This window comes from Barbus barbus (assembly GCF_936440315.1).
Source record: "Barbus barbus genome assembly, chromosome: 25".
Classification (NCBI taxonomy): Eukaryota; Metazoa; Chordata; class Actinopteri; order Cypriniformes; family Cyprinidae; genus Barbus; species Barbus barbus.
The window spans coordinates 6,553,002-7,129,717 of NC_136753.1; the positions used below are offsets into that span (position 1 = coordinate 6,553,002).

At 38.0% G+C, this 576,716-nt stretch overlaps 23 protein-coding genes, 1 long non-coding RNA gene and 1 pseudogene across 58 annotated transcripts in view; 11 read left to right on the plus strand and 14 right to left on the minus strand.

Moving 5' to 3' along the window:
• Positions 1–2,635: 2,635 nt before the first annotated feature.
• Positions 2,636–5,896, plus strand: LOC306844781 (metaxin-2-like; the record flags this gene model as incomplete). The annotated part of the gene is made up of 8 exons (XM_079377159.1): positions 2,636–2,776; positions 2,910–2,973; positions 3,161–3,237; positions 3,315–3,407; positions 4,142–4,180; positions 4,311–4,436; positions 4,548–4,624; positions 4,745–5,896. 8 exons carry the CDS (start codon positions 2,636–2,638, stop codon positions 4,947–4,949), a joined length of 822 nt encoding a protein of 273 aa, XP_079233285.1. The 3' UTR covers positions 4,950–5,896.
• Positions 5,897–6,790: 894 nt separating this feature from the next.
• On the minus strand, positions 6,791–15,671 carry LOC306845122 (nuclear factor erythroid 2-related factor 2-like). Of its 2 annotated transcripts, XM_079377717.1 has the most exons (5): positions 15,495–15,607; positions 14,955–15,089; positions 11,296–11,505; positions 10,989–11,150; positions 6,791–8,311 (listed from the first exon to the last, which is right to left on the minus strand). In XM_079377717.1, exons 2-5 carry the CDS (start codon positions 14,985–14,987, stop codon positions 7,103–7,105), a joined length of 1,614 nt encoding a protein of 537 aa, XP_079233843.1. In that variant the 5' UTR covers positions 14,988–15,089; positions 15,495–15,607; the 3' UTR covers positions 6,791–7,102. The 2 variants fall into 2 exon arrangements, with proteins under 2 accessions (XP_079233843.1, XP_079233842.1); XM_079377716.1 differs by having other exon boundaries at positions 14,955–15,671.
• A 3,753-nt stretch (positions 15,672–19,424) lies between these two features.
• LOC306844996 (cytochrome c-like) lies at positions 19,425–21,120 on the minus strand. The gene is made up of 3 exons (XM_079377475.1): positions 20,986–21,120; positions 20,030–20,204; positions 19,425–19,935 (listed from the first exon to the last, which is right to left on the minus strand). Exons 2-3 carry the CDS (start codon positions 20,196–20,198, stop codon positions 19,790–19,792), a joined length of 315 nt encoding a protein of 104 aa, XP_079233601.1. The 5' UTR covers positions 20,199–20,204; positions 20,986–21,120; the 3' UTR covers positions 19,425–19,789.
• An 8,445-nt stretch (positions 21,121–29,565) lies between these two features.
• On the minus strand, positions 29,566–33,336 carry LOC306844541 (C-C chemokine receptor type 7-like). The gene is made up of 3 exons (XM_079376760.1): positions 33,213–33,336; positions 32,968–33,008; positions 29,566–31,101 (listed from the first exon to the last, which is right to left on the minus strand). The coding sequence occupies exons 1-3, from the start codon at positions 33,226–33,228 to the stop codon at positions 30,034–30,036; spliced, it is 1,125 nt and encodes a 374-aa protein (XP_079232886.1). The 5' UTR covers positions 33,229–33,336; the 3' UTR covers positions 29,566–30,033.
• Positions 33,337–39,652: 6,316 nt separating this feature from the next.
• LOC306844688 (carboxylesterase notum2) lies at positions 39,653–46,226 on the minus strand (the record flags this gene model as incomplete). Its single annotated transcript, XM_079377003.1, has 11 exons — positions 39,653–40,939; positions 42,264–42,311; positions 42,473–42,620; positions 42,725–42,825; positions 43,524–43,712; positions 44,383–44,482; positions 44,558–44,634; positions 44,720–44,780; positions 44,889–44,984; positions 45,596–45,648; positions 45,913–46,226. 11 exons carry the CDS (start codon positions 46,224–46,226, stop codon positions 40,639–40,641), a joined length of 1,488 nt encoding a protein of 495 aa, XP_079233129.1. The 3' UTR covers positions 39,653–40,638.
• Positions 46,227–54,748: 8,522 nt separating this feature from the next.
• On the minus strand, positions 54,749–57,501 carry coq7 (coenzyme Q7 homolog, ubiquinone (yeast)). Of its 2 annotated transcripts, none has more exons than XM_079376965.1 (6): positions 57,292–57,501; positions 55,910–56,088; positions 55,717–55,831; positions 55,495–55,634; positions 55,266–55,334; positions 54,749–55,167 (listed from the first exon to the last, which is right to left on the minus strand). In XM_079376965.1, exons 1-6 carry the CDS (start codon positions 57,380–57,382, stop codon positions 55,090–55,092), a joined length of 672 nt encoding a protein of 223 aa, XP_079233091.1. In that variant the 5' UTR covers positions 57,383–57,501; the 3' UTR covers positions 54,749–55,089. The 2 variants fall into 2 exon arrangements, with proteins under 2 accessions (XP_079233091.1, XP_079233092.1); XM_079376966.1 differs by having other exon boundaries at positions 54,879–55,167; positions 55,780–55,831; positions 57,292–57,480.
• A 12,555-nt stretch (positions 57,502–70,056) lies between these two features.
• On the plus strand, positions 70,057–91,148 carry LOC306844474 (multidrug resistance-associated protein 1-like). The gene is made up of 31 exons (XM_079376631.1): positions 70,057–70,267; positions 71,052–71,228; positions 71,653–71,778; positions 74,999–75,136; positions 76,853–76,972; positions 77,973–78,034; positions 78,153–78,284; positions 78,758–78,964; positions 79,846–80,023; positions 80,423–80,584; positions 80,758–80,850; positions 82,142–82,345; positions 82,515–82,661; positions 82,741–82,828; positions 83,814–83,883; positions 83,990–84,116; positions 84,439–84,615; positions 84,800–84,967; positions 85,049–85,241; positions 85,590–85,671; positions 85,925–86,033; positions 86,127–86,334; positions 86,419–86,729; positions 86,889–87,088; positions 87,372–87,498; positions 87,808–87,909; positions 88,062–88,208; positions 88,585–88,743; positions 88,857–89,023; positions 89,188–89,382; positions 89,893–91,148. Exons 1-31 carry the CDS (start codon positions 70,226–70,228, stop codon positions 89,999–90,001), a joined length of 4,527 nt encoding a protein of 1,508 aa, XP_079232757.1. The 5' UTR covers positions 70,057–70,225; the 3' UTR covers positions 90,002–91,148.
• On the minus strand, positions 90,788–94,555 carry LOC306844475 (small ubiquitin-related modifier 3-like). Its single transcript, XM_079376632.1, has 4 exons — positions 94,406–94,555; positions 93,375–93,503; positions 93,114–93,185; positions 90,788–92,426 (listed from the first exon to the last, which is right to left on the minus strand). Exons 1-4 carry the CDS (start codon positions 94,424–94,426, stop codon positions 92,364–92,366), a joined length of 285 nt encoding a protein of 94 aa, XP_079232758.1. The 5' UTR covers positions 94,427–94,555; the 3' UTR covers positions 90,788–92,363.
• Positions 94,556–96,532: 1,977 nt separating this feature from the next.
• Positions 96,533–101,382, minus strand: LOC306844670 (pituitary tumor-transforming gene 1 protein-interacting protein-like). Its single transcript, XM_079376972.1, has 7 exons — positions 100,939–101,382; positions 100,393–100,445; positions 99,326–99,434; positions 98,122–98,224; positions 97,786–97,851; positions 97,368–97,414; positions 96,533–97,027 (listed from the first exon to the last, which is right to left on the minus strand). The coding sequence occupies exons 1-7, from the start codon at positions 101,093–101,095 to the stop codon at positions 96,981–96,983; spliced, it is 582 nt and encodes a 193-aa protein (XP_079233098.1). The 5' UTR covers positions 101,096–101,382; the 3' UTR covers positions 96,533–96,980.
• A 4,283-nt stretch (positions 101,383–105,665) lies between these two features.
• On the minus strand, positions 105,666–159,126 carry LOC306844557 (unconventional myosin-X-like; the record flags this gene model as incomplete). The annotated part of the gene is made up of 40 exons (XM_079376780.1): positions 105,666–106,790; positions 107,134–107,325; positions 107,585–108,064; positions 108,518–108,641; positions 109,131–109,267; positions 109,403–109,610; positions 109,731–110,028; positions 110,141–110,264; positions 110,390–110,547; positions 111,368–111,562; positions 111,776–111,918; positions 112,521–112,576; positions 112,659–112,752; positions 112,854–112,949; positions 113,096–113,339; positions 114,852–114,975; positions 115,574–116,359; positions 120,960–121,236; positions 122,308–122,414; positions 122,576–122,705; positions 122,792–122,916; positions 123,007–123,087; positions 123,282–123,390; positions 123,518–123,600; positions 123,714–123,782; positions 123,888–123,980; positions 124,127–124,193; positions 124,367–124,467; positions 124,551–124,697; positions 124,818–124,936; positions 126,259–126,388; positions 126,501–126,607; positions 126,724–126,808; positions 127,029–127,042; positions 127,688–127,812; positions 127,890–128,024; positions 128,535–128,722; positions 133,124–133,282; positions 143,877–143,975; positions 159,106–159,126. 40 exons carry the CDS (start codon positions 159,124–159,126, stop codon positions 106,686–106,688), a joined length of 6,135 nt encoding a protein of 2,044 aa, XP_079232906.1. The 3' UTR covers positions 105,666–106,685.
• Positions 159,127–169,756: 10,630 nt separating this feature from the next.
• On the plus strand, positions 169,757–177,443 carry LOC306845075 (autophagy-related protein 9A-like). Of its 2 annotated transcripts, none has more exons than XM_079377634.1 (16): positions 169,757–169,870; positions 170,163–170,224; positions 170,673–170,823; positions 170,941–170,984; positions 171,117–171,181; positions 171,316–171,465; positions 171,577–171,718; positions 171,932–172,680; positions 172,795–172,948; positions 173,404–173,583; positions 173,673–173,912; positions 174,175–174,410; positions 175,204–175,321; positions 175,579–175,777; positions 175,866–176,008; positions 176,095–177,443. In XM_079377634.1, the coding sequence occupies exons 3-16, from the start codon at positions 170,721–170,723 to the stop codon at positions 176,101–176,103; spliced, it is 2,532 nt and encodes an 843-aa protein (XP_079233760.1). In that variant the 5' UTR covers positions 169,757–169,870; positions 170,163–170,224; positions 170,673–170,720; the 3' UTR covers positions 176,104–177,443. The 2 variants fall into 2 exon arrangements, with proteins under 2 accessions (XP_079233760.1, XP_079233761.1); XM_079377635.1 differs by having other exon boundaries at positions 169,759–169,870; positions 170,121–170,224.
• Positions 177,444–180,294: 2,851 nt separating this feature from the next.
• Positions 180,295–220,410, minus strand: LOC306845469 (pericentrin-like). The gene is made up of 54 exons (XM_079378302.1): positions 220,194–220,410; positions 217,608–217,781; positions 216,184–216,378; positions 215,523–215,672; positions 215,065–215,160; positions 213,018–214,973; positions 212,441–212,629; positions 212,167–212,262; positions 211,919–212,062; positions 210,748–211,003; positions 210,529–210,608; positions 210,178–210,412; positions 209,100–209,200; positions 208,900–209,011; positions 208,454–208,700; positions 207,884–207,962; positions 207,437–207,653; positions 207,018–207,217; positions 206,334–206,767; positions 205,122–205,725; positions 204,622–204,831; positions 204,324–204,476; positions 203,100–203,246; positions 202,204–202,364; positions 201,890–202,071; positions 201,119–201,336; positions 197,667–197,829; positions 197,375–197,566; positions 195,522–195,754; positions 195,308–195,427; positions 194,341–194,361; positions 193,591–193,827; positions 193,284–193,451; positions 193,020–193,172; positions 192,674–192,835; positions 191,413–192,408; positions 190,069–190,239; positions 189,344–189,844; positions 188,426–188,528; positions 188,147–188,319; positions 187,863–188,057; positions 187,396–187,566; positions 187,098–187,293; positions 186,786–187,008; positions 186,505–186,655; positions 185,202–185,888; positions 184,286–184,456; positions 183,265–183,423; positions 182,996–183,160; positions 182,578–182,804; positions 182,203–182,297; positions 181,969–182,110; positions 181,706–181,836; positions 180,295–180,719 (listed from the first exon to the last, which is right to left on the minus strand). Exons 1-54 carry the CDS (start codon positions 220,239–220,241, stop codon positions 180,676–180,678), a joined length of 12,834 nt encoding a protein of 4,277 aa, XP_079234428.1. The 5' UTR covers positions 220,242–220,410; the 3' UTR covers positions 180,295–180,675.
• Positions 220,411–220,524: 114 nt separating this feature from the next.
• On the plus strand, positions 220,525–224,367 carry LOC306844983 (uncharacterized protein C21orf58-like). The gene is made up of 10 exons (XM_079377456.1): positions 220,525–220,737; positions 221,093–221,323; positions 221,464–221,521; positions 221,820–221,893; positions 222,075–222,269; positions 222,458–222,569; positions 223,157–223,302; positions 223,397–223,584; positions 223,988–224,034; positions 224,147–224,367. The coding sequence occupies exons 2-9, from the start codon at positions 221,267–221,269 to the stop codon at positions 224,031–224,033; spliced, it is 876 nt and encodes a 291-aa protein (XP_079233582.1). The 5' UTR covers positions 220,525–220,737; positions 221,093–221,266; the 3' UTR covers position 224,034; positions 224,147–224,367.
• A 315-nt stretch (positions 224,368–224,682) lies between these two features.
• Positions 224,683–236,627, plus strand: LOC306845371 (sentrin-specific protease 2-like). Of its 2 annotated transcripts, none has more exons than XM_079378131.1 (17): positions 224,683–225,264; positions 226,476–226,531; positions 226,623–226,729; positions 226,831–226,909; positions 227,161–227,245; positions 228,012–228,168; positions 228,249–228,346; positions 228,428–228,516; positions 228,656–228,698; positions 228,797–228,875; positions 229,100–229,249; positions 229,707–229,838; positions 230,407–230,613; positions 232,233–232,312; positions 232,464–232,548; positions 235,077–235,172; positions 235,257–236,627. In XM_079378131.1, exons 1-17 carry the CDS (start codon positions 225,113–225,115, stop codon positions 235,320–235,322), a joined length of 1,761 nt encoding a protein of 586 aa, XP_079234257.1. In that variant the 5' UTR covers positions 224,683–225,112; the 3' UTR covers positions 235,323–236,627. The 2 variants fall into 2 exon arrangements, with proteins under 2 accessions (XP_079234257.1, XP_079234258.1); XM_079378132.1 differs by lacking the exon at positions 224,683–225,264 and adding an exon at positions 226,358–226,395.
• A 2,186-nt stretch (positions 236,628–238,813) lies between these two features.
• LOC306844838 (pejvakin-like) lies at positions 238,814–242,120 on the minus strand (the record flags this gene model as incomplete). The annotated part of the gene is made up of 6 exons (XM_079377238.1): positions 238,814–239,115; positions 239,218–239,361; positions 239,958–240,075; positions 240,169–240,310; positions 241,497–241,692; positions 241,910–242,120. 6 exons carry the CDS (start codon positions 242,118–242,120, stop codon positions 238,814–238,816), a joined length of 1,113 nt encoding a protein of 370 aa, XP_079233364.1.
• A 3,089-nt stretch (positions 242,121–245,209) lies between these two features.
• On the plus strand, positions 245,210–270,366 carry LOC306845167 (uncharacterized protein). Its single transcript, XM_079377807.1, has 53 exons — positions 245,210–245,451; positions 250,541–250,753; positions 251,026–251,082; positions 251,251–251,283; positions 251,440–251,493; positions 251,705–251,794; positions 252,203–252,280; positions 252,383–252,427; positions 252,543–252,596; positions 252,794–252,847; positions 253,010–253,063; positions 254,026–254,079; positions 254,265–254,318; positions 254,424–254,468; positions 254,583–254,636; positions 254,717–254,761; positions 255,404–255,457; positions 255,587–255,685; positions 255,777–255,821; positions 256,007–256,105; positions 256,250–256,303; positions 256,413–256,520; positions 256,638–256,691; positions 257,041–257,139; positions 257,404–257,457; positions 257,747–257,845; positions 258,718–258,771; positions 258,983–259,036; positions 259,162–259,215; positions 260,380–260,433; positions 260,559–260,603; positions 260,694–260,792; positions 260,989–261,096; positions 261,466–261,519; positions 261,673–261,726; positions 262,994–263,047; positions 263,147–263,200; positions 263,301–263,408; positions 263,642–263,695; positions 263,834–263,887; positions 264,024–264,185; positions 264,338–264,445; positions 264,664–264,771; positions 264,863–264,916; positions 265,005–265,112; positions 265,304–265,357; positions 265,572–265,679; positions 265,763–265,816; positions 265,912–266,019; positions 266,477–266,801; positions 267,954–268,141; positions 268,297–268,539; positions 269,454–270,366. The coding sequence occupies exons 2-53, from the start codon at positions 250,700–250,702 to the stop codon at positions 269,598–269,600; spliced, it is 4,257 nt and encodes a 1,418-aa protein (XP_079233933.1). The 5' UTR covers positions 245,210–245,451; positions 250,541–250,699; the 3' UTR covers positions 269,601–270,366.
• On the minus strand, positions 270,356–321,004 carry LOC306845168 (PTB domain-containing engulfment adapter protein 1-like). Of its 4 annotated transcripts, none has more exons than XM_079377808.1 (12): positions 320,870–321,004; positions 291,584–291,667; positions 283,488–283,549; positions 282,931–283,002; positions 281,274–281,372; positions 277,670–277,807; positions 277,461–277,577; positions 275,944–276,030; positions 275,495–275,677; positions 273,489–273,624; positions 272,548–272,642; positions 270,356–271,065 (listed from the first exon to the last, which is right to left on the minus strand). In XM_079377808.1, the coding sequence occupies exons 1-12, from the start codon at positions 320,922–320,924 to the stop codon at positions 270,994–270,996; spliced, it is 1,200 nt and encodes a 399-aa protein (XP_079233934.1). In that variant the 5' UTR covers positions 320,925–321,004; the 3' UTR covers positions 270,356–270,993. The 4 variants fall into 4 exon arrangements, with proteins under 4 accessions (XP_079233934.1, XP_079233935.1, XP_079233937.1 ...); XM_079377809.1 differs by lacking the exon at positions 275,495–275,677 and adding an exon at positions 300,279–300,389 and having other exon boundaries at positions 320,870–320,983; XM_079377811.1 differs by lacking the exon at positions 275,495–275,677 and adding an exon at positions 300,279–300,323 and having other exon boundaries at positions 320,870–320,962.
• Positions 321,005–366,961: 45,957 nt separating this feature from the next.
• Positions 366,962–379,892, plus strand: LOC306845077 (calcitonin gene-related peptide type 1 receptor-like). Of its 4 annotated transcripts, none has more exons than XR_013781961.1 (14): positions 367,026–367,169; positions 371,241–371,339; positions 371,592–371,739; positions 372,956–373,069; positions 373,170–373,282; positions 373,404–373,495; positions 373,589–373,715; positions 373,825–373,978; positions 374,080–374,140; positions 375,102–375,168; positions 376,216–376,434; positions 377,504–377,545; positions 377,656–378,324; positions 379,403–379,892. XR_013781961.1 is itself a non-coding variant. In XM_079377637.1 (13 exons), the coding sequence occupies exons 2-13, from the start codon at positions 371,289–371,291 to the stop codon at positions 377,872–377,874; spliced, it is 1,407 nt and encodes a 468-aa protein (XP_079233763.1). In that variant the 5' UTR covers positions 366,962–367,169; positions 371,241–371,288; the 3' UTR covers positions 377,875–379,032. The 4 variants fall into 4 exon arrangements, 2 of the variants coding, with proteins under 2 accessions (XP_079233763.1, XP_079233764.1); XR_013781962.1 differs by having other exon boundaries at positions 367,109–367,169; positions 371,244–371,339; XM_079377637.1 differs by lacking the exon at positions 379,403–379,892 and having other exon boundaries at positions 366,962–367,169; positions 377,656–379,032.
• A 17,615-nt stretch (positions 379,893–397,507) lies between these two features.
• On the plus strand, positions 397,508–401,119 carry LOC306844512 (E3 ubiquitin-protein ligase Zswim2-like; annotated as a pseudogene). The gene is made up of 9 exons: positions 397,508–397,643; positions 397,723–397,799; positions 398,156–398,407; positions 398,729–398,867; positions 398,962–399,074; positions 399,649–399,733; positions 399,969–400,051; positions 400,173–400,341; positions 400,439–401,119. The product of its transcript is annotated as an E3 ubiquitin-protein ligase Zswim2-like (transcript).
• Positions 401,120–401,584: 465 nt separating this feature from the next.
• Positions 401,585–408,521, minus strand: LOC306844980 (protein FAM171B-like). The gene is made up of 8 exons (XM_079377452.1): positions 408,179–408,521; positions 406,589–406,822; positions 406,092–406,184; positions 405,725–405,880; positions 405,117–405,287; positions 404,537–404,650; positions 404,228–404,351; positions 401,585–404,051 (listed from the first exon to the last, which is right to left on the minus strand). The coding sequence occupies exons 1-8, from the start codon at positions 408,351–408,353 to the stop codon at positions 402,821–402,823; spliced, it is 2,298 nt and encodes a 765-aa protein (XP_079233578.1). The 5' UTR covers positions 408,354–408,521; the 3' UTR covers positions 401,585–402,820.
• A 1,055-nt stretch (positions 408,522–409,576) lies between these two features.
• Positions 409,577–432,100, minus strand: LOC306845053 (E3 ubiquitin-protein ligase MARCHF7-like). 5 transcript variants are annotated; one of them, XR_013781958.1, is made up of 11 exons: positions 425,696–425,738; positions 421,126–421,328; positions 418,695–418,844; positions 418,236–418,392; positions 417,930–418,112; positions 414,207–415,290; positions 412,467–413,065; positions 412,256–412,359; positions 410,970–411,071; positions 410,784–410,832; positions 409,577–410,329 (listed from the first exon to the last, which is right to left on the minus strand). XR_013781958.1 is itself a non-coding variant. In XM_079377588.1 (11 exons), the coding sequence occupies exons 2-11, from the start codon at positions 421,312–421,314 to the stop codon at positions 410,226–410,228; spliced, it is 2,292 nt and encodes a 763-aa protein (XP_079233714.1). In that variant the 5' UTR covers positions 421,315–421,328; positions 431,919–432,100; the 3' UTR covers positions 409,577–410,225. The 5 variants fall into 5 exon arrangements, 4 of the variants coding, with proteins under 4 accessions (XP_079233714.1, XP_079233712.1, XP_079233711.1 ...); XM_079377588.1 differs by lacking the exon at positions 425,696–425,738 and adding an exon at positions 431,919–432,100 and having other exon boundaries at positions 412,896–413,065; XM_079377586.1 differs by having other exon boundaries at positions 412,896–413,065.
• A 2,012-nt stretch (positions 432,101–434,112) lies between these two features.
• Positions 434,113–516,616, plus strand: LOC306845055 (bromodomain adjacent to zinc finger domain protein 2B-like). Of its 20 annotated transcripts, none has more exons than XM_079377590.1 (38): positions 434,113–434,550; positions 446,120–446,163; positions 478,094–478,261; positions 485,282–485,482; positions 486,088–486,243; positions 486,573–486,778; positions 486,922–487,131; positions 488,010–488,591; positions 491,361–491,958; positions 492,649–492,939; positions 494,672–494,732; positions 495,371–495,479; positions 495,752–495,853; positions 496,407–496,623; positions 496,711–496,803; positions 496,888–496,949; positions 497,131–497,196; positions 498,020–498,085; positions 500,663–500,707; positions 501,102–501,134; positions 503,292–503,357; positions 503,632–503,772; positions 504,939–505,190; positions 505,500–505,723; positions 506,596–506,670; positions 506,902–507,130; positions 507,236–507,298; positions 507,985–508,129; positions 508,229–509,007; positions 510,008–510,275; positions 510,447–510,602; positions 512,030–512,190; positions 512,277–512,578; positions 513,089–513,224; positions 513,326–513,472; positions 513,697–513,983; positions 514,074–514,217; positions 515,182–516,616. In XM_079377590.1, exons 3-38 carry the CDS (start codon positions 478,096–478,098, stop codon positions 515,336–515,338), a joined length of 6,996 nt encoding a protein of 2,331 aa, XP_079233716.1. In that variant the 5' UTR covers positions 434,113–434,550; positions 446,120–446,163; positions 478,094–478,095; the 3' UTR covers positions 515,339–516,616. The 20 variants fall into 20 exon arrangements, with proteins under 20 accessions (XP_079233716.1, XP_079233718.1, XP_079233727.1 ...); XM_079377592.1 differs by having other exon boundaries at positions 512,277–512,473; XM_079377601.1 differs by having other exon boundaries at positions 501,102–501,128.
• LOC306845060 overlaps positions 458,004–576,716 on the plus strand; it is a 428,848-nt gene continuing 310,135 nt past the window's right edge. Inside the window, exon 1 of the long non-coding RNA XR_013781959.1 lies at positions 458,004–459,976. This is a non-coding gene — a long non-coding RNA (uncharacterized lncRNA). The remainder of the gene's footprint in view (positions 459,977–576,716) is intronic.
• LOC306845059 (WD repeat, SAM and U-box domain-containing protein 1-like) lies at positions 517,559–529,627 on the plus strand. Its single transcript, XM_079377613.1, has 13 exons — positions 517,559–517,583; positions 517,872–518,302; positions 519,127–519,314; positions 520,152–520,241; positions 520,318–520,411; positions 520,851–520,884; positions 521,002–521,042; positions 521,127–521,230; positions 522,125–522,139; positions 522,452–522,481; positions 524,125–524,304; positions 528,344–528,478; positions 528,553–529,627. Exons 2-13 carry the CDS (start codon positions 517,905–517,907, stop codon positions 528,702–528,704), a joined length of 1,461 nt encoding a protein of 486 aa, XP_079233739.1. The 5' UTR covers positions 517,559–517,583; positions 517,872–517,904; the 3' UTR covers positions 528,705–529,627.
• The window catches only part of LOC306845057 (protein TANC1-like), a gene marked incomplete at its 5' end in the record, with an annotated part of 74,571 nt that continues 37,222 nt past the window's right edge, over positions 539,368–576,716 (minus strand). The window contains 23 exons of the mRNA XM_079377611.1: positions 539,368–541,342; positions 543,467–543,567; positions 544,303–544,449; positions 544,766–544,857; positions 544,940–544,969; positions 546,708–546,840; positions 546,941–547,116; positions 547,455–547,578; positions 547,663–547,796; positions 548,430–548,511; positions 550,790–550,954; positions 551,793–552,029; positions 554,287–554,409; positions 554,505–554,613; positions 558,028–558,635; positions 560,554–560,720; positions 562,427–562,658; positions 565,180–565,313; positions 565,563–565,847; positions 566,351–566,476; positions 569,010–569,282; positions 571,181–571,391; positions 574,008–574,129. Of these exons, the coding sequence (XP_079233737.1) occupies positions 540,145–541,342; positions 543,467–543,567; positions 544,303–544,449; positions 544,766–544,857; positions 544,940–544,969; positions 546,708–546,840; positions 546,941–547,116; positions 547,455–547,578; positions 547,663–547,796; positions 548,430–548,511; positions 550,790–550,954; positions 551,793–552,029; positions 554,287–554,409; positions 554,505–554,613; positions 558,028–558,635; positions 560,554–560,720; positions 562,427–562,658; positions 565,180–565,313; positions 565,563–565,847; positions 566,351–566,476; positions 569,010–569,282; positions 571,181–571,391; positions 574,008–574,129 (5,009 nt within the window). The 3' untranslated portion in view covers positions 539,368–540,144. The remainder of the gene's footprint in view (positions 541,343–543,466; positions 543,568–544,302; positions 544,450–544,765; positions 544,858–544,939; positions 544,970–546,707; positions 546,841–546,940; positions 547,117–547,454; positions 547,579–547,662; positions 547,797–548,429; positions 548,512–550,789; positions 550,955–551,792; positions 552,030–554,286; positions 554,410–554,504; positions 554,614–558,027; positions 558,636–560,553; positions 560,721–562,426; positions 562,659–565,179; positions 565,314–565,562; positions 565,848–566,350; positions 566,477–569,009; positions 569,283–571,180; positions 571,392–574,007; positions 574,130–576,716) is intronic.

Below are 576,716 nucleotides of genomic sequence, written 5' to 3' on the forward strand. Positions count from 1 at the left end.
TTCGTATTCTAACACCAATGCACAAATACATTAAGGCTCTCTCAACTCCCACCAAACACACACACACACACACACACACACACGCTGAGAGAGACAGACATAGGCCTTTCAGGGTCATTGTATTGTAGACTATCGGATTTTATTTTTATTTTTATTTTTTTGTAATACCATGCTATAAATGAAAGGCAGTGATATTAATTAAAATTGTAACTTTTGTTTCCTTGATCACAAGTCATGCACAGACCAGTTTTAGGTGAACAGTGTTGAAAAAAGGGAATTTCTGATTTTTAAATGGATAAGGGATTTTACCTTTTTAATCATAAAATGACATAACATATCTTACAACGAGCAGTCATGCATGTGCAGATACTTGCTGCCCGTATTACCGGACTGCGCCCTATATTTTGAGCTGTTTCAGACGTTTCGGTTTCCTTCATTTGTTCGTTTTTGTAGATTGTAAATGGTTAGCTGGCAACGCCACTGTGGGGTAGAAAATATGCGGTTTCTAAGCTCTTCCCAGCTCAAAAGTTGATTTACAGCTCAGGTTGTAAAACGGTTTTACGAGCCTCGCGCGTCCGTCATTGGGTATCACAGATGAGACGCGCTCAGGGCTCGCGGTAATATTGGCCCCTCTCTTTCCTTCCCACGCGCTCTGTTGCACAGGAAAGCTCAGTAAGAGGACATCTGTCTGCAATTCTGTCTGTTTTATCATTTGTGCAGTATGTTTTATTTGTATTTTTTTGTATTTCTTTTTATTTTACTCTTTTCTTTTTCTGTCTCTTTTAAATATCGACTGTTTACTTTAATACAGGGAAATGTATTTTAAATAGGTCGTGTTTGCATCAAATGGTAAGTGCAGCTGCAAAACTTAATGTTTTTTTCTTTTTAAAACAATTTTTATTGACTTTTCTGATCAATCAGTAGCTTTATCAATAATTATCAATTGTGAATTTTAACAGGAAAATTCTTATAGTCTGGCCATCCTGTGTCTTTTTATGCAGACGGCAATTTACCCTACATTATTGAATAAGAGAAATTGTAACTAACAATTTAAGACAATAAGACAAACTTGAGATGAGGTCAAATAAGTCAAAATGTGTTGTGCATTTCTGTTCTATGAGTAAATCTGACTTATTCTGGTTTCTTTGTTAACGAATCAATTTAAATTTGAAAGCGAGAGGGTTCTCCTAATTTACTACCTTACTGCATTGCGGCGAGAGAGAGAGAGAGAGAGAGAGAGAGAGAGAGAGAGGGAGAGAAAGAAACACAGAGACACCAGGAAAGAAATTTGATTTTCTTGATGTCCTGAGATAGCAGATTTCTCAAATAGTTTTATTTATTTTTTTATTACATGATTACAAAAGGCACCTATTTTATTTGAATTAGACAATATTAATAACATCAAATTCATGCTCAGAAAAAATAGCCAACTCATTAAATACCTCAAAATAGCATTTTTTTTTTTTTACTTTGCTAGACTTTAGGCTTTCAATAGACTTTGCTTTTAAAAAGATTTTCTTGTTTACAGGGTGTTTTCGATTTTCATGTGTTAAACATTAGCAACGCTTTATTTTTATTTTATTTTTTTCCAAATTTTTTATTTTATTTGATTTATTTATGGAAACGTTTGTGCTCTTAATTTTTTAGGACGTTCCATTTCGGAACATTCATATGGAATCTTTGTTCGGTCGTCTATATATACCCTGTAGAACCGAATGTGTGTTTCCACAACATTCACAGATTCGGTTTTAGGGGAGTATATGGACGATACAAAAACGTCTGCTTTCCATAGAAAACCACACTGCATTTGCTGAATGCAACGACTGAACCACTGTTTTTTAATCTTTTAATTAAATTTTTTTTATTCTGTTTCGTACCTGAATCACACTAGATGCAAAAACAAACGGTGCTGGTTAAAATAGCTATTTAAGCAGTTTTTTAGTTTTTTGCCTTTCAAATATTTAGCTATTACGCTTAGGTTAAAAGACTAATATATTGTGATTTTGTCTAACATCTAATAATAGGCCTATCCTAAATAATTAGAATATTACCAAGTCTTTAATGTGTGTTTGTATTGAATTTTGTTTCTTCAGCTTGCTTTTCATCTCTTCCTTCCTTTTAAAGAACAGGTTAAGATGCCCCGACCTCCGCTCAAGCCTGGGGAAAAAATAAATAAAATAAAAATACAGCACTACAATAAAGTGCATATGCACTTTTTGTTTACTGATAAGCTGAAATGTGACTTGAATATATGTGTCAGTGTTCTAAATGTATAATGAGCTGTAATAAAAAGAAAGTGTATAAATGTGTCATTTTTGTTTCCAAATAAATGCAATACAATAACATCAAGAATTATCTCTATTCTCATATACAAATATTAGCCAAACAAATTCATATTTTTTTAGGTTTATTGATATGCGGCTCACACACACACACACACACACACATGATTTACTGTCCGCGCGCAGTTAACTGCACCATAATGACCGCTTGCAGACACCTGCTCCTCCACTATAAAATACATTAGCACATAAATAACTATAAAATATACAGAGCCGGAATCAAAGATATTATCAAACTAAAATTTAAAAAAGCTTCTAAGAATAATGTTGCAAAAAGTAGCTTCTGCAGTGAAATGCCGCTTTCTCGGAAGTGGAGGACCGTGATTGCAGAAGGTGGCGGTAATGCACCAATACACTGGATGTCAAACACCGTAAAATATAATAAGAAGAAGAAGAAGGAACGTGATTGGCTGGAAAGCAGGAAAAACTCCAGGGTGACGTCACTAGACTGGGACAGGAGCTTGCTTTGCCCTTGCGTGGGAAATAAATGCCATTTCAGTTTTTTCATCAGTTATTGTGCTTCGGGTAAAGTAGATTTGCTCTGCGCTGCCATGTCTCTTGCTGCAGAGGCTTTCGTCTCTCAGATTGCAGGTGTCCTGCCGTGCCAATGCTGAATACATGTCACCGTCAGGTGAGCAACCAAAGTCTTTACTTAACAGTCACTCGTTTTCAGCATTTTTTTTTTTTTTTTAGTGCTTTTCTTAGTCTTATCTTATGTTGGAAGGGTGGTGGTAAAGAGCTTTGGCTTTGTCAGGTTGAACGTATCAGCCAGAGTTTGATTATATCTCTTGAAATGTCTCTTCCTCTCTGTTTATTAGGGAAGGTTCCTTTCATCCACGTTGGAAATCAAGTTGTGTCAGAATTGGGGCCGATTGTTCAGTTTACAAAGGCAAAGGTATCACTCTCACTCTAAAAACAAATTCCATATGAATCCTACAATGTTTGACTGTTGGCTGACATTGCTGTCCATAGGGTCATTCTCTGAGTGATGGGTTGGATGATGTCCAGAGGGCAGAGATGAAGGCTTACATGGAGTTGGTCAATAACATGTTGCTGACTGCAGAGGTACAGACCTGCACACATCAGCATGCAAAACCTTTCGAAAGTTTGGGGTCGGTATAATTTTGTTTTGAAGTGTTTTATTCTCACCACTGCTGCTTTTAGTTGGTTAAAATACAGTAAAAGGGTAATATTATGAAGTATGTTTTACGAAAATATCTATTTTCTATGTTAATATTTTTTTAAATATAATTTATTTGATATAAATATATTTTATTCCTGGTAAAGCTGAACTTTTAGCAGCCATTACTCCAGTCTTCAGTGTCACATTAAACTTCAAAAATCATTCAAGTGTACTATTAATATATTAATCTAATATACTAATATAATCTAAAATAAATAAAATTACTATTATTATTAATATTGTTGTTTTTGTTGTTGTGCTGCTTAATATTTTTGTCGAAATGTGATCCATTTTTCAGGATTATTTGATGAGCAGAAAGTTCAAAAGAACAGCATTTATTTGAAATGTAATGTTACTTTTTTGTAACAATTTTAAATTTTAATCAATATAATGCATCCATGCTCAAAGAAAGTATTAATTTAATTGAAAAAAAAAATCTTACTGACCCCTAACCTTTGAATGGTCACCATATACAAAAAATCTGATTGATACATTTGTAAAAAAAAACACATTATGTATCTTTGCTTGTGGATTTCTATAATTATATGTATTTTATCTTTACATAAATATTTTAAAAGTGATAAACTGCTGACTAGTGAACATTTTTTTTTTCTAGTTGTATATCCAGTGGTCTGATGACTACACTGCTACAGAGGTATGTGTCATGTATAAGGATGTTCCCAAATCATATATCATATTAACAAAGATGACATCAGTGGCACTAAATGTCCGCATATGTAAATATATAACATCATGGTACATATTTAATGGTAGTGTGTGTTTAGATCTCTAGGCCACGATACAGTAGTCCCTATTCTTGGCCCCTCAATCACGTTCTGGCCTATCAGAAGCAGTGGGAGGTGCGGAGGAAGATGAACGCGATTGGATGGTCTGGAAAGAGCCTGGAGCAGGTTTGTTTTTGTGTGCAGATAAATTAAGTATAATTCACTGACCAAGTCAGGTGTGTTTTTCTTTCATCAATGTGCGGTGCATAAAGTTTTGTGTGGGTTTCCTCATCTCAGGTGTATGAAGATGTGAATCAGTGCTGTCAGGCCTTGTCACAGCGATTGGGAACACAGCCCTACTTTTTCAACAAACAGTACGTTTTGTGCACATACACTACAATTCAGAAGTTGAGCATCTGTACACATACAGACGTGTAACATAACTCCGTTATCACATGCTGTCTTTACTAATCGTTGTACTTTCAATGTCACAGGCCAACTGAACTAGATGCTCTGGTGTTTGGTCATCTTTTCACCATACTCACCACACAACTGTCCAATGACGAGCTTGCCGAAAAGGTTAAATCCTACACCAACCTGCTTTCTTTCTGCCATCGTATTGAACAGACTTACTTTAAGGAGCACGACCGAGAGAGCCAGTCAGGGTCCACGCGCCATTCCAAAGGCTCACTACCCTGAGCACCACACTTTGCCCAACATTTCTCACTCCTCTGATCTGAAGTGATTGATCTGGCTGAAATGATTGATATCTTTAATGTCTTATGTGCATTAAAAGATCACATTCTTAGTTCTATATAGATCAGTAGGAGGGAGAAAGGGCCATTAAATAGAAGTTTGTGAATATTTAAAATGTTCCCCACACAATTCCAAACTACGTCTTTGCCTGTTCATAATGCCATAACAGGAACCTGCCTGCCGCAACAGTAGAATTATATTTCATATATAAAAATGTAGTTGATGTAAATCTTTTTTTTTCCACTGTGTGGTGCCTTTGTCTAAAATGATGTGTACATGGAAAGTGCCTGCACTATGAAGTATAATAAACTTCAAGTTTAGACTCAAGTTTCTGTGTTAACAAGGAATTCTGTTCATGCTAATTCAAACGTGTTATAATATGTAATATATGTAATTTAAACATTTTAATGATGAGACAGTCCTTTGATGCAGCTAAATACTTGGCATAATGTTGTTGTTGTTGTTGTTGTTGCTCCAGCAGGGGGCGTATTAATGCTGCATAAAATTGTCCTAGCCTATACTCAATATTCAGTTAATACATAAATTAAGTGTCATTGTATTTAGCTATTATTTAACTTTTAAACGTTTTTTATTGGATATAAGTATATTGGAACTACATGACAATCTTAGAGTATTTGAATTCAAAATAATGTGGTTAAAACTTGCTTAATAATTAGAACACACAAGTACTCGTAAAACAGATTGTCTATTGCAGATACACAGTACATGCATCAAATCTTTTTTTCCATCTAAATATGTATTTTAGACAGCCCTCCAAGAAATCTTACAGTTTCCAATAACATTTAGCATGAATATTTAATTTATTCAGAATCTTGTCATATAATCTGTAAAATTCTGGAGTTGTCAATAAATAATCTCTGCCTATTTCCAAATTTGTGTGACAAATGAATATACATCTATACACATATATTTACTAATATATACTATATATATATATACTATATATTATAATCTACACATATACACAGTCAACACAGAAATATTTTCTATAGTTTCTATACAGTATATTGTAAAGTGAAAGTGAAGTGACATATGGTGACCCATACTCGGAATTCGTGCTCTGCATTTAACCCATCCAACGTGCGCACACACACAGCAGTGAACACACACACACACACCGTGAACACACACCCGGAGCAGTGGGCAGCCATTTATGCTGCAGCACCCGGGGAGCAGTTGGGGGTTCGGTGCCTTGCTCAAGGGCACCTCAGTCGTGGTATTGAGGGTGGAGAGAGCGCTGGACATTCACTCCCCCCACCTACAATCCCTGCCGGTCCAAGACTCGAACCCGCAACCTTTGGATTACGAGTCCGACTCTAACCATTAGGCCACGACTTCACAACTACTGTTTGAAAGCTTTGAGTCAGTAAAAGAGAAATTTGGGATTATTCAGCAAGGATGAATTAACCTGATCAAAAGTGAAATCTATTTCAACTTTCTATTCATCAAAGAATTCTGAGGGGGAAAAAAGTATCACTGTTTCTACAAAAATATTAAGCAACACCTTTTTTTCAAACTTGATAATAACTACACATGTTTCTTAATCACCAAATCAGCATATTAGATTGATTTCTGAAGGATCATGTGATGCTGAAAACTGGAGTAATGGCTGTGTTGCCATTACTAAAAAAATACATTTTAAAATATATAAAAATATAGAAAAGTTATTTTAAATTGTAATATTTCATGTATGTATATACACATACAGTATATATGTATGTATTTGCATTAACTGAATTAGCCTCATGATTCAAGCTAAAATTTATAATACCATAGTTGTTTGATTTTATTGTCATTTAAATGTAACATTGACAACAATTTTGGAGATTTCATTCTTTCCCTATTCAAGTAGACAGTAGCTGTACTGCATGACTGAAAACAGTGGCTGGGGGATGACGCTAATGTAACTGGATAAATTGTCACTCAACCAACCTCCCTTGACAAAATCAATAGGAGATGAATGTGAATGCCAGACACAAACATTGTGATTCCTCAAGACCACAACATCCCAAAACTAAAGTCCCTGGTGTGTAAAGTTATAAACACCAAAAGAGCTTTGCTGTACTTCAGGTTTATTATAAAGCAAAAGGTAAATCCTCTGTTGGCGTATTTGTCTTGTTGGCTGTTCCACGTGGCAGCAGGTAAACCGTGCCATCAGTGCTGTGCTGTAGTTTGTATTCTCTAGGGTTGTAGGAGTTTCCATGTTCATCTCTCATCTGTCTGAACACCTCATTGTAAAGTTTCCTGAGCTTTTCTTTCGTCTCATAAAGTTCTCTAGCGTTCCTCTCATTTTCTTCCTTGGTTTGCTCCTTCTCCCTCTTCAGCCCCTCAATCTCTTCTTCGAGATCAATGAGACTATACAGCTTTCGTTTGCGACAGCTCTGGGCTGCCATCTTGTTTTTACCACGTCTTCGAATGTCTCTGATGAGGATATGCTGAGCGTTGTTGAGTTTGCAAGAGCTGATGGCTTCGTTAAATGCTTCCACGGGCAGGTTGATGATGTCATGCACACTAAGCGGCAAACTCATGGCTTGGGCCCGCTGTTCATCACGACATGTGCGCCGGACACCTGCAGCTCTGCTTGTGGTTAAGGGATTTGCTTGAGGTGAATATTTAGGTGCTGATTCATCTTGAGTTTGGTGTTGTGAAGACGTAACAGTTTCATTCAGCGTTGCCTCCACAGAATCAGAGTGTACAGATAAAGGCAGCAGATCGGTGTAATCTGATTGGATGCTCTCCAGCTCATCCTTGTCTGATTGGGCATTACTTAAGGTGTCAGCAGCGTAGAGGGATGTCTCTAAATCCACAGAGCCAACAGAAGCAGAGTCGTCAAAACCCAACAGAACGTGGTGCTCCTCAAATTGTAAAAGCGTTTGTGGAGCGTCCCTTCCAGGTGCACTATTTAATTGTTCAGGTTTACTGGTATTGATGGAATATGGGCAAAACTCACTGAGGGTGGAATCGCTTGAGTTTATGATGCATTTAGGTAAAATCACTTGATTCTCAGGGGTACTGCAGCTGTAAATTGTGTTTGAAGGTGAAAGTGTAGGATTTCCTGGATCTGAGAATGTCTGTATGCATGTTTCCAGGATCTCTACAGGATCAGAGGGTATGCATGATAAAGGCTGAGCAACCTCAAAAGAGTCTGATATTGTCTGTGTAACGCCACATAACTCATCTGTTGAGTTTTCACTCTGTGGCTCGGGGAGGTTCTGGTTGCAGATTTCGGTGATATCCTCTAGGGGCAAGCTGGAGCCCTCAGACTCCAGGACATCCAAATAATACTAAGAGAGAAACAAAATATTAGTCATTTTTAAATACATTTATGTGAAGAACACATTTGATCATTTTATTCTGCAGTTTACAAAGAGGTATGGTATTATTTTGCAACCTCCACATTATATATATATTTTTTAAACTTTTTGGAGTCAACATTTTTGGAGACTAAAATATTTACCAAAATTCAGTGCTACCATCCCAGGAATAAATGTACATGTTAAAATTGAAAACAGATATTTCAAATTGTAATTATATTACACAATATTACTGTTTTAATTGTAGCTTTGAGCAAATAAATGCAGCCTTGCCTATTTGGGAGAGTACATTGAAAAAGATATATAATAAAGAAATATAGAATTTAACACAAAATGTGTTCTGAAGTGATTGTGGCCATTTTATCACTTGGGGAAAAAACAGTATTAAAGTTGCTTTAAGTAATATTAGCTGTTTTGCTGACTTTTGCCAGACTTGGTCATTGAATCAGACCACTCCCTCGCTTCAAAATTACATCCTCCTCTCTAATTTTATGATACAGGACAGTGGTCACAAACACCCTCGATGCAGTCACTAGCTGCAGCGATGGACCCTTTTGCTGGTGCAGGATCTACTACAGTCTATTACCCAACAACCCATGCTAGACTTGGAGGAGTGGGGACTGTATGAGCTGTGGGTGACATCTGAGACAATGCTGTACTAGACACAACTGTGATATGTCAGAATGCCATTTTAATGATAGTGGGGACATTACCTTCATGCTATTCCATGAAAAATCTAAACATTAACTCATCATATCTCAAATAAGCACACACCTCAAATGAATTACTATTGCTTTAACGTTTTAATATTACTGATTAGATACGAATCCCTTATCTGGTATTAATTTTTTACCTAAATATACCTAACAGATTGTAAATTAAGAGGATTTGACAACTAGATACTTTTATGAAATTGTGTTTGTGCAAATATAATTACCACTCACTTCACAGTCAAGACAAAGCCTATTTTTTATTTAATTTATAGAGCACATTTAAAATGAACAATCTGAACCATATGTTTGAATCCACGCCATTTTTTCATGAATGACTTTTGGGACTTCACCTTGTTCATCCAACAAAGATCTTTACTGTTAGCTGCTCTCACAGCAGGAAAAAAATTGCTAGTCAACCATTGGAATCCTCCTCACACAATGGACAGAAGAACCTGGACTGTGTATTTGTTGGACATGATCTCATTGGAACTCTCTACTTCTCGTATACATGGATCTAACGTCTAACCAAGGGGTGGGATGGGTTGGGGTGGGTTTTAAATTTGTACAGTTGCTTTTGGTTTTGTACTACTATTCCAAAAAATAAGACTCAATAAACAGTTGTTAACAAAAAAAAGAGTAAAATAAATCATTAGGGCTGCCCCCAAATAGTCGTTAGTAGACGAGAAGAGGCTTGGTCGACAAAAATTTTATTAGTCACAGAAAAAAAAATCCACAGTAAGTCGCACAGTCCATGACAGACAGATCGTTAACGGCTGGTCTTTGTGTTAATACAGTACATCGGGCAGGACATCCACATGCTCACCTATCATTCATTGACCTCAAATATGGCTTTTCATCTGAAATATGTATGTAGTAGCAACTTTACATTGCCGCTCTATCTAATGTTAACCTAAATGTTCACTATTCAAAGTGTCTGTGCGGAGGAGGCGCCGGTGCACTCACTTACTCTTAAAACACTGTCATTTCTGCTCATACAGATAAAAGTAATACACCTTTCGAATCTGTAAAGATTCTACGTTTAATTGTGTGCGCTCACAATACCAACAAAACATTGCGCTTTTGTAAAATAATGAAAGCAAACAGGATGCGCTTTCTGCCGTCTCGGTCTCCGTGAACTTGAGTGCAAAACTCCATGTATACTTGCCTTACACAGACATGAAAAATATATAGAGAGGGAAATGTCTACTTTTAACCGAAAAAATTGAAATAGGAAACGAATATTCTCAGATTATGTAATACAGCTGAAACATGCATACATGCGCATCACTACTGCGGAGATGACGAGTCAGTGTCGCCGACTTCATCTCTTAAGCCGAACACAAAGAAAACACTAGTTGATCAACAAATTATTAAAACGTTAATGCAGTCTCCTTGCTTTTTTTCCCTGACACATTCATAATTATTAAATCTGCCGGTGCACTGTGGCAAGCTTTTTTTTGCGTGCGCTTGAGCGCTTATTAGGTTAGTTAAAGGCTCATTATTATGATTTATATGACTAATAGTCAACTAATGCTTAAAATAAATGGCAGCCCTAGAAATAATACATGAGTGAAAATATTGAAATGTAGATCTTATCTTGTATGGTAGCTACCAGCAACAGTTTAGGCATCTGTCAATGTTAACTTTTAATGTTTTTTACACTTCATTTAAACCATCATTAAATGCTCACTATTATTTTTCTTCTAAGGTAGAAAGGCAACTCTACTAAGAATGTGCTGATTTATTTGTGATTTATTAAATTCAGTGGCTGTGATTTTAATTAGTTACCATAGAGACTCTTACAATTTAAAGTTACCCAAATTTAATGTAATTTTGTCTAAACTTGCAAGAAGGAAAATTCCAAAATGAAATGCCAACCATGCACCAGTTCAGGCATGTCTCTATACATCTTTCTACATTGTGTGCATAATTACCTGTAAGTCCGGCAGTGACAGCAGTTCACTAAAAGCCTGCTCTTGAGAAGGAGGCTTCTGAGACTTCTGAGAGAATAGCAGTGCAGACAGCAGGGGATTCTGGGTAACAGGTGAATGCTGACTAAACTTTGTAGAATGCAATGTCTCTGAGAAGGGCACAGCCTAAATCATGGTGAAAATAGCTCTGTAAGCAACACTAAACAATAGAGAGTGTGGGTGTGCACACAGGCGTTATTTTGAGAGATTTATTAATATTAGGGATGCACACTGTTTATTTGTTTACATGTGTAGTTAATAAAATGGTCACCTGGGAGTTCACAGATGAAGGACTAGGCAAAAATTCTCCAGTCTCCTTGTCTAGTTTCTGTAACCTTTGCATTATCCTTTCAAGCTCTCGCTCTCTTTTTAAATCTCTTTCTCTTGCTCTTGTGATCTCTCTCTGCCGAAGACATCCATCAAAGGTCTCTCGCTCAACCCCCAAATCGACATCCTGCCTCCATAAAATATCAATCAAATCCTAAACAGAAAGACATCATGTAAAACAGACAATTGACCATGTTTGTATGTGGCTGTGCACACTGGTATTACAATAAGAGCATATTTGCATAAACTTTCAGTGAACTCTCACAATATCAGTCATGTTTTTGTGTGCGATTTGCATTCATATTCGTTTGCTTGGCAGGTGCCTTCTTACCAAACACACCTGTAAGCTTTTCAGGTTGATGTAGCATGGTATAACAATAAACACTTTCAGGGCGGATGATTTTATGAATACAGTAAAACATGCTTTAATTTCACCTTATCAGAACCAATGCACAAAACCAATTAAACTGAACAACATATTAGGCAACTTATGCGCAATCTTCAAAGAAGGCCACCTAAAATGATAAAAAAGCAAAAATAACAAAAAATCAAGAAAACTTGCATTTCATATTGGTAAAAATCTTCATTTTTATCCAGTAAATTATGTACAACTGGAAAAGTTATGGTGCCTTTGAATATCGTTGTGGACAATGTGGGGCCTCGGAGTCAAAAAGGTTGAGAATCATTGATGCAAGATCACTTGTAATTACTTCTTTTGATATGATAAAAAGGTAATCAATGCATTTGTGAGCCCTGATTGTATGGTCAGAGGTTGTGCTGCCACTGAGGGAGCCTGATATACGACACTAGACCAATAAAGTGCTTTAGTATGTCTCTGCTTTGTTTTCTACTCAAAGTAAATGTCAGTGACATCTACGGTGCACACTACAGATGTGGAACTGAAAATAGAAACATTTCAGTTCAGATCAGTTCAGGTAAGTTCAATTCAGTTCAGATTAGATCAGTTCACATCAGACAAGTTCATTTCAGTTCAGATCGGTTTGATCAATTCAAACAAGGGGTAAATGTTTGACTGGTTGGCATGAATCCAGTTATGGCTAAGGTGATTGGCACAAAAAAAAAAAAAAAAAAACCTGAATGAGCCCATTAGCAGAAATGGCAGGATCTAAACTGTGTACTTATGGGAGTAAAACAGAACAGCTGCTATTGAGTTGAATGGGAATGCTAACAGACCTTTAAGTTCAGTTCAGATCAATTAATTTCAGGTTCATTTATATCCCACTGTTTTACTATAGTATCCCATATTGCAAAAAAAATGTATATATTTAAACATATTTTAGCAAATATACTTTTGGCTATTTTGAAATGTAATTTAAAAAATGAAAATATATAGATTTTTTTGTCATATGGGGTTGTGGTTGTGGTCTTCTCATTAGGGAACAACAGGAGTCAGCTTGTCATTTACTGTAGTTTAAAGCCTAATTTGCAACCTATTTTTTTACTGTCATTTTAATTCACTATCAGTGACAGATAATGCCATTGGTGTTTACAAGGTGAGATAAAGAGCTGTGCACATTGTACACTGATGTCTGTGATTAAAAATATTTTCAAGCACATTTTACCACTATCAGACCCTATAATCAGCATATGTCCATTCCAGCTTTGCTGTTTCTGTGTAAAAAGCGTGTGTGTTTACCTGAAGGCCATGACACCGCGGTTCTCTGAGTGAGCGCACTTTATATGCTGGTACACAAACATAACTTCTAAGCGGTGGGCATAGCATTTGTAAAGGAGTCAGTCATAAAGACCTTGAACTTGTTGCCCTGTCACTGTAGTCACGCAAGTAAATAAATGCTCCAACTTACATAGGAGGTTGTGAATTTAGTTCACTGAGCAACCTAGGGAAAACAATTCATCAGATAATAAAAAAACTCCAGAACAAGAATAACCGGGAGAAAGAAGGTATAAAGGTAAGCTGAGTGAAAGGTGAATACACACGCCTACAGCTGGGTGTGTGATGATGCAACTGTGTTAAAGTGTAGACAGGCTGATAGAGCCTTGTGTGAATAAAAGACAACTGATTAAGGAATTAACTCTTCTCATTGGGGTAAATGGCTACCCACCCTGAAACAGTAGTGCAGCCTTGGGTGTGTCTAGATCAGGTGCACAAAATTAAATGTTTATTTAACCAACCCAGTTACTTGAATTAATGACAGCTGAGACTAATTTTATGTGAGTGGCCTGCCCCAGTGTTCCAGAGACCTCAGGCCCAAAGCTTTTCTCACTGTCCCCCACTCCTCATTACACCCCAATATTCAAATACACAAAAGGTATATATATATATATATATATACACACACATACACTGTATACACACACAGAGGATGAGAGACTTTATGATAGTGACAGTGAAGGTAACCACTCTAAACCCATTGATAACCATGTGAAGTCACTTATGCTCATCAAGGCTGTATATATTTGATCAAAAATACAGAAAAAACAGTAAAATTGACTTCTGTGATGCAGTGATGAATTTTCATCAGCCATTACTCAAATCTTCTGTGATCCTTCAGAGATCATTCTAATATGCTGATTTATTATCAGTGTTGAAACTGTTGTGCTGCTTAATTTTTTTTTTGGAACCTGCAATACTTTTTTCTTTGATTCTTTGATGAATAAAAAGTTAAAAAGACCAGCATTTATTCAAAATAAAAATGTTTTCTATGTCTTTACTATCACTTTTTATCCATTTATCACATGCTTGCTGAATAAAAGTATTAATTTCTTTAAAAAAAAGAAAGAACAAATGTACTGACCCCAAACTTTTGAATAGTAGTGTATATTGTAACACAAAATTGTAACACAAAATTTCTATTTTTAATAAACACTGTTCTTTTTATGTAACTTTTTATTTATCAAAGAATCCTGAAGAAAGTAACAAAGGAGCACAACTGTTTCCAACATTGATTATGAATCAGCATATTAGAATGATTTCTGAAGGATCATGTGACACTGAACACTGGAGTAGCCTAATGATGCTGAAAATTCAGCTTGGCTTCACAGGAATAAATTATATTTGAAAGTATATTAAAATTTAAAATATCAATAATATTTCACAAAATATTTTTTTTCTGTATTTTTGATCAAATAGATACAGCCTTGATGAGTTTAAGAAACTTCTTTAAAAAACATACTGATTCCAAACTTTTGAACGGCAGTGTATATATACACACTACTTGATGATGATGACAGTAAAGGTAACCAAAAAAGACCAAACTGCATGTAGGCTATGTAAAATTCCACAAAATAATAATGTTTGATGGCTTTCTTTTATTTCTTTTAAACACTGCAACGCTTTGGTAAGTTTATCATTCTTAACAGGCTAGTTCCGTCCTTTTTTATTTAAATTTTTACCTTCATACATTTCACAGGTAACTTTTAAGATCATCTCAGCAATTCTACAATAAGGTTACAATTACACAAAAACAACTTCAAAAATGGTACTTCAAAAAACAAATTAGTCCTTTTCCATCAGTTGCACCAAATTTCATGGATGTATAGGCTATACATGAACCCAGTCCAAGGGGTAAAGTTTGACAAAACATATTTGGTTTCGTATTAAAATACAGTTTTTAAACATACCTCGTGTTTAAACTGAGCTGAAGGGTCGTCCATGTCTTTCAGTTGATGTTGAAGGACTTGTCTGATGGATGTCTAATACAAGTGTCAGCAAATATTCCTGAACGACACGCGTGTGTAACAGGATTCTCCCACAATCTTCATCAGCCAATCAAAGAGCAGGTAACAAACTCAGGAACCATCCATCAGCCAATCAAAGAGTAGAACACAAATATTAACATGGACCCACCTTCATCACTTTACAACCTTCTTTCCTCATCAATAATCTTGTTGATGAAACAGTTTTACCTCGAATATTCACAGTCACAAACGAAAAAGCAAAGTTGAACTTCTTAAAACGTAAAATAAAGGCATAATAACTGCTACTTGCGCTGATGTTCTTTTTAGAGTCTACAACTAGGCTACGTAAAAATATAATTTAATGCAAGTTTAAGTAAAATCTTATGAGGATTTTGTTTTGATGCAATGCTCCCCAACATGCACAGTGTACAATGTTAAACGTTCAAAAAAAATCAAATGCATATAATGTATTTAAACACATACAGCTTCAGATGAATCATGCATTGTCCGTCTTTCAAGAATGTCTTCCCCCTCAGTTTTCAACACGACACGAAATGTGACAGGTAGCTGTGATTAGCGCCATGCCCACTCTACCTATGCCAAGGGTACGAGCTCAGAGAAGATCTCCGACGAGCGCGTTCATGAGCACCCTACACGTTCACGTTTGGCAGCTCCACGTCGACATTCCTTTAGCGACGGAGAGAGAGAGAGAGAGGGTCCAGCAATGCATTCAGTCTGCTTCAGCCAGGAGAGCCACCGGTCAGCCGTGAGGTAAGCAGACACTTTACAGTCCAGAATTAAACTTTCATTAGTGGCTCTGGACTCTAGTTGATGTTTTTGGAGGTGATGCATTAAACTCAGAAAAGCGTGCGCACTAAATTATACTGCTTTAGGCAGTTCTTAAAGTGATGCCAAGCTTAAACTATTTAACAGAGTAATTTGAGAAGTTTTGGATACAAAACCTGAGCAGAGAACCTGTGCAAAAACATGGATGACTGTTGTTTTACACAACAGCTCTTTACAAATTCAGATGTAGGCCAGTATGTACATTGTTGATTCTTAAATATGCTTCTGAAAACTGAATTGATGAATTTAAATGTTATAGCCTACATTTGGAGGAAAAGGTGTGTGGGTATGTTTCCATATATTGCATATCTTGGCTGAATTTTTTTTTTTTTTTCTTGTTTCAACATGCCAAAATAAACCTTTGCGGGTTGTATAAAATAAGACATCCATTACAGGCTGTGTCAAATTAGCATTCTCCTTAATGTTGTTGCAACAGTTTGAAGTTGTTAATGCATGGAGACACGTCAGCTCATTCTAGAGAGTGGACATAAATTCTAACATGTGTTTTACTTCCCAGGAACCTCAGGAGCTGATTGGTCCTCAGTGGGTAACCTTCTCAAGGCAACTGCCAGGGAACTGACTGAAGCCCAAATGATTGCAGTAAATGTCTGATACATTTTGAAGACAAATCTAGAATTTAAAAAGGCTTATAGGCTTTGTCTTCCAAAGTTGCATACCCACTCAAGTTAGTTTGTACATATGGACACACTTATACAGAGAAACACACACATTGAACCGTGGCTCCTCGGGGAAAGTTCTGTGGTCCACTCTGGCCGTGTGAGTGTGTGGTCAGTGCATTACAGAACTTTGCTTTAGAAGCTCCACCCGTCAAATATCTATGAATCCCTGAGAAAATAAAGGCTTGGTTTTACAAGTTTCATGACTGGTTTAAGTGTATACTTTAACATAGATGAATATGCTTTTTGTTAACATAATTTTGTCAGTATTTCAGATGTTGACTTTTTAACTGAATCCTTCCTACTAGTATTTGTTCAAATCTGTCATTTAGGAATTTTATAAAAAATATTAACAGCATGAAGAACATTATACAAAAAACACATGCTGTCAACAATGAATGATATGTATTTATGATGACATCATCATAATTCCTATTACTGCCATGGTAACAGCTTGCAGATTTTGGAACTTATTAAATCTTCTATGTTTTGAACAAAGTGTTTGGTTTTTCTTATTTACCCTGTCAAGCATATTTCACAAGTGTGAAAGTATACAATTTAGTTTTCTTAGCTTGTAATATTCTGTTGCAACACAAAATGGTTTATATTACTGAGTGTTGCTGGAATTAAAATGGTTTACGTAAATTTATATTTTGCAAAGGCCAGGCAGTCAGTCTCACAAGTATATACTGTCATCTGGTGAATTCATAGCACATAATGCATTTAAAGAGGCTAACTTGTCACAGTTTTTAAGTGTATTGCATCAGAGAGACTAATCTTCTGACTATTCTGAATGTTTTCCTTGAAGCCCATAAGCGAAATAAAGTGTTGCAGTTGTTACGTATGTTGCATTTAATGCAATCATATTTGATTATTGTCATATTTGGCTGCAACAACCATTAACATAATTTTGTTATTGTAGGTTAAATGCATAGGAATTCTTACATTTTGCACTATTTTCAATAATAGTTTTGCCTTCACTAGTTAATTTTTAATGTATTGTTAAAAAGTAAAAATATTTAATGTCTCTTAATTAAAGAATAATAACGTCTTTATTAGCCAATGTGCATGCGAGTTTTGTAACTGCAACTATTTTTCCACCTGCATTTTTATTGCGGTTAACATAAGAAAGAAAGAAGGAAAGAAAATGAAATATAGCTGACTGCTGCCCTGTAGTGGAGTTCTGTGGCAGCGCCGTCCTCTGATCCCTCCCAGCTCATGCCTTATTCATATTCCTTATCTCAGTTCCTGTGTTATACACTTTCACCTTGAGAATCTTGATGTAACTGACACAAAAGAGACAAAAAAAAGTTTGCTTTGTATGTTTGTTGCACTATTACACACACATTCACTAGACTACCCCTGTGTCCACAAGCTGCTCGTAGATTGTAGGTCAAACAAGAGAAGTGAAACGATGCTGTATTCGTTGACACTGTGACCTAACACACTTGCTACATCTTAGATATACAAGATCTGGCAGGGGTTCCTAGTGTACTTGCTCTATTTATGTCAAAGGCATAAATCAACAAGACATTCTAATCGTAAAGCTTTAAATAAACAGAAACAAATATATTAATTTTAAATATCACAGCCCCGAAATTACATCTACCTTAAACAAAAATGTTAATATATTTCACTGGCATAATGTAAAGTCATGGGTTCCCAAATGTTTATTCAAACAACAATAATAAGGAATATAGACAAATCTTAGACATCATGTCTTACGTGTTTCAACAAATATTCATGTTGATTGTGCAACCTTTATATTCCATTTAAAAAAAGTGTTACAAAATATCGTTGTGTAACTCTTGGTGTCCTGTAGGTGGCGGCATTTTCACTTGAAATGACTGCAGTTTTAACGTCTCAGGGTAGATGTGTATCTGCATATAAAAGGTTTGTTACATTTCTGTAATCTTCCAAATATATTAGGAACCTTCACACAAAGGTTTGTAGACTAGTTCGATATTTAGACTGGATTTGACTAGCTGTGCACTTTCTGAGGGATCTCTGCTCGTACTTTGCTCTCTGACGTGGACTGCACGTATCTAATGTTTAAGTTCAATCAAAGCTGAGGCTGATAAGGTCTGTTAGGCCAGAGACGCTACGCAATTACTTTATATGAGATCTTCCAAACTTTACCGATAACCCGTCTTTCCTGGTAACTTTATGTATTCATGAAGCTACAATGTTGACCTTACTACTACCCAGGTCACATATTACAACCAACCACTACAAGCTAAAGATGAAATCAAGTGTCCGTGCTCACATCTATGAATGATAGTTACTTCTATAACTAAATCAGTCATTTGGATGTTATGAATCTGAAAAACAGAGCACATAATGCAATCTGAGTGCACTTTAGTGGTATTAAATTTGTAATAATATCATTTTGCGCCATAATAATGTTGTAATAACGTTATAATTAATCACTTATGGCAGTGCAACAGATGGCCAATTTCCTAACATGAAAGCTTCAATATCAGTTGGAGGCCCAATGCTTCATTATCTTTCAGCCAACAGCACCATTTATACGGAATGATTTAAAAAATAAAAAATAAAGAAAAAGTACAACCTGCCTAAGTAGGAAAAGCTACTTTCTAAGAAAACTCCTGGCAAACCATCTTGAAAATATCCTTATTGCATCTTTTTACCAGGAAATTGATAGAATTTCTCAGAGGAAGACGAGCATACCTCGTTTTATAAACTGAATTTAAAGGTCTCAAGTACATTGTCATCTGACTCCTCCTAAAGGGTCTGCTTGGTACATTGAGAACTGAAACTCCAAAGGTAAAACTGAAGAAATTGTGAGCCATCACTAAAGTGCACAAATAGAAACATCAGCAGGCAAATGCATTAGAACATGAATGAACATGACAAAAATGGATTGTTTTCACCGTTTTATTTGACAGATCAAATCCATCTGATACAATTAGTTACCAATAAGCATGCTGCTTGTTCAGTCTCTCATTTAATGTACAACCGCTCCTGTGAAACCAGGGGACGCAGATTTCATTCCCTCAGCGGATACACTGGGGATCTGCAGTAACTCGACTCATTTTTACATTACTTAAACAAACAAAGAAGTGGAAATCTTCACTGCTAAAATGGATTGGCATTAGAAGCATGCCATGTTATAATGAATAATCCTGGCCACTTGATCGGTCACACCTTTTGAATAGATATCGTTAAAGACATTCAAAGTCAAACTACAAACAATTAATTTAAATATCGCAGTCTCCTCGCTCTCCAGCTGTATTATGATGTGGATGACTTTAAGTATGCAATAAGGTCTGCCCTCTCGCCCTTCTTCTTGATCCCAGCAAAGATCATCTTTGTGCCTGGAATGTACTTCTTGGGATTCTCCAAATATTCCATCAAGGTGTCTTCACCCCAGACAATGCCTGTAAAAATAATAATAAAAAATATATTATTATTATTATTATTATATCATTATGTGGAAAGCAAACAAACTGTAACATCTTCAGTAAGCCTCACCTTTGCTCTTATTGGCATCTGTGTAGGAAAACCCCGCTGCCTGACCAGTCTTGCGTCCAAAAAGACCCCAAAGATTTGGCCCCACTTTGTGCTTGCCTCCGTTTTCAACTGTGTGGCACTGGGCGCACTTCTGGACGAAAACCTTCTTTCCCTTTTCAACGTCACCCATATTTACCTAGAAGTAAAGGAGAGGTGAAAACACTGCAGAAAGGCATTTGAAGGGTGAGCGGTTTTAAAGCACAGCGGACAGATCATCAGAAGGTCATTCAAGGATGGAGCATCTACAAGCTTAACCCATAAGCTTCAAGACATAAATCGACTAAATCAAGGTCTAAAATACCTTGAATGGTCAGTTAACCACCCATTGAGAAGTAAAGCATCTGCTGCTGGTTTCTAGGTAGATGGATTATGTTTCCCATGACATCCAATCTGTGCAAAATCGTGTAAACATCTCAGTATAAAGACCTTAAATACTCTTCATTAAAAGAAGCCTTAATCACAGAGATATAGCTCATTAGAACTAGCTTACCACTAATGAGAAGCTGGATCGGAGTTTGTGTGACAAAATCCCAAATTAACTTATCAAAAGACTCTCAGATAAGATAAATATTTCTGAAGAACACAGCAGAAGTCGTAAACCGGTGTCAGATACACGTTGCGGAAGCGAACAGCTAGCCACATCTGGCTAGCTTCTCATCAATCACACTTTCTCATGTGAATTACTGAACGTTTATTACTGCTCAATTACCAAAAACGAGCCTTCCCCCTGTTACAATAACAAAAATACAGAGATTGTTATTAAACCCTATATATTCCTTCCTTGACTTACAATTGTTCTTGAATAGTAACGTTACCGGTAAGCTTACGCAACCCTTCCACAGAACCGCTTCAAAATCCTCTATTTTGTTTAAATGTCACATCTGTGATCATCAACGCGGTCGGACTTATATTATTACCTTTCAAGCTGTGTGAGGAAGCTCCTTATTTTGCGGGATGCGGTAGTCTGTTCGTGCCGGTCGGCAGACCTATTCCGTTTCAGGGCGAAAAAGAAAGGTCACTTCATTTTAGAGGCGAGAGAGGGCTCCGGTATTTGACGTCACAATCATGCGCTGCGTGAGCCGTCACGTGTCGCTTTCCGACGAATCTGGTCGCGGTCCCGCAGCTGTTCCCCTGAAGATCCATCTATGGAGTTGTGACAGTCAGTGCATTTAAAGAGATAATCGGTTTAGATAAAGTTCAGAGTCTGGACATGTAAATGAAACGGATGGAGAAAACATGGCTTCTCGTCAAACTTACATTTTCAATAAAATTTCCTAATTATTCTCAGAAAATATTTTATTTTATACAGATTTTTAAACGTCCTATATATTTATATATAGTGATTCATTAATGAGAAATTATCTAAATTCGTTAAAAGGTGTGGTTACCCTGATAACAAGATTAATGAGCGCTTTTTATATCAGCATACAGTAAATTAAATGATATTTATGTTGCACATTGAAACAAGCCTCAAAGGCAGGGATTACTCAAGCAGACTCAAGCACGTGTAGCCTATAATGTGACTCTGACGTCGCGTCACATGAGCGTTTGTCTGCGTGACAGGAGTTTCATTACATTGCAGCACGTATCCATTCACACGATTCACGGGAAAATGAGCACGAGAGGTGTCCAGAAGACTTGATTTTCAAGTTATCTGGGGTTTCCCCGTCAACACCTAAAGCCGACAAACGAGAGCTTTTAATTACGGTGGTTTACACTCACGTGACTGACATGACAGGTCTTGCACAAATTCGTCAATATGCCATAACTGTACAGCGTTTCGTAAACATTGGATGCTAGCAATTTCTTTCCTTTTCAAATGGAAATACACATATCTTTGTAGATTTTTATAGCTAACATATCCTCACCTGCCATACCACTTACGTTAAAACGACCTACTGACATTACAAATTTAAATGTGTTTTAAACTCAGATTGGCAAAATTTTATTGACCTTGTAACCTTCAATTAAAATGTCATAACTAGACCTTGCATGTGAAAACAACAGACTTCCAGCCACGTAACCTACAGAATACACTTGATTTGTCATTGTGACTCTTGACTAACAAGTTGGGACTGTTCTGAGTTAGTATCCTGATTTAATCTTTTATTTGTATTTATTTGCAGTGAGGTGTGTGTCTTTTTGGTTTCACACATATTGCTTTATTGTAATTGAGGAAAGACAATCCATTTAGTTGAGCTTAACAAACAAAAACAAGCTCCAGCATTTTAAAGTTGCCATTTAGATGCAATTGAATTTAGAACGCTGGGATACATTCAAACCAAAAACAGCAAAAGGCCTTCGAGAAAACATAAGTACACTTTAACATACTTTTAAGAAGAATACTTTTTCGGAAATAATATAAGTGGGATATAAGTGCTTAAGTGGGACTTGACTCGTGAAAAAGTTCCTTTTTTAGTAACTTCTCAAAAAGTGAAATGTTCATATATTCTAGATTCATTTCATGTAAAATAAAACATTTTAAAAGTTTTTTTGTTTTAATTTTGAGCGCACAGCTCATGAAAGTCAAAAATCCAGTATCTCAAAATATTAGAATATTTACATTTGAGTTTCATTAAATGGCTATCCCTACAGTATAAATTCTGGGTATCTCTTGTTCTTTGAAACCACAATAATGGGGAAGACTGCTGACTTGGTAATGTTCCAGAAGACAATCATTGACACCCTCCGCAAAGAGGGTAATGGCTCATTTCCACTGAGCGGCACGGTTCAGTACGGTACGGTACGCAATTATTTCTGTTTCCATTTAGCTCCACCCTTTTGGCACCCTTTGCTGTGCTAGGTACCCCAATGGAAAGGTACCAAAAAAGTGGAGCTAAACTCACTGCAGAAGTTGATTGGTTGAAGGGGATAAAGCTCACTCGTTCCGCTCTACTGTCCATGTTGGGCTTATTTTCATCAGAGTGCGCAAACACAAAAAAAATATAACAGTGTATTTTCTGATTTTATATTTTCACATTTGTGGACTTGTGAAACGTCATTGCCCAAAAACCCAATTTTCAAAATATTACTGTTATCGAGTACAGTACTGTTACTGTTATTTAAAAAAATTACTGTTTTTCAGGCGAGAATGTAGTTGTTTAAAACTCAAATCTGTGGTTTATTTATAAAGATAGCACCTATTTGGAAAATTTGCGATGCCGATTTCGGAGCTCCAGGCGATGACCGGGCGCTCAGTGCTCATGTATCCGCATATAGAAGCCTTACGCACGGCTAGTCCTTCCGACATTTGCCGCTGGCTCTGATGTCTCTGTAGTGATTAAACAAACGATACAATTCGTTTTGGGTATTTAACAAGCATTTGTGGTCTCATGAATCTATTATTTGTTCCTGGTCATATCGTTTTGGCAGAGCACAAAAGTTGTGTATGTTTAACTTTATATATTTATTTTGAACTTTACCGTAGTACAGTGCTGACTTTGTAGCATATGTTTGACTGAATTGTTTGCTTTTGTCTTTATTTCCTATACTTAGTACATACTTTGTACATATACTTTTATAATGGCTATTATTGTTCAAAAAGAGTTATTGTCGCGCTTTATTGTCGATCGCTACTTTCCGGCATACACCACGCCTATCAAGTAAGGGTACTGTTGGCGGTGGAAACACAAGCTGGATCAGGGTGTTCGGTCCCGAATTGTACCGTAGCGTACTGACCCATACTGCTCGGTGGAAACGAGCCATAAGTCACAGAAGGTCATTACTGAAAGGGGTGGCTGTTCACAGAGTGCTGTATCAAAGCATATTAAATGCAAAGTTTACTGGAAGGAAGAAATTAAATAGGAAAAGGTGCACAAACAAGAGGGACGACCGCAAGCTTGAGAATACTGTCAGGCAAAGCCAATTCAAACACTTGGGAAAGCTTCACAAGGAGTGGATTGAAGCTGGAGTCAGTGCATCAAGAGTCACCACGCTTAGACGTCTTCAGGAAAAGGGCTACCAAGCCACTTCTGAAACAAAAACAACATCAGAAGCATCTTACCTGGGTCAAGGAGAAAAAGAACTGGACTGTTGCTCAGTGGTCCAAAGTCCTCTTTTCAGATAAAAGTAAATTTTGCATTTCATTTGGAAATCAAGGTCTGGAGGAAGACTGGAGATGCACAGAATCCAAGCTGCTTGAAGTCCAGTGTGAAGTTTCCGAAGGCAGTGATGATTTTGGGTGCTGTGACGTCTGCCGGTGTTGGTCCATCATGTTTTATCAAGTCCAAAGTCAATGCAGCTGTCTACCAGGAGATTTGGGAGCACTTGTAGATCTGCTGACAAGCTTTATGGAGATGATTTCCTTTTCCAGCAGGACCTTAGCACCTGCCCACAGTGCCAAAACCCCTTACAAGTGGTTTGCTGACCATGATATTACTGTGGTTGATTGGCCAACCAACATGCCTGACCTGAACCCCATATGGGATCTATGGGATATTGTCAAGAGAAAGTCTGATTGCTTCCATGCCACACCTCACTGATACTGGAGATTGTGTGCTACGGGAGCCCCGACCAAGTATTGAGTGCATAAATGAACATATTTTAAAGAACTTGGAACTTTTCTGTTTTGCAAATCCTTTTTTTGATTGATCTTAGGAAATATTCTAATATTTTGAGATACTGGATTTTTGACTAAAATGAGCTGTAAGCTCTTATCATCAAAATGAAAACAAAAAAACTTTTGAAATGTTTTACTTTACATGTAATGAATCTAAAATATATGAAAGTTTCACTTTTTGAAATGTTACAAAAAAAGAAACTTTTTCACAATATTCAAATTTTTTGAGATGCACCTGTAATGTCATAATTCTGTTGTCTTTGAAATATTGTTTCAAAGACAACAGAATTACCAAAGAACACAGTAGACTTAAAATTATAAATCAAGTATACTTTACATTTGGTTTAGTATTTTAGTCAACACTTCAAAATAAGTGTACTTCTTAAACTTACTTTGAAAAAAGTAAGTATACTTAAGTATGTTAAGAAACAGTCATGAATGTGCTCTCTCTCTAAACACATTTAAGTGGCCTTTTATTTCATTATTACTAAATTATCCTCATGTACAGATTAACTCAACTGACCCAACACAAACCAAAAAGAAAGCCATGAAATGCAATACCCAACCTGAAAAACTTAAATGTCTTAAAACACTATTAACATCGTTATTATCTCAACTGACGTAAATGCTATCCCAGACCTTTGCTCCTATCTTTACTTGAAATGCTACAACACTGCAAGCCTCCGAATTCAAGTCACTGCTGCCCTTTTTACCAAGGCAACAAACCATTTGTGGACTGTTCCAATAGCAACGGACCAAAATCCTTGCTTCTGAAGCCATGTCCTTTTTCATATTCAGCACATCCTCTCTCCTAACTAGTCGTCATTACAGGGTTATCACCTCTACTGTTGGCCAGTTCAGAAATAGCTCCAGGGAGACCTAACGTAATATCAGTCTACTAATAAAACAACATCTGAGATATAGGTGTTGATTCTGTTCCCAAAGACTGTGAAAGAAAGGCTGTGAGAGGCTCTGTGAATGTGTGTCCCCACACAACCTTTAGGTATTTAGCCTTTAAACCAATAACATAATTTTTGTCCGTTTCTTTTTTTTTCTGGCCTCAAGATTCAGAAAGGCTTAAAAACTTTCCACGTTGCTTATAATATGAATGTTAGGTTTTACATTGTTAAAAATTTTGCTCTCAGGCTCAAGAAAGTCCTACTGTAGATTTAAAGGTGACTGTGTCCTTCCCATATTATTCCCTAGTGTTCCTTGCTGCACTTCCTCTACCTCCAACACATTTTATTGTTTCCTGTGCTGTCCCTTCCTCTCAAATGTTGCTGACACCTGCTGCTCAAGTGTACAACTGTATCGTTTTGTGATCAAATGGTTGCCAGCGTCAAAATTATTTTATGCAAGAGTGCGCTCTAGCGGCTAAATGTTGGAACTGCGGCAAAGAGTGCAACGACATAATGGCTTGATTCTTTCTCTCTTTCTTTTTTTCTCTTTTGCAGTGCCTAGTTTAATGCTTTGAATGTCAGAGCTCAAAATAGTTACGTGTGAAGGTTCCTGTGGTACTGACAGCCAATCAGCATGCACTGTCATGTCAGCATTATCATGTAATTTTCCTGCACATCTACAGTGAGTAGTCACATGGCATTAACAACTTGCTTAAAAAAACAGTATGAGCAAAGATACAATATTTAAAATTGTCCACTTATTTAAAAGTGCAGGTGTAGTCTTGTTGAAGTTACTTTGGATTAAAGTATCATGTAAAAGTGAAAGGTTTTCTTAGTCACAAGATCAACATCTTGAAATATTAACGTAATATTAAGCAGTGGATCAATATCACTGTAGGGTGCCTTTTGGTGTCCTGTATATAAATAACTCATTTGCCATGATAACTTAACATAAAAATGACTATGAAAGGGTGTGTGATATTAGGCTAAGTTTTTATATTCATAACAAAATATAAATATTCATAACAAAAGCATCCCTTGGAACATCACTTGGATCTTTAGATACATTTTCTATTTTATTTTTTAGTTTTGTGTAACTAGATGTGTGTTATTTTGCTATGTCCCTTTGCTATTAAATTGGAATGATAGCCTAGTAGAATATTGTCAAATCATAAAATAAAAATCTCCTATAAATATTTTGTTAAATAAGAGATTACTCAATTTGAGTGTATTGATCATTTGGCAATAAAAACTATATATTTATTTAGTAAAAAAAGAAGAGTTTGTCTATGTCCCTTGAATGGTTGTCCACCCTGTCTTATTGGGGAATCCGCCCCTTTAAGAAAATGCCATCCCCTTTAGTGACATCAGGACAACATTTTTTTGTCTCTTCTTTAGTGGTTTCAACATCTGAGGTGAATAATTTGGTGACTTTTTAATTGACAAATTTTCTTCGTAAGATTAACATGCTAAAAAAAACAAAAACAATAGAAGCCCAATAGAAACCATCACAGAAATTCCAATGGTTTCCATTAAAATACCAATATAAAACATTAGCTTTTTCCAGTAAAACCATTACAATATTCCTTTTTGTAGTGTGTTTTGGGCATTTTTCCAATAGGATTTAACATCCCACCAATAGAATCCATTATATACCAGTAGACACCATTATAGTTTCCATTAAAACCAATACAATTCCCATTATAACCATTAAATCCATTACATTTTCTATTGTGTTTTGGGCAGGGTTCTATTATTTTTTTCAAAATTCTCTTCAACAACTAGACTAAATATTTAGCTATTCTCAGTTTGTTGTAAGATAATATACTAATTTAAGCTCAAAATGTCCACCTCCTCGGCCACTTAAGCCTGGTTCACACTAATAACGATAACTATAAAAATAACGATATTAGCGGGCATATCGTCTGTTTACGCTTTAAATACTCGAGCTCGTTAAAGCAGGATGGATTCTGATTGGCTGTCAATGTTTGTATTGTTAATCATCTGGGGTACGTTCAGGTTCAAACCGGTGCCCAACGTTTTGCTCCGGTTTCCGGGTTGAACGACATGAAACGGTGTGCAACGGGGTTTGAGATACGTTTTCTCTTGTTTGGTGGGTGTGTCAAAAAAGTCAGCAACGTGTATATAAACCACGCGGTATTAAAGAGACACAAAGGGTCCAACTGAAGTCCTTTAATATGTGTCTGCTGCAGCTCATGGGCAACAATTGAAGATATTAGAAGACATGTTTGTCGTAAGAGTTTTATAGTAACGTAGCATATCAACATGATGATGATGAATTTTTACGTAAATGTAATCAAAATAAATTCACAAGAGCAAGTATATTGTTTGCACATGTTTATTTACATTAAAGGCAAAATAACTGAAATAATAAGAGCACAAGTATAGATCTGGAACTTCTTTAAGTCTGTCTAAATATGTAATATTGCAATGTCTTCTGGTCCATATCCTTTCCTCAGGAAGGTGTGCTAGACACTGATTAATGTAACATCAAAATACTATACATATATATATATTGCTATTGTATTGTGGAGTGACACTTTCATAAACTTTTCTATGCTCCTCTGATTATATAATGGTAAATATTACAATATCATAGCACAACAGCAGTGATCAGCAATAATAATAAGCCTAATACTCACAATAAAAATAACAAGGTCATATAGATCTCGGAGGTAAGAAGTGGATTATCCTTCACCTGAATGTTTTGTCTTTTCATCCTGAAATGCGAGGCAAATGTTGGATTTAACCACAGTTTCCACAAATCTCTTCATTCGATATAGGGATGTTCTCTTTTATTCTGGACGGCAGTGACTGTAACATCGAGCGTATTTTGTAGTATTAAACACGTATTTATACCGATTTCATCAGGCTCTGAAAACTCTTCGAAAAGCACACAAAGAACGGCCTTCTCAGCTGCCATAGTCGCAACCCTTGCGCCATCAGAACAGGGTGTTCAACGCACCACCGTTTCCATTTAATAAACGTTTTGCACCGTTTTTTCAGGGCTGAACGCAGCCCTGAAAAAAAATTGTTCTTGAAAGTGATTCCAACGAAATCGTTTATCTGTACTTTTATCGTTATAGTTGTGGTGTGGACTCTGCTATTGTCTAATATTGAGAAGGATTTTTAGCAATCAGTGTGATTGAGGTTTTAATTATATTATTTAATATTATTAGGCTATATTATTTTTTCAATAATCCTGTTTAGGAAAGGGGCATCATACCTTTCTGAAAATATAATTTACATCTTAATATTGCAATGAAAACGTATTTAACAGTAATAGCCTATATATGACAGAATGGACATATCTTATGGTTTATGCTTTGAATAATAGCCCATAATTATCTAAAAAACAAAATGTGTGGGAGCTCAGCTAATATGTTTCTATAATACTTGAGTGTCTACTATTATATGGCATAAAGCAAATGGGAAATGAAAACCAAAATTTTTGAGTATTGTGAGGGTTGAAAGGAACTCTGGTGATACTGACGTTATTTAAAGTATGTACCATTTCAGGGTAAATAAAGCGCAAAAACGTACCTTTTAGCTTTTGTACCTGACCCAGTGACAGCTTTGTACCTCTTTTGTTCTTCAGTAACTTTGCTCTTGTAAAGTGTTTTTTGGGGTTGCATATGTCATGTAAACTTTTGGCCAGTATTTAAAAATGAATAAATGAAAACTGAATTGAGCTGTATTGCTTCTCTGCAAGCAGGTTATTTTAAGTGTAACACAGACTCACCACAACCACATAGTACCAACTGTGGCCACAGACAATGAGAATAAATGTCTTCTTTACAAACTAGCAAGGTGGGTTAGAAACCAAAGAAGGGAATAGTTCACAATTTCCTGCAAGTGAACAATGTTCTATGTTTGTATTTTGTGTTTGTAGTTTCTAAATCTATTTCTCCTGTTCGGTTTTTATTTTAGCATTGCATATATTTTGCACGCAACTGAAGAGAGTGGAAATATTTTGTTGTGCACATGTTTCTAACACACAAAACTCAAGTCAGTAATTTCAGAAAATGTAGATTTATTCAGTTTTATAACATCTCAGACAGAGTAAAGAAAATGATTATGAATAATGGATACTAGCTAAATAAATTTTCCACATCTTAATGGATAGTTAGCCTTAAAGATGTCTCATTTTTGAAAGCACGTGTAATATACAGTATATTGACATTGAGAACAGGATATGGAACACAAAATGGCTACATCATATAACAAAGAGTTTTAGACATTTCTCAAAGAGCAATCAAAAAGAAGAAGTGAAAAGCTTATTGTTACAAAGCAGGAAGTTTTTGTACAACAAGTCACTAGTAACACTGCACAGCAAAATTTGCAGCATGTCAGTGGCACCACACAGTCCTCCTCAGGCACTTTGATCTGAAAGGAGCTTATGAAGCGATTTACCACTATGTACCAGAAGTAAATTGGCAAAACCTTTTTGGTTGTTCTGGAATCTGTTCTTCCACAGATAGGAGCATTCAGGGGGAAAATGTAGTTGTGGTTTCGGTGTCCAGGCCGACAGAGGATCTTCGTTTACCGCAGTGGGTGTACATGAGGTGGCTCTTTCTGATACATCCCAAGTCTTTCAGTAGCTTCAGGAGATCATTGCGAAACTTTACCCCAATGAAGGCATACAGGAAGGGGTTTATGCAGCAGCGCAAGAAGGCCACGGCTCTGGTCACATCCAAAGCATAAAGACGACTCTTGTCCTTGCTGCAGTCCGTTGTTTCCTGAGTGGTCACTCCCATGACTACATTGTAGGGTAGTTGACTGAACACAAAGACAGATACCACTGCAATGATGACCTTGAAGGCTTTATTCCTTTCAAAGTTCTTGGCTTGGATGAGGGTATTGATGATACAGATGTAACAGAACCCCATGACAACCGCTGGAATTATAAAACCCAGGACCATCTGACTTACTAGCATCCTAATGCGGTAGTCTTCATAGTTGTTGCCATTTGCCGTACAGGTTCCATTGATGTTGACTTCAGAGAACACCATGTCAGGTACCGAAAAGATCACCGCCATCACCCAAGTAACCAGAGAAGACACCTGTCCGTAAAAGACCGCACTGGAGCGACAGCGATGAGCAGAGACGGCCTTTGTTATGGAGAAATAGCGATCTACGCTGATACAGGTGAGAAGGAACATGCCGCTGAAGAAGCTGACCTTGTAGATGGTAAACATGGCCTTGCATGGATACGGACCCAAGTGCCACTTGCTCATGAAACTAGCTGCCCAGAAGGGGAGTGAAATTGCAAACAGCAGGTCAGCCATGGCTAGATTGAGCAGGTAGACGTCAGTCATCGTTTTCAGCCTCTTGAAGTAAAGGTAGGTTAGGATGACCAGAAAGTTTCCCACGAGGGCCAGGAGGCAGATGACGGTGTAGATGGTGGGCAGAAACCAGGCGCGGAAGGAACGGTTGGAGCCTCTATCGCACATCATTTCAAGATCGTTGTAATCCACCGTCTCTGAGGAATACTCATACTCTGTTGTGGATTTGTTATCCATGTGGTAATCAGCAGTCACATTGGACCAGCTTTTCTGAAATAAAGGTAATTCAAGGAAAAAGGTGTCATCTTATAAATTTACAACCCCTAGTCAGTCTAAATCTGAACATGATTCCTGTTTAGAGATTAACTGTAAAGTGTTTGAAAAACCCATTCTACTATACAAAGCTGGATTTAAAGGTGTGCAGACAAGCAGTCCTCCAGAAGTCTAGTGAATAGTGCTCACAAAAATGGAAATTCTGTTATCTTGTTCCAAGCTCATATGATTTTCTTGTAACACTTTGCAATAAGGTTCTATTTGTTATACAGTAGTTTACATGAACTAACATTGAAAAAAAATTATTCTAAAATATTTTAAATCTTATTTAATGTTATTAATTATTATTATTATTTAAATTTCATTTTATTTTCGACATTTACTAATACATAAAAGTTGTATATGTTAATATTAGGCTATGTAATGGACCTGAGCTAACATGAACTAACAATTAACAACTAACATTAAAAAAATTAATGAATACTGTAACTAATGTTTATTGTCATCGCAAGATGATGTTAATTTAACCTGTTAACTGGCAGTTCCACTTTTTGAGTTTAGGCTTGAAAATGACATTTCCAACTTAAATTGTTATAAATTTTGAATGGTTTGGAGCAGATACTTAAGGTTGGTCTCTTTTTTAAAGAAGACACTTAGCAGATTATTGTAGAGGTGAAAAAAGTTCTAAAAATTATATTACAAAAACGTTATGGAAGTTTAAGTTTATGAAAATATAAAATTTAAAAAAAATTATATTTATATTTTATGTAAAATATATATTTTACATAACATGTTTTACTCTAAAACTGCTAGAAAATCAAAACCAAAAATCTGAAAAAGTTGTGTTCCAAATTTGAGGTTGATATCTCAAAAAATTAGCTTTCAGTGAAATTTTGTTTGGGCGTAGTACCAAGCTTTTCCACTAGATGACCATCAAACCCCATTAGTAACCATATAAGGCCGGCTCTATTTCCATATATGGTTTGAGTGATCTGAAACATGTTTTTTCCATTTTTTTCTCAATATTTATGACATAGACCTCACATTCAGAAGTATTAAGGGTGGTATGGCAGTATTTGATTTCAATTCATCCTCTAAAAAACACATAAAAGACATGCAACAAGAACCCTGGACGTACAATATAGTTCACGCTGCATCAAAAATTGAGAACCTATTGTTTTTTCTTTATATTTTAAACACTTTTAGACCTTTTTTTCTCAAAAAATAGAATGAATTTTATCTTTTGAACACTTGACATGAACATGAATGGAGATTTTTCATGATTTTATATATGTATCACTATTTCAAAGTAGAGGTCAGAACTCTCTCTCTGACTGATGAGTACTCTTCTTACAAATTAACAAATTACAGTTGCCCTGTAAAATATTTTAAAAATCAGTCACCAAATATGAAAAATAGAGTCTTTAAGCTTTCAAACGATATATAGTTTGTCAAGATTGCTTTTGGTTCAGAAGATACTGTTTAAATCATGTAATGGCAAGTCGGCCCACTGGTGGGCCCGTGACAGTTAACAGGTTTTAAACATTAACCGATGTTAACTAAAGGAACCTTATTGTAAAGTGTTACCGATTTAACTGTAGCATGCAAAAGATGTCAGTCTCAGTCACCATTCACGTTCACTGCGCGCAAAACGTGCGCAATGAAAGTGAATGGTGACTGATTGTTTCATTCACCCTCAAATCTCCTTCTCTGTTCAACAAAAGCATGTCAGTCATACAGGTTTGAAACAACGAGTAGAGCGAGTAAATGATGACAGAATTAAAATTGGGTGAACTACTCTCTGGATTTAGAGGTTAGAATGAAAGGTGAGTGGAGTTTGTCTTAGTTTAATTCATGAATTACCTTTATTTGGCACGACCATATCAGCAGCAAAGGGCAAAAAACTGTCAATAAAAAAACGCAATGTGTCAGAAAGTACACAAAATGATAGATTTCATTCATATGCAAGTAAAAGTTTGAAAAAAAATATAGAACTACACTAATAAATACTTTCTCTTCTTTGACCAAATCCTGTACATTTTTATAGATTTGTAAAGCTATTTGATACATTTAACAGCGTTATTCAACAGATGAATTTTTAGGCTTACCGGTAAAAGCATGCATGATTTAAGACTTTCTCTTTGAATGTTTCGGCAGTATTACTAACAACACACTGAATACGAGAGCTCTGCATCTGCAGTGTTACAAAGGTGAAGAACCACTTTTAACTTTGAAGCCAAGACCAGAGGAAAGGGTTTTCACCACAGCCTGTGCTATGTTTCAAGAAAAACAACTTCATTTCTTACCTTTGTAGAATCATACAGTTGTCCTCCACCATAAATTCATACTATTTTAAATACTTTCCTGCTGTTCATTAAATTAAACCAACCAGTAATAATTAAGCAATTATCTATTTGCAATCTTTTAATATTGTTACTGTCTGCGTATAATTTCTGCTTTAATTTCTTAAACATTATGAGTTTAAAAACAATTGTCATTTACTAGACACAGATACACCACAATACTGTGGCACATGGTAAAACAGCCTTTATACAATGTAACCCAGGTGTAGATAGGGTCTAAATTTAGATGCTATACTGACTTTATCTGATTATAAAAAAGTTTTTGTGTGAGTGTGTGTGTGTAAAGTATCATGCTCTGACAGCTCTGATTATTCTGTGATTTTATTACAAGTTCTGTCAAAATCCTGAACACTAGTGCAGATTTCAAATAAGGCAGACTATAAAGGAACAACACCAACAACAATTCATTTAACTTGTTTTCCCCCCACTTCTGGTTCTTTAAATTTCCTTGTCCTCAATCACTGTCAGACCCCCCCCCCCCCCCCCCCCCCCACCCCCATCAAGTTTCAACTCTGCACAGGTACACGCACTGCTGCACGTGTGCAGCTGTGGGTTTGTGTGTATATTGCTGCCAGGAAAAGAGGCCCAAACAGGAAGACGTGTTTCGGCCACAACTCAGGTGATTTGCGTGGTGAAAGAACTGTTTCAGTTAGCTAACACAAATGGTGAATAAACCTCACTGGTATAGTCACCTGTACCTGTAACCTATTTAAACAGAAACCACTGGTGTTTGTGGGGATTTTTTTGGTTATTGACTGATAAGTGGCCTTCGGATTATATATACATGTGTGTGCATGCACGCTTGCAGAGGATAAAAACAAGTCATAAAAATTAAGTCTAAACAAAAAGTTACACAAGATAATCTGGGTAAAAGCAAGACTATTTGTATTCTTTAAATGCAGGTCATAGACTGTAGCTATCAAGCTTTGAGTTTCATAAAAGAAAGATCAAAGAGAAAGAAAGAGAAAAGGATCACACATCCCCCCACCCCAAAATCAGAAAGGAAAACAACACACCAACGAAAGTTCCCTTTTCTCAAACCACCTCTAGTAAAAAAAAAAAAAAAACGATGCATGCTGTTACACGGAAAGTTAGCCAAAGTGCATGCAAGCAGGTGCACTTTAAAACAGTAGCCTATGATCACTTTTAGATATATCGCTATATCTGTATGTCACTGTAATTCATAGAAGCTTGAGAAAAATAGTTGAAGGTGGTTATAATAAATGGTAAGATATTACTTATCAAAACCACAATTCCTTATTTTGGTATGCCAAATGGTGATTTTAGACTAACTTGTATAAAACCAAAGAAATATCAATAAGTTCTATACATTTCTAGGTATTTACTAGCTTTTACAATAAAGAAGGAATTCTTATGTGCATTTAAATTAATTGCAAATTACATGCATTATAAAATTCCAGTAGCCTATATAAACTATATTGGGTGTGAGTTGAAGCAACGCTTGCATAGCTGCTCTTTAGTGGTTTAGGGCCAGTTATCGTAACAAAAGCATGGCAATGTTAAATGCTTCAGTATTTGCAAAGGAATATTTTGACTGAATTGTATGAATACGTTGAATATTGTATAAAACATTTTAATCAGAAGAACAGCCAAGCGATGCAATATACTCCTCAATGTTGTACCATGGATGTAAGCACAAACTGTCTCTTCTATTTTCATCTCAAAGCAAGTTCTTAGCTATTCACTAGACATATTCTGTGAAATATAGTAGATTCTAGAGTTTGGGTTTTCATAATTAACAGCTAGACAACTTTAAGTGACCTCAGACCGTTAGTCAAACTACTCACTGGTGTGTACAGGAAGCCAGGCTATAAGCTTGCTGCACTCTGACATTATACCCTGTTTCCCTCACCGGTGTGTTAATCTCATAATGAATTGTTTATATACATGGATATAACTGTAAAATTTCCCTTTAGACATGTGTTCTAACTCTTCTGGGAAGTTTCTTAGTCATACCTTTGCTTAATCACGTATGTGAAAACATAAGTTTTTTTTTATTTTACTCAAGAAACTCCCACTCAAAGTCTCTGCTTTAAACTTTTAGGAAGTTGCATGGAAAACAAAACCTTGCGGACCTTCCAGAAATTGACATCAAGCCTAAAATAATATTTTCCTTAAACAAAATACAGAGCACTTTACAAGCGTGTGCACTTTAAAACAGTAGCCTCTGTCACTGTAATTCATAGAAGCTTGAGAGAATTAGTTGACGGTGGTTTTAATAAAAACAATAAGATATAACTTATCGAAACCACAATACATTATTTTGGTTTGTCAAATGGTGAGAAACCTAAGAAACCCAAGACCACTTTGCTTATTTTAGGATAACTTGTAAAACCAAAGAAATATCAAGATCTATACCTTTTTTAGGTATTTACTAGCTATTAAAGTGAAGTGACATACGGCCAAGTATGGTGACCCATACTCGGAATTCGTGCTCTGCATTTAACCCGTCCAACGTGCACAAACACAGCAGTGAACACACACACACCGTGAACATACACCCGGAGCAGTGGGCAGCCATTTATGCTGCGGCGCCCGGGGAGCAGTTGGGGGTTCGGTGCCTTGCTCAAGGGCACCTCAGTCGTGGTATTGAGGGTGGAGAGAGCGCTGGACATTCACTCCCCCCACCTACAATCCCTGCCGGCCCGAGACTCGAACCCGCAACCTTTGGATTACAAGTCCAGCTCTCTTAACCATTAGGCCACGACTTCCCCCATTATCACAATAAAGAAGTATTTCAAAATTTTGCAGATCTTCCAGAAATTTACATCAAGCCTAAAATGATCTCCTCCTTTAAAGAAATGTAAGAACCAAAGTACAATTCTAAAACATATCTCTGCCTAGAAGAAAAAAAACTGCAGTTCAAACAAGAATGTAGAAGTCTTGAAATTCCACTCCAAAATGTTCTACTCAGAAACTCAATTTAGTTGATTTTAGTTATCTTTTCAATGAGATGGTGGCAAGATAGCAAGCAACTAGCTAACCTAGAGAGTAGTAAGAAGATCACTGATAAGATTGTGGTTAAGCACAAAACGTTTGACGGAAATCATTCTGGGTTGTAACAAGAATCACATTTCAAACAGATAAGTTCAGTCATCTAACCAGTGTTTTTGACATGTAAAGTTGCTACCATGCCATTTGCCATAAGAATCCATTGTCATGGTCAAAAACAAGCTTTTAAACAGTTTCACATTGGCCAGCTTCCATTAGTCAACTACTCATGAAACCTAATAATGATGTTTGTCATGTGGCTGGTTCCCTTGTGCTCTTCACACTTAAAACAAATGTTGGAAACACCACATTATTTTTAACATGTTCTGAGTGAGCTCAGGGAGAACACGTTGTGTCAACAATGTGTCATAAAATGTAACATAAATGTGGTTTAAGTAAACACATTGATGTGCTTTTTTTGTATGTATCTAACACAACTGTGCATTACTAAGAAATTGTTTAATATATGTTAACATAAAATGTATTAAAAATGTTAGATCAATAAACAATTTGTGTACATTTATTATGAAATCTCACAGGAAACCATTAGACACTGCTCACATACTGTTTATTTGTTTTCCTTTTTAACATGGAAATAATGCATTCAAATGTTTTAACTACAGTATACTGACTATAAACTTGTGAATAAGCATTTCAAAACATTCAACACATCATACATTATAAAAACCATTCATCAAATATTCTAAAACTCTGTTAATATCTGTTAAGCAATCAAATAAAACATCAAAAATGTATAAAACAGTTTCCAACATATAAAGTACCACATTTTCTGAACTTATTCTCAAGTGTAACATGTTCTTTTTCATACAGAAAAAACACTTTTAATGAACCTGAAAACTGTATTCAAATAACCATTACACACTTACTGTTTATGCTTTCACCTATAGGTGATCATGTTTACAAAACAATTCATTGTCTTTGCCACAATTAGGTACTGGGCTCCATGTCCTAGAGAACTGATGGAAACCAACTGCGGCTGAGCTGACTTCAGGGACCCCTTCATGGATTCACTGAGCAAGGAGGTCACGTTGGTACCAGCCTACAGAAATGAAACAAAGAAAAGCATCAGAAAATGTTGCTGCATGGGAAATAATGTTGTTTATCACAAGCTAACACAGTAAAAAAAAGCATACCGGCACTTGCTCCAACAGGTATGAGACTGCAGAGTTCACATAGCATCTACTGCCAGCAACACTTCTCCCAGATTCCGTGGGTGGAAGAAGATGAATGAGGATCTTCAACAGTGTAGCACAGCTCATCTTGATGACGTGAAGATGCATGTCACATGCAAAAGAAGAATTTAAAACAAAATTAATTTTTATCATGAATTGAACATTAAAATTCACATTTAGTTTTCTCATTTAAACTAGGTTTTTAGAAATGTGTGCACATGCAACAGACATTGAGGCAGAAAATCATACCATCTTGTTGATTGTCAGCTTTCTCCAGCAAGTGTCTGATGTCATTTTTCTTCTCCAAGGATGCCATTTCCTTGAGCTTTGGAATTATGGTCCCTTCCCATTTCCGGATAAACAAGTTTTCTTTCCCATCTGTGAGCTTGGAAAATTCAATGTCCATCTTCAATGCAAAAAAAACAGAAATATTAATATTACAATTATGAAATACAAGTTTGTGTAAAGTTCTCTCTTAGTTGAGCATGTCTATTACCAAGGCGGGCATTCCTTGAAGATTTCAGCAACAGTTGGGGATTTTGTCGTTATCCATCTCCTTCGGCAACGAATATGAAACATTCCTTGCTAATTGTAAAGGGACAGTAAGGTTAATGAGTTCATACTCAACGTTCAATACAAATATGTCTTTCGCTTAATATGTATTATTAACAATTGTGCCAACACAACTTTACAAAAACCGCGGCAAATGCGCTAGCTTGTGGGCCTATAACTTACACGACATTTAGTTAATAGGCCAGCTGTGTATTTGGGATACGAAACATGGAGACAACGTAATAAAAATGACAACAACTTCTTGGACAACTAAGCAAGGTGGGGAAAAAAATTACTATTATAGAAGTATTTGAATTATTTTCACTCACCTGAGGCTGAGAGCTGCATTATCTGAATGTCACTTCACTTCACATCTGACACGACTGACGGAGCGACAGTTGGAAAAGAACGTCACTGCGCATGCGCGCACACAGCACGTATTCCCGAAATCCAGTATTTTCACCCCGCGCGCCCAAATGCTTATTTTATATTGGCAACATGATAAACTACATAAATACAGTCGATGTCGCCCTTTGACTGTAAGCAAAAGAAATATACATTTTATTTTGATATGTAGCCTATTGCTGAAATGTGTTTAACACACTCAGTTAATCACAATATTTACACACAATGTGTCAGTAGTAACACAAAATGTGTTAAGAATTGTTTAACACATATTTTGTGTAACTTTTTAACACATCATTTTAAGAGTGCAGGCACATTAACACACCATTCTAGCAAAACGCACGCACACACACACACACACACACACACACACACTCACTCACTTTGGGTTTCCAGGTTTTATGGGGACATTCCATAGACCTGATGGGTTTTATACTGTACAAACAGTATTTTCTATCCCCTTACCCTAACTCTGCCCCTAAAGCAACCCCTTTAGATTTTAAAATAAACTTAATTCTGTATGATTTATAAGCTGTTTTCCTCATGGGAACCAAAAAAAAAAAAAAAAAAAAAAAAAATTCCCAAGGTCAAAAATGACTGGTATTCCTATTCTTGTGGGGACATTTGGTCTCCATAACATGGGGAATACCAGGTACACACACACACACACACACACGTTGGTTTTTGTGGCTTATGGGGACTCTCCATAGGCGTAATGGTTTTTATACTGAACAAACTGTGTGTGCTACTGCCCTACACCAACTCTACACCTAAACTTAGCCCTCACAGGAGACTTTTTTTAGATTTTCAAAAAAACACCATTTAGTATATTTTTTAAGCCTTTTGAATTACGGGGACATAGGCAGTATCCTCATAAACCACCTTCATATTACCTCTGTCATACCCATGTCATTATACAAATTTGTGTCCCCATAAACCACAGAAACATGCACACACACACACACACACACACAGACACCTGCTACTGAGATAGCAGGTGTCTAAAACATCTTGTACATAAAAAAGCCTTCATTCATCTTTTATTAGTGTTCAAGATAAGTCAAACCAACTATAAATGTCAAAAGATATTACACATCATGAAAATAGGCAAGGAGTATAATCATTTGGATGTGAGATAATTATATTTAAAATAGAAGTTGTTTTTGTTTCATGATATTTTTTAAGGACATTCAGATGGATGTTAATATGTAACTGCAAATATCTTGTTCATATATAAGGCACAATTAAACAGACACCACATTTATCCATTCACTATTATCAATGTGTGTCATTTTTACTCTGTAAAAAAAAGTTGAGCCAACTTAAAATTTTAAGGCAACCAGCTTCAGCAGATTTTTGAGTTTTCTCAACTTGTTGTTTTAAGTTTATACAACAAAAAGTTGAGAATCTTGTTGGCTCAACATTTTTTTTTTTTTTTTTTTTTTTTTTTTTTACAATGTATTATTCTTGTCTGCAAAATGGACTATAATGTCCTAAAACAGCATGCACTTGCTAGAAAATAATACAGATATATAACAAAGAGTAAGTATTGTGACAGGATGTTTGGAAAATGTGGTTACTGCAATGTTCTGGTTTCTCGTCATTTTTTTTTTTAAATCAGCTGTTGTTATTATACTGCTCACTGCTTTTCTCCAGATTTGTGATGGAAAGACAAACATCTTTCTAAATGTCCTTGTTGTTTATCAACAGTAAATTTAGCTCTTTTTGATTTTGTTGCTACACTATGACGTTGTCAGACAGACACCAGTTCTCTTACTGAAGTGATGAGTTAGATTAGCAGTTGTGATAACCATTGATTAACTGTGTCTAGCTAGTCGCTCGCTTAGAGAACCCAAAATCATTCCAGAACACAGTTGTAAAGGCAGACTGTCTGTGAAATCCAGTGACGTGTTCACTAGACAAACCCAGGTCCTTCTCTGGAAGTGGCCAGAGAGGAAGTCACTGAACAATCTCTAAAAAGTGTGAATGAGTCCACCACTAATGGTAATTTAGCCACCACTGCTGACCATGCTGGCCGAAATATCTCCGCTTACATCCAAGCCGAGCTTTTGCAGGTCCAAGCCCATACTGGCCAGCACCTGGAGCAGAGTCATCTCCTGTTGCGTGGCCTGGTCAATCAGCGCTGGACAGGTTGGGTTGCACTGTGGCCACTGGCAGTTATCCATGAGATGAAAGGGACAGCCCTTTAGAGGCATTTTGCTGTTCTTATTAGCCTCCTGAAGACTTCTGTCCCAGCACTGCAGAGCACGAGAGAGTGAAGTCCCCTTGATCTGGAAATCCATCCAATTACTGAAGGAGAGAAAAATTAGGCAGCACAAAATCAAAATAGACCTTTACTTTCTGAATGGATGTTCATTAATTTTCCTGTTTAATTCGGAAGTGGGTTCTGACAGCAAGTCTCAATCACTTCAAAAAAGTGGTGAAGTGCATAAGTGCAGAAAGAATGCAAAAAAATGTGGTGCAGTGTTCCAGTAAAAGATCTTGGTAACAGAAATAAATAATGCAGCCTTGGTAAACAAAAGAGACGAAAAGATTTTCAGCATCCCCATAATGTTCTCCTTCAAAGAAATGTTAGAAATTATGCATAATTACCGAACATATCTCTGCCTAAAACAACTGCAATTAAAACAAGAATGTAAAAGTCTTGAAATTCCCCTCCATAATGTTCTGCTCAGTAAATACATTTCATTTTTTAAGTGAGATTGTGGTGTGATTGAAAGCAACAATACAGCTAACCTAGAGAGTAGAAATAAGATATCTGATAAGATTGTGGTTAAGCACAAAATTTTATGACATAAATCATTCTGGGTTGGAACAAGAATCACAATATTACTGTTTTACCCTGTCTTTGATACAGGATAAATAATGTAGCTGTGGTGAACATAAGAGACTTCTTTCAAAAACATAAATGAATAAATCCTATTCAAACTTTTAACTGGTAGTATATGTATAGTATAGCTTACAGATTTTCTTGAAACTTCTGGAATCATAAAATGAACTGTGGTGAATGAATGTACCTATATCGATACTCCCAGTTTCTGTTAATATATCAACTACAATATATAATTAACAGAAAGTTAATTATAATTATTAACAGAAACTGGGAGTGTGGATATTAGTAAATTAAGTACCACAATTCTTTATGGGATTCCAGAAGTTTCAATAAAAAAAATATTATATATATATATATATATAGATAGATATATATAAAGTTAGATCAGTACTGAATATTAACTATTAAATTAATTATATGAAGTCATATTCTGTCCCCTCGGAACGCTTGCTGAGCAACTGTCTTTGTAAAGTGTACTTTAGGTTGCTTTAGGAACAAAAGTTAACTAAATGGCTATATAATCAGCAGTAGTCTAATCAGTCTCTTTATAAGCAGCTACAGCTCTGCTGTAAGTTTGACCTCATCATGTGTTTCACCTCACAAATCATCTGTCCTGCTGCTCTCTCAGCTGAGCTCATACAGTGGGCCATTAATTAAGCGTGAAACCATGAGGTGGCATTTTGGTGACACTTAGAATGCATCATGATGGACGAGTGCTCAAATGCAGGCGTATGAGCTCACCCATGAGGAGTGTGTCTCAGGGTGCCTGCGTGTCCTTACCTTTTGGTAATCAAAGTGTGGGAAAGACAGGAGGGGGCGAACACAGCCCTAAAACAACATACAGCAAGACATATATATCAAATATTATATATTAATATATATATAAATATACTTTTCATGACATGATCTTGACGTCATTGTTCAACTATTACTGTTTTGGAGACATATTTAGGTAGTTTAAGTGTATACTAGTATAATAATGCACTCACGTAACATCTTTGAGAGAGTTTTTAAATTCTTTTCCCAGGTTCTGCACGTAGGTCCACTGCTGCTCTGAGAGCGATTGGCCGCCCATATAAATGTTCTCCACTCGTAACTGTTCCTCATCAAACAACCACTGCACTACAAACAATGGAGCTAAAAAGGGACATATCCTTATTTTAAAGGAAGCAAGTTTTATTAACATGAACCACTTCTGTAAAAATGATGTCATTCATATTGAACAGATGGCACACCCTCACCGGTTATGTATGAGTACAGTTTGTGTCCAAAAAAGCATTGCCATTCCTCGCCTCTTTTATACTGCTGCTTGCACTTTTCTGGAACAACACCACTCCACAACCTAAAAGAGACATAATATCACCAAAAAATGATAATCATCAAGCAGCACATTTTGAGAATTCATTTATGTCTGCAGGAAAAATATGTAGGATGAGTTATACACTTAAGATTAAGTCAAATACCAAATCTTGAGTATAAGTAATAATAACATTGAAGCTGGCTTTAGAAAGAAAACACACATAATGTTTTGAAACTTTTTTTTTTATACCTTGTGATCTTTATTGTATTAAATGTGCACTTGTAGTGTAGATCACATCTCAAAAGTACTTTTTAAAAAATCTGTACTCGCAGATGAAATATTATTAATGAAATATAGGACCAATAGTACACGTTCACAACTTTGTTTGTTTACAGACTTAAGTACACTTTTAAAAAAGTGCAATTTATAATAATGTCAAATTAAAAGGGTTACTTTAAAGTACATTTTACTTTTGTCATGTTTTAAAAAAGTACACTTATTTTTATAAAATAAAAAGCACTTATTTTGAAGTACCTGATTAGAATTTCAAATGTGTGATTCAATATTACACTTAAAGTTAATATATTTTAAATGTAATACATTTTATCATTTCAAATATGTAATTACAAAAATGCTATATTTAAATTCAAGTTTCATAGAAATTACATTAAAGTATATTTAATATATGCTTGTCATTCATTGTAAATCATTCTGGTAAACTGAGAGCATGTACACTTTACCGAAGTCCTTTTTTGATGGCATCCACAGGGGTGCAGGAGGCACTGTCTGGACAATCAGGAGCTTTTTGCTGTTTACTCTCCAGAAACCAGCCTGAATCGACAAGGCCGCGAACCTGAGCATCAGCCCCCAACTGCTCCAGAAGACTGGACACCTTATCAATGTTCAGCAGCACACCTGTTCCCCCGGCACTGCAGGAAAGAATAAATAACATTATCCAAAATATAATCTCAACCCCCAAAATCTAGTTTGTCAAACCAGTGAACAACAGATATTGTTCTGAAAATCAAATGGCTTCAACAAATGCTTTGGAATAACCAACAAAACATGTCACTAACTTGTTTTGCCTCCTTGTCAGGTCATATATAGATATTATGTCATTGTCTATAACATTACAGGCTGCAGTAAACATTTTTATGGTAGACAACAGGATGTGCTGGAAATAGTGCTTCGGTCAGTGTTGTGATAAAACTCAAGGGGTGGTCCATGGATGGGAATAGGATTTCATGGTACTCCAGATGGCTCTGTTTCAATTGTTCATAGCATCTTGTTATTAGATATCAGTATGCAGCAACAGGTGTAATGGGTGTCTAATGTTGTCTTTGTTTATGAGTGAATTAAAATCTAATTTTGGGATTTATAATAGCTATGGTTCTTGGATTGTGGAAACAAATAGCAGAAATGTTTTTATTTCAGGCCAGCCATTGAGGAAAACTCATTTGCACCTAAGGATTAATACTGTTAAGTAATCTCTCTTTTATGATAAATGCATCCCATCATTTGAGCAACATGTAAAAAATAGATACAAACCAATGTCGCAAGTATTTTTGTTCATTTTGGTAACATAGCCAGAGATCTCACCTTGTTCCTGCCAACATCACAACTTTGGCTTGTTTCAGTCCTTTTGGGGCAAGATCTTTGATCACTTCCCGAATGATTTGAGATCCCATGAAAGCATATTCTGTGGTGGAATAAATACTTAATTTTGGAAACAAAAAATGTTAATAGTCTGACAAAAATTATCTCAAAAATGTACCTGTTTCTTTTGCCTGTTTGGACTTTGATGCTGCTTTGTTACCACTCCACACATCACTTGAACAATAGGGAACAAACCTATTCACATCAGATAAGATACATAAGTCAGATGTTATTTGTAAAGCTTATATAAATATCACTCTTGAATTTTTCAGATACTTACACAATATTGGCATTATTCCAGTGAGGATTTTCATCAACTTGTGTTGATAGTAAACCACTTCCTGCGAATAATCAGGCTGTTTTCAGTAAGATTCACAGAAGTATGGCTTGCAAGAATAGCTAGAAGAAAGCAAGATGTGTTGCTGTGAGTCTGGTTAATGTCAGCCTACCTTTGCGTGTCTGTGGCCAGTCAGCTGAGCTCATAAGGCGGGGGATAGATTTGTGTCTGGAATCGCAGGTCTCTTTGTTGTAGCAGCACCAGCCACCTAAAAGAGAATAATTGAAATTAATCTCACTTTATCCTTCTTTTGAGCAGATTTCAAAATCTTACACAGCTTGGACTGTATTGGCACACATTTATTGTGTTTACCTTGTTCAAACAACAACTTGCAGTAGAGAGGATAAATCTTATTTTATAATTTTTAAATTTGTTTAAATTAGTTAAGTCACAAAACAGCACAGTGTACAATGAATCTGTGTCAGCTTGTTATTATGACAGGAGTTACAGCTAAGTATTATAACAATTGCATGTAAAGTAAGTTTGCTAGTCTTTCCCCCTCAATTTAAAGTTGCTTGCTCTTGGCAAGACTTTCCAAGTAAAGAGGAGATACATTGCATGATTTATGTGTACACCTTGTTCTCCCTCTTGCATTGTTTAATTTTGCCATGTCTAATTCAACATCGCATGTTAATTTTCTTGACAGTGACAGTATATATCTTCTCGACATACTGTTGAACCAACGTGATGTGACGTGCTCCAAAAAAGCAAGAAAAATTACATGTCTAAGAAGATGACCAGCCGTCAAAATAACGCTGAGCACTACATTTAAGCCTGCTGACCTCTCTCGACAAAATTAACTTTGTTTTAAATACTCACCTTCCAAAAATATCAGCCATCTCTTACTTCCTTTGAACTCCTTTAGGTAAAACCTGGGGGCCACAAATAAATATAGATGGTCTAGGGAACAGCCATATGAGGACATTTACAAATCTGTCAAAGGACACCACACCGCTACAGTTTTGTACATGTATGCATTTGGCAGATGCTATTATCCAAAGTGAAATTTTACCAGCTAATGTATCTTCTGGGAATCAAACCCATGACCTTGTTTCTCTACAAATTGCCAAGTGTTGCCAAAATTGCTAAGTTTATGCACCTCTGGCCAGCAGTTAGATGTCAGTGCTGTGTCTTACCCAGCGGCAGTACCATCATTGCATGTCACTAATGTGTTCTTAAGAAAGTGCAGCTTCATTTCATCAACAGGCTTGTTGACAGATGCGCTTTGCTGGGCAGTGCCACGACCTCCAGGGTTAGTTTCTTTACTGGAATCGCCAGCACCTGCTAGCGCAGGGTTTGGGTCATCTTCAGGGCCATGCTGGGTCGTCTCTTTAGCCTGGCTGTTGGGCTTCTTTGCAGGTTTTCCACCCGACTTGGCATTGCGATTGTTGTTCTGACAAGAAACGACTCCCAGCAGAAGCAGGAACATAACATGACACAGAATATTCATATCAAATCCGACAGGACCTCCCTAAAAAGGCCAAATGGAACAGTCTGCGATGAAACTCCAAAAACGATTTAAAGCAACACCTTCATTTTTATCATGAAGAGGCCTGTTTTGAAAAGACACTGCTTTGAACGTCTTAATCTGTCATGCCAATGAAATTAGAAGTACACTCACCCCTTAGCAACTGGTCCTGGTCCCCTGGGCGACTTGGAGAGCAAAAATCCTCAGGCTCTGTGAGAAAGGTGGTTTTAGAATTGATGCTATGCCGGCGTCCTGAACAGATCTTGGTCTTTGGTTGTAGTCCGTGCTAGATTTTATAGTGCCACCATATGGATTGCATTTCTTAACATCCCCTTTGAGCTGGTGCCAGCTCTGGGCTGCAACCAATGACACACCAAACCTGGACGTCAAATGGCGAGGAGAAAAGATAACATGCGCTCTACCAACCATATTTCAAAGACATCCCCTCCCCACCTAACTTAGTCTCACAACAAGCCCTCCTGCCCTCCCTTAGACCAGACTCGACTTTGATTTAAACACCTACATGGTTGAAATACCTGCATAACCCTGCAGCTACATGGCATGTGGCTCTATGTCATTGGAGCAGACCTCTCCCTTTTCAATCTAATAGGGAGAAACTCTTCACTCACTTGAATAATAATCCTATGAAAACTCTATGAGATAATCCTATGAAAATAATCCTTCTGAAAATTTAAAGTCTTCTCAAATTAAAGAAATGGAAGCGAGAGAATGGTGCACAGATTAATGAAGTATCTGCTGATTGATCTCACAGGGTTACCTTACATAAAGCAACAGCTGATATACTGATGCTGTCATTATCCACTCTGCTTATCAATCACGGTGAAATGTATATGTAAATGAATGATGTTATGGAAAGTTTGCTACATTTTTGGCATAAGAGACATGCCTTTGCGTCTAACCTTTGGTATAGGAGACCTGTCTTTGAGTCTGACCAACTAAAGTGTTATGCTTCAATCTAAGTACAAGCACTCTCCAGGGCCTCTTTTTTAAACACGAGAATTTTCTACAAATATTGTTGTAAGCAAGTGGTAATATGAGAGAAATTTATCCAGAAATTGCTGCACATAACCAGTACTCAACAAGAATAAAGATTAAAAATATATGAATTCATTCAGTAAAATTACAATAAGCACGCTACAATTGCAGAAAAATGCTACTATTTTCAAAGCAGTGATAACCAGATAACCAGTAAGGAAACAAATGCCAACATTTTGCATCTAGAATATTGCTACAAAATAATTAGGCCTATTAATTCAGAAATAATTTACAAATCGCAAATCCATTTTAAGAACAAGAGATCACAAGTCTGGCCCTCTGTAAGTCTCACCACTGAAATGCACACCATCCTTCCATGTCAATCAGGCATTAATGAGCCTCAAGTAAAAGGTTAGTGGTGAGACACACTGAGATACTCCACTTATCGTGCAAGATTCTCCAAAAAATTCCATAAAGCTATAATAAATTGCTGAGCTCAGTCACACTCAGAATATTGACCAATCTGCGCTCATTACCAAACACATTACCTTGTTTCTTCATAAGAATTTCTTACAGGACAAGGACAGTTTTTTTCACAATTATATTATTGATGTGTTATTTTATAATCTTATATCTGGTAGGTTTTTGGTAACCTTTGAGAAGAGTGAATCAGATTCAGCATAACTCAACATAATTATCCTACTTTCTTCTCTACATTTGGACTGCTTAATATATAATATAATATAACGCTTGCTTAACCTTGACTTCTCGTAGGCACAAGTTTCAGACTCAAGATGTTTTTACCATTCATTGTGTTGTAAGAGTCTAAGTCTTTAAAGTGTTGCCAGATGAGTGAAAATATTTTGACAAAAAAATGTCTAAACAGCTAATCAAATGACATTTCTGAATTTGATCTACTGAGCTTAAAACATTCTTCATTCTTTCTGCATTTAGAAGCACGCACGCTGCCCTTGTCTTCCCAGAATTCATTGCAACAATCTGCGAAGCAGACCTCAAAATGCAGAAAAACAGAGAAAAAAGGTGTAAATCCTTCAGCTTATTTTCCAATACAAGCCAGAATGTTTTGAAAAAAGCTTTTAGATGGCATTGCTTGTCTTTTTTGTCTTTGATATCTGCTTCAATAGATTCTTTCAATAGAAGCTGGCAAGATGGTGCAGCTATTCAGACTTTGTCTGTGGGTCTGAACCTGAAGCAACTCCGCTGCTCTGACCAGAAGTGACACGAAGAAGAACAGATGCCCGTATAATGTTTCATTTTTGTTAAAAAGGAAACCAATCCCATATCATTGGATAATCGGGTGGTCAGCAGAGAACTAGGACTCGGTTTTGTTTGGAATGTGTTTTTCAAATGTGCAGCCAAGGTCAGTTCCTGACATTGAGCGCTCGAGTGGTCCGAGCACTTTGTCTGTGTCTGTGTGTCATCACTGCATTTGAAAGCAGGCGAGTGCATTTCTCAGCTGACAGGCATCAAAGCATGCCGCACCTCAGAGAACTGTATAGATGTGATTTTCAGAGCACAGTAATGTGTAAAGGTTGTGATCTTAAGGGATCATATCATCTAAACATCGAAGCTGAATGTTTGCGACTTAAACATCCACAATTTACACACCAGGCAGTTGTTCGATGCATGCAGATCCAAGTTCATCTGGAGCTGGAGTTTGAATTGAACCATGGGAGGAATGAGATCATTTGAAAAGCTTAGATTGTTTTGACTGCTCAAGTGCACTTTATGAGAGAGAAATATATATGCAAAGGTGCAGGCGACTTGCACGCTCACAGTGTAAGCCCTAAGACGAGTGACGATTTTTGCTGAGAACGGTTGTGCGGTTATGGCAGTTTGTCATCAGCACTGACATCTCAGGTTATGCTGGCTTGGTGCAAAGTGTGAGACGCCCACCAAAGGGACGAGTGCTGAAGCAAGCATTATGCTAGATGACATGTTAACCTTTTGTAAGCAGTCAACGGGATTGATGGTCTTGGCACCATCTATAATGTAATAGCCATAGAAAACAAGTGGCACGATTTGAATTTTGAGGTTCCACGGCAAGAGTGTGACTCAAAAGTCACTTTCATCGTGCACGCACTTTAACTCATGACTTCACACCTAAATGAGGTGCATTAGAGTCAATGGCTGCGTACAAATTCCTGTAACTTTATAGTATGTACTGAATATGATGGAAAAAATGAATTCTTGACTTCTGAAGAACAATGCAGGTGTGTAGTAATACATTCCTGAACATTCAACACCTGCCATGTTGCACTGTTCTTTGATGATGTACTAACAACCGTGACAACAGTTTTTGGCTACACTTTAAGGTGTCCTTGTTACAGTGTAATTATACATTTAAGTACTGAGTAACATGTACTTCCTCTATGGTTAGGGTTAGGATTAGTGTTTGGCTTAGGGTTACTTGCATGTAATTATGCATATTAAGTGCATGTAATGTGAAACAAGGACACCTTAAAATTAAGTGTTACCCAATTTTCTTGTGTTGCTGGCCAGTTAAGCAATGAGGACAGCATTAAGTAAATCAAGCATTTTTATTTTGTGTACATTTTAACACTACATAGTGCATGTACGTTTGATTTCTATTACCCTGGCATTAAAGAGATAGTTCACCCAAAAATGAAAATGACCCCATGATTTACTCACCCTCAAGCCACCCTAAGTGTATATGACTTATATGTATTATTATTTTCAAATGAATACAATTGGAGTTACTATATTAAAAATGTCCTTTATTTCGGCAGTAAATGGGGGTTGACATTTTGAAGCAAAAGAAAGGGTTGGGGGGGGGGGGGTATGGGGGTGGAGCTTTCTGATCAATCTGTTAATGGAATTCTGCCTTTCCTGTCATCTTTTATTCAATTACTTAACTAAACTGTCAAATAAAATGAGAATTGAGTATTTTATATTTTAATAAGAATGATATCCAAAGTCATTTGCATAATAATTCAACTCTAAATATGTTACAATTCTTACAGTCCTTACGTGGGGCATCTTCCCCTGTTTTACACTCACTGTCTGGAATGTACAAACAAAGATACAGTCCAAACAGTGGAGAAAAAGAAGAAGAAGAAACTGTGATCTTGGACTTAAATCAGAAGGAAAAAAGCTCTTATCCAAACAAATTTACAGTATAATTTTTCCAGGGGCAGTTGCAGTTGCCTTGCATATCCTAGGTTGAAGTGTATTGTTCAAGTGCACAGTGGTCATCATGGATTGCCCCCTGTGGGATTAACAGCCCAGATTTTACATTTTCATAACTAAATGTATCTAAATTCTGAGCACTATTGGGATCCATCTGTAAGAGTTTGTTAGTGACCACTAGTTGGGTCGTGTGGGGCCTCATCAAATGCTTGGGCAAATAGCTTGAAGAGCCGGCGCAAACTCATGACAGTCTGAGCAGCAGCATGGCCTTAAAGTCATGCTGGTGAAGCCACACTCCTGTCAAAGCCATTGATTAATGTTCCCCGGGGTCACACCACCCTCTGGGACCTCACATAAGCTGCCCCATCTGATAAGAAACACAGCCGTTGGAGGTGCCAACACAACTGTAGGCTCCCCAAATAATGTCATGACTTACAGAGACAAACATCTATACATTCGTACATATGCTCACCTGTTTTAAATGCCAATGTTACACCCCTAATCATGCACTCATACTAATGGTTGGTGGCCAAGCTATATGTCACAGTTTGGTTATCAGTTTAGACATGGAGATCTCTATTTAATATTCTAAAAATACAAATAAACAGAAAATTACAATATTTGTGATTACAACAATAATAGTGATCTTTGTGCTGTTGCATAAAATGCTAAGAGTCTTACAAGTTAGTCATCTCATTTTTTACTTTAGGACTGGTCATAACTTTTCTTTTAATTTTTTAAAGATGGTAACATAAAATCATAGATTGATCTAATTTGAATCAGAAAAATAAGATATAGTCTAGTCTTAACATAGAGGCTAAGTTCATGCAACTGGTCCCTGGTGGTATTGTTTTTTTTTGGGCCTATAAAAATCAGTATTTACTATTTTTCACTAGTAAAATTTAAGAAAACCCACTAAGAATGATAATAATGTAATAAAAAAACATTCCATATATAAAGAATGGAACCGTTTTGAGACATTCATTGTAGGGGCAAAAACATTCTTCCAAATATCTGCTTTTGTGTTCTGCAAAAGAAAGAAAATCATACAGGTTTGGAATGTTTAGGTGAGTAAATAATGGCAGAATTTGTGAATTTTGTTAATGTGATGAACCAGAAACAGTTCAAGGTGGTAGAGGTATTAGTTCAAACGTACCACATAACAGATGACTATGGATTACTGTACAAAAATGAGCAGACAAACATTCATATTTAAACAAAAAAACTGACAGAGAGATGTGAGCTAGAGATGGTGTTTAACATTATAGTCAGTGATTCACTGGATGCCTCTGGTGTTGCCAAGAAACCAAATGAACTGCATCCGAAAGTTTTTATGATTTGTGTGGATTTATATTACCATTGTGTTCAAAATTTACAGCAACAATTTTTCACAGATACAGAAGCCATAATGTTTTGAATTTTTTAAGTCTGTTCTTGACGTTTTATTCTTCCTCAATATAAAAGTGGATTGCTCTGAGAGGTGATTTTAGGCAATGCACTTTTCCAGACACATACAGTTAGACAGGATCCAAAACACACACATTACTTATGCATACACATCAGTTTGGCTTTATGAGTGACAGCCAGTGATCTAATGCATTTTGCTCAAAAGCTATTCTTGAAATTTTAAATACCCACAAAAGGCTGCCCCTTATTTCACACTGTTAGCTGCTGAAATTTGATTGGCTGCTGGCAGACATGTTTTTGGTTGATCCAAGTTAAAGAACATATTAGCATCTGCTCCAAAGTATACCAGTTGTCAACTTTATGGAACAAAATGGTTGCAGAGTTCTGAGGGTTTTTCAGTTGTAGCACACCCTATGGGTAGAATTTGACACGGCTTGTCATGCATCTTCAGAATGCTCCCTTATCTAGTTGTATTAAGTTTTCTTAAATTTTGGATTATATATAAGTCTATCAATTAAAATAGGCTACCCCCCAAGTTTTCATTGGCTTATATCTTTGCAATGTTTAGACATTGAGATTTTTCTGAAATTGCAAAATGGCAGAAAATATTTGGACATGGAAATGACGGTTCCAAAGTATGATGTAAAACATAAATGCCCTTATTATAGCACCGCTTAGTGTCAAACAGATCCTGTCAAGCTTGGGGTCTATGTGATTTACAGTCTCTGACTCACATGCACTTTTAGGGCAGAGAGGAAGAAGATCAGAACAAACACAAAGTTACTATAGCCATCTGCCACGTTGGATGAAGTGATCATTCATTAATAAAAACTCAACACACTAACAGCCTGTAAAGTGAGTGAGATTAATAGAGTCAAACATAAATGATAGAGTGATGTTATATGTATGATGGCAGAATGAAATTGTAAAGACAGAATCTGTTTCCGTGGTTACTGCATTATATATCAGTATTTGGGGTGCTGAAATAAAGGTTGATACTTCCCAAGTAGGTTTGAACCATGGCCACTGAAAAAGTGAATTACTGCAAATTAGCTGCTTTGTATGCTAAATATCCTGTGCTTCAAAAAAGATCTGCTCAAAAAGTTGAGTTCAGGCACATAAAAATACATTTATAGTCAATGACAAATGGGTAAATCTGGAAGACAGGCGTTGGGAATAAAAAAAAAAAAAAAACTTCCTTCTGGAGAAAAGTATACGCTGGAATAATATTGTTTATTTCTCATCCTTTCTATTTTATGGTGTTTTTTTTTGTGAACACATCTGTGCATTGACTCAAAGTTTTGGAATTTTTCTGTTCTCCTAAACAGTTAGATAATATAGTTGTCGGTTTTATGGTTTACTGGTATTAACACCTGCAGCTTGACCGGACTCATCACTCATGCTTTTATGTTATGGTAATTTTGTCACACAATCTGGATGCCAAATATGCAGTTCAATACTTGTTGCTTTTTAAAAACATCTTACATCATGCAGTGAAGCTGTCAGCACTATTAATCTAAAACAGAAATAAACCCCTGACTCAGGTGGGCTTTAAGATGTGCAAATTAATCATATTTGTATGTCTTGACTCCACAGCCAACAGAGCAATTTTGTCTTTACTGTTCCAATACTTATGGAGGGCACTGTATGTCAGAAAAGAGGGAAAAACAGCAATAACGAGAAAAAAAATATTGTTTATATTTTATTATCCTTAATGCAATGAAAGGTAAATATAAAATCATTAAAAACTGCCAAGTAAAAAAAAGATATCTAATAAAAAATACATAGGAATGATATTTAATGATAAATAATTGATTTCAGGCATTATGTATGTATGCCATTAATGTTCCTTAAATTAAATATTAATTAATCTATTGGCTTATACTGTAAGACTGTTAAATATTAATAGTCTAACAGTATAAGCCTGAAAACTGACTGAAATCTGACCTATAGTTGTGTGCTTTGGAGAAATGAACACATCTAAAGCAGCAATGCAGCATCTCAGAAAGGTTTGACAGCTGTCATTTCCACAATGCATATTCTAAACAAAATCAAAGCACTGTTGTTTAACCCTTCTCAAACCTTTTGGAATTTATGAGAGTTTTGCAACAGGATCTAAACTGGGGGACATGATTTATGATTTCTGAACACACACGCCACTGTTTATATATGTGAACTAGAGCGCGGCGGTAGTTTGTCTCAGGGTGTTGTATGGATGGAAGGTGATGTCATCCGAACATTGAAACATCTGATCCATTGTGAGGTGGAAAACTGGATCATGGAAAAGACAAACTGCTCAGTTCACTGAATCTCTGCTTATAAATGTCAGATCTTACATCATACATGTCTGTCTTCATATTCCTATACACGTGGTGGAACTTAGTAATAGCAATGACAAGGTCATGGATGTTATTTTTGAGAATTATATTAACTGCAAAATTAAGTACTTATTGCATAAAAAATGTGAACATCTTCCACTGTCATCCACTATTCTCATCTAATCTCCTATTTCTTATCAGTTCTGACAAATGTTCTCTGGAGGTCTGGCCTTCATAGGTTTTCATAGAGCTATCCATTGCGCCTCTTGCATTAAAGCAAATTTTTATGCAGGAAACCCAGAAGATGATATTTTTGAAGAATGTTGATAAGCAGTTTTGGTTCCCATTGGCTTCCATTGTGTTTTTGTCCAGAAGTTAATGGGAACCAAAACAGTTTAGTTACCAACATTTTTCAAAATATCTTTGTATATGTTTCACTGAATAAAAAAAAGCATATAGAATGATATGAGGGCAGAATTATCATATTTGTTGGGCAGAGTATCACTTTAAGACATATTGCATATTATGTCCACCAAGTGGCGTCATACAGACAACATGCATGATAGTGTGCCTTTCATATTTCATTACTTGCAATCATTTCAATCTTCGAGTCACTTTACTTGTCATTTATTATCAATATATACACTTTTGTCTTTGATAGTCACGGTTTATTTTAAGCCACTATGGTTTCTTTCATAGCCTGCCTGTTAAGGGTGTCCTCTCAGCTCAAAATAAAACAAAACAATTTTGTGAACATTTATTTGGAGCAAATAAACAGGTTTGAGAGACAATTTTTTTAATTACAAAATTGTTTCAAATGTTAAAGATGTCAGATAATCATATAAACTGACCATAACCTCTTTCAAAATGTGCTCTTCATAAATCAGCTACTTACTGTACATAATTGACATGAACAAAGCAATATTTACACATCATGCATTGTTAAAATGACTTTAAATACGCTGAGAAATATAGATAGCAGCTTTGCATCCAGCCTGTATTGCTGTTTTCAAAAGCAAATATCCTGGTACCTATAGTGGAAAAACAAAGTAAAAAAAAAAAACACTTCAAACACAACAACAACAAACTAAAACATACATTTCATATGAACCAAACATATCAAACTCACCGACTCAGCATCATTCTCCAATCCTGTGTCATGATGTTCTATTTCATCATCACGAAATTCTTTAATAAGCTGATTAAATTAAAAACATTAAGTTTATGTCTCAGTGTGTATTTTAGATATCTACCTTTTTGCATTTAGCTAAAAAAAAAAACTGTTTGAATGAAGTGGTGATTTTAAATGCTGTACTATAAGTGTGCATGCACAGTACTGGTATAAATACACACATTACCTGTAGTAATTCTGTGTATCTCTCTGGGTCAGCTTCCATTAGTGTTCGGATTTGGCTGTTGTAGTGCTCTGAGATGCTCTCCTCCACTGCAACAGTGCAGGCCATAGCCCCTTCCTTACCCAGAAGAGCAGTACAGGCCCCTGAAACCACAGAGGTAGAAGCAAATTATCACAAAGTATAATGCAAAAGCAAGACAATAAGCGTGCATTGTTATAAACATACCTAATGCAAACCCAGCAATATTCCATAATGGCAACAACAATGTTGGTCGAACCCGATGCTCACCAAGGATCTCATTAAACCTTTCCAAATGCATTTTCTCTTGGTCCCACATATGCTGCAGATGTGAAAAGTACATTTCAATCAGTTACTGCATTAAACTGCATATGTGCATTTAAAGACTAATGTTCAGTACCTGGATTAGAGGCCCTGTCTGAGTTCTTCCAAGAACTGCCATCTGTCCAGCATAGATGCGATTGGCTCCGTACTCTCCTGCATGATCAACCCTCAACATACTGTCCAGCATGGCTTTCTCCTCTTCATCACGTGGTGGAGGAAGGACGCTGTATCTTCTGCATGACACTGAGCCATTAACTGCACACATACAAACAAAATAACTCGGTAAGAAAAAGAACACATTCACTTTGCCTTTAAATACACAAAAGATTGAACACACCTTGTCATTGTTTATTATTACTATTTCCACTTCTTAAAATAATAGTAATCACTTTACTATGAAACAACAATTTTTTGATATTACAAACTCAAAATACAACCTAATTTGGACTTAATCTAAACTATGGAGGTAAAACTATTACATATTAAATTGAATGTTTACTGCATTATTCAGTTTAAAAAGAGTAACAGGGTTTTATACTGGTTTTAAGATAGATGTGTACTCAATTTTAACATGGCTGTAAAAAAAAGAAAACATAAAAAATAAATAGAAACCTAGATAAATAAATCTAAAATTTATTGAAATTTTAAATGTTAGTTCAACAATTAAAATTTTCTGAATGTTATGTAAGCAATTCCACACTAACCACTTGTTGAAAGGAAAAAAGGCATTATTTTGTACCCAGTTAGCAAAGTACATTAGGATATTAAATAATGTGCCTAAAAATATTGTGACCCTTGACCACAAAACCAGTCGTAAGTCGCTGGGGTATATTTGTAGCAATAGCCAAAAATACATTGTATGGGTCAAAATTATTGACTTTTCTTTTATACCAAAAATAATTTGGATATTCATGTTCCATGCAGATATTTTGAAAATTTCCTACCATAAATATATGAAAACGTTTTGTTTAGTAATATGCATTGATAAGAACTTCATTTGGACAAATTTAAAGGCAACTTTTTTGCACCTTCAGATTTTCAAATAGTTGTATCTCGGCCAAATATTGTCCTAACAAGCCATACAACAATGAAGATTATTTCAAGCTTTCAGTTGATGTATAAATCTCAATTTCGGAAAATTGACATTTATGACTGGTTTTGTGGTCCAGGGTCACATATCAGCAAACAAAAACGATAACTTTAATTTTTGCCCTCATCTGCAAGTACCTGAAATATTGAGAGAAACTTCAAATTTTCCAAAATAAAAAAGATCATCATGTCACATAAATCAAAACAATCTAACCTTTACAAATCATCTTTTTTTCCCCCTGTTATTATTCCTATGTTATTATTCCTATGTTAAGGCCATCTCTACAAGCCATCGTTGAAGCAGCATTACAGCTGAAGTTGGAAGAATTGTTTTCTTGACATCAGTGTGAAGCAGCTACACACGTTTACCTCCGTTTACTGCACGACAGTTCCTCAAGCTTGACGGACAGAAAGCACGACTAAGGTCCAGTCTCAAAGCACACTTCGCGGCTCTCTGCATGTCTAGAAATTATACAATTATATATCTAACGGTAAAGAGAACAAATATATTAACATTGAAGGTTGTGGCGCATATAAGTGACGTCATCGCGTCAATACGTTCGAGCACGTGCAGACGTCGGGTGTTTGCGTGATGTCGGTGGGCTTTATGTGACAGAGAACTTTTTAGAAGACAACGATAGCAAACTAAAAAAATATATATATTGTGTATTATAAAATCTTCTGAATTTCTCTTGGCGGGCCATAGGTGGCACTGTCACACAAATGAGTCCAAGTCTTTTAGTTTGGTTACAAAATGTATGGAAGCAGTAGTACAGAATACATTTGTCAGGACAGCTAAAGTAACTTATCAGTGATTTTCATCATGAACTTCCAGCACCAGACATTTTTCCACCTGATTAGGTATAGTCAGTGTAAAAGTTTCCAGTAGCTAAATGTTATTCCTATACTTGCACAGTTGTTCTCGATGCAATTCTGTGGCGTAGACATAAACAATTGACCTTTGCATTCAGGTTAAACTTCTGGCAGGCTTTAGTTCACCCTTTGTAATTAGTGGGACAGTCTATTTTCAAAGTCATTTTCATGGTGTGTAAACTGTAGGCGTTCAGTTTTACATGCCTTTGGTAAGTAAAGTGTAGAATGTGATTTTTCATCCAAGTCGGCTGGTAAATTCCATGTCTTAGATTAAGACATACTGTATATATTTCACCATAGTGATAAAAATGGAGCCTGGCCATCTGAAGAAAGAAGGTGCTGACTGCTATGGAACTGCGACTGGCATTAGGTAAACATTGAACTGTAGGAAGAAGTCACCCTTTGCAGTTCACGCTGTGAGTTAGTAATGGGAATTTGATGCTAGGTCAACATGACAACACAATTTTAGCTTTAAACAACCTATGAAATGGTATTATGTAATGTAAAAAATGTGAGGTCAAACAACTGAGAAACTGAACTATAAAAGGGAATAGTGCGTTTGCCTCAGGAACCAAAAAAAGTCTTACAGTATTAACACTTGCTATATTTCAAATGAATCTTTATTTAATTAAGATATGTAAAATGAGATAGCCATCATTCTGCGGTGTAGTATATTAAAATAATGCACTAGCAGATGTCTGTGGCTGAAGCTAACCTGTAATTTAAGCACCACAACTAAATATTTTATGTTACTGGTATTTGACATCTTTAGCTAATGATATAAAGAGGACCAGCTTATGTTATAACTCAGATAAATAGTATATAAACGCTTTAAGTGAGTTCTGTAGGCATGCAATATGTCCACAAGTGTGGAAAGAAGTAATGTGTTCATGTCTGTTCCAAGCCTTTGGTCAGACAGCCTTAGACATAGCTGTGGTGGAGTAATGTCTAAGAGCTCCATGCAAAATTTAGTTTATTTGTTTGCACTGTTGAGGGAGACATGACAACTCTTGTTTTAATGCATGTCGAGGGCCGTGTGATGTATTAATTTTCAAAATGTTGGACATAGTAGCACATCAAGTGTATAGTTAGTCATTTTATTAGTAGCTTATAATGCATTGAATATGTCCACATTTTGCACATTCCTCTTATGCTGCCACAGTTAAACCACTGGTGACAAATAATTGTGATTACTGTACTTTTAAGTTTTACTAATACAATAAAATGTAATTTAGTTTAGTTTAGTTCAACTTTATTGTCCATTCTGCTTGTCACAGAGCCATATTTGCCTGATTAATTATTTGTGAGAGTTTGTTCTTCTGTTTAACTGTTATATTACCGTATCATGAGACAATATTTTATGTAAGAATGCTCTCAATCATTTTTCTATAATTTTTCATTCTCAATCAATTTTATTTTTTAAGTCAATGTGTTGTAGCTAATTAATGCAAACTGCACAAAGGGTATAATTAAATGTACTTTATTTGAATGCTTCTGGATGATGGACAGTTTCCATTGCTCAATACATGAAATCTTCTTGATTGTTTTTGAGGGAGCAATGTGTGCAATTGTCTTACCAGATATTTAGACGGAAAACTGTTTTAACAGATACCATTTCAACATCACCCGGTGTTGTATCACTTTGTCACAGCACTTTTTTGTATTATTGATTGAACACTATTCTGATTATATTGTTTCTTCATTGGAACAGATTTGAAGAATTTAACATTACATCAGTTACCAATGGATTCTCTGCAGTGAATGGGTGCCGTCAGAAAGAGAGTCCAAACAGCTGATTAAAAACATACAATAATCTACAAGTAATTCACACGACTCCAGTCAATTAATTAACTTGATGCTTTTGAAGTGAAATGCTTATAACGTTCAAAACACGTACCGTATGTCATTGGATTTTGATGAGAGGACACCAGGAGATGTAAAAGGGTGGAGAAAGTGTTATGGATTCTGGACTCATATTTTGGCCATAAATCATGTTTTGAATTAAAATGCCTTGATGTTTCTTACAAACATGCAGCTTTTCACTTCACACAACTCTAATTTGATGGACTGTAGTCATGTTGATTATTTGAGGATTATTGTGATGCTTTTATCAGCTGTTTGGACTCTTATTCTGACGGCACCTATTCACTGCAGTGGATATACTGGTGAGCAAGTGGAAGTGAATCTTGGGTGGCCTGAGGGTGAGTAACTTTTCAGCATTTTTAAAAATATAAGTACAATTTAAAAGCATGTACATACATAATAAGTGCGCTGCATCTCATTATTAATGTGAATGTCATGACATTAAAGAGACTTAATATAAAATGGGTCTGAAGGATTTAAAATCACCTGCATAGCCCAGCAGACTCAGGGGAAAATCTAGTGTGTATAATAGTCTGTGGTCAGGAACTGGCTTACTGGCTTGCGCCTGTTATGTAACCCTGGTGCAAGTTTAAAAATTGGCTCAACACTTTTTATTTTATTGTTGCTCAGTGGTATCCCCCTGGAAAAGACAAACCAACTCATAAAAGTCACGACAACAGCACAAGAATCAAATTCAGATTTAAATTTGCATTGTCTCCCAATAGACGCACACCTCTTTTTATAGTCCACTATTTAAGTAGGGAGAGGAGAAGCTTTACCGCCAGTATTGAAGAGTTTGCCCTCAGAAGGGTTTCTTCTCATTTGCAGACCTTGTTAAACCGCTTAAAAACAGGCTGCTCTTGCAGACTTTGGGAATTCAGCAGGCTAATGTAAATTAATACATGCCGCTGCATCTGTCTGTGCCCTTGTAACAAGTCGACTACTGAAGGAGAAGGTGTCAGAGGCTTGTCCAACATGTTTTGCATCTGCACCTGGCTGTGGGGTGCATGCTTTCATGTCCAGACAAACCTCTCTGTGGCTTGCTGGGATGAATCAGATTTCACAATGAGCTGGCAAACAGCAATAGTCTGCAGATCACCGACAAAAAAAAATATATACAAATGCTTATTACTAACATTCTGTCTGCACCAGCAGATGCTGGGAAAGATGCCCCTATACTATTATTATATTATTATTATTATTATGATGATTGACACAAAAGACAGAAACAATGTTTGACATTTAGAGATCTTGTATAGTTGCCCTATTTTGCTTATACACACATTTTGTATAGATTTGAAGAGGGCACAGTATTCTGACTGGGTCTGATTTAAAACTTGTTCCCTTTGCAGTTAACAAGTGAGATGATTTCAGTTGACATTTATTGATTGTTATTAAAGGAATAGTTCACCCAAAAATGAAAATTTCCTGAAAATTTACTCACCTTTAGGCCATGATCCAAGAGAGACAGAATATTTTTTAAAAGTCCAGAAAATCACATTGTATGATTTTTAAATAGTTAACTTCCATTTTATTGCATGAAATACGTATTTGATCACCTACCAACCAGCAAGAATTCTGGCTCTCACAGACCTGTTAGTTTGTCTTTAAGAAGCCCTCCTATCCTCCACTCATTACCTGTATTAATTGCACCTGTTTGAACTTGTTACCTGTATAAAAGACACCTGTTTACACACTCAATCAGACTCCAACCTGTCCCCTATGGGCAAGACCAAAGAGCTGTCGAAGGACACTAGGGACAAAATTGTAGACCTGCACAAGGCTGGGATAGGCTACAGGACAATAGGCAAACAGCTTGGTGAGAAGGCAACAACTGTTGGCGCAATTATTAGAAAATGGAAGAAATTCAAGATGACAGTCAGTCTCCCACGGACTGGGGCTCCATGCAAAATCTCACCTCGTGGAGTATCAATGATCCTGAGAAAGGTGAGGGATCAGCCTAGAACTACACAGGAGGACCTGGTCAATGACCTGAAGAGAGCTGGGACCACAGTCTCAACGGTTACCATTAGTAACACACTACACCGTCATGGATTAAAATCCTGCAGAGCGCGCAAGGTCCCCCTGCTCAAGCCAGCACATGTCCAGGCCTGTCTGAAGTTTGCCAAAGACCATCTGGATGATCCAGAGGAGGCATGGGAGAAGGTCATGTGGTAAATAGAACTTTTTGGTATAAACGCCACTCGCCGTGTTTGGAGGAAGAAGGATGAATACAATCCCAAGAACACCATCCCAACTGTGAAGCATGGGGGTGCTTTTCTGCAAAGGGGACAGGACATCTGCACCGTATTGAGGGGAGGATGGATGGGGCCATGTATCGTGAGATTTTGGGCAACAACCTCCTTCCCTCAGTAAGAGCATTGAAGATGGGTCGTGGCTGGGTCTTCCAGCATGACAATGACCCCAAACACACAGCAAGGGCAACTAAGGAGTGGCTCCGTAAGAAGCATTTCAAGGTCCTCGACTGGCCTAGCCAGCCTCCAGATCTGAACCCAATAGAAAATCTATGGAGGGAGCTGAAACTCTGTGTTGCCCAGCGACAGCCCCAAAACCTGAAAGATCTGGAGAAGACCTGTATGGAGGAGTGGGCCAAAATCCCTGCTGCAGTGTGTGCAAACCTGGTCAAGAACTACAGGAAACGTCTGACCTCTGTAATTGTAAACAAAGGTTTCTGTACCAAATATTAAGTTGTAAAAACACTGTAAATTTCTCCAAATCTGTTCCAATGAAGAAACAAACTCGTCTACAAATAACAAATTTTTATTTTTGGGGCGAACTATTCCTTTAATAAAATTGGTGGTTTGCAACTGGTTTTACTACCAAGTTACAAAGTTACAGATGCATTTGTGGCAAAATATAATAGAGTTTGATGTGCTGCCTTTAACATCAAGTGCAAAAGGTAAGGGAAGTGATTTGTTTCCCCTCCTCACAATTATGTGGTTAATTACACTGTTATTTGCACTTCACATTTTTTCCCCCATGCTTCCCTGTTAGAACAGACCTGCAGCCCATTGTTGGGTCATGACCTTCAGTGATTTCACACTGTTCCAAAGTGCAGGCACACATTTAAAAGGTAGTTTTTTAGTTTTTTTCTGAAAACCTACAGTTTTAATTTGCCATGACCGTCAGGGTGTGTCTGAGATGCCTGAGAATCTCTGTCATACTAGAATACTTAAATATCTTTTTCTGGACCATTTAATACAGCACAACAGTGAGCTCATTGAACTGCGACTTTACTCAATAACATCTTATTTTAAATCATGACCTAATGTTTTCTGTTTTAATGTTCTGTAAAAAATATTCTGATTTATAAAGTACTGTATACTTGCTAAAAGTTTTGCTCCGTTACAGTGCTGTCCCTCCCCTTCTATCTTCTATACAGACTGCAGTACGGCCCATCTGGATGACAGCTGTGCCATTTGTCATAAACAGAACCATGAACAGTACAAAAACAAAGACAGTAAAAAAGTATCATTTTGGAAAATCCAAGTGCAGTCCTTTTATGTTTAATTAAACAAATACAATTGTTTTAAAACTGCCTTTTTGATAGACCAGGACAGCTTTGTATGTGTATGGAGACATATATGTACGGTACTGTAATTATCAGAGCCCGTGTAAAAAGTCTCAGTAATGTTGACAGTATAAAGTATAAAACCAAACCCAAAATGGTTTAATAATTTGTAATATTTTTAGAGCTCCATCTGATTCCAATTAGCTGTGGAAAGTAAGAAAATAAAATATTCAGACAACAGTTCAAAAAATGTTGATTTTCGTTAAACACTCTCGCTCTTTGTGGAGAAGCACTCATAAAGGACTCATAGCTCCCGCTTATTCCTCGGTCCTGCAAAAATATTTTTAGCCAAAGTATGCCAATAAACATTAAGTCGTGTTTGTGTAGCATGAGTCCGTACCACGAATTATGTCATAAATGAATGGATGTACGTCACTGAGCAGGGGTGAGTAGGTGGTATTCTCCATTAGATTACAGGACAGGCTCCAGTGAGCTGTCTGCGGGCCGATCCCACGGATTTCCACAAGCTTCTATTTTGGAGCAAGACGGCCTGCTTATAGTTTGTAAAAAGCCACAGCATCCTATTAAAGATGGTTAAAAGTAATTGGACGATGTTTACTCAAAGTCTTGCCACAGCATTGTCCTTCTATTAGTTAGCAAGCGTTAGTGTGCAGGTTTTCCATATGGATGCACGTATAGGTCTGTGTCAGCGGACAGCAGCTTTTGGAGTCTTCAATCAAGGACTCTTGAACATGTGCCTGGTCTTTGATCTTCAGTTTGGGAATAATAAGAGGCAGTAGCCTTAATGACACAGTGATGCATCATCCTGATGTGGCCCACACATGCTGCCTTCCTCCGTGCCCCTTTAAAATTGCAATGCTCCCTTAAAAATCTGATTTGTTAATGGGCAGAATGACAATATAATAGGTAATAATCTTTGAGGAAATGATAAGTGGTTTTTTAGTGCTGCGGGGGAGGCCCACCAATGTTTTGGAGTCCTACTTGACTCTGCGAAGAATAATACTCTTAATACCAAGGTATTCATACAGAGGGTTCACAGGCCGCCAATTGGTCAAAGAAGATATTGTTGGTGGTCTGTGCAATGACAGGTAAACCATATAGTAGTTTCCTAAATATTAAGATTCTTATTCTAAATGTGGCTAATTTGTTCCATGTTTTTTAATCAAAAGAAATAGCCTGTTACATCATCTTTCTTCAGTTGCTACAGTATAGGCCTGTAGATATATATAGAGGTGGCACTGCCAAAAAGATGAACAACTCTGGCTCTGATATAAAGGTGTTACATTTGTTGATAGACCTGCCATGTAGACATAATTATATGGCGAGTTTATAGACGCATAAAATTAAGATACATTTTTGTTTAACCAGCCTGTAATTAGCAGACTGACTGGAGTGATGAAAATCTTGATGCATCTACTTCCGGTTAGAGCAAACCATCATCTCATCCAAAGGAATCCAGACAGAGGTACCCTCCATTTATAGTGTCTGCAATTTAGCAGGCGATTACTCCTCCTTTTGTGGTTTTCCTTTTGTGTTTACTGTGGAATTCCATCCATTTCGTCAGCAAAAAATGTTATATAATGATCTCTTACACATTAGTGTAGTATATGTGATAAGATGACGTTTTCTTCCCATATTTAGACAAAACTAATCACTTTCTGCAGGGGTGCCATGCTCTGACAAGATAAAACATGACCAAAAAAGAAGAAAAACACCATATAATGACTTAGGGTGCGCTGTAGAAACATTCACTCAGAAATTGCTTGTAAATTTAATAAATTACAAAGAAATTTCAAATAACGTTGAATTACATGTAAAAGTTGGAAGTAGATCAAATGGGAAAAAAAAATAAAAATCTTATAAAACACTCTAATAATATTTTTTATCTTTTATTTTTTCAAGAACTTACTTTCGTAAGATGAGTGAGTGGTATATTTTTAATGTAGCAATATTAATTATTTAATACATGAAACTATATGAAATATTTACATATAGCATATTTTTTTTAATTACATAGCATATTTTTTTAAAATATATACATGCATGTGTTTGTATTTATATAATAAACATACACAGTACACTCTCATATATTATGTAAACAAAAACTTTTATTTTGGATACGATTAATCGCTATTAATCATTTGACAGCACTAATATATACACATACGTACATATATACATACATATCTGTGTGTATGTGTGCATGTTTTGCTACATTGCCAGTTTTATGGATGTCTAACTATTCAGTTTTCAGAAAAGCCTGGTGGCAAATATCCCACAGAAAGGCTAGCGGAAACCTGTGAGACATGTCTGTAGATGACAGACCCGTCAAAATCTTCATCAACTCAGACGACCTTGACAGCTCATAGCCAGACGTTTGATCCCTCCTGAATCATGAGCAGGGGCAGACGACGTAGCAGGGTGGAAGGAGGGAGGGGGGAAAGTGGCAGAAAACAACACAAGTCATAATTGCATGCGTAGGCTGACACATCTGGATTTACCACTCCTTGGCCCTTTGCCACAGACTTTATGATGGTTCTTTGACAAAAAGAAGATACTTCCTACCAAAAGCTGTGTCTTAATGGGTTTGGCACCTCTGCGGCCAGAGCTATATTTATCTGCACTGGAGAGAGTAGGTTGAAAATGACACCATTATTTTCTCTAGACTGTTTTCGCTCCAGAGTAAATGAAAGAGAGAGAGAGGGGTTAGAGGAAATAGAGTGGAGTTTGTCTGGTGTACCAATGCTCTGGCACTATTTCTGCCAGACACTCTGGTTTCTCCTGTATGCCAGCTTAACAAACACTTTTTAGCTGAAAGTGGCAACAATCCAAGTTTCTTTGGATAGCTTTGAGTTCAGTTTCTTATTCCACTAATGTTAAATCTAGTCCATATGGCTTTACACTAATTAGTGAAGCATATGCAGAGCACAGCCGACATAAAAATCCCAGTAAGAAGTCTTAACCATTGGATTAGTAGAAATCGTACCCTTTTGAGTGATGTTTATTTGATTCAACACAAATATTATTACTAAATTAATGCACAGACAATTTTCAGTTTGAAAGATGAAACTAATAAGAAATATATATATTTAAAAATATTTTTGTATAATATTTATAGAAGTTATGTAATATTTATATATAAATAATTTCTATGATATTTAAAAAATAAATAAGTTATATTAAAATACATTTATCTGTATGTTGTAGTTACTTTAATCTGACTAAATTCAGTGACTTATGTGCTTTGCAATTGATCACTAATTGATCATGCTGACAATTTTCGGTTTGAAAGACTGAATAGATTTTTCCCATTAAAGTATTGTTATTTTGAAATATATTTTTATGTACATTTTAGTTATTTATATTCATTCATATAATGTTTGACCATTCTTCATATTGTTCATATTTTCTATCAAATGTAATTATATTATACAAAATATATATTTAAAAATACATTTAGCAATTTCTTTCCCATGAAATACACTTTGTAGTATATTTTGACATTTCAGGATTTAAACAAAAAAAAATTATATGGATAAGTATAAATTTAGGACTGCAAAGTACTTTGGTTAAGTGACGTCTGTGTTTAATTTTGGTATCCTGCCTATTTTTAGTTTCCCACTCAACACAACAGACCGGTTACCCAACACACAGTCATAACGAAGTGTATGTCCAGGTGGTGAGCACAGGACATGATGCACAACACTATATGTAGTGGACCTTTGATACACATAATTCAGCTGTGGGAAACAGTTTGGCTCCACCCCACAGCATAAAAAGATAATGGCACTTTGACTTGTTTGTTTGTAAGACTGTTATTTAGCTGTCTGGTCTTGATTAACAAAAACAAAAGTGGGCAGCCATGCTGATTTGAGTATTTTAAATGGGAAACGCCGGCATTGTTTGTTCTCTCAGAGCTACCGTCACATGTAAATAATCTCTTCAGCAACAGCTTTATCGTGCACTAGGGCAATGTGGCATTTTCTCATTTCATGAAGTTTTCGGCTCATTTACTTCCATAAGTGCAGTCCTCAAAATGAGATGGTCGTTGTTGTTTGGAGTCCGTTTGCCAAACCCCTGGTGGATTCATGGTTGACCAGGAAGAATGCATCAATTCATCTCTGTTTAGTTGTTCTGACAGTATAATGCTATGTTTTTGCATTGTTGGCTTTTCTATAGGTGCAGTTCTCGCACTGAAAGCCCAAGTGAGTGTCGATAGTGCAACTAAAAAGTGTGCAAATTTTAAAACATTTATACATGAGAGCAGCTCTCAGACTGTTTAAAATGATTTACTGTTGTTATGCCACCTTAGCTAAAGGAATACTTTGCCCCAAAATGAAAATTCTCTTGTTTGACATTCATAAGAATCACTAGTCCTAGGTGTCTTCCTGTTTTAATTTCTGACCACATTTCATTCCTTCATAATAATTGGAAAATCAATCTAGAGTTTTGTCATTTTGCACCAGTTCTTGCTTGATTTGAGAGCTTTTCTAAAGGCATTGAAAACTAAGAGGCAAAATTGGCAACTAGCAAACCAGGATTGATTATATCTGTCTCCTTTGTGCCTCCTTTCCAAGTCATTATCGCCATGAGCAGTCAGTCCTTCTGTTCATTAGAAATGATACTTGATGATCCTAGATCAGTGTATGTGAGTAGAATAGAAATTGTTAGACCTGTTACTTTAACGTTTGATCTTATATGGTGCTGCAAAAGAATCATCTTTAAAGAAAAGTCTGAATGTATATTCTCTCACCTTGAGGAATAGCACTGTACAGCTTTCCTCACACACATGACTGGCCTCGGGGAGCACTTGTGGGAAGGCTTCCTTCCATCGTTTTTTCCATGTCTCTGCAGAAGCTCCTTGACTGAGGTCGATCTAAAACTTTCCACCAGTGTACAGGCCTTTTCCAGGATTTCTGTTGGATTGATGTTATAACAGACTACTGAGAGCTTCAAAAGAGACAGACATAATATCAGTCTGACCGTCTGTTTAACTTGTGCCAGCCTAGTAATACAAACTTGTGTGTGAGAATGTCTGGGTGCCTATGTGAATGAGTTTTTGTGTGTGAAAATGTGTATGCATTGCATTGCGTGAGTATGTCTGTGTTAAACCTATGTCTCAGTGCATCGTCTATTTACAACAGAATGTTTGAGCGCTTCTCTTTTAAACACACCAAACAGGTGCAGGCCTGCAGTTCTCGCAAATTCTGCTTGAGACCAAATTTAGCAAGACATTTTATAACATAACACGTTTGTAGCCTATAAGGCTGGTTGATTGGGATAGTTTTCTACGCAGATTCAAAACAGTATCATTTACTAACTGTGTGTATTGATATATTTGAACATAATGTGTAAAAACGTTTTATGAAAAAATGATGCTTCATCAGTAATCATCAATTAAAACTTACAGTAACACTTAGAACAAAGTGGAAGCACAAATTATGGCGGCCTTAGCAACAAGTAATTTGCCATTTTTAACAATGTTATGCAATTTTTAAACTATACTAATAGAAACTGAATATCTAAGGCTCTAAAAAGTATTATTTATTATAAGCCAGGCCATTATATGCCTCTCCACAGTTGGCGACGCACGAACGCGCGTGGTCCTAAAAACTATAGTTTTTTTTTGTGTAAAACTAACTTACTCAAAGAGACAACCATAATGCGAGCAGGAGGGGGAGGGATAGCGAGGTAAGGTAAGATTGTACGGAAAGCCCTTATATGGACATGAGGCTCGACAATAGAACGAGGAACACTGAAATGCTTGAGCACCTGTTGTGAATATGGCAGAAATTTTACATGCGTACTTTTCCCTACTAACATACATACGCAAACTGTACGGGATAATTAGTGAATGAGACCAGTCTATACTGTTAATTGAGTCAAAAAATGGTATAGTCTAGCGAAAGCGGGTCTCAACTGGTTTTGCATCAGGACCCAGCTTTTGCATTGGGCAATGAGTGGTGACCCAATGCAGCTTTCACAACAGTTTATTGTACAATAGTGAATAGAAATATATTTAAAATATCTGTTGAATATACCTTGAATTTAACATAATTTGGGTTATATTTCTTTCTTTCTCTAACCTTCCATTGTTTTGTTCATAGTTTTCATAGATGAAGCCATTCAACTGGTCAAGTTGTCTAGCTTCTAGGAAGTGAAAGTTATTTTACAGTAAACATAGCCCAGTTATTTGACCATAATTATTTCCATTTATTTATTAATCCACCCACCCCCCTTTTAACTAAATTTTGGCTTCACTAGTTGAGAACCATTAGTCTATGATATGAAATGGCAGCCTAACTGAAAGATTGTCGAGTCAAGTCCCACGTTGATAATAAATGCTGCCATTGGGCAAGGTACTGAATTCCAGGCTGGACTGAGTGTGGGCAGTAAGTGTACCGTAAGTCCATCTGGACATAAAATGCACAACACAAAGTGTGATCTTACTAAATGTTTCTCAGGTACATGCAGGAAAAATGAAATATAGCACTTCTATAAAGACAAACAAATAGCACTGGAGAGCTACTAGCAGCACTTTTTGCATTTGGACAGAGACGGAGGTGACTACTTGGGGAAAATGAGAGTGATAGTGTTTTATAGGAGGCGGAGAGGGGGAGAGGAGAGGACTATGTTAAGGGTGGGGATTTTTTTTCGGGTGGTGTCAGAGAACTTTGCAAAAACCACAGTACTGTTTTGATAAAGAACCTAAAGTACGTGGGAGTCAGGGAAAGAGGAAGATAAATAGAGAAGGAGGGAGAGACAGAGAGTTTAAGGAAGACTGCTGGGAGGAGAGAGTGAATATAACCACCCACCTAAGCAGCTGTCAGACTGGTGGTCAAAAAGCAGACACTTCCAGACACTCTCAGAAACAAGCAGTGACAAAAGTGAAAGAGAGTGTGTAGGAGATCCCAGGACGAAGGAAGAGTTTGACTCAGACACAGAGTGACAGAACAGTCTAAAACACCAGGATACACAGCAGGGATAGGTACAGCTTCAGGACCAGACGAGTGAATGGATACCTTTTGCAGTCTAAGTGGACTTGACCCTCTATGGGTGAGCAAACGTCTTATGTGACTTTAAATCTTGAATATTATTCAAAGATTTTTTCATATATATATATATATATATATATATATATATATATACACACACACACACACACACACATATACTTAATATGTCTATACAGTTAATTTATATTGTATATGTTACATTTATACCTGTAAGGGCTTATTATATTTATAAATTATATTTATATTGAAAGTACTCTGGAAACATTATATGACTTCAAGAACCTGAGAACCAGAATATATGGTTTTTGCTGTTCTTGCATTTTATGCCTTTTCAGTTAAAGTTGGAATATTTAATAAATGTGTCACATTAAGTTAAGATGATGCACTGTGGTCAAAGTTTGGAATGTGATTTATTTTACATAACATTTAATATTTTAAACAAGCTAGCAGATGGCAATTTAATACACGGATTGTACAAGCTTCTTTAGTGTTCAGAATTTCTGGAAGATCTGTTCCTTCAGTTACACCGATTTAGTCCAATCCCAAGATTTAATTGAAACTCAGTTGTTTCTCACCCAGTAACAGAAAGAGATAAGATAAAGTCAGTGATGAGCTTGGCCAAGATAAACAATAAGAAGCAAAAATTGACCAATATGGTAAACAAAGCTCGAAATGTATTTGAGATGTTTTGGAACATGGACATTTCTGGTTTCTGTGTGGACTGGGTTTGGATCAAGAAAATGTTGATCCAATGAAAGAATGAAGACTGTCAATTATAATATACCTGGTTGAAAAGTTAAGTACATCCTCTCCTTCATCTCTAGGACTGGAACCAGACATGGTACACGCATTACCCTGAACTGAGCAACTGCTTCCAGAACACAGTCCTGGTGTGGGCTCCGTGCATTTACCTGTGGGTCCTCTCTCCGTTCTACTGTCTTCATCTGTACTGCCATGGCCGAGGTCAGCTGCCTCTCTCTTCGCTCTGCTGTGCCAAGCTGGTGAGACAGACCGCTAAGCCCCGTTATTGTTATACAAGCCTGTCCGGGTCTCAAACGTACCAGATTTGTGGGCTATAAAACTCAAACCAGAGTGTTAAACCAAAGTGAATGTGGTGATCTGGGTAGACTGAGGGGTCGAGTTCACACTTCAGTAACCAAGGAAGACAGTAAAAGAGAGAGTGATGTGTGTAACCACAGTTTGCAGTGTGAGTGCGGCTGTCACTTCTCACTCTTCCGCTCTAAAAAATCTTTTGTTTGAAATACAGTTGTTTCTCCGTTTGTTCAGAGTCACACAGATTCCTATCCAGTCTTATCATAATGTAAATCGTACCTCTTCTCTACAGTCATTGACCACCGGAGCTTCCAGGAGAGTGACTCAGTTCTCACCCTGATATGAATTGTTTTCCTCTTTGCTCTTTTACAGTTGCTGGGGTTCTTCTTGGCATCCTTTGGTTTTGTGGAATTCTTCTACATCCTGTTGGAACGAAGACAGGAAATCCAGCAACACCTTGTCTTCTTGCTCAGTCCCATCATACGCAGTCTCACCGTGGTAATGTAACCCCAAGCTTCTATACTTACTGTATAAGAAATATTTAGCAGTGCAAGCAGAAGCCAGGGTAAAAAGTTGTGTAGAACTGTTTATTAATGAAAAAATGAGCCCCAATCTGTTGTTTTCATCCAATGAATGTAAGGAACAATACGATTCTTGGTTTTGTTACATAACTTGCTTCGTTTTATCTCCGATTTTGTATACTAGCATGGTAAAGATTGCTGCTCAGGCTTAAGGTGTGGTTACATTTACGACTGTTCAGCAAATTCCATTCATTTGAATATGAATAAGAATCCACACAATCAGGAATTTCACATGAGTTTGAAAGATTACCCCATGCAGATTTTGCAGCGAGTTAAAGCTGGTCACCTGGTTTTGCTTTTTCAACTTTTTGCCTGCAAAATTTCACTAATGCACCTTTAAAAATGTAATATGTTGTCCAGTCTTGCTGAAAAAAAAACAAGTTTAGACCAAAATGAATCTCCATTCTAATCTAGACTGATTTACAGTTTTTTATAGCAGGTTGACAAGAATAGTCTTGTAAATCTTAGCTAGTGAAGTCGGACGATTAGTGTTGTTTTTCTTTTGAAGCTGGTGACCAAGGAAGCTAGTTAAAAAAGGAGAGAGTGCACGTACATCTGCCTTTAGACAAAATGTCTAAAAAATTAATGAGGCAGAACCTTCCAGAGGATCTACATCAAGTAGAACTGTGGGAATTCTGCAGCAGTGTGTGGACCTTTACTTTGTGATAGTTATGAAGCCTAGTGGGAACACCAGCATCCCATATTAAGCCTTAAAGATGTATGCGGGGCCACATACACGAGTGTACATTAGAGATTTAAGCTTCATTCATTCCCCTCCTATAAGCCTTCCTTCCCATAATTCATTTCTCAACACACCTGCTTATGTCTGCAAAATGGCTCCTAAACCCTTACACAGCAGGAGCTGTTTTCATCTAATAGTGTGTGACACTCTGAGGTGAACTAGGTTAGGGGCACACCTACACACTGCCTAATGAACACAATCTCATCATCGCTTTCTGTCCGCATGTTCCATTTGCATCCTGCAGAGACGGGCTCCAGACCAGACTCATGACCCATCTGTGGTCTCCTCAGACACCTAAGTCAACACTGGCTAAAGCCAAAGAAAAAACACTCAAAGAGTTAAACAGTGCGATCTTGTCCTTAAAAGCCCTCTTTCTTCACAACAGATTGTGATCTTAATTGGTCACAGAGTGAAATAATGCATTTTCATAGCTTGGTGAAGTGCTGGGATGTAGGTATCAAACCTCAATAACTATTTTGGAGATTTTATTAAGTAGGTGCATACATATTGCTTTTAAATTATAAAAAGATTGCTTCGTTGCCTTGCCCAACCATCTTTACCACCTATGGGGTTTCTTGTGTAATATTTGGGCTTAATGAACAGCAACAGACACAACTCTACTGAACCTAGAGGGAGAATTTGCAAAGAATGAATTGCGCCCCCAATTGCAATTTATTTACATGCTGCCTGGATTGTTGTAGCACCTGATTCATTAAAAGAACACCAACTTTGCCCAAATTCCCTTCTTTCAGGTTAGTTGTACTAGAGTACTAGGTTGTGGAAAATGCAGCAGACTATACTGCAGTCTGGCATACTTTCCTGGGACTGTATGCCAATAGTCCACCAGATTTAGATATCTGAAATGGCTCTTTAAAATACTCTTCATCATTTGGTCATAATTTTTACTTTAATTTGACATTTACCTGTTCTCGAACCTGTGAAAAGGATGTGGAGATATGGCTATGACCACTAGACATCCCGAAATCTTTTTCATTTGGCCCCCCAAATTGAGTTTTTGGTTTATGTCCTTGTGTGGAGCTGAAGTCTGCTGTAATGCTTGGCTACTTTTTTTTTTACCCACCATAAACTGTACCCGGTTTCACTGCGTGCTGTCATTTAAGCCGCAGGAAGCAGATCTGTCTCTCTCTTCTATCGCTCTTAACTCTCCAGTATAATTACAAGCTTTGGCTTCCTCCCACTGTCCAGAGGAGAAGTCATGGCTTATTCTCGTAAGACGTGAGGTCTAAACACAACATCAACAATGCAGATGTTACATGTGGTTTACGTGTTCTGTTTCGAGGTAGTGCAATAACCTCCGCAGGCGTGTTTCGTTAGGACGTGATTAAGAGTTCCGTTTAAAGGCTTCACCTCATTTATCTGAGGTTATATAGCTTTGGTTTGGTTTTGATGAGGCGTCTTTGGGCCCAGTCCTGATCCTTCATATGTACCACACCAGGAGACTGCTTTTTACGTAATCAAATGATGTTTTGCGCTACCTAGGAGATAGAGCAACAACTGAACATCACATCAAGCTTGGGATCTGCGAGAGCCACTAACAGTCTGAGAAATGGAGAATGTCAGTAATTAAGAGAAATGTGAGATCAACACAGGCCACGCTTTACATGTGTTGTTTTATTAGAGGAGACAGCTGTGGTGGTAGACAGGGAAATCCCAATATAACTTCAACAAAACTGCTGAAACAAAAACAAAACAAATTTAATGATGGATAATACAAACACAGTTTTAAAAGTAAAGTCCATATGCACTTAAATTCAGTTCTCAGATGCTCCATTTTTTTATCCATATACATTGCAAAAGCTGTTAACTGACTGAATTAATCTGTATGCAACCTGCATGTATACAATGTCTTTTTCATAACTTTTTTCTTGGTTGGGTATTCGTTTGATAGGATGAAATTTTGCTTGCTGCTCTCTAAAGGTCATGGCCTCAATAGTTGTAATTTAAATCTATTAAATGTAATTAAATCTATTTAAAGACTTTCACAATGAGTTAGAGTGAAAGGTGAAATGTGTAATTTCAAAAAGGATGAAGTAATGAAGTTTCCCACAACACTTTCCCAGTTTTCCATTGGTCGGCCAAACAGACAGTCCCATCCCCAACTCACACCAGTGGTCACTCAAACAGAACCACAGTGTTTACACTTTTGGGGGTGGAGCCTACAAATGAATTAAGCCGGGAAAAAGAGAAAGTATTTTGGTATTGAAAAAATTACATGCTTCACCTTTAAAGTAAACTTGCATCATTCAGTAGATACTCATCAGGAAGAGGGCATTCTATAATTAGGCTCCTTTTTGAAGTTATTTATCGTTTGTTTTGTACAGGCTGTAATTTTAGCAGATGAGAACAATGCTATTAACAGCTGTGTGTTTGACAGGTGTTAGCCGTGTGCGTGATTCATTGGGAGAGAGTGCGAGGATGCCGTTCTTCTGTTTTCCTGTTCTTCTTCTGGTTGTTGGGCGTGGTCTGTTCCCTTATTCCACTTCATGCAAAGGTCCAGCTGGCTGTGGATCAGGTGAGAGAAATGACAACTGACACAGACCCCAAATCTGGGGATTTTCAGTTTCACGGTACATTCACAAAACCCTGGAGTAACCCTGCACATATGGGTGTACTAACATATCGACGAAACACAGGTGCACACATGAAAACATACAGACAAACACAGATGCATACATAGTCATAGATACATATCCACACATGCACACGAAAATGCATCGCAGCACACTCTCACAAACACACAGAAGCTCAGCATTCCAGCAGTTTCTACTTTTAGCACTGTTGATTTTCCCCAGGTTTGGACTTGGTTTGTCACATTCATATCATAAGTTCAGGTGAAGTCCAAGCAGGTGTTAGTTTGAAACATATGTCAGCAAGTGTCCTTTTACCCCTACTGAATCTTACAGTATGTGGAAGTATAGTACGAATATTTTTCACAACTCACTTGGGTGAAGCTAATTATTTTATTTAACTAAATAATTCAAATCAAATGCATGAAATAATTCAAAGTTCAAAACATATGTGCCATGTTAATAACAAGGTCAAAGTACAAGGCGATTTTATATGCCACACAGTCCTTTTCAGCCCAAGGACAATAACACCTCTCGCAAGAAAACAGGTTTTCTAGTTTTAGAAATGAGACTAGGCATTTTTGACCCATATCATGCAAAACTGGGTCAAACACAAGACACAAGACAGATAAGCATATTTCTCACTGGCATGCTGACTTTTTGCTTGAATAAGATTGGGAAGGCATTTTTACTGACCTACATTGTGACCACCGAAACCACTCTGACCTTGTTTTTTATTTTGTGGTGTGGTTAAGAATAAAGCCTCTATCTTGGCAAGGGTCTCCACGGCCAAACGGATGTTTACTACAGATTTGTCTCAACATGGCTTGCGCTCCAATAGTGAAGCCAGGACGCTATATCCAGGACACTAGAATGACAAACTTAGCATCTACTATATGTGTAGAAATGCATGAGCAGCATATGAAAAGCACATGTGAAGCTTTTGTAAATATAGCTACTTTTGGCTCATCACCAGTAAATAGTGGCCGGAGGCTTGAACAGCAGCAATCTATGAGTTTCCAGATTGTAGCGTGACTTGAGGCCTTTTATGGCTCTTTTCATACGTAATTCATTTATATAAAGCAGGCCATTAAAGAGTTTGGTTTTCACCATGATTTGCCTTAACTGTTCAAAATAAGCTTTACTATGTTGTTAATGCTTGTGCACACCCATGTCTTCTGACATTAGGAGAAGTAAGAAGGGACTCTGCACTGTAGCACTGCATGATTTCTTACAGAATAAACAACAGATCATATTTTTTACATTAATCATTAGTTTGGGACATGACATCACTGACATGTAAACAACATGTCTTCTGCGTTCTCCACCAATTAGCTCTTCTAGTCAGGGGGTTCTCGCATGACATTTTGATTGACGTTTTGAAATGTCCTCAGTAAACAAGCCCTTCAAGGTTCATTAGGAGATGTAGTCTTGGTTTGGATAGTCATCAACAAGGTGTGTTCCAGAGAGTTCCATAAGAACAGAATGTTCAGCATGTAAACAGCATGTTGGGAAGTCTGCGGATCGGAACTGGAATAACATCACAGTACATTATGGGAAATCCCTGGTTGTGGTACTCGTTTAAAATGGAAAGTCTGCCTGCGCTCTCTTTTTCTGTAATCTGTATGTGATCTGCTGATTTTGGTGTCTCTGCTTTTCAGGGTATCTCTCCGGATATTGTGCGTTATTTGGCCTTTTTCTCGTACTTCGCCCTGCAGTTGGCGCAACTCTTCCTCAGCTGTTTTGCAGACCGGGCACCCTCAGGCAAAGCTGTCCTCAAGGTACGAACGGAGCAAACTCTTCATCAGCTAAAATAAGACATCACAAACAATCCTGTGGTGAATCCTGTTGTTTACTAGTGTCCTTATGTAATATAGAACCCAACCCCACCATTTTGAAGTGAATTATGGTAATGGTGGTAGGATACTCAACTACTGTCTCCCGCAAGTATGCAGCACTTAGATATTAGCTATTGGATAAAAAAGATGTTTTTCGGCAGTCAGCTTGACTCATCAACATGGACACTCTGTGGTCCTCCTTCCCGGATAATGATATATCCTTTTTTTAAACTAAATTCTTGACTCATTCTGCCCACTGTTTGGTTGTTATGTATGCAAATTACACACAGAGCAGAGCAACACAGAACGTAATCTCCAGACATCTTGTGAGATAGTGGTCCATCTGACTGTTCTCCTCCAGAGAAAAACAAGGAAACAAGCTCAGAGTGGAATTAGTGTGTTTGTGATGAGGTTCTAGCCACAGACGTCAGTTCCGTACCCCTTGATCCCCTCCTGGCTCAGTCACTTCCTGTATAAGGTTATTCACAGCATCCTGAAGAGTGAGACCTCCGGTGAGGAGGCCGGAGAGAGAGTGAGTGTTTGGGTGGCTGACTGTATGGGCAAGGGGGCATCACTGAGGTCAGCAGTGGGTGGAAGTGTGTTGCAGTGGCACATAAGGCATGCACACACACACAGATAGAGGTCTACCACTCTTACTCACAGACACTTTCACAATGTTTCTCTGTTTACTCTGTTTAGTTCACTGTTGCCAAATATGATTTCTAACCACTCCTTTCTCCATCCAAGAAAGCAAAACTGTGAAACTCTTCTTTCTAAAATTGACTGTTGACAGTTACACACCTGGTTATTTATGTGTATAATGTGAGAACTGTAGTTTGTAAGCACATTATTTTATTTCATATATATTTAAACACGTATCCACATTCTGTACTTTTTCCCATATACTGAATTTGTAGCCAACTTGCTCTTGTTCTGTTCTCAGAATGCATGTCCTGTTCAAGATGCATCATTCTTGTCCAAGTTCCTCTTCTGGTGGTTCAGCGGGTAGGAAATTAAATGATTTTGAATACCATTTATAATTTGTGAAAAGGCTCTTTTAAATACTTGTTGGACCAGTCACAGTAAAAGTAATGCATTTATTTTGTGTTGTGTGTGCTTCCAGGTTGGTTTTTAAGGGATACCGTTCTCCTTTGCAAGCAGAAGATCTGTGGAGTCTGAGGGAAGAGGATACATCTGAGAAGATAATATCTGACTTGGAAGAAGAATGGACAGCGGAGCGCACCAAGTTACAGCAGTAAGTTCCAAATATCAGACACGTTTTTCCCACACGTGATATTTTGAAGCACATGTACATTTATATTGTTTGTCCATGTTGCTGTGGATCCTCATGTTGCTTTGATCAATGCAATCACATTTCCATCTGAAAGATGCCCACAAAAGAGACAGACCTAAAATGAGTCAAAAGGAGCCCTGCTGCATATACGGTCAAGACAGGAGGATTGTGTCAACTGGTTGGCTTGTTAACACTTTTCTGTTTTAAACATACAGTGTTTTCAAGTCCTCTGAAATCCTCTTTTAAGGCCTCACATGTCAGAGGTCCCTTGCAGTTTACAATTTATGGAAACTTGTGTTGTGGCACAGGAGGTTTTAATGTCATTCTGTTTTCAGTTACAACATACAAAGAGGTATTAAAAAGCTTAACAACTGCATTTAGGCTTTAGCACCAATTCCTTATGCACATGTCCGTTTGCCTCTTCTCATCTACAGGCAGGAGAACCACCTAAGTACCAGTATTGCCTTGGGATCTCGACTACCAGACCAGGCCCAGTTTCTCCGCAAGATTCAGAAGGAGCAGAGTTCGGGATTCTGTCTCTTACGGACACTCGCGCGTAGCTTCGGACCCTACTTCCTAACGGGGACGCTGTGCATCATGGTCCACGATGCCTTCATGTTTTCAGTTCCACAGGTTCTAAGGTGAGAAAGTCAAAGCAGATTTAATGAGTAATCTTGGCCCAGTCCTTAGTTTAAGCCCTTTGGGCTTTTGGTATATCTAGGATAAGTTAGGCTTTGGGTTGTGTTTATGAGAAGCTCTGCCTTGAAATAAACACAGATGGCCCCTCTGTGCTATTAAAGACAGCTTGCTAGGTTATCAAAATATTTTTAGAAGAGACATCTTACGGTTCACAATATCTTGGGATGAAAACAGGAAGTGGCAGTGTGCAGCAGGTGCTTGAGTCAGAGACGCCATACTAGCCAGACAGAGATCATGCTGTTTATGCCCACAGAGAAGCAATTATGGCTTCAAGTCTGAAAGCTTGAGAGAGCGAGAGATGACCACAGCATTCTGTCCGCCGTAGACGTGTTAGCTTCGGGGAGGGTAGAGGAACACTGTCGGGGTTGTGGTTACTATAGGCAAGCAGCCAGCTAAATGGGAGGTTCAGTCAGCTCCCAGCGAGCAGGGAGATCTAAACTGAAGCAAGTACATGTATTGTACTGGGATCCACTGTCAAAAAAGGTGGACTTTGGTGGAAACTGTGGAAACATTCAAGGTCTTCTGCCCTCAGAGTAACCAACATGGATTTTGTAGCATTTGGTTAGCATTCAGAAAAACATTTTTCCAGTTGAACATTCTACCTCTTGTTAAGCTCAACAAATCCACCAGTCTTCATTTTCAAAACATTTTCAAAGAAAGCTGTGGGTTTAAGCGCTACTGTAAACCTGGAGCCTAAGCACAATTGTTGGATGTGGTCTGTTACAGAGGAATCTAGCCAAATGCTTAGTTACATCAGAAATCAGCAGATTTCTTCATACTATATAGTGCCTTCATTCAAACCATTTTCTCTCTTTTTTTAAAGTCTGTTGTTAGGCTTTATGAAGGATGAGGACGCTCCGCTGTGGAAGGGCTATTTCTACGCCTCTCTTATGTTCCTCCTGTCCTGCCTGCAGTCCATCTTCAACCACCAGTACACATACACCTGCTTTACTGTGGGCATGAGGGTTAAAACAGCTGTCATGGGTCTGGTCTACAGAAAGGTGGGCCATCTCACCTGCACAGAAACGTTTTTAGAACATATGATTCTGTGATTAGTCTGTGATTTTTGAGAGAGGGAAGTATGTACAGAAATGGTTTCAGGGGCATAAAATAAAAAAATAAAAAAACATTTTATGGACCATGAAATTTCCTGGAATTCTCTCATTTTCTTCGAAATGGGCTGAAAGTAAAGTGTAACAAGTTTTTGCCCATGTTATGAACTAGTGAATGTTCTGGTAATACAATGTTTGTTGAATTTGTTCATTCAACTAAATTCTTATCATTACAATTCAGCTTCCTGTAGGTCATGACCAGTTCAAGTCAATTCAAATGTCCTTATGAAAGGGAGTCAGTCCAGTTTTTAATCAATCCTTTTGTTTCTCCATCTTGTTTTTCCTCAGTCTCTTGTCATGAACAGCGCAGCACGCAGAACATGCACGGTGGGGGAGATTGTCAATCTGGTCTCTGCTGATACCCAGAAGCTGATGGATTTTGTGGTGTATTTCAATGCAGTGTGGTTAGCACCCATTGAGGTCACACTCTGTCTCTTCTTTCTTTGGCAGGTGAGGGCACGTATATTTGCTAATTTTTTTATTCCACTCCATTAAACTATCTCCATTCTAGTAATATGAGTAAAACCTGAATTACTTTCTGACCATTTGGGGATACTGGCTGAATAGCTGTTTTAGCTTTCCAAGAGAAATAAATGAGACATGTCTTGTTTGGCTTATTTCAGCATTTAGGACCATCTGCTCTAGCAGGCATTGCCACTGTGATCTTCATTTTCCCTCTGAACGGATTCATTGCAAGGAAGAGAAGCAAACTCCAGGTACTGTAATGTTGTAACTCATCTATGATTCAAGTGTTGTCACTCATCTGCTCTTTGAGGTCATGATAAAAGAGGTTACTCTCCAGTAAAACATACTGCAAGTTCCATACCTCAAAGATATGTTGTATTGCAAGCTACAGCAGTGTAAGTATTTCAGTCCTTGAAGGCAGGTACATTTAATTTTAATATCTGATTAATATCTGAATGAGATTCTCATTAAAGGAGATGAAAATGAGTTCCTTGTTTATCTAACCCACTAAAATTCTTTCTGAGCCATGGGACCGTAGAGGAGCGCTGTGAATGAGTGCTAAAAAAGTCAGCATGAAGGGTCCACAGCTGGTTTAGATAGTGAAGTGAGCAGAGCGTGGGTGTGCGGGTTGGATTCAAGCTTCTCTTTTTCCTTTGAAGTTCCCCATGCTTCCTCCGAAGCGAAGTAACCACAATGCTTGCAAATGGCAATAAAACTTCCATTTTCTTTTCAGAAAACAACAGACATTTGGCATGCCATTGATTGAGTCAATCTCTCAGCTCATAGCTATTGTGTTCTAGAATATCTTAACATGAAGTTAGGAATGTATTGCCTTCTTCAGTATCAGTTAAGTGTAAAATCATCCTGCTGAAAAGACCAGCCCAAATTGGTGTGATGCTGGTCTAATTGGTGGACCAGCATTACCATCCTGTTCATCAGCAAAAGACGGTTAATGGTAATGGTGGTTGACCAAGAAAGTTTTTCTGGTTCAGTTAGTCAAGAAGCCTTGTAGGAACATCAGAAAATGAAAACAAAACATATGCTGATAACCAGCTATGCAGCTTTCTGTTAGCTGGGTAGTCAGACTTAAAAAAAAAAAAAATATATATATATATATATTCTGTGATTTAGTGGTGTTGTGACATAGTGGTGTTGTGTTAGGGGAAAGTCATGACCTAATGGTTAGTCGAGTCGGACTCGTAAGCCAAAGGTTGCGGGTTCGAGTCTCAGGCCGGCAGGGATTGTAGGTGGGGGGAGTGAATGTCCAGTGCTCTCTCCACCCTCAATACCACGACTGAGGTGCCCTTGAGCAAGGCACCGAACCCCCAACTGCTCCCCGGGCGCCGCAGCATAAATGGCTGCCCACTGCTCCGGGTGTGTGTTCACGGTGTGTGTGTGTTCACTGCTGTGTGTGTGCACGTTGGATGGGTTAAATGCAGAGCACGAATTCCGAGTATGGGTCACCATACTTGGAAGTATGTCACTTCACTTCAAAACTTGTCATGCTTAATGACAGTTTCCTGTTTTCTGGTCACTCCACAGGAGATACAAATGAAGTACATGGATGGACGGGTCAATTTAATGAATGAGATTCTGAATGGTATCAAGATTTTGAAGTTCTACGCCTGGGAAAAGGCTTTTCTGGAGCAGGTCCTGGGATACAGAGAGAAGGAGCTTAAAACTCTGAAGAAATCACAGATCTTATACTCTGTTTCTATTGCTTCCTTCAACTCCTCATCCTTCCTGGTGAGAAGAAAATAACAGATTCTTAAGTAATGCTTCAGGGCACACTTTTGGGAAAGAACTAATCCTACATTTACATGATAGAAGTAATGATTGTAAACATATATTACCTCTAGTTCAGTGATATTGTTTTGTTTTTGTTTTTTTGACTGCAATTTCCATTCTTTGGCAGATTGCTTTTTCCATGTTTGGTGTCTATGTGCTCATCGATGATAAGAATGTTCTGGATGCTCAGAAAATCTTTGTATCAATGGCTCTTATCAACATACTGAAAACTCCCCTAAGCCAACTTCCTTTTGCCATGAGCACAACCATGCAGGTGAGAATATATTGTGTGTATTTAGTTATTTTTTACTGACCTGCAATTAAATACAATATAAATTATTCTTGTGTTGCAGGCTCTTGTCTCTTTAAAGCGTCTGGGGAAATTTCTTTGTCAAGATGAACTCAAACCAGACAATGTGACAAGGGAATCCTTTAAATCTGGTGAGAGATCACTTGTTGACAAGCATTATTGTGCAATAGATGAGTAAGGCTAAAAACAGACTGAATATTGTCTGTACCCTGTGAGACTTTCCCTCTGCCCCTCACTTCCGTCTGTCAGTAAAAATATGAGTGAGAGCAAGATTAACAACAGTTTGGCAATAGACTCTAAATTTCACAGTTAGATGGCAGTGATGTCTCACTTCCTCTCACTGGCAAAAACAATTAGAGATCTTTGAAAACTTACTGGATCGCCTGCATGTGAATGCAGTGTAGCCTACTACATAAAATATTATTTTATTTTATCAGCGTAGACCTTACACAAAACAATGGTTCATTAAAAAACGATTAGCCTTGTGACAAAATAAACACTGCTACAATATTACAGTATTAAATTATATATTTTTATGTACTCTGAAATCAAAGTTGCATTTATATGGACTTGTTAGTCAACATATTATTTATAACTTTTATATAATTTTTAAAAATATTTTGAATCATTTCATTTCATTCTATTTAATTTATTTAATTATTTTTACAATGCAATGTTTTCCTGAATTCAAAGTTCTTTTTTTAAACATAAAAAGACATGTTGGTATAAAAAAATGATATAAAAAAGTATGACTCGTATGTTGCCATGAACAATGCTCAAGCATACAGATTAGCAGTTATTATACAAAGAAACTTGATTGGGGGACAGTGGTGGGCGGCATTCATCAAAGCTGTTCAAGAAAGCTTGTGAAAACTGTTATTGTGACGATAAAGCTAATTAGAACGTGTAATTAAAGTGAGCCTATAATTTCACAAGCTGCAGAAGAAATCTAGTTTCCCAGAAGCGATCTCTGTAATTTCAACTGCACTTTTCTCTAGAACAATTTGTGTTTGTGTAGATAGTCTGCCTTCATAAATTGCATGTTATGGTAAGTGATTAAGGCATGATATTACATGATTTACTTTTGCTCTTTGATTGTTCCTCTTTGCTTGTCAGACGTGGATGGTGTAGTGTTTGAGAATGGAACCTTCAGCTGGTCTAAGGATGGCCCCCCATGTCTAAAAAGGTATCATTATCCAGAAAGTTTCCACAAGACTCCTGAATACACAATCAGGCAATAAGTGTCCAAGTTTAAGCAACATCCCCCTCACTTACTCTGTGTGTTGGAGCAGGATCAGCGTTAGAGTTCCCTGTGGTTCACTGGTTGCTGTTGTCGGCCATGTTGGCAGTGGGAAATCCTCACTGCTTTCTGCCATGCTTGGGGAGACTGAAAAAAGAAGCGGGGCAGTCTCAGTCAAGGTACTTAGATTAATCAACCATAACGCTCATTGTATATATTTTATGAAATATAATTTTGAATGGCATGTTATGATTACACAGAAAGTGCCCATAATGAGAGCCCTGTCTTTCAGAGTAGACTCACATATTACAATTATAAAATTCAAGAGATACAAAAGTCTGAAACCACATTGAAAATCAGATTTAAATGTGGAAATAAACAAAGTTTTAGCAATTTGAAAAAGTCAAGATTATTTCAAGGCCACTGATCAAATTTCAAAGTGTAAAATAGTTCATCTTAGTTGATTGTCATCTTAGCATTTCTTTGCTCCTGTCAATATAGGGCTCAATTGCCTACGTTCCCCAGCAAGCTTGGATCCAAAATGCCAGTCTGCAGGATAACATTCTGTTTGGACGGGAAAAAAAGGAAAGCTGGTATCAGCGGGTGCTGGAAGCCTGTGCCCTGCTGCCAGATCTGGACAATCTGCCTGCAGGAGATGCTACTGAGATTGGAGAGAAGGTGAGACCATTGTACTTCACCCAAAGTAGAGGACTGAGCTTGTATGAGCTAAACTTCCATGATTCAGATTGATTCAATAGGATCAATAAGCGTACATGAGATCAATCACGAATGAGCATGCATCTGTATATAAATCTTGATATGCATTGAGATAAAAAATAGCTTCTACATTGTCTTTTGCCAGGGTTTAAATTTGTCTGGAGGACAGAAACAGAGGGTGAGCCTGGCACGTGCTGTCTACAGGAAAGCTGACGTGTACCTGCTTGATGACCCCCTGTCTGCAGTGGATGCACATGTTGGTCAGCACATCTTCAATAAAGTCATTGGACCCAGAGGCATACTGAGAGACAAGGTGACTATCACTGTAGTGTTTACCCTACGGATGGAATGGGGGGTAATTTTCTCTAACATTCAACATTTCTTTTTTTCAAAGACACGGGTTTTGGTGACCCATGGAATGAGCTTCCTGCCTCAGGCGGATTTGATTCTGGTTCTGGTGGACGGGGAGATCAGTGAGCGAGGCTCCTATCAAGAACTTCTGAACCGGAATGGTGCTTTTGCTGATTTCATCCACACCTTTGCAAGCTCTGAAAGGAAAGAGTGCTTTTCAGAGGCCTCCCAAAGAGGTAATATTACTGTGGTGTGTGTTCAGGCATTGATACTAGCTCAAAAGATATATGCAGTTATTGTGGATGCTGGTGTCCCCACCAGGCTTTTCCACCAGAGAATCACTAGCAATGTTGTCTAGTGCACAGCATGTTTTTTCTGGTGTTGTCCTGCTTAAACGAGTGTTGCACTATAAGCTACACCAGTCTCCATTCTGCATAAAGCAACCAGGACTAGTATGAAACTTCATAGCGGTTTCAGCTGATCTTCTCATAAGGGATATGTCAGATCCAAATGTTGTTTTAATGTGAAAAAACTTATGGATTCAGTATTATTGATCATTTTATGTTGAATTCATACATTTGCAGGCTCCAGAAGACTGTCCGTAAGATTGAGCGTTACTGAATACATGCCATTTTCCAGGGATCTGTCCCAAGAGCAGCTTATCAGGTATGAGATTTTAAATTAGTATAAATTTTAATATTATACTATGTGGTATTGGGATGTATTTTATGACATAAACCTGAAAATATCTTGAGCCATTTTAACCACATACCTTATTTCAGGCATCTAAAAAAAATATTGACCAAAAGTGCAAAAATGCTAGTTCATTTCCGGATATTCACACTCTGCAGCATTTAGCGCTTGTTAAGTTATTCACTAAATATTAGAAGCATAAAGACTGATTCAAACTGTCTTTTAGTGGTGACACCAACAGTATTACAATTGAGCCACTGACCGATTCTGATGAGGACCACATCCAAGAAGACCTGGGCAAACTGACTAAGGTTGATAAAGCACGGATTGGCAGAGTAAGAACATTTATCCTAATACTTGATGACATTTTCTTTCTATTAACCACATACGTTTGGCTTATAATCTCAATTTTCGCTCTGTCCCAATAGGTCAAACTTGAGATGTACATTGAATACTTCCGCACTATTGGTTTGCCTTTGATAGTTTCCATTGTATTTCTGTATGCCTTCCAACAAGCAGCATCTCTATCTTATAATTACTGGTTAAGCTTGTGGGCTGATCAGCCTGTCATCAACGGCACTCAGTTGAACACGGATCTGAAACTGGGAGTCTATGGAGCTCTCGGCTTTGCTCAAGGTCAGAAGAGTCTTAGTGTTTTACCTCAACAGATCAAGTTATAATTCAAATAAACTAAACTGATTTGAATTTCTTTTGTTTTAGGAATTGCCATATTTGGTACCACGGTGGCCATCTCATTAGGGTGCATCATCGCCTCCCGCCATCTTCACTTGGAACTTCTGAACAACGTGCTTCACTCCCCTATGTCGTTCTTCGAGTCCACTCCCAGTGGCAACCTCCTCAATCGTTTTGCTAAAGAGATAGATGCCATAGACAATATGATCCCTGATGGGCTGAAAATGATGCTAGGTTACTTCTTCAAACTGATGGAAGTCTGTATCATCGTGTTGATGGCCACTCCTTTCGCAGCCGTTATCATCCTTCCTATGGCGTTCCTCTATGGTTTCATACAGGTATGCCCGAATCTGCATTTATGGGGTTAAGGAAAGAAGGCTAATTTGCTAGAACTGTCTAGAACCCATCTGCTGAGCCAACGGTACCTGAATTCAGAAGCAATGATTGAAATCATTATGGTTTTGATAATCTCTCTCTCACTCTTTTCAACCTTGAAGAGTTTCTACGTGGCCACATCCTGCCAGCTGCGGCGGTTGGAGTCAGTGAGTCGCTCTCCCATCTACACGCATTTAAACGAGACAGTGCAGGGTGCCAGTGTCATCAGGGCGTTCAATGAGCAGTCACGCTTCATCATGGGTGTGAATCACAAGGTGGATCACAACCAAACAGCTTACTTTCCCCGTTTTGTAGCCACAAGGTGAGGCACTGCTCAAAATTCAGTTTTACAATCGCGATAACATCTACATTCAGAAAAAAATATCAAAAACTATAAGCGGTCTTGTATTCAAAAACAACTAGGGGGGTACAATGGACTGTAACAGCCATTTAAAAAACACTGCTGATGCAATTGAAGACCGCATTCTGTGTCAATGCCACTTTTTATGGCACCTTAATATAGTATGGTTTTGGGCATCCTGTAATATAGATATCGATTGCCTGATAATGATATTAACTTAGTTCTTTGATGTCTTCTTGTGTAGGTGGCTGGGTGTGAATTTGGAGTTTCTGGGTAATGGCATTGTCCTTGCTGCTTCTGTTCTCTCTGTGATGGCAAAAGGAACCCTGAGTCCTGGGATGGTCGGTCTGGCCGTGTCTCATTCACTTCAGGTGTGAATCATTTCAAATGTCTCTATGTAGAATCTGACATAAATACTAATATAAATATTACAAGAGCTACCAGATATATTTCATGTTGTCTGGCTCTTGCAATGTTCACCCTCAAACCAAAAAAGCTTTTAACTCTTGCACAAGATCTCCTGTGGTGTAGCTTTCATTTGTGGTCAACCTTTTTCAAATTAACATTCAGAGAAGAAAATGCAAACATTATTTATTTGTCTGTGTTAGATCAGACAAATCACATCCCATCTGTAATGACTGTTTTTATTAATCTAGTTAAATTTTTTGTTTGTTTTTTAGGTGACAGGTTTCCTGAGCTGGATTGTAAGGTCATGGACGGATGTAGAGAACAACATTGTATCAGTTGAGAGAGTGAAAGAGTATGCAGACACTCCAAAAGAAGTGAGTGTGGCTGTATAGCATAATTCAAAATTCAATCTATTGTATTATTTTAATAGTTAATTTTACCAACCTTTATTTCCAATTGTAATTTTTTGTTGTTGTTGTTGGTCAGTAATAGCAAGCATTTTTCCTGTCTTTATCATTATTTACAGGCAGCTTGGAGCATAGAGGGAAGTTCTTTACCGCCATCTTGGCCTCAAAAAGGGACCATAGAATTTCAAGATTATGGCCTTCAGTACCGTAAAGGCCTGGAGTTGGCCCTGAAGGGCATCTCTGTTCACATCAAAGAGAGGGAGAAGGTACAAGTGAAGACTTTGAAGTATTCTACATCAGCATTTATGCTAAAATATTATTGCTGTCTATTTTTATGAATGATACATACCTCGCCTCATTTCTCTTGAACTAGGTTAGTTTCGTGTAGACCTTGAGGGAGTAGCTCACACAAAAATGTCAATTACTCACAAAGATAAAGTAATACAACCATTTTATTGTTCTAACTAGGATATACGGTGAAAGTTCAAAGTACATTGCTGTAATTATGCTTGACAAACATTTGGTGGGATTGTGGTAATGCAAAGTGTTCCTGCATAATAGTTCCATAATTTCTTTGTCTGGAAGTCAAGCTATGTTGAAAACGTTCCCGCAGACTTACTCTCTGGTTCCTTATCCTTTCAGATTGGTATTGTGGGAAGAACTGGTGCAGGAAAATCATCTTTGGCTCTTGGAATTTTCCGGATCTTGGAAGCAGCAAAAGGACGGATTTACATCGATGGAATCAATATTGCAGAAATCGGGCTTCACGATCTAAGGTCTCGGATCACCATCATTCCACAAGTGTGTACAACTGAGATACTCCATTACTCTATCATTTCTTCTTCACGTCATGGCTTTTTCAAATTATTATGAACTCCTCACAAATCTGTTTTGCGATTTTAATGTCTTTCCAGGACCCAGTGCTATTTTCAGGATCTCTCCGTATGAACCTTGACCCCTTCGATGCCTATACTGATGAGGAAGTGTGGAATGCCTTGGAACTGGCTCACCTTAAACATTTTGTGTCTGAACTTCCAGATAAACTCAGTCATGAGTGCTCAGAAGGAGGAGAAAATCTCAGGTCAGCACTCAGTGCATCCAAGAGTGCTGTTCTTTCATGATTTTAACTAACTAAAATGTGGCTTTTTATTTCATTTTCACCAGTGGCTTGCAAGTTGCAGCCAAGACATTTTAATCAGTAGAGATTTTGGATGGTAACAATGGTGAATGGTTCTCTTTCTGCAGTCTTGGTCAGAGGCAGCTGGTTTGTCTGGCAAGAGCTCTTCTCCGAAAGACAAAAATTTTGGTGCTGGATGAGGCCACAGCTGCACTGGACCTGGAGACAGACACCCTGATCCAGTCTACCATCCGCAGCCAGTTTGAGGACTGTGCTGTTCTTACCATCGCGCACCGCCTCAATACCATTATGGATTACACAAAGTATGTCATTTTACAAAGCCATTGAACAGTGCTTCCCAAATTGTTCTCTGTGGCATTCACAAACATTGTTCTGTTTGTTTGAGGGCTCCAAAACCACCACATTTACCGTTGTACCATTGTGTGAAATCCAGTCACTTCAATAGGAATCCATGCGACTGGGAATTTCACACGAGGACAAATGATTAAAACCTGCAGATTTATCATACATTGCTACACTATTGACACATTTGGCTGAACTTTCATTAATGTGACCCCTAGTTTTGGGAAGTGATTTTGCTAGTCTTTCATTTGTGTGAATGAACTCTACAGTCAGCATGCGTAATTTATGAAATTAAACTCTTATCTGACAGCCCAAATCATCTATAATGTAATGTTTTATTAACACTAACGTGACCAAACAGGTAAATTTAGCGCTATTATACATATTTTTGCGGACGTCGCTACAGTTTGGGAACCTCTTAATTTATTTGCCTATTACACATTAATTTGTTAATGTTTTTGTTTTCTCAGGGTGATTGTTATGGATAAAGGACATATTGTCGAGATGGATTCGCCCAGTAACCTTATTGCAAAAAGAGGCCAGTTTTACTACATGTGCCGGGAAGCTGGGCTTTTGTAAGACTTTACACATCGACTGTCTTCTTGCGCCTCCTTGAGGCGAAAGCAAAGAATCTGCAGACTCTCCATTTCTCAGTTCAGAGAGACATCCCAATAATACAGCTGGGGCTTCACGAGGGAAAAAGACCAGACACTTGAATCACACACTTCCCCACTAATGAAAATGCTTTGCCTGTTAAATTTGAAGTGTTTACTCAGGTTTACTCGCCATCTCCATGGGCATAGTAACACTATGGAAGAATGAAGAAAAAGACTTTCCTGCCAGAAGATAAAGATCTGTGCCGCCTCCATTGCTATTTGTAGGGTTACAGAACAGTGTAGTTGATGGAAACCTGTAAATATGGCACCTAATTAAATACACAAAACAGGAAGGAAAGAGTCTGTTCTGCCTGTGCCATAGCATCCATGCTGAAAGAACATGAATGTGAACAGCTAACATGTTAATGTTGTTGCACAGTAACTAACAAATCAATGGAAAAAATTATATAAGCTCTAGTGGACTCTTAGTTCTCTTCATAGACCGTCAGTTATGTGAAGAATCATATAAGAGGACAAATATGTTTACAAACATACTGCCACATATACTCGACCTAAAATTCCCTGAAAAATTCCAGACTCCCTTTCAGACACTAATTAAGGCTTTTACGAGAGGGTTTAGGGAGAAAAACAGTACAGTTGCCCAAGTACATTGTGGTGTTTGTTCGTTTCAGCCCAAGTAAACAAATAAAAGGGACAATAATGGCTGGATGAAAGAACATGCAATAAAATACTACATGACTTCATTACTGCTGACCGATCAAAAAGTTTTAATATCCCAAGAAAATATTGTTCACCAGCATTCTGAAGGCAAGATTTTTATTTAGCAGTTTTGCACTTCAGTGTAATAAGTGTTTTACAAGCATTTTGTTCTCTGTAACTGTTACTGTAGATTTTTAGAAATATATTTTAATCTTAAAAGTGGACATGAAAAGACACTGCGTCTCGTCTTGTAAGACAATGCAAAAAGCTACATGTGTGACATGTACATTCCAGTGCCTTTGTGACACTCCAGATTTTATTTATATTTAATCTTTCTTGACACTTCATCTCATGTTTTGTATGTTTATACATGTAATAACTGTGTATAAAGAAATTTTTGACATCTTGTTAAAGGATGCGTCATTGTGCTTCTATAAGCTTTTCTACAGGCTCCATATTTGATGACAAACTGAAAAACATGCTTTTAAACAATTACACAAACAAAAACTCTTTGGGCATGACGAAAAAGCCTCAGCAAAAAAAAAAAAAAAAAGTACCAAACTATATTTATTGTTTACAGTAGTAAAGGACAACAAAAAAAAAAATGTACATATCAGTACAAAAGGATGCCATCATCTGGAAATCTTTGAGTCAAATTCTCTCTCCCTTTCCATATGAATTACAGTGGGAGGGCAAGAGATGTTAAAAGAAATCAGACCAGTCCTTATGAGCGATGACAGATACATCACCTCAAAGCCTGAAAGGATTCCCTTTTGTTTTGCTTCAAGATCTGGTCATAGTTTTGGGATTTAAAAAAAGGGGGGGGGGGGGGGAAGTAACGAATAGGGAAAAAAAAGATATATTGGTCATTTTAAGTAATTCCCGTTTCCTCAACCAACACTCAAAGAGGAAATAGGAATGGTAAATGATATATTTATACAGACATTTAAAAGTTTAACACAGAACTAGTTGGTGTAATCCTGCCCCTTATTTGCTAATAGAGTACCATCTTTGGGGTTTGGTCCAGAAAGGGTCACTGTAAATTGTATCATGTATTCAGTCTCTTCATTTTTAATCAACCTCCACCGAGATGGTTCACATCCCGTCCCTACAGTGAGCTCATACGAGAAGCGGCCCCATTAAAAGGCAGATGAATACAACACTGGTTGAAAATATTTCTACAACACATACAGGCAAATAGAATCAGAGTTGAAACAGGCCTACTTAAAGCTTAAAGAATTGAAAGGTGAAAAAAAAAAAAAAACCTATGCTCCCTCACTTTTTATTGGGAGGATATACTATGGAGGGGGTGAACAGTTCCCGGGGCTTGTCGAGTGAATCAGTGTTCAGAGCAACATAAAACCTTGCATGGTGGCTGGTGTGGATATTCTGAACTACTACGCCCTCTAGCAGCCTTCTTGAGTTTGTTCCCCCACCACAGTAGCTGTCTAACCATTGCGCATATAAATATTACTGGAAACACATTTGCGATGCCCACTCTAGGAAAGCTAGGGATGACAGAAGAGAGACAAAGAGAGAAAGAGAAGGGGAAATGATGTGAAAGCATCAATGAAACATCATGAGGAATAAAATAGATAAGTGTGGGATCCAGGTGGTGTGGACTTTTAGCAGGAGCCGCCAGTTTGTTGCTGAAATACGTCAATCGTGTCCTCGTCCTCCATCTCCAGCTAACAAATGCAAAATTAACATTAGGTAATACATTAACTAACAAAAAATACATTACAGTATTTATTAATCCTTTTTTAACAAGTTAATAAAATATTAGTTTGATCGTTTGTGTTAATTTGGGAAGCTTCATTTAATTTTAAACAGATACAACTTTACATTTTTAATGCGATAGTAAATGTTGAAATTAACATCAAGTAAGATGTTTTAGAAGTATTTTTCATTGTTATCCAAGATAGTTAATAACTAATGTTACAAAAGAAACCTTACTGTTAAGTGTTACCCCAATTAGGTTATCAAAATTATATTTATTATTCAATCATCATCTGGTCACACAAAAAAAAAACTAAAAAAAAAAGGGCTGGTAAATCTTTAAGTATGATCAGGGATTTCCAGTGTTACTACTGTTAAATAAAACTACTATTTCAAATGATTTTAATTGAAAGTAGATAGGCTTTCAACCTAAATTTGTAGTTAGCCGCAAAAACAACATTTCTCAGTTGTTTAAAGGACTAAAATTACTAAAACAGAAAAAAATCCTAATAAACTGACAAAAACACAATTGCTGAAACTAAAATGAAAAGTAAAAACCAACATAAAAGCCAATGCAAAACATTAATACTATATTAGTATTCAAATAGCACTACAATAACACGAGATTGTCACAAAAAAGGGGCACTTTTACTCACCTGCGCCGGTGTGTCTGTCTCATTAATTGGTTGCCCGTCAAATCTAAATCTAATCTGTCTTATCGACAAACCCTGAAATAAAAGCAATATTTACATCAGTCTTGGAACTGGATATATTATAGAATTTTAATAATACTTCAAATAAATATGGAGTTCTACATGCGTTGTGTTCCAAAATCAGTGACTCACATGCCCACGCAGCTGTCCTGAGTGCCAGGGTTTACCATGAGCACGATTACTGATCTAGTGGAAATGCCTTACCTGTCTCTCACAGTACGCTTTCATTAATTTGCTGAGTGGCGTGTGCCTTTTAATTTTGAACTGGACCACTGAACCATCCTGTCCCGCCACCTTCAGATTGATGTGGTCGTTCTCTGTTTTCACTCCCTCCTGAAACAATAATAATAAAGTACATGTATGAGAAGGCAGGGAAGATCAAATAGTGCAAAATGTACACATATGAGATGCATGAAACACAATCCTGCTGTAGAATATGATATGAGCCCCTTGGAGGGCTATAACTTAAGCAGTGAACAAGGCCTAGTAGTGCATGCTAAGTTTTTAAGAACTAAGTGAATTGTGGGGGGATTAAAAACACATTTTATAACAATGTTCAGAACATCCAACTAGTCAATAGTAACGGCAGCAGTGAAGCGAACGAGACGTACAAAATCAGACAAATACAGCAGCAAATGTTAGCCGTCTAGTCAAACATTGTTGCAGCTCTGTGCGCCATTTTTAAGCATCTGGCGCAGCGAGATGCAACTCAGAGCTCAGTACCGTAACCGCCAGATTAATCAAATCAAACTTATTTTTGACTCGCGTGGAAGATACACGGTATCCGTTTATTTATCATCCAAATGGCCGACGACAAATAGAGTGCTGCGACGCTCTTTTATATTCCGTTCCGCTGCTCTTGCGGCATTTTCTTACGCCAGTGGCGTAACGTGGCCGGTGAGCGCCACTCCGCTCTCACAAAGAAAAACCCGCAAACGCTGAATTACACCGGAGCAAACGCGCGGTGCGGAATAAATAATAGCGTTCTTTCAAAGAGCATCTGCTTAACGGACCGTTTAAAACACGCTTTAATAAAATCGCAAGCCTGCAAATTAAAAACGGATGGCGTTTGTATGAAAACAAGACAAAGATTGCGCGCCGACCGCCTTTCTCCCGCATAAATGCGCAATCTGACTATCAGCGAGGTTGCACAAAATGAAACTGGAACTCGGCCTCACGCGGCTCGTTTTGAGCAAAGCTTCAAAATACGGTCAAATTACAAATCAGATGCTCACCTTAGGCTTGTCTTCGGACATTTTTGCAGGTGTCTGTTGGTCTGTATTATGGAAATATACTGAACACAAGATGAGCTCGCCACACTGTAGAGCAACACAGCTGCCGACGGGAACGCGCTTTCCTTTACCTACTTTATCAACGATTGGTTGGGTTCTGGTCACGTGATGCCCCTGTCGTTCGCGGGAGCGAGCAAAGCTCCCCGCGAATTTCTGTAGATAATCAGGCCTGTGCTTATCATGTGGTTTTAGGTCTTGACATCAGGGCTAATAAATTAGTTAATTTTTAATTAAAATATACATATTTCTTTAACAAGAGACACAACTGTTGTTGATAGCCATAATTCCTCATTTGTGACCATGGACCACAAAACCAGCCATAAAGTTTTGAAATTGAGATTTATACATGAATAAATAAGGTTTCCATTGATGTATGGTTTGTTAGATACAACTATTTGAAAATCTGGAATCTGAGGGTGCAAAAAAAAAAACAAATCGCAATATTGAGAAAATCGCGTTTAAAGTTATCCAAATTCCAAGGTCTTAGTAATTCATATTGCTAATAATTTTTTTAAATATTTATATTTACGCTAGGAAATTTACAAAATATCTTCAGGGAACATGATCTTTACTTAATATCCTGATGATTTTTGCCATAAAAGAAAAATCCATAATTTTGACCCATACAAAATATTGTTGGCTAGTGCTACAAATATACCCGTGCTACTTACAGTAAGACTGGTTTTGTGGTCCAGGGTCACATTTGTACACAATGGTGCTCTTTGTTTTCTGGCCCAGTTCTGTTATGTGCTGAATAACAATTTGTCAGGTTTTTCACATCAGCTGTTAGTGTTAAAATAGTCCTAATGCAAGTATTGAAGGTAAAAAAAAAAAAAAAATAACAGAGACAAATGCTTTTGATGTTACACAGGAATGCTCAGGCTATGTCACTGTCAAATGCTGGTTTGGCCTAGATTCCCTTGGCCTCTGTATCTAATGTATGTGTTTTATTTGCATGCAGTCAGAGAAAAGTCAAAAACATATTTTTTAGCTGTATTCAACCCAATTATCTGCTTTGATCAATTTTTACACAAATTGTGGTGGTGATTGTATTCATCAACCTCAACCTTCAGGTCTGGAACTCACATATACGTTTATCAATGACTTCTATCTTGCAAGTTAGAAAGACGCATTTGCAGCCCTGGTTCCCATTCTGGTGTAGTTTTTATTTTATTTTGTTTACATTTATATGAATGTTGTCATATTGCATAGTGCAGCCATATCACCCTGTAGCCCAAGACTGGTTGCCTACTGAAGCTAAGCAGGGTTGAGCCTGGTCAGTACCTGGATGGGAGACCTCCTGGGAAAACTAGGTTGCTGCTGGAAGAGGTGTTAGTGAGGCCAGCAGGGGGTGCTCACCCTGCGGTCTGGGTGGGTCCTAGCGCCCCGTATAGTGATGGGGACACTATACTGTAAAAAGCACCATCCTTCGGATGAGATGTTAAACCGAGGTCCTGACTCTCTGTGGTCTTAAAAAAAATCCCAGGATGTCCTTCGAAAAAGTGTAGGGGTGTAACCCCGGCATCCTGGCCAAATTTGCCCATTGGTCTCTGACCATCATGGCCTCCTAACCATCCCCATATCTACTGATTGGCTTCATCACTGTCTCCTCTCCACCAATAAGCTGGTGTGTGGTGGGCGTTCTGGCGCACTATGGCTGCCGTCGCATCATCCAGGTGGATGCTGCACACTGGTGGTGGACGAGGAGATACCCCCCTTACTATGTAAAGCGCTTTGAGTGCCTAGAAAAGCGCTATATAAATATAACTAATTATTATTGTATAGATTTCAAAGTGTTAGTTGATTAATAACTTGTATAGATTTCAAAGTGTTAGTTGATTAATAACTATAAATATATCATATTTTTAAGTAATATTATAAAATAACTATATTTATATACATATATATAGCAGACCTTAGAAATAAATGAAATAAACAGCTCATATTCCAAGGTCAATTAACATTTTGACATTTAAACACCTCCGCGCTGACAATTTGTTGAAAAAAACAACTGTAAAATTACATTTAATTCAAAACAGACAAGAAACTTTTCATTTTCATTATTATTTTATTCAATAAATTCATATATTACATCAGCAAGTATTTATCAAATATTCAGATATCTTTAAAAAAGTCTATTAGGCTATGAAAAACAATAATAAGTAATCCTTCACTCTGTTCCAAACCTAGCAGATGCTTATTTGGCTTCAGATGAGAGCATTAGATACTTTATTATTTATTTATTTTTTGTTTCAGTGACACCTATTTTTGATTAAAAACATAAAAAATGATTATGATGGTGGGGGGTCGAGGGTTACATTGATTGAATAGACGTAGCTTTTCTGAAAAATTGTAGTTTATAAAAAATGAACACAAAAGACAATAAACTGAATTTTACTTTAGCAGAAAATCATAATTTTGAGCAAAGTGGAATCTTGTTATTTCATAGATTTGAATCATTTTCAAATAGGCAGCAGATAGTCAAAATATTAATCTTTAAAACAGTGCACCCATCATTTTAGCTGGGATTGTCAAATCTGGCATAAGGACTTGCCCTGCTGAGACCTGATAGAGAGAGAGACAGGGGGAAAAACACAAAAGATAAAATTATATTAATTAATCACATATACATTTCAATCCAATATAAAATAAACATTTTGAGATACCACTAGAGGAAGCACAACTTCATAAAGAATTTGACTAGTCATAGCGTTTTAAAAACATGCAGCATTTTTTTGAAAACATTCCAAAACACTAGACTGGACCTATTTTTAAAACACTGTCATATGCTCCTTACCTTTATATTGACTGACAGCATGATTTTATTTCTTGCACTGCCAGCATAACAACCCATTCAAATTCATTTATTTATGCAGTTTCTGAGATGAGGGAATTGTTGACTCACCATATTTTTGTCGGATCTCATCATGTCTAATCTTCATCTCAGCTTTTCTGTGAAACAAGAACACAAGAACGTAAATTCCTTGTGAAATCACACTCACACCCTAAAGGTATGTTGACGATCTGTACCCATTACAGCTGTAGAACAGGTTTCTCATTGAATATTTGTCGCATATCTTTTGTCTGCTTTGAAAATTCAAATGTTGGTACACTACCCATGATGTATCTGCATGTACATATACACACACACATATATATATATATATATATATATATATGTGTGTGTGTGTGTGTGTGTGTGTAAAAGCAGATGTTCAATACAAATGAAAATGTCCATTATTCCCCTTTTTAATTGGTTTTACATATTATCTTGTATCTCCTGTCATCTTCATTTTGAATACTCAAATGTCAATCACTCTTACCTCTGCTCTTGTTTTGTATTTCTCTTGCCTGCTTGCCGGTTCATCCTGTTTTCAGATCGAGCAGATCTGAAAGACAAAATTTGTTAAATTGAGAAAGTTGAGTCATCAGGGTCTTTCTTTAATGACGTAGAGTTCTCTTGGTTCTCTACAATTTCTAAGTGTGATTATTTTGACTTTATCTACATTTATGCAAGTAAAAGTAATTACAGCCTGAGGCAAGTGACACCAACTCCTTGTGGTATTTAAGAAAGCTAAATGGAGGGTGCGACTTATTTGTCAACCATATAATAAAAGTTGATGTGACATATCAAACACATCTTGTATGTTCAGACTTACCCGATGTTCTCACACTTGCAGCAGCAGAATATACACAGAAAAACACCAATGATGAAGACTGCTCCAGCCACTGACAATGTAATGATCAAAATCTGGAAGTTCACTGAATTTCACAAAAAAAAGAGATAAAGTTGTAAAAAGTGTTAAATGTTTTATTTCAACTGATGCCGTATCAACTCCATGTAGTTATTTTTAGTTGTTAAAGTTGGACTAGAGAAAAGATTACAGATAATCCTGATTTCGCTTGTTTATGACTGATATTTTAATTATGTTTAACCTTCATAACACATTTGGGTCCATTTTGATCAAGAGATAAATGAACAATTCTAAAAACAATTAGTTTTTAGTAAGGAAATGAAAAATTTCAAATTAAGACCTTTTTTCTCATATTTCTTTTTTTTTACAATTAGACACAACCATTTAAAAAAATGTTGCAGATTTTGTATGTGTGAAGTATCATTAGGTATTAAAATATTTTTGTAAAATTATCTATAAAGTGTCAAAAATATTCATGAATTTACTGGATTTAAAAAAAACATAGTTTTCATAAATTTGGACTGTTTTTGAGCAATCATGAGTTCATAATTTAATTAAAATCCATTCATTCCAATGGGATTAATAATTCTCAGATCACTGGTTCTTATAAATTTAATACCATGATATATTCAAATTAAATTTCTAATCAATATTGAAAAATAAAATATACATATTTTTTGCATAATAGTTTTTTTTTTTTAAATGTGGTCCATGTGCAATTAAAAAAGGGATACATGCAGTAATAGCTTTATTTCTTTTTTTCTTTGGACATTATAATGACAGAAAATTACTATTAGACAACAATCTTAATTTTAATAGTATTAATTATTAGGGATGCACCTATATTTTAACTCTATTGAAATAAAATCTTATGGCCAATCATCAAAAAATATTATAAATCTACGCTACTTTTTCTTTCTTTTTTTATTATCATTTAAATTAGAAAGCTGCCTTAAGTACCTACAAGATGACTGGTATGGTGCAGTATTCTGTGCATTCCTAATAATAATAATTATTTTATTGTTATTTATGCAGTTATTTTGTGATTTAAATGAGTTTTGTGCTATGTCTGGTTAAAAAGGAAGAATTTTATAAAGGCTAGGAAACAGCATTGTAAATAACAAACGTAGAAAAATAAGTGAGAGACAAATTTAAAAACATGTCTTACTTGTGCAAAGGCCCCATCGAGCATCACTCAGTGGGCAGAGGGAATGGGGGGGCAGGATGGTTTTGGCTGGGTATGTTATACATTTTTTAGTTGGAATGCACCACAGACACTAAAAAGCCAGAAAAGATTGTTATATACAGTCATCCACTGTATCCAAGATTCAAAGCTCAAGATGTTTTATTCTCTGAATTTAGGGTTGCAGATAGTTACAGTAACAATGATGATGAGGGTAATGACATCAGTAGAGATGAGTTATTACAGGGTTGATACTGACACACACTTCATTAGCTGAGGAAAGCTGTGTGTGTGTGTGTCTGTGGTATATAAAAAGTTTGTTTGGGAGTGTCTTAACAAATACAGAATTTCAACAGACTGAATTCTAAAACAATATATATACAAACAATTCAAATGCACTGATGGACCTGATAGCACCATGAGTAAAGCACATGAAAACTAGTTAAAAATGTAAAATATTAACAGGTGAAAACTGTAACTCTGATTGCTTAGAAAAGTATTAGCACACCTCTTCAGGATAAACTATGATTTGAAGCATTAATCATGTCCATTACACAAATGTTACTCAGGTTTAATATTCAGGGTTGGATTTTTGATAAAATTTAAATAAATAAATAAAATAAAAGGTTGACCGTTTATAAATATTTATGAGACTGACTTTTTAAAGGAAGATCACAGGACGTCTCAAGTGACGCTGAGCTGTCGGAAAGAAGCTGTAAACACCCAGAACAGCCCGAACCTGTTCCACAGGTGAGGTACGTGATGATCTGACAAGTGTAAAAAAAATCCTGCAAATCTTGCTGCTTGCTGAGTTCATTATTTCATTGTCGCTCTGATGTTTCCTCATGTTTTTGGTTCTCGTCAGATCTCATTTATACATTTCTCTCTCTCATACAGCAATGTTTTCACCAATGTTTTTGCCATAAGTAAACAGAGTAAATAGTGTGAATAAAACAGGCCAGTCTACTTTGTTGACTAGTGACAGCAAACATATAAAGACAATAATATCTCAATAGCATCAAAGAGAGAGGCTAAATTGTATTCAAACTCACATCCACATATGCCAAGCATTCCTCACAGCTTGTACCATTCTTGCTCTCACAACCTAGAAAAGTGAGAAGTGTGAGAGAGGACATGTTAGTTATACAAATGAGCTGAAACTTATTCATATAATTCTGTGTTAAACAAAGCAACGATCTTTAGTGCCTGACTCTATATATTAGGCAACAATTACACCCTATGAGGCAGTGGTTGCCTTGGCCATCCTAGTTATGAACCAGACAAAAGCAGCATGGGAAATCAGAGTAAGACAGTTGCTTTTCCAGGGGAATTAAATGGCATTAAACAGCAGGTCTTATGTTTGGGATCTGCAATGGGCTTTGCCCATTTAGAATAAGAAGTAAAACTGATAGCTATAAAAAATAAAATAAAACAAAAGTCTGGTTATTGTAAAGTCAAATTACAAAGACCAAGTTTTAAACGTGTTTGTATGTAAATTCAGCACCAGTGAAACTAGAGGTTTTATATAACAGTAAAAAAGCCACTGAATCTTATTTCCCTCTAGAATGTATTCAGCCCAAAGTATTTATTTGCCTTACTTGGATGTGGTGTTGTAGTCGGCGCGTTAGTTGTAGTAGTTTGTGATGTAGTCTGTGTTGTCGTAGTTGAAGATGATGTATTCTGTGTTGTTGTTATATTCTGTGCAAGCGTTGAGCTGAAACCAAAGAGAAGCAGGATGAGAGGAATAAAATCCATGTTCTCTTCTTTTAATGAACGAATACTTGACTCCTCTGTTAGTTTGTAATAAATTTTGTCAGCAAATATCTCTCTTTGAAAAATCAGCGCAGACACTTGCTTCGACCAGAAACTGGGAACAGGTTTCAAAAGAGTGGTTCTGTTTCTCTTTCCTGGCGCTGAACATCCTTCAGCTTAAATTACAAACATGCGTCGGTGAAGGCGTGGTTTATTATTATGAAGTAGTAGGCTAGCTAATACAAAAGCTGCATTGTAACCTTTCAATAGCGATGGCTTACCATTTAAATATTAGGCAATGACTTCACGTTGTAATCTTCCAATGGCGAAATCCCGGCTCATGATTATTGAGCAGCAAACCTTTTTCAGAGAATGATTTCGCGAAACTTCTCTTTATTTTGTTGGCTAAATTCACCTAAATTCACCCCCCGCAGAGTTTTAATCTTTTAAATAATAAAAAGGACAATATAGCCTACGTTTCCGAATCTCCCATAAACTGTTTGTATGTTTGTATGTATGCATAGTACTACAGTGTAATTATTTTGTACTTGTACTATCGTCCAAAAATCGTGGCCAAAAGTCGTGGCCAAAAATATCGGCACCCTTGGTAAATATGATCAATGAAGGCTGTGAAAATTTATCTGCATTGTTAATCCTTTTGATCTTTTATAAAAAAAATATATATAACCTTTCATTGGATAATAAGAATTTAAAATGGGGGTAATATCATTATGAAATAAATATTTTTCTCTAATACACATTGGCCACAATTAACGGCACCCTTTTATTCACTACATTTTGAACTCTCCATTTGCCAGTTTAACAGCTCTAAATTTCTCCTATAATGTCTGATGAGGTTAGAGAACACCTGACAAGAGATCAGAGACCATTCCTTCATCCAGAATCACTCCAGATCCTTTAGATTCACAGCTCCATGACGGTGCTTCTTCTCTTCAGTTCACCTCACTAATTTTCTACAGGGTTCAGGTCAGAGGACTGGAATGGCAATAGCAGAAGCTTGATTTTGTGCTCAGTGACCCATTTTTGTGTTGTTTTTGAGGTTTGTGTTTGGATTATAGTGAAGTTCCAAACATGGCCCATTATAAGATTTCTAACAGAGTCAGTGACTTGTTGATTTTTTATCTGTTGGTATTTGATAGAATCCATGATGTTATGTGTCTAAACAAGATGTCCAGGACCTCCAGCAGAAATATAGGCCCACAACATAAAAAATACAGCAATATATTTAATTGTACACGTGGGGTACTTTTTATCCCTGTTCACCAAACCCATCTTCAGTGTTTGCTGCTAAAAAGCTCATTTTTTAGTTTCATCTGACCATAGAAGCCAGTTCCATTTGAAGTTCCAGTCGTGTCTGATAACTGAATATGCTGGAGTTTGTTTTTGGATGAGCTAGGAGAATTTTTCTTGAAACCTTCCCAAACAACATGTAGGTGCTGTCTGTCAATTTTCTGGCCCCTAGACTCAACTATTTTCTGCAATTCTCCAGCTGTGGTCCTTGGAGAGTCTTTAGCCACTCAAACTCTCCTCCTCACCGTGCATTAGGACGATATAGACACACGTCCTCTTCTTGGCAGTTTCGTAACATTTTCTGTTGATTGGAAATTATGAATTATTGCCCTGATGGTGGAAATGGGAATTGTCACTGCTCTAGCTCTTTTCTTAAAGCCACTTCACTAATTTGTGATGCTCAATTATCTTTTGCTGCACATCAGAAATATTTTCTTTGGTTTTTCTCATTGTGATGGATGATTAAGGGAATTTGGGCTTTGCTTTCCCTCCTATTTATATTTCCGTGAAACAGGAAGCCATGGCTGGATAATTTCATGCTCATAATCACCCTGGAGTGCTCCAAATTATGAATATAAATAGGAATATACTTCAGAGACATTTTACTCATAAGAATTTCTAGGGGTGCCAATAATTGTGTCCAATGTGTATTTGAGAAAAACATTTAATAGTGTCTTTAATTGTTCAATACGGAATAACGTTAACATATAGCCTAAACATCTAGCCAGATATACATATATATATAAGTAAAATGCATATTAATTGTTTGACTTATTTTGATTATTTGTACAATAATTAATTGTTTAGCATTAGGCCTATGTTATATGAGTCATGTTTCTTATATGCTATATAACTGGCCTATTTCATAGTAACAAATATGACGCCTAACCAGATTTTGGCACCCTCTGGTGGATAATAAATAAAACACAATGAGTTGTCAGACAATTTCTGAACAAATGTTATTCACCTTCAATTAGGATATTCAGTATACAAACGAAACCAGTGATTGAGATAAATTACAATAATTTATTAAAGCATTTTGTAAAGCCAGTTACAAAAGATTTTTCTCTCTCTCTCTCTCTCTCTCAATATTTTAACAAGCACAATTATTCTTTTTTTCTTCTTAAGTAAGCTACAATTTTTAGTATTATAACAATGGCAATGAAGAAATTACATTCAGGCCTTGTACTGGCTGCCTGCAGCTGAGCAAGGACCCCAGTGTGAATGTGTGAGAGAGACAGAATCAACCGTGCTATATCGGTGTGCATGTTTTATGTTGATCTTCATGTGTGAGCATGTCTGTGATCATGTGTGTGTTAATATGCGTGTATGAGACTTCTCGGCTGCTCTGACACCACCTTCTCTTAACACACACACTTGCACACACAGTAACATCAACACATACTGCTTGTTACTTAACACCATCACATCAAATCTTCTCCACTTATTCATGACAAGTCAACTCTATCCATTTCTTCACAGCGTCGGCAGCCCTTTAATGCTGATCTAAGCCTCCAAAAAATCAGAGATCAGCATGAAAGGGTAAACCTACACCTTCATTTCTCCAATTATCAACAATAACACTATCATAACAGATAAATACACCAAACCCACACCCACCCCTTCCCATTCTGTTTCATAAATATAATCATAACAATAATAATAGAAATTCCCATACACATAGCTCCCTAAACATCTTCATCATATTCCATCATCATTATCCTTATTTCAATTTATCATTAAATTCAGACATACACATTCACAAAAAACAAAACAAAAAACATTATACTGACAAATATAGTTGCATATCAAACAGCAAAATTACACAGGTACTGTCGCAGGATTATACTCACATAAATAAAAACAACAGGCATACTTGGACTCATTCTGTGTTGACCGAGAGTCAGTGGATGATATTTGTTGGTGTTATGGTCTATTTTAGATCTCTGTTATGTCTGCTGTCTGTCATCTCTCTGGCAGCATGGCCACTCTTGTAACAGTCTTAGCTGAGCTCCATCATGACATGAAACACAAAAAGGCTGCTTTGGCCATGATAAAATGCCAGAAAGCAAAATAAAAATTCTTATTAGAGCAAAATCGTAAACTTTAAGAGTGTGCCTTAATGTCTGTTTAATAAAAGATGTTTATGGTCATTTGTCAGGCAGTTCTTTAAAAGACAAGATGGTCACTTCACCTGTGGTTTGAGGGAAAAGGTATACAGCTACGTAAGATTAGCCACCAGTTGGTCAAAATGCACTTTAAAGAATCTGAGGCTTTCCTAGTCAAGTAAATGTCCATGCCAGCAAACTACGTACATCCTCATAAGATTTATATGCTCCTTAAACAAAGCCTTTTTTTTTTATTCAAAGACCCACTTGTCTTAGCTTGTGCTGGTTTTTCTGTGCAGTCAGATATGATGACATTATACAGTTTAATAGTTTAATAAGATTTCAAATGTATGCAAGGACTATATATACACCATTCAAATGTTTGATGTCAGATACAAAACAGTAATTTTGTTTAATATTACAATTTAAAATAGCTGTTTTCTTCTTTTTTTCAGCCATCAGTGTCACATGATCTGTCAGAAATCATTGCAATATGCTGATTTGGTGCTCAAGGAATTATTATTATCAGGATTATTTGATGAATGGAAAGTTCAGAAGAACAGCATTTATATTAAATAGAAGTATTTTATTATAAATGTTTTTACTGTCACATTTGATCAATTTAATGCATTGTTAATTTAATGCATTGTTTAATTGTTGCTTAATAAAAGTATTTAAAAAAAATCTTACTGAGCCCAAACTTTTGAATGATAGTTTATGTAAATAAGATCGCTAGCCTTTGGGCCCACAATTTTGCATCAAATGTCAGGCTCTAAACAGTTAAAGTGCTTTAATCATAGAATAAGTGTAAGTGTTTCACAATTAATGTTACGTATACGTATTGAAACAGTACAAATACATGCTTATTGAATCTTGACCTCTGTTGCTTAATACAGTAGTTTTCATTGCTCGCTTTGGGCAGGCAGACCTGGCTCTACTTGCATAACACGTCATAACTGTTATCCAATCTCTGTAATAGTGAACAGAGGTGCTTAGGAAACCAAACTGGTCAAAATGGGTTTGCTTTTGTGCCTTGGTACAGTTAAAATTACACAAGTTTTGTATCACTGGCAAAAATAACAAAAAAGGAAAATGTTGTAATTAGTGTAAATACAAATAATTTAGACAGTATCAAATGTAACACTTCAGCATATGCATTTATAGACTCTGGTGTTTAATACAAAATAGAATGTTGCATTGATAACATGTGAACAGTCTCACAAACGAGTAGACAGTCGCTGCTGATTTCCACATACTGCCGGCCTCAGATATACTGCGATCTGATTGGCTGACTGACTCCAGGTGGCCTCTGCTGGTAGATTTTGTAACTACACTTTTGAGGCCACAAGGCAAATTTTTTGGAAACAACATATAAACTGCACACATTTCATTATATTATAACAGATTTTTTTATCATGTTGCATGTTCCTTTTGGTGCCATCAGCCAATCAGAGCTGCCATGATGTCATTTTCCTGTGGCTCAAGTCACATGGCATTTATGGCTCAGGTGATTGGCTCAAAAAAACCTGTATGTGAAATTGAGCGGCTATGAGTAAAGATGGCAGAATTCAAACCACGTACTTCTGGGGTGTCCTGCGCCAGCCGAGCAGCTGCCATTGAGATGAATGGGAATGTTAACGCATAGCTTTCTCCTTCTGCTCTCTGAACAGCCTCCAGCAGTCATGGCTTTACAAAATTGCTCTGTATGTGCTCCACAAAGCATTCACCTGTATGTGTGTGTGTGCACAAACTCTGATCTCACACACAAGCACAATATACACACCTCTGTAAAACTATCATAGGTGGTTGTTAGTTAGGTACAACATCACTGAGATTAGAGAGAAGGGAATGAAATGTAGAAGAAGAGACAAGGAAATAAATAAGTTTGGTCATCAGTCAGGGTGCTGGCAATGAGGGAAGGGAACGGTGAGCAGGTTACTAGGCTTTGTTGTGCTTCGTAAAGGTGAAACTGGTCTGATAAATACTAAATAAACATGTGCTGTTGTATTTAGGACAGGTATACAGAGAATTCCAGTAGGTTAAGTTCAGTCGTTGGAAGGGTGAAGTCTCTGTTTCTTCTCTGCTCTCATTCTCCAATCAATAATGGTCAGTAGTATACTTCACTTTCATCACATTGTGTTGCTGGACACTTTGGGCGCTGGTTGGTGTGTCAATCACCTCATCCAGGCGCTGCTGTTGCTGGTGATGGACATGATACTGCAGCGCTTTTTGACGATCATATTGATGTATGCCTTCATGATCTTAGTGATTTCACCCACCTTGAAGCACAAAACAAAAACTTGTTAATCAGTATGTTAAAAATCACTTGCTGATCCTATCACTGAAAAGGGAATAAAGTGACTAAATAAGAAGTGCTAGACTTATAGGTTCAATTTAGAACAAAGATTGTAAAATGTGTTACAGTATTACTGTTTTTACTTAATTAATCCAGCCTAAGAATAATCTTTCAAAACCATTTTAAAATCTTGCTGACCCCCAAACTTTTGGACAGTGGTGTACATGTACATGACAGACTTAAATGCTCCTCAACCATTTAAACAAGCAATTAAACAACATTTTGTCCAACACAGTACTGATAACAAAGGCACAGAAGTGTATTACCCGAGACGACTCAAAGAACATCTCTCTTTCATCAACAATGATTTTGTATGTGCTGGGCTGAGGTGCTCCGAAGAAAACGATGTGCTCATACTGGAAGGTTTCGAGTGGTTTGGGTTCACCCCGTTTGTACACAGAGACATTTTCAGCACTGACCCCCAGCCACAGATCATGAGGGAAGCCACCCTCCTTACACTGCAGACAGAGAAATAAAAACACAAACACATATAATTAGTAATGTCAATCAACATCAGTGTCTAAATACTTGCAAGGAAAATAGCATAGCAATTTGGGGCTTTCCTTAGGGTTAGTAATGATAAATATTGCTATTTTACAAGGCTGTAACCATATATTTATGATAGAAGGTAGTAGCCTTGATACCCTGGACCTGAGGTGGGATTTAAAAAAATAATAATAATAGGGATGCTCTCAGCCTTAAAGAAAAGATTTATACCTCCACATCAAACAGTGTGGACCCGTATCCTGGCCACTCTTTGATGATGGTCATGTAGCTGAGCATGGCCTGGTGTTGAGGCATGCCCTGTAGACGGCTCCATTTCTCAAGCACGCTGGTCAGTGTGGCTGACATCTCCTCCTTTACAAACATCTCCAACATCTGTTCCTCCTCCACACGCTGTTTCTTCAGCGATCCCGTTTTGAAGCTGCGTCTCAGCGTCCCGTCTAGGAAATTGGCCTTCCGGCGTTCTAAAGTGAGACCTCCTGGTCCTACTATACCAGCCCCGGGTACTCCAGCACCCCCGGCTTTAGTGGATTGGAGTATGCGGGTGCGAAGTCGTCCAACAGGGTAGACGCTGCTTAAGCTCCAGGGCGTACGGGCCACGTCACCGTGGATGTACTGCAGTCGCAGGGCTGCTAAGTGCTGGAGGGTTTCCTCAAGGGCTGGGAAATGACCACTGATGAGACTCTCGTGAGCCTAAGAGAGATGGTGAAAAAAGAGAGAAATAAGGGGGAATTAAAGAATATAACATGTTATCTCACAAGATAGGCAAAAAATATGACACTGAAGCATATCTTCACTTCTGTTCTATTTATAATTGGTTTTAAATTGTAGAAAATACTAGTGAACAATTTATTTTTACTATAATATGGTTTTATATAATGAAACATACTGTAAATTGTTTCATTTAGCTAGTGCGATTTACGGTATGTTTTTGGAGGTGGAGTGATGTGAAGACTGTAAATAAGGTTTTGCGTATTCTAGGTAAATTCCATTTAATGACTTCCGTAAAATTTGATTACAAGGGTTAGCAACAATTACAAACAAGATCAGTGACATTTTAAATGGGTGTTTTAAATGGGTTAATCAATAGTAAGAATGCTCTATAATGGTTCTACAAAATTTACAAAAGAGAAATAATTAATTTACCTGCTCAAACATGAAGGCAAATTCCACTCCCTCTTTGGGCATACTTTCCACATCAAGAAAGCAATAGAGCTTGAAATATAGCCTCCAGGGCCCTTCCTCCTCCTCATCTTCACTACCTGCCAACCTGGAATTGCAAAGCAGAAATAACATGTACAGAAATATGTGACCCTGGACCACAAAACCAGTCTTAAGTCGCTGGGGTAAAAATCATTTTCCATGAAGATATTTGATAAATTTCCTACTGTAAATATATTAAAACTTAATTTTTGATTAGTAATATGCATTGCTAAGAACTTAATTTGGACAAATCTAAAGGCAATTTTCTCAGTATTTATATTTTTTTGCACCCTCAGATTACAGATTTTAAAATAGTTGTATCTCAGCCAAATATTGCCCTGCCCTAACAAACCGCACATCAATGGAAAGCTTATTTATTCTGTTTTCAGGTGATGGATAAATCTCAGTTTCGAAAAATTTACACTTATGACTGGTTTTGTGGTCCAGGGTCGCATATAGGTTTTATAGATGCTATAGATAGTTTTAAATACAGAAATAGAGCAACCATTCATTCAAAATCATCTAATCACCATAGACCATATGAACTTTTCATTACCTCTCAAACTTTGCAAGCACATCTGCTACAATTACACGGCTTTCTATGGCCCGACTCTCCACCTTATTATGCTCAAACAAAGAGAACATATTCCTGCTATTTTCCATTGCCAGACCACGAATCAGCTTCTCAACCACCTTGACAAAGATAAGCACAAAAAAGATGTCACTTTCATCCTAATTTGCATAACATGCTGTCATTTCATTATATATGTTAAAATGATGTCTGAGTATGCTAATAAATTTGACAACATCTCTTTCTCTTCTTCTCACCTCTCCAGATGTGGTGTGTGAGTTGATGGATATCTTGCAAGACCCTCCTCCATGGCAGTACACAGTAGTTGACATTTCCTGTCTGTTCAGCAGGGCGGCGATCTCCTCCTGAGAGGGCACATACTCCCTGGTCTTTGTCTTCTTCAGGGGCTCACCAATGAAGTGGGCATACTTCTCAATTTCAGTGCCAGGGTAGCGCTCTCTAACTCTGAGAGAATATTCACAGAAAGACACCAAAATTGCAGTATTTGTGAAATGACCTATGAAACGGAAATATAGCCAATATTCAACTCCAAGAGGCAATTTAATGAGCATCTCTCTCTGTTACCTCTTCAAGTGGAATCGGAGGTAACGCAGAATGGCGCGACTGGGCAAGAAGGTGCAACTCATGCAGGTGAGCAGGTGCCAGTGTGCGCGGTTTGCAGGGCTGTTGGGTTGGGGCACGTGATTGGTCTGTTTGATCAGCTGACAGTACACCTCGTCTCTCAATGGCCGCAGATCGTGGCAGGTTTGCAGGATGCCCTGGATGATGGCGACAGGGTCTGAAACTATCTCCATTTCCTGAAGTGAGTTAAAGATCTTCACAGCCTCATCCTGCAGGCTTCCATAACCCTTCTCCTTTTGCACTGCAGAAAGAAAGAGCGAGAGATCTGTTAGTAAGATTGTTGGATATGTATGATATGTCACTTTTTGTGTGTTTTATATGTGCGAGTGATTCAGCTGATGGACGATACTCACGGCTTTCGCTGACCTCTCCGTATGGTAGTGGCAGAAGAGGTGAATGCAAGGGATGCTGGGTGTATCTCAGAATGGGGTTTCTTCTATACATTTGTTCCACAGCCTCAGAGTTCACACTGTTCTCCTACACAAATGTCAGAAAAGGTAAAAGGAAAGGCCAAGATTTATGTACCATTTTTATTAAACAGCAGTTTTATCCATTCTAACCTTTAGTTCAAAAAACAGACTTATGTTTTAAAAACTGTTTACCTTAATGTCCCTAATGAGTTGCTGGGTGGGCGTTTCAATGGGCGGCTTGTTGTCAATGACGCCCTGAATGGCAGACACCCAGCGCATGGCTTCATTTAGCAACTTGGTGTACAGACGGTATGAATGTTTACGCCCATGAATTATGACGTTCCAGTAACCTGCAGTGTAACCAGACATCAGCATCACTGTGCGTCTTAGTTCATAGTAAGAAAAACACAGTATTTTCTTTCTACTTACTTGTACTTGTATGTATTACAAGCATACACTAAATATGTGACCCTGGACCACAAAACCAGCCATAAGTGTCAGTTTTTCGAAATTGAGATGTATACATCTCAACCTGAAAGCTGAATAAATAAGCTTTCCATTGATGTATGGTTTGTTATGATAGGACAATATTTGGCTGAGATACAACTATTTGAATATCTGGAATCTGAGGGTGCAAAAAATCAAAATACAGAGAAAATTGCCTTTAAAGCTGTGCAAATGAAGTTCTTAGTAATGCATATTACTAATCAAAAATAAAGTTTTGATATATTTACAGTAGGAAATTTACAAAATATCTTCATGGAACATGATCTTTACTTAATATCCTAATGATTTTGGCATAAAAGAAAAATTTATCATTTTGACCCATACAATGTATTTATGGCTATTGCTACAAATATACCCCAGCGACTTCAGACTGCTTTTGTGGTCCAGGGTCACATATATGTTGTTTGCCACTTTAAATGCTTGAGCTCTTTAAGTCTGGTGATTTCTGATTGAACGTCAATGTTTTTTAACATTCATCAGCTGTAAAAAAAAAAAGATTCTAAAAGTGATTCCAAATATATTTTTCCTCTGTGTTGAATCATTATAGCTATGGTATGGACATTCCTATTCTGTTATATTACTTAAGCAGGATAAGTTGTAATTCCATATTATACTTTTAATAATATGCTCAGTCACATCATATCATGATCATATCATACTCACCTGTCTCTTTAAACTTTTTCTCCTCAGACTGGACCACAGAGCACAGGCTGTTCAGAACCAGAGTGCCCATCTTAGATGCATTACGTTCAGAAGACTTGTAGTAGTCCAGAGAGTTGTTAGTCAAGACAAACCAGCGCTTTTTCAGTTTGAGAGCAGAACTTTTGGCTCCTGCCTTCATCTCCTTGTGCAGCCATCCTGTGTCACAAAAGAACACACAGACACATACACAGTTTAAGCAAATTGTGACCAGTTACAGAACCTAAAATATACACTGTCCTTAATAACAGGACAGTAATATAGTTTTGCATCCAAATACTCATGGATGTGTTATATACCTAATCAACCATAAATAAAATTCATTTGGTACCTACATTCAGGTTACAACTCTGTTAAAGATGAATAACACACCTCTGACTAGGAACTCCTGTCCATCACTCTTGGAGTCTCCTTTGGGTTTCTGCAGCAGACTGATCCAGTGATGCATTTCCTCCGGCAGGTCTGAGTTACAGTGGATCACACGATTGGCTGTGATAATTACAAATGAGTTGGGCCTGTTTAGAAGGAAACAGAAGTTGTGTTAGCACCAGATAAAAATGGCAACGTTAGACACTTTTTTTATCTTCAGATATTTAGCCGTACAAATTCAAAATGTTAAAGGTGAAATGTGTAACTTCTGTGCCATTAGCATAAGATAAGCATTAAACTATTAATGTTTTGATACAGTCAACAAATGGCTTACTCATAATGGACCCTTTTCATAGACTGTGATGATATGTTTCCCCAGTTATTGATGTAAATGTAGCAAAGTATTTTTTAATTTAATTTTTTACATACATTTAAAACACTGTACTTTGCATTATATTACCTTGTCATTAAATCACAAAAAAATAATACATACAGCTGAGGAAGTGACAGCAAATTTGACAACTTTCTTTTTTTAATCACTGTAATCATTGTATCAGTATTTTTTTCTTCTTTTGGAAAATCATAGAATCGCAGTTGTTTATTTTTTATTTTGCTGTTGAAGCAAATGGGAATGCAAAAGGAAAAATTCAAACTATAGAAGAAGAAAAAATAACTAAATTCAGCTTCAATTGCTGTAAGTAATTGCAGCAGCTGGTTTTCTCCATTCTGTAACAAAGATGATACTCACCTGTCAGGATTGTCTGAAGCACAAACGGAATCAATCAACCCAACATCCAGTGTGCCCTGAGAGAAAGAGAGCAAAGCCGGTTGTCAAAACTGAAAGGAGGTTTAATGGTGAAAGTGCTCATGGTGTAAGGACACTGACCACAGCGTTCTTTGGGTTGGCCTGCTCATGAGACATCTCCAGCAGCTGCTCTGGGGTGGCATTTTGGACCCGACTCAACACGGTAAACCAGCCACTAAGAGAAGGAGAGCAAAAGAAAGCATGCAGAGTGAGGGAGAGCAGTTTGGTCCAATTACAGAAAACACATAGGCCTAGACATAAAAGTGTCAAACATACCTGGCATCCTCCGGTGACTCGGCAAACACCTGGTATGTTCTCTCATCTGTCACAATATTCAGAGCATTCTCTTTCTCATGATTGTCCACAATCTCCCTAAAAACAGGAAAAAACTTGATAAACCCTGATCCAGGGTTTCTGTAAGTTTCAAACAACAATCACAAAAAGTGTTTTCCTACCTGACATAGACATCTCATGAATCATGATACCACAAAACTGTTTCCTAATTCTCTCATACTTACTTGGCTGAGTGGATGTCAATTGTTCCCTTCAGCTTTTCCTCGCTGTCATTCTCAAAGTACATGAGCTTGGAGTCGCGGAGAACGAACCAGCGCATCTTCCAATTCCTGCGAGAGAGAGTAGACAGACCGCCGCCCTTCTTGTACAGCCAGCCTGACTTTAACGACTCCTGTTTAGAGCGGAACCACATGAACGTGTCGTCCTTCAGAACACACCAACGCCTGCGCCACGGGATCATCAAGCCAGCTGAGGATGAGACGCAAGAGACAAAGACGATTTATACTTTTATACAACATCAGGTCAAGAACAACATTGTCCCAGCTGTTTTATCATTAAAAGATGGTATGACATTAACATTAGGACAGGGTTCCCAATCCCAGTCCTCACCCCCCCCCAGCTCTGCATATTTTGCATGTCTCTCTTAGTTAACACACCTGATTCAGATAACAAGCTTGTTAGAAGAGAGCAACGTGCATGAACTGTGTTCCAATTGATATGATCCCTACACAGTGTTCATTGCTTCCTACTCCCTGAACAGGGGAAATCCATTTAAGTTGTCTTCACTTCGGAACATTCATTCACGGATTATTCGTGTGAGATCATATGCATCTGTAAATAATAACAATTTAAATTCACATCTCGCACACTTAATGTCCCTGAATGGAACATATAGGCCGTTTCTCAATATGCGTACTTGTCTGTACTTGTGTTCTTGTGGACTTGTGAAACGTCATCAGTCGCTGCCAAGTACTGTTCCAATTGAAAGTTCACATTTAGCCAAGTCCAGTTCAAATCCCCGGATGTGTTCTTGATCCGCCCCTTTTACCGAGGATGCATCGAGAGGTGACTTGTGCGGACTTGATACGGGCCATAACCCAGAATTCAGTTCGTCCTCCCGTCCTCGAGAGTTCGTTCTTCGGAGTCGAACTTGGCAAGTCCAAACTCGAAAGGACGGAAGTCCAGACTCTGCGAACTTGGTATTGAGAAACGGCCATACACTCTTGTCGAACTGGAATCATGGCAGAATATCCGGTGATGTCCACTTCATAGGGCACTTACGGTCGAATAGAACAAATGGCGTACATGATAAGAGATACATACGAAATATGCAGAGCAGGGGGGCGCGAGGACTGGGTGTGGGAAACGCTGCAAGAGGATCAAAGCAAACTTCTAAGGGGGCTTCAAGGTGTCTTTAAATGATTTAAAATATGACTAAACAAGCTTTAAAATAAGCCCCAAAAGCTAAAAATCAAGATGTAAACTTGCATCTAACTTTTTATCTTAAATCATTCTCTATTTTATATCATTTGTATTTAGGACCCAGGATTCTCACAGTCTTGGAAAACTTGGATATATGAATGAATTTTAAAAGTGTGATTTCCTGGGAAAGTCATGGAAAGTTTAATAATGACTATGAATTTTATACATTTGGTAGCTGCTTTTATCCAATGCGACTTACATTGCATTTGATGTATATTGTTTTTAATCAAATTATGCATTCCTTGCAAATCAAACCCATGACCTTGGAATTGTTAATATTCTCTCTATTTTTATTCAAACTTCTAAAAGTATGTAATTTGTTTTAATTATTAATAATTATTTTATTATTTTAATATGTATCGTCTGAAAAGTGTGAAAATGAGCAGCTTCGTCGTTACAGCAGAAGTACCAGATACATTTTGGCCCTTTGAATATTATTTTTGACAATGAGGGCACTGAAAGGTTGAGGACCACAGCATTAGAAACATGATTTCTTACCCTTCATGTAAAGGTAACTGTGGAAATACGGAGGTCCGTTCCCATTCAAGATGTTGACTTTACCGTTTGATACCTCCTCATCTGTGTCCACGTACCCATCATGCTCATCATCGCTGTCAGCGTACTGAAAAAGAAATAGAGTGAATGGTGTGTGTGTGAGTGTGCATACCTACTTAACCATATCCATAATAACCATAATAGAGTATTGGTGACACATTTTTTATGTACTCAGTAGTGAGCTACACCTGACAAAACCTCATTTGAGGGACATGTAGGGATGCCCCTACTTGTAAACATGGTATAAATTCAAAGTTTTTGTTTTAAATTGTAAAAATACAGAAAGGGTTTTGTTGGGGTTAGGTTATAGTATTTATAAATAGCTGTTTACAAAAACAATAGAAGTCTATAGAATGTTCCCATGTAGATAGCAATGTAAATCTGTATGTTTGTAAATGGTGGGGTTAATTTTTTTGCACTTATTATTTTCTAATCTGGCAGTATTTTGGTCTAGAAGAGGAATAAGCATAAGGAAATAGTCTTTATATGATTACTGCAGTTTATACATGATATGTTTCTTGTATGTTAACCCAATGAAGTTAAATTGAAGGAATAGTACTGTGAATTGTTCATTAAATGGGGCTACCACTATGAAGATCCAAACTGACACTGTGGGAAGTACATTGTATATGTCCATTTGGATGCACATTCTCTGTGTAACTCACTGAATCTGAGCTGCGGTTGTAAGACTCCTGGCTTGCGTTGGTGCAGGTGGATTTGCGTGCGTGTTCTGTGTCTGTCGCTGCGATGCTGCTCTGTCCGTCCTCTAGATCGTCTTGGTCGTAGTCTGACTCGCCATCCCCAGGCACACTGTAGATGGGTTCCTCTGTGTCTGGCAGAGACTCTGCTGCAGTTAGCCTGCTGGTGCGATCGACATCCTCTCCCTCCTTTTTCCCATCCACAACTTTTTTAGCCTCTTCAGGCTTTCCAACTTCTTTTTTGGCTTCGCCAGGGAGATGGGGAGGAGGTGGTGGAGGAGGAGGAGGTGGTGGAGGAGCCCCAGGTGGAACGTTTTGTGCAGACGGGGCCACTGTGCCCTCGGCAAAGGCAGGAGGAGGAGGTGGCAGAGTGCCTAGAATCTCCTGATCCAATGGACCATCCACTGGAGGAGGGAACTCGGGAAGTGGTATGCACTCTTCCTCTGCATGGAAGCCTTCATCTACCTCTTCCTCAGTGGCGGCTGCCGGTCTGGGCTCAGGTTGTTTAGCTTCACCAGGAATGACTTCTGGGCCTCCGGTGTCAAGCAGTTCAAGGAATTCAGTAGCAACACGAGAAGCTGCTTTTTTCTGACGCAGGACCTCTGCATCACGCCGCAAGCGGAGTTCCTGTCTTGAGCTCTCACAAAGCATAGACACACCATCTTCTTTTTTCTTCTGCAGACGCTCAATCTCTCGCTCCAAACGCAGAATTTCCTCCATCTGACGGTGCTCCTCCTCAGACGAGTGTGGAGACTAAAGGAGAGTAGGAGAGATAAATTGTATAGAAACACTGGTTAGAGAAAAACAAGCATTATAAAAATGTTGACACCACCTGTCTAGAACTCTGACAGGTTTTTAGACTTGATGCCAGAAGGTTTGAAAAAAAAATTGACAGGTAGACTGCGCATAAACCCGTTTGTTTTGGAGGAGGAGTCTGAAGTTTTCATTAAAAATAAAATGTTGCTCTATAATTTGTCTGTTAAAAATGCTGTTGGAAAGCATGGGAACCTAGTTTCTACACATAAAAAATCATAAACATTTGTAATTATTAGATATAAAATCCTTATTATGATACAATCTTAACTTTTTATGTCATAATTATGCCTTTATCATCTCAGAATTTTGACATTTTATCTCATAGAGTGTCATAATTTAAGACTTTTTGTATCATAATTTTACATTTTTGAGTTTACATTTTTTGAGATAATTTAGACTTTAACTTAAATTTTTGGTTTACAAATGCATTTCTCAAATGTAGCATGAGTTATAATTATGAGTTAAAAGTCAAAATTTGGAAAAAGTCAAAATTAGATAAAAAAAGTCATAGTTTTGACAAAAATATCTAACTTTTTGTTACATACTTATGACTTTTGTCTCAATTACTTTTATATCATAATTTTATCATAATATTAAACGTTTATGTCATAATTTCACTGTGTAATGTCATAATTGGGACTTTTTATGTCATCATTATGATTTACCTAAGCATTTTTTTTATGTGACAGAAATAGGCTTATACAGAATAAAGACAAAGCTATGTGACAATAATTACAATCAATCAGCATAATCAGACAAACTTGCATTTAAAAGCTTAGCTAAACATACATATTGCATATTCATGATGGAAAGTTTCAAAGTTTGGAATAAGATAAGACTAACTTAAAAATGTTGATTACTTCATAAACCCTGAACAAAAAGAAACGTACTCTGTTACTAACGTAACCTCGGTTCCCTGAGATACAGGAACGAGTACTGCATCGCTAGACGCTATGGGGAAAAACTCCTTTTTCTCCGAGGACTGAAGACTTTTTGAATCACACAGTGTGACTACACGGCCATTGGTTCGTGCAGTAAATAAAAACGAACCAATGGCTCGCCAGCGGCGCTGCACGAGCCTACGGCAGCAAAGCCCGCCAGAATGGGCGGGGCCATCTTGCTATATAAGCGGGCGCTTCGCCATAGGAAATCAGGCCAATTCGACTGAAGCGACGACCTGAGCTTCATAAAATTATGATGGCATGGCACGGTACGCAGTACTCGTTCCCGTATCTCAGGGAACCGAGGTTACGTTAGTAACCGAGTACGTTCCCTATCGATACTTCACTCGTACTGTGTCGCTAGACGCTATGGGGAAACAAATACAATCCCGCCATGCCATGAAGAGAAACGACCAACATATACTGGCCTTGAGCAAGAAGGCTCAGAGGGACCAATTATGAGCAGGAAGCATCCTGCAGGAGGCATGAGGACCGAGCTCTTAGAGGTCAGTCCAGCCTAGATATCGTTTCAACGGTCATAAGTACAGCCTCAGCACCAGGAATGGGGCCAAGAGCGTTCTTGAATAATCAGGCAATGCCTGAAGGGACCGCTTAAGATAGGTGTGTGCCCTTTAAGCAGAGAGAACCCAAGCCTGTAAGGCCGGGACATCCAAGTTATAGAACCTGGCAAACGTGGACGGTGAGGGCCAGCCGGCCGCTGCACAAATGTCTGCCATGGACACACCACTAGACCACGCCCAGGAAGAGGCCACGCCTCTAGTGGAATGGGCTCTCACTCCAATGGGGATCTGGAGGCTCAGGGAGGAGTATGCTAGTGCAATAGCGTCAACTAACCATCGAGATATCCTGTGCTTTGTGACCGGAGACCCTTTGGTGCGGCCGCCAAAGTAGACAAAGGGTTGTTCCGATTGCCTAAAGGGCGTGGAACGCTCGATGTAAGTTCTCAATGCCCTGACCGGGCAGAGTAGGTTGAACTCCCGATCCTCCTCAGAAGGGGGGAGTGCAGAGAGTGTAATAACCTGGGCCCTAAATGGATTGTAGAGCGCCTTCGGGACATAGCTATGTCTTGGCTTTAGGACGACCTTAGAGTCGTCAGGCCCAAACTCAAGACAGGCAGGGTTTACAGAGAGAGCCTGCAAGTCACCTACTCGCTTCACCGATGCTAGCGCCAGCAGCAGAGTGGTCTTGAGCGACAGTGTTTTTAAGCTTGCAGCTTGTAGAGGCTCAAAGGGGGCGCCTTTGAGGGCTCACAGGACCGTGGTCAAGTCCCATGCAGGGACTGTGAGGGGTCGGGGTGGATAGAGCCTTCTAGAACCCCTCAGGAAACGGACAACCAGGTTGTTCCGGCCCACCAACTGTCCGGCTATAGGAGCGTGAGAAGCTGCTATAGCTGCCACATAGACTCTGAGCGTGGAAGGGGCGCGGCCCTTATCCAACAGCTCTTGTAAATAGGACAATATCACTGATATGTCACATGTTGTCGGCTCCTCGCCATGGGCTTGACACCAGGCAGAGAAAAACGACCACTTAAGGGCGTAGAGGCGTCTCGTGGACGGTGCTCTAGCCTGTTCAATGTTATTGAGGACATTCTCGGGGAGATCTATTGATTCCCATCGAGTGCCCATAGATGCAGGTCCCACAGCTCGGGCTGGGGGTGCCAGATCGTTCTGTTCGCCTGAGAGAGGAGGTCTCATCTCAGGGGAATGGGCCACGGAGCCGCTATTAGCAGCTGAGATAGCTCTGAGATCCAATGATGGTTCTTCCAGAGCGGGGCCGTAGAAGCACTTTGTGCTTGTGTTCCCTGATTCGCCTGATTACTTGCGGAATCAGAGCAATCGGGGGAAAAGCATAAAGAAGGAGGTTGGGCCATTTGTGGGCCAATGCGTCCTCGCTCTTCGAAAAGTAAATTTGGCAGTGAGAGTTGTCTTTGGAGGCGAAGAGGTCGACTTCTGCCTGCAAAAGATTCGCCAGATTTCTTGAACCGTCTGTGGGTTGAGCACCCACTCCTCGGAGGGGACGTTGTTCCGAGAGAGCATATCCGCTCCTTGGTTCAGCACGCCGGGCACATGAGCTGCTCTCAGTGAATGCAGGTTGAGATGTGCCCATACTAAGAGGTGCTCCACCATCTCGAAAAGGCATTTTGAGGTGAGCCCGCCCTGGCGGTTTATGTATGACATCACTGTCATGCTGTCTGAACGGACTAGCACGTGGTGTCCCTTCAGGACTGGCACGAAGAATTGAAGAACTTGACATACTGCCGTCATTTCGAGGCAGTTGATGTGTAGCTGTCCTTCCGCGTTCGTCCAGGAGCCGAAGGTCGGTTTGCCATCACACAGAGCCCCCCAACCTGTGTTGGAGGCATCCGTCGTAACAACCTTCCTTCTGTAAACCACACCCATTGTCACGCCCTGTTCGAACCACCATAGGTCCTTCCAGGGGGCCAGGGCTGACACGCAGGCCTGGTCCACCCTGATGCGGATGCGTCCATGACGCCACGCATGAGGCGGAATTAGAGGTTTCAGCCAGTACTGAAGGGGTCTCATCCTGAGAAGGCCCAACCGAAGAACTGGTGATGCGGAGGACATGAGGCCCAGCATCCTCTGAAATGATTTGAGAGGGTAGAAGACTCCAATTCTGAAGGAAGCCACGAGCTGCCGTATGGCCAGAACGCGATCTGGCATGACTTTCGAAATGACTTTCTGGCATGAGTCGAAAACTGTCCCCAGGAACGAAGTTCGTTGGCTGGGGGACAGGGAGCTCTTGGCCAAATTGATCCTGAGTCCCAGGCCCTCCAAGTGACTGAAGAGGAGGGACCTGTGGGCTATCAGCGCTGCCTTCGACTGTGCTAGAATGAGCCAGTCGTCGAGGTAATTCAGGACACGGATTCCCATCTGTCTCAGAAGGGAGAGAGCCACGTCTATGCACTTCGTAAAAGTTCGGGGAGCTAGAGCCAGCCCAAAGGGCAGGACCGTGTATTGATAAGCCACTCCCTCAAAGACGAATCCGAATCTGAAATTTGATTTTAGATTCACCGGACGGCCGCAGGGCATCTGCACGGGTCGCTGGAGCAGCTCGAAGAGCAGGCAGAACAGTGAGAGGGCGCAGAGGAAAAAGCAGCTTCTATCCGCAGCGAGGTGTTTCTCCGGCGAGCGTCTTCAATCCCGAGTGTCAGCGAAGGGATGATCGTCGTCGCTGAAGGAGAATTGATCTGATTTCCTATGGCGAAGCGCCTACTTATATAGCCAGATGGCCCCGCCCTTTCTGGCGGGCTCTGGCGGGCTTTGCCGCCATAGGCTCGTGCAGCGCCGCTGACGAGTCATTGGTTCGTTTTTATTTACTGCACGAACCAATGGCCGTGCAGTCACACTGCGTGATTGAAAAAGTCTTCAGTCCTCAGAGAAAAAGGAGTTTTTCCCCATAGAGTCTAGCGACGCAGTACAAGTGAAGTATCGATAGGGAACAGCAATCACCCTAATGGTGACTTTAAGAGGTAGGTGAGATTTTTGCCCTAAAATATATACACAGCTAGTATGCATGGTCTATGAGCTTTTAAAAGGAATGTTAAAGTCACTGACCTCTGCTTTCTCGCCTTCCTTTTCCTCTTCATTATTCTTTTTCTGGTCTCCCTCTGTTTTCTTCTCCTCCTCTTCTTTCTTTTTCCTTTCATCCTCCTCTTTCTTCCTCTTCCCTTCTCGTAGTTTGCGGCAGACTCCTCTTGCCACTTGCCCTCGCCTGTGTTTCTGGAGAACAAGCGCAGCTGAGCGTTTCCGTTGAAACCAATGTCGATAGAAATGTGCGCGGTAGTTCTTCTGGATGGTCAGAATGCTGTCCAGAGCCTTCTTGAAGTTCTTTCTGTAGTGAGTACACAGTTCAAGTTCCCTTAGAATAATCAACTGTGAGATCAGTATTTTACAGCAGTCACTAAGCCATTACGTGTTGTCATGTCTAGATGAGCCCTAACAGGTAAACGAATAGGCACTTACACATATATATAGTATGAAAAACTTGCTCTTGTAAGTTTTGCTTTCATTATTTCCTTGCTATTTGGCTGCAGTAGAAAACAAAAGTTTACTCTCTGCAGCACTGCCCAGGGCTGTGTGGTTATTTAAGCCAACTATGTGATAAGAAAAGGGCCAGACACATTGAAAACAAATATGATATTAAATTAATTTCCAATTTTTGTGAATAAATTGATTGATAAAATGTGGGCAAAAAAAGACATTTCTGAAGGATCAAGTAATGCTGAAAACTGAATAACAATAACATTTTTATAATATCACTGTTTTTACTATATTTTTGATCAAATAAATGCAGCCTTGGTGAGCATACTGTAAGAGACTTCTGTCAGAAACACAAAAAAATGAATGGTAGTGAATATTTAAATATTTTTGGTATTCACTCTCTGAAGAAAACAAGATGATCATAAAAACTCATCAGAACAGGTTGGAAGCTAGGCCATACAGGTAATATATGTGCGGGGAAGTCGTGGCCTAATGGTTAGAGTTGGACTTGTAATCGAAAGGTTGCGGGTTCGAGTCCCCGGCCGGCAGGAATTGTAGGTGGGGGGAGTGAATGTCCAGCGCTCTCTCCACCCTCAATACCATGACTGAGGTGCCCTTGAGCAAGGCACCGAACCCCCATGCATGCGCTGCAGCATAAAATGGCTACCCACTGCTCCGGGTGTATGCTCACGGTGTGTGTGTGTTCACTGCTGTGTGTGTGCACGTTGGATGGGTTAAATGCAGAGCACGAATTCTGAGTATGGGTCACCATGCTTGGCTGAATGTCACTTCACTTCACTTCACTTCACTTGAAGGGGCAAATGACATTAAAGAAATAATGTAATGTGTAATGAATATGTTTTGGAAACTATACCTAATGTAATCTAAGTAAATCAGTGCAAAAACCAAGAAATACGGACACCTTGCAATATATCTCAGAAGATAGGCTCGTATAATCAGTCCAGCTTTGCTTCGCACTTCATCTCTCTGCTTCTCCAGCTTCTGTTCTAGAGGTTCCTTCAGAAACACCTTGGGGTCAAAAATTATATCAGGTTAGTTCAATCAAACATAACAAGTGCTCATAAATGACAGAAAATGTTCATGTGTGAGTCTACCTTTATAACCTCTCAGACAGAAAATGATAACTATCAATTGAGAAGCGATTAAGCAAGAGGTCAAATGTCACTCACCTTGGTCTTCCCAATCTGCCACTCCTTTTTGGACCTGTCGTGGAATGTCAGCAGATCTGTGCTCTTCTTTTTCTCATCTCCATTCGAAGCCACAGCTGCCTTTTCCTTCTCCTTCAGAATGATCTTATACCTGATGTATAAAACCACAACATCATAGTCTCCAAGAAAACCTGAGATAACAAAAATTCATACACCTGCATGCGTTTTAACATTTACCTAGTGAAGAAGTCTTTAAAGGTGCGTCGGACAGGGAATCCAGCTCTGCGAATCTTCACCGTCTCCAACATGCCAGAGTACCGCAACTGATTGAGAACCACATCTGGGTCGAACTTGTTTGGGGTCTACAGAACCAAAAGAAAATGCATTATTAAACTGTATAATATGTGTGGAATATAAATTGCATTCTCATTGGCTGATGTGACTGCTCTCACCTTGTCCATGTTGGGTTTGATGCAACGCACAAAAAAGGGGTTGGACACACTGAGAGTGGCCATTAGGGAATGAAGAGAGTCCTGAGAGACAGAAGAGACAACCAATGAAATGTTTTAAATCATTGACAATCAGATAGGACTGCAGGCAATATGTAAAAAAAAACAGGGTTGAATGACTAGTGACTTATTTCCTGATTGTTTTAAAATGCAGCACTTTAGCATGTTCAATTTTAGGTCTATAATATAAAAATCTTGATATAGGAGATTTATCTCACTCTGAACTGTGAGCTGACAGTGGGCTTTTTTCTTGCTGTGCCCATTTTCAAGGTCTCCTCATTATTTCTGCTGCTCACTTGCTCAAACAGGTCATAGATGAAATCCAATCTGCACACATACACACACACACACACACACAGAATAACTCACAGGTTAAACGAGAGTGCGACATAAGTTATACATAACAAAACTGCCTCAGTGTGTGTGAGCTTGTGCATTTGTGTTTGTGTCTTACCTACTATCCTTCAGCATGTTCAGTATATCGTCTCTAAATGTGTCTCTGTTCTTCTCTAAAATCCCCCTCACATCATATAAGACCTATGAAAAGCAAGACAAAAATATAAAGAAAAAAGACATCCAGAGAGATAATAGATAGATAGATAGATAGATAGATAGATAGATAGACAGACAGATATGGATATTTCATATACCTCTCCAGCATAGTGTTTAATCCCAAACTGATGGTCTGCCAGTCTGGGTTTCACATAATAGGGATTAGTCTGTGGAAAAATACAACCTCATGTCTTTACTGAGCTCATTCATGTCATACTGTAAATGCTTGGCTGAATAGTATTATGTCTTTGTGTGATAAGAACTTAACTCACAGAGTGTCTGCCGTGCAGTTTCTCCAGTAGGGTGAAGTCAGTGCCTTTGGGAAATCGGCTCTCCTCGTTAATCAGAGCTAACATGCCCAGTTTCTGCACAAACACAACAGTAAATAAGTGTTACATAATACAAAACTGAAAACTTCTACTATTGTAAATAATCAAACTGAACTTTGAATATAAAATAAATGTATAAATATGTGGCACTCGAACTGTTCCTGATTGCTGAACTGGTTTACCTTCTCAATCAGATCCAGACATTCTGCATTGTCCATCCAGTCAATGGCTTCCCAGTGAATCCCTTCCCTGTACCACACAATTTTAGTACAAAAAACGTAACAATAATCTTTTTAGATGCTTAAATTACATATGTAATAGCTGTTCATGTGATCGGGCACTTATGAGATGCATTGCACATGTAAAAATAGACATTTAATAGAAGAACAATTTTTCATGCTCTCACGGTTGTCACTCTTTACCTGTTGTACTCCAGTTGCTCCAGAGAGAAGATGTGTTTGTTGAAATATTCTTGCAGTTTCTCATTAGCATAGTTAATGCTGAACTGCTCAAAACGGTTCACCTTCAGAACACACAAACACTTGGGTTAGCTCTCAATAAAAATGTATGTCTGTGCATGAACATGTGATCCATGTGGCCTCACACCTCAAAATTCTCAAAACCAAAGATGTCCAAGATTCCAATAGACTTGAAATTATCTTTGCCCTTTATCTTCTGATTAATTCGCATGATGATCCACGAGAAGCACTGAGAATAAAGCGCCATAGCAACCGAATCCCGGGAATCTATTGCCTGTCAATCAAGCATGATAAAAGAAAAATTCAATTTTTGATCAAGTGGAGATAGAAGAGAAGAACTGCCAAACTATGTTTTTTCAAGTATATCAATATGAGAAAGTATGTGTGATTGTACCTGTTCCACTGTGAGTGGAGAGCAGATCTCTTCTCCTCTGAGGATCATGGAACGCTGGGTCAGAACCTCAGACAACTGAAAACTGTCTAGACCCAGGAGCTCACTCACATTACTGACAACTGCAGGAAAACAGAGAAGAGACTTACTAACAAACACATATTAGCAGTGCTGGCTAGATTACATACGAACTGTAGTCCATTACTGATTATGAATTACATGACAAAAATTGTAACAATCTGGATTACACAAATTAGGTCATGTAGTTTAGATTACTTTTGACCTAACTCGTTCATTACATAGACTTGAACGGAATTATTGTGTACCATAATGATAAAAAATGACCATTTACATTACAGCAGGGTTTCCCAAACTGGGTTTCGTGAAAAAACTGTAGGGTGTTGAAGAAAAGCTAATAAATTAATGAAATAAAAATGTCAAATTAAAATGAAATAAAATTGATCAGTGCAACCAATGTGACAATGTGTCCACTGACATCAAAGAATCATGAACATACAAATATGTTGCTAAATTATTTCAATCTCAGGGGTACATCAAGTAAATATTCTACATCAAAGGGGTTCAGCTCATAAAAAAGCGTGGGAATCCCTGCATTACTTGAACAAACAGTAATAAACAAATGAACATAATTGGCCAAAGTCTTCTAGGTTTTAAATAAATAATTTTGTTCAGATTTCCAGTAACACACCAATAAAATACTTATGGAAATGATGAAGACATAGTATTTCACAGCTACACTCTAAAAAAAATGGTGCTATATCAGCACTAAAAGTGGTTCTTTGGCTTGTAATCATAGGGGAACCACTTTTGGTGCTGTATAGCACCAAATCTTGGTGCTTCGGTGGTTCTTCACCAGTTCTTTGGCATGACTGAGGGGCTATATAGCACCACTGCCATACAAAGAACCTGTTAAGCCCCTTTAAAGGTTCTTTACAAGCCAAAGAACCACTGTTGGTGCTGTTTAGCACCATTTTTGTTGAAGAAATACATGCATTATGGCACCTCTTATGGTTCTACATAGCACTATTTGACAAAGGTGCTGTATAGTGGTTCCCCTATGATTACGAGCCAAGAACCACTTTTAGTGCTATATAGCACCATTTTTTTTAGAGTGTATCCATCGGTAGTATTTAATAACTTGCATGATTATTAGTCTCATGTATATAAGAGGTAATTGAGAAATGAACATTTAGAAAAAGAAAAGAACTGGGATGAATCAATAAAGTATGAATAATTTACTGCCATTGTGTGAATAATATGTAATCGTGTAATCCATAAAGTAACTGTAATCTGATTATTAGCATTTTAAAATTTAAATTTTGGAATCTGATGATGTAATCCAGACTACATGTAATCAGTTAGTACCCAGCACTGCATATTAGCAAAGTCTCTCTATTATTAAGTGATGAATGACACCTCTCACCCTGTTGGGTGGTGATCTGAGCGCCCCCTGCTGTCATGAACTCCACATTGCCAAGCTGCAGAACTCCAGATAGCAGTTTAAACATATCTCTGATCTCTTCTTCTGTGAACTCCATGACCTTCAGAGCCTCCTGCAGATGAAAAGAGAAAAAGAGCATGAATCATCATGCTGCACTTAGATTTTTGTCCACCTCAAAAATGTTAATTATCAGATCAACAAAAGTCTATTCAAATATTTTGTACCATGACATCGTCAAAAAGCTGCTTGTCATCGAGACTGCGGTCTTTCACACATCCTGACTGACTCAGGTAGTGAAATAACTCAGGGGATTCCTCCAGAAAATATGTCTCTAAAAAGAGATGGACATATCTAATCATTCAGTGTATTTTGGTTGAAGATGGAACATCTGCATTTGTGAATGTGTGTAAATGCATGCGTGTTTATGCACATTGTGTATTTGTTCACCCTTTTGGCTTTTGCTAGCCCCGGCCAGCAAAGCATAAAAGATGTGGTAGTTTCTCTCCCCTGGATTCTGCCTTACCACTCGATTCTGGAACACAGATCAGATCACAGATGCTGAGTGGGCGAGAATCTCACTTTGGCAGACACTGTTTCTCTGCAAAATGGCGGAGTGATTCTGCCTTTGACAACATATCCAATGCCAAATTGTATTAACAAAACAATGGCTTGTTTTATACTGTGAACAGCTGATCATAGAAGACTGATTTCTGGTAGTTAGCGGTGAGTCAGCAGCAGATGGAAAAGTTTACCTTTTCAAGCAAATCTGATGGGCCAAAAATTAAGGGAAATGCAGACACTTGAAGCAGCAGCTTGTAGTGCACTGTACAGTGAATGTGTTTAAGCATGGGGAAAAACAAATCCCAGTTACCAAGTTACCCATTCATTTCTATGGGAAAGAAAAAGAATCTTAAAAAAATGCCCTTAGAGGACAATACTCAATCTCTGGCAAAATTTTAAGTTGTTGATGTGATTATGGTAACTGGGATTTTCTGAAACCTAATTGCATGTTATTTGCAAATTAAATGGAAATGTTTCAGTTTATATTAACGCAATTAGTTGATTTTTTACCTACCCGTGAAGGACTAATTACACATTTGTAATGATCAAATCACAAATGATCACATTTAAATTATTAACTTTATATGTAATATTAAATACAGGTAAAACTTTGAATTTGACATTTTTGCAAAGTGTACTTTCTTCAAGTATACATAAGTAGCCTATTTCAATTATAGTATATGCAAGTTTTTAAAAAATATACTCTTAAGATTAAAAGCACACTGCAAGTGCACATTCAATACAGTTAAGCACACTTCTTTTTCACATGGGTATGGTACCATCTGTAAATGTCAAGATGTCTCAGTATAGAAAAACTATGTATGAAAGCATGTGTGTCTGAGAAGGATACAGTCGACGATGCATCCTCCCTGGATGTTTCCACTTTGAGAGAAATGAAGCTGAATGAATTTCCCAAACCGACTGGAGTTGTTGTTGTAGACTGTTTTGGCATTTCCAAATGCTTCCATGATGGGGCTGCAAAAAAAGGTTGTTGATTTGTATGTGCACATGAAAATGCTTAGGCTGTGTGTGTGTTTAGGAATGTGTTTTACCTGCTCTGTACGATGGCTTGCTCCACACGTGTGCTCTTCTCTGTAGGCGGCGTCCCGGCAGACTTTTGGCTCATGACAGACAGGAACTGTAGCAGTAGTTTGGTGCTCTCTGTTTTCCCAGCTCCACTTTCACCACTGTAAACACACACATGAAGACATCCATTTGTGACCTTCACTGACATTTTTGTCATCTTATTGAATTTGCAATGCTGTGAAATCTGATAGCAGTTTGTGGCAAAGGCCACAACTGCTCAAACTCAGCCTTTCGGTTTAACACAAATGAGATTAGTTAACTAAGATACTATCTAATAATGGATCCCCTTCAGTCAGTGAGTAAAACCAAAAGCATTCCAAACCTTCCTCACATTACCTACATGCTTTAAAACACAAGGGCAAATGAATAATATATATATATATATTCAGGGTCAATTAGTTTATAATAGATGCCATATTGTCAGACAGGCCTGTTTCTTTTTTTCATTTCTAATGTAAGCGTATGGAAGTCTTGTGTGTTTTGAATGAATAATATACAATCACGACTTTTATGAGCATTTTATGAGCACATTTACTGAAAACCTATTTACTGTATTCGCATGTTCTGCATGTTAAGTTTATCTGTTTATCAATATTAAAAACTTATATTACCTGATCAGTACACATTGACTATCATGTCTCTTCCATAAGCAGCGGTAACACTCATTGACAATAGCAAAGATGTGTGGTGGCAGCTCGCCCAAATGATGCTGACTGTACAGCTCCACTGCAGAGAGATCATACAGCCCTCTGATCTGCTTATAAGGATTCACGGCCGCCAGGATAGAACCTATGTTAGTCTGAAAGACAGAGAAAAAGTGGCAGTAAGTTAAGGGGTATTGAGTATAATAAAGCCAGCACATTGAAACAAATGCACACACATTTGTGATCAGTGTATATTTTAATTTAAACCCACAGATAAAGGGAAATTTCAAAGGAACTTTAATAATCAGTATGTGATGCGGTCATATTTCACAGCTGGTTGTGTCAGTGGGTCTTGAGAGGATTGTGGATGATGTTTGTCCTTATCTATGAGCACCGTGACAACATAAATCCATCTCATTTAATATTGACTGCATTAGTAGATGCTGGTTTTATTAATGTGTTTATGTGTGGGTGTGTGATTGCAATTTTCATATATTGTGGCTAACAACACCCATGCTGACTGGCAGTAATATGATTTACTGATTTTAGCAACAGCAGTGATGATTAGATTAAATTGAGACGTTACTGGATTCCTGGAGAGGTGCCAAACATATCTAGATAACATTATGGACACTACACAAATGAGAAAAAATAATATCACGGTATATTATATGTGGATCTGAAATTGTGTCAATGTTGTCCTTACAAAAAAATTATTTTGTTGCTACTGCCCCAAGAGGGCACTATAGAGAGAAGAGTCATTCTCATTCAGGTCGACCGTGTCCTGGTGTCTCAGATAAATCAGATAACCGCTGCAATCAGTCATCAACCTCAGATGCTAGCAATGCAATGCATCCTGGGAAAGGTGAACTACAGTATCCATTTACCAAGATGGAATAAGAGGGACCATTCACATTCACTCCACTGAGCACAACATGACACAAATCTGCAGTCTAAGGCAAGATCAACAATACAGCTGCCTTGCATGCAGTTTCATTTTTTATTCAAATGACAAGGAAATTTATATAAGCAATTTTCAGACACTGATAATGAATTTTTTTCCAGCTCTACGAATACAAAAACATTACACTGACCTTTCCTAATCATAGAAACATCCATACATAATTTCCTGTATTGCATATGAGAACTAGACTGATTTATCATACCGTGTCTCCCATTTCATTACCAGCACAAATATACCAAGATAAACAACCATACAGCTATTATCTCACTTGTTTGAGCAGGTTATTGGACTATACTCTGAAATGGGTTTAGATTGCATGATGTGTTTTGGGTGTAGATGACTGTCGGATGTTGATCTTGAAATATGTCAGTGCCCTTGTTTTGTCTCAAGATGCACACCAGTAATGTTTTTTCTAAGGCATGTCTATAAAAATTACTTTAAAATCCTAATTGAACTATGGCCTACTAAGATAAGATAAGCCCTGTCTGTGAACCCGGGCCTATAAATACTACCTATACACATTTTAAAAATAAAGAAATTAAATAAAAATGACAAATGCATACAACAAATATGTGTATATATATATATATATGTATGTGTGTGTAAAACCACACACACATACATATATATATATATATATATATACACATTTATAAATTCAATATATATATCATTTCCATTTAGTTTGTTGAAGTATTAAAATAACTCAAATTAAATAAAAATAAAACTTAATAAAAGACCTATACAGACATAATAAATTCAGACATAATTTAACTAAAATTTAAATAAATAACAAATGCAAATCAAACGACAGTAGTCATATATATATATATATATATATATATATATATATATATATATATATATATATATATATACACACACTTATACTTCCAATTGTAGATTTTGTCCATATAATCAAAGTCAATGACCAAAACAGTTTGATTATCAACATTCTACAAAATTATGCTATTTTATGTTCCAGAATAAATAGATTTAATACAGATTTGGAACAACATATGAGGGTGAGTAAATGATGACAGAATTTTAATTTTGGGTGGACTATCCCTTTACAATCTCAAATATAAAATAATATAATCATATAATATAACACCACATAATACATATTTTTTAAATAATATATTTTTAAGCTTCTGTCTTCAGTTAAGTTTATCACTTTATCACTAGCTCTGGGTTAGTTAAAACAGTATGATGGAAGATTAAAACGAATCTGCCATATAAAAGCTGTGTAATCATGCTGAAAACTTCCCGTATGCTTGTCTCTGTCCCAGTTAATCCTTACAAAGAATGATTTACTAACTTTAAGGTCCCTTTCTATGGATTTTGCAAAGGTCAAGCTGGAATGTTTGGATCATAATGCAAACAGTGAGTCATATCATTCCCTCCAGGCTACAGCTCTAAACCAGCAGTCTGGGATGTATGGCTCTGTTTAGACCAATGAGGTTCCAGTCTGCACTCACCACCCGATCACATGACCCTTCTCTTTGTCAACGTGATTGGTAAGACCCTATAGTGGCACACATTTATTTAAACATGTCCAGAGGGCCTATTCTTTGATTTCTCGCTTTGTCTCTCTCACACACACGGATGCTGTTACAGCGTGTGAAATATACAGTTTATACTGTATGAATGATAAAAGTGAGTTGAATAACCAACATAAGAGCATTATTGCAAGTTTAATTTGAGAACAGATGGTTAATAGTCGGATTCTGGATTTTCCAATTTACTTGTACAATAAAACCCAGCGCTATTATAGTATAAATTCTACTCCCTAATTATGAAAAGCCTGTCCATTGAGCACTTGCAGAGAGCAGTTTTAATCTTCTGTTGGTATTTAAGCTGATAAATTCACTTTAAACATTGAAAATAAGAGCAGACGCTGAAACATTTGGGCTATCACTTACAGTACATATTTTAGTATCAGTTTTGTCTGAAAACCCAGTTTGGGATGTATTAGGTTTCGCATGTTTTTCTTGAAGAAGGAAAGTTCCTTAATCAAACAGGGTTTCCTTTCAGTCTCAGGCTGAAATGTTTTGAGTTAATATCACTCTGCTAAACTTAGGCAGGAAACTCCTGTTCCTCTCTCAGCCAGGCAGAATGCTGTCCACCCTCAAAACTCAGAATACAAAACAACAAAGGATTGATTACACAGGAAAGAGGAGTGAACCCTTGTCATTAACTGCCATCCTGACCTACTTTTTAACAAAGAGCTGGCATGAGGAAAAGCAGAGAGAATCCCTGGAGAAAATGTGAAAATCTCCATTTAATTAAATTAAGGATATTGACATTAATGAAACTTTGTAATACTTTGATGTAGAATGCCTAGATGCTTGTTTGTTCATTTTTCATCACTTATATTGGTCAGTACAGTAAGGAAATGATGTGTTATGTATCAAACTAACCACAGCTCAGTGTGCTGAAGCATGTGTGCAAAATAAAAGACCACAGCTCTGACTAATCCATCTTTTTAATCATTGCCTTTAGACCAATCCTACTACAAAAATTACAATATGGTTATAATATACATGAGATGCATTTAGGAAATGTACAGGGTTCAAAGTTATTATAATTTTGCATTTTCAAATTTGTTTTTATTTTAATAATTTCAAACTATTTAATACTTATTTATTTTTATACACTACCGATCAACAGGTTTGGGGTTGACAAGATTTAATTTTTAATTTTTTTTAATGTCTCTAATGTTCACCAAGGCTGTATTTATCTGATCAAAATAAAGCAATAACAATAATATTGTGAAGTATTATTAAAATTCTAAATAACTGTTTTCTATATATTTTTAACATATTTTAAAACATAATTTACTCCTGTGATGGCAAAGCTGAATTTTTAACACTATACTCCAGTCTCCAGTGTCCCATGATCCTTCAGAAATTATTTGAATATGCTAATAAGCTTGGTGCTTAGGAATCCTTTCTTATTATTATCATTATCAACACTGAAAACAGTTGTGCTGCTTAATATTTGCGTAAGAACAGCAATTATTTGAAACAGAAGTGCTGAGTAAAAGTATTAAAGTACTTAGAATCAAAAACCGTGCTGATGCCAAACATTTCTCGTTTAGCTTTGGTAATTTTAATTAAGGAATCAGTTAAGGAATCAAAAATTTACATGTAAATAATCACGTCTAGCCTTGACAAGATTATTTTAGAACAAATAAAAACAATCTGTGGTGAAGTCAAAAGTTTAGCTGGCCTAGTGTTATTTCATTTAAATTAAGTTTAAATTGATTCAATGAACTTGACCTCTGATGTATGACACTATTAAAATTCAGAAGGATCATTCACTTTTTGGCTGATCATACACTTTTGGTCTCTAACAAGTGAGAGACTTTTGATGAGTAGACAGAAAAAAGCAGAAAAAATATCATATGGCTCAACAGTAACATTATAGGGAAATTCACTGCGGTTTAGATTAAGATATCTAAGGTGTTTTAACTGTTTATAAAGAGACAGAACAAACTCAAAGACATTTGTAGCAAAGTTAGATGCAATAATAACCCTGATAAGGTCTCAAGGACCTTTGTGCAGTCACGTGACTCTAAGATTCTTACATAGATGTTGTCTTTCTGGTATCGCTGATGAAGGTTGTGCATGATGGCGGCCTCATGGAGCTCTGCCAGTGTGGACATGTCCTCCACTCCATCAATGCTGCTCTGGTGCATGGGGGACACCTTCTCCCTGTTCACCTCCGCCTGCTGCAGGTACACCGCCTGAAAGACAGAAACAGACAGAGTGGCCTTAACAAAATAACTCAGCTTGCACGCACACCAGCCTGCTGATACACAGATGCATGAGTAGTATATCACAAAAGGGGAGAGGATCCTTCCTGGGCCATTTTAAGGGAATGCCTGCAGTTGAATAATGCATTAGTCAGACAGCAGGGTTCCCGCTTTTCTGTTCTGTAGAGTTTCAGCGTGCTGAGGCCTTTCTTTACCCTTTATACCCACCAGGCACTGCTTGACAAAAACACCAGATGTGTTGGCAAATAGAGAGTACAGTCTGGCCTATTTAAACTCAGCAAAAAGGAAACTTTTAATAATGCAGGAGTTAACATTAAATATGTTTTTGCATGTGTAATATGTAGCTTATAAATGTCATTGATAGCCACTGAAATAGTTTTTTTTCCATGCAATGTAAGTCTACGGCTACCGTCAACTTTCTGGTTACCAGTTACCAACTTTCTTCAAAATATATTCACGTGTTCAACGGCTGAACGAAATTCATACATGTTTGGAACAACTTGAAGGCGAATAAGTGATGACAGAATATAAATTTTTGGTGAACTCTGTGTATGAAATATGAAGTTTTTTTTTTTTTTTTTTTACATTGTAAAAGAAAAAAATGTTTAAATCTCATCATAAAACACATTTCTTTAGGGTAGCTTTTTCTTGATTTTTTTGGTATTAATTCTATATTATATTACTTTTAAATGTGTTTTGAATGCATCTCTTCTCTTGCTTATTTTATAATCTTCATATGGTGGATTTAGTTGTTTTACTTGTTTATGTAAAACGCTTTGAGATGTAATATTTAAAGGTGCTATAGAAAGTAAATATTATTATTAGTAATAGTAGTAGTAGTATGCTCTGATACTTCCTTTACACTGTGACTTAAGTATTAAGAGAGAACTATAATTAAGTTTAATTAAATTAATTATAATTAACTATAATTAAATTAATTTGTATGCTGACTTCCTCAAATATGAGGGTCTGCAGGCTTGGAAAAGTGTTCTGAAAACCTGTTTGATAAGAGTCATTATTTCTTTGCAATTTGGTGATGATATTGCTGCAGAAATTACACACTTCAGTTTTAATATCCATGTAAATTACATGAACTTTGATAAAAAGCTTCTTTGCTTTATTTGACTGGACAGAACAATAGGAAGAGACATTCTCTCTCTCTCTCTCTCTCTCTCTCTCTCTCTCTCTCTCTCAGCATTCTGTCTATTTCTTTTCTGCTGAAACCTCACTCATGTCACCCGTTGCCATGGTAACCAGAGAGCACAGCCCAGTTCATGAAGAGAGAGCTAAGAGCCTGATAGATTAAAAATCAATACAGCCACTAATGTGTGTGTGTGAGTGTGTGTTGAGTGTGTGTATGCACCATTTAATTCAGGTATGGATTTATAAGTTATTTCTATTCAAACCCATCAAATCAGCCACAATCTTTTTAAGTGCACACACATGTACATATATCCCAGCATTGGAGGGCAAGACAGAGAGAGAATTATGTTTGCCTTAGTTACATTCTGCTAAATTGGGTTGACAGACTGAAGAGAAGAAGGAAAGGTAAAAGTTTATGAGCTGAGACAAGTTGCTGCTAATCAATACAACTGACGGTAATGACATTGACCCTCCAGAATCCTGATCAGAATCAAATCGTATTTAGAAATATAAAGAAACAAACCTGATTTCGAATGGAATAACACAGAATTTGAGTGTGCGTTTTGAAGAGAGAGCGCAGACATAATATACTGTCAAATTTCTGTATCACTTATGTATGATTTAGAGAATTTGCTAGTATTTATACCTTTGTGTTTGTCAGTCTGATTATAGCTTATGATGCTTATCTAACAAGCTTATTTAAATAATATTTGAAGGACACCTCTAACATTCAGTCAAAGCTACCGAAGACCTGAAATATAGCGCAAAAGTCTACAACTCAATACTTTTATGGTATGTTTTCTGAAGCTTTACAGTAATACATGACTATACACAGCTAACAGGGAACATACTCAGAATTGTGCCTAATATTCTGGCAAAGAAACAAAGGTTCTAGTAACAATAATGGAATATTTGTTCAGAGTTCTAGTTCTATTAATAATGTTCTCTTTGATAATTTGGTCTTAAATGATGTTCTCAAAACTTTAGCATTATTAGCATTAAACATTATTTATGGAACTTTTTTTGTTATAGTTGGATGTTATTTACCGTTTTATAAATGTCACTACTTGTTTTAGATTGTATATAATGTATGCAAAATAATCAAATGGAATGTTTCATGTTTTCATAACCAAGAAAAACATTTCTAAACCCAAAAACGTTTAGAAATTTAGTTAGAAATTTGTAATTTAATTTATTTTTTCTTGTCTTCCCCACTGTAGTAAAATGTTGAGAGATTCAAACAAAAATAATCAATAAATAGAACAAAATAAAAAATAAAAAAGACTGAAAGTGACGTCACCCGTGGAAGCGCAAGTGTCTGAGAGTGCAAGTCTGAGCGTGCAAGTGAGTGCAAGTGCAAGTCTGCAGCCAGACCCTATTGGGTACGTTTAGACGCTGAAAGTCGAGATGAGGAGGTCTTCATGCTCCATTTTCTCCACCCACCCACTCACACATGCACACAAGCACACAGCCACTCCATCTCTCTCCTCTCAGCGCATGGATATTCCTGCAAATCTGTTTGATGTTTGAAGCTGCTTTGCATGATTCAGACGAAAGCTGAAAAAGAGCATGGGAGAGAGAGACTATAAGCACAGGTGACCTACGTTCACACCTATAGAGAGACAGAAGCACAACAGAATGCGGGGGTCCTGAGATGCATGTTTAAATTTGAATGAAAAACAAGGCCCACATGGAGTGAGACACTGAAAAACAGTGAGATGTAACTTAATGGTTAAAGACATCTGTCTGCCTGTGCACACAGACCTGTGCCCTGTGTGAATGACCCCTAAGTTGCTGGAGACAGTAGTTTAGTGATAGGCTTGTGTTCAGTGATATGGAAATAAAGAAAACAATATATGGATTTTTAAAAGGTATTTTCAATGCTTTCATTTGTCACAATAATGTATTGTGACTGAATTATTTCAATGTCAGCCTTTTCACTGCAAATAATTAAACGACTGTTCAAAAGTCTCTAATGCGTATACTAAGATTACATATATTTGAAGAAACTACAGTAAAAACAGTAATATTGTGAAATATTACAATTTACAAAGAAATGTTTCTATTTGAATTAATTTTAAAATATCATTTATTTCTGTGATGACAAAGCTGTATTTTCAGCAACATTACTTCAGTCTTCAGTGTCACATGATCCTTCAGAAATCATTCTAAAAGGCTGACTCAAGAAAGATGTCTTATTGTTAATATTATCAACATTGAAATCAGTTGTGCTGCTTAATATTTTTGTGGAAACAGTGAGAATAAGTAACCAATGATAAGTAAGTTTAAAACAAAATTATTTATTGTAAATCAATCTTCCAAACATTATACTAAGTATCTTTACTGTGATATGTGATCAATTTATTGCATCCTTGCCGAATATAATTAATTACGTCTTTTGACAACAACAACTTTTGAACGGCATTGTGTATGTATGTCATTAAATGCAATAAATTCTATTAACATATTTGAAATATAATACAATTAATTTCATTAGGCTTTTTCCATTTTCATATCATCCACTGAGCTTACATTCACCATCTGCTGATGTTTCAATGTCAATTGACTTAGAAATAGCTCTCACATACATCACGACACAAAGAAAGGCCACCTCAGGAGGGAGTGGGTGAGACGCCGTCGAGAACTGTAGCTCAGAGTTGCATGTGAATTCTTATAGTTAACCGCTCAAAATTAGATTACAGTCTATTTTTGTGCCTCAGAGTTCTTAAATCCTATACAAACCTGTGAATGCTTTAGGTGAAGTTGCACACATACACATGTGCACTGAAGCACTGAAGCAGAAGACTCACCTCAGCGTGAATAGTAGGAAGGAGCTACTCACTGACCAATGCTCCGGAGGGCACACACACAAATATACACCCACCGAAAAAAAAAACCCACACACAGTTTTCCAGCTGATACCCTCTTAAAGGAATCTTTACTTACTTTCTTAAGTATGTGATACTCTCCAAAATGGTGCTATTGGGTGACGTGGAGGAGATGAATTGTTGAATAAAGTCATTATTTAAATTTTCTTTGCACACAAAAAGTATTGTTGTAGCTTCGGAAAATTATGGTTGAACCATTGATGTCACATGGATTATTTTAACTATCTCCTTGCTATGTTTCTGAGCCTTGATCATGTAAGGAACCTTGCTGTCTATGGGAGGGTCAGAGAGCTCTCGGAATGCATAAAAAATATCTTAACTTGTGTTCCGAAGATGAACAAAGGTCTTACGGGTTTGGAATGACATGAGGGTGAGTAATTAATGACATAATTTTCATTTTTGGGTGAATCATCCCTTTAAAAATAAAGGTGCTTCACAATGCTATAAAGAACCTTTAAGGTTCTTTGTGGCGAAAGAAGGTTCTTCAGATTATAAAAAGGTAAGAAAGAGATGGTTCTTTAAAGATCCTTCGACTGAATGGTTCTTTGTGGAACCAAAAATGGTTCTTCTATGGCATCGGTGTTTAAGCACCTTTATTTTTAAGAGTGTATACAGAGAAATATGGGAAAACACACCAGAATTACTGACAAAATATGGAAAAAAGTTAACTTAAATTCTTATTTAACCTAAAAGGACAAGGCCAACATTATGACCACTGACATTATAAGTGCCCTTTTTCACATCCTCAAATTCAACCTAAAAGGACAAGGCTGACAATGCAACCTTCTATGACGGAATCAAACTCTACCAACACAATATAGCCCTTTGACAAAGTCAGAATACCTCTGCTAGCATAACTACATTACAAAAACATTTTAAAGTCATGAGAAGGTTATGCTAACACATTTACACTATCCTCTTAAATGAATAGTTCACCCAAAAATGTCAGTTTGCTGAAAATATACTCACCGTCAGGCCATTCAAAATGTGAATGGGTTGGTTTCTTCATCAGAACAGATTTGGAGAAATTTAGCATTACATGACTTAGGTCATTGCACACTGAGTCTGAAATTTTCACATGCGTTTTCCCGTTTTTTTTCGTATTCCTCGTCCTTATCCAAATGCATGCTACGGATGCGAAAACACAGAAAATCGAACCCTATCCAAATTTTTTAATGACGGACGAATGTTTCGGAGGCAGTGTGTAAACGTGATTGGCACAACGTGAGGTCGTATTTATTTTTTAACGTGTGAAAATTTCTGACTCAGTGTGCAATGAATCCTCTGCAGTGAATGGGTGCCATCAGAATGAGAGTCCAAACAGCTGATAAAACAAGTACTCCAAACAAATCTTTCCATCCCTAACTCCATCCATACTCTGTCTATTAACTAACTTCTTGTGAAGCGAAAAGCTACATGTTTGTAATTATCATCATTAAGATGTTTTTAACTTTAAACTGTTGCTTCTGGCTAAATTGTGAGTCCTCTATCCATAATATTGGTTTCTCCAGTGATAAAAGTCGCTTTGCTTCTGAATCAGGAGAGAGATATGCACAGATCAAAGACTGTTTACAAGCAAAAATAGCCAACATATAGTTGGTGGATTTTGATGTGAGAGGATAAAAGGGGATGGACGTTTTCACTGGAGGAAGCATTATTACGGATTATGGACTGATATTTTGGCCAAATTTTACAGACACAGCTTTTTACTTCACAAAATATTAATTGAGGGACTGGAGTCGTGTGAATTACTTCTGGGTTACTGTGATGTTTTTCTATTCCTTTAATATGTTTTGCATTGTGCAAGGTTATTATGTTAATTTTTATGCAACATTTTTTGTGTTTTCATAATGTTGCAAAAACGTTGCAGGTTGCATATCGCAAAATTTTGATCTTGGTTACATTTGCATATCTTAGTTGTGTATTCTTGAACATATTTTAAAATGTTTCAATTCACATGTACAATCTACACAAGCATGCATGCATGCATAGGACACATATTGTCCCAGTATAACTCGGTCAGAACCACTGCAGGAATGGGGTCACTCCCATACTTAACTAAATTATTAACCAAATCAGAAACGAGCAAGAGAAATAAAGCGAGGAAAAGAGAGAGAGATGTCAGTTTGCATCCAGCCCTGTACTATACTATGCCTTAAAATCCACATAAAAAATTCAGCATTCTCCAACAGGGTTGCCATTTCATAACATATCCCCTACACATGCAAAACAGTTATTCTAACCCTTTGGATCAAGACCTTAGGGACAAAAAAATGGGTGAGGAGACCTCAGAAAGACAATATGGAGGCTGCTGGATTTCCCGGGAAAGGCTGCCTGAGACCTAACAGGAGGTTGGATTGGTGTATTGATTAATGGAGGAGGGACTACTGCAGAGAATGCTATACTGAATATTTTCATGTCAGCACAAGCTCTCTGGTGTGCAGGGTATGAAACATCAAGGTTACCAGCAAACAGGAAATATTGGGGAAATGCAGACTTAGATAAAACCTAAAGGAGATTTTTAATGTTTTTTTGGAATCTGCCTTGGATTCAGCTGTAGAATTGGAAAGTCTGAATCATTTTAGGGATTCTGTTTATTCAGATGCCCATTTCAAATAATTGGTGGGAAAAATATCACTTATTCATTTGAGTGAACACTCAAAAGTGTTCCTATATATTTTACAGCATTTTACACATGCGTTTTATTTTGTGTTATGACAGATGATTAGAAAATAAACTCCCTAGACTGCAGATATTTAGTTTGTTTTATTGGGAGTATTGTTTGCTGTAACAGATACTAAAAACTCAAAAACTATGTTTTTGAGTAATTTATATTGAAAGTGAAAGTTCTGTTTAAATGACTGGCTTTACACTGTGAAACACAAAAGAAAATATTTTGAAGTATGTTACAACTGTTTATGCCCATATAATGAAAGTCATCGGACCCTACTGACTTTCATTGTATGGGATTTTTTAGTGTTCCACAGAATAAAGAAATGCATACATGTTTGAAACAGCACGTAAGAAAATTTTTTGGTGGATTTTTTTTTGGTGAACTTTGGTCTACTTAAAGCTGAAATTTGTAACTTTTGCACCACTAGCATTACCAAACATACTGTAATTGCAAAAATATTGTTTTTACAACACTTCCTCCATTTGTTATTAGTTGGTCAAACAGAAGTTCCACCCAAAACTTGGTAAAGTTAAAGTTAATATATCAAGCATGTTGAAATTTGTGTTGATTGTGCCACAGTTACACACTTTTTACACTTTTTCAGTGAAATCACTTAACAAATCACTTCATTGTCTCTATATACTAAACTGGGATTGGAGAAAGTATTAAGTATTAAGTCAATGCAATCTCAAATGCAGCATCCACTGTAGCAGATCACATGATCTTCCATTAGTAGACATCACTGGCCATTTGCATGAAGTTAATCAAGCACTTTGATCAAATCTGTTGCGTTGCCAACAGCGACATGTCAATTCAAACCTCTCTAAAATTCAAATCACATTTGTCGCTGCGATATCAAATGTGAATTCCCCTTTATTGATTTACAAAGACACTGGGACTCATTAAAAAATTATAATCATAAATCACTAAGTATAACTGTTAGTCAACTGACTCTCTCCTTAATTTCTGTTCGCATGTGCATCTCCATCAGAAAGACCATAACATTTAATGACAGAGTCACATTTAAGAGTCATTCTAGATGACAGATGTAGGACTTCAGCAGAGTCCACCACTGGTCATATCAACCCAGTGCTCTTTCATTCTTTTTTCTTTCATGTTTTGTTTCCTTGTATAGGCCTTGTTTTTTAAATATGGAAATTAGTTTCCCGTACTGCTTAGTATTGCAAAATAGTCTAAAAATCAGCATGAAGAAATTGTGGATCGTGATCTTGCCTGAAAAAAGCTATGATAGGATATTCTTGCCATATTGCCCACCCCTACCAAGCATGTACATGAATGAACATATATGCACCACAAACATACAAACACATATGTTTGTAGACAAAATCAGAAATGCAAACAGGCTTCCTGTATGCATCTGCATTGCCTTTGTGGCTGAATGGGTGTTATGTGAGTAATAACAGGCAGATAACCCTTCCCTGCTGTGCAGTCTCCCTTTCTGAGCAGAATCCAGGCCAGCACAGCTGTTATTATTAGCCTGACATCACAGCTCTGCCAGCTCTAACACCCACAGCTATCAGAAACTACTTACCTTTATTAGCACTGTGAGTGCTTGTGTGAGAGTTTAAATGCTAATACAACCATTTGATTACAATTAAACCTCAAAACAGAGGCAGTTCTGATCACTGAACTGTACAGAAATGTGATAGACACAGTTTGGTGCACAGACTCCATAACATTGACAAAAGTATTTACTGTAGAAACTAATTCAATCTTTCTGAGGTGTATTTTACATATAATCTTTATTTTCCATTTTGAGATTTTGGAATAGTGCCACGTACAGAGAATAAAACGCAAGACATTTATGAAGGAAATATAATAAGGCTCCCACATCATGCATCTGCTCATAGCCATGAGAACGGCAAAACAAATGACTGTTGTACAACCCGAATTCTGGAAATGTTGGGACATTTTTTAAATTTGAATAAAATGAAAACTAAAAGACTTTAAAATCACATGAGCCATTATTTTATTCACAATAGAACATAACAAATGTTTATACGGAGAAATTTAGCACTTTTTTCCACTAAATGAGCTCATTTAAAATTTGATGCCTGCTACAGGTCTGAAAAAGCAAGACATTTTGAAAAGATTCAGCTGGGAGAACATCTAGCAACTAATTAAGTTAATTGACATCAGGTTTGTAACATGATTAGCTATAAAAGGGATGTCGTAGAGAGGCAGAGTCTCTCAGAAGTAAAGATGGGCAGAGGCTCTCCAATCTGTGAAAGAGTGCGTAAAAAGATAAAAAAATCTCATCATCTACAGTGTATAACATCATCAAAAGATTCAGAGAAACTGGAGAAATCTCTGTGCGAAGACCGTTTTGGATGCCTGTGGTCTTCGGGCCCTCAGACGACACTGCATCACTCATCAGCATGATTCTGTCTTTGACATTACTAAATGGGCCCAGGAATACTTCCAGAAACCACTGTCGGTAGGTTAACTGGACTTTCACAAAGAGGAGCTGCTTATTTTATTTCAATATGGAGATGACAGAATGAGGCACATATTAAAACTATTATAAACTATGCACAGAAAGAGGTCTTTCTTCAGTGTTCAGTGCAAATTAAAGCTTTACCTGGACCACCATGCAAGTGTGTGAAAGTGATATGACAACATAACAGAAATTTAACACTATTCTTTGTACGGTAGCTGTATTTGTAGGCCAAGGATGTAAGTAGATTTAAATCAAATTGTCAAGTTAAATTCATTTGTTTAGCACTTTTCACAATACACATTTTTTCAAAGCATATACACAATAAATCTTAATGTCTTTATGCCCCATAGTATCAATTAATAGATTAGAGCTGGGCGATAATATAGATTATGCTTTTTGACGAAACAAGCAATCAAGTGGTTAAGATACGCTATATAGTAAATAACTTTTTTACCATCAGATTTTTCACCTTTTAAAAGTATGAATTATTTTAAAAATCAAAAACAGCTTTGATGTGCTCTATGCATGTGTGTTGATGAATGCGAATAAAAGTTTTAATTAAATGTTCATCAAATAAAGAGCTAGTGTCTCTTCAGAAGATTTGGAATAAACCACTCAGTTCATATGGATTTATTTTACAATCTTTATAAATCGCCCTACGCAAGTATACTTCAGTGTATGCAGATAAAGATGAACATATACAGAAATACTTGTGATTAATCTAATTTTTGATTAACACAATAGAATTTGATGGAAATTTCTGGTATATATAGAGAAATGTGGGAAGTGTGGGAAGCTAATGCAAAAGCAACACTATTTCCTTGTAATGGCTTACTGGTATTTTTCAGTCTATATATGACATTGTTGCATGTCCAGTTATACCAGAAGGTTATAAGCACTGGCTCGTTGGGTATCGTACGAAAGGTCTAGTAAAATTGTCTCCAGCTGCATCATCTTTCAAAGGACACGCTGTTACCATAACAACAAATATTAGTGGACATCTCTGCACTAAAATAAGAGTGTTCTATCTCTTCTACTCTGTCTCTCTTTTGATCATGTGATTATTAATCTGCATATACCACATTGCACCAGAACTGGCCAAAAGCTCATGTAGAATGCAGGAGTGCATTATGGTCGGTTATATGATATAGTCTCTTTCACATGGTCGTATATGGAGGGTGAATGCATTGATTTAGCCTCAGACGTGCAGATGGCAGACATACACACACAAACATGCATATGCACACACACACAGATCCTCAGCACTGTTATGATGACATTCAGAGCACAATACCAACCCAGCGTAATCTCTGACTCACACAACACCCATTCAGCCATAAAGGGCAACATCTGTGTGTTTGCATGTGTGTGTGTTTATGACAGATTGCTGAGTCTTACCTCCCCGTAGTCGGTGGTGAGCACCAGGGTTCCATCTCCACAGGAGTTCACTGTAGACGGGACCAGCTGATCTTTATGATTCACCCACACTCGAGAACCCTGCAAAACACACACAAAAGCAGTCAGACACAAACCAGCACAATCCCAGATTATATGTCCCAGTTGTTTGTAAGAGCCACAGAACAATAAAACACATCAATAAAACACAAAATCTACATGTAGTCATTCACTGTTGAAATATATGACTTTCAGGATGACCTGTGGGTGGCTTTTCATTTCTAAACACTCACAGCTGCCCACACACAAAGCTTAGACATGTCTTTGTGCACAAAAGTCATTTTTTTTGGCCTTTTATTATTCCAAAGCAGTGACGTAAAGGCCAAACTGATACCCTCAGAGCACATTATAAAGTAGAATGTAAAAAGTATAAAAAGAAGCGAGCACAGTCTTCCACAAAAAAAAACAGTCATTTTTACAGGATCATAGTATTGCAATACTGATCCTGTTAAAATAAATAATTTTAAAAATATTTAAAAAAAGATTTATATAAAAAAATCTGTCATAATGTGACTTAAATGATAAAAAGTCTATATTGTTTTACCATTACCAAACTGTTGTTGTGTTATGTTTGTCATTAGGATCTTTTCTACTTCAAAATTGGCAATTCATACATTTCACTAGGTGGCTGATTTGCATGAATTCGTATGACCTCACTTGTATGAATTTGTACGTTTTGTGAAAAATCGTATGTACACTAAAAAAAATGGTTAATTGAATTTACAAATTTTTTTAAGGTAAGTGGTTGCAATCTATTTATTTTAGCTACATTTAAATAAACAAATTTATTTGACTAACTTTCAACGTTTTTTTTAAAAGTAGCTAAAATAAATTGTTTGCAACCACTTACCTTAAATAAAAGTTATTATCATTTTTTTCAATGTATTTTACGAGGTGGCAAATTCGTAGGAATTTATGCGAATGACCACCATGAACCCCGCCCCTAAACCTACCCCTCACAGAAATCAGACAAAATCGTACAAGTGAAGTCGTACAATTTCTTACAAATTAGCCACTTCATAAAATATCCGTAATAATTGGTCGTGACATAGCATTGTTAAATTATACACCAATTTCTTTGTGTACATTATATTCTGACATTATTTTCAATTGAGCTCAAATTACACAAGGCAATTTATTTACACTTAAAACACATACATAACTAAGGAAATGTTTAAAACCTTACAAAAATTCAAAGATGATCTCACCATCACTGGACAAAGCACAATGTTTAATAGAATGACCCAACAAAATTTCTTACATATTACAAAATTAAATAATCACTTTCAAAGAAAATACAAATGAATTATGAAAGGTTTTCAGACTAAGCTAATTTTTCATGGGAGGTTTGTGCTTTCCCCACATTAAAATTTGTAAATGCAATAACACCCAGTGAGCAATGATGTCATTTCGGATGTGTCCTCCTGCTCTTCTCCGCAGCAAAGTGCTGTTCTGTGTGAGCAGCGGACTGAATTATGGCCAGCTGTATGAAGTTAACTACTGATAATTGGGAAACGGATCGATAAGCCCGTAGCTTCAAAGAGGAAATTCAATACACAATCACCAGCTTCAACAACAACAAAAAAATCACACATTACTTCCAAAGCATTAAATGGCCCAGAAGAAACATCCATTTACATTTCCAGTATTATTTTGTGACAAAATTCCCTAATACTCACAGTAAATGAGGTAAACTGTCACAACCTGACAGAATTCACAAATATTATTCTACGGTAATTAAAGAGGATTTTGAAATAAGCATTTGAAACCTACATAGAAATCCACTGCTAGACAACACAAGCATGTAGTTTAAATTTTGACTCATTGGACATACATAAACTCACTCCTGCCACAAACAAAAAGAAAACAATGCGAGAATCCACCCCAAACCTCAAACTAGACAATGAATGTAAATTTCCCAGACGTGGACATTAGCCATACTGAGTTTTAAGCGGATGACCTCCTCTTCGACACATGCATTTCTGGACAATAAATAGGCAAACAGACAGGCAGACCGAGAGACAGACTGATAAACAGATAGAAGCTGTACTTTGTCAACAGATGGTTGACTATGATGAGGCATCCCACCTCCAGTCAGAGGAGCTACAGTGGTGAAGACAAAAGACAGGCTCCTCTACCCCTGGGTAAAGGAACCAAGCCAGGCAGAAAACACTTATATCAGACAGCTGAGCTATATACACTTACACATTTCATTTCCATTAGAAGACATTAAAAAGATTTCCCAGCTCTTTTGGGAAAAAAATCATTCAGTGTACTATTCACAATACAAAACTCCCTCCACAGCCTATCCAGACTTTATTGAAACAACAATGGGTTATTCAGAAATTAAATCATCACAGCCAGCACTAATATTAATGCCTATTCACAGAGACTAATATAAGATCATTTATATATTGAATGTACAGTATCAAAAACAGCAACTGGTCTTGTGTCTTAATAGTGGAAGAAACTGTGACAAGCAGAACAGATATAGGGCTGCAATTTACAATTTGGGGGAAAATGTGATTTAGATTTTTCTGATAAAAATTGTGATTGTGATTATATATCAATATTACTATAAATATAATATTAATAATTATTATTATTTCTATTATTTAAAAAATGAGTATTTAAGAAAAATATTATATTAATTATGGTTTATTTTCCTAATTTTTTAAAATAACCCCACTAAGATTTTATTTTGGGAAAAACTGTAATGGAGTTCACACTGCACGGTTTTAACCCTGTTTGCACTCAGCCATATCGTGATTTCGGTTTTATTTCAATTAATCATGCAGCTTTTTGCCGCTGTTTGTGTTGTGTGCATGGGAAGAAGTTCAGAAATGAAAAATGACTTAATGATGTTTGACTTGTCTTTCTCTCAAGCGTTCTTCATGTTCAGAAACCCCTGGCTTCACCCTGCCACTGATAGCATCTCTAACAGGATCAGGAGCTGCTACAGTAATTAGCACAGATGCAGAGGCTGTTGGCTTGTGCCCGCGATCTGAGCGAACGAATCATTAATGAGAGCTCAGGCCCTATGGAGAGCAGGAGTGTGTAATCATGCATGAACACAACAGAGATGAAAGAATTCAACGTCTTCATCAACATATAACTCTGCTGTTGCTCATGCACAGCTGTCAGTAGAAAACCGCTACATCCATGGGAAAATATGAAAGAAATATCCAACCACACACATGTGAGGGAATAAGGAGAGCATGCTCTTAGTGGGGGAGGGTATGCAAGAGGGTCTCTATAAAAAGATGCAGCCCTTGAGGAGCCAGCAACAATAATGGCCTGACCATAAAAATATGTAATAAAATATATATATTTTATGATTTTTCTTTAATACACTATATTTTATTTGACATTTATTATTGTTATTATTATTATTTTATAGCCATACCGATATAATCAAAAAATTTGACCAAATTATTTAGCCTTACCAACAAGCACAGCAAATCTGGGCTTGCTCAATTTCATTAAATACTGCAGTCATGCTATGTAAACCACAGCACATAGACTCATTATGGAACATCTGCACAATATTGAAAACCACTGGCTTTTAAAATCTCTTTGCACAGATACTTGCCATTATTAACCTTCATCTAATGAACAGTGTAATTAATCACCAGACCTCTCAACCTCTCATCACCCACCAGTGAGGGATTTACCAATTCCAGCAGACAATAACATTGACAATGACAAGCAGACGATGTGTGGAACAGTGCCTGAATGATTCTTTGAGGATTAATAAAGCATTAGGGAAGTGCCAAACCAAATACCACTACTTCTACTTGCTATTTTCAAACAAATCTGGGACATCTTACTTTTGATTGAAAGGACATAATCAACTCTAAGGTTGTTTATAACAATCGCTCAATGTCTGACTGCACAGAAAATGACTTTTACACCTTGAAACTGACAATTAGCTATACATCAGTATACCTTCCTCTTTCTCATCTCTCCACTTCTTTTTCCCTTCTTCTTCATTATCTTGTCTCCTAACCTCATGTATATTCACACATAACAGTGTGAAAATGCCATTACATTGCACTTCCTGTACAGCTATCAAATATACATGACAGAAGGAGAGGGAGAGGGAGAGAGAGGACAGAGAGAAAGAGTGAGAGAAATTAATGACAGATGAAGCTGTTAGACTAAAAGCTTTGCCTGAGAGATTCCCATCATACTGAAGAAAATAGAGACGATGAGGGGGCTAGACTTTCCTTCACATTTCTACACCTCTCCACTCCTCCTTTAATTTATGGCCCACGTACCGAGACTCCCTAAAGACACACGCACTGATTTTATGGGGCATTTTATTAATGGTTTTATTAATGTTAAAACAAAACTTAAGGTTTGAAACAAGCATAAATATAATTTTAGAAAAAATAATAAACTTGGCTGTAGAGTTGGCCAAAATGTTATTGTTTTCAAATAAGTAAATAAATTTCAGATATTAAATGTGATACATACACAATGCAGGGTTATCTGCTATGGGTTGTGATGGACTGGCATAGGGAGCTGAGCTGTTTTATAGTCTCACTCTCTTTACGCTACATCCTCTCATTCCTCCCTCCCGCTCTGTCCTTCACTCAGTCTCTCACCCCTCTGGCCCAATTTGATTTAAAAGCAGAAATAAGGAAGGCTAAGAAATGAGACACCTGTCTGGTGACCCCCTCTCTGTCATGCCTGCGTGTCTTTTTTAACAGCCCGCTGACAGATTTATGCACCTGGAAAAGGAGCGAGACGGAGATCTAAGCGGTCAAGCGGTTCACCATGGCAGTAGAGGAGTTAATTGTCCATCAACGGAAGATATATGTTTTCTGAGCTGGACAGGGTGAGAATGTGTGTTTATGGACTACAGGTACAGAAGAGAGTAGATGTGACTGTATGCAGCATTTCTGCAAATCCTGGCAGTGTGGCACTCTTCCAATACTGAACAATCAATCTACTGCATGCAAACAAGCAAATGCATCACTAGGCCATTATTAGGTAGCTCTGGATAATTGATTACATACTTGATTGCTTCTTGACTTCTTAGGTTTAAGTATATTTAAGAAACCAGATCCCACTTCTTTTGGATGAATAATTATGTCTGGTATGGTAGAGTGACCCCAAATTAAAACAGATTTAAGATTTAAGATATTTTGCTTGAAGTAATAGTTCCACCAAAAATGTGCATTCTGTCATTCATCCTCAAGTTGTTCTAAACCCACAAGACTATTTCTTTGGAGAAATAAAAGGAAAAAATCCCTGCTAATAGCTCTTTTCTATGAATAAGGGCTGAGGCTTTCAAACTCCAGTAAGATACAATAAATGTATATCATTTTGTGTGAGAAACAAACATTTAGTTACCCATAGACAAAGTAAAATATGTACATATCTTATATATAATATATAAATTAATAAATGGAAAATATTACATTTCCATATATGAAATATGGCATATGAAGTAAAATCTTGGATATAACCAATAAGAAACTGGAACATTTTCATATTTTAGCATAGCCTATATATCTAGTCTATACAAATATGTATGTTTATGTATACATTTTTGAACATATCATGTGAATATACATATATCATGTACAAGTATATTCACCCTAAAACCGATCAATACATGTTGATATTATATGTAAATATAAAAAGTAAAAATAAAAGATAGACATTTATCTAAAAAGTGTATTACAAAAACACAAACATACAGATTGTTTGTTCTTTGTTGTTTTAATAAAGTAGCATATGCCTATATAAATAAAACACATTGTTGACATATATAGCGACAATATATAACATGTACAATTTATTATGTACAATATGTACATATTTTACTATGGGGATTTTATATGTTAATATGAACTTCTCAAAGAATTGTCTTCTTGCAAAAAAAAAAATTCTTTTGATTTTGACAAGGACATTACGAGAATTGTCTCATAATAAGTGACCCAAAAAAGTGCTGGGTTAACATGCTACACTCGTGAAGTCATCCATTTTGGCTCTAATCACAGCAGGGTGAAATCACAGGGGAAACGAGCGATGCTAAATCAGGAAAGCCAAAGCTGCAGTTCTAATGACGAAGGGAGTTAATTACATCGCGGGCCTAGTTGTTTGCATTCTGATAATTATACATCTATACAGCCAGCAAGAAAGAGAAAACACAAGCTGGTAATCTACCAAAGGGCTACACGCAGACTTGTGCAATTTGTCCAGTTTCATAGACATAACACAAGAGTGATTTCCCACTAGATTTCCCTTGGAAGATTCAGACAGATGACCCTGGCCTTTGTAAGCGTTATAAGGGCACTATAATCACTATAATAACCCACTGCGTTACAGTAATTCCACCGAGCTGCCACCTCTCCATCAAAGGGTTTAGCACAAGCATATGGCTGCCATGGCAACGGAGGGGCAGGGTTGTGGCAGCAGGTGCTGGGTGTGAACTAGGGCAATAGTGGAGTGGACAGGGCAGTAGGTTATATATTAAAGTTGAAATATTGCATTGGGGAATTGGACTGATTTAACAGATAGATGGATAAAGATTAAAACTGGACTGATTTTTGAATGCCTTTGCAAAGGATCAAAAAATACTCTCGTGCAAGTTGCATGGAAAGGTCAAATGCAGCATGGGTGTGTATTTTTAGCATGTCTGTGTGTGTGTGCACTGTCGGCATAAGCCACCCTACCTCATTTATAAGGGCATCTCTCTCTCTCACCTACACACACATTCTTCTGCATATATTTTGAGGCTTGCCTCTCACCTTACTCAGCTCATCATCTTGAACATATAGAAAGTACCATTTATAAATACTACAGTTCAAACAGTTCACTTTTTAAAGGTCACCTATTATGCAAAATTCACTTTTACATGTTGTGTGTACTCAACCACCCTATAAAGATAAAAATCCACCTGCTCCTTTTTTGAATCCCCATAAATCATAAATGGTGTCTCAGAACAAGCCGTTTGCAGAATCTGTAAAATGTGACATTACATTTCACAAGCCCCGCCCACAACTGTTGATGGACAATGCTGTATTAGCAGAGAACCCGGCCTGAGTGAGCCGCACACAATCCGCCATGTTTATCTTCACACAAGAGCATTTAAAAGCAGCATTCAAGTAAGAAATGTCTTCTTATTAGAGCTACAGATATGATTAATTCAAGAACAGTGAGTGATTTTCTGTTTTTAGTTTATTGTTTGGGTCATATTATCAGCATAGACAGCAGTATAGGTACTATATATTATGCTGCTGTAACTTAACACACAGATCTAAAATAAAAATGTGATTTCTTTCCCAGCTGTTTACACTCACAGACATAATGACTGTGTTTTTGCAACTTGTGTGTTTTTAACATAAACTTGTGTGTATTTGACAGTTTAAGCACAATAAGACATGAAATAGAACTTAGTTTAATACTCACGTCGTGTGACAGCCACTTTCTGTGCACGTGCGTCAAATGTGTGTGCTCAGAAAACCCTATATCAGAAGTGTAAACTGATATGGTCTTAAAACACATGATTTCAGCGAGATAGACATGATAATCAAAACCAAACAGATGTTTTTTGACAGAGTATCTGAGATACCAGCTGTAAAGGCACAGCCCTATTCTGGAAAAGGGGGCGGGGAGCAGCAGCTCATTTGCATTTAAGGAGCCATGCACGAAAACAGCGTGTTTCTGCTTTCACTCAAAATAGGCATTTTCAAAATTAGACAATAAATGATTAGTGGGGTATTTAGAGCTGAAGCTTCACAGACACATTCTGGGGACACCTGAGACTTATATTACATCCGGTAAAAAGGGGCATAATAGGCGCCCTTTAAAGAAGACTCTTATTCTCACCAAGACTTATATAATCAAATAAAGTAAAAACAGTAATAATGTGAATGAAATATTATTCCAATTAAACATTTTAATATATTTTAAAATGTAATGTATAATACATTCAAAATTTAAATTGTGAAGCTTTCCCATCACGACAATGCATGTATTCTTGAGATGGGAAAGCTTCACAATTTCAATTTTGAATTTCAACAACCACGACATTACATGATCATTTAAAAAGCATTCTAATATGCTGATTTGGTGCTTAAGAAACGTTTCTGATCAATGTTGGAAAGAGTTATGCTTCATAATATTTTTGTGGAAATATGGTACATTTTTGTGAATTCCTTGATGAATAGAAATGTCAAAAGAACAGTGCTTATTTAAAACATAAATATTATAAATGTGTTTACTGCCACTTTCTTACTGTCCCCAAACTATCTGGTGGTGTATTTACAGTATACAAAGCACCACAAAACTAACTATAAATAGCTACTTACAGTATTAGCCATGTGATTTTATTATGTGGAAATACCTCTTAACAGCCACTCTGTCAGTATTGACAGCACATGCCAACTAGCCTCAGATGGCATGGCCACATCAGGTCAGACTGTCTCTTCCAGCAGCTGATTGCAACAAACTACTTACAGGTAGCTAAAAACCCTTAGTGTTAATACCTTTTATAGCTTTTCTCAACTTATGGGGTTTATGTAAAATGCACACACACCTTTTATCTTTTTGCCTAAGGACTGAATACACAAAACTAGATGTAGACCACAGAAGATCAATTCTGAAGTAGCAGACTATATATTAGACATTAAAAGGTGCCCCTATGAGTTTCTTTAATGAATATTACACTGATAATGTCATCACATTTTTAACTTCCCCATCTATTTTTTCCTGTTTTTGCATTTTTTCCAGTCTGGTCTTGGTATGAACAGATGGCGATGAGTCTCAGATGAGGACTGCATACATCATACACACACAAACAGTGTGCTGTTCAAATACTACCAAGGAGACTCCTACTTCAGATGTTGAATAAATGCATAAATCATGAACCTGTTGGATTTAAACAACTAAAACCAATTTGAAACCAATACATTTTGTCCTTGGCAATAACCATTAACATTAGGTAAAAATGAGGGTAAAAATCATCTAAAATATTCATGACCTGACCCAGTATCATTTAGCTACATAAGCTGATCTTGTACCCTCACTAGTCCACTAAAATAAACTTTGAGTCCATTCCTATCTCTCTGCATACCTGGTGGCTGCTTTATATATATATTTGTTTCTATAAATACAGTTTCCAAGTAAAAATGCAAAAAATACTTCATGATGTTCTGTGAGAACCGTTGGCTGCTTGGGACAATGAGCAGCTTAGTCGAAGTCCTGTGAAGAGATATGATTTCCTTATATAATAAATAGGTTTAATTAAGTCTTTTACTTGCATTGAAACAATGATCAACACAGATACAACTATAGTAGACACAGAAACGTGTGCGTTATATATGTGCTGTATATGTTTACATCTGAATAAATGATGACAGAATTTTCATTTTTGCGTGAATTATCCCTTTAATTTCAGTGACATGTGGCCAGACACTTCAAACCTATATTTTCTTTAAAAAACAGAGAGTATCTCTTATTATCCACGGCTGAAATAACCCTGCATTTTCAGTAGCCCCCCGTGCTAAAATGTGCCTCAGTAAAACCCTGCAATGATCAGGGGTGGAGATTTAATGTTGGGATTGAGGCACCCTGGTTTCTCTCCACATGGGGTTTAATTCATATTCTGACAGTCTCAAAGACGATGACTTCAATAAAAGTAAAAGCTATCACTCCAGATGAGTGAGACTTCATGAGCGACCATTCTAATTATACACAAGGGACCGGAACAGTGACTAGACCATATAATGATACCGTGAATGTACAGTGAGAGAGCAAAAGGAGGAATGTGCATCAGCTGTGGTAGAAAGAGATTTGCACTTTTCCCTGGAGCGGTCTGTCAGATCTGCTCTTCACAGGCAGGCGGAGGAGGCTGATCTGGGTCAGGAGAGACAACTTTGCTCAGTGCTTCTCTCTGCTGGTCTCTCTAACTGAAAACACAAGCGTGTACACATGCAGCTAAATTTCAGTCTTTCTATATGGCTCTGTCTCCATCCTGATTTTGAAAGCCTTCATGTCACTGTCTTGCTCATTATCCTATAATACGGTTATGTGGGTGAACTGGAACCAAAGGAGGGATAATATACAGTCAGCCAATCATTATCGCAAAATAAATCCTGACAGGGTGGATCAGGAAACATTAGCTTGCTTATTACATGGCTATACACCGAAAAAAAAATACTTTGGATCAACTTTTTTAAAAATTTGTTACATCCAAATTCATTTATTTCATCCCCCGACCCCAAATTATATTTATGGTTTGGTTCAACTGTTACAATTTTATTTAATATGTATATATATATTTATTTGTATATATAAACATACCATCAAAAATGTTACTTAAAGTAGGTATATATATTTTTTCTTTTAACAACTTAAAGTTAAATGATCTATAATATTACAGTAGAATGTTGACTTAAGATAAAACTAAACATATTTAGTTAATGTTAATTTAGTTTATTAATAAAAACAGGATTATTCATAAAACACCAAAAAATTTATAAAATGTACAATAATTTCTGCAGTCAGTAAAGCTAACCAGTGTACTAATTTCTTTTAATTTTGCATATAACAAGTGTCGCTTTTAGCCAAACTGAACACAACCAAAAACAATGTATTTCAATTAGACCAATCAAATTCACTTTGTACAACAATGCTACTTCAACAATCTACCATTATCCTTAATGTTAGATGCTATTAAAGTCTAAGAGGTCAACGTTCAATTAAAACCTCACAAGAATCCATAAGAAATTAAATTTCTAACCTGATAATGAGAATTTGACACTGATCTCGAAGGAAAGTAAAACTTTCCAGGTTAAGAGGCAGTAAACACACACATACACAGCTAATGTAACTGTGATACACACAGTACAACAATCACACCACATTTAGACTATTCAACAGCAACCAAACAAGTGCAAGGAAAAAAAAAATCAAAAGAGACAGAATATCTCTAAGAGAAAAGGGGAATAGAAGCTGATGGTACCAATCTTTTCTAAAGGCCTACAGCATGTGATAAAAAGATCATTTAAAGAAGAAAGTCAATGTTAAAGCCCAGTACTTCAAACAACCTGTGAAACTAGTGCATTGCGGAAATTGATTAATCAAAAGAGAGGAGTGAGACAGCAATGTTGAAGAGGGACTGATATACAGAGAAAGGGAAAAGAGAGCGATTCACACTGGAACGAATCAAGGCACTCGTTTCAAATAAAGCTGCTGAGGAAATATAGGTCACACATCTCCAGTGGCTGATTTTCGCAGAACCATGCAGTGACACAGAACCACAGAGAACGTGAGAGGACACACAATTCATGTCACCATGAGGAGGAAAGGATGCTAAGATGAATTCTGCCCTGACCTGGGATGCATGTAATATAAGATGATATATGTATTATCTGACACAAATGAACTTTAGTTTCTGCTCTGTGAAACAGCTGCACACCTGCTGAAGCTCCTGCCACCTGTCAACAAATCACATAACATTTCTCACATCTTTATCCACCAAAAACTAAAACCACCAAGAACATCACAAGAATACATATTATTATTAATCCACCAACAGTGTTATTAAAAAAAACTAGATTATTAGGTGTTGGATGTCAAAGACAATCTAAATTCAAATAAAAATGCATTACTGGCCTCTTCAAACGTCTAGATTCCAGTTTCCACAGCTCTGGCTCAGAGATGAAGAGGTGTGTATGTGTGTTTGTGTGTGTGTGTGTAAATCAACATAAAATTAGTGTATATTATAAATACAACAAAATTAAGATTAAATGAAAATGTAAATTTTAAAACTAAATTAAAACTTTTTGCCACACCTACCAATGGCCGGTGACTTGATCAAATTTACCGACCAAAAATTTTTTTTACCGGCCATGAAACTATTTTTGCAGTTATTACTACTACAATGACTAAACGTATTTACAATATTTTTAATTTGTCCTTTACTTTACTTACAAGAAAAAACAAACAAACAGATTTATTGATTTATCTTTTTTTTGTCCGAAAAACGTTGAGATTCTTGTCCTTTGTATGCTTTCGGCAAATGGAGCAGTCCATCGTGTTATGCCTGTTTCACACATACTCAGTTTGCAGTGCGTATGTGGTGCATAGTTTTTTTTTCCGCACACAAAACAGATTAGAGCAGATTAGCCTCATTTGAGGGCCGGATAATCGAACTGAAAATTTGAAGGGGGCCAAGGGGGAGAGGGCCATCCTGACCTCTTTCTGGGAGGGCCTATAATATTAGAAATTAAATTGAAATTTTAAATATATAAAAGGTTAACATTAGTGCTGTCTGTCAATCGATTCAATAAAGTAATCACACATTTCTCTGTAATTAATCATGATTAATTGCATATTTATATTGTCATAATTTCACATTGAACCTCCAAATTAATGTAGAAACATGTTTTAATGGCATCTTTTTACAAAGTAGCCTGTTATTAATGAAGCATTAATACCAATACTGCTACTGGTGTCTCTATTAAATGCATTTTCCCTTAATTTGACCTATTATAGCCATTCAGCATTACTGTATAATTGAAAGCCATTATTATTAACATTTAAAGGCTCTGAAATATTAAGTGATTTTAAAACAATCTTCACATAAACTATAAATTGTATGTGCATAAACTATACAAATTAATCTTTATTCAGCTACAAAAGTTAATCAACGACTAAAGCAGTCGAGTGATTTCTCTTTTTCTTTTATATAAAATAAAACCACCCACCCACCCACACACACACACACTTAATTAGACACTCTTTTCAGTATTGAGTGTTGTGTGCATATCCTTTACATTTATCATTTTAGGATTTACATAGCTACTTTCACATAGTGTTTAAATTTCATCATGGTCAAGAATGAGTGCCATCAAGGTCAAGGTTGGGTTTGCAAAATTGGCTGATTGTGACCACAGGATGCCAGATTGGGAAAAAATATGTGACTGTTCATTTAGCTGTTGCATCCCAGACCATTTAAAAAAAAAAGCTCCAATGCTCCAATTAGATATGCTTTATTAATACTTACAATTTTCTGTATGAGTTCAGATAGAGTTTGAGGATAGGCTTTTTGAACTGAGATTTTAAAACCTGGTGCATAAAAACAGAACCTCCTGTAAAGATGTAGGCCTTCACATCCAATTCTCATTTGAACAGAGCTATTATATGGTCAGCACTAATACTTATATATAATCTCTGGCCTACATTAGAAAATTGCCTAGAAAAGTAAGTGGGTCCACTACATAATTAGCCTAATATTTTTAAAATAACTCTTAATTAACATTTTGGTTTTTCTATAAAATGTCAGTCCTTTTTTCGGAAATCTGTTTAATTCTGAACCACATGCTTGAGATTCTAAAATTTAATACCCAGCACTAGGACCATGGGGTGACCCAGTAACATGCCGCTATTCCAATGTTGCTGTGGGGACTGGAAGTGTGGACCGTTGAGTCACCAAAATGATAACCTGAACTGTCACCGCAGAGCAGACAGCAGAGAAATGGGTGCTAAAAGAGAGACAGAAAGAAAGAGGGAGAATACAATGGGAACGAGAGCAGTTTGTGCATGAGTGTTGTGCTTTAAAGGGTCACTGAGCTTTCAGAATCTCAAGAAACACCCCTGGGCTCCTGAGACGCTGCTGGGCAATGACACATTTGGATGCTGGGCAGAGATAAGGATATTAGTGGGAGGGTCAAGTCTTGATTTTTTATAGGACTTATGTGCTCCACTGCATCTTACACATATTATTTCCCCATTTAAAAGGCATTACACAACTCTTTTGGGGGAAAGTTTAACCTCTGACCCATACATTACAAGCAATTACAAGCAAACACCAAGAAACTGGCTTGGAACCACCTGCCCTCCACCAACAACTCCCATTTAGCAGCCAGTTTTCATGGACAAGAACCAGCTATCTAGTCATACTGATTATAGCTGATGTATCACAAGCATCCTAGTTATCTGAACCACCTGGAAAGACCAGCAATTAGAACCCATATACAGAGACAGATTTCACTGTAAATGCCCCACAAATTAAATGAATGGCCCTTCCAGATAGCTGCCTGTGAAGGATCCAAAGATCAGGTTCTCTTGTTGTTCCTATGGGCCATCACATAGCCTACTTTCGCAATTTCTTGCTCTTCAATCGAATAAATACAATATCCATAGTATCTGCATCATCAATTAATGTCATTTACTCACTAAGCCTTGTGTTGGTGCTGTCCACTCTGACACAGATTAAATGCCGACTGCTTAAAACCATTTGAGACACATTGCACGTGCTTAAGAGGATACATGGCTTAATGAGGATGCCATAATTCAGTATTAGATCAAATGCAGGTGTTTTTTTGTTTGCAAAGAGTGTGTGCACTTAACAGAGAGAGAGGATCAATGACCAAATCATCCAATCAAGTAGGATTTGGGCATCTAATTGTACTATAAAATAAAAGAGATAAGCGAGAGAAGCAGAAATAAAAACGAAACAAATGGATGAAAAACTTGCTGTGAGGCCTGTCTGGCAGAATACAGATCATGTAAACAAAACCACCAATGCATTCTGGGTGAAAGGTTCATTATGAGCCCTTGCATATATGTTCCTATCACACTCAAGGTGAATGCTCTGAATATGGAATTTGGAAATCATCTCAGTTATGTCTTGACAGCCTTCACAACACAGTACGGCACTGGTTTTGGAATCAGAGACATTTAATCTCATTCATAACACATAATGTAGATGCATGAAACCATTTGTAAAACCTTGCATAGCACCCTTGCAGAAACATCATATCAGAGACCCTGCCTCTGCTTCAATGCGCGAGCCCCTTCCCCCCTCACGCGCGCCACAGCCCAGGCGAGCGCGAGACACCGATGCACGCGACATCACCATAAACTACTGTCAACGTGTCAAATAACGCACTGGCTCCTTTTAATGAAGCACTTTAAAATGATCAACAGTAAACCGGCTGTATGTAAACGGAATGGCACCGTTATAGGAAGATACAGCATTACATGCAAAATCCTGGGGAACAGCCAATGAGAATTATCCACCGGTTTTTACATCTTAAGACTATTGGGGAATTATTTCACACATATAGCGCACAATCTATTGTTTTTGCATTGCACATAAAGCACAACAGATGAAATGACACGTTCCATCGTTTGAAAATGAGCCCACCTCTGCGAAGAAGGTCTCCATCTTCCCTCAAAGGCTGCAAGAGGATCCAGCTAATCAATCGCAAAACTGCAGAGGATTCGAGAAACGTTTGAGAAGATGTATGTCTGTTCTGCAACTGCTTTCCATTCACGAATGTTTACGAAGAGCAGGGCGCTGCAATCCCGCGTGAGATGGCAATTCAAACAACTGATGGCGCGCCGTTGGCAAATAACAGCCGGTGGGAAACGAAAACGCTCAGGTATTTGGTTTCTGTAAGTGTCTTTTTTTATTTAATCGAAACGCCGGTGTCCAAACACATGCCTCGCTGACTCCGGTGTCTGCACCAGAGCGAATGAGCCAGCGTCCGTTCGCGCATCTCCGGTTGGGCGGCGCACCGCGCGCAAAGACAGCCCCCCAAGTTTTCACCCTTTTTACCGTGCATACCGGTAGTAAGATGACAGAAATGTGCATTCGCAGAAATAAACATGACATATATTTCAGCAACACTCTGAATCTACAATAAAGCAAATAGTATCTTATAATCAGTGCGTTGGGATGCGTCAAGCGAACGTTATTGATACACAATATCAAACAGTGACTAATAATGCGTTATACTTTAAATACATTGCAAAAGCAAGTTTCCATTATCTGAATGATCTGAAATCTCATGTGCTGAATGTGGCACTGATGCCCTCAGATGGGTTTCCATGGTAGCACTACTGACATATTTCTGCATGAGCCATGAACATCTGAAGTGAGACTCATGCAGTGGGTGGAGTAGAGCAGATTCACTCATCAATACACATTTATAGAAGGTGTTGCAGTGTCTGCAGGCTTATTACTCCGAAAAACAAGTTCATATTTGCAACATCTTCAAACTGCATAAAGTGACAGTTTGGTTACTCTCTCATGAAAGTTAAATAAAGCAGATGGTGGATGTATTAAATCGTTAAACTCTTATCTCTCACAGCTTGAGAAACAACAACTGTAATCCGGATTCTGTAACCAACACAGAACAGACAGTGAGCTAAGAAGAACCATCAAATTGTTTAGTGTCAGTGACAAATAAGAATGTTCAAGATGACATTTTCAACTATTTTAAAATGCACATGCACATAGATAAGTGAATGTAATCATTAGTTTTATAATAATAATAAAAAAAAGCTTTTGAAACATTGTACAAAAGAAAATCAGTTAAGTGACACAAAGAGCAGGTTCTCAAGCCATTTGACTGACACTTTTCATTCAGCGCCTAATAGCACACTAACTGTAGGAACAGCTTCCCTAGAGCAATGTGGCACTGCATGTCATTCTCAGATGTAAAATACTAAATAATTTGAGCAGTGTTATGATGAGCACTGGGTTGCCTCTTCCAGGACTTATGACATTTGTGCTAGAACTTAACTGTTCCTGTACTATTTATGCCAGGGGTTTTCAACAGCTTATTTTGTTTTTAATTATAGGGTTCTATTACATATATACACAGACTATCTTTTTTCTTTTGGTCCAAATGAACATACTCTTTAATTCTTTTTTCTTACCCTATTTGAAGATGTCATCAGACTACTAAAATTCAGTGCCTCCAGCTAAATGTAATTTGCAACTCTTCGACTGGCTAAAAAAATCAATAGTTTCAGATCCAGAAGGTGTCAGATGAGAAAAGTCTCAGATGATATTCATGACGCAACTATGCCTCATCAGCAGTAGGCTACAAAAAAGTACTAAGTATGATCTATATATTGTAGCATGTGTGTTTGAGTCAGATGTACACTGAAGATTGATGCCTGTATCATCTGACAAACAGAAGCTGAGAAGACAACAATGTGAAATCCCTGTGGTCACATACATCACTATATTTGAAAGCCATGCTCATTTTAAACCCTAAAGAAATAAAGTCAGAAATGTAAGATAAAAAGCCACATTTTTTTATTTTATTATTCTATAGGAAAAACAGGCTTCCAAACTGATGGCATTAGTATTGACACTGATAAGAGTTTTCTGACAAAACAATAATATTTATGAGCATCCATTTATGCTTGGCAAAACTATCCACTCATATGATGGCAAGAAACTTGTCTGTGCCCCAGACGGTCAGACTATAGAGCCCAGATGCAGCTTACTCTACCCAAGTCTGAGCCTCCCCTTCCCTGGCCTCTCTATTGTATCCCCATGCCTGTCACTGGAGGCCCTGGAGGTTTTAGTGGCCTCCTAGTAAGCGGTGTAGCCTGCAGCACACCACACGTACTGCAGTCGCCTCTTTGTCTCCTCCAGCCTTTTATCCCTCGCCTCCCGTTGTGTGACACGGGCTGGGGTCACACCACTGTAACAGAGCCTCACGTTCAGAGGAAGCTTGTCTCTTTTGTTCCATCCTGCTGAATGGGGCTGCTTTATTTTTAAGTGTTGGGGGCAGTTCCACATGGTTCCCCCTCCACTATCATCATTCTCCCACTGTGACAACTCAATTCGACATGAAAAGGCTTCACTTCTTAATCATTCACCTGATGCTTTGCTTTCAAAAAGCATGTGTTGCATGCTCATAAAGTCCACTAAAACAGTAAAACAATAAAGCCACAAACTGGGGAGCAAGATCCAATTGAAAGTGCTCCAGGCTCAATTCAGATGTGCAAGAGACACAGAAAAGTAGAAAACTGAGAGCCATATCCCAAAAGTGTACTTCGGAATCAAATGTCATTTTAATGCGACATCAATCGGACTCTCAGGGTGATGTCACTGTAAGTGGATAGACAGACGAGAATAATGTGATACACTAAATGTCAAGCCCTGCGGTTGGACCATCACAGATGTTCTACCGAACTGGTTTTGTGCAACAGGACTAGATTACATTTGCAGGGATTATAGGGTTGTGCCTCATTTTTTATTTAATTAACAATTATTTTAAATTCCACATACTTTCAAACTGAATGTAGAAAATTTAACACAGAATTTAGATTTGAATTTTACATTTACATCTAATTTACATTAGATGATTTTTATAATCAGTGTTTTGAATTCTACCTATAGAAATTTTAGGCTCATTTTCCAACTCCCCAAGAGTTAAACAGTTGAGTTTTACCGTTATCGAATCCATTCAGCCGATCTCCGGGTCTGGCGGTAGCACTTTTAGCGTAGCTTAGCATAGATCATTGAATCTGATTAGACTGTTAGCATCTTGCTCAAAAATGACCAAAGAGTTTCAATATTTTTCCTATTTAAAACTTGACTCCTCTGTAGTTACATCGTGTACTAAGACTGACGGAAAATTAAAAGCTTCTAGGCCGATATGGCTAGGAACTATAATCTCAATCCAGTGTAATAATCAAGGAACTTTGCTGATGTACCGTGGGTGCAGCAGGCACAATGATATTACGCAGCGCCTGAAAGTAGTCCCCAGCAAGGTAACTACAGAAGAGTCAAGTTTTAAATAGGAAAAATATCGAAACTCTTTGGTCATTTTTGAGCAAGATGCTAACGGTCTAATCAGATTCAATAATCTATGCTAAAATACGGTAAAAGTGCTACCGCCAGACCCGGAGATTGGCTGAATGGATTCGAAAACGGTAAAACTCAATAGTTTAACTCTTGGGGAGTTGGAAAATGAGCCTATTTTCAAAAATAGTGAAGTGTTCCTTTAAGTAAGAACATTTACATCTTTTATTTAAAAGAAAACCTATGTTGACTTTTAAAAATTAAATTGTAAACATAAAACATATAGCCTACACATAAACTGGACGATTTTAATAATCAGTGTTTCAAAATGACACCTATAGAAATTAGTTTTTACTTTATGTAAACATTACATAAGTAAGACCATTTACATGTATATATCATTTAATAGAAACAATGTTGCATAAATCCCTGTTTTATGATTTAATTTATTTTAATTTAAATTATTTAAATTACAGTATCCTTTTTTTCTGATTCAAATTCCAATTCAACATCTTGTAGGTGTGGCCAATTAAATTCAAATTCCAGCTTGTTAAATGGAAGAGGAGTCAACTGTTCAATTCAGAATTTTGCCTAAACATAGTGGAAAAACAGATTTGAGGCTTGACATGAGAAAACTGAGAGACAAAGACAATCATCACAGCATCTTGGGCACACTCACAAGTTATTTAACCATAACAACCATGTTTCTATGCCAATAAAATAAGTCCTTTTTTGTAACAGGGCTGTAATGTTGACTTCAGGTGGCAGTTTTCAGGTACGAAAGGTTTTTGATGAAGGGAGGATTTATGCACTTTTCTGTTCTACTGTTAGACTGGCCAAGGTTCCATCTGAGTCACTGCAGGGATGGATTATAGAATTAGTTTCAGTTTTGCATCCCCATCGAGTTCACATGGGTTAGGCATAACTCATCTGAATGACCCAACTCAGCAAGTGGTACCAGCATTGAGTTGAGAATCAGTTAAACAGCCACAATCTTTTCTGCTCTCTTAAAATCCATTCAGGCTTGAACCTTCTCACTTGAAAATGCCCTCTCCTCTCGGCAGCCTACGTTTTAGTGCTGAATCAGAAAGTAGTAAAGAAAAACTTGTCGATACTGTTGTTATCATTCGGTGAGAAACAAACAGATTAGTGTCAATCAAAGGCACAAGCCAATAGCCATCACCATAAATCCCTCTGATTCAGTGAATAAACAGTGGCCTTGGTTTAATGGGATTTTCCTTTATTTGTCTAATAGGACCAGATTAAAATCTTACTCCACTCTTACATTATCGCTCTCACTCTCAGCTCTGTTCAGTAATTTATAGTTTTTTGTCAGCTGCTTGCACACAAAATTGTTACTTGTCACGCAATTTCTGAAACATGACACTCAAACAGAAGAACCAAATCTGCAAACCATATACACTAATTCTCGCCCTTTGACACTTTTTGCAAAGCACAACGCACAATTGTCTATATAACACACACAAATATAACAGGAAGTAATATTATGGCAAACGTGATTGCAAATGTGTGCCTTTGAAATGTGTTTGTGATATTTTGAATGTAGTGCTTCATTTTGCAAGAGATGTGAGGCATTTTGAATGTTGTGTGTGCAATTCTTGGATTTGTGTGTAAAGTTTGGAATAAAAGAGGCAAAGTTTTGAAAATGTAAGCAGTCTGCAGCTTTGTTTTTGTTTAATTGCCTATAACATCAGTTGCCTGCTTATTTCCCTGTGACAATGGTCAAAAAAAGACATTCAGGTATAGACTTAGTCAGAGCAATCTCATGTACATTCATTCCCACATGAGAGTACACAAGAGTGGGCGGCTATCATTTAAGCATCAAAGAGTCGAAAAAGAGCTGCCAAGTCTGAAAATTACCACTTTTTACAGTGGAATAGATATCCAGGAAACTAAAAGCACATTATTTGTGTTTAAAAACGTGATTTGAGAAATATTTGAAAAATAAACATTCGATACAGAAATGTCCACAGACACACACAGACACACACACACACAGGCAGACAGACAGACAGACAGACACACACACACACACACACACACACACAAAGATTAATAGAAAAAAAAAACAAAGTCATTTTCTGATGTCTAGACCCATGGTTTGGGTCTTTCCAATGCAAGTCTATTGAACACGCATTTCATTCAGCAAAGCAGATCTGATCACCTGAGAAAAAAAAAAATGTTTAAAAGGGGTTAGGGCTTTGTTCATATCCATAACCCAAAGTATAAGCACCACTGACAAGCAAAGTTCTGATATTTTGATGGAAATGTAGCCATTTTAGAGAAATAAGCTGGCGCACTTCTTCACCATTGATCTCGGATAAATCAATAGCCATTATTGAGCTAGACAGCCACGAGACTGTAAATGCTATAGTTAAGTGCTGGGTGTTGTGTCTGGAGGTATAATGGTTCTGCAATAGACAGAGAGGGTGTATTTTATGATGTCAGAAATCATTTTTATTGATCGCCATGGTGAGTTTGTAAATTAAATCTTGCAATGCTTTTAGATTTGTTTCTTTTTACCTAAAACTTAACCATTGTATTTTTTTATTTACAAGAAGGTATGCATTGCCATGCCTTTCATTAACTTCATATATAACACTCTACACTAAAACATCAATACAAAGTATTTCTTGCACATGCATAAAAGATAAAAAGTTATATCCTCAATTCTAGCTTGTGTTGAAGTGTATGTGTGTGTGATCTAAAACTAAAACTGGTCCACAGGAAGAACATCCTTGGGAAAATGAATATGTTTATTGTGTTTACAGAGAGCTATGAGGAAGGAATCAAGTTGAGAGTCCTTGTATCATCACAGGACTTAAGATGATTGTGAACAGAAAGTGAGTGGATTCATGATTTAATTCATTTATGAAGCACTATGGCCAACACAGAGAGAGAGTGATTCAAGTTTGAAAAAAATCAGCAACAAACCTCTAATCTGTGTATTTGCTGGACTGTTAGAATACATTACTAAGGATCTGCCATTAAAGATGTTGCTGCTTTGCCCTGTCAAATTGTAATAAACCACCCTGAAAGACAAAAACACACACTTCAGTATACGGCTATCCTCACTTCATTCCCATGCCAAATCCAAGATTATCCAATCTTTCAAATTTATTACAAAAAGAGGAATTTGCCCGCTGGCATACGCTCTCTTCTGTTATCCCTCAATACTGAAATGAATATTTGTCCTATAAATTCATGTATGCACCTTGATCCTCTTCAATCCTTAATATGAACACAGTAAAGCCCTGTGACATATAACGCATACAGTATCTCTCCCTCACAAACATCCATACACTGTTCTCCACAGACAACAGGAAATGGTACATGTGTTGTTTCAACCTCTTCACGACCAGCACCAGAGAGCAGGGCCAGACTCTGCATCAGATTAACTAGTACTGTACCTATTTTCATGTTACTAACATTTATTTTTAATTTGCTATTAATGTGTTTTTCTTCAGTTCTTCAATTCCATATTAGTAGGCTGAGTTTAAGTTGTAATTACATTTTAACTTCTAATAACTGTTAAGACTAATAACAGCCAAAAAGAATCAGTAGGTATAGGTACATTTTTAGTAAAATGTGCATAGTATTTAAATAATGTGTTTAATATTGATGTAACAGCATCCTAAGAGAGAAGAATGAAGATAAATATCTTATAACAAATAAGACATTGTAACATTTACCTGATCCATTAATTTGATCCTGATGAAGGTGAAAACATGAATTCCTCTTTTTTTGAAAGAATCTTTTTGTTATTTTTGACTAAAAGTTAAAACTAGTTGTTTTGGTATTGTAAATACATTCAATTTTGGTTGGACATTCTTGAATTTATTGCTTTGGATACCCCAGTTTTGGAAAAGAAATGGCATTGTTTTTGTTATTAACACCTTATTTCTGTTTGTCATGTAGGCTACTGTATTTATGAATATACATTTGCATATTGAAAACCTTTTTGGCCATCAAATATGAGCCGAAAACTTACTGTCTAAAATCAAAAAAATTAGGAATTTAGGAATCAGTTGAGACTAAAATACTTTCACTTATTTTTGACGTGCTTTCATAGTTTATGCATACTTTCATACTTTACGCTTTTGTTTATGCTTTATGTTTAGTTATTCTATTTAATGCCTGATCAGAAATCTTACAATAACAATTCCCAACCCTAAACAAATTTAACCCTTATTTAGCCATGAAAATATTTAAAGCAACAATGCTAAAATTAATCAAAAATTTTTTTTCTTTCTTTCTGTTTTGATGCTAATTAACCAGCTAAGCTAACAAGTTACTTATAATATTCAGTGTGATTCTCTATATGGTAATAGAAATATGATAATACCACATAAAAACACAAAGATATATTATGGCTGAAAGTTATTAAACAATGCATTGATATATTTAAATGAATAAATATCTACATCGATCTATACATTCTAGTTTGTTCTTAATACTGAAAAACTGCACAATGCTTCTAGTGGTTGTGATACAGAAGGAAAGAGTATGAGTGTATAGATGCATATGGTTCCCAGCAGCCAGCATGAGTTCAATTTAATTAAGGGTCCCCAGAGGAATGACTTCATCTCTGAGCAAGAGGGGTCTCCACTTACCCCCGTTTCCCTTCCTTCCTCCTGTCAATCCCAGTACGACAGAATTTCATCTGAATCAGTCCTCAATATCACTAATGCATGAACAAAGGTCAACATGGAACAATCATGCCAAAATACAACCACAATCATAAATTCTGTTTCTCATCCAGTGTGTTAAATGTTGGTGCTGCTGCAAACAAAACTACAGCACTTTTCTTAAGGTAATGCAATTTTACTGATCCAATTGTCTTCATGCAATAACAAATTAAGGTTGAATTTGAGGTAAATTAATCTGTCATTTAATAAAACCACACGTAGCTACAATGAGAATCCCTGAGTTGTTTTCAAAGTGATTTGAATAAATCGAATGTCACGGTGGGGACCTCAATTGAGGTCCCAATGGGTAAGCAAGCTTATAAATCACACAGTTTTTTGAAAATTTAAAAATGCAAAAAGTCTCCTGTGAGGGCTAAGTTTAGGTGTAGGGCAATAGAATACACTGTGTGTGTGTGTGTGCGTGTGTGTGTGTGTGTGTGTGTGTGTGTGTGTGTGTAAAAATTCAGATATAACCCCTTTGTAATCATTAACATTTTCCTGTACCTGTAATTTAATTACACATTTTTTCTCAGTAACTGTAACAGATTACAGTTATATTCATTTCAATTAAATTACGTAATGCCGTTACATGTAACTAGTTACCCAACACTGATTATGATTATGAAGGCTGGATTTAGTTGAACAACTGATCAAATCTAGCCTTCCTCTAAAACAATCAATAGATCTACGGGCTGCAGTGGTACTTCCACTGTCGTCCTCATCATAATATTTTGAGAAAAATGGTAATCACATCTATATGTGTAAAAAAGATTGGGTTGTGTTGGATTGTGTGTCAATAGTAGTAGCCTGATTGACACCTTTTCATCACTGCATGTTGTGTGCCTGTATAACCCTCTCCATTCCTAGTTTTATGGCCATATGGCAGACACATTTAATTACATTAAATATGCAAACAAATTAACCTGAAAGATTATGTGTGAGAGGGAGAAATATGGGCTATGGTGAGCATAGTGTATATTTATGCTGCACTGAAGTGGAATAATATTGTTTTATTGTATTCTGTCCTTTTGAATACATCATGAAATATAAATGCATACTCCTTCTTGTTACTCCATCTTTAAAAAAATAATGACTACATTAAGCTGTCTTGGAGCCAAGTTAAGGCTGCTCTGTGTCTGCTCAAACTTCAGTGTAAAGGTGCAATTGCACATAAAAGCCAGATTAACATATGCCTGCACAGACCCACCTCAGCTCCTATCAAAGCATACAGGTAGTTGTGATTGCTGTGGAAATATATTTATGCAACCTCTGAGCAGCATTAAACAGTCTATGTAAAGACACCCAAATGCTACTTCAGAGGTGCTTCTGTGCCACCTTTGCAGTGTAAATTTTTCTTTATTCACACTCATTGTTTTCTTTTGTGCTGCACATGTCATTTAAACATATTTGAGATTTAAACAAATATTTCAACATGCACTTATTCTACAGTTAATTTTCAAACAAGTTTGACAGTACTATGATCTAAATATTGTCTGTTGCTTTCTAAAATCATATAGGCCCGGTTTCATAGAAAGGATTTAGCCTAAACCAGGATTAAGCCATAGGTCAATTAGGACATTTAAGTCATTTTTATAAACATGCCTTAGAAAAAAGCATTACTGGTGTTCATCTTAAGAAAAAACGAAGGCACTAACATGTTTTAGGAGCAGTCAGTGCAAGTTTCTTTCAGTTGAAACAACTCAGATTTACATTTTAGTCTAGGACTAGGTTTAAGCCTTGTCTGTGAAACTGGGGGATAATGAATTTAAGCAGACTTGGTTGCATCAGTCAATTCATGCAACAACAAGTCACAAGGGGGAGCCATTGTATAGCCAGCTAGTGTGAACTGTTGCCCAGTGACCATTCAATGTTTCTTTCATTCAAAGTTTACTGAGCGGTTGTTTAATTAGGACTCCCATATGTCCCATTCACACTAGGACTGCACAATAGGCCCTTCTGAACCATTTAATGTGTCTGAATTAATATGAAATGCATGTTTTTTTTTTTATCACAAGCCAAATCATTTTAAAATTATTTGTTTTAATTTTAACCATGGACCCAATTTTGAGATGTCAAACTTCTATCTAGATTTAAAGTGAATACCATTTATTACGTTGTACTTGTGTCTCTTGAGTGTAAGATGAACAAAATATGAAGATTTTTGCCACAAAAAAGCAATTGTAATCACTAACTACATACTTTATTCAAGTGTTTTGTCCTCTTGAAATGTAATAACCTAGTCATTTCTGTTGTTTGCATTCAAAAAATTATCTAAAGGGCTTAAATTTGCTGTCCTGTAAGCTTTGACGTACAACCAACTATGATTAATCATTGTGTACTATTTAACTCACTGTGTAGTTTAAATATTAAGGTACATTTAAAACTTTCAATGTATTCTGGGCAATTCATTATCTGAATGCTTTTGGAATAAATGTTTTCTGCTGTATTTACTAACAGAAGACCCGCCTCCTGATGCCATTGGCTCGTTCACACCAAGAACTTGCTTCTGATTGGACAGCAAATGTGTCACACAGTGTACGCGGCCTCTATATCGTGCGTCAAGAATCGAAAGCAAAAATGCTTCAGAAGCAGAGCTTGGCGTTTATAACATAGTGCGAATCATAAATCACTGCTCCTTATATTCGAATGAGGTAAGATTTCATTGAAATCCTTTTTCTGAATAGCGAATCGACTGTTTGTTGCTGTATAGGTAGATGTTTCTCAATGTGACGCGCATCTCATATTTTCCTCAGGCTTCTTCTGTTGACATAAAAACTGTGCCTCATGTCAGCGATAATAACAAACATTAGTTATTTGAAGTATTAAAGGTCATGTACGGATAACACAGACGACTTCAGAAGTAACCAATTCCACTGTGTCCTGTTTTTTTGGCTTTTGCAGGAATGGACTGACTAAGCATTATGTTTTTGCTGTTTCATCTAGGAAGAGCAGACTTGCTCCTGTAGTCCTTTTGGGTTCATAAATGAAATGGCGGGAGGTACAAGGTAAGAATTATTAATCTTCTAATAAACAGTGTTATGTTTAAATGCAGACACGTTCCTTAAAGGTAGCATTGATTGTCTCTTAGAGATTGCCATTTGACAAAGCCAGCCAAACTGGTCCAACACTTAAAAAAAAAAAACCTGCTAACTTAATGGCAACAAAATGCAGTGGTTTAAACATATAATGTTGGGTAAGTATGTTATTTTAAGACGTGAGTCATGTGCACGTTTCTTATGAGCGTGGGCCTGCTGTTGTTGCGCAATGAGGTCTCCAGTGGAGTATCCTGACATGTTTTTGTGGGCAGGGTATTTTTTTTAAAACTACAATTTGTCATGCTTATACATATTTAAATGTCTTTAAACATAATTGAAACCACGTTATTTTATCTTGTTTTGTATCACACCCAGTGGCTTTCTGAGAATGAAATAAGTGTTGGTTTTAATCTAAAAGCAGCAGAAGGGATAGTGTGTGACAGGAGATTCGGGGGCTGACAGCGGGATGGCCCACTTCGACACAGAGTACCAGCGCCTGGAGGCGTCCTACAGCGACTCCCCTCCCGGAGAAGAGAATCTGCTAGTGCATGTTCCAGAGGGATCCAAATGTGAGATTTAAGGCAGATCCCACAATTTTAAGCAAATAAACCATGCAGCATAGTTTGTGTGCCAATTTTTACATGTAATTTTATCATAATATTAATTAATTTGGTTGTTTATTTCAGCTCCATGGCACCACATTGAAAATCTGGACATTTTCTTCCAGAGAATATCCTTTGTGCACTGCAATTTATTGCTTAATCATGGATTAAATCAATTTTGTAAATATTAAATCAAGTAGACTGATATCAATTTAGTGATTACAGTCAACAAAAGTCTTATTTGTCTTAACATTCAGTACGTCTATAATCTACACCAGAAGAATGGATTTACATGTATGCTGCTGGGAGAAATATTTGAGCTCGTGTAAGTATTAATTCATTTACTGTATCTTTCATTAAATATGGTAGTACAAATAGTACTAGTGTCTGTAGTGGATCAGTGATCAAACTCCTTTAACCTAATGAACTGTCATGCACTTTTTCCCATCATTATTCCAGGCAACTGGTGTTTGTGGTGGCATTCACAGTGTTCCTGGCTAACTGTGTGGACTATGACATCCTCTTTGCCAACAAGTTTGTTAATCACACTGATTCCTCAAAGGTTACGCTCCCCGATGCATTTCTCCCAGTGGATGTGTGCAGTGCTCGGTATATTTCATATATTAAATGTCATTAATGATGTGGGATTAATGTTATTGCCCCTTACTATCAATATGATCCATCATAACACAAACTGTCTTTTGTTAACATGTGTTTTAGGATCCGTGACAATGTTTTGGTCATCTTCATCCTTATCATATCAGGGGTCTTTTGGCTCCACCGTCTCGTCAAGTTTATCTACAACATCTGTTGCTACTGGGAGATCAGATCGTTTTACATCAACGCTCTAAAAATGTCCATGGTGAGTTTTTCTGCTAACTCATTGTAGCACATTTATGTTCTGACAGGCATTTGAGTCAGCAGTGGAGGAAAGCATGCTCTATTTTTCTTAGTTCTTAATGTGTTGTTGATGCCAGTAAGCTATTTAAACTTAAGCAAGGGTGCCGTAATGAAGTTATAGTATTCAACTGAGTTCACATTTTTAAATGTTCAATAAGCCCTTTCCCTTTTGCAGACGGACCTACCTTATTTCACCTGGCAGGAGGTGCAGGCAAGGATTATTGAGATACAGAAGGAGCACCAGATTTGCATCCACAAAAAAGAACTGACAGAGCTTGACATCTACCACCGCATACTGCGTTTTAAAAACTACATGGTCGCGATGGTCAATAAGTCACTCCTACCTGTGCGCTTTCGCTTGCCTGTGCTGGGCAATACTGTTTTTTACACTCGTGGTCTCAAGTATAACTTTGAGTTGATTTTCTTCTGGGGCCCTGGATCTCTTTTTGAAAACGAGTGGAGTCTGAAGCCAGAGTACAAACGTGGAGGGAACCGTTTGGAGCTGGCGGATCGTCTGAGCTCAAGGATCTTGTGGATTGGAATTGCCAACCTTCTCTTGTGTCCAGTTATCCTGATCTGGCAGATTCTGTACGCCTTTTTCAGCTACACTGGGGTGATCAAGCGTGAGCCGGGAAGTTTGGGTGCTCGATGTTGGTCCCTGTATGGCCGTTTTTACCTCCGACACTTTAATGAACTAGACCATGAGCTGATGTCACGCCTCAGCAAGGGCTACAAGGCCTCCTCGAAGTATATGAACTGCTTCATGTCACCATTACTGACGGTGGTGGCTAAGAACGTGGCGTTCTTTGCTGGCTCCATACTAGCAGTTTTGATTGCTTTGACCATTTATGATGAAGATGTATTGGCTGTCGAACACGTGCTCAGCAGTATTACATTACTTGGGATCTGCATCACAGTCTGCAGGTGTGACCATGTTAAGAGTGACCAAGATAAAACAGATCACTAGAACTGAGTCTTTGGATATTTGTTGTCCATCCAACTATTTTGTGCTCATTCTTTCATCCTTGTTTGCCCTAGGTCTTTTATCCCAGACAAGCATATGGTGTTCTGCCCAGAACAGCTGCTTAAAGTGATCTTGGCATACATCCATTACATGCCTGATCATTGGCAGGGTAATGCCCACCGTTATGAGACCAGAGACGAGTTCGCGCAGCTCTTTCAGTACAAGGCTGTAAGTAATGCAACCTCTTAAGAAATACTTGTGGACACAAACACAAATATATTATTATTGTGAATGAAAACTAACATTACATTTTCATTAACTGAAATAAAAATGAGAATTGTTGGAAAACCAAAAATACATTTTCATTATTTCAAAGTTAAATAAAATAAAATAAAATATCAAGGACCACAAATTAATTTTATTTTTTGATACACAGCATACTATGCATTACAGAACCAAGACAGGATCTTGGTGACAGTAATGACATGTGTCATATTAATAGAGCAAATATTTTTGGGAATTCGCAAGTACCATCTGCAGTTTCAGTGTTTTTATTAAAAATTAAGAGGTCAAATTTTTTTACTAATGAAACATGTATGGATGATCCGTTCACAACACAATGAATAACATGCATTCTAAAACACAATTTCATGGTGATTGTCTTTTGATATCTGTCCTTGTAGGTTTTTATTCTTGAGGAGCTGTTGAGTCCTGTCATCACTCCCTTCGTTCTTATTTTTTGCTTGCGACGTAAATCTCTAGAGATCATAGATTTTTTCCGAAACTTTACTGTGGACGTGGTCGGTGTGGGTGATACTTGCTCTTTTGCACAGATGGATGTCCGTCAGCATGGTCATCCTGCGGTAAGGGCACAAACCTTTTTTTCCCCAAATTACTTTCATTATTCTCTCTTTATTTGTTGACCATGATGCCCTTTTTTGGTTCACTATAGTGGATGTCTGCTGGGAAAACAGAGGCCTCCATCTATCAGCAGGCAGAAGACGGGAAGACTGAACTGTCACTCATGCACTTTGCGATCACAAATCCACACTGGCAGCCCCCTCGGGAGAGCACGCATTTCATCAGCCTTCTGAAAGAGAAGGTGCACCGCGAGGCCGCCGCAGGACAGCAGGGAATCATAGCAGAGAATCCTGCATTTACCTCAACCCATTCACTACAGTCTGATTCAGAGGTATCCAAATGACTGCACTGCCAACATCCATCCATCCAGATCAATACATATAATGATATATTTCTAATGGCAAATAAGATCAATAATAGGAATATTAATAGTTAGAATAATTATATTAATGTATTAGACTGGGTCCTAAAAGATATTAATGAAAAGTGAACTAAGAAGAAAACGTGCTTTTAAGATTAGATACAATATGATTATAAAGAGAACTAAGTTCTTTTTAAAAATATGTCTGATTTTGGGTGTTGTTTCATTTCAGCCTCACAGTCTTATTGCAAATCTCCTGATGGGACCCCCTTCCCTGGCCTCGCTACATCTGGGTCGAGAGGGCTCCATCAATCCTTTGTCCATTGGAGTGAGTGAGGGGGCATCCGCCCTCCGATCCCTCTCTCCTGTCAGCACTAGTCTACACCTGCGGGGCAGCTACCCATCTGCCAGACTGCCACGACCTGACCATTCAGCTGTGGTGGCTGGGAGAGCAATGACAGGCTCAAGGTAATGACTGAATACAAGTTTAACATATTATTGTATTGTTATTTTTTTTTATATAATTTCATAAATTTTTATAATAATTATATAATTTTTCAGCTTTATTTTATTGATTTGCTCTTGTTTTTGCGTTTTAATTGATTTTGAGCACGACACTAGAATTTACTTTTTGTCGTGCAGAAATTCCTTATATTGAGTAGCTTTGGGCATTCTCATTGTGATTAATCTGGGCTCATCAACATTAAACATTAAAAACAAAGTTTAAAAAAACACTTTCTAAATGCACAAATTGTGTACAGTTAGTAAATGAGACCTGTTAACATTTACATCTCATAGATTTCTTAAGACGACTGTCAAATGAACTTGTTAGAATCACATGATTTCTTAAAATAGCAATTGTAACAAAACTTACACTGCTGTTCAAAAGTTTGGGCTCAGAAATATTTTCTTTAAAGAAATTATTACTTTTCTTCAGCAAGGTGTGTTAAATTAATAAAAATAACAAACATTTGTTTCAAAAACATGTGAAATCACAGAAACAAGGTAGATTAAAAATATTAAAATTGAATAAGTTGTTAAACATATTTCACAATATTACTATTTTTACTATATTTTTTTATATCAAATAAATGCAGCCTCATTGAGACCTCTTTTAAAAAACTATAAAAATCATACCAACTCCAAACTTTTGAAGTAATATATGTGTCTTTGCATCTTTTAAAATGTCCCTGCCAAACTATTTCTTGTCATTCATTAGTTCTTTTTTCTCCTCCTCAACTCTTGGATCGTCCTCATCCAGCACTGATGCCCGTACCATCAGCTCTGGCAGTAGTGCCTGGGAAGGCCAGCTGACCAGTATGGTCCTATCAGAATACGCTTCCACAGAGATGAGCATTCATGCCCTCTACATGCATGAGGTAAAGCAACACATGAACCGTTGATATAAGCAAAGCTTCATTACAGAATTATGGAATCAGTGATTGTGCATCTATGGGACTGATCCAAGAATGTGTGAGACTGCCATGATCATCATACTTCCCACAAATGCTGGCCATCTTGGCTGCTTTTCCTTCATTAGCTGGTCCAAATCAGCCTTTTAACCAGTGATGTGTTGAAAGAGGTCAGTCTTTAGTCTGGACCTCAATATTAGTAACTATATCTAATGTGTGTGTAGATGCACAAGCAGCAGTCGCGAGGTGAGGTGTCTCGACACACCTGGCACAGACAGGAGAGTGACGAGAGCAGTGAGAGTGTCAACGAGGACATGGAAGCCGCCCGCACCTTCCCCCGTTCCAGCACTTTCCCAACCACCTCACACCAGGAGGGGGCAGCACAGCAGAGCGGCAGCCAGCGGCGCTATGGCGGAACCTCGGGTACTATAAACGAGTGTTTGTAGTAATATCTAAGAATGAAAAGTGCCACCGCGTAGTCTTTACATGGGTGACAAACTGTCTCCTGCAGATCCTGTTTCTGGAGTCTTTCGAGCTCACAGAACGCCTCGTATGCCTATGGGCGGCTGGTCTGAAGAAATCCAAATGAGCAGACATCACGACCCAGTGCCCGAGGAGGGGTCTGAGGACGAGCTACCACCACGCATCCATAAGGTATAACAGGAAAGCGGTAAATATGAAGCAATATTCATATGTGCTGGATTCCTAATACTCATTTCTGTGTTCTCGTCTTTTTTTAGGTGACTTAACAGGAGTATCGTGGATGAAGTACTCAAGAGGGACTCACAGCATTCATTTACTTTTGGACACTGATTAAAAAAGTCATATTTATTTCCTCTTGGACAAAACATAAGTCTGAGTTTAATTACTGTATGTCACAGAGTGGCATCGTATCAAATTTCCAGATTGTAATGGTTTGAGCTTCTGTGGGAATGATACAATGAACAACAATATCAAAATACTCAATTATTCATAGTTCTCACACATTGATCCACTTGAGAGAAGTTGCAAAACTGGTTCTGTAAAATATTTCATTGTGAATTGGAAAGTCTATTTGCAAACTGGAATAAGCAGTTGACAGAAGTCCTTTGAGTAAACGGTTAAATAGGATTGCATTCAGTTGACCCTGACATTTCTGTTCTTGTCAAAAAGTAAAGGTTGGTGTTGATGTAGGAAATATGCGCTTCGAATCTTTGAGCTGCTTTGAATCATTTTGATAGGAGGAAGAAATATTTATAATATGCAATGTGCCATTATGAACTTTAAACTTTGCCAAATTAGATTTTATTGTCAATCCCAGATTTCTGTGAGGGGGAAAAACCACTGAAGATCATTCAAGCCTGGCACTGTAAAAATGATGCATGCTCTTTTTTTTTTTTATTTGTATTATTTGCACAATATCAAACGAGAATGCACTTTATCATTTTTTCAGATCCAAAGGATGACTCCAAGGCAGTGGACAAATCGGACTTGTTTGTATTAGCATGCAGTTTTAAAAGAAGTTGTATATTTCTAGCTATAGGATAAAACCCCAGGATATTTTCAGTTAGATTTTCATTTTATTTACCGTGGCTCAGGTGAATAAAACATGATTTGTGAGAATGAGGGGGTTGTGTCTAGCATGATATGTTTCAGATATCTCAGGACCGGCTTGTTTTTGGCACTGAAGTTGCCCAGAAAGTGCATGACACTTGCGTGATTGTAGACTGCTGCTCCTTTCATCCTCAAACCCATAACTGCTAAAGGGAATAAACAAACCTTTATGTAGTTTGCGTGCGACTGCAAAGATTTTGGATTTCATTCATAGTACATCACTGCATAAAAAACTGACAGCATTTCTCATATCTCGCACTGCTCGCAAACATTGTGCTTAGACAGTGTTCGAGGTGCAAATTGTGCATGACCCTTGACCTTTATACTGGTATGTGTTTGTAATAATTGGCCTGTATAATGCTTCTCTGACCTTAACTAATCTATCAACTGCAGCTGTGCATTTTCCATTGTCTTTTGTTTTCAGTTTTCTAGACTGTGTTGAATATTTACATTTTGTACAGATTCAATTCATCAATAAAATGTATTTAATAGCTTGTGTAGTTTTATTTAAATATATATATTTAAAGTTTTTTAAAGAACTAGATAGGATTTTATATTTATATGATTTTATATTCATGTTTTAATGATTCGTGAATATCAGGGTTGAAAATCAATCCACTATATTTCATTAAACCATATATACTGTGCTGCTATGCATATTTTTAGTTAGTAAAATTTACGAAAAATGTACCGCCCGAACAGGGACTTGAACCCTGGACCCTCAGATTAAAAGTCTGATGCTCTACCGACTGAGCTATCCGGGCCTGTTTTACAGTCAGGGCGCCCCCGTTCTTCACTTGCTATAATGCCTCGTGAAAATTGAGGTATGAACCATATTAAACGCTGAAACCTGAGCTGAACTACAGCAGCAAGCTCGATGGTTTTTCTCCATTTGAATGAATCCAGACCGATACCAGAATCTGAAAAGATGTTTTATATAACTTAACGTAGTCCGAACTTTACAGTCCGATTCACAACATACATAAGGGAATTGCATTTATTTCAGCGCATGCGAAGATGACGTTGCTTTGTTTCATGCAAACGTAATTTTTGACGGCCATATATACAGGTCCTTTTCAAAAAATTAGCATATTGTGATAAAGTTCATTATTTTCTGTAATGTACTGATAAACATTAGACTTTCATATATTTTAGATTCATTACAACACAACTGAAGTAGTTCAAGCCTTTTATTGTTTTAATATTGATGATTTTGGCATACAGCTCATGAAAACCCAAAATTCCTATCTCAAAAAAATTAGCATATTTCATCCGACCAATAAAAGAAACGTTTTTTTAATACAAAAAAAAAAAAAAAAAAAAAAAAAAAAAAAAGGTCAACCTTCAAATAATTATGTTCAGTTATGCACTCAATACTTGGTCGGGAATCCTTTTGCAGAAATGACTGCTTCAATGCGGCGTGGCATGGAGGCAATCAGCCTGTGGCACTGCTGAGGTGTTATGGAGGCCCAGGATGCTTCGATAGCGGCCTTAAGCTCATCCAGAGTGTTGGGTCTTGCGTCTCTCAACTTTCTCTTCACAATATCCCACAGATTCTCTATGGGGTTCAGGTCAGGAGAGTTGGCAGGCCAATTGAGCACAGTAATACCATGGTCAGTAAACCATTTACCAGTGGTTTTGGCACTGTGAGCAGGTGCCAGGTCGTGCTGAAAAATGAAATCTTCATCTCCATAAAGCTTTTCAGCAGATGGAAGCATGAAGTGCTCCAAAATCTCCTGATAGCTAGCTGCATTGACCCTGCCCTTGATAAAACACAGTGGACCAACACCAGCATCACTGACTGTGGGTACTTGACACTGGACTTCAGGCATTTTGGCATTTCCCTCTCCCCAGTCTTCCTCCAGACTCTCGCACCTTGATTTCCGAATGACATGCAAAATTTGCTTTCATCCGAAAAAAGTACTTTGGACCACTGAGCAAGTCCAGTGCTGCTTCTCTGTAGCCCAGGTCAGGCGCTTCTGCCGCTGTTTCTGGTTCAAAAGTGGCTTGACCTGGGGAATGCGGCACCTGTAGCCCATTTCCTGCACACGCCTGTACACGGTGCCTCTGGATGTTTCTACTCCAGACTCAGTCCACTGCTTCCGCAGGTCCCCCAAGGTCTGGAATCAGTCCTTCTCCACAATCTTCCTCAGGGTCCGGTCACCTCTTCTCGTTGTGCTGCGTTTTCTACCACACTTTTTCCTTCCCACAGACTTCCCACTGAGGTGCCTTGATACAGCACTCTGGGAACAGCCTATTCGTTCAGAAATTTATTTCTGTGTCTTACCCTCTTGCTTGAGGGTGTCAATGATGGCCTTCTGGACAGCAGTCAGGTCGGCAGTCTTACCCATGATTGCGGTTTTGAGTAATGAACCAGGCTGGGAGTTTTTAAAAGCCTCAGGAATCTTTTGCAGGTGTTTAGAGTTAATTAGTTGATTCAGATGATTAGGTTAATAGCTCGTTTAGAGAACCTTTTCATGATATGCTAATTTTTTGAGATAGGAATTTTGGGTTTTCATGAGCTGTATGCCAAAATCATCAATATTAAAACAATAAAAGGCTTGAACTACTTCAGTTGTGTTGTAATGAATCTAAAATATATGAAAGTCTAATGTTTATCAGTACATTACAGAAAATAATGAACTTTATCACAATATGCTAATTTTTTGAAAAGGACCTGTATATTTATTTGTTGGGTATCCTTAAAAAAAAAAAAAAAAAAATATAAATAAAATATATATATATATATAACATAACACTGATTATTTCCAGATGTCCAAATGGGCAAAAAGCAACCCATGTTTCCAACTTGAGGAAAATTTGAAGTCACATGGACCATCATAAAGCTAACATCCTCCATAAACATATATCACGTATCAAAAACATTAATTTATCCAATATTTCACTTTAAATAGAGACTTCATGCCTTAAAGAGGTATACATTATTGTCCAGCAATGAATTCAATAAGCAAAAGACACTTCAAAAAGTGTTACGATATATAAAATACGCACAAATATTACTCCGTTACTGACCGATTCAGCATATTGAAGGTGCATACCGTTCAAAGATCTAATGTTAAAAAGCAACTACATTTTTTCCACTTTCGATTTGAATTTGAAATGTAATCTTGAGATCACATTAACCTGTACGAATTTCTTTCTTCAGCTGAACATAAAAGATATTCTAAAGAATGCGGGTAACCAAACAGTTGTTGGTCCCAATTGAGAAAGAAAAAACAAATACTATTGCAGTCAATGAGAAATAGTTTCCCCACATTCTAAATGCCAGAATCTTCATTTTTGGGTGAATTCTGTTTTTTTATTTAAATGACAGACACCAGATAACTCCATTTAGACTAAAATATTTATTGATTTTCGTAGAAATACGGTTCATAAAAGAATATAAAACATTTTTCAAAACATGTCCAACCATGTGCAGTGACATCCATTCAAAATCACTAATTCAAGTGCAAATGTCTTAATAAATGCTTACTGTGGACAAGTAAAAAAATATAAACTGTGAACATACAGACCTTTCAAAAATTGTATACAAAAAGTGAAAACATCTAGCACTGGTTTAAAAAAACAACAACAACAAAACACGTTATTGTGACAATGTTTCAGCTAAAATGATAAAGCATAACAAAAAAAGATGGCAATTTAAAATAATTTATGAATGTAAAAAAACTAATTTGAACAGACTGGCACTAGTGATCAGATTTCTTCATTCATCGGTCAGATTTTCTGGCATATGGAAGCATTGATGGTGAACCTGCAAAAAAACAAACAGAACATGATTAGAAATATCAGTTCTGCATTTGCCTAACCTGCCAGCCGCCCTACACACAGTGCACAGGCCCATGGGAGTATTCATGATGCAGACAAACAGGCATGCACACCTGTGTGGTCAACAACTCAAATACAGCCAGGTTCTATTTTCTAGAAACCACTTCTGCTGATAGCTCATCGTATCGGGGAGGCTATGCCTCCTGTCCGCTCTGGGGACTGCAAGATGGTAAGGTCAGAGATCACAAACGGCCATTATTTAAGGTTTTGGATTCTTTAAACTTCAGTGTTAATAGGGATCCTAGTAAAGTAAAAAAGACTAACCATCTTGTGTAATCAGTTACAGAAACCAGGTCCAAGTATAGTTTATTTTTGATCAATTCTACATTGTAAACACAAGAACACCTTTCACACTGGTTTGGTGATGTGCTTCAGTTGTCCAGTAGAGGTTTTTTTTTATAAATTAATTCTATTCAGACATTGAATTGATCAAAATTGACACTAAAAACTTGTTACAAAAGACTTCTATTTCAAATTAATGCTGTTCTTTTAAAATTTCTGTTCAAAAAACCCCAAGAAGAAACGGATCACTGTTTCCCCCCCAAAAAAAATTAAGCAGCAGAATTGTTTTAAATAAGAAATGCTTCTTTAGCACCAAACCAGTGTCACATGATCCTTCAGAAATCATTCTAATGGGCTGGAGACTGGAGTAATGGCAGCTTTGCCAATCACAGGAATAAATTACACATTAAAATACTAAAACTGGCATTTTAAATTGTAATAAAATGCCAAAAATATTACAGTTTTAGCATATTTCTGATTTAGCATAATTTTTTTCGTGAGCATGAGATTTTTTAAATCAAACTTTGTTGTACGAAGCTATTGTCTCAATTTGAACCACTCAGATTGGAGTGGTTTCTATGTAAAAGATGACAGTAATTTTAGGTCATTTCCCCACTGGCCTCATCCTACCTGGACGACCGGCTCCAAGTCGCTGCTGGACAGTCTCCAGATGTTGGATATACTCCACAAGGGAACGTTCTTGATCTTGGGAAGAGCTGAAGGAGCGTTCAGCTGGTCCCAGCACTGAACTTGTGTAGGTTCTTTGTGTAAGAAAGTAAAGAGTGAAAGTTAATGAATCCGACATTTGTAATTTGAATTAAAAACACTTAAAAGGGAAAACCAACCTAGATCAACACTACATACACCCGTTTGTGTAGTAAGAAATATTTCACCTATGATTCAGTCTGAAGGGTGATTTGATTGGCGGCACCAGAGATGAGACCACACCCTTTTGTGCATGATCATGGGTGGGTGGAGAGTTGAACGCAACTCCAGACTGCTGTGGCCTCAGCACTTCAGTCCTCAAGGTAGGAACTAAGAGAAAAGGGCAAACAGCACATAAATTACTTATGATTTAAATCACCTGCAGAACTACCAAATCAAGTCTGAACAACTTACACACTTACCTGTGCTTGTTCCTGTTCCATGCCCGTTAACTGCAGCACTGCCTACTGAGATTTTCTTTGTAGCTCTTTGCCATTTCCGGGTGAGGAACTTAAGTCTAGACAAGGCAAGGCAAGTTTATTTATATAGCACATTTCATACACAGTGGTAATTCAAAGTGCTTTACATAAAAGGAAGTGAAATAGTCATTAAAAATAATAGAAATAAAAACAGGGAATTAAAAAAAATGATAAAAACAAGGAATTTTAAAATGATATAGAAATTGATTTAAAATGAATCTAAAAGAGTTAGGAATAGAAAATTACATAAAACACACAGTGCAGTCAGTTCGGACGTAGACCAGTGCTCATTCCACAAATGTTTCACATTGTTCTTACCTTGAGATAGCGATGACTACTCTGACAGATGTTCTGAAGCGGTTTAGAGGTCTGGAGGCCTGTGATTGGCTCAACGTCGGCTGCGCACCCATACGAGCGATTAGCGCAAGAGTAGCCTGTTCGCACTCTTGAAACCCTCCCAGCAGCAACAGTAGATAACGCTTCTGATACACCAGCGACTTCCTGTAACTCTCTGCTCGCAGGTATCTCTCATAGAGCCGCTGCACCTGCAGTTCAAACACTAAAACTTTAAAATATACTTTTAAATTATGAAAAAAACAAACTGTGAATGTGTTTTTAAAGTTAAAATATCAGAAGGTTACCTTCAAATATAAATTTTCAATCAAAAAGCAAACACTACATTAAACAATTAAAAGAAAGGTACTGATTATACATTTAATTCATTAATCCAACTTACCCTGTTATTAGAGAGGTCATTGATGGGTCTGTTTTCATTGCAAGCTGTGACTTTTGAGAGTTCAGCCTCTGCTTTACGTAGCGCAGCCTGAAGAGTTGCTTTTTCCTTCTGCCAGGCCAGCTTCTCCGATAACATACACTGCTCCGTAACAGCAGGAGATTTCACCTGACAGACATTCATTGATTCCATAAGGTCTTGATTGATGTTAAAAGACATCTGCCTTTCAAAAAAGGAGGTTTAAATTAAAAATAAACTGTTAATAATATTACCTGCTCCTGGTGTTTCAGGCTTTGCAGGTCTCTCTCCAAACAGGATATAGTGTGTTTGAGGGAGATCTTCTCCTCACTCAGAGCTGCGAGACACTCAGAGAACTTAGCGTTCTCCTTCAACAAACGTTCCATGAGAGAGTTAGTGGATGAGGTAGAATCCTATTGAGCAGATCAAATATATTATTACACATACATCACATTACAGGATCAAAATCAAGTTGCGGGATTGTGATTCCTGATAACTGCAATTTAAAAAAAAATTGATAGGTTTTATAAAAAATCTGATTGTTTGCAAAATTTGGCCACAAACGATCCTTTTCTTCCCTTTGTGCTTAAGGATAACCAGGGTATTTCTGCACCACCTACTGTCAGAGAGTGAATTCTCATTTCAGTTCAATGTGTCTGCCATCCCCCCCCCCCCCCCATTGGTCTGAACAGACAAGTCACGTGACGATCGGATCAAATTTGAGCCAATAATTTGCATTGGAGTCAACCGTTTTGGTTCCCATTAACGTCCAATACAATGGATAAAAATATACAACTGAATTCCTTGAGCACTGAAACTATTTGGTTACCAGCATTCTTTCAATATCTTGCGTTCCACAGAAGTCAGTCAGTCAGAGTGAGTAAATTATGACAATTTTCTCTTTTGGGTGAACTATCCCTTCAGCACTTGCTTTCTTCTGCGTTCTGTACTAACAGTACAACAAAACCTATTTTCCCTTCATTTTAAAATGTCATACAATTCATTTTGTATCTGTACAAACACTTTCGTCTCAGTGAACGCTTGTGAGAATAAGTAGGACTGGGTAATATTGGGTATATGGTCAGCTGGTCTGGTTACTTCAAATTTAGACTTGGTGTATATGAACAATAATTTAATGCTGACAAGTGTGATTGTTAAATATCTGTGTGATAAATAATAAATGAACTGAAAATTTGCTTGTAAAACAAAACCAGCTGAGTGCGTTTGTGTGTTAAGCTTGGGTTTATAATTTAACTTGGGGCTGGAGAATGTTACCTGAGAGATGTTTGTGAGTGCATTCTGGCCTAAGGTCAGGCCATTGGAGTGTGTTTCTCTCTGCAGGCGTTCTGATGCGAGCCGTTTCTCTTTGTGCTCCAGGTCAGTCAACGTCTGCTGCAGCTGCATCAACCGCTGTTGATCCTTCTCACGCAACACTTCCAACTCCACCTGAGACAATTTATCAAATAACTTCAGTGCTCTTAATGACATAAAACTATGATGATCATGTACATATCAAATTAAAGGGTTAGTTCACTCAAAAATGAAAATTGTTATTAACCATCATCTGTTTCAAACCCATAAAACTGGTTCATCTTCAAAACACAAATTAAAGGGATAGTTCACCCAAATATGAAAATTCAGTCATTAATTACACACCCTCATGTCAATCCAAACCCGCAAGACCTTTGTTCAGCTTCAGAACACACATTAAATATTTTTGACAAATATCTTTTGATAATATCGTTTCTGGGTCTGGGAACATTTCATTACATTGTGGTCTATGCAGGGTCAGAAAGCTCTCGGATTTCATCAAACATATCTTAATCTGTGTTCCAAAGATGATCGAAGATCTTACGGGTTTAGAATGGCATGAGGGTGTTACTGACAATTTTCATTTTTGGGTGAACCATCCCTTTAAAATAACGAATGAAACCGGAGTGGTTTCTGTCCCTTCACTGAAAGTCAAGCTAACCAAAACAAAAACAAGGTGTTGTAAAAATAATACATATGAATTAAGCAGTTGAATCCCAAGTTACACATCTTGTGAAGAGATATGATTGCTTTATGGTGAACTGATTTAATTTAAGTTTTTGGGTCTTATTGGTTTGGAACAACAAGGGTAAGTTAATTTGAACAAAACTGACATTTGTGGGTGAAATATCCCTTTAAGAGAATGAATCTTTTTCCTTACCAGTTTCTCATTGGTGCTTTCCTGTCGTCGCTCATTTTCCACCTGCTCCTGTTTTTCCTGTCTCCTCTGCCTCTCCATCTGCTCCTCTCTCACTCTCTCCCTGTCTTTCACCACTCTCATCTTTTCTTTCATCACATCCAATTCTGTTTGTAACTGAGCAGCCCTCTCTCGCTCTGCCTCTAGAGTGCATCCGACCTCTGTTTTCTGAGTCTGCAGGCCTTCCAGAGAAGCACGGAGCCTCCTCACTTCCTCCTGCTCCTTGTGTGCCTCCTGCTCTGCCTGCTCCGCTTGCCTGCGCTTCCCTTCCAGCACCTGCCCTTGCAGACGTTCCAACATGGCTGCCAGATCCTCTCCCTGACGCCTCTCCTGCTCCAGTTGCTCCCGTAGGTCCTGAATAAACTTTCTGTCATGGGCACTGGCTGCTTCCTGTCTACGCGCTTCCTCTTCTAAACGGCGCGTGTGCTCCTGGGCTTGGCGAGAGAGCGAGTCTGAGAGCTCTGCCGATCGAGAGCGTTCCTCCTCAAGGCGGGAAAGCGCAAGTTCAGTGCGTTCGCGTTCCTGGGCCAGCAGGGCCTCACAACGAGACTGCTCGATCTGGAGCTCAGAGCGCAAGTTACTGGATGTGATACGCTCCTGGTCCAGTGCGGAGGTAAGCTGACTGACATGTGATGATTGCTCATTTAAAGCCTGGTGCAAAAAAAAAAAAAAAAAAAAAAAAAAGACCAGATTGTAATTAGGCTCGTCATCACCACATCAAATTGTTATAAGTTAAACAAACCCCCCACAGGTTTCATAATCCTCAATTTCACCACATAATCAAATTAAATAAATCAATTGGTAATGATTTAAACAAATACAGTGACTACATCTGACTTCACCTGTATATACACAGTATAACGAATCTCAGATGCATGACTGTTTATATAGTCACAAAATGTAAGCTTAGCTATATTATCACACAGGAGCGAAGTAAATTGCACCTTTTTTAGATTCGGAATTCGTTTCGTGACCTTATGTTTTTGAAAAAGCAGCTACAGTGTGTGATGTCATATCAGAACCATTGCAGTGCCTGTAGAAATTTGGCATGCTCAAAGCATTAGACTTGCTTTGGTCACAGAAAATAACAACTGAGTGAATCATTCGATGACTTATTCTAAACACACACAAAAAAAAAGAGCCACCACATACTGACAAAATGATTTAACCCTAACAAAAGTATGAATGAGTATGAATATATAATTTTGATGAACTAATTGGACATTCCCCACCAACAGAAGGTTAATATCTCACAAATGTGGTTCACCTCTCGTGTTTGGTGGTTTTGCTCAACTGTCTGTTGGTTGACGAGTCGCTGGTGCTGAAGGTCCTCCTGGAGTTCCAGCACTCTCTCCTGCTCTTTCTCCAGTGCCTGTAGACAGGCCCGATGTTCAGCCTCAACATTTTCTAGCTTTAGCCTGGAAGATGGACAAACATTTTTCAGCAAAAAAAAAAAAAAACTTATATAATATTTATTATATAATATTTTTTAAGCATACCACTAGTGACGATTCATATTCAAAGAGTCTGCATGCATGTTTGCTGTACCTGAGCTTGTGAATTTGGCTCTTTAATTCATCTTGTTTTTTGTATGTTGTCTGAACCTCTAGCCTGGTCTCCTCTAGCTCCCCCTTCAGCACTGACACAGCCTTTAGCTCCGCCTCCAACTGCCTCTGCTGCTCCAATCCCCTACTTTTCTCAGCTTCCAGAGAGGAGCGCAGATCATGTGACACGGTCTGTTCCTGTTGCAGCCGCAACTCCAGCTCTTCAACTAAACAGTGCACTAAACAGAGTTAAAATCTGCCCGTTTTTGTTGGTTTTCCAATACTTTTTTTCTCAAATGAATTGCGAAAAACATACCATCTTTATGCAGCTGATGTTGCGTTTCCATGCCCTGTTCTTTTGCGGTGTGTAGGGAATCCTGCAGCTGCCGCAGCTGTTCATGGCTCTGCTGAGAACTTGCATGCAGCTGCGCATGCAGGGTGCGCACCTCAGCCAATAGACTGTGGCGGTCTGCGTTGAACAGCTGCTCTAGAGATCTCCACTGCTGCTCCTCCTGAAAGAGAATCAGAATAGTTAATGAATAAAAGCACTTGAATTAATTTAATATGGCAATAGCAGCATCAAAAACAGCATCATATGCTGGGCTTCTCAGCACCTGCTTCTGAAACAGTTTCTTTAACTGATCCAGCAAAGGGGTGAGGTCCATCTGAGTAGTGGTTGCCATGAAAGCTTGAAGCTGAGAGTGAAGCCACTCTCTTTCACGGTCAAACACAGTGCGGACAGCCTGTAGTAGTTCGCGCCTCCAGTCCAAGTCCCCACTGTCAGTCTTCATAATTACAAACAAAATTAAAAAGTGGACTGTTGGATCACACACACACTACTGCACATAAATCACTAGACTATGCTAACTCTGGATCTGCAGTTTTATTTCCAAGTTACTTTAACCCTATAAAGCCTAGTGCATCACATTTAATCAGAAAAAAAGACCTCTGAATGATCAACATGATTAAAACTTTGATGAAAACCCGGCTGCACACAATCTACTACATGTCTTCGGTTGTCTGACTGTTTCATTCCAACTTTAAGGATCTATCGGGTAAGCGATGCACAGATGAGCCTCACCCTGGGTTCCCTGTCAGCCATCCTGCAGAGCAGCTCTCTGAGTGATAAGATGGTCTCCTGTAAGGCCCGTCTCTCCCTCTGCCAGGAGGGAGGCGGGGCAGGCTCAGAATCTGGGTGGGACTGACCAGATGGGGCAGGGCGATGGGACAAAGACAGGATTCTGCAGCTTTCCTGGTAGACACGCTTCAACATAGCCTATGAATGATACACACAGATACAAAAATCACTAAATCGATAAGTTCTTTATGTATGAGTGAGGGTAACATTATAAAGATGTCGTTTACCCGTAACTCAGGTGCGAGTGCCTCATGGCTCTCGTGCATACTGCCTGCAGCGCTATCTGTGTTTTCAGCAGGTGACATTCCTCTGCAGCGCAGATAATCCACAAAATGAGCATCTAAACGCTCTGTATTCTCCAACTCAAGCCTCAGAATGGCCTCCAACTCTGAGCTCACATCTACAAACACAGTAAAATTAACTAACAAAGAAAATGATCTTAACCTTCATTAAACACATCCAGTCTCTATTACAGAAATGCAAGCACCCACAAGTACACAACTCACTGCTGCCATATCCATCGCTGACCCACTCCGGCACAGACACAGGAGAGTTGGAACCAAGTGGAGATCGAGATGGCGTTACATCAGAATTGTCCAATTCATGAACCTTAAAACATAACAGCTACACCATTACCACATCACCACAACGTCAACAGAGAGAACCAATAACATTTGTGGCACTAATTCTAACTATTGCAATTTGTGGCCAAAAAAAAGGTCTATTTTCTGGCATTAAGGCTAGGTGATAAATCAATTAAAATACAAAACTTCATGAGAAACCAGCAAAAGAGAAATTCGTTAATTTGAAGAAATCTCTACTTTCATTAACATTCAACCAACATTTTTCATCAATGTTTTATATATACACATAGTATACTTGTGTTGCGCAGTGCTTTTAGGACAAAAAAAAAAAACAAGAGTACAAATGTTTGGTTGCAAATTATAACAATTATTTTTGATTCAATTTTAAAAGATTGATGAAACAAAGATGTATGAATTTAGAAACTATCAAATGAAATGATACATTTATATTAAAAATCAAAACACTGAAACCAGAATTTATTTTAAAAGGGAATAAGAATTTTATTTGGGCCTAAATAAAAACAACTAAATAAGCTATGCTTACATTCATTCTTGAGGTCGAACAAACACAATGCATTTCCTTTTTTTAATTAATGGCATCAAATGAATATTGTTGAATCAATATCAAATACTACTTCTGACCACATCACCCAGCCTTACCTAACCTAGAAAAAAAGTTCCTAAGTAAAATTCTTAAAATCTATATATATATTAAAATTATAAGTATCTTTTTTTGTAGTGGGGCCAAGAAAAATGTCCACATGATGAAAAAAAAAAAAAAAAGTTTCCAATTAGCGCTGAGACCTTTCTTTGGGGAAAAAAAGTTAAATGCATGCCTACCTTGTCTGCATCCAGGAAGTCAAGCACAGAAAGGTGTTCGGACACAGTAAGAGAGCAAGGGGATGAAGTGTGTGTGCTGGGTGGGACTTCCTCTGAAGGTGGGATAAAAGTTTGTCTGGCGTGTGGTCTCTCATTTTCCCGCTCCATAGGCAAAGGCTTGCTGTGGAGCTCTAGGCTCGCGTTGTGTAGCACACTGAGCTCTGAGAGGTGAGACACCTGCAGACGAGAGGGGTGTTCTTCACTGCACTCCAACCTACGCAGGACTTCTGGTGAAGATAGGGAAGCAGAGAGGGATGGGTCACGGGAAAGGCCTTCAAGAAAGCGGTGGCCATGTTTGGGATGGTGGTCCTGCAGGTTGCAGCGCTGTCGGAGCTGCTCTAACTCCTGCTGCTGATAGACCAGCTCTTCTTCCTGCACAGCCAGGTCATCCTGTAGACTCCGCAGCTCTGCTTTCAGGTGCTGGTTATGGACCTCAAGATCAGCCAACGCACGATCTTTCGTCTGATGGTGAAAGATCAAATCAGCAAACTTGATTTTTACACTTCTGAAAAAAGTGACTGGTGCTTGTGCTCTATGGAATTTATTCTATTAACCTTAAAAATGCATTAAATCTGTCTTAAAGTTGTTGTTTTTTTTTTTTTTTACATTTTGGGTCCATTTGGAATTTATAAAACGGTCATAACTGACAAACCAGATGTGTGTATCAATTAAACTAATCCATATACCTGTCCCTCTTCCTGTAGCTTTTCAGCTCTCTCTGTGCTGGTACTAAGCCCCTCCTTCACAGCTGCTAACTCCGCCCTTAGAGCATCATGCTCCGCCCTCAGGTGGATCAGCTGCTGTTCTCTATCACGTAAAGCAGTCTCCGCTTTAGCCAAGGTCTCTTCAGCACACGTCTGCAAAAATAAACACTCAGAAATGTCAGTTCTTTACACCACACAGAAAATATTTTACATCAGCACTTACAAAACTATAAAGTAGGGCTGTCAAACGAATAAAAAAAAAAAGTTTGTTTACATAATATGGGTGTATACGTGTATATCTATTATGCATATGTAAATACACAAACAGTATATATTTTGAAAATATTTCCATGCATATATTTATATTAATATAATTGATATTATATAAAAATATCTTAAATGTATAAACATTTTTCATTATAATATATATATATAATATGTGCATGTGTATTTATATGTACATAATAAATATACACAGTACATACACATGTACACAAAAACTTATTTTAGATGCGATTAATCGCGATTAATAAATTGACAGCACTAATATAAAGTTATTAATCATGCTCTGATAAATGAGCAGAACTAGCTCAAATCTGCAGCAAGTCATTCGTAAAAATGCATGACTCAACATATCAACTATTCCTATCTGAGCATATCTATTCTCAGTGAACATAAACCAATCCAAAAATGACACAGAACTATTACATGTTAAAGCAATCAAGGTTTTGCCTCCTGCTCAATCACAACAAAAGTGGCTCGTTGTCAGAAAGAAAGAGCCAAGAAATTAAATGTTATTTGCCAAATATCGCTCCATTATACTTTAAACAAAGCAAATATATACCGTGCAGCTTTTCACTTTACCTCATGACTAAACAATCCCAAAATTTAGATCGAGCTTTACAAGTAAACGGTTTAAAAGACTTCAGACAGACTTCCTCTTTCTGTAAATTTACTTCCTGTGTGAGCTATTCTCTCATGTGCCAGAGGGCTGGACTAAATCATTCTATTCTCATCCCTCCCCTTTTTTTCTTCTGTAATTTCAGGCCCTACCCAAACTGCACAAACAAAACACAGTTGATCTGCAACTAATTACAGAATCTGCAAAGCATGAAACCTTGAGGCAACTTCCCAAATAACTCAGTTTACATCATAGTTCATGGCAACAGTAAAGACACAGAGTTACAGCACAAGTCCATAACAATTATAGTTTGTTTATAGAGCAGTTTTGTTCAAATTCCACCACAGTAAGAAAGGAAAAATAAATACTCAAAAACTGTAGTGAGCAGGGTTTGATTTAACAAAAAAGTTTTTCAAGTATCTCACCAGTACTTCTTTTTGAGCTTCCCCTTGTTTAGCAACCGTCTCCTCCTGTTCGTCGAGTAGTTCTTTAATGTAGTTAGTCTTTGATGTCACTTCCTGTTTTAAACGCTCTATTTCTTCCTGGAAGCATCCCTCCCGTTTTCTCAGAGCCTCTCTCTCAATGGACAGATCTCTTTTGCTTGTCTCCAAGGCAATGCTGGTGGCTTTGCCTACTTGGCCGTTTTCCTCAAGCTCATCGAGTTTGAACTGTAAAGCGTCAAGTTCATTCTGATATTCCTCTTCTTTGTTTTGCAGTTTGGAGATTTGGTTTTCCAGAAGCTCCTTCTCAACACACTGGTTCTTCACCTCCTCCTGCAGTCTGCCAAGCTCCTGCTGGACCTCGTCTCTTCTCTCCTCCGCTCTTCTCAACTGGAGCTCAGACTCTCTAAGCGTGGACTGATGAGCTCGCTCTGTATCTTCCAACACTTCCAAACAAGCCGCCAATCTCTCAGCTTCTGTTTGCTTCTCCTCTAGATGGAGTTTCAGCTCATTTGCTTCCTGTTCCAACACTGCCACCTTCCCCCTTTCCTCTCCGAGACTCCGGCCGAGTGCCTCCACCTGGCTTCCATACTGTTCTTCTTGGGAGAGCAACAGTCTTTGAAGAGAGTCCTTCTCTCCAGCTGCTCGCTCCAGCTCAGTCTGTAACTCCTGCAAGCGAGCGCGAGACGACTGCAGCGTGTGGCTGCTGAGCTCCTGGCACAGGCTTTCTTCAGGCGCCCTCTGCTGGCGAGGATGAGGGGACCAGGGGAAGTCCGATGACTCGGGGCTGTCAGTGTTGGGGTCACTGACCTCATGACGGTTGGGGTCAAGCTGGCTCAACTCCTCTTGAAGCTTGTTAATAACCTCGTGGAGTTGCTCAGTCTCTTCTTCCTTTGCCTGCCGTAAACGTTCTTGGTCACAACGAAGACGTTCAACCAAAGAGCGCAGCTCTTCAATCTCAGCTTGCTTTTCCTCGAGAGTCTGAAAATGATAATGAGGACTAGTTACAAACCAGCAGCATACTTAATTGCTACAAAATAAATGACAGAATTCTTCAAATTAAACAAGACACTAAATTTTCCTTGTAATAAGTGTACTCCAATCTTCCTAAATATTAGAGATGGGAATTTAAACAAAAGGAACTATTCTGAATCCTCTTAATTCCAGTTCCATTAATGTTTCTTTTTGTACTTCAGAGTAAGAAATTTGGGGAAAACAAAAACATACATGGACATAATTGTCTTACCTTATTATCATTGGTCATGTCAAGCTCCTGCTGCAGCTGGTGGATCTGCTGGTTTAAGTGGTCAATCTCCAGATTCTTCTCCTCCAGAAGGGCAGAAGGCAGCTGAAGGATGGATTCGTCGCTGCCCTCTTCGAGTCGCTTTGTCAAAATGTCCATGGTCTCCTAAAGGACACAGAATGAGGTCCACCTACCTTTTTAACCCCCTCCAGACAATCATTATCTAAATGCACTACACAACTGGATGAAGGTTCTGTGCTATAAATACAGTTTATCCAAGATTGTAAACATGCTGGCCATACTATCACATTAGGATCATTATACAAGTATACTGAGACCACAGCCTTACCTGCAGATGTGTGATGTGCACGTGGAGCTGTTCTTCTGTAGCTCTGCTCTCTCTGTTTTTGAGCTCCAGCTGTAGTGAGAGTTGTCCGACATCTTCCTCCCTCATTACCAAATCCTTCTCAAGCTCACTTATACGTTCTGACAGCAACTCCACCTAAGAGAAACAAAAACTCTTAAATCAATTTTTATGTAGCATGTCCTAACTAGAAACAAAACAGCCTGTTAAAGGTAAATTTAATATCTCTTTCACTTTTTTTATACTCGCCTGTTGTTCTTTGGTCTGTAGATCCTGTTGTGTGGCTTCCAGCTGCTCCCGGAGGTTGGGGTCAGGGGTCATATCAGGGAAACGATGTCTGGTCTCATCAAGTTTGGACTGTAGGGCAGAGATCTGAAGCTTATTAGCATACTGCTGCTGCTGCAAAGCTTCATTATCCTGAAAGTAAAAACACACGGACCACTATTGGTTAGAACTTTATTATTAATGCTACAAAATAATTACAAATCTCCCCACACATTAATACCCAACTGAAGCAGTGAAAAGTGCATTTTGTATTTCATGTATTTCTGTGCACCTGTGTGAGCTCCTGAAGGTTCTTGAGTGCTTTCTGAAGTTCTTGCTCCAGCTGCGTTCCAGTTCGGCTGGCCTCTGTACAGCTCAGCAATGCTTGCTCCAACTCACGGATACGAGCTGTCAATTTTTCAATCTCTTCATTACGCTCTTCCACATCACGCTGACACTGCTCTTTTGCTGACAACAGTACACTATAGTCTTCCATCTTATCTTTGATAAGAGCCTGAAGACTTTCCACCTGTAAACAATTGCACAAAAAAAGTCATGTGTATCCATAACAAGGGACAGGAACACGTCCTAGTCCTAAAAAAAAAAGCAGTCCAGCATCCATGTGGGAAAACATGCCAAACAGCAGCACAAAATAGCCATAAACTATTAAAGCAACAGTTTTGCTACAGTTGGAGACTTTTAAGGGGGTTACAAGAAGACAATTCTAAAATGAACAGACACAAATGTAAAGTTTAGGCAATAAAGCTATTAAATAAAGCCTTCAGAAGCCACTACAGTAGTAAGCAAAGACATTTCAGAGGAAAGAGGATTTGTGCATGTGTATTCGAGTAGGAGGATAGAAGAGGGAAAAAAAAAAACCATGAATTACAGAAATGACTGATGTATACCTGCTGAAAACGTTTGACAAACAAGAAAATGAATGGACAATATCTATCACATGCTCTACTACTTTAAACACTGCATAAGCCATGCACATTTGCCACAGGACCAGCATGTAAATGACCACAGCTGGATAACATACCTGAAGAACCAAGTCCTCAATCTACAACATTCAGTTAGGGAGAAAAAAAAAAAAAAAAAAGCATCTAAATGAACATTCAAATCATTCAGAGATGTCAGAGGATCAGAATGTCTTTAGGCTCTTCATCACGGACACAGTATGTGAGCAATGAAGAGTAGCAGGTTTTCTTAGATTTTGCTTGGAGCATGGAATTTTTTGTGTTTTCTTTTGCTCCATGATCAGTCTGTTATCGGACCCGAAATACAGGCACATTAAAACTGCAACTGCATCAAGTATTCAGTGTATTGAATAGTGTAAACATATTCTTGAATGCATCTATATAATATAGACTTTTTTATTCTACAAGGCTGCATTAAATTGATCAAAAGTGACATTTTAGACTTCATTTTTATTATTAAAAAGAATCTTTCAAATAAATGCTGTTCTTTTCAACTTTCTAATAAAAAATAAATAAATAAAAATCATTCACTATCAATTTCCACGCAATTATCAAGCAGCACAACAGTTTTCAACATTGATAAGAAATGTTTCTTGAGCACCAAATCAGCATATTAGAATGATTTCTGAAGGATCATGTGACACTGAAGACTGGAGTAATATCTGCTGAAAATTCAGTTCTTAAAATATATTAAAATAGAAAACTATTTTGTACAAATAGAATTTAATATTCCACAATTAACCCATTTTTCTGTATTTTTAATCAAATGAATGCAGCTTTGGTGAGCAATAAACAAAAGACATGACAAAAGATTTATCTATCAAGTTTTTTTACAAACAGAAATGGGAAAAAACCCAGAGTGGAGCCGGAGTGAAGCGACTGTAGAATGTTTTGAGCAGGAATGGGAAGTTACTGCCACTTCATTCTGCTCACATACTCGTCACAGATCATCCAATAGTCACAAAAAGGATGCCAGTCTGTTAAAACACACACACACACACATCTAAAGTTCTAGACATGGACCCTTACCCTCTGACCCTTGCTGTCCCCTCCTGCGTGTACTTTAGATGGTTGTCTCAGTTGATCTTCCAGATTCTTTATTTCCTGCTGGAATTCATCTCTCTCATGCTCCCGCTCCACTGCTTGTTCCTGTACATAAGGAGTCATTTATTTCCCCAAGCTCACATTCACTTTTTCTGGAGCTGAATTTCAGACAATTGAATAAACTGCTGAAAACACTCACATCTATGAACTGGCGGTTATGTTTGAGCTGTTTCTCTAGAGCATCAATGTGTTGCTGCAGGTCTTCAGTCTGCAGGCGGTGCTGTTCCTCCAGCTGATGAGCACGACTCTCCTGCTCCTCCAGGGCCTGCTCCAGCATCTGCAGACGAGACGTCAAACCACCGCAGTCCTTCTCCGCCTGCCGCTGCACCTCCACACACTCCTGCCCCAGACGCTCAGCCTCCGCTAGCAGAGCTGCACAGTGCCCAGAAGGACAAATGAATAAAATGAATGAGTAACAGCAGAGTCTATGTCAACAAAACACACAAACTGCAAATGCAAATTAAGATGCAAACATGCACAGGAGCTCCGGATCATTTGTGCTTTCTCAGTGCACAAATAAAGCACAGCAAACTGGATCAAGAAGAAATTGGCAAAGAAAGACTCATAAGAGAAATTAACAAGTATTTGGACCTTCAAAACCAAAATTTTAGAGCAAGTTAAACAGCAAAAAAATACAGGATAAGCAAAAGCATTAATAAACCACAAATTTAAAAAAAAATTAATTGCAACATCTGGAACGGATGCATTTAGTGTCAAACCGTACACAATTTTCTCAACAAACATTTACTTCAGTCGCAGGTTATAATCACAAACCTGTCTCTTCCTCTGTGTCGAGGAAGCCTACAGAGCAGAAAGAATTTGTAGGATGAAACTAAACCCTCCATCACAAGCACACAATCTTAATTTCTACTGTTAGGGGTGTGTGATATTGATAAAAATAACCTCAATATTTTCCAGCATTTTGTTGATAATAATTAGAGATTATTTTGCCAAGTATGTGTTCTGGTACATTAGCTAGTTTGAGCCGAACATTAGCTAAGTTTGAGTCGTGAACAGCCGACTCCAGAAATTGATATATTCTGTGCAGTGGATAGTTCACAGAAGTGACAGTTTCCACTACAAGGCAATATTTACCCCACTTAAAATAATTTCCAAGAGATTTTTTTTTCTACTTTATTAGATGCATGCATCTTCAGATTCTTACATTAAAAAAAAAACCCAAATAGAATAATATAACAATCAAATGAAATCAGTATCAACAAAATTCATCTTTGCACTGCAGAAGTGGAACATAAGACACATCTGAAGTGGCATTTAAATGTATTTACAGACTGTTTAAACAGTTTAAAGGTGGCTTGAATTGCATTTACAACTGGATGAATTCTTAAAAAAAAAAAAGAAAAAAAAAAAAAGATTATAAAGTATTATTTCATGCATTAAAAACCATTTCATAAATATGAAATTAAAACCCCCAGTAGGTGGCGGCAGATTTGTTCAAATAACTGATTCATTCAGTCATTTAATCATTCATTAAACTCATTTGGTCAAAACACAAACACGCAGTAAAGAAGCCCTGCTGTGTTGGTTAGAGACAGTTCTGCTGTGGTTTGGAAATTCATTGTCAAAAAACAAAAAGACAATAGTGCATCTAAAAATGTAACTTTACTTATTGTTTACTAAACCTTTCTAAAATTAATATTACATTTGCAATTGTGCGGATATTGGGCAAAACAGCTAAAATAGGCTACGTCGCACATGTGCACTCAGCGCATTTTTGGTTTAGCCAGTGTCATGTTCTAAATTGTCAGTTTGCATATTGTTAATACTATAATTGTGATATTACCAAAAGATGATGCATATCATACACCCCTACTCTGTGTGCAAAGCAACAGGTACATATTTAACAGGCCATGACTATTTGGCATGCACCGAATGACAAAACTAATGTTACATAATTGCATGTTATGTAATTCAATCTGAGAATTAAACCAAAGCATGTCAGTTTAAATCATGGTCCTAAACCTCTCTTACCCTTCTCAGTGTCTCCGAGGCTGGCTGTGAGGGCTTCTCTCTGACGCAGGAGGAGGGCATGATTTTCACTGAGCTGTTGCAGTTGGATACGTGTGCTCTCCAGCTCCTCTGCCAGACGATGCTGCTGCGTTTCCTTCTGTTGAAGTGTCTCCTCCAAAGCTGCTTTATCAGCTACGTAGCCTTTCATCAGACCTAGAGCCACACATGTAAATACACACAGGACAGCAAATGAGAAGGCATAAGTGCCTGATACAGAAAAAGTAATACAATGACCATATATTGGTATTCTGACCTTCAGCCTTGTGCAGCTCCAATTGGAGCTGGCTCGTCAGACTGGCCTCATGATCCAGCTGCTCCAGGAGCTGAGAGTTGTGAAACAGCAGAGACGCTCCAGCCTCACCTCCATCTCTGAACTGCTCATTTAGCATGGCCTGCAGACCACACATCTGCTCCAACTACAGCAGAGAATGACAGGAAGAGAGAAAAGACATATGGATTAAAAGGAAAATAGGGCGAAACGTTTTTTTGATTTTTTTTTTTAAGTCAAAAACACAATTGCTAACAAATAAAATACAGATATATAGAAAATATAAATAAGCTAATTCAAAATATTAATGAAGTATAACAGCATAAATACCATTACATATTAGCATTTGTTCTATTATATAATATTTATACAATAAATGCTGTTATTTTGAACTACTAAAAAAACCTGAGGGGGAGAAGAAAAAAAAAAAAAAAACAATTATATATATATATATATATATATATATATATATATATATATATATATATATATATATATATATATATATATATATATATATATATATATATATGGCCTGCAGGTTATATATATTAGTGATCGACCGATATTGATTTTTTTTTTTATAACCGATACCAATTATTTGCATGTCTATGTGCCCGATAACCGATATGCAGAACCGATATTTATTTACTGTTATAAAGTAAATAAATGACTGCGTGAAGTAAGTCCATACTTCACTTTGGTTTTTCCTCCTTTCAGTCATCTTAACAAAAAATGTTTTGAGAATTAGCAGTCTTTCACGCAGGGCTCTAGACTCATTCTTCCCACTGATCTCACTTTTGCGCACGAGCACATAATTTGGTTGCAATTTGTTTTTGCTACAACATTTGATTAATCAATGCATGCTGATGAACTTTTATCATAGTTTATAGTTATATGGTAACGAAAGTTTTCAACATTCAACTCGTTCTTTTTCATCTGTATTATTTGTGATTTAAATTTTGTGAACAGGAATTCCTTTTTTCGTGCGCTTTTTACTTTCAAATTAACATTTATCAACAAAAACGAATAAGACGAGCCATGGCATAGGACACACCACATGCTGTACTATATACCTAGTATATTACAGAATGTTTAGCAAACTCTGAGGAAGCAAATAAATATTAATATATATTTTTTTTTAATTAAGGAAAGCCTCCATAGCATAACCTGAGGTAAACAGCAAAGATAACAAGCTTCTCAAAACGAAAACAAAAAGAAAAGTAAAACTAAACTGGCTGTAGCTGACAGGAGTTTTTACTACAAGAATACCACCACGTTCACCTTCTCTGGTTTAAGAAGCGGTCTTTTACTTTAGTTTGAAAACAAATCCATCCGTTGCGCTCCATCCGCGACGCGCACCTTCACGCTCGTGCTGACGCGGCGAGTATAAACCAGGCTCTACCCACTAAGCGCTCGGCTGAAAGCACCTCTCTTCACGTGATCAGTGAAATCTGACTCCTGCTATAATGTGCTGCGGCTGGCAGCGCGCGCTGTATGAAGCAGACGCTTTGGAGCAGCGCAGACCTGGCACTCGTACAAATGCGACCACGTCAAATTTTAACTCGCAAACAATTACCATTTTGGTCGCAGTCTAGAGCCCTGTCATGTTAAATGTAATCTTCGTATTACAACAATAAAAAACATTTTATTTATAAAAAGCTTTAGCAGCAACACTAATATTAGCAGTAAGCAAAATGAACATAGAAAGTCTAATGTTTTCAAATGGAGAAAATAAAGGAAAGGAGTCATATCAACTTCATTTTTAACTACAGTTTTAGTAGGTTTATAAGCTGTTTAATAGGATAAAGAGTGAAGAATAATTCACTGGATAATGTTAATTCACGGAATAATATTCTCTGGAATATAACAAGCATTGTATTTTATTGCATTTCTCAACTGGCATGCTCTAAATTATGCTGCTGACAGAGCGGTTTATCTATGCCTTTACACAGAACTATAGGCTCAAACTGCGATCGATCGCGGAGATAATAAATAATTAATTTCCATAGAGTTGTATTAATTTAGATGTTTATAAACGAAATAATGGTTATATAGTAAGTGTTAATACAATTTAGGGTGCTTCAAAAAAGTGAATCTTGTTAAAAGTTACATGCGGTGGCCGTGCTGAGCATTTCTTGAGCATCAACCGCTGAGTGAACTGCAATATGAAAGCGGCTTCACGAGACTAATGATGAGCATATAGACAACAGAGAGAGAATTACATTCAGTACTTTTATTTCCAACATGCAATCATTCATGACTGTATTATTTAATTCATGCAAAGTTACGTCTTTATTGGGAGAGGACTCGACGGATTATCTATGTGACTCCGACTTCACGAGACTAATAGACCACAGAGAGAATTAAATTCAGCGCTTTTATTTCCACCATGTGCTAATTCATGGCTGTGTTATTTCAGGCAAAGTTATAGCCTTCCTTTATAGGGACAGGGCTTGACAGAGTATCTTATTTATCATATTTCTTAGAGCCAAGTTGCATTTAAACTATATATCAGGCATTTATGTAATACATCTAATTTGTGCATTAATGCCTGTAATATTAAATAGTTTACTAACTACAGCAAATCAAGTACCTGCACGCCGTTGCTGTCTCGTCTCCCCTCAGATGCGCTGCAATTGCGATCCTGCGCGCAATTCTGAAAACGGTGTTTATCGGGGAATCCGATATTACAAAACCGATATTCGATTATGGAAAAATGCTTAAATATCGGGAAAAATGTCGGTAAATCGATATATCGGTCGATCTCTAATTAATATATATATATATATATATATATATATATATATATATATATATATATATATATATATATATATATATATATATATATATATATATATGACCATTTCCACAAACATTCAGCAGAACGACTGTTTTCAATGTTCATAAGAAAGATTTCTTAAGCACCAAATCAGCATATTAAAATGATTTCTGTAGGATCAAATAACACCGACTGGAGTCAGTTTTGCCATAACACGAATAAATATATATAAAAAAAGGTTATTTTAAATTGTAAGAACATTTCACATTATTATTATTGATCAAATAAATACCTTGTTTTGGTGAAAAGTCTCATGCTCAAAGTCAAAACTCTTACTGCCACCAACATTTAAATGGCAGTTTACTCAAGTATAAAGAGTAAATACTAAGCTGTAAATAAAGCTCATTTAATTAAAGCATGTGGAAAGGATGTCACAAAATTGATACCACAAACCATTTTGTGAACATACATGTGCATAAAAGTAACATAGCAATACGAGAGAGGAAGACTTATTGACCTATGACAAGTACTTGTGGTTATCGATCCTACCTAACCTATACAATTGACAGTAGTGGGTGGGTCAGGGCCTGTCTGTGTGTGTGTGTGTGTGTGTGTGTGTGTGTGTGTGTGTGTGTGTGTGTGTGTGTGGCACCTGCTGTGAGGACTCGGAGAGCAGCTCCAGTAGTTTATCCACAGCAGTGCGCAGACGTGTACAGGCTCCCAACATGAGCTCCTCGCTTTCGGCCTCCATCTCTCCCTCCGGCCCGGAGAACACACTCTCACACAGCCTCTGAGACAATTCCAAGCCCTCGTCCACAGCCGAAGACCACGCACTACAATCAGCATCTCCCTCTACACCAGCCACCTCTCCTAAAAAAAATTAAAAAAATTAAAAGGGAAAACAAACCAATGTTACAATCTGTCTGAAAGTCAACTAAAAATATTAAACAATATTTAGAACATTGAGATAATCAGCCAAAGCTTCCTTTATATTAGTTCTAAAATATTTTTAAAAGATACTGTAAAATAAATGTTTTAGCAACTTTCACATTTGCCATCACTAAAGTAGAAATTCACACACACAAAAAAATAATTTCTGTCATCATTCACGGTAGCCGCTGACATCCACAGTACTGAGAAAAAAATAAAAAAATTCTATGGAAGTCGATGGCTACCAGCAATTGTCTGGTTACCAACATTCTTCAAAAATATTCTGTTGAACGCAATAGAAGATAAGAAACTCACAGATTTGGAACAAGTGGAAGGCGAGTAAATGACTTTTTTTATTTTTGGGCGAACTATCCATTTAAATATTTATATACTAAATATTTTTATACATTTTATATAAATCAAAAGATTGGACACTGTTTTTAATAGTGGGTGATCAATATAGATTTCATTCAGCAGACTAACAGAAACTTACCCATTTCACGTGAATCACGGCTACTGCTGGCTGTCCTAGAGCTGGGCGTTTTGTCTCCAACCCGACCACCTGACACACAAACCCCTAACTTGTGACTGATGTGTTCTTCCGTTGCCATAATGATTCGAAGCATCTCTATGAGCATCTGTTGTAGTTTTTCACGTGCTGTTTGCAGGTCTTGTCTGACAGGGACAAAAATCAAAGGTTTTACTGATCAACTCAAAGTATGAAACAAGGTTGTTCTCTAAAACAGTATGCAAACTGTCAGTTAGTTCCACAAAATCCCTCTTTCTGTATCCTGCAGGTCAACTGACCTTTGTTGTGTGACGGTGTTGAGGTCTGCTCTGAGCATGGCTAGTAGATTGTCTCCCTCCTGGTTCTCCCGGTCTCTGCGTTGCAGGAGCGTCTCCAGCGTGCCCATCTCTGCCCGCTTGCCCTCTAGCTCCACCTGCAGCCCGCTCACCTCCGCTCGCAGCTGAGGAAGAGGCAGAAGAGATGCCACAGACAGGAAACCAGTCATCACACAGGCAAGAAACGCACAAGCATTTCCTCAAGAGGTGTCAATGCAACTAACAAATAGGGAAGAGGTTAACTTCTAGAAGCCTCAAAATAAGCTTGCTGCCAAAGTCAACAGAAAACATGTCCGTCTGTGGATGGTCCTGCAGTTCTACAGATTGTTTTGAGCCTGAAGGATTCAAAGCCAAAAAGTGGTAGGAAAACGGCAGCAAAAGCAGATCAGACAATGTAGCGTGCATTTAAATAAGGCTCCTGTAAGAATGTGTGGTATATTTCATCTGCCAAAAGGCATGCAAAGATGTAACCATAACAACCAGCCCTACCGAAGCTTAGCTAGGCCCTTTGTTACCATTCACACCCACCACTTATGTACACCAGCATCCTGAACACCCCCCTTAAAATAGCAACTCGACTGTCTGGTAATCCAGATTCTTTAAAATCTTTTTGTATTTGAAGGTGATCGAGAACCACTGTTGCTGTCCCACCCACTGCTAATAAAAATAATAACATTGAAAAACTTCAAAAACTTGCAAGCACTATTTTCTAGCGTTTGTGTTTTCTTCATCAGTAGTAAAGAATTAAAATACTACCAAATACTTGAAGCAAATTAAATATTCAAGTTTGTTACACTGAGCTGACTGTTCTCATTTGCTGCAGCTGTATGGTGAGTTGACCAATTGACTGTGTGTTGTACCTGTGACACAACAGTGTCCAGCTGCTGTAGTTGCACATCGAGTTGGCTCATCTTGTCACTGTAGGCGAGTTCAGTTTGCTCGTGTTGCTGTCTTAAAGTCTTTTCCAGCTCCTCAAGAGCAACAGATTTTTCCTGGTCACTCTCCTCCTGAAAGACGCACATACAAATCAAGGGCAACTCTGAAGAAATGGGTAGAGAAGCAATGACAATCACTTAATCAGCATTAGATTCTCACCTCCAAAACAGACATAAGCCAAATGGTTTGATCGGAACTTACCCATAAAGAATTAAGAGATCATTATTTAATCACATTTAGCCATATTGCGATTCATGTTTTTCCCCATTCTTTTGGTATACAATTGATTACATTGAAGACTTTTTAGGACCATAAATTTGACCACACTCAACATTCAGACATTAAGGGTTCTTTCACACTTGGTTCGATTGCCTGGTCCGAACCAAAGTTCGATTGCCCCCTCCCCCTGCCCCCACTGGACTGCGTTCATATTTCTGAACCGCTGTTCGTTTGAGTCAAGCCAGCAGCTGTTTTTCCCCGTTGCTTAGTAACAATGGCACTGGAGAAAGCAGCAAAATGCATAAGATTGCCCTCTGCACTTTTATACATTTACGTTTTTGAACTGTTCATTTTGTTTACAAAGCTTCAGTGCTTAAACCACTTACGTCTGTCTTACGAAAGTACTGCAAATGCTCTAAAGAACGCTGAAAGCGAACAGAAGTTAGACATACATCGCGTCAAATCACACTCATCAGGAAAGTGAGTGAAAAACACACACACATTTTTATCAAATATGGTATTAATAGTGGTTCACTTCCGTGATTTGGTACGATTGTGTTCACATCAGCAGCGAACCGTACCAGAGTTCACATGAACCGTTCCCCAGACCACCCATTTTAAGCGGACTCGGGAACGGTTCGCGGGTGCGCACCCGAGGTTGAAAGACAGCATTCACATCATCCAAACGAACCGAACTCTGATGTCAATCGAATCAGGGTGCGCACCAAAAGTGCTAGAGTGAAAGTGCCCTAAAATGTTTTAAAGACCCACAGGGACCCTGCTTAAAAGGGTCACAGAGATAGGTTTTTTTTTAAAAAGGGGGTGGGGGATATTTTAGGCGCAAAAAACCTTGACCAACACGCATTCACTTTTATGGGAAATGGGAGTGTAGAATACAGCTACTTTAAAACTAACAGCTCCCCCCTCACCTTTAACTGCGCAATTTTCTGCTGAAGCAACTCCTCAGACTTGCACTTGAGAAGCTCGGCCTCTTCCAGGAAGTGGAGGCGTTGCCTTGACGCTTCTTCCTCTAATTCCCTACGCAGAGCCTCCAGCTCCCTGGCAGACACTCCTCTTAACTCCTGAGGTAGAGAGGAGAGTTAATGAAAGAAGCTCTTATCTTCTTACAGTTTAAACAAAACTACTTTATCTATGCTAAATCCATGCTAAAGGCTGAACATATCTAAATGAAAATGACACATTGTTCGTGTCCTCCTGAACACATACTTGTAACTGTTGCTGATGTTGAGTAGCCAGCACATTGAGTTGTTGCTCGTGTTGCTTTTCCTTTGCAGCAGCAAGATCAGTGATCTCCACAAGGGCGGCGCCATGCTGCTTCTCTAAAGCAACTACTTGCTGCTGAAGAGCTTCAAAAGCAGATCGATGCTCATCCTCTAGAGCAGCCCCCTGAGAGGACACAGCTTCAGAGATCTCCGCCTGCATGAGCAAGGTAACACACAAGATGTTGCTCCATCAATACATTTTCCAATGAACTAAGCTTGCATCAAAAAAAGAAGAGTTAATTTGCAAAAACTCAGTTTTTTGTTATGTTGTGTTATAACTTTAAAAAAAACAGCTATTTTAACCTAGTCAAAATAACCAAACTGCAGTTTGATTGAGATTAATTGGAATGCACAATGAAAAAACATGATTTCTGAAAATTGTTAAAAACCGAGTTATTGGTTTTTGCAAATGAACTCTTCAAAACATACCATTACTGTGCTTACCTCATGGGCTTGATTCAATTCTGCTGCCATGGCGCTGAATTTATCCATATGGACCTTAGCAAGCTCACTTCTGAGGTCCTCTCTGATGGTTTGCTCCTCCTTTCTCACCCTCTCAATCTCTTCAGTATAGTGTTCTACAAGGTCACACAGTTCTCTTTCCTTCTCGTCACGTACTGCCTGGATTTCTTTCAAGTATGTGTTCTCCAGTGTATCCATATTTGCCAACAGCCTCTCCTCAAGCTCCTCCCTCTCCTGCTTGTGACGTGTCTGAAGCTCCGCCTCTTGAGCTTCAAGCTGTGCCAGGTTGGTCTCCTGAAGGACCGCCTCCAATCTGTCGAGCTCTACCTTGTGTTTAATTGTAAGCTCCACCTCCAAGGTCTCTAAGGCTGTTTTGTGATTGGTCCTCAGGGATTCCAGTTCCTCCCGGTGGAGTATTTTGAGTTCCTGACACTCTTTTTCAAGATGCTCTAATTGTGCAGCTCGCTGGTCCAGGAGTGTTTTCTGGGCCTGCAGCTCCTCAGCATGCTGTTCTTTCTGTTGACCCAGGCCAGCATCTCTTTGAAGGGTCAACTTATCTTCCAGTTGTTTCTGCTCTTCTTGGTGCCTACATATGACATACAGATGATAATGAGCACATTTACTCCATCCATTCTCCATTTTGTTATACATTGGAGGAGCAGTCGTGGCCTAGTGGATAGAGTTGGACTTGTAACCCGAAGGTCGTGGGTTCGAGTCTCAGGTCCGGCAGGGATTGTAGGTGGGGGAGTGAATAACCAACACTCTCTCCACCCTCAATACCACGACTGAGGTGAGACCCTTGAGCAAGGCACCAAACTCCCAACTGCTCCTCGGACGCCGTAGCAATGGCTGCCCAATGACTGCTCCGGGTGTATGTTCACTACTGTGTGTACACTTGGATGGGTTAAATGCAGAGCACAAATTCCAAGTATGGTTCACCATACTTGGCCACACCACTTCCCTTTCCCCTAAAATAAATTTTTTCTTTGCACAACTTTATTTATTCATAACTTATTACTTTTAAACACATATCACCAAGACTGATGTTTAAAAAAAAAAAAAAAAAAAAAAAAGTATAAGCAATATTGTAGTATAGATAATAACAGGTCTTGAAGTTTAACTTTAAGCTCCTCTGGATCACATTTGCCAATGTTATTAACAAGTATGCGGTTTTAGCGTAATACAGTTTCTGACCTGCAGAGGGCCTCTTGTAGCTTGCTCTCCATCTGATCCTGGAGTAGAGCATTCAGCTCTTTCACTTCTGCTGCCATGGCGCTCTTTGCAGTGGACATCTCTCTGTCGTATTGAGCCTGGAGTTTCTGCTTCAACGCAACCACCTGAGGGCTCTCTTCACACTCCAGACTCTTCTGCAGTGCTTGGAGCTTCTCCCTTTCCACATCAAGGAGTTTTTGGACCTCTAGAATCCTCTGCTCCAACTCCTCTTTCTCTTTCAGGGCAGATCTCTGAAGCTCTTCTCTCTGCGATGACAAGCACTGCTCAGCCTGAATTTGGAATTGCTCCCTCAGCTGGGCCTGCTCTTTAGTGAACTCCTCACTCACACGATTCCTCTCTGCCTTCTGCGCCTCCTCAAGACGCACCCTTAACTCTTCAGCAGCATCTTTCTGATGCTTTACCAGGGAAAAAAAAAAAAAACAGTGCTCAATAAAAAGAACCTTGTTCATAAAGATGCCTTTAATACTGATAATGTTACAGTATTGCTAAAGGGTCTCCACAAAAATCAGCACGAGTTTCATCTGTCTACAGCATGACCACTACTTCTATGCCATTTGACAGTGCTTGGTACCAGCCTTTGGCAACGATCTTCACCAAAGCCCTTTTGTACCAAGTATAAAGGCCTGCTGTTGTGAACACACTTACTGCCTCCTCCATCTGTCTGAGCTGCTCTCGGTGTTGCGCTACCACTTTCTCCAGTTCCTCTGAGTGCATTAAGGAGAGCCGAGATAGCTGGGTTTCCAGTTGTGTCACCTTGGTTTGGTGCTCATGAGTCCTCTCCTTCACCTCAGCCTCCACCTGCCTCGCTACATCCTGTGCAGACTGTAGACGTATCTTGTTTATTTCTGATGAGAAAGAGAAAAAATATTTTAAGTTTGAGGGTGTTTTTAAAGATACCAATGCTGCATTTATTAATTAAAAATACAGAAAACAAACACCAATATTGTTAAATAATTGCAATTAAATGTTTTTAAAAAATATTTTACAATTAAATTGTTTGCAAGGGTGTTCAAAAAATAAATAAATTTGAAAACGCAAAGCTTGGAGCACACTCAAAGCTTTACCTTTGATATAGTTGTCTGAGAGTTTGGCACGGAGCTGTTCTAGTTCATGGGCATGTTTGGTGTTGAGCTGGTCAATGTCTTTGTAGTATCGGTCAGTGAGCTCAGTGCGAGCCTGGAGTAGTTCTTCTTTATAAGTCAGAGCCATACTAGACCGCAGCTGCTCCAGTTCCTGCTGGTGTCTCTCCTCTAACTGCAGCCGTAGAGAACCCAGCTCCTCCTGCAAACACACCAACAGTTATAGTACTTGCAAAGAACATACATGCATCAGTTTGTTCCCAACTTATTATAAAACGAATAATTTGGTCAATGGTAATCATTTGAAATTGCTAAAAGATTAGGAAGACCTTTATTTGAAAATGTGAACTGCTGCAACATTAACAAGTAAATTATGGGTAAATTTGGTTTTATGAAGTGTATCTCAATTGAGCACCAACTAAAACAGTTTACCTTGTGTTTCTCTAGTTGTCTTGAGATCTCTTCCATAGCATCATTCCTGTCATCGTCACTCTTCCCTTCTGAAATAAAGCTACAAAACAACATTGTGTTACAAATGACTCTAGTATTAACAAACAAACTATTTATTCAACTATGCACTCGCTTGGTTGATTATATTAAAACCAAAAAACGTTTTAATTAAATTGACTTACATTCTCTACATTTCAATGAAAAAAAAATTGTGAAATGGCCTGGTGGGCCAAATCAAAATGCTAAATTTGGACTGCGGGCTCTGGTTTGGTCATTTCTACTACAGGATGAATTACTGGAGCTGTATTATTCCTCACCTACACTGCTTAGGATGCAAGTGCCAATGTTACACCTGATACGAATAACAATCCGAGGTGATCAGACCAGGTGTATTAGGTAAAAATGGGACCTATGATTCTCAATTGTATAATAATGTAAATGCAAGCACAAACAAAGCAAAATTTTAAATTACAGCATCACTAACGACACTAAAATATAGTCTTGGGCCTTAACACAAGTCTATAACCCCAGAAACAGGAAATCCAAGCAAACCTTGCATCTCCAGTCTTGAGCACTGAGTCCTCCAGGGCTCCCTCTACAAGGCGCAGCTGCAGGAGTGCGATTTCTTCCCGATGACTCTCTTCGGTGACCAGGAGTCTCTGCTCGAAATAGGTGCGGAGGTTTTCCAGCTCAATCTCATTCTGCTCCTTGATTTCCTGCCGCTGCTGAGCAAATTCTTGTTTTAGTCGCTCAATGTCATCAACCTGCGACGAGCGTGCTAGCAACTGCTCTTTCAGCTCTATAGAAAAAGAATTACAGGTCTTTGTAGTTCACATCAACACTAAATAATAGGAACTTTGCTCAAAACAAACACCAATTCAGGAGGTAATAAAACTGGTTTTATTATAAATAATAAATGAATAAGACAATACAGCAGTCTAAGCCCATAGAGATGTTCAAAAACAGAAAATGGTTTAAAGGGAAATAGCCCAGCTTGCCTCCGAGCTCCCGTCTGTTGGTTCTCATGCTCTCCAGCTGGGACCAGAGGTTTGAGATCTCCTGTTCTGAACTGGTCTTCAGTTCTGCCTTTTCTGACTGCAGACGGTCAACCTTTCACAAAGACGCTGCCTCAGTACAAACAAAAATAAAACATTTGCATTGCAATTTTGTTGCAACAAATGCCACATGTGCATGGTACCTCTTGCGTCAACTGTTTTTCTCTCTGCTCCAGGGCTCGAGAACGTTCCTGTTGCTCCTGCAGTGCCGCCTTGTGACATGCAACCAACTCCTCAACTGCACCTGAAGGGGAAAGGACAGAAATGTAGGGAATTTCAGACCTGCTGATTGTTTGCGTCGGTCTGAAACAGTTGTTACAATGTTGCACTTTCTTCTTGGTTTCAAAATGCATTTGGGCTGCAATGCTTTCACCACAACTGAACTACTGCAGAGTTTTCAATTGAGTCAAGCCCACGTTGTTCAGTTGTTATCGAACCACTTGTTATGGTGTGCTCGCAAATGCTTAAACCAAACTAAAGGAGAAAAACCACTGGGTTCTGAAACAAACACGTCAAACAAGCCAGTTGTAAAAACACCCATAAACTGAGACAGCAAAACATATCACTTTCAATATGGCTTAGTTCACACAATTGTTTAAGGGTGCTTTCACACTTGGTTCAATTTCGTGGTCCAAAACAGAGTTAATTTGCTCCCCCCTCCGGACTGCGTTCATATTTTATTTGGGTCTGAACCGTGGTTCGTTTGCGTCATCAAGCCAGCAGCTGTTTACCCCGTTGCGTTGGGAGAAGGCGGCAAAATGAATGAGATTGCTCTTTGCGCTTATATATATTTAAGTTTTTTAACCATTTGTTTTGTTTACAAAGCTTCAATGCATAAAGCATTTACGTCTGTCTTACGAATGTACTGCAAATGCTCTAAAGAACGCTGAAGCCGAACAGAGATGAGACATACAGCTCTCTGCTTGCAGCGCGTCAGTCACGCTCGTCAGGAAAGTGAGTGAAACACACAAACACACGTTTTTATCAAATAATGCGTAATTAATACCGGTTCACTTCTGTGATATGGTACGACTGCGTTCACATCAGCAGCGAACCGTACCAGAGTTCCCTTGAACCAAACCCCAGACCACCCTTTTTAAGCGGACTCTGGTACGGTTCGCGGGTGCGCACCCGAGGTCGGAAGACAGCGTTCACATCATCCAAACGAACCAAACTCTGACCCAAAAGTGCTAGTGTGAAAGCGCCCTAAATGACACTCACGTGCAGCAGCATCTCTGTCAGTCAAGGCCTGGCTGAGCTCTTTTTCCAGATTCTTAATGTCTTGATCCCTGGAATGCTGCAGGTCTTCTAGCCTACCCTGTGTCTCTGAGAGAGCTACTTCAGCCTTAGTAAGGGCCGCCTGGGTCTCACTAAGTTTATGATGGACATCATTTAATTGACTCTGGAGTTCTTTCTTGACCTTCTCAGCCTCCAAGAGCCACTCTGCCTTTAGATCCTATGGAGAAAAGAAGACATCACACTGCACAAATTTGTTTCACACCTATTTCTTGGCAAGCCACAATATCTCAGTGGGTCAAGATGTTTGTCCTTTGAAAAAAGTAAAAAGTTCACCTCTAGGTTACAGGCCTGCAACTGTTCCACTGAGCACTTCTCTTCCAAAACTCTCCTCTCCCATTCCTGATTTAGATTATCTATACGGTGAAAGAACATACCCATAAAAAATGCACAAACATACTTTGAGCAAACGCACATCCCTCTGCATTGTCACAGTTATAAAGTAATACTACAAAGAATAACATTTTGATATTAAACTACAAGCCAAACCCTCACCAATCTCTTGCTGGTGCACTCGTTGGTTTCGTTGCTCCTGCTCTCGGCTCTGCTCCCGGATTCGCTCCAGCTCAAACTGTTGGCGGGTCTGCAGCATGGCGCTTTCCTGTGCCCATTTCTCTCGTAACATGGTCTGCAGCTCACTGAGGGCCGCTTCCTTATCTTTCTGCATGTTGGTTTGAGAACGCTCCAGCTGAGCAGTGTGCAAGTTGGTCAAACTCAGACGCAAGGCTTCAAGCTCCAGGTTGTGCTGGCTCTGATTATAAACAGTAAAACAAACCAACATGACTGTGGAATTGTGGTTAGGGCATAACTGAAGGAAAGCATTTAAAATATGGGTAATGTTTAGAATGGCATATTGCTGTACTGCTATTAGGAATGCAGCACACATACTTCTTGTGAGACACAGAGGTCATAGCCAGCTGCTGAGCTCCTGTGCTAATGCTGCTCTAGAGATGTAGGCAACTGCCCAAGAAAAAGGCATTTACATTTCCATGATGTTAATTTACATTAATTGGTGGGGGTTACACTTCAATTGGGAACACATGCAGCTCCATGCATTGTTTTTTTAATTAAATTAGAATGCATCCAATACTTTAATATTAAGTAGAAAAACGTGTGAAGAATTTATGTAAATATTTAAAATACCACTGCAGTGCTGCATTCCATTTCTTATACTATTAAAAATACACACTACTCTTCAAAAGTTTGAGGTCGGTAAGATTTTTTTTTTGTTTGTTTGTTTTTGAAAGTCTTATGTTCACCAAGGTAGCATTTATTTGTTCAAAAATACAATGAAAAATATAAAATATTATCATCAGGACACAATAAGATATCAGTTTTCCATTTTAATATATTTTTTAAAAAATTTAGCAGCCATTATGTTTAGTCTTCAGTCTCACAATCTCTGATACATTTTTTTTCTTCAGATTTTTAATGAATAGAAAGTTCAAAAGCATGGAATATATTTGAAATAGAAATCTTTTGTAACATTTTAAATTTATCCCTTTCACTTCTGATCAAGTTAATGCATCCTTGTAACTGAGTACAAGTATTAATTTCTTCCTTTCAGAATTTTACTTTTGAACACTATATATTGAGCAGCATGTCAGCATTACATTCCAAAACATACCCCAGGACCCAAATAAAAATCCTGAGATCAAACACGTACTTGTGTTTGGAGTAGCTCAGCCTGGTGTGCAGCCTCCAGGCCGTCTTGCAGCTCCCTGGAGAGCTCATCTTTAAGTCTGCCAATTTCCTCACTATGTTGGGCAGCCAGCTGCGTCAGTTCCCTCTCATGTTCTCGTTCATAGACCTACGACAAAGAACGGTGTATACGAATTAAGAGATTCATCTGATCCATTTAGAGGTGTTGTCACATTGCTAGCATAAATAAAATTAGGTAATAGGTTGTTTAACCTGTTTAATCATGCTGATCTGTCTCTTCTGCTCATCTTCCAGATGAGCAGACTGCTCGGAAAGTTCACGCTCAAAACGTACATTCAAGTATTTCACCTGGAGGTAGGAAAAACATGAGATATCAACTGTTATGTACAGTATGCACAATTTCATGCAACACCTTTCAACCACTTAATTACACAACTTTTCAGTTATCTTCACTCAATGCGTCTTTTACACTTGTTATCCTTTTAAATGGACATTCTCCCATAGTCAGTCACAACCTGGTTCTCACCTCTTTCTGGTGTTTCTCTTGCAGAATTTTCTTCTCCTCCTCATGTTGCTTCTGTCTTTCTTCTAGATACTGTTTGACTACGATGAGTTCTTTCATTAAGGCACTCTCCTTCTCCATGTATTCCTCTTCTGCCTTCTCTTGTGCTTCCTTGAATTCCTTGAGCTCTGCATCCTTTGATTCAATTTGGTGCTAGAGAGGCAGATACGAGTTAGCTGGAGGACCACATTTGTGTGTCGTATACATAAAATACTCTTTTTTTTTTTGACATTCTGATAACAGAGGAAACAAATTTATGCATTCGTTCATTCTCACTATACTTTATACATTATGGACAAACTTGGCCATTCCAGGCCACTTTCCTGCAGAGATTTGATCGAACCGTGATAAAACTCACCTGCCTGTAGCCTTCTAGCAGTCTTGAAGACAATGATTAGCTGGTTGAGGTGTGTTTGATTAGGGTTGGAGCTAAACTCTGAAGGAAAGTGGCCTGGAAGGGCCGAGTTTGCCCTCCCCTGCTTTATACTATAGCTTATAAATTAAATGTGCTATATTTCAAAAGAGCAATTAAGTTTCAAACCTCAAAGTTCTTCAGTTCTGATTCAAGAACCTTCTCCATGCTCTTTGCTTGGTCCTCCATAGCTTGGAGACGTCTTTCAAGGGTAGCTTTCTCCTCTTCCATGTTGGTGAGGTTCTCTTTAAGGCACATTAGTTTAGACTCAAGGTCTGTCTTCTCTTTCTCCAAGTTCTGCAACTGTCTAACCTTCTCCACTACTTCAGCTTTGAGCTGCTGAAACTCACTATTGACTTGGTCCACCTGCAGGGTCCTTTGACCAAGCAGCACTGAAGTAGCTTGGTGTTTTACCTTTTGTTGCTCCAACTGAAGTAGAAATTCATCTCTCTGAGGTTGCAAAGATGAAAGGTCACTATTTATAGAGTCAGGAGCTGCTTTCTGTTCATGGACATCCTTCACTAGCTGCTCCTGACACTTGAGCTTTAGCACCAATTGGGTATTTTCCTCCCTTAGTTCCTTTAACATCTTCTCTACAGATAAAAAGATTGAGGTTTTATTGGAATCAGTGTTGTCAGGCATTAATCTTTCATTGTCCTGATGCTGCATCTGTTCCTGGATCTGCAGGTGACTCAGTATGTTCTTGAGGTTGTCTTCTTCATGCATTTTTTGGCTTATAACTTCCTCATACTGAATTCTTTTCTCACGTTCCATCTCCAACTCCCACTTAGCTTCCTCCAGCTCCTCCGAAGCTTTGCTCCAACGCTCCCGTGCCTCCTCAACCTCTTCAGCAGAGTGCCGAACCTCCTCTTGAAGAACTTCAAGCTGTCGTTCCCGCTCTTCTAACTGCTCTGACAGGTCTCGGCACTGCTGGATCAGAAGCTCTTTAGCCAAGTCCATAGTGCCCGAGCTCTCATTCAGCTCTTCAATGACCGAGGTTGAGTTTTGCCACTGGGCATCAATGAAGGACATTTCATCAGGTTGGGGCACTTCAGTGCCATTAACAACAGACAGTTCTGGCTCAGACTTATCACCATCCGATGTGACATTTGAAGCGTGAAAAATTACCTCACTATCTAGCTCAAACCTGGAAGTCCCAGAGGCTTCCATCAGGCTATGTTCCTCCACACTCTCTTCAATTAATGAGCATTCTTGAGGCCCTTCAGAGGCCAAGTAACGCTCCATAAGAACATCCTGGAAACCCCCTGCAAAGATGTCAAAACTATAGTGGTCTCTGACAGCATTCTCAGTGGCTGTCTCTTCGTTGTAGTGCTCTTTGGAGACTTTGTTCCAAGGTAAATCTGCACCAAAGTCTTTGGAAACATCATGATGAGAATTTTGACTTTGGGCCTGGTTTAGCAGCTCCTGGATACGACGGATCTCATCAGAGTGCTCCTTCTGCAGGTGACTAAGGGCAGCCTCATGAGCTTCGCTTAGCTGGGCTACGTTCAATTCCCTTTCCTCCTCCAGAGTCTGAAGCCTTAGATCATAATTGGAAATATCAGCTTCATATTTGGAACGCATGTGTCGTCCTGTCTCCTCCTCTTCATGAAGATGATTTTGAAGCTCCTTCACAAGGTTATCTAGTCTAGCCATTTCTTGGTTCAGTTCATCTTTCTCTACTTTATATTTCTGGGTTTCCTGAGCTTGTGTTTCATTAACAGCAGCCAGATGAGCTTCCATCAGAGTCTTCTCATTCTCCAGACTCCGTACCCTCACCTGAAATGCTTCTACTTTTTCTTGAGCTCGCTGGCTGTTCTTACGTTCTTCCTCTAGCTCAGCTCTAAGGCTTTGCATTAAAGCTTCAGAGTTTGAGTCAGGACCGTTATCCAGGAACAGGGGGCTCATAATGGAAAAATCTAAACCACCATGTTCATCAAGCCTTAGATCTTTTTGATCAGCACTTCTCTGGGTGAAGGCATGTTGAAGCTGAGAGAGGGATTTTTCCATGACACACAATTTCTGTTGCAGGTCTGTGATCTCAGTTTCTTTTTGGGCCAAGAGGCACTGTTGTTCCTTGGTCATCTATAAAAACAAAATGGAACAAATACATGTTGATAAAACAAATTTTGCTTCAAACGACAAGCTTAACTGTTAAAAAGACACATGTCCTAACCTGTTGCGACTCCTCCAATTGTACATGCAGCTGATTCTGAACAGCCAGGGTCAGATCCACACACCCTTGACTTTTGCTACGTAGATATTCTTTAGCCTGCAAGTAGTATTACATTTCATTCATTTAGACTTATTTAGTTGCAAATTGGGGACTAAGAACGAACACGTTTTGTTCATTTGACCATTAGGGAAACAAGACATTTCAGACGGTCTATATTCAGAGGATTGGGGGTGTTGTTAGCAAAGTGTCAACACCAGTCATCATTTTTCATATCTAACAGAGCCCAGCATTTTTCTAATTTGTTCTTTCCAACCCAAACATTCTCAAAAATCACAAATCTGACTATCACTACATTATTAAGTACTCCACTTACATTAAATCTGTTTTAATGAATCCGTGCCGAGGACTAGAGGCAAGATAGAGAAACTTTTCTTTTTTAATAAATGTATGACCTTTACCTGCTGTAGTTGCTGCTGTAGTGCTTGAATCTGACCAGTGAGCTGCTGTGCCTCCAGCTGCACCTGGTCTCTGCTCTGCAGCGCCACCTGCAGGTTCTTACTAAGCTGTGATATGATCTCATTCCGTTTCTCCACTGCAGCCTGTAATTGCTATGTGAACAATTTAATAATTCCAACAGTATGCTTTAAGTATCTGTAAATAACATTCACAACCACAATTATTTTTTTTAATTGGACTCTAGCCAATGAGTTACATTATATAGAATAAGCACAAACAATTTGACACCTAAAAATCTAGGCTTCCTGGAGCAAGAAATCATAATCCTTAAATCCGTGAGTGGAGTGAACAGACGGAATGAGGATACATTTAACCTCATTCATGAAATGTAATTGGTTCTCCTTTCCCTCTGCATGCATTTATAAATGTGTATATATATATATATATATATATATATATATATAAAAATATACACTAATTATTGGCAAACAAATAAATATTGCTAAAATGTTATTATTAAATGTTATCTTTGGCTAATGTGCCTGTTATGCTTCTGATCTCATGCATGGGCAGAAATGTACCAAACATGCATGAAAGCAATGGAAAAATATAACTGCAATTGTAAAATCGGTCTTGTGTGCTCCTTAAAGGGTAATGGTTTACCTTCAGTTGTTCTTTGCCACTATGTGCAACTATAATCATTTCTGCAAGTTCGTCCTCTGCCTGATCAGGCAGCTCTGACTCTGCCAGAGACCCAGAAGAGGACCTCTGTTCCTGGGAATCAGTTTCATCATCCTCTCTGCTGCACTGATGGACCTCTGGAACACTGCTGCCTGTGCCATCAGGTCTGAGTGATGCCTAAACGTTCAGACAAACATGAATATTTTCTAGTTACCATGACTACATTGCCCTTAGCGGTGTTATGCTAACTGACCTATTTTCAGATGGGGAACACAAATATACATGCAATATATTTGACATATTCTGAATTGGTGTGCACAGGCTATTTGCATGTGACATTGCAGGCTTAATGTCTAAATAACATGTTAAGAAGTTTTTCAATGTTCAGTTGAATTAATATTCTGACTCAAATGACTGGAAAAAGATGTTGTACATTAGTGATTATAGACGTTATGCCCTTTAGAAAAACGTCACATAAACAAGTATCCAAGCCCTCAAAGTCAATGAAGTGAAAGCGTAAACTGACCCACTTCTTAAAGAGACCATATCATAAATATGCGTGTGCCATATTTCAGTATATAAAGACCATTTTCTACAGCTCTAGAACCGTTATAAATAAAACCATTTTAGAGATCAGGAACCTTGATAAAAACTAAACTTATCTGGCATTTAAGAAAAAAAGCATTTATACTGCATCACTGTGATTGTTGCATCTGACTGGTGTCACAAAACTACAACTTATTTGCTCACTCATACTGTTGCACACATTATTACAATAAACTGAACATGATTACACTAAATAAAAAGTCTAAATATGCTGTTAATGAACATCCAGATACCATCCCCATCTGATAAGAGTGACGCTTCGATTAATATGTAAATATGTACTGTGCTCTTTGCTCAGTAACAAAATAAAAAACGAAAATGACAGCAGTGAGAAAACAGTGGTTAAGAAAGCATCATAGGGTTGTGGATAGGTTTACACAAGCTCAATTCACTGGCATCATGTCGATAGATGAGGTTATTAAAATTACACTGTTGTGATTTTATCATAAAGTATACTTGAGACAACAGACTATATAAATTTGCCTATAAGACTATGGTTTAAATTAATCCCTTTTCTTTGCATGATATATTGACATTACAGTAAAGAATAGCTCTTTTAACATTAATCTAAACATTGTATAAGATTTCGATACGAGGCTCTCAGACACGCATGTAAATGCCACAACTTTTTGATTTTCCTGGCAAAAATGTCTCGACTCCTTGAAATAAAAATCAATCTACAGGCTTTCATAAACAACCCAGGAAATCGTTACAAGCTGTTCCCACATTGACAAAAAAAAAAAAAAAAGTGATTAAGACAAATTCTAACATGTATAGCCCCTTTAAAATTAAAAGCTCACCTCTGAGGATTCCTTGTTGATCTCTCCATGACAATCGTCTGTCTGCGATTCCTCTAGGTGGCGCTCTTGCGCTGCCCGTTCATTCGTTTGGACAGTCTGGCCTTTCCTCTTCGGCGTCTTTTTCTGTGTGCCCGAACTTTCGCTTTTTGCCCGTTGCTGTCTAAAGTGAGCAAGCTGTGCCAGAGGTTGAGAGACAGGTAGAGGGAAACGTACATCAGGATGAGATAGCAGGTACACAGAATCAGCATCGTGCTGGGCTTTAAACACAAGCCATATCAACAGTCAAACAGATGCATCTCCTGCACGACTGACATTGCATGAATAGACCAAACAAAATAAGGCAAATACATCATCTCAAGGGTTGGTTTAGTCCATAATGTAACAACAGCAAGAAAAACAGGTTTAAAAAGCTGATTTCCAAAACGATGGGCTCTTCATCTTCTAAAAATAATCATCTTCTTCCTTTTTTGGAGAATCCCTGATTGTCAAGCATGGAAATGTGGTGAGGCTTGAAACACACACAATTCTGCAAGAGATGGTTTCTCACAGCTGCCTTAAGAAGCTTATTCCAGATTAAAAGCAAGCTCAAATGAGCCCTGCTGGACCAAATATGACAATGGCGCTTGTATGAACAAACATCAGCATAACCCCTAAGGCTGTTCAATTAGTCACATGACAGCAATCCATCAACCAAACAGAACACCATATGATTCCTGGGCAGGTCTCTGGAAACATTAAGATCACCAAATGAAATGATGTGCTCTGCAAAACCCACTGAAAACCAAATGAAAAGGGAAAAATGGAGGAGGAGCAAATACAACGTAAACCTTTCACATAAACATGCATACTGTGACCTAACATGAAGCTGCTCTCTGAACTAACTCTCTAACCCAGATCCGAGTATGAATACACCTGAAAAAGAAAAAAAAACACAAGAGCAGGCTATTCCACTGGATTACATCTGACCTGCTTTCACAAACATGCAAGGAATCAATTTGTGCTTCGCCCACTGACCGTCAAATCACATAAGATGTTGATATGAAGAGAGCCTGGGGGACCACAAGCCACAAACAGCATCTAGAAAAGTGACTTACATATAATATTCAGGCTACATCATTCAGCATCCAGTGGTCACTAAAATGGTGTGCATATCTGAATTAAATATAAACACAATGAAGATTTACTTTAAAAGAACATTTGCAACTGATGTTAGCAAAGCTGTGCTATGGGCAGATAGCTGATTGCTAACCAGTTAGAACAGGTTAATCTTTAAGATAAATTACCCTAACAACTAACAAACAACAATCCAGATGCATCACATAAACTAATGTTAAATGCTTGAATATTAATGCATTTCGTGTGGTTGAAGTTACAAGATGAAATTCAGGATTTGACAAGAATGGATCTAGAGACTCAGAGCAAGTGCATGATGTAGATGAGGATTTGTTGAAATTCCAAGAGCGACTTTATAGTTTGGTTCAAATGAGAGATAAATATATTATAGACAAATATTATATTAATAAAATTTTAAATGGAAAATATAAGCTTGATTGTGAGAAGAAAAAAACGTTGCCGAGGCAAAGAGAGGAGAGAGGACTTTTTTATAAACTAAACTTTTGTGTGGTCCACAAAAAAAACAATATAGGTTCAAAACAAAACTGGGTGAATAAACAACCACACATTTATATTTAATGAGTCCTGAAATCCAGCCTTGCAATGTTGAGGTTTCAATCGTATGGTGCCTCCTGCAGGTCTCTTTATAAATAACAGGCAGTTTTCTTCTGTGGGCTGAATATCATCATTCAACAATGAGAAAGTATTTAGTTAATGAATGCAGCCACTTATTGTGCTTTTTGCATCATTTGAAGCGTTTGTCCTTTAAAAGGAGGGAGATAAAGAAACACCTAACAAACAAAAAGATGCCACTCTCATTGCGATAAAGTGCAATTCCCGTAAAAGCTCTCTTGAGCTAAATATATACTATAGATACCTGTGAGCTGCACTGATCCTGCCTAGAGACAGAGCTGTATCAGGTTCTCCTCAGCAATAGAACTTTATTTACAGCATCATAAGCATAAAATAAGTTTTTGCCGCAAAGCCAACACACATTTACCCCAAATTTAAACTCAAATCAAACAAATACCCAAAGCTACACATTAGCAATTAAAAAAAGCTCAAACGCTCCAGCTGAAGAAGATTTTGAGAACCAGTGCAAATGAACGAGGTACACTCAGAAGACATTTGGGGTTCAAGCCTCATTTTGTCCATTATGGCTATAGCATGATATTAATAAAACACTCAGCACACTGAATTATGATAAGGTCAGGCACAGATACACTGATTAATTGAATCGGTCTGAGTAGTTCCTCATACAAACAAGTTTTATAATAAGACATTGTGCACCAAGAACAATGGAAGTGACTGTGACATCTGTAGCGGTCCGCAAAACAAGTACATCTCAAATAAAAGCAAGAAAAATAAATGTGGTAGTTGATATAATTACAGACATACAGAATAACAAAACAATATTTAAACTCACTGCTAGCCAATGTAAAGTTAACTTACTCTGCTAATATTAGCGCTTACCTTTGCTCGCCCGGCCTCTAATTTCCTCTGCCTTTCATCCTGATCCATTTCCTGGATCGAGGAATTTCATGGGAATGAAGGAAACACTCAAGGGGCGCCAGTCAGACTGGAAATGTGTTTCCTTAAACGAATTTTTCGCAATGTTTTGTGATTTTCCTAAGGAGTAACTGTCAGTGTAATTTCAACATGGCCGCGAAGTGTATTTGTCCCCGCCCTTATCGGATTGACAGTCTGCGTGAACCTATTAGAACAGAGGATGTGAACTTGCCAGCCAATGAGATTTCTTGTTGCAGAAATACCCTGCTTTTTTTCAAAACGCCCTCCTTTAAATGCATTGGGCCTGAATGACCAATTAGAAAGGGTGTGCAAGCATGACCCTTTGATTGACAACTTCTAGAGCCTATTGCGGAGCAGGATAGAGAGAAATGACATCCTACGTAGGCTCTGTATTTGTTGTGTTAGTCGTGTTTCCGATACTGGTTGTGATTGACAAATGAAAGACGCGGGTAAAAGCCCGGGTGGATAAGATTAACCAGTAAAAACGGTTAGTTGTTTTCTTCACTCATAATATAAGGCCAAATTTCATAAATTGTAAATGTTATGCCAATTTAATGTAATACACTTTGATAATATATGTATTATAAGTAAGAAATAATAAACAGATTATAAATATATAAATATAAGATGATAAATATAATCATAACCTTTTATTTGGAGTATAAAGGTATCAAAACACATAATGTTTATGTCAAATAATAATAATAAAGCTTTCCATAACCCTTCTATGATTACATTTTGAGGTTTTCCTAAAACACAAATTCAAAATATTTAATTGGAAACTATGAACAATATGTTTGTCCATTTATTATAATTATTATTATTATTATTTTTTTTTGTAGAATGCTGTGGGTGCACCATAAACAAAAGAGCCTCTGTCTGGATTTCTAATGTAACTTAGCAACTTGAGGGTTGGGCAAAGAACTCTGCAACACAGATCTGTTTTGACAACAGACACGCTTCCGCAGCAAACATGGACAATAATTAAATAAACATATCTACAAAGTGTTTTTAAAATGGCAGACCCAGTTGTGGACCAAATGACAAGGCTCAGATTGAAAATGTTGGAAAAGGTAAGTTGGTTTAATGCGATATTTCTCAGTTATACATAACTGACATGATATATTCTTTCTCTTTTGTTGACAACAGAATATCATGAGACCAAACTTGTCAATTAAAAGACGTATTATATCATCTGTTTGCTCCTTTTTAGAGACTGCAGAATGAGAGAAATGACAACATTGAAAGAGAAGGTTCAGCGTTTTCCACAAGTACAGAGACAGTAGTAATTTTTGTGAACTCCACTTTTTTTCTTTTTTGATTTTTGAGAGTAGTTTAGGTATAATATTAAATGATTGAAATTATTTGTGTTATGACTCTCTGGCTGAAATTCTGTCCTGAAAAATTTTGTCAGGCAGAATCCCAGTTTTCTATTCAGTAGTAATCCTCTCAATGGTGTATACCAAGCCTTAATAAAACCTATCATGGAATTAAAACAAAAACAGCCGAGCATGCCAAAAATGCAGAATACAACATATATGACTAATGTCTTATATTTTGATTCCACAGGAAGTTATGATGGGCAGGCAGATGCATTACACAGCGCTCTGAGACGGAAGAGAAACCTCCTACAGAGACTGAGGGTATGTTTGACAGAGATGATATTAAAATCTTCTTTGCACATAAAGAGCATCTGTTTAGCTTTTTTAAGATGATTAAACCAAAGGCAATCTTGAAGTGTCACGTAATAGTCAATAGAAATATTTTTTTATGTAAATCACAATTATTAGTGTGCATTTGAGTATGTTTATATGCATGCACCAGGAACAGCATATGATGGAGGATCTGGGAAGGCCTCACACATGGGGTGGATCTCATAGGCAATATCATTATCAACCTCTTCTTGGGCCACTCCAACCTGTACCTCCCATCCATATCCACCAAAGTGCACCTCCTGCACCTTCACCTGCTCCTCTTCCTCCTCCTGCCCCTCACCTCCCTCAAATCATTCAACACACCGTATGAAAAGTTTTCTCACTTGTAGTTATACTGGTTTAATCATACACAGAATACCTACATTTACTATTCCAGTTCAATTAAATGGCTTTATAGCTTTTCCAAAATATACAAGTACATAAACAATTTGTGTGTGCATGTGTCTGGTACAATGTTGCTGGCCCTCTAACTTATATTTCTCCTTCCACAAGGTTCCTCAACAGCCAGCCACCATTATCCAGCAGTTACCACAGCAACAGCCTCTCATAGCACAGATCCCACCTCCACAAACCTTTCCCTACAGATCAGGAAGTATTAAAGAAGGTATACATCAAAAGCAGAAAAACGTTATTGTATACTAAGACAAAAAAGCCATAAATAATAGTGACATTTAGGACATTTAAACCTGTACTTTCCAACAAAAGAGCACTTACAAGACTATAAGATTATTGTTTAACAAATACACTACTGTTCAAAGGTTTGGGTCAGAAAGATTTCATTTTTTATTTCGCAAGGACAAATAGATCAAAACTGGCACTAAAGACATTTTATAATGTTATGTAAGATTTCTATTTCAAATGCTGTTCTTCACACTTTCTGTTCATCAAAGAATCCTGAAAAATACAAGCATAATGGAAGAATCAGACTGAAGACTGGAGTAATGAATAGAAATATATATTTTTTATATATATAATTTTACATGACTGTTTTTGACTGCATCTTTAAATAAATACTATAAACTTTAATAAATAAGAATCTTCTATTAAAAACAGAAAATCTTGAACAGTAGTGTAGCTGTGTTTGAAGTTGCATGCAGTAGCTGATAAGAATGAAGTACTAAATGTTGTTTAAACTACATTTTAAGATTTATGCTAGGCCAAAAGTTCTCTACTTTATTATTCTGATGACAGACATGGTGGAGTTGATGCTAATGCAGAATGCACAGATGCACCAGATCATCATGCACAATATGATGCTGAAGGCTCTTCCGCCAATGGCCATGTACCCAGGAGGAAGCAACAGTCAAATCACACCTCTAACCTCACATTCAGGGCAGGTAACCATCTAGAGATGTTGTATTCTGATTAAACAATGTTGATATTCCAAAATATGTAGTAATAAGCTACAATGCTAAGTTTGATGTTGTTTAGGACCTTCAACATTCAATAATGAGAGGAGGGGCTGTCCATCATCACCATCACTACGGCTCCCAGGTACCACCTCTTCCTCCAATTGGCTACTCTTTTTGGCCCTCTTTGATGCCAGCAGGACAAGGTGGGACTCATCAGCCAGCAGTGCAGCCTGTGATTGGTCCTGTAAATCTGCCCCCCTTAAACACGTAAGAGTCATCAATGTAACAATACCAATAAATAAAAAATAAAAACCAACTTAAAATCATTGTTTTATTTTAATTATACATTTAAAAACGAATCAGAAATTATTTGGACCAGTTGCTTAGGTAAGTCTTGTCTCTAGTTTACAGCAGGACCTCAACTGAACTTTATTCATTTTGAAACCTAGTGTTGTTCACATATGTTGTTCAGACATACATGAGATTTTACAGTGAGATCTTACACACAGTGTACAGTACTAATGTTTTTGCCATCAAAATAAAAAATCACTACACAATTCTCTTAACTCGTGATTAGTTATGGTATTTTGTGCTACATTTCAATTCACTGGTCAGTCATTGTGAATCATACAATCATAATATTCTCATGTTAACTTGTTTTGCCTTGAAGAATGGGAATTGATGCAGTGAACTCCAGGACTCCACTTGGACTCTGAGGTAAACATACGGTAAATTTATTATCTTGTTCACTAATATTACATATTTTTCTAATATATTAGAAGTGCTCCTAATTCCATGTGTTTGTTTTTTTTTTTTAACCTTTTTCCAGAAAAATTGCCAAGGGCAGACAGATCCCTCTTCATCTTCAAAAACAAATGAAACATTGGATGTCTGACATTAATTTACAAGTTTCAATACAGTTACATCATTTTGTTATTTATAGGGATTTGTTGTGCTTTTTAATTTTGTTGTATTGACTGAAGGATTAAATATTATAATATTTAATATTAGTGATATTTTAAAAGTTTAATAAAATGTTTTTAAAAAGCCACGTATGTAGTTTTCGTGGCTGTTTTGCCATACAACAGACCCTTTTAAAATTTACATTTCATGTCTTTGCAGTGTAGGCGCTTGTCATGCTATATTTAAATAGGTAGTACATTGTATAATGCTGTCTTGCGCAACATAAAGCTTAGCTGAAGCTAAAACTGAAAATATGTAAAGTAATGCTGTTTAAAATACATGCCTTTGGCGTAAAAACCATTAACAAACATAGAACATTCAATTAAGTAAAACAAGCACACCCACTCGATATTTCTTCCGCTTTGAGACACGTGATCCTCAGTTGCGCATCTGATTGGTTGCATGATTTGTCCCGCCAAATATTTAACTGTAAAACTAATCACTTTACTCATATACCAACAATTCAAAATCAGCATACATGGAATATACAGATAAAATGTAAGTAAATAAATTATGTGTCGTTTTTAATAAAACATTATATCGTTTGTTCAATTTGACCCAGTGACAGATCATTACCAAATACTTACTATTTGCTGCTCTGCAGCGCCCTAAACTGGCGTGTAAAGGAACGTCAATCTCAGTGGAGAGGAGAGGAGAGTGGGAGGGCTTAACCGACGCGCAGTTCTGCGGTGTCGCAGTTGACAAATCAGTAAATGCACGGCTACGGAAGGCACTTGAAACAGGAGTGGGTCAATTTTTCGGTTTCAAAACCTTCAGTATAGACCTGGCACAAACACACGAAGCGGAGTCTTATTCATCGTGGTGGTTTGTGATGTATGAATGGATAGTTGACGGATTATCGTCGCTCTTCGTGCCTTTTTCTGGTGAGAAATCCGCAGCCTGGCCTAGTGAACACGGTAACGGTGTCGCACGAGCCGCGGGCACAGACACGAACAGTAGGCCCGCCAAACGCAACTATCAAAGGTATGCTATTTGTCCTTTTGTATTCCTCGTTTCTGAATAAACCTTAGTAAGTTACTTTTGGTTTCTATTTTAATTAACAATTGTTTTGTCTGGTGTCAGTTTGTTCCTTGTTCATTTACATGAACAATAGGCAGTGTAGTATGTTGCATTTGTCTTCAGGGGCAGAAATCAGTCCAATGTAAACAATGGACAGTATAGATAACGTCCTTTCCTCTTAGTGTCTGCACAATATTGCAAAGTGTTAAGACAGCTGTTTAAATATGAATGTTTTTTTAAGAAAGACGTGTTTTTTTCTGTTTACTGTGAGTCTGATGGCTTAGTGATTTTCATTTTATTGCTTTTATTTGCAAGATTTTTAAGGAATAGTTTATTTAAAAATGAAAGCTTGCTGAAAATGTACTCCCCCCCTCAGACAATCCCAGATCTAAATGAGTTTGTTTCTACATTGGATGCGATTTAGAGAAATTTAGCATTTCTTGCTCACCTATAGATCCTCTGAAGTGAATGGGTGCCGGCAGATTGAGAGTAAAGACATCTGATAAAAGCATCACAATAATCCACAAGTCATCCACACGACCCCAGTCCATCAGTTAATGTCTTGTGAAGTGAAAAGCTGCATGTTTGTAATGAACACATTAATCATCAAGGTGTTTTAACTTTTGATTTTGCCAGAAGCAGCAATTTAGAGTCAATAATAACACTTCCTCCAGTGATAAAGTACTGTTGTCTTCTCACATTAAAATACATTTGGCATATTTGTTTAGAACTGTTTTGGACCGTTTTAACCTGTAGATTGTGCTTGATCTGTGCATGTTTCTCTCCTGATTCAGACAAAAGGACTTTTTCGTTGGAGAAAGCAGACTCGTATGTTAGCTAAAAGCAGTAGTTTGATGTTAATGTCTTAATGATGGACTTTTTTCTTACTTTTCACTTCACAAGAAATTAATTGATGGTGTTGAGTTGTGTGGATTACTTGTGGATTATTGTGATGTTTTTATGAGCTGTTTGGACTGTCATTCTGACGGCATCCATTCACTGCAGAGGTTCCTTTGGTAAGCAAGTGATGTAATGTTAATTTTCTCCAAATTTGTTCAGATGAACAACCTCATCTACATCTTTGATGGCCTGAGGGTGAGTACATTTTCATTTTTGAGTGAACTGGTCCTTTGATGCATCTGATGTGAAGTGTTTCATTATCTCTTGGGTTGCAGTGTGTACTCAGCTGATTGTGTGACCGAATATCCAGAGGTCAAAAGAGCAAGACATGGTAAATATTTAGATGAGATCTATGTAGACAACGGTGCCTACAGTTACCTACCATCAAGACTTTTATTCATATGTCTGTCATCTTTCTACAGATGTGATCGTCAGGGTTGTCAAGAAGACTTTTGCAGGGATTGCAGGGCTGTTCCGATCAAGACACCACAGAAATGCAGAACATGAAAAGCAGAAAGCCTTTACAGAGGTATGTTCATATAATCACCACTAAGCACTTGCAAATGCATGCATTGTTTGTACAACCTTGGTTTCATGCATTGTGTCTTGTTTTGCTCACTGGTGGCTCAGGTTGGCAGAGTTGCCTTTATGGGTATTGATGACATACACAGCAACAGCCTGAGTTCATGGATTGAGAGTGACGGAATGGGTGAGTGTGATCTCACTGTCCCCACATGTCTCTGTGATCTGGCAAAAAATTTGACAGACATAAGTTACTGCTCAAAACTTTGGCGGTCAGTAAGATTTTTTTTGTTGTTGTTGTTTGGAACTTTATATTCATCGAAGGAAAAAATGTACAAACCCTAAATTTTTGAATGGTAGTGCACTGTACATGAAAGTTATTTGATACCTATCTACAGCCTGTCAGTTTAGAAATGAATTACTATTATCTCTCTTCAGATAAACGGATAGAAATTGGACTTAAAAATAAAGAAAGGACAGCAGCCAATGTCCACCACAACCCCCAGGCTTTATGGAAACCTGAGTAAGTATCATTTAGTTATGTTTTACACTATTTGAGCTGTTTCTTAGTCTTTTCAAATCTTGCTTTTGTCATTTGTCACATGCTTTTTAATGGTTACATTTTCTGATGGGATGAATATAAAGTTGTAATGACTTTATTTTTACGTGATTAAAGGAGAGATTGTAAATTTCTGTTCTTATAAAAAGAGCAACACATGATCCTTGGTTTTCCCACATCCCATAATGCACAGAATATGGACATAACTTAAGTCTCATAACAAACACTCAGCTATAAAGGAGAGTCATGCTTTATGCAAGCAATAAGAAGTGTTCATTAAAACCGAATATGCACAACATTTAGTTTAAAAACAAGCAAGGTCATGGTTTTCTTCTCTATTCCTTCTCTATCAGTGTATTGAAGTTACTAACAGCAGCATCTTTGTTTGTTTACTTATTTACTTTTGTGTACATTGCTGTCAATGAGCAAAGAATGAACTGCCTCTAAACTTGTTTTTTGAGTGATAGCTGAAATTTGTTTTAGAAATACATCTTTACAAGTTAATAATCAAGAAGCCTTATATTTCTAACATTAATAAGCAAGTCTTAACTATTAAATGAAGTATTAAACAGAATATACTATACAGTATCTCAAGTCTTATTTTGATGCCACAACCAGAGATACTTCTACTTTGTAACTGTAAACCATGTTCTGGATGGTTGCTGATATACTTAAATGATTTGTCCTTTAGACGTTGTATAATGGTCTGTGTATTTATCTCCCTGAGCAGTGGAGCAATGCTGTACAAGGGAAGCCAGGACAAAGGCAGGGAGGTGCGCAGATCCCTGAAGCTAGTGCCGCCTTGTGCCACCCACGGGCTAAGCGCAAAACCGGCTGAGATGGAGCATCCGAGCCGCACACACAAACCTTGCCTGACCGTGGAGGAGGTAGGGAAACTGAATTTTAATGTACTGGAAACTTAATGCCTTTATGTTTGGGATTTCCTGAGCATCTGTCTTTTGACTAGGCACTGAGAGAGAGCGGTCGAGAGCGTTACAGGAAGCTGATAGAGATGGCGTCAGAGAAATACTCAAAGAGCAAACCATTGCCGTTTGGACGGGTGAAGTGCGTGAGCCCTTAGAACACTTTTGAAATCAGTGTAGCATGGCTATAGAAAGTTAATGCTATGTTCATTTAAATTTTTAGCAAAACTTTCTCCTTTGATGGACTCAAGGCAAATGGACACACCTCCATCAGTCGCACTACTGACATGAGCAGACCTGCTCCAGTCAGAGGTGAGCTTAATTACACCCACTGCTTTTTTTTTTTTTGCTCTGTTTTCCTGTAACTATCTGAAAGGATTTTAAACTTTTGATGTATAGCTTCCATGATACTTTTTAATCGTCAAATCAAATTTTCCATTTTTGCCTTCAGCCATGTCTGTGGGGCGGAATCCACTGATGCACGCTAAAGACAGGTAACATTTGAACTTGCTTAAAAGCATTATTGATTAAGAAATGCATATCTGCATTTAATGAATTTAAATGTATTTGTTTATTTTTAAATCTGTTACAGAACAATAGATGTTAACCGAAGCACTCCAGCAAGTGGCGTGATGGAAGGAGTCTTGGATAATCAAACTGCAAGAAAAATCGTAAGTGCTTATTGTCTTTTTCATGACATGCAAGAGGTGATGTCTACAGATGAACGAGTATTAAAATATTAATCTGAAGATATGTTATTTAGTTTCTTAAAATCAAAGATTGAAATGTTTTGAGAGAACAGCTTTCTGTGGGTTTATTTTTGTTTTTATTATTATTAGTCTGTTTTGTAATTTTTCTTCCTTTTTTCCCCCTCTCTTCCTCACCCTCTGTCCAGCCTGTAGATGTGGATCTGTCAGCTGAGGTTGAAGCCAGGTTGAATCTTAAGGAGAAAGAAACAACCGCAGAACCCTCGCTACCTTCCAGATCTGAACTGATTGCTGATACAGTGAGGCGCGGTGAGGAGGAGTTTCCCAGACTGACCAAGGTTAGTGTCTCAAACTAAATCTAGTCCTTAATAGCTGTTATTATATCACACTCTGTCTGGTTGTTGCTTGTTTAGCAGTGTTTAAGATATATTTTATAGAAACATGCACAGGAATATTTCTGTATTAATGTGGAATTTTATCATATTCTGATTATAAATGTCACACAACACATTAACCTAACTGCTACAAATTCTATTTCCTAAAGTGAGCATATCCGATAAGAGAAATGTGAGGAGGAAATGCGTGTCTTATTTGCTTGGGTATTTGTGAATGCCATGTAAATTGGGATATGCCAATATCTGAAGTAAACCTCTTTTTTGAAATAAAGACTTGATCAGAACATGAACAATGATGTGTATGTAATTGTGCTAATTTTTTTCCACTTATAGTTCACTGTCACATTGGTTCCTTTCCTTCTGCTTTGACTCACAGTGTTGTCTTTGTATCATGTAACAGGAGATGCAGCAGGAAATGAGTGCTGCTCTTGCTCAAACTGATCCAAACCTGGTTCTGTGCAGTGCGTTCAAACTGCGTATCACACAGAGGGATCTGGCAACCCTTCAAGAGGGCAGCTGGCTCAACGATGAGGTAGCATCATTTTAAAAGGCTTCTTAGGAATGCACTATATATTGGTACCATACTGGATAACTTGTTTAATACATAATATTGGCTGATATTGGATATTTAGTTGTGTATTAATTTTTCTGCTATTTTTACAATACTTTTGCTGTCATGTATTGCTCACTTAAAGTCCATATTTAAAAAAACATAATAATTTGTAATAATTTGATAACAATGTCAAATAGTCTTGAGCAAATTTCAACATGTCATTCTTTCATAGTGTACATTATAAAGTGTGAATATATTTGTAGTGTGTGGTCTTTTTTTTCTATCTTTATTAAATATATTTATAGAATGTTTCATATTTTATGAAAAAAATTATTACTATTTTTATTTTGTATTAATATTTTTTTATGTAGGCAAACTAGCAAAACATTTTATCAACCATTTATTGGTTACTGGCCATAACATGAAATGAACTATTGTTGTTTCCTTTTCTGTCTTTCAAAATCTTAAATCAGAATGTGTCAGTTGTGACCTCTCTAATCAAATAATTAGACAAACATTAATAAAATAAAAACCCTGTCACTTTCAGGTGATCAACTTCTACATGAATCTCGTGATGTCCCGCAGTGAGCAGGAAGTAGGGGGCAGGAAGGTCTACTCTTTCAGTACCTTCCTCTTTCCCAAGTTGCATAGTGGTGGATATGCGGCAGTACGGCGGTGGACTAAGGCTGTAGACCTCTTCCTGTATGACATCATTCTGGTTCCCCTTCACCTGGGCGTTCATTGGTCCCTTGCTGTGAGTAATATACTCCATGTATCATGAATTCAAACATTAGAAACCCTTAGAACTTCAAGTCTGCTGTGGCACACTGAAAAAGACAAGCATTTATTGTTTGGTGCCTGATGAATATCTATTGGATTGTTTATTGCCTTTCATTAGCATATATTCCCATCCACACTGATCTCCAAGCTCATTGATCTTGGCATCAGCTGTAACTGTAACTCTGTAACTGGACCCTGGACTTTCTCACCAACAGACCACAGTCTGTTAGGATCAATAACCACACCACCTCCGTCCTCACCCTAAACACTGGGGTACCACAGGGCTGAGCCCAATCCTCTACTCCCTTTTCACCCACGACTGCATACCTGTATATGGCTCTAACTCCATAATCAAGTTTGCAGATGACACCACGGTGGTAGGCCTGATCAGCGACAACGATGAGATGGCCTACAGGGATGAGGTCCAGCATCTAGCAACGTGGTGTGCCAACAACAACCTTGCACTCAACACCCAGAAGACCAAAGAGCTGATTGTAGACCACCAGAGGACTAAGAAGGACCACACACACACACTCCCATCTACATTGATGAGGCCGAAGTGGAGCGTGTGGCGAGCTTCAAGTTCCTTGGTGTCCATCTCTCTGAGGATCTCTCCTGGACCCTCAATACCTCCACCCTGATCAAAAAGGCACGACAGCGCCTTTACTTCTTTAGGAAACTAAGGGAAGCTCACCTGTCCCCCCACATCCTGCTGAACTTTTACCGTTGCACTATTGAAAGCATACTCCCAAACTGCATCACAGTGTGGTACGGCAACTGCACTGTTTCGGACCAGAAAGCCCTCCAGCGGGTGGTGAAAACTGCCCAATACACCACTGGTGCCGTGCTACCCTCCATCAAAGACTTTTTACCACAAACGCTGCCTAAGGAGAGTGAAAAGTATCATTAAAGACTCCTCTCACCCCAGTCACAAACTGTTCACTCCTCTCCCATCTGGAAGACGCTATAGGAGTCTTCGCTGTCGCACCAACAGACTCCGGAACAGTTTCTTTCCCTCAGCTGTCAGCCTACTGAACTCCAATCTCAGGCGCTGAACACTACACCCAAGATGAACCACCTAATGGTTATAAAAAAAAATAAAAAATACTGCACTGTACAATAACCTGTCTGCACTCCTCACTCACGATGTTCTTTTATTCCTGCCGTTTTGCACATTTTCTGACATTTTGCACATTCCCTTGCACATTTCTACCTCCGGAGGCCGTTAAGGTCATTGGCCATATACAAACATATGCTACTTACATACCTCTCTTTATAATGCACCTTCTGTTTATATTTCTTTGCAACCTAAGTTGTATGTACAGTCATTTGCACTGAGCTAGTCTCTTCCCATCTACCTCATAACCTGCACTATATGTCATAACTTAATGTATATACACATTTTTTATCTATTTATATACTTTGTTATTTGCACTTCTGGTTAGATGCTAACTGCATTTCATTGACTCTGTACTCTGCACAGTGACAAAGTTGAATCTAATCTAATAAAAATGTTTATTTTAGAATTCATATGTGTATGTGTTATGAGGTTTGGATTTGTGTGTAATGTAATTCTTCCTTTTACCATGGTAGGTTGTTGACTTCAAATCAAAGTCTGTACGGTCATATGATTCCATGGGTCAAAGGCATGATGACATCTGCAACATGATTTTGTAAGTGATGATGTGAAACGTAAGTTGTGTAATTTTGCTTTATGTGCTGAGGTTAAGTGTATGCATGTTAAAGTTTGCTCTCATAGTTTGTTTTTCAAAGGGGACTGTGCTTATTTATATTATTAACCTAATGACTGTATCTGTCCAATAGGCTTTATCTGAAAGAGGAGTTCAAGGTGAAGAAGGGCAAAGATTTGGACACATCAAAGTGGACCTTGAGCAGTCTACGACCTTCTGTAAGCATATGTATTATTATTATACTTTTTTTTTTACAAGAATAGTATAGGAATGTCAACAGGACCAGGATATTCAATTCAGTGTTTTCAGTATTACCAGTATTTCAGGGTAAAGGCTACAAGACCTCAGTGATCACCAGATTTTTAAAAAATCAACATCAGGGCTCGAAATAGTTTGAGCTCCCGAAATGTAATCTGTGCGACTCCAAAATATATTTGGGAGCATTTGTGCGAGTGCAAATAATTGTTGTGGCGCGACCTCTACAGTTCTCTGCTAAACGTTTGTGAATTACTGCACAGCATGTGACGGGGAGCTAACTTGGAACTAGGGGTGTGCGATATAACGATTTTTGAACGTGGACGATAAAAATGCCTCCATGATCTGCTTTTGAAGAAGTATTGTAGTGCTACAGCACACATTGTTTCAGTTGCAGTTCTGGTGCCGCCATCTGTATGTACTGTACAACGCCACATCCATTCAGTGTTGACTCAGCAGTACTCTCACAGGACACTGCTGTTATTCGCAATCACAAAAATACATTATTTGCGTGTTTTAAAGCCTTGTTGGTTAAACTTTGTGAACTGAAAAGCCTGTCTAACAGTGCTTGATTACTCAACTAAGTTATCTTTTGAGCTAATACTGTCAAAACACACAAGGTTTGCATATAGACTCAGTTGGTTATGTCTAAAGTGAAAGTAAACAGCTGAGAGGAACGGATGCGTGCCTGTATATTAGATGCGTGCAGCTCTTAAAGGGACAGAACTAAACATGCAGCCGACTGTCATTAAAGGGATAGTTCACCCTAAAATGAAATTTCTGTCATTATTTACTCACATGTTGTCCCAAACCTGTATTCATTTCTTTCATGTGCTGGACACAAAAGAAGATATTTTGAAGAATGTGGGTAACCTAACAGTTGCTGGTTGGTTAACTGTTTGGTTTTCCACATTCTTAAAAATAGCATGTATGTTCAGCAGAAGAAAGAAACTTTTGAGTGAGTAAATGATGGTATTATTATTATAAGACACTGACAGAATCAACAGACAAATTATAGAATTTTTATTCTTTAATGTTAAAACAACAAAACACGAAAAAAAAAAAAACGTTTTTGCTTGACTGAAAAAAAGAAGTTACTTAAATAGGAATCAATCTATATAGTGTTTTATTTTTATAAATGCTCCTGCTAAATATGCCTGTTGTACCTGAAAATTAAGCACTGTTTTATTTGTATATTATGTGTATTTGTAATGTGTATCTTTTGTTCTTATTTTTTCATAACAAAGATAAACAAAGATTTTTTTATCTTCGCCCACTTTGGCCTAAATATCCACCATTCTTATTTGTATTTTGTTACCTTGAAAGGCTTTGTCTTTATAATAGGGGAATTAGTCTGGCCGTGCTGCTCAGACAAAATAGTAAAACTAACATGACAAAGAATCGTGATAAAATTGTGAAATGTCAAAAAAAAAAAAAAAAAAATTTATATTTTATTTTTGCCATATATCGCTACTTGGAACTGGCTGGTTTTATGACCGCACTTGCACAAACTGCATTGAAATCATTTTCCAAAATTTAATTTGTGTGGAAATATTACCAAGTCTGTAAACGGCCATTAACAGAAGCCAGAGATGTTGAAGACGGACGCAAAGAAAAGAAAATACTGTAGCAGCCTGAGCAAGCTCAATGTTCACTAAGGGAAATATAGAAAGGAAATCCTAAATATTGAATTGGGAGTGGGGGTCTATATGAATGTATTTCTGAGGGGAACTGACTGACTTGAGAAGTTTAAATTACATTTTCTTCTCATCTTGCCTCTGTATATTGCATGTATAAAAAACAAAGCACTGCAGCTTAAGGATCAGGTTCAATTGATGAAGCTTTTAATCATCAGGAAGGATGTTGCCTGCCCTTCCGCTCAATTGGCAGTGTTGCTCCTTAATATTCGGTAGGTGCTCCTAAAATGTTTTTGGTGCTCCTAACTTCTTGAAGTTGGGAGCACCAGTGCTACCAAGTAAAAAAGTTAATTTCGAGCCCTGAACATTGTCAAATAGGTCCACAAGAGGGCACAACATATAAATATAAATGAAACTGCACTGTTTGCAAAAAAACAAGTATGAGTCTGCATTGTTTTAAATGTATTTTATATTTTGAATATTTTTTTATTTTTGTTTTTTTGTTTCTATTTTAGTTAGTTTTAGTAATTTGTTTATTTTTTTTAATGTCTGTATAGTTTTACTTGTTTATTTATTTGCTTTAGTTTATTTAGTTTTAGCTATTTTAGTACTTTAGCTAAATCTAAAAAACAAATGAGAAGGCTTTCTTTGGCAACGGGCTTTTTAATAAATAAAAAGCGTGTAATTTTACTTAAATATAATACCTTTTTTTTTTTTTGCATTTAATAGCATTTTTAAAAATGAAATTCGACCAATATTCCAAGTTCAAAATTGTAATCTGACTGCTGTAGAAGAATGATTCATTCTGTCTTCATACTGTAAGAGCTCAGCTCTGTTCTAATTATTGTTTGTAGGAGATCCCTCAGCAGAAGAATGGTAGTGATTGTGGTGTGTTCGTATGCAAATATGCTGATTATATCTCCCGAGGACGCAACCTCACATTCAGACAGGTACTTTGTGTATACAGGTACACAGACTAACACATGCATAATAATACATGTCTCAATAATAAATGCATCTCTCTCTCTTTCTAGAATCATATGCCGTATTTCAGGAAAGCTATGATCTGGGAGATCCTCAACCAAAAGCTGCTACAGTAGGAGCGTTGGGAATGTTGTACTGACTGAATCAGATTGACCAAAGCACAGGACCATCATTCGTCTGTCCCTTCTGCTCTTTCCTAGAGACATTTGGCTTTATATTGGCCTGTTTGCAAAATTCCACCCAATTTTTCTAACAGACAGTGGATTGCTGGTTCCAGGCTGGGTTTGTTTGCACTAATATCCAATCCCTACTGTACGAATCCAAACACTAGAAGCGCAAATATGAGCAGAACACTGGACTGGGGTGTGAATAGATTTGAGCAGGTGAAAGCCTCATTAACATTTGTTGTGAGGCTAGAATCGTTCTCATTCCAAGAATGTAGTCTTATTGCCCCCTACAGGTTAAACTGTGAGCCTTTCCCAACTCACAGAAGTAGCTGTTGATGTTCCCTTGTTTAGTTACGATTGGGGATTAAAGACACTAAATGGACCCTATTTTCACTAAGAATTTCTTAGCGTGGGGATGTTTCGGTAGTTGCGTATCTCGTTTTACATCATATGTGCATTAATAAGGAATGATACGTATATTTATTTTGTTTGAATGAGATGCAGTGATGTCAGCTTAGTATGTCAAGACTTGTGTGTTTTAAAACCTACAATGTTACCTATTAGCATCAGAGCATCCTAATAGCAAGGTTTAATGTGCATGGCGATGATGGTACTTGCACTGAAAGCAACAGTATTCAGTGGATCTCGTTTCTTTTGTGTCTCTAAATAGTCCTGGCCTCCAAGTGCCTTGTTCCCAGAGCATCTCGTATTTTAAAGCCATTCAAATATTTTGGCTTCACACCTGTTTCTGGAGCATCTGAACATGCTTGTTTTATAATTGTGTTAACCTCTGTTGCTTTCCTACATGCAGAGTTGGATGATTAGGAGGGGGAGGGGGTCTTGTTTTTTTAGATTCTAAATGCTATATATCCCAATGGCTGTATTATACATTCATATTGAACTGGAAATGTGGAACAGTGAAGTTGTGCCAAACGGACATTTGGGTGGTTCATTTCTGCAATATTCCTCTCTCATCCAGAAACGCAGGATCAAAAAGTGCTTTAATTCTGACTTGAAGTAAAAAAAAAGGTCTATATTTATTTGTTCCTATGTGGCTCTTCTGACTGAGTTTGAGCTTGAGTGCATATCCTGGAGTGGGCTTGTTTGTGAGAATGGAGAGTGTTGGCAGTGGGTGAGCTGGCTGAGATCTGATGCAAGCTTTAATATAGAAAATGAAAAGGCCCACTGCATATGAGCCTTTTTTGTCATTAATGCAGAATGTTGGTCATTATTTTTGTAAGTAATAAAGATGTGAATAAAAAAACATGTCTTCTGTCTTCCAGTGAGAAAGTCACCCACTAATATAGCTACCAAGGTCCAATTGTTTTCACAAAAAGTTTTGATACATTTTTAATTGGTAATTAAAGTACAATATACAGCAATTAAAAACGTAACTTACAAACATTTGATGGTTAATTTAGTTACACCACTGTTCAAATGTTTTGACAGGACCAGAAACTCATGTAATATGTGCACAAAGGTTTTATTAACGAAGCACTAACACAGAACTAATCTAAACAAGCAAAACCCTCGTACATGTGGGATGAAGGATGGAGCTATGAAAAGAAGTCAGTTAACCACCTGAGTAAAACTAGCTTATACTAAACCTCTTTTTCGTTTAGTTAAATGTACGATACTTGCATTTCCTTGGTCGTTGAAAGTCTTGGGGACATTTAATTTCCAGCGATATAATATACTAATACACTATCATTTAGATCATGAAAAATTGAATTCATAGATACCAAACATGAATTATATCCACTTGTGGAAAATGGGCATCCGATGACCCCTTTAAATTCAAACCATCATGTAAAATTCAAAACTGTAAACGAAAATGGAAAATACTCCAATCAGCACATGAATTGGTCCGTTTTAATTTTTGTTCTTGACATTCTAGTGTTTGTCTTTTAAACTCTTGATATTCCATGCTACACAATCAACAGATTAAGAGAGATTTTTCCATTAATCTCACTATTTTGAACATATTGGGGCCAACAGGTTACAGATAAGCACACAAATGTAACCTTGCACTATCCTGGCTTTCAGTTCACATGCTCTCGGTAAACAGTTCCATGGTGTCCTGTTCACGGGAGGCAACTGTCAGCGAAGCACTTCCTGCTCTGCGATCACGTGATCTACAGGCTAATTTATTGATAGGCCTGAATTATTCAGACGGCACAGTGTGTTCAAAAACATAGCAGCTGGTCTACATGTGATGAAATAAATATCCGCTCTAGCTTTTTGCCCTAAATGATCTGTTATCTTGTCCGTTTGTATCTGGATAGGCAAGAAACACCATCTTAAAACTGATAGAAATGAACATTATGGACAATATGTAAACAATGCGATACACAATTAGCACCAAGTATTGTTTCTAAGATCAGTCTTTTTAGTTTGCATTATTATTAATATACTGTATTATGTGTATACTACTGGTTTTCAATTATTATTGTCACAATGTGTTTACTAGTCAAAACTTGGGAATAATTAAGATTTTTTATTTTTTTATTAATGTTTTTAAATGAAGTCTCTTATGTTCACCAAGGCTGCATTTATTTGATCGAAAATACACTAAAAACAGTAATATTGTGAAATATTATTACTATTTAAAATGAATTCAACTGTTTTTATATATATTTTAAAAAGTAATTTATTTATGTGATGGCAAAGCTATTCCAGCAGCCATTATTCCAGTCTTCGGTGTCACATTATCCTTCAGAAATCATTCTATGCTGAGTTATTAATAATGACTCTTAAAATTATAAATGCTGAAAACTGTTTTTGCTGCAATGAATTGTATTACACTTTCCACAAAAATATCAAGCAGCAGTTTACTATATTGATAATAATCAGATATGTTTCTTGAGCAGCAAATCAGCGTATTAGAAGTAATTAGTAGGAGTAATGGCTGCTGAAAATTGAGTTTTGTCACCACATAATTAAATTACATTTTTAGATATATTAAAATAGAAAATATTTCATTTAAATTGTACTGTGATATTTCACAATATTATTTTTAAATAGTGTTTTCCAGCAAATAAATGAAGCCTTAGTGAGCATAAGAGACTTTCAAAATCATTAAAAAAAAATCTTAATCATTCCAAAATTTTGGCCAGTAAAGTAGATACTAGATAATTATTATTTAACAACTATGATACTAGGGGTATAATAATGTACTCTCATACAAGCTGAGAAAACAAGGAAACATTATATAGCAATCACTAAACTAATTACTTAATAATCAGATTGAGGTCAGATGTTTTAGAATTTGTTGAAATCATCTGTTTTACAATATCAGTTCCACTAACAATGAGCAAAGAACATTCTTGCTTTCATAAAATGTGTTTTTGCCAAAATTAAAGCCGGGGGGGTTAAATCTTGTGGTCATGTTGCACAACATTTGCATGATAATAACCCTGGGAGTTCCTCCAGGCCATTTCTCACCTCATAGTTTTATGCCAGAGGTCAAAACATGGTACAGCATGGAGACGTACATATTTGTTTCCCCCTGAAGAACATTCCAGGCAGCCGTAGACAGTCTCACGCCTCTGGTGGCCCATTCCACACAAGGCACACGGTCCTTTAGGTATGTTATGGTTGAGCAGATTTACACGTGTGTGCTTTTCATCCCGCAGGTAGGTCGTAGACAGGTCCGTCATGCTGGCAGCCTTCTCATAGTAGTCCGTCACAACATCATCCATGTACATATCAGAGTGAGTGAGCTCTTCAAACGTCCTGTCATCTACAGCAAGCACAGAGTTACAAATCAAATTATATGTGGAATATTTCTTCAAGATTATTTTAAATATTGCAGATACATATATATCAACAGAAATTGTATCACCTGCTCTGAAAGGATTTCCATAAATGATTCCCGACAGGAATCTCCTAAGTCTTCCAACGGAAAAGCGGCCAATGAATCCCCCAAGCTGCTCACGGATCTGTTCCCTCTCAAACCCTCCTACTGACTCTGGAGCCACACATATGTCTGACCAAAGTTCAGACAAAGGTCATTAGATAAAGCAATAAACATTTTAAAACCTAAAAAAGATCTATGAGTGGGCTTCATATATAAAACCATAGATATATATATATAGCCTACAACTGTTCAAAGTTTGGGGGTGTGGTCGAGGTTTAAAAAAAAAGCCTCTTTATTTGATCAAAAATACAGGAAAAACAGTGATATTGTCAAATTATTATTCATTATTTTAAAATAACTTCTAGTATTTTAATATATTTCAAAATGTAATTTATTTCTGGGATGGTAAAACTTAATTTTCAGCAGTTATTCCGGCAGTCTTCAAGGTCACATGATCCCTCAGAAACCACTAATATGCTGATTTGGTTAAAACCATTGTGCTGCTGCTTATGTTTGTGGATACAGTTATTTTTTATGATTCTTTGAGGAATAGAAAGTTCAAAAGAACAGCATTTGAATGGTATGTCTTTACTGTCACTTTTGATCAATTTAATGCATCCTTGCAGAATACAAATATTAATTTATATATATATAAAAAAAAAAAGCTTAATGACCCCAAGACAGAACACTTCATTGTTGAAATTATGAAGTTATTTAGTGCTTACCGAGACGTCCATCAAGACGCACATAAAGCTCTAGCACACTGAATGCTATGGTCGTGTGGGCTGGAATAACAATGGCTTTATCTCGACCTTTAGGGTTTCGACCATCATCTATCTGGAACTGTGTGAGAAGATAAAGAGTATCAGAGAACAACAGATTTTTACCGCCAGATATACTGTTTGGAGGGTGGGGGACACACTTGCATTTGTTTACCCTCATGGTAGTTCTTCGCACTCCAGCGTGGACGGTGAGGGAACACTGTCTCGTGGTGCGGATACTCTCCATAACAACACACAGGACAGTCCGCCCACTCTCTTTGGACTGACGGATCAAACAGTGATCCAGGTCAACTTTCCTGTTAGGAAAAGAAGTGAAAGGAGAATTGACAAAAAGTGAGAAGAAAAAAAAAAGGGAGAATTCTTTTCATCAAGAACTCAAGAGTGCTGCTGTTCTGAATATTTGCATGGCTGCAGGTATCAATTCTGAAGCCAAGTTATCGGTAATTTAAATTTGAGACACAATTTTCCCTGTTGTTTTGTCGAGATTGAGAGCCCCTAAAGAACATGTTGACCGAAGTAATATGATATGAGAGGAAAAACTGTATTTCAGTTCTTTTGCTGATTTAAACACAAAAGCTTACCAAGCAAATAGAGCTTCTTGGGAGCTGTGGGAACGCAATTGCAAGTGAACTCAAATGTTTTGTGAGAGAAGGCAAAGCTAGGCCTACCTGGGGGAATGCAATTTTTTTTGGAAACAAAAAAAAAAAATACTTGGGAATAAAGGATATGTAAAAGTTTTGCAAGTCAACCCCAAATGTTCAGTAGTCCCTCACTGCAGTACAGTATAGAAGATCCATCCAGGGGGTGGAGACGGATAGATTTAGGGATATGTAAGGTGGGAGGAATTGGATCTGGATCCAACCTCGGCCCCTGGATCTTGTGTTCTGCCCTGAGGACCATCTCCAAATTTTTGTTAGGGTTAGGGAGCGAATTCAAAGTTTCTTGGGAGTCAAGGGGAATGTAAAATTTTGTGAACAAACCCAAAATTTTTGTTAGCGAATGCAAAGTTTCTTAGTGGAATGCAATAATTGAGAGAGAGAATGCAAAAGTTTTGTGAAGGGTTGGTGGCGATAGCCTAGTGGGCAAATGTGCCGATGAACAATGCTGTTGTGTTACTGGCGTCCCGAGTTTGAATCCTGCTTGAGGACATTTCCTGATTCCCATCTCCCTCTTCGCTTCCTGTCTTATCTTAATAAAGGCAAAACACCAAAAATTAAGTCTTAAAAAAAAGTTTTGTGAATTTTTGGAGCAATGCAATGTTACTGACCAATTATTGGTTGAATGAATGGTTCTAGCTCTCTCATAAATACTGTCACTTGTAGCCACCTAGTGACCTAACAATGTGCGAAAAGTGGAGTGATCCAAGCAGTGAACATTCCTTGTGCTGCTGGTCCAAATACCAGCTCTCAGCCAATTTTGAGGACTGGAACTAACTGTTATAAAAAACATGTGCAGTGTGCACAGTGTTATTTTTTTATTTACCTTGCATTGAGTTCTCTCAGTAATGTTGGAACCTCCACCTCGTGCTTGGTCACAACTCCAAATGAGGCCTTTACTGCCACAGAATCGGAACCACTCACATTTACTCCCACCTCGTGAATCAGATGGTTTCCCAAACGCCCATTTAGGGCAACATCAGACTTGTCCTCATAGTTCAGGAGCTGATATGAGGAGACCCCTGTCAAAAATAGTGAGGTGACATACTCCTCTGATACCACTTACAGCATGCACCTCATGCACAAAACTGTACACATAAAATAAATTGTTTTATGCATTTTGTAAGTAAAATGACACAAACATGCACATAAAATACTACATGGATGTTTGATTGAATGTTTGTTCATCTATACTCAACTAGCTATTTTATATTAAATTATGAAATATTTCTAGCTCACCTGCTGTGATCTCTTTCTCTCCCACGAGTATGTCTTTCAGCGAGAGAGGGGTTGTGGCATATTTGGTCTTCTTCCAGAAATGTCGTCTCCTTTTCCTCGTCACCAGACTGAGGGGTTGATATCGGTCCGCTTCACTTAGACTGGGCACAGGGACTAGGCGTCCAGTGTTCCCCACCTGCTTCACAAAGTTTTTAGTTGCTGCTGCAAACATGACTGTAGTTCACCGAAGCTTGAGCATATCATTACTGTGTATGTTCATTCAGAGTAGTTTGAATTTGAGCTGGTGCTGGCTGTGGCAACATCGCAACATCGCTACCTGTGTGAGGCTGAATGAGAAGCAGAGGTGCTGCTTGGGTTTGTCCAACCAGATCATCAATAATAAAGTGGCTGTAAGCTGATCAGGCTGCTCTCTGCCATATGTGTAGTGTCTTATCAAGTTCAAATAAATAGGCCTGACACCATCACATCTGTTATAAGTAACTCCCTCTAAATTAGAACATACATTGTAGTTAAGTTTAAAGTGAGTATAATTAATGCGTGTTCAGGATTGCTTCATTTTATTTTGTAAACAGAATCTAATTATCTTGATTGTTCTGTTTACATTACTTGTAATGAGGTTTTTAATGTATACAGCAATTCAGATCTAATGACCTTTTTGTATAGCATAATAAGTTCAAACCAGTTTACATGAGCCATATTTATGGTATTGTATGACCAACAGTTTATTTTATTGGTAACACTTTAAGATAAGGTTCCATTTGTTAACATTAGTTAACTAGTTAATATGAACTAACAATTAAAAACAGTCATTTTTAAATCATAGTTCATGTTAATTTAAGAAAAGAAACAACATATGCAAGAGATAAATAATGTTTTACTAGAATAGCATCTGAAGAATAACAACTTCTGCTTTGAGTTTAAATTATTTTAAGGTCTGTTTTATTTAAGCTGAACCAGAAAATCTACAATCTGTGAAGATGTGTAAAGTTAAAGTTTGGCGTGGAAGTGATTCACATAAATTGTGAAATAAATTGTGATTTAAAATGACTAAAAGATGTTTCTCACCTTATAACCAAACCAGGATCCCTTTTGCCTACACTAACAAAGCATGTGGATACTTTATACTGTGGTGGAAGTGAACCTGTGAGTCTGCATAAAGCAGTTTGTTAGAATATGTTTATTCTGCAGCGTACAAGGTTCTTTTGGGTAAAATGTATTTACGGAACGACTCATTCAGTCATGACCTCACGTGGCTCCTCTTTATGTCCACTGATGGGTGGAGAGAACTGAGGTCCGTTACTGTTGAAGGCACACTGGTAAAACATTTATGGAGAAAAAGAGCTTTTGTAAAGAGTTGTTAATAGTTTCTAGAACTCCGTCTGTACAGTAATACATTGTGATTACGGCCAAGAACATCCTGAGGTCACCGTGTTCGTGAGGCAATTATGGCGATAAGGTGGGAGAATGTTTGCAATGGGAATAAACTTCTTCATTTAGAACTGTACAAACAACTGTAATGACATGAATAAAAGTCTAACAACCTACACTGCCCTCCAAAAGTTTGGAAACGGCCCTAGAAAAGTGGGGTTTTGGACAATATTGGCATGAATCCTTTTTAATTAGTGATAATTTTGCACTGATAAAGGACAACACAAACTACAAAAACATATTTTATTACATAAACAGTTTATACATTCATCGATTCATCAAAATATCCACCATTAGCAGCTATTACAGCTCTGCATAATCTGGGCATCCGAGCGGTCCGTTTATTCAAACATTGACTTTGAATTGGCAATCAGTTGTTGAAGCTACATAAGGTGTGCTGACCCAAAAATCTTTTAAAACCCTTTGACATGTATATATTGCCATTATTATGTTTTATTGCTGGTCTTCCATGATAATGTCAAGTTTACTTTAATGTATTTGCACCAAAAAATGATAAGGATTTATGCTGATATCGTCCAAAACCACACTTTGCCAGGGGTGTTTCCAAACTTTTGGAGGGCAGTGTATATTTGTCTTGAAGTAATTTGCCTTCTCAGATGTAGAAAGATTTGTGCAATTAGGCTGACCGAGTATGAACGGCCAATCCTTTACTGGTTTCAAAATGAACCCTCATATAGTTCACACAAAAATGTACATTTTGTCATCATTTACTCATGTTGTTCCAAACTGTATGAATTTCTTTCTTTTTTGGAACACAAAAGTTTTGTCCATAAAATGAAAGACAATAAGGGGCTAATGTGCATTAGAGTTCAAAAGCTTGGGCTCGGTATAATTTTTTTTAAATGTTATGCATTTTAACTAAGTGTCTTATGTCTACAAAGGCTGCATTTATTTGATTAAAAATACAGTCGAAAATTGAAATGTTATTACAGTTTAAAAGAACTCTTTTCTATTTTAATACATTTTAAAGTGCATGATAGTCCTGTGATGGCAAAGGTTTGTGGCAGTCATTAAGTTTCAGTGGCACACAATCCTTCGGAAATCATTCTAATATGCTGATTTGGTGATCTTAAATCTCATTTGAATTCTTTGAATAGAATGTTAAAAAACAGTATTTATTTGCAATGGGAATCTTGTGACATTATTGCCACTTTTTGTAAAACCTTATTGTTATATAACATTTAAATTACATATGAATTGCATATTAAATTCCATATAAATATTAATAGTTCTTCGTTCATGACCTTCATCAGCTCATTGCATTACAGTGTGAAAGACTGATAGGAATATCTCCTTAATGAGTTTTAACTCATGAATATTAATGAGAGTGTTGACTAATTCATGTTTACTAGCTTAGATCATGTGATCTTGTTTAGAAATGATCATGTTTAGCACTTTATGCATTCAGGTGCAATATAAGTGTCAACTACAGACATAACAGAGGTATATTTTAATCTAAAAATAACTTTTGTGTTTTACTTGGAAACAATTTTCACTCAGAAATTGCTTATGAATTTCCCAACGAAGAAATAGCAAGTACATTGAATTAAATGTGAAATTTTGAAGTAGAAAGACTAGTAAAGAAATAGTACTTTCATGTAAAACGTACTACAATAATCATTGTTTTATTCACAACTTTACAGTGTGGTTATTCTATATTTAAAGCCAATTGGTGTCTGGTGAGTGATGCTGGTGAGCTTTCAAGCGTTATGACAGTGATACATGATGCATTCTGCTTCATGTTGTTCATAAGTGTGCATCATCTTAGAGCAGACTAGAGACTAGAGTTATTTTTGCTCCAGCTAGATGAGAGGCTGGAGAACCACAGGGCGGGGGCGCACAGGCTGCCTGGAGTTTCATACAGGAGCGTCTGCGCAGAGGCTGGCAGCTGCGCTCTCGGGTAGAGTGGGCATCTTGTGGAGCGTATGGTGAAGCTGTGATTTTTTCCTAGTCTACCTCCTGTGGCAGGCACGGGCAAGGCCTGCACCTCCTTGTTGTGAAAATGACCGCAGCTCATCACCTCAGGATACCTGTATGGCTGGGGATCTGTTTGGCACAGGTGTTATTGATCACGTGCCAGGATGTCAAGACCAGTGAGTAATCTGTCTCATACTTCACTAACCTGACACAACAGGTGAAGAGTGATACTCTGTATATCAGCTGTAGTATTTGATGTAAAAAAGTAAGAAGTGCTTGAAAGAGGTAAAATAAGTTACTTTCAATGGCCTTTCTGACCTTTTACTTTAATATCTGGGAAAACAAGACCATGTCATGTTGTTTTTTTCATTGCACTTAGACATTCAGCTTGGGTGCCTGTGGGAATTATTTATAGATTATTATGAAGATAAAATATGCTAAATGTTTGATTTACATTTAAACTGTTTTGTCTGGACTGTTTAAAGTGGTTTGTTCGATAAAAAAAAAAATCTCTATGTGTTTTTTTGTTGTTGGTATAATTTCCTAAATTATGTGTAAAATATGGGTATTTTGAGACATTTATGATAATTTGTCCTGATTTGCCCCCCCCCCACTTTATGCTTATGTTTCTCCACATAAGCAGGTTACACCATACAATTACAGATACAGATTGATTCATAACACGTATATGTACTTCTATTACTTAATATGTGAACGAATCTCTCTTTATTAGTATGTTTTACAACAACGTTTTACTTTAATATTTCACATTTATTTAAATGTGCTACTTGCCATTTCTTTGTAATTATTTGTGAAATTGACTAGTAATATCTGAGTGAAAATTGTTTTAATATAAATCCTACACTGTTTTTTATTCAGTGTACTAGTTTAGGATGAACGTGACGCTCAAAATAATAGTTTGAACCCCAAAATTGAAACTCTGTTAGCATTTACTCGCCTCATGTTGTTGTAAACCCATATGAGTCCATGCACTTTAATTTTTGGAAAGCCCTCATTTAGTGTTCCACATGTGATAAATGTGATCAGTAGTAATAGATGTTGGAAACACATCACAGTAAAGATGTTGTTTTAGTTCCATTTATGTTATGAACAGAATTAAAAAAGGATATGAGGCGAGTTAATGCTGTTGTAAAGAAAGACATAACAGGTTTTACTCTAACAGCATCCTTCCCTACTAACTAGCACAATTTGAATTTCTAATTTCTAATTTAATAGTAAACTGGCAAGCTGAACTATCCTGATCTTCTGCTTTGTCAGCTCTATCTTAGTTGGAGACATAATTTCATGGCCTTGTGTGTAATGATGTGAGGTTTTCACGGACCAAAGCAGGCCACCAATTGTGGTCAAACTTCTTCCCAAAAGAGATGCTAGACACACCCAAACATGTGGCAAATGAGTTCGCCTGAAATCCAACTGGGATGTTTTCACATTCACTTAGGTTAGTCACACTACAAATCAGGTGAAGTTATTGATCAGCATTGTTGGATAGCTCAGCAGGAATTGATTCAATCAAAATTTGACATGGAATTCAAAACCTTTGCATAGTGAACTGATGCAATCACACTCTAATCATAATTTAAAGGGATAGTATACCCAAAAATGAAAATTCTGTCATCATTTACTCACCCTCAAGTTGAATAAAAGAATATATTTTGAAGAATGTTGCTAACCAAACAGTTGCCAGTAGCCATTGACTTCCATATGAAAAAAAAAAAAAAAAAAAAAAAAAAAACAGAACAGAAGTCAATGGCTATACCGTCAACTTTTGGTTACCAACATTCTTCAAAATATCTACTTTTGAGTTCATCAGAAGAAAGAAACTAATACAGGTTTGTAACAACTTGAGAGTGAGTAAATGAGTGACAGAATTGTCTTTTTTTTTTGGTGAACTTCCCCTTTACTGTACATCAGTCTGATCTAATATACAGTACATAAAACAACATGTGTGACCTTCTCACAGTAATTATGCCACATGGGGGCACGTCATGACCCTTATGAGAGCCAGCTTGTAATGTTTTATGAGAGGGAGGGTGTTATGTCAATCACAGGGTGTGAAATACAGGATCGCTTTGCAGAGAAAATTGTTTGCTCCAATATAATAAATACAAAGTCCATTCTATACATGAACGTATAGTAAAGAAATGTACATTCCAAAGTGGATATTTTTGTTAAAAACTTCAGACAGAGGGCGTGCCTTTTCACTTTGACAGAAATAAAAGTTAGCCACGGACTAAAGTTAAGCATAACCTATAATAGAGGCTGCTGTGGTTTCTCCAAAATAAAGTATGTGCTTTTCCACTAAATTTGTACTTACTTTCTTTTCAGAATCGTGCTTTAGAAAAGGCCAGTTTCATACAGATGAGTAGTAGCAGGTGTCCTGCTGCTAGTAGTTTTAATGCTTCAGTGCAACTGACAATACTGAAAATAATGTACATTTAATATTATTTTAGGCTTTCGTTTAAGATGATGACATCAAATAGTGAAGTCCGGAAGTTCCATCATGCTCATGAGAACAAGTATAATATTTAGCCATTATATTTTAATGCCCATTTACAAATTACATTTGGGGTTAAACTACTTCAAAATGATAAGTTTCAGCATTGAGCAGCTGCTGTATTAGTGACTTAATTCTCATGTCTCATCTTCTTTATTTTTAAGTTATACATTAATATTTAAAATATTTATAAATTATATTCCGTTAATTTGATTTACAAAGTCTACAATTTTCAAAAGAAAAAGTGAAGAGAAATTTCACTCAGTCTTCTTAATTGCTTGGAATGTTTTTATGACATAATTTGGGCCTACTGAAACAATTACAGCTGTCACCAATGCCTTTGATGAAAGAAGGGGCAACAAATGTCTCCTAAAATAATTCTTGCCTTGCATAAAGCTGTCTGCACTTCCACTGTGTCCCTGCTCTAGAGCACTGCATTAAAGGCTTTCAGATAGTCATATGCATTATTGCTTAATTACAGCAGTGGAAGCAATACTTGCCAGCCCTCAGGATAGTCTCTGATGTGACAGACTTTGAGCATCAGAACTGTTATTTACTCTGTCTGCCACCTCTGTCATGCTACAGCATCTAATCAAGACTTATCACAGCCTGGAGCTGTCGCTCAGAGCCACAGACAAACACAACACAAACAACATGAGAAGTAAATCACAAAACGATGATCGGTATTCTGACTGATGATATCATGTCATTTATTATGTATTACTCTATAATTATGTTAAAGTATTAAGTGGAAGTTCTTAAACATACACTTTAGCATTTCACATTTCCATATAAGCTTTCTACTGCAATACTGTCAGTAACCTCCTGTTTGCATATGGAAAATGGGCAATTTCATTTCTTTTTACAACATAGACAATGTTGTAAAAACAGAAACAGTAGGACAAGATAAGATACAAAAATGTAGTGATTCGAGCACAGAGAAACCCTTTGTTGGGCAGACAGAAAGATGTACTTACAGGCCAGAGATACCCAAACCAGGGTCTGCATGTCAAAGTTGGCCCCTGATGACCTTTGGTTTTGCCTGCCTTGCCGTATTACAATAGTGAAGGGGAAAACATGCCATTGAATCATATTTAAGTTTTTTTTTGTAACTATTTATTTGTGTGTGTAGAGAAGTGTAGAGAATATAAATACATTTGATTTCGGCTATAATGCAACATTTACCCTTGTCAAGTTAAATGTTTAGCCCTTGGAGTCCAAATTTGGGGCACCTCTGGTATAGACAGAGTAGTCTCATAATTTGACTTAAAAAAAAGGTTCAAGAAGGTAGTTTTTTTTTTTCAAATGAAGTCTTGATGTGGTACACAAGAGGTGCATCCTCAATGGACTGAGTGAAAAATGTCTGAGGGCCTCCAGCTGCAGACCTCAATTACAGGGTGTGGCATAAAATGTGATCATCGAGGGGAAGCAGAACTGGATGAATGGTGGCCTTGCTCTAGTTCTCATTTTTATACTTTGATTTATAGTTATAGTTACTTACATGTCCTGGTCAAGGGCAGATTATGGAACAGGCCAGTGGGACCAGTGCTCTATTACTGACCTTCATCTGAAGGTTTGCAGTGTACAGATGCTTGTTACTTTATATGCAAAGTTGATATAGACTGACAAACATAGGTTAAACTGCCACTAACTGTTGCCGCGATGTGAAATAAATTAAGAAATTAAAAATTATATCCATTCCTAGCTCTCCCTCAACACTAAAAGTTACTTCTGAACAACTTTGGTCTGAACACTGACGTTTTATGTAATAACTTCATAGGAAATTATTGTCTCTTTGGCAATATCTTACATAAATATGGTGTCCATTCTTGTAACACTGCATCTTTAATTTGACCATATTTGGATATTGTATCTAGTAACTGAGAAGGGACTTGTAAACTAATAGATTACAATAAAACAGTTTCATTGTCATTTTTGGTTATTACTACTGATAAATCACAGTAATTAAAACTGATGTAAGTAACCTGAACATTCTCTGAACAATATAACTGAAATAATGTGTGTTTTGAGATATCCAAATAGACTCTGGTTGCATATAGTCTCTGTAAACGAACTAATAAAACATAGGCTATGTGCCAATCTAATTTATGTTAGCCAATTAGCAATCCTGAGACTGCTCTGTGCCAGTGCCCTGAGTTTTGGGCGGTATGGGAATTATGGTTACCTCAGTAAGTTTTTGTAAGGACTGTTAGCTGTACGCACACTTTAAGATATACCTGTATGAAGCAATATCTTGGCAGTAAGTATGAAGACTAGAGTGGTATTTTAGACATGAGCACCAGCTCGCATGCTGTGGACAAAAACATTTCTGACGCTAGACTGACTGCTGGCGGATTAAAAGGAAAGTTCACCCCAAAATTAAACTTCTCTCATCATTTACTCACGCTCAAGTAGGTAGTTCCAAACCTGTACGACTTTCTTTGTTCTGTATGAAGTTTCATTTTTGGGTGAACTATCCCTTTAAATTGGTATTGTAGAGTTCACAGTGCTTTTCTGTTTTTGCCACTGTAATTAACTGCAATTAATAAAACAAAACAAAAAAATAAATAAAACAAAACTGTTGTCCCCCATAAACAGCAAATGACCTATAAAGCATTTTGCCTTATTTAAAAAAAAAAAATGTTTTATGTGATAATGGGGCTAATGTGAATGTAATATTTGAGTATGATAGCTAGAAATGACTGATACTGTATATAGTTATGTTTGTTTTCATTTTCATCTTTGAACAGAGGAGACGGAAAACTGTAAAGATGGTGATCAGAATTATTCAGAAAATGAGATTTGGAAGCCAGAGCCGTGCAGGCTGTGTGTATGTGATAAAGGCCAGGTGATCTGCGAGGAGATCCGCTGTGAGGATCTGAAGGGATGCGAAGAGCTCATGATCCCGGATGGAGAGTGCTGCCCCGTCTGCCAAACCTTCGCTAGCGCGCGTGGAAGGATCGGTGAGACGGACATACACGCTACAGCCGCTAGAGGGCAGACGACAATTACATTCAGAACACATCACATTCATTGATTTATGAATAGGAGTCATAGCTTATTTATTATTTTTTTTACATATATAATTTAGCCTGAATTCATTTCAATTCTATTTTGTGTTTCTTTTTCAGAAACAATTGCGTTTAAGGTATGTGAATGCTTTTAAATTTTAGGCATACAGGTTAACTTTTTAATGATTTTCATTACAAATTAATATTAATGAAGTTTCGATTAGTCCTGCATGTTTTTGTCTTTTCAGGGCCAAAAAGGTGAACCTGGTGACATTCCTTATGTGAGTCTATAAGATTATGCTTCTGTTCATCATATTTGCAATATTTTGTGCCACACGTGAGAATATGTTATTAGTGTTATTCATGTTATAGCATGTTATATATCACGTTATACAGATTTATACTATTTTATTAGTTTTAATTTATATATTTTATTCCTTTTTTTTTAGATTGTGGGAATACCTGGACGCCCAGGACCAATGGTGAAAAAAATAATTCACGCACACGCACACGCACACACACACACACACACACACACACGCGTATACCTCTAATCTTTTATTTTTTTCCCCAGAATCCCCATACTTTGAAATGTCAATCAAAATGAAGTCCATTATATTGTGTGTCACACCAAACAGGGTCCCCTAGGAGCAGATGGCCGACCAGGATATCCAGGAAGCAAAGGAAGACGAGTATGTGGCATCAACCAGTAACTGCTATTCTTTGATGTGGTTATTTGACCCCAGAAACACATTAAAGTTATGTACAAATAGTGGCTTTCTCTCTTTTTTTATTGCATGGAATGTACTGTAAATTATGGCTCATCAATAGTACTCTGAGTGAATGTAGAGTCGTAATGTAGTAAATGTAGTTAAATTGTGACATACAATATTTTTTGTGAAGGGTGTCCCAGGTCCACCTGGTTTTGATGGAGAACCAGGTGTCCCAGGCATGCCAGGTGAGCCTGGTCCTGTAGGCAATTCAATGCCTGGGGTGAGTAATATTATCTATTCAGGTTTTATTCTCCTGTATTTGTTACATCCCTAATCAGAGGTTTGAACTGTAAAATGTGTTCCTCTGATCTGAATGAGGAATGTTATTACTAATCAGGATAAAGTGGTAAAAAGTCTATGGTAAAAGAACATAATACCTAATTTTGTTCAAAAAACAAAAATGTAAATGCAGAATTGCTAGTGTAGCATTTTGAGTGACAATCCCAAACACAAGCAAACTCACAAAATCCAGCTTTAATCCTGTAGTGTTTTTCAAAAACTTGCCTGAATGTGTTTTTTCCCCACCCCAATTTAACAGGTATCTATCTATAAATTTATAGGAGCAGCAAAGTGTGTCATGACTGTACTTTTTAAAATTTAATATTAAATTAAATTTATATTTTTACAGAGTCAGTTTGCTTCTCAAATGGCCTCTGGATTCCAGGATGGGAAGCTTGGAATGTCGGCGATGGTCTCTGGAGCACCGGTAGTGATCTTTCCACATTCAGAAATTACTTTTGAGTGAATATTTAGCTGGATTGTCATATAGACCCATTAAAGAGAGATAAAATGTATTTGTTCTGATCAGGGGGAAACAGGGCCAAGAGGTCATCCAGGCCCACCAGGTCCATCAGTAAGTTCTCTCAAGATTGGTGTTGTCTATAGGTCTATGCATTGAATGGCTTAAATTTTTTTCCTACAACTTACATGTTTATCCAAATTTCTATTTTTTTCTCTTTGTCACTCAGGGGCCAACAGGAGCCCAAGGTGCACCGGGAGATGCGGGTGATCCTGGACCTATGGTAAGACTGAAAATGTAGAGATGTTTCTAATGTGTAAAGTGCATTAAAAATAGTCTGAAAAATCAAGGTAAATATTTTAATTGCACCTGTATGTTTCAAATATTGATTAGAGAAATGGTCCATGCCAGGCAGTTTTAAAAACAAAAACAAAGAAAGGTGTCACTTACTATACAATGCAATATTTTTTTTCTTTGTAGGGCTCTTTTGGTCCAAGGGGACCAGATGGTTCTCCTGGAAAACCTGGTCCAGATGTAAGTTGACCAACAATTTGCACAGTGATTTCATTATTTAAACATCATAGTGAAGCAGTATGTTTGATATGGAGTCAAATGCTGTCAAGTCACATTTTACAGCACTAACATATGTAAGTTGAGTTGCTTTTGATAACACAAGCCTATTCCTCTGTTCAACAGGGTGAGCCTGGACCCCCTGGAAATACGGGAGAAAAAGGATTCTCTGGCTCTCCAGTAAGACAGTGCTGCTGTTTTCTGTCCTGCTTTAGGGCTGGATAATATTAGTTAAAGTTTTTTTCAGTGATTCAAGTTCAAAGAAGTTTTTAAAAATGCACCTTTTTGTTCCTTTGTGCTGCATCTAGTTGTTTTTGATTGAGAGAACACAGTCTCTATGGGTTAACTTTAAGACTTCTAAGTATGTGCACTTTTAAGATCTACTCCACCTGTTCAAACCATAATAGGAGGGGTCATGATAAATATTGCACTTGTGCTTTGAATAGCCCAAAAATAAGCCTTTTGCCACCAGAATGTTTGTAGGTCTGACATTTAAATAGAATGGTTTAAGTTATGAACAATGCAATATATGACAATAATTATTTACACAATCTTCTAGCAACGTAATCTTCTGTCGCCGTAAATTCCACAAATGTTGGGAATGCTATTGAATGATGATTCCTGATCTAAGTGGACTAAAATATTAAAATATGCTCTTACTGATGAGAAACTGATGTATAGGCTGTCAAGCGATGTTGAGCAGTGCCAGATCACAATGTCAAAAGAATCAAATACAAATCAAAGGCTTTAATTAGAGTACAACTCATTTATAATTATTACAAGATGACTCAAGCAGTACACAAGAAAGAACAAGTGAGCAGAGAGAGAAAAAATCAAACTGAAGAAGTGCAGCTTAGACAATGGCAAATTAAACGCACATGTAAACATTGACTGATTAATTTGAGGGAGCTAAAGGCCCTTAACACAAACTACAAGACTCTATGGTGCTGACTAGTGGCCTGCAGACTGAACTACTGTGCAGCTCTATCCTTCACAAATGAAAACATCAGATCAATGCTGTTGATATAAGGAGATGTGTGTGGTGACAGGGATCAAAAGCTATAATTAGCTCATAACTTCCATAATTCCTGCACATTAAAAGCTTTTTAGTGCATCCTTACCAATAATGATTTTTTTCATAGGGCTCCAGAGGGTTTCCAGGATTACCAGGTCAACCTGGGATGAAAGGTCAAAAGGTGGGTTAGGTTAAAACTTCCTTCTCATAACACTGATTAGTTTGCCATTCACTCTTTGCACTGGTCACTAATTACTTCTTAATATTTTTTAGTATCTATCATTATAAAATGTACAAACCAAGTACATAATCAGGTATTAAGTTTGCTTCGAGGGCAGTTTCTGATGAATCCCATCCCCATTTTAGGGTCATCCAGGTCTGCAGGGTGGAAAAGGAGAATCAGGTGCAGTGGGGTCAAAGGTCAGAGGCCACATATTTGAAGTCAACAAATTCTTATAAATGGGTTTCTTGTGTCCTTGTGGTTTGATTGTCTTAGCAAATGCCACTTTCTTTTCATGATCAAAGGGAGAATCAGGAACTCCTGGTGGCATGGGACTTGTGGGTCCACAGGTATGGAGCACTTTATGATTGCAAATCTGATTGCAATGTTTCATTTACACTGATGTTTATTGGATTTGACAAAACTACACTTTTTGGATGCTTACAGTATATTGTACTTTAAAGGGCCCGACTGGCATGCCTGGTGAGAGAGGACGCATCGGTCCAACAGGGCCGGTGGTAAGTGATTACTTTTTACAAATTTTGCTTTGGTGGTATTATATATTTCATCAGTAAATCAAAATGTTTTCTGTTTGTAGGGAAAGCGTGGTCTTTCAGGAAACGTGGGAAAACCAGGTCCATTGGTATGTGAATAACAGTAACCCCCTTTATCACTTCTCATTTATCTACCGAGATCACATCATGTACACATTCACTTCTGACGAAATACCTTGAAAGACATACACTAACGTTCAAAGGTTTGGGGATAATTCAATTTTATTAATGCTTTTTAAAAAGATCTCTCATGCTCACCAATGCTGCATTTATTTGATAAAAATGCGGTAAAAACAGTAATATTGTGAAATATTACAATTTTATACATATTAAAATGATTAAAGCTGAATTTTCAGCATCCATTATTCGACTCTTCAATGTCAAATCATCCTTTACAAATCACTCTAAAAGACTGATTTCTTATTATGATCAATGTTGAAAACATTAGTGGTGCTTAGTATTTTTGTTGAAACCATAATGCATGTTTTTCAGGAAAAAACAGAAATCTTTTGTAACATTATAAAAGCCTTTAATATCACTTTTGATCAATCTAATGCATCCTGGCTCAATAAAGTGTTAATTTTAAAACAAACAAAAAAATGATCTTACTGACCAAAAATCATTTGAACGGTAGTGCATATCTGACATTATATTCAAAGATGTGGAGTATGTTCTATTAATAAAGACTGATGTTATCATGTTATCCAACCTGACACTTACATCATTTACAGGGCCCGATGGGAATTCTTGGGACCACAGGATTTCCTGGTGGCCCAGGCATGAAGGTATGTCTGATTCATGGTTACTGTAAGAACCATGCAAATTGTTGCATCTTCAAACGTTTTGAGGAAAAAGGAGCTATGGCAAGTACAAAAATTGAGGAATCAAGCACACTCTTTTTAAACATTGGGCAGGGTGAAGCAGGAGCCACAGGCCCACGAGGTACCAGTGGACCTCAAGGCCCAAGAGGAGAATCAGGAAGGCAAGGTTCACCAGGACCACAGGGCAACCAGGTGCAGTCTCACTTGTCTTGTTATTTAGAAAAGGGCTACAATTTAATGCTTTATGTATTGAATGGTCTCCATAATATCAATGGCATTTTAGGGACCATCAGGAACAGATGGCACTCCTGGAGTTAAAGGACCACCAGTAAGTTCCTAAAACACTCATCAAAGAATGCAATTTAACATGCTGTTTATTGCACATTAATTGCTCATTAAATTGTGTGTTTATTAAAATTCAGAATAACATGTCAAAGGTAACATTGCTATTGTTGCTCATTCTTTGGGTTATGGTTTTGAAGAAACTTCTACTTCTTAATCTGTTCATTGTAGGGTATCCCAGGTGTGCAAGGCACTGTTGGACTGATTGGACAACCTGGCCCACCTGGACCTCAAGGATCAACTGGACTTCCAGGGGCCAAGGGCCAAGTGGTAATGACAAAACGTGCAAAATGTAATATTATAACTATAGCAAAAGTCACTTTTTCTTCTTTATGTACAGTATATTTGAGGTGGAGCACTTTATATATAGATTATATATACTGTGTTCATTCATATATTTCATGCATGTCATAGGGTGACCTAGGCTCCTCTGGGTTTAAAGGAGAACCTGGAGTTAAAGGAGAACCTGTAAGTATTGACAACATTCAAGTACCTTGAAATCATTTTCTCATAATTGACAGAAATAATGCCATCAGAACATTCATCCAATGATAAAATGGTATATCATTTGTTGTAGGGCCCACCTGGTGTTCAAGGAGAAATGGGGCCAATGGGTGAAGAAGGAAAGCGAGGCCCAAGAGGAGACACAGGGGCCATTGGAGCCTCGGGCCCAGCTGGAGAAAGAGTGAGTGCCATTACATTATTGTGAATGACTAACATGCAAGTTTTCTTATGTTTTTTTCTGTGACGTCTTTACATGTTTGTTCAATACAATAATATTTAATGTTTTATATTTTTCAAGGGAACTCCAGGTAACCGCGGGTTCCCAGGAGCTGATGGTTTGCCAGGTCAAAAGGTTAGAAACATACTAAATAGTGGTCAATAAGGTTTTAAAGGCACCTAACAGTGCCAACAATGCCACCACATATCTACTGTAAAATAATACTTAAAAATTCTTAAATACTACAGCATTTATTAATCTTAGTTAATGTTAATCTCAGCATTAACTACATTTTAAAATGGAATGGTGTATCTTGGTAACATTAGTTAAAGCACTGTGAACTGACATGAACATTTTTATTAACTAACTTTAACAAAACTTAAAAATTAATTGCTCATTGGAAGTTTATGTTAGTTAATGTATTAACTAATGTTAACAAATGAGATCAAAATGATTAATTTGTTTTCTCAACATCATTCTCCAGGGAGCACAGGGTGAACGTGGTGTCCCAGGCTCATCGGGGCCTAAAGGTGCAACTGGAGACCCTGGCCGACCTGGGGAAACAGGAATAACGGGGGCAAGGGTTAGTAAAATTAATATTGTGTATATTTGTATTCTGTATATTATCTATATTTGTTTTAGACATTATGTGGCATTTCGCAGCACACCCTATATATAGTGCCATGCGGTTATAAAGTATATCATAATTCTTTTCTGTGATTACATAGTCTTTGTTACTTCACTTCAACAGTAGTGCATGATATTACTGGTACTTTTATTTTGTACAGATGGTATTGAGTCCACATTAAGGCGTTCACGTACTGTATTATGTGTCATGCCTCTTTAGGGCTTGACTGGTATTCTTGGAATGCAAGGTGCAGAGGGGAACATAGGCCCACAGGTAATACATGCATTTTTCACTTTAATCTTGTGATTCCTTCCTGTTGTATACCTTCTTAAAACAGGTCTTTAAACTCCTCAGTTTGTAGTCCTATTTGAACCAGTGGTTGCTGTGGGAATTTCTTTGGGAAAATTAGATGAACTACACACATGTAAATTCGCATCCTTCTGGAATTAGCTTTCTGGATTGGCCTACTGTTATGGTGGCTCCAAATCGCTATGCATTTAAAACAACACTTTAGTGAGTTCTGCCATCTCACTTTCTGATAAGTTTTTTTTTTTTTTTTTAGGGAGCACCAGGAGATGATGGGAATCCAGGTACAGCTGGGGCTACGGGAACCAGAGGTCCAGCAGGATCCATGGGTTTGCCTGGACCTAAAGGCTTCAGTGTAACGCCCTATTATAAGTATATTTATAAAAAAAGCCATAAGATAATATTCTAAATATTATTAACATGTGTCATACTGTATATCTCATAACACTTTCAGAGCAAAGAGTATATCAGGGTGAATCCTCAGTTAGGGGGACTTTCTGTCCCCTATAATGAATAAGCTTTTAAATATTTAGAACAACAACAATTGGAAAAACCAATCTAATTGCAAAGGATATAATATGGCAGCTTACATTTTATATGATCACTTTAATTGTTTTCCTAATTTATTTGAACTGTGCTGAAATGTTAGAATTACGCATTTTGGGCTTGTCTGCTGTTCTGACATTTTAACCTCCCCTATAAATGTTAAAATCATGAAAAGTCTTTTTTAAGAACTCATATTCACTATAAGAAATTATATATATATATATATATTTGCACAATCAATTTTTTTTCATTAAAATTAATTGGTTGCTAGAAAACTAAATGGGTTTGTATTGTAAATCCAAAGTTATTGAGCTTTTTCTCTAAAAGTGAAAATGATCATTTCTATCACATATAATTGCCGTCACACACAGTGTCAAATCTCACGGTCTTAGACATTACATTGAAAGCCCTTTGAAGGATGATGAAGGCCACTGACCAGATCTTTATTTAAGGATATCATAAATGTTTTAATACAGATTAAATATTATTTGAAGATGTTTCAGTAGATAAAAGTGCCTGTAATGGATGAATTAACCATTAATATTCTACAATAGTTAACCTACAAAGAATTCATAATATAAAGAGAGAGTCTATAACAATGACTTTTATAATGACATTTTTATGGGCAGTCATTCACCTTTATCTTGTTTACCTAATGAAATTATTTTTCTGAATATTCAGGGTGATCCAGGAAAAGCAGGAGAGACAGGATCACCAGGAGCTTCAGGACAAAGAGTGAGTGCAATTATGGTGCAACATTGTTGTGGCAACCTTAAAACATACTGTAATAATTCACAACAAGCTATTATAAATGTCATTCTCTTTTTGCGAAAATGCTACTGTTGTAGTATTTCAGATGGCCTGTCAGTGGTGGTATTGTATAGTGTAGTGATTTAAAAGTCAAGTTAGTCATTATGATTTGATATGATGGTTATGATTCCTGCAGGGACCTAATGGAAAAGATGGAGAAGAAGGTCCAGCGGGAACAACAGGACCTCCTGTGAGTCTTCCAATTAGTCATTTATGCCAAATTTATGGCTATTTACATATTTTGAATACCTCTGAGTGGTACAGTATTAAGAGGAGCTTACAAAATACGGTTGGGTTTATTGTATTTCTTTTCAGGGAGTAGCAGGAAAGAGAGGAGAACAGGGACCTCCTGGACTAACTGGCTTCCAAGTATGTTCTTTTTTTCAGTTATGGTTCCAGTCAGAGATGATTTTAAACATGGCCCTCACTGTCCACATTTATATGCTCTTAAAGGGGTCATATTGTGAGAAATGTTCCTTGATATTGAGGTAAAAATATATTTGATGTACAAAGATAAGAAACTGCAAGTTTTAGGCCTCAATTTCATCCCTGGTTCAAAAATTGTGAAATCCTTTGTGAAATTTTTGCCCACATTACCAAAGACACTTATTTGGTGTTCACAAATTTTGTCTGAGCAGGTAAGGTCATAGAACACATAAAATGTGGGAAAATCCATAAAAAAAAAATTTTGTACTGCACCTGGTGTAATGGGGCGAACAAGACGTAAGACGTGCGGATCCAAGTGCAAGCTTTTATTTACAGGCATGGTCAATAACAGGCAGGGTCGAACCAACAGCAAACAGGTATAGAGAGGGCAAGACAGAAGAGTACTCAAGTAAACAGGCATGGTTGGCGATGGGCGTACAATATCCAAGGGGCTAGACAGAAGGGGTAATCCAGGTACGAGAGCAATAATCCAATCGAGGTGCAAACAGAGTGCGAATGGCAAAGCAAAAGGGTAAATCCAGAAAACATGGGCAGGAGTCAAAACACAAGAGAACACACAAGGTAAAGCAAGGCATGACTATGACTATGACTATGACTATGACTATGACTATGACTATGACTATGACTATGACTCCGTAGAGTAGCTATCACCATGAGAGTGATAAACGCAATACAATACTCGGCAGAGAAGAAGAGGAAGTCCATGGTTTATGTAGGGTGTGTGATCAGTGCAATCAGCTGTGTGTCGTCAGTGCAATGGATGATGGGAATTGTAGTCTGAGGTGGCGTGCAACAGTTTGTGTGGTGCAAGAGTCCATGTGGTGAGCGAGTGACCTCTGGTGGTGAGTTAACGGAAGTTCATAGACCAGATTTATGACACCTGGTTGTGTAGCACCTGCTGCTCTGCACAAAATCACTTTTGGTATGGACTTGACTAATACATGCGGACTTCAGGGACAAAAATAAAATGATAAAAATATATATAATCCTTGAATATTTTGCATGCCTGTAAGTAAATTTGATATGATTTATTATGATTTATTTAGCTCTGGACAAGCTGCATCTTTTATTATGCTAAAATTTTAGGGTTTGCCTGGACCCCCAGGTCCACCAGGAGAGTCAGGAAAACCAGGTGATGAGGTGAGTTCATCATTGTGTTCTTTTACCTGATCGCTGTATTTTAGTCTTTACCGCGTGCCATTTCTGCTGGTGAGAAGAATACAAACTAACTGAGAATGGGAATTATTAATATTTTTTCCCCTCAGGGTATCCATGGAGAGGCTGGTGGTGCAGGGCAGACTGGTCCAAGGGTGAGCCTATTGTACTTACACTTCAGTGTATCAGTGCACAGCTTTTAGAAGTCCACATAAGCAATCTCCCAGTGTTTTTATCTGCCGTAGGGTGGGCGTGGAACCCCAGGAGTGAGAGGCGAACCTGGACCTAATGGGTTACCAGGACAAAAAGGAAGCCCAGGAACCCATGGACCTGACGGTCCCAAGGTTAGAGCAACATCAACATCAACAGCTGCATGGCTCTATGTATGCATTTAGCTCCTAAAAGATGACTGAATAACACCACTTCCAGAACTGTACCAAATAAAAGGAATACATTAACTGAAAACTTTTACCATGGTAAAAACACTTTATTGTAGTTTTGTCTACAAAAACATCATGATACACATTAATGTCTGTGCAGGGTAAACCAGGTCCAGCTGGAATTGTTGGAGAACCAGGACCACCAGGCCTACAGGGCATGCCAGGAGAGAGAGGAATAACTGGACCAGCCGGGCCTAAAGGAGAAAGTGTGAGTGTGGCTCTGAGAGATAAGAGAAAGCGGGTCTGCTTAATCAAAGGCTTTGGCATGTTAAACATTTGCACATGCATAACAAATACAGTATAAATTTTAGTTTCATTCTTTGCAAAGAGTGCAACAATATTGCATATATTAAATGCCTTGGTGGGTAAAGCTCTGTGAGGCATGACGGTTGACATATACTGGATGTCTCGCTAATATCCTCAGGCAGGAAATTAATATTCTCTAATATTATCTGTGAAGCATTTTCTGTGTGGCACTGTGAAGTAGAGAAGGAAACCATATCTATAACACATCAAGCAGAATTCTCTGTTTTTCTTCTTATCGATTTGTTTTAATACTCTTTATGTGTTTTCTCAGGGTGTAGTGGGTAACAGAGGGCCAGAAGGGGCAGCTGGCAACGATGGGGGTCGAGTGAGTGAGACAGAGCCATAATAAACTGGATTACATTGAACCTAACAGTCAATAATTCTGAATTCAAAAATATCCACATTCAAATTTATTATGCATTTCGTAATACAGCAGGGGTTATAAAGACACTAAATAAAATGTCATTGATGTCTATAGGGATTACCTGGTCCTGTTGGACCTGTTGGACCAGCTGGCCCACCTGGGGAGAAGGTTTGATTTTTTTTAATTACTTTTTTTAAAATAAATTTAGCTAAGTGATAAATTGATCCCTCCTGTTCTGCCTGAGTGTTTTTTTCTCCCCAAAATACTAAGACTTTGATGTTTCTTTTGTTCCTTAAAAGAACTGATTAAAAAGTAAATTTTACAGTTGTTGCTACTTAGATGTACTTATGTGTTCTAAGGGTGTATCTGTTCCTATTGGGTGTAGTGATCATAATATAATAGCGATTACTAGAAAAGCAAAGGTCCATAAAAAGGAAGACCAAAAGTCATTTATAAAAGATCATATAGGAAATTTTGTCAGAACTTATTTTGCAAAGATGTAAATAATATATGTTGGGCTGATGTTTACAAGGAAGTTCATCCTGATGATGCATTAGCAGCTTTTGAAAGATTATTTTATTCTTTGGTGGATAAACATGCACCTATGAAAAAACACACAGTGAAGAATATTAGGGCACCATGGATCGATAATGAACTGAAGAGCATAATGGTAGAAAGAGATGTGGCAAAGGGTATAGCAAACAGAACTGGGAATAAACAGGATTGTTGTTTGGCAGAACCAGTTTGCCACATTTAATAACTGTGCAAGCAATGGTTCTTACTTATTTAGATTACTGTCCAGTGGTATGGTTGAGTGCATCAAGTAAAGACTTAGAAAAATTACAGTTAGTCCAGAATAGAGCTGCATGACTAATTTTGAACTGTAATAGAAGGATTAATATTATGAAAATGCACAAAATTCTAGGTTGGCTACTGGTGAAGGATAGGGTATTTTTTTCTCTGATTTGTGTTATAAGAAATATTTCAGTATCAAGAGTTCCAAGTGTATTGTACTGTCAACTTTTGTATAGTAGTGCTAGTCATAATTTTAACACCAGGCATGCATCAAAAGGATATTTTTTGCTTCCTGTTTCAAAAACTAATGCAAAGCAACAGACTGTATGTATAGAGGAATGAAAACATGGAATGAATTGCCATCGGACATTACATGTTTTTTAATAAGTAAAATGAGTTTTAAAAAATCGGTGAAGAAATATTTAATGGTACAGTACTAAGTGGATTGTTGATCTTGATGTTATGTATGAATTTTGGGTTTTTATGTTTTATTGTATTGGTTTTTGTTGTTATGGATTGATGTAATTTAGTTTTTTACTTGTTGGACCCCAGGAAGAATAGCCACTGCCTTGGTAGTGGCTAATGGGGATCCAAATAAACAAATAAATAAATGTACTCAGAACTGATTGTTCAATTACAGGGAGAACAAGGCCTAAGAGGCCCTACTGGATCTCCAGGCTCTAGAGCAATGGCTGTGAGTAGAGCAGTTTACCAGGAGAAATCCTGACCTTTTATGTTTGTCGAAGTTCTTTTCTCATGTGGTTCACAATTCTATTGATGTATTGTGTTTTAGGGCTCACCTGGTGAGCCAGGTCCTACTGGTCCAGTTGGGTTTGCTGGACCTCCCGTAAGTGCATCCATCTATTCTTCGACCCTTAACACACACATATATATATATTTTAAATAATATGCTATGAGTTGTAAATATTGCCATGTTTTTGTGCTAGGGTCCTGATGGTCAGCCCGGAGTTAAAGGTGAAACTGGAGAGGAAGGTGCAAAAGGAGAGGCTGGGTCTCCTGGGCCTCGGGGAATGGCAGGAAAACCTGGACCACAGGTGAGCAAAATAATTGATATATGATCAAAGACATAATATTTTATCAAAAGTGACAGTAAAGACTGGTACAAAAATTATATTTCGAATAAATATAGTTTTTTTTTATCTGTATTCATCAAAGAATCGTAAGAATATATATATATATATTCCAACTTTTGAGTCATAGTATGTATATGAATAGACTATACTGGTCCCATAGGGAAAAAAATGTATAAACATAGTGTTTTTTTTAGGGAGTGGTTGGAATTACAGGCCTCAAAGGTGGCAGAGGAACTCAAGGAGCAGCTGTAAGTTACAAAAATCAATGGATCAGAATCATTTTGATCAACTTGGACACACCCAGAAATACTACTTACTGAATCCTCTTACTTCTTTTCTTCCTCACTTTTGTGGAATCCTCTTTGGATTTCTTCTTTTTCTAAAAGGGTCCCAGTGGTTTCCCAGGATCCCCAGGAGGTGTCGGCCCACCAGGCTCTGCTGTGAGTAATTACATAATACGGATTAAATCCACAAAGCAGTGCTTAACAGCTAGTCCTTTAAATCGTTTTTGCAATGTGCTTGATTCTTTTCAACCAATAAAACATATATGGACTCTTACACTGATATTATTTTCAGGGTCCAGTTGGTGAGCCTGGTCCTATCGGAGCCCCAGGTAAAGAGGGCCCACCTGGACTTCTGGGAGAACCTGGAGGTCCTGGACGCCAGGGGGAGCGTGGAAACCCTGGACCTGTTGGTAGCCCTGGAGACAAAGGTGAACCAGGAGAGGACGGACTGCCAGTATGTGATACCTTATTACTCAAATTTAAATTTTTGCAGGATGGTTTTTGGATTGTCATTCATATATTGAAAAAATGTATATCCTACAGAATTAAAATTAAATAATTTTAATATTATATCTAAAACTCATATTTTTCTTTAACTTAACATAGGGCCCAGATGGGCCACCAGGACCTGCTGGAACTCCAGGACAGAGGGGACTTGTGGGTCTTTCTGGAATGAGAGGAGAGCGTGGTATGGCAGGCCTTCCTGGACCTGCGGTAGGTCACCACTTCTACCTTGTTGTCATACAAGCAAATATTTCAAAATTTGTCTTTTTAGAATTACATTTCTCGGCCTCTAGTTAGTTAGTTAATTAGTCAAAGAGGATGATAATGTCTCAGATGTCACACATGATTAATAACTTGAGGATTTTATTAGTACTGTTTTTACTTAAGTTAACTTCTTTGACTCATCCAAACTGTTTGGTTTTTTTAAGGGTCAACCAGGAAAAGCTGGCACCCCAGGTCCTCAAGGAACAAAAGGTGGTGCTGGACCAGTTGGTTTGCCAGGAGCAGCTGGATCCAGAGGAGATGCTGGCCCAGAGGTATGACATGTTAGTGTGAAAAACACATGGTCAAGATGATTGATAACCTATATACTAAACATTATCTTAATGAATTCGTCTCTTAAATTAGGGTTTGGCTGGAGCTGATGGAATTCAAGGAGCTGATGGCATCATTGGACCCAGAGTATGAACCCATTCATCATTTGATACGGCCTTATTAAAAATTGTTTAAAATAGGACCAAGTTCAAATGGTGTGTTAACTTGCTTTCAGGGTGAAAGAGGAGACCCTGGACCAGAGGGTCTTGCAGGTGGTCAGGGAGCACCAGGAACCCCAGGACCTGTCGGAACACCTGGAGGTCCAGGACAGAGAGGAGATCAGGTTTATTTCCATTGCATATCCATTGTGGATACTTCAAAGCAGACTGGTGTTTAATAAATGTATTTTTAAAAGACTGACATTTTTTTGCATAAAGTAATGTAACAAAGGTGCTTCTTTAATTTAGTCGGATTTGAAATAGCTATGCTGTATTTTTATTTTATTAAATTTTTATTGGTTGATTTTGCTGACAGGGTGCAAGAGGTCCACATGGTCCTGATGGTCAAGCAGGAACCAGAGGGAAAAAGGTAAGTCTGCATATTTACATACTGATACTGGTAACTTTATCATTTTCATATATAATACAATTGAATGATAGCAAATGAAACATGCACTTAAATTAAATCAACTCTGAATTTACACAATAGAAATATTTGAAAAAAGATTATTGTGGAAATAATACAGGGGAACATATAACTTGTGTTTATCAACCAAGCATAAATTTCTTCTAATCAACCTTAGGGACCACAAGGACCAATGGGAGACAAAGGTGACAAAGGAGATGCGGGTGAGAGAGGTCAGAAAGGTCATCGTGGCTTCACTGGACTCCATGGGCTTCCTGGAAGTTCAGTACGTATAATGGACAATATGTCGCCTGTCACACAATACAGTAACTACCTTCTGATAATCATCTGTCAATCATTTCCCTCCAGGGTGCAACAGGGGATGATGGTGCTATAGGAATCATTGGACCAAGTGGGCAAAGAGTGAGCAACAGATTCAAATATCACTCAAATTTGAATTCTCAAAGTACCAGCAATTAACATGCATGTTGAACAGAATTTAATACTGTCATTATTAGGGACCCCCTGGCCCTGTTGGTCCAGCAGGAATAGAAGGAGAAATGGGTCCACTTGGAGCAGTGGGGGCTCCTGGATCTCGAGGTGCCACTGGAGATATTGGACCTGAGGTGAGGAATGAGATTATGTCTACGATGCATTTTATGTATGTTATGAGATGGGATTTCCTTGCTGAAACAGCTTAAACCAGTCTAAGGAAGTTTGCTGGTCTTTGCTGGACTAGAGAGGTTTTGGGCATTTTTCACATGTGATCAGCTGAACAGTTGTTGGTCCATGCTAAGAAATCAGCTAAACTTGCTGAAAACCAACTAAAATCACACATGACTTAAGATGTTTTTCAGCTGGGCTGTGCATATTCAATCACTGTTTCAGATGTAACAAAAAATCTACAATTTATAATGTGCTTTCATTTCTCTTTTGACAGTTGCCAGTTTTCCTTCCTTAATGACTTTGTACACTTTGTACTTCATGACTCATAATTATGATTAATTACCAGATGCTGCTAATGTGATTAGATGTTTCAACACTAATATTCAGCATAAACAGTATTCACCCATCTGTCTGTAGGGACCACCTGGAGAATCCGGCCCACCTGGACCCCCTGGCCCTCCTGGCCCCCCTACAGCTGCTGTGGATGACCTTTTTGGAACAAACTTCGACCTTGATGTCGAATCCGAGCCAGAGGAACCTCCACCTCCCCCGCCAGAGTTCAACGAGGATGAGGCGAGGCCCAATAATGGATCTGATGCGGTTCGGGTCGACAGTGAAGTTCACTTGTCTCTGAAGAGCTTGGGAAGTCAGCTGGACAGCATGCGCAGTCCTGATGGTACTCGCCAATATCCTGCCCGCACGTGTCAGGACCTGAAGCAGTGCTATCCTCTGAAGAAGAGCGGTGAGTGAGACAAACCGACACACGGTTTAGAAGCAGCTCTGAATGCTTCAGTTTTACTGACCCTGATCAGGCATAGCATGAATATCTTGGTTTTCACTTATGATACATCTCTGTATGAATTATTCACAAAATAATCATTTATTCACCGTCTTGACAATCCAAACCCAAATTACTTAATTTTGTAGAAAAAAAGAAGAAATTTAAGTTATCCACTCTTACATTTATTCATTTAGCTGACGCTTTTATCCAAAGCGACTTACAATTGCTATATATGTCAGAGGTCGCACGCCTCTGGAGCAACTAGGGGTTAAGTGTCTTACTCAGGAACACATTGGTGTCTCACAGTGGATTCGAACCCGGGTCTCTCACACCAAAGGCATGTGTCGTATCCACTGCGCCATCACCACCCGCGCCATCACCACTCTTATGACTCATACTCAAACCTGACATAATGCATCTTGGCATGCTGTATTTCAATGAGCTATGGAGATTAATGATTTAAATTTCGGTGTGCTCCAAGCTCTTGTACTGCTTCAGAATGCTTAATATAACACACTATGCAAAAATAAGTTTTGTTTGTGTGTATGTGTGTAATATGAAAAAACCCCAAAATGTTACAAGCCTTTAACCGCAATCTAGTTGTAGATGGATTGAAACACCTTTTTTTACTTCTCATTTTTGTAATTGACACAGTTATGCAACACCAGCAGGCATTATGTGAGAAAGTAATGTCCTGCCCATTCAACAAAATTTACAGAGATAATTAGAGTCAGCACAGGGTTCCTTAGCAGAAATAAACAAGAATTGCCTTAACTGGAGGGTAGAAAGACAGAACCAGAGCTAACCAATATTAAAATGTTATGTTGTATCTGACAGGCATTACCTGCATGATTACCAACCGTATGTCGGGCATAAAACAAATGTAGCATCCCACAGTAAGCATATATTTGGAAACTGATGGGCGGCCTACTAAACCTGGATAATGAATCAGATCACTTGGATTAGCCCACACCAAAGATTTAGTTACCAATATGAATCCAACATGAATCCAAACCACACAAAAGTCAGATACATGGTATAATCAAAAAGAGTTCTTTTTTATGCCAGTGTATATGTGAGGATCAAGTATAACGTCCTTTCAATGTATCGCAGGTGAATACTGGATAGACCCAAATGAGGGCAGCCCTAGAGATGCCATCCAAGTGTACTGTAACATGGAAATGGGGGAGACATGTATACCTGCCAACCCTGCCAGTATCCCACGAAAGAACTGGTGGACTTCACGCTCCAGCATACCAAAACCAGTCTGGTTTGGGGCAGTCATAAATCGGGGAACTAAGGTTAATATGATTAAATTAATGATCATTTCAGTTTAAATGAAAAAAAAAGGAAATTACAAATAAACAAAGTTAAAAATTTAGCCCTGTAACCCTGGACAAATACAGTATGCGGTTAAATTTACTGTATACCCTGACCTTTTATTACTCCTCTTCAGTTCACCTATGGAAACAAAGAGTCGCCAGCTAATGCTGTATCCGTACAGTTGAGATTTCTCCGTCTGCTATCCAAGGAAGCAGCACAGACCATCACCTATCACTGCAAAAACAGCGTGGCCTATAAAGATGAGAAGAACAGCAATCTGAAGAAGGCATTAGTCCTAAAGGCTTCTGATGGACAGGACATCAAGGCATATAGCAACAACCGTCTGAAGTACACAGTCTTAGAGGACGGCTGCTCTGTATGTTCAGATTTTTGACTTTATATTGTTTGACAACATTTACAGTATTATTGACATAAAATGGGAATCAGTGTTGGGGAAGCTACTTTGTAGATTGTAGTAGTTGAAATACTATCGAGGTACCCTTCAAGTGTATGCTCACCGAGCCTGTATTTATTTCATCAAAAATACAGTAAAACTGTGAAATATTTATACATTAAGATAACTGTTTTCGTATATATTAAAATGTAATTTATTCCTGTGATGACAGCTGATTATTCGGCAGCCATTTCTGCCGTCTTCAGTATCACATTAACTTTCAAAAATCATTCTAATATGCTGAAAAAAAAAAAATGATTATCAACGTTGAAAACGAAACCATGATACACTAACATTCAAAAGTTTTGGGTAAGTGTACTTTTATACAATGGACAGATTCAAATGGTCTAATGTGACAGTAAAACACATTTATGATACTATAAAATAACTTTTTAACATTTATAATAATTAAAACCATTACCAATAATAATTTATAACTGAGCACCAAATCAGCATGATTTCTATAATATCATGTGAAACTAAATTATTTCAAAATTTGACTAGTAGTGTGCATTTACACTAATAAATACAACTAATTTAAATGAAAAATGTTCAGTTTGTGCTGTTTGGTGGTAGTTTCCATCCTCATTTGCATAGTCATAATTCTGCTAAACTTTGCTCCACTAATCACTCATCTCATCTCATCTCATCTCATCTCATCGAATGACTTGTGGTCATTTTGCTGCTTTGAATCAGTGTGAACGCTCCTTGAGTCAGTTAGTCCCCAGTGCTGATGACAATATCAGGAATAACATTCTGTTGCTGTTTTCATTGATGCAAAAATTCTTCCGATGAAAAACAAGCTCACTATTGTTCCTCTTTATTCTTCCCTCCAGAAACCCAACGGTGAATGGGGCAAGACCGTCTTTGAGCACCGCACACAAACACTTTCACGGCTGCCCATTGTAGACTTGGCTCCAGTGGACGTAGGTGGCAAAGATCAGGAGTTTGGCATCGATATCGGCCATGTGTGCTTCTCATGAAACCAGGATAAAAGCATCATTATTTGGACTTGAGCACTCTGCCAATACAGTATTTACTGTCGAACACCGTCTGTAAGGGCCTTGAGGAATTTCTGACCTTTATTTCATGATTATTCATGATGGTTTCCACTAGCCTGTGGTGTACGAGTGCATGAGCGACTAAATGGACCTTTTAATTTATACTTTAAACGCTAAGTGGTATTAAAAATGTGTGAAAACATTCATTGAAATTAATTCAAAAAGTCATGTTTTAGAAATCTGACGGTGCCTTTCCTGTCTAATCTGTATATTGTTTTGAAGATGTTGTTCACTGTTAAATCACAATCATTTCAAGTGGATTTTGAAGGTCAAGTGGAGAGATGAGTTTGTTTGTGTTGTATTAAAGTGGGATAATTATTCAGGACAGCATATCTGCATTCAATTCCCCAGCAGTTCTCTTCCCATGCCCAAAAACTACTGTTTTTTGTTGATAGCAAACTGTTGGACAGATGATTAATTTAAACTGAATTATTAATGAGAACTCACACATAAACCAATGCTGGTCTCATTAAAAGACTCATTAGCCAATAATACAGGACAAAGAAACTCCTTATCCAGCTTTTTACAGCACAAGCCATTTGGACTTTAAAAAAAAAAAGGGGGGGGGGGGGTCAATTCTTTGTAATGAATGCCAAATTAAACATTTGAATTCCTTTTCCAAGAACTGTTTTCTGTTAGTAAGAGTTTGTGGCTGTTAAAAAAGCACAAAGCTAATATAGTGTGCTATCAGTTTTCATTTATTCACCATCAAAGAGCAAGTGATACGGATTTAACAAATATTAAAACAGCCATCAATGAAAGTAAAAAGGATCTGACCATCTGGAAATATAAACCTCAGCAATGATCTTGCTGAACATATGAAAGACCCACCAGTTTTTGATTTTATTTCAAGGCTAATAAATCTATAACCCTGAAAAAAAAATAGTTTAGATACAACATTAAAAGTTATGATTGCACCATTACAACATGAGCAACTGTCTCTGTAACCACCTTACATTTTTCATAATTTGGTATAAAAAATTCTAAACACAACTTTTGGCCATGAATGAATGCATCTTTGAATTTAAACAAGTCTAAATTTGGTCAAAACTCTAGAAAATTCTAGAAAGGGCTTGCGCACATTTTGTGTTCTTTTCACTTCTTCAACAATTTCTGTTATAAGATTAAGAAGTTAAAATACACAAATCATAAAATGTATGTACAATCTGCTGATTTTATCATATAAAAATAGACCTTCTTAAGGCTCCTGCTAAATTTCTTTCAAACTCAATTCAAAATCAAATATTTAAATGGGACTTTTTTTGAGGGTTTTATGGTCAAGAATCACAGCATATACAATAATGTCTTTCCAAAGTCAGCATCGGCTGTCCACCTGATCCAGGGAAAACCCCGTCCCATCTAGAGTCAGTCCCATTTGGAACCCCTCCTATGCAAAACAAATGCAAAAAATAAACAAAACTGTGAGCTCAATATAAACACACAACAAGGTCAATGACAAAACTAAATTAAGGTTTAGATAACATATAATATCATAACTTATATAATAACAAAATAATTATCATAATGCACAACAGATGAGCAGTTTATACACATTTAAGATTATCTTTAACATTTTAAAACCACAGTAAATTACATTTCACATTTGAGCAGCACTGCAGTGTAACTCCAGCAGCATTTTTATTTTGTTTCCACTCATTAGCCTAAGAAAGCTGTTCTTCTCCATCTGTGGTTGTGAAATGTTGACTTTCGTGAATGCAGCCGCAATTCATGCAGCCAATAGGAATGAGTCTCCATGAGTGCTAATTCTAACTGGATAGTGCATTCTTTTCTGCATGCACGCTGCAAAAATAAGCTTAGGGCTGAATCTACTTGCATTTGCACAGTACTGCTTATATGTGTGTGTAAAAACACTGAGATGACATGCATGCAATAACCAACACCACACAAAATCTGCAGAACTAAACACCTGTCAATGACATAGTTCTTCAAAGCACTTTGCCTCTGATGATTATACTTTGAAAGAACAAAAAAGGTGCAGAAAATGTAAAAAGAAAAAGAAAAAAAAGGTTGGTTTAATATAGAGAGACATGCAATAAAAACCAAAAAAATAGACAACACGAGTCACGCTTGTAAATCAAAATGTATATCTTGTAAAACCATATCAAAATACTACAGCACTGTGAGACGAATCACGAATGAACATGTACAAACCATCTCTGCCGCTGAGAGGTTGGGGTGGCATTAAGGGTGAAAGGAGAGATGAAGATGATTTAATTATTCAGGATTACACGGTTTACAGACAGAAGTGCAAATGATATTTACAGAGTCTAATAATCTCATAACAGGTACGATGTCCTCAGAAACGGAAACTTCCATAATCCTCTGGATTATTGAAATCGGAACTAAAAACGGTCTATAATATAGTGGGGTGAATGCTGCCAGCCAAATACTGCAAACTTTGATCTAATCATTTCGTCTGCCAATCACGTTGGCTGCTTCTGCTATTTATGACAGCATTATTTACTAACAGCATTTCTCTTTCCTGTATCAAGAATTCTGTCATAATCCTACTTCAAAGCATGTGAGCAACAGGTTCAAAATTATTTACAACATTTTTAGCATTCAATTTTGCACACTGCGTCAAAGCCAAAATTAAAACTGTATGATACATAGTATCACGTACCGTGGTACAGTTGCAATAAAGATCATGCTTCAATCCTATAATGTTTAGTAGCATGGTATTACAAAAATAAAATAGCTTTAACAGAATAAAAATAAGGATACGTAATATATTATTACCATACCGATTATCTGTCAATATTTTTAATCATCATATTGATCATTGATTTCAATATTGTTGCATATCTAAATGAAAGATAAAAAAACATAAAAGACTAAATATTCTCACCTGCATCTCATCCAGTTTGGACTGGATGTCTGGGGTGAAGACAGCAGGTCCACAAATGAATGGATCAAATGGTTCTGCTCCAAACAGGTCTATATCTACAGCAGAACCAGACGAACTAGTAAATCATCTGTCATTTAGCAGACACTCATATTAAATGTGCAATAGTTCATGATCACCCCTTGCAACTGAAAATTGATCAAATATACACACACACACACACACACACACACACACACACACAAACACAAACACACACAAATAAAAATGTATATATAATTAATGTATACATACAAAAAATCTATCAGTGAAATTCTCAACCGCATACAAACAAATGTCTCCATTCAACATCTATATTCTGACAACAAAGTGCAGATGTGTGTATGAATCTGTAGGTAAGATACTCATCTCACTGTGTAAAAAGCTTCAGTGATTTTAATGGGCGTTTTTGTGCTTGAACTCAGTAAAAATGTTCTTTAATAATGTAAATGTTATTTGCTCTCTTTCTGTACAATGAAAGTGTTATGATAAGTAGCCTAACTTACAATGTTTTTAATATTCACAATAAATATGAAGTTAGTCGTATTAAAAATATATCTGTACTTAAGTAAACAGACAGGTTTTTATGCATAGTTAATAGACTACATTATTAGGCTACTTTGACCATCATAATCTAGGTGGCAATCGAGATATTTCATGATATGGTTAATGCGTTTAGGGGTGTTTTGAATAACAACCCCCCCCCCCCCCCCCCCACACACACACACACACTTACACTCACACACACTCGTGCCCCCTCAAAAATAATGAGTGCATGACGCCCCTGTCAAATGAACTCTTTTATGGAGAAGCATATTACATTAGCAATTATGAATTTTGCCTTCAGGTGCTTGAAAATGTACCACATTCATCTAAGTGAGACAGCAGAAATAAAGAGCCCCCACCTGTGTCTATTTTTGGAGGCAGGTATGGAGATGAGATGCCATTACAGTTCAGTCGTCTTGTTATTGGAGATTCGGGGGTGAATGGAGCCATATCAAATATGTCAGTAGAGGGCGCTCTAGCTTGTATGCTTCCAGCCTAATAATGTGGATATAAGAGTAAAATGTGTTAAATGAGTTAAAAACAGTCCAAATGTAAGATCAGACTCCATCCGTGAGATAAGACTATAAATTCAATGTACAGGCTACACTTTATCACAATGCGTTTCTTTTTTTAGTAAGAACAAGGTTGAAATAGTGGTTCTCAAAAAGTGTGGAGACTTCCCTAGCTATTAAATCTTGTTAACATTCACAATTTATATTTACCGTGTTCACTCTTAAAAATAAAGTTTCCAAAAGGGTGTTTTTGCAGCAATGCCATAAAAGAACCTTTCAGTGAACTGTTCCTAAAAAAAAACATGTTAAAAATCTAAAGAACCTTTTTTGACTATAAAGAACCTTTTCTGCATGTGAAAGGTCACATGGATGTTCAAGGTTCTTCAGAGAACCACTGATGCCAATCAAGAACCTTTATTTTTAAGAGTGTTGTTCCAAACTTCCGTTGAGCACAACAGAAGACATTTTAAGAATTTTGGTGAGCAAAGAGTTGATGGTAGCCATTAACTTTCACAGTATGGGGAAAAAATGCTATGGAAGTCAATGGCTACTGTCAACTGTTTGGTTACCAACATTTTTCAGAATATTTTTTGTGGTCGACAGAAGAAACAAACTCATATAGGTTTTAGAACAAGTAGAGGTTGAGTAAATGATTACAGAACTTTCATTTTTGGGTGAACGTATGGCGTACACTGAATTGCAGTTATGCAAGTTATGAGACATTATCACATGCATGACAGAATTAAATGGATGAGGAAACAATTTTGACTTGGAATGAACTTGGAACAAAGTCTTAGAATAATACACATCATATGGACTACTTTTACTGTAATTTTATGTGCTTTTAAGAGCTTGACATTTAGAATCACCATCTTGCGTTTCACAAATGAAAACACTGGGTTTGGAGAAAAATGAAGGTGAGTAAATGTCAAGACTTTTTTAAAATTATTAGTTCAGCCCAACTCTTCCTTTTACATTGCATCTGCAAAGCAGTATTACTTATTCATCTACTTTATACGTATTTTTTAAATTCTTTGCAACAGAAGTTTACAGAATAATGCAGGCCTACATATAAAAAGTTACAGTCACGCTTCATTTTAAGATCCAATTCTTGGACATAAACAAACCATTAACTAAAACGTTTGCCTCACTAAACTACTAATTTTCTGCTTATTAACACTTAGTTAGGTAGTTGTTAAATTCAGGTATTGGGTAGGATTAGGGCTGTAAAATATGGTCATGCAGAATATGTGCTTTATAAGCACTAACAAAAACAGCCAATATGGTAATTATAGGTATGCTAATAAGCAACTAATCAATATTTAGAATTGGTCCCTATACTAAAGTGTTACCAAAGTTACATATAAACTATTTTTTGTCATTCAAAACTATTTTTTGGTTAGAAACATAAGACCAAACTTCTAATATTATAAGAAGTTTCTATAGTTGTAGCTTACTGCTTTAATGAAATGAATAAATATAAATGTTTGCATATTTTGTATCGTTTAATATTGAATATGGGGTGCGGCTGACAAAGTTTTTGACTATCAAAAGGAAGTGTCACCAAAAAATTTGAGAACCACTGCGTAGACAATAGTTCACCCATGGTTTGTTCTGAACAGAGCTATCCTATGGTTTCAGAAGACTACATAATAAATAAATAAGCACTTTTATGGTATCTTTATGGTGCTTTTTGTTCTCATTTTCTGTCATAGCATGGAAAAGTGCAGTCTGGACATTCTGCAAAATTACTTTTTTTTGGGTGAAGTATCCCTTGTTTGGGATAGTATGGAAATTTGTAACTGAATCATGCAAAGTGCACTGTGTAATTTGTTTGTGTACGAGACATTTACACGAGGTCGTGGCACGATGTAACCACTTGTGGCCTGTGAGTGGGTGGGCTTAGCAGGAGGCGGGGTGAGCAAGCTTGCTGATTGGCTGGAATCGGGTGAGCTGACAGGCGTTAGAGTGACAGAGGAGATCTCTAGGCTGGACAGTGATGTGACATCACCACACCAGGACAAGGCAGAAGGCTTCTGCAAAATGTACGGCTCATTAGAGACATTAACATGCAGGTGTTGAAAAAGGGTGCTGGGGGTTGGGGAGAGAGACAGAGAGAGAGAGAGAGAGAGAGAAAGATAGATTGGAATGGAGAAAAAGGGAAAAACAAATGACGGGGTAGATAGAAGAGAAAAACAAACACATTTTGATGAACTGAAAGAGAACAGAATCATTGAGATTGGCAGGAAAAAGCAGCATTCGACTGGAATGATAAGCAAGTCTCATTTCCTACTGAACGTACTGGCGAGCAGCAAGAATCCATCAGCTGATCCTCCAGCTCCTTAAGCTTCTTCTTCAGTTTTGAGTTCTCCATCTCCAAATCCTGAATCTTCAATTAACATAAGCACATTGCACAAAAGATTCACATTTTCATTTGTCAATCACATGAAAACATTCTACATAATTCTTTGGGACACGGGACGCCCCCTCAGCCTGCTCACGGGATTATGAGCCAGTCAAATTCTGGTTACATTTGCCTATCTATACTCGTATTTACACTTCAAAGGAAGCGGAGTTTTAAGCGGCATACAGTAAATTATGAAAAGGAGCATTTATGCAGACATTGTAATGCGGCATACAGTAAATATATTTACACTGGAATCAGAATTGGGGGAGAGTTAAATCTCTGATTCTTCTGCACAGCAGTCAAAAAGATTGAAAGCAGCAAAAGTTCCCATTGTGTTTATCATTTAGGTTGATCAACTTTGTCTGAGATGTTTATCAAAAAAAGTCATAATTGTTGGTATGGGCCTTTTGCACATTTCCTAATGGCATGCGGATTCATAGATTGACATTAGCAAAGTTTGCAGTACACAAGACTCAAACTTGTTATGAAAGCTATAAACAACAACTCAAATAATAAGTTCTTCCCCCTTTCTAAACCCTCGTGTGCACCAGTCTACAAAACGTTTGCTCCCCATATCTCCCCAAGCACTGTCACATCCATATTTTCCACTGTTTTTCTTATTTTCCCCCCATTCTATATAAATCATTTAAAAACAACCGCAAGCTTTCCTCCATATTGTTGTTTGATGACATGTTTCCAAGAATCAACTCTCAAACTGATGGGTGTTTCTTCAACTTCAGGCACTTTTATGTCTCAGGGGTTGATTTTTATAAAAACTAACAGCTTTTAACTTGAAGATGATATTAAAACTTGGAAACTTTTTAGGGAAACTTTGCTTCATCATTTACTTGTATGTATACATTATATAATTTTACCCTTGTCCCAGAAAAAATATTGACTCTAATAAAGTGTACTTGATTACCAGAGACGGCATGCTTGAGATTAAATAATATTAGAAGAAAACACAAAAATCAAGGTATATATCAAGAATATTTTTACTATGAATTAGACAAATTATGGAAAAAGTTTGAAAACATATAATTGTGTATTCATGATACTTGCTGTGAAAATAACCTTAGCTATATATATTTAAAAAAATCCACCACCATCATTTCCATCACAGAATGCTGTTAAACATAAAATAAAACTGAGATGGAGGGAATTTTCATTGCATTTAGAGATAAATAACAATTCTCTTGATGAATCTTTACTGTTGGACAAATGAAATACAGTAAATAGTGAAAAGTGTGTTTAGTGTGGGTTAAAGAAAGCTATTTTCTAAAATTCCACAGGGCCAAAAGTGCCCATAGTTGAAGAATCCCCCTGCTTTAAGTGTGTTTGAGTGAGAATGTATTCTGGGCTCATATCTACATCTCCAACATGTGAGCAATATTCCAAGCACATAATCTTACTTGTTTCTGAAGGTTTCCAATCTGTTTTCTCGTCTCTACGTCTTTTCCACCAGACTCTAGGAACTTTTTGTAGGCGAGATCAAAGGCTTGTCCAATAGCAAGAGTGATCTCCTCTGCCTGGGTGAGATTTGCACACACTGCTATCATTAAACTAATCAGGTTTCTTGTGCATGTAACTTTTGTTAGATATTACAAGTGTATTTACTTACACATTTTTCACTGTCAAACACGTAACACAGGTGTTTCTTCGTCTCGGGTTCTGTGCAGATAAAGGTGAAGATTCTTTTATCTGTTTTGTCGTCTGCACAGAAGGACATTCTGTGAAGTTGGCAGTTATGCTGCATCTCCTGGAACAGGATGAAGAGTTGAACTCAAATGAAAAGCTCACTGGTATGACTGACCTATTTTGAGGCAAAAAGCAACAAATCGAAAACAGCCTAGAGAAAAATGTTATTGCTCAGTGGTTTATATTTTTAAGTGTCTCGGGAGAATGAACAGTGTTCTCATTTATGTTTCAACAATTGCGTTCATTAACTTTTTTCAGATGTTTCTCCAAAATTAACAGGAAATAATTTATACAATTTTTGACATGAGCTTATGCATTTTACATGCATAAGATGTGCTTATTTATGTTGTTTTAAAAAGTGGTAGTGATGGGGGAGCGAGAATTATGAACTCATTACATAGAGACTTGAGACAACAATAATTCTTGCTGACCAATTCATTTAATGGAACCTAATGGAATATTTCACCCAAAAATTAAAGATTGCTGAAAATATACTCACCCTCAGGCCATCCAAGATGTAGATGTGTTTGTTTCTTCATCATAACAGATTTGGAGAAATGCAGCATTACATCACTTCCTCACCAATGGACCTTCTGCAGTGAATGGGTGCCGTCGCGGTTTCATTTCATCATTAAGACATTTTTTAGTTCAGACATTTTAATATGTCGGTGGATTTTGATGCGAGAGGACAGCAGTTGATTTTTAAGTGTTATGGATCAGAGACTCATAATTTGGTCAGAAGTGATGGATTAAAGTAAAATGTCTTCATGATGGATTTGTTTATTACAAACATGCAGCTTTTCATTTCACAGGATGTTCATTGTTGGACTGGAGTCGTGTGGATTACTTGTGGAATACTGATGTTTTTTTATCAGCTGTTTGGATTCTCATTCTGACGGCACCCATTCACTGCAGAGGATTCATTAGTGAGGAAATATAATGCCAAATTTCTTTAAAACTGTTCTGATGAAGAAACAAACTAATCTACATATTGGAATGCACTGAGGATGAGTGCATTTTTCAGCAAATTAAAATTTTTGGGTGAACTTTTCTTTTAATAAAGCAAAATGGCAGATGTTTGTCAGTGTATGTATATCAAAAGCGGGGACACATGCATTTTCTTTGGTGATTTCACTGAAACTAAAAGCAATAGACTGGGGCATTTGTCTGTGTGTAGTTCCGTGCACAAGAACATTGCGTTGTTGCCTTCAGCCACTGATAACAGCCTCAACAAGCTTTCATCAAAACATTCAAAATAACACATTCCAGCTCTGGACTGCCACCCATTTTATGCACACGAACAAAATGATGCTGAATTGAGCACTTTCGAGATCTGATGGGGATATATTATTACTATATTAACTGTTTACACTATTCAGTGGACTAATACATTTATTTACACTTGGATGTGTGATCCCTCATCTATAAATTAGATTTCATGACAATTAAGTTTGTTATAGTTCTCAATGGCCCACTCACAAAATCCATTTATGGTTTAATTTGTGAGATACACTTTATTTTAAATTTCCAGAAATCACCTTGTTTTCATATACAGGCCCAAAATCAACATCAATAAAAGATATTTACATGGACAATGCAGTGTTCAAGTTAAATTGCAAATGAGGTTGATGAATCGTACAGTAAATTCATTATTGAACTGTAAATGATGATTGATACAGTTTATTGATGGAAAAGTGTTTGTTTCACAGCTGATATGATTCTGCATGTCCTCTCACTCATTCACAATGACAAGCATTATAGCATAAGTCTAAGGAGGGATACTGCAATTGTAAATTCACTTAGTGTTGGAAATTTCCCCGTCTTTCCCCTTTGAGCATTAAATGCCCAGAAGCAATCCTGATGCCCAGAAGCGATCGCCTTTGGTTATTACCAATTTCCTGTGAATGTGCGGATACTGTGATTCTATCTACAACACCAACTCACGTTACACATGACAGCAGAAATGATTTCTCATGTGAGAAGATTCTGCTCTTAAACAACCTGCCACCTTTGCTTTAGAAATTGAAAATAGGCATTTTGTATTCTTAAGTTTGAGACGTATCTTATATACTTAACCAAAAGTCAGTTTGTTTCCCACAATATTTCCAATAGTTATTATTTAAAGGCTAATTTATAATTAATATTACAAAAAGTTAAATGTTTTTGGAAGAAACATCTGAGAGATCTCATTTATGATTTTTCTACTACTTTTCACAAACATTGGCTCTCTTTTCAGATCTTGACAGAGCTATTTTGTTTTGAACAAACACATCTAATTGCATTTATCAAGTGCTAATTGGTTACTTTAGTTGCTGAATTAGTTAAATTATTTTAGTATTGGAATGAAATAATTCTGTCAGTTGTGCTAACGGCACTTAATTGGCATGACATTAAGCAGTAAATGTTTGAAAGACAAGATAGCACATTTAATTTTCATTTAAATTTTCATTGTTCTGTCAGAGCAGGTGTGAGGATGGTAGTAGGGTAGTTCATGGGGCTGAATAAATTATTGTGACTTTTCAAGTCTAAATTAGGGTTGCCATGCATGAAATCACATCAGCTATGTGGTTTTATTCATAAAGCACTTGCTGTAACAGAACATAAGATGATTTTTATATTTAAAGGGGTCATTTGATGCGATTTCAAGTTTTCCTTTCTCTTTGGAGTGTTACAAGCTGTTCATGCATAGATAAGATCCCTGAAGTTGCAAAGACTAAAGTCTCAAACCCAAAGAGATATTCTTTATAAAAGTTAAGACTTGTCCCCCCCCCAAAACGGCTCATTTAAACACGCCCCCACATGTCTACATCACGGTGTGGGAAGATTTGCATAACACCGCCCAAATGTATACGCAAAGAAAGAGGGCGTGATTTTTATTCTCGCTGTAGTATTGTTGCTGCCGCCATGTCCTGGAGATGCTGTATTTCGTTGTGAAAGTGTTTTGTTTGGCCTTCCAAAAGAGGACACAACTAGAAATCGGTGGTTAAGTTGTATTTACAACACTGTTCCAGAACAGTTCAACCTATATATTAGAGTGTGTGCAGCGCATTTTTTGGGGGGACTATTTCCTGAACCTGGGAGAGTAGCCTACAATGCTGGCTTGCACAAAGGCTGTTTCTATAAAGTGGGCCAATTCCAACTTTGCAAGGACAGTCTGGCGCTTCTAATTCATAGCATGTTTTCATATTTAAAGAATTTGCCACTGACAAACGCGGGTTTAGAGCAGTGTAGAGTAGCGCTTGTTGTAACACAATACAGTAAGGGGCATAACATTTCTGTTACACGCTTGAGGTATTCGGCCAATCACAACGCACTGGATAGCTGCCCAATCAGATCACACCTCGCTTCTCAGAACGTTGAACTTTGTAAAAATCGACACGTTTCAGAAAGGCGGAGCATAGAGGAGTAACAATAATGTAAAGTATGTGGAAAATGATGTGTTTTTTTTTACCTTAAACCACATAAACACATTGCATTACACCAAATGATGTTTAGCAATGTCATATGACCACTTTAAGAAAACCTACCTTGGTTTTAGGGTCCAATATCTTCACACCATATATAGAGATCTGAAGCTCCACTTTAGGAGTTTTCTGTCCCTCTGACTTCTTGATGTGCCTTTGAAACTAAGGAAGCAGAAGTGATTTAGCACATGCTGGCCAAATACATACTATCAAGGGAAAAGCAGACAGAGCCGGAGGTGTTCACCACTTTTTAAAGGCTGCTGGAGAGCAGTAGAGCATCAGGTGAAATGAGGTGCTCAAACACGTCTCTAGAGCAATGCATTGATCTGCAGAAAGTCCAAGCTGGACATAAATTGGGCGAGAGAAATATCGCCCAGGAAAAGGACATTTTTATTGTGCCCTTAATCTGTCCCCTAAAAATCCCACCATGAAAGAGTCACAGCTTTATTTCAGTCTCATAAACAGTTTTAGTTATAAGCAGAGTCCTGTGTATTGATTGTTGGGTTCACTTATTAAATAACAACACAGATGTTTCTAAACAATATTTGTTTTCTAAAGGAAATGTTTGCCAATGATAGGGTTGCACTGCAAAGTTATTCATCAGCCAAAAAGAGCCACCTAAAAATCTCTAAAGGTGCATCCCAAATAATGTATGCACTATTCAATGCCACTTTGTAGTATAAATAATGCGTTAGTTTATTCCCACAGAAAATTCCAAAAAGAAAAAGTGCACTTTAAACTTTTGATATTCTTGCTACTGGATATGACCTAAGTTCCTGATTCAATGTAAGTCTATGAATTTTTTTTCACTGTTCACAAGGTGAAAATCACAAGCAGATCAATAGAAAAATAATAGTATGCCAACTCTAAACAGATTAGTGTAGTATTTAGAATATTAATATCAGCAACCGTATTAAAGGGGTTGTTCACTCAAAAATGAAAATACTGTCATTAATTACTCACCCTCATGCCGTTCCAAACCTCGAAGACCTTTATTCCTCTTCGGAACACAAATTAAAATATTTTTGATGAAATCTGAGAGCTTTCTGACACAGCATAAACAGCAAGGGTCTTACCACGTTCAAGGTTCAGAAACGTACCAAGAACACTGACAAAATAGTCCATGTAACATCAGTGGTTAACTGTAATTTTATGAAGCTATGAGAATACTTTTTGTGTGCAAAAAACTAACATGGTAGGATCCTTGCTGTCTAAGGAGGGTCAGAAAGCTCTCGGATTTCATAAAAAATATCTTCATTTGTGTTCATTTGTAAAGATGAACGAAGGGGTTTGGAATGACATTAGGGTGAGTAATTAATAACAGAATTTTCATTTTTGGGTGAACTGTCCCTTTAACGATGATTGAAAACAAATTGTCATGTAAAATACAACGATAAAATACTAAATATTTATTTATAACAATTAGATATGAATAAATTAAGAATCACAATTCAATTATTAATAATTTCATTATTTTTACCAATTTAATAATGATATAAATTATTGTTTTACCTACCAGCTTTTGCCTTGTGTTTTCTGGCACTCACATAAAATTAAAATGCAGCTTGAGGCTGTTATATGAACTTTGGAAGTAAACTTGGCATTTTAAAAATGTCTGTGTATTTACATTTAATTATCACAGCCGTTTCTGCCCCATAAACAGGCGAGAAGAAGCGTGAGCACGTTTTATAGGCCATAAATGTGTCTGTGAACACACTACCTTCAGCTTCCTGACGGCCACACGGACCATGTCTGTCCCTTTGGGCTGCTCCACCTCTGTGATTCCCAAGAACTACATGAACACACAGTAGACACAAACCACAAGCCTTAAATAAAACATTAGTTAAGTAATATATCAATATAATGTATTTTGTATGTAATGGCGACTGGGCTGATAAGCATAGGTGTGTGTATCATATTGTACTGGTAGCCGGCGATAAAAACTGATGAAGGTCAGAGAAGGGGAGTTCAGTGAGCTCGCATATCACTCTCTCCACACACACACACACACTCACGCACACACACACTCTCAAGTGCATTTAGTACAACTTTAAACATCACTACATCCATCATAGCAACAGCGTCAGTGAAGCAGGCTATCTCTCACACATTTACACACACATATCTCATATCCCAAAGTCAAAGAAATGGTGTACACAGTGGTATGCAGTGTGCATTTGCTGTGCCTGAGCGAATGTGTATGTCCCCCCACTGCGTAGTAAATATAGTAGAAGCAGAGAGAACCACAGGATATAATAAATATGTCTCAAACTCTACCTTTGCATTATACACAACATGACTTCTCACCAAGGCTTCAGGTGTGTGCATGCTGGGTTTATCTGGATCAAAAAAGAGAGAAAAAGAAAAAGAATTTAGGTGTAATGGCAGATGACGGACATATTCCAGCAATCAATCAATGTAAACTTGGAATATTTCTAAATTAAAATTACAGTTACTGACTTAAAAATTACCTGAACATGTCAAAATTTAATGTAGGCTTTGTATTTATATTTAATAATATTTAATATGCTGTTCCATGTGATTAAAAAGTCAGTGTCTGTGTATCTTTTATGTGCTGCATTGCTGTGCAAAGATGGTCTTAGTCATTGAATGATTCATTTGTTAGATTTTTTTTGTGGATGTCTCAAACTTTTTAATACACCACGGAGGTACCGTAGTTACACAGGAATCACAATCACTGGAAACTTTAAAGTTGATTATTGATTCTCCTGCACAGCCGACATTGCATCTTTACCTCAGAAACCAGGTAAAATCTCTCAACATCAGCATAGGTCTCATAGGTCCTCACCCATTTTAAGTGCTTTCAACACTAAACAATAAGCACACCAAAGACTCAAACGCACAAAAAAGCTTTTCTATGTTTTTCTTTCTAACCATTTTTGAGTAAGGTGTATAATGTGAGGCTAATAACACTGTCATGCAGTACTTGAGATCACAGCAATACACGGCATGAATAAATTAAACTGATTACTTTTGATTTTATTTATGCTGCTGTTGCTGCATTTGTTGTCACTTTCAATTACTTTTCACGTGGTGATTAATCAGACCTCATCTTTTAATTAAATGTGTTCTTGTGGTTGTCACTGTTCTTGTGGTTGGTGTGTTAAATGTTGAGGTCCATGCTCATCTTGTTAATTAGATCAGGGGTTTTTAAACTGTTCAGGGAGTTCAGGGACCCTCTGCGGCTGCAAGGGCACAATAGGGGGTCCACAGAAAATGTTAGAAAAAAAATTGTGTAGTAAATGATTACTTTTCCAAAATTATTACATTTAATAAATGAAAGTTAAAAAGTACAATTTACCTCTTTCTAAACACTTATTCAGAAATCATTAGGTAACAGGGATGTAACGGTACACGTTTTTGTACCGAAATCGTTAGTTTTTCAGTTCGGCATGCATGAGTAATAAATTAATGCAGTGCTGTTTTAATCACTGCACAAGTGGAACTTCATTGTGTGCTGAATTCTGTTTGAAAATGAGAATTTCCCCCCGGGATGGAACAATATACTTATTTTGTTCTTTTTTATCAAGTTTTATATCAATATACTTAATGTTGCTGACGCATCTGAAAAAAATGAAGGACACAGAGAGAGCTCAAAAGGGCATAACCCATTTATCCTAAAAATTAGATGTGCTTCATGAGCTTTGTTGGCAAAGCCCTTCAAACTACTGTAACCCATAAGCCTAGAGTTTAAAGCCTCTTGCCCTCTTGTCAGAAGCATTTACCGTTTAAATGCTTTTCAGACCTGATTACCTCAGCACATAACTTTTATGGTTTATTTTTATATTCTTGTCTGTAAATGTTGCATAAAGGCTCATCCTAACAGAAAGCAGTTATTTTTAAAACTTCACAGACTTCAGTTAAGGAGTGCTGGTGTGCACATACACATCAAAAAATGGTAGCATAATAGATTGGGAGAGCAATAATTGTGACTAAATTATACATTTTGTAAAAATATTTTGCATCCAAATGTGGAAGCATGTCTAACTTTTTTCCTCATTTACAATTAACAGTGTGTTTCTAATTAAAAGGAAATCATCATTTGGGTCAATGTCATCAAAAAAAATTGGTGGTCGTCTTTGACGTATTTTTTGTTTAATGATGTGCCAAATGTTCTCTATAGGTGAAAGATCTGGACCGCAGACAGACCAATTCAGCACCCGGACTCTTCAACTACGAAGTCATGCTATTGTAAAAGCTGCAGTATGTGGTTTTGCATTGTCCTGCTGAAATACACATGGTCTGGAGGGGAGCATATGTTGCTCAAAAACATTTATATACCTTTCAGCATTCATAGTGTCTTCCAAAACATGCAAGCTACCCATACCATATGCACTTAAAAAAAAAAAAAGGGGCGGGCCGGTCGTGGCCTAATGGATAGAGAGTCGGACTTGTAACCCAAAGGTCGTGAGTTCGAGTCTCAGGTCTGGCAGGGATTGTAGGTGGGGGGAGTGAATGTCCAGCGCTCTCTCCACCCTCAATACCACGACTGAGGTGAGACCCTTGAGCAAGGCACGTGATTTCCAACAAGAATGTCAACTTTGGACTCGTCTGACCATAGAACACTTTTCCGCTTTAAAACAGTCCATTTTAAATGAGCCTTGCCCCACAGGACATGACGGCGCTTCTGGACCATGTTCACATATGGCTTCTTTTTTGCAAGATAGAGCTTTAGTTGGCATCTGCAGATGCCACGGCGGATTGTGTTTACTGACAGTGGTTTCTGGAAGTATTCCTGTGCCCATTTAGTAATGTCAATAACAGAATCATGCCGATGAGTGATGCAGTGTCGTCTGAGGGCCCGAAGACCACGGGCATCCAACAAAGGTCTTCGGCCTTGTCCCTTACGCACAGAGATTTCTCCAGTTTCTCTGAATCTTTTGATGATGTTATGCACTGTAGATGATTAGATTTGCAAAGCCTTTGCAATTTGACGTTGAGGAAAATTGTTTTTAAAGTATGCCACAATCTTTTTACGCACTCTTTCACAGATTGGAGAGCCTCTGCCCATCTTTACTTCTGAGTAAAGCCTTCTGACTCTGCCTCTCTAAGACATCCCTTTTATAGCTAATCATGTTACAGACCTGATGTCAATTAACTTAATTAGTTGCTAGATGTTCTCCCAGCTGAATATTTTCAAAATGTATTGCTTTTTCAGCCCTTTGTTTCCCCCGTGCCCCCCACCTACAATTCCTGCCGGCCCGAGACTCAAACTCACAACCTTTGTATTACGAGTCTGACTCTCTAACCATTAGGCCACGACTTCCCCATAATGCGAGATGGTATCATGTTTTGCTGTCACATGTCCTCTCAAGTTATAAGCCCCTTATTTATTACAGATTCCTCGAGGGGCCCTCTTGGCACTTCGGGGTCCTCTGTGAATGCCTATACTACTTTCAGGGCGGGACGACCCTGATCAGACAGCAGCATTTTTTTCCTAGTGGACTGACATGCCGTGCTTTATATGCTGTGTAGGTGTTGATGAAGAGCTTCTCATTGTTCATTTTTTTCTCCCTTGTGCTGGGGGTGAAATTGTGGGTTGATGAATTTGGAAAAGGAGACCTCTATGGTCAGTGCACGCTGCTGTGATGTAGACCTGACTCAGCAGGGCACGGCTTTAAAAAAGTGGAGAGAACCTGAAAAAACAGTGGGAGAGAAAAAGAGGGAGACAGAATGAAAGATTAAGGGACGGCGAAGGAGACCAAGAGAGGCAGAGAGTAAGAGAGATGGCCCTCAGAGTATAAGAACTGCGCTGCTGACAAAAACCTAATAATATAATGAAGCTGACAAGCCATCCAATCCTGTGCCAAAGAGGAGACAGCTCTCTCACTGTTTATTTGACACCTTTATAACACAGGCTCTTCAGCATTCACCGCCACGCAGGTGTACACACACATACACACACTCACTCACACTTTAATCAGCTGAACTCTCCTACTGCACACCAATTAATGCTCGACACAGAGAGGACAAGCGCTCAGATATTCCCGGCTGCAGTAATGTCACGAGGACACTGGGAAAAACTCAACAGCTTATAGTTTGGGTGGCACAAATGTCTTCGAACTAAACTTTTGAACAGTTTCTCAAGAAAATGTCAGTGCTTTCCTGTGCAAAACTTACTAGCACAGTTGACACTTTTCCTATTATCAGGGTTGGAAATAGTAAGGAATTAAACTATTTTAGTTCTGATTCTTTGCAGTTCCAATTCTTTATTGGTTCCATTAACAATTTTTGTAGTACTTTTAATAGAGAAATATTTGAAGAAAATAAAAATACAAAACGTGAATTTAATTTTATAATTACTGCACTCAGTGGAGTGCTGCCAAATGATGAGATCAATCAATTTGAATAGGACAAATAAAAATACTATACAATTAAAAATGTGGTAATAATTCATTTAACACATTTATTTGTTTATTCATTTATGCCAAATCCAACTTAAAATTCAGTTTTAAAAAGGTTTCACTCAAAAATAACAGATCAAAAGAATCTTTAATTTGGCAATCAGACTACACTGGTCGTGCTGTATATTTCACACTGAGTGTAGAGGTGTTGCTTAGTAGGAGCTCCATGTTGCATGCAAAAATCATTAGAACTGAATCTCATGAAAATCATTCAGTTCCAGCATTTAAAAAGGAAAAAGGAAAAAGTTCTTGGATCCCCAAAATTATGTGCCAACAGGGGACCACATATTGCAAAAGATATAACCGGGGACCCCATAAAGTCAGAACACTCTGACTATTGGACTTTAACCAGGTGCAAAAACCACTATACAGCAAAAAATCTACAGTACAACTTTTGTACTGCAAAACTATTAGGAGAACACTCCAAGTTCAGAAAATATGAGTCTCTATTTTAGAGAAAACTGCTGAGGCATGTGACCTCCAAAATTAATAACAGCAATCTACTAGGTCATTGCAATAATATATATATGCTAAAGCAAATTAGTGAAACCGCATCAGTGCAATTAACGGATTCATGTAGCTCATTGGTCTTTGAACTCAAAAATAATAGACGTGGTGCAAAGGAGACAGGTCCATTTTTAGCTTTACCCTTTGCTTTTCCCTGTACCTCGCTGAGTTATGAAAAGGTTACTGCACTGCAGGACATCTCTGTCCAGAGCTCAGGTCTAAAGGTCATTTTGTTATGCTCCCACCATTTAGCTGTCAGTTTAAACACAAATAATCATAAAGGGTAAGCATTCAAAACAACTGGTGAAATGCAAAGAGCACGGATGAGGTCACTTAACGTGCATTAAATTAGATGTTAAAATACAACCTGTTGCCAAAGTTATTACCATGCCAGGCTTATTTATATTGTGAACATTATTTTAAATTCGACCTTTAGCTAAAGAATAGCAAAACCCTGCTTTTTCGCCTAAATAAAGGTCATCCTTATAGTAGCAAAAACAGCTTGTTCCACGAAGCCAGTTTCTAATGGTCAGCCAAGTATGATTTGAGAAGTTTAGAGGCTTTCTGGTTAGTCAGGGAGCTTTAAAGAAGTTTAACCCTCATGTACTGTTCCAAAACAGCTGACTTCCTGTATGGTAGGCGTATTGGATTCAATGTAATTCCACAAAAATTAGGACATATAAAAAAAACACACAATCAAGTACAATCAATAAACTTTTAATATCAGTACTTTTCACACATTTCAAAGAATGAATATCTGAACTTATGATTTATAAAAATGTTTTTAACCACTATTTTTGACTGCCACTCCCCCAGACCTGTGAGATGTTTGAGATTGCACATTTTTTAACGATAATATCTTGGTCTAAACCTAAAGTAATCTTGACAAATTATATATAATTTGAAAGGTTTTGGACTCTAGTTTTCATTTTTGGTCACTGTTTTTCAAAGAAATGACAGAGCAATAGATAAATAGCGATAGATTCTCCATTTGTGATATAGTGCCAAACACACTTTTATTCAATACATATGTTTTTGTGTGTTTTAGAGATAGAATTCAAATCAAATATTAAAGTTACTGCCCAAACTATTTCTGAATAGGATGTCTACATCATAAATATTTAAAAAATTATGGAAATATATAGTTCAGAACATTCAAACAATAAATGGAAATCAAGAGCCCTGTATATCACCTAGTGGAGACATTTGGTACTGCATCCACAAAATTACTTAAAGTTAATTTTTTGAGATATCAACCTAATATTTGGCACAAAACTTGTTCAGATGATTGGCTTTGATTTTCTTGAAGATTTGGTGGTAAACATGTTTTGTAAAGTTTCCATTTTAAATAAAATATAAAAATATATATTTTTATATTTCACATTTTCATACATTTAAACTTTTATAACTTTTTATAAATTTACTTTTATAAATGGTTTTTTTTTTTTTTTTTACTTCTACAATAACCTGTGATGTTTCACCTTTAAAAAGATAGCAATCTTAAGTCTGTGCTCTGAAGTATTCAAGTTTTATAACAATTTTAGCTGGAAAAGTCGTTTTTATGTCTATGCTCAAAAACTGACTTACAGTTAAAAGGCTAAACAGTTTTGTTTTCACAAACTTTGAAATTAAAAAGTTGTTAAACTCATCAAGACACTGATACTAGGAGGCACTTCAAGACTAGAGTTGAGGAGCTCTGAAATACAACAAAGGAATTTGTTGTTATTTTGTGTGTATTTCAGTTGCTTTTGAATGGATGCAGGTCAAATTCACCCACAAACATCACAAACGTATAACTCTGTAGCGTTGCCTTAAAGCATTAAAATAGGCGGGTCAAATTGACCCGGGAACAGTACGAATGTAACAAATTGTTTTTGGACATGTCAAAACACATCAGCGTTTTGAAACTTTGCATGCATGTTCATGACCCTAAATGAAGAAAAAGTCACAAAATTTCAAGAAAAACCACATAGGTTAACTGATATCTCTGACAACTCAAAAATCAAAACGGGTCAAATTGACCCGAAACAGTACATGAGGGTTAAAAGAGCTAAGAGCTTTCTGCGAGGACTTCAAAAATCCCGGATGAGTTAAAGTTGTTATAATTTATTTACATAGATTTACATCATTATACATACAAAGCTTACAGACAAAAAAATCATAATGTTTTTTATATTTTTACATTTTAAGTTACAAGGCATGGATTTCCTAATTAAATTCTCATTCAGAAACTCCTGATTCCGTTATTTTCAGAATATTTGTTATAATCAGAATATCATATCATTTAAGAATGCACTCTAGCACATTCTGGGTTCATTTGTACAATGGTTTTTAGAATTGCAATTTTCAAACTTAACATTTTGTTCTAGAAATCAAAGTCAAAATGTAGCTTTTCAACTGAACTGCAGTGCACTTTTTCATGTAAACATGGATAAATTCTGTAACAGTTCCTGATTAGTTATGTAATGCGGAAGCATGAATCATTCAAACTCATACAGTATTTCTATTTATGCTTAAAATCTTTAATATTCCCTTTGAACCTTTGTGATTAACACTGTTCATTCAGCAGAATTGTTTACACACAGTAAATTGTCCTTTGGTGACTATAAAGGTCAATGAATGTGAGGTCTCACATAATTTCTAGTTCGTTAAGCTGCATTATCATCTTCTGAAAAAGAGAATCGTGTGCAAGAGGACTTAACGATAATTTCAGGCAACGAGCGAATCCCAATTGAGAGCTATGAAATATTCAAAGCAACCTACTACTGCAGTCTCTGTGGCTGGAGATAAACTCGACAAACGTGGGCTGTGACCACGCCAGTAAGTTCAGAGGCTCCTCTGTCACCGCCATTAATAAAACATTAGCCTAGAAGGCACTCTTTCTGTTGGAAGTAGCCTCACCTGTGTCACCTATGAATCCAGGTCCGTCTGTGGTGTTCAAATTGAGTAAAGAGTGTGTGTAGGGGAGGTTTGGAGTTGGGAACGAAGAGAAGCAATGAGTGCCAGGAATGAAGCTTTGAAAACCTGAAGTGTGGGGGTGAAACTTAAGTGTGCGTCCCATTTTAGCAAGCTTTAAGGCAGGCCTGGAAGTCATTACTTCCCAAAGAAAATGTGTTGAAACTAAATTCCCTGAGGTTTTTCTAGGTGAAGTAGTTGTTTTTACAGGGAGCTAAAACCTCAAGGAACTGTGTCCCTTATGGTGCAGCTAAAAAAAACGTAGTTAGCTATCAAATGCAAAAACATTTAGCCAACATGTTCTTCAATTACTTTGGTTTCCGGTAAATTTTATGTAACTGAATTCTGTCACTCAGAACAAGTTTATATATAAACAGTCTGTAACACAAGTAGACTGCACAAATGAACATTCGTCTTCATCAGTCAATCAGGCTTGTTGGCATATTGGCAGCTGACATTTCAGGAACATCAACTCTATTCCCTTACCCTTTCTCCTGTTAAATGCCCTGTTCATTCTGCAGAGCTTGAGAAATGCTTGTAAGGTGAGGACGGACTCCAACGAGAAGCCACCTGAAGAAAAAGCACAGAGAAACAGTTTACTTCTTGCTTATCTGTAGCTTGTGGTTTATGTCTCCAGCATTTGCATCCGTAATGAAAGTCAACAGAGGGCACAGTTTTAGTGTGACTGCAGCTTTCCACTGAGCAAGTACACACAAAACAGCCAAACAATTGACCCTTCACAAAAACCAAAATGGCAAATTCTGCATTATGATTGGTCAGATCGCCTGTCAATCAAACTCCCTGCGAAAGGCCAATTACCAATTTAAAAGTTATACAAGTGGAGAACTTACTGCCCCTCGGTGACTATAGCAGAACTATGCCCTGTGGAGGTTGTAGATTCAATCCCAGGTAAAACGAATCAGCAAGTACTGAGTTACTGCATGAGATTACAAACCTGAAATTTCCTTTGCACCCTTAAGCAAGACACTTAACCCAAGGGAGAGTTTGCTACAGCTAGAATCTGCCAATTAGTGCAGTATGTGTCACTTGCACTTAGAGTGTTGGATGACAATCCTGTGTAAATCTGACTAAAAATATTTTATACCTGCTTAAAAATACATCCTGGCATAGTTTGCTCAGAGTGTTGAAACAGGATTTCAGAATATAGCCACCCTTAGTCATATAGGTGATGTCAATTCCTACGTTTGCTGTGAAGTGTTTGGTTGATGTTGAGTCGATGAGTGAGATGACACAGAAGTACGCAAGATCAAAGGCTCAAAGAAACGGTGGAGGCTGAGGTTGTCAAAAACGCTGAACCAAACACATTCAATGTCAAAAGGGAAAATTCCTCAGGGATTTTGCATTAGAACAAATACACCTCAGAGACCCCACACAACTGACGTACCGTATTAATCTCACCATGCAAAACATATTGTCTTTTTCTTTTAACCCTGTAAAGCCTGACATAGAAAATAAAATTGAGAAAAATCTATTTTTCTGAAATGCAACAGTTTATTAAACCTTTAGACTATATATACTGTACTGTCTATTGACAAGACACACACATATAAATATATATTATATATGTGTGTATATGTATATATTGCTTTGCATATTTGTTTTTTTTCAGTATAATTTTTAATAAATCAGGCTTTTATGGCTAATAAATAAATATACCTATATAAGTACACCTCGATTTTATTCAGATGTAAAAATCGATTTGTTTCAGAACCTGATATTTATATGGCCAAAAAGTAAGATGAAACTGACATAAATAATATAAATATAATGTAAATATAATGATAATTTATGAACATAAATAGTCATTTTGTATCTCTCAGTAATGTCTCAGTAAGATGATATTTAAGTGCTTAGTTTTAGAATCAAAGCTCATTACATATAAGGCAATGTAATAAATTATAACTGAGAGATATACAAATAAACAAATTTTAAATTTGAGTTGCTTAAATCCAGTAAGTATTCATCTAAAAATATTAATAATTTTTCCAAAGAAAAATCTGTAAAGATTTCACAGCAAAAAGACAGATGTACCATGACCCGAAGGGAATATTTTTTTTTACAATTATGCTAAAAAAAGTTGCTTAAAAGTATAAAGTATCAATCCGATGACAGAAGGCATGCATTAGATCATGTACAACAGGTTTTTCCACAATGTTTTGATCACATTGATAATTTAGAAGCCTTAGACATTTGCCTATCAAATATGATACAGAAGGCTTTGTAGGACTAAGGTTGAATACGGCAAAGACAGCAATGCAATCATCAGATTCTGTGCCATCTCTACTAAAGCCTTTCAACATTTCAGTTGATTTGATTTGTTGCAAAGCTTCCAGTGCATTCTGATGTTTCTGTGCCACGTTTGGCTCGATCGCTCAATGACAGGAGCAGGAGTCAAGTGGCTTCTATGAAGCCCTGAACAACAGGGAAAAACATCACTTCCTTTTATCAGAGTCAAAGCTTTGCTCTCTGTCTGAACTGCAGCGCAAAAGACCCTTAGCTCAAAATACTTCATCTTGCGCCAGCACTTCAGCCCGTCAATCAAGAATCGTCCTCAGAGAAGGGAATGGAAGAATGAGAAAATATCGGAAATAGAATGTGCAGAAGAGAGAGGTCCAATTTGACAGCTTGCGTTCAGGAAAGTTGCTAAGCCTGAGTTTTCCTGCTTCAAGTGCTGCTTAATCTTTCAGTTCTGACAGTCTTCCATTTAGGGTGAATGCGAAAAAATGATGTGATCTTAAAAAAATTAGAAGGAAGAGCAACATGTTAAAAATATGCATGAAGTGATACACATTAAAGAGGCCACTCATGCATTTAAGGAAGGATTAGTTTAATGAGACACAAGGATTTATTACTCTTGACTGAACATGACAGCCTGTGTCAAATGGCACATATAATCTCACAACTTTAGCACGAGGCAGAAAGGACGTGACGCATGGTGACCTTTCCAAGTTCAGAGGTTTAACGGCAACACATTACTAACATAACTCTAAAACTAGGTGATGCACATTTTACATGGTCTTGCAGAATGGCATATATTGGCACCAACACAGAATGGCACATAGGTATTTATGTCACGAATGTAATGCAAATGGTCAAATGAATGCGTAAAAGTGAACAGAAATGAGATATAAATTCTCTCCACTTGCAGCATGTCTGTCAGGAAAGTAAGAAAATATAAATAAACAGTTAGACCAATTCATACATCATAAATATCAGTTCACTACGTTCACATCAGAAAAGAACCATACCAGAGTTTGCATGAATAGTACCTCAGACAACCCTTTTTAAGCAAACTTAGATACAGTTTGCGGGTGCATTTGCATTATGCAAACAAACTTGGGTGTTCACCACAAGTGTTAGTGTGAACGTTTCCTTAGTTATTTTATGTCTATAGAGAAAACTCTTCAGAACTTATTTTATATTTTAGATACATTTTATATAAACTTATATAAAGATATTTATATAAAGATATACAGTATCTCTCTAAATCAGGGGTATCTTGTTCCTGGAGGGTTTAGCTCCAGCTCTAATTTAACACCAGCTAATCAAGGTCTTCAGGCAGAGCCCCTTCAAAGCAAGCCTCCAAGGTTAGCAAAAAAAAAAAAAAGCCATAACACTGCAGTAAATTAAATAAATCTCATAAATCTCTCATTTTTGATCATATTAAATCTGGGCACACTTGATAAAATCAGTCATTGTTGAGATCCAGATATGCTGATATGAGAGAGAAAATAGTCTTTTTTTTTTACAAGAGAGAATTCTGAGAAAAAAGAAATATTACTGTAAACAATTTAAAAAAGGAGATCAACTTTAACGTTAATTTCTTATGGAAACATATGAATTTCTGTGTACTAGCTACATCAAATATACTGCATAAAACATTTAACGTAATACAAAGTGACAGCTAGAAAAAATCTTTTTCTTTAAAATATATGGTACTTTAAAGGTGCCATAGAATGAAAAACTGTCTTTACCCTGGCATATTTAAATAATAACAGTTCTGTACATGGAAATGACATACAGTGAGCCTCAAACACCATAGTTTCCTCCTTCATATGTAAATCTCGTGATTAAAAAAGACCACTGAAAAACAGGCGATTCAGAACATAACACCGACTGTGACGCAACAGTCGGGATCACTACGCCCCCAACATTTGCATAAACCCGTCCTTGTTCTAAGCCGGCCGAACCATCAGAAGCTCTGCAGGTATTGTAAATAAACAAGCGCGGACAACAGCGAAAATAACTAAATAAATGTTATGTTCCAGGCCGTGCAGGGGGTGTGAAGTGCAGGGATGGGTTGATGTCTGTATTCAGAAAGGCACAGAAAGCAAATAACGCGAGCCACTAAAGGGACATGGTTAGCTCCTTGCTAGCGGTAGCCTGTTACAGTACATAAGATTTCACTCTCAGTAAGGAGAGATGAGGATGATAGCGAATGACTTACAGATCCTGAGCACCACTGACAAGCATCTGATCTTGTGAAATGTGTGGCAAGTACTGTTGCTCCATAATGTAAACATAGTTTGTGTGATCGCGTCTCTTGGAAGTGAAACTATAACGCGATCGATGGATCGTTCAAAAGCAGTTTCAATGCCTCGCATATTAATAACGGCTCCCTGATGCCCGCGTTTTATATACAGTATAATTACCCGACGATATAACTGCGAGAGAAAGTATTTAAATATATATTTTCCTCCCTGTGCTTCCTTCTTGCTGATGAGCCGTACTGTGAAACAGCCAATCAGAGCAGAGCTCATTATTATTCATGACCCTGCCACATAAGCCAATAACAGACCGTTTCATTCTAGGGAGAAATCCTAGGGTTGTAAATGGACATGTAAAATCGTTTCTGGAGATTTTTTGCCCTTACCTAAGCCACATACCTTCTGTGTAGATATCAGAGAACAATTTAAAAATACTGTATCAATGCATTCTATGGCACCTTTAAACAAACATTCTGTTACTGGAAAATATAGGTGTTTTGATTAAAATTATGAGGTCAAAATATAATATGCATTGGTGAATCATTTACAATACAATAAATAAAATGCATTTTGTAAAATAAATTGGGTGAATTTTGCTTTCCAAATTTAAATGTTAGGATGAATGTTTGAAAAGCTGTGAGCCTACACACAAACAATGGAACTTATTCACCATTAAAGATTATTCAGTCCATTCACCACAGTCATTTTAGCAGGTGTACCAGACTAACAAAAGAGATATATAAAATGACCCATTTCTTCAGCTAAGGAGAATTAGCATTCTTTACAAGACCTTACCATTGAAGCCTATTAAAATGTACTTTTATATCAGACATTGAGTGTCTCAGCCAAGTGTTACGCTAGCTTTTTTACAACTTGGAAATACGTGTTATCAATGAAGGATAAGGCTTTAAGATGATTTTATATATTTAAATAAAAACCACGATCTGACAAATGTAAAATAATGGGTCTAATTATATTCCTTATGCAGACAGCTCAGCGGCCTGAAACTGAAAAACACTTTTGAAAATGTCATTTAAAGTTGAGGTGTGAGAGTTGAAAGTTGAGAGATGGGTAACGGGGAGCGCAGGAAGCAATCTCATTCCAATCATCTTCCATTTCAGGATACACATCAAATCAGATTTAGCTGCAGATTTTAAATGGGGCTGGAAATAAGTGTAGTGATTCCCAAGGACCAAAGTGAAATGGTGTGCACATATACATGCACATGCCACTAACTGACAGGGATCAGATCATGACCGGGAGAGCCTGATGCCTTGAATCTTCATGAAGTTTTAATGGGGTGCACTTGTTCAATCTTTTCATACATTATATGCTGCTTATTTGTAATGTCTGCAGGGATGATATGCTTGCAAATGGATGGCGGCTTGTATTTGACGGAAGCTAAATTACTATTAACTTGAAACACCCCTGGCAAACCCCAAACTCTCTGTATGTGATGACATACAGTTCTGTCTTAAAGATGCTCTATTTTTTGCTGGTTCTGATATATGGGCATTTTCCACTCATTTACAGTCTGATGGATCCTTTCCATCACTCTGACTGGGCCTTCATTGTTATGAGTCTTTAGCATGTACATTGTGTTTGATATTTTTTTTTCTGCTTTATTCTTCTAAAAGCACGGTATAAGGTAAATGTTTCTTCTCATTATTTTTATTAATAAAACATTGACTTTGCCTGTTGGCTACTTTCCAGAGTACAGGTTAAGCAAAGCCAAAGATGCATTTTGACAAGGTTTCGACTAAAAAATATGAATAACCTTATAAAACTAAAATGTAAAAATCTATCATTTATCACGGCAGGTTTTCTCCTTCAAGACAGAGGACAAGCAATTTTTTCTGCATTGCCTCAAAAATGCATGATCTGCAGCTCTATTAAGCAAAAAGGACATTGCTATCAATCAGTTACGCATATATTCTTAGAGTGACAGATCCACTACCGGCTTCTAGAGAACCAGTACTAAAATAAAAAAGTGAGGGGTCGTCCAGAGTATCTCAAAGAAGGTCAGGTCATCACTCAGGAAAATTTTTCACATAGCAGATAGACATGCAAAAATCAATGCTTTCAAATCCATCTTGAATCCATATTTTAGATGCTGCTGGAGTCTGTACCAGGCTTTCTTAAGAAGCTTAACCAAGACTTTTCTGGATTTTTCAGCTTATCCACAAAGACAATGCCAGTTAATGAGTTTCCCAGTCTATGTTTTCTTGGTAAACAGCAGCATCACTGGCCAACCTGTATTTAAATTCACATAAAACACCCTAAATCCGAATGGAAAATGTCTGACACTGCAGCTAGACGTCCTAAATTACCTATTTAATAGAAAAAGGCGAACACAATCCATGAGTTGTATGCCTGGTAAAAAAAAAAAAAGAAGTCAATAGCCATCTGTGTGTATGCATATAGGGCTCCAATATTCAGCTTCTGCTATACCAACTATTAATAAATCAGGAAAAGGAGTTTTACATTACAGATATGGAGACCAAAAGGGATGTGCTGCTCCATGAAGCATATAATCTCATTATCAGGACTGTTAAGAAAGCCAATTAGAGTGTAAATCAGCAGACGGGATAATTCAGAGTTTAATATGCAGCAAGATGTCCTGCTGTTTTGGCAGAAACACAGAGAAGGTAATCTCAAACTGTCTTAACAAAATGCAAACTCTTCAGAATTTTTCATTTGAAGGAGAAGAAATGATTGGGAAGGTAGCAAACATGGCTTATATTCAGAAAATGACACTTTACTGTAGTCCTAATGAATCGGTCAGTGGGACAGTGGATCTACAGTGCATCAATGAGCCATACTGGCACGTTTTTAGGGTCCAAGTGTATAATCGAACACACACCAAGGGGTACGTCAGTGTTGTTCAGGTCTCATGGGCAGGGCATACACTTGACAAGACAAAGCACTGTGGAAAAATTAAGAAGGTTCATAAATCTTTGCTGGTGACTTGGAGCATGCGTTAAATCCGTTTTTATAATTTTCCTCTAATCTTCAAGGCTGTTTCTGCATGATAAGGGCTTTCCCTGGTGAAATGCTGCAACTTCTTCAGTCACTTAAAATATACCCATATACCCATATTTTACTGTCAGGGATTGATTTCTGAGGGCGCTTTTCCTCTGTGCAGCGGTAAAGCAGCTCAAGGACAAACTAAAGCAATTTCAGTCATTTGGCTTGTTTTTCATCAAATAAATTTGAATGAGCAAGAGGTAGCAGGAGAAAGCAAAAGCAAACTGATGAATCTGATGTTCAAGTGGTCCCGTCAAAGTTGATTGAGCTAAACACCCCAGCCGAATGAATAACTGCTGGTTTTTATTAAGCAAAGGAACATCAAATAACGAGATGTACTGAGGTTCTCTAAGGGAAACACATTTCCTGCAAGTAAACAAGGGGTGTATCGGACTTCACATTGACTAGATATTCTACAATTGTTCTTTGTAATACATCATCAATAAAACAAAAGGATGCTTAAACAGAAACAACTCGGGCAGGAATGCAGATGCAAAGACACAGGACTGATATAAGTATAAAAAATACAAGTTTACCATTAGGAGTCTGCAGCCCTATTTGGCCAGTAAAAGGTTTACATTGGGATGTGAATTCGCAGGGCAGCTAGTTAGTGATATTATTTCTGTAGATATCAGAAATTTGAACAGCATTGCATTGTGTGGTAATTTATTCCCAACTGAATCAACGTCTCTGAGTTTACATGGAGGATTTTGGCCCAGGGCTGCTGTCAAATCACGTGACACTGAAATGAATGCAAAAGTGCAAAGTTTTTTGAGTAACCGCCTGTAAATATGGCCATGAATTCCTTAGATTAACATTACTGTAACCCTATTATACAGGAGTACCAAACCTGTGATCATTGATAGCCATAGCAATGTTTTGGGTTAAAGGAGATGCATTACCATCCAGCATTATATATTGTAAACCACAATACAATTCTTATATAGAATATGATTAACACTTACAAGAAGATTTATAACCATATTTAGCTGTTGTGTGTATTTGTCATTGCCTGTATGAAAAACCTCCCTTGTCCCGCATGAGTTTCATCACGGAGGAGCCATGCAAATATATTTTTTTACAGTTCCACTGAGAAACAATTATATTCTGAATAGTGCTTATACCAGTGTAATATTGTCTCTTTACCAAGGGAGGGAATCAATAACAGAGCATGTCCAAGTTGCTTTCAAAAGTAGTCTTTTGAAAATCCATTTACATGCACATATAAGATCATTTTCAGCATTGTTGATATTCTGAACTATTTCTCTTGCCACAAGATACAGTTATTCTATGATAAATCATCTAGATTGAGGTGCATATTAAAAACCTTTCCTAAAAAACATGGTAGAGCTCACAGAGCTGCATTTCTAGAGCAGAACACTAAACAGGGCATATAATCCCTTAAGATACATTGTTCCTGTACATGACAATGTGCCAAATATATATATAAAACAGCCAGTGCTGCCAAAACTGTTTAGTATAAGAACTAAAATGCAGTAAAAATCTACTATTAAAAATCACATATTGTTTGTGACTAAATGAAAGAATAATTGTATTATATAATTTTCATGCAACAAATATAAGGTATATTAACCACTGGCTCAACAGACATAAAAGGATAGTTTATCTAAAAATCTTTTACTCACTCATGTCAACCTGTGTCGTTCCAAATTTATAAGATTTGCTTTCTTCTGTGGAACATAAAAGAAGATATTTTGAAGGATGTTTGTATCGCGTTGAAAAATGTGGACAAATCACTGTATGGACAAAATAAAAACTGTCAGAATACAGGTTTGTTGTACAGGTTTGTAACAATATGCGGTTAAGTAAATAATGACAGAATTTCATTTATTTGGTGAACGCTCCTGTAGTGAGTGGGGCGGGGCCAAGAGCCGTGGGAACGGAGCGAGGCCGGTGGAGTGAATGATAATGAGCGACACCTGCACCACTCACCGGTCTCGAGTCCCACGGAGGAGCTCCGGAAGGATAAAAGGAGGAGTGATGACGACAGTGGAAGACGAGAGAGGACCAGTGTTTGCCGTTTCCCGCCTCCTTCTTCCCATTCTACGAATTTTGTTACAATTCCCTTTAACAAATTACCAATCGAAATAATCACTGTCCAAATTTGTAGTAAGAGCTTTCATTGTAGACTAAAGGCAGAGAGAATTATGAATCAATTCCTTTTTTGGAGTGTCTATTTACACTTAGTGCAAATAGCCCGCCTTGTTGGCAGAGGCTATTTACACTAACTCCACCCACCTACGTGTGAATGGGATAGTCAACATTCTAAAAAAATGCCTATGACTCATCAGCTCCAGTGACGCAGATGGTAAAGCGGGCACCGTGGTCTTTTTGGCATGATCAACCCGGGTTCAAACCCGCCTTTTGACAAACTTTTTTCCCTTCCTTTCCAAATCTAATATCACATCGTAAAGGAAAGGAAATAACCAAAAAGTTGAAAATAAAGTATCGGGTAGGGTTAAGGCCTGTTCACACCAAGCACGATAACGATAACGATAAAGATAACGATATAGTTCTAAAAATCGCTCTCAGTATTAAAGAATAGCAGCGTCCACACCACAACTATAACGATAAAGGCACACAGAAACAATATCGTTGGAATCACTTCCAGAACGATTTTTCCAGCTGATGAACGATAAAAACACTGACAGCCAATCAGAATCCATCCTGCTATAACCAGCTTGAGAATTTAAAGCAGCAGTGCGCTTAGAATAAACAGATGATATCGTTCGCTGGTGTGGACACTAATATCGTTATCTTTATCGTTATCGTTCTTGGCGTGAACGGGGCTTTAGGGTAGGTGTAGGGCTTTATTGTACCAGTAAGGTGGCATCCATTTAATAATTTGAATTAAAATGATAATTTACACTTAATACGTTATTATTGCATACTGTTTTATAATGTAATACAACACTGCAGATAATTGCCACTATTTGCAACAAGTAGTATAAATAGCAGAAATTCCTGCTATTTTAACAGTGTAAATAGAATCTATAGCTATTTGCACTTAGTGTAAATACCATATAGCTAAAAATACTGCTATTTTCGCTTGGTGTAAATAGAATCCATTGCTATTTGCACTTAGTGTAAATAGGCGCTATCGCTAAGAAAATATACTATAGTGCAAATAGCCACTGCCTTAATTTAAACTGACTGTTTGGTCTGATTCACAGACATTAATCAAAATCGAACATCATTTTTGCTACTGACGCATTTAAAAAAGACACTTTTAAAAATCTCTTTCTTAACAAACTTGCGAGATAAGACAGGAATATGTCATGCTTTTTAATGGCCAAGTAAAAGTGCATTAAAATCATTGTGATATTCAAAATGTTGTACCTAACTGTGGGAAAAAAAAATTATACTGTATCATGAATATCTAGTCCTAGAGTGCACTTAACTAAATAGGTTTTCTAATTCTGTAACAAGGTTAAGGGAAAGGGTCTTTCTTTTCATTGGTTTGTATTTTTAGTCAGTCATATTCAATGCACCATTTGATGAGGAGAAGGACAGAAACAAAAACAATCTCATGGTTAATGAGCATGTTTTTCCAAAGAACGGTTAAAAAATGCCATGCTAGAATGTGACTGAGGACAAGAAACAAGCAAAAGCAGCAACAAATGTCTCTGCGCATGCTGCCATCCCCTTAGCAACAATACCAACATTACGTCAAAAAAAGCAAATGGTGATAATTCATAATTTAGCATCCTGAATAATGAAAGGCTCCTAAAATAGACTCAGACAGCAGATAAAAGGTGGTCTGTAAAGGCCATGCTAATACCTGGCACATCATCTCAGCTATGTAAATAACCAGCACAAAGGGTAAAGTACAGCACAAGTCTGCGTGCAGCTTCAGTTTTTTGTTGCTATTGAGCAAATCCACAAAACGGGAATACATTTAAATTCAAATAAGGCTGATTGCCTGTCACATCACTCTAGTTTGTCAAATTACAATTTAATTGTAATGTTAAGTTGTTTAACAACTTAAGCTACCCTTTAGCTTTAACTAGAAAACCACCAGAGATGTGACATTTGTGCAGCATATCAAAGAGAGCTAAAAACTTTTTTCTTTTATGTCTCACAAAGTTGCTCACAAATTATTTTAAATTGCCAAAAAGAAGAGAGAGTGATAATGTAGTCAAATATTAATGCAGATATACAATACATTCAAAAGATACTTTTCTTATTTTAAGTGAAGTTACATACGGTCAAGTATGGTGACCCATACTCGGAATTCGTGCTCTGCATTTAACCCATCCAACGTGCACACAGACAGCAGGGAACACACACACACCGTGAACACACACCCGGAGCAGTGGGCAGCCATCTATGCTGCGGCGCCCAGGGAGCAGTTGGGGGTTCGGTGCCTTGCTCAAGGGCACCTCAGTCGTGGTATTGAGGGTGGAGAGAGCGCTGGACATTCACTCCCCCCACCTACAATCCCTGCCGGCCCGAGACGCAAACCCGCAACCTTTGGATTAAGAGTCCGACTCTCTAACCATTAGGCCACGACTTCCCCTTAAGATGCTTTTATCAAATTTAAACTGGCTATCTATGGCTTACTATGGTGCTGCCACATCAATAATCATGTAGTATATAAAGAAAATACTAAGCAAAGGTTAGTAACAGTCACAGTATAAGTTCCAATTCCAAACATGATCTAAATAACTATTAATTATTTTCTTCTTTCAACTTTTCGGCATTTTTTCAAAAGTTGAAGAACAAGTGCTTTCATAGTGGAAACTGACCAACAGAAAGTTGTCTTACATTCAGCAGATAAACCGGTAACGCTTTAGATTACAACCCGCAACGTACTGCGTAAGTAAACAGAATTTACAGTGTAACTTTTTTGTAATTATAGTGTACCTATAGTGTACCTACCTCCGTGTAGGTATAAGGGAATAACATGTGAAGTTTGGGGAATAACAAGATGGTGCCGCTGTATTCGGACGCCGCCCAGGTCGCTCCGCTCAGATTTTGCTTTAATTTACTTTTTTACACATTTCACGTCGCACTGATCACCTATAACACTTATGGACATTGGAAACCGCTACACTAACCTGTTCCAGGACACTCTAACCACGAATCCATCGTGGCCTCTGGAGATTCTTCGGAACGCGGAGATAAAACAATAACCCCCCGAGGCGACGGATCAAGAAACGCCGCGGGAAACGTGCTGGGATTCGAGACAGACTCAGGAAAAGGGCTCACAGTCCTCCTCTTCTGAGCTTTCTGCTCGCAAATGTCCAATCCTTGGAGAATAAGATGGACGATCTTAGAGCCAGGATTAGTTTCCAACGGGACATAAGGGACTGTAATATCCTTTGTTTGTCCGAAACATGGCTTTCGTCCTCGGTCCCGGACACTGCTGTTATGCCAAGTGATAATTTCTCTGTTTTACGGATGGACAGAACAGCAGAGGCCGGTAAATCCAGGGGTGGATGAGTGTGTTTTATGATTAACAAGAAATGGTGTGATCCCAGGAATATCTCCATTCTGTCGCGTTCCTGCCCTTCTAACTAGAGGACCAAATACACTGGATCACTGCTAGCCCGCTCACTACCGGCTTTTGGCAAATCGGACCATGCCGCCATTTTCCTCACACCAGAATATAAACAAAGGCTCGTTCAGGATCCCCCGGTGCAGAGAGTAGTGACGCGCTGGTCCTCCCACTCAGAGGCTATGCTACAGTCGGCTCTTGATGACATCGACTGGGACATGTTCCGGGCCAGTTCTTCTGACGTCAGCGAGTTCACGGATGTAGCATTAAGCTTTGTAAACACGCTAACCGAGCAATCTACAGAAACAATAACTATAAGGACATTCTCCAATCAGAAACCGTGGGTGGACAGAACAATCTGTGCTGCGGTTAACACACGCACTGCTGCTTACAATGAGGCTCTTCTGACCGGGAATATGAGCGAGTACAAAGCATCGTGCTATGCTCTCCGACACGCAGTAAGAGCCGCCAAACACAGATACAGAGAGAGAATTGAGTCTCATTTCCAGCTCAATGACTCTCAACGGATGTGGCAGGGACTGAGGACCATCTGTGCCTTCGGAAACAAATCCTCCGCAGAGGTGAGAGCAGATCCGTTGCTGGCCGACGAATTAAACATCTTCTACGGCCGCTTCGATTGCAACGGCGGCGGCGTGACTCTGCCGTCCAGCGCGTCAGGAAGCAGCAGGCAGAGCAGCGATAATCCTGTAATCACCGTGTCGGAGGATGAGGTTCGGAGGCCGCTAAAGAAAGTGAACGTCAGGAAAGCAGCCAGACCTGATGAAATAACCGGCCGTGTTCTGAGGTCCTGCGCTGATCAGCTCGCTGGTTTGTTCACTTCCATCTTTAATGAGTCCCTTGCTACCTACGTGGTTCCCACCTCATTTAAAAAATCTGTCATTATCCCTGTGCCAAATGTGACGAGTCGGCTGCCTCCCCCCTGTCCATCATCACCACCCCGTCCCTTATTCGCCGCCCTTCACCAGGCTCCCGACGGGAGTGGGTGTGTGTGAGAGAGGAGGGGCGCTGAACACGCAGGGCTGGCGGCGTGTGATGAGGCGCACCTGACGTGAATGGAGCCTCATCACCGCCGCCGTTTAAACTCCGAGCGCGCCTCTCCTCGGGAGACCGGTCTCTTCCCCGTGCATGCACGCTGGTGTCCTCGTGGGTCCAGGAAAGGGAGCGTAGAGGGAACTACCTGCCGCCGCCAGAGACGCGAGCGGCCGGACCCGCAGTCCGGCCGACACTGCACCCGCGATACGGCCGTCGGGCAAGGACGCCGGGCCGTGGAATCCCGTCGAGCACCCGGGGATGAAGGAGTTGGACGAAGCCGCCACAGAAGCCGCCGTCACCCGCGCCCCGGGACCTCCAGACGGGAGCGCGTGCGGCCGCCGGACTCCGCCCCTTACCTGGACCCTTCCCTCCTGAACACTGCCCTCCTTCACGAGCCCCGCAGCACAACGAGGACACCAGATCCCTGTTTATTTTGGACACTTTTCCCCCCTTTGGACACTTTATTTTAAATATTGTTTAATAAAAACCTCTCCGAGGCTTGACGCCACGCCCACTGTGTCTGTCGTTGGCTCCTCCCGCCACACAAAGAACAATAAACCCTCTTGCCTGAATGACTATCGCCCAGTTGCCCTCACATCTATAGTCATGAAGGTTTTTGAAAGACTTGTAAAGAGCCACATTTGCTCCTCCATCCCTGATACTTTGGACCCTCTTCAGTTCCTCTTCCTCTTCATCGCCCCAATAGATCTACTGACGATGCCATCTCTCACGTCCTCCACTCTTCCCTCACACACATGGACAGCAACAATGGGAATTATGTAAGGCTGCTATTCATTGACTATAGCTCAGCTTTCAATACTATAGTCCCCATCAAGCTAGCATCTAAACTCACAGACCTCGGCCTAAACTCCTCACTCTGTGACTGGATTCAAGACTTCCTCACCGGCAGACCTCAAGTGGTGAAAGTTGGCCAGTTCACCTCAAACTCCATCACTCTGAACATAGGAGCCCCACAGGGCTTTGTCCTGAGTCCCCTGCTCTACTCTCTCTACACGCATGACTGCATGTCCTCTCACAGCTCCACATCTATTATCAAATTCGCTGATGATACTGTGGCTCTGGGCCTCATCTCCAACAATGATGAGAACGCATACTTGGATGAGGTAGAGAGACTCACATCATGGTGCCAGGACAACTGTCTCTCTCTGAATGCGAGCAAAACTAAAGAGCTGATCATGGACTTTAGGAAGAGACAGCAGTGGCCCTACACTCCTCTTATGATCAGTGGGACCCCTGTGGAGAGGGTGAGTAGTTTCAAGTACCTCGGTGTAGACATCTCCGAGAACCTGACTTGGACTACACACATCCAAACACAGGTTAAGAAAGCCAGACAAAGACTGTACCACCTGCGACAGCTGAGGAAATTCAGGGTCTCACCAGCAATCCTGAAAACTTTCTATTCAGGGACCATAGAAAGTGCATCTCAGTGTGGTATGGAAACAGCACCAATCAGGACTGCAAAGCACTACAGAGAGTTGTGCGCTTAGCTGAGTGCATCTCAGGGGCTGCTTTCCCCTCTCTGCAGGACATCTACCTCAAATGCTGCAAAAATAGAACTGTCAAAATCATCAAGGACTCAAATCACCCTGGTAACCGTCTATTCACTTTGCTTCCATCAGCCAAGCGCTTCCGTAGCCTGATGGCAAAAACTGAGAGACTTAGGAGGAGCTTCTTCCCCCAGGCCATCAGGCTCCTAAACTCTAACTCTGTCATAACATCACTTGACTCCATGTAAATATCACTATTCATAATTTTTTTCTACCTCATATTGCTGCTATTTAAATACCCTGTACAACTTTTTTGCACATTCTTTTGCACATTCCTCTTTATTACTATTTAAGTCAACAACATACTGACCTGCACATTTATATTTTTTATCTTTTATTTTATTTTATTCTTTTATTTTTTCTACTTTTCTTTTTCTTAATATTTGTATACTATATAATTGCACTGTCCTTGGAGCGGACCTGACTTACATTTCACTGCTGGTTATACTCTGTATAATTGTGTGTGTGACTAATAAAAATCTTGAATCTTGAATAAAGGGGTAATAACCTGTATAATTACAAATAATTTCTACTGTAAGTATTTTGAAACTACTAGGTTATTGTTTCAATCCAAACGCTCGGTTGAGACTGTTGCGTTAGGAACTTGATTTGCCCCAATTTGGGTTGATATCAGTAACCATACGGTCCTGGGTTAGGAACAGGGTTGCCAAGTCCGTGGTTTTCCCGGGGAATTTTGAACTGAAGTAAGTCAAAATGGTGCTTGAGGACGTGGACCACAACGGTAAAATCAAAGACGGTAAAATCCTGTCAGTTCGCAGTAATTACATGGAATAAGGGGGGAACAAGCACCACTTTAATTTATAGTCCGCAAATGTTGCATTTACCCTGTAATTACATGGAATAAGGGGGGAACAAGCACCACTTTAATTTATAGCCCGCAAATGTTGTATTTACCCTGTAACTACATGGTATAGGGAGGAACAAGTTGGGCTTAAACACAGAACAAGTGTATATTTGCACAGTAATTACAGAAAAAAATATTGCACTAGTTTTAATTTAATTGTTTGTTGGCCAAACTAAATCCTTTGTTTGTTTGTTTTTGCTATAAAAACATCACAGTAGACATCCACTGAAATTCAAATCTTGTATCTAGCTGGAAAGAGGTAAGCTTGTTTTAAGCAACATTGAAACTCGATGGTATATTATGCAAAGTTATTTGGTGATAGTGGTGTTGGGAAGTTGCTGGTGTGACTCAGCTGAGATCGACGAATAAGCTTTCATAAGGTAAGCTGACTTGTGAATTATAAATCATAGCAGAAACTCATTAACTCATTTCACTAGATGTCCAGTTTTGTTGTTCAGTAATCATCATGTTTCCTTTAATAACAGAATGGTTAAAAATACCTAGGCCTATAAAAAAATACCAGTATACAATTATACAAAGAATATTGTCTTTCTAAATCACTCCTAAACATAAGATTATTGTTTAGGCTATAACACATAATATTAGAATAGGTACCCCTTAGTTTCAAAATACTTACAGTATAAATTATTTGTAATTTTACAGGTTGTTACCCCTTTATTCCCCAAACGTTGCATATTATTCCCTGATTCAGTAAAATAAATTCACAATACTTCATATGGATACAAAAGTCTGCAAGTGTGTTTTCAAATATGCAAATATGCAGCATGCAGCCATGAACTGTGCTGTAAGGGTTGAAAATGAGAAGTGCACACTGTTGTTGTGATTTTCTGGAGGGGCTGGGTTTTCCGGGGGGTGGGGTGGAAACTAATAGGTTTAAAATTATATCCATCCATCTTAGTTTGTGCAGCGCACCTATTCACGTCAACCCAACGGCCGCTTCATAAATGATCTTAATGCATCATGTAGCTTTTTAATCATGTTTTCATGAACGATGCTGGTTTGATTTTGCACTTAATGAGGGTTACTGTATAATTCATATAATTCAAAGCGGACATCATTACTTAAATAGTGTGCAAGATATTCTGTCCAACCAATGCATTTTTGTCCACATAAAAGGTGCATCGCTGGGTAAGAAACAAAGGCAGGCTGTGAAGTCAATGCCAAATAGAGACCAGAGCATTTTCCAGCCACATAAAGGGCTGTCTAATGCACAAGCACACACACATAAACAATTTCGGCACAGATAAAGCAGGGGAGAGGACATAATGACAATGAGCCAAGCCAGCTCAAGCGCTTCACAGCTCACATCAAAAGCAACAGCGTTTTTTTCATAGATGCTCCCAAAAAGCCTCTGCTTTAGTGCTGCCTAATGCAGATATACCCAGGGCAAGCATTTGTTTGTGGGGTAAGTATGTCACCAGTAAATTAGAATGTCTTCCAGAATCCAAACCAGATCCTCTTTGGCCCCAATTCAGGGAAGACCCAGAGGGAAGACAAGAAAGCTGTGCAGTCAACAAAAACCAAACACAACAACCAAGCTTCTGTGTGAAAAAACCGCCTGTACCTAACAAACAATGTACCACATAGACGTTAGATAATCAATACGGACAATAAAACTCTGTGATTAAACTAACTGGGGAGTCTTGATAGGCAATGGTGAATGGACCAGCTAAACAGAGGGCGGTGATATATTTATAGCTCTTTCTCTCTAGAGCAGGTCTGGTACAGGAGAGATAAGACCCCTCTTCCCTGCACAGGTAATACAAAACACCTGTAAAGTCACCCTGTGGGCCGTTCAATGCATTGGGGTTGAATATAAAGTGAGGATTACGATATATCCAAGTCATTATTGACTAAATGCACCAGTGGTTACACAAACAAAGGCAGCACGCACTGGAATGTACAGATTAGAATGTGCTTTTGTATGTGCAAATATACTTAGATTATTAGTTAGTCTGCAGAGTTCACAGCGCTTCATTATGGTGGTGGTGTGGTGTAGTGGTTAAACATGTGAACTGGTAACTCTAGGTTCAAACAGGTGATCCCAGAATGCAAAAGATGATGTTGGATAAGCAAACAGTTTTGTTTACTGTTGACTTCCATTATATGGACAAAGTGACATTTCTCATCTTATATGTTCTGCAGAAGAAATAAAAATCAAGCTTGGAATTACATGAATATGAGTAATGATGACAGAATTATCTATCATCAGAATGTCAGGTCTGTTTAACAGCGCTGAGGAAGAAGTGTAAGAAAACATAGCACCAGTTGTATTTTTAAATTTCTTCAGGTTTCTACAGTATGTGCCATTGTTGAATATCAAAGACTGAATCAGACAAATTTAAGATGCATCAGAACATTGAAACCTGAGGAGCTGGAATTCAGAGAGGCCCCAAGGAAACAGGACAATGTCATATATTAGATTCTGGCACCACTAGTCTGAAGCAAGCAAACTAACCAACTTTTCCACAGAACAGCTTATAACCTGGTGGTGATGGCGCAGTGGATAAGACACATACCTTTGGTGTGAGAGACCCGGGTTCGAATCCACTGTGAGACACCAATGTGTCCCTTACTTAACCCCCTAGTTGCTCCAGAGGCGTGCGACCTCTGACATAGCAATTGTAAGTCGCTTTGGATAAAAGCGTCAGCTAAATGAATAAATGTATAAATGTACAACCTTGAGACAAAAGAACACATTGATAATTCCAATTCAGGAAGGAGAAATTTGGGGCAAGTAATCAGGACTGATGGTCAAAGAGATGGCTATCACATGGGTTCCACGCTGAATTCAAGAGCTTCCTTAGACTGACTACCCCCACACATAGAAGACAAAGAACCTGACTGAAATTCCTTGGTTCACAAAGACTGGCTGCTTCCATATGCACCTAAAGTCATCTTAAAATACTTTCATTTTCAATTTTTTATTAAACTAATCATTTCTATGCATAACTGCATATTATGTATTTAACCCACACATTTGACTATCCTTGTATTAATCACTCATTGTGTATGTCTTGCTTTTAATAAGTATTGAATTGCTTAAGCCTTAAAGGGTAATATTCATGTTTGGTATGTATGAGTTTGAAAATTCATGCTTAAAATGTTTCTTCCAATCAATTCTTTGCCAAATGCATCATAGTCCTGTTATAGAAATCATGTTCAAAAATATACTTTGCAAGAGCCTGTAAAGTTTGGACCTCTGACTGAACAGATAACATGTTGATCTATTAGTGGGGTGGAGAAACAAAGCAATACCCCGAGCAAGGACAGTATCTAATTGGTCAAGACGTCCAGATGGGACAGTCTGAAAGCCGAGTTTAAAAACTCAGGACACCATCAAATGCTCTCTTCTTCTTAAAAATCCTCTTCTTCTTAAAAATGCTCTCTTACAACCTCTTGGTCCTCTCCCTTTTCTTCTTCTCTTTTGCCACCACGTTTTGACACTGCTCTTTGAGCGTGCCAGCTGCTACCACAACGAGAAGAAAACCCCCTAGTCTCGTTACATCCTTTTATTCTTAATCTTTTACTTTAGTTTCTTTTCTTTCCGTGGAGCTCCGACTGCACTCGCTTCAAACTTCAACCAGACCAACTCCGCATCTTCAGCCAATGCCCAAGACCTCACTTCAAAGACTACTGAACTCTCAACCAATCAGACACTTTGGGGAATGTGTGAATGCTTGTGTTCATGTGTTAGATTAGTTTGTCTTAGGTTTATATAAATAAAATCTTATTTATATTTAAAAGAGAAGTATCTTGTGTTTTGTTCTCACAAGTTAATGTCTTAATCTGCTGATCGTGTTACTGTGCTATTAAATAGTGTTTTCACTATATTTTGGATTTTAATATCCAGTGCAGAGTTTGATCAGCTGTAAAACAGTGATTCAGTTCAAATTCCCTATAAAATCCTAAATGATTCCCTTTGAGCTAAATTAAACTATTTGCTTTAAATTACATATTAATATTACGCTTTTATTACGTTACATCATAATAACAAATACCATAGTTGTATAGAAAACATAGTTGGCTATGACCATGCATCTGTTCTTTTACATGTATATAATCTTCGATTGTGGGTGGAAAACTTATTTGCCTTCAAATATTCCAAGAAATTAAAAATCCAGATAGAATAACGTAACTCAGAGCTGAAAAGTGCACATTATGCAGATCATTTCACCTGCCATCTAAAGGCAACCATTAAATTTTCATAATAGTCTATTGTATGATGGATGCACTGCACAGCTGGTTCTTTATCTCCACATTTTCCCCATAATATCACATTGACTGTGCACTCTGTCTTCTTTTCCCTGCTTTTTTCATTTCACATTTACTGTTCACCTCACAGCATTCTGTCTCTCTCTCTGCTTCTTTCTCTCAATGCATAATAAGATAATACTCTGTCTGAATATTGATTACTCATATAATGGAAACACAAACTACTCCAGAGAAATATGAATGGAACACGGGAAATCCCAAAAGAGGTGCAACTTGCTGCACTTGTTCGGGATTTACATCTCAATCTCATACACTAACAGACAAACTCCTGAATTTGAAAATTAGAAATGTATGAAAACAGCTATACATTTCATTACAAATCCTAAACAATGCACTATTAATGAATTCAACAAAGAAGTTAAACACATTGCAGCTCATATTTGAATTGCCTTGGACTTGAACAGAATGTCAACAGTCAAAACATAGTGGATGGCTCACCTGGACTGAACCCTGGCTTGTATATCACCGGACCATACTGCCTGCAAACCTACAGCCTTCTATCAGACAGAAGAGTAAAGGTCTGAGTTAACCTTAAAGGGACCTTGCCAACAGCCCACAGTCTATTAACTGACTAATTTTGATAAAGCACTTCCAAAATCATTAGATCTAATCTGATTGACTGGCATTATGCATCTTGTCAAGGTATCAATGTGTGCAGGGGTTTTAAAGGTATAGTTCACCCAAAAATTTTACTTTTCCTTAATTACTCGTGTCATTCCAAAACCATATGTTTTTCTGCAGGACACAAAAGCAGATAGTTTAAAGAAAGTTGGTATGATTGGTTTTTTAGTATTGACAAAGCACATTTTTGTATGTTCCACAAAAGAAATCAAGTCATTTGGAATGACATGAAGTGAATAAAGGTTAACTATCCCTTTAAGGTTTACAAGGGGCCATTATGATGAGTGCTATTGAGGCTAACAAGGGACAATGACCTACAAAAATATTCACAGTAAAAAAAGGAAAATCTTTCCTTGCGAAAATATATTACAAACAATAGAAATACTTTTGGATAGACATACTTTCTCATTTCCATCATTTTCTGCACAGGTTTTCTGGACTGGGACTGCTTTGATATTGTGTGAGGTTTTTTTCCAGTGTTCCACACAGTTTTTTGACGCTTTACATGCTGGTCAGATGGGCTCTTCCTGACAGAGTGGATGATTCTTGGACAGCAGAAGCATTTAAGGATTGAATGTGGAAAGCGGCAATCACCAAATTTCCTATTCTTTTAAAGAGGTTTGGCTTAAATCCTTAATTTCAAGGTCAATTCGGCCAAACACTTCAAAAGCATTGTTGAAAACAGACTAGCAATTTTAGTAAAATGTTCACACAAACATTTACTTTTAGCCAGACAATACACACACACACACACACACATTTAGCAAAGCCCTCAATCAATAATGCGTTGCTCCATCTCACCACAAGTGATAACCTTGAGATGTCAAATTCTATTTGCTTTACAACAAACAGTATGTAATAATTCCTCCATCCATATTTTATCATTTGTGACATCTGGGGGCAATAATGCAGATTAAGTTAAGTAGCTGGCATAGTTTCCCCTTATAGAAGAAATACAATAAATTCAAGTGTTAAATGGAGAGCAGCTGCACAACAGTTCCTCTACATAAAGCATTTGGAATTGACCCAAACAAGCAAACACGAGTAATACCCTACTGTACTCAAAAGGAAAAATTGACCCAGTAAAGACATGTGGCAATTTCCTCAACAACAGCAATGCAAAATATCTGTCACGAGACCTAAAATGCAGTGAGAGGGATTTTAGTTTTGCTAATCTAAGCCTCATTCCACTTCTCTTTATCCCCAGAGTTATGCTTCCTGTTTTCTCCTAGAGAGGAAACAGTTTAATGAGTGCATTCTGAAGGAGGCTATGGGCGTCCATTGTACAAAGTGTACAATGTTATTTGGACCGCACCCAGAGGGACACTCCCAGGAAGTCTCAGGGTGGACACCTCAAAGGACTCCCTGAATCTCTTCCTGCATACATTCTTAAGCAACAATACCATATGTATTTCATCTCACACAGCTTTTCCACCAAAGCACCTCTAATTTTTCAAAAACTCATGTTAGCTCTTTGTGTCAGACTGTAGATATTTGAACAACTTTATACTGCATCTACACCAACCTGGATTTAGTTTGACAGTAAATTCTCACACTTCCTCCTGTAGGGAAGGTCATTTTTGATGAACTATTTTTTAGAACTCTGCTGCTTTGTTCAGACAATGGAATGCTTTGATGCAAATCCATTTAGTTTTTGGAAATACAAACAGCAAATCAACAACAACAAATCATTGCACAATATTGAGTAGATGTGTCCAAATTAGGACCAATTATTGTGATAACCAAGTAACTGGTAAATTATTTTGACCATTAATCAAATAATCAGGTAATGCTTACTATGAAAAATAATAAATATAAAAAATTAGAGCTGCACAATTAGTCATTAAAAGATCGCAATCTCGATTCAAAAACCAACACAATCTTATTTCTAAATGACAACGATTCGTCTGTCTAATAAACCTTTGACAAAGTCATACCAGAACATTCAAATCTGTATTCGCATTGCAGCTGAGACAAAAAGAGCAGTTATAGTGTTCAGGTAGGAAATAGCTTCACAAACAGTCTTTTCAAGCAAACAGTATTATTTCTGTCTTACAATCATTCATTTTATCACAGAAGTACTGGGGTAAAAGTTTATAGTTTGGATATATACACTGAAGTCTCAATTAATCGTGACAGCCCTAGTCCAAATACGTTTTCCTTATATAGCGAACTATGTGATGTTCAGTGCCTAATGAGTTGCGAATGAGTTAGTGTGTAAACATGGATATGTGTAAAACACTGCCTGTTTATGTTCTGTCATGCACCTCATGAGTTCAGCAATGCAGTAAGCCGTCATGATATACAAGGGCAGGGGCAAATTCCCAGTCTTCCTCCTCTTTCCACACTGACAGCTCTCAGTTGCCGCATGAAAAAAAATCTCTTGCCGTTGTTACTAGCAAAATTTCTGCCAATTTCTGCCAAAATTAGTCAACACAAACAGACAAAATAAATGTTCTCTTCAAGATTAAGGTCATAGCATTCTTAAAAATAACACAACTGTGTAATATACAATGTTTATTCAGGTAACATTTAGGCATTAGAAGGCCAATGCAACAATTTCACGAGGGTTCATGAGTGTCAGAATGCTTTATTAGCACTGAAGAGAATAGCAGTATATAAATCATATATATTTTGTTGTGACCATGAGCACCAGGCTTTAATAACTAACTTTCACATAGTCTGTGACAGAATTATAGTGCTATAATGACAGCCCTATGATAGAACTGGGGACATTTCTGGAACACAATCACAATATTATAAATCTACTGCTCAAAATAAAAAAACAGTAAATTCATGGTGGGGCATAACACATCCTCCTGAAGAATAAATGCTTAAAATCATCTAGCCCACATCAGCTGTTCACTCCAGTGTGATCGGTCATGGGATCGGACACAGGAAACAGAAAACTGAAGATAGAAAATGACTGATGCAGGTCCTTCAGACCACTTAAGGCACAATGGGATGTAATGAAATCTGTCTCTTTTCCCTCATTCAGTGTGAATCGCATCCAAATGACTTTTTCATACAAGTAATTAAACTAATCCTCACAGCATCTCTGTGTCTTCAGCTAAACGATCGTAAGGCAATTAATCAGCATGTACATAAAAAACACAGCAGTGCTCTCTCAAATCAATTCCAAAATGATGAGTGAATACAATGAATTATAGTATTATCATAACGGACTCTTCCTGCTTCTGCTTCCTGCTTCCTACTTGATGCAGTTGAAATCATGCAACCTGTAAACACATTGCTTTCAATGAGAATCAGTTGCCGTCAATACAGTACACAGTGATGAATGAAAGGGTGTCAGATGATTTTATAACAATTTTCATTATCGAAGTATGGAAACCTTTGTGAGGCAACAGCTGATGACTATATGATTCGACACCATATGTGGTAAGCATAAGTGTGTTTACCATTACATGTTCATTTTTAATATTCATTTTGCTGTATTTGATGTTTGCAACAAAATGCTGTTTTATCAAAGAGAATTTTGCAACAAGAAGGATTAAGTTTATGGCCCTACTCTTTTATTTGTATAGTATTCATTGCAAATATTTTTTATATAAATATATATACAGGTAGCTTCTTAAAGTTACCTTTAGGTAGTCCAGACATTAGTATCCAAATTGGCTTGTTGAGTGAAAAAGCTAATTTGATACCCTGTAGTTAATCTTCCATTCTTCTGTAACTCTTTGTATTCAAACTATCAACATTATGATCAGACAGTGACAAGACATTCCTCAGACAAATCTATTGTTTAGCTTGAGAAGGCTTAAAATACAATGCACAAATCATGTGACAACTATGTAGTCCTACTATGTACTCCTCTTTTAGTATGCCATAGAAAAAAGATAGTCATACAAATTTGGAACAACATCAGTAAGTAAATAAACATAATTCCACAGAAGATGCCCTAATGCTGTTGATAAGGAGTAAAAGTGAAGTCGAAAAGGAAACGTGCTGTCCGCAAAGTACATACTTTTGCATATTCTAGTGTAGTTTCAAAAAACCTCTTTAGATTTTTATAGTTCAAGGATGATTTTATGAGTATAGTCAAGAAGTCAAAACAAATCAGAATAATTTGAGATAGGTCTGGAGCTCTCTTTTAAAACATAAATGTGTATTTTTTTCTCTGTTAAAATACTTTCTCCCATTCCAGCTTAACTATAAGTAGGGTATTCGTAGGTCGACCAACCTAACATAGCAACATTGGCTAGTTTGGGGCAGACGAGGAAGTGTTCCGGAAACCTGTTTTAAAACATTATTTTTGCATTTCCATTTATACATTTTTCTACAGGTTTGCCCACCACCCCACTTCACACATATAATCATAAGTCACATTCATAATGACAATCACACATGCTTGGTTTCTTTTATTATTATAATGACTGTGGGGGTAAATGAGTCACATTGCACTACCCTGATTAATCAATACTAACATTCCTGATAACAAAATGGCATTAAAAGGCAAATGAAGAATCAGTCATAACTTGTTTACTCATTTATTTTTAGATCGATACATCACCAGACTGAGGGCAGATTTGTAAAGGATCATAGGATTTGCATGCTAAATTATCAGGCATGGGCCTGTTTCTCATACAAAATCTTGAAAACTGTTGCTTCACTCAAAATTCACATTGTCAGTTAAAACAGAAGTCTATTGTTTTTTACGCTTTAGTGAAATCAAATGGACAACCCATTAGACTCATGCAGCACCTGCTCCAGTCAATTACAATTTAAACCTAAAAAAAAACCTCAAATCTAATTTGGAAGAGACAGCAGGAAGACACGCAGTCAGATGTTGATTCACTGACAGGAAATGAAAGCATCAGATGCCACTGAGTGATAATCTCTGTCTGGATGTTTTGAATGGGAGGCCTATGGACCCTCTCAGCATTCAGTCTTTGTGTTGTACATGTTCTTTTCTATTGTGCGTATGTGGAACGCTGTTTGAGAATGCAAAAGTGTAGTTGGCAATTACAGCTAAGTTACTTCTGAGTTACTAGTCAATGTCTGGAGAACAAGAGCAGAGCAGAAATGTGTACGTTAATTCGTATGCTTCTGCAGATCGTAATGTCAGAAACATCTGTTTAGATTGAATTTGTGTGCAATCTTTTGAAATATTTTCATACTTTCAATTTGCATGCGAGTTGCAAAACGTGTGGTGATAAAAGATGTACTTTCAGGGAAATGACACTCAACTTTTACTAAATTAGTATTCCTTGGTACGAGGTTTCTATCGGCCAACTAAAACACGTTGCTAATTTGCTCAGGGTAAAACTTGCTGTCAAACACAATAAATAATACTTCCCTGTGCACTAATGTGAAAGTACAACAAACCAAAACTAGGATCAATTCAGAGGATCGGATCTCTTTACAGAAACACATAGCATCGTATTTGCTATTCAAATTACATCTCATTTGAAGTATGCTTTATCAAAACAGAATGAGTGTGTGCCTGCAGGGTTAAAAGCTGTCTAATTTTTATGGTCACAGTAAAGGTTTGCTGTAGAGCTCCCATATAAATCACCATCACTGATTAAAGCTGAACTGAGTCAGTAGCTTTGTCAAACACAATGGACAAAAATAATAAGGGTTTGGTGAACAGTCCCTGCCTCGTCTGTCATGTAATATTTTAATTTTTATTTGATAACTTTATATGGTTAATTGAGGTGTTTACATGAAGGTTTTTCAGTCTGATTGAGCCATAAATCTGACTATAAACAGATTATTTGGTTGCATGTAAACTTAGCTTGTAATAGTACTGACTTCAGTGTTCATTTAGCGAAAGATTTGTCAAAACAATTCAAACAGATAACTCATGGGTATGTAAGCCTTGACTGATTCATTAAAAGAACTTGCGGGTCATCAGTTTGTGAATTTGTGAAGAGAACACAAGGGAAAAAACATGTCTTGGCATTATTCACATTAAATCAGATTGAGTCAGACTCAAGGTAAAATACTATTTTTTGCTGTGGTGCTAAAGATTCAAAAAGGTGCAGGTTTAAATAGCACCATGGTGTGTTTTGTAGGGAAAATCAACATAAAACGGTTTACTTATAGAAACATTTTTCAAATTATTGCTGTACCTTATTTGTTGACTGCATACTACTAAAATCAATCTTACTGAAGAGGCTCCTAATTATACTAGAATATGCAATAAGTGTGTGATTTGCTTCCTTTTGGCCTGTAACATCAGAAAGCAATCAGCAGTCAGTGTTCATATCAATTCTCCCAAGACAAATGCAATCAAGTTACCTCTGGAAAAGCATTCTGTGATGGCCATCACACCTGTCTTCCAATCTATAACCCCTCTAGAGTCCAAACCCCATGACAAAACCCAATCCCACATGACCCAGCACTGGAACCAGACCACTCAAGTCTAGCATAAGACTTTTATTCTGTTTAGCATAAGACTTTTATTATTTTATTCTATCAAATCAAGCAAATCCAATCCATTATTCACAGCAACGATCGTGAGTAGAGTCCTGCCAAACATGGAAAAGTTATCCAAATATTTGGTGTGGATCATGTTGTCATTACATTACAGCAAAGGTTTTTGCAGAAACAAACATTGCAGCATGTGATTCTGGCAGGGCTCGTGCTTTTTACTAACTTGGAATAAAATAATCTCATGTTCAAGAAATGCGAGACACTGGTGTAATCTGAAGATCGTGCGATTTGTGATGTTTTAATTACAGTTTGATTGAATCACACCTGCTGATCGGTGTTATTTAAAAACGATTTTCCCTTGTCCTGTTAATCACTCCATTAAAATGCATTCAAAGCCTTATGTAAATGTCTTGCCTAAGTAAATGACACATGGTCTTTTCAAGAATTATGACAAAAATAAATTCATCCTCACTAACGATCTAAGCAAATTAAAGGAACTGTTAAATTTAATCAGCCTTAGGGTGTTTAAAACCCACATGATTTTCTTTTCCAAACTGTAAATGACGCACAACTGTGACCTGTAGCTATTAAGCTCAAAAAAGTACCATAAAAGTAGTTGCATTCCATCTGTTCTGAAGCCATTACATTTTATAGATTTATGTGGGGGAAAAGCTGAAGTTATTCACTAAAAGTCTTCCCTAGAATTGCATATAGGTTTAACCATTTTATGTTGTCAATACTCTGAATTTTCCCCAGATGGAGTTTTGATGGCACATGAAATAAGTTTAAATAATGCATAAAATAAACATACCACGTGCTTGAAATGCCACTTCAGTAGCTAGTGGCAGCATGTCTCTCTGGATCAATGTGAAAGCCGTCATAAATTGTGAATTTTAATGTCAAATGGTTAAGTTTTAAAAAATATGGAGGTGTGAATGAGATTTGAGAGACGTAGCAGGGATGGATTTCTGGTAATTAGGACTGTCCATCTGTTCTGCATACAAATTTACTGTATGGCATGGATTCAGAAGGCTTGTAATTTTGCACATGAACTATATGAACTGCTTTATTGGAGATTGGGAGCAACTGGATTGTTTTTTTTTTGTATGGAAAGAAGCAACTTGCCTTAGGCATTTTTCAAAACATCTCTTTATATAGAAGTTATATAGGGTTTGTAAATTTGTAGACTTTAATTTTGCATTAAGTATTATTTTAATGTTAGCATAGCTGGTTTAATCATGAAATTTAATTTTTAATTAAATTATATGAGGAGCATAAAGGTGCATTGCTATTTAGCAAGTTCACATTTTACTGAAATCATTCTGAGATGCAAATGGATTTACAGTCTGTGGAAAGAGTCTGGCAGCCTCAGTTATTAAAGCACAACAACAGCAGCTTGCCTGAGAATGTCAGAATGTCATTATGCTGTTCTCTCGTTTTCCTCTGTCAAGGTCAGCAAACGGCGAGGGACACGGTGTCAGCAATATCATTATGAACATTATTCTGTCTGTGTTACTGCTGTGGTCAGTGGCTGAGCTCTGGGTCAATGCATTTGGCTAATGCACAGCAGAACAGTGCTGAAACAGTTAAGCCGAGTGAACTGAACAACAGAACTAGCCTAACTTTATAACACATCAAATATACACGCGCATACACTTGCTATTCTACTTAACGTATACTGTAAATGAAAATATTTCAGCACAGAAAAAAAAAACATTGGAAAAGCTGATTGTTTCCCTTTGTTATCTACAGCACAAGTAAAATAGCAGTACAGTTAGAGAATACGCAACAGATTCACACTCAAGCAAACTACTTTTTATCTTTGAAACATACCTATAATAAAAGGTCACGACATTAACCATATATTTACCGCAATAATCATAGCTACATTTAAAGAAACGGAAGTTCTCTTACAAGGAATGTTGATTTTGTAGTTATTCCCAGCAAACCTGAGCCCGTCCAGTCGCATCTGCAGCGAGTGGCTGGGAAAGCGCGCGCGTCTGTGCCTTTCCTCCGCGCGCACTCCAGCCGCTTAAAAAGTTTAATGACGTCAACCGGGCATTTAAAACGCCGCTTTTTTCAAAGGAATGTACGACGTGCTCTCTGCCTTAAAGGGACCGCGCACCCAAAATACCCATCACTGAGACTATATAAAATTAACTGTTGAATGTAGCTCATTCAATTTTGTCATCGTTTGCACACCTCATGTTTCTACTCTGGAAACACAAAAGGAGAGCCCAGGAACCATTCAGTCAAATTGGGCTTCTTGACATGTCTTAAAAACGCAGCAGGTACAATGTAAAACAGTAAGAAGCAACAAGAAGCAAAGGTAAGAAGCAAAGGTCAAAGATGTCCATCTAGACAGAAGCATGCTGATACACCACCAATAAGAAGGAGGCTATTATCCACCTTATTAATAGCAGGCGCCACCATTAGTTGTTATTACCTTTTAATTTGTTATAGAAATAACAAACACACTGTTTTGTAGCACAGATAGTTTTTTTTCAATTTACTAAACTTTGTTAATGAATTGTAAGTCTTGTACTTTCACAGGAAATAGCTTATAACTGCCTTGAAGACCCTGGGGTGAACATTTGAATATGTGGGGTGTGCAAATAAGTCAAGACGATAAACTGTGAAATACTTAAAAATGTTGCAAGTTTGTTACTTGTTGGTCTTAAAGTAATAATTTTACAACTCCCCTAGAGTTAAACTGTTGAGTTTTACCGTTTTTGAATCCATTCAGCTGATCTCCGGGTCTGGCGGTAGCATTTTTATCTTAGCTTAGCATAGATCATTGAATCGGATTAGACCATTAGCATCTCGCTCAAAAATGACCAAAGAGGTTTGATAATTTTCCTATTTAAAGCTTGACTCTTCTGTAGTTACATCGTGTACTAAAACTGACGGAAAATGAAAAGTTGTGATTTTCTAGGCCGATATGGCTAGGAACTATACTCTCATTCCGGCGTAATCAAGGAATTTTGCTGCCGTACCATGGGTGTAGCAGGCGCAGTGATATTACGCAGCGCCTGAAAGTAGTCCCCAGCTAGGTAACTAGTTATGACAGGGATGGGCAACTTCGGTCCTGGAGGGCCACTGTCCTGCAGAGTTTAGCTCCAACCCTAATCAAACACACCTGCCTGCAGCTTTCTAGTAATCTTGAAGACCTTGATTAGCTGGTTCAGGTGTGTTTGATTAGGGTTGGAGCTAAACTCTGCAGGACAGTGGCCCTCCAGGACCGAAGTTGCCCATCCCTGAGTTATGATATAGCTGGGGTTTAATCCGATTCAATTATCTATGCCAGTGCTTCCCCAACCTGTCCTGGAGGACCCCCTGCCCTGCACATTTTGTATGTCTCCCTAATCAGACACACCCAATTTAGTTCTTGCAGTCTCTACTAACAAGTTGATGAGTGGAATCAGGTGTTAGATGAGGGAGACACACAGAAGATGCAGGGCAGGGGGGCCTCCAGGACAGGTTTGAGAAGTACTGATATATGTTAAACTAAGCTAAAATGTTACCACCAGACCCGGAGATCGGCTGAATGGATTCAAAAACTGTTTAACTCTAGGGCAGTTGTAAAATGAGCCTATTTTAAAAAAAAGTGGAGTGTTCCTTTAACATGACACAAAAAAGTGACTAGAGAATAAAAGTTGAGGAGTTTAATAGAATCAACAGGGGACTGGAAAATTATTTGATTGGTTTTGCTTGTTGGAGGACAGCCACGTGAAACTAATTTGCATGTACTATGAAATTCACCTGACCTGAATTTCCTGAGGAAAAAATCCTGATATTACCTAAAATGTAAAAAACAGCATCACCTTTCCTCAAACTATTGTTAGCCCAGACTCTCATTCACTAGATACTATTAGGGAAACTGTCTCATCAGAGTGAGTCTACCTTTGTTAACATTTTTAAATAGTTCATCTAATCAATCAACAGATGGTAGATCCTTATGCAATCTAGCAGCAACACTTACTGACTGGTAAGAGCGCCTGCTAATCAGAAACTGGGAGGGCAATCAGCGTGTCATCTCCCTTCACCTGCATCTGTGCGATGTCTTGATCTCTGTGCATCTGCACCTGGTAATTTCTAGAATAAACAATCTCTGTCTCTGCCTTTGTGTCTAATCAATAATGTGTGCCATTCAGGCAGAATGTTCCAAAACCTGGATTCCATTTGTTATTTGTCAACCACAACATATTTGCAATCAATTTAACTTTCCGCTCCAAGAGAAAAGCATATGTTTACCAAGGCACTGCACTCTCAAATGTTCAGTGGGTTACGTCCCGAAATACTAATGTATTTACATTTTTAAGCCAATAAGGAAATGTATGTGATTTATAAAGGGGCAATTTAAGGAATGGAATAGTGATTGACAGCCTAATCTTGAGGGACTATGATATTTATGTCATAGCAAATGTGCAGTTGATTCATTTTATTTTTTATTTGTCCATCTATCCATCCTGATTCACTCATCCGATACATCCGGCAAACCTACTTGCTGAAATGGTGTCATCCTGATTGTGTATGTTATGCAATGCATAATATCTGAAACCATGAAAATGAATTGTGTGTATTCAATAGCCCACAGAGCCGTAATCATTTCCTCTTTTCTTCTATTCCTTTTCTGTTTGGTTCTATTTTTATTTGTAGCACACAGCAGGTATTATAGGCTTCGTGTATGTGTTTGTATTTTTTTTCAATTACTGTTAATGAAGCTCAATAACTAATCTACTCGAGTTCAAGGAAATTATTATTCATTAATTAGTTTAATGCATTAAAATGTGTTAAGTGATTGGTTGAGTTGCACATACCAAAACAAAATGTCTAAAAATCCAACTGTTAATTTTTATCTAAATTTTCATTTATTTGTTGTTTTTTTTTCCACAACAACAAAAAGTATTTGAAAAATGATATGCTTAAGATATAATTAATATTTTTGTCAAAATGTTTAAAAAGCATATCTAATACTTTTAAATATCAAAATATTTGAGAATGGAGAAATTGTTTTGTTCAGTTTCAAGAGCAATTATTACCCATTTCTTATAAATTTTCTTCATATGCAGACTGTATGAGAGGAAATGTTGAAATTAAGTGTTCTTTTGTCTGTTTTTACACTAATATAGGAAGACATTTGTTAGTGTTTATGTTTGAATTTATGGGGGGTCTGTTATGCTGAGTGTGTGCTTAGGTAGAGGATGGGCCAAGAGACCGTGAGACTGTAAGCTGCATGTTGCCTAATATTATAATACGAGCAATAACTGTATGTGTTTTCCCCTTTGCTAAACCACACCTCTAGATGCATTGTGAAGTGCATCAACTATTTGTGTCACGTGGCTTGAGTAACCAATCAATCAAGAGGAAGCAGGTGGTATACCCACCATATATCTGCATACTTTCAGTGTTTTAATGTCATGCAGCCCTGAATAAATGCATTATATGATAATCACATCCTCATGTCTGTAATGGCCTCACATAGTGTCCAGAAAGAGCACCCAATCAAGCAGCATTTGTGCTTATGAGCACTCCCCCTTGCACATAAATTCACAGGGGCAGGCATATATAACACAGATGTAAATAATCAGCCATGCACGGGGTGAGCTGGTGTTAGCCGATGAGCAGACAGCGGTAAATCAGACAGAATGTCTTATAATGAGTCTCTCGCCTGAGTCTGATCCTGCTAAAGATCCGCCTAGAGCAACCTCATTTAACAGCTTCTCTTCATTTGCATCAGACACCTCATAAACAAGAAGTCCATTAAAACAGTCTGCTAATAAGATTCTGTCTCATTCTTCTGCCTCAGCTTGTCATTTAACAACACATCAGACTGATAATCATTACAACAAAAAGAGACAACAGATCTCGTTACGAATGCATGACTCATAATGTAACCTTACTGTAAAGTGTTACTAGATAATAATAAAAAATATATATACATTGAAATCTAATTTTGTATGCACTGATTTTTTTAATGAAATAATTACATTATATCATTATTTATTTATAAAATTAATCATATTATTAATATGTGCCATGAAGATAATTAAAAGACATTAGGAATATGGTGGCTTTAGAAGTCAGTATATTGTTTATTTGTGTTTTATTTTAATTTTTTTATCACTGGTCTTGGCCTACACTCCACAGCGATTAATTTTGCACTCGCGTAAAATGAATACAGTATATTTAATCATTTAAATTAGAATATTATAACAACTGTGTGAGCCAACACTCATTCCTTGGCCATATTCATCAGTTTGACAAAATGCAGAATGTTATTTAATTTTTTAAGTTTTTTTTAGAGTAATTTTTAATATGTATCACTGAATGCAACAGCACTTCGAACTGTTTTGTGAAGTTGAAGTTATCTCTCTGCGGCAGCTGGTATGATAACCGCGCTGAACAGCTGACTTCACCATTGCAGCTTGGTTGAATCCAGCCAGCACACATTGCACCTCGACTCCAATCTATTTCTTGAGTTGTTATGGCTCTAACTCTCAGCGCCTCAAAGTAAAAGCCTCAGTCTGTCAGGTTTAAATCGATTTGTTCTCCACAGAAGAATCAGCCGGCAGGGTGTCAGAAAATTGCATCACATTGCATTGCTAATGATGCCATTTAAACTCTGTGGAAGATCATTAGCTGCAGTCCTGTTTTCTTCCCTCGTCTTCCTGTTTCCTTCGTGTATCTGTCTCTGGCAGTGGGAGTGGAGCTTCAGGGAAATGTTACCAGACAGGGGGTGATAAAACACCAAAGCCTCTGGTCTTTATAGGGCCACACAGGAAGGCAGATCACAATCACGTCTCTCGCCAGATAGCGGTTAGTGCAATCAGAGCAGTATTAGTGGAACATAGAGATAGAAGAAAATATTTCTTGCCTTGAGCCTTTTCATCATAGTATTCTATAAATAGCTGAGCGAAACCTATTCTCAGTGGGGTTACCCTTTCAAAAGAAAGAAAGAAACATGGAAAATATGAAGATAAAGTCACAGCGCTAGCTGTTTTGCATATGAATTAGTTTGTATTTGGGGTTTGATCCTTTGACGTGTGTTTGTGTGGGGTATATCTGTGCCTATTTATTCCATCATCACAAACAAAACGCTTAAAAGCGTCATCCCTTGGACGTCACATCCTAGTCGTAGGATAACAATTTTAGCTTTTTCGAGTGCTTAGATGAATGCCTCCTTCAAATATTGGCATTTAATTTCCACTTATCTTAATGTATGCTTCGAAAGCGGGAAGTGAAAAACACATAAATAATTACACCTATTTCTCTCCTGCTCTACTAGAGCATTTCATTATCATTAGCCGATGCTGTTCGTTTAAATGAGTTTTGAAAAACACCCAACTCATTATAAATGTCTGATAATGCTGCTGAGTGAATCAAATGGATTATAGATCCAGGTTTTAAGAATTTAATGCCTTCGTAGTGCGCATGCTGGTGCTCTAGTTGGATTTTTGTAATTTTTCTTAACTTTGAATAAGATTTACCTGCTCTACCAACACATTTTTGTCTGCCACACCCACATCATGTCACAATATACAATTATAGAAGGTAAGTTATGGTTTAATCTGCTTTTATTGGGGCAGTATCAAGTAAAAGAGTGTTTTACTATACTAAATTACTGGTGTGTGTCTGTGGCCGAGTGCATAGGATGTGAAAATGTGTGTGTCATCAGAAAAGTTATCCACTAAGCATTATAGGAGTCACAGATTAAAATTTATATTAAAGGTTTTCTGCAGATCATCAGAATACTCTTTCATTCATTTTAAATCAAATTTACATCCTGTTTACTGTGTGAAATGTGTACTCTCTCTCTCTCTCTCACACACACACACACACACACACACACAAAGACTTAAATACACATCCAGATTTTTCATTTCCAGGTTCATTGTTTAGTTATTTCATCTAAACAGCCCTCATGTGTCTCTTGTCAAGTGTTGAATGTAACTTGTAGATTAACTCAGCACAGCCGAATTGGGAGTTTTAGTTTTCTCAGTTTTGAGACTGTCATTTATTTTATTACTTTTGTCTGTTTTGTTTTCATAATGCTGCACTTGGGTTTCTTATGTCACACATTGCGAGCTCTAGTCATTACAAACTGCAGGCAATGAGATGTAGAGGCTCCAGAGATGGAAGAAAATAGACAGAAAAGTGCAGTTAAAGAGCAAAAACAGGCAATGGGGATAATTTTAATACTTCTTGCTTTAACATCTGCAGTTTTTGCGATATATCTCATATTTTGACATTATCTGCTTTTTGTTGCAATTTTAAGTTTAAAGTAAACAGAATTCTGACTTTCCTTCTCAGAATGGTGAGATAAAAAGTCTAAATTGTGAGATACAAAGTCACAATTACCATTTTTAATTTTTTATTCCATGGCTTAAACAGGCTTCCATAGAACTGTGCAAAACTGGCAGTATGTAATACAATATGTGTCATGGCATATAACAATTGTATGAAATGTAATTGCTTTAATGGCTGTTGGAGTGGTTATGAAAGGTCACCTGCAGATAGAAACTGTTCTGACGTTTGTTGGTCCTGGTCTGAAAGCTTGCCAGGCACTTAAAGATAAAACAGCTAAAACACTCATAATCTCACACCAAAACTTTTGCAAGAAAGTCAATAATGCAAAGAAATCAATGCAAAGACGCCACTCAGACATACTTTAGCCATTATTATGGCAGAAATAGTTATAATGGCTTGCACTGAATCATCTCAACCAGGCTCTTCAGTTTCTCTCTTTTCTGTGCCACTATCCAAAGAAATGTCTGTTTTGCCATCTTCTTACCCTGTGGTGATAACAGATGGGAGTTCAGTGACGCAGAAAGCTGAGTGATGTGAATTTATCCTCCTTCCTCATTTCTCTCTCAGACCCACAAGCGAACAATAAACCATTTGATTGCATTGCACTGTCACAGCCTCCAGCCATTTAAAAACCAAAAACCTACATCATTCAACATCCAGATTGAACAGTGGGAGGCCTGAGTCACTGGTCCACAATTCCACCTGTGTTACCTTTCAGGTGGGATTGATTTCTTGTAGTTATATGAATAGCCTGCTACTTATGAAAACCTCTAAACAGTCCAAAATGACCCTTCACCACACAACAAATGAGAGTAAAAAGTGGCTTTGGTGAGTAAAAATAATTAGGTTACACAACAATTGGCCGATACCAAAAGTAACCCCAACATTCATGAATTAAACCTGAATGTAAGACTTTCTGATTCTCACGTGATATGAGCATTTATGTGTCTTTATAGAACTACGGAAGCCCATTTTGAAGAGGTATTTGCGAGATAAAGTTTAAAATAGTAAAATCACATTGTAATACATAAAGTACCATTTATGGGGATCAAGGGATCAGGGGGCCGGGCTACCGGCCTCCAGAGCGGCGCCCATTCCGGGAGCCATGGCGGGACAGGGGACTCGGGGGCCATGGCAGATCAGGGGACTCGGGAGGCCATGACGGGACAGGGGACTCGGGAGGCCATGGCGGGACAGGGGACTCGGGAGGCCATGGCGGGACAGGGGACTCGGGAGGCCATGGCGGGACAGGGGACTCGGGAGGCCATGGCGGGACAGGGGACTCGGGAGGCCATGGCGGGACAGGGGACTCGGGAGGCCATGGCGGGACAGGGGACTCGGGAGGCCATGGCGGGACTGGAGGCTCGGGAGGCCATGGCGGGACTGGAGGCTCGGGAGGCCACGGCCTTATTTTTTCGGGTAGCGAAGATGGGTAAAGGGGTTCTGTGGCCTTGGCCCTCGGCCCGGTCACACAGGCCGTGACCCTATAGCCCTATAGTTCCCCTCTGGGAGCAGTTGAGGAGGAGCGGGCTCTGTGGGGTGCTCGGACGGCATGGGCACTTGGGGGGCGCTCGGGCAGCGTGGACATTCGGGGGCGCTCTTGAGGCGCGGCCTTATCTTCGGTAGGCGGGCTTGCCATATTTTTGGGCGGCGGGCTTGCCTTATCTTCGGCAGGTGGGCTTGCCATATCTTCTGCCGATAGGCACGTGGGAGACACGAACGACGGCGGGTTCGGGGGAGCCGCGGACGGCGGCGGGCTCGGGGGAGTCACGGACGAGGACGGGCAGGCTCCGGCTCGGGCCCCTATGTCTCCCAGACACCGGTATATCCCTTCTCTCCAGGTCAATCCAGCGGTGTCTGGGAGGTCGATGGGGCAATGGAAACAGGCCCCAAGCCGGAACAGATGGAGAATGGCCGCGTCATGTAGCTCCAAACTCTTGGCGAGCCCGCAGAACTCCTCGGCATACTCCACAAACGGCAACTCGCGGAGTATAAGGGCGCGGAGGCGGGCGGCAAACTCCATCGCCGCGGAGGGGGGAAAAAAAGGCAGGAACAAACAAAAAAAACTGTTAAAAAACTGGAAAACAAAACGGGGGAGGAGAAGAGCCGCTTACTTCTGTTTTGGGTCCTGCATTTTGTCACGCTACTCTGGAGCAAGGAGCGAGGAGATACGGAGATTCCAATCACAAGGTTTATTTAAATCCAAAACACGGAACGAGGAGCTTGGGGAATGACGAACAATACAGGACCTGGGAGACAGGGAGACACAGGGCTTAAGAACACTGGGAAATCAACGAGGAAGAACAGAAACAGGTGCGGAGTAATTAAACACAGGGCTAGGGACTAATGAACTAATGATTACAGGGAACGAGGACAGGAACAGGAAGGCCAAATATGGACACGAGAGGCGGGGAAACACGAGACACAGTCTGATAGATGCTCTGAATGACAGCACCTGTGTTTGTCTGAAATATACAAATATTAAAACAAAGCTACATAATTCCATTTTCAATGCAAGCAGCAATCACAGATCCAAGCACACTAACAGCAAAAAATACTGGTTAAACATATAATTCTGGTGATGAAATAGATATGTCTGGGCATGATTAAAATGGTAGGCAATGGAGTTTCATCTAAAGAGGTCAAAGGTGTGTGTGGTGTGTGTGTGTGTGTGTGTGTGTGTGTGCATATGTGGTTTATGAGGACACAAATTTGTATAATGACATGGGTATGACAGAGGTATTACAATATGAAGGTGGTTTATGAGGACACTGCCTATGTCCCCGTAATTCAAAAGGCTTAAAAAACATACTAAATGGTGTTTTTTTGAAAATCTAAAAATGCACAAAGTCTCCTGTGAGGGCTAAGTTTAGGTGTAGGGTTGGTGTAGGGCAATAGCACACACAGTTTGTTCAGTATAAAAACCATTACGCCTATGGAGAGTCCCCATAAACCACAAAAACCAACATAAAATAAAAATAAAATATCTGATTCAATTTAAGAGTTACAATCCCAATTCCAGAGAAGTTTTGTAAAAATGCAATAAAATCAAGAATCTGTGATTTGTTCATTCTCTTTAACTTTTATTTAATTGACAAAAGTACAAAGAAAACATTTCCAAAGTTTTCACTGACCATGTAAATGTATTTTGTAAATATGAACAAATTTTTATTTTGATGGCTGCACACTCCAAAAAAGTTGGGACAGAGGCACATTTAATGGTGTCTCACATTAACTTTCCTTTTAATTAAAATGTTTCATTGTTTGGGAATTAAGAATACTAATTGTTAGTTTTGCAAGCAAAATTGCAAACTACGAAACCACGCTGTAGCACATGCAGAATGAGAGCTGGCATTGTCTTGATCCAATAACCATGGACTTCCCATGAAAGACATCATCTTGACAGCAGTATATTTCTCTGTATAACTTCAATATATGCCTCCATGTCAATGGCACCTTCACACATATGCAAGTAACCAATGCCTTTTGCACTGATGCACTCATATGCCATGACAGATGTTTGCTTTTGCATCTGTCACTGATGAACGTCTGGATGGTCCCATTTGGTCTTTGGGACTGAGAACTCGAAATCCATTTTTCCAATTTGAAATGTGGACTCATCTGAGTACAGCACACCCTTCCACTGTCTTTTTGACTATCTGAGATGAGCTCTAGCCCAGAGAACCTGGCAGCATCACTGCATAAAATTGATGAACAGCTTTCTCCTAGAGTAACAGAGTTTCAAGTTGCATTTCTTGATGCAGCAGCAGACTGTGTTAAGTGACAGCAGTTCTGAAGTACTCCTGAGCCCATGTGGCTATATTTAACAAGGCAGCATGATGGTTTCTTATGCAGTGCCATCTGAGGGCTCAAAGGTCAAGCACATTCAACTGAGCTTTCCTGCCTTGCCCTACATGTACTGTGATTTCTCTGGATTCCCTGAATCTTTTCACAATATTATGTGTGGTATTTGGTGAAAGACCTAAATTCTTTGCAATTTTGTATTGCGAAATGTGATTTTTGATTTGTTTGACACTTCTCTCATGAAATTTGGCACAAAGTGATAAGTCATGATCCAGCTTTGCTTGCAAAGACTGAGGTGCTCCTTCTATACCTTGACCCATTACCAATTATTTTCAAAAAGAGTTTACAGTGGATATTCTGTCACCTTTTCACTTTTATTTTGCCTCTGTCCCAACTTTTTTGGAACGTGTTGCAGCCATCAAAATCCAAATTTGTTCATATTTACAAAATACATTTGGTCAGTGAAAACCTTGGAAATCTTTTCTTTGTACTTTTGTCAGTTAAATAGAAGTTAAAGAGAATGAACAAATCACAGATTATTGATTTTATTGCATTTTTACAAAACGTTGTATATCCATTTACATGAAGACAGCAACACCCCTTACGTTCACAGAACCAAACTTTAGACTTTCCGTTCCAACTGAGCAAACAGCATAGAAGCAATTGACCTAAACAGTTTATGCAACAAAAATCTCAATTGTGCATATGATGAAAGTTATGTTTGTGATTAAATGTACCGGAGGTTTTGTCTCAATATACTAAAGCGTTATGGAAATATAGCCTCATGTCTGTTTCAGCTAGCTCACTGTAATTTGTTGACTCGCTATGCAAGAGCGAATTTGAGCTGTTGGTGGCACTACAATATAGTTGCACTTTCCCTCAGTTGTGCAAGTTTTCATAACATTTCCACAAATGGTTCAATGGACTTTTCACTTTAAAAAAAAAAGTTCACTGACTTTTTCATTAACTGTTTCCTCCTGGTGGAATGACCTGCCCAACTCAATCCGAGCAGCTGAATCCTCAGCCATCTTCAAGAAACGGCTAAAAACACATCTCTTCCATCTTTATTTGACCCTCTAACTCTAGTACTCTCTATTCTAATTCTATTTTATCTATGTCTTCTTTTTATTTAAAAAAAACAAAAAACACACACACACTTGACCCTCTATCAATTGCATATTCATTCTCTAACTGCTAGCTTTTCTTGAAAAACTAACACTAGCTTTCTTTTTTCTATTCTATATACTTCTTTCTTTTAAAAAAACAATAGGTTTCTTTTTTCAATATATCTACATGCTTCTTAAAAAAAAGGCCAAAAAAGTGTACTGCGTTAAGCTAACCGAGACTTGTCATAGTGCTTGCATGTTGTTGCTCTTTCGTTGGTTTTGATTGCTTCCATTGTCCTCTTTTGTAAGTCGCTTTGGATAAAAGCGCCTGCTAAATGTAATGTAAATCTTATGTAAATGGACAGCCATGACTTCAGCAGAATAAGAACACTAATGAATACACCTGCAGTGCTTGTGTGACCGATTTCTATACTTATCTATTGTTTTGGGTTTGAAACAGCATCAGCCAGCATGGGAGTTGGGCACTAATGATTTACCTAAACAGCTACTTTGTACCCGCTGGCCAAAACAAAAAGCCAAATAGTATTTCATGTCCAGTATGAAAGACTTATGCCCATGAAATACCTTGTTTTATTACTACAAAGCAGGGAACAATACAGTTAAAAAGTGTATTGATATTTCTTTTGTATACTCTTTAATTTTAAAATGTGTGAAAGATAAATGAGCATTTAAATGTCTCTCTTGCACTTATTGCACACCTTTGCTGATATCAACTTTGTAATTTCCTGCTGTCAGCTGTACATGTGCTACTGTGGTGGACATCCATGCATTAGTGTAGAACCGGTCTGAGGAATCATCCAGAAAGATTTACTGATGATGCGGCAGTCATTTCCCGCATGCCGTGTCCAGTGGCTTTACATAACTCATGTGGCAGGTCATTGCCTAGCAATAACACCTACAGAGAGCAGGATGTGAACATGAGGGGGACAAAATTGCTTCTGTGTATGCATGTGGTGCTTTTCATAGGTTGTGGTGTTTGTAGACGAAGCAGGGAGTGCAAGCAGGCACAGTTGATAAATCCAATTTGGTTTTCTACATATGTTCCTCTGATTCTGGCTATGATGTGATGTTTCAGGCAGGAATAGATTTTTGCCAGTTGCTATTTAGGTTGCTGTTTCAAAGTCCTGACAACAAGCCCTCTTAATTTAAAAAATGTGCTACTCAAGTGCTTTTGCATCCACTTCACCAATAACCCTCTCCACCTACCTGAGAAGGGATCCTTGCCCTGTACTGGTTATAGGAAGGTGAAGTGTGCATTTCCAGTGCCATGGGCATCACCAAACATAATTGCATGAATAATGACATATTGAATAATGTCTTCAAACGTGCTTCCCAAACACCACCTGCCTGCCTTAGGTTGGGGAATCAGGCTACAAATGGCTTAATTGTAGTTGGATCAATCACAAACATAAAGAAAATGAGACAAAACAGTCTGAAACCCTTGCAAATAATTTTTTATTTTATTTTTTTTGTAGAAACGTACTCTTTGTATTCATGTTAGTCTCTGAAAAGACTCTGAAAATGTACTATATATATAGTGTAATATATATTTTTTATTATTGTTATTATTGTTATTATTATTTATAAATATCATGAATTCTGAATGATTAATTTACATTACAAAAATCATTACATTTTGGGGACTCACACCACATGACACTTCACAACCTGACATATTACCTTTTAAAAATGCCAAAGTATCTGATATTTTAATAGTTTGTAATAGTAATAATAATAGTATCTTGACACACAGGGTCTGCATGGGTCCTTTTTTATTTTTGCATGTTATGGAATCACATCACAGCACCACATAACTTGAACTTTTATTTGGCAGAAAAAAAGAAGCACTTTTTTTCTTTTAACAGTTTTTTGTCACTTTTTGTCACTTTTACAGTTTATTGGTTATTACTTATGGGACTGCTGAATTATAGATTTCCGTTCTTTTAATGTGTGTATTTTTCAGTGTGATATAAAGACAGTTTTGACTTTATGCCTCACAAAAATATCAAAATAAATATTAGAGATGAAAAACATGTTCATCACAGAAAAGGTGTTGTCAAGTCTTTGTATGAATTGCAATTATTATCTATTTTAACATTGAAAGAAATGTTACTTTAGGGTAAAACACAGCAGAGAGTGGTGTAGAGAGTAAAGTATTCATTGCTATTAACCAAACTCCATAAAGTCAAATGTAAGCACAGTGATCCGGCTCTGAATAATAACCTATTGTTTAAGAGCAGGTTCTCTATTGTCTGCAGCACAAGCATAATTGGCACAAACTGCAAAACTTTGTAAAATGCAACAGTTTGTAATTGAAGTCTGAGTGAACATCAAAGACTCTTTGTTTGAACAAGTTCACATCAGCTCTGTGAGAGCTTGTAGCGTTAAACTTTTGACATTCATTACCTTACCCTTGAAACCACAATTATGCGTAATGAATAACCGCTTCTTAATTGCAGCCTTTACACCGTTGTGCTGCTGCCATTGAGATAGAAACTCAAAGACAGGGACAATGTATAGCCAATTGCCATTGCTAAGCTTTATTATAAGTGAGTTCATCAAGATTCCTCTTGAGCTGTGAGTGCAAAGAATCATGCAGAGCGTCTTTGCACATGGACTTGTACTCAAACAGAGTGAGAATGAATGGCATTTCTGACCTTTAGTTCATGTGCAGTGAATATGGCATTGGTTCTCAGACTGGCAACAGGCTCAAGCCAGTCCCACAGGACCTAAACCAACAAATAGCATCCAGATTCAAAATATTCTGGCTAAAAACACTGTGCGTTTGAAGAATATTCAGTAATAAGGAAAGAAGGATAGGCGTAAACGCAAATTCCCAATGTACATCATTTGCAGCCTACATAAACTAAAAAATATGCACTTTAAAAAGTGTTTATTTATGGAACAAAGCACTGCAGGAATATCAAAGAAAGTGGGTACCTGAGGATATCTCTCTCACATTGATTTTGAACTCTTTGATGGAAATCAATAACAGCATGTGTGCATCATTAAAGGATTCTTGGCCCACTCTTGACCCATGAGTCCTAACCCAGCTGACTGTCACCGCACAACTTTACATAATGCTTTCAATAAACTGCTGCAAGGTAAACAAAAATGTGAGGAAAGACTAGTTTTACAGCTGTTGTCTTCATTCTTTAAGCACACAAAGGTGTTTTCTGATGTCTGATGTGAAACCTACAACAATACAAATCATTGTTTTTCAAAAAAGGGCCCTTGTGAGAAAGACACAATAGTTTGTACTGTATATGCATGCAGTACATATAACAGAGACTATCGACTGCTGGTTGTGGTGGATATGGTCTGCTGTGTTTTTAGTACCAATCATCCATGACCACCAGGCATCAATAATCTAATTATAGATACAGTTTTAGCCCTGTAATTTAATTGCATCAGCTGCTGTTACAAACAAGCCATAATCAAGCTGTAAACCTCAATACAGCTGCTCCGATCAACTCTGCACAAAAGATGTCCTTTTCAACTCATGAGACATCTGCCTCCCTGTGCCTCAGTTATGGGATGATCTCCCAAATCTTGCCAGAACAACTGACTCACTGGTTACATTAACACAAACTTACACCAAATGTACCTTCATAAAATATGCACTAAACCTCTCTCATGACTGCTCTTATTCTTATAAAACTTGACATTTATCTTATTCTACTATTTTATTTATGTTTATGTACAAATCTACAGTTGAGCAGTAACTACTTGGAGAACTACTTGGAGAACTACTGAAAAATATTTAGGGCAGAACATGCACTGCAAAAACATCTAGATTTTAATGAGTATCTTTGCCATGTACATCAGTTTAAAAAAATAATGAAACATCTAATTAAAGTTGAAAAAGGAGGAGTAAAAAAGGTAATAAAAAGTTTTAGAGAATGCTAGATCTTAAATAAATAAATAGTCTTACAAAAATAATAATTTGTATTATTATTAGGATAATTATGTCATGTGACACCACATTTATTTGCGTTAAAGACCCTTTTCTCGACAAAAAGTGTTTCCAAACAAATTTTTGCGACATTTGAAGTATCGATATGGAATTTATGCGCTAAAGTTAAACGGAAAAAGATTTTGTCGACACATGAGAAATTTAATCGATAATTGGCATTTCCATCAGCTAGATCGTAAATATTTTAAAGCGCTAAATATTTTTTCGAAAAAAAATCCTTGGATGGAAACCTGGTTATTGATGAGGTCGAAAGTTTGTTTCCATGCAAGCACATATTCCTGTACTGATAAAATGTAATTTAATACTGGTTATTTGTAGTTGTATTGTATCTATTTTACAGAGAGCAGTTTTAATCACACATTTATAAAAACACATTTAATCACATGAAATGTTAATTCTGTGAATGTGGTAGATTTTTTAAATTTATATTAGGTTATTTTTTATTTCATTTATTTTTTTAATAATTTTACTTTTTCATTATTTTTAAATATATTTTAGGATTTTTTGATGTTGAATTTAATATTGAAATAGTGAAGTTTTGTGTTGTCTAAATACAACAGTAATAGAAGACGGAATCTAGTCCAAATCTATTAATTTATATGAAAATACTTAAAAAATGTGAATTATACTTAATATGACTTGAATACGCCACTTTTATTATTAGCACTTTTTAATTCTGAATTATTTCATGATGAAGAACTAAAAAAACTAGTTTGAACATTTATTATTATTGTTTTGTATTCAGGAATATTCAGCAATAAATAATTTAAGGAACCTGGGGTAGTGTTTGACATCCAGCTGAGCTTTTCCATCCACATCTCAACAACGGCTTGGTCATGCAGGATTGCACTCTGCAACATTAGGAAAATCAGAGCCTTCCTGTCAAAATAAGTGGCACAGCTATTCGTTCAAGCGCTTGTAATTTCAAGACTGGACTACTGCAATGCTCTACTGGTGGGCCTTCCGGCCAGCACAACTAAGCCTTTGCAAATGATCCAGAACGCGGCAGCATGTCTAGTCTTCAATCAGCCAAAGACAATCCACGTCACACCCCTCCTGATCTCACTTCACTGGTTCCCAGTTGTGGATGGAATCAAATTTAAAGTTTTGACCACTGAAAAAGTTTCTCCCTATTACAGCTCGCTACTACAAAGGTGCCAGCTCAGGACACTGAATGAACGACATCTTCCCTCACAACGAGGCAAAAGGTCACTCTCCAGAACTTTCACTTTCTCTGTTCCTCTTAGCTGGAATGAGCTGCCAACCTCAAACTGACCTGCTAAGACCATCATAGTCACACCTCTTCCACAAAAATTCTTGAACCAGTGCACGCACACACACACACACACACACATAAACTTTTTCTCTGCTTATGGTTTCCTAATAAAGTTGTCTAAGGCCACATTTACTGTACATTACATGGTTCAAATGACCCAATTCCAATTTTTTCCTCCCATGTGACACCGATCAGATATGACCCACAAATGTGTAGCAGGAAAGAAGCACATGGATTCTGATATTTCCTGATCAGTTTCAGGTTTCTTTCATATGTGGAAAAAAATCTGATATGACTCGGACATGCAGATCGGATATTGCCCTGTCAATGCGAGTCGTACTGTACGTTATTGAAAAAGCAATGGTGGCAATTGTTGTCGGCTCTGGTGGACGCTTTTCCTGGGTTGTTTTGCCAAGTGTATAATGTAAATGCAGATATCGGATATCTGATTAGCTCCTTGATGAATCATTTTGTTTCTATTTTGTAAGTCGCTTTGGATAAAAGTGTATGCTAAATGCATAAATGTACATTGGAAATGTACAATGTAAAAACATAAAACCAGAAATTATATCATAGACACCCAAGGTAATTGAGTTGAGAACCTCTGGTCAGTGACCCAGATTTTGAATCACAAACCTGCTCCAGCCAAGCGACGGCCATTGAAATGCATGAAAATGTTTTCATGTTATTATAGACGTCTGTGTTTTCAGAGCACAGAAATTAACATTTTTAGCATCTTTTTTAAGTGTCTAATCTGATGTGCATATTTTCAAGGTAGACCCTGCAGCAGGACTGTCAGTAAAGTGTTTAGAATTTCAAAATAAATGATCCCATTTCCCCTGATTCAACACAACACCCTAGTGAAGACCACACTCAAAAAAAGTTCTGTGCACTACTGAGGTGGTCCAAATCCATGTAAAATTTATGCAGCGATGTCCTAATTTTCTTCTGTCATGTCATGTTTATTCTCTTTTTGTATTTTTCAAAACTCAGTTTCAAAAACAGATCTTCAAACATATTTCAAACACAAAATTTGAGTTCTATAACTAGATGAGAGGGCAGTCACACTGCATTTGGGGGTTTGGAGGCCTTCCCTTTTGACAGTACAACAAAGGCCTGTGTTTTTGAACGGTCTGCATGTAGATCTCTTCATGTTTGTCTGTTAAACAGATCTGTTCTGTTCATGCGTTCAGACACCCAAATCCCATTCTACCTCATTAACTCCACAATGTGAATATTCATAGCTTCATTAACTACAGGCAATGCTTGCTGTCAGCACTATAGAACAATACAGCTACTGGCCTGAATAATCCTGACAACCCAGTAGAAGTTGAAGAGTATGCTTATTTTATACACCCTGATGTTGATTCTGTTCATGGCAGGCAACATAAAGCAAGCAAACAAACAAAACTAACAAACATGAGCAGTCAGTTAATTGTGCGTAGTGATTATCTTAATTACTAAATCATTTCCACTAATGCTCATTACACACCACCATGATTTTTAAACATGTTACTGATGCACCCTGATAACAGATGTTGTTTAGACAAATATGATAGAGAGCACAGTAATTAAATATGAGACATGACTATGCATATTCATGAATAATTCATTGTGGCAATAAAGCAGACATGAGGAGTGCAACAGACAACAACCAATCACCTGATTATGGATGCCCCATGTTTTCTCATTATAATAATCAACAGAGCTCCATGTGGAGAGTGCTTACCTTGTTGCTGTGGATGGTTATGACCTACGAAGTGGCCTTCCCTCTGGAACATGATATAAGAGTGCACTTTACTGCATTCCATTATTCATTGAACCAGGAGAAGTGGATAAAAATACCCAACATCCCCGGACTTCTGACAGTTTATGGTCTCCGGAGGTTTTATTGTCATGGTCCCTCATGGCGTTTGTTGCATTGATTTCCATGCAGATGGAGATGCTTTCAACAGACATCAACACCTGACACATGAAGCTAAGGCAGGGCAATGATCCTGAGCTTTTCAAAAGAAAAAAATAGTCCATGTTTTTTGAGCCCCCCCCCCCTCCAAAGCTCAGGATTCACTCTGCTGAACTTTTAGTCTACTTTATGCTGGTTAGTGCTGTTTTGGTGCTAGTCTAGCCAGTGGAAAAGTATAGTGATCCTGTTCACAAGCTAAACATAGCATATCCAGAAATACAGCCTGAAAGCCCTGTTGAAGAAAACAGCATATGCTGGTTAGGTAGGTTTTGAAGCTTAGGTGCTGGTTTGAGCTGGTTTAAGTTGGTCATTAGCTGGTCCTAAACTGGTCCCTCCTGCTCAGCACATGACCAGCTAAGGTCCAGCTCAAACCAGCATCCAAGCTTCAAAACCTACCTAACAAGCATATGCTGTTTTTTTCAACAGGGATTTCAGCAGATCTGAAGACAATATTTTAATAAACATTATTTTTCTGTTTTATTTACATGTTCTAGGTCAAGAGCCTATTGTTTGCATCACTTCACTTGTTTTTGTTTGCATGTTCCTGACAGACTCTACATTAGTAGTCCGTATTTTTAGTGACCCTTTCTTTAGGTTACACATTATCACGACAGTAGGTGTGACAAGTGACTGTCTTTGTGAGTGAGCCATTGAAGCATTAGTTTAACTGATTTGTACAAATATACTGTTTCATTTGGAAACATAATAAGTGAGTCATTGAATTATTCACTCAACCAATTTGTTTGATTCTTTCAGAAAGGTAGCAGTCTTAACAGTTGATTCTGTTTGACTTTGTTTGAAACTGTTTTTTGTTGGTGGAGCACAAAATCACCAGTCACACTGTAAGACTTGAAGAACCTCAGACACTTTGACACTTTCTTTTGAGAATAGAAACACTGTATTAACATACAGGCATCTGTTTGCACATCTCACATACATGCAGGAAAAAATCCTTTCTCACCTATATGTTGTTCCTTTTCATCCATTTCCTTCCCTTCATTTAGCTCACTCAGAATAACAGCATAATATAATGTTCTACCTGAATTTAAGTGATATTGACAGTCATGTTTGGCATCATTAGAATTGTCTCAATGTGACTCTCCATACTATGTATTTTTCTGAAAGCTAGTTATGCATCTTTTACTTTTAGATTTATCTTTGAAAATTTGATGCCTTGTATTGATTTTGATATCTCTGAATTGGCTATGTAATTGGCATAATACATATTTATTTACCTGACTGATAATACATTGAGAATTTGAGAATAGGGAAGTTAATGGCACAAAGGAATGATACAGTTGGAATCATTTTAGGAATTTAAAAAATACATTTTTTAGCTGATGAACAATAAATATGTTGGCAACCGATCACAATCCCCCTGACTTTAAAGACCTTGAGCATTTCAAGTGGTAGAAGACACAACTGCGGTGCAGAACATCATACACCTTAGTTTAGGTTAGAGACCATATTGAATTTATGGCAGATGAAAGTGAGGCTGTGAGGGATAGACTTAGTCTTTACCTTTGTCTTTACATTCTGTCAAAAATTAAATGTGGCATACCCTACCTAAAGTCTATGATCCCATGGTGTAGACGCTAATATAGTTCTCTTTATAGTTGTTGTTCTTGGTGTGAACTGTCTAAAATGTAAGTTACTCAATATTAACTTCTTGTTTATTGAATTGTATAAATGTCACTCCCAATTTGTGCTGGTCTGAATATTAGCACAGTGTTGTTTGTGTGATATTGCGTAACTGTAACAGCTGTAATTTTATTCGGCTACTTGCCGATTTAGGACGTAGCATCAAATTCTCAAGACACCATTACTAGTGTTTGTGGATCAGGTTTCATTCCGTGTGTGATGAAATCCATGGCACATTCAATAAATCAGTTCTCTGTAATATAAGCCTCATCTATACCACAATCCTTTTATATCAGCTAAATCACAGCTCTTTCTCATTACATTCTGGATGTCAGTAAAATGACTCTCCGCTGTTTGATAGATCGGCAATGTTGATTCTGTGTTTGTGGAGGCTTGATATGCTTTATTGATTCCGTTGGTGAGAGACTGACAACAGCTGCTGTGTGTCTCGTGGTTAAGACAGCGATGGAGCATCAACAAGCGACGGGGACACTGCCAGAGAGATGGTAGTATACGTTGTGTCAAAATGGTTGATTTATTACCCTCATAAAAATTCCACCCCCCTCCCATAACTGGACACCTGTTTTGTACACCCCTAGCCCCCACCGTCTAAGCGGCCATTTTATTGACCTTATGGTGAACTTAAGAATTTATGACAATGTGTGTGTGTGTGTATGTGTGTGTGTGGGGCCAATGTTATGTGGTTTAAACTTTAAATGGTGAATTTGTGTTAAATGGGGTAAAGGGAAGTTTTTATTAAAGTGTTTTCACATACATATCAAGAAAAAACATCAAACATGTACGTAAAACGTACAAAGACTGTTTATTTCCCTACAAGTGTAGACTTAAAACAGGAAAAACGTAGAAAATAAAACCAAAAAGCATTAGATACACTATCTTAAAACTAGTTGTTTGACAAAGTTAAATAGAAGAAGTGAGCGCGTTCGTTTAAACCTATTTTGCGGTTTTAAAAAGTTGTGACTTTAAAACAGATACAAAGTTAGATAATATAGATTCGTTTTTATCTTACGATGGTACGTGTGTTTTTCCCTTACAACTGGACACTAGTCTTGTTAAAACAGTTTTAGGAAAAACTAAAACAAATAAAAAAGCATTAGATACGCTATTTCCTATCATTAGAATTTAAAACTAGGTCCTTTGACAAAGTTAAATAAATAGAAGAGTTGCGAGCGCGTTCGTTTATCTATAACAAAAAAGAATCGGATGCGTTAGTTAAAACAATAAGATATTTATCAAAAAAACTATGTCTTGCTTTTTTTTAAAGTTTGACTTTATAACAGACATAAAGTTAAATAATATAGAGACGAGTTCTCTTACCGTGAAGTGAAATAAAAAATATCAGACCGTTAAAACACCAGCATAAGATACCTGTAAAAATCTTCTCACATTACAATTGAAAACCTAGCATTTGTCCCAACTTAGAAAAGTTAAACAAATGTCTATCCACGGCGATCGTTAAAACACCAGCATAAGATACTTGTCGAAGTCTATCTTGCGGTCTACCATTAGCTGCACTGACAGAAAGTTAGAAAATGAAAAGACCAGACTATTTTACCCAGCCTCCGTGAGATAACCGCTCCCTTCCGTGTCAAAACTCAGAATGAGGTTACGCTTGCCGTCAGGTCACGCCTACATCACCGCCCTCTAACGCTGTAAGGACAGACCGGCCTGAAGATTTGCATGTTAAAAGAATTAAAGTGATGTTTTAACATTAGAACAAAGTTATTTTATAAATATTTTACATTTCTTAATGGATGAAACCATTCACCATTCATCATAAACCTTTTCACTTTTGAAATTAGGTTAATCTATACAAGTTTTCTTTTAAACATTCACCTCTAGGACACAGGAAAGTGTTGTTTTATTTTATTTTATTTGTTATTCATACTTAACACCTTTTATTTATTTACTCTTTGATATTGTCAATCTTAAAACTTCTAGTGTGCTATGTCGGTTAAAATACACATGTGTGAGGACAAACTGAAATGTATACAGAGTAATAAAATCAGCACACCTCTCTGATTTTCTTGCCGTAAGACTTGTTATCAGTTGAAACAGACGTACAACCTCTAAACATTTACATCAACACACAATATGCAAAATATCACCGCTCATGCACCGCAATGAAACGAGAGAAGTTTGAAGATGGCGCGCAGAATCCTTGACGCTGTGCTATATCAGTTGCACGCGCAAATATCAGAATGAAAAGTGGTAAGAGAGGATTACACTGTGATTTTCTCACCGTAACACTTGCGTGTGTTATCTATCAATTGAAACAGAAGTGCGTAATTAAACCTCTAAAGTTTTACAACATGCACCTGCGAGCGCGCAGGGTCTGATGCGAACTTTGCCTAAAGTTCACCGATCAAAGCATCTCTATGGCATCTATTTTATGACGTGCACCTGCGTGTGTGAACTCTGTCGAAGGTTTAGGAAAAAGTTCACAGACCGGTCAAAGGAAGTGTGACCTATTGAACCTTTTCATGACACACATCTGGTGAAGTTAGGTATAATTGAGAATTGAGTATTTATAATGTATTTATAATCTATTCGAATGTGACTTTAAACTAACGTTTAGGACGTGATGAGATAGTCAAAGAAGGCGATAACCACAAACTTAAATAAATACAGGTCCCCAAAGATGATGGTTTTAATAAAATGCTGTAGGAAAACATTCTTTAATTTACTTCATTTTACCTAGTTTTATTTCTTTTTTCACTCATATATTTTTCATCCGTCAACACAAACACACACACACCTACACATAAACATCCACATAAACAACCATACAGTTAAATATTTAAACTTTTATGATGTCTCATACAAACCTTTTATAAATAAAAAACTTTTAGAATCACACTGGGTATCTTTACAAGGTGATGAAAAGCAGCATGATTAAACAATGATATAACTTTTGTTTTAAAAAATAAGTTTTTAGATCTTCCAAACCTAAAACCACAATGTTCTAAAGCAAGGATTAGAAGCAGTCAAACGATCCTCTGAGTAAAGCAAGACACTTACAGAGATTTTTCTTTAGGAATTGGACCTAAATTAGATAGATAAAGAAAAAACACGCACACACACACACACAAATCTGAGTATGCTAAATTTTAAATACGACCAAAATCATATATATTGTTTTTACTTGTTGTTGTCATTTAAGAAATGTTTTCATTTTAATCTACACTGTAGATAGTATGTGTACTGTAAAAGAACAAATATACATTTCACTTAAAACTTCAGTAAAATAATTACACCGGCAGTTTTAAACACTTTGTGTGTCACTAAAGTAAGTCATGATGTCAATTGTCTTTAAATTAAACTTTAGTTTTATTCTTCAATTTCTTTAAAATAGCCTGATGATAATACATCCCAAGTGGTTTTCTCACGAGTAGATAACTCTTTGGATGTCTTTGTGACAAACACATAATTTTTTACTTCAGAAAAGTTTTCGAAACGTATGACTGAACTTTTACTCATTTGACAGACCTACGTTTCAAATTATTTACCCGAGGCGTTTAACAGCCAGAGGGGTTACATGTTATTTTCTAACGTTCGTGGGAACCTTTATTGGTGTAAATTTCTCACCTAGAACACAAAACTTGTAAATCTTTTGGATTGTGTATGTTTTAGGTGAAGACAGCTCTTTGCGAAAGACAGCTCTTTAAGTCTTGCTGTTTTAACCTTAAACCTATTACACCTGAAGCAAATCAAACTATTGCACTGAAAGCTGCACATTCATTCAAGTTTGAACATGTTAAAATCTCTGCACTCTTGTAAAGACACATAAAACACACACACACATACACTAAAACAAAACCCTATACAGTTAAACATTTAGACTATTATGATGTGTACTATTTATGTTTTCATCTCTACAAGATGAGGAAAGCAGCATGATTAAACAATGATATAACTTTTGTTTTAACAAATAAGTTTAGATCTTTCAAACCTAAAACCACGATGCTCTAGAGCAAGGATTAGAAGCGGTCAAATGATCCTCTGATTAACGCAAGACTCTTACAGAGATTTTTCTTTAGGAATTTGACCTATATTAGACTGAAAATTACTTAAGGTTGTCTGCAACAAAAGTATAAGATCCCACAAATGCTTCTCAGAATCTTTACAACAGATTAGACTTTCTTTCTCACCTTAAAAACGGTATTATTAACCGCAGAGTTTAAATGTAGCATTTGTTCACAGTATAATGTTCTATTAAAATAAAAACAACTGGTCTATATAGGTTTATCTGACTAAGATTTGATCAAATAACTGATATAAGAAACATGCAAATATTTGATAAGTCCATCTTATCACACCACAACCTGACGTGTCTGATGGTTTATGATGGTATCTTCCTGATACAGATGTGTTAAGTGTGTGTAAAATAGTTTAAAAAGTCATATTTTTAGCTTTCACGTAGGATTTGTATCCACGCTCAAGTGGTTTTGTGTAACAGAATCCTGAGACAAATGAAAACAGAATGCGTGAAAGGGGTTTCTCTTTAAGATATTTGTAATGACAGACTAAAAGCTTTATAAAACAATCGTGCGTATGCATTTCTCTCGTACATGTATACAGTAACCGATGAATACACAAAACAGTATTAATACATAACCTCATAAATTCAGCGTGATTCTATCATATCAATCAATAATAAAATATTTAATTTATATACCGTATCAGACTTTCTCTTCAAAACACAAACTTTCTTAAGACTTTTTTAAATGTGTTGAACAATCGGTTTTGGGGGAAAACAGTATAGTGTTGTGTTTCTAAGTTAGGATGCTTGTAGTTAATCCCGTCTTTATCTAAAATATTTTTGTATTCAAACTGTCTCACGCACACACACACATGTTGGTTTTAATGTTTTCTGGGGACTCTCCATAAGCGTAATGGTTTTTATACTGAACAAACTGTGTGCGCTATTGCCCTACACCAACCCTACACCTAAACTTAGCCCTCACAGGAGACTTTGTCCATTTTTAGATTTTCAAAAGAACACCATTTAGTATGTTTTTTTTTTTTTAAGCCTTTTGAATTACGGGGACATAGGCAGTGTCCTCATAAACCACCTTCATATTGTAATACCTCTGTCATACCCACGTCATTATACAAATTTGTGTCCTCATAAACCACATAAACATGTACACAGGCACACACAGCTTTCCCGGTCAGCCGCAAATTGTCAACAATATTCTTAACTTTGTTTTATCATTCAGCTGTAGCTAAAACCTATAACGGAGTTATACTATAGATGCTGAAAGAGCTCATTAACCTGTTTAACTCTAAAAATGTTAACAATGTCGCTCACGACTAGTTTAACAAACAAGGGTACGCTCATAAAACAAGTCTGGAAGCGATTTGAACCATTCTAACAACAAGTACAACCGCTGCAGAAAATAGCCCCGCAGTAAACTCCGGATGTGATAACGACCGCCTTATCAGATGTTCAACATATTATTACAAGGCCTTGCTTATAGTTTATGATGAAGGTAGAAAAATATAAGAACACAACCAAATCCTAACACTATTTCACGAAATAACGCAACAACGGGTGCTCCGTTTCAACATATACACGTCAAATCTGTTTTACCCTAAGTATATCGTATTCTTCTTATATATATCTATATATATATATATATAGATATATATATATATTTGTTTAGGCTAAATAGCTATGTTTTAACAATTCTTTTTGTTTTTACAAAGATGTTATATTGAACGCGTGTAACTAATACCTCCTTCAAACGTTGCGGCCTTTCAGGTCAGCGAACCACAATACCCAGCATACACCTCAGACTACAAACGCGGCCGTCGGGGATCCATATCCCAAAATGCTTGTGCGTGACAGCGCTCTAAACCGTAGGACTTCTGATTATACGGGCGCACAGATATAAAAAGACACGCATTTCCACACTTTTTGTGAAGTACACGCACCTTTCCGTGTTGTGATGATGTAAACCCTTTTTGTGGTCTCTGTTAGCGACGTGAAGTCCAATACATTTCTGCGAAACGATTCTTTCCCACAGTTCGGTTCAGTGATTCGGTTCAAATAACCAATTCTTTGTCTCATTAAGTCGTCTCGCTGTAATCAAAACGGGTGTGAAAGGTGGGATAACATATTAACGTGATGTTTTGGTACGTGTCTTACACAACCGTGCGTTACTTAACGTTTTTATTAAGTTTTAATATAAAAGGTAATAGTCTGTTAACAATTTTGATGCTTTTATTATGAAATAGTACAAAGAACCACTAAAGTACGCACTGTTTGTTAACACGGAATAGTCAAAATAATAACCTACTACGAGGTTTATTTACAGCATGCCGAATGTAATACAGTTAAACAGAAACATTACAACATTTCAAACTTGTTAAACAACAGCTTCAATACATTCCTCTTATGAAAACGATTAAAATCGAATGCTGTCAAACAGAACGTTGTCTGCAAGTTCCCGACGTGTAAATTACCAACAAGTTCTCAATATTCTCAATATGAAAATATGTTCAAAACGCATAAACATCCATCACGCATATAGTTTGTGCGTCGATTTAACACGTTCTGTACATACGATCAAAAACACGACCGACAGACAGACAAAACCTCAACGATAGCTGAGATGGATCAGGAGGGAGGACAAAATTATTATTCTTCGTCACAATAACATACCGGGTCCGAGAAATTTGATACCCTTACTACAGATTTTCGCGACATTCTTTATTCTAGTTGTTATTTTCCTCTTATTCAATCATAAACCTGCAAGAGTTAAATTAATTGATAACATTTGAACAAATTCTCTAAGTGAAAAAATGAAATCCTGTGTTTTACGTTCAGATTTGTCTGATCGTTTTGCGATATTGCATCATTCTGTAATTCGGGTTAACAGGGTTAAATTCTCAAAAGAAATACAACAACGATTAAACGACAGTCCTTCTACATGACACCGCTTAAGACTAAACAACACTAAAGGACTTCTTTCTGGTCTGTCTACGATGCGTGCGTTCACAAGACAACCCGTGCACGAAAAACGGGGGTTTGTGTCTTTCTGTTAGCTACATACGACTATTTCACTTCAAACTTTTCTAACTATTACGCTTGAAGCTACGCGTTTCACAGTACATACGCAGATACGTGTTTCTTTTTCGCATGTCTCTAAACAATAGTTAGGTAAATGACTTACATACAGCTGATACGTCATTTTAAGTAAAAGGTGGGACGATTTATGTCTTTTTTATTTTGACCACACCAATGCTTTGATACCCACGTTTTCGACGTCTGTCTTTTAAGCCTGACCCCAGAAAACAGATGTCTCAAAATTTAGTTCTTCTTTTTATGAAAACGTGCGGTAAACAGTTTTTGTCCTCATCTGCAGTATACCGATGCGTTTTAACACGACATAAATCCCAATAGTTAGTTAGCAAACACGACTGTTTATTACTGAGATAAGTCACATCAGAGCTGCATTCTAGTTTATATTCAACATTTTTCATCTACCTACATGTTTAACGGCGCTACTGTTCTAGGTCTCCTCACGCCGTTGTGAGATATAAACCGCAAAGTTTTTTCATAGCGTTAAGCTTTGAAACCATAACAATTTTTACGTTTCCATGACTTTGCGCGCTCTTTCTGATTGAATTTGTTTACCGCAGTTTCACCATCCTTATCTTATTTTCCCCCGCCTAATTGTATTTGTTAGGCCTTACGCTTGCTAGTTTTGTGCTGTTCATATAATTCGATATTTCTGCTATTTTTTATTCAATAAATATACCCTCTTCATTCACAATATTGTATCAGGTATAAGATACAAGATCCTTTCTTATTACATTGATAACAAACAAACAAAAAACTTATCTTAGGCGTGACCGATGTTTAGGAATTCCTGGCGACAACCCCACCCACCCTGTACACCAGCCAACAGGTTGAGGGCGGTTCCGAAATCTAAAACCGACGATGACTGGTCTGACAAACTCAGTTACGGCGTTGCTACCAGGTTTGAAAGTGCAGACGGCGGAGCTAGGTCAATCAAAACGTTATATACATGGATCGACAGAATCAGCTTCAAGAATCCAATTCATCTGAGCCTGACGCCCCCCGCAATGTTTCTACTGATAACGCTTCGGCGGATCTGAACCATAAACCGGAAACTGAAAGCGAAATTCCACAGGACCGTCGCGGATTAAAACGGTCAATCAAGATTTTAGGAAACGGGGACAACGCTCTATATCGGTTAGGGGACAAAACGTATCTCTTGGAAAGAATCGAATTCTGAAAAATCGTCTGACGCTGTGCAAAAGCTAATGGATCGTGACCGGAGTTCTGGAGATGTCGCGGATGTGCGACTGGAGTGCGACTACGGTACTGGAAAAACGTGTCTTGTAAAAGACGTCATAGACCCCGCTGTTAAACCGCATTACCGAGGACAGATGATCAAACTGATGCAAACGGTCACCGAGCATGCTTGCGATCCGAATCACGATTGTGCGGGGGATACAGAGCGTGTAAAAAATCTCAAGAACGAAATGGATATTGTAAGAAGCCTGAAAAATAACCCATGGCCTGATTTGAGTAGCATGTTTCTCACCAGCAAAGAGTCTGCCTTTTTAATAACCAGAAAAATTCTGGATGTAACGTCCGAATGTGAGGATGAAATGGACATTAACGAGGTTCTCTGTCTGTGTACGTGTATAACAGATTTATGCACGTCGTTGGTTGCAAAAAATTGTGATTCTATAACGTGTGAAATTGTTGAATCGCTGGTTGATTTTATATTTGAGCAAAACATGTTTGTCTGCAGAGATTTTCTTTTCTGGCTAGACCAGCGGTATAATGTCGTTACTACCGCTTGTTTGTAAATTTGATCATTTTCGTCGCTGTATGATTGTATACTCAACGATATATTGTTGAAATAAAAGGTTGTCTCAACTCCTTATTCTGTTCTCTGACTTCATAAAAATGTCTTTATTTAAAACGTTTAAAGGTAACTATTTAAGCGGTACAGTACAGATAGTAGGTTTTTTGTTTGTTTGTTATCAATGTAATAAGAAAGGATCTTGTATCTTATACCTGATACAATATTGTGAATGAAGAGGCTATATTTATTGAATAAAAAATAGCAGAAATATCGAATTATATGAACAGCACAAAACTAGCAAGCATAAGGCCTAACAAATACAATTAGGCGGGGGAAAATAAGATAAGGATGGTGAAACTGCGGTAAACAAATTCAAGCAGAAAGAGCGCGCAAAGTCATGGAAACGTAAAAATTGTTATGGTTTCAAAGCTTAACGCTATGAAAAAACTTTGCGGTTTATATCTCACAACGGCGTGAGGAGACCTAGAACAGTAGCGCCGTTAAACATGTAGGTAGATGAAAAATGTTGAATATAAACTAGAATGCAGCTCTGATGTGACTTATCTCAGTAATAAACAGTCGTGTTTGCTAACTAACTATTGGGATTTATGTCGTGTTAAAACGCATCGGTATACTGCAGATGAGGACAAAAACTGTTTACCGCACGTTTTCATAAAAAGAAGAACTAAATTTTGAGACATCTGTTTTCTGGGGTCAGGCTTAAAAGACAGACGTCGAAAACGTGGGTATCAAAGCATTGGTGTGGTCAAAATAAAAAAGACATAAATCGTCCCACCTTTTACTTAAAATGACGTATCAGCTGTATGTAAGTCATTTACCTAACTATTGTTTAGAGACATGCGAAAAAGAAACACGTATCTGCGTATGTACTGTGAAACGCGTAGCTTCAAGCGTAATAGTTAGAAAAGTTTGAAGTGAAATAGTCGTATGTAGCTAACAGAAAGACACAAACCCCCGTTTTTCGTGCACGGGTTGTCTTGTGAACGCACGCATCGTAGACAGACCAGAAAGAAGTCCTTTAGTGTTGTTTAGTCTTAAGCGGTGTCATGTAGAAGGACTGTCGTTTAATCGTTGTTGTATTTCTTTTGAGAATTTAACCCTGTTAACCCGAATTACAGAATGATGCAATATCGCAAAACGATCAGACAAATCTGAACGTAAAACACAGGATTTCATTTTTTCACTTAGAGAATTTGTTCAAATGTTATCAATTAATTTAACTCTTGCAGGTTTATGATTGAATAAGAGGAAAATAACAACTAGAATAAAGAATGTCGCGAAAATCTGTAGTAAGGGTATCAAATTTCTCGGACCCGGTATGTTATTGTGACGAAGAATAATAATTTTGTCCTCCCTCCTGATCCATCTCAGCTATCGTTGAGGTTTTGTCTGTCTGTCGGTCGTGTTTTTGATCGTATGTACAGAACGTGTTAAATCGACGCACAAACTATATGCGTGATGGATGTTTATGCGTTTTGAACATATTTTCATATTGAGAATATTGAGAACTTGTTGGTAATTTACACGTCGGGAACTTGCAGACAACGTTCTGTTTGACAGCATTCGATTTTAATCGTTTTCATAAGAGGAATGTATTGAAGCTGTTGTTTAACAAGTTTGAAATGTTGTAATGTTTCTGTTTAACTGTATTACATTCGGCATGCTGTAAATAAACCTCGTAGTAGGTTATTATTTTGACTATTCCGTGTTAACAAACAGTGCGTACTTTAGTGGTTCTTTGTACTATTTCATAATAAAAGCATCAAAATTGTTAACAGACTATTACCTTTTATATTAAAACTTAATAAAAACGTTAAGTAACGCACGGTTGTGTAAGACACGTACCAAAACATCACGTTAATATGTTATCCCACCTTTCACACCCGTTTTGATTACAGCGAGACGACTTAATGAGACAAAGAATTGGTTATTTGAACCGAATCACTGAACCGAACTGTGGGAAAGAATCGTTTCGCAGAAATGTATTGGACTTCACGTCGCTAACAGAGACCACAAAAAGGGTTTACATCATCACAACACGGAAAGGTGCGTGTACTTCACAAAAAGTGTGGAAATGCGTGTCTTTTTATATCTGTGCGCCCGTATAATCAGAAGTCCTACGGTTTAGAGCGCTGTCACGCACAAGCATTTTGGGATATGGATCCCCGACGGCCGCGTTTGTAGTCTGAGGTGTATGCTGGGTATTGTGGTTCGCTGACCTGAAAGGCCGCAACGTTTGAAGGAGGTATTAGTTACACGCGTTCAATATAACATCTTTGTAAAAACAAAAAGAATTGTTAAAACATAGCTATTTAGCCTAAACAAATATATATATATATCTATATATATATATATATAGATATATATAAGAAGAATACGATATACTTAGGGTAAAACAGATTTGACGTGTATATGTTGAAACGGAGCACCCGTTGTTGCGTTATTTCGTGAAATAGTGTTAGGATTTGATTGTGTTCTTATATTTTTCTACCTTCATCATAAACTATAAGCAAGGCCTTGTAATAATATGTTGAACATCTGATAAGGCGGTCGTTATCACATCCGGAGTTTACTGCGGGGCTATTTTCTGCAGCGGTTGTACTTGTTGTTAGAATGGTTCAAATCGCTTCCAGACTTGTTTTATGAGCGTACCCTTGTTTGTTAAACTAGTCGTGAGCGACATTGTTAACATTTTTAGAGTTAAACAGGTTAATGAGCTCTTTCAGCATCTATAGTATAACTCCGTTATAGGTTTTAGCTACAGCTGAATGATAAAACAAAGTTAAGAATATTGTTGACAATTTGCGGCTGACCGGGAAAGCTGTGTGTGCCTGTGTACATGTTTATGTGGTTTATGAGGACACAAATTTGTATAATGACGTGGGTATGACAGAGGTATTACAATATGAAGGTGGTTTATGAGGACACTGCCTATGTCCCCGTAATTCAAAAGGCTTAAAAAAAAAAAAACATACTAAATGGTGTTCTTTTGAAAATCTAAAAATGGACAAAGTCTCCTGTGAGGGCTAAGTTTAGGTGTAGGGTTGGTGTAGGGCAATAGCGCACACAGTTTGTTCAGTATAAAAACCATTACGCTTATGGAGAGTCCCCAGAAAACATTAAAACCAACATGTGTGTGTGTGCGTGAGACAGTTTGAATACAAAAATATTTTAGATAAAGACGGGATTAACTACAAGCATCCTAACTTAGAAACACAACACTATACTGTTTTCCCCCAAAACCGATTGTTCAACACATTTAAAAAAGTCTTAAGAAAGTTTGTGTTTTGAAGAGAAAGTCTGATACGGTATATAAATTAAATATTTTATTATTGATTGATATGATAGAATCACGCTGAATTTATGAGGTTATGTATTAATACTGTTTTGTGTATTCATCGGTTACTGTATACATGTACGAGAGAAATGCATACGCACGATTGTTTTATAAAGCTTTTAGTCTGTCATTACAAATATCTTAAAGAGAAACCCCTTTCACGCATTCTGTTTTCATTTGTCTCAGGATTCTGTTACACAAAACCACTTGAGCGTGGATACAAATCCTACGTGAAAGCTAAAAATATGACTTTTTAAACTATTTTACACACACTTAACACATCTGTATCAGGAAGATACCATCATAAACCATCAGACACGTCAGGTTGTGGTGTGATAAGATGGACTTATCAAATATTTGCATGTTTCTTATATCAGTTATTTGATCAAATCTTAGTCAGATAAACCTATATAGACCAGTTGTTTTTATTTTAATAGAACATTATACTGTGAACAAATGCTACATTTAAACTCTGCGGTTAATAATACCGTTTTTAAGGTGAGAAAGAAAGTCTAATCTGTTGTAAAGATTCTGAGAAGCATTTGTGGGATCTTATACTTTTGTTGCAGACAACCTTAAGTAATTTTCAGTCTAATATAGGTCAAATTCCTAAAGAAAAATCTCTGTAAGAGTCTTGCGTTAATCAGAGGATCATTTGACCGCTTCTAATCCTTGCTCTAGAGCATCGTGGTTTTAGGTTTGAAAGATCTAAACTTATTTGTTAAAACAAAAGTTATATCATTGTTTAATCATGCTGCTTTCCTCATCTTGTAGAGATGAAAACATAAATAGTACACATCATAATAGTCTAAATGTTTAACTGTATAGGGTTTTGTTTTAGTGTATGTGTGTGTGTGTTTTATGTGTCTTTACAAGAGTGCAGAGATTTTAACATGTTCAAACTTGAATGAATGTGCAGCTTTCAGTGCAATAGTTTGATTTGCTTCAGGTGTAATAGGTTTAAGGTTAAAACAGCAAGACTTAAAGAGCTGTCTTTCGCAAAGAGCTGTCTTCACCTAAAACATACACAATCCAAAAGATTTACAAGTTTTGTGTTCTAGGTGAGAAATTTACACCAATAAAGGTTCCCACGAACGTTAGAAAATAACATGTAACCCCTCTGGCTGTTAAACGCCTCGGGTAAATAATTTGAAACGTAGGTCTGTCAAATGAGTAAAAGTTCAGTCATACGTTTCGAAAACTTTTCTGAAGTAAAAAATTATGTGTTTGTCACAAAGACATCCAAAGAGTTATCTACTCGTGAGAAAACCACTTGGGATGTATTATCATCAGGCTATTTTAAAGAAATTGAAGAATAAAACTAAAGTTTAATTTAAAGACAATTGACATCATGACTTACTTTAGTGACACACAAAGTGTTTAAAACTGCCGGTGTAATTATTTTACTGAAGTTTTAAGTGAAATGTATATTTGTTCTTTTACAGTACACATACTATCTACAGTGTAGATTAAAATGAAAACATTTCTTAAATGACAACAACAAGTAAAAACAATATATATGATTTTGGTCGTATTTAAAATTTAGCATACTCAGATTTGTGTGTGTGTGTGTGCGTGTTTTTTCTTTATCTATCTAATTTAGGTCCAATTCCTAAAGAAAAATCTCTGTAAGTGTCTTGCTTTACTCAGAGGATCGTTTGACTGCTTCTAATCCTTGCTTTAGAACATTGTGGTTTTAGGTTTGGAAGATCTAAAAACTTATTTTTTAAAACAAAAGTTATATCATTGTTTAATCATGCTGCTTTTCATCACCTTGTAAAGATACCCAGTGTGATTCTAAAAGTTTTTTATTTATAAAAGGTTTGTATGAGACATCATAAAAGTTTAAATATTTAACTGTATGGTTGTTTATGTGGATGTTTATGTGTAGGTGTGTGTGTGTTTGTGTTGACGGATGAAAAATATATGAGTGAAAAAAGAAATAAAACTAGGTAAAATGAAGTAAATTAAAGAATGTTTTCCTACAGCATTTTATTAAAACCATCATCTTTGGGGACCTGTATTTATTTAAGTTTGTGGTTATCGCCTTCTTTGACTATCTCATCACGTCCTAAACGTTAGTTTAAAGTCACATTCGAATAGATTATAAATACATTATAAATACTCAATTCTCAATTATACCTAACTTCACCAGATGTGTGTCATGAAAAGGTTCAATAGGTCACACTTCCTTTGACCGGTCTGTGAACTTTTTCCTAAACCTTCGACAGAGTTCACACACGCAGGTGCACGTCATAAAATAGATGCCATAGAGATGCTTTGATCGGTGAACTTTAGGCAAAGTTCGCATCAGACCCTGCGCGCTCGCAGGTGCATGTTGTAAAACTTTAGAGGTTTAATTACGCACTTCTGTTTCAATTGATAGATAACACACGCAAGTGTTACGGTGAGAAAATCACAGTGTAATCCTCTCTTACCACTTTTCATTCTGATATTTGCGCGTGCAACTGATATAGCACAGCGTCAAGGATTCTGCGCGCCATCTTCAAACTTCTCTCGTTTCATTGCGGTGCATGAGCGGTGATATTTTGCATATTGTGTGTTGATGTAAATGTTTAGAGGTTGTACGTCTGTTTCAACTGATAACAAGTCTTACGGCAAGAAAATCAGAGAGGTGTGCTGATTTTATTACTCTGTATACATTTCAGTTTGTCCTCACACATGTGTATTTTAACCGACATAGCACACTAGAAGTTTTAAGATTGACAATATCAAAGAGTAAATAAATAAAAGGTGTTAAGTATGAATAACAAATAAAATAAAATAAAACAACACTTTCCTGTGTCCTAGAGGTGAATGTTTAAAAGAAAACTTGTATAGATTAACCTAATTTCAAAAGTGAAAAGGTTTATGATGAATGGTGAATGGTTTCATCCATTAAGAAATGTAAAATATTTATAAAATAACTTTGTTCTAATGTTAAAACATCACTTTAATTCTTTTAACATGCAAATCTTCAGGCCGGTCTGTCCTTACAGCGTTAGAGGGCGGTGATGTAGGCGTGACCTGACGGCAAGCGTAACCTCATTCTGAGTTTTGACACGGAAGGGAGCGGTTATCTCACGGAGGCTGGGTAAAATAGTCTGGTCTTTTCATTTTCTAACTTTCTGTCAGTGCAGCTAATGGTAGACCGCAAGATAGACTTCGACAAGTATCTTATGCTGGTGTTTTAACGATCGCCGTGGATAGACATTTGTTTAACTTTTCTAAGTTGGGACAAATGCTAGGTTTTCAATTGTAATGTGAGAAGATTTTTACAGGTATCTTATGCTGGTGTTTTAACGGTCTGATATTTTTTATTTCACTTCACGGTAAGAGAACTCGTCTCTATATTATTTAACTTTATGTCTGTTATAAAGTCAAACTTTAAAAAAAAGCAAGACATAGTTTTTTTGATAAATATCTTATTGTTTTAACTAACGCATCCGATTCTTTTTTGTTATAGATAAACGAACGCGCTCGCAACTCTTCTATTTATTTAACTTTGTCAAAGGACCTAGTTTTAAATTCTAATGATAGGAAATAGCGTATCTAATGCTTTTTTATTTGTTTTAGTTTTTCCTAAAACTGTTTTAACAAGACTAGTGTCCAGTTGTAAGGGAAAAACACACGTACCATCGTAAGATAAAAACGAATCTATATTATCTAACTTTGTATCTGTTTTAAAGTCACAACTTTTTAAAACCGCAAAATAGGTTTAAACGAACGCGCTCACTTCTTCTATTTAACTTTGTCAAACAACTAGTTTTAAGATAGTGTATCTAATGCTTTTTGGTTTTATTTTCTACGTTTTTCCTGTTTTAAGTCTACACTTGTAGGGAAATAAACAGTCTTTGTACGTTTTACGTACATGTTTGATGTTTTTTCTTGATATGTATGTGAAAACACTTTAATAAAAACTTCCCTTTACCCCATTTAACACAAATTCACCATTTAAAGTTTAAACCACATAACATTGGCCCCACACACACACATACACACACACACACATTGTCATAAATTCTTAAGTTCACCATAAGGTCAATAAAATGGCCGCTTAGACGGTGGGGGCTAGGGGTGTACAAAACAGGTGTCCAGTTATGGGAGGGGGGTGGAATTTTTATGAGGGTAATAAATCAACCATTTTGACACAACGTATACTACCATCTCTCTACTGCCATATGGTGAGAGGTGACCTATGTTACTTCAGGCACAAACATGCACACACAGTTGCACAACACAATATGAAAACACACACAAGGCCTGAGGAAGCAACAAACTTGTGCTTGAATCAAACAGTTCCTTATGTTCTGACACAATTTCCTCATTGTTAGGTTACCATTTTGAAGAAAAACTGTGAAATTAAAAGTTTTAGTGAGTAGTATTTCTAATTTGTGTCATTACCTTTTGATTTTTGCTATATATCACTGTAAGTAAGAAGGGGTTTCCTACTTATTATTCAAAATGTGTTCTGCATGGACTTGCTTTCAAATTAAGCCAGCTACAACAAAGCAAGGTCATCTGCAATTTTAAATCGACTTTAATGAGGATAGTCTTGGAGGGAAAGGTGAAATTTTAATGGTAGTTAAAGGGATAGTTCACCCAAAAATTACAAAATTACCTTGTGATTTACTCACCTTATATTCAGATGAATACAATCAGAGTTATTTTTAAAAATGCCCTGGCTCTTTCAAGCTTTATGAATGGCTGTTGATATTCAATAGTCCAATAAAATACATCCATCCATCATAAAAAGTGCTCCACATGGCTCCCGGGGGGGGGTTAATAAAGGTCTTCTGAAGTGAATCGATGTATTTGTGTAAGAAAAATATCCATATTTAAAACTTTATAAATCATAATCTCTGACTTTCGTTAACTGTTGTACGCACATTCATGAGAGAGTGGCGTTCCAGCAGATGACATAGGACATTGGCGCAGTGTAGGGTAAGTAAATCATAATTTTCATTTTTGGGTGAACTATCCCTTTAAGTAAATCATATACACATAGGATGGCTTGGAGTAAATCATGGGGTAATTTTCATCTTTGGGTGAACCATCCTTTTAAGTAAATCATATAAACCTAGGATAGCTTGAGGGTGAGTAAATCATGTGATAATTTTTATTTTTGGGTGAACTTTTCCTTTAATTTCAGTTAAATCTTTGCATTGATTATTAAACAGTGACAGAACTCTGTTCTGATCAACTGGGACTCTAGGAATAAACATGTCACAAGGAAAAGATTTTGAACCTATTTAAATCTTTGTTTGAGGTTTTTTGATTGTCATCTCTTAGTGGAACAGAAATATTTTGAAGCGTGATGTTTCCTGCCTGTGATTCTGTTCCATTGACAAAGGAAAGAGTTTTGTCTCTTTTAAATAAAGACGATTCACTTTATGATTGACACCGCTAGCTTTAGTCTCACTCCCTGAACACAAGAAACAACCCCCCCCCCACCCCCCACACAAAATCAATAGAAAGCATCTATTTTTCCTTCCTCTTTTTCATTTTAGAAATTCAAAAGCCCCATTTTTCCCTGAAACTACTCATGAAAATCTCCTCATATCTAAGTGCTATATTAATGAATTTTCATCACTGCTTCAAAGAGAGTCACATGTGCTACTGCTTGTTAAAGTCCAATTCAAATAGTCCCAATTTCTATAATGTGTTATTCTTTTGGAAGAATAGGGTGACACACTCAAGAGGTTTCCTTCCAGGAACTCGAGCTGCGTCGGAACGCTAGGGGAACGTCTCCAGCGTGACCGCACTCTGAATAACATGTGCAATCTGTCCAATGGAAGGGCGAGACATCACGGGCGGGTGACATAATCGACCAGGAAGCATAAAAGCACGTGCGGTGGAACCGGCGTTTGCTTTTTGTCATTCAGCAACCGCTACTCTGTGTGTTTGTCTGTCGACCTGTGTTGTGAGTCTTATTTAGTGTTGTTTGTCCCTCACAATCACTTGAAATAAGCTCCACAATGTCTAAAAGTGCAAGCACTTGGGCGAGAGCAGATCGCATTACAGGCTGTATGTTCCTCCCTGCAAAGGTTACATCACTGCTGGGGATACACACAGTCCGTGTATGGTCTGCATGAGAGCAGAGCACGCAGAGTCAGCTCTCGAGCTTTGTGAGTGTTTGTCACTGCGTATGCTTGCTCTCGGAAGGCTCTCTTTGAGGAGTGAGCTTTCACTAGCGTTCCTCGTGGTGCCGGTCCCACTTCAGCTGAAAAAAAAAGGCGGAGCGGCGGCTGCGCTCGTGGGAATCGCAGATGGATCAGGTGGAGGGAATGAAGACGGGCGAGCCCCTATCTTCTTCCTTTCCCATCAGATCCAGCGCCCGCTCTCTGGGATCGGAAGCCCGCCCCGCGGTTTCTTCCCCCCAGAGAGAGGGCTCGACGCTCCGCCTGTCTTCCTGAAGGTGGATGTGAAGGACGTCGATGAGCAAGCTGCAGTGTTTGTACAAGCATATTATGAATGATGGCATCATTATAGCAGGGAGCTCGCGCTGTCAGCTCTAAAGAAAAGGGGCTGATTGTGCTTCTCCCCGCCGTACGATCTCGCGTATCGTGGGGATTGCAACATGGATCTGGCGGACGGGTTGGAGACAGGTTTGCCCTATCTACACCTGCATTGCCCAGATCTAGCACTCTCGCTTGGGGCTGGAAGCCCGCGGTGCAGTTCTTCCCCCTTTGAGTGAGAGCTCGCTGTTGCAGCTCGCGTTGCCGAGGCATTACGTCATTCTCATTCATATTATGAATCCTTTTCATATCAGAAGCAATGCCCGGGTGGAACAGACGGTCGCGAGCTATCTGTCCCCTGGCACGGCGTCGTCTCTGAAGGCTCCGACCTTGCCCATCAAGTTGCTGCGCACAACTTCAGCGCTGGTGGGCAAGGCTGTCTGCACACCATGGTGGTGTTACAGGTGTACCAAGCCAACGTACATGCTTAAAGAGCTAGATGAGGGAGAGGAGCTCAAATCTGTTGATCTCTGAGCTCCGTAGAACCGCTGATTTGCCTCTCCGCGCCACCAAGGAGACCGCCCGTGCATCGGCAGGTCTATGGCAGCGCTGGTGGCTGTGGAAAAACATCTGTGGTTGACCCTATCTGACATGAAGGAGAAGATAGGGTCTTCCTCATGGACGCCCCGCTTGTGCCTTCTGGCCTGTTCGACAGGTACCAGGAGACCCGTAAACAAGCGACGGCGTTCCAGCGGTTCCTCCCTCACCGATCTCTAGCCGCGTGCCAGCTCCTCATACAGAGAGGCACGAAAACAGAGCGTTGCTACTCGCACACCCCCACAGCGCGTCCGAGGTGGAAAATGCTCTGGATCGGGACCTCTAAGACTAAGCCGAATCTACAGACCGTCCTTCAGTCTGAGAGGTCCTCGAAAGAGTGCGCCAGGACGGGGTCAGTCTACTACTGGTAGCACCGTTCTAGCCGGGCCGAGTATGGTTCTCGGACCTGATTTCTCTCCTCGACGGCTCTCCATGGGAGATTCCCGTCAGGAAAGATCTCCTTTCACAGGCGGGGGGCACTATCGTCCACCCTCGCTGGAGCTGTGGAAGCTGTGGGCGTGGCCTCTGAGGAGGCACAGCTCATAGCAACCGGTCTCTCAACTGAGGTTGCTGAAACCATCCTCCAATCCAGAACTCCCTCTACGAGGAAACTGTACGCCCTGAAGTGGAAGCTCTTCACTTCATGGTGCAGAGGTTGCCAGCTCGACCCAGCTAACTGCCCGATTGGTACAGTTCTGGAGTTCGTGCAGGCCTGTTCCTCCGAAGGGTTAACCCACTCCACCCTGAGGGTCTACATGGCGGCTATCTGGCCTACCGCGCCCTTCTCGGTGGCCTCTCAGTGGGTAGGCACCCCCTAGTTACATGTTTTCTCCACAACAAAGGAACTACACCCTGAAGTGAAGTGTCACTTCATGGTGCGGAGGTTGCCAGCTCAACCCAGTCAACTGCCCGATTGGTACAGTTCTGGAGTTTGTGCAGGCCTGTTCCTCCGCAGGGTTAACTCACTCCACCCCAGCGTCGGGAACCATGGTTACATCCGTAGCCTGAGACGTTTTCAAACAGACCTGGTACAAAGCCTTTTGTAACCATTCAGGATTCAGGGGACTAAATGTAATAATTTAGGAATCTGTCCTAAATATGCATGATTATATCCACAGTCTGAAGAAACTAAAAGTGTACTTTTTTGAGAGGTAATGTGTACATGCAGGAATGTGTGTGCTAATCTGTGTATCTTTGTTTGATAATATTGTGTCTCTGCATGAATGGATATGATGATTGTTTATCATGTATTGTGTCTGATTAAAGATCAGCAGAATCAGGCTGCAACATGTGGAACACTTGTATCCTCTCTGACAGATCTGCAACGCCATGTTCCTCATATTATCAAGGCTGAGGATTTAGTGAAGGAGAAGTGCTGTTATAGTTTTTACCCCAATGAATAACTAAGAATAGGTTTTATTTATCAGTTTCTATTTTATTTATCAGTTTCGCTCTCTGGGATCGGAAGCCCGCCCCGCGGTTTCTTCCCCCCAGAGAGAGGGCTCGACGCTCCGCCTGTCTTCCTGAAGGTGGATGTGAAGGACGTCGATGAGCAAGCTGCAGTGTTTGTACAAGCATATTATGAATGATGGCATCATTATAGAAGGGAGCTCGCGCTGTCAGCTCTAAAGAAAAGGGGCTGATTGTGCTTCTCCCCGCCGTACGATCTCGCGGTTCCGGTCCGGCGAGTGAGATCGTGGGGATCGCAATATGGATCTGGCGGACGGGTTGGAGACAGGTTCGCCCTATCTACACCTGCATTGCCCAGATCTAGCACTCTCGCTTGGGGCTGGAAGCCCGCGGTGCGGTTCTTCCCCCTTTGAGTGAGAGCTCGCTGTTGCAGCTCGCGTTGCCGAGGCATTACGTCATTCTCATTCATATTATGAATCCTTTTCATATCAGAAGCAATGCCCGGGTGGAACAGACGGTCGCGAGCTATCTGTCCCCTGGCACGGCGTCGTCTCTGAAGGCTCCGACCTTGCCCATCAAGCTGCTGCGCACAACTTCAGCGCTGGTGGGCAAGGCTGTCTGCACACCATGGTGGTGTTACAGGTGTACCAAGCCAACGTACATGCTTAAAGAGCTAGATGAGGGAGAGGAGCTCAAATCTGTTGATCTCTGAGCTCCGTAGAACCGCTGATTTGCCTCTCCGCGCCACCAAGGAGACCGCCCGTGCATCGGCAGGTCTATGGCAGCGCTGGTGGCTGTGGAAAAACATCTGTGGTTGACCCTATCTGACATGAAGGAGAAGATAGGGTCTTCCTCATGGACGCCCCGCTTGTGCCTTCTGGCCTGTTCGACAGGTACCAGGAGACCCGTAAACAAGCGACGGCGTTCCAGCGGTTCCTCCCTCACCGATCTCTAGCCGCGTGCCAGCTCCTCATACAGAGAGGCACGAAAACAGAGCGTTGCTACTCGCACACCCCCACAGCGCGTCCGAGGTGGCAAATGCTCTGGATCGGGGCCTCTAAGACTAAGCCGAATCTACAGACCGTCCTTCAGTCTGAGAGGTCCTCGACCGAAAGAGTGCGCCAGGACGGGGTCAGTCTACTACTGGTAGCACCGTTCTAGCCGGGCCGAGTATGGTTCTCGGACCTGATTTCTCTCCTCGACGGCTCTCCATGGGAGATTCCCGTCAGGAGAGATCTCCTTTCACAGGCGGGGGGCACTATCGTCCACCCTCGCTGGAGCTGTGGAAGCTGTGGGCGTGGCCTCTGAGGAGGCACAGCTCATAGCAACCGGTCTCTCAACTGAGGTTGCTGAAACCATCCTCCAATCCAGAACTCCCTCTACGAGGAAACTGTACGCCCTGAAGTGGAAGCTCTTCACTTCATGGTGCGGAGGTTGCCAGCTCGACCCAGCTAACTGCCCGATTGGTACAGTTCTGGAGTTCGTGCAGGCCTGTTCCTCCGAAGGGTTAACCCACTCCACCCTGAGGGTCTACATGGCGGCTATCTGACCTACCGCGCCCTTCTCGGTGGCCTCTCAGTGGGTAGGCACCCCCTAGTTACATGTTTTCTCCACAACAAAGGAACTTCCCACACGGAAATAACCTATATAAACATATATGTTTTAATATAGGTTTTGATATATGTTTTTAATATATGTGACATATATAAAATTGGCCGTTTTCCTATAATATATGTACATATATGTACATATATGCACATATATGTACACATATATGCATACATATATGTACACATATACGTGCATACATGTACCTATATAGGTACATATATGCATGTATATATATGTGTGCATATATGCACCTATATGTTTACCTATATATTAGTAAAATTATTAAAATCCATAGCTGCTAGACAACATAAATAAAAGCCCAAAATGTCGAAATTTACATTTACATGTACATATAGGGCTTATATGTGGATATAAAGAAGCAATACAGGAGACCTATATGGCCTTTATATGCACATATATGCACCTCAATTTTGCCTATATGTGGCATATATACGCATATATGCAGCATATATATTATCATATATGTGCATATATACTGCATATAGGTTTCATATATGCGCATATATCCTCATATAGGTTCTTTCCATGTGGGTTGTACACCCTGAAGTGAAGTGTCACTTCATGGTGCGGAGATTGCCAGCTCAACCCAGTCAACTGCCCTATTGGTACAGTTCTGGAGTTTGTGCAGGCCTGTTCCTCCGCAGGGTTAACCCACTCCACCCCAGCGTCGGGAACCATGGTTACATCCGTAGCCTGAGACGTTTTCAAACAGACCTGGTACAAAGCCTTTTGTAACCATTCAGGATTCAGGGGACTAAATGTAATAATTTAGGAATCTGTCCTAAATATGCATGATTATATCCACAGTCTGAAGAAACTAAAAGTGTACTTTTTTGAGAGGTAATGTGTACATGCAGGAATGTGTGTGCTAATCTGTGTATCTTTGTTTGATAATATTGTGTCTCTGCATGAATGGATATGATGATTGTTTATCATGTATTGTGTCTGATTAAAGATCAGCAGAATTAGGCTGCAACATGTGGAACACTTGTATCCTCTCTGACAGATCTGCACGCCATGTTCCTCATATTATCAAGGCTGAGGATTTAGTGAAGGAGAAGTGCTGTTATAGTTTTTACCCCAGTGAATAACTAAGAATAGGTTTTATTTATCAGTTTCTGTATAGACACAGCGTCTCGGCTTCAAAAAATGTAATTGAAAATGTCCACTATCATTGCTCAGAAGAAAAAGTTTACTGAACATACACAGACCTTCTTGCAACAGAATAGCAAGCATGTTGAATGCATACTAAGGTATGCATTCACAATGAAACTTGTCTTTAAAAGGGTATTATAGACTTTTAATGGTAAAACGCAAAGCAAAATTATTAATGGGGTAGCAGCATAACAACATATTAAATCTTTATTTAGGCCAATTAATTAATAAAACATCTTTAAAATTTAAAACATATTCGACAACTTGCCCCAGCTATAATCTGCTAAATGCAACTATAAGGCATGAAGATATGAAGTTTTTGTATATTATATATTGCTATATATTACATGTCACAAAGCTAGCCCCAGTAGTTTGTAAACAACAACCATACTGTGAGTCTTTGGCTGACTGTTTAGCTCCCTCTAGTGATTTTTACACATAAATAACATTGTAACAATTTGCTTTAAATGCAAAAATGGAACGTGGATTCATTATTTCCATCTATTCTCCATTCACCATCTTTAGAAGATTCTATGTGATATTTTATCTGAGATCCGCATATACTGACTCCATGCTATAACATGTACAAGCAGCTGCCTCAGACACTAAAATCGTAAAGAAATGGCTTACTCGTTCTCATTAAAGTTTGACATGTGGGACAACAGCCGTGCTTGCATTTATCAGCAGAAGGATGATTTGCATATCCTGTCCTTTTGGGAAAACAAAGCGGCTGTGGGAGTACCCACCTGTCAGTCAGGATGATTGACATTATCTCAATAAGCATTTTATGATGCACGGATTGAATAATTTCACATCTTCCCAAAAAGGAAATGGAAAGATCAAGGGTATACTCAGCTTCTCCCAGCCCCCTCAGTCCTTCCTACTCAAATAAACCACTGTCACTGAAGAGACAATATTGTATTCTTTACTGTACATGGCAAAATGTGTTAGAAAAGAGAGAAATCATTCCTGTCAAATTCACTTTCTTGGGAGAGTCAATGTTCATAACACTATAACTTTGAAAACATGTCTGTTTCCATCGGTATATTAAGAAATACCTCCCATTTTATCTGCGAGGAATGATTATCTTAATTTAGTGTTGCAGCCAAAGAAGCCACAGGTTATGTCTGTTTTATTAGTAATTCATTCCAGGGTCCTCGTTGTGTGTGTTAATTTCTATAATTGAGGTATCAATAAATGTTGGAAACCTATAAATGTTAATAGAAATAACAAGGAATTTAAATGTATAGTCACACACCACCTTTCATACCCAGGTTTTAATATTTTATGAATATTATGCTGAAATAAATGAGAAGTACTTTACATTTTCACACTTGTCATTTCCATGCAGTTTCCACAGATGAATTATAATCCTTCAATGTTCTAAAAGTCTTCATTAAAATTCTGACATCCATTTTCTCATCAAGACAGACATAAAGTGCAGATCACAGGGCCAGCAATAGCAAAGGTAGTACAAGGACAGTGAAGACCAGTCACATCACAGACTCACAAGTGGATCAGATTAAAACGAGCAGTATCCAAACATTGCCATTTAACTGCAAATTATTATACTTGTCAATATTTAATTACATGTTTCATGTTATGTAGGCTATATCTTGTCAAATTAAATGTCCAATTACAACTCTGTGACGACAAGTCATCTCTGATGATGCCCTTGTCCCATTCAGCTTTTCTACTACATTCTTTTGAATGTTTAAGAATTGTACTGAACTAAGGTAAATTACTTTAAAACCCATTATAGAGAGAGAGAGCTTTGCCAGAGCAATGAAATTCATTTGCACACTACATTTAAGTAATATTTAGTTTTCAAAGTTCTCATTTAGAGCAGCCCTGCAGTATAAATAAAATAATAATAAAAAAATAGCCTAACTAAAACTCTATTTTCATATTGCCGGAGGGGACTGTTGCGTATTTTTAATTAAATAGATCATTTTAGTCACCTAGAGACACGTTTTACACCCTATGCAAATGAGTTGGAAAGTTTGACCACCAATGGAAGCAATAGACATTTATGACATCACTGGTAGTTATTTTTGCATTTTGTCCCTTTCAGTAGTCCTACTAAAACACGAGGAGGCGCTATAGCAGTAGCCATAGTTTATTTCCACAAATCACACGACTAGTTCCATATGGTCGTGCTACAAATATTATAACTACTGTGTATGTAGCCTTTTGTTTTTCATCATTTAAAATGACTTTTATGTGTTTTCTTTGATTTTATAATATAGCCACTTCTAAAAGATTTAGTCTTATATGACCTAAATCATAACTAAATCAGACACATGATTGGATAACTTAGCCTATATAATTGGGTGATCTGTTTATGTATTCGTTCATCCTTTCATTATTTTATTTTACATTAGACTTTCCTTTAGATTGAATATGGGCACGGTCTAATCAAAGTCGCATTTAAATGGTGTCAGCGAGGCTGGAGACGGGACAAGACGCTTGCAGTGTAACGGGACACTCAGATGAGCTGTGTGAGGTCACAGGAAACCCGTTACACACTCCTTTGCTGCTTCAGGGGCCTCAACTCATCACTGAGCACATCTCTCAGTACACACTACACACTACGTACTGCCGCAGCGGAGAACACAAGACCGAGATAACGAGGTAAGAGCGAGAATTTCTTCCGACGCTTATTTCTCGAGCTTGGTTTCTAAGTAAACTCACTGCTAAGTAAACTTTACTACATCCTGCTGTGCCATATTGCTCAGAACTGAAATAGAAAACTTATTTCAATCTCTTTCTTTTTTTTAAAGCAGGCTAATTAAATTCTGTTCATTCTATTACTTGCTGTTAGAGTGATGAGTATCTCTAAATTTGATGCTAATTAATTTTTCTTGTCATTCAAGAACCTTTAAAACTCGAAAGGATCCTGTACCGACTTAGAGCACTTTTTTTTGTAGTAAAGACTGACAGTTATTGATCTAAGTTTGACTGAAATGTTTACATTTACACAACAACATTAGCCTATATAAAAATAAAAAGGTGAGTTTACATGAGAAACTGATGTTATTGCTTAATATGTCATATATCTGCCAATATTTGGCCATTTTAAGGTTATTATCATTATACAGTAACTGTACCCAACTTTCCAGAATCTTAACAACAGCCTTGTTGCTGCAAATTTTCTTTTTCTATTTTTTTTTTTTAACTATTATTAAATATTGTGGAAAAGGCAAAAATTTACTGCAATTAAATTATAATTGGCGGTATCACTGTCCTGCTGACGCACTAGATGCCACTAAAAAAGAAAAACACTTATCAGCTGACCACTAATTAACAGTGATGTCTTTTAGTTGAACATTGAGGTTTGTAGTCGTGTTCTGAATAATAAATCTCTTGAACACTTTACACATTAAATAGTTTTAAAGATGACGTGTTTTTAAGTCACAAAAGTCATTTAGATGGGTTCTGATCAATCATATTAATCATATTTTGACTTGTATTGAAACTTGACATACAATTGTTATTTAAATGTTGACAGATTTCACATTACATTTTAAGGACTTACATTTGTTATTACTGTTAATATGAAACGTGTACACACAAGCAAAACCTTTAAAAAAAGGCATGAGATTTCAGCTTTTGAATGAGTGATTTCAGTTGAACAGTCTAACAGTTATCTCTCTGAGTTTGCACATCATTTCCGCTGAATAAAACTTTATGCTGTGTCACTTTAAGATAAATCCTTATGAGTGAAGAGTGGAAAAATTTGGTGTTATATTCATGGGTGTTTCCTAAACGGACATGAGTTAAACTAACTGTCAGTGGGCTTCCTGATTTAAGATCTGGAGAGTGGCTTTTTGCAACCAGGCCCAGTAGAGAGAGAGAGAGTGACAGGATCGAGAGAAAGGGAGGGAGGGAATAGGTGGGAGGGTTTGGGTATGAGAGAGAGGGGTCTCTGGGAAAGTCACATCTATAAACCACTCGTTTAGCTTCACAGGAAGGGCAAAAAGTTATCATGTTTTAGCCCTCTGTTTTTCCACCAAATGCTGGGGTCATCCAATCATCCAAAATGTCTAGGAAAACACTTTATTTTCACATTCCTATTCGAATGACATCTAAGTGATTTATGCTCACCGCCAACACCTGAATGGCCAGATTTATAGCTGTTTTTCCTCTTTTTAAGTAGTTTTATGGAATGTTTTTGTATTTCTTTCATCACATCACTGTTTTAATGTAGATTTATTGTAAACGCAGTCATCAAGAAAATGTTCAGCCGATAAAGAAATGCTTTTCATCAAAGCACACTTAGTACATTCATGCTGATAATTCATAGTTTCCCAGTCGTCTTTCTTTTTTTAACATATCTTGAGTAACCCTTACTATAACTTCTGCATTTCTTTCTGAACTTTAGCTTTTAGTATTCAATGTACAAAGAAGACAATATTGCTACTCTGATATCTTGGTATATCTTGGGCACCTGATAAATTACATGGATATCAAGAGGTACAAATTAATCTGTACTGTGAAATGGCATGAATTTTGCATAAATATTCAATACAAATATTATATGTAGTATCTCAATAAACGGCTGTCTGTTTATCTCGAATGAAGCACTGAGAATGGATCTGTCAGGGTTTGGCGCTTACAGGACTGAGTTCTTGCATTCAAATAAATGCTGATGACCCAGAGACACATAAATTCTATATTGACGGTGATTTACATTGCTTAGGCGAATAATAAAGGTTACAGCCGATGCAATTCACTAGTGTTTTCAAACAGCTTTCCAGAACACTGTCTGACTGGACAAAGATCTGACCCCAAACTCTTGCCATAGTTTGCACAAATGTTGCTATGTTGAGCTGGCTGGGATGTTCAAATCAAGCAATGTACCACAATGTGTACACTCTTTAGTAATGTATTTGACCAATGTCTCAAAGTTATCTCTACGTATTAGGAGAGAGTAACACTGAAAATTACACTTAGATGTGTTGTATAAGAGCTGTTTTCAGTCCTGGTCCTGGGGGCCAGTGGCACTGTCTTTTTTACAGAATCTGACACACTGGATACTGTAGAAAGACATTCACTGAGCCTGCAAATAAAGCAGTTCTGGCCTGTGCAATAAATCTATACTTACTATTTCAGACAGAAATAGTTTATGAAGTCTCTGTGTCATTTTGAAGTGAAATTTGTAGCTGTTCTGGACAGAAAATTAGGCATACTTCAGCAACAGTTAAAAATGCATGAAATCATTGCATTTAGATTAGATTACATCAAATCAAGTGACATTCTAAACAAAACATTTCACAACATGCTTTCAATGAGAAACAGATATACAGCTCAAAATTCTTTCTTTTTGTTTGGTTGTCAAACATTTTATAACAGTTTATGAGGTTACTCTGGTTGGACACCAACTGGTCAACTTGAGGAGAATATACATTTTAATCAAAAATTGCTAAATGGCTAACAAATGGTCTAAAAATGGCTCAGAAAAAGTGAAGTTAAAAGGAAGCTCTAGAATAAATCTCATCATTTGTTCACAGGTGCCATTTGCTTTGATAGCTTTTTTCTTAATCCATGTATAATTCATGACATTGTGGTTTAATTCAGTGGGTTCCCAAATTTATATATTTTTTATGATATCAGAGTGTGGCTTCAAACAAACAGAACATGCATATGCCTGATGCACTCATTCCTTCTCAAGTAATTCAGTTTCATGTTTTTAAATCAGATAGAGCAATGTGAACTCTATATATAATACATTTATCATTACTTATGAAGCAAAGTACAGGTATTATTACAGTAGTACAAGATAAAGAAGTCTCATACAGAAATTTCTCGACAAATATTTCCTATCCAAATGGAAGTTATAAAAAAAAACACACGTTTGCTAATTCACTTTGTCTGGACTTCTGGGAAGCATGTTCATTTTTGAGACTAAAGACAAATCCAAATGGATAATTTTCCACATATGAGTCTAGTCATGTGGTTTCTGGTCCCCATCCAAGCAGGAAATGTTTGGAGGCCGAACAAAAGAATCACATGACGTTTCAGCCCCTTGGCCATGGCCATACCGACAGGTATTAATTTAAAAAGGAAATAACAACAGAATCAAGGCAGATGTTAAAGATGTTTTGGAATGCTTTGATAGTTCTATATGGAACACCATAAAAAGAATAAACCGGGGTTGTGTATAATCAAACTGTAGTCTAGGATGTCATAAAACACTAGCATGTAAAAATAGTGAATACTTTTTTTGCAAGCAACTTTATTGTGGCTAAAACTGATCTTCCTATGCTTTGAAACTGATTTATGATGTTATCTATATCAAGCGAGCCAAAACAGGCACGGTGAACCGTGTAATGCATGTTTAATGATGCCTTCTTGCCTTTTGTGGCGTTTATCGGCGCCCTGATGGACTGAACTTTCATGTAAAGCAGGCTTTGATTCTACTCTCTTTTCCAACTTCACAACAGCACTGTTACCGCACTCCTGGGAGCGACAATAGGTCGACAGTTCACCTGGCTCCAATGGCTTGTTTTCTTGGAACTGGGAATTTACTGTCAGCTTGACAAAAATAACCATCAGAAATCCTTTAGGGAAATCCCTAATTTCATGTTTTCGTTGTAGCTCACCTACACTCTTTGTTTAACAGTTAACCTAAATCTATTAGCAAAGTGTCTGGTCATCGCTCAATACTTTTAATGTAAAACAGATTACTCTGTTTGTTTTCAGCAGAAGCATTCAGATCATTTGGATACACGAAAGCCAAACACTGGAACCATGTTTGGATGCTGGATTACCTCATTTCTCTTTCTGTCGGCAACCTCTGAGGTATTTGTTGGTCATAAACAATTTTATACAAAAGTTATACACAGATTTATATAATTTTATTGGGTTAACTTGCTAGCTAGCTATTTCTTGTCAAATAACTCATCCCTGACTCAAGTGTAATGAAGCAAACAGAAATTTGAGTGTGCATCTGCAACTATTATGGATTTTCAAAGGTCCCGTATCTGCCATTTTTGACATTCATCATCTAATGTCATTGTTGATCTCTCTTTTGTTTTTCATATCTTTGAATAGTTTTTTGTGGTGGTCCTCTCAGAAAACAACACTGGAGGTATGGCACAAAAGAAAGGCCATGAAATGGACTTCACTCGTCACAATATTTTAACCGCCCAGTTTGAATGTTACCAGAAGATTATGAAAGACACTAATCACAACAGAACAGGTGAGCGGTTCATATTTCACAAAGATTCTTGACTCTGAGCTATAAACTACACCTCAGTTAGTCTTTAACTTGGATGCTCTTAAGATTAGGGGGCATGGACTGAAATTGGATGATGTTTTGTCACATCATCCTGGAACTCACTATGTGAGCAGATGATTAATTGGAAACATTTTGTTGGATGTGTCCTACTACAACATGCATTTGTTCATCTACAGAAGCTCAACATCAGCTGTCTGGCCTCTGAATTAAGATTCATTGCTGTCTACAAGGCACAAGTTACAATTGAAGGATGGTGATTAAAGCTTGACAAAGCAAAGCGGATGTTCTGTAACAGCTGTTAAAAGCTGTTTGGCAAAGACCCTCAAAACTGAGGATCCATTTGCAACTCACTAGAAAGATACAACATTTATAGAGTGCAACAGTGTCCTGTCCACCCACATTTTCTGGACATGGTTTCTATTCATTTTTCCCATTGGGATTTAAAAAAAAAAAGTCTTCATGAAAGAGCCACAAACCAGTGCAGCTTGCTACAAGGTGAATTACAGCATTACAAACTTTGAATGAAGCAAAAAAGGATTTGAAAAAAGACTTTGAACCTCTAATGAATTTAATGAGGTGAAGAACTACAATCACATTGCAGATGATCAAAGTGTGTGTTTTTATAAACAATATACTTTACATTTATTGCAAAATATGCATACATTTACAAATATTGAAGTAGTTGAGAGTGTGGTGTTACATGGGAGTGGGTGTTTTCTGCTGAGAACGTTTGGCGCGATTTGCTCACCTCGACTCTCTTATTGGTGGATTTTTATTTTACAGCATCATGGGTAATGTAGTTTACACCAGGAAATATCGCTGTTAAACTCGATTCTTTGAAATATAGGTTGAAATAATGCAAATTGATAGCTTATATAAAACCATATTCCATTGACAACCTCAGAGATCACAGTAAAGTATATCTGTCTCTAAGGGTCAAGTTATTGTTAAAAATAACTTTACCCATGGAGAAAATGAATGGAATATTTACTTCCGGAATCTAACTGCGCTCGATATGCAGATTTATTGTTATTATTGATAAAAGATCTTTACTGGCCGATTGCCAAATGTAGACACCAAATACTAAGACCTGTTTTACATGCATGGTTTAAGAAAGACCAAGCCTACAAGATCCAAGTCCTTATGTTATTAATAACTGCATATAACTCTATTGCAGATGTCTCTATGTGTAAACGGACCTGGGATGGATGGATGTGCTGGGACGATTTGGAAGCAGGAGTCACTTCAGCTCAGCACTGTCCAGGCTACTTTAGTGATTTTGACACCTCAGGTGAGTCACACGTTAGATTTTCTTTTTTTCTTGCCTATTGAATGAAGGTTACTTAATACTTCATCTAAAAGGCTGACTAATCCAAATTGTGTTTTATCAGAAATGGCAACGAAGATTTGTACTGATTCAGGCCATTGGTTCGTTCACCCAGAGAGTAACAGAACATGGACAAATTACACGGACTGTAAGCATAAGTCTAATGAACACAAAAGGGTGAGCTCTAATTTAGAACTACAGTGGTCCATTCTATCTTCAAAATTCACACACTTTGCTTCACATAAATTTAGCTTTTGTTCATATGGTTAGTTTTGTACATCCATCCTCTTTTTTTCAGACAGCACTTAATCTCTACTACTTGGCTTTGATTGGTCATGGATTGTCGCTGATATCTTTGTTTACTTCTCTGGGAATATTTTTCTATTTTAAGTAAGTAATGTGGAAAAACCTTGCTGCCATATCATGTAAACGTACCTCCCTTTCTACCCAATCTAATATAGTTTGCTGTTTTCTTCCACTCAGGAGCTTAAGTTGTCAAAGAATAACTCTGCACAAGAATCTGTTCTTCTCTTTTGTGCTGAACTCGGTTATAACCATCATCTTTTTCACTTGTGTTGCAAACAACCAAGAAGTAACACAAGCCAACCCAGTAAGTGTAAAAAAAGAATAGCGGGCTCTCGTGTCACGAACAATATGACCAGGAATGTGTATTAAGACATTGATTTCACATTTATGTTTTTGTTTTGATTTTCTCCCAGGTGAGCTGTAAAGTGTCCGTGTTCATCCACCATTATCTCATGGGCTGTAACTACTTCTGGATGTTGTGTGAGGGAATCTACCTGCACACACTCATTGTGGTGGCAGTGTTTGCTGAGAAACAGCACCTCATGTGGTATTACCTCCTAGGATGGGGTACGTTTTTAAAATTGCCTTGCTAAAATGCACCCAAAATAAAGCGTATTTCTGATTTCTTCTCACATTTAATGATTTTATTCTTTTCAAATGTTTTCCAGGCTTCCCGTTAATACCTGCATTTATCCATGCAATATCCCGAAGTTATTACTACAATGACAAGTGAGTTAAATCGAATAGGATTTGAAGAATTCTGGCCCTGCTTAATGATTCCGGTTCTATAATGATTCCAATAATATTTCTTTTGAGGAAGCATCCCTCCTCCTCATGCTTATTTTTTCACTTTTAACCATATTATTTTGAAAGCTTATTTTAATGTTATATATTAATGTTGAATGTTAAATATACAGTGTATATATACACTACCAAATATTTTTTAATTAATACGTTTTTTTAAAGAAGTCTTTTCGAAGGCATCTCCTAAGGGCTGCATGTATTTGGTGAAAACAGTAAAAACTGTAATATTGTTAAATATGATTAAAATTTAAAATAACAGTTTTCTATTTTAATACTTAAAAATTGAATTTATTTCTATGATGGCAAAGCCGAATTTTTAGCAACCATTAATTCAGTCTTTATTTTAATATGCTGATTTAATGCTCAGGATTTATTATTATTAATGTTGAAAACAGTTGTTTAATATTTTGTGTAAACTGTGATACACTACCATTCAAAGGTCTTTGGTAATTAAATGGATATTTAAATTAATATAAAAAAAGAGAAGCCAATTTTGTTCATCAAAGAAGCATTTAAATTGATCAAAAGTGATAGTAAATACATTTATAATGTTTAAAAAAAATGATTTTCAACATTGATAATTACTGTTTTTACTGTATTTTTGATTAAATAAATGCAGCCCTGGTGAGAATTAGAGATTTCTTTAATTCAACATTAAAAATGATTAATTATTCCGAACTTTTTACCCTAAATGTATATTTCAGTGTTATGTTCAGTTCATTCCAGGCTTCTGTCAGGACACAGGAATACAGTGACCAGGCAAAGGCTCTGTAGAACATCTTGTGAAATCATAGCAGTGTCGTCACTGAACATTTAATAAAGTGTTCATACGTTCATTGGTTCTGCTTTCCGTAAATCTGACCATTTCTTACGCTTTTGTCCACAGCTGTTGGATAAGCTCGAACACTTCTCTGCTCTACATTATTCATGGTCCCATCTGTGCAGCCCTGTTGGTAAGTCTGTTTTTCTTTTTCTAGTATTTCATTTTCTCACACTTTATCTCTCTTGGTTATCTCGTACCCACCCTTGGAAATGTATATATATATCTGCACGATCTTAATTTTAAAAAATCAGCTTAAGCTCTGGCAGTTTTAATCAAAGTGCCGTGTTCTCTTTGTTGTTTGTGTTGAGGTCAGTTCTGATTAGGAATGAATTTCAATGCAGCCCATAAAAAGCATGTAATGAACACATGCTCAGTACCAAATTAATCTTGGACTGACTTCTGTAGTGCTGCAATTGCCAGTTTAAAGCTGATTTTTTTTGCCATTATAAAAAGTTATTGCTGTTTACAAGAATATTTATACTTTCAGAATTGGTTGAAGACAAATATCCAACCAATACTCACAGGAAAACGCAACCGTTTTACGAGGTGGCAATTTCATTTGTATGATGTGATATTGTGAATCATACAAAAATGTAGGATTTTTAGAAAAAAAGTAAGCATTAGGTTCCACCTCTACTGGGATGTAAGCAAAATGTACGAAAACGTATCGATAAAATCATACAAATTCATATTAATTAGCCAAAAGTCGCTAAAAAACTATAAAATAGTGACAAATGGCCAATATCACAATCGCAATGCAATAACCGATTCTTAAACTATTTGGTCCACCACCAGTCTTGAATATACGATTATATCTGTGGCTGTTTAAATGACAATTTACAGGTATTTTGATAGCCTTGTATATCTGAATACGTCTTTCCAGGTAACATAACATAATCCAAACTTTAGAATTTACCTTTTAGTCCATAATTGAATGTACAGTGGGGACCAAAAGACATTTTTTATTAAAACATGTTAATAAAAAGAAAGTTTTTCAAAAAATGTTTCTTTACAAAACTTTACTAGTTTTGCTTTAGAGGTAATGCGGTGCATTCCTTTTTCTTTTTCTTTCTTTCTTTCTTTCTTTCTTTCTTTCTTTCTTTCTTTCTTTCTTTCTTTCTTTCTTTCTTTCTCTGTCTGTATAGTTGATTTTTTTTTCTCTGCTTGGTTTCTATAGGTTAACCTCTTCTTCCTTTTAAACATTGTGAGAGTGTTGATCACTAAGCTGAAGGTGACCCACCAGGCAGAATCCAGTCTGTACATGAGGGCCGTCAGGGCCACCTTAATCCTGGTACCTCTGCTGGGCATTCAGTACTTACTGCTGCCCTACAAACCCGATGGACGGCTCGCCTCCGAGATATTTATACACACAATGAACATACTTTTGCATTTCCAGGTAAGTGTTGTTGTCAACAGGAAAAGTATCAATTTATTATAAAAATTTAAACGGCAAAGAAAAAAATCACCTTGGACTATCTATTAACATAGATATTTGAAACTTTAATTAATTAATGTTTAAATATGTTGTTAAATGTAACAATAAAATAAGTAAATAAGTCATTAAAACCTAATGTTTATATGCATCTTGCATTAAATTGCAAAGACCTACATTATCAACATTAAATTAAACCAACAGCATTTTTTAATCACTTGGCGAATGAAAAAAGAAATACAATTTGTAAATACTTTATAAAAAATGCATATTTAATACATTTAAATTATAATAAAAAATGTAATCTTGAGTCTATTAAATCTAATTTAAACCTTTAAATCTTATTTTATTTAAATTGTATTTAAATGAGTGTTGTCAAATCAAATAATCATGATTAATCGCATCCAAAATATACAAATAAACACACATATATATATTTATGAAATATTTACATGTATATATGTATTCATAATTAGATATAATTTATATTATACATAAATATATATTACAAATATTTTTATAAATATATGCATGTATGTGTGTGTGTGTGTGTGTGTGTGTGTATACATATATATATATATATATATATATATATATATATATATATATATATATATATATATATATATATATATATACATAACGATTAATCGCATCCGAAATAAAGGTTTTTGTTTAGATAATATATGTGTGTATACTGTGTATAATTGCAATACTAGTATTGCCCAGCACTAATATATACAAATAAATATACACAGTACACACATATATTATGTAAACACAAACTTTTATTTTGGATGCGATTAATCACGATTAATCGATTTGACACCACTCATTTAAATCTATTGTCTACATTTTTGGTTAATATGAAAAGTAATTTTTTATATTTAAAATTTTTAATTAACCCATTAATAATTATTTTCTTTTTCATTTTATAATTTAATGGCACTCACATATTGGTTTACACTAGAAAAAAAACTGTAACTTTGAAGCTTATACTTTTTTTTTCTTGTTTTTTTTTTTTTTTACACAGGGCCTTTTGGTTGCCACTATATTTTGCTTTTTCAATAGCGAGGTAAGCAATTTCAATGCATTCATAAATGTTAATGTTTTCCTTACATGTAGATCAAAACATACAGATATTTGTCATTATACTTACTATCTGTCTGTATTTTGTTTGTTTAGGTGCAAGGTGTATTACGAAGGCACTGGAACCAGTACCGCATCCAGTTTGGCAGCACATTTGCGAACACAGAGGCCCTGCGTTCTGCATCCTACACGGCCTCCTCCATGACGGAGGTCCATCGATGTTACAGCATCGACAGCCACATGGAGACTCTAAACGGAAAGAGTTTTCACAATCTGGAGACCACCATTCTCCGATCAGACAACCTGTACATGTGAGAGACTCTAATTCTTTGACCTTCGGGAGAACAGCCTCATGGAGAGGACCACTGACTGAGATGTGTGTGAGAAGAGGCCTACTGGACATATATCTGGTTACTTTGGACTACAGACACCCAGGAGCCTTTGCTGTTCTGTAGAGGCCTTAGTTTTCTCATGTTTATGGATGGGAACTGGAGAAAATACTGTATTTTATATGGAATATTAAACCGTGAACTTTTTCCTTGATGATCCAGTGGAACACTTTGGAGAACATCACACAGTGTCGGTCTGTGTTCACAGTATGGAGGTGTTCAATGGGCTAAACTATGAACTTAGGATCACACCCTAATGAAGCTTTTTTCTTTATGGCACTGTGTTGTTTTAGTAAAGGTTAAGCCACACTGATGCATTCGATGATGGATTCCACATCTATGGATCTATGGAATATTCTGGCTCAAAGAACCTGTAGTAGAAGAAAGGAATAAACAATTAAAGGGATGAAATCACTATGACGTGATTCCAGAAGATACTGATGACCTTGTCCTGCTCTTTTTGTTCATCCTGAGTTTCATCTTGTTATCAGTTATGTGATTAGTTTTATGTGAAACTTTTTATCCACATACAGGGCAATATTGACAATATATTCTATGTATGCAAAATGTTTTATTGTCTCTTAGGAGTACTGAATTTTTATATATACATGTATATATATATATACATACTTTGATTTAAAAAAAAAAAATTGAATAGAGTTACTGTCATCACAATCTAGAGTCACTGTCAACATACATTCCCCTGCTAAAAGACTAGCAGGCCATGGATAAATTAGATGAACCAGTCTGGACTAGCATGTAAATTCTTTCTGGCCTTTTCGGCAGGGTTATCTTATTTACTTTTGATTCATCGAAATGTCTGTCTTAAACTAATTTATCTGTAGTTCATATGAATCTCAGTATAAGTGAGTCTTGTTCAAGGGCAAGTTACATTAGAACACGTGGGTTTACAGTTTTTGGAGATCTACAGATCTTCAAACAGAGATGAGATCTCTATCTGTGTCTCTATGTCTGGAACATACAGATGCGTTTGGCGCTTTTTTCACTGTTGTGTTTCTTAAAACATTTTATGTGCACATGCTGGATAAATAAACATTCATATTTTGAGATGTAAATGCACTTCTAAGTATGTGTCGTATGCATGTTTTCATTTGTATTTGCACTTTATTGGAATCAATCTTTCAATGAAGAACTTTTAACCTCCGTAATGAACATTTAACATTCACGGAAGCTTTCCATTGCACAAAATGATATTTATAGTGGAAAAGGTTTCTTTAGATTATTAAAATATTCTTTACAGTGAGAAAACATTCTCCTTTTAAAGGTATAGCTCGCACAGATATCAAAATTCTGTCATTGTTCACTCACCCTCAAGTTGTTTTCAAACCTGCATGAGTTTCTTTCTTCTGTTGAACACAAAAGAAGATATTTCGAAGAATGTGGCCATAACCAAACAGTTGGCCACAGCTATTGACGTTTTTTGTTTTCAACAGAAGAAAGAAACTCAAGTTTGGAACAACTTGAGGGTGAGTAAAATTATGACAATGTAAATTTTTGGGTGAACTATCCCTTTAAGAACAGTTCATGGAAAGGTTCTTTAGGGAACTCAAAATGGTTCTTTGAAATCACTGTGAAAACACTATTTTTAAGATTATTCTAATGTTTTACATTTAAAAACTGACATTACCGATTAGTAATAATGACACTTGATACAATTCAGACATACAACCAATTCATTTTGAAAAAAACATTGTCACTGTATGTTTTCTGATGGAAGTATGAGCACTTCAAGAGCAAATACAAGTTTAATCATCTTGAAATTATCTGAAAAAAGTGAATAAGACCAGCATGAATGTTCACGTGTTGTTGAAGTCAGTTACTGTAACTGGAGAGATTTAATCTCAAATTATTTCCTGTTTATCTGTCAATTAGCTCTGTTCCTGTTTATTCTCCAGCTTCCACTATAAACAATCCTATTCATTTACATAAGAGTCTATTCTTTGTGATAAAGCTGCATGTTAGTCATAAGGAACATAATATGCATTCAATGTCACAAACGTGATCGAGATATTATTAAAGTAACAAAGATGGCGGCTGTTTTCCTGCAGTGAGCACATTTCCCACTGGAATACTGATGTTTTTAAATATGTTCTGTTAAAGGCAGCAGATTACTAAAGATACTGTTGGAGGTCACTTCACAAAGGCATATGTGAGTGCTCCAACAGGATGTGTAGCTTCCTCACTAATACACACATACAAGCATGCACACACACTGTGGAAAAAAAAAAGTTGCAGAAGCAAACAGCATGCAGCTGACATGTGTCTCTGCCTCTGGGAAAAGCACAGGAAGACGCCTCGGATTTGGTGCTGCCACATACTACGGGGTCTCACTTTCTCTCTAAATGTGTGTGTGTCAAACACACGTTATGTAAAATCTGCAGTTATCAACGTTCGTGGAGATTGATGTTCTGTGATTGTTTGCATTGGTTCCATATGTGGTGTAGGGGCCCAGAGGGAAAAACCCTCCCTTGTCATCAGCTCTACTCTCAGCAGATGAATTGCACGCAATTTTTCAACCCTAAAAAAAATAGTTAATATATTTTTTGGCATGTAAATGAATCATTTTAAATGAATTGTTGGGGGAAAAGATCAAAGACAATCTTAAAAACTACAATAGAAATGGCTTTTCTTTGTTTGCCCTACTGAAAAAAAAAAAAACCCTGCTTAAAATATCCTGAGCTGGTTTTCTGGTTTAAAAAGGTGTCACAGCCTGGCTCTAGCTGGTCTCTGAAATAGGTTTAGTTTTGTGGCAAGCTAATCTCTCAGCTTGACCCGCTAAAAGTGCCTAGGGTGTCCATTCGTATCTGTGAAGAGATATATAGGCTACAAAGTTCTGGCATGAAAATCTAGATGGCGCAGTCCAATATATCTATTTCAATATGACATAATGACATCATTATCACATGTCACAGCTGATTGGTTCTCTTCTGTATTGGTAGTCAATGAGCTCGCTGCTCAACAGTCATGTACTTGGCTAGTGTTTGCTGTAGCAGTAGCAGCGAACTTCAGAAACCCTCCACCTTCCCCAGCTCCACCTGTATAGATCTGCTACAGCTACAGGGTGATTCATGTATGCTATGGGGGTTATTCATATATGTTCTATGTGCAGCAGCAATATTTCTTACATACTCACAGCAGCATGTTGTGGATGTATTGGTAGTAGTGAGTCTCGGTACTTGCTCAGCCGCAGATGCAGCGTAGCAGATCTATTCCACGAAGACCATAGACATTAACATTGTCATGTACTGTACATTACCATGCCATACACATGAGAGTTGTCATGACAGAAATTAGCATTTTGCTAAGCTAATGTCGCACACAAATGTTGTGTGGCATTATTAAAGGAAAAAATTTTCATTTAACCAAGGTATATTTTAATTTTGCTGCCTAAAACTACAGCCACATGTACCGTTGTTCACCAAATTTTCACAGGCCAAATCCAGTCATTTCAATAGGAATCCATGCAACTGGAAATTTCACACAAAAGATTTACCCATGCAAAATTCACAAAAGGCTCAGGTTGTTCAATCAGATTCACTGCTTTTACCAAAAGAAATCTGCTTTGTTTGAAAGTGACTTCTGTGTGAACTCCGCTTCATAAAGCACTACATTATTGACAACAGACACTGGATCTTTTTGATCATGAATGGGATCACACCTTAACATCTGGAACAGCCTTTCTTTCAAGAATGACTAAAATGTTTTCTACAGTAGTTAGGTAGCTCTGGTGCAGCTTTATTTTGGAATTTGATTATTGGAGTCTCTCTCTTGCCTCATGTGCAAAATAATAACGTCATAATCCAAATAAAGATAGAGTAGACATAAACTAGCTGTTCGTAATCTAGTCCCTATCAGCACAGATAAGCTGTTGTTTTCCATTCTTTAATCAAACCTTTTGGCAGAGAACATCACTTCCCTTTTCTATAATTGTACTGTGTGCACTTCTGCACCCATCCCACATTCACAGACATCTCTGACTCTTTGAGAACTCTCTGGTTTCACTGGGCCAACAGTCTTAGACTTACTGAGAGCTTTTAAAAATTATTTACTGATTTATTGTAATGTTCTCATTCTGAGAGACTTCCAAACATTGTGATCCAAATACTAGAAAATGTCTTGTTAAAACCACAAACAATCATTGTCATAACAATCCAGCACAGTCTGGTTTTCTTATTTCCATTAAACTGACTTGTTTCCTTCAATATGTGAGCTGTTAGATTATTATTATTATTTATAGTTTCACTGGAATTGTTCAAATATTTGTGGTATCATTTTTTCAGACCAACACTGTGAATCCATTCTTGCTGGTCTGAGCAGCAGGATAATACTGCATTCATAAAGAGTACAATAGTGACATATTCTGAAATTCCCTTTGTGTTTTTATTACTCATTATTCATGAATGATTGAGTAATTGTGAGGATAAAAGTGATATGACAAAAATAAACCACAGACAGGTAAGTTAAGCCAAAAGTTGCTGAAGATAGTGATCTTCCTCTGATTGTGTGTGCTTACTGGCAGTCTGCTCTGTTTTCAAAGAGCACTGATTACTAAACACCCACCTCATTGTTTGCTTAAGAGGATTTAAAAGTGGTCAAGTTTCCTGCTGCTTTCTCAGTATTAATTAATTAATTTGTGGTCCATGCGCTGAAGCACTGTGCATTTCCCATGAACCTTGAACAAGGTACACTAAAGGCTTTCATCTTTTAGAACTTTACATGTATAATATATGGGAAACCAGGGCAATGTGTCACAAAGGCTTTATCTCACTTAGTGAAAAGCCAAATAATACAAATGTGTGTGTGTGTGTGTGTGTGTGTGTGTGTGTGTGTGTGTGTGTGTATAGGCTATATACCATGTTAAATTGGGGAAAAATATGTGTTTTTCAAAGTTTTAATTTTGTAAAATTGTATATGTTGTATAATGTTATGTTTATATATATATATATATATATATATATATATATATATATATATATATATATATATATATATATATATATATACTGTATATATATATATATATATATATATATATATGTTAATATATGTTGGCCAAACAAGTTTATACAATTATTTATTTATAAATACATAATTATTTACATAAGAATTGGATTTTTTATGTGTATACATAAGACCAATTACACAAACATATTTTTTATATTATACTGCAATGTACAGTGCCTATAAAAAGTCTTCATACCCCTTTTTTCACGTTTTATGTTGCAGCCTTATGTTAAACTGCTTTAAATTATTTTTTTCCCACATTAATCTACACTTCATACACCATATTGACAAAGCAAAAACAGAAAAAAACAGTCACAACTTTGTAAATTAATAAAAAAAAAAAAAACTGAAATAAGTACATTGCATAAGTCTTCATACCCTTATCTCAGTACTTAGTTGAAGCACCTTTACAGCCTCAAGTCTTTTTGAGTATGATACGACAAGCTTTGCACATCAGAATTAGGAATTGAATTTCAATTGAATCTGCCATTCTTCTCCTCATCTCTTCACGTCTCAAGCTCTGTCAGGTTGGATGGGGGCAGATGCACATTTTCAGGTTTCTCCAGAAATATGTGATTGCATTCAAGCCCATGCTGTGGCTGGGCCATTCGAGGACATTCACAGAGTTGTGTATAAGCCACTCCTTCTGTGTGCTTAGGGTCATTGTCCTGTTGGAAGGAGAACCTTCTGTCCAGTCTGAGGTTCTGAATGCTCTGGACTGGGTTTTTATTACGGTCATCTCAATATTTTGGTGCATTGAGCTTTTCTTCTACTCTGATGAGTCCCTCAGCCCCTGCCGCTGAAAAACAGCCCCATAGCATGAGGCTGCTACCAGCACACTTTACTTTTGGGATCGTACTCTGCAGGCGATGATCAGAGCTGGTTTCTTTCAAACATGATGTTTGGAATTGACGTTCATCAGACCAGAGAATCTCGTTTCTCACAGTCAGAGGGTCCTTTAGGCGCTTTTTTTCGCAAATTCCATGTGTGTTTTCATGTGTCTTCACTGAGGAGAGGATTGCATCTGGCCACTCCAGCATAAAGCCCAGATCGGTGGTGTCTTGCAGTGATGTTTGTCCTTCTGTAGGTTTCTCCTATATGATCATGGAGTTCAACTAGAGTGACCATCAGGTTCTTGGTCACCACTCTAAACTAAGCCCTTCTCCATCAATTGTTCAGCTTTGCCAGGAGGCCAGCACTAGGAAGAGTCCTGGTTGTTCTAAACTTCTTCCATTAAGGGTAATGGAGACTACATGCTTCTGTGAAACTTCAATGCAGCATAATGTTTTTCTGAACTCTTCCCCAGATGTGAGTTTGAGGCAGTTTGTTTGACCTCAGGGCTTGGTTTTTGCTCTGATATGCTTTATAAGCTGTTAGACCTTTTATTAAGACGTGTGTGCCTTTCCAAATCATACCCATTCAATTGAATTTGCCACTTACCTTCACTTGAAGTGCAGTAACATCTACAAGCAGCTCAATGCTCCTGAGCTAAATTTCAACTGTCCCAGATAAGGGTATGATTACTTATGCAATAGAATCATTTAAGTTTTTTATTTAAAAAATTTGCAAAGATGTTAAAAACTTGTTTTTTGCTTTGCCATTATGGTGTATGGATTGTAAATTGATGTGGGGGAAAAAGTAATTTAAAGCAGTTTAACATAAGGCAGCAATATTACAAAATCTGAATAAAATGAAGGGGTATGAAGACTTTTTATAGGCACTGTACATACATTTATATATAATTAATATATCTCATTATTATATATTAAACTTTATCATTGTTCTTCTTTCAGTAATCCTTTCATTAATTGTTTAAATAATTGTGCTGTTGAATATTTATAAAATAATATATTGAATAAATAAATTTAACAAAATTATAACTTTTGACAGCTTGTCCTAATTAAAGGTGCTTTTCAATTTTGTGTTTATAATTGTTGCTGTTGCATTCATTGTTTTATTGATTAAATTTAGCTGAAATGCATCTCATTGTGACAACATACCCCATATTGTGTGGAACCTTTTTGAGGCTTTAATGGTGGAAATGTTCAATAGGTCTTTTTGGGGTTGTTTTTTTTACCCAATCCCTATATATAACAAAATCTACAAACATCATGAAAAGCAATCACAAACAACATACTTTGATGCCAATGGACTGTACCAACCAACCACACATCTGGAAAACCCAGTGCAGGAAAGGAATGGGATTCCAGCACTAAAGAACAATGGACCGAATTCCAAGATCAGGGACAGGCCACATCTGGCTCAAGGATGAGAACAGCTCAAAGACTCCTGCTGGACTTGACAGTTCCTGATGGACATTTCTAATTTCTTTCTTTCCAGGAATATTACTCCATTTACTGCGGGAGAATCCCTGAACAGATTCTACATTTGGCTTCACATGCTGCTTGCAAAAAATGATGCCTTGGAACAGAGAAGAGACTTACATAATGTCCAAAAATGAGTAAAAGAGGCTTCACAGTAATATAAAATAAATAAATGAATAAAACTAGATTAATAAATATTCCAAGATCATAAAACGCAATGACCTAATTAACTAAGTAATGAACTAAATAAGCATCAATGCAATGTACAGTATATTTCTGAGAACAAGAACTTAATTTTAGTACTTTTAAAAGCACAAAAGGGACTGCATGTATGTTCTGCTGTTCATCAGCACAGGAAATGGAATCTTCAGAGCAGGAAGTCCTTGTCCCAGTGAGCGAATAGGCCAGTTTAGGCACATGCTGTCAGAGGCCCATGATGCACCTCCCTTCAGCTCTTTTCCTTTCTTTTAGCTCTCATTTTCTCCACTCACCCCTTTTTCTGGATCAGTATCTCTCTCACTCTTTCTTTGCTCTTCATCCCTTGCTCTCTCATAGGTACGCCCGTAGTGTCTTCTAGAGAGAGCACGTTTTCATCATTTGCAGTTTCCTGCGATTGTTCTCTACTGGGCTAGCAGAGCCCCACCAGGGCCGTGGCGTTATCTGGGAAAAAGGTGGAATGTTAAATCACAGCCTTTCCTGTCTGTCAGCGGGAACCCCAGCCAAACACCACAGCCATAGACAGGGCCGCCCATGAACTCTGACCTTCAAAATGAAGCCCAGGGGAAGAGGCTGGTGCGTTTGCATCGCAGACCGCAATAATCATCAGCAGCTCTTAATAATTCTTCAACCAGGACAGAAGACGGATAAAAGAGCCAACGGAATCAGTTCTTTGAGGGATTCGCAGATGTGCAATGGACCGCACATCCTTTTTAGGTCAAACTGGTTGTGTTGTTACCGATTGTCACAAACGCTGCGGTCATAAATAATATTAATTGTCTTTTTTTTTCAAATCGGACATACAAACGCCATCTGGTGAGAGAGGAATTCTCTAACGTTGTGTGCGGGCAGTTTACAAACAGCTGCGGCGATGGAGAGCGGCTGTAACACATTTACGTCTGTGATTCTTTCGCGCACACACACTTTTATGGTTGGCTAATATCAAGAACTCCACACCAAGCCTCTAGTTTTTTTTCTGCAATTAACTGAAGCTTTACTCACTGTCTGAGAATTTCCCACACTGCCTTTGGAGGAGAGTAACACGCACAAACATCCTCCCATAACAGTTGAGTTTTTTCATACAAGTACAGTTTACATATGCTGTCTGCTCTTTGTCTTTAGCACCGTTGCTCTTTCAAGACACTGGGTGGTAATAAGTCAGCAAATTATGTAAGATTCGACAACCCTGACGCATTATTTGTTTCCATCGTTTAAGAGAAGACAGATGTTTAGAACTGGCTTGAGTTCAGAACTCTTACAACACAACATATTCAATGTTTTGAGCTCTGCAGCACGGCTCGGAAAGGACAGCATCAAAACACATACAAAGCAAGGTGAACTCCTTGAAAGGGTGGGAAAAAAATCCTTCTCAGAGTCCTTCAGGGCATTCAGAGTCAGGAAGGATAAGGAGGGTAACTGGGAAAGGTTGAGAAGCTACAGACACACACACTTGCACGCATACACACGCACGCCGTGGCATGATGAAGGAGCCTCCTGCCAGCGTGTTGCCGTCACTGTGGGCGAGGCGTGAGGAAGGTCACGGGCCTGGTGGGGTGGCTCAGCCCGTGCTGGACGGCCCGTAAAGTCTGCCCTGGGAATCGAGCGGAGATTGAACAGATTTAGCCGAGGCTATATTCACTTCCCCGGGAAACGAGAAATATTTACCTCCCTGTAGGGCAGTTGGGGGTGGGGTAGAGAGGGGTCTGGGTGGGGTTTTCACTGGAGACGGACTCACTGACCCACATCCTAGCGTGTCTGCTGAAGTCGCCGCTACCTCGAGCAGGTCGTCATCCTCCCAGATCCTTCAGGAATAATTATCTCCATCTCTCACTGTGCTTACCATATGTTGCTTCATGCTGCGCTTTTATGGCATCCCAGCAGTCATTGTTATTTGCAGGACTTTTCAACGGTCTACTTTGATTTATTTAACAAGAAACACCGGTTGAGTTGTATTGGACAAAAAAGTGGAAAGTTCAGTCTCCCGCATCGCTGGGATCTTTCATTTCTGCACTGCACAATGATCTAAACTGTCCACAGTACACAAGACGCGCACCACTAATTTGTTATTTAGCTTGGGCTTTATTCCACACCATTTTACAGTGCAGCATTTTACTAACCACCCCGAAACAAATGAACACCCACCCACTGTTTTGGCTAAAATCTTCCTCTTGCTTCCAGAGTCATGATTACTAATTAAAGAGTTAGTTCCAAAAAAGGAAAATCACCCTTGTGTCATTTCAAATCCATAAGACTTTGGTTAATCTTCAAAACGCACATGAAGATATTTTAATGAAACCTGATTTCCATCCATCTCCCAAAACGTTCATGCTTCAAAAAGTTCATAATGAGATTGTATATTGCTCAATTCTTATGGATTTCTTTTACGATGTCTTTCACTGACTTTTCATTTGTATTTCAAAGCTGAGCAACTAACTGGTTTTGAACGACATGAGGGTGAGTATTTTTGGGTGATTTATCCCTTTAAGAATGGTAGAGGGGTGATAGAAAAAACAACTGTCTTTATAGCATTTCCTTTATTGAAATGCTATATTCTACAGGAAATAAGTGTAGAGCTTGATGAAATTAGAAAAGGAGCACCACATGAACATCAACACTGACAATTGTCAGTGCAAAAGACTGAATTTAAACAATGCAATGGAATGAAAAAGTAATTGTAATTAAGCTGCATTTCATGCTTTATCTTCCCTTTTCAAAAAACCAGCAAAATGTTAGGTATGTTTTGAAGCATGACTGCTGGTTTGAGCTGGTTTAAGCTGGTCCTTAGCTGGTCATGAGCTGGTTTAAGATGGTCATGTGCTGATCCTAAGCAACTAACTCCTGCAGGACCAGGCCAGCTCCAGACTAGCTTAAACCAGCTCATGACCAGCTAAGAACCAGCTTAAACAAGTTCAAGCTCAAACCAGCAGCCATGCTTCAAAACATACCTAACCTGCATATGCTGTTTTTTTTTCAGCAGGGTTGTGAATGTCTGTGGTGTTTATTTGTCCCTTCAGGGCTTATATTTTAGGTTTCATTTAAAAAAGATAATATGCCTAATATTTTGCAGATATCTCACAGAGCTGTGGCACACTGTTCCCAACATTTAGTGTTCATGCATGGGGAGCCAAACTTGAGTCTGGCCTGGGTCATGTCATTTACATTTATGCCAAAGCAACCTGCATTCAAGGTACACTTCAATTCATGCATTCCCGGGAATCAAGCCCATGGCATAGATCATCTTGGGACAGGGTCCTGTTCCTAGTCCTGTTCCCCTTCTCTCTCCCTGCACCCAGCTAACAAGGAACCTTCCCAGAACATTCTGGCCAGGTTCTCTCAAAGTTACAAATAAACATTCTTTCAGTTATGTTAGTAGAATGTTCATTCAGAGTTACTTGGTCTTTAATAATGTTTCAAAACATCACCACAAAAACATTATTGATTCATTGTTCATTGTTCATGGAACAGGTTTATTTGGACATTAATCCAATGTTGTTCTTATAAATGTTACTTTACATGTTTCAGAATGTTCAGAGAACATCAAAATTAATCAAAAGCAATGTTTTCATATTCTTTGCAAAAGGATCAAATGTTTATATATATATAAAAAAGTTTTTAAAAGAATAAAAAATTATGTTGTTCAGAGAACATTCAGAAATAATGTATTCATAACTTAATGGGAACATCAGCTTTTTTAGAACATATCTTTGTTAGCTGGGTACTTGTTTTTGTTAGTTCTCAATTTTCCTAAATAATAAAGGCAAAAGCCAATTAACAAATTATAAAAAAGAGAAATTGTACAATAAGCTTAAACCAACAAACTTCCTGTTACCTTTTAATGCCATGGACCATCAAATTTGATTCCATTGCAACGAAACAGTTACGCATATTTTCATGTTTTTCACCCCTTTACATTGTGTGGAAAATATTAATCTTTTAAATTGTCATTGTACTGAATATGAAAGCAAATTATCTGAAATTAATTAATTTATATTAAGCTGAGAGTGTATTTTTTTATTTTCTACCCACTATTTGAGTAACCAAACATTTTCATTTCTAACTTATTTGTATAGCACTCAAATATTCAAATTCAAATATATAAAGCATTATTTTTCACAAAATTATAATGCATACTTGGTTTCTTTTTAGTTAATACACTGACTTGCATAATGTGTCTGACCCTTCTTTAATATACAAAATGAAACATTTATTCATTTTTAATTTTTAAATAATATAAAAAACATGTATATGAATTAATATAAAAACAAGTATATTAATTAAAAACTCATTTGAATTAATACGGTATCTTAACACATAAAATTTATCAGACCTAAAACACAAAAAATAAAATCAAAAAATTCTGTAATTTTTATTTTCTCTCAAGTTTTCTAGACCCCCAAGCACTCCTCTACCCCCAGTTTGAAAACACCTGCCGCAGGCTATATCATCTTGTGACAGAAGCCACACGCAGCCTTTGCCTCGGGCTGAAGGCTGGCTCACGAGCCGTCTGTGTCACTGGGTGGTTGAGTGGGTGTGTGGCTGCTGGGTTTACGTGACCTGAGCAGTGCCTGTGCTCTGCTCCGGGATCTGAGAGTATGGAAGGGGGCCAGATGACTTGGAGTGTCTGAGCCAGATGTCCAGATGTTCCCGCTTGTCTCTGGTCCTCCTCTCTCACCTCTTCAGATAAGAACAACCATCTGAATTCAAGACGTTGCAAGAAATATTGCTCTTTGAATGGAGAGTTGATTCCGAGTCGAAAGGGATATGACTAAATGAAAACAATAAATTGAAGGATTAGTTGTCAAGCCTTTCTTTATGTACCATTTATTCAATTCAAAGTGACAAAGAGGGACATCCAAAAAATTATTTTGTGAAGCATAAACTGGGGAAGTCCATTCCTGCAGGATATTGTGGCCAGAAAACAATAGGAGCAGAAACATAGAGAATAAAAAGATGAGCTGATGATCCACCCGCAGGCCTGTTCAGGGATGGAGAAGGTTCAAGACAAGTTCAGTACAGTGGAAATTTCCACCTTGATTTAGTCCGTATGGAGAATTTTCTGTCAAACCTCAAGTGTTACAGGTATTGATACAGCTGCTCTCTGTGATTCTATGGGCACGTATCTGCATTAGATCTTAGCTTCATTTGAAAGAGGCCAAAGAAAACGAAAACAGGCAATGAAAACTCTGAGCAGCGCTGTAGGGCCGAGCTGCTTCCTTTGATTCAATGATACTATCCTCTTGTGTTTGCTCTGGGCGAAATGGCACCTTGCAGCGGGCATTTGTTCAAAAGGTTGTTCACACACTCCCCTGCTCTTGAGGGAGCACTCAGGAAGTAAGCATTCCAGATGGAAACCCACGACTCACGAGCACTTGACGATCCATCAACGTGCATTAAACATTAACACGAACAGCCATTTCTTTAGATCCCAGATAAAACTTTTGCACCATTGGGATTTTGCCCATTTCTTTTTTTTTGCCAGCGAACTTGTAAAACATTAAAGCTGTTTTTAATCACTTTTAACATTTTCTTACCATAGATTTTTGACATTATTTAAAAATTGTATATATTTTTTTGTATTTATGTATTTTTTCTACAATGGCTTAAAGTTGTTGTTTTTTTTTTAAAGCAAATCAACCATTTTTTTAACTAAGTAGATTCAAATCTTATAAAAAAGAATCAAGGCATGTGATCTACGCTAGCTGCTTTTCACTAAATTAACACAAAGAATATTTATTAATTTAATTTTATTTATTTATGTGCACCAATATAACAGCACAAAATAAATAGCAATATTTATCCACATTAATTTTTACTAAACAGTTTTTCTAAATGTAAAGGGTGGGGACGTCAGTTAATATTGCAGCTATATAAAAATTATTAATTGAACGTGAATTAAACTGATTAATCAAAATGGACAGTTTGAACAGATTCACAGAGAAATTAATAAAACTTTACAACCAACAACAATATAATGTAATATAATATAATATAATACAGTTATATATGTTATATATACTGTATATATATATATATATATATATATATATATATACAGTATATATATATATATATATATATATACATACATACAATTCTATCATTTTCATTGTTGTAATTGTACAGTACTACAACCAAAATAAATTATTAAAATTATTTCTTTAAAATATTATTAACAATTAGTAATGATTTATATAGTTCATAATATTTCAAATTTAAGTTAAAAAAATTTTTGTATACCATTAGTTGTAAACCAAAGTAACCAATTTTTACATGTTCATTTTTTTTTTCTCTCAAATTTTCTATGTATGCCTGGAATACATTTCCAATACAGTCTGAATATTTCAAGCTCTAATGCTTGTCTGTGCCTCAGTAAACACGCTAACAACAAAACAGAGCATTATTGTGCACAGCGATGCTGTTTAGAATCAACGCGTATCATCTCTGTGTTACTGGAGACGTTCCAAAGATGGCTACACTGATCTGTTCTCATGTCCCTAATGTTAATAGTGCACTTTGCCAACATTTGAAATAGACCAGGATTCTAAAAATGTGTGTGTGCCTGTACAAGAGCCCAGGAGAAAGCAAAGCAGAAACTGAGGTTTTTGTTGGTGCTGAATGGGGTGGTGACCCTGTAACATGTGCTGAATGAACCCTTACCCCTTTCTCTTCCTGTGCTGGTCCTTCCTCTAAAAAAACAGAGATCACACCATATAAGAAACCAAAGGTGAGGAGAAGAAAAAGAAATAAACATGAAGCCCTCGAAAGGTCACTTTTCTGGGTGTAACCGCCAGCGAGTCTAAACGGCACTGTTTTCTGTATCCCCTTTCGTGTTGGTTTTGCCAGACCCAACTTATCAGAAGTATTATCAATATTCTACTTGAGTATATCAAAAAGTGAAGGATTTATTATTGGAGGCAGGGAGCTTCTCACTCAGTCACACACATTTTCCATTTCAACCCCTATTTTAAACACTTCTGTATAAAAATTGCTGCAAGCTCAGTGTGTGTGATGGGAGGGGGTGAAATGGCTGTGCTGGGAGGAAAGGTCCATTATGATCCGCATGATTTAGAGGCATTGATTTAGTGTTCACTTACAGCATGGCTGACACAAACAGGAATCAGGGATCACAGCTCTCTTCCTGACCCTCCTCTCTTAACTCTTTCAGTACTTTCTCTCACTGTCGCTCTCTCTCTCGTTCTATTGCTTCTCCTCTCATTCCTGCTCACACCCTCCCAGCATTTTAATAGTGGCATGAGGAAGCTACAGCCTTTAAATATGAAAACTCATCATAAAAATATTCAGTTTTTCTACATTTTTCAAAAACATGATGTATTAACCACGAGTGAAATAATCTAACCATTTTAATAAATATTTAATGGATATTATTTATATCAAAATTTTGAAACAAATTGGCCTTTAGCTCTATCATGACCAAGATTTCACTCTAAAAAATTGCATCAAAAATTGCATTTTTTTTTAGCAGTATGAAGATCATGCTTCAAATTGAATATTAGATGTGTGATGTGTGACAGAAATCAAGGTAAACAGAACATGCGAGCATAATAATTTTATTTAATCATTTCCAACCAAACTGTAGTTTTGGCAAATTATGCTAAATAAATAAAGGATACATAAAATCTTAGCTATGAAATTTGCCTTAACAGGGCAAAGAAGTAATCCATTTTAAATCCAAAATGTTTAAAATGTAATTTCCACCGCAGAAATTTTATTAAACACTATACATAGTGTGAGATGTCGTGGAAATGATTAGAAATGTTGATGACTTTCAGAAAAAAATTATATTGATATCCACTGTTATAAACCAGTATGATGGAAAGCCAAAGAAAGGTGATAGCCTACTGCTTCAAAAATGGGTTGTTAGATGGCATAAGATATGTGTGAGATTTTAACTCTATTGTATCTTTCCAAGGCCTCTAAATCAACAACATATTCAAAACTTTGCGGAAAAATCTGTTGTACACCATCCACTACATGCCTTCTGCCATCTTATTGATATTTACTTAATATTCTAAACAAGACCTTTTAATATAATTAAGTAAACTGAGGAATAACTTTTTGATATTGTTTGTAATATTTCAAGGCAAACACTTGCTTGACTCACATAGAAGGTTTAGGTTTACTTGATTGTCCATACATCAATATGTCAATGCACTGTTGGAGATTGTTAGTAGGCAAAAAAAATAAAATAAGGGAGTCTATTTTCTAAAAGGCACCAGGGCCAAGAGTGTCCACACTTTTAACACTGGATTAGCTTTTAATATCCACTTTTACTCTGGGTTAGCAATACCACCCCCAATGATCAAGTCATCCGGTGTTGTCTCCAAGTATACCCAGAAAGCTCTCAGATGCAGTCCATTTCAATATAATTTCACATTTCTCAAGTGTGTCAGCAAGTTAAATATTCCAACTAATATTTAAACAAGTCATCTAACCACAAAGTGTCAATGTGCTTATGTAAAGCAGTGTTGGGAACGTTTATTGAAATCATCCCGTGTCTGGCTCCTCAGAGGGAATGGTGTGATGTCAACACTTTTTATGTACGCAAGCTACGTCAGAGGTGATGAAAAGACTGTACTACAGTTTGGGAACAGGCAACTGAGTCAGGGTTTGGCTGGTTGACATGGTCTGCAGACGCATATCTTTCTCCAAAGTCAGATATTCAAAAGTATGCTTTGTTTTATTATAGTATATGTTTCAAGGTAGATTATTTGGGAGGAAATTATACATATTTCCCCCCTTTCTGCAGCTCTTCGTGTCACAGCTCAGGAGAGCAAAGGGTTTAGGCAGGGTTGCCAAGTCTGCGTAACAAAACCAGCCCAATTGCTACTCAAAACTAACCCAATCGCAGCCTAAACTAGCCCAATCACATTCCAGCTACAAAATTGCTCCAATGTGGGTCAAAACCTCCTTCTGAGGGGTTCTATCTTGGTCGAAATCATGTTCTGGGGGGGCAAGCTGTTTCACTTCAACCTGCAGATTAAAATCCAATGTGCGGCAGCAGTATAAAATCATGGAGTTGGCAACACTGGGTTTAGGATGTGTGTATTCTTGAAGAGCCATCAATCAGCATTTTCATGATGTCAGAGTAATCATATGGCATTTATGGTTCAGGTGATTGATTCAAAATGTCCCCAAAATATCTGTGCCAATGAGCAAAGATGTTTATATACTTTACATTATCATGCTTACAAAAATGTTTATATACTCTAATCAGATTGATTACTATGACCAACCAATTTGAGAATAAACAGGCTGTTTTTAGACTGGCTTTGCAGTGCAAAGACCAAAGGAGATCCATTGGTACATGCCAAAAACACTGTCCTGTTGCCATTAGGTATTTACAGCACAAATACCAAATGTAGGCACCTCAGTTTTCTGTCGTGCACACAATTTCAAGCTTCCCACGTCACATTTAATTTACTATATAATAAATTCCATGTCATATAAATGAAAACACATGAAATCAGTGGACAGATGAAAGGACAAAAGGGTACATTGATTGAAATGGATGGGAATCTCACGGGCAATAAAAACAGGCGTTGTCACACTGAAATGCCTGAAGTGATATGTGCATTATGAAGCATGCATGGGTCAACAGATGTTTTGATGATGTAATCCATTACAAACTACTTCACGTAGGGGTGGAATCTGCAGAGTGATTGGAGAGCAGTTTGTCATGCTCCAGTGCAATGATGCATCAGCACTGCACAGTTTGTTTTGTAGGGTTTACTTTATGACTGTATACAGACACTGCAAAATATATACAGTGTGTTCATACATATTTGCAATCCTTACAAAATCACATGCAATATCTGTTTTACAAAATACATGGTTTGCTAGTATATGTGTCGATGCAGCTTTAGACTTGTGCCACATGTGAATTGTCTTATGATTTATGCTTTATGTGCAACAGAGAAGCAGCCTTTATGCAATATCAGATCTTTTGTACCATATCAACACATATTGCATACGCAGAAGCGCACATGATAGACTGAATGTTCTGCACACAAATCATGACCTCCCACTGCAAGAGTTTAATATGAACCATGCAGTGGTGATGTGGGATGCAAGGCCAAGGAAGGCGATAGTGCTTCAAAAATGTGGAAGGCATCACTCTCACTAGCAAGCTGAACCCCAAGGCACATGGTGTGTGTTATGGATCTCAGAGGGCCTTTAGATGACAGTAGATATAAGTGAGAATCTAAAGACCAGCAAGAGCTACATGTTCAGACGGTCACATATTTTGATGATCATTATCTGTGTCACACTAAAATTGAAATCGAATGAATCTGTTTGCTGTTTAAAAAGGGAGTTCACTCACTGCATGATACTAATGATAACAGTCATGTACTGAGGCCAGTTCCCACAGATCAAAATTTGACCAAAATACAGAAAGCGATTACTGTTATTATTACACAGATGTCTTGAACACTTGGTTGTGATTGCTCGATCTCAGCATTCTACTGTCACAAGCAGTCAGCTGGTATTTTTGACATATAATACATTTTTATTAAGGTTCGAGCCCCAGTGCCCAGCAAAATATTAGTGATAAATGCCTGTCTGAAGACGGAGATTATCGTATACATACCAACCTGAAAATCATTTTCCTTGATATTCCAGTAATCATGTCATATGTTTTCTATCAAGTCTTTAGAATCAGAACTAGTGACGTTGGATAGTAGTGATGCGAATAAATCACTCTTTTCACAATTTAGATTTTTGCAAAAAGGTTCAAGATTCATTTTCATTCATTCGGACAGTTGTCACACCAAAATTGTAATGGGATATTTTATAAAACACCAAAAAAAAAAAAAAAAAAGTTCACTGTGGGAAACAAAACTAGTTAATATCTTTTGTAAATGTCTTTTCATGTGTGACCCTGGACCATAAAACCATAAAAGTCAATTTTCTGAAATTGAGATTTATACAACAACTGAAAGCTGAATAAATAAGCTGTCCAATTGATGTATGGTTTGGATAGAACAATATTTGGCCGAGATACAACTATTTGAATATCTGGAATCTGAGGGTGCAAAATAATCTATATATTGAGAAAATCGCCTTTAAATTTGTCCAAATTAAGTTCTTAGCAATGCATATTAATCAGAAATTAAGTTTTGATATATTTACGGTAGGAAATTTAAAAAATATCTTCACGGAATATGATCTTCACTTAATATCCTAATAAATATCTATAAATCTGTCATTTTAACCCATACAATTAATGTATTGTTGGCTATTGCTACTAATATAGCCTACCCGTGCTGCTTATGACTGGTTTTGTGGTCCAGGGTCACATTTCTCTTGAAGCGTGCACACTGTAAACGATCCACTTCTGCAGGTGAAGACCATTTACAGACAGATATTCATAACAGTATCAAAAATGAGTTTCAAAATATGAGGACACTTTTAGAGTGACTACTGATGAATGGCTAGAAACGCCCCTGCAATTAATACTTTTACCTTTTCTATAGACTAGATACCGAACACATTTAGCAACACTTTAACACGTTTTTCGTTATTTTTCGAGATGACATCAAGAGTTGGTATAAATAGCCTAAATAGTGTCCAGGAAAGGCCCGTTTTTTAACAATAAGCTAGGAATAAGTTCTTGAATAGGCCTATGTGCGTTTAACATTGTCTCTGTCAACTGTCAAATGTTGATTAAACAGCATATTATTCTTTAAAAATGTTTACTGAAAAATAACTGGTATAACAGAGAACACACTTGGGTTATGCGCAGGAGACAACAGAGACTCAATACCGCCATCTAGCGGTGATACGCATCATTTTAAGCGGAGCTTGTTGCTATAGAAACACCAGATACAATAGCAACACCTGAAGTTTCAGTCTGCCAGCCAACGTGTTCATGTAACGACTTAAAGTTTTTATGAAACGCCTAGAGACGTACATTATTCATTGAAAAGGGTACTAAAAAATATACGCGAATTTTTGAAGGAAATTGGGTTTAAAATGTTCCGGAAAACAATGTGGAGGAAAGCAGTGAGTGATACGGTCAGCTCACATCAATACCGCCATTTTTATTCTCAAAGAGTTTGGACCGATTGGATTTCTCCTGAAAGAGGATGGAGACAGCAAACATTATAAAGTAAGCTTGCTTTACTTTGTTGTTTAATTACATTTTTTATATATTTTGTGCAAATTAACAATGACATTTCATATTTAAGGTGTGTTTGGGCGATCCACACACGTGTACCTGCCCTACGTTTCAGAAAGAGAAGGATCTTTGTACACACATCTGCTGGTAAATAAATGCTTTGGGTTGAACTCTAAATAGATGTTTCTTCAACAATGGGCACTTTTTACCTAGTTTCTTTTTTTCAATGAAAGTGTAGGTTTTACCGTCTGGGGGAAGGGTACAACAATCGTCATGAACTGCATGGTTTAATTTGGTTTTGTCTGTGTATGTTTTTTTTTACTCTCAATGCCGTGGGTCCCATTGACTGCCATTATATGACTGACAGACTGCAGCGGTTTGAGTTAAAAATCTTTGTTTGTGCGCTACTGAAGAAACAAAGTCACTTACATCTTGGGGGTAAGCAGATAAACATCAAATTTTCATTTTTGGGTGAACTATCCCTTTAATGTTTGAGCTACAAGTGTCTTTCTGGTCATTTGTTCTTTTTCAGACTGTTTTCAGTACGGTCTTGCGGAGAGACAGATGCTAGAGCTGTTACAAGGGCTTCATGTGACCAAAACTACGTCTCCTAATGACAGGAGGAGCTCAGAGCCATCATGTCCTGAGCCTAGTGAGGAAGACGGAAGCATCAGACAGAAGACATTGAGAAAGATGATATGTCCAATCTGTCAAGAAGAACTTTTGCTGAAAAAATTGCCTGTAACCTATTGCAAGTAGGAGAACTTATTTAGAATTAATCTTATTTAGGAAATTAAATAGATACTCTTTGAATATTTCTCTAAAATATGTAAATATATGTAGAATTTAATGATAAATATTGTATTAAACAGCAAGTGAATATGTTCCATAGCTGAAACATTTGAAATCAATATATTTTTAAGCATAGAAATGTAGTAGTTATGCCTTTTCTCAAATGTATCACACTCACCCAAGCTTCCATTTAAACTCAAAAAGCTATTAGTGCTCTTCAATGACATGAAATTTCTATACTGTGGTGGTGACTGGTTGCAATGTAATTATGCATCATTTTTAAGGTTCAGTTGTGGAAACAACATCCACATTTCCTGCATGAAGATATGGGCTGATCATCAAACAAAGAGGGACCCACGTGGCCTGCTTAAGTGTCCACACTGTAGGGAGGACTTTGGCACTTTTAAGCAGCTGATTGAACTGGTACGTCATTCCAAGACACAATTAATTAAATTTTCTTTACTACCCTTTGTTTAAACTTAAATCATCTCGGGTTTAAATGTGTCATCTTTGACAGGTGAAAAATGCAGGTGAACTGTTAACCTGCTATGAGAAGGACTGTCTGGACAAACATCTGGGTGTTATGTGCAACAGCTGTAGGGTTTGTCCAATCATCGGCAAATGTTTCAAGTAGGCGTCTGTTACAGTACAGACATATACTATTGTTCAGATGTTTGGGGTTGGTATGATTTTTTTTGGAAGAAGTGTCCTATGATCACCAAGGCTGCATCTATTTGATCAAAAATACAGTAAAAGCAGTTTTGTACTGTGTAATGTGAGTTTTCAGCATCCAGTACTCCAGTCAGTGTCACAGGATCCTTCAGAAATCACTGCAATATGCTGATTTTTTATTATCATATAATTATCAAAGTTGAAAACAGTTAAAAATAAGCACAGCTTATTATTCCTGTGAAAACTGATGCATTTTTACAGAATTCTTTGATGAATAGAATATAATTTATTTTAAATAGAATTTTGTATTGGAAACAAATTTGTAACCGTGTAAAACTCTTTGTTTTGGTCAGTTTAATGCATTTTTGCTGAATAAAAGTATTAGTATTGATAAAACTTTTCAAAGTTTTCATTTCTTTAAAAGAAAAAAACCTGCTGAGCCCAAATGTTTGAGCGGTAATCTATATATTCTGATTCTTACTAATGTTGGATTGGAGTGTCATATTCAGTGTCTTAAATCTGATATTCATAGATGCACAGACTGCAGTTATTTCCATCTGTGTGAGGACTGCTTTAGGAGAACAGTACATCCACAACATTGCTTCATGTTTCGAATGGTGAGATTTCAAGTTTCACATGTGAGCAGGACACATGCTATTCATAACTGCAGAATGTAGTTATTTATAGCATAAATTGTGGCACTATCAAACAATATCATGAACAGCATTATTTTAATGTTTAAATGGATGTTTAGGCTGTTACAGTGATTAATGTGTAGTAATGCATTATAGAATTACTGATAGAATTTAGAGGTTAATAAAAAAAATTTTCTTTACTGTTCTAATTGTGCAGAAAAGAGGTCAGCCATGGCAGACAGCAGAACCTCACATCTCTGAGGACACACAGAAAATGGAAAACCACTCAGTGGATAGTAGGTTTGTCTGCTCAATTCTAGATTCTGTGCAACATAGTTCTATTTTTAATTCCAAACCCACTTTTGGGGGGGGGTTATTGGGACATATTACTCTACTTTATTCTACATTACAGCTCCAGTAGCATGACTGGTGTGATGTGTGATATCATCCCGAACTATGTAATGAAGACTTTGCCGATGGTGAGAGTTCGAAAAGAGTCCAGACTGTTTTATCCAGGTGTTCAGTGTAGAATCTGCCTCTCAAGATTTCAACTCGGTCAGCATGTCAGAACTCTTCCCTGCAAACACAAGGTAACATCTCAAGTTCAGCTCATTCAAGGTGTGTTGAATACTGATAATTAATATATTTTTTATTATCTATTTTCTTTCTTTCCTGAACCTGACCCAGTTCCATACTGGCTGTATTGATCCATTGCTCCACAAGTCTTACTGCTGCCCACTGGACTGGCATGTCATCTACAATCCTCTTATGTGGAATCCCAAAAGCGGCAGAAAAGAAAAATCTCTGGCTCCATCTAGTGATGTTCTGAGCAAGCGTACTGATGACCAGATCTCAGAGTTCTTTCTACCAGGTATTGGTTTGCATGTAAAAAGAGGTAGTGCTCCATCTCGGTTGAGAACAGTGACATCTGAACCAGGGTATTCTAGTCCTTCCTCTGTGGATGCACTCAGTGAGGGTTTTCGGGATCTCTGCATCAATAGTTCCCACCTAGAACCATTTAACAGAATGTCCAACATAAACCAGAATTATACAAATAAACATCATATGAGCATATCAGTTGGAAAGGCAATAGTTGTACAGAGGAGCGAGTCCTTCCCAAATAGGCCCTCAGCAGTTAGTCTAACTTGTTTGAACGTGCAGTCAGCTTTAGCCGGAACACAAAATGACCAGGAAAGACTCACTGTGGACATTAATGGGTCATCCAGCATGACTCCAGCTTTCGGCAGGATCAAACCACTGAGGAATGGTTGCTTAAGACAGAGACCAAGGCCAAACATGGTGGACGTGAAGGATCTTCATCTCTGGATGACAAACAATCCTGTTATACTTATGAGAAAACAAGAGTAAAGTGAACAAATATGCAATCAGAAAATAATGGTAGCAAGTTGCTTCATGGGTGTTTGGATTACCTCCACAGTCCAGGAAGCAAGAATTCAAGATACTCATATGTGTAATATTAAAATGTGGCTATAATGTTAAAAACCAGACGCACCCTGAGGAAGGCTCTTTTTAATGTTATTGCCCTGTTTTAAAATGGGCTTTTTTAATGTTTTACCTCATATGAGTGCCTTAAATTTCTTGCTTAATAAAATCAAGCATGTTAGGTTTTCTTGTATTTAGCTGAGCAGTCGCTGAATTTCAGAATCTTTAAACTCAAAATTAACAGCACGTGATCTTTGCAGAAAGACATTTATGTTGGTATAAGAGACATTTAAGCATTTAATGTTTATTTATATGGTTAAAAAAATCAAGAATAAAATTTATGGTTTCATTAATTCTAGGTACATAAAACTCATGAGTATTTTTATTTTTGGTCAAGTACCTTTATTAAATGTGCACAAAAAGGCAGATTACAAGCTGTACTTTAAAGCATCCAGAAATGACTCATGAGCCATTTAAACCAGCGTGTTGAAAAATCATTAAAATATATTACAATTAATGAAAGAAATGCTACAACATAAATTACGTTAAAAAAAACATTCAGCTGACACAATGCAAACTCTCCTCAGTCATACTTCTTTTAAAATGTCAAACCATCTTAATTCAAATTTGCTGCCTGACAACAAGAAGCTAGTGTTTTATTGTAACTGTCAATAAGAATTAAACGATTACAATTAATTGTCCAAAATAAAGCTAAAAAAGCTCCAACACATTCAATACACGAGTTGATAATTTGTTATCAATTTGTGAAGAAATATTTCACACACAAAACACATTAGCACAAGAAACATCTTAATATGCTAGGTTTATGACCTGTACAGCTGTGCTTCCAGCACCGGCCTTGGTAAGGTAAACCATAACCTGAGACATATCGTTGATGTTTTTGGGTACTACATTCTTAAACATGAAAACATTGAATGATAAAAGCATCACAATGGACGGCATGCAAATGTGACTAGCAATAATACATTAAATAAGTACAGTGTGTTCAAACGGCATTTGACCTCGAAGGCCTTAGTCGCTCCTTCAGAAAACTCTTTGCAACACACTGGTGCTCTTTCTGAATTGGAGAATATATAGTGCTTAGCTTAACAGTGCTCACTTTTTTCCACAATTTATTTTATAATTGCTTATGGCACTGTGTGGCAGTTCCTTGCGTTACATTTTAATGTATGTAGAACTGAATTGAAGATCAAAAACTGATTCCAAGCAAGTCAAGAGATTCAAATTGATAGCATTTAAACAGCTTTTCAGACTCATTAGAAGACATTGTGGGTACAAGCATTGTGCTCACAGGGCAACAAATGTTTAAAAATACTTAAGATATATAGCTATATACATACTTTTACAATGTACTTTTGAAGGTAAACAAATATGTTCTTTCAAAGAAGTTTTTAAAAACATTGTACAGTGTGGTTGGGAAATTGTGTACTCATGAACTGCTGACAAGATGCTGGATACAGCATAGCCACAATAATTGACTGAGCTACGGCAGGTAAGACAGGCATTTTTGTTTTATTCATTCTTCCTGATGTTTATGTTATAAGGCAGTTTGATCAAAAACATTTTCAGACACCAAAAAGCTATGGCTACACGCATGTTATTCAGTTAGTGTTTCATTTGGGGTCTCTCCTCCCTCATGTGTCGAGATGTGTTCTTGTCAGGCTTCTTGTCTCGAACCTTCCGCAGTCTCCGTGGTGGAGGGGTAGATTTGGACTCGCTAGAGGTGTCCCCTGCATCCCTGTCCTCCGGGATGTTGGGAATGGCTGCACTACTGCCTTCCAGGGTGTTCCTCAGGGACGTGTCCTCAGGACTCCCAATTTCACTGCTGCTCAAGTCCTGCTCTTGATTTCCACTTATTTTAGCCATGCTAGAGCTTGAAGGTTCCTCGCTTTTCCGCAGAGGCTGCTGCAGCTCGTTCATGTCCACTCCAGAGTCCAAGCTTGTATCATTGCTGCTGCCTGGACGATGTCTTCCCTGAAGCTCAATCACAGAGTGACGAACCTGGGCTGCTGGTTTACCATCAAGAGACACAAACCAGGCCCGGGGTGGGTGAATGGACGGCTTACCTTTGGAGAGCTCCAGCAAGGTTTGCTCTGATATTCCCTGGAGTTCCCCTCGGAAAGGTCCCCTTCTGGCTGCTTCGTTCAAAGTTCCTGGGACAGATACGGATTCCAGGAGATGACTGTAGCGGCCCCATAACCCTGGGTTTGCAGCAGCGGCTTGCGCTCCTTCCAGAGCCTGCTGCTCGTCACTGTCCTGCTGGGGAACTTTAGGTAATGTCTGAGTGAAACTGTCTTTTAAGTTACGCTCTGTCTGAGCTCCATGCTCCATGCCATTCCGTGGGAAAGTGGCAGATCTACTTCCAGATTGGTCATCTTGTCCCTGGGAAGTGAACAACTCTGGGGCCGGTACAATTGCCACGGACTGGTTATAGATGTGGAACAGCTTGTCTCTGAAAACTACATTATCTGCACCATTCTGGTGTGAGTTATTCTGTTCAGAATTTTCCCATAGCTTTGCAACTTCGTCACTGTTAACATAGAGATTAGACACTGGGACTCTGAAGCTTTCTAATCCCACAGCTCCAATATTCTCGTACAGATTACCTGCTGGCCGGCCAATATTTTCCACATAAATGTTGAAGTTGGCTTGGTGTTGTGGAGAGTCTGATGCATCATGGCCGATGCCTCTTGCAGCCAGAGAGTAAGACCGGTCCCCATTATGAACGAAAAGTTCTTGAGCATCATCAGAGCTGGTGGAAGTGGTCTGGTCTTTCTTCAGTACAGTGAGCCTGGTGGAATTCCATCGCTTTCTTCCAGCCTCATAGTTTAAATATCTGTAAAACAAGATAGGAAAGGATGTTTTTTGCTACAGATTTTGATCATTGCAATTCACATGAAAATAAGGTTAAGATTAAATATTCATGTCAGGCAATTCAATGTTACTCAATGGTGTTTTAAAAAGTTTTAGAAAGTCATACAATGATGTTTGCATGGCTGAATAAGATCTTACCTGCAGTGAAATACAATCACAGATAAAAATCCAATGACTATCACAAGAGTTCCTCCCAAGATACCCACAAGAAGGTATGTGTGGTAGGAAATGAAATCCATTGATCTTGCGAGCCCCATATAACCTAGATTTACACAAACAGAAATCTGGTTAGAGGGCTGCACATGAACATAAGAAGGTATGGATTTCAGTGTTGAAGTAAGTAATGAAAGTGGAATGCTTTTGGATTGATAAATAGTTTGATGGGCTGAGTGAGAGAGATTTTACAATACGTATTTTAATTACATCTTAAATATGACTGATTCCTACCTGATGATGGTGGTGGTGCAGCAATCCAGATACCAAGTTGAGGTGCTACGTAATTCCAGACTAGGCCGTTTGTCTCCATCTGAACAGTGCCTATACCTTTATTTACCCAGGTACCTATGACAAAATATATCATTAAGTGCTTCTATTGGACACAATCCCAAAGTTCTCCTAACCTTGATATACATGGTATTGTGTAAAAGCATGAAGCTTCTACTTAGGACCCATTTGTCAATAATTAGGCCACTTTTTCAAAACTCTTCACACAGTTCTCCTAACCAACTTTAAGCTTGGTACAGCAGTTAATTTCACATTCAGTATACACTAAAACTTCATCGATGTCTCAGATCAAGTAATTTTCCATAACACTAGCAAAGGTTGTCACCCAACAAACACACTTCCATTCAATGTAATTTCTATGCCACTAGCCCCCATTAGGGTCCATTAAGTGTTAAGTGTTGCTTAAGGACTGTAATGATGATAGTTCATAGTCCCCACTTCAAGAAAACAGTGGAAGATCCGACAAGCTTCTTCTGAATGGGCAAGTTTGCAGTCTTTAAATGCTGAAATGTTTTTCAATCACCTATGGTCATGTCGAAGGTCCAAGCAGGCAGCGAGTCAGACGGTCGGATGTGGGTGTTGTAGGGAAGTGGTATTTTGAGCTGAATGGGTCCTTTGACGTCAACCTCTTTTCCATTAGACACTAACTGGGCACTGATCATAGCCAAGGGTTTTAACTTGCCATTCCTATAACCTGTAATTGGGGATACAATGATAACTGAGATTCATTTTATCATCTGCAGAAAATACATTAGAAAACTGTGTAAAGGTGTGTGGTCTAGAGGATCGATATTATGTCTACAATGTACCATCATGTTAGCTCTTGTTTAAATCTGGTTATCCTAGTGGTCTGATATTGTCTAATCAATAACAAGTAATCAATAACATTAACTAATCAATGCAGTATGGAGTCTAAACTGTAATGGAGTTTGTAGCTTTCATTGACTAAAATTGCCCTACAATATACTCCCCTCACTTACAGATCATAAACATTCAGTGAAACACAAAAGGTTACCATTCACTCGATAATAAGATGTGATAAGGAATGACAGGACAACTGTTTGGATTTGTCTGCACCACCATATAATCAGATGCAAAAGATAATTTATCCTTTTTTTAAATTCATCTTACCTCCTTTACCGCTCAGGTTTAGAGTAAAGAAATTTGAGTCTTTTTCTGTAGGCAGGGTTGGAACTGTCAGATAGGCTGACAACATGGAGATAGTAGTGTTCTCAGACAGTTTGAGGAGACTTTGGGGAAACTGTACACTCGGTTGAAATGACAGATCTGTAATGTGAAAATATATAGATAATACAACAGTAGAAATTTTGTGTGTCAGTATTACATTACGAGTAGGGTTCCATGCATCAGATGTATATGGATAGGTACTGCATTAACTTATAGATTATTACATTTTTAAAACTGCTCTCAATGTAAAAATAGCAGTATGGATAATTGGATAAAATAATAGGTAATAGGGATGTTTTATTGGACATACCAGATGCTTTTCGAGTTATCAGCACAGTATCATCAAAGAGCCAGATGTTCCCTTGTGTTTGAGGGCGCAGGGAGATTGTAATAACAGAAAAAACTAGGAAATAGCACAAGAACAAACACTCAAACCTCATTTCAGCAGCCAAGTTTCTCACCTTAAAGTGACATTAGTTGTTGTTCTCCGTATGTTTGAAGGTCATTTCTTTAGAGCTCTAGTTGGGTGTTATAAAACAAGCCAGGGCCAGGTTGAGGTCACATGGTTCACAGCTTTCTTGCTGCCTAGTCATCTATTCTCACTATTTATTTTTCCATTTTACTGAGGTGTTTATTGAGCATAACTTGCTAAAACATACAGAGATTAAGAAGAAACTTAAAAATGCAGTAAAAAAAATACACCTTCTAATTATTACATGCCTATAAAAAACAACAAAAATCATAGCCTGATGTAATCAAATCATATAAAATACCCAATAACCTAATAAATTCAGGTTATGAACTTACTGGGCATCTTGGTGGTTTTCCAAGGCAGCTGGGTGAGCACATAACCCTCCATGCTGGCCACCAGAGTGAGAGTCAGGCCAAGGTGGTATGGGACAGTGACCGTGACCTCCCCATTCTCCAGAGTCTGGCTGGAGTGAATCTGCGATCCATTCAAAAACACACCCACCAGAGCTCCTTTCAGGAACCTCTGGCTAGATGCATCTTTAACCCAAATCTTCAGGGTCAGGAGCGACTCTGGAGACAGAGAAAATGTCACGTTTTGTGGAAATTAATAAAAACTGTGCATAAAAAATGTACATTGTGCATAAAAATGAACATAGGATATTCTGGTCGTTTGAATGCAAAATGTTGCCTCAAACCCTTGTAATATGAGGTAAGGTTAACCACATGCACCAATGTTTATAAGTTCATTGAAGTAACTGAACTGTAATTGCTCAATGCATTAAAAACCAATACAGCCAGCACTGAAAAAAATTGGTTGGGGACAGTAAAATCTTTGCCTTGAAATAGTAATGACCATTGGACCCACGGCTCAGGCAGAGCGACTTAAAAATAGATCAAAGTGCCAAATGTCGGATGAGCACATCGGTGAAAAACTGAGGCTTGAGAAACCTTGAAAATCCTCTTTGAAATGTCTCTCAATACTAAAAAAATCAAGTCAATCCCTCGTTCTTTGCACATGTGCTGATCCTCAAAATAACAATATAGCCAGGATAAATCAATGGCAGACACAAGAAGTTAGTGAAATAAAGCAACGCAGCTTATGTTACACATTAACATTGATGTTATGAAATTAGGTGTTACTCTTTGTGCTGTTCTAGACCAATCTGTGAATTGCAATGGCAGGTGCTTTCAAGCTGGAGTCCAGGAATCCCCAGGGGTCAGCAGAAAATTTAGAGGGGGAAAAACGTATAAAAATAATCTGAATGATTAACATTTATTTTGAATCAATGTTCTACAATCTATTTTGAACTTTGTGCTGTGTAAATGGCAACTGATTCGTTTTTAAACATGTTGTCTTTGCAATATCACATAGGCTATTTTTCTCATATATATATATATATATATATATATATATATATATATATATATATAGTTGCCTTCACATTTTAGTAATTTTGGGGTCATTGGCATCAAAAAGTTGAAAACCCCTGACATTAAAGGCCTAATGGATTTGTTTATACTATCTCAAACAGAAAGGTCTTGGATGATTCTAGCTCTAAACTAATCCCGCCTTAAATGTATAATAACTGTACATTCAAGATAAACATCGTAATGTTGCTCAACCATATCAGCTATATTTAAATAATGTAGACATGGCTGTCCTAAATAAAGCCTGAAATAGGTGGCCTTACTGCAAACGGCCCTGTAGAAGGTTCGCAAATAATAGACATAATGAACGCTATAGGCCAATGTTATGAGACAGCAAGCACAGCGGTCAACAGCACCCCTGTTCTTTGTTGTCATGTCCCCCATCATGAAAACATCCCTATTATTCGCGAGCACGCCGCATGCGGAGCTCATGGCGGAGCGGATGCTGTAGATGTAGATGATGCTGAGGATGAACCCAGCGGATGCCGCGACTGTTACCTGATGGAGGCACCGTCGCATCCCCCTGTCCCTTGAGCGGGGACGCCTGTGTGTCGCTGGCATTGTCCTCCTCCGACAGCGAGGCGAGCACCCCACCCTCCGCTCTCCTCACGTACCCATCCTCGCAGAAAATCAGCAGCGCGGCGAGGAGCACACACCCCGAAAGATCTGGCATGGCGTCTCAGACATAACTGCACTCAGTGACACGGAGAAGGAGAATGTTGTTGTATTTCTGTCTTTAGGTGGCTGTGAATGTCAGGGTCACGATCACATCATGCTTCTCGGGTGGAGCGATGGATATCTGAGGGAGCTGCTGGAGTCAGACGGGTGCGCGCGTTGCGTCATAGCTCAAGCGATGCCATCTGCTGGCTCAGTGTTTTTTCCTCTTTGTTAAAGCGCACGCAATTACGCAATACTCTTTTCATGCGTAGGTTAAAAACATTTTACCAAGATATTTTAATTGGTTTATATAACATTTTAAAATATGAGCAAAATATATGTCTCGAAAAAAATAGCTAGTTATCTTCGTTAAAAATCGTAAATACTTACACTCACCTTAGTGTGAGCATTGCATAGACTTCTATTCATTTTCTATCAGGTTAATGATGTTTTCTGTCACCTACCCCTAAACTTACCCATCACAGAAACACGTGCAGAACATTCGATTTACATAAAAACACATTTTGGCTGATTTATAAGCCTTTTTAAGTAGTGAGGTAAAATGACCAGTATAATGTCATGCGCCCCATCATTAGTGGGTTGTCAAACTGAGGACATTTGTGACTCTGGACCACAAAACCAGTCATAATGGTCAATTTTTGGAAATTGAGATTTAAGATTTTTTATTAAGCTTTCTATTGATGTATGGTTTGTTAGGATGAGACAATATTTGGCTGAGAATACAACTACTTGAAAATCTGGAATCTGAGGGTGCAAAAAAAATAAAAATCGAGAAATGTGCCTACTGTTGTCAAATGAAGTCATTAGTAAACCATATTACTAATCTAAAAATTAAGCTTCAATATATTCATGCTAGGAAGTTTACAAATTCATTCATGGAACATTATCTTCATGAAATATCCTAACGATTTTTGGCATAAAAGAAAAATCAATAATGTTGACCCATACTGTGTATTGTTAGCTATTGCTAAAAATATCCCCGTGCTACTTAAAACTGGTTTTGTGGTTCAGGGTCACATTTGGTCCTCACAAGTGTAGTTAAAACAAGTACTAGAGACAGAGACAGACAGACACACACACCAAATGAATTCAAAAACAAAAATGAATCACATCTTAAGAAAACAATATAAAAGCCATTTTAAATTTCACGAACAATCATTGATCATTAGCTTTAAGACGACAGCTGAAAGACAAAGCAGTTTTTTTTGTTTATTTTTTGAGATACTGAAATACCTCCATTTTATTGTAATAATTCAAGCGAATTACACAGTTATAATGTACAACATACAAACAGACTGTGGAAAAGGTCTTCTGAAAAGAGTGTCTTGAAAGAAGTGACCACATTTTCCTCACTCAACCATTCTCCAAAAAACAAAAACAATTTATTAATAACAAAACCAGGAAATTAAGGGTCTTATTTATTTTTTAAAAATCATAAAGACATTGAAAACAAACATCATTTTTTTTAAGCAGCCCTATAAATGATTGGATGAACGTTCCTCAACTGCACCATGTAAGAGTATGAATCTTCCAAGATCCTCTTTTTCCCCAAACCAGCTTCTAAGCATAGTTAAAGCACTCATGGTGGTCATCAGTTCACCACTTTTTTTAACCGAATAAAGCTTTATAGTGCTCACCAACCTGATGCAAAAAAAATAATAGGAAATCATAACCGGAACCAAACAACTCCCATAAACTTTGTAGAATTATCTGCATATTATGAAAGCCTTGTGATAGGCTAAGAACAGTGGTTACACTGCCAATCAGATATTGGCTAAAGTCACTTCAAGCAGGAGGACACAGGACAAGAAAGATGAGGAGGAGACTGAGACAGACCACTAAGCCGTGCCTCCTTCCTGCCAACACATTAAACCTCCTCCTCTTCATCATCATCATCATCCTCCAAGTCACAGAAGTCGATGGATGGTCTGCTGTCCTCTGCCTCATCTTCATCAGATTCTGCGTATGAACCTTTGAGTCCAAACATAAGAGATACGTAGAAATATAAAAAATAAAAATAAAAAACATGAAGGGGAAGAAAAAAGAACCAGATGCCACCTTCTGGTGGAGAATTAAACAAGCAAGCATTTTTAACACCAATGAGGCCCTGGTAATTCCTTCCATGCATTTAACAGCCAATTATGACTCACTATGTTAGTTCAATAAACAAACAGATGTAGTGAATGCCATGCAAACAAATCGTAACATTTACTTACACTTTAAACATCATTCAGTTTTTTTAAAAACAAGCACAAATTTTTGCTTAAGTAATACAAACACCAGAAGAAACACTGGGTTATCATCTATACTTACCTATGCATTTAAAAGTTGATAATTATAAATCACGATTAATACACATGAACTGACGAGATTTAGGGGTTTTATGATGCAGTACCAAAATAAATGGAAGCAATTCATAACGTACTTTCAAGATTGTCCATGTGCTCGTGTAGAGTTCTCGCCAAGTTGAAAAACTGAGCGAGAGAGGGGAGAACGTTTTGATTTTCAAATCACAACAGCTTATGAACACTTTTATACTGATTAACGCGCCACACGAGTCAATGCACTGTGGACAATGAACAAAGCAACAGGAAAGATGTAACAGTCTTACCCCAGCATCATTTACTGCACCCAGGACATCAGAAAACCTCTGCTCACACAGGTGCAGCAGCACCACCAGATACAGCCCACAGCTGATGAACTCATATTCCGACTGAGGAATCAAACACAAGCATGAAATTAAAGATCAAATTAAAAATATAATTCATGTAACCAATAGATGTGACATTACTTGCTTAAAGACTTTGAAGATGTTCCTTATTCCACAGTGATGGGATTTTAAGCAAATGCTAGTTCTGATTCATTGTTTTTCTATATAAATGTCCTAGACACATGTGGAGCTGAAGTTAAAAGTTAAACATTTCTAGATTAGCATTTTCCCCTCATTCCCTGACCCGGTGTCTCACAATTTTTCAAGAATGCATTCTTAGTGAATGACTCCTAAAAAGAGTGTTTACACCAAGACACATGCTCAATGCGTTACAATAAATATTTTAAATTGACTACTAATGCATCTGATCAGGACAACTAACTTTGACATGCTTGTCAGTTTTTTGTAGTTGTTTTTTTTAAAGCTCATTTCCACCAGTGAATAAAGAACAATAATAGAAAAGGCTGATTGCTACATTTTTTGTACAATTCTGACTTTTTACCTTTTTTTCTTAATTTAGAGATATACACTAATAAGTGCGAGTTATGTGAAATGCTGGGGGGGGGGGTACTAATATTTTCTCAGAATGGCGAATAACTCACAATTCTGACTCAACTCACAATTGCATGTTATAAAGTGAGAATTGCGAGATATAAATTTAATTTCTGACTTTTTTTTCCCTCAGAATTGGGAGTTTAAATCTTGTAATTAAGTTTCTCATAAATAATTGAGAGTTTGTATCATGCAATTCTGAGAAGAAAAAAAAAAGACAAGATAAAAAGTCGCAATTAAAACTATGGTGACACTTATGAAAAGAGCATTTTGCTAAACGACAGTGAACAGCAGAGGAAGAATCCAAAACCTGTTTCCTGTGCCTCTGAACTGCTGTATTCAGCATTGTTTGATAAACACCATAGCACATACAAAAACCTCAACAACTTTTTGAAAAGATGTAAATTCTTTAACTTCCTTTCTTCTCTGTGAAAAGTGAGAGTAATTGTCAGAAGTGCTGCTTTTTGGTGTGAAAGGGCCTTAATTCCATGTAATAATTCTTGTTCCTTGGAGATTCTTTAAAAACCATAACCCCACAAATTGCAAATTAACTGGCAAGTATGTTCTGACCTTAAAAATAATAGGTCATCTACACAATGTGCTTTATTGTGTACATATTAGGTTGACACACTTACCCTTTCATGAGATCTGTAGAGCTCATTGATGTCAAAGTTCTCAATGTTCAAGTGCAGTTTTTCCTTACAAAGTTCACAGGTAGTGATGGCTTCCAAGTTTGAACCTGTGTATGAAAGCAGACGTACTCTATATGAATGAAAAATAGCTGCATTCACCTCTTATTAGCAAATGTAGCCCTCAACGTGGTTTTGAACTCCAGTTTATCTGTACCTTGGTAATACCATGTTGTTCTTGGGAAATAGTAGAACCATAGTATTCTCTTAAATATTCTCAAAGTAAATACTTTGGTACATAATTATGGTAGTCATTCTGAACTTTATAATAGCACTGCCACAGCATTCTTCCATAATGGCTTGTAGCCTCCTTCCTCAATGTCAAAAGTTCTTCAGAAAAGTTAAAAAAATACAGACAGTTAACAAATGAGATTCTTCACGACTTGACATTTCAAACGTGTGCTTTTTATCAGTCTGCTTTCACACTATGTTATGCATCAGTAGTCCTGAACTGCAGGAAATGAACCCCAAATCCTCCTTGTCAGACTGAAATTGAAAGCAGTTCCTTTCTCAGTGCACATCAAACAAATGAATATACACTATATAAACCTAATTTACTCCTGCCCTCAGGAAAAGACATCCATACCAGAGCTGATTTTGGAGCGAAGCCATTTCTTAATGCAGTCCTGGTGCACATACTGCAGGCTGCCGATGCACTTGCAGGGCTCGATCAGAGGGTTGGAACTCGACTGCTCCCCCATCTGACAGATTCGGCACAGATCACCTTCCTCCTCATCAGAGTCCTCCAACAGCAGGCTAAAAGTAGGAAGAAGGTGCGGTTACAATCAGCAAATTAAGTCATGAACATCTGTTCCTACTACACTAAGAGTGCCCAGTCATTCAGAATTTAGACCCATTTCTACTTGACCACAACTGAAGAAGCTCATCAGTTAATACATTTAACCGATTAGCATCAACTAATACTTCATTTTTTGTTCTGAAAGATGCACTCAATTGTTTTGAATGGCATTAAAATGAATAGCATTATTAAAAACGGTTTAAAATCATGTATGCATGTACTGAAAATCCAAGTGCCAATTCTTGAATTACTGAGTTAAAATTACCATAAACAAGAAAATTAAGAGTTAAGACGCGGTCGCATTTACCATTGTTGCGTGTTGTCCTTTTCATTAGTAATCTACATGACTCGGGATTACATGTGAGGGCAAAAGATTTCCCCATGCAGATATCGCCACGGATTCAAGTTACTGCACTGACCAACAGAAAGCTGCTTGGTTTAAAAGTGACTTCTGTGGGAATTCATACGTCACTACATTCTTGACAACAGACTTGGTCAATGTAACTATACCTTAAATTAGGGCTAGACGATATGGCCAAACTTTATATCCACAATACATTTCTTAATTTCGGTGGATACAATATAATTCCGATGTCGATATGAACAACATTAAATAAGCATCAGAAAAACTGCCAAGAACTAAGAATGGATGTCTGTACATACAAACTTCTGAAAAATGAATTTGCCAAGTCTATGAAATTATATAATATTTTAAATTAAAGTAGTACAAATAAATTAATGTTCGTCTTTTATTTGTATTTAGGCTGATAATTCTTATAGACTGCAACAAAAGTGCTTCAGCCAAGATAAAGAATATGAAGTACCCAGAGTTGCTGCAGGGAGAAACAAAAAAAAAAAAAAAGTTGCTGGAAACAGGCTTATTGAACATGCTAATTCATTATCTGTCAGCAGGAGGCACTTTTGGAATGGCTGTACACAAAGCACTGGTAATGTATATCGGAAATGTTTAAAAATCACATCACCCTAAATGAAAAAAATGTATATTGCGATATATATATTGATTTATTGTCCAGCCCTCTCTTTACTGTAATTTTTTTTTCACCACAATAAGTTAGAGAATTAAAATGGCCCTCTAACCTCTCCTGAATCTTTCGCAGTCTCTCAGGGTCTCTGGAGGGGGCGGGCTTGTCTTTCGCCTGCTCATCAGTTTGACTCCTCCCTTCTGCTCCCACACCAATTATCATACTTTCAGGCATACGGAAGACCGGGCTGGTCATCACCCTGCCCACGCCATAACTCCCTCCCGCCAGACGGGCTCCGTCCTGCATTAGCGACGCAGAGAGACCCGAGGCTCCAACAGAAGGCGCTGCTGTGGCGCCTTCTGAGGACTCATCATCATCATCATCATCATCATCATAATCCGTGCCCCGGTGAGGTGTTTTATGGCCATCACGATCACCAAGAGAGAATTGGGGTGAACGATGAGGGTCCATGCGGGCGCTTTCATCACGCCCTTCCCTCCTGCGACGAGAGAACAGCGGGGTACAGCGGTTCCAGTTCAGCCAGGACAGGCCTGCAGGAGGTCTGAGCGATTCTTGTTCGTGCTCTACTACATCAGCTCTCTCCTGGACAGGAGCAAGAGATGGTCCACGTCTGCGCAAGAACGAAAACGCCTGAACGGGGTCCGAGTTCCTCAGCTCTGCTTCCAAATTTTCTCTGCTGACTAAAGGAGGGACTTCAGAGGGTGGGGCTTCATCTGGGCTTGAGTCAAATGACCGAGAATCAGAGGCAGAGCTAACGGTAGAGTTTGACTCCTGACTGGAGCGTCGGGAGAAAAGCCGGGATAGCAGACGCCTGGTTGTTCGCCTGCCATCTGAGTCACCGGCATTCTGAGCAGGAAGTGGAGTGGGGGCGGGGCTGGAGGAAGGTGGGCTTGAGCTACAGCCACTAAGAGCCGTGTAAGGGGTGGAGCTCCAGGATGAGAGCTGGGATGGGTCCGAGACAGAGGCGGAGGTTCTGGTGGAGCTAGAGCGTGGCGTATCACGAGAGAACGGACCAGACTTATAATCCGAGGTCAGCCTGTGGGAGCTGCGCTCCAGAGGAGAAGGAAGGTACTCGGCTGAGATACGGCGACTAGAACCATTCTCTCTGTGGGATGAATACTGGCTCTCTTTGGGTCGAGCACCTTGTGCATAGGTGGAGGTAACACGCTCTGAACGGTCTGAAGCACAAAAAGAAAGGTAGAGTTACCATGATGGGCAACAACAATGCATTAGACCAGGGGTGCCCAATCCTGCTCCTGGCGATCAACTATCCTGGAAAGTTAATCGCCAACTCTAATCAAACACACCTGAAGCTACTAATTAAGGTCTTCGGGATCACTTGAAAATTAAAGGCAGGTGTGTTTGATTTAAATTGGAGCTGAACGTTGCAGGACAGTCGATCACCAGGAGCAGGATTGGGCACCCCTGCATTAGACCAGTGCTTTTTCCACCACAGTCTCTACTAATGAGCTGATCAGGTGTTTGATTAAGGAGACTTTTAACTCGTCTCCAGGTACAGGGCTGAAAGCCATTGCAAAAGGCTATGTCCACATTAATTTGGATATCGAAAAACAGCATTTTCGTTTCAAAATGCCCTCAGTTCACACTAGCATTTTTAAACCTTTTCCGAAGAGTTGCTCATCCACACGGACGCATCTGAAAATAAGTACAATATACTTCACATCAAGTCATCACTTTCAAATATCTCCATTTTCTCAGTCGACCCAACAACGCAAAATCAAGTTTTTTAAAAATTGATCCACTTGGGAGAAAGTCTTCAAAAAGCTGTTGTCGCTGGTTAAAGGGGTGGTTGATTGCGATTTCACTTTTTTCATTTTAAATAGTGTGTAATGTTGCTGTTGGTGCATGAACAGTATCTGCAAAGTTGCTGCGCTGAAAGTTCAACGTAAGCAGAGATATCGTCTTTTAAAAATCAGGAAGTTTAATGCCTACAAAAACGACTCAAATGGGACTACAACGAGATACTTCCCGGGTTTTATACGTAACAAACCCATAAATTTACATCAACCCTCCCTCCGGAACATGCAAAAAAGGGGGCAAGGCCATGTTCTGCGGCTTCGTCGAAGAGGAAGAGTTATAGTGGAGAGCTGTAGCCATGCCGTCGAAAGTGTGTTATTTTCACCCAGCTGTCAGGTCTTCTGTGTTCGGGCTTCCTACGGACGCTATAGTTCGTCAATGGTTAAAATGTATGTTTGATTATGTTCCTGACAATTACAATGGTAACTTAGCTCCCTGTGCTGCGCATTTTACGGAAGACAGCTTCCAGAGTCTACACGAGTTCAATGCCGGATTCAACCAGAAACTATTACTAAAACATGGAGCAGTTCCAACTTTAAAACCAGAGGCAGCAGTTGTTGGGCCACAACCTGCAAGTAAGATTTAATAATTTTAAATGTATTTGCATGCATAATTTCAGACGTAATGTTTTAGTTTTATCAAGGACGTAAACAAATGCCAACGCTGGCTTTAGTAGCCAGTTAGTTATGCCATTTCGTGTGTCTATGACAAACGCGTACAAACATTTTGGACCCGAATTTGTAATTATGTACTAATTTTGTAGATGCATTTTCCATGTATACTTTGACGTAATTTTTCATGTAATTACTCAGTCATGTATTCAGTTATATTAAATGTTTAATCAGGAGAAAACCGTATCTCAAAAGCTAACAAACAGCAGTAGCATTTTCAAGTCTCAGCGTATCGAAATTCTTTGAGAGAATAATAATAAAAAAAAAAAAAAAAAAAAAAAAAAAAAAAAAAAATGTACCATTCAGAAACGTTTCGTAAGAGCCATGTTTGCGGAGGTTCTGCTTGACTCTCTTCATTACCGCTTTCTGGGTCTGATTCTGGCTCAAACTGATACGGCAATATTGACACCATTATTTACATTTGACCGGAGCACATGCAACTGTCGCCCGTAAAGGTAATGGGCGTGAAGTTTCCGGAAAATGTGCAGTACGCAGTTTAGCCAATCACAACACACCAGCCCAACTAACCAATCTGAGCCCATTGCCTGTTTCTGAGGGAGTGGTTTCATAGAATCAGGAAGTCAACCAGTCGTTCAAATGACAGAGGAGAAAGCGGCTTACAATAAAGGTGAAATTTATGAAAAATAAGGCGTTTAACAAACGAAACACGAAGACATGTTATATTGCACCCCATAAACACAATCAAGCAAAGAAAAAAAAGGCAGTAAACCACCCCTTTAAAAATGCTGTCTGAGTGTGGATGACAAAATGTAGAGAAAAAGATGCATTTTCAATTAATGTGGACTTATTCTAAGGCCAAGGATGACAATGTTAGAAGAGATGCCAAGCTATCAGCAATAAACAAAAGTGAATTCTGTAACAATAGTTTGCAATAAAGCATTTCCATCCCAAGTGTTCATAAGATTTAAACCGCCACTTTTGGTGAAACAGAAACAGCCAGATGACCAGAGTAACTAAAGATGACTTAAAGCTATTGGCCTGTAAGGGACCAAGCACATGGCCCAATCCAATGCAAAATTCAGTCACTTTTGTAACCTTTTTTTTGTCTTTGTACTGAATTTTACATAACCTAATATTACATTATGAACGGAATAAACTATAAAACTCAAGCAAGCATTTTATTCAGTTTTCATTCAGCATTTTTAGGCAATATCCCAACATTTTTATAAAAATACTTGAGTTGAAGTCATCCAATCATGCCTAGAACCAATTAGAGAAAGAAAACCAGTACAGAAAATGGACTACAGCAGGACTAGACTGGTAGTGGATGACTGTGTCTGTGTAAATGTGAATGTGTGTGCACATACACAGTGAAGATGTCAGCCCACTAGGCCGGTAACTAGACTCCCCCAGTGAGGTCAGTCCTGAATCCCCCCTCTTCTCAAAATCTCTGCGGGCCCAAAGACCCTCTGATGGAGTGGTCGAAGATGAAGAGGAGGATGAAGAGGATGATCTAGACAAAGGACTGATGGAGGACTTCCATGAAGAATCTAAACAAGAACAATGTGTTAATCCACCATATATCCATACATTGAAGAGACACCCAATATTAACTATAGTTAGAGTATTTTATCACTTAAATATTTTTGCAACTACTTATTACGGTGACATACTTCCTAAAGTGGAGTAAGAGCTGGCAGGTTTAGATGTGGAAGGGGATCTGGAATATGCTGCTCTATTTGTGTAGGAAAGTTTTACTCGTTTAGACTCGCTGTCTTGGGATGTGCCAAGAAGTCCACAGTAGGTTCCCGGTCTTCTCTCAGAGTCGGTCTAAAATTCAAACATACAGAGGCAGTCAGATGTGCCCTCAAATCAGATTCTTTGGTAAGGTTGTTATATACAAATGAAAGCATTTAAACATCACAACAAATTTCATACACAATTATGTTGTGCAACTTTGTAAACTAAAAGAATTTTGGACATCCAATCTTTGTCTAATGTTATGGCATAGATATCTTTCTCATGGTTTAAAATTAATGTTATGCAATTAATGTAATAATTATTCTCATTACTACAAAACCCCTTTATGACGACTTGCATATACATCTAAAATTTATACACAAAATATTTACAAGTCTGCCTCTGTCCCCACTGGCAGATTCGGTCCATGTTCGATCACAGGAAGATGAAGACGACAGAGAGACAGGAGTAGAGAACTTCCAGTTGGAGTGACGGCTTTCAGTTGAATTGTAACCTCTTGGCGAGCTCAGCAGACGGGAGCTCTAGAACACACAGGAAACATGAGAAATTAACTAAATGTGAACGTTAGAACATGTGACAGGAAGAGATGCAACAATAAGAGTCATTCAACTACTCTTTGTTCAACATCATTAAAGAGATACATGGGCCAATATTCAGACTTAGACAAGCACAAAGCCTCTGCAAATAGTTTCCTTCCTAAAGCATATGGGTGGTTTGCTACTTTGTTATGTTGAGAAATCCATTGTGGCAAGCTATATACGGATGAGCTGATGGTGGCTAACGTCATTTAATGTCCACTTCAACACTGACTAAATGTAGTGATGTAGCCAAGTTCTTAGATGTGATCTTCAAAACACACTCTTGGAGTCAAAAACAACTCTGGAAGTTTCAGTAACTTTATCTAGCGAGACAGACCTTGACAGGTTGACGGGATACACCAGGGCCAGGAATCTAGTGTGCACTATAAAAAGCCCAGTGAACCAAAGCAGTGTAACACGAAGACCTTTCCAGAGCCCCAGCAGTGCTGCGGAATATGAGATGCTAATAGAGATAGCACACTGATCTCCATAGTGCCTCTCTCATGCTTCGAGAATCTTCATGAAGTTTACTGACTGAAGGGGTGGAGAGAAAAAAAAAAAAAAATCAACTTACACAGTAATGAGAGGACGAGAAAGAGGAAAGAAAAAAAAATCCCTTAGGTAAATATACACTGAAACTATTACAATTGTTAATAACAACGATACTAAATATTAACATCAATATTATTATTATTGATAACGGGTTCAGAGACCTAGCATAATAGAACTGTAACGATTAAATAAAGCAATCAAATACCTAATTTTCACTAAATATGGGTAAAAACTACACATAACAGTAGGTGACAACTAGAAATTTATCTACACTTCTGGTGAGGGAGAAAAAAAACTACTACTTTACTAAAAATTACTAAATTAAATTAACTTACTAAAGTCACAAAACAGCACTGACCATCTGACAAATCTTAATTTTTAATTTAAATCTATTGTTTTATATCATATACACGTCTATAAACTTAAACGTTTGAAATACTACACAAATTATATAACCTTTATAAAAACTGACAAATGTATAAAACCGAGAAACTATAATGCATAAGTGACTGCAAAATATGCATCTGAGTGTAAGAGCAGAATTGAGATTTGATGTTTGGCTACTTTTTTGCTTGACCATCTGGCTATTTTTTTTTTATGCAAACCTGGTAACCTTGATGTTGGGCAAAAGCCAGCCTATTCAATAACTGGTTAAAAAAAAATAAAAAAATTCTAACTTTTACAGCTGTTTTCTGACCATTTTGTCAAAGTCTCATTAATATTTTAATTAAACTAAAATCCCCACATTATAGTTAAGATATGCTCGTTATAAAAATTATAGTATTTGAGTAAGCTCAAATAATGAACCTTCATTAGTTTATGACTGTATTCTCGCTGGTTGAAATATTAAATTTCTCAAATATATGCATTCTGAATTACTGTGAATAGACATCCGAGGTGACATTTTGCAACCGCAACTGCACATTGTTGTATTTTGCAATGTTTTTCAAATGGTGCATCCAAATTTTGCATAAACAAAAGTTTAGTTTTTTTTTTTTTTTTTTTTTTTTTTTTCCCCTCGAACTAATGGATTCATAAAAGACATGTTTAAGAGCGAGGGAGGAAAATGAATATCGATGCTTAGGTTTCTTAGGGATACATATCATTGCCCCACATGCTTCCATTTAATCTAAAAGACAGAGTCAAAGTTATTTTAATCAATATTAAACCACAGATGCTGTCGATAGAACTACAAAACCCATATTGAACCTGAAACACCTTTAGGGAAGTCGTGGCCTAATGGTTAGAGAGTCGGACTCGTAATCCAAAGGTTGCAGGTTCGAGTCTAGGGCCGGCAGGAATTGTAGGTGGGGGGGGAGTGAATGTCCAGCGCTCTCTCCACCCTCAATACCATGACTGAGGTGCCCTTGAGCAAGGCACCGAACCCCCAACTGCTCCCCGGGCGCCGCAGCATAAATGGCTGCCCACTGCTCTGGGTGCGTGTTCACGGTGTGTGTGTGTTCACTGCTGTGTGTGTGCACGTTGGATGGGTTAAATGCAGAGCACGAATGGGTCACCATTCTTGGCAGTATGTCACTTCACTTCACTCAACTATGCTGGGTTACATAGGAAAATAAGATGAATTTCTCGGTGACGGGTTCAGCAGAAGGGCTGATGACTACCTGTGGATGTGAACGCAGACACTACAGAAATGAATGGGTCACTGTAATACCTGATAGTCGGAGTCTAATTTGACAGAAGCTTCTCTGCTAAAGCGATCTCTTCCCAAGACGCTCCCTCTGCCGTAGAGCCGACTCGCACTGAGCGCTGAAGATGAGGAGGAGGAGGAGAGGGAGGAGGGCGATGACAGCGATGAAGAGCTGGAGACCGCAAACGGAAAGCGACGAGACTTCGAATCCATCTCTAAATTGCACCCTGAGACACAGAGACACACGTTACAGCCACACAGCCATGACAGCAGTCACCGCTAAATTCCATTTAAAAACAGGACTGGTAATGAGATGTTTCAGGCGTCTTTAGTCACGTACAACCTGTCAAGCATTACAAGTTGCCTCCAGCAGTATGATGGTTTTAGAGACACAGAATCTTTCATTTTTTGGTGAACTGTCATGTACTCACCAATGCATTGTTCCAAACCTGTATGACTTACTTTCCTACTGCTTCAGACACCATTCACCATAATTACGTTAAAGAACTATTAGCACATTAAAGGTTTAGTTCATGCAGAAATTAACATTGTCATTTACTCACTCTTATGATGCTCCCAAAGCCTGTGAGCCTCCCGTTCACCTTTGCTATACTATTAAAATATATATTTTTTTATTCTTCTCTCAGCAGTCCATGGAACCAAAATTTGTATGCTTCAAAAAAAAAAAAAAAAAGTACACCAAACAAATAGCTTACAACACTTTAATCTCTTTGAGGAACAGATTTTAATGTAGGCTTTTAATTACATATAAACATTGATCAATGCATTGAGCACACATCAGATATGGTAAAAAATAAGCTGTGAAAACCAGTCAAATTTGTTCTTGTGCATCACGCAAGCAAGCCACTGTGGTTGAGCTTCTGTTTACCATATTTGATGTGTTCGATGTACAGTGGGGCAAATAAGTATTTGATACACTGCCGATTTTTCAAGTTTTCCCCCTTACAAAGAATGAATATTAAAACAAAAATCCAGAAAATCACATTGTATGATTTTTTAATAATTAATTTCCATGTTATTGCATGAAATAAGTATTTGGTCACCTACCAACCAGAATTCTGGCTCTCACAGACCTGTTAGTTTGTCTTTAAGAAGCCCTCCTATCCTCCACTCATTACCTGTATTAATTGCACCTGTTTGAACTTGTTACCTGTATAAAAGACACCTGTTTGCACACTCAATCAGACTCCAACCTGTCCCCTATGGGCAAGACCAAAGAGCTGTCGAAGGACACTAGGGACAAAATTGTAGACCTGCACAAGGCTGGGATAGGCTACAGGACAATAGGCAAACAGCTTGGTGAGAAGGCAACAACTGTTGGTGCAATTATTAGAAAATGGAAGAAATTCAAGATGACAGTCAGTCTCCCACGGACTGGGGCTCCATGCAAAATCTCACCTCGTGGAGTATCAATGATCCTGAGAAAGGTGAGGGATCAGCCTAGAACTACACAGGAGGACCTGGTCAATGACCTGAAGAGAGCTGGGACCACAGTCTCAACGGTTACCATTAGCAACACACTACACCGTCATGGATTACAATCCTGCAGCGCGCGCAAGGTCCCCCTGCTCAAGCCAGCACATGTCCAGGCCCATCTGAAGTTTGCCAAAGACCATCTGGATGATCCAGAGGAGGCATGGGAGAAGGTCATGTGGTCAAATGAGACAAAAATATAACTTTTTGGTATAAACGCCACTCGCCATGTTTGGCGGAAGGATGAGTACAATCCCAAGAACACCATCCCAACCGTGAAGCATGGGGGTGGAAACATCATGCTTTGGGGGTGCTTTTCTGCAAAGGGGACAGGACTACTGCACCGTATTGAGGGGAGGATGGATGGGGCCATGTATCGCGAGATTTTGGGCAACAACCTCCTTCCCTCAGTAAGAGCATTGAAGATGGCTCGTGGCTGGGTCTTCCAGCATGACAATGACCCCAAACACACAGCAAGGGCAACTAAGGAGTGGCTCCGTAAGAAGCATTTCAAGGTCCGTGGCCTAGCCAGTCTCCAGACCTGAACCCAATAGAAAATCTATGGAGGGAGCTGAAACTCTGTGTTGCCCAGCGACAGCCCCAAAACCTGAAAGATCTGGAGAAGACCTGTATGGAGGAGTGGGCCAAAATCCCTGCTGCAGTGTGTGCAAACCTGGTCAAGAACTACAGGAAACGTCTGACCTCTGTAATTGTAAACAAAGGTTTCTGTACCAAACATTAAGTTCTATATTTCTATTGTATCAAATACTTATTTCATGCAATAAAATGGAAATTATTCAAATCATACAATGTGATTTTCTGGATTTTTTTTTTAATATTCTGTCTCTCACAGTTGAGGTGTACCTACGATGAAAATGACAGATCTCGCCATTCTTTGTAAGTGGGAAAACTTGAAAAATCGGCAGTGTATCAAAAACTTATTTGCCCCACTGTATGTGCATTAAGCAATGTCTATAAATAAAAATTATACATGTTCTTCAAAGTGATTGGGTCTTTTGAAAAGACTTCCACTGCTCCATTCATTTGGATTAGTTCTACAGTCTCCATTTACGCAAGTGAGCACATTTTGGTTGCAGGCTTTCAATGTATAGACAACAATTATGTATCATTTATAAATATAATTTATACTCAAGTCTTATGGACTTAAAGACATGGTGGGGTGTAAACAACAACATCTTAATTTTTGGGTGAATGATTCCACTTAAATAAGCAGCTTTATCCTCCTGTTTCGTAAAACAAAGAAAGTGACATTGGTTTGGAACATCATGAGGGTGAGTAAATGTCTACGTTTTTCAATTAATTAATCTTCAAATTGACCCAAAGCATAGTCATAAAATGCCTGACAATAATCAGTAACCCTGGTGGAAAAAGCCATTGGCACTGACACACAGACAGTATGGACCAGGACCACCTCAACCTTTCGTTTTATATCATAGCACTTTCCACCCCTCTGTAAACCTGCATACACATCTTCCTTCCTACAGCACCCTTCATCAAGCCCTCTATAAATACCCACCCCTCTACAGTAGAGTATCAAAATAGCACCTTCCTGCAATGAAAGCTCTCTGCTGTATGCCAAGCTTTTTCCAAATCACATTTGCCAAGTGAGAACACAGCTAAACTTAACCTGAAGGCACTAAAGCACTGCTTCAGTCAGGTGTCAGACAGAAAAAGAGCAAGTGAGAGAGGGTCTATTGCAGGCTTAAGCCTGTACTTGAAATATATACTCGTTTAGAGACAGAATGTTGTTGAGAACCTATATAGCAGGCCTCAAAGTTTTTAGACACTTAAAGCAACAATTTTATTGCGTCATATATGAAGTGGTTTGCTGCATCTCTTGCCTCATTTTAAATGTGCTGCTCTCTTCCATAAAGCAAAAGTGACAAAAAATGAATAATTATGCTGCATTATGGCTCCTCAATATTTGGAATATGAGTTTTGTTTGAGGACGAGACCAAAATTTGCCATGACCACTATTCACACTCATCTTACGCAAATGAAAAGCTAAGACAGGCTGGTGAACTTCTGTTTGACAGAAAGAAGAAACTCATGGGTTTTGAAAGACGTGACTGAGGAAATAAGCATTCGTTTTCTTTCAGGATATTTTTCAAAGATAAACATTTGCAAAGGTACTAAAGGTGAATGACAAGCAGAATTAACATCAGGGCGTGTATGTATCAAGAAGCAGAACAAAAACACCCGTGTGAAACCCTGTGGCTTTGTTTGCCGATTATGCAACCAGTGCTGGAACATTTTGTTAAACCCAGGCTTGTACACAACAAAAATCACACAAAACAGCAAACTACTAAAATGAGGAGACATTAAGATAACGAATAGAGATGCAGCTTCCTCATCTTAAGGTTTCTAAATGTGTTTAGCACAGCACGTTTGTGCCTTTGCTTTATTCCATGTGCATCAGTTAGTACTTCAAATATTTTAAGTGTCAAAAGGAGCACATTTGACTATTTTGAAATAGATTCGAGATTATATTTGTGGTCCACGTTTAAGATTATAACAATGACCTATTAAATGTCTCCCCGGCCTCCAGGTCACAATGTGCAAGTCCTTTTTGTTGCACTTGCATGAACTTGACAGCACACAAACAGCAAAATTTGGATTGTAAAGCACAGCTGACGCATATCAAACAGGTGAGATGTCAGTGATTTGCATTAGCTCAGCACAGCTCTCGGGTTACAAGCACATAAAAAATGACTCGCAGAGGAGGTAAACACGGAGTATTTATCCTTTACAAAAGCTTTTGCTCCAATAAATCAAACGGATTTAACTCAATGCATTAAAAAACAAGGACATGCGCCACTGACCCGTTAAACTAGACGCTCTAGGTTTCATGTGATCCCAGGAGTCAGTCGCATTAATAAACCAGCACTCTGCCAGATGTCTAGGCCTTGTTTTTGTTTGCCAGGACACTTCGGAACTACAAGAATAAAGCTCGCTGGGTAATAAAATGCAATTAAATCGTAAGCGTTTATATTAACACTTAGCAAACGCTAGCCGTTAAAACGCACCAATTTCTCCGTGTTAAAATGCTCCGATTGGCATCACTTCCGTGTGCACTCACCTCTGATTTTCCGTCTCTCTGCCTTTAATATTAATGGCGTCCGTGTGTTGATATAGGGAGGGTCACGTGGTTTAAAGTGTAAGCGGACACCCGCAGGAAACGCGTACGTTGCTCACGGCGGCTGATTGACAGCTGCCCCAGCCAATGAATGACAGTGTAGCGAAATACACCCCGCCCTCTTTTCTCTTTAACATTGACATGCTGCATGGAAATCACAGACACACACACACACACATATATATATATATATATATATATATATATATACAACTTAGGGTCTTACTGAGTGAAAACAGGCAGTACATTGACAATATTAAGAGACTCTTTGGTTAAAAAATAAAACATCAACACTTTAAATATTTGTGAGCTTTATTATTTAAATTGTTTACTTTACTCTGAATTTTGTCTGCATGTTGCGTACTTTTTTTCCTTCTTTTTCTGTTAGTTGTTAGTCATAGTGTTGTATGATGTTGTTCACTGAATAATTAAAAGTTATGCTGTAAAGCTTAAAAATGCAGGTGGCATACAGTCAGTAATGTGAAATAAATTCTGGTAGATAATTGCACTTTTTCTAACGGTATTCAAATGTAAATAAAAGTAAAATATCAATCCATTAAACAAAACACTAAACTGAACAAATTGAAAAAGATGGCATTTGTGAAAGATTTATTGTGGTTTTTATAGCTGACTATTTGTTTAATTGTCCAGTAGAGGGCGGCCTAATGCATCTGATCCAGTAATAACCGCACCGTTTCACTTGTGTTTGCTCACAGCCACATGACATTTGTTCTGTCACTGTGGTAATTAAAATATTGCGAAGTGTGATAATAAGACATTAATTTGAACAACGCAAACAAAAATGTTGCTTTACAAGCTACAATGCCTTAAAATACACTAGCTATATTCATAAAGCTATTTGATTAACTGAGGCAAACAATTTGTCATTATGCACACAAGCTTAGAAAAAAAAATCAATTTCTGAGTCTGGGAAGACTGATAGCTGATACAAAATGCGTTTTCAATTGCATCCATTTTTTGAATGAACAGTTAAACTAATTAAACAGCAGGCTTTTTGACTTTAATTCTTGAGAATATTAAATTAATTCTTTATAATTGGGTCATTGATCATGCCCAGAGATAAGCTACTTAAGAACTACTTTATTTAATAACTGGTTTACTTTACACAAGTCCACCAATGTGTACTCAAATCCATTTTTTAAAGAGCAGGATGAGAGGAAACATCTTTAAAACAAATATAAAAGATCACTGCCATATGCCCTGATGTGCACATGAAGAGCGTTTTATCAGGAGACAGATTTTAACCCTGCCTAACAGAGGAAGAGCTCTCTTTCACTCTTTGCATGGTGACAAAGGCCCTATAATGAAGAGGTCACCATCAGAACAAAGACTGAACACAAGCACCACCCCCACCAGTATTTGCCTTGACCGTCTGCTGTCATGTTCGGCCTCCCACCGGTGGATGACTGGATTAAGGAAGGGTTCTGAGGTTTATGTTTGCAAAAGAGGAAGGAAGCACTGCACATGGATGCCCGGCATTGAAATCTCATATCTTTTTCTTGAGCAAGGACACAAGCTTCCACTCCCTGCTTGATTTTTTGGTAGCCTACTTTAGATCCAAGCACAAAAGTTGAGGCTGATTCAGACCGAGTCATGCTCCTGTATTAGGAAACAGAGTCTGCAGTCACCAAATAAAACGTTCACAGCTGAGTTTTTTTTTTTCACTGATAAGAAAAAACAACAGCGAAGCGATCAAGGGTAGAAGTCAGCAGCTTCAGACATGGCTGAAAGAATGTCTGGCCTCTTTCTCCACAGATGTGTAATCACAAAGGAATGCCTGCAGACCACCGGCCTCCGTTCACCAGTTCTCCAGTCGCTTTCCCACGCCTTCCTCTGGTTTCCAGCCTCTTGCTTTTTCTTCCTGTTCACAGCACATGAGCACACCTCAGAGGGTCATGCTTGCACAAAGGACACAATGCCACTTCAGTCAGCAAAGCAGCGCACAGACCCTAAAATAGAATTGGTTGTGAGAATAAGTTTGTCTGTCCTCCCATTCATGTGATTGTCGTTACTCACACGCACTTCCCCAACATCGAGAGTCGCTCTCTTCTGAGCATCTGTTTCAGCCACTTTTGTTTGCTCTACGTGATTGCAATTGGGATAATCAAGAAGTGTCGCAATCCAAAACGAGCAAAAACACATGGTGTAGTTTACTTTCGTTTTGAAGATCACGGACGTTAATCCAGCACAAGTGCATAATGTGGTGTATTCCAGCTAATTTTCTCTTGATTAATGTAATATTGCTGCGTAAACATTCCTCCTTTTGCTTTTTTTCTGTCTTTCTCGAGTGCCTGGGAAAGTATAGAGAGCTGACGGGAAAAACTACCTGTTAGTTGTTTATTGTTTTCCAGTCCTTCAGGTGTACAGTGACTGCTGTGATTATCCGTGCTCCACCCAAAACCACCCTGTTGAGTGGAGATGGATGGCTCATGGGGGATAAAAACACACTTGAACACACACTCTCGCATGTTGCTGATGGCCTAGTTTTGATCATATAAAAAGGAGGTTCCTCCGAATGTGTGACCCCGCTTGCAGCAGCAGTGAGGCGAAATGACTAATTAAAGCAGACGTTGTTTTTGCATAAATCAAGGTTTGATACGGACTGACAGTTGGCGTGACAATTTAAATAGATTTCCTGAGAAGGAAAAGGGAGAACAAATGCGAGCGTTCAGTTGGCATTATGCAATTTGGCGTTAGCCAAACAGGAAAGGGGAGGTCCGCAGGAAGGTGTTTTGAAACGAGATCATTAAAAAGTAGGTGAAGAAGACTGAGGAATGTTTATAGCTTTGTCTCTTCGTTTGGGGTTTTCAGATGTCTGTCTTTGAAGGCGCACAACAAAAGCCAAGCTATCGTTTTTCAGGTGGAACCCAGCATCGGCTGCATGGGCTCTACCTGATCTATCGTCGCACTGCTCCTTTGCACATTCTGAATTGATTCAATAACATCCCTGTTTTCTATGCCCTTGGCACCGATGCTCGTGACCATAAATAGCATCCATATCTGGCATTCGTAACAACGCATATATATGCGCGATAAAGCGCCGTGCTAGCATCGTTCCATTGTTCCAGTTGAGCAGAATGTAATTGAGAACAGCGCGTCAAGGCCAGGGATAATCATTTATGCACACTCCTTTAATTTCAGAATAATTCTTACAACTGTTGTTTAATCCGTCATTTTTTAAAGGGAATTTATGTAAAATATTTCCATTAGCGCCTTGCACTCTAGGCAGTATGATAATTTAAATAGTCACCCAAAAGGGTTATTAAATAATATTATCTTTACAAATGGAAGTGGGCACAGCATCTGAAAGCTAATCTCGGGAAATTGATCAGCCGCACGGGCTGTCCTCTGTTTTTCCTTCCTTCCATCCATGAAAATGTACCTCTGTCTTTTTCCCCCACTGGATGGATGTTGCAGGGTTGCTTGACAGATCCTATTTTACTGATCTTGGTGAACGCTCAATCTATTTTCCTCCCCCCCTTTATTAATCCTCCTAATGTTTTCTCTCCTCCTCCGGCGGGTGATGCACTCTTTGATATATCATTGCTGAAGGGAGCGAGGGAAAATGTCAATTACGACTGTTAAACGTGAACATTTAACTACTGTACGGATGTTGGAACCGCTGCTGTAGTTTTATAAGAGGGCTGGTGCTGGTGAAGAGCAAGAAAAGCCGATAATTTTCTCGGTTTATTGGTCAGGTTAAGTTGAACCCTGCTACCATTTAAGGGAGCTACTCTCAAATAAAATCTAAAAAGTACCTTTTCCCCCTCCAAACAGTGCTTTAATGATAAAATGATGTATTTTGTCTTCTAAATGGAGGAATTAAAAGCTTCATTGTGCTGTTCTCCTGAGATCTGCAGCCTGACTCAGACCCGTTAGGAATGATTGCATCTCTATGAGAAGATACTCCATTTTTAAAGCCATGACTGGATCCACTTTTTTTCCCTCACATTAATGACCCCTTCCTGGAAATGAGTGTATGTGGGGAAGAGAGAGATGGAGAGAGCAAGCGAGCGAGCGAGCAAGAGAACAAGGGCTGATGTCAGTGGTCTGTCACCCCTCATGTGGTTATTCCCATAGGTCTGCCACTCCATCACTTCCTATCCGTTTACCTCATCGCCGCCATATTAACAAGACTTTCCCCACATAAGGATGATGCACCTACAGTAAACAGCGGAAAAAATTAGGTTAGCATCTGCTGGCATGCCTTTGCAGGAACATTACATCCATAGGTCAAAGGTCAGCGCATGTGCAGCCATTATGATAATGATGCTATAAGCACTAATAATCACGGCTGGAGTGCAAAATTTCGCCTGACACTGAAACTGCCTTTTGCATTATTATTTTTTTCTTATTTAAAAAAATATTTTTTTTCTTTTACAAAGCCGGTTGTGTTGCAGCTGTCAACTGCACCTGTCACAAAACTGATTTTCTTGACATATATGTTGTTTTGAGTGATTCATTCAGGGTATATTCCGCATGGATTAGAGACAGGGGAAAAAAAGTCTTCTGTCCTAAATAAATTTTCCATCAATGTAAAGACTCTTGAGTTATTTTCTTTAGCAGACAGCTTGTAAGCTTTTCATTTGACTCACACTTACATCAAACTAACATTCAACCAGTCAATTAAAAGCATGTAATGTTGCAGTTTCTGATAAATTTACCAGCTAACTACAAAGTCATTTGTTTTAATTTTATATCCTGGTAATGATGTAATAATTTGTAACCTAAAATGTTAATTTTAAAAAACAAAATTACAGTTTTTATGTCTTCTAAATATAACTAAACACTTTCTCAGTGTTAAAACTGCTCTCTCTATATATATGCTTAATCATTGAGTAGGAAGAGGAGACAGCCTCTGTCCCAGTCAAATATAAAAATGGTTTTCATTGCTGACTCACATACAGGTGTGTGTATATATCACACCAGACAGCCTGTATTTTAACTCGACTATGAACCATAATCAAGCAGCTCGCTCTCTCATTTGGAGTCAGATATATTAAGAATTTATGACTGTATAAATTATGTAAACATTTAAAGGTCATCTTTTATTTATGGATACAAACAGCAGTGCTGACAGAGGAACAAACAGCTTGAATACCTAACAGAAACATTTCTGGTCGCATCGGTGTTCGAACGATTTTAGTCTAATTATCAGTTTCTGATGTGAGCGGAAACAGTTCCTCCAAAGTCAGTCGGAAGAAAAATGCTCTTTGCTCTTTTAAAACTGGCTAATAAGGCAAAGCGAAGAAACTATTGTCTCTTTTGCACTGATTAGCTCTTTGCCTACCGATTTTATGCAAGACTAAGTGAGAGAATCACAATTCAATTATTCCAGAAAGCAAAACCTTAAGGCCACCAAATTGCGTAAAGACACTATTTGAGTCTCTTGGAGAGAAATTTGTGTCATTGGAAATTAAACGCTTTTGTGGCGCTGGAAGGTTAGTGTTGTTAATGGTATTAGAGAATGTGGTGTTCTGAGATGATTAAAATCTGTGTTGGAGAGAGAAAGAAAGAGGGGTGAGAAAGAAAAGAGGAGGCAAAAAAAAAAATCAATAGCTGCAAGCACAGCTCCTGCTCTAGATGGACATCTCCTCTGTCTTTATGCACCCTAATAGAAAAATAACAATTAAATCCACATCGCCACATTAATTTGGTTTCCATCAGTCTCGGGGGAGATCATCTTTACTAGTTATTCGCTGGGTTATTATATCTTCTAATCAAGCCTCTTCAGAAAAAAAACAGTCCAATGGAAGAGACAGGCTCCCTCCACTTCCCCCCTCCCCCAGCAGGCTTGCATTGCACTCATTGTACTTGTGCTTATTATGTTTCAAATGACCGAGGTACGGCTGACATTCTGGCTGCATGCAGAGAGGCCCAGCCTCCGTTAATGACGCAGCTCATAGTCCTAAGAGCCTCAGCTCCTCACCCACCCTCCCACCCATGCCCCAACCCCCAACACCCAACACACACACACACACACACACACACACACAGGCTCTAATGAAGAACCACCAACACAATTACAAACCCCGGTGTGCCTCTGCTGGAAGAGGGGAGGAGGTTATACACATAGTCACTCAGAGGGAGGAATATTGCCATCATGTGTGCACACAAACACACACACACAAATATACACAATTACCATTTTCTTACAGTGGTCTGATGATCACAGATAAACATGGACTGTATGCACACATGTTCAGATGCACGTCTTGCACACCATCGTCTCATCTTGTCCTCCCACTCTCCGGAGCGCTGATCCCCGGAGGTCTGCCTGCCTATCTGTGTCCCTCCATAAGCATCCCTTTTCACGCGGCTTCATCTCTACAGGTGAGGAGGGGGTCAGAGAGGATCAATGAACGCATGCATAAATTGGTAAACGAATGTGTGTGTCCCCTGTACGCTCTGATGCTTCCAAAAAGACCGGTTACTGGTTTTCCTTTGAACAATTTCAAATTTAGTTTCATTACACGCACATTAAAATGACAGCAGCGGTATTTAGCGGTAAAGTCACAAACGGTCTGCAATTATAATCAGGATTAGCTCATCAGTTGTAGTTACACGACTATAACACTAGTACTTTCTGACAACAGAGTAAGCTTAAATTATTAAAAAGTGCCTGACAGTTTGAAATATATACAGTTGTTACGTGTATAAACACGTTAGTTATCCACTGTTTTTCTCTCTAGCATTAACATGTTTATATCCCTTGTTATGTTATTATAGGCTAGTTATCTAAAACTGAAAGTATAATAAGACCATTAAAATACAACATTTTTGTTAATTGAAATAAATGTTAACTGAAATAAAATCTTTTTTTTCAGGTAGCTGTCAAAGCAAACATTTCTCATTTTATTTTAGTTTAACTTCATGTACTAAAATAACTACAACTGAAATAAAAATTAATAAAAGCTAAATAGATGCATATAAAAAACAAACTACAAAAAAAATCACATATGAAACTAAAATGAAAATGTAAAACAAAAACTGAATCTAAATATTTTATAAATATTATAATAAAAACAATAGTTTCTATTATATAAAAAAAAACACTACTCCTTTTTACTGTAGTGAATCTTACAAGGAGAAACCAAAACTGGCCAAAATAAATAAATGAAAAATAAAATATAGAGCAAATATATATTTGAATAAATATAAAAATATATTTTTTTAATTTAAACGAAAATATTTAAATGAAAATTAATTGTGCACATAAACACGTGCATATTTTATATAAGCATACATATCTTGTTTCAGTGAGAAAAGCATCTTTCCGCTTAACACACAAAAGTAAAATCTCAATGCACGCACGTCTCACATAATCTGAAGCGTGAAGCTAAACTCTGAAGAGTTGCCCACTCTTGCTCCTCTTTCCCCCTCGTGCTACTCCCCTCTCCCACTAAGGAGTGGCACCCCTTGTTGTTGTTTTCTTGCTCAATGAAATAATCTCCCACCCCCTTCATCCCTCACCCCATGCCACCCCCTGGCCCAGTCTAGGTCAGAGGGCCCCCCCTCAGCCTGTTGCTGATTGTGAGTGCAGCGGCAGGGAGAAAAAGCACACAATTAGGCACAGATGGCTGTCTGCCTCGTGGTGCCCAGCTCGGCTCCCGCTGCAAAGGGCCATTCTGCCGCCTCTCGCTTTGCCCGCAAGTGTAATTCAAATGAGAGATCAATGAGCGTCATACTAAAAGTAACAGTCCCAATTATTCTGCCATTTATTTTCGGTTCCTCCTGAGCGTCGCGGGGGCAGATCCTCTTTTTCACCGTGAGACGACATCAGCTCAAATGATGCCACTATCTTTTGGATTACGGAAATTCTGTTGTCAAATGGGAACGTTATCACCTTGTCTCACTCCCCTGATGATTTGAGGGGAAATAGGGTCAGATTAGCCAGGTTAATCCATAATCCCTGAATTTAGCTATTGAGGTAACTGGAGACAAATGCAATCAAGTTTGATCAAGCATCGCTGACTTGCGGTTTATCTGACAGCTTTTGAATGACAAGTAACCAATCTTAGAATTAAATTTCCATTTCACCGGACGCCATATTATCACATTTCCACTGCTATTGTACAGTCTTCACATTCATTTGCAAGCACAATCTTATTAACACGTGCTGCCTTGTAACTTTCATACACTACGTGCCAATTTTGATAACTGATCACATAACTTGATTACAAAAATAATAATAAATTCACCCCAGGCGATTTCAAAACAATGCTCAGCCATGATGCAAATGTGAATTATTAATATCAATAACGAGTAAGAACTGATTGCACTTCTAAAATCGTCTTAAAAAAAAGAAGAGAAAGAGAGATGACATAACACAACAAAACACAACCTAAAGCGTTAAAAAACAACAGCCACAGCGTTTTCGGCTCTTCGTCATTGACAGATGTTTTGTAAACTATGCGTGCAATGTGCATCATTCGGCCACTTGCACACTTTTGCATTTTCACGGCGAATAAAAGTTTTATCGTTTTAAGTATTGTCCGCTGACGTCACTTTGATTCCTTGAAGTGAGGCAGAATAAACCTTGAAAGGACTCTCCTTCAATCTGCTGTTCGTAACTAACACACACACACAAACACGCAGTCACTCACTCACTCACACACACCGAGACTCAATTACTGCCCAATTCCCTTCTTCATCATCTCCTGCTACACCGGCCTCTTCCAAAAGCAAATCGAAAAAGGAAAACAAAGAGCAACGTTACCTGAAGTGATACTTCGAACCCGACCGAGGCGGAATTACGGCAAGTGTCAAAACTAAGGGTAAGTTTTGAATTTATTGAGAGATGGATCAGTTATTTAATTGGCGAATCAATGTTGTGTCGCTGGCTGGCTTGATTTCTTAGCGAGGGCAGCTAACTCGATAGTTTCTTTAGGTTGGCTACGCGTGTCCCTCGAGCGCAAAAAGCGCAAAACTTGTCAAAAGCATTTCAACGGCGTTGTCGGGAAAAGCCGATCGAGAGAAATATTCCGATGCGACTGCGAATATCGCAAAACTTTACGAGCGGACACAATGTTGCGCGCGGGGGTTGTGACTTCATAATAGGAATCTGCCTTTGTGCCATCTCGCGTGCGCTTTAACTGCTACGTTTTTAAATGTAAACACTCCTTAATGTATCCAAACGTGTTTCAAAGGAGCAAACGCTTCCCCGTCGTTCGTTTGGGTATGTAAAAATGTAACATTTGATTTTAGAGGGCTTATTTGATGCGGGAGAGTCACTTGGAGGAGCTGACGCTACCTTTGGTCTGTTTAATGTCCGTCTCTCAGATGATGGCAAAAGCTAACCGCTCTTCATTGAGACAACATGATAAAAGCATTTACTTGACAATTCCTTTTGATAAAAGCTGTTAAAAGTATACGGTTTCGTATTTTCGACGGGGAAATCGCCTGCTCAGCCGGAGCGGGTCGCTGGCGTTGAGTTGGAGCGTCGCGTTGCTCTTATCTTTGTTGCTTCCTTAAAGAGCAGCAGCTGCCGCCTGGCCGAGTTGTTGAAATTTATCCCTTTGTGTATATTACAATATCCTCCATTTTTTCTGCCCTCTAAACAACAAGCCTCACGCCATCTTGGTTAATTTGAACTGGCGGATCCGTGTATTCTTAGGACTCGACCTGCTCATGTCTTTACAGGCAGAAAGTTTAGAAATGTCTTATGTGGTAACGGTGACGTCATGTGAAGTTTAAGTCAAATGTGATGTTTTGCCAAGAAAGCGTCGAATTTGTTATCTCGCTTGACATTGCTGGAAAACTCTGCTTTTCGGTTAGTTTTGACTCCGGATGCATAAAAACAAACATTTTGTTGTGATCTTGATCTTGTGTTCGCGATGTTTAGTGATTCGCTGTTTACAGGTTGAATGACATCAGCACGTAATGATGTCATTTAGTGAGGTGAACTGTTTATTGTCTTCTTTTTTTTGTCTAAAATTGAGATGTTTTTCTTTTTTAGTTTAAACATTTCATCATTCCCTTGAAGCATTTCTTAAGAATGTGCTGTGATGATGAATCAGTGAACTATGGTTTCACATCCATTTCAGAGATTTTTTTTCCCTCTGGAATGAGCAGAATCGCATTTTGATCCTTTCAGACATATTTCAGTTTGTTACATGAATTTATGGCTCACGGGGTATGGCCTCACTGTACAGTCATTTCCTCATTTAAAAGACTTCAGATGTTCTAGTTAGATCATGATATGCATATGTACTTTTGTATAGAGCCTGTGTGTTTTATTTGCGCGCACACACACACACAAACACACAGACAGTGTGTAGCTAAAGATAGTTTTACCTCAGTAAATTTGTAGTGGTTTGTGAATGAACAGTCCTCTCCACCTTCAAAAAAAGCAAGTGTTACATATTTGAAAGTTTCTGTTTTGCCAGTCATGAACTTTTTACAATTAGCGGTCAGCCATGCAAAACCCGCAGGCTCTCCATAGGCTGGTTAAATGGCTGGTCTGTGTGTGTTTTGTATCAGTAGGGCTCTGTCTCATCTAGCCCAGTGCCCTAGTCATTATGCATGGAGCAGGCTGTTGTTTTTACAGAATGCCTCAGATGGAGAAGTCAGTGTTTCCACCTCCCATCTCTTTGTCTGAGTATGTGCTTCTGCTAAAGCCATGAGAGCAGGGGAGCAGATGTTTAGCCAAACATCCTGACGCGATGCTTTTCTCTTGTGGGAATGCCGCCTCTTCCTCCCTGTTCCCGATGCATCGCCTTGACAGCTGCTTGATTTCATGGAACCGCTAAGAAGCCATTAGCGGTATCAGTGAATTGAAACGGAACAGTCTCACCCACTCTCTTCTTCCATTAGAAATGACTATTGTTGGATGGATTTTTTCTCCTTTTTTGTGAGCGTGTTTATGTGTGTTTGTGCTTATTGTAAGAACACAGAAGATCTCTTATATACTTGTGCTGTTTTTCTTACCATGAATTAGGGAGAGCAAATCTGTCAGGGCCTGTTTGTGCTGTTGGGGTTTGAAGGATCTCACACTGTGCTCTCTCAAGCACACCCAGACCACTGGATGTCTGTAGCTGCGAAGACAGGAAAAAAAAAAAGAACTTTGCTCGGGGTTAGAGTGTCAGCCACACGTTTCTGTCCAGGATGTTTGTTGTTTTTCCGACAGGATATGGGTTAGGCTTGTGAGAAGATGTTCGTATCTAGAAATTAGTTTAATTTGGGATCTTTAGAAGGATCTTGTTTAAGCTCTGTTTGTATGTCTTTGTTGTGCGTACAACAACAAATGATTGTGGTGTAATGAGCTGATTACGAGAAAATGTGGGCTGTAAGAAATGGGTCTCGAGTGCAAAGCTGTCGAATGCAAGTTTAGCTCAGGCAATCCCAAATGCACATGAGTTTGGGTTTATAATCACGCTTCCTCTGAAACCGGGCACTGATCAGCGTGGTTCATTTAAAGATGATTTGAATTTATTGGATGTTCCACTCATGCTGTTACATATGAATGACTGGAGAGCAGTTAACACGCACAGCCCTGCCTGTGTCTCATAGTCTAAATGGCTCTATGGGGTTTCATTCTACATCTTATTGGATTAGATGATGTTATAGTCAACTGCAGTGTATAACATTGTGCTTTCACGTTAACAACTTACTTGACACCCTTTCTAGAAGATTACTTATGCCTTGGTTATGTTTGATAAATGAACCCTCTATTTTTAGCATTGTTAAAACCCAATTCAGATGATTTCAAACCTTTGCTATGATTTAAATTATAAAAAAAATGTAGATCATTTTATATATATATATATATATATATATAAAATAGTTTTTTGCAGTAGCACAAAAGCCACAGCAAGGTGGACTATTGAAAAACATAGTTCATTCTGGATAGAGACATATTATTTCCAGCATCTTCAGTGATAACCCATTGATTTAGGTTTTTAAACATGCATCAATCATTGCGCCATTAATGGCAAAATTGATTTCAGTGAACTTCGGAAAGCTCAGCCTAGAGTTTCTGGATTGTCGTTTGATTTAACCATCCTATAAAAGTCTGAGGCAGCGAGACGTTCTCACCTGATCATAACACCTGTCATTTAAAGAGCTAGAACGCAAGCGCGGGCTTGATTATACAAGCTCTGGTGTGCCACATGTGTGGCCAGTAACTGCCAAATGAATCAGCCCTGAATACTCGATGCTGGAAGGTCAGCGGTGAATTTGTTTTCTGAGCAGGTTGCGTCCTTGCACTCATAACGACTTGGCAAATCACCTTGTAAATACTGACAGATACTCTTCCTAGTGCTGCTTCGTGAGAAGACAGTTTGTCATGACGCTAAACGGTATCATGGATAAGTGCATCTCTATCTTGACTTACTTGGCTAATGATTTATTTTGTCGTTAGCAAACAGCTTTGATTGTAGAATTTCCTCTCAACAGTTGGCTCTTACATAATAGCGGGTTATGTGGGTTGCTGTTTAGTGTGAACATTATTGCTCGGGAGGCAACTGTTTGTGTCAGCAGAAGCGCAAGTCAGTCGCGGCAGACTTGATAATTGTGTCGCAAACATGATCTTCTTTGCCTTTAGCCTGCCGGTCTGTGGTAACGAGGCAGAGGAGCCGGAGATTCGCGTTTCTTCGGACAGTTAAATGAATGGGCTTTTCTACCAGCAGCTGAAGCGAGTCACACCAAACTGACTCTGTTTTCAGATAAACACAGAGAGGACACAGGGGCCGAATTTCAGAGGCAGGCAATTAGCTGCTTTTTGGTTCAGCGTCCCTCGGGCCTCTGTTTATCATTCAATGTGAGAATATCCCTGATGAAACTCAAGGTTATTTTTGTTGGGCTGTCTGAGCGCTTGTTTTTCACAGACAAGGTGAAAGGGTTGATTTTTCCCTCAAGAAAGGCTTCATATTGAGACTTGAGAAAGAAAAATCTCCTTTGCTGTAACTTCACAGTAAAGAATTAAGCTTCGGGAAGTGTATGTTCAGAATACGTGTGTATCTTTCCGCCAGCCTCTGCTGTTAATCAACGAGGCCGATCTTGTGCTCGACACCTGAAGGTCGTCATTCTGAAACCGTTCTGTGCGCCTGTTGTTCTGCTTTCCATCTGCCCCCCCTCTCTCGCTTTCTTTCTATCTATCTCTCTCAGCTCCTCTATGAGGGTTTGAGTGGATTAGTGATTCCGGGCAGAGGAGTATTCTGGAGAGATGAGGGCTGTTTTTTCCACCCTGCGCCGGTTGTGTCTCCGGTGTTGTTTGCCCTCCAGGAGACTGTCATGCTGCCTGTGCCGTAGGTTGCCACTGCGGCGCTCCATTCCCCCCGCTGAGATAATGGAGCCCGTGTTTGAAATGCCAGTACTTTGGCCTATTTGTTCTAGTGCTTATCGCTATATTTGCATCCTGAGTAGAAATAGCCATGATTTCAGGAATGGCTGGAATGATGCTCCTCTTGTGGGAGAGGGCAGAAGGGAGGCTGGGTGGGATTTGGGGAGAGCTGTGGGATGGGAGAGAATCTACTGCACTGTGACAGCTGACTGCAGGACATGCAGTATTTGACCCTCGCACACACATACGCACTCAAAGACATTCAGAGATTGTGCTCAAGCAGCCCCCTCTTATTTATTGATCTTGCTGCATTTAAAATCTGGTCACTGCCACCACAAAGCCTTTTCATTTTAGCTGCGCTGGCAAAGAGCACCTCGGCGCAGCATGAATTTCTAAATTTTTAATTTGCGCAGAAAGGCCCACAAAATGACAAGGATGAGATGGAGACAGAGAGACAGAAAAAGGATTGAAAAAAGAATTGTTTCAGCTGACACTGTAATGTGCTTTAGAAACCGAAGCTATTTTTGTTTTGTGTAAGTTTGCTTGCTCTCACGTTTTACATAAGATTTTATTTATTCTCTTAAAACATTAACATGGTTAGTAGGGTAGTTTAGTGGAGGACACCAGCATTTAACCCTGACATGGCACATGAAGAAGTAAGGGTTTTGTTTTTTAGTAATATAATCTAGCCTGGTTTAAACTAGGTCTTGAACAGTAAACAAACCACTGTTGGATTAGCTGTGAGGTTTTATAAAAAGATCTCCAGATTGAGAGAGCTGGATTAAGGGTTCTAATCTGCGATCGCGTGAAGGTGCATCATGGTGTGTTCCTGGAGTCTACAGACGTGGGATTAGGCGCTTCAGCAGGCCTCATGCTCGCCGACCCGCAACAAATGTGTGTGCGTGTGTGTTTTGAGGAGGAGGAGGAGGAGGGGGGGGGGGGGGGGTCTGTCTCAGTCATTAGAAATTAGGCTGAGGCTGCTTTGTTTAAGGTTGGAACGGACGGGTGATTCTTTGTTTAAATAATACAATCAGTTGAAGAGATAAGGTTAAGGACTGCAGGTTGTTTAGGTAGCAAAAGAGTGTTTGTGTCATCAGATTGTTCAGTGAAACAGTCTGTGGTGCGGTTGTTTCACATGACACACAAAATGAGAGGAAAAACACTGCATGTGCTCTCTCTTTCTCTCGGTTTCTATCTCTCTGTATTATCTCTGTTAGATGGGTAGAAAGCTGTGAAACCCGTCTGTAATATGAGCAGTCAGTTAACTTGGCAATAGCACTAGAAGAAGCCTGATCTGGAGGCCATGAAGAGCCTCTTGTTGAATCCTTCGAGTGTTAGTGTGTGTGTAGGATTGCGTGGTAGTGCATCTGTATGTTTGTTCTGATGGCAAAGGATCATATGAACGCATTCTAGGGCGAAGGATGATATGAATGGTAGAGTGAGCGGTGCATCCTTATTTGACCACGGTGTATGTGCGCGAGCGCCTCCGTAACTGAAATCCTTGTTTTGTGCTCTTAGGGTTTTATCTGAGTTTGTGTTAGTGTGTGTGCACATGCATATGGGTGACTGTGCATCTATGTGTGTTTGTGTGTGTGTAGAGATGGAAATATCCTTTGCTCCTGCAGGCTAGAATAAATCCTGTGTGAGAGCTCCCTGGTGTAATCCAAACACTGCCAGCTAATTTAAGCGTGCAGCAGGAGCAACAGAATCTTTCATGGAAACAATGCATTCAGTCTAGAGCTCATCTTCACTTCCTTCAGTCATCTATTCAGCCATCACCTTGACTTCAATGTTACAGCTCAAAACACAACCCAACACAACCGCTCAAAACACCACAACACCCCAACAGTGCAGCTCAACATGTCACTTTATTGAACATTCCAATAACGTAGCTCAACAAACCACCGCACAATCTAATGCTACCTCTCAACATACTATCACAACCCAACATTACAGGCCCAACACTACACCTCAACATGCCACTTTGACTGAACATCCCAACACAATGCTCAGTCCACCACCATAGCCACATACACTTTAGCTAATTGCAGGCCCAACACACCACCAGATGATCCAACACAACACTTCAACATGCCACTTGACAGAACATCCCAACACAATGCTCAGTGCACCACCATAACCCAATACAGCTACAAACCACCACATAACCCTACACTTTAGCTCAGACCACTGCAACCCAACACTACAACTAAATATGCTACCGATGACCTGAAATAACAGCCCAATAAACTATTTGACTTAACATCCTAACAACAGTCTGAACTCACCATCACAACTCAACACTGCATCTCAGTACCCAACAGACACAGCAGCTTAAAAAACTACCACACAATCTAATAACTCACCAACTATGTAAGTATATTAGAGTTAAGAGTTAAAGAGTTAAGTATAATAACTTAACTCACCAACATTGCCCAACGTGCCACCAGATGATCCAACACCTCAACATGGCACTTGACTGAACATTCCAACACAATGCTCAACACATCACCATACCCCAACACTGCACACCCAGTAGACCACCACAAAATGACTTAATACTGCAGCTCAACACCACCAGGTGACCCAAAATAACAGCTCAATACACCACTTGACAGAACATCCTAACTACATGCTCAACATACCACCACATATCAACGCTATCTCTCACACAATCTCAGAACAACAAATCAACACCACCAGATGACTCAACACAACACTTGACTAAATATCCAAGCACCATAGCTCAACACAACACCATAACTTAACAATACAGCTCAACTCCACACCCAATTACCCTCCGCGACAGCTCAATTCACCACTTTTGTGAACATCCCAAAACCATGCTCAGCACACCCACTACAAGCCAACACTATACACTTAGTAAAGCACCATGACTTAACACAACAGCTTAAGTCACTACCACATCCCACACTACAGCTCAACACGCCACTTGACTGAACATCCCAACTCCACCCTAACCCAACACTACACATCCAACAGACCACCACATGACCCAACACAACAGCTCAACGTGCCATTTGTAACATCTCAACACACTACCTTAACCCATGACCCCAACACAACAACTCAACCTACACCATGACCACAAATTATACCCAGCACTACAGCCCAAGGGAAAATTTTGTCATCATTTACTCACCCTCATGTTGTTCCAAACCTGTATAGCTGACTTTCTTTTCTGAAGAACGTTAGGAACCAAACAATATTGGTGCCCACTGGCATTGGCTACTTTCATTTCTTAGCTATATTCTTCTGTGGAGCCATATTCTAAGTCACACAGCTTTGAAGTAACATGAGGGTGAGTAAATGATGACAGAAGATTTACCAGAACAACAACAGCAATCACCTTCCTCCGCATACTTCAGACCAAGTGACATCATGTCCCTAATATATTGTAATATTTGTTGGAAACGTATATTTTATATTTGTTTTAAAAGGCAGGCATTTTTTGTCATTGTTGCTGCTTCACTGGATTGATGTCAGGTTGATGGCGAGAGCTTTCACGTTGGGTGTATTGAGCTTAGGGATGATAGATGACTATCTGGTTGGTTTGTGTGTGTGTCAGTGTGTTTGTTCGTATGTGTGCGTGTGTTTGAGAGGAAGGTGTGACAGCTGCATAGGCAGCGGGATTGACCTTCACGCAGAGAAATCTCAAGGCCTGTTTGATTACACGGTATTCTGCTGCTTTGCGTTCTTTAGCGCTTAACTTAATTCGCGGACAGCGTTTAATCTGGGATCGGCTTCTTTTGACTGCCAGTGTTATTGTTCAGGGCCCTCAATTAGGGTACATGTTGTTCAAATAATATGGTCACATGTAAGGCTGTTATCTTTGTTTTTTTGAAAGGTGGTATTGTGCCAGTATATATACGTGGCTTGATATAGAGTGGCCTTAAAGAGTTTAAAATGATGTTTGGACACTGTTAAAATTACAAGGTCTCACTTTATCTTTGTGGTTTACTAAAATGTGAAGTGTTAGATTTAGTATTGTACAGTTCTGCTTGTTCACATACCACTTGCAGAATGTGCAAGATGCAATTTGTAAGTTTATTTTTCATAAAAAAAATAATAAGAGAGCGTAACAATGCATTTACAGATAGATTCCACCAAACAAAATAATAACTGAACTTACTCAAATAATTACCTTGTTTCATAATACCATATGTTGCCTCCACATCAGTGACTCTATGAACACTTTTAATAGTTGTACATAAGTCTCTGGTTTGTTGTGGGAAGTGAAAACTACCCACTGTTCTTAGCAAGTTCTTGGGTTTCTCAGCATGGATTGCACATTTGACTATATGATGCTTGAGGAGTCAACAACAGATGATATTAAGAGCAAGATGAAACACCTTACATTACCCATTTTTGTCATATTTCCTTTAACATTTTGCACTAATATCATATGTAATATCATCGAGACAATTAGAAGTGTGTGTGAGAGTTCTCAACTATCATTGAATTGTTTTAAAAAATGACATGCATGAGATTCCTTGGAATGATTACTGAACAAACATTTCAAGTGCATGTTCTCAAAAGCTCTTGTAAGGCTTTGCATTTCACATGCAGTTTACAGGATTTCACTTAAAGGCTAACCTAAAGTAAAGCCTCTGGTCATTTTCCCATTAGTTTGTTTGTTTTTGTATCTGGGAGTGCCTAAAACATGTTTTCTGTTCTTGCCGTGTCTGGCGATGATTGCAGAGCTTCAGAAACTTTCCCACATGTTCTACCTTTGTTTAAAAAGCGCTCCATTTCATGTGGAGACACATGAGTGTTTTTTCTCTCTCTCTCTTTCGCTCACTCTTGTTCTTCCTTTTGCCTCCATCTGGTCTTCATTTCCACCAGACTTCAAAGGTGAAGGAAATCGAGGATAGTAAATGGGTTGAATATTAATTTGGCCTTATTGTCACGAGTTGCTGTGTTCTGCACAGATGAACTTTTACCACAAATGTAAAGGTAAATTACCGCAGTGTTTAGCAATCCATTCAAAGACGATTGCCTTGTGTTAGAGAGAGCAACTCTTTGTGTGTGTGTGTGTGTGTGTGTGCGCGTGTGTAGCACGGTTCTTCCATTAGTGTGTGAGTGATGACCTCCAGTGTGGGCAGTTTAAGTTATAGCGCACCCCCCCTCTTTCTCTCTCAGATGGAGCTAATTGTCTGGTGGCCATTTTTGAGGAAGTGTTTCCAGGTATGAGGGTTTTTTTGCCCTCTGGATGGCCATGTCCTTTTTTCCCCCTTCTTTTCTCCTGGATAAACCGCAATCGGCCTAATGATGAAAGAATAAGATTATCAACAAGAGACAAAGAGATCTGGTCCAAGGCTGTTTTTTTTCCCAGTCACAGAACTCGCACACAGATTCCATTTTGTCAGCTTTCAGCTGGGCATAATACAGCGATAAAAGACTCTGCCCTGCAGCCACACTGAATCATAGAGAGGGAGAGAGAGCAAGAAAGAGATGAGAAAGCGAGAGAAAAGGAAAGAGAAGTCTCTTTGTGCTGTGTGTGCTCATATTGTATGAAAAAAGATGAATCACTTCTATTTAGGGATCAGTTTCATGAAACTGGACGGGTGAGACGATTCCACGGGAGATAGATTGTCGGGACTTGCCTGTGTTTCTCTGAAGGGTTGGAGCTTAACGTTTGCAGTCGTGGCAAGGTGCTCCCTAAAGGGCCGGCTCCTCCGACAGGAAGTATCAACCTGGAGCAGAAAGAACAAAAAGGGAAAAAAACCCTCCCCTCCCATCTTTCTCCTCGCACACCATCCTCACAGCTGCGCACAGTTTGCAGTCTATCCGAAGGGGGTGCGTTATCATTTCATCTAAATTCCTCCCCCTAGGCAAGTCAATAAAAAAATGTAGCGTCAAGACGTTTTTGATTAGCTGGTCCTCAGGATGGATGAAGATATTTGGGGAGAGCTCAGCGCTCGCAGAGCGAGCTTTGAGCCACTACGCACAAATTCCGGCCTTCATTGGCAGTAGCGCCATGTTATTGTGGTAATGATCAGGCCGAACGTATCGTGTAGGAAATGATCAACCCCACCAGCGCACTCGCCATTATCTCAGACTCCGTCTCTGCGAGCTGTCATTACGACTGAACCCCCCCCCCGACATCAGCTCTAATGCAGCACGTGTCCTTGGCCACTGCGGCGATGGAGCGCCTCCACCGTAGACGGATGAGTCAGATTTTGATTGACGTGCGGATGCTGTCAGTCACAGCCTGGCTCAGTGTGTAGCAAACAGTGGTAAACTGTTCCAGACATCTAACTCTGCCCAGATGGAAATGTTTTAAAGAACTAAAAAGAGGAACTAACTGCCCAGCCACAGATTACTGAGTGTGTCTGCTGTTCGTTTGTGGTGGTAATTTGTTTTAGTTTTTTCCTCACTGTGCATGTGGTGTTTGTTTCTGAGCAGTGTGTGTATGTGCAACTTGTTATCTGCAGATTGAGGAGATTGGAAACCGAATCTGATTTGTGTGTCTGTTTCACCTTTGTGTCTCACTGCTGTGATGTTCCTGATAATTCTTAAGCACACACACACACACACACATGCGCGCACACACAAACAGACAGAAACGCACACAAATGCTGTGAGAAAACTGGAGCAGGCTGGTTTTCTGCACAAGACAGCGTGTGTGCTTGGAAAAACGTCCCACACACCCTGGGTTTTAAAGCCTTACTGTAATTCCAACAGGTTTAGCAGGAAAAAATATGGAACCGGGTGCGTGTATGAGCATTCACACATTCATGTGTTTTTGCTTTACTTGTGTGGGCATGTGAAAAGTGGTTGTCAGTGTCTTTGTGTACGTATGTGAGTGTTTTTCTTACTTTAAAACCATTGGCAGCCACAGGTTGGGTGTAAACACACTAAACACACTGTATTACTCCAGCCGCAGCGCTGAAACTATTGCCGTTGACTTTTCCCCTTGAGGCCGAAGCTTATTATTAAGTGTAATTTAGGACAGTTTACCTCAGTTTTGCTTCTGTTTAGTGACCTAATCTGCCATTAAAACACTTTCCTTTCTGTTTCTTTTTCCCGGCCTCCTACAGGTGGACAAGCAGTGATGTCACACAGCTGAGGACATTCCCACTCAGTGAGTATTTGCTCCATAATTCTTAGCAACCAGTTGTCATCGCTTTTTTTTTTTTAAATCTTCCTGTGACTTTGCATTTGTTGCAAGACCAGTTTTCCAGTTTTGAAGTCATTTGTCACAGTTATGCACCTCTGTGTTTGTTTTGGGTAATTGGAAGCTGTAACCGAAAAGGGTGAACACAGATTGAGCCCCTCTTCTCACCCCTCTCCCTCTCAATTAGCTGAAACCAAGCTCTCCAAAGGCAATTGTTAGGTTGACATTTCTTAAGCGTGCTTTGTTTTTTTGTTGTATTTGTAAAGATCTTTAATTTGACAATTCGTTTTCACAGCCGAGTCTCTCGAACGAACCGCAGCCGTGGAGAGAGCTTGTGCTTTGGAACAAACAAATCAGCCGGTTTCTCTCTCTCCCTGTGTGGGCTCAGGCTAATTGGTAGCGCGGATGCTGGTCGTGGTGTTAGCAGTGATGCTAGGCGGGCGGCAGCCTCTCAGGGCTCTCTGCTCGGCTGCATCGTTTCATTCCCCAGCTCCCTGGTGGTTTCAGAGAGTGACAGAAATACAAGGACGTTTCTTTCCACTCTCTCGCTGTCTCCCTCTCCCTCTCATTCTCTCTGTCTATACCACTAACAAGTGACAATGTAGAGTTTGAGTTCTGGAGTGCTTAAAGACTGAAAAACGGACTGCAGCTGCCTCAGGTGAACATGCAGCTGTGTGTAGACCAAGTGCTTCCTCAGATGTGCGTGTGTGTCTGTGTGGTGGCTTACAGATGACTTTTACTAGAAAAGTGCTCCTTTCACACTCCAGAGGAAACGATATATATGGAAAGAAATATAAGGATGGCAAGAAAGAGAGAACGGTATAGGGAAAAACAGAGAGAGACAGAGACCGACAAAGACAGCAAGACAAAGATGGGCTCTCAGCTCCTCAGCTACACATCACTGCGGCCTCTCGCATTGGCAGCAGTCACTGCCACCGTCTCAGCCATCAATAATGGTAATGGAAGCTCCATCTGAGCATTGATTTCTGGGAATTGTAGAAAGGCGTGAAGGGTCATCCGTGCTCAACGGCTCTGCTCGTTTAGTGAAGGCGAGACGGGTCAGGATTTCAGCATGAATCACACTAACATTCCTGTATGTCTGACTTACAAGGCAATCATGCTTTGAGGCAGCACCGTGCATGCCTTTTAATGCCAAGGCATTGCCCTAGAAAAAATTTGGAGAAAAACTTTTTGGGGCTGTCAGTTTAACACCTTCATTTACTACAGTTAATTACAAAAAATAAGGTGTTAAAAGAATTGGCACATTTAATCATGCCCTCTGACTTACAGGCAGCATGCTTCATCAAACTGCATTAGCAGGTGGCAATGAACAACAACTATGAAACAGAGATACGTCTATAGTAGTGTTGTTACTATAGTAGTAAGTATAGCATAAAACTGTTTAAAATAAATATAAAAAAAAATTAAGATGAAAAACTTGAATTAAAAATAAGTATAATTTGAAGTAAACTAACAATAAATTAAATCTGAACAGAAATAATAATAAAATAAAACTGATAATAATGACAAAGCACATTGCAAAATAACTAAAATGTAAATTAAAATTTGAATGACAACTAAAAAGAAATATTGTACAATTAGAGAAATAATAAAATAACACTGTTCTTTTAAAAGTCTAGTTCAGACAGATTGGTGACTTAATTACAGAATCCACTGTTTTGTCTATTCAGTGGTTTACTTATCTACCACAATAATTTAACCTGTTTGATTTATTTTAATTTGGTAACTTCTTTTCTTAATATGCAGTTAATTGTGACATATTTATAACGTGACAGATTTATGATCTCCATAAGGTGCAATCAAATCACTTACAATTTTTTTTTTTATGATTTGATGGGTTTTTTTCTAGAATGTTACATCCAGCATTGCAAATTAAGGATATACAGGTTCAAAATTTGAGATTCGAGAAAATGTAAAATAAGTTGCTTAGCAAAGTCTCCGCCAAGTTCATAAAAGTAAATATAGTGTTAACTGATAGTAGAAACTAAACTAAAGCATACTGAAGCCTCGCAAGAGTATCGGTTATAGGGATGAACTTTCCTTTCTCATGAAAAAAAAGAATGGAAGAAACAAAACACTGCTTGGACACCCAGAGGGAATTACAAAAGTTTATGGATGGAGAGAATATCAACCAGTCTCTTTGGAGAGTTGAAATTGTAAAGTAAAATCAGGTCTGTCAGGACATATCGAGGAAAAACACACTCCTCTATCCTTTTCGTTCTGAAATGGAGGTTATAAGTTGTAGTCACTGAAAATGCTGGAGACTATATGGAAGAGAGAGAACTGAGCTCTTGCAATCTTGCCCAGGGGCAAACCAGCTATTTATTAGCGCACATGTTAAACCCTCTCTCTTCAAAGCAAACTTTCCTCCCAGCCTCCCACAGAGGGGGAAAGAGAATAATAAAGCAGAGGAAATGGCATTTCTCTGCACAAAGTGGATATGAGTGTGTTCAGTGTAACCAACTACTCTTTATTTCGAGTAGAGAAAGAAACGGAATGTAAAAGCAAAGGAAGACAAAAGAGGGTGGTGAAAGGGAAAAAAGAGGCAAGAGAGTGTGTTTGAGCATAGATCTTGGCCAGGCAGTGTCAGGCTCCTGGCCTCTCTCTTTCTCTTTCCTGTGTCCCTGGGGACGGCTCATAGCTCATACTTCCTGCTGGAGAGATCTTGAGCAGGAATCATGGTAGAGGGGTCTGTTTTCATTGCTGGTGCTGTGCAGTAGGAGTGTGTCTGTACTTGTGCGTCAGAGGCAAAACATACTGGTTGTTTGATACAAATAATGCAGGCCTGCTGGATTCTGTGTGCGCGTGTGTGAAAGGTGTAATGGACCCCTGCCTGAACTCTGCTGGGCCCTCCAGATCCCCGGTGAGAGTTTTTACCTCAGTACAAAATGCTGGACACACACACACATATGCACACACACAGTGAAGGAGAGAGTTTGAAATGGGGTGCCTCAAGTGTCTGTCATTGGCCCTTTTTGTTTTCTCTCTCTCTCTCTTTGTCCCTCTGCTTGCCATTTGCAATTTTACTGTTCCTTCTTGCCTTAAATATTTATGCCCGGCCAGGGTACGAGGCCATGCTGATTCCGACTGTTCTGGAGGATACAGCAATAAATACTGAATCTTCCATAGAGAGAAAGAATGAGGCAGTTAATATTCAGAGTACATCATAAACATAATCTCCTATTATCTTGCCTTAGCCAGGCCCCCCCCCCCCCCCCCCCCCACTTGCATAAGTGTTATCATCTATGACTTTGCACACATACACACACAATACACATATGCAGGTTCTACAAAGTGGATAGACGCTATTCATTTGCTGTTGTCATTGTTTTTTAAATTGGCAGAGCAATGACAACATAAGCCAAAAATAACAGTATAGGAACATGTAGGCACTTCTGTATCCATCACAACTAGAAAGATAGATAAATGAAAACAGAAAATAGAAGATGGGGCTGAGAGAGCGGGAGGGAGAGAGAAAGAAAAGGAGAGGGGAAAAACATCCAGAAGGTCAGGATCAGCGGGTGGCCATCTAAGGGAGCGACATGGAGAGACTCCGATTGAGTTTCACCCGCCCCGTTACTGTGGAGATCCATCCAATAATACCACCCTATCCACAGCAGAATCACTATAATACACTACACCTACAACAGACTGACAAATAGTGCACTGGCTAAACTGAGACAACCACAGCAGGCAGTGTTCAAATCTGAAGCAATATCTCACTAATGCTCCATATGAATCCACGTATTTTGCTTCAGCAGCACAAATGTTTTAACTCGGCCCAACCCTAAGACAGGTGTCCTTTTGAAATAATGAAAACAACCTATTTGTTGATTGTGGTTCAGCTAAACATGGTAGAACCATGTGGGAGTGTCAATGTGGTTACCATGTTTTTGGATTGCAGATAACTCAAGACCAGACCTATCCAAATTTGCAGGTACCTGATGTTCCGTAACACCTTCTGCTTAAAAACAGATACAAGAAATGAATCTAAGAACCAAAATGGACACTAAGCCTTGGGGCTTTTCAGTGAAACTTGGCATAAAAGGACAAGCACTTTATCGGCACTGCTCTTACAAACATACTGAAACGGCTCAAAATTAACCAGCAGTCACCTTCAGGCGTTCGCCACGCGGCCACTTATGCCATTAAGCAAGCAACAGTTGAGTGAAAAATATTTGATTTTGAGTCATTTTCTTCCCTCCTGAGTGGGTAAATGACCATTCGCTGCCACCGCTGTCTCCCTTGAAACGGCTTTTCCTTAGATGAAGGTTTAGATGAAGGTGAATCATGAAATGTCATTTTTAAAGGTTTTCAAGTCATTCACTTGAAAAACGACAAGTTGTTAAATAAAATCTTAATGTTAAAATGTTAAATAAATCTTCTCATGAACAATACACAATGAAAGTCATTAGACAATAATATGTTCAAAATGCCTAGTCAACACTAGACCCTCAGAGACCTAATGAGAGCCAGATCGAAACCAGTTCCAGTTTAGACCCTCTAAGACCAGATTAAAAATAGGACCCATGAGGCCTAGATTCTGAGAAAGACCATATAATCAATGAATCATCTAAAAAAATAGAAAACAAAATGCTGAACTCTGTACAGCTTAGGTAATTTCTGGGACTTTCCACCAATAGGGCTTTTTTCAGTAAATGGTGATGGAGGTTAACTTCAGAAAGTGATTGTAAACTTTAGGAGGTCTAACTAAACATTATATGAGTTGTTCATTTTCATTTCATTTTGTATGAAGTTTGCAATTTTTGCAACTATGATATCAAAAATTCTGGTTATGTCTAAATGCAGTTTAAAACCTCCATTTATTATGATTTTTTTTTTTTTTAGTAATAACATTAAATGATCATCAAATTTATGTAGTCAAAATTTATAAAAGTAACAATGTAACATACAAATAACAGTAACATCCAATACTAGTAACAGTGTTCAAACATGGCATTTGTGCCAGTTTTTAATGTTGTTTTTTTTTCATGGGCCAAATATACTGCATTTGTTAAAAGCGCCATAGAATTCATGCAAATTCTTTTCTTTGCAATATTGAAGACCTTAAGAACACTGAAGACAGACTTCTGTCTTTTTTGAGATTTGAGACTGAGACCAAGGGCTAAAGACCAAGTGCACACGAGGCCCCAACTCTTAATATCTTTTCATTTAAGCAATTCTACAATTATCATCCCTCAAAACATCTTGACTTTAGCACGTTACATGATGTAATTAGTCTGGGCAAACTTATTTCCGTAATCAGCAAGTAGGGTTTATTGTGTCATTTGTAAAGACAAGAGGTTGAGATGATTTGGTAGATGGGCGAAAAACATCGAACATAGCTACTTTCTTTCTAATGCTGGTGTACGTGTTTGTGTGTATGTGTGTTTTCCCGTGCTGACGTTAAAAGCGGCGTGAGGATGGATCTGAAGGAGTGAGTGCTGGAATACTAATGAACAAACAGAAGAAGAGGCTGTGTGCTCCCGTCTACCTCTCTGCAGTGGGCTCACTCGCTCCTCTCTCTCCGTCTCTCCCTTCATCTGCACCTCTCGCTCACACAGAGGATAAACTGTGTACATGATGACATTTACACCGCAGTTGCACGTAGAGGGAGTGTGTGTGTGTGTGCACGCGTGCATGTGTGTGTGTGTGTGTGTGTGTGTGAGCCCTCTCATTCCTCTCCCCACCTCTGTTTTTTTCCCTGCTCTTCCTTCATTTTGCTCTGTGCTCATCTTCTCTCCATCTCTCCATCTCTCGCTGTGTGTGTTCAGCACAGGATGCGCACCTCAAGGGAGCACACACACACAGGCCATTATTTATGTCTTTTTTTGAAGGGCAAATATAAAAAGGAGTGGCTTTGCTTTACTGCCACAAATTTGACGCGCTGGCTATGGTTCCAAACACACACTTACGACTCTTACTGAACAGTAGCCATAAACTGTGTGTGTGTGTGTGTGTGAAAGGAAAAGCAGCATCACAGTTTACATGCTTTACTCTGTAGGGTTTATGTTCCATTTAGAGTGTAAAAACGTGTGTGTGTACGAGGTGCGATTGAGGGGGGGGGTGTTTTTGAGGTCGACCGGCGGGCGTCTCTCCCTTCGCTCAGAGGAATCGGGCGGTTAAGGGCAGTTAGAGGGGCTCTTGGGGAGGTTGGGGCCCTCAGAGAAGGTTAAAGAGATTCTATTGAATCTAACTGCCCCCCTTTCTCACACACCAAGATTTGATCCCTCATAGACACACCTTTCACACCAACCACACACTTTCTCTCACCTATCTCATTCACACTCCTAGAAATAAACACACACACACACACACGCAGCCCTAGAATAGCAAACCACCCAGGGATCTCCCTCCCTCAACCCAGGGTATTTAGAGAGAACCCGCGGCAGGCCCTGAGCTCAGAACAGGAGCCAGGACGATCTGGATCCAAGGTGGTCCGGGGAGATTCTCAGAGCATATCAGGGGCTTTTTGTATTCTGGGTGTCCAGGGAAAGCTCATTACACTGGGTGTGCGTTCGCAGAACCTCCCTCACCTCTTGGAAATGGAGAGAGAGCTGCGATCCTGGACCTCAGGGAGGTCATTACAGAAAGAGAGGCTGAGATAGAGAAAAAAAAAACAGGGAGAGAGGTGGGTATGAAGTCTTAGAAACAGAAGCAGTGAAGTTTGCTGATTCTTGCCCATGGTGGAGGTCTCTGAGTGGGATTTGGGGCATTTTTTCAGCTTTTGTTTATAGTTGTAGTGAAGAAAGGATGCACAGAAGAAAGGAACAGGATTGGCAAATGATGCCAGGCAGACTCAAACCTGCATCATCCACATGATCACCAAAGCTCAATAGCTACATGCACGCAAATAGTAATCAGATTGATGGCTCAATCTTCATGTAAACACCTCGGTCAATCCAATTGATCTCAATCTGAATGAAAGGGAGATGAAAGACCTGAAATAATCCAATCAATTGGAAAAAAACGAGCATGTAAATGCTTGAATCTGGCTGACTTCTCAATTGGATTTAAAAATGCCTTGTCACGTTTCTTTTTAGATATGTAATCAAGGTAAAAATGACAAGTAATTACATAGTTGTGGGACATGTTATCACAACGGCTTTCTTATTTTGCTACACCATGGCACTGACACGCAGGATGAGGTTTCAGAGCAACTTACAAACATTTGCTGAAAATTAGCTGATTTATTTCACACAACATTGGCTCCAAAACATTAAAAAAGTGATATTTAGAAGTGACACAAGGTAGAACTTCAACATGATTATCACTGGGAAATGGCCAAATATTGTCTGATTTATATGTCTGTCATTTATCAGGGTGGTGGTTTAGAGCGGCTGATACAACAAGAGCATTTCTCTGTCATATCTGGCTATTGTTTACAGCTCACAAGGGTCTTGAGTGTCAGGGGGGAGGGACGGATGGTTTGGCGTGCAGATGGTCCAGAGAAGAGGGGGGCATTGTGTCTGTGTGTGGGTGATGTACAGGGAGATATTTAGTATTTTATTGGTCTGTTCCAGAGGACCCAGCTGCTAGGTCATTCCCTGCTGGCACACGCGGAGAGGGAGAGAGATGGTGAAAGAAAATACAGAGAAAGAGGGGGCATTAGTGTAGATGTCGATGCGAGCAGAGAGGATTTAAAGCGCAGAGGAGAGAAGAAAAGTGAAAAATCAGAGCTAGGATGAGAGAGAGCGAGACGGAGAGGAAAAAAGGGAGCGAAGGAGCTGGAGAGAAAGGAAAAGAGAGAGGAGAAAAAAAACGAGGGAGGGAAAGAGAGATAAGCAGCGAGCGAGTGAAATGTGTCCGCCGTGATCCATCAACCCTGCAGCCACACTAATCACAGGTGGAATTCAGCGAGCTCTTTAAAATACTGCCTCTCATTTCAAACCCTGCCCTCAGGCTCTCTGTGTGTGTGTTTAGAAGTGTGTCAAAATCTCTCTGCTTGCCCTATTTTGTGCCTATTTGTGTGTGTATTCCACAGCGTGTGTGTGTGTGTGTGTGCGCGCTTGTTTTAGAGAGAAAGACAGGGATCTCACGAGACGGCGTGTGTAGGTTTGTGTGTATGCGTGCATATTTCTGCATGTGTGTGCACCTGTTTGTGTGTGTAAATCCCCCAGAGACGATATCTGGCTCAAATAGCTCCAGTGATCACAGATTGTGCCGTTACTCTGTGCGTGTGTGAGCGAGCAGAAAAGAGATGGAGCGCAGAGGAGAGAGGTGTATGTGTGTGTGTGTGTGTGTGTGTGGGAGAGAGGGCAGAGTGTCTTTGTGTCTCTACCTATCCCATCATCCCGTTCAGCTCAGCAGAGGTGACACCAAGGTGAGCGTGAGCGCTCTCTCTCCTTCTCCATCACACCAGCACTGCCTCTTGCCCTCCCTCCCTCCTCTCCTTCTCTCTCTCTCTCGCTGTGCCTCTCTGCACGGCTCAGTGGCAGATGGAGGCTGTGTCAGCAGGGAGAAATGGCCATTCACACACTCCTTACACACACTCTCCCTCTCCCTTTCTCTCTCTTGCTCTATCAGGATGAAAAATTTTGGACGATACGGGTAGCTGATAATTAACTGATACTGAAAAAAGAAAAAACTCTTACATTGGCAGATATCAATATTATCTGTCTGTTTATCCATCTCTCTATCTGTCCGTCCATCCATCCGTCTGTCTATCTATCTATCTATCTATCTGTCTATCTGTCTGTCTATCTATCTATCTATCTATCTATCTATCTATCTATCTATCTATCTATCTATCTATCTATCTATCTATCTATCTATCTATCTATCTATCTATCTATCTATCTATCTATCTATCTATCTATCTATCTATCTATCTATCTATCTATCTATCTATCTGTCTGTGTCTGTCTGTCTGTCTGTAATGAATAAAAATACTTGTAATTAATAAAGATAATTAATTAAATGTTGTGGCAGATCAGAAATCAACCATTGGATGGATAATGTTTAGTTCTTCTAAAACCTACAAACAAAGATTATACTGTTTGAAATGGTAAAAATAAGACCTGACATCATCTGCTTTCAACGTCCAGTCAGACCAGTGGTGGCTGATATCAATATGTTCACTGTTACATATCTGTATTTGTCTATCTGTCAGCTGCTTATAATTAGTTGGTCCTTGTCTTAGTGATCGGTTTCTTTTGGTTCAGCAAACATTAGTAGATACTGTCACATTTTTCTCAGTTACGTCACTACAGTCACAGCGTATCTGAGTCTGACCTCTTTGCACAGGTGTGTGAGTGTGTCACGCAGGTCAAAGAAATGGAAATGTGCGATCATCATTTTGTGTTAATACAGCTATTAAAACTCAAGGTGAGGGCGAGATAGAAAGGTCGGAATGAGTGGGGGAGAGGGAGACTGAGGAGATGGCAGGAGGAACAAACGATGCACAAAGCGGGTGACAGCGCAAGCTGCTTTAATATGTATGTATTGCAGGTTGATGGTTGATTTCATTAGCAAATCTCATTGTTATGCATGGATTGTTCTCCTGCAGCAAAATGAATATTGCATTCACGCCGCCCGTAGGTTTGGACAAAAACGTTTGGATTTTTAACTGCAGCCTTAAGGAAAAAAACAAAACGTGTTTTATGAGGTTTTCCCTCCATTTTTCTCTAAATCTAATTTGATGGCAATTAAAAGCATTTAGCGCGTTGTCATTCACTATAGATGAGGCCTTGCGTAGAGAAAGAGGGTTTAATGTGTTTGCCCCTGGTTTTGTGTCTCTGACATGTTTAATTGTAACCAAATGCCCGTCTTTATCTTTCAGTGTGTGTGTGTGTGTGTGTATGTGGTTGTGTGTGTGTTTTGCTCTTTCAGCTGGGTGTTTCTATGGAGGTAGTTTGTGGTGTATGCATGTTTGAGATCATGTGAAATAAGGGGTTGATGCATGTGAAAATGTGTGATATTAGAGTATGTTTTGCGTTAATGACAAGCCTGTATAGCCAATCTCAAGTTGTAGGTTGTATAACCGGACTTTTGAGCTGAATACGGTCTCTGTTGAATATAGAGGTCTGTGTGTGTCTCTGTATGTGTGTGTGTGTGTGTGTGTGTGTGTGTGTGTGTCTCAGAGGTATTAATAGCCTGACCAGGCACAGGAAAAAAAGACTCATGTTTTTCCATCTGTTTTCACAGGAAACAGTCAGGACGGATTATCTTTTACACACACACAAACACACACAAACTCTCTTCTCTCTCTCTTTTTCTTTGGGCTAATGATCTGATGGCTATTGCAGCACATCTCTGGTTTTCTATGTGGATTACGGAATCATTTGAAATATGGACGTTACACTTTCCATTCGGATATTCTGGTTTCTCTGTCATATTCATCAGAGTGATTCAGGGAGAAATAAAAATTTCTGGACTGATATTTTCTGCAAATCTCAGTGAAGGTGATCAAACTGATGGAGGTCTGGAGTTCGTGAATCAAAAGCACATAATGGCCACACACACTCAAAACCACCGTGTTATTTGCTTTCAGGCAAAACACACATTTTTGTTTGAGAAATAAGAGAGAGCTCAGACTCTCGGCCACTCTGACTAAAGGTTAGTCACACACTCGAACAAATTCACAGGTGGGAATACAGAAAGGTGTGTGGAGATGACTGTTCACTGGCTGATTACAGGAAAGCTCAGAGTAAGCACACCCAAACAGACATAAGAACAATGTGTGCACAGGAACCCACACATGTACACACACACAGACTGGGCTTCAAAGTCTGAGACCACAAGTAAAATGTTTCTATTTTGCATCAATGTTTTGAATCGAGAGAAAATGGTACTGAAATCACAGTTAATCACATACATCAATATTTACTGAGAACAATATTGATTCAGATTAATGCATTGAAAAGACATGATAAAAAGTGGCTTTAAAATTCATAATATAATTTATCTTTACATAAGTCAATAACTGCCCACTGTCTTCCATTTTAATTGTTGGTTTTGTACATACTGACGGACACCTCTTGCCATTACATCACATCCTGTTGTTTTTAGGGTCTTGTGCAATGATTGACACATTTAAGACTTTTTAAAAAGATTTAAAAATTTAAAAATGATATCTTCATTATAATAACAATCAGTGAAAAGTTAAATTGTGATAAAATTAACATGAATTTAATGAGAGCTGCACTAGAGCTGATGATCATGATTTGAGAATGATCCAAAGAGCATCTTGAGCTTCAGCGGAATCATGAACATCTGCACAAAGACATCAGTGTCACAAATTTGCTTAATTTTTATTAATGATCTAGAAATCGGCTAGTGCAAAATCTAAATATATCTTCATATGTTGTAAAAAAAAAAAAAAAAAAAAAAAAAAAAAAAAAATATATATATATATATATATATATATATATATATATATATATATATATATATATATATATATATATATATATATATATATATATATATATATATTTCCAGGTTTAAAAAAAAAATCCTATATTTTCAGTGTGGTCTCAGACTTTTGGACTCCACTTTAGATACACAGACTCTCATTGGTCTGTTGATATCTTTTGCAGAAAAGGCGCAGATTGTGTCCAGCCATCTGCTATTGAAAGAGCACATGCTACAGTGTCTGTCAGTGCATGTGTTTTAGAGCTGAGGGGAGAGATAGAGAGAGAGAGACCTGTCACATGCAGCCACATTCAACAAACCCAAACACTTTTGCTTCATATCATTAGAACATTTTAGCAGATGAGGGTTTTTTTTTTAAGTGATTGCCTGTTGCTTCATAGGACTCTAGCACCAGTATATGTGTGTGTGTGGATAACGGTCTGTGCCATCAGTGTGTCTCTGTGTGAACAATACACACACTTTCTCAGTTTCTCAGTGATTTGCAGCATTGTAGCAATATACAGGAAGTGCAGAATCGACTTGCGGTCAGTAGAAAAAGTAAATGTGTGTGTGTGTGTGCGTGTGTGCGTATGTGTGTGTTTGGCAGGTGGTTGCTTTGCTGTACTTAGGGTAAAAAAAGAAGCCAAATCAAACAAAACCATACCTTGGGGTAAGCTTAAAATGATTGATAAGTAATAAATCATAAATTATTGTTACACTTTAGTTTGGGGACTAGTTCTCACTATTAACTATTTTTAATGACATTTACCTCATTAAACTCTTAATTTGCTGTTTTGTAATAGTTTGTAAGGTAGTTGTTAAGTTTAGGTATGGGGATCTAAAATATGGTTATGCAGAATAAGGTATTAATATGAGCTTTAAATAGGTTCTAAGTACTGATAAACAACCAATAGTAATATGCATGTTAATAAGCAACATTTAATTATTTAGCAAATGCCTTTATCCAAAGTGACTTACAAAATGAGGACAATGGTGAGAATTGGTATATAACTAGTATAAACTGTTTAAAATAAAAAGGCCTAAATAAAAACGTCCCAAAAATTCCTGGATAGTAAGAAGTTTGTGTGTGTGTGTGTGTGTACCTACTTAACCATATTTTGGGGTCAAATATTTAACCTGAAGTGGGCTATGTGTAAAAGCAGTGTAAAAATAAAGTAAATAAAATTTTTGCTTTTAAGTTGTAAAAATACAGAAAGTTTTCTATTAGGGTTTGGGTAACGGTTAGGTTAGGTTACAGTATTTTTAACTAGCTGTGTATAAAAACTATAGATGTTTATGCAATGTCCCTTTAGATAGATAAGTAAAGGTGTGTGTGTGTAGGATTTCAAAGCCAGTCATTTTTTGTCAAATGTACAGAGACTAAACACTCTGTCACAATCAAAGCAGGAGACATGAATACCATTGTAAGCTGTGTGTGTGTTTTTGTGAGATAGTCGTGTGTCATGTTCTCTGATAACGTCTTGAAAGGATCAGCACGAACTGAATGTTTAAACAGTGAGAGAATATTTACAGGTACATCTGTAAGACACACAGCTCCAACCGCTGTGCGTGTGATGGAGATGTGACTGTTTGGCTGTCAGGTGATTTAGGAGACCATTAAGGGCGTAAACCATCAGCTAATTTTACCACCACAGTCTATTACATTCATTAAACTACATCAGGATGATTCAATCAAATGCATCAAACAGGTCCATCTGTGGAGACGAGTGTGTGTTTGTTTTCTCTTCCCTCCAGCTGCTGTGGTTTTTCACGAGGGTATCGGGTAATAGTATACTCTAAACTAACAGCGTCCTGCGCTCTTCCCCTGATCTGATCGTCTGTAATGGCAGACACACACTCACAGCTCTCAAAGATGGCCGCCTCCTCGAGGATGACAGTGCGTTTGTTGTTCTCGCTCCGAGGAGATTGGAATGTCAGGATACGTGAGCCGAGAGAGAGAGAGAGAGAGAGAAACGGCTGTGTTTTCTCTCGCTCTGTATCTCTGCAGGCTGTCTTCCTGGTTGTGACTGAGGCGTGAAGGATGTGTGCTGCCCCTCCCCTCCTTCCCCTCCTCTTCCTCCCGCCCCGCACTCGTCTGATTGGCTAAAGGGACAGAAATGGAAACATTATTCGATTCCGTCTCCTCAGAGGTCAGCGACCTCTCTGAACGCTCTAAAGACTGAGCTCAGCATTTGGCTGTGGGACGGCTCAATGTTAATGAATGTTTAAAGAATAGCTAAAAAGCTCAGAGAGAGAGAGCTAGAGGGAGACAACAGAGTCCATGTTAAGTAAAGTGCAAAGAATCCTCGCTGTGTACGGAATGGAACGCAACCCTGCTGCTTACTAGATAATGCATAGCATATACTGTCTACTGTCTAATAACATTTAAAAAATATACGAAACGGTAGTATTGTAAAATCAAATATGCACCACATGTATTTATTTAATGTTCATTGCAATTTCATAATTTTATTCTGATTAACGTGTAGCCCTAGAAATACATGTTTTTTTTTTTTTTAATAAATACCTTTTCTTATTCAAGGTAAATAATATCAGCAAGCCATCTGTAAAATGATTCTCCTGTGAAGTGTAAAGACAATTGTGTTTCTGTGGCACTTTCAAAAAATAGTTTATTTGAGAATTTTGTCCAACCAATGGTGTAAGTTTGGGATGGGGCTATCTGTTTATCTCACCAACAGAAGACGAGGGGAGTGTTCGTTTCAAATCTGTTTGAAAACAATCATTATCTGTGCAGTTTTGTTTGCTGATGGTAATGGTACAGAAATCAACTTACTTAGACTTCCTTTATTAATCCTCAAGGGAAATTAAGGTGTTACAGCAAATCTGAACACTTGTTTTGAAAGTTGTTTGCATTAAAAAGAGGATGGAATGTCAACTTAAGCACATTGCATTGTGGGGAACAATGCCGTATACTAAAAAAAAAAAAATCTGGGTGTTTTGCGGGAGTCATGTTAAGTAACAGATGATTGCCTGGTTTAACCCCAGACAAGATGTTACATGTGTTACAGCTTCTAAAAGCAGAGTAGAAACAAGTTTAATCTCTAGTACATAACACAGGAGCCGAAAAGCCAGAGTCCTGCTCTGTGGCCGTTTTAGCCTTCAGCAAGGATCTTAACCCCAGGTTGCTCCAGTGGGACTGTGGCTGTAATTAGTGTACTGTAAGTCACTTTGGATAAAATAAGTCTGCTAAATACAACCATTTGGTATTTTATGCTTGCCCTTCAGGTTTGCTTCCATACCTCATTGGGGTGATGTGGAGTATAGGTTAAAGATCTGGGCTAGTAACCGAAAGGTCATAGGTTTGAACTCCTCAAGAGGTGATTTATTTTTCAGAATATATGGGGTGGTGCCAGTGCAAAATTGAAGAGAAATTATGAGCTGTTTTCCATATAAATAGCAAGATCAGTCATTTGACTTCCATCTGCTGGGCATGTCTTTAAGCTATAGGGAAAATAAATAAATAAATAATACAATTATAGCCTAAATAAAGAGTCTCACTAATATTCCTACGCAATTTTTATTGTGTGTGACAAACATAAATTTTTACCCATTCATAATTCTTTGTTGTGAACTAGACTGACTCACATGGTGAACTAATCAAACGTCGTCAATCAGTCAATCCGCAGATCCTCGTTCACAAACGAAACACCCCAGTTCATTCAGTCTCGTTCAGTGCCGCTCTGAGACAGAATCAAAACAGTAAAGTGGGCATATTTGTTTAGTGTGTCTAACCAATAAAGTGTGCCTTCACAGCCTGTTTGCTGAAGTCAGTCTACATAGGCAAGAAAGCAGGGAGTGGACTAGAATGAATTGTTCACTTAAAAATTAATTGTGCAGAAACACTTATTTGTATGCTGTATAATACTTTTTTCCACATTAGATGTTCTATGTAAATTAATGAATAATAAAATCACCCTTCGATGTCCAAAACTTTTCATGTGGAGGGAAAACTAGGGTATGATCCGAGGTGCATTGGTGTCTTAGAAACTTTGGATTATAGCATCTCCTAAATGGCTACTTGCCTGCAATGTGTCATATTCTGAGCACATAAGAAAGCAGGTCTGAATATGGCTGGCTGTTTTTTTGTTTTTTTTAACCTGGCCAGGGTTTAGAACTCCTTATAGTCACCTCACATCACCAATGATTGATTGTGAGCAGGATTTGTTTGGGGCAGGATTCGGTTTAGATTGGATTCATTCATTTGGAAACAGATAAAACAGGCCAATAGTAAGTGCTTGTGGTGCAGTCCACAGCAGAGAACGTCTGTTATTCCTCAAACTGAATTCTAAGTGTCTTGCTATCTCACAGAGCGGAGCTTATCAAAACTGTGTAGATGGACACAATGTATGAACACTGTGTGTGTGTGTGTGTGTGAGGGACGACAATGTGTGTTTTAAAGAGTGTGTGAGCATTTTAGCTATTTGTTGTTTCCAATGTCACACGCAGCTGCTTCAAGGTTTATTCTCTCGTTTTCTCTCTCTCTCTAGCTTGAATTGGGTTCAGTGTCCACATCTGTGTGTGGCAGCTGTGAGGGACCTTGATTAGATGAAATGATCAGATGAGAGTAGAAGGACAGGGAAAGAGTATATAGAAGGAGAGATGAGGAGTAATCAGAGGGAACTCTGTCTGTTTCTTTTGATTTGTCTGTCTCTCACTGTTTCTCCCTTCAGATAAAGCTCAGTGTAAAATAATTTTTAGATTATATTGACCTCAGCCTGATTTTCCTTGCCGGTTTGTATTTGGCTCCGAAGGCGATTTAAGTGATTCTTCGAAAGAGAGAAATATTGTCAGAGCCATGGCCTGGCAGTTAGCGCACATAGGCATTTATCGGCTTGCATTTCCTGAATCTGTTGCACCTTTAGAGGCCATTTACAAATTTTTAACACACAAATGCATAATGTGAGCAGTGGAATGAACAAAATGCAGAAAAAGACGTGAGATGTGAACACAGTGGTCAAATATGTCCATCTACTGCATGCTTATATGGGCGTTTCTTCAACTAGGGGCACTTTTAGCCTTGTGAAGTTGAATAAAAAAAAGTAACAGTCTCATAAGTTTTAATAATCTGTCTAGTTTTAAGGTCTGTAAGACGACAAACATGGAAAACAAGAGAAATTGTTAATATTTGACGTTTTTCCGACCTGCAATGAACAAATGTCATTTCCACCACATCTCAATACACAGCTGTTATTTAAATATAGAATAACTTATGCCACTCAAGAATTGTCTAAGATCATTTTTTGTAACTAGTTTTACCAGTTTTTCCACAATGTACAATAATTATACATTTGACAGTGAGATAAATTAACTGCCCTAAGGACCAAATGCTGAACCGTACACCTGTCACACTCGTAAATTTAATATTGGTTTGGGTAAGAGCTTATTAGAAAATAAATAACTTGAATTTTTATATTAAGTAGAGCATGATCTCATAAATAGTGGATACATTTTTAATGTGTGATGAAAACTTTTTAAATATTTTTAAAAAATGTGTGGTGATGGAAATGAGAGGGTGGTGGTGGAAATGACAGGGTGTTGTGGAAATGACCATGAATTAACGTGAATGTAGAGAAACAGCAGAGATATTTATTAGAAAAGGTCTTAAGCTCATCACACTCATTAAACTCAATTCACGAAGCCATTAAACCTATCAATTGTACTTTGAAACCATAAATGTCATTTCCACCACAGAGGCAGTGTGATGGAAATGACATTTCTGTAGTTTTTTGTGAAAAAAATGGAAGATAGCTTCACCGATTAGCTTTGAATTAATACTTAGCATTTCATGTCTGCAAAAAACTTTTTTTTAACTTATTTAACTTTTAGCTTTTTTAAAAAAACCTTGAAGGTACAGCATGTTCGGAAATGATGTAGAATAAATATATTAACTGATCAAGCATTATTTACCTTGATTTTTCTTCATATGTTGAAGTTTAAAAGTCTGGGTGTGAGACAAGGCGAAAACAGTGATTTAGACACCTATAAGGAGGTTGCAAAGTATGAAAAAATCATAATAGAAAGGGAGTAAAACGTTTTTAAGGTGATTTTATTGTTAGTTTGGCAAAGAAAGAGGAATTTGTCCAAAATTATATATATTTTTTAAAATATGACCAAAGAACATAAAAGTGCTCATAGTCTAAGAATCACCCATATAGCAATAAAGTAATGCAGTGGAATGCATGTTCTGTGTAAAAGGCCCTTTATTCACCTTAGGGATGTCAGAAGTACCAGTACTTCTGTATTTTGTCCCAGGCCATGCAATGAGGGTCTTAAATGGCCAGGGAAGAGGAGGCTGATTTCCCATGTATATTAGTGACAGCTATAACAGATAAACTCAATAAGCATGACAAAACTATATTTGTATAAAGAGTGCTTCTGTAATTCAGAAGTGGCCGAGTCTGATTTGACGGATGTGTGTAGGCTACCAGTTAAAGTGTCACTCCCTTCGTTGGTTGTTTTGTAACGATATAAACTCGATAAACTTCACAACCAAGTCACACAGTCCACTGTTTGAGCAAGAGTTCCCTGAGGACAATCTCTCTCCCAAGAGAGAGATAGACGGTCGGATTTCCGCTCGAGTTTGTTCAGATGCAGACCTTCACTTGTTAACTCTCTTGTATTTGAGCAGAAACAGCTTTCATGTCATCCCGCGCTGTGGTTTTTAGCTCTCGCAGGAGGACACGGTGGATGCGGGCAGCGTGTTGCGCGGCCTAGATTTAGCGTGTTTGTGTGTTTACCTCATCTGTGTGTGTCGTCTTACCTCTCCGTTTTATTGTTGGGGGCTGTGAGTCACTGGATGTTAATCATTTCCCACACGGGCGAAGTACACACACACACTCACACGAGCAAACTGGCAGGATCAGCCGTGATTACTCACTGCTACACAGGGCTAGTTTTATTAAGAGCGTGTTTACAGCCTGACTTTTAGTCATTAGTTTCTGCCTGTAAACACTTCAAAATCTCATAAACAAACAAAGAGTGATTGAACGGCCGTAAATTGTGTTAAAGTAGAAAATCTTTTTTGGAGGAAGATTTGTAATTGGTCCAGGATTATTTTTAGCTACCATTAAACCAATGAAACGGCGTAATGCGAATGCTACCGTGTTTACATTTGGTTAACAAACATGTACAGGCAAAGAGCAGGTGCCAAAGAACCGGTGAGGGGCGCCTGAAGATCTCTCTCCTCCACGGCCCTATGAGGGTTTCACACCGGAGGAGCTCCTGGTAATTAAAAGACAATTTTGTGAAATTGATTAGATTATGCTAATCAGGGGAGATAATATCTAGAGAAGACTGCGAGTGTGTGTATGAGTGTGTGGATAAGTGTGTGTGTGTGTGGATTTGAGTGATTATGAGGAGATGGCAGTCCGGTCGCCATTTCAAACCCCTGAATCCACCACACTTGTGTTTGTGTGTGTGTGTGTGTGTGTCTGGAGATCACGCTCACGCCGCCATTTCACACAGCTCCGCTCGGCTGTCTCTGCCGCTCCTGAAATGTCAGAGCGATGTTCCCTGGACTAGGCGTGAGGATATGACAGCTGGCTGCTCACCTGCTGCGTGTGTGTCTGCATGCTGGGTGCTTTCAACTGATCCGGTGCCTTTAATGCATTCCATCGCTGATAGATAATCTCTGTCTTGAATAAAAAATAAACAGAATCGGTGTCCAGGACAAATTGTTTGAGATGAGACAGGTCATTACAGACTGACACCAGAACGGCCAATCAGATTCAAGCTCCCCAAGCTGACTGTCAGTGACCTTTGACCTACTGGATTTGGAAGAGGAACAGGAATTTTTTTTTTTTTTTTTTTTTTTTTTTTTTTTTTTTTTTTTTTTTTTTTTTTTCTGGCCTGTCAGTAACACAGATAACACATGACAGTACGTATGTGTAGTTATGCTATCATCATTCACAGCCTTTTTTTTTTTTTTTTTTTTTTTTTTATTATTTTTTTTTATTAATTAATTAATTAAATTTTATATACCCTTTTATTTAACCATACTATGACCGACAAGACCAGGGGACAGAGAAAACAAGAGAGAGAAAAAAAAAATAAATAAAAAATAATAATAATAATAAAAAAAATAATAATTATAATTATAATGATAATAATAAAAATAATAATAATAAAAAAAAAAAAAAAAAAAAGGAATTAGAAAAAAAAAAAAAAAAAAAAAAAAAAAAAAAAAAAAATTGTGGATAAAGTCAACAGAGAAGGTGGAGAGAGAGAGAGGAAAAAAAAAAGAATGGGGGATAGAGAGAGAGAGGAAAAAACAAAACAAAAAAAAAAAAAACAGACAATTTGCTTCGATACCTGCTGACAAAAAGAGAAAACAACAGAAGACACAACAGAAGACACAACATCAGAGAAACTGCAGCAACAACCAACATCTGTATGAATCACAATAAATTCTAAATGTTAAATGTTATTGAGCAACACGCATAACTAATATTACAAAATAAGTTTTGAAGCAACAGCAGATCAGAACAATGTGTGTCTGTGAGCACCCGTTTTTACACCAATGTGAATGCTTGAGTGTACACCTGTGTGTGTGAGCGCGCTTGTGTTCATAAGGTTCCTCCATGTAAATGTTTAATAGTGTGTGTGTGGGGAACAACAGCCCCATCCCGCAAGGCATGAAGCAGGCATGGAAGAGACCCAGGCCCCAAACATCCGGAGGCCCCCCAGGGCACGGGACCCCCAGGGGAACCACCGCAGGGACAACTGCGGCCCCCACCCAGAAAAGGGCAGAGGAGAGCCCGAAGGTGGGACATCCGACAGCCACAGTGTAGACACCCCAGGGTGCCGTGGCGGCAAGCCCGCAGGCTCCGCCGGCAGCCGACCACACCAGGGCAGACCGAGCCCTGGGCCCGGAGATCCAAGGGCCCCCCACCCCCCAACCGGGGCCCAGCAAGGCCAGTAGGGCCAGGCCCCGCCAAGCGAACAGGAATTTTTTTGCAGCAGCGGTCTTGATCAAAAAGTATTCGTAGTTTCAGAGTTGTGTATAAGTAAACAACAAATAAATAAGCAACATTCATCTCATTAGATGCACCATGGGTGTCTTTATAACTTCACACACACACACACACACACACACACACATTATGACTCATGCATGTTATCATCAGAGATGAACGGTCTTGCCTATATTTGGCTGGCAAAGCCACATAAACTTCACATAATTGGCTTTCTGTTGGGAAGGAACGAGCCATGCGGAAGGCGCTCGGAGAGAATGCATAAAGCTAAATGAAGACTATCTCTTTAAACGAACGCCTAATTATGCCATTACGTTAACTAAAGAAAGAAGCTCTGTTCTAAAAAGAACAAGGAAAAACAAAGACAGCATTTTAGGTGGAGAGAGAGGTGGATGGAAAAGTCCGAGACTGAGAGAGATGGTGCCTTCAGGCTTTATTTAGCTGGGACAACAGAACATGAGCTCATTACACACAAATACACTGCGGCTACTACACCTCCAGCGCACAACTACACATTTAATATGATCTCTCTGTCTAGGCTTTTAGACCCTCTCCTTTAGCGTGATCTCTCCATCCAGATCAGCACATCTTCGATGGAGCCTTGCAGTAACTGATCACCGTAGCTCAGTTTTAAAACCCTTTCTGCCTTGCTATCTAATAGGCAGGCCTAAATAGGCAGCTGTATTCTAACAGAAATAGAACCTCGTAAGTGGCTGATTTGGACAAGTCTGTTCTCTTGGCTGCCAAACACTCTCAGGGAAAATGTGTCAAATTTGTACCTTAAGGGCATAGCAGCTTGTCACTGGGGCAGTACCCTTTAAAGAATATCTTTGTAACCATATTTATCCCTGAAAGGTTCATCATGGAAGTAATTTAATACTACTAATATGCACCTTTTAGGGGTAGATAAGGTACACAGTTGTCCCTTTAAGTGTACTGCATCAGTGATAAGCTGTTTTACCCCTAAAGATACAATTTTTAGCATTTTTTTTCTGACTGTGTGAATGGATACGTACCTCGCCATACAAATACAGCTAATATCTACTTGAACGGGGTAAGCTTGACATCTCCAAAACTATTTGTCAAATTTACTTTTCAAGAATTTTACATTAGCGATAAAATCATTTAACTGAATCGCAAATTTAGATTCTCCAGTTCCAAAAACTTAATTAATTAAAACAACTGCATGTGTTTCAGGCGAGTCATACTAGTTAATGCACATGCGCAGTCTAGTACAAATAAACTAGCGATTGGCTCTTAACTAAAAGCTTGTACTCAAATGGTTAAATGACTTCCAAGATTCCAAAAATACATGAGACAGACATTTTACAAAACCATGGCACCACTAGTGAGGCTTGTGATGTTGTAGGTTACCTGCTAGCAATGCTAGTATGTCTGGATTGTATTTATAACACACCTCTGAATACTTATAGAACATATATTTTTAACAGTTAATTATATCCACTACATACAGATTTGTACGTTGCTATTTTCTTTATTTAGTGTTAGCATGGTATTAAGCAAGCATAAATATTGGGTAAAAGGTCATGAAATGATTATCTATAATCAAAATTTCTGTTAATTTGTCTGCCATCATTTTAGTGAGCTTGTCACAATCCATCAGTTACACACTTTGGTATCTTGGCCGGAAATAGTAGGTTATCGGGTTAGGCTTTCCTTTTCACTTCCTGTCTTTTGAGTACTAGGAGTTTTCACATAGTTTTCACAAAATACTACTCATTTCACATAGAATTTTTCACCTACTATATGGAAGTAGGCGCATTTGCACGCAAGTCTGTCAGGGCTGCACCTTCAATGCCTTAACTGTCTAGGTAGGCAGCTTACTAGGTTTTGGAACAAAGCCGGTGTGTGTGTTTGTGTGTGTGTGTGTGTGTCAGTGTTTAGGATTGAAGGATTCGGGCCAGTCCAGTCTGCTTTACTTCTACTCACTCCTGCTGTCCCACTCAAACCCCGCAGCCCTCAAAAAAATCCCGCAAGGAGATATTCTCATCTTCTCTCGCTACGTTTCTGTCCTTTCCGCCCCTTCTTGCTCCTCTTCCACTTTCTTTCCTGTCAGCTTCTCTTTTGTTCTCTGGAGGGCGAGAGGCTGATGCAAACGGGTGGGCTGTGGTGTAATCCAGGGCCTGGGAAGGTCTGCGGATCAAAATCCATGTTCCGTATCCTCCGCGTGTCCCTCGGCCTTGATGCCCCCCGACCCGCCTGCTCGCCTGCAGTCCTTGACGATGCCATCATACCCTCATAAATTCCGACCGCATCCTCCCTGACCCCGCGGCTGACTCCTCCCTCACGCTGGATGATTGACAGCTCGCGGCAGACCCACTGATTCCCTTTAGTCCTCCCAGATTAATTGCACGTTCGCTTTGTGTGCACACGTTTTGTACATGTGTGGGATTCCACACAGTTTCCACGGCTTAGCCCACCTTTGTTTTAAAGATCAGGCACAGTAACGGCGTAATCCAACGCCTGATTGTCGCCAGAGCCCTTGGTAATCGTAATCGCCTTGAAATATTGTTGCGGTTGTCACCATGTGTTCATCCTGGCACTTGGAGAATTCTCTGGAAGGCTGCCGGTACAGTCGAACAGGCCCAGACTCAGAGATGGGTGGCAGGGAGCGTGTTTGGGTGCGCAGATGTGGGCCGTTTTTTAGACTGGTCTGTCTGAGGAGGTCATGGCTGAATAAAAGGATCATATGACAGGGGTGTGATGCACAGAGCGGAGGAGGAAACTTCAGTGTGCGTTTTAAGCTAAAATTAGGCAGATGGTTAGACAGCTCTGGATTAAGTCTGGAGGCCGGAGAGAGAAAAAGAGAGAGACAGGGTGTGAAAGAGAAAATGACAATATTTAAAACAAAAATTGCTCAAGCAGCCATAGTTCTTGTTTAATTTGCAACTCTGTCTGCCTGTCTCTGAGACTATATTCCTCACCACACACACACACACACACACACCCTAGAACAACACATATGACTTGAGTAAATTGAACTTGACTGGTATTTAATTATGTGAAGTGTCACTGTTTGTTTGTGTGTGTGTGTTTTGATTTATAGACTAGGGGTTGGTTTTACTGAAAGATTGTAGGTTCACCTCTAGTTGACGCTTTGAGCCTGTGTTAACTAGTCAGGGCCACATGACCTCAGTGTCAGTTGTTTTATTTGGTGACAGCAGGAGGAAACTTGCCCTGCCTGCAAACTTTGTCCCAGTGTTTTTGTGTTTTTATCTTTGTATGGTTAGCTGTCCAAAGGTCTGGGATCATATTGAAAATCTAGGGGGGAAAAAATTCCTCCTGCATTTGTCCCTCAATATCTAGATGAAATATTTTAGTATTTTGAATAAAAAATAAAAAAAAAGATTTTGCAAGATTTTACTCATTGTTACTCTAATATTATAATTTGTAATAACTTTTTAAAATTAAATTAGAAAAATGCTAAATAGTGGTTTCACTTGTGGTCTGGCTGTTGGACTCTACCTTAAATGTGGGAAATGTGACAAAGAAGTGGAACTACAGCAATTCTCATTCACAAGGCTTGTTATATGTCAACAACACTGCAGACTTCTGAGATGGAACAGAGTTCATTTGGTATGTTCACATACAAACAAAACCCATAGAGAACTGCTGATCCCTAACATAAACAAAAATGGCATGCAAAGAAACGGTTTTCTATGCATTTTCTGCATTAATTGTACAATACAAATATATGCAAGCTTTCATGGTTCACCTTTCCAACTTTTCCACTATTTTGCTGATTTTCATTAATCACTCTGCTCTTTTTAAAGTGCATATTTTATTTTGTTTATGATACAAACATGGGATTTTATTATTATTATATAATGTTTATGTGTAGTCTACAGAAAAAGTAAATATAAAAAAAAAAACTTAAGGTATCACTAGATCAGTGGTTCTCTTTATGGGCCCACAGGAAACTTCCATGGGGGCTGCAGAACGACTAAATATAGCCTAATATTATTAGTATCATTATTAATATAAATTTTATATTAAAACTAAGTCAAACTTAATTAAAATACTAAAACAAAAACATACAATTACGATGTAAAATGAACTAATATTGCGACCCTCCCAGCTTCTGTTAATAAGATATTATAGTTAATTATATTCTGTCCTAGATAGATAAACTTACAAGATGCTAGGAGATGTGAATGATTTGCATTGCTCACATCACTCATTCCTTAGAAAGTTTCCAAATAACACTTTTTTATTTATTTATTGTTTTACTCGCTTTTGGCACTTGCCGTTTGTTAATGTTAGACCCTGAGTGTGTAAGTGTGTAGCTTGCAAGGACTGGAACGTTTTGGTGTAGTAGGACTGGCGTCTCAATGCATCACCTCATACACGCTCTACCCTCTGTCTTTCTCTCTCTCTCTCTCTCTCTCTCTCTCTCTCTCTTTAGCTGGAAATGAATCTCTAATTTCACAGTTATCATCATAACCCCACAATGAATAATGCAAAGTTATTCAAAGAACCAATCTATAACTTATTAATTGCTGCCTTTTCCCATTCAGTCTTCTCTCTTCCCACACTCTCTCTCTCTCCTTTTGCGCACTTTTATTTGAGATGCCACTTCCATCACCCTTTCCATGTAGAAATATGATGACTCTTGTGTTATAGCACTGACACGCTGATTTTACTCCCTTTTGAATGTTTAAATCATCCCTAGAGCTAGACACTTACACACACATACATTACAGAGTCAATGCGGAACTGTACGCCTGTCTCGCCAATCATGGCTGTTTTCTTAGCTGATAGTTGTTTTGCAGTGATCAATAGAAGATATTTCTGCTCTGTCCGATCTGAAACAGGAGATGGATTTTCTCATCAGGTTTATGCTTTTGTCAATGTAAACACACACACACACACGTACAAACACAGGACATGAGGGGAGGGCAGGATGTGTGTTCCTCTTTTGCGGAGCTGTAAATCATGTTTATGACGGTAATACAGATCAGTGTGTTGATGGAGAGAAGGATTGAAGTGATGAAACTGTATGTAGTGTAATTATGTTTCTGTCTGTTTGTGTGCGTATGTGTGTTGTAATGTGAACGCAAATGCATATATGTGTTTTGTTTGTGAAAACTTTGGATGGAACGTGTAACTAGCTGTGTGTCCGTGTGTGTGCATTTGTGTAAATTTTCTGTGTTTGTGTGGATGTTAATGGAGATGGTACATTGGGACATTGAGCATGTCACACACACACACAGGGCTCTCTGTAATGGAGTGTCTAAATATATCTGGTTTTTGCCGGATCCGCTGCCTCCGGAGTGAATAAGAAATGGGCTTCAGTAAAGGACAGAATATCTCTCTCACTCACTCACACACACACACACACACACATTCACACTCTTTCTCGTCTTTCCCTTTAACGCTTTGTCGTCAGTGTATCGCTGCTCACTTGCAGTGTGTGACAAACCTAGATCAGTAGTTTTTGTGAAAACTAGAACGATCTAGTTTTGTTGGATCGCTTGCTTGTAGATGGGATATAGGACACCTGCACACACACTTATATTACAGCACAAACATATTCACACACACATTGAACGTGCTGTGGCAAGCTAAACATCTAATGATCCTCAATGGTCCCACTGGGATCTTGTGGAGGTCAAAGAATGCCGGTGAATCCTGTGAGACTCTTTACGCTCCTCTGAACTGACCAATCAGCATGCACGTCTCGTTGGTGGTCAGCCAGCTGATTATTATGCGTCAGACTCATGTTTTGTAACAAGAGGTAGACAGGAATGGAGCTCATAAATTAACATTGATCTTTTAGTTCATCGCAGACTGTAAATACTTTTTTGCGTGGTTCCTAAATTTTGATGATTGTCAAATGATTTCGTATAGAGAGAACAGGAAATGATAGGGTGAAGAGGGGCAGATGGCATTGCTGGCTTTTTCAGTGCATCCATGCAAGTGAGAAAGCGATTATGTACAAGCTCCAGAAATTTGATAAAGCCTATATCAAGTAGCTGCAAGAGGAAATCGATTGTCTGAAGTTGTTTAACATATTTATTTACACATTTAAATTTGACATATATTTTCTCAAAGCACTTTCTTTGCATGTATTGTTATAAAAACATAATTTATTATAAAAATAAATGTATAAATTATATTTATTATAATTTATATTAAAATATAATCTCCTCATTTATTTACAGAATTAAAATGTACTAATTAAAATATATTTATTTTCATAAATGTACTTTATATTAAAAGATAATGTATATAATCTTTCATAAAATATAATTTATAAATAATACAAAAACGAAAATTGAAAGTTTATATATTTTTCTGAAAGCCTTTCATATTAATATTATTATTAGTAGTAGTATTAGTATATGTGCAGCATATTATATATAATAAAAACATTTAAACGTATACATTTTTAATGAAATTGTATTTATTTTAGTTTAATTAATTTAAAATATGATGTATATAATGATTTCTAATTTTTGTAATGAATTCTTGTTAATAATATATTTCAAAGCTTTTGTTTGCATAGCTGACATAGTAGAAATGGCATAGAAGTAAACGGAATTTAAACTTGAGTAATTCTTATGAGTACCACAGTTCAATGTGACAGACCATATGTACCACAACAAAATAGAACCTGTTTATTTGATAGATTAATTAGTACTTAAACTCATAAATATATTGTATTTATGATACAGAGAGCAGTGCTGTTATAGTAGTTCAGTGTGTGTTTGTAAAAAGTTTAGAGAGATTGTGTGTGTGTGTGTGTGTGTGTGTGTGAATGGATCCGTCCCTGGCTTAGGGCTAAATGTAGCTGCTTTATATCAACAACTACAAGTGTGGGCGTGACCAACAGCTTGTTTTTTGTGTGTGTGTCAGCACCAGCCGGCCTAAAGGAATGTGTGTGTGATGCTTTCCAGTTGACTTTAAGAAGACTGAGAGATCATGAGATCAGAACAAAAGCATCTGCCATTTCACTGCACGACCGCTATGCTTATGAAGACAAGTTAATTCTTCCTTTAACATACACTTCAGAGTGCGAAATTTTAGGAGATGTTCGCTGGTAGGGCAGCGGTGTGTGTGTGGACATCAGGTCTCATTTTGCATTGTTCGTGTGCCATTGTTTGGGCAGACGATCTGCTCGGTATATCTGCTGATCTGTGTTGCTGTGGAAGCGGATCTGGTAACTCCTCATTGGACCACAGAACAGCTCACGGACGAAAGGCCGAAGTATCCCAGCATGCAGCTTTCTACCATCTGTCACGGGCCCTTTGTTTGGGTGTGGGTTGAGCTGCTGGTCTCTGGTTACTCATAACACCCAAAGACACACACACACAAACACACACACACACACACACACATATTACAGCTTTAAATCACGTTCCCGTCCTTTGAATTTCAACTCTCTGATACTGTGTAGCACAAGAGTGATGTTTGTTACGGTGGAAAGGCGCATTGACGTGATCAATGGCATCTGTCTCCTTGCGTTAGGATAAACCGGATGGTTTGGCTCACGATCGGAGTTGTAGAATTTCCCATTTTGCTCGAACGGACACGGATGCTCGGAGCTGTGGAGAAACTCGCAGCTTTTAGTGCTTGGAAATCAATTTTATCAGTCCGACCCTGCCGTCCTGCTTTTCTTAAAGACCTCTAGATTATTCATCCATGTGGCTGGACACACACACACACACACACACACACATAAAATCTAATACCCTCTCACTCACAACTGAGACGGCTGAAGAAGGAAAGGTGAATCCCACACCTCTTTGTACAGGCCACCACCCACATATCATTTCTCTTCACCATCCGCCCTCCCCTCCTTGATTTAGAGACTGGTGTTTTTATCACGATGCCGCACATGCTCTCTTTCTCTCTCTGTGCATCCTGGGACGCTGACGGTGGTGTGACTGCCAGTGTCACCAAGCAACCGTGTCTTGCGACAGGCGAAGCCATCTCACGCTTCAGGAAAGCTGCTCCAGCCAATGGCGACGCAGCGCTGCGACCAATCAATGAGTCATAAGGGCCGGGGAGATGGATGCATTTGGACACTCGTTAACCACAATCTCACGCCCTTGTGAAAATAACATGTATTCCGCGTGCTGTGTACTTACCGGTTGTTGGAATGAACGTTTATGCCGCTGCAGCTGAGAATAAGCAGCGATATGAGGTCAAAGGTCGCTGTTCCCCTGCCACAGGTCACCGGGAAGGTGACGGGCCTGTGCTGAGCGTGTTCTGGTTGAGGAAAATGGAGTCTTTGTGTCGGTGTGGTTGCTGGCGTGCTCTGATTAGCACTGATCCATGCTGACGACTCTGTTGGCAGATTAGCGTGGCTAGCATTGGCCATCTGTTACCACGGGCCATAACAAGTGAGAAGTGTGTGTCATGTGCGCGTTTAGAGACAGATACGAGGCATTATGAGTAACACACACACATAGAAACTTAAATTACACTCACACACTCTCCCAAACACAGCAACCTCAGCAGTATATTTCACTGCCTCAGGAGTGTATGATTGATTTTCAGGTTAAATTAAATAACACAGCTTTATGTAGTGTCTCTCTCTGGAAGCACGTTCATGGGAATCGAGTTCGCGTTTCTCCCGGCTGGCTCGAGAACCAAAGGTGTCGTCCATATTGCACGGACTAAACGTATCCCGCAAAGCACCCGGATCGCGATTAGCATATGATTCACTCATTCGCAGGATCCGGGACCTGCTGTTTTTTCCAACAATCTCATTGGCCGCATGCACCAAGTCAAATTAATTACGCAGCTCACGGAGATTATGATGCCTGCCTTCCAGTGCCACAGTGGAAGATGGCTAATTAGCTATAAAATCAGACTAATTCTGATGCTAAAGCTGTTTTAATTTCTGATAATTAAGTCAGGATTGGATCCTTAAATATCCTGGCATACCATTATTGCAGTAATCATGGTTGTTGTAATGAATTATTTTGAGACCCTCGTCTGTTAACGTTGATGTTTAAGGTAATCACGCTAAGTTAATCGCTGTAAAGAGGTAGATGATATAACCTATGAACAGTACCATTCAAAAGTTTGAGGTCTGTAAGGTTTTTTTTTTAAGAAATTGATGCATTTATTCAGCAAGGATGCATTGAATTGATCAAAAGTGACAGTAAAGACATTTATAATGCTACAAAAGATTTATTCTTTTAAACTGCTGTTTTGTTCAAACTTTCTATTAATTAAAGAATCCTGAAAAAAAAATCATCATGGTTTCCATAAAGATATTAAATATCACAACTGTTTGCAACAGTGATAATGATAAGAAATACTTGAGCAGCAAATCAGCATATTAGAATAATTTTTGAAGAATCATATGATGCTGAAGATTGAATTAATGTCTGATGAAAATTCGGCTTTGCATCAAAAGAATAAATTCCATTTAAAAAATGATACTAAATAAATGACTAAATAAAGAAAGACATGTATTAATTAAAATGTATATAAAAATAAAATGTTATTTTAAATGATTTTTTTTTTTTTTACAAAAATACAACTTTCTGCTGAAAATAAATTAGTTTACAATATATTAAAATAGAAAACATTAAAAAATCTAATATTTAAAATTGTTTAATTAAATTGTATTATTGTTTTACTGTATTTTTGATCAAATAAATGCAGCCTTAAGATTCAGGATTTTCAAGATTTTTATTTGTCACAAACACAATTATACATTTTTAACCAGCAGTGAAATGTAGGAAATTTAATTCAGAAATATTACACTCTAATAATTTAAAATGTATTTATATTTTATATATGTGACCCTGGACCACGAAACCAGTCATAAAGGTCAATTTTTTAAATTGAGATTTATACATCATCTGAAAGCTGAATAAATAAGCTTTCCATTGATTTATAGTTTATGATCGGACAATATTTAGCCAAGATACAACTATTTGAAAATCTGGAATCTGAGGGTGCAAAAAAATCTAAATACTGAGAAAATCGCCTTTAAAGTTCTTCTTAGCAATGCATATTACTAATCAAAACTTAAGTTTTTATATATTTACAGTAGGAAATTTACAAAATATCTTCATGGAACATGATCTTTACTTAAAATCCTAATGATTTTTTGCATAAAAGCAAAAAAAAAAATTTTGACCCATACAATGTATTTTTGGCTATTGCTACAAATATACCCCAGCGACGTAAGACTGGTTTTGTGGTCCAGGGTCACATATTATGTGTGAGATATGATTGTGTGTTTTAGAAAATCCTCCTTCAGTCTTCTTAGCATTTTCTGTGTGTTTCTGTAAAGGAAGTAACTCGCAATATCTCTTTTCACATTTTTATTACTGTGTCTGTGTTAGAAAGTGTTATCTGACTGAATGTTCATTTGTGATTTACTTAGCAATTTCACCAAGATATATTCAAGCACTGTGTATAATTCAATCGTTGCTTTCCACTGAGCAGTGTTTGGGTGGTTATTTAGGGCTGAATTTCAAGATAGCATTCATTTAGAGTAACCTGCCATGAACTTGAATTGGCAGGGTCATGACCTGGTGGCCTTTGACATTTGGAGACAGGGTATGAGTGAGGGGAAAATGGTTAAAAAGCGGCTGTTAGTTGATATTTTATAGACGCTTCCATCTCTGAGATCTAATCGGTTTGTGTATGCATGTGTGTTTGTGTGTGTGTGTGAGACATGCAAGAAGAAGAGCCGCTCAGGGGACGGGCCATGAGTGTTTATATATAATGACAGAATAACAAAGCCATGTGTGTTACACCGTGGCACTCTCTGCCACTTCCCCCATCAAAATCTCCTCATGACATTAGCATCCATGCGGACGTGCGACCAAGCTCAAGATTTCCAAACACATAAAATGTTTAACTTGTCTTCAGCAGTCAGGTTTTTTCTGCTTGAATCACACGCTAACGGCTGGTAATCATATTTTCATGCATTTAAAGTACGTGCGGATATGGTATGTTTTGAGGAGGGAAAAAAGAAATTCAAGAAGGCTTGTGGGGATTTGTGTGTGTATATGTTGGCTGCGTGCGACTGTCTTTAATATGCATCTCTCCAAACTGTGAAATCTCCACAGAAACAGTTAAAGGCATAATTTGCCTGTTAAGCACATCAAGTGTGAGAACGCTTGTTTTACGCTGTGTAAAAATGGCTCTGAATAGTCTTGTAAATCAGTGCGCTGCTCACTTTGTGTGTGTGTGTGCAAAAGTGTGTGAGCCCGTGTCAGTCTCTCTTGTATCCTATTGAAGGGGATCTTGACAGTGAATGAATGGTTAACGTGACAAGCCGAACAAACCCTCTGCCCAAATGGGACGTTAATGTGTGGTCCTGTAGTAATATGCTCGTGGGGTTGGTTAGTCTTGCGAGCAGACGTGTGTGTGTTTGTGTGTGTGTGTGTGTGTGTGTGTGTGTGTGAAGGAGACTGACTGGTGTTAAATAGAAATATTGTTCATGGCAAGTGAAATGTGAAAGGAAGAGTGGCAGGCCGTGTGTGCGTGCAAGAGCTTGCTCTAATTATCGATTGGATTGTGCTTGACAGATATGGAGTCTGGAGAACGGCTGGCCTCGCCTTCCACCACCCCGGCCTCCGTCCACACCGTCACCTCTGCGTCAACATCTTCCTCCTCTTCCTCTTCCTCATCCACAGCAGCCTCCAATGCCAAGAGCAGCCTGAACCACGGAGCCACGGCCTCGCTCGGCACATGCGGTAAGAACTTGTGCGCACACACACACACATACACACACACACACACACTCTTTCATGCCCTGACGCAAGGGTTGCTTATTGTTACAGTGTGAAAAGTGCTCAGTCAAACCTCACGCACAATCACACTCCAGCACATTTCCACACACACACCACCGAGTGTCGCACAGGCACGCTTTGAGCCCGTCTCCAAGTTTAGACTGCGTGGTTGGCGGCAGATTGGAGACTGATGTCATCAGGGACCTCTCTTCCTGTCTGATGAAGCATCTTTTTTTTTTCCTCTGAGTGACATGTGATAAAGCGCAAATGTTCTCTGCTGATTGAGTCTTGTCTGATAAGGCACAAGTGTTCATTTTCTCAGATTCTATTCTGTTAAAGGGATAGTTCTGCCAAAAATGAAAGTCTGTCATCATTTACTGTTCCTCATGTCGTTCCAAACTCAAACTTATTTATTTTTTCTGGGGAGCAGAAAAGGAGAATTTTGCAGAGAGTCCAGACTGTTCTTTTTTTTGTAATTAGAGCTGGGGCTGTCAAGAGCCCCATAAAAGTACTATAAAGGTAGTACTTATGACTCTATATTAAAAGGTTTGCTTGATGTGTAATCTCAAGCAAGTACGGTTGAGCTTACATTTACCATATGTGATGTGCTCTATGTGTGTTATATATGAATAAAATCCTAAATTAAATGTGTTCATTATGAAACTTCATTCATATGGATTACTTTTATGATGTCTTTATGAACTTTTTGATGAGTGAAAGTTATAGTTGTGTGAAATTTAAAGGGATGGACAAAAAATGATGAGAAAATATCAAAAATATCATCTGAAGATGAACTGAAGCATCATGGTTTTGATTGACATGAGAGAGAGTAAATGACAAAATTAAATTTTTAGTGAGCTATCCCTTTAAGTCATTTAAGGCCATACAATAGCTTTATGTGAGCAAGATGTGTGTTGATTTATCATCAGTGATACATTTGATGTCATATTTAAATTTGATGTAATCATGAATGAGATTTGAGAGTTATGGCGATGGGGAAGATTTTCAGCAGTTATTTTTGTCTTTTTCTTGTATTAAGTTAGCGCTAAAGCTGCATGAACATTCTTCAGAACTTTTCATTTTGTCATTGTTCCAGAGTGGAATGAAAGTTATACAAGTTTGGAAATGCAAAAATCTGATTCAATGATGAACTACCCCCTTGAAAGTTAGTGTTATGCAATAGCATCTATGCAAATAGCGAAGCTATTAGTTTAACAGCATTTCTTAGTAACAAAGTGATTACAAGAACTGTTTTAGCAAGCTAAAAACACTACCACATTACATTTTATTCCTGACAATATTTAAGAAATTAAGTCACATAACTGGTGGCTGTTTTGAATCAGTACTAGCGATGGCTGATTTGTAAATGAATCGTTGAACAGCTTAACAAAATCGATTCACAATTCAGTCTGCATTGCTCAGCTCACTCACCCACTGAACTGTGAAAGGCTTCTCACTAAATAAATCAGTACTAGGATACAAAAAACAACAACAACAGCGCTGATGTAAAATTAAATGATTACCCAGAATCAGTTAAAACCTTTTTTGGTTACTTGTGGAGCTTGAAACCCTTGTGTTTCACCGAAGAAAGAAAACACTTTCTTTCTTTCTTTAGGTAAATAAACAATGAAAGAATTTGCATTTTTGGATGAACTTGTATATTAATCGCTTTTCCAACTGACCATAGTCTTTCTATCTGATAAAGCATCTCTTCTCCCTCCCTCTTGTGTTTTGTTCATTCTGTGGCGCAGTCAGGGCTGAAGAAAGCCACTGACTTGCTCCTGTCGTAATTACCGACTTATTGTTCAGTATGTGAAAACACCGTCCAGGATTTAGCACTCACAGTTTTGGCTGCAAATTGAAAAGCTGCTGCATTAATGAATCTCAACCAATTAACTAGGCCTTTGTTAATACTGCTGTCATCTCACTCTCCACCCCCCTTCACATAAACACACGCGCACACGTGAACGCACAGGCACAATAACACTGCTTTCCCTCCATCCTTCCTGACACTCTTAAATATCCTCCTCTCCTCTATAAACTGTGAAGTTTGTAAGGCTCCACTGACTCGTTCCTGTTTGTAATTTCGCTCTGTCTGCTCTGGTTTCGTTTTTGGCCCAGTGTCGTTTTCTGACGAGACTCTCATTAACAGTTGATATTCCACACGGCTTTCCACTCTTCTACTTCCTCACCAGCCCGACAAGGGGAGTCGCGGTGAAGGGAGACCCTTTGTTTTTGCTATTTTTCCCTTCAGAGTTTTGGATTTTTGAATATGTAATTCCAGCTCCGGCTCGTCTCTCTTGAAATTCAAGTACCCAGCAAAATTCAGGTTCAAGTACTCACCAACACTTTGTTGTTCTGTTTTCACAGAAATAAAATATAAAGCTCCGGTTTTAGTCAGAGCTGTGGCTTAGTGGTTACTGCAGATACTTCTTACAAGTTGAGACATGGTGCTCATGTGGATAATGCAGGTTCAGTTCTGGCTTCTGACATGTACTAAATCTATTCCAATTTTCACTATATGTCTCTATTGTACAGTAGTTAGCTTCAGTCAACTAATATGATAAGAAAAAGTGGCATTCCATGTTGGGATGGGTCATGATGCAGTTGACTAGTCATCTAATGGCTGACTATTCAATTGGTGGTGCTGACGTTATATATATATTATTTTAAAATTTTTATATTTTTAGTACTAACAATGCTTTAAACCATGCTATAAAACTCTTTTATTTTAGATGTTTAGTCTTTAAATTTAAAGCATCACCGCTGAAGCCAAACATGGATTCAACTATTTTTGTTGCTATTTTTGATCATTTTGCCTGAGTGTGTCTTGACAAAAATAATTCAACGTTTTCTTTTCTTTCTGCTTTACTGATGAACCTGAAACCAGCCTGTTATTCTGGGCATTCTGAAGACCAGTTAGCCAGCTAGTTTGTCCAGTAACACATTAAATAGTTAATCTTGAAAACATGAAATTTTCATTTCCAAGAGTGCTGAGTTTCATAAAATAGAACTGGGAGAGTTTGCATCACTCCACTTGTCTGCGATTGCTACATAGAATTCCATCACTTGATCCTGCTTTGTCCTCTTTTGGGACTATTTTTGTTGGCTGTGCAAAAATAAAATAGCTGGCCATATTGTGTCTGGGACCTTTTGTTTATAGAACAGTTTTATAGCTATAAAACAATATTTCAGAAGCAAGAGTGCTGTATTACTGAATATCACTATGGCTGTGATTACCTGTAATATTCTGTACAATAAGCATTCCTGCTCATGTGAAGAAATCCAAAAACAAAGTGATTTACTTGGGTTAAACAGACAAGAGGACCTCGGTAATTCAGTCCTAGTTGAGCTGATTAACGTTCAGAATGCGACTATCCCTCGACATGTTCTCACAGCGCTATCATTACCGCTTTAAACGCAATTAACACTTTGTCCCACTAAATCACCGGCCCACAAGCGTGCCAGAGCGATAGATGATGTTCAGGTCGAGAACGAGGTGCATCTGGGCTTAAACAGAGAATATTTTAACCTCTCGCAGAACAAACGGTGGCCACATGTTCGCACTTTTTCTCGCCGTCCCCCTCAGACACACAGACAATTAAGTCGGCTGTCAGATCTGTCTGTAGAAATGTGATTGATGCAAACGGAGGGCACATTAATCGGCTTCCGCCGCATCCCACATAAGAGAGCGAGCAAGGAGACAGGTGGGGGAGGACAGTGCTGCTTTTCAAGATGGCTCGGTTTGTCAGAAGATGGAGAACATGGGAAGGTGTGTTGGTGGGGGGGTGGGGGACAAGCGAAGAAAAAGAGAGACGGGGAGAGAGAACGAAGGAGAAAGATAAAATAAGAAGGATATCAGGTAATCCGGTAATTCTGCTCTGCTCCTCTCAGAGGCTGATTTAATTATTGCCGGCTGAAAGCGCATTAATATGAAACTGGCGTTTCTGCCACTGTGTGTGTTTGTGTGTGTGTGTGTGTGTGTGTGTGTGCCAGCAGGAGCGGATGATGGTCTTTGGGGGAATATTTCCTCTCATTTATCTTCACATCCGCCTCTCTCCTTCTCAAGCTCCTTCTTTTCGTTCTTTTTTCCGTCGCCACTATATCAGGACAAACCCACGAAACACACAGGCTGTACTGGATTTGTGTGTGTGAGAATTAAAAAGGACAGGCCTTAAGCTCGGGAGCTGAAATCTGTCTGTCGTATTCTTTCTTCTCTTTTCCGTTCTAGAGCCTAATTAAAAGAAGACATATCATGCAAAACAGGATTTTCCTGCTCTTTTGAAATAAGAGTTAATTGGCTGCGTGCAAAAACAAAAATACAGTGTGACCAGTGTGGTCCGATTCAGTAACAAACAACTCTTTGAACGACTTCTCTTAATGAATCTGGCAAAAAAGAATCTCAGACTAACAAGTTGCTGTAATAAATACCAATGTGATAAATAAAACATTAAAATGTGTCTCAAACACAGTGGGCATTTTACTGATTTCTCTAGGACACACTGAATGAAAACTTTCATCACTTACAAATTATACATTTGTAGTTTTCAATTGATTCTGGGTGAATATTGCACATCATTCAAAACTGAACCATGCCCTTGCTCTTTTACTGCATGAGAAACTGCTCACTGTTCAATGGATCTGGATGATTCAGATGGAATCACAAATTCAACTTAACACGATCAAACCCATTATTCACAAAACTAGCGTCACTAGTTCTGATTCTAAATGGCTGTCAAAAAATAGCAGACGTGTGGCGTGCTTAAATATTATCAGTGAAATATAACACTCTCTCTGTTAATGTTTGTACCTTGCTTCAAAATCAATAAAATAACGTCACGTTTTTTGATGGCAACGCTACTGCGCAACTCTGGCTTTTCAAGGAATAGTAACCCAAACTGTCATTGTTTACTCACCCTCATGTCTTTTTTCTTCTGTGGAAAATAAATGGAGAAGTGGTGACCAGCGTTGTGTCAAGATGAAATGACGACAAAGAATCATAAATGCAGTTGACATGACTGTGGATACACTATATTCCAAGTCTTAAGGTGCTGTCACAAAATTTTGCGGGCAAGAAGTGGTCCATTTGTCTGTTGTCAATAGTGTCATGAAGCACATCTCACACAGAAGTTGCTTTCAAAACAAGCAGCTTTCTGTTGGTCACGCAAAATTCCCAATTGTGTGTCTTTCTAATGAAATGACTGGATTTCTTCCTCGAATATTTGCAGAACAACAGTAAAAATTACTGAAGGAACGGACTGAAATGTATATAAAATGGAGAATATGGGTTTTGACAGGCAAGAAAGTCGTTTTTAAGGGTCAGAGAGAGTGGAAAATAGCCATGTAAGACTAAATTATGACTGTTTTCTTGGACTTTTCAAATGGACAAACATTCTAAGTGGACTCCAGGAAAAAATGCTGCAAAAAATCTGCATGCAGCAGACAGTTCCTACAGTCTTCAAACATAAACAATAGCAAAGGGAAGGCAAGGCCCTCTCCTCCTCTCTGTCCCTCCTGGAGTTATAGCTATCTGCAAAAATCCTGCATTTCCCATCATCACTTTTCTCTGTGTGTGTGTGTGTGTGTGTGTGTGTGCGAGAGAGAGCTGGCGCAGTGCTGTGCTGGCGGAACGGTGCGCTCAAGCCTTTCTTCTCTGTGCTCCCTAATGGAAATTGAATTTGCATGAAATATGCGGCTTAGAAATTACATGTGACTCCTGAAGGAGACAATGGGCAGCATCAGCGCTGCCAGAAGAGATCGATCCCAGAAAGGATGCAATCTGGATGATAATGATGACTACGACAATGATTAATATGAAGAGCTCTGTGTTTACATGTATACCGGGAGCCTATACAATGTCAAACAAGAGATTGAAGTGATTTATCGAACTCAGAGAGGGTGTTGTGATATCTTGTAGAATATTGTGGAGATGCAGGAACGCTTTGGGCGTCTTCTCTCCCACTTCTTCCTTGTTCTATCACGCGGAGACTTTCATTTGGTCTGATCATAGTTATTAATCAAATACTGTCAGAAAGCCTGTGATTACATTAACATTAACAGCCATCAAACTGTCTCTCATTGAGTCTCTCACACACATTTACTTGGCGGCCTAAATGAAGACATAACACGGACTGTTGTGTTTTTTATAAATAACTATATAATTTTAATTTATTATTTAATTATAAATACAATAGACTCTCTCTCTACCCCTAACAGAAAACTTTCAGTATTTTAGCTTAAAAAAAGAGATTGACTCATTTTATAAGATGTCCCCAAATTAACCCAAGGGGAGGTTTCGTCATGTGTAGCTAACGTCTGGGGACATGCAGGGAAACCCCTCCATGTCTGTTCTCGTGTATATTACAGACAAACAATGCAAATCAGAAATTGCTCATGCTGTGTCCTTTATTGGACGTGCAAACATAAACGTCTCAGGCCTTTGTGGCTGAAAATGCAGCTTCATGTGCATTGCTCATAGTCATTTCCAGATATGTGGCTTCAGGGGCTGATACAGCACTACGAGTCTATAGGTGTGCGCACACCGAAAGCTATACAACACCCTGAACCTCTCTTTGATACACACACACACAAGCCCACACACCTTGACAAAATGCTTTAAACACTCAGAACACACAGAAGCCCTCACTGAACTCTGAATCACTCAACACTCACTCTCGTTCTCATACAAATAACTTCCCTCTCTATTCCTAGAGTGTCACTAGAGGCAGAGAGATTTATATTCTTACTACATTCAATGAAAAAAAAAAAAAAAGTTTATTTACCAGTTTATTTTAGAAGCAAACCTGGGTACGGTATTAATACTTACTGTAGGTTATATAGAATATAATTTGTCCCCCCCCCCCCCCCCCACAATGTGCCAAATTATTTTTGTTTGTTTTAAACATTAACTTTTAAAAATAATCTAGTTTGTATGATTACCTAATGCTAAATGTGTATTGGTTTTGTGTGTGTTTGATGGGGCAGGTCCTCTGTTTGGGATGACGGGCAGTGACCAGCCCTTCAGTGTCAGCTCAGTGACCTCTGTGCCCAGCGCATATCCGCTGATGGCCCACCCAGCCTTTGGTCTGCTGTCACCGGCGATGGCCCGCCCAGAGTTTGGGGGTCTAGGAGGACTGGGGGTCTCTGCTGCCCTCGCAGCTCACCCACAGATAGGAGCCTTCACAGGTATGTATGTGAATGAATGCCTGATGACACCAAGTCCTATGTAACTAAATGACACAAAAGTATAATATACATAAATCAATATTAAAGGGATAGTTCACCCCAAAATTAAAATTCTGTCTTCATTTACTTACCCTCATGTTGTTCCAAACCTGTAAGAGTTTTGTGTGTTATGCAACACAGTTGAGCTTCTGTGGTTCTGATGCGTCAAGCAAGGAAGGTTGAGCTTCTGTTTAGGTTCACTGATCAGTGTAAATATGTGAATACAAGCCTAAATTTAATCTTTTCATCATATAAAGCTATCAAGTCTTTTCAGAAAATTTGAACTAAACCGCTCAATACATATGGATTAGTTTAACGATCTGTTTATTCAAGTTTAAATTTATTATCCTTTCTGGGACGGAAATCTCTCAGATTTCATTAAAATATCTTCATTTGTCTCTCCATTCAACTATAAAACTATCCCTTTAAGTAATAGTGTTTTATTATAATACTGTAATAATTAAATACTATAATAATAAGAATATTATCAAATATGTATTTCAGTTTTGTCTCATTTAGATTGTCCGCCGTAAAATCATGAGGTAATTTACTCTTTCCTTTCTCAGAATGGTGGAGAGCAGCAGAAGCACATGGACGGAGTCCTCCAGCCTTCTTCCCGCCTTTTCTAGGTCTGCCGCCTATGTTTGCCCCACCGCTGCACAACCACGAGGCCAATCCTTACACATCCAAAACACCCAGCAAGAGCAGTCAGGCCTCCAAAGGTATTACTCTGTAAAACCCTAGTCTATATTTGCCTCCTGGAAATGTATACTATCCCTTGGAGGCAGACTTAAAGTTAAACAAAACTAATGCAGCAGTAATGTAGCCTTCAGGCTGGTGTACTCACAGTAATCATCGCCTTGAGCAGTCGCCTCCAGTGCTGAATTCATAAGGAGATCTTCAGCAGCTTAAACTCCAGAAATCCATGACAAAGGCTATTTGACATAGTGTATATGTTGATGGAAATCTTTATTTGTTTCTGTAACTTGTAGCAAGAATTTGCATCATTTAAAAGCATCTGATTGGTTCATGTGAACTCTTTTGTGCGCAGGTGTGAACGGAGCTGTGAATGGTCGATCACTGTCTCCATCTGTGGCTAAAGGAACGGTTTCGGCTACTGCCTCCCCCTCCCCCGCGCTCCGGCCCCCTGAACACACCCGGACACTCAACGCCAAAGCCCGCGACCGCAAGGCCAGTCACCATAGCAACAGCACAGTGGAGCTTCAGGAGAAACCCTCACAGAAACCTAAAGAGAAGGTACAACATCATGACATACGAGGGACAGACATGCAGTTTGCAGTCTAAACACACAAACAGTTTTTATACATGAGCAAATATTTAACTGTTTGTTGAATTCAGTAAAATTGACTCGTGATTGACGTCTGTGTTAACTCATGCAGAAAGGCCGAAAGAAGCAGGTAGAGGGGTCTGGCGTAAGCGAGAGTGAATCTGGATCATCGCTGGATACTGACAGCGACGGCGTGAGCAGCAGCGATATCGATGATCTTGGAGAAGAAGAAGAAGATGATGATGATGATGAAGATGAGCAGAGTAAAGACAGTGAGGAGTCTGACTCAGAAAAGGAGCGGCAGAAAAAAAAGAAAATGAAAGTAAGATGCTGCTCATATTAGCTTATTACTGTTTCTGGGAAGGAAACCAAAAGGTTGCAGGTTCGAACCTTACCATTGCACCACTGAACCACTGAGTAAACCACTTAACCCCAGATTGCTCCAGTGCATTTGAAGTCACTTTCGAAAAAAGTAACATAACAGAAGGTCACTCAAAAATATTTAGTCCTAAATTTAAGGTTTGTGGATTTTAATTGAATGTAAAATTTGAATTACATGATTTTAACATAAACTCAATAAACATAATGTATATACATAATATTGGCGAGTCATGCATAAATAAAAAAATTTAAAATACAGGGAACATTTCTATAATATTACTAACAAATAGAATGAGTTTTATATATTTATCATCAATAAATCTAATTTGTTTCAATCTCAAACATTTTAACTAAATGAAATATCCCACAGATGGCCATATTTTAACCATGTTAATATTTTAATAATTTATTATAATATTTGACTAAATATATTTAATTGTTTTCACAGTGGACAGGTTTATGCTTATTCTAAGCAAACTGAATAAATGCATTTAAAAAATGTGTAATAAATGTATTTAAATAGATTGTCATGATTTTATTTGAGTGCAGAAATCTTACTGTTTCTTACTCATTTAATTTATGTATAACAGACAAATATGTATCACATTATGTTTATTTCTTTTTTGAATTTCAGTGGAATTAAAATGCATGAATCTTAAAATAAGGCCTAAATATTTTTTGAGAGTGTCTTAAAGTTAGAGTAACAAAAACAAACTGTTTAATGCTGAGGTTCAGTGAGAGTGATTGTTGACTTTAGAGTAAAAAAAAAAAAAAAAACCTTACTCAACAAATGGACTTCTCTCTGTCTTGTTTGCTCAGATTGTGACGCCAAACTCTGGGCTCAGTAAGAAGGAAAAGACCAGGCTGTTGGCAGCCAAAGACTTCCACGGAGGCCTGTCGGGCAGTGTACCTTTAGAGCCCTCTCCTCCAGTGCATCTGCATCGCTCTCCACCTCCTCCAGGCCTGTCTCAACCCCCTCTGCTGTCTCTATCGGGTAGCAGAGCCAGGGAAAGACCCCTCCACACCAGCGTCATTCAGTCCACAGGCCTGGCTGTTGCCGCTAAACCTTTAGCGCTAATCGCACAGTCTCCTAAACATTCTCCACAGCATCGCACCTCCTCTCCAAAAATCACATCAGCCACTACCAAGCCCCTTACTTCCTCACCTCAGCCCCTCCCACTCTCGTTATGCTCCTCCCCCAAACCACTCTCAGTCCCCTCCCCTCCAAAACTCCTCCCCCTGTCTTCTTCCCCCAAACCGCCCCCTCTCACCCCTTCCCTCAAAGCGCAATCTCAAGCTTCCTCCCAGAAGTCCCAATCTCCAGCGCTGGACGCGCTGACCAGCAGGAAGTTTCTGGAAAGTTCTCTGGCACAAGTCACTGCTGACTACAGACTGAAACAGGTGAGTAGACAGTCTGCCACGGTCTGGCAGGAGAAATGTGAGACTGTTCATCCTTCAAGTCCATACATTAATCCCGCTTTTCCCTCAAGGCCTGTGTCCACATTTTCATTTTCCAGAAAAGCAAACCAGCTAAAGCAAATTCTCCACAGTTTGTGTCCGTATCTTTTAAACCAATTTAGGATTATCGCTTTTAGGGTGCTGTTGGTATTCAGGACGTGTCTCTCCTTATTGACCAGCTTATTTGAAAAGGTCAGAGTAACAGAGAGGGAGAATGTGAGGGGGAGAGAGAATTATTTGTGTGTGTGTGTGTGTGTTTGTGAGTGTGTTGAAGACAGAAATGCAGAGAAAAGGACAGAAAGGACAGCTCCATTATCTTATCAGTAGGACTGGCTTCCCTACTGCGTGGCTTTAGTTGGTAAATGAAAGTGACAATGTGCATCGCTTTATTAGAATTACTGAAGCAAGACCAACAGGCAATTAACTCCATGACTTCTTAAGGGTCCAGATTTCAGCAAATGAGTGTAATAAATGTGCCTTTTCCCCACCTCTTCTTATGTTGCCTTGAAATTACTGTTGAAGAGGTTAATATAGTTTTTTCTTCTACTTGTAATTAACCAGAGTGGTTTTATTATTATGTTACAGTGAGGAACAGTTTCATAACATTTAGATTTTATTAGTGGTGCTTACTAAGGCAACTAACAATGTTGCTCTTGCTCATACATGAGGATGTGGTGTTTGTGTTGTCTGAATGCTTCCTGAAAACATGTGGCCTGTTGTGTGATACGATACGATTTTCGTCTAGCGGTTAATAAAACGGCATGAAATGAACGTTTACCAAATAGTTTTTTTTCTAAATGCAAGATTTTAATAATTGATCTTACTATGAATGATTCATCCATGTATATGTTTGTTGTTTTTTTTTACTTGAAAATTTAACAAAAGGTCACAAGACAAATCTGTGAAATTGCAGACTTCTCTCTGTCAACTGCTAGCTTGTATTGATATCTGCCTCCATCCAATCAACAACCGATGGATAGAACCAACCAAGTTCCCGGCCTACTTTTATCTTTTGAAAATCTGTTTCACTTTGAGTCCACAATATGGAATAAAACTTCATCTGTTGTATCTCCTGTTACATACTTAAGGAGTTTATTACAATGCTTCAGAACTTCATAGATACCTTGAGGTGGGCTTCTTGGCCACACCATCTAGAATTCCCTAGCAACCTCATAAAACAGCAGTTTTCTGAAGAAAATGCAAAAATGAAGTTTCAGTTTATTATTCCAGTACATTCATGTTCATGAGTCTGTAAACTATAATGGTACTATGAAGATTTCAAACGTTTGTGCTGAGCGGTTGAAGGCAGGCAGTGTTTGAGCATTCCTTCTTTCTTAATGAATGTTGTGGAGCTGATAGAGTCATGGCCACGCTGTTGTTCTCTGTTCCAGTGAGTCAGAGCAGCATTATGCTCACTCACAGTCTTTCTCCACCAGCACTTAGGCCACATGACAACCAGCACAATTACCACATCTCCACCTCTCCCTCTCTGCTGTTTTCCCCCTCTCTCTTTGTTTATCAGTCAATTTGTTGTTTCTTGCTCGTCTCGTCTTTGCTCTCAGTATACATATCTCACTTTCTCTGAAGATGTGCTTTGTTCAAGGAAATCAAGACCTGGTTCACTTTGTTTCAAAAACAGTATTCCCCCACAGCAGCTTGATTTTGAGAAATAGATTAATTGTATAAATAGATATAAATATAAAAGAAAAGTGATTCCAACGATATTGTTCCTCTGTGTTGTTCTCGTTATAGCTGAGGTCTGCAGTTCATTATTCTCATAAAATTATACGTGCTAAAACTTTATATTTATAGCTATCATTAAAGTCCTTACTGTGAACGGCACTTTAAAATAGAGGCATTTCAGCATCATTACTCCAGTCTTCAGTGTCACTTGATTCGTCAGAAATCATTCTAATATGCTGATGTTGAAATTTGTGCAAAGTTGTGCTTCTTAATATTTTTGTCGAAACTGTGATGCTCTACCGTTTGCAGTAAGAAAGATTAAAAAAGGAATTAATACTTTTAATCAGTAAGAATGCAATAATTTGATCAAAAGTGACAAGTGTAACATTTACAATATTACAAAAGATTTCTAATCAAAATAAATGATGTTCTTTTATAACTTCCTATTCATTTACATTTACATTTATGCATTTAGCAGACGCTTTTATCCAAAGCGACTTACATTGCATTCAAGTTACAGTTTTTACAGCTCTTGCTTTCCCTGGGAATCGAACCCATGACCTTGGCGTTGCTAGCGCCATGCTCTACTATTTGAGCTACAGGAAAGCCATATTCATCAAAGAAACTAAAATATTATCCAGCAAAAACGTTTTCAGCTTTGATAATAAAAACTATTATTAATAATTGAGCAGCAGTAATCGCTGAGGATCAAATCTGTATATTTGAAGGATTTCTGTGACACTGAAGATGAAGTAATGGCTGCTGAATATTCAGCTTTGCCATCACAGGCATAATTTACATTTAAAAATATAAAATATTTTTAATTCAAATATAAAGTTCTTTTAAACTGTAATATTTTTCTTTTTTCACTTTTAATATTTTTTTTATCACACAACTGAAAAAAGAACAAATTTATGTGCAGATTCACCTGTTGTCCAGTGAAATTATTGCACTTGAACCTTTTCTATTAATGTAACTTTGAAACTTTCCATCTTTCCATCATGGTTCTCTTTGTTTTTCCTTCTGCAGTCTTTCCTGTCCCAGGACCAGACGTTTCCTCTCCAGTTAAAGAAACAGCAGGACCCATTTAAGATAAAAAAGAAGGCGGAGGCACTCACGTCCTCTTCCTCATCTTCATCCTCCTCCTCCACGCTCCCTCTTAAGCTCAGCTCTGAAGCGTCAGGTAGGACCAAGCCCCCTGCAGCGCAAGGTGTGTCCTCCTCCAGTCTGCCTTTCTCTCATGGCCTGCTGGGTCTGGGCCAGCCTAACGGAGTCATCCTGAGCACCCAGGATATGCCGTTGGCCCTCACCACCAAATATCGCTCAGACGTGCCCGTCAACCTCAGTACAGGAGGCCGTAAGAGCCCCGCCTCCACGTCTCCCACTCCTAACCGCACCCGTGAGCCCCGGAAGAGCAAGACTCCCAAAGCGTTAGAAGCCTGGAGGGGTTTATCCCAGAACCACCTGGTGCAGTCTCTGGTGGACCTGTTTCAACACAGCGGAGCTGAACAAAAGCTGCCCAGCAGCAAAGACTCAGATGAATCTGCTGAGGACGAAGACGATGAGGATGATGATGTGGAGGATGAAGAGGATGATGATGAAGAGGATTCAGATGATAGTCTCTCAGGTGAGATGCCTAAGGAGAGAGGTTTTATAAGTGCATTAAAGAAATAGATTGTTCAGAAATTAAAATTTGTTAATTATTTACTCACTCCAAACACAAAAGAGAATTGTTTTAAGAATATGCTGGCTGCTCTTTTCCATATGATTAAAGATAATGAAAATGTATTAAAATAAAACCCCACCATGAATTATGAAAATAGTTCACGATATATGATTGTGGATGACAAGAATTTCAGTGAATTATCCTGACTAATTCACTATAAAATTTTTTTTTTAAAAATTAAACTTTTCAAAATACATCACATTATGAAAATGAAATATGTTGCTATTGTGCTATTTCAGTTTCTCTTTATAGGAACAGTCCACCTAAAAATGAAAATTCTGTCACCATTTACTCGACTTCCAAAACCTGTATTACTTTCTTTTTTCTGCGAAACACAAAACCAAGATATTTTGGTAACCAAAATATAACCAAACATTTTGGTTCCCGTTGACTGCCATTGTATTTTTGTCCTTACAATGTCAAGCCAATACGAACCACTCATGGTGAGTAAATGATGACAGCATTTTCATTGTTGCGTGAACTATTCCTTTAATTTGGTTCACTGATGCAACCAATGACACAAGACATGTTATAATGATCAATTCCCTAAACACCGTCTCATGTCCTCTCCTGTCGCCTTTTATTTCTCAGAGTCAGACAGTAATTCAGACAGCGAGATGAACGGCTCAGAGGGTGGTAAAAAGCAGCACAAGGATGGAGTCACGGAGATGGACACCGATGGAGAGAAGACTCCTCAGAAACTCAGCAAGGGGTTTTCCCATCTGAACTCCTCCACCAATCACGGCCTGTCTGACTGTCTGCCACTTAACCTCCAAGTCATTAAGCCCTCCAGTGTGGCCACGCCCACCATTGTGAGCAGCTCCGGTGCCTTGACCTATCACAGCTCTCCCTCCTCATCGTACTCTGTTGGCACCTCTCCAGGTAACCACAAGTAACATCATTACTAAACCAAAACTGGATATGCTTGACACCTTCCTTTGGAGCTCTTGTCAGTATCAAAGTATGCATGGGGTTGAATATGTGTCGTGTGTATACGTATGCCCTTTTGTTTGTGTATTTGTCTGTGTGCAAGCTGTCACACTCAGATGACGGGGTGTCTATTTTTAGAAAGATAAATGGTGGCGTCTGGCATCACTCGGCTTCCTTTGTGCCCGTCTATTTGGGTGTGCGTCCTTGGACCTAGCCGTTGTGTCTGAGCTCTGTTTGGCCTGTATTCCAGGAAAAAACCTAAACAGAATTAATATTAAACTCTTTCCATTAATTGTGTGTTTGGTTTATACAGGGTCAGGTTTAGTGTTAGGTAAATGTAGCTGGTAACAAGAGCTCTTTGTGTGGTGTCTAGGTTAACCCCGGTACCCGTGTTTGCCTTAACCTGTTAGCTGAGGCACATCAACCACCTCTGTTTGGCTGACTTAATCTGTTTTTCCTTCTGAAGCTAACAGAGACATTTGTTAAACAAAACACTCACAAATCCAGCAAACATGGCACACGAGTGCATCTGCTCTTGGACGGCGTTCAGCATCCCTCACCGCGATGGAATAAAGCATTTTTTCTAATGAAGCCGAAGTGTGTCCGTTGAAAAGCGTGAGGAAGCTGTAATAAGCTGAGAGGAGTTACTGTGATGATTTGTTTTTGGAGCATTATTTGAGCTGCTGAGAGATTCGTTTAACTCCTGTTTTGTTTGCAGACTTCACTTCTCAAAAGGAGAGAGATGAGAGTGATGATTTTGTTCGTTTCTTCCTGTGGTTTTGTTATTGTCACTATTGCTATTACTCATATTTTGAACAGCAACCTATCCCTAAGCGTTAAATTGAACGATACCTCAAATCACGTGGCTTGTTTAGGAGAGCTATTATTTGATCAGATGTGTACCTGCCTAAAAATCAGGCTAAATCCCCCACAAATTTACTGTATGAGAGGTTCCCAAGTCAAATCTAAGTACCAAAATACCATATTTGAGAATTGGAAGTGGGTTCTTTTGACACATAAACTAGGTATACATAATATGCAGGTACCATGTCAATTTTTGGCTGTTCTCTTTTTTTTAATTAATAGTACTGGTTTTGCATACACTGCTGTTCAAAAGTTTGGGGTTTGTAAGATTTGTATTGAATGGTTTTGTCTCTTATGCTCACCAAGGCTGCTTTTGAACAGAAGTTTATGTATCAGTCAATATTGTATATCTATTTGTTGATGCTCATTTGTCCTATTGTTTTTCACATGCAATTTCTTTTACTTAATTAACTTTTACTCTTTAAAAACAATAATTTAATAACCACATTAAGCAAATACTTGATTTTAGGTTTAAAATGTTTAATTTTGAATTTATTTAAAAATACTTCATAATTGAAATCATGACCATTTTTTAAATCTTCCATTAGCATATGAAACTAATTAGCTTTTTCAGTATTGGCCAGAATTTTAATATCACTGAACCTGTAGTAACCACAATTCAGGATGCCTTAGCTACCGAATTGAAATGCCCTGGAATTTTAGAGGCAAGATTTATGCATGCAGGCACCATCAAAAACAGAACAAATAAAAATCGAGGTTTTATTTGATGTTATTTGCTCATTATGTGAGTTGTAATTTGTAAGTGATGATGAAACGGTTTGCTTAAAGTGTGTTTTGTCTGGCTGTTGTCTTGTCTCAGGCTCTGCGAAGAGAAAGCGAGTGATGAATGAAGATGATTTACGGATTCCTTTGGAAATGGGGTACGTTTAAAAATGACACACGCTGGTGGCAGCATGACTCAACACCTGTTAACCGCAGTTCTGCATTCTGTACTTCTAAAGCAGCAGAGCACACGGTCTCATACAAACATCGCATTAAAACTGCAGATGTTTAAATAAATCAGAATTCTTTGCTCTATTATTACAAACCTGTTCAAAAAGCAAAGTGGCAGCAGCATTGCACAGTGATGGTGTAATGGCATTGTACTTAGATTCTTTGAATGATTGTCATATTCACATTCATAATTCATATTCAACATATTTGCATGATGTCATGAAATAAAAAAGTTGTATGAAATAAATTCTAGAAAAAAGGTTTTTAGTCATTTCAAATCTACAATAACAATTACACATTATTGAAACTTTTTTGATTTTTATGATTCAGTTTGTTCTTGCCTGGAAAATAGGCTTCCTGCCTGCATGCCTTTAAATAATCAAACAATCAATCAATCAAAGTACATGTTATTACCATTCCCACTATCATATAAAATAAAATTAGCATTAAAAATGGCATACAAATGCATAAAAAAAATGTTTTAGTTTATCAAGCAGTTTTTGAAAGTTTGTGCGAGTGTGTTGTATTATGCACTTCTTCTTCAATGTGTATTTTGTTGTTCTAGCTGGCAAAGAGAGACCAGAATGAAAACAGTGGGCGGTCGGCTGCAGGGAGACGTTGCGTATTACACCCCATGTGGCAAGAGACTGCGACAGTACCCGGATGTCGTAAAGGTAACCTTTACCCGTCTTCTCCGCTGCCTCACGCTTAGACCCCCCCAAAACTCTCAGGAAGCCCCACTCCCCACCCCTTTCCTCTCCCAGTGCACCATTAACAGTTATTGGTGTAAGATCCAGCAGTTTATTTAGGAGATCTGGTCACTTTTAGCTAGCTGTGCACTGTTATGTCAAGTGTGCTAGGCTGCTTTCAGTTTGGTACCATTGTAGTGCTAATGGCTCTCTGGATGTCCTGTCTGACAAAATCACTATTATTCTCTCTTCTGTAGTATCTGTCCAGATACGGAATAACTGACATCGCACGTGATAATTTTAGCTTCAGTGCAAAAATAAGGGTTGGTGACTTCTATGAAGCCAGAGAAGGACCCCAGGTGAATGCCTTTCATCTCCTCTTTTTCTTTTTTTTTTTGTTCTTTATGTTCTTTTTTTCTCTCTGTCTCTCTCGCTCGTATTCTCTCCCTGTATCTCTCTTTCATCTTGAGCAGGGCAGGGAATTTGATTGAACCCCGATAGCCTGAATTTCCCCTTTTAAACTGTAGGGAGTCTGTGCAATAATCAGCGCTCGTTGTTTCCACAGGGTGTTACTTCATGTTTTGTCTGTCATGTGTGTTGAAAGAGATTCTTTAGATTAAAGATACAGTGGAGCAAACGTTGGGACAGTTTTTTGATTAAAATTTAAAATCGACTCTCTTGTTTTTTTAATTTACTTCATTTCATGCTTTTTAAGTCGTTTGTTTAAATTGGATCTACATTGAGAATAACATTTCAGAATATTACCAAGTAAAAATTATAGTGATTATAGACTCACATGATCATTAGTGATGTGACGCTCCTCTAGGGAAGCAGACTAAAATAGGAAACTTTCTGTGTTTCTACCGTCATCTTCATAAGTCTGACCCCCCCTCTGTCCCCTGCTTCCCTCAGGGTCTGCAGTGGACTCTTCTGAAAGAGGAAGAGGTCATCCCCCATATCTTGGCCATGGAAGGTCGTCGAGGTCGTCCACCCAACTCTGAGCGGCAGTCGAGGGGCGGCAGCGAGGTTTCAGGCAGCCGGCGGCGAAAGGGCCGCACACCGAATCTAGGAGAGAGCGAATTCCCAAGTCCCTCCGAGGCCAAACTGCTGCGCAAGCTGGAGGCTCAGGGTAACGTGCTTCTTTCTGACTTATTCACCTCATTCATAGGTAATAACGCATGTATTGATGGAAGAGATTTGTCCATTTTCCTATCAGAAATCGCCCGACAGGCAGCTCAGATGAAGCTCATGAGGAAACTAGAAAAACAGGCTCTCGCACGGGCTGCCAAGGAGGCCCGCAAACAGCAAGGTACTCCAGGCTTATGAATACCACTCTATTACTCACAATGGCGCTCAGACATCTCGCTTAAGCCTCATTCTATCTCTCATTCAGCTATTATGGCTGCAGAGGAGAGGAGGAAGCAAAAGGAACAGCTGAAGATTCTCAAACAGCAGGTGGGTTTGAGAAGGAAACCGGTTTTCGGTCAGTCTGAGGGTCACTTGGTATGAGATTATAAGCGTTAATTCAGAACGGAGACCACCGGTGCTTCTACGGCTGCAGCTTGGCTGCCAGTCGACTTTTTTAAATGCACAGCAGCACTTTCAATTAACAGACTTCCTCCTCCTCTCCTACCAGGAAAAGATAAAGCGCATTCAGCAAATCCGTATGGAGAAGGAACTCCGCGCACAGCAGATTCTCGAGGTACAGAGTGACTGTGGAAAGAAAATAATAAATTAAAAGAGTTGAAATAGGCTTAACATTCTTAAAATACACACCACCCCCTTCAGTTCCTGTTTAACATGGAGCCCAGACCACCGCAGAATCACTCACCAGCATTTTGGGGCTCTGAGTTCTGCATAATTTTCTTCAGGACTAATGCTAAATTGGTTTTGGTGAACAGTTTTTGAATATTAAATTTGCTGCCTCCTGTGTTACAAACCAGAGGTAAATTAGACATAAAAAGATTTTTTTCCATCAGACAATGGCAGTTCTTGCATAAGTAGCAGGAGGAAGACACTGTTTACTTTACTCGCCCAATTATAGAGGCTTCAAAAGTGTTTTAGCCGGGCAAAATCAAATTGGAGCTGACACGCTTGGCAAGCCATTCTGAACAGGATTTCTTGCTGTTTGTAATTACGTATTTAAATTTTCAGCTAATTCGCCTTTGCTTTCTTTTTATATTGCCGTTGTCAGAGCCCGAGGAATATTGAATAGTTTTGAAGATCTCGGGGCTGATTCTGACATGGACTTGAAGAGAAAACATTCTCAATCACTGACTCAGTGATCTGTAGCTAGAGAAAGCGCAACAATGGCAAGACGTGAGGCAGAAGGGCTTTCCTGTGCATGTGTGTGTGTGTGTGTGTGAATGTTTTGATGCCAGCTCTCGCTTTTCCTCTCGCAGACACATCAATCAGAGTGTTAGTATAAGTTATAAATAAAACAGATGTTGGTTTAGCATGTTTAATTTAGGTTTATACCCAGCACGGTAGCACTGGTCTGACCCAGACCTGTTTTGCATTGGCAGGCAAAGCGGAAAAAGAGAGAGGAGGCTGCCAATGCCAAAATGTTGGAGGCGGAAAAGCGAATAAAGGTCAGTTTGTGACTGAGAAAAGATGCTACACACCTACTCTTGCGCACTATGAATCATCGCCGTGGAAACCCCCACCCCCCCACCCGAGAAAACTTCCCTTGCTCTCACCTACCCCGGCAAACCATTAACGTTCCTCGGCCACAACAAAGGAGCAGAGCCTCTGTTTGACTGATGTCTGCCGGCCTGTGGGGGAAAATTAGCTTGACATCTGGATTTTTGCTGTTGTTGTTTAAAATGAAAAATGCACAGTGCATCTTTTTATGTCTTGTACACATGGGGCCCTCACTAGAATACACAGCCTGCTCTAAATAGCCTCCCTTATTTAAATAAAAAAAATTTGTCGAGTATTTTGGCTTTTAGTCACGTCTGTTAGCTTTGTAGCAATCTTGTGGGCTTTCTTAGGGCAGTATGATGAAAGTGTTGTACAGTAGGCTTATAAATAATATGATAATTTTTCACAGTAACAGTATACCATGATGTAGTTATTTTGTGGAAAATTCCATGTAATTTTCCATGTTTTAAGAAAAAAATGACTTTTAAATACCTTTTTACATTCTTTAAAAGTAAATAATAACATTGATAAAAAGTGACAGTACTTTTTCATTTATACAAGAAATTTAAATAAATCCTTTTATTTTGAACTTTCTATTTATAAAAGTGAATCCTACAAAACATCTACAAAATATTAAGCTCATAATAAGACTATTAATAAGAAAACAGTTTGTTAAATTGTACTAATATTTCCCATTACCATTAAAGCAGTTTTTATATTTGTAATCAAATAAATATTAGCATATGAGACTTTAAAAAAAATTACTGACCCATTTTAAACAGTAGTGTATTAAATCGGGAATTTTTCACCCGTGATCGGTTTATGAAATACTTTTCAATTCAAAATTCAATTTTTTTTTTCTTTTCTTTGGTAAAATAACAAGGTTTCCTTAATAAAGTAAAAATATAATTTTGTTATCTTGTTATCAACATCCCACATAATTTTTCCCTTGCAAGGAGATCATCATATTTGGGGATCCATATAAAAAAAAAAAACAACAACAACTATTTTTGTCTCTTTTTCGATCAATTGTATTCAGTATTGTAGAGTACTATGGGCCAGTTTTACTAACTTTTGGTTAAAATAGTAGGCTACTGTCAGGTTTTACTAAAGACCCGCAGTGACGATTTAGCACTGAAAAGGCGTGGAGACAGTCATTTTTTACCTTATTGAATATGCATTTCTCAGAGTTTCCCTTTCAGACGCAAATTTTATGGGAGGAGAGTATTCAAATAAATCACGCAACGATATTTACTAACGTTTGCACTCGTCAAATTACTGGCATTTGCGCCATTATTTAACGCCCCAAAAAAGCATGTCTTAAACTATTTTGCGCTTGAAATGGATACAATTTGTTGCTAGGAGGAGGCACAGCAGAGGACAGAGAGCCACACAACAGAGTTTTTCCACACGTATTAATTTATTTGGAAAGAACACATTATCCGAACATATTGTTTGCCAAGCCATGTTATTTTTAATTTGCTTCAGGAAATAAAAGACGACTTGGAACCCTCATCTAGGAGTCACGCAATACCAGGTCTATCAAAAACTGTTGCAACCCTTCGTTTAGTCGCGACTATGCTAATTTGCGCTGTGCTTGGTATATTGCGTTGGTCGATATGTAAATGAGATGATGCGTTTGTGTTCCTTAATTTTCGCGTTGTTAGTAAATCACCAACTGGCCCTAAATATTTTTATATTATTTATTTATTTATTGCCAAACAACATAATTGTCTGGATTTTCTTGGTGAGCTCAAACACATTCGTACATACTACATAAATTATTCCAACCATTATAAAGAATGAAATACAGATGCGTAAGTGTCAGAAGACTTTAAAACATGGACCAACCTACAGTAGGTACTGTTCAAAAAGCATGCAAATTTGCAGACTTAGTTTTAATTGCTCTAAGTCGTCTGCCTGAGGGTAAAGGAATAAAAAAATGTCTGGCTGGATGTGTGGAATCTCTAAGAATTGTTAAGCCTTTTTTCTGCAAACGTGAGACACAAATGTCATCAATGGTGGGCAGATCACAGCCTATAATATTTGAGGCAGTCCTCACTATATTACGAATCTGAATTTTTTGTTGAACTGTGGAGCTGCCAAACCACACTATTATTGAGAAAGTCAGCACACTTTTCTCTGACAGCTCTATAAAAGCTGATCATACCAGTTTTAGATACTCCAAATTTTTATGCCACAATACCACTTAGCACTAGTCTTTCTCTTAAGGGAAAATGAAACCAAAGTTGATGACTCGTCTTGTTTGCAGGGGCATGTACGATTGTGTAGATGGTTGACTAGTTCTGTAAAACTCTTCATTTGCTGATAGCATGTTTAGGGAAAATATTACATTTATCTTGCATGATTTGAGTTACCATTTATATACAGATTACTGCATTCTTAGGCCTCATGGTTAGGACAGAAGGCCCAGACAGTATTCTGATTGATGGTTTCATTTTAGACTGTGTCATAATGAATGTTTTGGTATAGCATTGAATCGTTTTTATGTTTTGTGTTTGTAGGAGAAGGAGATGAGACGCCAACAGGCTGTTATTCTCAAGCACCAGGTCAGTCACCACTCTCATAAATAATAGGTCTCATAATGGCCATTTATATAGTAGTAGTCATTTTTTGTTACAAAATGCAGGAGAAAGGGAGGCAAAGAGCATGTTTTTCTTGTCTAGTTCACAGTCGCCATGTGAAATGCAGTGCATTATGAGTTAAAAATTGTCCTTAAATAGATTTGTTCAGTCTTTGCCCATGTAAGAAGTGGCGAGTCTCATGTGGTTGTCTTTAACTTTCTTCTGTTTCTCTCTGGTTAATTTCCATGCTTTTTGGGAGTGGGATCTGTCTCTTTGGGGTTACAGGCTGAAGTTTGAGTTTATTTATTTTTCTTTTCTTTTTAAATGACGCTGTGATTTTTTTTCTGTCTCATAATACTTTGCCAACTCTCTCTCTCAGGAGATGGAGAGGCATAGACTAGATATGGTATGGGTATGTTTCATCTTCTGTACATCTAACACTCGCATCGTGAATCCTGGTTGTGATATGATGTCATAGCAGCACATTTTTAAATGTAGCACTGGCTGCTGTCAAAACTACATTTTCCTTCTGCATGGCTTTTCAAGCAAAAAAAAAAAAGAGAACGAAAGAAAAAAAAACTGCATCGCCTACATCTGCTATGTGTGTCAATGAGAGAAAACCGGCTTTGATGCAGCAGGCCTTTGCCTTGTTTGTGTATGTGTGTGTGTGTAAGCGTGAGTGTGTGTGTGTGTGTGTGTGTCTATGGAGCCTGTTGAGTACATACTCTCATTGGTGGAAAGTGCCACACACCCTCATTCCACGTGTAAAGTCACCCCAATATTGTGTAGTATCATTATTGCTGTGAAGTTGTGAGTGTTTGTGTGTGTGTGTGTGTGTGTGTGTGTGTGTGCGTGTATGTATGTTGTGGCAGACTCTCTGTCAAGATGTTGCATTTGCACTGTGCTGATTGTCCTGCCTGTGAGGTCATCAGTACAGGTCAAAGGTCATAGTGCCTGACCAATGAGAGAATTTGAGGAAACTCACACTTCTCTCTGTTGTACATTCCATGCCATCTGTGGGTCAGATATGAAAATTTCACACTAATTGGCTTTGTCCTTAAAGTCAACATGAGACAGCATTCATAACCCAATTTGCTTCCTTGATGTGATGTTTTTCAGAGACAAATATTTAGCAAATTTGTGCAGCACTTAATTTTCTACTTCATTCCATTAGGAATTGATTGGATTGTAAAAAGTGTGTATTCCATACCAGAATGGAGTAACCTGAATGCAAGTTTGCTGAAAAATGAATAAATATTTTGGCTATTAGTTAGAGGTGCACTCTGTAATTCTTAGGATTTACATATAAAGAAATGAATAATACTTTTGATAAATATATATTTAAAAATCATGTACACTCACATAAGATAAAGACTCTAGTCAAATCAGTAGTGCAATAAAACTTAAAATCATTACAAATAACGATCCAAATACTGCTCACTTCATCTTGGTTAAAGGGATAGTTCACCCAAAAATGAAAGTTCTGTCATTAATTACTTACCCTCATGTCGTTCCAAACCTGTAAGACCCTTAAGAAGATATTTTTGATGAAATCTGAGAGCTTTCTGACCCTGCATAGACAGCAACACAACTGACATGTTCAAGGCCCAGAAAGGTAGTAAGGACATCTTTAAAATAGTCCATGTGACGTCAGTGGTTCAACTGTAATTTCGACTGACAAGGAAGAGAAGAAATTGTTGAATAAAGTAGCTATTTCTGTTTTCTTTGCGCAAAAAAAGCATTCTCGTAGCCTCATTAAATTAAGCTTGAACCACTGATGTCACATGGACTATTTTAACAAAGTTCTTACTACCTTTCTGGTCCTTGAACGTTAGAAAGTTTTTACTTTTGGGTGAGCTATCTCTTTAACACCCTTGTTTTAAAAGAATTTAATTTGTAGATCTTTTAAATTTGACTGCAAAGTGGTATCGCTAACTGAAACTCATGTGATGCTACATCCACACCACTAGATGTCAGTATGAATCCAAGACATTGGTAGCGCAACATAAACAACAAATTACTGAGTGCACATTTAACATTATCCAACAGTCTGCGAGTTCTAGGTAATCTCAGCCAATTTGTTTTACATTTTAAAGAAAGATACTCAGTAAGACCTGAAAAGTGTATTAAAGAAGTAAATGGGGTCAATTATGATTTCATGTTGACTTTAAATTCATAATAACAGTGACATAACAACGTACTTCACTGTAAGGACAGGACATTGAGGCTAAAGGGAAATCGGATGTATTTTCCCTTGTTGGCTTGTAACAGTAGCTACGCTAATCTAACTCAAGATGCACCGACAGCTTTGCTCCTCTGACCTGCTCATTACATCTGTGGCTTTTCTTTTCGCTCTTTTGTTCCCGTCTGAACAGCTGTAACACACGTTTTTGTGGCTGTCTCATTCTGGCCATAGCAATGTGTCCGTTCTACACCTACTTATTTTCTTTCTCTCTGTCTTTCTGTGCAACATGCTAAACCACGCTGATCAGTTTTATCGTCTGTCTCTGTGTGGATCTGTATGCTCTGCTTTCCTCCACTGAACGATGGAATCATTCTGTCTTTTCAGGAGAGGGAGAGGAGGAGACAGCACGTTATGCTAATGAAAGCTGTGGAGGCTCGCAAAAAAGCTGAGGTGTGCAAAACGAAATAAATAAATAAAAGAACACTGTCCTTCACCACTCCGCTCTCCTCTCTGCACCTCAAGGCTTCCTCACATGTCACGTCTACCTGCTCTGCTACATTCCCTGAATGTGTTTCACCAAATAATTTTGATGTAGTTTGATAAAGTTCCCTAAACATTCTTCATTCTCCAAAACAAAGTTTTCTTGTAGAACATAATACCCTAATGTCAAACACGCCTGATGAGGCATCCAACTGGTTAGTAAAGTCTTTCTTTCACCCCGCAGGAGCGTGAACGCCTCAGGCAAGAGAAACGTGATGAGAAACGCCTCAACAAGGAGCGGAAAATGGAGCTCCGGAGGCTGGAGCTGGAGCTGATCCGTGAGATGAAGAAACCCAATGAAGACATGTGTTTGACAGATCACAAGGTAATGGAACTGGATATCGGACAAGTTTTGCATTGTTTAAAAATCAACTTTAGCGATCATTTATGAACCCTTTATTTAGAATGCTTGTTTTTGCAAGATTATCTTTTCTTTAGCCATTAACATAAAGGCTCATCCAATCAGAACTCTCAGCGATATGATGTCATACACATATCCTAATCTTACTTCACAGTGAATTCACCTGAGACAGAATACTGCCACCTAGTGGTGATAACGAGAGCATTATGATGAAAGTTAGCAGCCTTGGAGTTTTCAAACTTTTTGACGCTTATGAACTTAAATTTGGTGAAAGACCTCATTCTTCAAATATAATGGCTGCTGCATAATTTCATGTATAAAGACCCATTTTTACAGTGTTTACAGACAACATGTTTCCATAATAAAGTAAGTGGCTTTTATATTGTAACTGTACTAAAGACAAAACAAATGATTATATCATTATCTAAAGCAGGGGTTTGTGAGGGAACTGCAGGGGGTTCACGAGTTGATGAAAAGCTTAATTATATCTTATGTAAAATTTAAATAAATAAATGGTGCTGCGCAATAATTGCGATATAACTTAGTGTGATTATCAAGTCAAAGGCTGCAATTTACTTAAATAACTGATTCTAATAATCGGATGTGCTGCGTGTTTCAGAGTAAAGCATGCAGTACATTTAATTATTATAATTATTAAGTTAATTTTTTATTTTACAGTACAATTGTAATTTACAGCAGTAATATATTTTGTCAGAATTTTTTTATAATTACTATTGAGTTACTATTGCTACTGCTACTACAAATTATTATTATTATTATTATTATAACACCTAAGATGTGTTTTTTACTTAAGAAAATTGTTTTTATATTAATTTATATTTATTGATCTGAGTTAGAAACATCCTGGCTTGGACAATAGGCAGCAAGGTGAAAGGCCACTCATAAACAAACAATCAAATATATGCAAATAAATAATTACATGCTTAGTATGGTGGCTGTAATGGAATGTGAACGAAATGTTGAATCACATGAACTAAATCAGCTTGAAAGACATTTTTTGCATGATTTGAGCAAAAGAATTCTTGTCAGATTTCATTGCTCATTTGAAGCATAATGTTTACAAACATTTTGTCTCACTTGTTTCTCAATATTTCTCTGTCCCTCTATAGCCCCTTCCTGAGATTCCTCGTATCCATGGTGTGGTTCTTCCCGGGAGTGTGTTTGCGGACTGCCTGATGGTGGTGCAGTTCCTGCGGAGCTTCGGGAAGGTCCTGGGCATGGATCCCTCAGAATTGCCCACTCTGGGTATACTGCAGGAGGGACTGCTCAACCTGGGCAACAGCATGGGGCAAGTGCAGGACCTGTTGGTCCGGCTACTCTCGTCTGCTGTGTCTGACCCAGGATTGCCTCAAGGACACAGGGTGAGGAGAAAATGCCTGGAGGTTACTTCAGTGTGATTGTCAACTTTCAGGCCTGTTTACACCTGCTATTAACATCTGTCTCAAGTGACACGCTCACAAGTGCTCAGCAGAGACACATTTCTGTTTAAATCTGGTATTAACATGCGTCTCCTGTGAGTGCTTGTGATCAAATTTAATTGAGGAAAGGGTCTCTGGTTTAATGAACACATAAATCACTTACTTAGTCAGTGTACCACTGCATATGAATGATCTGTCTATTTTTGGTTAAAAGGGTTAGCAAAATTACAACTGTTCCATTTCCTCCATCAGGCTAAGTCTATCTTGGGTGACCACCTGACCAATGTGGGTCTGAATCGGGACAATGTGTCTGAGGTTTTGCAGCTGTACATGGAGGCTCACTGCTCTCAGACTGAGCTAGCTGATCTTACTCTGAGTCTGAGGACCAAAGCCTTTCAGGCCCACACGCCGGCTCAGAAAGCCACTGTCCTAGCCTTCCTGATAAATGAGCTGTCCTGCAGTAAAAGCGTGGTCAGGTAAGAACCAATAGATTCCACTTATTTTTTCAAGAGTTCGGCTGCAATGATTCTTGATGACTTGGTTGATGTTTACATGGGTACAGAGCACAACAGTTATGCAAGAAGACATTTTTTTAGTTACCACATACTGTATACATTGCAGCACAATTTTGCAACCTTGAAACAATAATAATTCATAAAGAAGTTAACTGAATTTTAAGTTAAAAATTCAATATGAATAGCATGTTAACAAGACAAATGAGGCAAATAAATATTTAGTTTACTTAAAACAAAAAACATATTTTTGTGAGAAATATGCCACCCCACCTTTCAACATTAATTCAAAATCAACTAATTACCTTAAAAACCTATGCAAGACATTCTCAAACTCAAATGATTCATGTTTGGACTAGAGATTACATTATAAAAGTAATACATGCTTATATTCTGTCAGGCCTGTCTGGGCAATATGAAATATGCATCTTGAAATAATAGGGGCAGTGGAGAGGTCACACAGTGTGACGGTCACAGCTCAACAGCTCGGGTTCATCATGTGACATTATCACACATGCATATCTGGAATCTACCGGGGTTATATCAATGAAATAACATTAAAAATATATATAAATGGTTGATTAAAATACTTTAACTTGATTTTTTTTAATTAAGTGTAAGTACTAAAATTACTGGGAATAAAAACTAAAAGAAAAACTGAACCTTAATACTAATATATTTTTAATATATAGTTTTTAGTATAAAAAATGAAAAAGCACAAACTTAATAAAAATGAAAATTAATTTTAATAAATAAATTAAACTATGGCAATACATAAGTGATACTAAAATAACACTGGTATCTAAAGCAGTACAAAACTGTTTGTGTTTTTGCAGTGAGATCGACAAAAGCCTGGAGCACATGAACGTGCTGAGGAAGGACGAGTGTATTGTGGAGGGCAAATTGAAGAAGTGAGTTTCAACATTTATGCCTGATTTACACAAACATAATGGATGTATTTCAGGACTTCTCTACCTAGAGACAGCATTTTCAGCTATAATAATAAGATGTATTCAAACATTTGAATCTTACTAGGCATTAAACACAACCACTGTTTCTCTTTACTGACTGTGATAGCGGTGCATTGAATGCACATATCTTAGTTTTGTCACTAATCAGTATTTATGCATATGTTCATGCAGAATGAAAACAATCTACGCTAAACGGACAGGGAAACGTGAAGCAATCACTGGAGGGGAGGAGCCTCAGGCTGCGGGCGGCTCAGCCATTGGTCACAAGCGCAAGAGGAAGGCTGGGGATAGTGATGACGATGATGATGAAGATGAGGACAGTGAAGATGCAGGGGATGAGGATGAAGATGAGGAGGAGGAAGAGGCTAAAAAGGGAAAAAAGGTGGAGACGTGTGATGAGGTAAAAGGCATTCATTCATTTTAGGTGTAGTTTCATATAGCAATTACTCTAACTGCCTTCAGCAGATATTTTTATACTGAGTCTGCATATGTGTGTGTGTGTCAGGATGAGGGAGACCCAGCCACAAGTGTTGAAGAGCTGGAGAAACAGATTGAGAAGTTATCAAAGGTAAATTCAACCATCTTAATTTATGGCTGCAATCAAATTGCAATTTTTATGATAAACTTTGTGATCTCAATTCAATTTATTTATTTATTTATTTTTTGCATAAAGGGCCAGGTTTACGTTTGTAGGGTTATGCAATTATGTAATTATATATCAATATAACTATAAAATATAAATAATGAAAATTATATTTTATATATAGTAGTTATATATTTTACTGTAAAAAAATCAAGTATTTAAGAGAAATATATTAATAATAATTACAAATACAACTTTAAAGCTAATATTTATGTTTTAATATTCAAACGTTAAACCATGAAGTTTTTATTTTGGCAGAAGAACACAGGAAGCCCTTTTTTTCTCTTTTGTTGATAACAGTTTAGAAGTTTATAATATGGTTGACACATATTGCGTCCAAATGCACATTATAAATGACCAAACTGAGAGCAGATGTGGAAATGAGACACTTCAAGACACTGAAAACACCAGACCATGAGCTGCTCACGTGCAAATGAACACAGTGCCACAATTCACTGGGAAACACGCAGCGCATATATTTACTTAAATAGATTACAGCCTTTGTGATTGTATAATTGCACAAATCCATACTGCAATTTCAATTAATTGTGCTGCCCTATTATAATTACATATATAGTCCCACAAAAATGTGTATTTCTTTGTGAGTACAGCAGCAAAACCTGATCCGTCGGAAGCTGTTTGAGTCATCTCACGCCCTGCGATCTATGTCGTATGGGCAGGACCGGTACCGCCGCAGATACTGGGTCCTCCCTCAGTGTGGAGGAGTTTACATAGAGGGGTTAGAGAGTGGAGAAGGTGAGTGTGTCGGCCCATCCCTCCATCCATAAATGCATTTGCATACAGCCACACCATTAATTTTACACTAATTATGTTTTCCTTCTGTCTCTCATGTAGGGGTCGAGGAGCTGGAGAAAGAGCGTGAGAGGTTGAGGAACTTTCCAGTGCAGGTCAAAGAGGAGCCTAAGGAGGACGTTCTGCAGCATCATCAGCATGAGGAGATACAGGGGGCTGTGAAGGAAGAGGTGAAACAGGAGGAGGACAAGCCCATCGATCCTGATCAGGAGGCAAATAAAGAGATGCACTCCTCCCCACTAAAAGAACAGCAGAAAACAGAGGTTGCGACCACGCCCCCTCAACCACCAGAGCTCCGCCCCTCACAAAGCCCTAAGTGTCAGGAACTGTCTCGTACAACTGTTGGGGCCAAGGGGCTCTGCCACACCCACAACGGCTGCCCGGCAACAGTCGCTATGGAAACTACATCAGCATCATCTCCAGCTCACTCTCCAACTACCTCCAAGCTGACAGAGGCCAGCAGCCAGAGCGCAGAGCACACAATCCCTCCTCCTCTGCAGCTGGGCATCCCTGCACACATCCTGCAGCAGCAGCAGCTGGCGCAGACTCAGCTCCTGGCCAACGACCAGCTGCTCAAGGTCCTCAGCGAGCGCAGCGGGCACTGGTTTAGCCTGCTGCCTCGCTCGCCCTGCGACGACACCTCCCTCATCCAGCCGTTTGCACACCCGCAGTCCTCACCCAGCAGCAACACCCCCAGCACACGGCCCAAAACGCCACCTCCACCATCTACCTCCTCTCCGCATCATCACGTGCTTCCTCTTTCTGCATCTGCAAGCCTTCTGAACCCCTCACCTGGTGGGATCAGCAACCTCAGTTTGCAGGTAATTACCCATTCTACTTGAAATATATATTTCATATTTACAGTGTCCAACATGATAAAGTGACAAGCAATAAATCTCTTTCAAGTTAATTAGCACAATTTCTTTCATGTTACTTTAGGTCACTCCGCACACTGTGATATCTCAATGGTTCAACCTCTTGCATCACATGGCTATATGAAATATGCCTAAGTGTTGTGATGATGTGAATGTTCGAACAGGTTCTGATTGGTTGTGATTGTTTAATGTTGCACCGTACTGAAAATCTGAAGCCAAAAATTCTGAAACTAAAATACAATTGACTGATGTTAACTGTATGTTAAAATTTTTTCCTTACAATTTCTACCTGATAAAATGTTTTAGCTTGGAATAACCGGAAAAAATGTATATTCATTATAAAAATTCTCGTCGTTTTACGATTTTGTTCATTTACATGACTTTTCCGGGTCTAGAAATCACACATTTAAAATTAGGCTTCTTCATATATACAGGTTTTTCCAAACAGTAGTACAGTAGGGGAATTAAAATAAGAAATATCTTCATTTCGTTCATTTCAGCAGAATATAATTAAAATGTTACATGTTAATAACCAAGTTCCACAACACATACACGACGTTACGAATAAGGCTGTTAATGCAATAAAACTAATGCAATCAAGGCCAAATTATGAGAAACAGAGATTAATTCATTGTTTCAGGTTATGCAGTCTGTTAGTTTCCCTCACCTCCCGATCTCGTTCATTCTTTTGTCACGTCACATTCCCATAAACTGAAGCTATGCAGTCTGTACTGGAAAAATAATTGATTAGTTCATCTCTTGAGTCTCGGGTTCGAGTCGTTCGTTCCGAGCCCAATAGGCTATAACGCTATGCAGTCCAGGAAACAGCTCCTTGGAGGTTTGTAGAGGTCTCCTAGTGGGCCCTAGACCCCTAGTTGAGAAGCATTGATCTAAATGATATGGATGCTCATCATGTATCTCATGCATTCTCATGATCTCCTCCCAGGTAAAGCCAGGTGGAACTCTGATTGGTTTAGCTTTGGGCAACTGGTCCGGTGGGGTCATCAGCCCCAATCTTCCCCTGTGCAGCAGCCCCCTGCACATATACCCCTCAGTGGAGGGCAGTGCCAGCCCCCTGCTGGCACCCAGCGTCTCAACCAGCAAAAGTGGTTCTCCCGTTCCCACTGGGGAGAAGCTTACATCTGCTCCTTCTCCAATGGCACTGGACCTTCCTAGGAATCACGACCACACTGAACCCCTGCCCATACCAGAGGGTGAGTGCAGTACCATCAACTAATTTACTCAGAAATAATGCAAACAAATGCTACTCCACCTAGCTGTTAAGTAATAACGTTGCACTTTTAGTTTTTACTTTTCTCAACAACGAGTCATTAGTCAAGTTTTGTTTGCGTTTGTTGATGGAAATGGTTTTGGCTGATTGGCAGACATGCTGCTGGGCTGGTGGAAGGTGACAGACATGGAGGAGCTAAAAGCGCTAGTGAACGCTCTCCACAGCAGAGGCATCCGAGAGAGAGCCCTGCAGAAACAGCTGCAGAAATCCATGGAGCTCATATCGCAGACCTGTAACAAGAACCGAGAGGGTGAGTTGAATCACTATGAAATAACACAGTGTGCCTGTGTGTTTTATCTTACAGATTTAGCCATGAAACAGTTCAAGCAGACCAAAGGCTGCCAGAGATTGTTTATTGATCATTGTTAACCCATTTTAACATATTACCACATTTACCTGATTTGTCATGAAATCAGGACCTTTATACTGCATATTTCTTTTTAGATGAAATCCAAGGAAGATTTATAACGAAACTAAATTTCCTTTTACTTGTTCCAAACCTGAATGAGTTTCTTTCTTCTGTTAAAAAAAATACTATGGAAGTCAACGTCTACCTTCAACTGTTTGATTAATAATTTTAGTAAACACTGACAGTGCTTGCAGGTTACTTGTTACAGTGTAATTATACATTTAAGTACTGAGTAATATTAATTAACAACATGTACTTGGTTTTGGGTGAGTTGCGTTAAATTGTGCATAAATTACTGAAGTATATGGTTACACTTTATTTTAAAAGGATGGTTCCCCCAAAAATGAAAATTGTCATAATTTGTTCCAAACCTGAATGAGATTCTTTCTTCTATTAAACACGAAAAAATATATTTTGAAAAATGTTGGTGTCACGGTGCACACACGAGGAGGACACACAGTCTTTACTGAAGACATCAAGGCAGGGCAAGACAAGGCAAGCCTGACACAGACAGGAAGGAACACCGGGGAGTAACGAGTAGACCAGACGAAATCAAACTGAACAGACAGGACTATAAATCCACAGAATAATCATAGATAATGAGACGAACACGGCTGGACAAGAATTAACTAATGATCACATTTAACAAGGACAGGAACCAAACCAAATATGGACACAAGAGGCGGGAACACATGACACACATGACAGATGACTGACAGTTGGTAACCAAACAGTTGACGGTAGCCATTGACTTCCATAGTATGGAAAAAAATACTATGGAAGTCAATGGCTACTGTCAACTGTTAATAATTAATAGTAAATCATTTTAGTAAATTATGCCAGAACTTACAGTGTTACAGTGTAATTATACATTAAGTACTGAGTAATATTAATTAACAACATTTACGGTTTAGGGTTAGTTGCATGTAATTATGCATAAATTACTGTTATAACTGATGTAACAACAAGTAACAAGCGTACTGTAAAATAAAGTGTTTCCCAGTATATTTTTTTAAAGAAAAGAAATGTGAGCACATTTCGGCAAATTCAGATTTGAGGTTAACTGATTTAGAATGCAAATAAAATAATTTAGAATAACCACAATTTTCTATCTGACTTGTTTGCAGTCATAAATAATATTCATAAGACACTGTCTGACTGACTCAGTCGAGCATGCAGTTGTCAGAACGAGCTGAATTGTGCTGTGCTGTGCTTTACGGGTGTGATTTCTCCTGGGGTCTTATGGCTGTCTTATTTTTTGTTTGCAGTGGCAGTTATGGAGGTCTCAGAGCTCGACGAGGGCCAGGTTTCCGTGGAGACGCTGCAGGAGTGGTGTGTGGAGGAGCAGGCCATGGAGACTGACATCGCTCTGCTGCAACAGGTGGAGGAGCTGGAGCGCAAAGTCACATCCGCCAGCCTGCAGGTCAAGGTGAGCATTTGCACATCTTCCAGAAATGCATCAAATCATTGTCACTTCTTCTACTAACCTATACCCCACAATCCTCTGCTTTTCAGGGCTGGACGTATCCTGAACCACAGTCTGAAAGAGAGGACCTGGTCTATTATGAGCACAAGCCCCTCCCCAAGCCCCGCCCCGGGGCGGAGTCTCATGAGGAGCGAAGCTCGGAGAAGGGCCTGATCCGTCGACCCAGCAATCCGCTGGACATCGCAGTGACACGATTGGCAGAGCTGGAGCGTCACATTGAGAGAAGGTACCTGCGGAGCCCCTTAGGGACCACCATCCAGATCAAACTGGATAATGTGGGTACAGTCACTGTCCCCGCACCTGCTCCATCCACTAGCGCTGGAGGGGAAGGGTAGGTCATCCAGACTGCCAGCCTTCGTCTCTGCTCCTCCTCATCCTCCCCCTCCCTCTCTCTTTGCTGGCTGGGGCTTCTCTGCTCGTCCGTCCATCCGTTCTCACTCCGGCTCCAGTTTCGGATTTTGGTTCTCGTGCTATGTGTTTCTTTTTTTTTTCTTCCTCTTGCTCCCTTGCCTGCACTTTTCCTGTTTTTGACTGCATGGTTTTAATCAGCAGTGCACAGACAGAGTTCGAAAACATCAAAACTTGATTTGTTTTCTAATACTTCTAAGTGCATGGTACACACAGCTCTCCATCCTCATGTATGGCTGTGAAGTCATATCATGAAGAATTGTATCACACTATATAGTCTGTGTGTGTGTGTGTGTGTGTGTGTGTGTTTATGTGTGTGCTGTTGAAAGCTCAGAGTCTCAGCCACTCAATTTGATATAGACATTAAGGACAAATTACAGGTTTGAAATAAACCCCCTCTCTGATCTGTGCGCTGTGTTTTTGTGTGCCACAGGGGAGAGGAAGAGATTGCTCCGGGGATGAAGCTGTGGCGGAAGGCGCTGAGCGAGATACGCAGCTCCTCTCAGCTGGCCATGTGTCTGCAGCAGCTCCAGAAATCCATCGCCTGGGAGAGGTCCATCATGAAAGTGGTAAGTCATGCCATGCACAAACCACAGGGTTCACTTATTTTGTTATGCATCTACAATATTTGTTGCAGTTCATATGCTTAGATGCCTGTTTGTGTTTGCAGTACTGTCAGATGTGCCGAAAGGGCGATAATGAAGACCTGCTTTTGCTGTGTGATGGCTGTGATAAGGGGTGTCACACCTATTGCCACAAACCCAAGATAACCAACATCCCAGAGGGAGACTGGTACTGCCCTGCTTGCATCTCAAAGGTAACCGGCTCCAGTTCACATCATCACGAGTACAAGTGCTCATTTGCTGAGGGGCATGTTTTCAGAGCTATGTCTCTGAGATGATGAGCTTATATGCACTGTGAGCAGTGATGTGTACTGTTTTCATGGACTTGTTTGGAGTGTTATTAAGTGTATTCATATGTTAATGTGTTGTAAACATGTAGCATTATGTAAATTTGAATTTGTCCTGAACACTCTTTCAGGCAAGCGGTCAGTCACCTAAATCAAAGAAGAATCCCAATCGTGCACCACCAGCCACTGGAGGAAAAAAAGCAATGGAAGCAGTCAAGAAAAGCAAGAAGCAGACTGAAACGTGTGAAGAAGAAGAAGCCACCAGCAGCAACAACAGCACCCCAAAGAAAGCAGCCTCCACCTCCACCCAGGCCAAGAAGAACACCTCCACCCCCCCAGCACCCAAACCAGACAGCCCTGCTTGTGTAAAAAGAGCCAAAACAGCCAGAGACAACAACCGGGACCTGGGCCTCTGCAGGTACCGCCCACATTCTGTTACTTTCTGTGTGTATTTCTGGATTTAAATGTTTGTTTTAATGCAGCTCTCATGTATGTTTGTATTTTTCAGGATTCTGTTGGCTGAACTGGAACGTCATCAGGATGCCTGGCCCTTCCTCACACCGGTTAACCACAAGTCTGTCCCAGGGTACCGCAAAGTCATTAAAAAACCTATGGACTTCTTCACTATCCGTGAGAAACTCGTCAGCAGCCAGTAAGTGAAAAGCATGAAACAGAAAAAGCTGGGAAGATGGCATGAAATACGGGAAGTTAAAAATGACCCAAAATCAAATTTGAATAATATATATATATATATATATATTTTTTTTTAATTATTAAAATAAATACTTTTATAAATTCTATATAACAAATATGTATAGTTAAAAGCATTTTATTTTGAAAAAATTATTTTATGTATTAAGATTTTTATTAATGCTCTGGAATAAAATTAATGACTAAAATAAATCTTAAGCATAAATATAAATGTATAAATAAATACATGGACAAATAAATAAATACACAGAAATATACACTATACAAATGAACATATATCCACATATACTCTTTTAAACCTTTTTCACCAATATAAATGACTAAAATATGCATAAAATATTAATAAAAATAAAGCAAAAAATAAGTGTATTTATACAAAAATATAAACTTTATGAATGACCATAAAATCACAATAAATATAGGTTATTATAAATAAAATACTTTTAACTTTAAAATATAAAAATCCCATTCATAAAAACTTAATTCCCTAAATAAACTATTTTCTTCTTAATAATACAAATAAAATATAGATAGCACTGTCTTCCATTATGTGTAACACATACTTATCTTAACATAAAAAAAAGGTAACACTTTAGTATAGGGACCAATTCTCACTATTAACTAGTTGCTTATTAGCATGTCTATTATTAACATATTGGCTATTTATTAGTACATATTCTGCATGATCATATTCTACATCCCTATTCCTACCCAATACCTAAACTTAAGAACTACTTACTATTAATAAGCAGCAAATTAGGAGTATATTAAGGCAAAAGTCATAGTTAATGGTTTGTTAATAGCGAGAATTGGACCTTAAAATAAAGTGTGGCCAAAGTGTTTTATGATTCTTTAAAAATGGGATGCAGATGCCGTAACTGATTTTTTTTTTTCCTTTTCTTTAGGTATCAGAATTTAGAAACGTTCATCATCGATGTCAACCTGGTGTTCGACAACTGCGAGAAGTTCAACGAGGACAACTCTGACATCGGCCGGGCCGGGCACAACATGAGGAAGTTCTTTGAGAAGCGGTGGACTGAGCTGCTGAAGCAGACTAACTGAGGTGGTCTCGGACCACCACGGGCTGTCATTTCAAACCTGCGACCGGGGCTCAAAAGCAGAGGAGTCGCAGCTCTCTCTGCGACACAGAGTCTTCAGGACCGACCAATCCCACATCAACACCCAAAGAGACACAAGACAGCGGGTGTCTTTGTGCAATACCATTTCCTTCTAGAAAAGAGAAATCGCACTGAAATTTCAACCATCAGAGCTGTACTAAGCAGAAAAATCCCTTTCCACTACTTGTAAATATCTTTTTATTTTGGTTTTGTATTTTTACTTTATCGTTAATATTATAGTGAATGTATTTAATTTTTTAAATGATTATTTATGACTAAATAAAAGAAAGGTCCACTCTTCATTTTCTATGAAAAGGAAGAAACAGCAAAACTGCTTTAAATCTAATGGAATGTTTATTTGTTTGTGTTTTTCCTCTCCAAATATGAAACAAAGCCAAGAAAAAAAAGAAACTGTTTACACTGTTCTGTGCCATGTGGCATCAGAGTATTCAACCCTCTGAACGTGAACTAACGGCATCACTGTACACACACACACACACACACACGCAGACAAGCAGGAGGCACCCATGTGTACATACTGTCTATTAATGTCAATATATTGAGTCTTGTTTGGAATGATGTGTACATATTGTTTCAGACATTGGATATTGTTTATGCCTTAGAATGTTTGTAGCAATTAATTTTAGTCTTAAAGTGATTAATAATATACATTTATTGTTTGTACAGTATATACATATCCTCTACAAAACACTGTGGTCTCCTTAATCTTAGTAGTGCCTGCCCTTCAGAACAGGGTATAAGGAAGATAATTTGTTCTTTTTTGTTTGGTTTAATTTTTTTCCCTTTTTTGTAACGTTATTGTTTTCTTATAGACAACACATCAAGGCCTCCGCTCAAAGGCATACTGTACGAAACTCATATCTGAACCCGTATGAAAGCTGTCGGAGTATTCTTCAGTATCCCAGGCCCCAGAGGCGCTCAGAGATGGACAGCAGGCGTTCTGTAAGCACCCGTGTGCATCATGGCCCACTGGAGGCAGCTAGAACAGAGTTTTTTTGTACCTGCGTCAGAGTACTTGAAGTTATTTTATTTAAAGATATTGTGGGAAACAAATGGTAGCGTTCTTTTTGTAGGAGCATTATTTTTCACTAGTGTGTGCTTGTGTGTGTGTGTGTGTGTGTGTATGAGAGTGTGAGCGTGTGTTTGTGTGAGTGTGTGGATGTTTGGCACGGACTTATTAAAAGGATGTTTTTAAATCCAGACATTGTCTAATGTGTTAATTTATTCCTTTTCCCGTAGGCAGTGGTCTCATTTTGTTTAATTTTACGGGTCATGTTATTAGTGAAAAATGCATTTTTAAATTAATATTTTACTAAATTAATGCCTTTATTCACCAATTTTATTCAAGTGTTTAACCCATATATAGGCAGCAAGAATTAAAAAAAAAAAAGCCTGAAAACAAATTGCTATTTTCCAACACATTAGGACTAAAATATTTAAATATTAAATGTATAAGATTGATTCCTTTCATTCTTTCTTTTCCTTTTTTATTTTACTGTTTGTATCTTTTCATGAAAATAACTTGTAAAAGATATCAGATTTATTTAAGGTCCTTCTTATCGAAAGCTACTTTCAGCTATATATAGTGAGTTGATGCCAGTCTGTGAGTTTTATATATATATATATATAAAATTATTATTATTTATTTTTTTCCCCAAGAAAGAAAATACTACAAGAAACAGAACCGGTTTTATAAAAAAAGTTTACCAAATAAACCAAGTTTATTTCTGATTTGGTTCAAAATAAATCAGACTAACTGAAATAAGCCTGGCTTATCTGGTAAACTTGTTTTATGAAACAGGCCCCTGCACTGAAATACAATAACATAGAGGAAAGGAAGGGAAAAAACCCACCTTAACCAGTAAGGAAAATATCATCATAAGCCTTAAGAAACTTGTTATTCTTATTGTTATCTGTGAGTTTAAGAGATTTATCAATAAGCAAAATCTCAGCAAGAAAGACTTCAAATCTAGGTAACATCTTAAGAAATGTGATTGAATTCATAATGATTGAATTAAAATATTAATTTGTAGATACAAATGAATATGGCTGCACATAATATATAAGCAAATACACATTTATGGCAGTCTGATAAAGTGACAAAACAAACAAAAAGCACGTGGACAAACTAGAAGTCACGCGACAGAACCAGGAAGTGTTCGCGAAAGGTACGTCACGTCTTCGAGCACCGCTTACATTTTACATAAACAATACAAATACGTAAAATGTATTGAAATTTAATACTATATTATTAAACATGGTACTGGGTAATTTCATAATGCTGTCTAGGAGTGACCAAATGTATTATAACACGTTTTTCGTCTTGCGAAGCACGTTTGTACTATCAAGTGGTTTGTTTGAGTTAAATCTCCAGCTTTTAGCGCTAGACAAACTAAACGTGAATTCTATTGTTTTGTCTGATATTTAAGACACATCCTCTTGCTGTGTATTTAAAGGGACCAGTCAGACAACAAGACATAAACACAAACATGGTGTCTCTGATCTGCACCTTACGAAGTCATCGGGACGATGTGAACTGCTGCGCGTTCTCCGGCGCTCTGCTGGCCACCTGCTCCGCAGATAAGAGCGTCTGCGTTTACTCCGCACGAGACTTCAGCGAGCTGCCCTTCTCCCCGCTGTCCGGACACGGCTACGGGGTGCACTGCTGCTGCTTCAGCGCCTGCGGTCAGTACCTGGCCTCCTGCTCCACCGATGCCACCACCGTGGTCTGGTCGATGGACACCGGAGAGATCGAGGCCGTCCTGGAGCATCCGGGCCGGAGTCCCGTGAGGGTGTGCGCCTTCTCTCCAGACTCATCGTTCCTGGTGTCTGGAGGCTCCGATGGGACCATCGCACTGTGGGACTTTACCTCCAGGACCCTGTGCAGGTAAATCAGCATCCCATTAATGATCTAGACATTCAGTGAGCAGTGCACCACTCGATTAAATAAATAAAAATGTTGAAAAAAACCAATACATGTCAAATCAGGTCAACATTTATAGTGCTTTAATGTTTCAAAACGGCTTCAATAATTAGACTGGAAAATCAATGATGCAAACTCAAGTTCTGCTCTAAAGCAGCTCTTTAAGCTCAAGTCAGTTCAATGTTGATTTAGTTCCGTTCAGGAACAGTGTTAATGTTGCAAAATTCTTCAATTATTAAACAAATTTGATTCAGTTATCAAGCAATTCTACAGAAGACAACATCAGTGTTTGGAGTACCGCATTGCAAATGTACTTCTGTGGTTAAGTAACTCAAAAGTAACGTAAAAGTAGTGTAACATTACAATTCAGACAGTAATATTTTAATATAATTACTTTGTTACAGTAACTAATAATGCAACTTGCCCAACACTGATCATCAATGTCATCATCCAGCTCAATTCAGTTCAAGTTTTGTTTTGTTTTCCAATAACATCAGTGTAGTCAAATCAATATTTGTCAGTTCAGTATTATTTATAAATGTGGCAGTATTTAAATATGGAAATATTTGTGGGAATAAATAAAGTAAAATAATTAAAAACCTAAATGACTCTAAATAAATAAATACAGAAACGACTAAATACAGAAAATAAATAAAGGGGAAAATAATATAAAAATACAATCAGAGTGGAATTGAATTAAAAATGAATTGTTAATTACCATGTTAATAATTATTGTGTTTTATCAAGATCAAACTGTTTGATTGACACTTGTGTATGTTGATGTTTAGGACGGGCGCAGTGACTGACACCAGTATAGTGGCCTGCTCTTTCACTCCCTGCGGTCAGCTGTTCATCACCGGCTCCACATATGGTGACCTGCGGCTGTGGGACCTGAATATGAACCATCTCCATGCGGAGAAGAACGCCCATGACCTCGGGGTCTCCTGCTGTCAGTTTGCTCCCCAGATAATGAAGGGTACGATTCCTGGATTTCAATTATTCCAACAAGTTACAAAGCACTACCTTGCTGTTTCTGATTAAGCTTAAGTAAACTCTCCTAAATGTAAATTCATGTAAAGTCAGATGCATTTTAGTGAACTAATTTGTTTGCATAGTTCATAAATAAACCGATTCACTGATCAAAAGTGTCTTTATTTTAGCAAAATATTCAGTTGCTGCTGTTTATCACTTGTTTTTGACTGAACAATATTAATTATCATATTTTTAGTTTCATTTATTATAAATTGTATATGTATATTTGGTTTAATGCTGTCACCCTAATTTAGATAATGTAAAAATAACAATATCATCTAATGGTTATACATAAATTATACAAGATATAGTCACAAATGGTTAAATGTACACTATCAAAAAAGTTATTTTTAATGAATTTTAATTAACAAGGGTGCATTGAATTGACCAAAAGTGACAGCGAAGATATTTATAATGTTACAAAGATTACCATTTAAATTATTTTCAATTAAATTATCCTGAAAAAAATTGTTTTCCACAAAAATATTAAGCAGCACTGCTGAAAATTAAATTTTGCCATCGCATGAATAAATGACATTTTAGGATATATTAAAATAGAAAACAGTTCTTTAAAATTGTAATAATATTTTATAATATTACAGTTTTTACTGTATTTTTGATCTAATAAATAAAGCTTCAAATTATGATCTTGTAGCTTTGGCAACCTGCAAAATAGTTTCAGAATAGCTTTTGTAACATTTCCTCTAATGTCTTGAATGACTGAATCGCTTGTTAAAGGAACAAAAGGAAACCATTAACTCTCTCTGTTTCTCTTTCACAGGCACAGATGGCTATGTTCAGTTTCAGCTGGCCTCATGTGGACAGGACAGTCTGCTGAAGATATGGATTGTTTCTCTTTTGTCTGTTGCAGGTAGCTCCATCTGATACCTGTCCACCTGTGTTTTTAGCTAGTGTGTTTGTGATAAATGATGTTTGTTGATACACAGGCATTAAGATGCAGCTCGCTCACACTCTGACGGGTCAGTCCGCTCCCGTTCTGTCCTGTGCTTACTCTGCTGATGGACAGATGTTGGTGTCAGGGTCAGTAATGCACACACATACCTACAGAATTATTTACTCTAATTCAAAAAGTATTTTAACAACATCGAAAATTACAAACTTTAAGTTAAAATGATATTTGCTCAGCATGCCACTAAAAATGCAAAGATCATGGGTTTGATTCCCAGGGAATGCATAAACTGAAACAAAATGTACAAGCTGCTTTGAATAAAAACGTCTGCCAAATGCATAAATGTAAAAGAATGTTGATCCATTCCTTGCAGTTCCACTATTATCCACTGGGTGGTGCTGTGTAATCACAGACAGCAGCAGTGTGACCTGAAGAACCTCATGATCGATGAGAGCTGCTTTGCTAATAATCTCTGCTGAAACTGATTTTTCATCCACAGTGTGTCAGTTTTACTGCAGAGGCTCGTCTGACTCATTCCTTTTAAATGTCACTCTCTCTTTTTCCCCACAGATCGGTGGATAAGACCGTGACTGTGTATCAAGCTGTGAGTCTCATTCATATTCATCAATTTCTGTCTAACCAATAAAAGTTATAGATGATTGACAGCTTGGGTGTCATTAGCATAACGTTTGCATTTATGATAACTAGTTGTTCTTTGCAGAACGAAGGTGTCTTACTCTACACACTTAACCAGCATGACAGGTGAGTTGGGAGTCATGATTTCTGAGGTCTGAACTCTAGTGTAAGATGTTGAACACTGTCGATCGGTCTCTTCCTGTTGGGCAGGTATGTGACGGCCTGTGCCTTTTCCCCCACGTCCCCTCTCATCGCCACCGGCTCCATGGACAAAACTGTTAATATCTGGAGGGTAGAGGACGGCGGTGCTCAGGGTGGGTTCCTATTCAAACTGCATTACCAAGTAACCTTTACAATGAATATGGGTCATTCCTGTTATATAATACCTTTTAAACTCTGTAAACCCCTCAAAAATATTTCTATAATAGATGTTGTCATTAAGGACCTGTCTTTTGTTAAAGGGACATTGTCAGAAGAGTGGTGCTAGGGTGGAAAAGGGTACTTAATAAAATTGAGGACAAAGGAGGAAACTTATAAAATCATTACCTATCAAAATGTGTTTTTGATCAGAAAAATGGAATAAAATAAAGAAAAACCTGCAATATTTCTTAATAAACTGCCCGTGTATTATATTAAAAGGGACGTGGCAAAAACGGAAACATCTACTCGAAACAAATGTTTTAAAAAATTAACTTTCAAATTCCATGTTCAATTAATTGCAATTGATGTTTTTAATTAAAACGAATGAATGATTCCCACTATTTAAAGGGATAGTTCACCCTAAAATCTAAATTCTGTCATCACCCTCACCTTAACTCACCCTCACTTTGTTCCAAACCTGTTTGTATTTTTCTCAAAAAAAAAACATATCAATGGGAACTGAAGCTATTTAGACACCAACGTTCTTTTAAATATCTTCTTTTATGTTCCACATAATTTATGTTCTCATTAGTAAATGATGAGAATCCTCATTTTGGGGTGGACTGTCCCTTTAATGATCTTAAAAAAAAACTATGATTTAATATTTTATATAAAATCATATATGATGGGGTAAAAAAAAAAACTACTGCAGAGAAGGAATGACTCATACACATGAAGTGCAAATTCCTATTTGCTTCGGAAAATTCTTTTTCTGTGTTATTCTAAGAACGATAATGATTGTTTTTTTTCTTTTGTCATTTTCTCCTGTTTGATTCCTGAAACTAAAGGCAAATCCCTTCCTGGTGAGTGTATATTACAAGTTTTTATCGTTTGTTTTGTCTGTGACTAACAAACAGTATGCAAAAACTGGCTCAGGGCACAAAAAAAAACCCCACTCAAACAAACACTTGACTACAAAAATACAAACTGAGCAGTGTTTGCATTGTTCTGTTACACTGCTAAAGCTTGTTTACTGCTGTTACGGAGCTCAAGAGATACAAATAGTATAATTTATTATAAACAAACCATAACATAGCTATGACATCTGCTTGGAACCTGAAAACTGTCCCCGAATTCGTGTTCAGTTATGCTTGTTCCTGTTTTCCTCCTTTCAGATGAAGCTTCTTCGGTTTCAAGCAGTGGAGGTAAGAGAAATCCAGACCATACAGTGCACTGGTAGTGGGTCAAGCATTACACAACAACACCAAGGTCATGGATTTGATCCGCATCGTACATATGTACTGATAAAAAATACATACCTTGAATAGTAGCTTTAAATAAGTGTCTGCAAAATGAATAAATTAAACTTCTGGGGGCCGTTTTGTTAAGTAAATCACATGCTATTGTTATCTGCTTGTAATACTGCTGACCATATTCAGTAATTACTCACCATTACTCAAAGACACAGGAGAGGTGTAGTATCTAACCGAATACACAAAGAAGAATGAGATGTATTCTTCTTACGCCCTTCAGAAGTTTCTCTGGGGTGATGGATCACAGCTGCAGCCTTCAGTCCAAACACAGTGCAGTCTGTGAGCTCTTGTGGGCTTTACATATTCTGACTGGTTTAACTGCATGTGTGTGGAGGAAAGCTGATGAGATCTGCATTATGAATAGCAAAACAGCAGCTCTCACACACGAGGAAGTCAGAGTACTGCAAATGATCTGACTGCATCCTGAACAGATACATGCTGTAGAACATTCCACCCCATGATTTATGCATTAGGTGCAGTGTGCGAAGTGTTGACCTGTAGTCTCATTAAGAATTCACTCTTCGTCTTCAGATTAATTCATATTAGTTTTGCTGATACATTTCACATGAGATGTTAGATTGTTCATGATAAAAAAGTGATTTTCAAGTTGGTCTTTTTATTTTTCAAATGGAAAAGCTTTATTACTAGTTCTGGGCAATGATTAATCGCATCCAAAATAAAAGTTGTGTGTACATAATGTGCGTGTATACGGTGTATATTTATGTATATATAAATACACACATGCATGTATATTTAAGAAAAATGTTTATATTTAAAATAAATGATATAAATATACATGTAAATATTTTCTAAATATACACTGTATGTGTGTGTCTTTATATATACATAATAAATAAACACAGTACACACATGATTTTGGATGCGATTAATCGTTGCCCAGCACTATATAGTACAATTTCCAATAAATGTTTTATCAGTATTTTTTTTTATTGCAAATGTCACAAATTATTATTCATATAATTCAAAGATTTATCGGGAGTGTCAAAACATGAAAAGGTAGCATTATCTGATATTTTAAGATATTTGCACACAATCACGAGGGGTCCTCTCTATGTCATTTGCTAGCACATGTTTTTGATTTGGTGGGAAAAAACCCCCAAAAAACTTATGCTTAATTATTTAATACAATTTTCCTTTTAAGATATACATTTTCTCTCATCATATCACCAGGACAGTTATCTACCAAACATCCCAAAAAATTCGAAATTAATTTTAGTTCAGAAATTAAGAACGTTCATTACAGAATAGGTGTTTTCCCATCATTATATGTCTGAATTGTGCCTTTTATGCCTTTGATAGTGAGGACAGTCTAGATGAGACAGGAAACAACAGGGAGAGAGAGAGAGAGAGAGAAACTCTGCTTGCATGAGGCGCAGCTGCATTATGTGTCGAAGGCTATTGCTTTTAACTCAAATTACATTTTATTCATGTATTTTTGACTAAATAGATGGGACAAAAAAAGTGCATGTCATTGACCATGTCCAGGTAACATATGACCTGTTGCTGTCTGTCAGGCAGGAAGTCGAGTGGACACTCCAGACTGATGGTGAGCGAGTGGTCTGAGGAGGATGTGTTGGCATGGTTACGTGAGGAGGAGCTAGAGCCTGTGATTGACGTGTTTAAATCCAATAACATCGATGGAGAGGAGCTGCTCTCGCTCACCAAGGAAACCCTCAGCTCTGAGCTGCACGTCGGTAAAATAACAGCACACATTACTCCAGATCTGTATTCATCTCTCATAACATGCTATAGACTCTGGATGTACTCTACATATAAATTACATGTCTCTCTCTATGTATACATTACAAATGAGTGTGTATATGTATATGTGTGTATATGTATATATATATATACACACACACACACACTGCCCTCCAAAAGTTTGGAAACACCCCAACCTTCCAACAAGACAATGACCCCAAGCACACTTCCAAGCTGTGCAAATCCTATTTGGAGAGGAAACAGTCAGCTGGCATCATGTCTGTCATGGATTGGCCTCCCCAATCACCCGACCTCAACCCAATTGAGCTACTATGGGAGGAACTGGACCGTGATGTCCGTAAGAAGTGTCCAACCAGTGTGAATCATCTTTGGGCGATCCTTCAGGAGGCTTGGAGTAATATACAGTATCAAGTCAATGTTTGAATAAACTGACAGCTCAGATGCCCAGATTATGCAGAGCTGTAATAGCTGCTAATGGTGGATATTTTGATGAATCAAAAAATTTGTGTATAAACTGTTTATGTAATAAAATATGTTTTCGTAGTTTGTGATATGCCTTATCAGTGCAAAATTATCACAAATTAAAAAGGATTCATGCCAATATTGTCCAAAACCCCACTTTTCTAGGGCTTTCCAAACGTTTGGAGGGCAGTGTGTGTATATATATACACACACACACACACACACACACACATATATATATATATACACATACACATATACACAGATACATACACATACACACACACCTAAAAAAAAATAAAAGTTTTTTTTTTTGGTAACATTTAAAAAAAAAAAAAAACTTTCATATATTCTAGAATCATTACATATAAAATAAAACATTTCAAATGTTTTTTTCTTGTTCTAATTTTGATGATTAGGGTTTACAGTTCAAGTTCTTTAAAATATGTTCATTTCTGCACTCAATACTTGGTCGGGGCTCCTGTAGCACAAACTCCAGCATCAGTGAGGTGTGGTATGGAAGCGATCAGCCTGTGGCACTGCTGAGGCACTATTGAGCCTTCAGCTCGTCTGTATTGTTGGATCGACTGTTTCTCATCTTTCTCTTGAAATGTTGACTGGCCAATCAAGCACAGTAATATCATGGTCAGCAAACCACTTGGAAGTGGTTTTGGCACTGTGGGCAGGTGCTAAAGTCCTGCTGGAAAAGGAAATCAGCATCTCCATAAAGCTTGTCAGCAGATGAAAGCATAAAGTGCTCCAAAATCTCCTGGCAGACAGCTGCATTGACTTTGGACTTGATAAAACACAACGGACCAACACCTGCAGACGTCACTGCACCCCAAATCATCTCTGACTTTAGAAACGTCACACTGGACTTCAAGCAGCTTGGATTCTGTGCCTCTCCACTCTTCCTCCAGACCTTGATTTCCAAATGAAATGCAAAATTTACTTTTATCTGACCACTGAGCAACAGTCCAGTTCTTTTTCTCCTTAACCCAGGTAAGATGCTTCTGACTTAGTTTCTGTTTCAGAAGTGGCTTAGTAACACTTTTCCTGAAGATGTCTGAGCGTGGTGACTCTTGATGCACTGACTCCAGCCCACTCCTTGTGAAACTCTCCCAAGTGTTTGAATCGGCTTTACTTGACAGTATTCTCAAGCTTGCAGTCATCCCTGTTGCTTGTGCACCTTTTCCTACCCAATTTCTTCCTTCCGGTCAACCTTGCATTTAATATGCTTTGATACAGCACTCTGTGAACAGCCACCTCTTTAAGTAATGACCTTCTGTGACTTTGTCACAGACTTTTGTCACCCTCTTTATGGAGGGTGTCAATAATTGTCTTCTGGACCATTGCCAAGTCAGCAGTCTTCACCATTATTGTGGTTTCAAAGAATTTATACTGTAGGGATGGTCATTTACTGAATCTCAAATGTAAATATTGTAATATTTTGAGATACTGGATTTGTTATTTGACTTTCATGAGCTGTAAGCTCTGTTAATCAAAATTAAAAAACTTTTGAAATGTTTTACTTTGCATGTAATGAATCCAGAATATATGAAAGTTTCATTTTTTGAAACAAGTTACCAAAATATTTTTTTACTTTTTCACGATTTTCTAATTTTTTGAGATGCACCTGTATATGTGCATGTATAAATATAAATAAATATATATATATATATATATATATATTCTTGGTAGAAATCACATCATAATAGTGTAGGAATGACCTCTAAATGTTACCTCGGCGGATGTTGTGTCATGTCATGTCATGAGGAGTTATATAAAAGTAACATGGATTTTCCCCATGTCTTTTATACATTACCTAACAGGAAGTCTTGATTGAGAAAAAAAGCATGGAAAAAGTGGCCAACATAATCCGTAATCCTAGAGATTGTAGGAAATGTAAACATGGGATTTGTTCAGTTATGTAAAGCACTTGCCTGTGTGGCATCCAGAGAAGAGTTTGTGTGCATTAAAGCTGATTATTTCCACTTTAGTCCTAAAACCAGTAGCTATTTACATAAGAAATCCAGTCCTAAATGTGCACTTCTAAAAATAAAATCCCTGTCAAATTCACCATGACAGTAAAATCACCCCATTCCATTTAGCATGACATTTGAACAGACTTTGCTTCATTTGATTTCTCTGCTGCCCACTGTGACATCAGGCCATTGTGTCTGCTTTTCTCAGTGCAGTCAGATGCAGATAAAGCAGTGACATGTGGTGGGCTGCAATAATGAGAAGGCAATGTCCACTCTCTGAGTTTGAGTTTGTTATTTAGTCCTATGGAATGTCTTGTGCATGCACACAAAAGTAACTGTAGCTGAGCACACAGTAAATAGGCAATTTACTGGTTTACAGGTAATTAGTCATTTATAAGTACTTATATGTTTGACAGAAGTAAAGTCTTACAGAGTCTCTGCATGGTGGATTTTAACTATCATCAACAAGTAAAGCACTGTCAAGTAAATAGTTCACACAAATAGTAACAGGGACTAATGAATCTTTACATTTAATTATTACATTATAATTATATTGTTTTTATATTATAGAAGGGTTTCATTTTCTGTGCAATTTGATGCAGTTTGTTGCAGAAATAAATACTGCATCAGTGTCAGCCTCACTATTTGCTAAACCTAATAATGGTTTTATTGAACTCAGTGTAAAATGCATATTTCATGTAGCTTTATTTGTCAGTCATAATTGTTACATTTACGATTAAAATTTCATATGCATTTTGTACCAACATTTTCAAAGTCCCACTTTTTGAGTCTTATTTAATAAATCTACAGTCTATACCAAAACATTTAATAACTGTCGCAGACAAAATGCTGCATGTTAAATTTAAATGAGCTGTTAAATTTTAGAGTTTGTTCAACACAGATCAGCATTTTAAATTATACATTAATTATACATAATTTCGATGTTAAGTTTGATTCATATGTGACAGAATTTTGTAATGGTATAGTTGTTCACTTTAATAAGTCTATTTTCACCAGTTACATCCATTCAAGTTGATTTGCATTGTGCTTGGCTGTTATCATAGTCCTATGAGGACACTTGCTCTTAGCCTTTATTTTACTGTTACCCATCACATTCATGCTACACTTTAGGTGCTCAACACCAAGCAAGCGTGTTTCTGCAACAGGATAAAAAATAAAACGGTAATTGTCACAATTCTAACTTTTTTTTTTAACTTAGAACTGCAAAATGTAAACCACTCAATTCCTGAGAACAAAGGTCAAACTTGCAAGATGTATACTCAGAATTGAGCGAAATGGCTTATTTTGTTTTAAACTCGTGATCATTTATTTATTTTTGCCTCTTTTACCTGCTTACAATATTATAATAGTAATTGCTGTTTGTGCTGCACTTTATGTCTACATTAGTTCCAGTTTCTGCCCAGCATTTACAGAAAGTAGGACGCCCCTGAAATTGGAGGCCAAACCACCACTCTTCTGTTAGCACAGATGTATTGATACCTGTATTCGAGGGTCCCACTTTTCTGTGATTGGGTGGTGCTGAAGTGTTCTTGTGCTCTTTCAGAGTCTCTGGGCCTGCGGAGTAAAGTCATGAAGAAGATTGAGGAGTTAAAAATGGCCCCTTTCTCTAACGGCACTCCTGACGAGTACCTCTGTCCAATCACGCGCGAGATCATGAAGGATCCAGTGATCGCTGCCGGTGAGTCTGATTACCTGCTTGACTGGGGATTTTGTTTTGAGTTGAAACATTTTCTGCTCGTATTCCGCTTGCAGACGGCTACTCATATGAACGGGAGGCCATTGAGAGCTGGATCAACACGAAGAGCCGCACCAGTCCTATGACCAACCTGCCCCTGCAGACCACTCTTCTGACACCCAACCGTACGCTCAAAATGGCCATTTTTCGATGGACCACTTGTCAGTGATTTCAGAGCCCAGAACAGAAGTCTCTCTAGAACTGGATCACTAAGGCACTGATTTGAGATCAGACTGGCTTTAGACATTAGCACGCTGTACATTTTAGCGCTTTCAACAAAGTGATGTCTCAGCTCTTGACTTGGGCTCAAGTTCAGCCTTAGTCCTGAGAGTAAGAGAGGTGTTCCATTAGATGTGATGGGAGCTTCATGCGATCTTCCATCTGCAAAAGTGACGGTAGTTATGTCACAGGAAGATGCTTCTCCAGCATAACACAGCAGTGTTGAGTGGCCTTAAACATCATAATAAATGTTTATCATCCCCTTTTTGCTCTATAACGGACAGTTTGCTGGCATAATTATACTGTTTCGAGCACATAATTATGATTCTTCATGCAGCTGCTCTCTATCTCTCATCGTGACTCACAGGTCTGAATATAGGTGAAATTCCTCAAGTGATTTAGTCTTATTTCATTAAATGATTTTTAGGATGAGCTATTAATCATTTAAAGGGGTTATGCATGTCAAATGATGTTGCTCATATGAAGTAGTTTACATGCTTAAAATCAGCTATATGTTTATTAATGGAGGATCATTGCTACTGCCTTATCTGTATATTCTGTACATATGTAACATATAGTAGGCACTGTATATCCTGTACCTCTGCTTATTGCACTTCTGGTTAGATGCTAACTGCATTTCGTTGCCCTGTACCTTACATGTGCAATGGCAATAAAGTTGAATCTAATCTAATCTAATCATTGTAGCCAGTTCAGTGACTGAATTTAAAGCTTCACTGTGTAGCGTATGTATATGACTGCACTGATGACAGTCTGGACCTTTACCTACATGAGCTGGTGGGTGGTTCATGCTCGGATAAACCTGCTGTGAGACTGAAAGCATGCAGAAATAAAATCAACCTGTTTGTACAGCTGACTTTTGGCTTGTGTGATTCATTTTAATATTAACTGATGGTGATGCATTGTTGTTCATAAGTTGTATGACATGTAACTTGTCCCACACAATTGTGCAACTATGATAAATCATGCATTTTATTGAAAAAGGGTGTTATTTTAAGTAATCAGATTTAAAAATGAATGAGAAAAAAAAACATTTCAAGAGACTTTGGGATAGGCATTTGGCAAACCACTAAGCAACCATCTGTTGTAACAAGTGCACACAATATCCAAGCAACCACGTAATACATTAAGAACTAAGTAAAGGTGCTTTCAATAGTTCTTTAGTTTGCTTTTCTTCATATACTTTAATTGGCGTATACCAATACCACAAAGGTTTTAAACACTGCATTGCCATCTATCGACAAGAATCTGCATTATCGTCTCTAAACGCGTTTCCATTACAGATTTGCGCAAAACTTTGGCGATATTTTATAAATGTCGATAAAAAAAGTATTGCGAAATGACGGCGTTTCCATTACCAGATGTTATGCGACAAAAACGTAATTTTTTCCTCTCGCGATAAGTCATGGCAACGGAATTTGATGGGATTTTGGTTATATTTAATCGAAGGAGGCACGTGCATGTATCTTTACAAAAGCAGCACGGAGAGCTGCTTCAGAAACCTGCGCGGCATGGCTCATATGAGATCAACTCCGGTGGCCGTATCAGAGCCACACTGCGCCGCAGACGTGTGCAGTGGAATGGCAGGCAAAGCCCGGCCACGTATAAAATGTTTCTTGGAGGTTATAGTACATCGAAGAATGAAAATATGAAAAAAAACATTTCCATTGCACTTTTACGAATTATTCATTTTTCGCATTGCCTGAAAAACTCATGCGAGCGTAAACAGTTTTTTGCGATAACGTTATATGGCCGTTTTTGCGAAATTTCCATTAGGCAAATTTCAATTTGCGCAATTTGAAGAGTCATGGAAAGGCACCTAGAGTTTTATGTAAATTACACTGATACTAGGTAGTTTTAGAGAATGGGCAGCACTATAATTCTTTCCCTTAACGTTAAGTTACCTGTCCAAGAAGCAGCAGCTTGGGCATCACTACTCAGAATTTTCTCCGTCATTAAATCTTTCCACCTTGGCTGTTTTCCTGGGCTTTTTGTCTTTTCCGTCTTCCGTCCTTCTGCTTTTTCGGCTGTATATTCAGGAAAAAACTAATAACCATAATAAGCGTGCTGCGCGCTCCATTGTCTAATTTTCGCTCTTATCACCAAACAACAATTATTCTACTAGTTTACAGAGGTGGCAGCCAATGAGCGTGAGGATTCTCTGTGACGTTTCCTTAAAGGGATAATTCACCTAAAAATGAAAATTACCCTATGATTTACTCACCCTAATTACGGTGCCCGGGAGGGGTCGTCTTTCGTTCACCTAGTTTTGTTGTGGCCACGAGATGCTATGTTGAGGGAACGACATATTTCTTGGCCATGTGTAAACAAACCTACGTGACCATAGCAACCCGGGATTATCAGGGATTCGTTAATATATTATATATATAGACCTTTTTCATGGAACGCGAAATTACCCATTATGCTTTGCGCGTACATGTAGGCAGGATGCTCCGAACTTCCGGTTAGCGGCTTGATGAGTTACAGAGATATGCATCTATGGTTACAGAATTGTTTGGACAGCTCTGAAACGACGGTTGTAATCTGTTTTACTTGTACTTTTAACGTCAACAATGGCAACAAGCAATGACAATATTAGATCGCGGTGGCTGCACAATCAAGACTATTTAACAAAGACCGTAAACAAAGTAACTTTGTGTATTCCTCATCCCTTGAAGTTGAACAGCGCCGCCTCCTGGATTGATGATATGAAACAATGGCCAGCAGTCACATATGTTGACATAATCAATTATCTTGTTTTGTCTGAGGGTGTAGATGGCGAGGAGCTTAGAAATTATAAAAGCACGAAAGCATACAGTTATCTACACAGTAATAAAATTGGACGAATACTTTGTCATAAACATCAGCAATTTACATTACTGAAAGCGGAGGTAGAGCCGAGTCAGTCTATAAATAAACCCAATCACATCGCGTGGCTGATGTTACAAAATAACGGAGTAGTGGAAACAGCCGGATGCTCCTGTGTAGCTGGCCCTGGCAGGTCTTGTAGCCATGCTGCTGCTGTGTTGTGGAAGGTGGGTATTTATAAATACAGTAAGCCGTTTTGACTTTTATTCATTCACAGGATATGAATTCTTGATATCAACAATTTAAATTTTCACTAATTAAAATGCTAATTCTTGATACCAGGAATTAAATTTCAACCAATGAAGACTAGAATTCTTGATATCTGTAATTGTATTTTCACTAGCTAAATGTCATCATAAGCTGTCATTCAAATCCAAATTTTTGATATCAAGAATTCAGTTGTGACCAGTGTTGGGTGTAATTAATTACTAAGTAATTAATGTAATTTAATTACTTTTCCCTAAATTATTTAGCTCTTAAAAATTGCTAATAGTGATGTACTGTGAAATAATAAAGTAAACTATGTACTGAATTTTTTTTAAAGGTGCAAAATGCTGTAACCAGTGGTATGACAGGGCTATCTTGCACTGATGAACAGTGTAGATGGAATGCAGGAACCAGAAAAAACCTTCAACAGAAAAGAATTAGTCAGATAACATTTAGACATCACAAAGCTGAGGATGTATATAGTGCTTCATCTACAAGAGAGGGAGAAAGGCTACCATCTACACCAAGCTATGACACACATCATGACTTCAGGGAGAGAGTCAGTTCATCAGACACAAAACCACTCTTTGAACTAAAAAACAGCCTGTTGGAAAAATGCTACAATGCAAATGTATCAGTGCAAGGGGATGACAATGACAGCTTAGAACTCCACCAGCCACATGGAGAGACTTTGACTTGCAGTAAATGTAAAGCATTTTACAGCAAATACATAGAACTGAATAGTGACCAGGCAGCTGAATTGGAGATTCAAACACAAAATCAGAGTTTGTCAGAGGTTTGGCATAGTGCAAGACAGATAAGGATCACTGTTAGTTCAGCTAAACGTGTACCAGTACGAGCAACAACAAATCCTGATAAATTCATGAGAGAGCATCTCTTTCCTACCTTTCGGGGGAATGCAGCTACAAAGTATGGGAGTGAGAAAGAGGCAATAGCTCGGAGCCTTCTTGTAGAAAAAGGTCTACAGGTCTCCCACTCAGGTATCAGGGTCAGCCTGACAGAGCCATGGCTGTCTGCAAGCCCTGATGGCATAATAAATGGTATGGAACTTCTGGAAATAAAGTGTCCTGTTCCCAAGAACACCACCACCTCTCTATCAGACCATTTCACTATGAATAATAGTGACATCAAAGTGGTTGATGGGAAGCCTGAATTACAGAGGAACGGAGTCAGGGGCTACTACAGACAGATTCAATTAGGGATGTTTTGTACTGGGCTGAGAATGGCAAAACTACTTGTCTGGTCTCCAAAGGAACACATTCTGATAAATGTACCATACAATGCGGAGTATTCAACACACCAGGTTACTCATCTGAGAGGCTTTTACTTCTCAGTGATGCTTCCTAAAGTAGTAGATGAATTCATCGCAAGACGATTCAAACTGAATGACAAATACTTACATGTAGTCAAAAAAGCTTAACATACTGGTAAGGTAAAGATTACCAGAGTTTTAAAAACAGTGTACAGATGCTGACATGGAGAGGAAAAAAGTTTTAATGTATCAAGACAAGTTTTCAAAACAATTTTGTATTTATTTGATATTTCCTTGTATTTTTTTTATTAGATTAAAGTGTATATATGTACATAGTAAAATGAAATAGAAATCATATTGAGATGGATTTTTTTTATTAATTACAAATGTCAAGTATTGTTATTAAATACTTGTATGTACAATACATGACTAATACAGCAGTCTGAGCATTACAGAAATAGTTTATCCAAAAATTAAGGTATTTTGGAGAATGTTGGTAACCAGACAGTTGACGGTAACCATTGACTTGATAGTGGAAAAAAAGATTATAGAAGTCATTGGTTATCATCAACTGTCTGGTTACCAACGTTCTCCAAAAAAATAAAATAAATAATCTTTTGTGTTCAATAGAAGAAAAAAAAATCAACACGAGGGAGAGTAAATGAAGACCAGATTTCATTTTAAAATAACTTAATTTTCTGCTTCACGGATCAGTTCACCACGCAAATTCACTAAAGCTGTACATATACGCAGAATTTTATCTATCTTTGGCATAAGGGTGATAGGCAAAGTTTGTGATAACACCTTGTATACTTTCAGTCTCCTAATTGCACGTTCAACATGTATCCTTACATTTGCAATTCTGCGACTACATGTGACTTTTTCTTCTGTCAGCTGTGTTTTGTTGGCGAAGTGAGGAATTATCAAATTAACTTGTCTTTCAAACAACAAGTCTCTAATCAAAAAACCCCTGTCCACCATCACTTCATCTCCTGGATGGAGATATTCAAGAATGCCAGAATCACACGTGATAAATTTGTCACTGCATCGTCCCCCATATGCTGCAGATATAAACATTACTAGACCACATGGTGCAATAGCCACTAAATACTTGATAGTGTTGCAAGCATAGTAGTGGCTGTAAGATTCAGACCTTGAGTCTAGGTTCCTTGGTCTTTGCACTTCACTTTCACTGCAGTCTAAGATACAGGTAACATTGGGATAATGTTGCTTAAATGACTCTGGTGTTGTGGCCCTGATTGTTTCTTTGGGAAGCCATGGTATCAGATCTTTCAAGACTACAGCCATGGTGTCAATCCAAAAAGAAATTATCCTGCTCACTTGGCTTACTGATATACGGAATCGAATGGCTAGATCTTCTATCAACAGGTTTAATTTCAGTTTCATTAGTGTGAGCAAGATTTGCTGTTCAATTTCAGTCTGGTAAGACAGATTCCCATGGGGACGCAAAACAGCTACAAGGGTATGAAATGTGTGGAGTGGGAGACCAGTGTACAGATTTGAGTCATAGTCATTCATCAGACTAGGAGGCTTGAAAGAATCGCACTGCGTTGACTGGTTTACATAAGTTACACTGTGCTGTCTCTTGATGTAACAATGCTCCTCGAAGATGTGGTCTTCCCACTGTGTACCAACAGAGGCAATGTTTTTAGAGCTGTGGTCAACAACATCTGATTGCTTGGTACTGGGGACAGATGCAAGACTCTCTTCTCCAGGTCTCAGTTCATCCTTTCCAGAGTGCTCTTCGTAAACACCAGCTCCTATAAATACAGACAAGCCATTATACATTGAAGCATCTAACATTAGCTGGGTTATTATATGGTACAGGGTGAGTTTCTATTTTGAAAAGGGTGATTTTTCGAGATTTATATTTTATTTTTTGAAAATAGTTAATTTAATGTTGGATACAATAATGCAGAATTCTAGTTTAGCACTTCTACACTTTTAATTGGCATTATGAAAAACAAAATGCTGACTTTCCACATTTTATAAACCAAAATAAGTTTATGAACAAATACTTTTAGGTATTATTTTGTTAAATGTTGTGATTTGAGCTACAAATGGTAAACATTTATGGTGCCATACTGTTGTAGCTGGTAAAATGATCAGACAGACTACACTCTGCTGCCAAAATATGTAGTCAATATTTAAGTGTGTGCACACTTGGTTAAACACTTTACAAGAACAATCTCAAAGTGGAGTGTTCAAAGTTGAATTCAAGTCAGACTTTAAACGATTCATCACGGTGAATAAAACCAATATGTGACCCTGGAGCACAAAAGCAGTCATGAGTAGCACAGGTATATTTGTAGCAATAGCCAACAATACATTGTATGGCTCAATCATGCATTTCTCTTTTATGACAAAAATAATTAGGATATTAAGTAAAGATCATGTTCCATGAAGATATTTTGTAAATTTCCTACCGTAAATATATCAAAACTTAATTTCTGATTAGTAATTCTATAAAGATATGTTAAATGAATCAGACAATGAAAACATTGCAACGACATTTTGTTTTCATAACACATTTATGTTTACATTCTGAATATATATTGAATGTAGGCTACTTATCGAATATACTTAAACATCTTTAAGAAACCAGAATTTTATTCAGCATTTAAGCACACATCATGAGAACTTGGTCGTCCAGACATACTGAAAAGACGTATTTCGATTAAGGTTAATTGTGAAGTCACTTTAGCGTGTAAATAACGTACGTTAAGTGAATAGTCTCACCTTCGTCCGGACACGTTCGTCGTCTTCTCTTCTTTCTTAATGGACGATCATATCCAAGCCAAAGTTCGGGATGAGGATTTTCTGTCGTTGGTTGTCTGTCCACAAAGTGGAAGGAGCATACGTTGACGTTACGAGGGGGACATTTCAAATTAAGTGCTGCGAGCCATTGTCTTTTACTCTCGTCGTCGGACGGCATCTTGTGCAATTTAAATGGCCTTGGACACTGACATTCTGCTCGTATTGTTTGCTTGTGTTCATAACACTCTTGATCGAGAAAGTTTTTCATTTTTCTGTAGCTGTTGTGACAGCCTTTTACCGCACAAACTTTCCCCGAGCCTCCACGATTCGCCATTACCATCAACGTCCTCTAGCTGATGACAATTACTAAACGGAAGTTCGAAGCATCCTACAGGAAGTCACTCGCCGCTATGGCGCCCTCCATGGAGAAGCGAAGAAAAAGGTGTATACATATACACACACACACACACACACAGTTGGGCAAAAAAGTATTTAGTCAGCCACCAATTGTGCAAGTTCTCCCACATAAAAAGATGAGAGAGGCCTGTAATTTCCATCATAGGTACACTTCAGCTATGAGAGACAGAATGGGGGGAAAGAATCCAGGAAATCACATTGTCTGATTTTTAAAGAATTTATTGGTAAATTCCTCTGTAAAATAAGTATTTGGTCACCTACAAACAAGCAAGATTTCTGGCTCTCACAGACCTGTAACTTCTTCTTTAAGAGGCTCCTCTGTCCTCCACTCGTTACCTGTATTAATGGCACCTGCTTGAACTCGTTATCAGTATAAAAGACACCTGTCCACAACCTCAAACAGTCACACTCCAAACTCCACTATGGCCAAGACCAAAGAGCTGTCGAAGGACACCAGAAACAAAATTGTAGACCTGCACCAGGCTGGGAAGACTGAATCTGCAATAGGCAAGCAGCTTGGTGTGAAGAAATCAACTGTGGGAGCAATTATTAGAAAATGGAAGACATACAAGACCACTGATAATCTCCCTCGATCTGGGGCTCCACGCAAGATCTCACCCCGTGGGGTCAAAATGATCACAAGAACGGTGAGCAAAAATCCCAGAACCACACGGGGGGACCTAGAGAATGACCTGCAGAGAGCTGGGACAAAAATAACAAAGGCTACCATCAGTAACACACTACGCCGCCAGGGACTCAAATCCTGCAGTGCCAGACGTGTCCCCCTGCTTAAGCCAGTACATGTCCGGGCCCGTCTGAAGTTTGCTAGAGAGCATTTGGATGATCCAGAAGAGGATTGGGAGAATGTCATATGGTCAGATGAAACCAAAATAGAACTTTTTGGTAAAAACTTAACTCGTCATGTTTGGAGGAGAAAGAATGCTGAGCTGCATCCAAAGAACACCATACCTACTGTGAAGCATGGGGGTGGAAACATCATGCTTTGGGGCTGTTTTTCTGCAAAGGGACCAGGACGACTGATCCGTGTAAAGGAAAGAATGAATGGGGCCATGTATCGTGAGATTTTGAGTGAAAACCTCCTTCCATCAGCAAGGGCATTGAAGATGAAACGTGGCTGGGTCTTTCAGCATGACAATGATCCCAAACACACCGCCCGGGCAACGAAGGAGTGGCTTCGTAAGAAGCATTTCAAGGTCCTGGAGTGGCCTAGCCAGTCTCCAGATCTCAACCCCATAGAAAATCTTTGGAGGGAGTTGAAAGTCCGTGTTGCCCAGCGACAGCCCCAAAACATCACTGCTCTAGAGGAGATCTGCATGGAGGAATGGGCCAAAATACCAGCAGTGTGTGAAAACCTTGTGAAGACTTACAGAAAAAGTTTGATCTCTGTCATTGCCAACAAAGGGTATATAACAAAGTATTGAGATTAACTTTTGTTATTGACCAAATACTTATTTTCCACCATAATTTGCAAATAAATTCTTTAAAAATCAGACAATGTGATTTCCTGGATTCTTTCCCCCCATTCTGTGTCTCATAGTTGAAGTGTACCTATGATGAAAATTACAGGCCTCTCTCAACTTTTTAAGTGGGAGAACTTGCACAATTGGTGGCTGACTAAATACTTTTTTGCCCAACTGTATGTACACATATATATTTTTTTTTAATTAAGAAATTATTATATTGACCATAGGCTACTGGACTGTAGGCAAGTGGCACGCGACGTAACCAGCATTTGAATTAAGTTTATCACAAATAGGTTAAATGTTACATGAAGTACATAAAATAAAAATACCTACAAGAAAACATGTTTTATCCATCCCACAGTTTAGCTGTGTGTGTCCATTAACTGATCGTCTTTTTCCGTAATATTTGTATATTATTATTAGCCTATTATATTTTTATATTCTTTCCCCTTCATTTCGATCTCTTTACATAACGTTCTGACCAGTTTTGTAAGCCTGTAAATGCTGGACATAAAGCTTTGATTATGCTGACTGGAATTTATAGCCTATTGGAAATGCAGTTTAAAGGTTTAATTTAACATACATTTTTTTTCTGTGAATTAATAATTATTAATATTAAAGCCTACTGCCTATAGTGTTTCGTTGAGGAATGAATCATTCACACACTCATTTATCATCATGCACGGGCATAAATAGCCTACAATCAAAGTATTGGCATAATTGTCAGGCGTTTACAGTATTTGCTAAATATATGGTAGCAAATAGCATACAGAACGTTATTTAGGTAAAGCTGTACACGAATTGAAAGGGGAAATAAAATATTATATTTATATGAAATTAATATAAAATATAGCCCTAACAAGTTAATATCACCTAATAATAATAATAATATACAAATATTAAATGAAATGTTTAATGTTAATAAAAATGTTTTATCCATGAGAAATAGATGTTGTTCCCTCAACATAGCGTTCCCACGACTTAATATGTTGTGGCCACGACAAAACTAAGTGAACCGAAGACGGGCCCTCCCGGGCACCGTACCCTCATGCCATCCTAGGTGTATGACTTTCTTCTTTCGGAATACGATCAGAGATTTATCAAAAAATGTCCAGGCTCCTCCAAGTTTTATACAGGAAGCTTACATGTTCGTCACTTTTCACTGGAGCTTAATATCAGAAATATTGTGGTAATTTATTTGATCACAACCGATAATAAGAGAGATTCCAACAGAAAAACGAAGCTACAATCGCAAACCACTCATCAGCACGGCAGCCAGGAACCGGAAAGAGTATGTATTTATAACTCCGAACAGTATTTATAAAATAACTCCGACTATATTTGTCTGAAAGAAGAAAGTCAACCTAGGGTGGCTTGAGGGTGAGTAAATCATGGGGTCATTTACATTTGGGGTGACTATCCCTTTAAATCTTTATTATTAATGTTCCCATCAAAAGTTAAGGACTGGCTCTCATTATAGTATTTTTTTGTATAGTTGTGTGTGTCACTTTATGACTTTATAAAAAATAAGACAGAAATGTAATAAACTAATAACTAAATAACAGAAGTCTAAACTGGGGTTTATTGTATATGTTGCTGAAATATTCAAATACAATAAGTAACAGCCCTATACATGAAATTAATTGCAAATAATGTACATACGAAATAACTTCTATGTCCTCATAGACACCTGAATATGGTTCACCAAAACATGCATGTAAACCTGGTCTCCTTTATACAGTTCATATCAATCTCACAATCATAGTGGTATTTCATTATATATAGCTGTGCAAAAATAACTAATATATAAAATATAATATTGTTTTAATCAGACAACCAAGCCATAAATAAATTAGTCCAAACAGTGAGTAGTTCATGAAGAAATATGACACGCTTCTTCTCAAACACACACAAACACACACAGACTCACCACCATTCAAACAGGAAATGCTTTTGAATACACACAGGACCGGTCCACAATCCTACTGTAAGAGACAGTGTTTCATCTTGGTAGACGTCCTATGTCCTTACTGAAGTCTAAAGTCAGGTCAGGTATCTTAAAACATTATTAATAAATCACCTGTATCATATCTCAGCTCTCTTTTAATGTGCAGATGCAGCGTTGCGCATTTAAAACGTGCTTAAATACCTCGGAAGCTGTAGATGTAAACAGAAATGCAAGGCAATCTTTTACTTGTGTGCGCTTTACTGGAGCGCACACACAAAATGCTTTAAATTTAGTCTTCAAAACAACTAAAATAACATTTGGTTTGTTGATGAAAACCGCAGCTCCTATTTTAAAGACTGTAAATAACTTGTGCTTAACGTTAAGTACGAGTTTGTAGCTACACGTTGGACTCAATAAAGGAGCGTTTAGGTTTGATGGAGCTGATCAGGATGGGGTTGTCCCGGGCCAGGCTGGCCTGCTTATGTTTGGTGTCATTGTAGTGCTGCTGGATGGGGTTACTGTCCTTGTATCCAGATCCAAGATGAAACTTGTCTGGGTGAAACTCGGGTGTATGTGTGCTGTTATGGATGGGCTCTTGATAAGCGCTCGTTTTAGCGTATTGGAAGTCACTGCTCAGTCCCTGCGAGTGCGTGTTCATGACAACACCTACATTGTGACCTACGAGCCCTTCTGGCACAAGTCCTTGCCAGCCATAACCGGACACCAAGTTGCCATGATGACCTTGCTGCTGCTGGAAACGTGCAGTCTTGTCAATGACGCCCATAAATGGCCGTGGCTTATGCTCCGATTGCCTCGTACTGTCAGCACTTGCCACAGAATTGCGCATGCGGCTGGTTTCTGCCAGGTTTCCGCTGGAGGAGCTGGACACTCTCATGCTGCTGCTCCTGCAGAATTCCCCCCTTGACTCGACGTTGCCTTCGGCCTTCTCTGCATGACCAAACTGAGTGTTGCCGTCTCTGGTACCACCGAGCGGACCCCTCTCAACACTGCCAATGTCAATGCAGGGCCCTGCTCGCAGTGAGGCGGGCCGGTGGCGGCTGGGCATGGGGCTGGACCCGGCGCTCTGGGGCGTCCTGCTCTCGGCGTGAAGCGAGCTGCTGTACTCTCGGTTTTTCATGCTTTGAGCCTGTCTGGATGGAAGACGCCTGTGGGCGGCCCGTCCGGGGGCAGCTGTGGAGATGGCGGACTGGGCATCTGCTATCGCTAGGCCTAAAGAATCAGGCAAGGTGCGGCTTTGATGCCAGCTCTCCTTCCTCTTCTCTTGCCTAGAGGATTCTTGCTCATGCCGCTCCTCCTCCTCATCTGCCTGCAACATGTTTATGCTGAGACTGTCTGGGCTTTTCTCCAAACTCTCAATGTCCTTGTCATCATCGTCATCATCGTCGTCGTCTTCTTCCTCGTTGTTGTCTTCCTCATGGTGTGAGGGGTTGCTGTGAGAGGCAGGGTGTTTAGAACCCTGTCGCTGCAGGTGTTGACACTCTTCCTCCACACGTGCCAGCAGACGTCTGATCTCTCTGTTACTGGGGCACAGACGCGACGCTTCATAAAGATCAGCCAGCGCAGCTGCAAACTGCCTGAAAGAGTGAAAAACAGAGGAACTGGTAAATAATTAATCATTATTATAAACTATATGCAGTAGATGGTGTAGATATACGCTCTCTCTCTTTTTGAACCTTGTAAGCTGCCTCACTGTCTACTTCCTACACCGGAAACAGCCTACATAAACAGGATCTGGAACCACAATGGAACCTTATAAATGACTAATGTAAGACTCTCTTCATAGACAGCAGCTTTGAAACGACTGGTTAACATTCACATTTGATTGACAATTATACATTGGCACATGGACAGGTTAACATTGGCCTGTGAGCATTCATTTAATGGTCTGTTAACACACATTAAGTAAACTTTTTAAATGGTCATGACTCATCCTGACCCTAACCCAGGATAAGAGCTGCTGAAGTGAATTAATAAAGAGAGTTCTGTCTATGGTGTTCTTTTGAACACCATAGACAGAGCTCTCTTTATTAATTCACTTAATGTTGAGAAGGTAGCGGTTACAGAAGTAGGTGTTCAGTGCAACTTCAGTAACTACATGATAATTCAATCTTTGAGTGATAAGAAGATACTGTATGGGGACATAGTCATGTGTTCCTTATGTGCCATATAAATCATAGGACCCTGGGAATCACTCTGTCATGCGGGCTGTTTTAATATGTTTTGGAGTAATAAATAGTAAAAAAGTTTGATTAACTATGCTAGTCAACGAAGCACACGGCTCAGGTAAACCATTAGCATGACCACTGTGCACTACAAAGCAGATTTAAGGCAGTAGTGCTGTACTTGAGTGAACTGTATAAGTCTGTTCCACTATGCGACTAAGTGCATGACGGTTCCCAGTTTGTTCTGCTGTATTTGTTGCTCTTAGCTTTCAGAAAAATGTTACATCTGTTAGTGTTGGATGTTTGCAGAAATATGCAAAAATGTGTAAATTGATTAACTGTAAAAATAAAAAAATACCACTTCATAGCAAATAGGTTATAACCCTGACACTATAATAAAGTGCAAAAATACTTAACAAAAAAAAAAATCTTTTTATAATGTAAATACAATCAAATTACTATAATACACTGAAAATAGTGTTATGCATCTAAACATAGCTTATGTACAACCAGCTTATTAGGCCAGCCTTAAAGGGATAGTTCATTCAAAAAGGAAAATTCTGTCATTAATTACTTACCCTCATATCGTTCTAAACCCGTAAGACATTTGTTCATCTTCGGAACACAAATTAAGATATTTTTGATTAAATGCGAGAGCTTTCTGACCATGCATAGACAGCAATGCAACTGACACATTCAAGGCCCAGAAAGGTAGTAAGGACATCGTTAAAATAGTCCATATGACATCAATGGTTCAACCCCATTGTTATGAAGCTATGAGAATATTTTTTGTGCACAAAAAACCCCCAAAAAATAATCACTTTATTCAACAATTTTTTCTCTTCCGTGTCAGTCTTCAATGCACATTCATGACAACGCATGAGTGCGATGCTCCCGAAGCAGGAGCCGGTGTTCAGCAGCATCGCACGCATGCATTATGGTACTCTTGTAAACGCACGTGAAAGACTGACATGGAAGAGAAGAAAGTGTTAAATAAAGCTATTTTTGTTTTCTTTGCACACAAAAGTATTCTTGTAGCTTCATAACATTACGGTTGGACAACTGATGTTACATGGAATATTTTAATGATGTCCTTACTACCTTTCTGAGCCTTGAATGTGGTAGTTGTGTTGCTGTCTATGGAGCATCAGAAAGCTCTCGGATTTCATAAAAAATATCTTAATTTATGTTCTGAAGATGAATTAAGTTCTTAGGGCTTTGGAACGACATAAGGGTGAGTAATTAACAACAGAATTGTAATTTTTGGGTGAACTATCCCTTTAATGTAAGACTAACCTACTGTACAAGCTAGCTTTTTAAAACATTTTGTTCAAAAAACAGAAATGCATATTAGCAGTCCATGACACATTTCAAGTTTGCCAATTGGGTCAAACTGATCGATTAAAAAGAACTACACAAATGGAGAATTTTGTTGCGCTGTATGTTTGGTTTTGAAGAGACATCACAAACAGCCAAAGTAATTCTCTTTTATCAGAAACAATTCACATGTTCCAAGCCAGCATTAAGGTTCTTTACCTGCTGCTCCTTTTGGCTCTGGCACGTGCATAAAATGCCTCATAGGACTTAGGCTTGAGCTCGAGAGCCTTGGTGGCAAACTCCTCAGCCATGCCAAAATCCTGTCAAGAACAATTACGACAGGAAGAAGAGAGAGAATTTGAGTGACAGGAAGTAGTAACGGGGGTAAAAAATGAAGACCAAATATCAATCACATAAGTTTTAAGGCTTTGTCTTAACTAGACCCATGACAGCGGTTAGTGCACTCATGGCAGCACTGCTGCATTCTGGTAGTGATTTGTGCATACCAAGGAGCTGAATTTACTTGCTCACATTCTACCTCAGTCCTTCATTCTGCTGTGGTGCATGAATCTGAAATCAGGAGACTCTCGTTTAAATTCTGTCCTTGAGTCTGAGGTCAGAGTTTCAATGAAAAGCCATAACTGTCGGTCCTAATGATGCACTTTAAATGTTTAATAGTGGCAGATCCTATTAAAATAACATTAGAACTTCAGGTTGCCTGTGTAATTAGGAAACACATAGCAGGACACATAGTGACTCTGTCTTTATCTCTCTCTCACATTCATGTAATCTGCTGCCTAATTGCACTCAAAACACTTCTACGAACACCCTATGAGGCTCATCTCCTGAACCTAGACAAACCATTACAATTATCCTGGAGAAAATTTGTGTGCATGTGATCAATATAAATGCCTATAGCCATTTAATATACTTAATTCTGTTTGTTAAGGCACATACTGTAGAGATGTATTGTCATCTAACAATTATCAGGGATGTTATTGAAGCCTTTAACCTCTATCCACTGAAGTTAACAACATATACTTTGGTTGACATACATTGGTTTTGCGGCGGCAGCGGGACAGGTTGAGATACAGGGAAACCCGGAGCTCCCTGAATGCCTTTAGGTCTTCCCCAAAACCTTCCCTCGGAAACTTCCTCAGTGCATACTGATACCTCTGAGCGGCTTCCTTCATCTTCCCTTTCTGAGAAAGAAGGAGAGAAAGAATACATGAAAAAAGGAAAAAAATTAAAGAGTTTAAGAAAGTCTCAGAGAACCTTCATTGAAATTTACTGATCATAGTTTAAATGTGGTATTTCCAAGAACACACTATAGTAACTACAGGTAAAACCATAGATGGCTCTTCAATACCATGGCTAGATCAATGCAATTGTGGTTTATGTGAAGTAAATCTAGCATTTGTTATTAAAAATAATAGCCTAAACTTCACAGACATTTAAAAAGAAATTATAGTATATGTACATTTTCAAAAAAATAACTCTATTTTTAGATCTACAGACCTTATAAAGCAGGTTTCCCTCCTCCATGAGTCTCTGCAGAAGTATGATGAGGATGTCGGGTTTGGAGGTGGCCATGGCCCAGGCAGCGTTACCTTCAAGAGAGAAAGAGAGATGTCAGTCCTGACAGTCAATAACACAGACTGACTCAGAGTATGACTTTCCTAATGCTTGTACCTGATCGTTCATAAGGAGATGTTCTGTAGCCTTTAGCAGTGATAGTGACAGCAGAACAGAAAGAAAGAAAAAGAAAAAAAGAGAAATAAAGCATAAAGAACAAATGCAAGGAAAACTCAAGAAGAATAGACGTGTATTGGAATTTGGAAGAAATATAAACTACCATTAAAAATTTGAGGTTGGTACAATGTTTTTTTAAAGAAGTCTGTTATGCTGAATTTATTTTATTAAAAGTACAGTAAAAAACAGTAATACTCTGAAATATTTTTGCAAACTGTTTAAAATATATTTATTCCTGTGATGGCAAAGCTGAATTTTTAGCAGACATTACTCCAGTCTTCAGTGTCACATGATCCTTCAGAAATAATTATTCTCAGGAAACATTACTTATTACTATCAGCACTAAAAGAGTTGTGCTGCGTAATATTTTGTTGGAATTTTTTTTTTTTTTAAAGATTCGTTGATGACTAGTTCAGAAACTTTTCATTAATGTAAATATTAACTTTTTTTTTTTTTTTTTACTGACCCCAAACCTTTTAATAGTAGTGTATATACCGAAGGAATTAAGTTAAGCGATAAGGTATGAGAAACTGTGACTATATTCACAATATACAGTACCACAGCTTTGAGTGCAGTTATAAAACAATTACTACATAAAACCAATTTCAAAAACCTATATAAAGCAGTTTCAGAAAGCATATCCATCATGTGCCATCCTTCCACTAGACTATATAATTCATAATGTGTAATCTATGGCTAATAGTTACACAGCTACTAGGCAAACTGACGGTTTTCATAACAGTTCTGTCTATATCAAGTCATTTAGAAATGTTGTATCAACCAATCAGCATCCAGGACTGGAATTGTCTGTTTATAATAATGAAATCAATGTTTAAACTGCAGAAGTGCAACTTCAGGCTTACTTTAGGACAACTAAAATAACTAAACTATAAAAGTATTCATTGGCAGACTAAAACAGAAAACCTCTGGAGATGGTTTGGATGGGAGTTTGACAAAAAAAAAAAAAGATTGCTTTTTGCTTGTTCTGCAGTATTATTTGTATAGCGACGGGAAATGAGCAAGCAAAAAATTGCTAACCTCTACATTGCTCCTTTCTAGTTGCTAACTGGAAACATCAGCTAATGCTAATTTAAAACATGGCTCATTTTTCAGTGGTTATGGAGCTTGCTCACAAAAGTGGGAGATTTTTCTTTTCCCCAATCCACACAAGAGATTTTCTGAACCATGTCTAGTATGTAGACAAGACAAATCGCACCACAACGTCATTAAAATGCGTCTGGCAAAGTCGTTGCCATCATCAACCCTAGACTAGCAGAGACGGTCTCTGTTTCAGATGTAATTAGACTTTTTTAAACTGGAGGGGGAATATGCTCTCCTAAGGTTTGCACTCTGTGACTTTGAGTAGAAAGCTGAGTGGACTTCGCTATAAAAGTCTTTGCCCTGACGCAGAGTGTGAATGACAGTCCCATACATCACCAGCGTCCTACTTAACTGTGGGCTAACAGTCCTGCATGGCTCTTCTGCGAATATGGCCTGGTTTCAATTGCATTTAGGACTCAGCAAAGGAACGCTGTGCTTTTACTCTCCGAGAAAAGGGGAGAACAAATGGAACTCGCTACATTCTAGATTTAGAATCGACAAGCCCCTCCTGAGAACTTGACTGTGGCGATCTAGATTCTAGAGGACGGCACATGAACCCAGGAGATATAAAAGAATGTATGTCATGATGTTCTGAGGTGAGACTCACCAAGTTTAGCCCCTTTCTTCAGCAAAGTGACCACGACTGAGGTGTTTCTGCTACCGATGGCCCGGTCCAGAGGTCTCATGCCGCTGTAGTCCATGTGTTCAATTGCCGCTCCGCACTCGACAAGGTAATGCACCTGAAAACAGATTGAGCAGATATGGACCTGGAATAATACTGAGATAAAAGTGTCTATGTGCGTTTGTGTGTCCACACAGAGAAAGGTTATCTCGGCTTACTATGTCCGCGTCTCCGTAGAAAGCAGCCAGGTCCAGCGGGGTGCGCCCGTGCTTATCTGTGTGGTCAATCTGAGCGCCCCTCTCCACCAGAAACTCAACCACTTTCTTCTGCCCTTTCAAACATGCCCACCCGAGCGGGGTTAGACCTTCTTTATCTACTGCTCTCATACATGCTCCTATAATAAAAACACAATCCTTATATACTTTAATTAATAAAAAAAAAAAAATTATTTTAAAAGTAAAAAAAAAAAAAAAAAAAAAAAAGATTTACAACAAAAAAAATCAGTAAAGATTTCACAGCAAAGACACATGTACCATGACTTAAAGGTGGATATTTTACAGTTATACTAAAAGGAAATTAGATGATAAAAGGCATGTAGTAGATTCTGTACAATATTTTCAGCAAAGTTTTGATCATGTTGATAATTGAGCCTTAGAAATGTGCATTTCAAATATGATACACTAGGCTTTATAGGGCTAAGCTAGATAAGGACATCTGAGTCTCATCACTGACCCTGTGAGAGCAAGAAGTCCACGGTCTCCAGGTGTCCCTCGCTTGCAGCCACCATCATTAGAGAGCGACCATGTTTATCACTGCAATTCACATCTGCGCTGCGCTGCAGAAACAACTCTGCTATCTAGAAAAGAGAGAAGGAAAGAAAGAGAGTGAAAGGTCAATGTAAAATGACTTTTTTCTAAAAATGTTTAATAATGGGTCTTACCTGTGTGTGTCCATTTCGAACTGCATTAAAGATGGGTGCCAACCCTCTGCGGTTAGTCTGTGCTACACTGGCACCTTGATCCAACAGGAACACACACCCTTCTAGTTTGCCCCGGCCAGCAGCAGCGGTTAGAGCTGGAGAAGATGTGCATGCTCAAAATGATGATCTAAACAGCACAGCAGACTCTATCGCTGGGAAACTATCACTGTGTCCAAATATGACTACTTCCCTACTATACAGACTGTGAATAGTATGCTAAAACCGTGGTATGTCCAAATTCATAGTATTTGAAAAACAGTAGGCCAAAAGTAGATGACCTACTACTACCGCTGAGAGTTTGCACTCAATGGACACTTTACTATCCCATGAAGCCACGGGAGAGGAGTTGTGAATAGCAACGAAGTGATGCAACTGATGCTGGTCAGTCATGTGACAGCAACTATATTGCGGATAGCAATGGAATGTCCAAATTTTATTTATAGTACTAACATTCTTACTATAGAACATACTCTTAACGACTGCAAAGTAAGATTTAAACCAAATGTAGTACGTACCAATATGCGATTACGGACACAGCTCATGTCTGTGTGTTTTTAAATCTTTCAATACTGCATTAAATGACAACTTTTACAGGTCAATTATCTAATAGAATAATGACTATTTTTACACTAAAAATGTATTAATCATAAAAACATTAATTGTATTTTAACTACAGTAAAAGTAAGATGATAATAATAAATGCAGTGTAATGTGGTATATTTACAAACCTGTTTCACCCCACAAAGTATCATGACCGTCAATCTGCACCGAAAATTCATCATTGTTCAATGCAAGCATCCTTTTTACCACCTGTAAATACAAATTAATATGTGTAATGTGTGATGTACAAATTAATACAGTGATGATTCAAGATAGTATGTATTCAATATCTGGGTGTTGAGTATGTTTGGGTTTAGTACTTGTTTCTTATGTAACTTAGCTTTACTTAAGGAACATGCTGAATAATCAGAAAACCTCTAACAATCTAAAAAAAAAAAAAAAAAAAAAAAAAAAAAAAGTTATATTATTATTTATCTATAGTGGTCTAGGGCTGGGAGATATGTCAAAACTATCTTATCGATAATCGCCTTAAAAAAATATTGCGATATCCGATAATATAATTTACCTAAGCCCCACCTCCACCAGGCCCCACCCCCACTAAGAAAACATTGCCGACATATTCACGCACCATATTCAGTTTTGTCTTAATTATTGCCACGTTAAAGTTTGGCATTTTGGTACTTTTCTTAGTTTGTGCTTAAACTAACAGAAAACATTAGCGTTGCTGTTATGTTGGGGTTGCTAATAATTTCCACTCTGTCCCTATCAAATTTGTGTTTGAAATTAATTTTGTTTTGTGAGAAGAACTGTTGAGGAAAAATAATAGAACCCAATTTTAAGTTCATCATGGTGACGTTGGACATTCTGGCGGTGATTGTAAGAATGATAAATGCATTTTGATTACATATAGTAATGTCTTGAATAAATATGCCTGTTTTCCTATGTTTCTCTTTCTTTTTTGCATTAGACAAATTTCATGATGGTGATTATAATAATTGTAGTGCTGTTTTTAAACTTGTAGTCAAGCTACAAGTTATTTGATATTTATCATGTATGACTAAAGTCATGCAGAGATTAAAAAGAATTCTGAGCAAAAACATTATGTTTTTGTTTTGTTTTTTCTGGTAGCCTTTTTCTGAGGTTTCTTTTAAATTTTAGTTTTGTATTTTAGTTTTTATAATTGTTATTGTATTAATCAAAATAGAACGCCCAAAATATAATATTCAGTGTTGGGCTGCCGAATCTCCGAACGTGTGCATGTTGCGGGGCGAGCTGAGTAGCCTATAATGTCTTCATCCGTTTGCAACAAAACTTTATAGTTTTGTTGCAAATAAATTAAGAATTTATAGTGCTATATCTCAGCTTAATTAAACAATTATACTGTATACACTGTTTAAAAAAATCTGTAAAAATAGGGCACTGTGTGCGCTGTATGAATAGGCTGTGAAGGAATTCGCGTATTTTAATTATAACCGTCGTGTGTGGTTTTTCATCATTATACAGTCTATTAAAATAAATATTCAGAAACACATGCAGTGCTACTGTTTGTCTTTTTTTCTGTTTAACTGATTAAACTGGAGATCAAAATAGAATAGGCTTTACCCTAAATAAGCATAAATTATACTAGAACGCATCTCCAAAATAAATCGCATACACAGATGCACATTGCCTTTACAGTAGTCAGCGTCGAACAACAGGCAAATAAAATATAAACTGAGGTTACAAAAGTGATTCAGTCAAGATCAGTGAGGGATTTTCTTATCTTTTGTTATTTGATTAACATTAATGACTGGCGGCAGCGACTGCTGTCATTGCACGGATCCAATACACCCTCTTTACGTTCACTTAAGACATAACCGATGATATTTATGGGATATTTGGATATAATTTTGTGTGTATTTGTCCATTCGAATGTGTAAGAATGTGAGAAAGAGAGCTCAGTCCAGTGTTCGCGTATATAAGAGGTGGCTTTCGTGCGAGCTTTGTGTGTGTGTGTGTCCTCTGCACAGAAAACAGCGCGCGAGTGCAGAAGTGACTTCTATTTTGTCTTCTTGCAGTTGAATCTTTTGAAATCACAAAAAATGTGCATACAGGAATCGAGAAGCAGAATCAAAATTTTATTTTATAACAAGTAATTTGATTCCTGACCTTACGCATCTGATCTTATTTCCAAAATTGGAATAGCTTTTCAATTCCCAACCCTCCTATTAAATTTCATTCTTGCATGCAAAAAGACCTGTATGGTGACTATGGGGCTGTGTAAAATATTTTTTGCATTTGTAATTTTTTTCCCCGATAATGTCGATAATCGTCTGTTACCTGACTGTTGACATCGTCGATATACGATTATATCGTCATATCGCCCAGCCCTATAGTGGTCTAATTATAAATAACTTAATATAAAAACTGTAGACAATAGTCTATGGTATATGCCTATTTTGATAGCTAAACAAGGGTATGTGTGTTTGGTAACTGTTTGCCGTGTGTATGTGTGGTGTGGGGTGTGTAGAGAGTGTGTCTTCAATACCTGTGTGTGTCCCATGCTGGAGGCAGCGATCAGTGCCTGCTGCAGTGCCTTGTTTTTGAGGTCTAAACTCCATTCCTGCTCCAGCAGATACTGCACAATCTCAGCATGACCCCGCAGAGCAGCGTGAACCAGTGCACACTGACCACTCTTATCAGCATGATCCACCTAATGCACATAAAAACATACTGTATGTATACATTTTTACTTATAAACCTGCACTGAACACATTAATGATAATAAAAATAAATGTATTTCCTAATTACTTTCAGCTTTTTGAGCAGTGATCATCTAGTTTGTCATACTGCATTGTTTGTCTTCTTATTGACAAGCTCCTGTTAAAACTGAGGAACACCTTGTACACTATACAGTACACTGTGTGCAAAAATTATTTAAAAATGTAATAAACTTTTCATAGTTTGAAAATAGTAGAATTGTTTATATAACCAAAGTTACCAAACCACAAAATAATTGCACTCTCTTTTTGTTGAGTTCAGTTTGATTGACATTTACATGCACACCCTATGAAGTATTTAAAGTTAATGAGGACAGCAGCATTTAATGACTGTCTTACTGTTAGAACATTTTCCCTCATTATAACAAAACAATAAAATAAAATCTTTTTTTCCCCATAAAAATGCATTTCCCATTACTATATGGGGGTTTTCACAGTACAGTTTTTGATGTGCACCCAGTTGTATTTGACATCAGAATTAAGTTTGATTGGATAATGTGAACACTATTTTCTGAACTTGAGTTTGCACCTGTGCCTAAAAAGGGTGCTCTATTCTTCCACTTATATGCAGTAGCTATATTGCTTGTTTTATTAAAAGTGTACATAAGGTGTGTTTTGTATGTCTATTTTATTCTGTTTCCTTTTCTAGCAAATATAGAATACTGCGACAAAATTTTGCCTCCCAAATATCTTTCACTGAAATACAGAGGTTTAGTTTTGAGTCTGATGAAATGTTTGAATCATTTATAGCCGGTTTGTGTATTAACTGACCTTTGCCCCTTTTTTGCATAGTAAGGTGACAAGTGGCAGGTGTCCAGCAGCTGAGGCGTAACAGAGAGAGGTCATGCAATTCTCTGACTGCCCATCCACTGATGCCCCACACTCCAGGAGCAAAGCAGCCATCTCCAGGTGGCCCAGGTGAGACTGCACACACAGCACTGGTGCACTGTTCAACACCTCAGTGCGGTAACACACACTCGCCCCTCCCAGAATCAGCAGCCGGGACACCTGGGGACAAAGGTAAGACTGGTTTTAACACTGGTTCAATTTTGAAGGTTCAGTTATTAATTATTCAAACTGTTCAATTATTATCATGCTTTAAAACATTGTTTTACATTGTTACATTGTCACAATGTATAGGCTCAGTTATTCACTTGCAATTTACGATAACTTTGATTTGATTTCAGCACTCAAACCTCAATTTACAATCAACAGCTTCAGTTTACAGAATCAATCTACATCCACAATCTACATATTCCATCTATATCAATTTACATATTCAATCTATAGCCTCAATCTAGATGCAATCTCAATTTACAGTCTACATCTTCAATCTATAGCCTCAATCTACAATTTCTAGGTTAAATCTACAGCCTATCTACATCTTCTACAATCTTAATATTGAGGCTGTAGATTTTAGATTAAAGCAATAGTTGATTATAAATAGATGTAAAACAACAGCTTCAATCTACAGCCTCAATCTATATATTATTTATAGTCTATAACCCAAATCTATAATCTACATCTTTAATTTGCATGTTTAATTTATAGCTTCATTGTATAGCTTCAGTAAACAGTCTTTATCTATAATCTAGTTATAATTCAACAGATTTAATCTATAGCCTCAATCTATAGCATTAATCTAAATGTGCAGTCTACATACCAAAATGTGTATCTTCAATCCACAGCCTATATCTACAATTTACAAATGCAAGCAAATCAACAGGCAATCTATGCCTTCATCTACAATACATATTCAATATACAGCTTCAATCTATAATCTACATATGCACTCTATAGCCTCAATATACAGCCTACTGTATACCTCAGTCCATTTCTTCAATATATAGCCTCAATCTCAATCCCTCTACCACAGTTTCCTGCCCAGCATTTAAATATTCATTTTAATTTGCTCAGTAAGGATGTCATTTCTAAATCACAAAACCAATCCACAAGATATAAACACACACATACATCTTCATTTTGTGAATGGGTGGTTGGGGGAATTCATCCAAAATGTTACAAAATAAAAAATTTTAGCCTTCTGTGAAAATGACTTTACTGATTAACCAAACTCAGTCTACAATAGGTAATGAAGGATGCCAGGTATGACGGATTTCAAAAAACAGCCTCTGATTCACAAAATGCTCTGTCAAAAGCTAAGATAATATAAGATGCAGTTAAGGTCTAATATTCTTAATATTCTGGAATAGCAAAAGTAAATGCATTAATAGTGTATGTTCTCACTTCAATAATTCATGCACTTGTTCATAAGTACATAAATGGATATAAAGACAATGCAACAATTTTTAAAGTGAAAGCTTAAGTAAAGTAGATAAATATTATAGATATTATAGAAAATATTATAGATAAAGGGTGGCGATGGCGCAGTGGATAAGACACATGCGTTTGGTGTGAGAGACCCGGGTTCGAATCCACTGTGAGACACCAATGTGTCCCTGAGCAAGACACTTAACCCCTAGTTGTTCCAGAGGCGTGCGACCTCTGACATATATAGCAATTGTAAGTCGCTTTGGATAAAAGCGTCAGCTAAAAATGAATACATGTAAAGTTTTATTATACTTAATATATATTTTTATTTGGGGTTTGTGGTTTTTTTGGTACTTAATGTGTGACGCTCCTGCATGAACTCATAGTCGCCAGTTGGGGCGAAATGAACGCAAACCTGGCATTATTTCTTTTTTGTGGACATGGGCAGTGTGGTAATGGAAGCTTGATTAAGATGCTGGATGAAACAAGAACACATTAAAAGCAAAGGAAGCAGAATCGCATTTATTTATACAAACACAGCAGGAATTAATGAGCAGCTCTCCAGCCAAATGGCTGTCAAGGACACACGGACTCAGAGTGACGCTCATTTCATTAAAACTCCGTAGGAGAAGAAAATACAGAGAGAGCGGAGTCTAGACTGCAATTAACATATAATAGATTTAATAAATAAATGTAGTCATTACGTAAGGCATTTTTCAGTAAGCCTCAGTGCTAATTACTATGTTCTATGTGACTTATGAAATCTCGTTCATTTTGGATGACTCAGACCTCTGTAAGGCTATAGCTCTTCTTGTGCAGTCGAATGCGTCAGCCACGGTAATTGTTGGAGCTGTGTTCTACAATTCAGGAGTGCAACGCAGTTGTTAATTTTTATTCTTTACTCAAGATCGACGCTGCTTTTTATAAGTGATGGTCTCATTGGCACATTGAGGACGAGTATGTGTTTGTTTTTTGTGTGTGCATATCCTCAAACCTTGACATTGGGTGTGTAGAGGTTTCTGAGGGAGGAAAGAGCTGCAGATAGGCTGTCTGTACTGTAGCTGATCCACAATGGTTGCAGAATGCTTGACGAAACCCCAGTCCTCTTACTGTGACCCTGAGGACAGAGGAGGAGAGGCAGGAAGAGTTAAAATGCAGGTCACATCACTCAAACAAACAGAGAGAAGGATTTTGAGCATCTGAGTTTCCTACCTTGAATATGTGAGCTTTAAGAATGTGGTGGCCAAGCTCCATGGTTTGCTGGCGGTTGAGTTTTCCTTCTTGACGTGAAAGCATGAAGGCCATCAGAGCGTGGCCACTTCTGTTCACCAACATCAATAACAATTCATTAGAAATCACAATCATAATGAACACCATCATCCAGATTCATCATAAAAGCACCTCTCTTGAAAGGTCTCTCGAGTACAGAATGGTTCCTTAAAAGGTGGACATATTTCCTTTCTTTCATTCTGATAAACACAGTCTAAATCAATGCAGTAACCATGTCTTGAATATTTCAAAGGGGACTTTTTTGGTATGCTCTTTTTATCCAAAGGAATTATGTGAATAGAGGATTTAAATGTATTTAAGAGAATTAAGATCGAGAAGAACAGTGAAAGAACAAGAATGATTTGTTTTGGTAATTAATTTTAATTATTTGCAAATAATTTTTATTCACTCTTATCTATAAGCTAAATATGTGAAAATTTCAAAACATAAAAACGTTTCTTGTCTTGTCACATTAATTGTATGCATTACATGAAGAGTATAAATGATTTCGCCAATATTTTTTATCAAGAATGTGAAATTTCACCAAAAAAAAAAACAAAAAAAACAAATCACTGGATATTACTGTTGGTCATTTAAAATTTCTATTATACATGTTTAGCTACTTACATTGTACCAGCTTGCACTCTTTCACTGTTAAAAACTAAAGCATCACGATGGAATTCATGTTTGGTATCTGTGAACATTAAAGCCTGCCAACTGCTGAGGCAGATCAGTATAAACATTTTACTTAAAACTTTGTCATAACAAACAGAGCAGCATAAAAAAATATCAAATATTGGGGAGGGGCTTGTCCCCCTTAATGCCTCTAATGGTTACAGCCCTGGTTTAAATGGCCCTACAGATTTTTTATGTTGTCCTTACAGCAAAGTTTTTTTTTTTCTCTCTGAATCAGTCCATGAACTTTTATTTTTATGAGTCCATGTTTGATCTGTGTTAAGTGGGTCACTCTTCAGTTTATAACAGTGATGAGGCCTTTCTAAATGAGAACACTGAGTAATGTGTGTGTGTTTAGGTGGAGAGATAATTGAAGTGTCTACAAAATGAAAGAGAACTACACAAGAGTAATTTCATGTTCAAAGGCTACACACACTCAAATGCATTTTAGTTACTCCCTTTCTGAACTCAATTAACAAACCAAAGAATCACACATAATAGATGGCTGACCTGTACAAATACTTCACACGCTTTGCTATGTGGTTGCTAAGGTGTTCTGATCAGCTGTAGCACATTGCTATTAACATTCTAAGGTGTTTTCAGTAGTTTTGCATGACCCCCACCCCCAAACCAGTTAAAGTTACGATATGTAAAAGTTTTCATGCATTAATTGCTTTTTTTATTGCCAATGTGTGAATAGGTTGTAATGCAACATAAAAATGTGACCTTCCTAGGTTTCCTATTAAGTCTGTACACTGATTCTTATGTGAAGGACGCAGGTTGGTTTTGCTGGTATTTATCTGGCTGAGTAAAAGGCGTCGGGTGAAAACTGGGGTGAATATCGGCAGTGAGGCTCAAAACCGACCTTGAATGCAGTTCACTTAATAGCCTACGGTGTCATTAATAACAAAGGTTTTCAGATTCTTACATTTAGTATTTTTAAGCACAAACCTCTCTCCACAGCCGATTCTAAAGATTGCATTAGACAATTCACTTGCTAGTTTTATAGCATTCCTATTTGCTTGCAAAAAATCTTCCAAGTAGTTTAAAACACTGCTGTTAAGCTGCTGAAGTGCTTTAGTAGTTTTAACGCATTGCAACTCACTTATTAAAGGGATAGTTCACACAAAAATGAAAATTTTATCATCATTTAGTCACCCTCAAGTTGTTTCAAACCTGTATGAATAGGGACTTCCACACTGGAGGAATATTTCATATAACCTCCTATAACAATTTGTGGAATTGACAGCTTTTTGGCGTGTTTGCACCACAGGAACAAGGAACGTTTATAGGAACACCTTTTTGAGTAAATTAGCATCTACTTCAGAGTAGGGTCCAACTCAGTACAACAGGAACTTCCAGCGACGTAAGTGTGCTACCAGTGATGTAAGTGATTAGCCAAAGGCATGTCATTCGAAACAGACACCATTTTTAAAAAGCCTTATAAACACAGTTTAAATATACACAAAATAACTCCACGAGCATAGAAAATAACAACAAGATGGGCTGATGCCAAAGTCCAGGCACTTCTCTGTCCTCCATCCACCAGTTGTTGACATTTTTCAATTCTGTGCTTAGGGTAGGGACACACCAAACCGACAGCAAAGAACTAGCACTGAGGAAAGCCAACTGTGCCATTGACTCGCATTGCCTGTGTCAGGGCAAAAAAAGTTGCACTAGAACACACTGGACAGACTGCAGCCAATGGCCAACTAGCATGTATGCTCTGCACTTGCGTGAGACAACAGAACTCTGCCATACCAGCAGGTGGTAGCAGTCTGTAATCGGCATTCAAACAGGGAAACTAGAAGAGCAAGAACTATGGATATACAAAGCAAGCAAGCACCAGTGGCAGCCTCTCCTGGATCATGTTGATTAGCTGGTCTTTGACATCTTGATTCCATAAAGCCATGGTATTATTATAATAATCCTCCGGCCAAATGAGGTGACAAGAATGACAAGTGTCTGTCATTTCATCTTTATTCCGTCTTTGGTTTGCTTTTGTCAGTTCTGTTTTTTCTTGTGCACTCATTTGCTAAGCTGAATAGCCAATCAGAGTTCTTTTTCTTGCTGACTGGCTCGGCTGCCTACTCGACATCCAGAATCGGCCGAAAAACAACGACTAGAGCCAATGTTGTGGAACACACCAAAAAACTAAAGCTGATGGATGCTCAAAAACCAACGGCCAACCGTCTTTTTGGTGTGTCCCAGGCCCTAAATGATGTTACTGTCAGCCGGCTTATGTCATTTCATAGTTTCTACTGCCTGTGAAAATGCAACCAGGAAAATTGCCCTAGGGAAAAAATGGTTGCTAGTTCTTGTAACTGAGTTCCTATAACTACCCAGTGTGTACCCAGTTTCTTTCTTCTGCTGAATGATGAAAGATGATTTTGGAAGAATGTGGGTAATCAAACAGTTGCTGGTCCCCAGTGACTTCCATAGTATGGAAAAGACTAAATGGAAAAATGACAAAATTTTCATTTTGGGATGAACTATGCCTTTAAGGTTGCCCAAGCTAGATAAGACCTTCAGGAACACTTGATAGTTACAAACAGGTAAGTTGTTGCAACTGAACTCTGCAGAAAGGTAGATTTCCAGAAAAAGGACTAGGCACTCCTACTGGAGATCTACCGTATTTCTATGCACTTTCTGGAAACTGGCAATGCAAAAATGGCAATGCGCTACAACTACTGTGAACACCTTAGCAACTTCATCCTTGCCTTAACACTCTCCAACAACACCAAACTGAACTACTCTTATTTGTGTCAGACAAAATGTCATCACTGATTACCTTGGGTCGCAGAAGAAGTCAGTGCTCTCACCATCCGCCCTCCATACAAGCCATTCCCTAAAGGAGGGGTGGCAGAACATGCGTGTTCTGTCTCGACGGCCAATCAGAAAGCAGGAAAGAGCGTCCATGCGCTGTTGGAAGTCCTCCCACTCCAATTCTCCTCTCATGGACCCGGCGTTTAGTGCCCGGAAGAGCTGTTCATCTGTCAGAGGGTGCAAAGATGCCAGAGCCACATTTAGCAGTGGCAATACTTGTTCAAATGCTGAGGCCGATGGGAATTTCATGTTGCACTGCAGCAGGTAGAGCTCAGACAGAGACACAGGTATAACCTTATAGCTGGAGCTTTTAATGACCAGGTGACCCTTCTCAAACAGGTCGAGGGTTAATTTTAAATAAAGATATGAGCCTTGGCTGCGGGCGACCAGGTGGGCGCTGAGTTTAGAGATGTTTGCCGGGTCGGCTTTGCCATTGATGGCAATGTTGCTGAGGATATCAGGGCTGTGGTCTATACGGTGCTGGATGTAGGAGGTGAGGTCAGAGGTTATATCCTTGTTGTCATGGAAATCATCCATAGAGATGATTGGAAAGGGAAGGACACTGGTGACTTCCTGTAATGATCAACAAAAAAGCCAATGCAAAGAGTTATAAAAATAATATACACCAAGTTTTTGAAAAGGTACTCTTTGTATTTATGTTGAAAAAACTGCAAAAAAAAAAACACTTAAAATCAAGCACAGCATTAGTTTTGGCAGGTCACGGTAGTCGAGCTCGCATCAGCTGACTCTCAGCTGATCCCCATCTACCTATAGGAATTATTATCGCTGCTCTCCCTGCTCTCTTCCATGCTAGGCTGCGTGGATGCGCAGGGAGTTCTTGCCCAGAACAGAACCATACCGCCAATCCAAGCTATATGCTAATTGTCAATCATCTTTGACGATAGCGGTCCTGACAGAACTATACACTACTGATTTTTCAATTTTGAAAGAAGTCTCTTATACTTAAATTCTGCGTTTATCATATCAAAAATGAACAGTAATAACAGTAATATTGCAATTTAAATCAACTGTTTTCTATTTGAATATATTAAAGTGTCATTTATTACTGTGATGGCAAAGCTGTTTTTCAGCAGTCATTTCGCCAGTCTTCAGGGTCACATGATTATTCAGAAATCATTCTAATATGCTGATATGGAGCTCAAGAAACATTTCTTAATATTATCAATATTAAAAAACGTTTTTGCTGCAGCGCGGTTTCCACAAAAATATTAAGCAGCAAAAACAGGAATACATTTCATTTTAAAATGTATAAAATTAGAAAATGGTTCTTCTAAACTATAATAATATTTCACAATATTACTGTTCATTGTATTTTTGATCAAATAAATACAGCCTTTGTGAGCTTCTTTCAAAAACATTTAGAAAATCTCAATTATTCCAAACTTTTGATCGGTACTGTATATTTCAAGGTTTTGTCTTAAATATAAACATCACAAATTGTTAATTTAAGTTTTTGGGGAGTCACACCACATGATATTTTACAATCTGAACTAACCCTCCCATGTGATAAAAAGGTCAAATTAACTGATGTGTCTAAAAAGGCTTGACACACAGGCATGGGGGTCTGCAGGGGTCCTCCCTATGACACCATGTTGCTTGCACCACATGACTTTGATCAATAAAATATAAAACAACAAAACTACACAAAATTGCCATTTTTTTAAAATACCTGCATAATTCAGATACTGGTAATACAGCTCCCTGCAGCAATGGAAAGACATGCAATTAAATATGAAAAAAGGCTAGGATTTTAAGGGATAAAACTTCACTGGCTGTTCTGCACCACAGCATAAGAGTAACGACCACCAGCCTTCCCAAAGAACTCCTATTTCTTAAATAATTATAGTTCCTTTCAGATCACAGTTTTGTGCTGTAACCACTGACAACAGGCTGCCCTTGATGACTGCAAGAGGGAAAATTAATGAATACTACAAGGACCACAAAAGTCTGTACATTTTTATCTTACTGCACATCCTCATCATCATCTGTATTCGAATCACGACAAATGTTTTCCAATCAAAACAACTGCAGGATTAATGTTGTAGAATAAACACCGGGAGCCTGGTTGTGTGGGCTGTCTGGCACTTTTAGGTCACTGCTCCGAGAAGTAGTGAGTGAGAGAGAAAGAGACAGTGTACGTGTGTGAAAAGTGTATAGGGACACGCGTAGCATCTGCGGTGTTGCATCACAGCCCTTATCCCCTCTTATATAAGCTTGGTTCCTGCAGGCCGGAGTCCAGCTCCAGCTCAGACATGGATTACACACACCCACCCTACAACACCAATCACTGACCAGCATCCAAAACTCACCACCGCAACCATTCTGAAAGCTCAAATCGCAAAAGGCACATCAGGACAATGAGCATTTTAAACTTTCTCAGAGGTCTTACCTCGTATTAAAACAAGAAAAAAAAAAAAGTCTAGTCAAATTAAGGGTGCTGTGTATGCAAAAGAAAAAGAAAAACACTTACCACTAGGTTGACCCTGACAGTCACAATCAGTTTAAGCCAAATAGGAAATTTAGAGATGATTTTGGTGATGAAAGACGCAATGGTGTCTCCATAGTCTGGTTTGTGGAACTCTGCTTCATTAAGACCATCCACTAGGATGATGTAATCTTCTTCTGGAATCTTCCGCTCTGCAAAACACAACAGAAACACCATGGTTAGACGAACTAGAAGTCAAATGCGGGCCCTGAGTTTGTTAAGAGTTGGGCATTACGTGGGTGTGCTCAGGTTTTTCTTTTGTAAAGTTAACAGGAACAATGTGTACTGCTGAATTTGTGTACTAGGTGAATTTAGAACGCCCAGCACAATAAAACCCTGCATGCTGCTTTCTTTCACCATATGTTGAGTAGGAAAAAGTGCCTGCAGTCTGTAGTGAAACTCTCACTCTCATAGTTTTTGAGTACTTGCCATTTGACAAATAGCTACACCCTTCACAATACAATTTGTTGAACGAATAATTCACATAACAATTTAAAATATTTCATATTTGGAGCTCCGCAGCACCACATCCACATTCATTGTATAGAGTAAATTAAACTTCCTACCACATCTGCTTTAGAGTTCCACAGAAGGAAGTAAATCAGGTTTGGAACAGCATAAGGGTGAATAAATGATGGCACAATATTAATTTTGGGGTGAATTATTCCTTTGAAGTCGCAAACGTAATTACTTCCATAGTGTGGTGCTTTTTGATGTGAAATAAGACCTTTAACAAGAAAAATAAATGTAGGGCAGGACCTGATTTTATTGATCAACAATTGACTGGATCATTCAAAACCAGAATAAAGGAAAACCTGAATGCAATTCGGCATTCAATTCAGAGGATTGAAATACAGCCAATAAATTTTGAGAAGCTTTTTTTACTGGAACATGGATGCTGAAGGTCAAGGTTACTATTGAATGCATCTTCACATATACTAAAGTAACATTTCTTTTTCAAATCTATCATTATTTGTTAATATTGCCAGAATACAAATGCTGAATTAATAGTAATGCTGCATTAGCTACAACAGTAGCTTAAAACCTAATTAGCTGTTTGGCTATAAATTAATATTAAAATCAACTAACAGCCAGCGCAGCCTACTTTGACAACAGCCACGAAATCACATTTAGATGAAAGATTACATTAACTCCTTTTTGGAAGAAAACACCCCACACCTGACATTGAGTTTATCACAGTGAAAAATGTACCTGCTTATCTTGTATCTCTAAAGTTTTTCTCTAATTTTCACACATGGAATATTCACCACAATAAGCTACCAAATCAAAAAGTTGACAAAAATAAGCACGTGAAAGATGTAGTTTCACGAGACACAGAGACTCGTCTTGTATGATCTGCACTAAGAAATAAGAAAGCAACAGCTAAATAATCCCACTGGCATAAAGACAAAATGTATTAGTTTTAATACAAAATCATGCAAAATTAAAGTATTATGATCAGAAATATTTGCACCCTGGTTTTCAAGTACATAGGAATTAGAGTAATGTTGATTCTACCCAAAGTTATTAATATAAAGGCTGTTTTCTCGATTGTCTCTCTAATCTGATGTTACAAACCAGGAACACTGATTTTCTATCAAGAGTTCAGAGTGACAGTTCTATGTCTTCATTTCCATACTCAAAATTTGCTCTAGCCTCATTCTCTAAAATTCCTGTTAAGTCCTTCATCTGTCGTTCCTTGTGATCCAAGCCGTTTCTGAGGACCATCTGTTCACATCCGTACTGGGCCAAACTAAATGAGGCAAGAGCGCTCTTCTCCCCCCATTACCCCGGAGTAAACATATTTAGTTTTTATGTGATGGTGTGATTAATGACAGTAGCATGTGATGCGTCTCACCTTTGCGTAGAAGTGTTAAGGGCTCTAGGACTCCCTTACGGAAGGCAGCGGCAGGGTCCTGGACGCAGGAGCGTAAGCTGAGCAGGCTCTGCAGGTGTGTCTCTCGGAGCAAGAGCTCTCGATAAGCATTGAGGCGAGGAGCTCTGCACAGTAAAGCGGACACACTGTGCACAAACTCTGGGACCAGGCACGTGTATGTGTTATCAGCTTGACAATAGTGATAGGCCACCACCTACAACAGAAGAAACGGGGGTGAGGGAGGTAGAAAACATATAGGAAAACACTGAAAGTGGGAGATTTGAACAGGTCGAAAATAAAAAGAAAAGAGTTGTTCAAAGGGATTGTTCACCTCCAAAAATGTCATTTCTGTCATTATTTACTACTCTTTGGATTCTCTGGAACCCTAAAAGCGAATTAAATGGAGAAAAAATATCCTGACAGCTCTGGGCTGTGTTTCCTAAAAGAATCGTAAACCTAAGTAGACACAACTGACAACAATGGCCTTTATGCTCTACTTTTGCTTGCAATGCTTTGGGAAACACAGCATGGATTGGTGTGGTCAAGGCTCCAAGGTGACAAAAAAAAAAAAAAGTACCATAAAAATGGTCTGTATGACTTGTATTATGAAGTCATATGACGGCTTTGATGAGGAACAGACTGAAATTGACATTCACTGAAAATCTAGACATTTTTATGGCGCATTCATGAGGGAAGTAGAAATGGCTGTTTTATGGATGAATCACTCTTTTGAATCAAACTTTATTTATTTGTGGATCCATTTAACACCATTAATCTGAATGATTTCTTAATGAATCTGAATGATCCAGTTCAGTTCAGTTCACTCAGTGACTCGATGATTCAATTGCAGCAGAGGGGAAGATTATCAGTGAACAGCAAATTAAAATTTCAGGCTGTTTTCACATTACTAATTTAACTTGGAAGACTTGGAATATGAAAAAGTCATATGGATGATTTTATAATTAATAATCCCTCTTCCTATCCCTCTTTCCTCACCAAGATTAAATAAACATCATTAATGCGTCAATGTGGGCAGTCAAGTGTTGAAATCGTTATCTTTGCAGAAGGTACAAGAGTCTATTTTGGAGCTCAGTTTAAATGCTGTTGCACTGGGGAGGAGGTTGTAGGTTCTAAACGTTACTGCACTGTAGGTTTACAAAGCACATGGAGCTCTTTTATCTCAAAAGATCAAGGAAAATCTGATTTCTCATGATAAAACCCCTTTAAGGTTTGTTTGAATATCACGAGTCCCAAATCGTTCTGAAATCCAAGCTTCTGAACAGAAGTGAGAATGAAATCGTGGCCTGAAACAACTTTCTACTGACAGATGGCTGATTAAAAAGACGTGACTAGAAGACTCAACAGAAGGTTCAGGTCCAGATGTAAACGTGAAACACGCACACGCACTGGCACAGAGAGCAAAGTGTTGAATATGCATGTGGCATGCAGTTTGCCTCTGTCACGGAATGACACATCTAAAACATCGCACAAAACATCATGTGTATTTATAAATAAACATGAGAGCTGCTCGGTGGAATCTCTTTATTTTGCTGTCAACAATTTTGAAGAGCTTCCATTTTTAAAATCACCCAATCAAAAAAATGTCATAAAAAAAAAAAGAAAAAAAAAAAAAGTCTATTGTCTGGAAGTGGGCGTTATTAAAGTTCATGCGTTTTGGATGCGTGTCACGAAGCCCATTGAAATAAACAATAATTATAGACGTAATATAATTAGAGCATTATTCACATAATTAACGGAAGCAATTAATTAAAGTGCAGATCAAATCTAACCAGTGCCCATTCTAATCTGCTTCAGAGAAAGAAATCTCTTATTACTTGACTATCAACCGTTATTTACCCAAACAAATAAATAATACATAGCACACTCACAAAAGTTTCAAGATTTTTTCTGAAGGTTTTGGAAAGTCTCTTATGCTCACCAAAGCTGCATGTTTATTGTTTTTATTAAAAATGTTTTATTAATAAAAAATACATTTAAATTTTTTAATTTAAATAAAAAATAAATAAATAAAAAAACAATAAAAATTACAAAATTTAATTTATTATTACAACTTAAAATATGTTTTTCTATTTTAATATATTATATATTAATAGAATTTATTCCTTATTCCAAAGTTGAATGTTCTGCAGCCATTACTCCAGTCTTCAGTGTCACATGATCCTTCAAAATTCATCATATGATGTTGATTTGGTGTAAAATGTTGAAAACAGTTGTTACTTAATATTTTTGTCAAAATAATCCTACATTTTCTTCAGGATTCTTTGATAAATAGAAAAGAACACCACTTATTTGATATATAAACCTTTCATAACATTATGTATGTCTTTACTGTCACTTTTGATCACTTTAAGGCATCATTTTTCAATAAAATAACTAATATATATACACATCTTACTGACTTGGAACAGTAGCATTGTAGCAAGTCATTTAACTTCAGTAATGGCATTAAGGGAAGATAAAAAATAAGAAAATTGCTGTGAAAAATGTAAATATCACAAACTACAAATATTCCTAGATGTAGATGATATCAGATTTCTTATAGGAAGGTTAAAGTTTGTCAGAAAAAAAAACACTGCAATTTGCTCTCTGTATTATTCATAGAGGTTGTATGAGAAATATACACTTTGATACGGACAAGTATGTCTGTGAAACACAGACTTACCTGACCTCCTCAGTGAAAACTAATCTTGTCCGAATGGGCATAAAGTGTGTACCTTGCTAGCCAGGCGTTTGACTGCCCCCTCTCTGTGCCGGTGTGTGTCTGGGGTCGGGGGGCAGCTGTTGCTGTGAAGGGGACTCTGTGAGGGGGGGTTCAGCTGACTGGTTTGATGAGCATCAGCCCCTCGATCTACAACACATACACACACAATTCCTCTATTACTTTACATAAATTCAATGAATATAGGTATTGCAGCAGGTCTGAAAATCTGAGATACTAACACATATCAGTCGAAGTTTACATATTCAACAAAAGGAGTCTATGTGATTCACATATTCAAATTTTGACTTTTGAGTTTCAATTTTTTCATATAGTTTTGCAATGACATGTGGGTGAATAAATACAAAATGTTAAACTATTCCTAAAGGGACATCTTACTCTGGGGTGTAGCTTCAGGGCTGTTGGAAGCAATCTGTCTCATTCGTCCACCATGACAGCTGAGAGCCACCAGCCGTGAGATCACTGCCGTCTTTCCGAAACCGACGTTACCTATGATGACAGCCCCTCTACCCTCATCGGCATCTCCTCCCCCCGTAAGTACCTCCTCCAGCCGCTGAAACAGCCAATCACGACCCATAAACACTGCATCCATAGAAACGCTGGGCACCTCAAACAGCAGGGGTTTGAGCATGATGTCCACTGGTTTGTAGGGCGTGAGACGGGCTGCAGGATTCAAACAACAGAGGTTTTCAAAGGGATAGTTCATCAAAAATTAAAATTACCTCATGATTTATGCCTGGAGCTGTGTGGAGTACTTTTTATGATGGATTTATGCATTTCATTTTGCTTCAAAATCTTTACCACTATTGGCTGCCATTATAAAGCTTGGAAGAGCCAGAACATTTTTTAATATAACTCTGATTGTATTTGTCTGAAAGAAGAAAGTCTTACACCTACAGTAGGATGACTTGAGGGCGAGTAAATCATGGGGTAACTCACACAGGCAAATCAATGCAGGGCATATTTTAAAAGAAATGAGAATGAGTCATATGGCCTTGAATTGCTTGAATTGAAAACATAAAATGAAGCCCAAGCACCCTATTTCTTTTCTTTATAAATGTCCCTTTACATATGAGATTAGATGCTGCTTCTTAGGGTAAATGTATTAATAAAAGTAAATGTAGTGTGTGCATTTAATTTGGCAAGTTGTAGACGTTAGTCAGCACCTTTAGTTTCTTGACTGCGACCCCCTGTATGAGCTCCATGCCACTGTAAGCGCATGGAGGAGCGCTGGGGAGCGTTCCTCTGTTCATCCAGATACCGCAGCTCCTCCAGTTTAGTACCGCTTGTGGCTGCAGGGAGAGAGACAGAATGAGAGAAAGAGTCATTTAGGGTTGTGTTTGGCTCACAGACAGCGGAGAGATTACATGCCACCTCTGTGAAGAACAAACACAATCTGCTGCTGTGTGTGGAGGAACACGTGTACCCAACACCCCCACCCACCCCAATTCATTCACACACACACACACACGCAACGTTTAAAGATGGAAAAACACACAAAATAAGTATACGGAGGAGAGTGAGGAAAGCTGTTCTACTTATTACTTCCTCTAGGCAAGGAAAAAAATTAAAATTCATAGTCTTGAATATGTTTCAGGATTTCTGGTATACACTGCATTAATAAGAAAGCATCCATTACATAAAAACATGACTTAATATACTTGTCCAATGACAACCAGCAAGGAAAAGGTTTAATATTCAGAATATATGGATTCAGAAAATCAATTTTCAACATTTTTGGAGAAAATCTTTTGACTTGTACTCCCTGTCACTAGGGCAGTACCATAATAGGTACTAATATATAGATTATGAGTACTAACACCTCTAAAATACCAATATGCACCCTTTAGGGTGTACCTTTTAAAAGGTTACCACCCAAGTTACCACTTTTTTTTCTGAGAGTGTATTACCCAATCATAATTCTTCCATTCCATCAATGGCTCATTTCATTCATCTTTTTCATTGCCCACCACACTACACCCCGCCCATTCCACTCATCCCTGTACAATCTTCCATCCTGTCCCATAATCTAATCTGCTTGAAATCCATAATCTCTGCAGAGGGGCATAAACACAGGGATGATGATTGTCATTTGTCACGTTGTATTCGTTTGTGAAGGGACTCAAATGTGAAATCATGATCCAGCCCTTTGAAGCTGCACAGATATAAATACATTAGCTTCCTTTTTCACCGCTCTGTTGGACAAAGATCACCACAGACAGGCACTTGGCGAGACATTTTGCTTTGTTGGAGTCATTCTGTATATCTGACAGCAATTTCCCTATTTAGCTTTACAGCAAGAGGAAATCAAAGCCACTCGCTTTTTCCACAAGCCACAGGAGGAGAGGCAGCCAGGCGATATAGTGCACTGAGCTTTTCACTTCCAGGACATGCTACTGTGTTTAGGAAACAAGAAACAAACACACACACACACACACACACACACACACAGAGACAACCAGCTGCAAAACTTTATACTAGCTAGCTTGAAGACGCAAGTAGCCATTCAAAAATTTGAGTTCAGTAAGGATTTTTCTTCAAAGAAATTAACACTTTTCTTCAGCAAGAATGCATTAAACTGACCAAAAGTTACAGTAAAAATGTTTACACCGTCACAAAATTTTTTTTCCAAAAAATGCTGTTCATTGATCTATGTATTCATCAAAGAATCCTGAAAAAAATGGGTGCCACTTTATAATAACGTTGTATTAATTAACGTTAGTTAATGCATGATGACATAATGAACAACGCATCTGTTCAGTATTACCTAATCTTTGTTAATGTTAACTTATCCATATACTAATGTGTTAGTTAATGCATTAGTTATCATGAACTAAAAATGAACAAAGCCACTGCACAGGATTACTACATTTTTTGTGAATATTAACTTACACATATACTAATGCATTTCTTCACATTAACAGCTTAATTAGTTAATGTTGGTTAATGTATAAGTTAACATGAACTAATAATGAACCATGCCTTTAAATAGCTTTATTTAATGTTTTGTAATGCTAATTGATTCTACACATATATACATAAGTTTATGTAGCAGCTAACACAAAAAGGATGAACAATACTAACTCACCATTTGGGGACTGATTTTGGGTTATTGGTGAACTTAAATCTAAAGTGAAACAATGCATTAACTAACATATTAGCATATGCTTAAATTAACGTTAACAAAGATTAAGTAATGATGAAAAGATGTGTTGTTCATTGTTAATGTTAACAAATACAACCTTATTGTAAAGTGTTACCAGCTAGGTTACACTTTATTTTAAGGTGTCCTTGTGACAGTGTAGTTATACATTTAAGTACCGAGTAATATTAATTAACTACATGTATTTATTACATGGTTAGGGTTAGGCTTAGGGTTACTTGCATGTAATTATGCATAATTTCTTTTATTATAATTAGTAAGTATATGTAACGTGTAACAAGGACACCGTAAAATAAAGTATTACTGAAAACTGTTATTTTAAATTGTAATTTTCGCAATATTACTGCTTTCACTTTATGAAAATAGAAATTTGACTTTAAGAGTGTTTCTGAGTAATTCATTACAAAGAGACTACTAAGAGTCATTCGTTTATGAATCCAGCAAAGAAAAAGCAGCAGAAAGAATACTTTTCTGTACACAGCATTTTTATCTAATCACATTCAATTCAGATCGCAAGCTCGCATCTTGGGTGAAATTGTGCCACGATTCAGCAGGGGTGGAATGATGAAGAATGGTGCAAAAAACACTAAGGTACTAGACTCCTCATTCAAATTCTATAATTCAATGATAAATAGTATAGCATGTGATGATTCATTGCTCACCTGCCACAGAATTTGGCCGTGGCATAACCAAAGAAGTGCTGTGGTATGTGATTGGTCCATCCACAGGTGATGTCACGACGTGTGCTGCCCCTCCTGTGATGCCTGTCCTCACCTGGGCTTCACCAGACACCGCCGGCTCCTCTGGGGTGATGGGAGTGCAGGGTGGATGAGTGCTACGCCCGCTCTCGCCCCTTACACCCGCACCGCCATCTTTCGCCCACTCCAGACTAGAGCCACAGCGCTCTTCATTCTCACTGGAACTGGTGACTGTTGCTGCAGGATGGAGAGAAAGAGACAGATGAAGGTGAATGAGGTATGGGGGGAGGGGCCAGATATTAATGGAAAGGACACAAGAGGAGAGAACGCCACAGAAGGTCAAGCCAGAACATCACAGAAAAGTAAACAGGAATTAACCATCAAAGATGGTCAACAAACAATGATCTTAGAGTGTAAAGACATAAAATAGAACTCGTTCAGGTAATTGCTGTCAGACATTTTGCTTTAATGCAGCTGTCTTTGACCTTTCTTTGCTGCAACCAAATAGAAAAACACTATTTTGGGCTTTAGAAAAACCTACTGATGTCCTACTTCAAGAAACCTGAAATAAAGACACAACGCTGTCCCAGTTTAGTAGAGCGTATCTCAGACTCATGAACATTAACAGCACAGGCCAACAAAAACACTTCAAGAAAGTTAACAAACAATAAACAGCTTTGATAAGTCTGCCTCAGGAAGTCTAGCGCTCGCTTCCTCTCTTCCTCATGGTCCTGGTGCTGTTTTTTGGTGGTGCGGAAAAGTTAGTCATGCATAAACCTCTGTCAGCATCTCCAAATGTGCTATAACATGTTGCCAAAATGGGGGCGTGAAACTGACCCTTTATAAAAGTAGTAAATAACTCTGATATTTACTGTTAATAAACAGAATTAACTCCTCAAGTACTCTATGCACTAAACGATGTAAACAAACCAATCATGAATCAGCAGTTTTATTGAGTCATTTAGATTGGAGATGAACATTTACTGAACTTGTTGACAATTGGCAATGAAAACATACCAAACAATAAGATTTGAGGTTATGGAGTTGCTGCAACTATATATATACCGTATATATAAAAGCATTTGGTAACGTTAATGCATACAAAGTTGTTTTGCCAGCTAAAGGAAACTCCGTGCAAAATTGAAAATTCTCTTACCATTTATTAATGCTAATGCCATCCCAAATGTATACACTTTTGTTTTGTCCAATGAACACAAAGAGTTTTTAGAAAAAAACTGTATGGATTACGGTCATGTTCACTTTTTTAGAGTGGTTTTTTAAGTGTCAACTTTGGAGTTCTTGTGCACTTCCATTATAAGGACTAAGGATTGATTAGTTTTCAAAAAAAAAAAAAAAAGTTTTGTTTGCGTTTATAAAGTCATATATATCTGGAATGGCATGAGGATGAGCAAATGATGAAAGAATTTTCATTTTTTGGTGAAGTATCCCTTTAATCACCAGGTTTAAAACATTGGAAACTGAAGTGTACTGCTGTCTTTGCACTCAAAAAAACCTGAAAACTACTCTAGATAAAATATTTGGAGCTCACAAACCTTTTGAATAAATCATAAGGCATGATTTGCGAGCTGTTTGCAAAAAATATTCCACAAACAAGCGCACTTTTGAAACAAATACCTTTTTTATTAAACAAAACATAGTTCTGTCAAAGACGAAAAATACAACACTTCATGGACTTTATCTTCCCTTTTATACCAGCATTCTTCCTGCTGAACTTAGATGGTTAAATTCTACCAAACAAAAAACACAAATGACTTGAATTTAGTTAGTTAAATGTCATTTCTGTAATTTCAGCAATAAAAATGAAAAATTAAACAATGTATTGAACATTTTCTCTTGTGCTTCTGACAGCTGGATGGCAGACCAGCTTTTAATTGAGCCAGACAGATATGCTTTCACGCTTGGCTTGAATAGACCATTCATCAGAGAGTTGTTTCTCCTTTTGTTTTGTGTTCAATCTGAAAGAGCCTTAACTCTGAAATTATCGACAAAAAGTCTGTATGGAGCCTATGTGCTATTAGCAATTGTTTTAATATCATGGAAAAATGGTAGCAAATAAAAGGAACTAATAAAATTGACTGAGATAAAGAAGGACTTTGCAAGGAGGTAGATGTCACCTATGATCCCGCTGTCCTTGCTCTCCAGGGTGGAGCTGGGTGTGGTGATGATGGTGGAGGTGGCAGTGGAGCAGGTGCTGGAGCAGATGACAGGAGCCCTGCTGTTGGAGGAGGTCTCAGGTAAGGTGGAACAGGGGCTCTCAGCGCTGGGAGACGCCGTACTACTGGTCAGAGTGGAGCAGGGACTCACGCCTTGACTGGACACTATACACTACAGAGTGTGAGAGAGAGAGAGAGAGAGAGAGAGAGAGAGAGAGAAAGGAATGAAGCAAAAGAAGCAAACAGAAGAAATAAATAAACATTGCATGAAGGAAAAAAAGAGACAGGGGAGGAAAAGCAAAAATGGAGCGAAGAGATAAAGTGATAGATGGAAACTGTTAAACTCAGCTCTTATGTCCATACAAGGGCAAGGCCAAAAATACTCCAAGCCCTCCAGTCTGCTTTTGTTCCAATATAAGCAACCAATAAGATGCTTTTAGAACCAGATTCAACCTTGCAATGGTGACAGTAACCAACACACAGACAAATTTACATCTGCATTTTACCAGTGTTTACACTGGCAATACTTTAGTTAGGGATAAAGAGTGAATCTGAAAATCTGATAAAACAAGCCAACAAGTAAATATGAAAAGATAAGAACAAAAACAACTGTTGGATTAAAGGTTTTGAGACCTGAATTTTTCTTAATGCTGGTCTTTTTGTTAAAAAAGACATCTGTGATGACAACCTTCCACAACTGAATCAAGTCAAAATGGAAAAAAAAAAAAAAAAAAAATAATCACATTACAGAAATACAATATGGTGCAAACAGTTTCATGTTGATTTTAAAACACTGGTTCTCAACCTGTTTGACCCAAAGACCCCTCATTCCCCAACACAATATACAAATTCAATATGAGCCAAGATATTTTTGGTATTTCTGCTGTAATTGTGACAAAGCTGCAAGCTAGTAGTAATTATATATTAAATAATAAACCACGATTAATTTTGTGACTCCAGAAGTTTCAAGAACTGTATGTTCTTCAATAAAAGCATTAGCTATTACATCTAATATTTTTGTTTTAGCTCTTTAATTCAGTTATGCAGTTAATTTTTTTATTAATGTATTAATTTAAATACTTTGACATCATCCATTGGCCCTTGGAAGTTTGCTGAGGGCCAGCCCCAGTTGAGAACTAAAGCTTTGTTTAAAAGAGATGAATGCAGATTAGCCCAAAGAACTAGCATAATGTTGGTGTGTGAGAAATTATGGATAACCTACCTGCTGCATATATGAAAGAAGTGCTTACAGAGCATAAACCAACATACTTAAGATTTCTTTTTTAAGATTATAATACTGTACAGAGTACATCAAATCCTAGATACTACTCTGTCCTCTCCTCTTACCTCTCTACGCACTCTATATAGGTCAGGGAGAGTGATGGTGTGCGTGTGTGTGTGTGTGTGTGTGAGAGAGAGGAATCAGTGTACCGGAGCCCTGGTCCCCAGAGAACTGTTGCCTGCCAGCCGCTCACCAATGAAAGATTCTCATCTCTCCACACACACACAAACACACAGAGTAAATCAGAGCTCAAGCTTTCAGGTAGAGCTTCATGCACCTGTTCAATAATTTCCTCAGTGCTGCAATAGCGCTAGATGAGCGTGTGTAAGAGGGACACTGTTGCTCCACCCGCATCATTCGTTTTCCCGCGGAGAAACTGCATTACTCACCGGCAGCAACATCTCCAGGGTGCTTCTCCACATCGAGGTGGTTTCTACCCTTATAAAGCGGCTATGCAGAAACACGCAGAAACCAGCATTCATACTTAATGTGTTGCATTTGAAAAGCCAGAAGGGAAAGTCAGAAACTGGCCAATCAGCAGCTTCTCATTTGTGATAATACACGACTGATGAAGCATGTTTGTGGATGAATTTAGCAACTAGTAGCTTTGTGGGCAGCAATCCATAAAAACACTACGTAAGCCTCTTAAGAGCGACTTAGTTCCCAGATAAATGCCTCAAAACCTCTGTATGATGTATCTATTTTATGATGATGTGGAAAAACCAAATGCAAGTATCTTTGAACATTAGAAACAAATAGAAAAAGTCACTGAATGAAAATCAGAGCCAGAGTTTAGTAATCAGGACCTAGTATACTACAGCTATACACTGACACAACAAAGCACAAATCTAAGTTGCCACACACAAGTAAATAAATACATAAATGAATAAACTTTAAATAAATAAATAATTTTAAATAAAGCCTTTTATCTGGGAATCACTTACAGCGTCAACATGAACTCTATTTCCATGTCACCTGTACTCAAATGCTTGTCAGCTAAAGCAAAACATGTCATCTAGTGGACTTTTGAAAGCTTTCGTGAAAATTACAGATTGTACGTGCATTATGGGTGTTGAAGTTTGCCTACCTTTTTGACAATCCGTTTTCTCTAGTCATGTCGCACCAATTTATTAAAAAAACTGCTTCTACTGCAAAGATTTATTAAAAGCCAACCTCTCCAGCAGTGAAGAGTGCAAACAACCTTTTTAAAAGTGGAATCTAAAGCCGAGCTCCTCCAGTAGTGTGTCTGGAGTGTAAGTGTGATTCTGAGGGCAGAACAGCTCCAGCAGTGTAATCGATCTTTCTGATAAATGACCTCTGGTATCTAAGGCTGATTGGGTGTAACCTGACTGAAGAGAAAATTCAGAAGCCGTTTCCTGTTTCTAAGGATGTTATTGTCCTAATCTGGCAATCATCAGTGACATGATGCAGCAGGCAGGTTGTTTGTGTATCAGATTGCATGTCTGTCGGAGTTTGGGTGTTTAGACCTGTAGGGTTCATGCTTACCTGTTTCTCCTCCATGTTTGTTTGTGATGAGGTGGGGATGGCGTCTCCCAGCAGGAAGCCCAACCGTGTCATGAGCTCCTGGATAGCCGGGGAGGAGCCAGACTCAGCCGGCGAGAGCAGCTCTGCACACACACACACAAAGGTTACAGGAGGATGCACACAAAAAGCTCACACCCAAAAGCAACATGCCTACAGGTACCCAAACACACAAAGGATGCATTCACATTGACAATACATCTACCACATTTATATTCAAACCCTACATTCAGTCTAATTACATATTCAACGCTATTCCTCCAGGACGTATGGCAAATCTGTCCCAACTCACCAAGATCCAAAGGACTTCCTGTGATCTCCTTTCCTCTCCTCTTGCTGCCTTTCACAGTCTCCTCTGCTCTCTCGCAATCTGCGTCCCTCCCTCCCTCTCTCACTCTCTCTCTCTCTCTCTCAACTGTTCTCTCTCTTTCAGTCTCAATCCCTCCCGCTCTCCCCCCCTCCTTTCAGTTGCCCTGTATCTCTCACTCTGGAGTACAACACACGGTCTTTAAAGTGCCCCCCACAGCTTCAAAAAGCCTAGGTTTGTGATGCGGTTATGACAACCACGTTTTCATCCATTCAGAGGCTGTGTGTGTGTGTGTGTGTGTGTGTGTGAGACAGAGAGGACAGGGTGTGAATGTGAATGAGCAGAGATCGTGCTCACTGCAATCACTGGGCTAGTACAACTGACTAGACACGCACACACACACACACACACATTCATTCATTCTCTTCCCTTCTCACGGGCACCGACACCATCCCACAATTCTGCATTGCCAGACATAAAAAGAAACATTAATTTTACGTTAATGTAACGTTGGATACTGACATTTTAGGAATTTAATTCAGAGATGTTCATTGAGTTGAGTTGAAAATCAGTTAGATTTGGAAAAGAGACCAATTGGCCAAACATTAAAGACATCATGAAATCAAACATTAAAGACATCATGAAATCAAAATTACTAATTTAATAAATCTCTGCACATGATTCATCAGTGCATGTTATTCTAATGAATAGAAAGGTTGCGGAAAATATTAACCAATAATATTATAGACTGACAGATTTCTGGCAGAATATTGTTTCACTCAGAAATACTTGACATTAAGAACATTAAATACAATGTGAATGTCAATAAAATTAAAATCTGTACGGTTCACTGAATCAACTGTTAAAAGCATATGTAAACCAACCAAAAAAAACGTTATATATATTTAAAATTAGCGATGCACCGATACCACTTTTTCCAGTACTCGTCCGATACCGATACTTTTATTTTTGGTACTTGCCGATACAGAGTACCGATACTGATATTTTCATTGCATTTGTACATTTTAAAATATCGGGTACAGAAACCAAAAGAGTATGTATAATGTTAATTGGTTAACTTCATTTATCAAATAAATACAGTCAAATCAAAATTTATTCAAACACCTTTAAAATTTCTCACATCATCACGGTTTATTCGCTATAGTTTAGAAAATGGTAATAAAATATGACAAGAACTCAGAGTAAAACTCTGTCTGAACAAATTCAGATTGATAATGTCAGATAACTTTGATAGAACGGTACATAATGGATTACAATCAACCAAAAATGACAGACAGCTGTTAGTATGACAATATTTACACAACTAGCAATACTCTGTCGGGCCACCCTTAGCCTTAATGACAGCCTGTAATCTCCTGAGCATGCTGTAAACCAGGTTCATGCAAACCTGAAGTTCAGTTTTTTTCCCAGACTCGGTCTGAATAATTTTTTTGTCCCAAATTTGTATCAGTTTTACTGGTAGTCCACTGTATGAAGAATGTTTGGTTATAATATGTCACAGTTTACTTTATTTTGATTTGACTGTATAATATCTTTGGTTATTTTCACACTTAATTATGCCCATTAAAATGTATTTTACAAGTTTTTGTTACTTTCACTGTAAATTTTTTTGCTCTATGGTACATCATCTTTAATTTAATAGCATTAGAGCTGCTCCATTGCAGCGGCTCAGAACTGTAATTACGCATTTTGCTGTAATAATGCAGGGAACCACTGGTTATAAATCTCCTAACTGAAAGAAATAAAAGTTGCTTTTTTTCATCTGAAACGTGCTGCAATTTACAGGTGCTGGTCATAAAATTAGAAAATCATGAAAAAGTTAATTTATTTCAGTAATACCATTCAAAAAGTGAAACTTGTATATTAGATTCATTCATTACACACAGACTGATATATTTCAAATGTTTATTTCCTTTAATTTTGATGATTATAACTGACAACAAATTAAAGTCCCAAATTCAGTATCTCAGAATATCAAAATTAAGACCAATGCAAAAAAAAATATTTTTAGAAATGTTGGCCAACTGAAAAGTATGAACATGAAAAGTATGAGCATGTACAGCACTCAATATTTAGTTGGAGCTCCTTTGGCCTGGATTACTGCAGCAATACGGCGTGGCATGGAGTCGATCAGTCTGTGGCACTGCTCAGGTGTTATGAGAGCCCATGTTGCTCTGATAGTGGCCTTCAGCTCTTCTGAATTGTTGGGTCTGGCGTATTGCATCTTCCTCTTCACAATACCCCATACGTTTTGTATGGGGTTAAGGTCAGGCATGTTTGTTGGCTAATCAAGAACAGGGATACCATGGTCCTTAAACCAGGTACTGGTAGCTTTGGCAGTGTGT

Bases quoted from the DNA above. Each gene is read 5' to 3' on its own strand.
- LOC306844996 (XM_079377475.1), bottom strand. From the start codon at position 20,198: ATGGGTGACGTTGAAAAGGGAAAGAAGGTTTTCGTCCAGAAGTGCGCC. The intron at 19,936-20,029 runs GTGAGGCTTACT...TTATTTTTACAG, and splicing joins AGATGCCAATAAGAGCAAAG to GCATTGTCTGGGGTGAAGAC.
- LOC306844670 (XM_079376972.1), bottom strand. From the start codon at position 101,095: ATGGATTTTATTCCTCTCATCCTGCTTCTCTTTGGTTTCAGCTCAACG. The intron at 100,446-100,938 runs GTAAGGCAAATA...TCACTTTTCTAG, and splicing joins GACTACAACACCACATCCAA to GTTGTGAGAGCAAGAATGGT. The intron at 99,435-100,392 runs GTGAGTTTGAAT...CTGGCTTTTTAG, and splicing joins AATGCTTGGCATATGTGGAT to TGTCTGTGGTGCATTCCAAC.
- LOC306845122 (XM_079377716.1), bottom strand. From the start codon at position 14,987: ATGGACGACCCTTCAGCTCAGTTTAAACACGAG. The intron at 11,506-14,954 runs GTATGTTTAAAA...CTTTCTGTTTAG, and splicing joins CAGCTCAGTTTAAACACGAG to GATTTGATTGATATTTTATG. The intron at 11,151-11,295 runs GTGACCATTTTA...ACCATGATTTAG, and splicing joins CTTCATCTGTGAACTCCCAG to GCTGTGCCCTTCTCAGAGAC.
- LOC306845167 (XM_079377807.1), top strand. From the start codon at position 250,700: ATGGAGAGTGCTGCCCCGTCTGCCAAACCTTCGCTAGCGCGCGTGGAA. The intron at 264,917-265,004 runs GTATGAACCCAT...ACTTGCTTTCAG, and splicing joins ATGGCATCATTGGACCCAGA to GGTGAAAGAGGAGACCCTGG. The intron at 265,358-265,571 runs GTAAGTCTGCAT...AATCAACCTTAG, and splicing joins CAGGAACCAGAGGGAAAAAG to GGACCACAAGGACCAATGGG.
- LOC306845168 (XM_079377808.1), bottom strand. From the start codon at position 320,924: ATGCGACTGGACGGGCTCAGGTTTGCTGGGAATAACTACAAAATCAAC. The intron at 277,578-277,669 runs GTAAGTAAATAC...AATCTCACCCAG, and splicing joins TGTTTGACAGTGAAAAATGT to GCAGAGGAGATCACTCTTGC. The intron at 275,678-275,943 runs GTACGTTCAGTA...TACATTTTGCAG, and splicing joins TGGATTCTTGCTGCTCGCCA to AAGCCTTCTGCCTTGTCCTG.
- LOC306844983 (XM_079377456.1), top strand. From the start codon at position 221,267: ATGGCAGACCCAGTTGTGGACCAAATGACAAGGCTCAGATTGAAAATG. The intron at 222,270-222,457 runs GTATGAAAAGTT...TCCTTCCACAAG, and splicing joins CTCAAATCATTCAACACACC to GTTCCTCAACAGCCAGCCAC. The intron at 222,570-223,156 runs GTATACATCAAA...TTCTGATGACAG, and splicing joins ATCAGGAAGTATTAAAGAAG to ACATGGTGGAGTTGATGCTA.
- LOC306844474 (XM_079376631.1), top strand. From the start codon at position 70,226: ATGGATACCTTTTGCAGTCTAAGTGGACTTGACCCTCTATGG. The intron at 71,229-71,652 runs GTGAGACAGACC...GCTCTTTTACAG, and splicing joins CGCTCTGCTGTGCCAAGCTG to TTGCTGGGGTTCTTCTTGGC. The intron at 86,034-86,126 runs GTAAGAACATTT...CTGTCCCAATAG, and splicing joins ATAAAGCACGGATTGGCAGA to GTCAAACTTGAGATGTACAT.
- LOC306845469 (XM_079378302.1), bottom strand. From the start codon at position 220,241: ATGGATCAGGATGAAAGGCAGAGGAAATTAGAGGCCGGGCGAGCAAAG. The intron at 208,701-208,899 runs GCAAGCTGGGCT...CTTTTTCTATAG, and splicing joins CAACAGACGGGAGCTCGGAG to AGCTGAAAGAGCAGTTGCTA. The intron at 187,294-187,395 runs GTGCTGAGAAGC...ATTCTCTTTCAG, and splicing joins AGAAACTGTTTCAGAAGCAG to GAGGAGCAGCAGTGGAGATC.
- coq7 (XM_079376965.1), bottom strand. From the start codon at position 57,382: ATGCAGAGAGCCGCGAAGTGTGCTTTGAGACTGGACCTTAGTCGTGCT. The intron at 56,089-57,291 runs GTAAACGTGTGT...GTATGTGTGCAG, and splicing joins CTGTCGTGCAGTAAACGGAG to TTAATGGCTCAGTGTCATGC. The intron at 55,635-55,716 runs GTATGTTTATAA...CTGTGGTTTCAG, and splicing joins TATTGCTGGGTTTGCATTAG to GGGCCTGTACTGCTCTTCTG.
- LOC306845371 (XM_079378131.1), top strand. From the start codon at position 225,113: ATGTATGAATGGATAGTTGACGGATTATCGTCGCTCTTCGTGCCTTTT. The intron at 225,265-226,475 runs GTATGCTATTTG...CTTGGGTTGCAG, and splicing joins GCCAAACGCAACTATCAAAG to TGTGTACTCAGCTGATTGTG. The intron at 228,169-228,248 runs GTAGGGAAACTG...TCTTTTGACTAG, and splicing joins CTTGCCTGACCGTGGAGGAG to GCACTGAGAGAGAGCGGTCG.
- LOC306845055 (XM_079377590.1), top strand. From the start codon at position 478,096: ATGGAGTCTGGAGAACGGCTGGCCTCGCCTTCCACCACCCCGGCCTCC. The intron at 508,130-508,228 runs GTGAGTGTGTCG...TCTCTCATGTAG, and splicing joins GGGGTTAGAGAGTGGAGAAG to GGGTCGAGGAGCTGGAGAAA. The intron at 513,984-514,073 runs GTACCGCCCACA...TGTATTTTTCAG, and splicing joins CGGGACCTGGGCCTCTGCAG to GATTCTGTTGGCTGAACTGG.
- LOC306844475 (XM_079376632.1), bottom strand. From the start codon at position 94,426: ATGTCCGAAGACAAGCCTAAG. The intron at 93,504-94,405 runs GTGAGCATCTGA...TTATTGTTTCAG, and splicing joins TGTCCGAAGACAAGCCTAAG to GAGGGAGTGAAAACAGAGAA. The intron at 92,427-93,113 runs GTGAGTAAAAGT...TGCATTTGTTAG, and splicing joins AGACAGACACACCGGCGCAG to CTGGAGATGGAGGACGAGGA.
- LOC306845077 (XM_079377637.1), top strand. From the start codon at position 371,289: ATGTTTGGATGCTGGATTACCTCATTTCTCTTTCTGTCGGCAACCTCT. The intron at 373,283-373,403 runs GTGAGCTCTAAT...TCTTTTTTTCAG, and splicing joins AGTCTAATGAACACAAAAGG to ACAGCACTTAATCTCTACTA. The intron at 374,141-375,101 runs GTGAGTTAAATC...TTTTGTCCACAG, and splicing joins AGTTATTACTACAATGACAA to CTGTTGGATAAGCTCGAACA.
- LOC306844980 (XM_079377452.1), bottom strand. From the start codon at position 408,353: ATGCCAGATCTTTCGGGGTGTGTGCTCCTCGCCGCGCTGCTGATTTTC. The intron at 405,881-406,091 runs GTATGTCCAATA...TTCACATTACAG, and splicing joins GATAACTCGAAAAGCATCTG to ATCTGTCATTTCAACCGAGT. The intron at 404,052-404,227 runs GTAAGATCTTAT...CTTGTTTTACAG, and splicing joins GTGATTGTATTTCACTGCAG to ATATTTAAACTATGAGGCTG.
- LOC306845059 (XM_079377613.1), top strand. From the start codon at position 517,905: ATGGTGTCTCTGATCTGCACCTTACGAAGTCATCGGGACGATGTGAAC. The intron at 518,303-519,126 runs GTAAATCAGCAT...GTTGATGTTTAG, and splicing joins ACCTCCAGGACCCTGTGCAG to GACGGGCGCAGTGACTGACA. The intron at 519,315-520,151 runs GTACGATTCCTG...TCTCTTTCACAG, and splicing joins TGCTCCCCAGATAATGAAGG to GCACAGATGGCTATGTTCAG.
- LOC306844541 (XM_079376760.1), bottom strand. The intron at 31,102-32,967 runs GTAATTCATGAA...CCTTTATTTCAG, and splicing joins TATGGTCGTGCCAAATAAAG to AAAAGCTGGTCCAATGTGAC.
- LOC306845075 (XM_079377634.1), top strand. From the start codon at position 170,721: ATGGCCCACTTCGACACAGAGTACCAGCGCCTGGAGGCGTCCTACAGC. The intron at 171,182-171,315 runs GTAAGTATTAAT...TCATTATTCCAG, and splicing joins GGAGAAATATTTGAGCTCGT to GCAACTGGTGTTTGTGGTGG. The intron at 175,322-175,578 runs GTAAAGCAACAC...ATGTGTGTGTAG, and splicing joins ATGCCCTCTACATGCATGAG to ATGCACAAGCAGCAGTCGCG.
- LOC306845053 (XM_079377585.1), bottom strand. From the start codon at position 425,466: ATGAAACCTAGAGCGTCTAGTTTAACGG. The intron at 413,066-414,206 runs GTTAGAGGGCCA...TCCTACTTTTAG, and splicing joins CTGCGAAAGATTCAGGAGAG to CCTGCTGTTGGAGGACTCTG. The intron at 412,360-412,895 runs GTATGGATGTCT...TTTCATACACAG, and splicing joins TCGCTCCAAAATCAGCTCTG to GTTCAAACTTGGAAGCCATC.